Genomic DNA, 576,716 nt, shown 5'->3' on the forward strand with positions numbered 1-576,716 from the left:
CTTTTAAATATTTATTTTTAAAACATTAAAATTTTGGCCCTAGGGCTGTCTTGCTCTCTCCCCACCCAACTCTTGTTTTGCCAAGTTTTCATTTTCAAATGTCTTTATAATATATCAAACCCCATATATCTTCACGCACTCCCTGTTTGTCCCATTATAAATTTCTGTGCTTGCACAAATAATTGGAAGACAAGCTATAAAATGGATTTCAGAAGTTTTTTTGAGGTTAATTCCAGAAAAATAATCTATTCTTAACTGTTAGTTTTTATTAGTTGGAGGCACTAGCTGAAAGACAGATGAAGATAGGCAAGAGAGATGATAAATGCATCTATATTTTTAAAATAATGTAATTATGAAAATAGTTAATATTTACATAGAAATGTGTTTATATAGTCATCCTGGGTAAGGGAATAACTAATTATTTATTTTCTAGGAATTACTAAAAAATGCTTGCTTCACTGTTTCAGGGCAGATGCCTTAGAAATACTTTTGACTGCTGTTGTGCATTCTCCCTCACTCAACTCTCTGGCCTGAATTTTCGTTTGTGGGTCTCGATTCCGCCGTCAGGAGGAAATGCAGATTGTAAAACCGTTCATGCAGATCTTGGAACTCAGAGGGTGATTTTTGATGAGACAGCCAATTAAGTGGCCACCTCCAGAGACCTGCCTAATTAAGGATGGAGGGTAGGCTTCAAGGCTGGAGGGCCAAGGCCAAGTCTCTCCAGCACTGACACATCGGCAGGCCCACTGTCAGAGGTGAAAGCTGCCGATGTAGGTTGGAGAGAGAGCGCCTGAAGATGAAGGCGCCCTCTGAAGACCTTTTAAAAACAAAAATGGCCACAGCTGCATGAGCGCCACTGTGGCAGGGAAACCCCTCCACATGGCAGCACTTAGCTGCAGTTATGGCCGTCTCAGTATGTCGGCTGCTGGGGTGGTACGGGGTTTAAAACAATGCTCGACCGCTAGCCCCCCCAGTCTGCCGCCAGGAGGCCACATCCATGCACCGGCCAGGCTTCAGCTGCCGCGGGAGGCCCACCCCTTCCGACACCACATTGCGATTTAAAAATTCGACTCATAGTCTCTAACTCAACTTGGGAGATTGACTAATAAATCAAAAGATTTGAGATACAACAATCACACGTTCATGTGTCGCATGTGTAAATTATTTGTCACACTTAAAGGAAATAACATACCAAATGAGAGAAAACAAGTAATTAACCCCTGGCTTCTGCAAGAGAAAATACACGCAATAAATTTGGGAAGTAATTAAAAGCAAGTAGGTTCCAACTGACTTCAGGATGTGCTCATTTTCAGCAATAAAGCCTATGGCCTGAAAGGGTCAGGCTATGTTATAGCAGAAGAATGAGATATTGTATGTAGCATGGTAAATGATCTACAGATTCTCAGACTTATCATGCACAACTAAAGATCTATTAGTTCAATGAATCAAAAACAATGTCATTACCCAGTATGTCCCACCTTCATGAACACAATTGTTGATCAGAACTGTTCTCCATTCTACTTTAACAGTTCATGCTTTTTTGCTACCTGGCTTAAATATTGGGAAACTACTCTAAGATTTTCAATGGTTCAATTTGTGGTCTATAGATGTTCCAAGGAGAACTCATCGAACTGAAACTCTGGGATGAGTTTTAACCTGCCAAGGTGGCAGGTGGCGCATGTGGAAGGTTAAAACATCAAAAAATGCTGGCATGTCAGGAAGTGGACCAAGAGCCTGTCAACTTCTGCGTTTACTGAAACGTGTTCATGAGCATGTGGAAAACTCCCATGGGACAGGTGGATCAGCTAGTAACATATAGTAAAAGTCAATTACTGCATCTTTAACCATGGATTCTAGCTTTAACTGCCAGCACACAGGTTTTCCAGGAATCCTGTAACTCGCTAAATTGAACAAGGCAAGTGGAAGCAGGGATTGACGGGCTGAGCAATTGGCCGGCTGGAAAGCCTTTAAATACAGAGATAAAGCAGGATTTTTGCTGTAGAGGCAGGAAATGGAAGTTGGGACCATTTCCATGTACCAAACCTGCACCACCAACGCCCCCACCCCCCAGGTGGAAAAAGAAATGGGCCCTGCGTTTCACGAGAGTGATCACTTAATTGATATGAAAACAGATATGGCGGCCCATTAACGGCTGAGGAACAGGAATGGAGGCAAGCCATCTCAAATGCGGGCCCAATTTAAACTCACCATGGCAGCCATTACTATTGCTGCACAGTGAAGGATCAGAGAAAATGTTGTTTCCACAATGTCTTAGAAGATGCCAGAGGCCTGGAACCCGGATAGGGCAGCCCCTCAACGTTCAGTCATGGACCTGGAGGTGATGCTGGAAGCTACGAGGGACAGGAGGGAGGTCCTCTTCCCGGAGGATGGCAACAGGAGGCCAGCCATACAGATCAAGCAGGTGTGGCTGGACATCACTACCACCAACAGCAGCAGAAACGTGACATGGGGAACTTGGATCCAGTGCAGGAAAATGTTCAATGACCTGATGCACTCTGGCAAGGTGAGTGCTACCCCAGTCCAAGGACAAGCCCTTGGGTATTCATCCTCCAGCAAACACAACAGCTGAGAAGCCTCAGCATGCATGCTGCTCCTGACCATGGGAGGGATGTATGTCCAGGGTACTTATTGATCCCTCAGAATGGCTCAGAGCAATAGTTCTGCTGAGGACATAACAGCATTGAAACATGCACCCTCCAATGAATTGAAGCAGCTGCCCTTGGCCATAGAGGACAGCAGTGCCTTATCACGCTGTCTCTTGTCCGTGCAGGAGAAATGGGTTCATAATACCCAAGAGATGGCACAAACAGATGAGGAGTACTCTACCTTCAGATTGTTACACCAGTGGAGGAGAGAGTAATGGAAATATCCAGGATCGCGGGCCACAAGGAAGTTGGCCATGGCGAAATAGGTATTCATGGTGGAGATGATGATTACAGAGGGATGTGTGCACATTAAGGGAGTGCATTGCACTCCACCTCTTCCAACAGGATGCTGAACACTGAATTACATTGGGAAGCCTCAGCACTGCAGAGACTTCTGCTTTTCAAGGCTAGCTCTCCTGATCTGTCTCCCGCAGGTGCAGGTGTCCACCCAAGAAAATCGTCTCCTCTACACCACTTGGCCAAGATGACCATCAAAAATCTTAAGAAGCACCACACCTTATAAGCGCACTGTCCATCAGTGCAAATACACTCACCTTGGTGGGTCCTCACAGCATTTAGATAAGGTGCACTGGGCAAGGGGCATGGCAGCATTGTGCAGGAGGAGGTGGCAGAGGCAGTTGTGGTCAGTTCCCCTTGGATGAGGGAGGACAAAAACAGCACTGCTCAGCTGGGCACAGATGCAGGGCTTCTGGAGTTACTGGGAAGGAGGCTGTACCTAGATCAGCAGCAGATGTGCTCCTACGTGTCAGAGTTCCCCAAGGTAGTGCAGGGTCAAGCTCATGTGTGGCTCAATGGCCCAGGGTTATGAGCATATGACCTCCTTCATGGAGAGAGTGGCCAGCCACATGGAAAGCCATGTGTGAAAAGCACCTGGATTGCATAAAGCAACTGCGCACTGTCGAGATGAATACCATACTATGTAGCCTGGACCGGTCAGTGGCACTGATGGTGCAGCGATGTTTGGAGGGGATGTCAGTTGCACCCAAGTTGGTGTCCCTGACATCTGGGGAATCAGTCAAGGGCTGAGGGTGTCATCGAAGATGAACAGGGTGCCACCCCTCATGGGGTGCCTTCATCAGCCTCTGTCTGGGATTATCGTAGAATAGTGAGTAGACATTCTTCCAGGTGTATCGCTGTCCCCTAGGATCCATCCACAGACTTTGGGGGTTGGCGTGAAGAGCTGCAGCAGCCTGAACTGGCAAAGGATGAAAGTGTCCTGATAGCTGCCAGGAAATCAAGCACACACATGGAGGAAGCTCTTGTTATGGTCACAAAGCAGCTAGAAGTTGAAGGAGTGGAAACCCTCCCCCCCACTATTGATAAATCTGAGTGGGTGGTCACTGGGTACAATCAATGATATCCTGCACCAAGGGAAATCCAGTAATGGAGGCAAAACCCATTGCCCTCTATGCCTGTGAGACCACATCTGTTGTGACGTGAACTGAAAGTACTGTCCAGTTTTGGTAAATAGGGCATCAATGACCTGCAAGATGCAATGGTGTGCTACTGTTTACAAGATGCCACCAAGGTTCGCAGTTGATCCTTGGAAGGGGTCAGAAGTGACGAAGTTCAAGGTTTTGACAGCTACTGGCCAGGCATGGTGAGCAGTGCTGCAAGGTGTGAGGTCTTCAGTGCTAAGGGCACAGATGTCTGTGACCATCTGCCTGGAGAGTTGCAGTCTCCTGCGGCACCAGTTCTTGGTCATCTCCAGGCAACTCTATCTTCGATGGTCTATGCTGAGTGTATGGCCTCTGTGTCTTTCCTGCCCCTTATTCCTCTCCCCTGCCATTCTGGTGCCTGAGCCTCATCGTCACTGGGACAAAATCTGAGAGTTGTGCCTCCATTTCCAGCTGTTGTCTTCCTTGTGGTCAGGTAGCCACCCAATTATCCTGTGCAACTTGTAGTATAAGGGTATCTGGCATAGCAAGTGTTAATGTGGGACTGGGAACAGTACCACCCACAGTATGATGCAAAGAGACACGACCTGAGACGAGGGAGAGTTATGGACTGGACAGAGACCTGTGTAGAAGCAAGCATGGAGTTAGCTCATAGCTGGCGCTATACCTTGTATACGTGTACAGAGTTAGTGTTATCAATAAACACTTAATGTTCAACCATACAAGACCCAGAACCTCTTTGTGAGATCTACTTAACATCCAAGATACAACGCAGCCTAGTCCTTTGCCAGGAGGGTGATGATCCCCTGCACTGCCCAAGCACTTACTGCCCACTCTCCCTGCCACTTGCACTGCGCTACAGATGCCTTGTTATCAATGGCCGAGTGCCCCTCTGTACCATTCACTCTCTTCTGGGTCCCAGGTAATTCCCTGGGACAGCCATGACTGACTCTCCACTGTGTCCCTGCCTCCCTTCTCTTGGTTTGCCTCAGACAGCGCGTGCAGCCTGTGCATCGCTAAAAACCACAACACCCCCCATTAACGAGTTCTTAATGAAATCCTTAACAAGCTTAATTGACCTTGATCATGGATTGAACAAGATAGTGAGGCAGTCCTCTCCCTTTCTTGGTGAACATAGCTAGCACTGGGAGCATCTTTTGCTTCTCTACCATGGACCTCTGATGGGAAACAAGAGGACCAGCAAATTTGGTAAGAGTTCTGGGGTTCTGGCCAATTAACCCTTGACCAATTAACCCTTTCACTCTTAAGTTCCAAATGATTCAACTTGACCCATATTGATAACAGGGAATATATATTTTATTCAGTATAAGCGAGATTTGATATGTTACAATATCTGAGCAGCAGTTAACAAAGTGCAATCAGGAGCTATATTACCTGTTATGCCTTGCGTAGAAGGTCATGTTCTCCATGAGTCTACCCTGCCAGCACATGTGCGTTCATCTGGTTGGTCCGTAAGCCTGTCCTTTCCCCGGCTATATCTGCTGGAAGTCCAAGAGCCTGGCAAAATGCCTCTATATTATTTGTGTCAGGGAATCCCTTCTTATACTTTCTTCACACAGCAAAGATGATCGATGATCGACGATGGAAGGGCAGTGGATGTTATATACATGGATTTCAGTAAGGCCTTTGACAAGGTCCCTCATGGCAGACTGGTACAGAAGGTAAAGTCGCACGGAATCAGAGGTGAGCTGGCAAGATGGATACAGAATTGGCTTGGTCATAGAAGGCAGAGTGTAGCAATGGAAGGGTGCTTTTCTGAATGGAGAGCTGTGACTAGTAGAGTTCCACAGGGATCAGTGCTGGGACCTTTGCTGTTTGTAGTATACATAAATGATTTGGAAGAAAATGTAACTGGGCTAATTAGTAAGTTTGCAGATGACACTAAGGTTGGAGGAGTTGCAGACAGTGAAGAGGATTGTCAAAGGATACAACGGGATATAGATCGGTTGGAGACTTGGGCGGAGAAATGGCAGATGGAGTTTAATCTGGACAAATGCGAGGTAATGCATTCTGGAAGGTCTAATACAGGCAGGAATTATACAGTAAATGGCAGAACCCTTAAGTGCATCGACGGGCAGAGGGATCTGGGTGTACAGGTCCACAGGTCACTGAAAGTGGCAAAGCAGGTGGATAAGGTAGTCAGGAAGGCATATGGCATGCTTGCCTTGATTGGCAGGGGTATTGAGTATAAAAGCTGGGAAGTCATGCTGCAGCTGTATAGAACCTTGGTTAAGCCACACTTGGAATATTGCGTGCAATTCTGGTCGCCACATTACCGGAAGGATATGGAGGCATTGGAGAGGGTGCAGATGAGGTTTACCAGGATGCTGCCTGGTCTGGAGGTTATTAGCTATGAGGAGAGGTTGGAGAAACTCGGATTGTTCTCAGTAGAGCGATGGAGATTGAGGGGCGACTTGATAGAAGTTCACAAAATTATGAGTGGCATGGACAGATAGTCAGAAGCTTTTTCCCAGGGTGGAAGAGTCAATTACTAGGGGACATAGATTTAAGGTGAGAGGAGAAAACTATAGAGGAGATGTGTGGGGCAAGTTTTTTACACAGAGGGTAGTGAGTGTCTGGAATTCGCTGCCAGAGGAGGTGGTGGAAGCAGGTACGATAGTGGTGTTTAAGAGGCAGCTTGACAAATACATGAATAGGATGGGAATAGAGGGATACGGACCCCAGAAGTGCAAAATGTTTTCGTTGACGGGCAATATGATTGGCGCAGGCTTGGAGGGCCGAAGGGCCTGTTCCTATGCTGTACTTTTCTTTATTCTTTGTTCTTTGTTCAAAGCCTATGGCGACCCATTTAACCCAATCGTGGGTGTACACTGACTTAACCCATTCAACTACAAAGATGCTACATATTCATCATTGCTTGCCCAGGCCAGGTCAGTCTCTCAGGGCAGCTTCACGTCATTATTTTACACTCCTGGACCACTATTATTGCAGCTGTGGAAACACAAAGAGGCCTCTTTTACACTGTAGAAATGTAGTGTCTTTGATGGCCTATGATTCTGGCAAGAGTCTCCCTCTCTTTATTCCTTGTCACATTTAAATTGAAGTGCTTAGTCTACATTCTCGTGGGAATGTAGCTCCCTCTGCTCGCTGTTTTTTTTATTTTAACTAGCCATATTATCTATTACTTCTCTTTTAATTGTCCTGCTTCTCATACTATCCCCACTTGCTTATGGTTATCCATATCTACAAGGCACAACAGTTTCTTAGGTTAACACAAAGGTAAACCAAAACATATGTATGTATATAGATATTCTTGGGGTTACAGGTTAGCAGTATTCTAACAGATACATTTTCTAATTAAGCACAAATCCTAATAAACACCTAGTGAATTTACTGAAGGACTCCTAGATAATCTAACAAGGAGCAAGCAACAGCAGCATCACTGGTGCAGGAACAGCACCAGCTGGAGCAGCAGCTGCCTTCTCCTCGGCCACCTGCTGCTCTACAGAACAGAGGGGATGGATATGCAGATCCAGCTCACAGGAAATGATACCCCCAACACAGGGTATACAAGTAAAGGATTAGCTTTCTGGACATGACTGAGCATCAGTAGCTTAGAAGGCTCAAATTCTCACATTCGGTAATTATTGACATTTACAGCCTTCTAGAAGAAGACATCCTGCTAAGTGGATCATTGGTGGGTGGGGGGGGAATGTGGGGGCATGCGTTATCAGTAGCGATCAATGTTACCATAGCCCTGAATTTCTTTGCCTCCAGCTCCTTGCAGGGATCTGCTGGTGACATCTGTAGAATCTCACAATCTGCTGCGCAGGCAGGCAACCATTTACGTCCATGTCACTGGTGATGAGTCCAGTCAGAATGAGAGAGCCTTCAGGTTTGCTGCTCTGGCTGGATTCCAATAGGTACAGGGAGTCATATATTGGACATATATGGCAATCAAGGTGTCCTCAGGTCAACCAGTTGTATTCATTAAATCAACAGGGATTCCATTTAATTAATGTTTAACTGGTACTATCAGTCCTCACTTAAAGTTGTGGTTGCATTCCTGAAAATTGTGACTTTAAGTGAAACAACTTTATGTGAATCATGGATTCCCAAAGGAATCAATGTTAAAGCCAGGGTTAGGCTCCTTCGGACATTTCTTGCCCAGAAAAAACAATGTACAAGTTGAAATACTGTACTGTACATGTGTAGCACTGTGCTTTCCTAGCTGAAATAACTTTCAAAACAAAATAGGTCACTGAATATAACAGAAATACTATAGACATTGAAATTAGATAACATTAAATCATCCAAACAAGCCCTGAGTAGCACAGCTGTGTCTCACCCGGAGCACTCTGAAACTGAGTTCAACCTTTTGCTTTTTGAGTCCTTATGACTCTTCATCAAAGCTCTGTAGAAGTCATAAGGACTCAAAACGGTAACTCTTGTTTTTTTCTCTCCATAGATGCTGTTAGACCTGCTGAGTTTTTTCAGCATTTTCTGTTTTTGTTTCAGATTTCCAGCATCCACAGTTTTTTGCTTTTATCAACCTTTTGCTTGCTTACCTTCCCACTCTGTCTCAGTCTCTCTCTTTTCCCACTCTGTCTCTCTCTTTCTATCTCCAGAGACTAGACTCATTCAGTTTGCAGGAATTGAACCTCTGTCCTGCGGGGTGCCATGGAAGAAGCCGGGGGTGGGGGCTGGGTGAGGGCGATGGAGTCGTGGGGGAGGGGGGGGTTGGGCCATGGAAGAAGCTGGGGGGAGGGCTGCAGAAGAAGCTGGGGAGGGGGGTCACAGAAGAAGCTGAGGGGGCTGCGGGAGAAGTTGAGGGGATGTTGGGGGAGGGGGGGGATACACTCCCTCCCCCTCCCAGCCTGGGCTACTCACACTTGATCACCCAATCAGCTTCCAGTCCCTGCCCTGTGCTCCTGCTCCTGGATCTCATATCTCACTCTCTCCCCGAAATCTGGGCCTCTGGTGACTGAGGCAGTGGCTGGCCCAGAGTTCAGCGCGAGGAGGGCAGGGCCAAAGTGCATATGACATAAAATCGAAATTGGCGACATAAATCGAAATAAAGGTAATGAAGAGTAAACAACGTTAAAGCAAAATGACTTATAGTGAAGACTTATTGTATGTAATCACTGCAACATTATCATGCACGTGCAGGTAAGACACCCAGAAAACTGCTATGATATCTTCAATCTGCACAGATCAAGTTACCCACAGATATTCGTACCTCCAAGTAGAGTCATTGGTTAGCTCCTAAGAGCTACCTTATATGGATGTGGCTGATGACACCTGTGAGGTGCCCTGTCACTGATGCACAGGAATGGTAAAAGAGAAGTCAGATGAATATCGGGGCGGTCATTGAGCAGGGCATTGGGATGCTGAAGTTGCAATTCAGATGTCTGGACAGATTAGAAGGCACCCTTGAACCAGCAAGGGTGTCCAGAATGATATTGGCATGCTGTGTCATGCAGAGCCTAGCACAGCAGAAAAGATTAGATTTACAGGAGGGGGAAGGTGATAACCACTCTGCATCTTTGGAGCAGAAGGTGGAAGAGGAGAAACAATGGGAAAAGCAGAAGACTAGTGTGGTCAGGTTATCCGCAGCCATTCATGCAGCTGCCAGGGATGCCCAGAACAAACTCATTCTGGCGTGCTTCAACTATTCTGAGGCAGTATAGCCATCTAACATACTACTGTGTCCCTTCCTGCAGGCCACAGTACAAAACATTCTCCCAGTCAAAATCCATCTCCATCATTAACACCCATTGCTGATATTCTACTCTTGTCATGTAATTTTCCTCAACGCTGAAGACCATTTTACAGATGACAGGTAACATTGAGAATGACTGGACAATGAGACTTTTGGAATAAAGTTTTGGCGCATAAACATTGAACATAAAATTGACAATTTAGCACAGTGTTAAACATCCAAGTGATGACCCTTGTACAAATATAGGCCAGGATTTTATGGAGCTCCGGTGGGGGGTGGGGTTGCTGGGAGGCAGTGGAGGGGGTCATAAAATTAGGTGCAAGGGCACAGGGTAGTGTGCTCCTCACCTTCCTGGCACTGCTGGTATTTTACCAGTGGCAGGAAAGGTGGCATACGGCCCTCACACCTGTAGGCCATTGAGACCCTTAAGTGGCTAATTAAGGGCCGCTTAATGCCTCTTCCCGCTGCCACTAGTATCACAGGTAGGCTCTTCATCATCTAGGGAGACTGCTAGGTATGCCCTGGTAGTCTCCTTGAGGACTTGGAGGAGGGCGCCCCCAGCAGCAAGGGCCAACCTAATTAAAGACCACCCCCACATGCTCTCACAACTGACTATTTCTTACCAGAGCCTGCCTGATTAACCCCTGCTACTCTTAACCCGACTGATCTTAATTTGGGGGCCTCCTTTATGGTGTCTAGTCTGAGCCTGCAGTCCTAGCAGTGGGCAATGTTCCCCATGATGCTCCTGAGACTGACAAGATTCCAGTGAACTGATTAGAGGGTAGCTCTTGGGGATGGAACCTTCTCTTCAAGGAGTGGAAGCCCTGACTACAGGTATTTAATTGCCTGCAGAATGTAACATGCAGTCGGGGTTTCCATGGCCTGCTAAGGTGAGACTGACCCCAACTTTCCAGCTGGTGGACAGGGCCAATGCTGCTCCATAAAATCCCGGCAACAAATTCTTTCTCCTGCTTTTCCTATTATTCCTATGTGATGCTACCCCTGTGGCTTCAGCAGAACTAGAGGCAAGCTACCTGTTCCCTTGCTTTAGCCGCTCAGATGCTCATAACCAATATCCTTTATAGGTTGAGAGAGTGGTTAATAAAGCATACAGTATCCTGGGCTTTATTAACAGGGGCACAGAGTACAAGAGCAAGGAGGTTACCTTGAATTTATATAGGATACTAGTTCAGCCTCAGCTGGAGTATTCTGTCCAATTCTGGGTGCTGCAGTTTAGGAAGGGTATTAAGGCTTTGGAGAGAGTGCAGAAAGGATTCACGAGAATGGTTCCAGGGATGAGGAACTTCAGGTATGAAGATAGATTGGAGAAATTAGGGCTGTTTTCCTTGGTGAAAAGAAGGCTACAAGGAGATTTAAAAGAGATATTCAAAATCATGAGGGTTCTGGTTTGAGTGGATAGGGAGAAACTGTTCCTACATACGAAACAATCAAGAACAAGAGAGCACAGATTTAAAGTAATTGGTAAAAGAAGCAAAAGCAACATAAGGAAAAACTTTTTTACTCAGCGAGGGTTAAAGCCTGGAATGCACTGCCTGAGAATGTGGTAGAGGCAGGTTCAAAAGGGAATTTGACAATTATCTAAAAAGGACGAATGTACACAGTTATGGGGAGAAGGTGGGAGAATGGGACTAAGTGAATTGCTCGTTCGGAGAGCTGGTGCAGACATGATTGATGGAATGGCCTCCTGCGCCGTAACATTTCTGTGATTCTGGATGCCATGTGGCTGTGTGAAATCTAATTCTGTTACCAGATAGCTGGAATACTCCATTTTTTCATTGCAAATGTCCATGCATGCCAGGACTCGTCTTATCTCCAGTATGTCCTCCTGCAGCGGTCAAGGTCACGATGACTGGAAGGCCACCCCAGTTCTCTGACTTTCCGTGGTGTTTTGTGCTTCTTCTTCTACAAGGAGAGAAAGACGAGAGTTATGAGTGTGAGAAATTGAATGTTCTGAGAGAACAGTGGGAGGCCCGAGAACACAGCAAGGTAAAAGGAACGGTGGAGGGAGTACTGCAAGAACAAGTTGACAAAAAGAAATCAAGAAATGACATCTCAGTACATCAGGTAAGTGATTGGTTGTTCATAGTGCCTAGAGGCAAACAGCACCAATCTGAAGGAGTTTGTGAGCAAAGCAGCAAATCAGAGTGAGCTTGAGCATCGGAGCCAGATAAAAAAAACTACAAGCACAAGGAAAGATGCTGATTGGTGAGTATCTGGTATTTTTTTAAATGTAAGCGTAATAAGTCTTCAACTTATTTATGTTAAATTTAGTTAGTCTAATAAATAGAGGCATGGCAGGGAACCTTAGTCTCATGTGTGCACATCCTGTTCCATGTGAGCAGTAGCTGGCCTCACTCGATGTATCTGCGAGGCTAGAAGCTACATGGATAGCATGTTTCAGGATGTTGTCACCCCATTGCTTAACAATTTACAAACAGAGAGGGAATAGGTGACCACCAGGCAGTCAAGCAGGATGAGGCAGCTAGTGCAGGAATCTCCTGAGTGAACCTTGCTCTCCAACAGGTATTCAATCCTGAATACTGGTGAGAGTGATAATTCATTTTGGGACTACAACCAGAGCCAAGTCCATGGTACCACAGGTGGCTCAGCAGTAGAGGGGGACAGGAGGAAGATTGGGAAAGTAATAGTGATAGGGGTTCTATAGTTAGGGGAATTGACAGGCATTTCTGCAGCTGCAGACATGAATCCAGGATGGTATGTTGCCTCCCTGGTCCTAGGTCAAGATGTCACTGAATAGCTGCGGAGCACTCTGATGGGGGTGGGGGTGGGGGTGGGGGTGGGTGGGGGGGGGAGGATGAACAGCCAAAGGTCATGGTTCACACTTGCACAAATGAAATAATCAGAAGGATGGATGAGGCCCAGCAGGCTGATTTTTGGGAGCTGGAAAGGAGACTCACAAGAAGAGCCTCAAAGGTAGTAATATTTTGATTGCTCCCAGTGCAATGCACCAGGGAGTATAGAAATAGGAAGATAGAGCAGACGAATGTGTAGCTGGAGAGACAGTGCATGAGGGAAGGCTTTAGATTATCTGGGACATTGCGACCACTTCTATGGAGGGTGCGACTTATCCAGACAGGACGGGTTGCACCTCAACAGAGCCGGGACCAATGTTCTTGCAGGGCAGTTTCTAGTGCTGTTGGGGAGATTTTAAACTAACTTTGCAGGGGGATGGGAACCAGGATGTAGCATTAGAAAGGAGAAACAAGTGCACAAAGGATTGGGTCAGGCATTTAGCACCAGAATAAGAAATGGTAGGGTATTAAGCGGCGTTAGAGTAAGAGGAAATGCAAAAGGTTTAAATTAAGACTGCTGTACATGTATGTGAATACACATGTGGTAAATAAGGTTGGTAAGTTGAGGGCATAGATAAGGCATGGGAGTGTGATGTTGTGGTGATAATGGAAACCTGGTTCAAAAGAGGGCACAACTGGGTACTAAATATTCTTCAATGCAAGATGTTCAGGAAAGATAGGTACAAAAAAAGGAGGGATGGCAGCATTGACTAAGGAGAATATTAGAGTGCTGGGAAAAGAGGATGTGCTAGAGGGGTCAAGAACAGAATCTATTTGGTTTGAGTTAAGAAACAATACAGGTACCGTTAAACTACTGGATGTATTCTGGAGAACAACAACTAGTGGGAAGGATATGGAGGAGCAAATTTGCAGGGAAATTACTGAGGGATGCAAAAAACTATAATGTGGTTATAATGGGGGACTTTATCCTAATATAAATGCGGTTAGTAATAGTAATACAGTAAAGGGCAGAGAGGGTGAGAGTTTTTGAAGTGTGTTTAGGAGAATTTTTTTGATCAATACATTTCCGGCCCAACGTGGAAATATTGCTGAGAAAACTCATTTTGTCGAAGCTTTTCATCTTGCACTCATCAAGGCAATCAGAAGAATACCAATATCAGGGGAAGCAACATCTGACATTGGTATTCTTGCAATTGTCCTGATGAGTGTAAGACGAAAAGCTTTGTCAAAAAGTAGCTTTAAAAGGGAATAGACAGGCTGGTGGAATGGGCGGACAAAAAGCAGATGCAATTTAATGTGGAGAAGCGTGAAGTGATACATTTTGTTTGGGAGAATGAGGAGAGGCAATATAAAATAGATGGTGCAATAGAGGGAATGAGGTAGGTCAAGTGTCAGTAGGGGAATATTTCGAGAACTGTGGTCATTTTATTATAAGGTGAAGTTAGCTGTAGAAAAGGACGAGGAGCAATCCAAAGTAAAAATACTTAATTAGAGGAAGGCCAATTTTAGTGGTGTGAGAAGATATCTAGTCCAAATAAATTGGAATCAAAGATTGGCAGTTAGAACTGTGATTGAACAATGGGCTGCCTTTGAAGAGCGGATGGTTCAGGTAGAGTCAAGGTACCTTCCCACGAGGGGGAAAGGTAGGGAAAGCAGAGAACTCCCTGGATGGCAAATGAATTAGAGAGTAAGATGAAGCAAAGGGTACATATGGCAGATGTCAGTTTGATAATATAAATGAGAACCAGGCTGAATATAGGGGAAGCGAGAAAGGGAAAAAAAAAGAGGCAAATAGATTATGAGAAGAGACGGCAGCTCATATAAAAGAGAATCCAAAAATTTTCTATAGGCATAGAAATAGTAAGATGAGAGGTGGGAACGATTATGGACCAATTCCTCTCTGGCTACGGGGGAGGTACCAGAGGACTGGAGAACAGCTAATCTGGTTCCGCTATTTAAGAAGGGTTGTAGAGTTAGGCCAGTGAGTCTCACGTCAGTGGTAGGGAAACTATTGGAGAAGGAGAGAATCTATCTCCACTTGGAGAGGCAAGGTTTGATCAGGGATAGTCAGCATGATTTTGTCAGAGGGAGGTCATGCCTAACAAATTTGATTGAATTTTTTGAGGAGGTGACCAGGTGTGTAGATAAGGGTAGTGTAGTTGATGTAGTTTATATGGATTTCAGCAAAGCCTTTGACAAGGTCTCACATGGGAGATTTATAAAGAAGGCAAATGCACATGGGATACAGGGTAATTTGATAAGGTGGATTCAAAATTGGCTTAGTTGTAGGAGACAGAGGGTGATGACAGAAGGTTGCTTTAGTGACTGGAAGCCAGTGTCCAGTGGCGTACCACAGGGATCTGTGCTGGGTCCCCTATTATTTGTCATTTATATAAACGACATAGATGACTATGTGAGGGGTAGGATTAGTAAGTTTGCGGATGACACAAAGATTGGCCGGGTGGTTAACAGTGAGGTTGAGTGTCTTGGGCTACAGGAAGATATAGATGGGATGGTCAAATGGGCAGATAAGTGGCAGATGGAATTTAACCCTGAAAAGTGTGAGGTGATACATTTTGGAAGGAGTAATTTGACAAGGAAGTATTCAAGGAACGGCACGACACTAGGAAGTTCTGAGGAACAAAGGGACCTTGGCGTGTGTGTCCATAGATCTCTGAAGGCAGAGGGGCATGTTAGTGGGGTGGTGAAAGAGGCATATGAGACACTTGCCTTTATCAATCGAGGCATAGATTACAAAAGTAGGGAGATCATGTTGGAGTTGTATTGAACCTTGGTGAGGCCACAGCTGGAGTACTGTGTGCAGTTCTGGTCGCCACATTATAGGAAGGATGTGATTGCACTATAGAGGGTGCAGAGGAGATTCACCAGGATGTTGCCTGGGATGAAACATTTAAGTTATGAAGAGAGGTTGGATAGACTTGGGTTGTTTTCGTTGGAGCAGAGAAGACTGAGGGGTGACCTGATCGAGGTGTATAAGATTATGAGGGGCATGGACAGGGTGTATAGGGAGCAGCTGTTCTCCTTAGTTGAAGGGTCAGTAACGAGGGGCCCTAAGTTCAAGGTGAGGGGCAGGAGGTTTAGGGGGATGTGAGGAAAAATATTTTTACCCAGAGGGCAGTGATGATCTGGAATGCGCTGCCTGGGAGGGTGATGGAGATGGGTTGCCTCATATCCTTTAAAATGTACCTGGATGAGCACTTAGCCCGTCATAACATTCAAGGCTATGGGCCAAATGCTGGTAAATGGTATAAGGTAGGAAGGTCAGGTGTTTCTCGCGTGTTGTTGCAGACTCGATGGGCTGAAGGGCTTCGTCTGCACTGTGTGCTTCTGTGAAAGGGGGAATTTAGCATGAAGCTAAAGGGCATAGCTAAGGTACTAAATGTCTTTGCCAAGGAAGAAGATGCAGCCAAAGTCATAGTGAAAGAGCAGGTAGTTGAGACACTGGGTGGACTAAAAATTGATGAAGAGGAGGTATTAGAAAAGTTGACTGTACTTAAAATTGGAAAATAACTGGGAGAAGTAAGGGGGGGGGAGATTACAGTGGTACTGGCCATAATCTTCCAATCCATCTTAGATACAGGGTGGTGTGAGCAGACTGGAGAATTGCAAATATTGCACCTTTGTTCAAAAAAGTGTGTAAGGATAAACCTGGCAATTACAGGTCAGTCAGTTTCACATCAATGGTGGGAACATTTGTAGAAATGATGATCCAGAACAAAATTAACAGCTGCTTGGACACATGGATTAATTAAGGAAAACCAGCTTGGATTTTTCAAAGGCAAATTGTCTTTAACTAACTTGAGATTATTGATGAGGTAACAAAGAGAGTCATTGAGGATAATGCAGTTAATATGACATACATGAACTTTCTAAAAGCATTTGATAAAGTGCCACGCAATAGGCTTACTAACAGAGTTGAAATTCATGGCATAAATGGAACAGTGGCAATATAGATTCTAAGATGGCTGAGTGACAGAAAAGAGGACTAGGGGCTGAATGTTGTTTTTCAGACTGGAGGAAAGTATACAGTGGGATTCCCAGGGATTGATACCACTGCTTTTCTTAATATACATTAATGACCTGGACTTGGGTGTACATGATTTTCAGATATCACAAAAATGTGCAGATATCACAAAATTTGGAAGTATTGTGAACTGTGAGGAGGGCAGCCATACACTTCAAAAGGAAACAGACAGACTGATGGAATGAGCAGACAAATAGCAGATGAAATTTAATGTGGAGAAATGTGAAGTGATACATTTTGGTTGGAAGAATGAGGAGAGGCAATATAAAATAGAGGGCGCAACTCTGAAGAGGGTGCAGGGAAAGAGAGACCTGTGCATAAATTGTCAAAGGTGGCAGAGCAGGTTGAGAAAGAGGTTAAAAAGGCATTTGTGATCCTGTACTTTATAAATAGAGACATAGAATACAAAAGTAAGGAAGTAATGATGAACCTTCTTAAAACACTGGTTTTGCCTCATATATTATATAATATAAAATATAAACAGAAAATGCTGGAAAAACTCAGCAGGTCTGACAGCATCTGTGGAGAGAGAAACAGAGTTAACGTTTTGAGTTTGTATGACTCTTCTTCAGAGCTAAAGAGGAGAAATGTAATGAAATTTATACTGTTTAATGAGGGTGGTGGAGCAGGTGAAGCAGGATAGAAGGTCAGCGATAGGTGGGAGCTAAGGAGAGATTGACAAATATGTCATGGACACAGGACAAAGTGAGTGTAAATGGTAGTGGTAAGGGCTAAAGAAGCTGCTGATAGTGGCATAAAGGTAGAAAGCAGAATGTGTGAATAGCAGAACACGAGTCAACACTCTGTGAAAGAACAATATTGAACAAGTAACAGATGGCCCTTTGGGGGTATGGTGGGGGAGTGGGTGGTGGTTGGGGAAAAAGAATAGAAAAAGGGGTAAAAAAAGGGGGTAAACAAGCGGATAAATGAATAAATAAAAATAAGTAAATAAAAAATAAAAATAAATTTTAAAAAAGGGATTTATAAAAGGGGTGAAGATAGAAGGGAGAGTTCATAATCTGAAGTTTTTATTTACTTTTAAAAAATTTTTATTGACATGAGGCAAAACCTTTTGTATGCAATGAGTGGTTAGGATCTGGAATGCATTGCCTGATAGTGTGGTGGAGGCAGATTCAATCATGACTTTCAAAAGGGAATTAGATAAACACCTGAAGAATAAAAATTTGTAGGACTATGGGGAAAGGTCTGGGAAGTGGGACCAACTGATTTGATCTTGCAGAGAGCCGGTATGGACACAATGGGCTAAATTGCCTCCTTCTGTGCAGGAACCATTCTATGATTGTATAGGATAGCAGGACATTTGTAGAAGGTCCCTGGGTGGTGTGACCTGGCAGGAAGATGAGGGTGAGTTTCAATGGTTTCTGGTCAGATGGGGATGTGAGAAGGTGCCTGAAAAGAGAGGAATGAATGGACTTGCAAGGTCTGTTGGTCTGAGGAGTTCTGTGTAGGAGAAATCTGGGGAAGTCAAAGTGAGGAGATTGGCACTTGAATGTGACAATTCATTTCTAATTCCTGCCCTGATGAGGTCATTGAACCTCATACAGCACTGTATCCATAGGAGTGAGGCGCCACACTTTTGCTCCTCACCTCCTGTACCACTTCCAACCACAGCTACTTGGTCTCCGGGGCAGGCGTCTTCCTCCCATCTGCTGGAAACAGAATCTCTTTGTGGGTTCTTATAGCCCACAGTATGATATGTAGTGATGCATCAGAGAACTGTGGGCGGCCTTCCCTTACTGAGGGTCCATCACTCAAGTGGCTAGTTCTCTTTTGACAATTGTGTAATGGATCCATTCTGACCATTGCTGGACCCCCTTTAAATAGTGAAGATTCAACAGTCAAGTGCGGGTTGTCATCACATCATCCACTTTAATTGGTCAAGAAATCTGGAATACTAATGGCAGTTAAAGAGCCACTGAAAATTTCGCTCCTCGAACTTGTGGGTCCCTGACCCGCAACCTACCTCCCAGCTGCAAGCAGGTCCAAATGTTAAAATTCCTCCCTGTGTTTCTCTCTCCAATAGATGCTGCCTGACCTGGTACGTATTCTAGAATTTTCCGTTTTTATTTCAGATTTCCAGGATCTGCAGTATTTTACTTTTCTTTTAATGTTCAGTAGCTACCTGAAATGGAATGCTAATGAAGTGAGTCAAAATCAAAAACTGGTGATTATATTTAAAAGTATCTATCAACATGATTAAAGGTCTTGCATCTGGCATGTCAACATTTCAAAAACATTTATGTTGAAAGTGTGCTATTAGCGGTGTCATGCCTCTTAATCATCACGTCTCAGGTTGTCACGTCTTTCAGGCAAAAAATCTCAACTGGATTTAATAAATACTTATCCATTTAATTATCAAGCAAGTATTTATCACTTATCTATTCAGTTATGAAGCAATTATCTAATTGATCCAATGTGAACAAATCAAACACAGAAAAAGTATAATAATGAGGAACAAGTCATCAGCAGAAAGCCTAACAATAAAATCCTTCAGTTTTTTTTCCATGCTGCCATTCATGAATCAGCACACACCACAAAAATGGACAATCAAGATTGCTCAAATAATTTGTAAACACAGCTTTTATCTGTCATTTATCCATTTTACTCAGAGATCAGTGTATACAAATATAAATAAAAATTATAACATGACAAATACATAAACATTATACAATTCTTTAATTTGATCAATTCCAGCAGGGAGTTCCCCTCATATAGATTACCTTTCTATTCCATGCTTAGTGCTTGAGTTTGAACTTGCACCTAGGCCTCAGCTTTAGGGATTTCCACTGTGGACAAATGTGTCTGTGTATGAGAGTGGTGCCTCTGCATCCTGCTGCTGCTTCAACACCTTGCCAAGTGTAAAATGGGTTTTGGAATCCTGAAAAATATATGCTGAGGAACCAAATGAATTCCTAACATCCTTGTTAGGAACCATCTGGAATATACCTTTTAGCGTAAGTATAAGTATATGCTGCCTGACTCAGCTCACTGAACATTTATAGATTAACTAGTTCAGATTAAATTTAAATTTTAGATCAACCATGGTTGTTTTAGTTCAACAAACTATTTACAGAATGAAACAGCCCCTTCCTGACAGATGTTTGAGCCTGGAAAATGAACTTAAAAATGAAGATACGCTTACAGCCAAAGAAGGAGACAACTTAACTATTGACTTAACTGAGACCTTCTTTGTGGAGCTTAAAGATGAGAATGCTGCAGACATGGAAGACAATAAAGTTCAAAAGCTGAAATCAGCACAGACTGTTTTAAAGACTGAACTTGAAAATTCTTTGGTGCATAACAATGAGAAAATTTATTTTACAAATGGACTGTTGGACTATAATTATTTTAAGAAGAAATCTTTCAGAAAATGTTATAAAAAGTAATATTTTTCATCTTAAGCTGGACATGGAATTCAGTGGAGTGCTGATGGACTTGCAAATTTCATCGGACAATGGGAGATGATTATAGTGCGCATTGCATGCTTAGGATAGTTTTAAGATGTATAACATGTTGTAAGTTGCTATATATTCTAAATGGTAAACGAAAACGCATGACATTGGTAATGCATTTTCATTTTTCTTTTGGCAGGGAGGTGTGACAAAATCTAGTCCATGATTCATGTTAATAATTTAGAGGTAATGTTTAGCTCTGGAGAGATTAAGGTTTAACTGTAGAAAATAGGATAAATGCAATTAAAACAGCTTAGAGTCTGTTATACTTAAAAGGTTGGGGCCATGTTCATTTAAGAGGTAAACAGCTAGAAAGGTAAGATCCAAAAACAGAAGGTGGGCTTACTTAGCTGGAGCTGGAGATGTGATATCTACACTGCTTACAAAGAAGTGAAGTCCAGAAAGACGTTTTGTTTTGGGAGTTAGAGTTAAATTAGTTTGAAAAGCATTCAGTGAACCCTGAAAGGCTATGTCATCATAGAGATGGGTGGAGCTTAAGAAGGTTCTTTGATTTCAATTTATCTGTGTATTTGCTGGGAGAGAAATGCTGCGTTGCATTTTGGACCTTGTGTGGTTTGCAGCTCACACAGAGGTCCTGGGAGGCAATTGGTGTAGTTCGGGCTCAGGAGAAGTCCTGGGGAGCTGAGAAGGTGGTGGAAGGTTGCTGGTTCCATGCTGGAGAGGGTTAGGGCTCAGAAGAAGATCTAGGAGCCATTCATAGCTCCGTGCAGCCGGGAGACTGGAGTTCAGGGAAACCTAGGAGCAGTGCCAGCTTAGTGAAGCTAGCAGTCTGCAAAAGAATTAGAATTGTGCTGGTAATTAGAAGCAGAAGTATAGCTTTGTGAATCCTGTGGAACGCAGTCTCATCTATCTCAAGATAGATATTGTAGATTGTTTTACTTTTCTGACTTTGTATAGTAAAATTTATTTTGTTTGTTTAAAACTGTGGAATCTCATGGGCAACTGGGATTTCCAACTTTGTCTACTTTAAACAAAAGTTTACTGGTCCCTAACTGGATTGTAACACTTTTTTGACAATTCTGCCATGTGGTACCCTGTCAAAAGCCTTGTGAAAATCCAGGTATACTATATCAAACTACCCTCATTGATCCTCTTTTGGTACATCCTCAAAAAATTCAGTCATGTTGTTCAGACATGACTTTCACTTAACAAATCCATGCTGATGACCCTTGATTAATCTGTGCCTTTTTTAAATAATAATTTATGCTGTCCGTCAGAATTTCTTCCTATAATTTGCCCACCACCAAGGTTAGGCTGACTGGCCAGTAATTACTCAGTCTATTCCACCCTCCTTTTTAAACAACGATTTGATGTTAGCACGACCCCTGCAGCCAGAGAGGATAGGAAAGTGATGGTCAAAGGCTATTTCCTCTCTTGCTTCTTTCAGTAGCCTGGGATTCATTTTATCTGGGCCTGGTAGTTTATCCATGTTCAAAGATGCTATAGCCCCTAATATTTCCTCTGTCACTATGTTTATATTGTTACGATCAAGTGGGAAGGGGTAGAATGGTTCCCCTCTTTTCCCACTCGTCATTTGACCACAACAGGTTTTTTAAAAATAATGTGCTCGCCAATTCAGTGAGTGTTTAATGTTTTAGTGCTGTGACTGTACAAGACACACACAGGCAGGTTTTCTTTTAAGTTTTTAAAAAGAAATTAGTATTTATTGTACTTAACACCTGATCTTCCTAAAGATAATAAAAATGCTCCAGCTGTCAGACACACACGCATTCTAGGGTTCACACACGTTGTTACAAAGTGAGAGGATAGATTAAGTAGTTTTTTAAGAAGTCCAGTAAAAGTCAGTGGTACACAGATCTTGCATATTGATGACTTGGATAGTTTCAGCCTGGGCTCGATGGTCCTTCCAGATTTTGCATCGAGACAATTTAAAGATGTTGCTGGATGATTTGTATAATTTCTTCTGGCAACAGCAGTTGCTGGGTTGATTTTTAAGAACACTGCCTGTGGCGTGTGGATGGTCAAATGACAGGCAGGACTCAAACTTGCAGAATGGATGGAGAGAGAGAGAGAGAGAGAGAGAGTGAGAGTGTGTGTCCACTCAGGGATCTTCTTTTTCTGTTCTCTGCTTCTTCTGATCCCTATCTTGGAGAAAAACAGTTTCTTAAACACCAAGAATGTTAGTTGGTTTATCACACGATGCCCTCTCACCAACTGACCGGTTACCTAGACATGGTCAGAACGTGTTGATTCCAGGTTCATGGTTTAGACATGATTAGATTATGGCTGGACGAGTTCCTTTCTCAGCCAGGTACCATTGTCCAAAGTGATTGCGTCTATTGCTTGTTCACTAGTGAGTTGAATACACAGGTGATTTTCTGGATGTTTTGTGAATGGTTTAGGAGAAGTGGCCATTCACATTCCTCTAACATGTCTTTGGTGGATTTTTTAATACAGCCTGACTCCGTTTTTAATGGATTTGGAATTTGTAAGGTACAGTCATGCAAATGTTCAGCCATCTTAGAAGCTGCGGTTTTTAGTCCCTGAAATGCTTTTGTTCAGTCTCTTAAAACTCAACCAGTGATTTCATCCCAAAAAATAAAGTTACTTTCGATATGGCTTTATAACAATACCCACTAATATTCGCACCTTTATCTGATCTTGGACACTAAGAAAAATAGTTGTGACTTTGATTGCAGCAACAAGTTAACTGGGTATTTCACTCCTTGTCCTAATAGGATATAACTGTAAAGACCCCTTTCTGCATCTGCTAGGTAAACATTCTTATGGAACAAAGAGAACCTAAGTGAACTAAGAAAGACTAGACTAGGCAGAATGTCTGACTTTGTGTTTAGATTTATTAGCACCAATTTGTTATTAGTTTTAAGAATTTTTTTTCACAAAAATGGCGAGATGTGACATCTTTATGCTCCATTAAGTGTTACTTAAGTGGTTTAATTTAGGGAAAATTGCTTCTCATACTAGTAGGGATGTCTGTAGTTAAACACATATCAATTGATGCATTTAGCCTTGAAGTCTTATGGCTTTAATTACTTGTGGCTTTTCCATGGCTTTAAATAGCTGAAAACTTCACTTAAAGTCTTTTCCCAGCATTTAGATCAACAGCTAAACTCCATTTTGTGTGGTCACCTTTTAATCTAAAATTCCATTTTAAACATATGGTAGGGCAGTTCCTTCATGAATCTCAAAGGCATTTTTCTGTCAACCTACACAATCAAGCAGTAAATTAACAAATATCAACTTTAAGGCATTAGCAGTATAAACAAATAAAAAAATAAATTTTTAAGGATTTAATTCAGTTTAAGTCATTAAATACAAATGATGAGTTAATGGGGGGATGAGATTATTTTTAAGTGTTGCTGTGGGAGAATGGTGTTTGAGCTTCAACAAGAGAATTATGTTTCTATAAATAATATATTTTTCCAGAGAACAGAATTAAGTTTTTAATGTGGGAAAAGGGAAGAATTAACCAATAAATTATGAAGCAAATTCTGCAAATCCAGACATAGATATGATGGGCTGAATGGCCTCCTCCTATTCTATTTAAGCTTCTATGGAAGTTCTCTCAGTGTATGTTAATGTTGCACATTTATTTTCCCTATCCAACCATCTTTACACCCTCCTACAAACTGTTAACTGTATCCCCTGTCTCTACTTCAGTCACTGTCATTCTGATACCACTTAACTAAGAGGACTGTCCTGTGAAGTACATAAAACATGACAAATGGTAGGTGTAGCATGCTAGGGTGACTTTGGACCTATGCTTTCCAAAATGCTTCACTACTGGTGTGGGGGCGGTTTCCTCACCTGTCTGGACCTGTTTTTAATTAGGGGCCATAAGTAAGATAGTCACTATTAAATGTCACAAAGAACTTAGAAAACATCTCTTTCCCCAGAGATTTTTAAAATCTGAACTTGCTACTACCACCTATCCCTCATATTTGAGAAGTAAAAATTTTAAAAGGAAATGGGAAATAGGACTCTAGTTATCTCTCAGAAAGCTATCGGGGATAAAAATTGTGACATAAGTATTTTAAAAATCTGCTGTGGATCAGTGGCTAGCGCTTTTGCCTCTGTGTTAGAAGGTGATGTGCTCAAATTTGAGCACAAAAATCTAGGCTGACACTTAGGATTGAACTCAGAGGTGCTGGCCTTTGGATGAGATGTTAAACGGATCATCATTTACCATCTCAGATGATGCAAAAAATTCCAAGCACTATTTTGAAGTGCAGGAGAATTCTCCCCGTTGTCATGGACCAATATTTATTCCACAATCAACATCACAAAACAGATTACCTTGTCATTATCACATTGCTGCTTGTGGGAGCTTGAGGGCAAGCTGCTTCAATACAAGAGGGAGAAAAGATAAAAGGATATGCTGATAGGGTGAGATGATTTTAAGAGGAAGGAGGCCAGTGTAGAACATAATCATTGCCATAGACCAATTTGGGTTGAATGGCCTGTTCCTGTACTGTGAATTTCACATGAATTCTCTTTGTGACATAAAATATATTTTACAATGCAAATAACTAGTTAAAAGGTTTTAGGGAGGAAGAATACATTCACTTGTCCTTATGCAATCGGTAAAATATTACAAATAATTAATTATATATATTTTTTCAATATTCTTAAAGAAATAGTAATTATCTCCAATCATGGGATATACCGTACTAAATCAGTAATTTTATTTATTGTATTATAACCTGCATTCCTGTATTTGTTCCTGATTATGTGTGAGCAACGCCGCAGTAGATCTACGCCTGTGTATTTATATATATTACACACACATAACTAAATGGTGGTATGGCGTCCACAGTGATATAACTGGATCGTAAACTTGGTTGCAAACGGTCTGTTCCAATGGTTTGTTTAGCATTTCCGCTCCAGCGCAAAGCAAAGGGCAGTGTGCTTTTCCTTGTATTTATGTCTTTCTTAGTTCCAAACCGAGATGGTAAAGTTAGCTCAACTGATTAGAAATAATAAGGGTAAAATACATTTTGCTAAGCATTTCAATGTTTATTAACATGGATATTATAATAACATTTACATGGAAAGTTTCTCTGGTGATGTTACGTTTTCCGCACCGTTAGGCGTCACTATTGATCCTTTGTTTTTGGAGCGTGCATTATTATGTTCGATCTATATAACTTTTAAATGTTACCTTTTCTCGAAAAATCATAATTTACATGTCTATAAATCAAAGTAATCTTGGTCGCATTTTCTGAAAATCGCTTGTATATAACTGAGTGGAAACAATGCAGCACGAAGTAAAGCATTTTCTAACCAATAAACATTTTAAAATCTTACCATATAGCTGTAAGTACAATACAAATAATCCTTCACATAAATGGCGAACATTACTCAACCTTCATCTGCTCTATAAAAATGCTCAATGATGGCGGACTTGTTTTCTTCGAGATGAGTCGCCCGCAGAACAAGACGGCGGAGCGATACATCTTGGGCGGGGCGAGGCGGATTGATCGCTAGACTTACGATGGTTGAATGCGTGAGAGGAGCTCGTGCAGGGCGGTGATGTGGTTCGGTGAGTGATGTTCCACGGCCGTTAGTCGGCTCGTGCTGTAGCTCATTGCAGTTGAGGGACGCGTGTGGTGGTATTTGAAATACCGTTAGAGATGTTGGCATTTATTTCTGAAACACTAAATTTCAACCCTCCCTCTTATTTTAATTTATCCCTTTAAACAAAAGATAGATGATTACTGAGCGTTGTTTCATTTTTCTGGGAAATAAGTTCGTTTTTCAAATCTCGTGTTTTGTGTTAATTTGTCAAAGGAGATGATGACTGTGGTATGAGGGCTTTCCATAGGAATTCGTGTCTTCTGCAGGAAGAAGGCGGTTTTCCTAAAGTGATGTAGGCATAATAATTGAAATCAACATTTTGTACTAAAATGAATTTGGTCATGTCTCGGTTGCATTGCAAATGATCAAGATTTAAACAGCTTCGGCTTAAAATGGATACTTTGAAATAAGATTTCTATATATAGGATGCTAAAAGTAGGAATACGACGACAGGCAACAACAGTGGATTTTACAGTTTAAAAGAAACGCTTGTTTTTCGTTGATTGAAAATGGAGAACGATTTTACTACGCTTCTGGAACAGTTTATGTCTGATCCCTTGGTAACTTGGGTAAGCACTTTTTGACTCTCAGATCTTTCAATTCAGTAATTGCAACTGAGATTGCAAGTTATGCAAATACTAAATATACTTGCATTAAAAATGATTTTTAAATCATTTCCAATCTCCACCCATTATAGGTGAAGACTTTCGGGGCGTTAGCTCCGGCAAATGAAGGAGCACTTCTGGAATATATGGAGTTGGTTGATGGTATCTTTCTCAGTAACATCATGGCTCAAATGTAAGTATGTACTTGCAAACGTGTTCTGAAAATTAGTTTTTCATGTGTTTGTGTATTTTTCTATATTGCATATTTAAAATGTATGTAACATGTGAAATATTTACATATCCAATTGAGCCGAACCCCAAGGTCTTTGACATCCCCTCGATGAGACAGATATTCCGTAGAGAATTCCTAAATTACGTTTCAATGGAAAAATATCCCCTACGGGCTGAGGTCTCGTTTTGCTTTTTTGTACTGTTGTTTCCGCGCCCCACCCCCTCCCATTCTGTGGAGCAATATGATTTCGAATAGCAGATATACTTAATTGTAACTGAGAAAATCAGATCAAGCTGCTGCAGCATTTCATTGAGCTCACCGTATAATGGGTTGCTATTGCCATCCGTGAAAGCATAGTACACATGTACTACAGAATTTTGGGTTTTTCTTTTATGGGAGCTAACTCTTTTCCCATCCACGAATATTGATTTTTTTTTGGAGATATCCTACAGATTATTTCTCAGTAATATACATTAAACGTAGACTTTTTGCTGATGACCTGAATTACAGTGTAACTTATATTGTTTGTAGTATACAGATATACTTTACTGCATCTATCAAACTCTCAATCAAGCTGATTCAATTGAAAGTGCACCATACTAATCATGACATATATTTTAACAGAAAATAGGCATAGATGCTAGATATTTTGTTGGAGAGGGGGTGATGGCATTTACTGTATGTGTCCCTTAACTGCATTAGTTTTACACAATTTTTCATCTGGAAAGTATCTTTATGGCAGGTGATTGTAGAATGACTTAAAATCATTAGAAAAAAATGACTTTTTTTACAGGGTGGTAAGAATGTGTAATTTCTGTCTCAGCTGTTGGAACCGCTTCTGAATTCTTTTAAAGGGGGTTTACAATTGATTATAAGATGGTTATTAATAATTCTAATAAAGAATGCAGTAGAAACCTTTTTACGCAGTGATTAGAATGTAAAACTTGCTACCACGTGGAGTGGTTGAGATGAATAGCATAACACATTTAAGGTGAAGCTGCATAGGTACACAAAGGAGGAACGATTGAAGGATATGCTAATGGATCTAAAGAGCATGGGGAACAAGCAAGAAAGGAGATTAAAATGGGAGATTTAACTGAAGAAAAGCACTTGATAGGCCAATGGTTTGTTTTTATTCTGTAACATGGTTCTGTCAAATGTCTCTAGTTCAAAAAGAATAACTGGTTTTTAAGACTTGGAGTGACATGAATCTATAACTTCAGCATCACTGAATATTTTGACAATATTGAAGTTGACATAGTCAAATCATACTGCTGGCATAAATTTTCTCTCACTCTTCGGTGAAGCTGTACTTTGGGCCATCATAGAGTGGGATATTATGAGCTATGTTGACCAGAAGAATTTTTGAATTGAAGTCATGATACCTTTCTGCCGAGAAAGGGAAATGTTGTTAGATCATAATTGGATGTATCACTCAGGAGTCATCCAATGATGATGTTGGAAGGGGTCCAGAAGCAAATCATCAACCCTCATAGTAGAGGTGGCAGAACTAAAAATATGATGTAGAAAAAAAACAAGAATACTTGGATGGAATGACTTCAAAAAGGAAATGGGGAATGTGGGGATGGGTCCTGTTCAGGAGGTTGGGGGCCCTGCGGGGGGATCTCCAGTGCATATTTGGGGTACGCCCCAGTTGCACTGCCCTGGAGCTTGGAAGTTATGGCCCAGTAATTTGTTCTCAACTCTCAATTTCAGTTCTCTTTGTGCCATGTTTTAATATTTTAATCTCAACCATCTGCTTTCTCTTAGTTCATTTGAATATTAGAACATTCATAGCACTCTTCAGAAAAAGCTGAAATGTTCTGGCCAACATTCCATTCTCAACCAGTTGAATAACTGGTTACTCACGTAGTTCCTGTTTGTGAGACTTTGTTCTTCTAAATAACAACAATGCTCAACTTCTAGAAGTAATTAATTCTCTGCCTTTTCTTTTATTAAAAATAACACATTAGGAGACAATGCTCCAGTGTCATTACATGAAATGATTAAGTGTTCCCTAATAGACTGATAGAAACCTAAATCATATGTAAGCAATGGTGCCACCCATGCCATTTGTTTGGGGATGTGGGAGTAATCTGGATTTAATAAGGCATTAAATAAATATCTTTTCCTGCATCTCATCTTTGCAAAATTCTTCTTCCTTCCATATCTTGGATGCACTGTGTGGCAACTGCTTTGTTTGAATAATTTCATTTGCTCATTTCAATATGTGTTTTGATCGTTTTATTTCTTTGAAATAGGCATGCTAAGTAGGTGGTATTCCAATTTAAGGAAAAGTGTAGTGGTTGAAGATGTATCCTCCAGGTCCTATTTGTAATTGTACATGAAGTACTTCTTTAATACCACAAATTGCATATGAAGCTTGCTCTTTGTTTTTGGTGTACTAATGGTTCAAATATAGTCATCGACAGATGGTTAGATATTTGTTGTTACATTGGAGTCTGGTTTTAAATTGTGCTGGAGCTCCCATTAAGTTATCAAATTTCAAATCAAATGAATCTTGGTCAGTGTGTCAATGATTGCTAATGGTTAACGATATGAAAGCATTAATTTTTTGGCGGGGGAGGGTGGCTGAAGTGAGATTGATCACTCTTTCCTGTTATTATTTTGTCAAATTATACTGTTATATTTCTACTGGAGACGGACTGCACCACTGGTTTCTTCCAGTTCAAATGAAATTGATGTCAGTTGTCATAAGTGGGTTACTCAAAAATGCAAATAGCTGAAGGTCATTCTTTACACTGTGCTGCCTATTGACTTATGTGCAGAATTGGCCTATTTCGCTAGGCATCTTGTCAGTGAAGCATTCACATTTTCTAGTTTACAAAGAAATCCATTCATCTGTAGTATGCTTACTGTCCTGGAAAGGATCTGCACACTGACAATCAAGTTAGCCTTTGGCACTTTTACCATTCTATTGGGTGTATGCAGTATTTAGAAAATGCTTAGTGTTTTTCAGTGCAATCTCAATTATTACAAATATTACATGAAATTTTTATTTATCTCAGAAAAAACATTGGTATGCTGCACTCTATTTCTTCCACTGTGGCCAACCTGTTGAATTGGCTGAGCCAATGAGATTCATACGCTATGTATTTGAGTCAGGCATAGTTAATTCTTATTTATGGAAAATTGTTCAGTAACCATAATTAATTGAAGTATGTTTGTTGGGAAAACTATGTACTATATAGAGTTAAGTGGTTGTGAAGTGCCAGGGGAAAAAATGTAATTTTGAGAAACGTAACTAAAGAAAATCAGAAGCAAAAAAAAAAATTGATGGAAACATTTCAGGTTAGTTAGCATCTGTTCAGAGAACTGAAGTTCATTTTTCGCATGTAGACTTTGACAAATTTAATGATAAGTTAAATTTAATTAATTTTAATCTCATGTTGTTATTATGCCTGTTTTCCAGGGGCTCAGGAAAGAGCACTGGAATGAGATAACAGTATCTTTCAAAGGTGGTCCTATTAAAATTTTATAGTGTTATTCATTATATTGCAATTACTTTTAAGATGTTTATTTTGCATAACAAATAAGGCAAAATATGATGCTTTAAAACTCCATAACTTAAAACCTAAAGCTATACATTTTATTGTTTGTCCTTTAACCATGCAGTAATCTTTTCAAGAAGCAGCTTAGCATAACTATCTTTTAAATACATGCTTATTTTAATAAAACTTATTGATAGTATTTAGCATTTGAATACCGAATCAAATAACACATGGATAAAATACATTTTTATTGTTTGTACAAACAGTTATGTTACAACTTAGAGCTTAGAATGGGCTAATAACTAGTAATAAGTTGAGGAGACTCGTAGTGAATTAAGATTTGTAGTAACATTGTGACGTCTCTTTAAAGTAACGAAGAAAAGTTGATTTTCCTTGTCAAGGGTATGACATCACAGCCCATTTTAATTGGCTAGTTAAGGTTTCTTTTTGTTAATTGCAGTGTCGTTACTAGGGAGCATTTTGTTTAGTGCACAATATTTTGTAGGTTGAGATGAAAGGGAAACTGGTGTTGGGAGTTTGTAATGATTGCCAAAGAACTGAATAGTGGTGTAAAAATCATTCTCCAAAGATTGCTCATTCAGTATAGAAGTATTTTCTTTAACGAGGAAGTCTTTTAGTCTTACAGTAACAGGTAAAGCAATAACAGTTGAAAACATTAATTATTAATACTAAATGTATTAATAATGAATGAGAGCAGAAAAACAACATTCTAGTAATTTAGACTCAGCAGCCTAAGTTTCAGAGGATCATGATGACAAGGTTGTTATATTACATATCTTAATTCAGCAGATGATCTATTACCTTTTCCATTGAATTCCACAGAATAACCATTACATTAAATTTTCTGTGGAGGTTATTTTAGCTAATGGATGATGTGGTAATCCAACAATGGTGGCTCTTAAAAAGCAAAATACTCCAGATGCTAGAAATCTGAAATAAAAATAGGACATGCTGGAAATAGTCAGGTTTAGCAGCATCTGTGGAGCAAAAAACAAAGTTGACGTTTCAGGCCAATGATCTTTCATCAGAACTGGGAGAAATTAGAGATGGAATAGATTTTAAGTAGATTGAAGTCAAATAGGGGAGGGTGGTAAAAGAACAAAAGGGAAGGTCTGTGATGGGCAGAAGACAGGAGATGAGAAATGACAGAAGAATTGATGGGACAGAGCCAAAGGAAGTAGTAATGGGGCAAGTAAGGAAACAAAAGATTTGTCCAGAGGAGATGTGAATGGCAGAATAATGAACAGCTGCCATCCAAAAGCAAACTTAAAAGAAAAACAAGATTAAGAGTGATACAAGTGAAGAAAAAGAAACAAAATACGGGGCAGAGATTATGGTCTGAAATTGTTGAGTTCAGAATGCTTTTGAGTACCAAATCAATAGATGAGATGCTGTGTCTCAAGTTTGTGTGAGCTCATTGAAACACTGCAGTAGGCAAAGGACAGAGATGTCAGTGTGAGAGCATGGTGGACAATTACAATGGCAGGCAAGCAAAAGCTCGGAGCCATGCTTACAGACTGAACAGAGTTGTTCAGCAAAGCGATCACCCGCTCTGCACTTGGTTTCCACAATGTAGAGCAGATCACATTAGGGGAGGCGATGGCGAAGTGGTATTGTCACTGGACTAGTAATCCAGAGACCCAGGATAATGCTCTGGAGACCCGGGTTCAAATCCTACCACGGCAGATGGAATTAAAAGTCCATTGTTGTAAAAAACCTATCCGGTTCACTAATGTCCCCTAGGGAAGGAAATCTGTCGTCTTGTGACTTCAGACCCACAGAATGTGGTTGACTCTCAATTGCCCCCTGAAATGGCCTAGCAAGCCGCTTGGTTGTAACAAACCGCTACAAAGCCAGAATGAAACCTGGCATCGACCTAGGCACTGACAATGGCAATCACGGCCCTGTCAACCCTGCAAAGACCTCCTTACTAGCCTGGGGGCTAGTGCCAAAATTGGACGTAGCTGCTTGACTAGTCAAGCAACAGCCTGACATAGTTATCCTCATGGAATCATACCTTGCATATAATGTCCCAGACACCACCATCACTATCCCTAGGTATATCCTGTCCCACCGACAGACCCAGCAGAGGTGACAGCATGGTGGTATACAGTTGGGAGGGAGTTTCCCTGGGAGCCCTCAACATCGACTACAGACCCCATGAAGTCTCATGGCATAAGGTCAAACATGGGAAAGGAAACCTCCTGCTGATTACCACGTACCGCCCTCCCTCAGTTGATGAATCAGTGCTCCTGTCATCAGTGTTGAACATCACTTGGAGGAAGCACTGAGGGTGGCAAGGGCGCAGAATTACTTCGGGTGGGGGACTTCAATGTCCATTACCAAGAATGGCTCAGTAGCACCACTACTGACCGAGCTGGCCAAGTTCTAAAGGACATAGCTGCTAGACTGGGTCTGCGGTAGGTGGTGAGGGAATCAACAAGAGGGAAAAACATACTTGACCTCATCCTCACCAACCTGTGTGCCGCAGATGCATCTGTCCATGACCGTATCAGTAGGAGCGACCACTGCACAGTCATTGTGGAGATGAAATCCCGCCTTCACATTGAGGATATCCTCCATCATGTTGTGTGGCACTACCACCGTGCTAAATGTGATACGTTTCAAACAGATCTAGCAACTCGAGTGGGCATCCGTGAGGCGCTGCGGGCTATCAAGCAGAAGAATTGTACTCGAACACAATCTGTAACCTTATGGCCCGGCATATCCCTCACTCTACCATTACCATCAAGCCAGGGGATCAGTGAAGAGCGCAGGAGGGCACTCCAGGAGCAGAATGGCATACCTAAAAATGAGGTGTCAACCTGGCGAAGCTATAACACAGGACCACTTGTGTGCAAACAGCATAAGCAGCAAGAGATAGACAGCCAAGCAACCCCACAACCAATGGATCAGACCTGCAGTCCTGCCACATCAAGTCATGAATGGTGGTGGATAATTAAACAACTCACTGGAGGAGGATACTTCCCAAATATCCCCATCCTCAATGATGGAGGAGCCCAGCACATCAGTGCAAAAGGTAAGGCTGAAGCATTCGCAACAATCTTCAGCCAGCAGTGCCAAGTGGATGATTCCTCTTGGCTTCCTCTGGAGCTCCCCAGCATCACAGATGCCAGTCTTCAGCCAATTTGATTCACTCCACGTGATATCAAGAAACAGCTGAAGGCACTGGATGCTGCAAAGGCTATGGGCCCTGACAGTATTCCATCAATAGTACTGAAGACTTGTGCTCCGGAACTTGCTATGCCCCTAGCCAAGCTGTTCCAGTACAGCTACAACACTGGCATCTACCCGGCTATGTGGAAAATTGCCCAGGTATGTCCTGTACACACACAGCAGGACAAATCCAACCTGGCCAATTACCGCCCCATCAGTGTAGTCCCAATGATCAGTAAAGTAATGGAAGGGGTCATCAACAGTGTTACCAAGCGGCACTTACTCAGCAATAACTTGCTCACTGACACCCAAGTTGGATATCGCCAGGGCCATTCAGCTCTTGACCTCATTATAGCCTTGGTTCAAACATGGACAAAAGAGCTGAACTCCTGAGGTGAGGTGAGTGACTGCCCTTGACATCAAGGCTGCATTTGACCGAGTGTGGCATCAAGGAGCCCTAGCAAAACTGGAGTCAATGGGAATCGGGGAAAACTCTCTGCTGGTTGGAGTCATACCTAGCACAAAGGAAGATGGTTGTGGTTGTTGGAGGTCAGTCATCTCAGCTCCAGGACACCATTGCAGGAGTTCCTCAGGGTAATGTCCTAGGCCCAACCATCTTCAGCTGCTTCATCAGTGACCTTCCTTCCATCATAAGGTCAGAAGTGGGGGTGCTTGCTGATGATTGCACAATGTTCAGCACCATTCGTGACGACTCAGATACTGAAGCAGTCCATGTTCAAATGCAGCAGACCTGAACAATATCCAGGCTTGGGCTGACAAGTGGCAAGCAACATTTGCATCACACAAGTGTCGGGCAACTATCAACATCCTGGGGGTTGCCATTGACCAGAAACTGAAGTGGACTAGTCATATAAATACTGTAGCTACAAGAACGGGTTAGAGGCTAGGAACCATGTAACGAGTAACTCACCTCCTGCCTCCCCAAAGCCTGTCCACCATCTGCAAGGCACAAGCCAGGAATGTGATGGAATACTCCCCACTTGCCTGGATGAGTGCAGCTCCAACAACACTCGAAACTTGATACCATCCAGGACAACGCAGCCTGCTTGATTGGCACTACATCCACAAACATTCACTCCTTCCACCACTGCACAGTAGCAGCAGTGTGTATCGTCTACACGATGCACTGCAGGAGTTCAGCAAGGCTTCTTCAACAATATCTTCCAAATCCACGACCACTACCATCTAGAAGGACAAGGGCAGCCTTTAGATGGGAACACCACCTGGAAATTCCCTTCCAAGACACTCACCATCCTGACTTGGAAATATATTGACACCCCTTCACTGTCTCTGGGTCAAAAGCCTGGAACTCCCTTCCTAACAGCACCTGTGGGTGTACCTATACCACATGGACTGCAGCGGTTCAAGAAGGCAGCTCACCACCACCACCTCGAGGGCAACTAGGGTTGGGCAATAAATGCTGGCTCAACCAGTGAAGCTCACATCCTGTGAATGAATTTTTTTTTAAAAAGCAGCAAATGCAATATGCTAAATTGAAAAATACATTTAAATTGCTGTTTCATCTGGAAGGAGTGTTTGGGGTCTTGGAGGCAAAAGGGCAGGTGTTGTATATCCTGTGCTTACATGGAAAGGTGCCTTAGGAAGGGGATGGGATGTTGGGAGTAATTGAGGAGTGGACTTCAGTGTCACTGAGGGAGTGGTCCCTTCAAATTGTTGAAAGGGGAGGAGGGCAAATATGTTTAGCGGTGGCATCATGCTGGAGGTGGTGTAACTGACAGAGGATGACTCATGGAATGGGGGGGGGTGCGGCGGAAAGACGGGAAAGGGTGAGAACAGAAGTACAGGAAATGAGTCAGACATAGATGAGGGCCCTGTCGAGGCTGGTGGGGGGGGTGGGGCATTATTGGTTGAGGAAAAGGGAAGGACATATCAGAAGCGCTGGTGTGGAAGGTTGCATTGTCAGTACAGATGGCGAAACTGAGAGAATGGAATGGAGTCCTTGCAGGAAGCTGCGTGTGAAGAAGTATAGTGAAGGGAGCTGTGGGAGTCATTAGGTTTATAATGAATGTTTGTTGATTGTCTATCTCTCCAGAAATGGAGACAGAGAAGTTGAGGAAGGGAAGAGTTGGGGATGGATCTTGTGAAGGTGAGGAGGGGTGGAAATTGGAAGCAAAGTTGAAGAAGTTTTCCAGTTTGGGGTGAGAACTGGAAATAGCTTTGATACAGTCATCAATGTACTAGAAAAAGAGCTTAGAGATAGGGTTTCTGAGTAGGACTGGAACAAGAAATGTTCCACATATGCCATAAGAAGGCAGGCATAGCTAGGTCCCATGCAGGTGTCCATAGCAACAACTTTTGTTTGGAGGAAGTGAGATGATGAGTTAAAGGAGAAGTTTAATGAGGGAACAAATTCAGCCAGGCAGAGGAGGCTGGTGGTGCATGAAAACTGGTTGGAATTCTGTTCAAGGAAGAAATGGAAAGCACTCAGACCATCCTGGTGGGGAATGGAAGTGTATGGAGATTGGATGCCCATGGTAAAGAGAAGATCGTCAGGGCCAGGAAATTGCAAAATGTTAAAAGTAACTAAGGGCATCAGAAGAGTCACGGATATAGATGGGGAAAGACTGGATGAAGGGAGAAAAAATAGTCAAGATTGGAAATTAGTTCAATGGGCTAGTTACAGACTGCAAGAATAGATCTATCAGGACCGTTTTTGATTTTGGATCTTGGAAGGAGATAGAGTCTGGTTGTTTGGGATTGGGGACCTATGAAGTTGGAAGCATGGAGGGAAGATCTCCAGATGAGATGAGTTCATTGACAGTGCTGGAAACAATGGCTTGATGTTTGGTGCTGAGGTGGCGGTGCCAAGGAGATAAAGTTTACAAAGGACAGGTTGTTCAGATCAAGAGAGGGGAAGGTTAGAGGGTATCATGAATATATGGCCAGAGTGAGTTTGGAAGAAGGAATGGAGTCAGAGTAAAGTGATGGGGAGGCATGTTGCTAGCCGTTTGTTGGAATTTGCAATCCTTATCACCTGAAAGGAAGAGAATAATTTTTTTGCTAAGGTGTCAGATGACCGAAAGATGAAATGAAGAGCAGGACAGCTTTGAACTGGTGAATTGGTGCTGCTGGAAAGCAAGGTCGAGAGTATGCATGTGGCGGAGCATAGCTTTTGCCCTGAACTGGAAAACGGCATCAACTTTGCTCCAATTGCCATTCTTTCCTCACCGTTACATGATCCGACCCTTCCTGTCTCTTCCCTTCCCAAACATCTGTATCCTTTTCTGGGAATGGCCTATCAACAGATGTTCGTTATAAGCCCACTGACTCCCACAGCAACCTGGACTGCACTTCCTCACACTCTGCTTCCTGTAAGGACTCTATTCCATTCTCCCATTTCCTCTGTCTCACTTGCATCTGTGATGATACAACCCTCCACACAAGCACGTCTTCATTTTTCCTCAACTAAGGAATTTCCCCCCCACCATGGTTAACAGGATCATCGACCTTGTCCAACTGGTGGGTGAGGAGATATGAAGTTGGTGACTGGGTGACAAGGCTACATAAACAACCAGATTTAGGCCTCAAAACCTGGAATAAGAAGCTGTGTTTGGCCCGAGCTGGGTGGCAGCTGTGTGGCTTTTTCCGGTTTCAGACTTGGGTTAATGGCCACCATCATCAGGGCCTGATTTAACTGGAAGGTTGGGGGAAGGTGAAGCCCTGTGTGGACTTGGGCGAGGAGAATCCTGAGAGCTGGGGGAGGAAGGGAGGGAGAAATGGTTACAGCACAAAGTGTTGAGTAAAGGTAAATGTGTTTGGTGCTGAAATGGGGGCTTTATTGAGGGGCCTAATTTGTTGAGGTCAGGGCTTTTATTGGGGGGATTTAGCGCTTTTGTGGGGGTTTTATTGAGGTTCGGCCGAGAAGTGAGGAGGGGAAGCAGGCATTAGAGAGAGTGAGGGCAAGGAGGCTGGGCAGTGCTGAGTGGTGGGCCCTGGGGGACTGGGATCAAACAATAAGCCCCATGGTCTCCGAGGAACTGGTGACAGCGCTGAGCCCTTGTCCCCAGAGGGGAAAGAGTGATGCTGACCGCCCCACTCGCTGGAGATGCTAGGAGCAGGAATAGGGGGATCTGCAGATGGAATGGGAGGGAGTGGAGGGCTGGAAGACAGGAGTGCAGCCAGAGCAAAGGGCTGAGGGTGAGGGTGACTCTGGGAAGCATGGGGTAAGGGACGGGTGGGACCTGTAGAAGGTAGAGAAAGTCTGAGGGAGGGTGGAGTGGTCAGCTAGATGTGACCCAGAAGGCTACTGCAGCAAAAAACTGGAAGGGTGAGGGGATGTTTCAGGGGGAATCTGTTTGGTGGGGGAAGGGAGGTTGCTATGGGGCCGGACAAAGGACGGTGATGTAGTAACCTGTGTCCCTGCGACCACATACCTACGTATGATCATGCACAGTGTGCCAGTGTTTCACAGTAGAGCCTGGCCTCCAATAGTCTTAGAACCCCTTGCTGTTGGATCAAGGTCCTGCTTTGCTGAGACGGTGTTGGTTGACATGCAATGACCATGCTAGGTTTAAAAAAAAAAAATCATGCACAGGCATCTTGTACTTGTCAAAATGAAATTTGGAACCATTTTCCATATCTTGGGGGGGGCCTCCTCTTGATGAAGGCAGACATACATGACAAAATTCATCATTGCTTCCATTGACTGAGGAAAAGAGCTTTTGAGGACCAGGATCTTAAACCCGAGACTAAAGTCATGGTTTACTGGGCAGCAGGGATTCCTACACTCCTATGTCTCAGGGACTTGAACAGCTTGCAGCAGGCACCCCAAAGCACTGGAGAGGTACCACTGGTGGTGCCTGAGCAAGCTCTTCCAAATTCAATGGCAAAAAGGCGATTCAACAATAGTGCCCTCTCCCACCCACGTCCAGCATTGAGGTGCTAATCACTCAAAACCAGAACTCCTGCGTAGGATATGTCATTCATATGCCTGACACCAGACTCCTGATGCTACTGCTCTACTCTGAACTTGGTTGTGGATGGAGACTTCCAGGAGGACAATGGAAATGCTTTATGGATGTCCTGAAAGTATCCCTGAAGAGGTCAAACATCCCTGCTGATTCATGGGAGTCCCTGGCTTGTGACCAACCAAAGCGGAGAATGTTCATTTGGGAGAGCACCGAACACATTGAGAGAGTTCACTAAGGACACACAGAAGAGAGGACATGGCATCGGAGAGAGTGTACAAACCTCCAAATAACTCATCTACCCTACCCTTCAAATATGACCTGCCCCGCATGTGGCAGTCTGTAAACCATGGATTGGACTTAGCCGCCATTTCAGAACCTATCAAATTGGAGTGGATGCAAGTCATCCTTGATCCCGAGATGCTGCCTAAGAACATTTGTGCCACAGAAGTGCTAGGCAATGACCACTTCCAACAAGAGAAAATCTAACCATTGTCCCTTGACATTCAGTGGCATTGCCATTGCTGAAGTCCCTACCATCAATGTCCTGGAGGTCACCATCGACCAGAAACATAACTATACCAGACATATAAATACTGTGGCTACTAGAGCTAGTCAGAAGCTGGGAATTCCACGGCAAGTAACTCTCACCTTCTGACTCCCCAAAACCTGTCCGCTCTTCTAAAAGACAGAAGTCAGGAGTGTGATGGAATACTCCACTTGCCTGGATGAGTGCAGCTCCTACACACTCAAGCTCAACACCTTCAGGACAAAGCAGCCTGCTTGATCAGCACTCCATCCACAATCTGAAACATTCACTCCCTCCACCACCAAAGCACAGTGGCAGCAGTGTGTACCATATATTTGATGAACTGCACCAACTTGCCAAGCCTCCTTCGACAGCACCTTGCAAACCCACGACCTCTGCCACCTAGAAGGACAAGGGCAGCAGATGTATGGGAACACCACCACCTCCAAGTTTTCCTCTAAGCCACACACCATCCTGACTTGGAACTATATTGCCGTTCCTTCACTGTCACTGGGTCAAAATCCTGGAACTCTTTCTAATAACACTGTGGATGTACCTGCACCAGATGGATTGCAGTGGCTCAAGAAGGCGACTCACCACTGCCTTCTCAAGGGCAATTGGGAATGGGCAACAAATCCTCTTTGCCAGCAATGATATCACAGAAAATACTTTTTAAAAACTCCATTGTTAGCCTTGCATGAATGGCAGCTTGCCATCACCTCCCCATTAATTTCAAGAAATTGCTGTTATAAATTTTTTAAAAAATATTCCATTTGTCTTTTTTATCTCTCCTAATCCATGCCTTTTGTCTTTCGATTGATTTTCATGTTAAACTGCCAGTATAATCTGGTTACTCAAGCATTTTGGAAGGATACAGGGCAGAACTTTCAACTTTGGCAGGAACATAAAATGAGAAATGTCAGATTGACTACCCATTGTGCATCCCATCCGCTTTTTCTTTTCATAGGATAGTTAAGTAATTATTACATGTTTTTATTTTATTTAAAACTATATTTTGAACTTTAGAAGCTTCAGTTGGTGAGAACAATCGTTCTTTATTCCAAAAAATATTTTGAATAATAAATTTGTAAGTTTTACTTCAGGACTGGTTATTTTCATGAATCTTTAGTAGTTTTGTATTGGCAGTCTTCTAGCTGCTTTTCATTTAAAAAAAAATTGTATGTTTTCTATTTCAGTTCTGATTTGCTCCTGTTAAAACCTATCCACTAAGTATGGTGACAGAAATGTAAATGAGAAATGTCTACTATATTGATGGCTGTATGGCTATATATTACGAGTGCTTTTTGTCTTCTAAACAGAATATTTAACCTTCATTTTCCTATCACTTGTTTTTCAGCAACCCTAAAGCAGTAAATCAAAGGCTGAACAAGCAAGTAAACAATGATATGTCACTCCGAATTCAAAATTTATCCAGTTTGGTGCATCATATTAAATTGTATTATCAGGTAAGTGATCAGATAAACAAATCATTTGCTTCCATATAAAAGTATCTTTGGGACTCCTTGCATTGTAAGTGTTTCTGCCATTTCAGCAATAATGTATGTATTTGGAACCATACAAACCCCATATTTGGTTTTTGAACTCGTACAATTATCTTTTAAATCATCTCTGCTTCTATCTCTACTTGGGGTAAAACATTCTGGGAAAAGAAAATTGGGAGAGTGTAAAACAGCCTGTTGATTTGCTATCACATGTTTTGTGCTATTGGTTGGTCAAAGTCAACTGGTTGAATAGGCAGCTTTAAAGATTTGGTAAATTCGTCATAATGATTTGAAAAACTGTTGGACTAATCCAGGTTAAGACGGTTTACCCATCTAATTTTGAGGGCTCAACTTGCACTAATAAGGAAATATTTGGGGAGGATACATAGGTGTAATAACAAACCTTTTGAAAGACAAGGAACTTTTAAATTATTTCTTGAGAAATTCAAAGCAAAGTGAAGCCAAAATGGATAAAAGCATGTTCATAGAAAAAGTAACTTAGGTATTTCAATATTGTAAAATATTAAATTCTTGAGGCAGTTAGGACAAGTGTAAAACACAATTGAGGATACTAAAGCTAGGATTAGAAATGCTAAGTTAGAAAAAGGGGTAATGGACAATAGCAGTTACATTTGTTACGTTCTTTGATTTCTACTATAACAGCCATTTGTATGGGGTGCTTCTCGGCAATCATAGCTCTAGGGCTGTATCCTGGATCTCTTTGACAGAACTGGGGTTTGTTTAAAGATCGTGGGGGCCTGGAATTTCACAGCATTGGGGAGATAAATGGCTCACTGGTGAGTACTGTTAAATCGGATCCATCTGGATGAAATGCTGCCGTTGATTAATCACATTGGCTTCAACCTGTACAGGACTGAAAAGAACACTAACAATGTAAGTATTGATCCACTCTGTAGCTCTAGTCAATTTCGGCAAGGTATCGCTATTCTTTTGAAGGCTAGGTGATGGAGACTGTCTCTGAAGGATGTACTCTACAGTCTTGGGCTGCCTCACTGTCAGATCGCCCCAAGCATCTTACCTTACTGGCGGCTGGAGAAACAGAGTTTGAAACAGAGACTTTTAATCTGCTGGGATTTGCTGCGTAGGAATTAATCAGTTTTCAATCATATAACTTACTGGTCTTTAAAGTTATATTAAAATTAATAGGAAAATTGTTTCACTAAAATCATTCTTATTTCTACAACTGTCAAACTGAGAATTAAACTTCATTACTGTAACTTTGATTCATCAGCATTCCTAGGGGATCCATCCACAGGCACCAGTCTTGTCTTCATTTAGATGTCTAGACACCAGCAACAGCTGTTTCCATATGGCCATAGAAAATATAAATTTATTGAAAATACACACCTCAATGCATGCACCTGGTGCATCAGTTCATTGCTGATTTAGCCCAGCCCAAGTAAACTTTCTGATCTGACTTTAAATCTAGTTTTTTCTCACGTTGTTGCCTCTATTCCCTGTGCATTTCAAAGCATAGCTATTTTGATCAAGCGTTTAACCACGCCAATGTAGCTTACTTTTCCAGTGTCCAATTGTGTCTGTTTTGGCTGCCGCTCTGGACCTGAATCAGTCACATTTTTCCCCTTTTCTATCCCTTTTCCCTCTACTTTTTAACTCTTGCGTCATTATACCCTCTTTTCTCCACTCTCTGGTACACTACCCTGACAAACCCCAATTCTTTTTCATCATCTTTCCTACTTTGCCACTGCTGTCTCAGGCTTGACTCTCTAGTAATTAATCCTACAGCTTCCCTCCGTGCCTCTCCTAGAATCCTCCAAGAGACTCAAGGACTCATCACTGCCTCCTACAAGCAATTGTTCCAACCTACACTCTCCCTGCCCTGTAAGCCTGCCAGAGGCTAATCTTGAAAACCTCCTTCATGTACCTCTCATTGCTCCCAGCTCTGAACCTGTGGACTCCACCAATGGACAGGCTATCATTGCTGATCTCTCTACCTCCTTCCAGGATGTATATTCACTTTTGACCAGGTTCCTTGCCATCATAAGCTTATTGTGGATGATCGCATTGACATCCATGACATTCAATGGCATTACCATCGCTGAATCCCCCATTATCAACATCCTGGGGATTACCATTGACCAGCACTGAACTGGACTAGCCATATAAATACTGTGGCTACAAGAGCAGGTCAGAGGCTAGGAATCATGTGACGAGTAACTCACCACCTGACTCCCTAAAGCCTGTCCACCATCTACAAGATACAAGTCAGGCCTATGATGGAATACTCTCCACTTGCCTCGATGAGTGTAGCTCCAACAACACTCAAGGACCTTGAGACTGTCCAGGACAAAGCAGCCTGCTTGATTGGCACCCCATCCACTAACATTCACTCCCTCCACCACTGATGCGATAGTGGTAGCAGTGTGTATCATCTGCAAGATGCACTGCAGGAACTTTCCAAACCTCCTTAGCAACTTCCACATCCACGACCATCTAGAAGGACAAGGGCAGCAGATACATTGGATCACCACCACCTGGAAGCTCCCCTCCAAGCCACTCACCATCCTGACTTGGAAATATATTGCTGTTCCTTCACTGTGTCGCTGGGTCAAAATCTTGGAACCCTCCCCCCCCCACCCCGATCAGCACTGTGGGTGTACCTACACCACATGGACCGCAAAGGCTCAAGAAGGCACTGCTACCACCTCAAGGGCTGTTAGGGATGGGCAACAAATGCTGGCTTAGCCAGCAATGCCCACATCCCATGAATGAATAAAAAAATCATGGCCTTGCAGAAGGCATGGCTGAGGGACAATGACAAATTTCCCCTTGCTGGAGCCGCCCCGTGGAGCTATACTTTCCACACTATTTCCACTCAAACTGCCATGGTAGTGGTGAAGCCCTTATGCCATTGAAGCCTTTGTCTGTCTCCCTACTCCTTTGGCAACTTCGTCTCCTTTGAGGATCTTACCATCTCTCTCACCTTTTTAAAATTGTTTTATGTTGGCCACCTTCATATTGCACTAAGTGTCTCCCAGATATCTTCTCTGCTTTCTTCCCTCGGCTTCTGCACTGAGGGACTTTTCAATCTTTGAACAGAAATTTTGTCCAACTAAAGATTGGAAAGACTGAGCAATTGTCTTTGGTTCCCTGCCACAAACTCCATTTCCTGGCCACCGTTTCCACCCCTGGCAACTGAACCACACCATTCATAACATTGGTGTTACATTTGATCCAGGGATGAATTTCCAACTTGGTATCTGATCTGCCACATAGGCTGCTTGCTTCCACCTCTAACGTTGCCTGACCCAGACTCTGCCTCAGCTCATCTGCTGCTGAAAGCTTTGTCTATGCCTTTGTTAACCTCCAGACTTAACTATTCCAAGTGGCCAGCCTTCCATTTTCCTTTCTACCTAAACTTGTGCTCACCCAAATTCTGCTGCCCATATCTTAAATCATGCCAAGTCTCATTCACCTATCAGCCCAGTGCTAGCTGATGTACACTGGCTTACTGTCTGACTACACCTCAGTTTCAAAATCCTCATCCTTGTTTCCAAATTCCTCTATGATCCTGCCTCTTCCTTTCTCTCCAAGCACCTCCAGCCCTACAAACCTTCAAGATCTCTACACTACCCTAATACTGCCTTGTTGTGCATCCCTGATTTTAATTGCTGCACCAAAGGCAGCTAAGCTTTTAGCTGCATTGGCCCTAAATCTCTCTGCGCCTCTCTTAAATTTTACGATGCTCCTTGAAACCTACCCCTTTAATTAAGCTTAATGGCCAACTTCTGTGCTGTATCCATTCTATGATTCTGTATGTTTCTTATTGTGGCTCGATGTAAATTATGTTTTTATTGATGCTGTTGTGTTTTTGTAATGATGTAAAGGCACCAATCACTCAAAGGATTGTGTTAACATGTTGTGGGTTCATATTTATTTGAACTAGGCAAATAAAAACATATCCATAGAAAGTTTGAAGACATCAACAGTAGAGCTGTGAGTGCTGTGTTCTGCTCATAGGCAAAAGTGAAACTAAGACTGGATCACAGGACACACTTCCTTTTAGTGATAGCATGCTGCTAACCCTTAAAGGCATATTACAGCATCCCCTTTTTTAAAATACTTTTCTCCTCTTCTAAAGAAGTAGAACCATTTGCAACACGTTTACTTACCATTACATAAGTGAATAGGACTGGTGAATCTATGAGCCTGTAAAGCAGAGAAGGAGGTGATGGTGTAGTGGCATTGTCGCTGGACGGGTAATCCTCTGGGGACCCTGGGTTCAAATCCCACCATGGTGGAATTTGAATTCAATAAAAATCTGGAATTAAAAGCCTAATGATGACCATGAAACCATTGTCGGTTGTTGTAAAAACCCATCTGGTTCACTAATGTCCTTTAGGGAAGGGAATATGCTGTCCTTACCTGGTCTGGCCTACATGTGACTCCAGACCCACAAACAATGGCCAAGTGCTGGAAGACAGGATTAGTGTAGATAGGGGTTTGATGACTGGTGTGGACACGATGGGTAGAAGCGCCTCATTCTGTGCTGTAAACTCTATGACACAATGTGGTTGACTCTTAGTACCCTCTGAAATGCCCTAGCCAACCACTCAGTTGTATAAAACCGCTACAATGCCTCAAGAAAGGAATGAAACCGGACGGACCACCTGGCAGGAAACGACAATGGAAACCTCAGCCCTGTTGACCCTGCAAATGCCTCCTTACTAACATCTGGAGGCTAGTGCCAAAATTGGGAGAGCTGTCTCAGACTAGCGAGACTCAACAGCCTGACGTAGTCATCCTTACGGAATTATATCTTACAAATAATGTCCCAGGCGCCACCATCACCATCTCTGGGTATGTCCTGTCCCACCGGCAGGACAGACCAAGCAGAGGCAGCACAGTGGTATACAATTGGGAGGGAGTTGCCCTGGGAGTCTTCAACATTGACTCCAGACCCCATGAAGCCTCATGGCATCAGGTCAAACATGGGCACAGAAAATTACCTGCTGAATACCACATACCACACCCCCCGACCAGCTGATGAATCAGTGCTCCTCCATGTTGAACACCACTTGGAGGAAGCGCTGAGGATAGCAAGGGCACAGAATGTACTCTGGGTGGGGGAATTCAATGTTCATCACCAAGACCGAGCTGGCCAAGTCCTAAAGGACATCGCTGCTAGACTGGGTCTATGACAGGTGGTAAGGGAATCAACAAGAGGGAAAAACATATCTGACCTCATTCTCACCAACCTGCCTGTGGCAGATGCATCTGTCCATGACAGTATCGGTAGGAGTGACCACCACACAGCAGTTGTGGAGATGAAGTCCTGCCTTCACATTAAGGATACCCTCCACTGTGCTGTGTGGCACCACCACTGTGCCAAATGGGACAGATTTTGAACAGATCTAGCAGCTCGGGACTGGGCATCCACGAGGTGCTGTGGGCCATCAGCAGCAGCAGAATTGTACTCAAACACAATCTGTAACTTCATGGCCCGGCATATCCCCCACTGTACCATTACCATCAAGACGGGGTCAACACTGGCTACATGAGGAGTGCAGGAGGGCATGCCAGGAGCAGCACCAGGCATAATTAAAAATGAGGTATCAACCTAGTGAAGCTATAACAGGACTAATTGCGTACCAAAAAGCATAAGCAGCAAGTGTTAGATAGAGCTAAGCGATCCCACAATCAACGGAGCAAATCTAAGCTCTGCAGTCCTGCCACATCCAGCTGTGAATCGTGGTGGGCAATGAAACAACTCACTGGAGGAGGAGGGTCCACAAATATCCCCTTCCTCAATGATGGAGGAACCCAGCACATCAGCGCAAAAGATATGGCTGAAGTATTTGCTACAATCTTCAGCCAGAAGTGCCGAGTGAATGATCCATTTCGGCCTTCTCCAGAGGTCCCCAGCGTCACAGATGCCAGTCTTCAGCCAATTTGATTCACTCCACGTGATATCAAGAAATGGCTGAAGGCACTGGACAGTGCGCTGACAATATTCCAGCGATAGTAACGAAGACTTGTGCTTCAGAACTTGGTGCACCCCAGCCAAGCTGTTCGAGCACAGCTACAATATCGGCATCTACCCGGCTATGTGGAAAATTGCCAAAGTATGTTCCGTACACAAAAAGCAGGACAAATCCAACCCGGCCAATTACTGCCCCATTAGTATAATCTCGATCATTAGTAAAGTAATCAACGGGGTTTTCAACAGTGCTATCAAGTGGCACTTGCTTAGCAATAACCTGTTCACTGACTCCCAGTTTGGGTTCCGCCAGGGCCACTCAGCTCCTGACCTCGTTACAGCCTTGGTCCAAACATGGACAATAGGGCTGAATTTGTGAGGTGAGAGTGACTGCTCTTGACACCAAGACTGCATTTGATCAAGTGTGGCATCAAGGAGCCCTCGCAAAACTGGAGTCAATGGGAATTGAGGGGAAATCTCTCCACTGGTTGGAGCCATACCAAGCACAAAGGAAGATGGTTCTGGTTGTTGGACGTCAGTCATCTTGGCTCCAGGTTATCACTGGAAGAGTTCATCAGGTAAGTGTCCTCGGCCTAACCATCTTCAGCTGCGTCATCAATGTCCTTCCTTCCATCATAAGGCCAGAAGTGGGGATGTTCACTGATGATTGCACAATGTTCACCATTCGCGACGACTCAGACACTGAAGCAGCCCATGTGCAAATGCAACAAGGCCTGGACAATATCCAGGCTTGCGCTGACAAGTGGCAAGTAACATTTGCGCCACACAAGCGCCAGGCAATGACCATCTCCAACAAGAGGGAATCTAGCCATCGCCCAATGACATTCAATGGCATTACCATCACTGAATCCCCCACTAACAACATCCTGGGCGTTACCATTGACCAGAAACTGAACTGGACTAGCCATATAAATACTGTGGCTACAAGAGCAGGTCAGAGGCTAGGAATCCTGTGACGAGTATCTCACCTCTTGACTCCAAAGCCTGTCCACCATCTACAAAGCATATGTCAAGAGTGTGATGGAATCTCCCCACTTGCCTGGATGAATGCAGCTCCCACAACACTCAAGAAGCTTGACACCCTCCAAGACAAAGCAGCCCTCTTGATTGGCATCATACTGACAAACATTCACTCCCTCCACCACCACAGTAGCAGCAGTGTATACTTTCTACAAGATGCACTGCAGGAATTTGCCAAGGCTCCTTCGACAGCACCTTCCAAACCCACGACCCCTGCCATCTAGAAGGACAAAGGCAGCAGACACATGGGAACACTGCCACCTGGAAGTTCCCCTCCAAGCCACTCACCGTCCTGACTTGGAAATATATTGCTGCCCCTTCACTGTTTCTGAGTCAAAACCCTGGAACTCCCTTCCTAGCAACACTGCAGTGTACCCTGACTTGTTAACGATCATAGAGCAATCAGGAAAAACAAAGTGCTTTTTTTTCATTCATTGTCACATCACTGGAAATGTAGAAAATTTATCTACATTGTCTTTTGTTTATTTCATGCTTACGTTATATATTGGGGCCAATAATCTTGGGTTCTGAGCACTTCTGATATTACATACATTTAAATTGAAAAAATTGTTTTGATAATTTTTGATTTCTGTAGTATCCAGAAATGCATCCACATAAAATGGGGTGTTCCTGTAAATGGATACCTTGTATTAGTTTTCAGTATAGCATTGTTGAATCTTCCATCACTTAGGCCAATTGGTTCCACCCCTGTAACATTGATTGATTCCACCTCTGCCTCAGCTCACCAGCTGCTGAAGTCCTCAACTATGCCTTTGTTTCTTCTAGACTTGACTACTCCGTTGTCATTCTAGTCATCCTATTTTCTACTGTCTACAAACATATGGTCATCCAGAATACTCTTGCCCATGTCCCAGGGTGCATAAAGTCCCAATCATACATCATCCCTGTGCATGCTGACCAACTTTGGCTCCAGCTTAAGCAATGCCTTAATTTTACAATACCCATCTGTTGTTTTCAAATTCCCCCATGGCCTCACCTCTCCTATCTCTGATCATCTTCAAACTTAAAACCTTCAAGTATCTACACTGCTCTAATTCTGGCCCCTTGACTAATCGTTTCACCATTGACTGTGCCTTCAATTGCCAAGGCCCTGAGTCCTGGAATTATCTCCCTAAATCTCTGTCCTTCTACCTCTCTTTTGTCTTGTAAATTCACGCTTTTGAATATACTCTTTGACTAAACATTTGCTCATCTGGCCTAATATCTCCTGTGGCTCCATGTCAGATTTTTATTTGAGAACATTCCTGTGAAGCACCTTGGCACATTTTACTACAAAAAGCTTATATATAATTACAAGTTGTTATTGTTTACGATAGGTACGTAACTGAAAGTTTCTACATTAGAAGTAAATGTAAAAATGGTTTAGCCAAGAATGTGCTTATGGCTGTTAGTGCCATGGCCATGTACCTCAATACCCCGAGAACTGTGGGGGACTGTATGTGAACCACTGGTTTAAGTATTCAATAGTTTATTGAGGTACAAGTTAGTTTCTATGGATTGACAAGTATTGGCACATCCCATTACTTAAGAAAGGGAAGAAATTGGATTCTGTAAATTCAACTTTGTAGAAACTGCTCGAAACAGATGTGAATTTGGCAGCATTGTTGTACTGCTTGCTCAAAGCCAGCCAGGCATTTGGAGACCAATGCCATTTTCAGGTTCAGGACCCATTTGAATGCAAGCTAAGCATTCTATTGCACCTCACTACTTGTGAGGGTGGCAAACTGGCTGCTTCCCAAGCCGAGCTGCTCAACAGGACAGGCCTTGTGAAGGGTGGTCCCAATCTCAATACAGCACCGGTTGGCAGTGTTCCTGCTCTTCCTGACCCCACAAATGTTTCTGGACCTTTTCTTTAGTGAGAGACCATAAGTGGCCCTTTCAGGGACAGCTGCTCAGGTTGCTTGTTGCCAAGCTTATAAATGGGCAGAGGTTGCCAAGTGTGCAATCCAACCATTAGTACCTGAAAAATGTGTGTGGGGTCTTACAACTTCTTTAAGCCCAAAATATGCAGGAATACTGCTGCTTGATGTACAGTCCCATCTGAAAATTGAATCCGACAGCCCCTTACATGTCAGTGAGATGGTTGAGGTACCAATCACCACCCCTGGCCCCCTCCCCCCACAACTCCCGATTTTTCAACAGCTGGTTACCTGTTTTTGAAGAAAGAAACCAGTAACTGTTATTGAATATTGTTTCTATTTTAGTGCTTTCATTGAAAATTTTGTTTAATGCTTTCAGCATTCCTCAAAGGCCTGGGCTTGACTGTGATTGTTTTACCCTGGGCCGTAATTCTCTTAGCTGATTTTTAATCATGTCAGAGATGCACTTTATAGGTAGGATGCATCAGTACTGTTCAAGTAACTGTGGTGATTAAATATTTGGCACGAGGTTTTCTCATCAGTTCAAATTATTTGAAAAAGCCTGGAAAAGTTTCAAAAGTTTTAGTAAGGTAAAGTTTATATTGAGTATTTTTAAAAGAGTGGTGGTGTTTTTGAGTGCCCAGCAGCCTTAAGAAGGTGGTAAATGGGGTGGGCTGGTTGCCATTGTACCAGAAAATTAGCAGATTTTACTATCAGATTTCCTATGCAATTGCTAAGCTTGAGTTGGAGTTACTTTAATACAATAGGAACGTTATGGCAAGTAACTTTCAATATATTGGATGAGTAGGTAAATTGGACCTCAAGCAGTCCATGTCCAAATGCAGCCAGACTTGGATAATATCCAGGCTTGGGCTGACAAGTGGCAATTAACATATGTGCCACACCAGTACCAGGCAATGACCGTCTCCAACAAGAACAAATTCTAACCATTGCCCCTTGACATTCAGTGGCATTACCATTGCTGAATCCCCCCATTATCAACATCCTGGGTGTTACCACTGGCTAGAAACTGAACTGGACTAGCCATAGAAATACTGTGGATACAAGAGCAGGTCAGAGGCTAGGAATCCTATGGTGAGTAACTCTACCTGATTCCCCAAAGCCTGTCCACCATCTACAAGGCACAAGTCAGGAGTGTGATGGCATACTCTCCACTTGACTGGATGAGAGTAGCACCAACAACACTCAAGAAACTTGACATCATCAGGACAAAGCAGCCACTTAATTGGCACCCCATCCACAAATATTCACTCCCTCCTCCACCAACGCACAGTGGTAACAGTGAGTACCATTTACAAGATGCACTACAGAAACTCACCAAGGCTCCTTAGACAGCACCTTCCAAATCCATGACTGCCACCATGTAGAAAGACAAGGGCAGCAGACACATGGGAACACCACCACCTGGAAGTTCCCCTCCAAGCCACTCACTATCCTGACTTGGAAATATATCGCCGTCCCTTCACTGTTGCTGGGTCAAAATCCTGGAATTCCCTCCCTAACAACACTGAGTGTATCTATACCACAGGGACTGCAGCGGTTCAAGCAGGCAGCTCACCACCACCTTCTCGAGGGCAATTAGGGATGGGTAATAAATGCTGGCCGAACCAGAGAAGCCCACATCTGGTAAATGAATATCTTTTTAAAAAACTGTGATATGGTATTCTGAATTTTTAGTTCATAGCTATAAATATTTATAAAATAGATATCCTGTGGTATTTTAGACAGGCGGGGAAGAAAACCTGTTTCATCTGTAAGTAATTGAGGATTTTCCTAATGGTGGCAGGGTTGTAAGGTACAGTGGCAGGATGAATGTGGCATGCCATTGATCCATGGCATTTCCCCTGAAGAATTAATAAATAAACAGTAATAAATTGAAGGTGATTGTATAATAATGAACAGCTAATTGAAAGTTGATCACTTTGCTTGCTCGCTCTTTGGCCACTGCCTCCCCCCCTTCACTCTTTGACTCCCATGTCTTCAGGACAAATGTTAAACATATGATTCCATGGTTAAGTTTAGTACCTCTTTTTATGTATCATACCAGTTCCATCACTGTATATCTTACAGCTTTTGTGAAACCATTTGAGCAGAATTTTCTGAGAAATCTGGTATGCTTCCTTCCATTGGATAAATAGGACAGCATGAGGATTGTTTATATACCAATGAGATTTATATGCTCTCTTGGTTCTTGATCAGATTGTGTGAATCATTAGACGTAACCCTGAATTGTTGATTCCTGAGGATTGCCTTTTTAGTAGTATTTATTTAAATTCATTTGGTAGCAGTAAGTAGGTATGCAGGACTTATCAACTGCATTTGTTGGAAGACAGTAATTTGATAGCTTTTAACTAATTGTCCACATCTTTGAATTCCAATTCTGATCTTAATAAATTGTGTGCCAGTTAGACACCATGGTAATACTTTTTCCTGAGTTGGAGGATTTTGAGTTCAAACCCTGTTCCAAACTTGGACATCTAATTCTTTGATGAAGCACCTGAGGCTGATTGTCCCCATGGAACCATACCCTGGCATGATGTCCATATCTTCAGGGAATAAAAAGGAGGGGTGAAAAATTTCAGTGAAACATGCTTCAGCCAGTTGTTTATTTTTGAAGGGCAGTTGCTATTATGCAGGCAAATATGGCATATGCAGAAGTCCACAAACTGCAGAAAGATAATTGATCGGTTTATCTGTTTTTGGTGGTCAAAGCATAAGTGTTGGGCAAGATATCAGAAGAACCTCCCTGGTCTACACCAGAACAGGTATACAGGGTTTTGGTTTAGCATCTCATCTGAATAATGGCATCTGGCATCTCTGACAATGCAACACCTCTTCAGTATTGCACTGAAATGTCAGCCTAGTTTGTGCTCAGATGCATTATGGGCTCTGACTCAGGTGTGAATGCTACCACTGAGCTAACCTGCTACACGTCATTAAGCAAGGGAAAACATTTTGAAACAAAATCTCTTGAATTGTCTTGTCGGAGCTTGGATGACTTTATTTCACACTCATGGCTTATTTAATAAAAGACAGCTGCAGATGAAGGTTCATAAAGATCACTTTTGTACTGATGTTGGCCTCTTCTCTGGATAAGCTTGGCGGGTTCCATTTGTAAACTGTCACATGATTTCGAGTTGACAGGCACCTGTGGCACTTGCTTTGGGATAATAGGTTTCATTAACATTAAGTGCTTCGTATACAGCATTTGAATTTGCGGTTTGAAAATAACTATTTTATTAGTAGAATTAATGCCATATCCAATTAACCTATGCTACAACATGTGCAAATATTCCAGGGACATTCCAAGTGCAATAAATATTAGTACTCAAAATAACGGTGTTGATATTTTTGTATTGTAGGTAAAGGTCAAGGGTGTTTTTTTAAAAAATCAGCATAGGTAGATTTGTTTTATTTCTTGTAAAAGAATTCCTGATCAAATTTGAGAATTCACACAACTAATTCTAAGTCTGATCTATAACATGAAAACAGATGGATAGGCTTAAAAGAAAAATAAGTGGCACATTATTTCTTAAATTGACATAGGATAACAGGAAAGGCTTGAGTTCTGCTGTAATCTGTTTAGTACTGGGAGGTTTGCAGTGTTTTTTTTAATAGCACTTCCTAATCAGCTACATTTTAATCTTCAATTCAATCTTTGGAATCATTATTTTATAGATACTTAAATGGCAGAACCTGGAGAGCATTTGTGGGGCCTGTGATTTCTGAGCATACCTATATTCACGAACTCAGAATGAAAGGAACAGTGATATCGATGGAAAGTGGGATTCTGTCTACTATTCCATTGTTTTAAAGATTGATCCTAAGAGGCTTACTCTGATTTCTATGCAGATGGTGAAAATTGAAAGAAGCATTTTTTTTATTTTTACAAACTGAGGCAGTTTTTTTCCCGTACTTAGGATATGCTTTCCCGGAGGATATAATCCTTGGTTTTTTATAAAAAAGAGCATAATTTTAACCTCAATGTAGGTGGGATTGGGCTGTCTTGGAAGTGAAGTCACAGGACAAAGAGTCAACGTGGGGTGAGTTTCTTTTGGTAGGTTTTTAATTTAATCTAAATTGATCAAGTATAAAGACCTGTGAGCCAAAACCCATAGGCATTAATTAGGTAAGCAAGTTGGTGAGCTTTAAAGGTTTTTTCTCTCTAAATGGGGGCAGTAGTTTAAACTGGTACAGGGAGGTATAAGTATTGTATTAAATGTATAGCTTAACTAGTTAACTACTTAATGTAACTACAAATAATTGTTGTGATATTCCTAAACTTGAAACCTAATTAGTTAAATAAAACACGTTAAAGATGACAGAGCAGGTGATGAGTTTCAGCTGAAGCATGTGGAAGCTGCAGGAAACTCGTGTGAACCACGGCACCCACATCTGTAGTAAATGCCTGCAGTTCGAGGAAATTCAGCTCAGAGCTGAGCAGCTGGCGTCTGAGTTTCTTGCACTGCAATGCACCAGGGAGGGGTAAAGTTACCTGGACACTTTGTTCCTGGAGGCAATCCGTTAGGTTAGGTATTTAAGATTTGATCCGTGGTCACGGACAGAAGGGTGTGACTGCAAGTGAGGTAGTTATGGGGTTGCAGAAAGTAACAATGAAGAAAGCTTAGCCCTTGCACTTGTCCAATAGGTTTGATGTTCTTCCACTTTGTGTGGATGAGAGCAGGTACTGCATGGAGGACGAGCAAACTGACCACAGCACCATGGTGTGGGACCATTCAAGTGGGGGGAGTTAAAATGAATGTAGTTGTAGGGGACATTACAGTTAAGGGGATAGAGTCTTGAAGGCTGTGTTGCCTGCGTGGTGCCAGGGTTAAGAACATCACCATGGGGCTTGGGAAGGAACTTGGAATGGTGGGGGAAGGATCCAGTTGTTTCCACTTGGGGTACCAAAGACATAGGTAGGACTAAGAAAGAGGTACTGTTAAGAGTATGAGCAGTTGGGAGCTAAAGTAAAAGGCAGAACCACAAAGATAATCTCTGGATTGCTACCTGAGTTATAACCAAATTGGCAAAGCATAAATAAGATCAGAGAATTGAATGTGTGGCTGAAAGATTGAGAGAAATAGGTTTTGATTCAGGGGGCATTGGCATCGATACTGGGGAAAGAGGGGAGGTAAACATTTGGGATGGCCTTCACCTGAACTGTGCTGAGAGCAGTAAACTGGTGAATCATATAGCTAGGGCTGTAGAGAGGGCTTTAAACTAGGTGATAGGAGGAAAGTTTCATGTTAGGGAATTTTTGGGATGTTAGAGAAAAGACAAGACAATAGTGCAGGGTAGTGATATGGGTGATGATAAACAGTGTGACAGGAATGAACAGGCCATACAAACATATGAGTGCACCAGCAAATAAGGCAATAAAATAGGCAAAATGGTGAAAACAAAACAATTAAAAGCTCTCTATTATAATGCATACAGCATTTGTAACAAGATGAATGAATTGATAGCACAAATAGAAATAAATGAGTATGATGTGATAGCCATTGCAGAGATGTGGTTACAAGGTAACCAAGGCTTGCTCCCAAATATTCAAGGGTATTTGACATTTTGGAAAGATGGGAAGAAAGGAAAAGGAGGTGAGGTAACTCTTAATAAAGGATGAGATGAGTACAGTAGTGAGAATTATCTTGGTGCAGATGATGAAGATGTACTATCAATTTGGGTGGAGTTAAGAAAGCAAAGGGAAGAAGCAACTGGTGGGAGTAGATTAGCACACCCTATCCCCCAACAGTAGCTATGATGCAGGACAGAATATAAATTAAGAAATAATGGGGCTTGTAAGAAAAGCACTGCAATAATCATAGGTGATTTTAATCCTATAGTTTGAATGAATCAAATTGACAAAGGTAGATTGGAGAATAAATTCAGTGTATTTGTGATAGTTTCTCAGAACAATATATCCTGGAGCCAATCAAGGAGCATGCTGCTTTAGACCTGGTAATGTGTAATCAGACAGGATTAATTAATGACCTCATAGCAAAGGATCCTCTAGGCAAGAGTGATCATAGCACAAAGAGAATTTTGCATTCACTTTGAGGGTAAGAAATGTGGGTCTAAAACTAGCATCTTGAGACCAATAAAGGCAATTACAAGGGTATGAAGACAGAGTTGGCTCAAATAGACTGGAAAAATAGGTTAAAAGGTAAAACAGTACAGAAGCAATGGCAGAGATTTCAGATATTTCATAACTCTCAACAAAGGTATATTTTATTGAGAAAGACTCAGACTTGGAGAGGGATGAACCATCCATGGCTATGGAAGTTAAGGATGGTATCAAATTGAAAGAAAAGGCATACAGTGCTGCAAAGATTAGTGGTAGATCAGAAGATTGGGACAATTTAGAAACCAGCAAATGAGCTAAAAATTGAGGGAGAGAGAAATGAGAATGAGAGAAAGCTGGCAATAAGTATAAGAACAGACAGTAAAAGCTTCTACAAGTATGTAAAAGGGAAAAGATTAGCTAAAGTAAGTGTTGGTCCCTTAGAGGATGAGACTGGGAAATTAAAAATAGGAAACCAGCAAATGGCAGAGACTTTGAACAAGTATTTTGTATCTGTCTTCACAGGTGAACACATGGAAAACATCCCAAGGACTGTAGAAAATCAAGGCAAAAGGGAGGGAGTAACTATCACTAGAGATGTTGACCTGCATCCTACAAGTAGTAGTTGCAGAGATAGTGGATGTATTGGGTTGTAATCTTTCAAAATCCCTAGATTCTGGAAATGTCTGAGTGGGCTGGAAAGCTGCAAATGTAACACTATTCAAGAAAGGAGGCAGACAAGAAACTATAGGCCTAACATCTATCATTGGGGGAAAATGCTAGAATCTGTTATTAATTAAGTAGGAGCGGGACATTTAGAAAATCATAATACAATCAGCAGAGTCAATATGGTTCTGTGAAGGGGAAATAGCGTTTCATAATTTTATTAGAGTTCCTTGAGGATCTAACAAGCAGGGTGGATAAAGGAGAATTAGTAGATGTAGCATATTTGGATTTCCAGAAGGCATTCTATAAAGTACCACATTAAAGATTACTGCAGAAGATATGAGCCCATGTTGAGGATGATATATTGGTGCGGATGGAGGATTGACTAACTAACCAGAAACTGAGTCAGGATAAATGTGTCATTTTCAGGTTGGCAAACTGTAATTAGTGAAATGTCATAGGGATCAATGCTGGTGCCTCAACTATTTACAATCTATATTAATGACTTTGAAGGGACTGATTGCATCATGGCTATATTTGCTGGCAATACAAAGGTGGGAAAGCAAGTTGTGAGGAAGATGCAAACGGATACAGATAGGTTAAGTGAGTGGACAAAAATTTGGCAGATGGAGAATGTTATGATCAGGTGAGGGGAGGTGGAATGGCTCCCCACTTTTCCCGCTCCATGTTTGACCACGGCCGTTTTTAAAGGTTTTACTTGCAATGCAATGAGTGTTTAACTGTTTACAAGCTGTGACTGTAAAAGACATAAACTGACAGGTTTCCTTGTTTTTTTTTAAAAAGTGAAGAAGGCAGTATTCACTATACTTAACCTGTTCTAAGTAAAAGTAATAAATTAGTCCAATAAAAGTTAAAAGATATACAGGTCTTATAGGTTAATGACTTAGATGATTTCAGGCTGTCTCGGCAGTCCCACAGGATTTGGTGTTGAGACGGTTGAAAGATGTATCGATTTATCTTTTCTTCCAGAGACAGCAGCTGTTGGGTTAATGTTTTAAAACACTCTGCCTCTGGCGTGTGGATTGTCAAACATCAGGCAGGGTTCAAACTTGCAGGATGGGTGGAGAAAGAGGGAGAGAGAGAGAGGGTGTCCGCTCAGGACCTTCTGCCCCTTGGCTCTTTGTGTGCTGTTTGTTTCGAGACTGGCTTTTTCTCTTTGGTTCTTGGAGTAATAAGATTTGTTCTAAACTCAGTTTTGAACATGTGACTACATGTTCAATACGTCTATTGCCCCCACAAATGATTTGAATTATTGTTACACAATAGGGAATGCATGCTGGCTGTTCGCAGCTGCTTATGATGAACTGGTTTCTCTGCAGCCTTCTGTGTTGAGCTCAGAGATAGTGATTCTGGGAGTCCATGGATTTTGAGTTTTGGTAAACACATACAGTAGGAGGTGTAAATCCCACAAGTTGTTTTGTTTCAGCGTGTCCATCCCAAGCACCCCACCCATGGTCATTTAATTAAGAACTTTCTGGAGATCTGAGGTCATCTGACTCTAGGTGGCCATCTTAGCAGCTGCTGTTTTTGTCTTCTAAAACTCAACCTGTGGCTTTCAACCAGTAAAGACGTCAGGTCATTTTTGATATAAAGCATGGCTTCGCAACAAGCACAGTGGGAAAATGGAAGATTGTCCTCTTTGGCAGGAAGAATGGAAAAGTCCGAATATAATTTAAATGGAGAGAGACTGCAGAATGTTGTGGTACAGCAGTATCTGGGTATCCTTGTATATGAATCACAAAAAGTTAGTATGCAGGTACAGCAAGTAATGAGGAAGGCAAATTGAATGTTAGCCTTTACTTTAAGGGGTATGGGGTATAACAACTGAGAATTCTTGCATCTATACAGGGCAATGATGCGACCACATTTAGTCTATTGCGCACAGTTTTGGCCTCCTTAGAGACATGTCCTTTGATTTTATTTGATTTAGTTGCTAATAATAAAATCTGGAGATGTAAAAAATTATTGCAAGTTTTAGAATTTTTTTCAGCACCACTTCTATCCCCACACACAGAAATGCACGGAAGATCTATTTTTGTACACTAATTTATTATGGTGTCATAATGTGGATAGCTGACATTTTTAATAAATTCGAGACGATAGTACAAAAGATCTGTTTATAGAATGTATAAATAATACCATAACCTTGTCTTGTCTTCTCAAACAAGTGGTTTTGCCCATATTCGTGAGGGTGTGGATAGAGTCAATTTTGGTGCTATTGTTTTGACTTTCCCCAAATCCCGATTCTAATTTTCTCTCAATTTCTGACAAATTCCAAACCTGTAGGATAAACTCATCACCCAGCAGAGTTGCAGAAACATTGTAGTCTGTTCCTGTAAAATCTAGATGTTGTGCATCTGTGTATATTTTACCAGAGTTTTCAGATCTGCACACGCTTCATGTCTACAAAATTTTGTCATGGTCCTTTGTCACACTTTTATACCATTTCTTTCTAGGATTTTCATATTTAGCGTGGAAAACCTCTGTTGCTGCCACCTGTCATTGTAATTGCGGCAACTGGTTACTGAATATTATTAAATTACATTTTCCTAGACTTCGAATAAACTTCTATAGATTTTCTCTCAATTCTTGGATTTTTGAGTTAGTGAATCAGTTTAGAAACAAGTGATCTTAAAAAGAATTTTTCCCAGTCATAGTTGATCCTGTTATGATCCCAGTTGACGTTAGTACTAGACAAGTCAGATCCCTGGGTGGAAACTGTCTTGATCGATCCGAACTTTTTATATTTTGTTTAGATATGTGGAGAGCAGATAATGAACAGAGTCAGAGTCTGCTGATATACCTTTAACAAAAGAATAAAATATTTATTCAACAAGAAAAACATTAACTATATTACACTACTCCTTCACCCACAAACCATGCCTTTACAGACATATACAGATTTGTAAGAACAATACAAGTTACAAAAAAAAAAATCCATCTTGGACTCCATACTTGCTGTGAACGTTAGATGTAAAGTAAACCAATAGGGGAATGAGTGTCAGACACACCACACTCCAAGTGACAGATGCTATGGATCTCTCATCAACTACCCCAGGCGCTCGTGACACTGAGCCAACCGGCCTGTGTGTGTCTCTCCTTTGTCTGCCTCTCCCTCTCGCGCTCCGCCCGCCGCTCGCGCTCCGCCCGCCCGCCGCTCGCGCTCCGCCCGCCCGCCGCTCGCGCTGCCTCCCCCTGCCTGCCTGCCTCGCCCTCTGATACTTAGTGGTGCCAACAGCACACTGCTTCACAGGCCCATAGCAAGGAGTCACCAACCTTTGCTGTCACCTCGGATCTTCTTGCTTCTCGCAAGCCCACTTTGCCTTGATTCTGCTCGCCACAGCTTTCTGTCTTTAATTTGAAGCCTTTTCCTCTGCTCCTTTCTTTAACTCCGCTGAACAGGACCTTGTTCCAGATCTCTGTCCTTTGACTTAATTTGGTCTTCTTGGGACCTTTCTCCTCCTCCTTTAGGACCTGCTCCCTGCAGTTCCCTCTCCCAGTAGACTGCTGACAGCTTGGTATCGCCCTTGAGATCCAGAACTCGCTTGACACTCTCTGTTCCTTTAACTTTAGAGTGACTCATTTCAGATTCTTAGACTTGTTTTCCTCAGCATTCTGCTAGTATGTCTAGCTAGAAAGAGACCTAAACTACTCCCTTCACCTTCGAGCACAATCATTGACTGAACTCAAATTGTTTTCTGTTTCGCTCTCTGTGGGCCCCCTGTCGCTAAGCAATAGCAGTTTTCCCTACTTCATTTTGACTTCCCTAAACCACTTCAAGGGTCATAAAATCTCATTAAAACACAGGTATACAAACAAACCCACAGACTTGCAGACTCCACTCTAAAATGAAACCAAAAATCCAGGCTTCACCTTTCTAACACACAAAAATAAATTAACCTTAAAGCTAAAACATAAACTTAAAGCTATAGCCTATTCCTAACACCACCAATACAAATATAACTTACTTGAAGCTAGCTAGTTCTTAACAATCCTAAGATGCGCAATGCGATGTTCATTTTATCCTGCATCTTGTTTGACATCTGTATATGGAGTGTGTGCAGTAATGTGATATGCATCCTGAGCTCTAACTTTCAAGCAACAAAATCTAAGAAGGTGGTAACTTGAGGTAATTATTTAATAACTTCAAAAAATTGATAGGGAGTGCCTTCTCATGCCTTATGCAGTTGATCTGTGGTGCCAAAAATGAAAGTGTTATTCATAAATGCATATTATCAAATTTAACATGCTTTCACACATATTAAAGAACATTTTGATTACTGGCCACATGAGCATCAGCCTGAAGCACACCATTGATCACATCCAATGAGCAAAACATAAGCATTTACTGTTTATCATAGCAAAGCCAACTTGGAAGGTGACTGATGTGCATAAGTCATCATAACAAAGGAGTCAATGTTTGAGAGTAGGGCAAGATGTGTTGTGATGGAGCAGCTTTTACTGGGGAATTGTTATGACCCAGCATTTGGTAAAGCTGAGTTATTTAAAAATCCCAGAGGGAAACTTTTAAAATATAGGTTATGACAGTTGTTTAGTGGTATGTTTGAGATGCAACTCTAAATTCAGGAATCAGACTACCAGTTCCCAAGAGGTTTTATATTGAACTAAATGAAATATTTGTTAAATTTATACAGTTTAAAATGTATATACACATGGCTACAAATTACTACTATCATAATTTTTAACAAATTCCCAAACTAATCACCATTATGGCAACAGCAACTCATAGACTTAACCAGACACCAGGCAAAGCATTTTCACCTTATGAATTCAAAATAAGGTTCCTTTCATTTTGGTTCCTGTGGGGACAGTTGTAGGCTTTACAGCTACTTTGATCTTACATTGCCTCTGCCCTTCACACACGAAAACTGCCCTCTGATATACCTAGCATATCTCATTGAATGTAAATTCTCATTGTATCACCAGCCTCTTTGAACTCCACCTCTTCTAACAATAAAACCCCTTTCAAAGTACCAATTTTATTAGCAATGTTAGCATAATACTTGGTGTCTGCTTGCTAGATGCCAGATTTCACCCCACTTCTTGAATGCTCTATTCAAAAAATGCAAATGCACTCTATCTATCTGTTTACATCTCAAAACTAGTACACATCAAAGCACCCAGACTATCTGGCTTTAATCCAGTTAAGACACATCCACAGGCTAAACTTCTTTTTATAAAAAAAAAATCCAATAATATTATGTACATAAGTAGCTTCATGACAGGAATATCAAGGAATGCACTTCTTTAAATAAAAAAGTCACCAATAGCTTGCAAGTTTGCCCCGTATAGTTAGTTTCTTCATTACTACCTGTGTATATTGCATAGTTATATTATGCACATTAGATACTGAAGTCCAGCTGTTATTCAAAATACATTATCTTTAGATATTATAAACCCATCAATCCCAATGCTCCACTTGGAGGTGAAGTAACTGCAAAACAGTTGTGATGAAGCAGATTCACTGCTGGTTGGTATTTGTTATAGATACAGTTCAAATGCATTTGGTTGTGAAATCTGTTTTTAAGGCGAGCTGTTGCTGTACTCTGGCTTTTCTGAAATCAAGAGCACACTGCTTGTTTCAGACTCCAATGAACATTTCAGATGCCAGTTAACATTTATGGTACAGTAATTCAATTTTGTAGGTGAGAAGTGGCTATGGAAGGGTCTTAATTTCTGATGGGCTGATTTTAAAAAAATGTTTTAATCAAACCCAAATCGTAGACAGATACTGTTTAATAGACTGTGCAAGTAATTATATCTAAAATTGTCCTGCATTTAAATTTTGATGTGGAGTTCATAAAAGTAATTTAAAATTTGTTGACTGGGAATGTTTTGTGTATACAACAATGCCACAAAATGAGGTGCCAGTGAGTTTATAATCTTAGACTTGGATACATTAGCAATGCTGCACATTCCAAATCAGCTACATTTATGTCGTAAGTATATTATTCAGTACTGGTACATGTTAAATCAATGAAATATATATAATACAGCATTACGCTCTGTACATTCACTGCTTCTCTTTTACACTTTGTCGTTTTCTTTGGAGCACATAATGTTATTCTTCAGTCTGCTGGAATACAGCTATGTTTTAGTAGGTTGGCACAATGGACTTAATTCTTCTGAGTTGGCCTAAAGAATTGAGCTGATGGAAGCACATTTAGTATTTATTCAGTGTTACAATGCGTTCTGTGTTTTCATTTTTTTAAAGCCCAACAGTTAGGGGTGGTTTTAGTAGTGTGGAGAAAAAACACATTATTCCATCCTGCCCCATTGTGACTACTAGAGTTTTGAGATCTGATTAAGTGGAAGCTGATGTTGAATGAATTTATTTAATGGATTTAATTTTCACTGACAAATTATTTAAAGTGTTTTGTAATCTAAATTTAATACAATCCCTAACAATGTTCCAAGAGTTTTGACTGAAAGGAATATTTATTTGTTTGAATAATGTACCTGATTTATACACGGAGATCAGAATGTAACCTGTTGCACATGATATAGTAAATGCTATTAACTGGATCTGTAAACTTGTAAGAAGGCATGCAAATTACACTACTTTCAAAGAATAGAAAGGTTTTTCCTTCAATTCCTTGGACAGCACATGATAGTTTTCCTTAAAGTTTCAACTTGATTCCACATAAAATAAACTGCCAGAAGGATTATTTTGACATTTTCTATCAGCAGCTTAACATAAGTCACTTGATGCGGACATGCATGTAACACTATTTATAAGTGTTATGGCATAACCGATGGTAAATGCTGAGTTGTTCAAATCCCCAAGGGAAACTTGAGACAATTGCCGCAATTATTTTTGTAAGTTGTATGTTTCAAGGTGAGGGCTTTGAATTCAGTAGTAATAAGACCACCGAGCCTTATAGGATTTTACAAAACTAGATTAAACATTTATTAATAAAATAAATGGTTTTAAGCAATTACATATCTACAAATTACTACAATAATAACTTCTAAAACCCCAAAATTAATCTGACTCCCAGTTAACACCTCCATTAGGGGAACACGAAGACATACTAGTTTTAAAAGACCCAGGCAAAGAAACATGGTACCCTGAATAATCCAATTCAAAGAGGTTTTCTTAACTTCAGTTCGTTGTAGACAGCAGCTTCAGGTGTAGATGCTGAAGGCATTTCACACTTGTTAGACCTTAAAATGCCTGCCTTTACACACAGCCTTCCCTCCTTAATACATATTTTCCCCTTTTTAATGCAAATTCCCATTGTTTTACTATGCCTTTGGACTTTACCCCTCTGATCATAAAAAATTATCAGTACCAATTTTACTACTAATCTTTAGAAAAACAAACACACTGTTTCTGAATTTCACCTGGCTAGATGACACATTTCCCCGTCCTTTTGAAAACATTCTAGTCTGTTTTTTTTTAAAAATGCAAATGTTCTTTTACACCTTACATTTTAAACTTCCCCCATGTTTACCTCCTTAACATTTCAAACCCAGCTTACCTTCTAATACATCGAAGCCATTGACCAGTTGCTTTCAAGCCAATTATGTCTCCCTCTTCCCTCCCTTCCTCTGACCCCCCCCCTTCCTCTGACCCCCCCCTTCCTCTGACCCCCCCCCTTCCTCTGACCAACCCCCCCTTCCTCACAGACTATTTTACTATAAATTCCAATAACATTTTGGAATACATACAATATAATAATATCTTCCTGACATCCCCCTCCTTATTGAAATATGAACTGTCAAAATTTAAAAAGCCGGCTTCATTTTTATTAACCCATCTTATACTATCTTCTATATCTATATATTTACACTATTACATTACCAGATGTGTGCATTAACATAACAATAGATATACAAATCCTTCGTATCAACAGAAATCATTTCAATTCAGTGTCTGGGTTTTAAATGCCTAATTTTCCCTTTAAGCTTTAACTCTTGATAATGCACCTGCAATCAGATTTTCTCATCCTGCTACATGTATAATCTGTAGACTAAATGGTTGCAATAATAAACTCCATCTGAATAGCCTTGCACTCTGTCTCGAAATTTGTCCAGAATCTTTAAAGGGTTGTGGTCTGTATAAACAATTGTTTCTGACAAATTGTTTGCCACACAAAACTCTATGCTGCAATGCTAACACCAAACCCAAAGTCTCCTTTTCAATCGCTGAATATCTTTGTTGTGCATTCTATGAAAAATACCCTATCAGTTTTTCAATTCCAATGTCATCTTTTTGTAGCAGTATGGCCCCAATGCCTATTTTGCTTGTGTCAATGGCCAACTTAAATTGCTTGGCGTTATTGGGTGTTGCAAAAACTGGTGTCATAGTTAATACAGTTTTCAAACTGTCAAATGTCTTCTGACACTCCTGTGTCCATTGAAACTTGTTCTTTTTTAATAGTTCAGTCCAAACGGTATGACTTTAAACTAATATAGTCCATCTAGCATCACAAAAGCCGATACCCCCTTTGCTCGCTCTGATAATGGTACTTGCCAATATCCTTTTAGCAAATCAATCTTTGTGATAAATTTGATTGTCCCACTTTCTCAGTACAATCCTCCAACTGTGGCATAGGATATGAATCCGCTTTAACACCGTATCCACCTTTCGATAGTCCTCACAGTCTTTGGTACTGGTTTCGGTACCAGTTCAATAGGCGAACTTTAGTTACTGCAGCTAGACTCAATGCTATAATTTTGAAGCATGAATTTGATTTCTTTCTGTACTTGTGATAACTTCGCCGATTTAGCCGGATTTAATCTATAAGGATTCTACAGACATACATTGTATAGATAAATTTGTCCTCCCCAACTCATTTCCACAAATATCTTTGTGTGACTGTAATAGCTTCTTCAAATCACTTTGACAATTGTTTGGAAGGTAACTCAGTGTTACATTTAAATTTTCAAGTATCCCCATATTATCCAGTTTGATTAGAGGAAAATCAGTTTCAGAATCCTGCATTTCTGCTTCTTTCTCATCTATCACCACCTCTGTTTGATCCTCTTCCCTGTCAAAAGTACTTTTTAAGCAGCATGTTTCCATGACAGCCTGTGCTTCTTCTATCTGGAGTATTTATTAAGTAATTCACTTCACTCATCTCCTTTTCAATCCTGTAAGGCCCACTGAACCTTGCCTTCAATGAGTCATCCAGTACTGGTGACAGAATTAATACTTTCTCTGCAGCAACAAAACTACAAGCTGTAGCTTTCCTGTCTGCTTTCGTTTTCATCCCTTGTTGTGATATCTTTAAAAGTTCCCTAGCTAACTCACATGCTGTGTCCAATCTCTCTCTGAAGTTTGATAGATAATCCAGGAGACTAGTTTCAGAAGTTTGCCCCACCAATTTCTCATGAATCAATTTCTGTAATCCCCTTGCCCCATAACCATAAACTGGTTCAAAAGACCTAAAACTAGTCAGTGCATTAGGAGCATCCCTAATAGCATAGAATGGAATTCCCCCATCCCAATCCTGTGGATAATCCTGACTATACAGCTTCATCATAGTTTTGAGAGTTTGATGCCATCTTTCCAAAGCCCCTTGTGACTCTGAGTGATGAGCTGTTGACTTAAACTGTTTTATCTCCAAACTGTTCATTACTTCCTTAAACAGCTGTAACATGAAATTTGAACCCTGATCTGATTGTATTTCTTGAGGTAAACCACATCTTGTAAAAAAATTTAGTTGACTCTTCCACAATTTTCCTTGTTGAAATATTTCTCAAAGGTATTGCTTCAGGAAATCTGGTAGGCATTATTATCCATTATTGTCAGAAAGTATTGATTTCCACTTTTAGTCTTAGGGAGGGGACCTACACAATCAATCATGACCCTAGTAATAGGTTCTTCAAATGATGGAATTGGAATTAAAGGTGCAGGCTTAATCACTGCTTGTGTTTTCCCTACCACCTGACATGTGTGACATGTTCTACGTTATTTGACTACTTCCCTATGCGATCCAGGCCACAAAAAATGATTTTGTATCTTCGCCTGTATCTTTTTTTTTGCAAAAATATACTTTGTTCACAAAATATCTTTAACAACATTTCAAACCATTTCAAAATCACCACCACAAAAATACAATCAGGTTCAACTTTTACAATGTGTATCACGAGGAGCATCAATACAATAAATGAATATTACAATCATTTGCAGACATTCATTTTGAGCTGTACAGCCCGAGGGGATTTAAACAGTTCCCAGTCCCTCGGTGCACTGTGGCAGAAAGGTCTTAAGCAGCGACCCTTCCCCATTGCGCCTTTGCGGCGGCTGCCCCAAGCTTTAGTGCGTCCCTCAGCACGTAGTCCTGGACTTAGGAATGTGCTAGTCTGCAACACTGGGTCAGGGACAACTCTTTGCGCTGGAAGACCAACAAGTTTCGGGCAGACAAAAGAGCATCTTTCACCGAGTTGATGATCCTCCAGCTGCAGTTGATGTTTGCCTTGGTGTGTGTCCCCGGGAACAGCCCGTAGAGCACAGAGTCCTGTGTCACAGAACTGCTTGGGGTGAACCTCGTCAGAAACCACTGCATCTCTCTCCAGACCTTCTTTGCAAAGGCACAATCCACCAGGAGGTGAACAACGGTCTCTTCCCACCACAGCCACCTTGAGGGCAACGTGCCGAGGGGGTGAGACTCCTGGCGTGTAGGAAGGATCTGACGGGGAGGGCCTTTCTCACCACCAGCCAAGCTAGGTCTTGGTGCTTGTTGGAAAGTTCTGGCGATGAGGCATTCTGCCAAATGACTTTGACTTTGACAGTCTGCTCAGGAACCATCCCACCGGATCCACCCTCTCCTTTTCCCTCAGGGCCTCTAAGACATTACGTGCCGACCACTGCCTGATGGACTTGTGGTCAAAGGTGTTTCTCTGCATAAATTTTCCCACAAGGGACAGGTGGTACGGCACGGTATCTTCGCCTGTATCATTCTAATTCCTAAATGTCCCCCCATTGGAATTTCATGAGCTGTCCTCAGAATCTCATTTCTATATCTAAATGGTATTACAATCTGATGCACCTCCCTCCAGCTTTCATTTGCTGAAGCATGATAAGGCCCCCATTTTTTCATTATCACATTATCCTGAAGGTAATAACATTCTAGGATACATTTTGCCTCTGCTTCTGAGTAAGCTGTCTGACATCAATGTTTATTTGCAAAACCTTTTTCTGTAACTCAATTAACCCCCTTGAGTTAAACACTTCAGCTGAATTGTCTTCCAGTCTTTCTTTCTGAATAACCTTATCAAACACAGTATCAGTTAAGTGGATTTCCACAGCTTCTCCCTGCCTTTGTTGTTCTTGTTTCAACCTATGAGCCTGCGATCTTGTTATCACACAATCTGGAAACAATCCAGGCTGCTCTCTTTGCAACACTTAGTTTAGAACAATTCTACAGGCTGCTCAACTACCATAGGCATCACCCACATCTGGGACCCAACAATATCATGACCCAGAATAAATGGAACCCCTGCAATGGGCAATTTTTCCACTACTCCAATGATCACATCACCTGTTTTCCACTTACTTTTTAAATTTATCTTCCACAATGGAATAGGTTTGGCATCTCCATGACCCCCACTTATTATCACCTGTTCCTGCAGTACTCCATCTGAACAACAAATGTCACTATCCCACAACATTAAGGATTGGCTAGCCTCTGCGCCTCTTAAAATTTTAACACCTTTACCTACTCTATCCTGTACACATGGAAAGACTTTACCGTCACACACAAAATCTTTAAATATTTCTGAACCTGCTTGTCCACAATCTCTTGGATAATTGTGAACACATTCCCACTTCTTTACCTTTCTCTGATTCTCCTTGTTTTGCCTGTACACAAACCACCATTTTTTCCTGTGCCTACACCTCAGAACCCACGGTACTCTTACTTCCAGAACTTTTTTTGCATCCCAGTAATTCCAACAGATTTTCCCTGCAATTTCAAGCACACTGATTTCATATGTCCAACTTATTACAAAGAAAACACCTCAATTTTCGAATGTCACTTCTACCCTCAGACCTTTTTTTATTCTGAGAAAAAACTTCCTGGGAACTTCCAGCTACTCCTCTTCCCTGACTACCCACCTTCCTTTCACCTTCCCACTTTCTATCCTTTTCTGATTTAAAAGGCTGACAAAGAAAACGTTTAGCTCTATGAACTAACTCATAATCATCAGCTATCTCTGCTGCTTGTCTTACTGTTTGAACTCTGTTCCTCCACATGAGTCCTCACTACTGAAGGGATTGAGTCTTTAAATTCTTCCAAAAGAATTACTTCTCTAAGAGCTGCATATGTTGTTTCTAACTTCAATCCCTGGATCCACTGGTCAAAATTACTTGTTTTACCCTTTGAAACTCAGTATAAGTTTGCCCAGGCTGTTGTCTCATATTCCTAAATTTTTGCCTGTGCACCTCAAGAACCAACTCATATGCACTCAAAATAGCCTGTTTTTAGCACACAGTTCACTGACATTTCTTCTGAGAGTGAAGCATAAACCTCATGTGCGCTACCGACCAACCTGGATTGTAACAATAATGTCCAGTTTTCTTGTGGCCATTTCATTTGTTTAGCTATCTTCTCACATGAAATAAAGAATGCTTCCACATCTCTTTCCTCAAACTTTGGAAGAGCTTGTACAAATTTAAACATCTCTCCATTGGGTTTTAGATTAAGGCTTTTTTCATCAGCAGAACGTTCTTCAGCATCTGATGTCTCCTTTTTAAAAATCCAGCTTTTTAAGCCGATCTTCTGCCTTTTTCCTTCCACCTCTCTTCCAATGCTAACTTTTCCCTCTGGAAATCCAGATTTTGCATTTCCATTTCTTTTTGAAATAATCTCACTTTTCCCTTTTTATTCTGCTGTCTCTAATCCCAGTTTTTTTCATTTACAATTCTTTTTCCTTTTCGTTTGCCTCCAATTCAAGTTTTCTCAGTTCCTTTTGCTTGTTCAAATTCAAGCCTCTTAATTTCTAACTGAAGTCTCAGTACCTCCAGCTGTGACTCACTAGTGTCAGGTGTCACTTCCAACTTTAAATGCTGTGCTATACCTCCAATTATATCTGCTTTCTTAGCCCCTGCAGGTAGCCCAATTGTAATTTATATGTCAATTTTAATAACTTTAGTTACCTTTTGTAAACCAGCTAAAGTTATAACTTCAACCCCCAGACAAGTCTGAGCAACTGCCAAAGCCATATTGCATTCTCACCACTTCAAAACAAAACTTCACACCAACTCCTGAATTCAAAGTGCTTCTTGTACTCGTAACCTTAAGATTCACCAACTCCAACCCAATCAAAGAATTTCAGATATATCCCACAAAGAGCCCCCACCTATGTTGTGGCACAGCTGCTGCTAAATGCTGAGTTGTTCAAATCCCAAAGGAAAACTTGAAACAACTGCCACTGCTGTTTTTGCAATTTGTATGTTTTGAGATGTGGGCTTTGAATTCAGTAGTAATAAGACCACCAAGCCTTATAGGTTTTTTCAAAACTAGGTTAAACATTTATTAATAAAAGAAATGGTTTTAAGCAATTACATATATCTACAAATTACTACTATAATAACTTCTAAATCCCCAAATTAATTTGACTCCAAGTTACACATCTGTTAAGGCAACAATAAGACACAGATTTTAAAAGACCTGGGCAAAGAAACATGGTACCCTGAACAACCCAATTCAAAGTGAGTTTTCTTAACTTCAGTTTGTTGTAGACAGCAGCTTGAGGTGTAGATGCTGAAGGCTTTTCACACTTGTTAGATCTTAAATGCCTGCCTTTACATGCCGCCTTCTCTACATTATACATATTTGCCCCTTTGAATGCAAATTCCCATTGTTTCACTATGCCTTTGGACTTTACCTCCCTGATCATAACAATTTTACCAGTAATCTTTGGGAAAAATAAACGCACTATTTCTGAACTTCACCTGGGTAGGTGACACATTTTCCCCCCTCCCTTGAAAACCATGTAGTCTGGTTTATTTTAAAATGCAAATGTTCTTTTACACCTTACATTCTAAACTTCACACATGTCTACCGACTTAACATTTCAAGCCTAACTTATCTTCTAATACATCAAATCCAACTTAGTCTTACACATATACCACTATTTTACAAAAAATTCCAAGAACATTATATCTTTCTGATATAAACATTTGTCATGTTGAAAGCTGGCACATTATTCAGCTTTAATTTCTGTTCCTATGGGATCTATTTTGCTTAAAACAATTTGACTACTAAGTCAGCACCATTCAAGCAGGCAGTCTCTAAACCTACTGTTCTTTGACTTTGTAAAATATTAAAAATTGCATTTGTCATACTTCAGTTGTCTCAAAAAACTTGAATTTGTGGTGTGAGGATTTTTGTGTAAAGCTTTTATGATATCATTCAAGATCAGCAACGATAATGGAAATTCCCTTTGCCAAATATAATGTGCTGGATGGCACTGTGGCAGTGGTTCTTTCCAAGCCATTTTTTGCTATCCAAAGTGCTCTATTTGCTCTGTCTTGGCTTTCACTTGCCAGTTCAATTAAAATTTGCCAGCTTTATAAAATATGTGGCATTTTTTAAACAAGCTTTTCCCTCTGGTTCAAATTATAATTGCAGAACTTTCTTCTCTTTCAACCCTGATGTTAATTTTAGGACTACCATGGACCTATCCATTGGCCACACTAAAGTATTTTTTTCCCTTAAGCCTCACTTATGTGCCCTGCAGATTCTGCACTAAATTAACCCCTGACTTTACCAACCTGGTCACAGTCCACTTTGAAATTTCCCAACCCCATTCAGTTATTTATAGTTGTCCCAATGTTATTGTGACCCTCATGAAAGAATCCCCAGACCATTTTTTTGTGTGTTACATGGAGCCTACAGCCCCAACTGAAGACCCCTAGGTGTTAAATTTTATATCGCTAAAGCCCAATACTGCGGATGTTGGAAACCTGAATTAAAAACGGAAATTGCTGGAAACATTCAGAAGGCATATGTGGAGAGAAAGCACTACCATTTTAGATCGCGTGGAACCATAGAATGGTTCCAGCACAGAAGTCGGCAGTTCAATCCATTTTGCCCATGCTTGCTCTCTGCAAGAGCACTCAGCAAGTTTCACTCCTCCACCTTTTTCACGTAGCGCTGTAATTTATTTTCACTTCAGATAATTAACAGTACCCTTTTGAACACCATAATTGAATTTACCTCCACCATTCTCTCAGGCAGTGCATTGCAGATCCAAATCTGCGTAAAATCATTGCATTAAAAAATTAATTTTCTTATGCAGCCTCTGGTTCTTTTGCGAAGTCACCATAAACCTGTGCCCTCTGCTCCCTTTGGCAGAAGTGTTGAGAACTAGCTTCTCCTCATTTACTCTGTCCAGACCCCTCATCATTTTGAACACCTCTGTCAAATCTCCTCTCAACCTTCTCTTCCCAAGGGAGAACATTCCCAGCTTCTCCAATCTATGCCGTAACTGAAGTCCTTCGCCCCTGGAACCATTTGTAAATCTTGTCTGAACCCTCTCTAATGGATGGCCTCATATCTTTGCAAAAGTGCAGTGCCCAGAATTGACCAAGTACTCCATTTGAGGCAAAGCCAGTGTTTTATAAAGGTTCACCAAAGCTTCCTTGCTTTTGTATTCTATACCTCTGTTTATAAAGCCCAGGCTCTTGTATGCCTTATTAACAGCTTTCTCAACCTGCTCTGTCAATGATTTTTGTACACATACACCAAGTTCCTCTGCTCCTGCACCCCTTTTAGAATTCCATCCTTTTATATTGCCTTTCCTCGTTCTTCTAGCCAAAATGTATCACTTCACACTTCCCATTAAATTGCATCTGTCACGTGTCCACCCATTCCACCAGCCTGCCCAAGTCTTCTTGAAGTCTATCAGTATCGTCCTCATAGCACAAAACTTGGAAGTATTGTGATCTATCTGCAAATTTTGAAGTTGCACCCTGCACATCAAGTCTAGATCGTTAATACAGATAAAGAAAAAGAGTTGTCCGAATGCTGACCCATACGGAACACGCTGTATACCTGTCTCCGGTCCAAAAAAAACAACTGTTTGCTCAACTACCTTGATACCCACACTGCCACTGTCCCTTAACTTTGCTGACGAGCCTGTTATGTGGCACGTTACCGAACATCTTTTGGATGTCCACGTACACCACATCAATGAGGTGTCAGCTGTGGCTCAGTTCATAGCACCCTCGCCTTTGAATCAGAAGGTTGTGGGTTCATGTCCCACTCCTGGAAACCAAGAACTGTGAATGTACTCGAAAGAGTTACACCACATCAATGAGGTGTCAGCTGTGGCTCAGTTCATCGCACCCTCGCCTTTGAATCAGAAGGTTGTGGGTTCATGTCCCACTCCCGGAAACCAAGAACTGTGAATGTACTCGAAAGAGTTACACCACATCAATCGCATTACCCTCATCAACCTCATTTTAAAAAGCTCTATGATTCATTAAACACTGTTTAGCCTTAATAAATCTATGCTGGCTTTTCTTAATTAATTCAATTTGGTCCAAGTTACTGTTACTTTTGTCCTGGATATTGTTCAAAAAGCTTTCCCACCACTGAGGTTAAGCTAACTGGCAAGTTCAGACAGCCTTTCTAATGCCTCCTCCTTATCAACTTCTAGCTCATCCAGTGTTTCAACTACCTTCTCTTTCACTAAGACTTGGGCAGCATTTTCTTCCTTGGCAAACTCCGATGCAAAGTACTTATTAGCATCTCAGCCATTGTTATGACGCAACAAATGATGTGTGCCAGGCAGATCGAACCCACGAGGGAAACCCGATCCTGCTATTGCAACGGTTTTGCAATTTATATTTATTTTGAGAAGTGTGTCCTGAATTCAATAGTAACAAGTCCACCAAGACTTAGATTTTTTGAAAACTAAGTTAAACCTTTATTAAGAAAAGATTTCAAGCATGTACATAGGTCTACAAATTACTACTATAATAACTCCTAAAATCCTTAATTAATCTGACTTCCAGTTACACTCCTGTTAAGGCAATAGTTTAAAAAAAAAAGTTTTAAACAGATCCAGGCAATTAACACAATACCATGGACAGTAGAATTCAAAGTGGTGTTCCCCAGCTTCGGTTTGTGTAGACAGCAGCTTAATGCACAGATACTGGAGGCTTTTCACACTTCTGGTAGATCTTACAATGCTTTCCTCTTCTCCTTTAGCCTCTTCTCCTTTAGCCTCTTCTCCTTAGATTCTCTTTAGCATTTCAGACCTAGCTTCCTTTTGATGAGTCAAAGCCTCCAGACCAGATGTCTCCATTTCAGTTAAGTCCCACACACAAACACACATACACATACATACACACACACACACACACAAACTATCCAAACCCCACTATTAACCTACTTTTACAATAAATCGCAATAATATTATGAGAATTACTGCCTAGCACTTGATTCGTGCAAATGTTACTTGCCATTTATCAGCCCATACCTGAATATTGTCCCTGTCTTGCTGCACGAGAGCACAGACTGCTTCAGTATTTGAGGAGTTGAACACCCTGCAGTCGTCATTGAACGTCCTTCTGACCTTATTGGAGGAAAGGCCATTTGATGAAATAGCTGAAGATAGTTTTGTCTTGGACACTGCCCGGAGGAACTTCTGCACAAATATCCTGGAGCTGAGATGATTGCCTCAAACTATCTTCCTTTATGCTAGGTGTGACTCTAACCAGTAATTCCAATTGACTTTAATTTTGCTAGGGTTCCTTCTTGCCACAGTTGGTCCAAAACTGCCTTGATTTCAAGAGTAATCACTCTCATCTCACCTCACCTGTGAAATTCAACTTTGTCCATATTTGGGCCAAAACTGTAATGAGATCTGGAATGGAGGGATCCTGGCCAAATTGAGGATCAGTGAGCAGGTTATTGCTGAGTAAACGCTGCTCAATTTTACTGTTGATAATGCCTTCTGTCACTTTGCTGTTGACTGAGTAGAATGATGAGACAGTAATAGGCCATATAGGATTTATCCTGCTTTTTGTGGGCATTGGTAATTTTATCATGTGGTTCAACAGCTTGGCTAGAAATGAGATTTGTCTCTAGCACTACGGTTGGGATGTTGTCGTAGCCCATAGCCTTTGCTGTACCCTGTGCCTAAAGCTGTTACTTGATATCACATGGAGTGAATTGAATTGGCAGGAAACTGGCATCTGCAATGCTGGGGACATCAGGAGGAAACTGAGATGGATCGTCCGCCTGAGTCTTTTGGCTGAAGATGTTTGCAAATGCTTCAGCATTACCTTTTCTGCTGACATGCTGGGTTCTGCCATCATTGAAGCTGGGATGTTTGTGGAGCTTCCTCCTCTCATTAGTTGTTTAATTGTCGTCCAGCATTTGTGACTGTATGTGGCAGGATTGCAGAACTTTTGTTCTGATCCGTTGGCTGTGGGATTGCTTGCCTCTGTCTTTCATGTGTTGTTTCTTCTGTCTAATATGTTTGTAGTCTTGTGTTATAGCTTCACCAGGTTGGCAGCTCATTTTAAAGTAACCCTGGTGCTGCTTCTGCTCTTACATTCCTCATTGAACTAAGGTTAGCTTTGATGGAATGAGAGATCTGTCAGGCCATGAGGTTACAGATTGTGGTAGAATACAATTCTGTTGCTTCTGATGGCCCACAGCACCTCGTCAATGGCCAGTTTTGAAGTGCTAGATCTGTTTGAATCTATCCCATTTAGCATGGTTGTAGGGCCATGCCAACATGATGGAGCATGCCCTCAGTGTGAATTTGGGTCTTTACGGCATAGTCCTTGTGGAGATAGTCACTCCTATTGGATGGATGCACTTACAACAGGTAGACTGGTGAGGATGAGTTCAGGTAGGTTTTTCCCTCTTGTTGGTGTTCTCACCACCTGCTACAAATCCATTTTGACAGATACATCCTTCTGGACTCCAGGAGCTTCATCAGTCGTGGTGATGTTAAAAGTTACCCACCCTGAGTAAATTCTGTGCTCTTGCTGCCTGTGGTGCTTCTTCCAAGTGGTATTCAACAGTGTAGTCACTTTGTAATGTAGAAAATGTAGTAGCCACTTATTGCTGTTTGTGGGAACTTCTGTGTAATGTGAAAATGATTAGATAATGTATTTGTGTGCTGTTAATTGAGGGATAAATGTTGGCCTGATCACTGGGGATAAATCTCCAGTTCTTTTTCACAATAGTACCATGAGGTTTTTTTTGCATCCACTTGAGAGCAGACAGGGCCACGGTTTCATATCTCATCAGAAAGACAGTAACTCTGACAGTGTAGCACTCTCTCGATACTGTACTGTTAGCTGATTTTTGTGCTCAAACCCTGGAGTCAGACTTGAACCCACAACAGGCATGAGTGTGACCAACTAAGGCGCAGCTGACACTGATGGTAATCAGCAGGAGGTTTCCTTGCCCATGTTTGACTTGATGCCTTGAGACTTCTTGGGGTCCAGAGTAAGCATCAAATTGCCAGGGCCACTTCCTCCTGCCTGTATACCACTGCGCCCTCACCTCTGTTGGGTCTTGCTGGTGGGGTAAGACATGGCAAGGAATGGTGAGGGAGGCATCTGCAACATTGGCTGAAAGGCATAATTCTGTGAATATGACTGTCAGGCTGTTGCTTGACATGCCTGTGGGACAGACCTTCCAATTTTGGCACCCCTGATGTCAGTGAGGAGGACTTACAAGGGCATGCCTTTGACTATCTAGTGCTTAGGTTGATTCTGGGTGCTTTGTCCGATTTTTATTCTTCAACGTTTTTATAGCAGTTTGATTCAACTTAGTGGCTTGCTGGGTCATTTCAGAGCCCAGTTAAGACTCAACTGCTATGCTGTACATCATTGTTCAAATATCCTTTGAATGATGATGATCCTTAAATTACACACGCTATTCTAACTCTGCTAGACAACCTTCCCTTGCAATTTTTTCATTGTAACTGCCTGCAGCTTTATTTTTACACCATCTATTTCCATCATTTGCAACAATCCACCTGTTGCCTGGACAGATCCAAAAACATAAAAAAACTAGTCAAAATATAGGGGTAAACTTTAACTCCCCTCATTCAACAGGAATAGTGTGGAAAGCAGTTCAGTGATATGCTGCTTTCCGCTCATTTCAGACTGGGTGCTAACTGGTGAACGTAAATGAATCCCAGCAATTAAAATACCTTGAGTCTGAAATTTATGTCAAATGGTAGATTTTGCCCTTAACCCGTAAGTTGATGCAATTCCAATTTTATTTATCAGGATGATTCCATTCATCTATTAAGTTATTAAAGGGATCAGGGATCAGACCTGTGACCTATCTACTATTCCCTTTAAAGCTGAACAAGTACACAGCACTACAAGAAAATACAAATTAAGCTTGGAGCACTGATATTGGAAACTGGAGCAATGATAACAGTAGCTACAAAGCACTTAAGCATCTTTAATGCTAAACAAAAAAATTAGATCTGATTTTTCTGCTTCACTATACCTCTGGGTCTTATTTGTGATACTTGGCTTCTCCTGCAGCTGTTTTAAGACCTCAGTAGGTGGCATTTTAGCTGCCTCTATTACAGGCTTAGCCATTTTGCTTGTCTAATGATGCTGGCAACCTGATGTTAAATGAACAATGGTGTTTCCATTAGATTTAAACTGCTTGTAGAGGAAAGAACTTGGAGAAAATCGTGAGATTAGTGGCATCAGATAGTGGAGATTATGGGGTGGAAGAGGTTTGTTGGATAATGATGATGGGTATGTAATTTTCTTTTGAGAGAAAATTGCTGTAAAACAAAAGCAGCCTGGTAAATGAAAGGGTGGTATATTATTTATACGCATTTAGCTTCCTGCAGAATGTCAGTAGAATTAAACCATAAAAGTTAAGTATTTTTTCTTCACTTGTGCAAAATTGGAATTCTGAATAGCTCACATTATCACGAATTCTGCTTTGCCTGATTTTTAAAAAAAAATTCACTCATTAATTGTTAACTGATTAATGTCACCAGTCATTCCAACAATTAACTTTGCTGAATTGCATCTGTACATAAATTTTGGCTATTAAAGCTGCAAGGTGGGATAATGGGTTAGCACAATGATCTTTTATCTCTGGGCCTAGGATCAATTATGTCAGATCAATGGGATGAAGACTTATTCTGCTAGCTATAATGTTATGGAGTAAAATACATTTGGGAAATCACTTCAGTTCCTAATGGACATGACGCACCACAAGCACACCTGTCCGTTGCTTGACATTCTTGATCATGTTTTATGAATCTTAACAAATGGAAAACAAATCTGCAAACAAAAAAGCAAAAGCGGTCTGTTTCTGTCTTGTGCTATATCTAAGACTCGATATTGGATAGAAAATGAACCATTTTTTTTTAAGCGGGAAGGGCTAAAGTCATAATTGTCCCAAACTGTGTCAGAAAGCATGGCATTCAGGCCTATTTTCTTATGAAACCTGGCCTGACTCTAACCAATAGTATAGACTTACTTCAAAAACTAGGACCGAATTTTCATGTATTTATTTCATATTATATGTGCGTGTGAGAGATATAAAACAGACATATATAATTTATTTAAAACATATGTTTGTATGTACTTTTTTTTCTACTATTCACCTTGTTACCTTTATGGATTTGAAGGTATACTCTTATCAGAACTGGTGGCCCTCTAGTATCTTGTCAAACTGACATACTTGCTTGTTGAAGGTTGTAATTTGAATGTCAGTGGACTATTTGGTCAAGACAGGCCATCATATTTGTGTCAGATCCTATCTTTTACTGACACCAAGCTATTTGCTTACACCAGAGGCTTGAAGAGATCAATTAGGAGAGCGAACATGGCATTATGATATTTGTTGTTTTCCTTCTCCATCCTAGGGCAACCTACAAGTCCAGTTTAATAACACAAGTTATTGAGTATAAGTCCACACACCCCCACCGCTACATCAACCCTTCTCAATCTCTCACCATTTAAGAAATATTCTGCACCTCTATTCCTCCTATCAAAGTTGATAACTTCCACACTTCTGCCATGTTCTTGCCCACTCACTGAGCCTGTCCAAATGCCCTTGAAGCCTCTGTATCATCCTCACAACACATGTTCTGACCTAGTTTTGTGTCATCCGCAAACTTGGAAAAAATACATTTGGCCCCCCACATCCAAAATCATTGATATAGATTGTGAACAGCTGGGGCCCAAGTACTGATCCTTGCAGTACCCCACTAGTCACAGCCTGCCAACATAAGAATGACCTGCTTATTCCTACTGCGTTCTCTATCCGTTAACCAATCCTCAATCAATACCAGTACAGTATATTACCCCCCATCCTCCAGTCCCATGTGCTCTAATTTGTTTATTAACCTTTTTTTTGTGGGACCTTATCAAAAGCCTTCTGAAAATCTAAATACACCACATCCACTGGTTCTCCCTTATCTATTCTGCTAGTAACATCCTCAAAAAAAACTCGATCATGTTTGTCAAATATGATTTTCCTTTTATAAATCCATTTTGACTGTCTACTCAAATCATTATTTTCTAATATCACACCCTGTTATGACACATTAGATGGTAAATGCTGAGCGGTTCAAATCCCAGAGGGAAACTTGAAACAACTATCACAACTAATTTTCAATTTGTATAAATTTTGAGTGCATGCCTTGAATTCAATAGTAATAAAACCACCAAGTCTTATAGGCTTTTGTAAAATTAGATTAAACATTTGTCCATAAGAGAAATGATTTTAAATACATACATAGATCTACAAATTAGTACTATGATGACTTTTAAATCCCCTAATCAATTTAACTTCAAGTTACACTTTCGTTAAGGTAACAGTAAAGCACATAGAATTTAAAAGACCCAGGCAAAGAAACACAAAACCCTGAACAAGTCGAATTGCAAGCGAGGTTTCTTAACTTCAGTCCTTTGAAGACAGCAGCTTGAGGCATGGATGCTGAAGGATTTTCACACACTTGTAAGATCTTAAAAATGCCTTCCCTTACAAACAGTCTTTTTTTGTGTATCTTCCTCTTTTAATGCAAATACCCATTGTTTCACTATGTCTTTGGATTTTATCTCCCTGATAATAAAACTCTCTCATTGCATTAAGTTTTACCAGTAATCTTTGGGAAAAGTAATCATACTGTTTCTAAACTTCACTTGGCTAGGTGACACATTTCACTCCTCCTTTGAAAACAATCTAGTCTGATTTATTTAAAAATGCAACTGTTCCCTTGACACCTATGTTTCTAAACTTACCGATGTTTACCTAATTAACATTTCAGACCAAACTTTTGCTTGGATCAAAGCACCCAGACTAATTAAGTCTCTCAGACACAAATAGACACATTCCACTATTACTCTATTTTACAATAAATTCCAATAATATTGAGAATTAATATATCTTCTTGACAACCCTTTATAATAGATTATAGTATTTTCCCTACTGCTCATGTCAGGCTGATAGATATGTAGTTCCAGGTTTTCTCTCCCCCTTTTTTCTTAAACGGTTGCATTTGCAACATTCCAATCTGCAGAATCCAGAATCTCTAGAATTTTGAAAGATGACTATCAATACATCCACTCTTTCTGTAGGCACCTGTTTCAACACTGAGATGTAGATCATTGGGTCCTGGGGATTTATCAACTTTCAATCCCATTAATTTCTCCAGTGCTATTTTTTTGCTATACTAATTTCTTTCAGATCCTCACTCCTGCTATTCCCCTGGTTCTCTATTATTTCTGGGATATTTCTTGTCTGCCTTCACGAAGAAAGATGCACAAAGTAATTATTTAACTTCTCTACGCTTTCCTTATTCTCCATTATAAATTCTCCTGTCGGTGCCTGTAATGGACTCACATTTGTCTTTGCTAATTCTTTCCTTTTTACATACCTATAGAAGTTTTTACAGTTTTTATGTTTCTTGCTAGTTTACAATCACATTCCATACTCCCTTTCTTTATCAGTTTCTTGGCCTCCTTTGCTGAATTCTAAAATGTGCCTAATCCTCAGGCTTACTACTTTTTTTGACAACTTTATAAGCCTCTTCCTTTGACTTAATACATACTTTAACTTTCTTTGTTAGCCACAGTTGACTCACTTTTACCTGTTGGGCTTTAGTGCCTTGAATGTATATTTGTTGTAAAGCATGTATTAATTCTTTAAATACTAGCCCTTGCCTGTCTACTGTCATACCTTTTAATTTATTTTCCCAATCCACCACAGCCAACCTGCCCCTCGTACCTTCTCTTGTTTATCTTTAAGACCTTAGTTTTGGAGTGAACCAGATCATTTTCAAGCTTAATGTAAAATTTCATCATGTTATGACCACTCTTCCCCAAAGGTTCTTTTGTGAGATTATTAATTAGTCCTTTTTCATTGCATAATACTAGCTGTAAAATAGCCTGCTCCCTAGTTGGTTCCTCAACATACTGTTCTAGAAAACCATCTTGTTCGCCTGTTTCTTTATTGTTTCCATTTACTTATTGTTAGTATTATATGGATTAAAACTTTTCTTAAAACTTACAGGAGACACTACAACAGCTAATTGTGATGTCTCTTCCAAATGTCCTTGTCCTGGGCCGAACCCCCCTCTCAGGTAGGTTCTTCATTATGTATTTGTATTACAATCATGTGATGTTATATGGCAAAGTAAATGTGATTTAAAAGGTAAATCTGGACAGAACCCTTACTTCCTGTGGCAAATGTCAATATTTGCAACTGATTGCAGAAACAACTGGCAATCAGATGTCTGTCCTGTCTGTCGTTTGCATTACAGCTCTGCTTTGGAAATTAAGTCAGTCTAAAGTGCTTGATGACTTTTTGATTATTTGTAATGTTAGCACATTAACAGACAATGGAATAGACAAATTCAATTAATAGAAATTTTTTTGCAAGAATATTGTTACATCCTGACTAACTCCCTTTCCCACACGGTGAGTTTTTTTGTGCTTTTGGGCTGTTTGCAGATTTGCAAGGCATGCCTGTAATGTTTAAGGATTCCCAAGGCATAAAGACAGGTTTGATTTGTTAGACAAAGTTCTGCGTAGAGTCTGTGGTCATGTAGTCATCTAAATTTAACATTGCATTATGGAGGTTTACAAAAGACATTAAAGCAAAACTCCTGTTAGTTATTGAACTACATAGAGTTATTTTCAAAGAGCATTTCTAACCATCTGAACCGTTTTGACCTTTGTTTTCTAAGTAATGTATTCTGCATATTGCTGTTTTAGTGCTTCTATGTAATATCCTCAAGTAAATCAATTAGTTTTAATCCCACATTTGGTGTTGTGTACATGAAGTCTTTTGAGAGAGACAGGAGTGAGTATGTTGTGATCTTTGCATTATATGCCATAATTATGAATATAGCATCAGGACTAGGCCATTTAGTCCCTCAAACCTTCTCTGCCATTCAGTTAAATCATGACTAATTTGTGCCTCAACTTTATTTATCCAACTTGCTCTGTGTCCTTAGGTACCAATGCTTAACAAAAATCTATAGTTCTTGGGCATGAAAACTGCAATAGTTCTAGCATCCGCTGAGGGAAATAATTCCAGATTTCTACTACCATTTGTGTGAAAAGCCTGGTATTATTCTGGTCAACCTGTACTGAACCACCTCCAAAGCCAATATAAGTACCCTAAGGCGTGGTGCCCAAAAACAGTACTCCAGATGTGATTTGATAAAGGCTGTATGTAACTGAAGTATAACATCCTCCATTTTGTATTCCAGCCCTCTTGAGATAAAGGCCATTGCTCCATTAGTATTTTTTGCTTTTTGTATTCATCTATTAACGTTAAATGATTTGTGTATTTGAACTTTCAAATCTCCTTGCTCCTCTACAGTTCCTAGCTTCTCACCATTTAGAAAATAGTAGGATTTATCATTCTTGAGCCCAAAGTAAATGGTCTCGTGCTTTCCCACACTAAACCCCATCAGCCATAGGTTTGTCCACTTACACTTCCTTTCCCATCTGTACGATCGATAGCCCTTCCTAAAGGGTCATTGCTAATTCCATATTGTTGCCTCATTCACAGCTTGCATAGGGATGAGAGTTTTGGCTCAATGGCATCTTGGTCTTCACGTGAAAACTGTCTTTTATTTCCATGAGTATAAGGCAAAGTTATTATGATGAAGTTTGGTGATTACTACAATTTCGACGGGAGCATGATAAAGCAGGATTTGAGGTTCATGGAAGCTATTAACGCTCAGGAATATTGATTGATGTGACAAAGTTGGTTAACGAATCAAGATACTAATTAATGTGTTTTGAGCATTGGATCGGAACTTCAATTAGTTAAATGCTCGACTGTCTGAATATTTTAAGTTAGAGTTCTGTGATAGCCTCCTGACCTTGCTAGGCATACATGAGTTTAATTTGTCCTATTCAAAGTCATAAAGTGGAAAAGCGCATAAGAGTAAAATGCTTTCCAGCATGAAAGGTGCAAACTGATTTATCTAGCAATTCATTCATGAAAGTTGTGCTTTCTGTTAGTTATTAAGTCAGAAATGCAGATAACTGACATTTTCAATGCACTAAACTTTAAGTTGAAGATGGAAAAATAGTGGCAAGCAACTTGCAAATTAAAAATGGAAGAAAGAGAAATTTTAAAAGTTTGTCTTAATTGGAGGGAAAAACTTAAATGGGAATATGTTTCAGATTTTTAGACCAAGGAAAGAATTGAATACAGGTACAGTGCCTCAAATCTGGCTGTCTGAAAACTGACATTTTATAATTTCCTATTCATGGATTTTGATTCTTATTAACTGAGTAACGTAATTTTCAGGCTTGTTTGGTGAGGTGTTGCATTGGCACGCTGGTGCACTGGGCTAGTTATCAGCTTCACACACCAGTCTTCTCCCATGGTCTGGTTGGTCCAAGCAACTCTTGACCCAATCTGAACTGACTTGGCCTGATCTGCCCGACCTGACCTGGCTCGAACTGTCCAATCTGAAAACCAATAGGATCCAAGATCCGGCATGGACTTGGTCTTGAGGTTTCTGGTTTTACTATACCTGTAATGTAAATTTTAAATGTGAATGTAGAATTGAGTATTAAATTAAGTTTCAAGTGAGAATAGAGGTAAGAATTTCTCTCCTCTCCCTTTTATTCATTTAATATTTTGTAGTCTCCAAATGATTCCATTTTATAATTGGTCAATCTAGGAGTTAAAGAATAGACTAATGTATCCTTGTTTAATCTGATTATCTTTCAAAACTGGTTGTATCTTTAGTTTGTACACAAGTAATTGTTTATATCTACATGTGTTTCTTTTAATAGTTTAAAACCAAAGCTGAGAATTAGGGCACAATAGCACTTTTTTTTCCCTCCCTGTCTATGCTCTATTGCATTTGAGATCTATCATTTTGTGGTAAATTGTATGTACGTTTGGAATACTGTTGAAATTGATGTTGTATCAAAGTATTCCGAGGTTGATTTTCATGTCTGTTGTAGATCAGGTGGATAATAGGGCAGGCGTCTATTCCAATTGAAGTGATAGGGCTGAGCAATTTTCATGGTTAGATGTCATTTAAATATAATCAACAAGCTGCCAACTTAATTGTACTCCTTACAGGCCGCACACCAGTTGGGAGTGCAGGAAATCCAGTCTGCAAATACTACTACTTAAAGGTAACCTATAGCTCCCTAAACAGAGTGTGCACTCTTGCTTCACATAGAAATTGGTATGGATCGTGAACGAATGGGGTCTGCACTGGATGATTTGCCAAGCACAAGTGAGCGACTGCAAATGCAGTAGAAAGAACAGCCTAGAAAACAGCTCACCAGAGGGGAAGCTTGCATCCTAGCGCGCTCGAAAGGGACAAAGATGCAGACTGCAGGGGCCCAGCCTTTCAAGGAAAATTGCTTTCTCTGCACCAGTAATTGCTGAATGCATTGCCCTGTTGCCCAGGGAGCTTCTGCACCTTGGCCATCCCATTGACACCTAAGGTCCAGTTAATGCTATAGTTGGGTGTAAAGCTGCTTTACTATGCAATTCGGGGTCCTACACAGATTGTAGGGCCCTGATGCAAAATTCGGTTAGAAATGGGCCAGGTCTTGATTAGTTTAACCAGCAGTTGTGTGAGAGAAGCTGCAGATTCCTTTAATTTTGGCTTGAATTGACTGTCATCTGACTTCTGCTACCTATGGTTTATGGATGGGGTTAGAAAATGCCAGTAGCCATGCCTGCAGAGATATAAAAAAAAATGGTATCAGTGGTCTTTACAAAGATTATTTGACACCGATTTGCAGATATTCATTAGGCTCCCTCCTGTTTCTAGCAGGAGCTGTGGCCAACTAAATGACGGTTCACTGGAAATCAGATTGAGCAGACTACTAGTAAGTTGGCTCTTGCCATGAAAGACATCACAAGATAGGCTCAGCTGGGAGGAGAGGGAAGAGGGTATTGCACAGGAATGCCTACTCACAATATGTCTTCAGGGAATAACTTTCATTTCTTAACCTGACCAAGAAAACTTGTGTGAGACACCTGCGTTTCACTGCAAAGACTGTAACAGTGATCCATTACTTGCTGCAGTATTGGAATTTGAGATTCAGGGAATTGTCATGTCCATTAGACAGAAAAGAGACCATGAACTGCTTAAATTAAACCTTACTTTCTGCTTATTTAATAATGGACTTTGCTGGACCAAAAGCATGGCTGCTACAGGTCACATGATTTGCAAGTTGGCTACAGTTGTGGAAACTTCCAATAGTAATTACAGAACAATCCTTGTAGAATCTCACACCTATCATTGTGTGCATCCATTGTAATCAAGGAAACAAGGGAGCAGCAGATGGCCTGTCTCCCCAGCCTGGACTTATAACAGATAGAACTATCAAAACTCATTATACCTGCAGAGGTACTCATAACCACCATCTACCTCCTAAGGTGAGCAATGGATTTTGACCAGAGGCATAGAAACTGATTGTTAACCTGAAGATGACTCATTAATGGGGCAACACCACATGATCTAAGCTCCTTTGGCCTTTTGGAAAGTTTTAATGTCATGTTCCTGGACTTTCAGGACAGCCTGCTGTTAACATCTAGCCTGTCGACACCAAAGCAAAGCCTACTTCAAGTTTAAATCTCCTCGAAGCTTGGTTCTCTGGAAGATTCCTGCCATTGCCTGTAGAGTGGACCAACTCCATCTTGCTGTATCATCACCAACTTCAAAGGAATCCAGCAACTCCTGCTTTTAGCTAGCTGAATCTGCCTGACCTTTAACTCCTATGTGAAGGGACCCTCAGTGGACTCTGGCATCCTGGACTCCAACATTCATGTGAATTAATATCCCTACCTATTTTTGTTCCAAGTTATTCCTAGTTATAAAACTCTCCTTTCTTATCCCCATTTGTGCTTGTGTGTGTGTAGTTTTGACAACCTATCCTGGGTTTGAATGTATGAATAAGCAATACTTCTGATTTGACCTGAAAGAGAGTTTGCTGCGAATCACTTTAAAATTGACTTCACAAGCAGAGTGTTTGGGGAAACACACTACAGTCTATTTCAAAACTAAAAAACCTCTGCTTATGGACAGATGGCAAGAAAAATAAAGGATTTCAGTTTGCCCCTGTCCATAACTGAGTCAATTAACCTTTTAACTCCTTTTCCCAAACTCTGAAATGATTCGAAGTGATGGCCCTTTTTAGTGATAGTAGTTACATTTTATTCAGTTTAAATAAGACCTGATGCATGCTAATGCTGGAGTAGTACATCAAAGTGCAACAGCGTTACCATTATGCTCTGGGTAGAAGCACAATCTCCATATAAACAATGCCTGTTCTGTCCCAGATGCCATGGCACCAGTCAATGCAATATGCAAAACCTCTCCAAATCTTGGTGCTTGGAGAATCCCTTCTTGTACTTTTTTACACTGCAAAGTCTTTGGAGGCTGATTTAACCTGATCATTGCCAAGCTATCATTTGAATTGAACAATTGTAAAGACTCGCATTAAACCATCTGTGCTGTCCAAGTCATGACAAATTTGCAAGCAATTGGCTTCCTTTGCTCCATCCCCAGTACAGGGAGTTGGCATTCCTATGCCAAGGAGTGAGAACACGTTGGCCTTAACACCCATGTCTCTTGTCTAGGATTCAAGGCACTGTTGTTTCTCTGTCCTCTTGGAGCTGTTTATCTCCCTGTTCTCTCATAACAAAGCTGAGAACAGATGTCTTGCTGGATTGCTACTGAAGTTTGTCCCCTTTTACACTTTTTGGATTGATAAAACATTTGGTCAGTAAAGGTTCAAACCACAATTTTCCATCTTGTTACCTGTCAACCATCCTTGCCCAGAGCAAATCACAACAGGAATAAAAACAGGGTAAGTGTAACAAAATTATAAATAAATGCACAGTCAGTCATACAATTTAATTTAGTGCTAATTAGCAAGAAAACTCAAAGCAAGGATACCCCAGGATTCTTACAGCAGCTACAACTGGAACTCAGAACCAGGACATGGAGAGCATAGCCCTTGTGTTTTTACACCACAAGGGTATTCTGGGTTGCAACAGGTGACATTATGATCCCAGCTGATGTTAATACTGAACAAGTCAGATCCCAGAGTGAAACCTGGCTTGGTAGATCCAAACTTTGTTTTCATTTTGAAATCATGGAAGTCAGTTACTAAACACATTCGTAAGAGTCTACCAGTATACTGTTAACACAAAATAAAACATTTATTAAACAAGAAAAATGAACTATATTACATTAGACAAAGAAGTTGGAAAATTTCAAAACGGATACCAGAAAACTAATTCAAACTCATACTATTCCCTTTAATCCAGCAACCCTTACAGACACACAACCCCAGTGAAGATTTGCCATTGTCTCAGCACCAAGGTTTCTTGCTTGGGTTAGCTCAGTTTCAAACAGTTTTTTTTTCCGACGGACTGCTGAACATTCACTAGATGCTTTTCTTCAGCCTGTATCTCTCCCTGAGATACCCAAAAATCGCAATCTAAACTCATTGTTACTTAAACTTCAGAACAAACATGAGTTCCCTAAACTCTGTTCCCCAGCAGGCCTGCAGAATTTCTTAGAGTTTAGACCTTCTGCCTCCACTTGGTTATACACACACTAACTGACTGTCCTTCTGTGTTTCCCTGTCTCTCCGTGTCTCTCTGGACCCCTGTCACTAGGCAAAAGCCCAGTTTTTTCTACTTTTTTAACTTCATTAAACTATAACCCCATGGTAACCCATCTCTTCACTTCACTTTAAGAGTTATAAAACCTCATTAACAATGTATGTATACAAACAGGGCCCCAGACTTTCTGGCATCCAGCTCACAAAAATTTCTAAATTAAACTAAGACTGGATTTCATCCATCTGAACACCCAAACACAAAATATAAATTAAACTTAACAGCATGAGTGACATCTTGCAGTTTGCTGTTAACTCCGGCATCAAGTGACAAAGCTGCTGTGCGCCTGCTGGAGGAACAGACACTTCTCCTTGGACCAATAGACCAAGCAAATGGGATGAGAGCACTGGGCTTTTCATGCATTGCAGGCTTGTCCAGAGTCCAAGGGGCAGAATCTATACTCATGTTGGCCTTAAAGTTCCCCATCATCAGCCTGACATCTTCCTGAACAGAATGGGATGCTACATCCAGCTAGTTTCCAACCACAGCAGTAGACGGTGCAGGTCTATGCCTGATTTCCTGGTAGCAGCCATTAGTCATTCATTCATGCACCAATCCAGAACCTGGATGACATGATGTTGGTTCTGCGTTTTGCCAACGATGGAAACCTTCAAGGCACCGTTACTACTACAACATGGTGGGAGACAGTTGAGCTCGTTGACAAGATAATTAGCCTCATAGACTTGCTATTGTTTACGATTTCATGCAGGGTTTAGAATTCGCTGAGCGGCTAGTGGGGATCATGGGCAGTCAGATCCCTGACTGCTTAAAGTCGGTGGCACTGAGGCAAGGCCTTGGGTTCGCCATCGGAAGCCTGCTCTGGTAAGGCTGTCTTCATTCATTGTCCATGTGTAATGGAAGAGAGGAAGCCATTGCTGGGTTGTAGCAGCAGGCCTCTAAGAGGGGAACAGCAGTTTGCTGTTGGGCTTACACGAGTAGGAGGACAGTAGTCTCTTCTTGGGCTCATGGGAGCAGTGGAAGCAGATTGTGATGGTCGCCTCTTGGCAATGCATGCAGAGGGTCATTGCCGCTGGGTCAAAGAGAAGGTCAACTTCGAAGGCAGCACACTGAGAAACGGAGAGACCAATGGCCATGGGACTTGTGCATTCAGTCTTCCTGTACTCTAAATGGTAGAGGAACAATGTGGAGGCAGAACCTGGTTCTGGAGGCATCACTGCAACAGCAGCAGAAAGCAGCAAGAGGGCCAGCCTCTGACTGGCAAGCCCCAAAAGTGTGCATAGAGGCCAGGCAGCAGGTGGCTGTGCCATGAAGGGCCCAACTATGGTTGAGAGTGTACAGACTCATCTAAACTACCTGCAGATGTCAGAGTGACGGTGTTGGTGAAGACTATGGCTGTCAAGTGAGGCCATGCATCAGGTTGAGCTGTAATGCATAGGCCCCAGTGGACACTGGCTCCGAAGATAACTGTTGAAATAATTTTTTTACACATCAGGCACTTCCCAGGGATTCACTATGTGTGGGGTCTTTTGCTGTATCAAGGAGGTGACAGATGTCTTGTGTAACAGGACCAGTGACACTGTGCAAATGGACTGAAACCTAGTGGTCCATTGGCTTCGGGGCAATCGCAGGATTCCACCAGATGCAAGATGTCATCCAGTGCACCCTTGTGACCATCAAGGCTCCCTTAGCCAGTGAGCTTCATAAACAGGAAGGGATTCCATTGCATCAACATTCAACTGGTCTGCAACCACCGAAAACACGCCCTGCAGTTGTGTGCCCAGTTTCCTGGGATGTGCCATGCCACATACATAGTTTGTTAGTCCCAGTTGCCATGCTGTTCCAGTCCCTGCACACATTTGGGGATGAATCCTCTGGGTCACGGGTTGCCCTCTGAAGGCATGGCTGCTGACGCTGATAAGGAACCCTCAGACTGTGCCAAGGAAAGGCACAACACCTGCTGTGGGTCAACACGAGCAATCATAGAGCAGACCTCTGGCCTCCGCGAGATGAGATTCTGTTGCCTCGAACGTTCTGCAAGAGCCCTGCTATGCCGCAGTGAGGGTCTCATCGTCGTGGTCTGCTATGCTCTGCTCAACCTTGGGGGAGATGGTGGCGTAGTGCCAATATCACTGGGCTCGTAATCTTGAGGCCCAGGCTAATCCCCTTGGGGATATGGGTTGAAACCTCACCATGATAGCTGGTAGAAATTTAAATTCAATTACTAAATCTGAAATATAAAGCTAGTCTCAGTATTGGTGACCATGACAACTATTGTCGATTTGTCATAAAAACCCACCTGGTTCACTGATGTCCTTTAGGGAAGGAAATCTGCCATCTTTACCCAGTTTGGCCTACATGTGACACCAGACCCACAGCAATGTGGTTGACTCATAACTGCCCTCTGAAATGGCCTGGCAAGCCACTCGTTGCAAGGGCAATTAGGGATGGGCATTCTTCCCATGGAAGAATAAAGAAAAAAAATGAGCACTACAGAAGGGGAGGCCTTGTGTCAGGAGGATATGGATGAGCATTATTCCTCATCTGATGTGGAGAAAGGGCAGAACAGGCAGGCCAGGATGATCCGTTTGCTCAGGAGGCAAGTACCATTGAGGCTCGGGATAATCAAATTTACATCCGCTTCCTGCGGTCATGAATCCCTTTCAGTCCCTATCTGATTTTAAAAACTCACTCCTCACTTTGGCCAAATATCTCATCCTTCATATCGTTTAATATCACTTGGAGCCCATCTTCTCCATGCACACTTGACGTGTCTGAGGAGATCAAACTTGGCCTGTCCCTACACTGGACCATTTAGAGATGCTGGTGGTGCAGTAGAGCTGGGTGTCATCAGTGTACATGTGGAAACTAACGTTTTGTTTTCAGATGATGCCAAGCAGCAACAGATAGACGAGAAATAGGTGGGGTCCAAGGATAAATCCTTGGGAGCATCAGAAGTAACTGTGTGTGAATGGGAAATGAAGTTATTGATGGTGGTTATCTGACTACGATTAGATAGATAAGAATGGGACGGGAGGCTAGTGCAGATTCCCGCAGCTGGAAGACCATGGAGAGGCATTGGAGGAGGATAGTGTGATCAACTGTGTCAAAAGTTGCAGACTGTGTCAAAAAGGACAAGGAGGAATAGTTAGCCTTTGTCAGAGAATGTCATTTTAAAAAATTCTTTCATGGGTTGTGGGCATTGCTGGCTTTGCCAGTACTTGTTGCCCATCCCCTGCCCATTTATGATTTTAATAAAGGTCGTTTCGGTACTGTGGCGGGGGTAGAAACCTGATTGGAGGGATTTGAAGGTGGAGTTCTGGGAAAGATGGGTACGGATTTGGGAGGTGACAACATATCCAAGGACTTTGGAGAGAAAAGCGAGGTTGGAGATGGGGTGTTAGTTTGTAAGGGTGGTGGGGCCAACAGGTTTTTTTTGAAGGAGAGGGGTGATACCTCAAGATGGACTGGTTACACTGAAACCCAGTGTGTGCAGGACTGCAATAACTGTTATGAGAGGTAGTATGCAGTCATGCTAGTTTACATATAGATTGTGGTATATAAGACAATGCAATTTTTTTGGTGCCAAAATGCATGTTTCGGCTTATACTCAACGGGTGGAATTGTCCCAGATTTACACTAGGTGCGGTAGCAACGGGTAAAATGACGTTTGACCCGTTGGCCACAATGGTGGGTTTTCATGCCATATTGTCCCAAACCCCAACGCATTAGTTATGCATTCCTGGGAAACATGCTGTTTTGATGATGGGCGGGCTCGCATTTGCCCGCCACACCATCACCTCACTGCTTCATCAAGCCAGGCGCCATATTTAAAGTCCAGCTGCGCTCTGTGCTTCCAGTCCATGACTACAGTGAAGATGTCCACAAAAGGCAAAAATACCGCAGCCCACAGATTTAGTGACACGTTACTGGAACGCCTTTTTGGATGCTGTGGAGGCCTGCTGTGATGTCCTCTACCCCCACTGTGCTTCAGGATGGGCAGCAGCGTGACCAACCAGGCTTGGGAGGTAGTGGCAGTGGTGATCAGTGCCACTGCTGCATAGAAGAGGTTGGCCATCCAATGCCAATAGAAGATGAATGATCTCATCCATGCAGCAGCCAGGGTATGGCAATCATCTCATCACTCTAAATTCTCTCTCAAAAGCCTATCACACATGCACTGGCATGTCACTCACTGCCAGCTCAAGAGACATCACCATCCATTCTCTCACATACAGCCTCACATGTCCATCTGGCATCATCTGCTCTGGAGACAGCCTTCTCAGCCTTCACCATCTTGAGGCTACTTGCACAGATGAACATGTGGCCACCCCCCCCGCAACCATACCGTGGGTTACCCTTGTCCTACTGCCTCTTCCTTTGCCTGAGGCCACTTCTCTCCCTTCACCAAGCAAGCCCTAGCCCTGCAGCCATTGAAAAGGCATCCACATATGGCTGACCTGGCAAGTAGGGACTAGCCATGAGCTCCCCTAAAAGCGATGTGGTGTTGTCTGTGAAGCCTGGCGCTGATGACTGAGAGTGCTGACCAAAGCAAGATAGGCAAACAAACCTTGAAGCCCCGAACAAAGTACAGCCCGCCCAGGTGCACATCGCTTACGTGCTGTTGTGAAACACATTGGGCAGGCCTAATAATGACCTCCTGGTGTATTACAATGAGGTTCCCGACATTCGATAGTGGGCTGAGTGGATGATCGTGAACTGGTTTCACGCTATCGTGGAACTGATTACTCATTATATCACATTGGCAGTATGGATGAAACACCCATGAATTTCAATGGGAAGAATTTCTCTCCCCTCTTCCCCCCCATATTGGGGAGTGGGGGGGGGGTGGGGATGTGGTGGTCAGGAGCAGGCGTGTTCAGGTGTGCCTCCGATTGGGGCATGCCGCCATTTTACGTGGGCGGGCCAATTAAGGCCCACCCAGTGTGACGTCCACCAGGGAACGCTATACGCTCTCTGTGCGGGGTGGGGGAGAGATTCCCTAAGCCAGGAGTGTGCTCTTTCATGCATGCGTGCGAAAGAGCGCACTCATCTCCCTGAGGCTAGGTGCTGCCTCAGGGAGATCGGCGCCAAATTTAAAAATGGTACATGTAGAGAGATGAAATTTCCCTAACATGTCCATCGCTTTTAAATAAACTTATATCAAATTTTAAAAAACCTACATGAAACCTCATCCTGCCCGTGGATGAGGTTTCATGCTTTTTCTGAAGCCCGCCAGGGCTTCCGGCCTGCCCGCCAACCTTAAGGTTGGATGGGCAGGTCCATTAACTAGTCTAATTACTTTTTAAATGGCCTCAATTGACCATTGACAGGTCGGCGGGCGCACAGCTGATTCGGCTGCGCCCCCGCCAACCTGAAAATTGAAATGACCTGGGATGACGTTGGAAGTTCCGCCCAACGTCATCCCGCGTGTCGGTGAGCTGGCCCCGCCCCCCTGCTCGCTGACCTCTATATCCCAATATGTTTAGAAATCGAACTGTGGAGTATGAAGGTTCAAAGATAGTTCTAGTGAAAACCACAGGACATGGGAAGACCAGATTCATGGTGGTACTAACCGACAGAGCTAAATTAAAGCTAATGGTAATTTTCAAGAGTTAAACCATGCTGAAAATCAAGTTCCCTGCAGGAGTTTTGGTGCATGCCCATGACAATGCTTGGATGAATGAAAATGGGGTGAAGTTATGGATTGGTGATATGTGAAATAGGTGTCCAGGTGACCTGTGCAAAGAATGCGGATTATTACTTTGGAATATGTTCAGGTCCCATGTAGCTGATGAGATCAAGAAGAGCCTAGTTATAACAGCAAGTTATAACTATAGGTATGTAGTTCACCTTTTTAGCTTTGGGTCTCAGGAAGCCTTTCAAGGATCATGTTCACACCAAATGGAATAGGTGAATGGTTGATGGAGCAAAAAACCTTCACAGCGGAAATGTTCGTGCTGCCCTGCTCGATGTTTTGTGTGGTTTCATCATCATATTGTGGGATGCTATTAATGCACAAACTGTCATCAGATCATTGGATGATTTGTTGGAGAAGGATAATTATGAAACCAAAAGTGCCACATCTGATCCAGAGTGGGATCCTTACAGTGATGTCATAGCCAAAGTGTCTCAGGATGAATTTGATGAACTCTTTGAGTTGGATGCAGGGGGTGATGAATTTGATGGTTTTTTACAACATTATGATTGTGATTTGAATTTATTCTTGTAGAATTATTTCATTAAATAAGGGCGTGACACGTCGATTTAATTTGAAATACCAGTGTTAAGTTCGTTTTCACATTTCAAAATGGCGACCACCTACAACAACACTGGTGGCTCACAGTTTATATTGGGCGTATAAGGTGATCCCCATTTTTTTTAACCTTCAAAGGTTGACCTCTACACTGTGACCTACGATTTATTAGATTTGCATTGTTCGTTCATGGATTGAAATTAAATCTACAAATCATCTTGTATCGTTTTTCCACTTGCATATATGCTATTGGGGGCAAAATCTGAATCAAATGACAGTAAAAGCATTGAATCAGAGGTGAAATGGTGCAGTAAGCGTCTTAACTTTTGCTTTAGTTTTATTTTAGCAGTTGATCTTAAACTGGAAACAAAGTATATTTTTAAAATCTGCAACAAAAGTTAATTGCTTGGGTTGAGAGTCTGTTGTCAAGAAGATAATAGCTTGGCTTTCACAGTTAATCCTGATGCTAAATGATTTAGATCATTCCTATTCAGAGCATGCAGTTATACCAGCAACACATTACATGGAGAACAATAAATACCAAGGATTGACTGTAACACAGTTGTCTGCTGGAAAGATTAAGAGTAATACCCTAGGTCACAAATAAATTGTTATATAACTAATATGTATATTGAGGTAGGATTATTGCTCTGAAATCACATTTATATTGTATACACAGTTTTAAAAAAATGCATTTTGCCAAGATAGGAAATTTTTGGTTTCTTTTCTCCTCTCGCAGTTGTCATGGAACAAATGATGGTTATGCCAGTCTATCTAGTAGCTTAGTGATGTCCTCATGGTATATTTATACAACGATCAGAGTACAGATTGTTTGTTTGATTATATTCCCTTCAAGACCATTCTACTATTCAGATTAATGAAACTATAGATTTAAAAATAAATTAACCCGTTTGCAGGCAACTATTTAAACCCACCCTGCATAGTGGTTCTAGTGATTCTAGTGGTTTACAGTGATGGTTGATTTATTTCAGAACAGGGTATTGAAGAAATGAAGAAGCTTCTGCTACTTCTACTAGGCTGTGCTGTTCAGGTTGGTGATGTTCATGTTCTATTTTTAAACTTGCTTTTGCTTTTCACTTTCTGTTTGAAATTCATTTAAAGTTAATATTATTTGTTCTTGGCATCCTGTAATAGTACTATAATGTCCTTCTGGTGCTGTTCTGCCTTGAAAAGTTTTAAAATGGCAATAGCCTTTTTGGATAGATTATGATATTGAACATCCCTGGCATGACTTTTTCTCCTCTGTATTTATGTTTAAGGCGAACCACACCTGATGAAATCTCATGTTTTATTTTCTTTGTTTTCAGTCACACTGCCAACCTTGCAGTTGGTGACAGCATAGCCAAATTATTTTGCCTTTTACATTCGCACAATTTCGAAAACTGTACAAGTGATCATTCATCATGCTAGATGGTCATGGCATACTTGCTGCAAGGGCAGTGGTCATGTAAAATGTCCTGTTGAGATTTTTTTACTGAGATTCACTGGGTCTTTCTCCAATAATTTCATTGTATCTTAGTACAGCATGTTCAATGAAAATTTAAGAACAACAAAGCATCATCGCTAATTGACACCATGTGAATCAACATAGTGTTGCCCAATATGCCAGCTTAACGTATCATATTTGATGTAAACCCCAATGTTTGCCTAGGACAATGATCACTGACAACAACCAGCTCTGTGTCTCCACCATCTCCCTTGATTTCTTGAACAATTCTGTTTTGTCAAAATGCTATTCTGCCATTTAAGATTTGGATGATCCAAGATCATCTACAGCTGAGCGTTGGGGAGATCAAGTAGGGCCCTCAGGGCAAGGGGGAAAACCGCTCAGATGGCAACATTTGGGCCAGACTTTGATGTTGGTGGCTCCCTCTTTGGAGATTGGCATCTTTGACTCTGAGCACAACGCCCCCCCCACCCCCCCCAAGTCTGCCACAGAGAGATGTCTCTGTGGGTGGCAGGCTCCCTTTGTGGCAGGGGCTGCTCTGCCTTGGGCAAAATGCCAGAAGGTCCTCTAAATAACCCTTAATTACTTTAAAATGCCTACCTACCTCCCTTCAGCAAGCAGCTAATTGGCATTCCGGCCCACTTCAGGGAAACTTTCCTGACACGACTCCCTGCTATTTTCCCGGTTGCCCCACTTCCAAGCCTGCTACCCCTAGGGTGGGAAAATTCTACCCATGGAATTTGAAGCTCAGATAATCAATGATGTGCACCACGGTATTCAGTTTCAGCAAGCAGCTAAGGAAGAGTCAGTAGTTGGAGGAAAACTATGGAGCTTTTTGCAGGAGCTGAAGATGGCTTGGTAAGCCCCTCTGAATTAATAGTTTGAAATTATGTTTGTGGGCACCTCCATTTTGAGACTTCCTCAAAGCCATCTACCTTCCTCAGCAGCACCCACCTCTCCCGGTGGGGCTGCCAACACTTTTTAGGGCGCTGGCCCTGTGATTGTGCCAGCAGCATGAAAGACTGCCCACTGTCCTTAATTGGATAGTGAGCATGGAGGCAGCCAGTTAGGTGGCCCCCTCCAGGAAAATGGATCCCATCAAGTACAGGCTCAGGACTCACATTTGGTCCCAAAGTCAGGCTCCTGAAGCCCTGGGAAAATCTTGTTCCATGCTTTATCCATCATCAAGACCAATTGCTTTCTGCCCTGAAATGCTACTATTTTTGATCTTATTTCCTCTAACGCTGAAGCCTTTATTTGAGCTTTCATTACTTCCAGGCACAATTTCTCTATTCTCTGCCTAAGCTCCATGAGACACAAGCTATTCCAAAACTGCCACTGGCATCCTGTCAAGCACTATATCTCACTTGCCATCATCTAGTCCTCGCCTACTTTCATTTGATTCCTTGTCTGTAATGCATCAAGTTCAAAGTTAATGTCCTAATTTACAAACCCTTCAATATCATTTAACCTTCCAGTCTATGCTTTTGGCCCTTCATACCCTCCCCTTTGCTGTACATTGACAGAGACTTGTAGCCATCTTAGCCCTATTCTTTGAAACTCTCTCCTAATCCCTGTGTGTTGCCATTCAGCCCAACCAATCCATGCCAGTGTTTAAGCTCCACCCAGCCCCCTCCCGTCTTTTCTCATCTAAATCTATCATTGTAACCCTCAATTCCATTCTGCTTCATATGCTTGTCCAGCGTCCCCTCAAATGCATCTCTACTTATCCACCAACCACTTCCTGTGGTAGCGAGTTCCACATTACCACTCTTTGGATAAAGAAGTTTCTTCTGAATTCCCTATTGAATTTCTTGGTGACTATCTTATATTGATGGCCGCTTGTTATGTATGCTCTTTCCCACAGGAGCATAAATTCTCTCTGTATCCAGTCCATCATGAGCTTTCATAATTCTGAAGAATTTGATTACATCACCCCTCACCCTTTTTCTTTCCAAGAGAAAGGAGGCCCAGCCTGCTGATCCTTTTTTGATATGTATACCCATGCATTTCTCATATCTCGTAAATCCCTGCACCCTCCCCGCTGTCTCTGTATCCTTTCTATAATATAGCAGCAGCCAGAAGTTCTCTCAGTACTCAAGTGTGGTCTAACCAAGATTCAACACAGGTATAGCACACCTCCCGTACTTTTCAATTCTATCCTTCTAGAAATAAAGCCGAGTGTTAGGTTCGCCTTTTTATAGTTTTGCTAACGTGGCACAACTTTTTGTGACTGATGTATTTGTACTCATCCCTTTGTTCCTCTGCTCACCTAGACTCGCACCTTCCAAATAATAAATGACACCCCACCCCATTCTTCCTGCTAACATGTATTACCTCGCATTTATGTGTTAAACTTCAGTTGCCAATTATATTAATGTCCTCCTCAGTATTGATTATTTCCACCCCCTCCCCCGCTCCCCTATTTGGTGTCACCCACAAATTTAGAAATTGTCTTTTTGATTCCAGCGTCCAAATTGTTGATGTAAATTGTGAACAGCATTGATCCCAACACTGTCTCTTTTGGGACATCATTTGTTACCTTCTGCCACTCTGAATTACTGTCCTTTATTCCTACACTCTGCTTTCTGTCTTGTAGCCAGCTAGCGATCCATTCTGTCACTTGTCCCTGACTCTACATTCTCTGACCTTAGTCATTATAAAGGGCCTTTGGATATTTCCCATGTTGCATAATGGTAAGTTGTTTGTGCTGATCACTGAGCTAGTTTGCTTTCAGCCACTGTCAAATCCTATGCAGCAAGTTCTCTGCCACTCAAAGGATTGTCCTGGTTCTTTTGTTGATCTACTCTCCACTTTGTGATGGAGTCAGTTCAGCAGTGTCAAATAATGAGACTGCATGTAAGAGGATGGAAGAGTTTTCATTTGCCACAGGCTGAATGTTTTTTTTTGTGCATGACTTTTTCAAATGTTTGAGTCAGAGCATGACTTAAGCAGTTTTAGAATAATGACCCTTGCCTCTATTTTACAGGTTGTTCCCCAGCATCCTTTTACTGTGTTTTGGTGTTGTACTGGAATGTTCAGTTAGCCAGAGATTCTGTACCTGCAGAGAAAGATTTAATGGTGCATTAAATGACATATTTGCTTAGGTGTTCATAAGACATAGGTTTGACTCTAGCAGTTCCTTTATTTGTGAACTCACAACCTTCATCCCTGTAGTCTTGGCTCCTCCATAACCCATCTGTTGAGATCAATAAACCCTCATTGGGCAGTCATCCCCACCGCCAGAAAGCAAGTGAACACTAGATTATTAGAAGATGAGGGTAAAGATCCTGAGCCGCAGCCTGAGCCTGGGCTCAAATCAATCTGCCAGAGCTTTGGATGTTTAATTTCCATTGTTTTATTGCTTGAATTATGCCACTTTCATCAAAATTGTCCAGGGATCATTGCTCCAAATCTTGTAAAGGCTGATTTTTCAATTTTTTTTTGGTGGGGGGTGGTGTGGGGAGAGTCACCTCTTGTCCCTAAAGGAAGCTGGATTTAATGATCATAACTATTTTCATTTTATTCCAGTGTGAAAGGAAAGAAGAATTTATCGAGAGGATAAAAAATCTTGATTTTGATACGAAGGCTGCTGTTGCAACTCACATTCAAGAGGTATGTTCTGAAAATGCAGAACAATATTTTTATAATAACTTTTGAACGAGCTATAAGGTGGTCTTGTATAAATATGTTTGATGAGGACATGAACATTTTGAACCATAATGCCCTCTGCACCTTCATCCCGTGCCCCCAAACATTTGAGGCTCACACATGAAATATGAAACTTTTTGGTGAGTTACTGGAATGCTGCTTGCTGTTCTAGATGTGTATCTTATCATTCAGGAAAGGAGAAGAAAATCTGAGGTGCAGAGCAGAATACATATTTAATTGGTGTCATAGGACGCTAGAATTGGTAAACTGACTCATCAATTAAAAAAGATGACCACTCTGGCATGACTGCGCTCCGATTTGGCCTGGTTCGTGTTCTCTGAATCCTCCCGGCAAATTTTCTACTGTCTTAGTATACTTCCAGTTGTGCATAGAGATAAAATAAACAAGAATTAATATTAAAATTACCTTGAATATTGCTGTCTTTATGCTTTAAAAGAAGTTCAATCTCCATATACAAGACTAATTTCCCCCATTTTTCTTTCTGACCTCTTGTGATTTGGAATTACTCGCTCTTTTGGTTTAAGTTCAATACTCTTGCTGTTAATTTATAGATTCAAGTGTTGTCATGTAGGTAAGGAAGTAAAGACACAACAGCCTAGAGGGATCACTTGAGAGTCCAGAGTGGATATCCCTATAAAGTAACAGTCCTACCTGTCTTCCCACTCCACCCTCTCCCCACCCCCACCCCACATAAGTTATGACTATAATTGTATCAGTATGTGAAATACTACTTTGTGCATAGGTGAGAAAATCTGAATGCTCAAAATTAATTTTAAAGTAAAAATAGATCTTAATTTCAGACATGCTAACTTTAAAGTTTATACACAAATAAGCATTGCTGTGGAAAGTTGGATGTTTGTCATTTCTGTATGTTTTATGTTTCCTCGTAATCTAATGTCCATAAAATGCTGTTATATATCACTGGAAATTACAATCCATTTTTTATGTTATGAAGGTGACTCACAATCAGGAAAATGTCTTTGATATGCAGTGGATGGAATTATCTGACCTCTCCCGTGAGGACCTCAATTCCTTTTTCAAAAAAATGGCAATTCATCTGAAAAGGCTTGTGGATGAAAGGGATGAAAAATGTGAGGTACAAAGACGATTACTATTCTAGAAAAATTGTTCATTAAACTTGACCTTATTTAAATGTTGCAAAAAAACGGGTGGTTTGAAAATTGCAAGTTATTTTGAGACTTTCCACAGCAATAATTGCTTTTAATAGTGTATCAACAGTAATGAATTACATCATTCATTACAGTTAAACACTGTAGCTCACAAGTTAAATACATACTACAAACCATGACTGAATCTGGAAAAACTGTTGAATCCGTGGAACTTTGAATACTTAAATGTTCAGCATTCTATTTCCAATGTGTCAAGCAGGTAGCATTGGTTGGTATGTTATTTAGGGGCATGGGTTAAGTGGGGCAGAAAATTGGGCAGTAAATCTTAGATCTACTTACTATGCATGTAAACACAATGGCCTCTTAGGTGCAGTTTTCCAATAATTATGCAGGCCAATGTGGCAGTCTTTCTGGACTCGTAAAATTCATGTGTCTGACAAGTGTACTCTCGGCTTTAAATAGTAACATCAGGATTTTTCTAGGTAGCTCTCCCAATTGGTTGCAGTAACTTCGGTGAAAGATCTTCAGAAAACCTTATTTATGTGGTGTATCTAGGGTTTTTGTCAATCTTGCACCAAAGGTACAGTGTCCAGTCAGGAGATGATTCAAGGAAATTCCCATTGTTAATTTCTTAAAGGTATGTTATTCAGGTTTTTTGCTTGGATCTTGCTAATTACATGTTTGACGTGACCTGGTTTTTTTTCTCTGCATTTTTTTACATTTATTCCTTTACTTTTTTTTATTTTCTTGCATCAAATAGCTTACAACTCATTCGGACAACCGTAAGAGTTTGAGGAATAATCAGAGGCAAGTCTGACTGAATCAGAGGCACTTTGGTTGAATTCTCCATTACCTGCAAAATGCAGGTGTATAAACTATTCAATCCGACTGCTTTATGACTCAAGGCTTTGTGAGGACCACTGTAAAGTTCTTCCACACACTGCAAGATAGAGGAATCTTCCAGCAGCTATGCCCTTAGGAAACCTAAACTGAACTGAACTGCCTGCTCCTGTCAGCAAGCGCGCTTATACAAGTTAAACAAAAAGGACCTTTGAACCAAGACTGCACCCTGAAGCACTGTCTCCATGGTAACATAGCATGCTTTGGGATAATTGAAACAGAAATGCAAACAGATTATTTTACCTTCAACACTCCTCTTGGATTCTGCAGCCATATGAATAATTTATATTGCATAAGGGTTTTACAACTCTTTCTTCAGACTCCCTGGCTCCATTACAAGCTTAGAGATGGATCATTCATGGTTCAAGATTTTCCACTATAAACTCTGACTTTGTAAGACAAACATAGGTTAGCATTTAAGTGTTATAATCACAGGCTTGTTTGAGTTACTTTTAGATCAGAGTTGCTCATTAGTTTTTCAATTAGATGACCCCATTTATCCCATGAATTAAAACTTTAATTCCTAAATCTAAAATGTTATATTCTAAAACATTTAAACCATGAACTGGATTTTCACAGCAACTTCACCCAGGAATTTGATGAAAATGTGTCACCAATGTGATGCGTTTTCATTTATCCCAGTTAAAATATTACAATATGTCATACATCTAAATAATCTAACCACATGTCAAACAACTTCTCTTTTTCCCTAGTTAATTCTATAAAGGTTTGGGTCTGCCTTTTCTTCAAAAGTTCAGAATCTTAATTGATACACTTCAGCAACAATCCATGTTTTTTTTGAAATGTCTTCTATAGCATTATTGCTCATTAGATTTACCCAGTCTATATCTAGATTGAAGTCACTAATGATTACTGTATTACTCGTATTACATGCACCTCTAATTTCCTGATTTATACCGTGCCACACATTACCATTACTGTTTGGCCTATAAACAACTCCTACCGGATGTTTGCTGCCCCTTGCTGTTTCTTAGCTCCACCCAAACAGATTCTACATCTTGTTCTTCTGATCTAAGATCCTCTCTCTCAAAAGTACAGATCCTATCCCTTATTATCAGCATTACCTCATCTCCTTTTCCTTTTTGCCTGTGCTTCCTAAATGTTGAATACCCTTGAATATTCAGTTCCCAGCCTTGGTGACCCTGCAGCCATGTCTCCATTATGGCAGTTAGATCGTACCCATTTACTTCTATTTGTTCCATCAATTCACCTACCTTGTTGCGAATGCTGAAGGCATGCAGATAGTGCCTTTTTAACATTATTCCATATTTTGACTTTGTTTGATGCTGGCATTTGTTTCTGTTGCCTTCCAGTTTCGTTTACTATTTCTCTACTTCTACAGCCTTGTTTTTCTCCTATCTGAATTCCCTCTCTGGTTTCCATCCCCTTGACAAGCTAGTTTAAACCCTTCCCAACAGCACTAGAAAATCTTTCTGTGAGGATATTAGTCCTGATCCTACTACGGTGTAACCCATCCTCCTTGTACAGTTCTCACCTGCCCTAGAACTAATCCCAATGCCTCAGAAATCTAAAGTCCTCCCTCCTACGCCATTTCTTCAGCCACATAATCATCCACTCAATCCTATTTCTGTACTCGCTAAAACATGGTACTGGGAGTAATCCTGAGATTACTGCCTTAGATGTCCTGCTTTTCAACCTCTTTCCTAGCTTCCTAAAATCTGCTTTTATCATCCCTTTTTCTCCTTATGTTGTTGGTATTCATGTGGACCATGACCTCTGGTTTTTCACCCTCTTCCGAAAGAATGTCTTGCAACTGCTCAGTGACCTCCTTGACCCTGGCACCAGGGAGGCAGCATACCATCCTTGAAGTGTGTTTATGGGCACAGAAACACCTGTCTGCTCCCCTTCCACTCCTCTTTTTCTCCACCTGTGCAGCTGAGCTACCTGTGGTGGCAAGAACTTGGCTTCTGGGGAGCCATTGCCCTCAGCAGTATCCAAAATGGAAAGCTGGTTAATGAACAAGATAGACTCAGGGGACTCCTGCACTAGCTGCTTGATACTCCTAGATTGTCTGTCTGGCAGTCACCCATTGCCTCCCTGCCTGCGTGCTCCTAACCTGCATTGTGACCGCTTCATTAAATGTGCTATCCATGTAGTTCTCAGCTTCGTGGATGCAGCACTGTGACTCCAGCCATTGCTCAAATTCCAAAACCCGGAATTCAAGTTTCCGCAGCAGGTGACCCTTCCTGCACATGTGTTCATCTATACCACGTGAAGCACCCATGGCTCTCCACATGCCACAGGATGCACATTCCACGCGGTCAAGCTGCCCTGCTATATCCCCAGAAGGAAACTTTAAACAACTGTCATAATCTATATTTTCAATTAGTATGTTTGAGATGCAGCTCTGAATTCAGGAATAAAAACCACCAAGCCTCCAGAGGTTTTTATACAAATTAAATTAAACATTTATTAATTTAACAAGGTATTAAACACATACACATGTCTACAAATTACTACCATAATAACTATTAAACAAATCCCCAAATTAATCACTCCCAGGTAATCTTCCCAAAGGCAACAATAACCCATAGACTTTAAACGACACCAGGCAAAGCATGTTTTTTCTTATGGATTCAAAATGAGGTTCCTTTAAATTTGGTTCCTTCGCACAGTTGTAGGCTTACAGGCCTCTGACACACACAACTCTGTTCGGTATATACCTATCCTTCCCTTTGAATGTAAATTCTTATTGTATCACCAGGCCTTTTGAACTCCACCTGTTCTAACAATAAAACCCCTTTCACCAATTTTATTAATAATATAAACATATTGCTTGGTGTCTTCTAGCTAGCTGCAAGATTTCACCCCCAGTCTTTGGTTTAATCAACAAAATGCAAATGTACCCTCTACCTTACTGTTTAACATCTCAAAGCTGCTATATATCAAAGCACCCAGACTAGCTTTAATCCAATTAAGACACACACATTCACATCCACAGACCTACTACAAGTCCAATTTAAAATAATTTCCACTAACATTATATACATTAATATCTTCATGACAATCCCAACCAAACATACTTTGGAGCAACTTTAGATAGGACCTTATCCTTCTGGGAACATCTGAACAAAACCAGAAGCAATCTGTTAACCAATCCTGCCCTATCATACTCTACAGCAGATTGCTGTGCACTTGGCTGGCAAAGGTCCACACAGACCTTGTGGACGCTCAATTGAGCACAACTATACGCATCATCATTGGAACCCCCCACTCAACAAACAACACACTCCCACAGATCCGTCAACAGATGAAAACCCACAAGCTGGTTAAAACCACTCGTGCAGCACCTCGCTTGCCACTCCATGATGATCTGTTCAGCCCACCTGCGACCAGCCTTCCATCTTTGTACCCCATATGGAGCAACCTTTCTGAACAGGACCTATCAGCAGAGATCCTTTGGATCAAGGAATGGTAAACACAGGAAGTCACTAACAAGTTCCTTATGTTAGACCCCATCTGTTGAATGACAGACTTTGAACTACCACAGCGAGAGTGGTCCTTGCTAAACGGGCACAGGACAGGGCAAGGCCCCTGTGCAGCCAACTCCACCGGTGGGGCCTCAGTTTTTAAAAAAAGCCTTTATGCACTTGTGGAGAGACACAAACAATACTGCACATTATTGAGGAGTGTCCCCTCTAAAGATTAATTGGCAGACTAATCACCTTAAACTCAGCTAATGAGGCTATCACTTGGCTTTGGGGATTTTTACTCGCCAAATAAATAAATGTGCTTAAGTATCCAGATTGAGACTTGTACCCAAAGCCTTCTGACTCTGGGGTGAGAGCGCTACCATTGAGCCACAGCTAATATTTTTGAAATTTTGTTTGGCACCAAGTGGGACACTGACTTGGTGCATTGCTGGGCTTAGCTTGAACAAACTGTCAGGGATCGGAATTATTTAGGGCCAAAGATTTTGCCAGCACCTGAACAGGGTGATTTTGGTGTTCCTGATATTATTCTGAAGGACTTATTGCCAAAACGGTTCTTTTTATTCGTTCATGGGATGTGGGTGTTGCTAGCAGACCAGCATATAGTGCCCATCTCTAATTGTCCTTGAGAAGGAGGTGGTGTGCTGCCTTCCTTAACAACTGCCTATGTGCTGTAGGAACAACTGCAATGTTGTTAAGAAAGGACTCTCAGGATTTTAACCCAGCAACAGTTAAGGAACAGCAATGTAGTTCCAAGTCAGGATGGTGTGTGGCTTGGAGGGAAACTTGCCAGTGGTGGTGTTCCCATGCATCTGATGCCCTTGTCCTTTTGGATGTTAGAGGCTGCGGGTTTGGAAGATGCTGTCGAAGGAGCCTTGGTGAGTTGCTGCAGTGCACCTTGTAGATGGTACACACTGCTGCCACTATGTGTCAGTGATGAAGGGAGTGATGTTTAAGGTGGTGGGTGAGGTGCCATTCAAGCAGGCTGCTTTGTCCCAGATGGTGTCGAGCTGCTTGAGTGTTGTAGGAACTGCACTCATCCAGGCAAGTAGAGAGTATTCCATCATTGACTTGTTCCTTGTAGATGGTGGACAGGCTTGGGGAGTAAGGAGGTGAGTTATTCTCTGTAGCAGCCTCTGGTCTGCTTTTGGAGCCACAGTATTTATATAGTTGGCCCAGTTCAGTTTCTGATCAATGGTAAACCCCAGAATGATATTGGCAGGGGATTCAGTGATGGTAATGCCATTGAATGTCAAGGGGAGATGGTTAGATTCTCTCCTGTTGGAGATTGTCATTACTTGGCACTTGTGTGGTGTGAACGTAACTTGCCAATTATCAGTCCATCCCTGAATATTGCCCAGGTCTTGCTGCATATGGATAAAGACTGCTTCAGTATCTGAGGAGTCGTGAATGGTGCTAAACATTATGCAATCATCCCTGCTGCTGATCTTATAATGGAGGGAAGGTCATTGATGAAACAGATAAAGATGGTTGGGCTTAGAACACTATCCTGAGGAACTCCTGCACTGATGCCCCGGGACTGAGGTGATTTGAGTTCCAGCAACCACAACCATCTTCGAAACATAGAAAAATAGAAGCAGGAGTAGGTCATTTGGCCCTTTGGGCCTGCTCCGCCATTCAACATAATCATGGCTGATCCCCTATCTCAATACCATACTCCCGCTCTTTCCCCATACCCCTTGATGCCTTTAGAGTCTAGAAATCTACCTATTTCGTCCTTAAATATATTCAGTGACTTGGCCGTTAGCCTTCTGTGGTAGAGAATTCTACAGGTTGACCACCCTCTGAGTGAATAGGTTTCCCTTATCTCAGTCCTAAATGGCCTACCCCTTATGCTGAGATTGTGACCCCTTGTTCTAGATGCTCCAGCCAGAGGAAACTTCATCCCTGCATCTAGAGGAAACATCATCCCTGCATCCAGTCTGTCCAGCCCTGTCAGAATATTATATGTTTCAATGAGATCCCCTCTCATTCTTCTAAACTCCAGTGAATACAGGCCTAGTTGGCCCAATCTCTCCTCAAATGAGAATTCTGCCATCCCAGGAATTAGTCCAGTGAACCTTCAATGCACTCCCTCTGTGGCAAGTATATCCTTTCTTAGGTAAGGAGACCAAAACTGCACACAATACTTCTGGCGTGGCCTCACCAAGGCCCTGTATAGCTGCAGTAAGACATCCTTGTTCCTGTACTCAGGTCCTCTTGCAATGAAGGCCAGCATGCCATTTGCCTTCTTAACTGCTTGCTGAACCTTCATGCTTGCTTTCAGTGATTGCTGTACAAGGACACAAAGGTCCCTTTGTACACCAACATTTCCCAATCTATCACCATTTAAATAATACTCTGCCATTCTGTTTTTCGTACCAAAGTGGATAACTTCACACTTATCCACATTATACTGCATTTGCCATGTATTTGACCACTCACTCAACTTGACTAAATCGCCTTGAAGCCTCTTAACATCCTCCTCACCACTCACATTCCCACTTAGTTTTGTATCATCTGCAAACTTGGAAATATTACATTTGGCTCCCTCATCCAAGCCATTGATACATATTGTGAATGGCTGGGGCGCAAACACTGATCCCTGTGATACCCCACTAGTCACCGCCTACCATTCCGAAAAAGACCCGTTTATTCCTACTCTGTTTCCTGTCTGCTAACCAATTCTGAATCCATGTCATATAGTACTCCCCATCCCATGTGCTTTAATTTTGAACATTGACCTCTTACGTGGAACTTTATCAAAAACTTTCTGAAAATCCAAATACACCACATCCACTGGCTCTCCCTTATCTATTCTGCTATTTAGGTGCTCAAAAAAATCTAGTAGGTTTGTCAAGCATGATTTCCCTTTCAAAAATCCATGTTGACTTTGTTTAATCTCGTTGATATTTTCTAAGTGTCCTGTTATCACACCCTTTATAATAGACTCTAGCGTTTTCTGTACCACCGATGTTAGGCTAACCGGTCTGTAATTTCCTGTTTTTTCCCTCCTTTTTTTAAATAGTGTTACATTTGCCACCCTCCAATTTGCCAGGATTGTTCCAAAATTTACAGAATTTTGGAAGATGATGGCAACCAACATATCCGCTATTTCCGTGGCCCAGGATGTAGATTATCAGGCCCTGGGGATTTATTGGCTTTCAGTCCTGTTAATTTCTCCAGCACTTTTTTTAAGTAGTAGTAATTTCCTTCAATTCCTCCTCCTCACCCTTGGTTCCCTAGTGTTTCTGGGAAGTTTTTTTTGTGTCTTCCTCCATGAAGGACAGAACTGAAGTAGTTGTTTAATTGCTCCGCCATATCCTTGTTCTCTTATATAAATTCTCCCATTTCAGACTAAGGGACCTACATTTGTTTTCACTAATCTTTTTCTTCTTACATACTTAGAAGTTTTTGCAGTCCTCTTTTATGTTCCTTGCAAGTTTACTCTCATACTCTATTTTTCCTCTCTTAATGAATCTCTTGGCCCTCATTTGCTGAATTCTAAACTGCTCCCAATCCTCAGGCTTGCTACTTTTTCTAGCAACTTTATATGACTCCTCTTCAGATCTAATACTATCCTTAATTTATTTTGTTAGCCATGGTTGGGCCAGTTTTCCTGTTGTGTTTTTACACCGGAAAGGAATATATAACTGTTGCAATGCACACACTTGTTCCTTAAATATTAGCCATTGCTTATCCATGCCTTTTAATGAAGTGCCCTAATCTATCTTAGCCAACTGATGCCTCATACCTTCATAGTTTCCTTTGTTTATATTTAGGATCCTAGTTTTTGGATCGGACTACTTCACTTTCCAACCTAAGGAAGCATTCTGTCATGTTATGGTCACTGTTCCCTGAAGGACCCCGCACAACAAGATTATTAATTAACCCCTTCTCATTGCAGAAAACCAAATTTAGGATAACCTGTTCCCTAGTTGGTTCCTTGATGGTCTAAAAAAACATCTCGTACACGCTCCAGGAATTGTTGCTAATTTAGTTTGCCCAGTCTATATGTAGATTGAAGTCACCCATGATTATTATAGCACCTTGCTACATGCATCTCTAATTGCCCATTTAATACTGTCCCCTACCTTGCCACTATTGTTTGGAGGCCTATATACAACTCCTACTAATGTTTTCTGCCCCTTGTTGCTTCTTAGCTCCTCCCAGACTGATTGTACATCTAGATTTTCTGAGCCAATATCCTCTCTCACTATTGCACTGATTTCATTCATAACTAGGAATGCCATGCCATCTCTTCCTTTTTGCCTGTCCTTCCTAAATATCAAATACCCTTAGATATTCAGTTCCTAGCCTTGGTCACCCTGCAGCCATGTCTCTGTAATAGCAATCATATTGTACCCATTTACATCTATTTGCGCTGTTAATCAGTCTACCTTATTGCAAATGCTCCATGCATTCAGATACAGTGCCTTTAGACTTGTCTTTTTACACATCTTTTTTACGTTCAATGGCCCTCTTTGCTGCTAGCCCCTGTTTCCTCTGCCTTATACTTTTGCTTTTTACTTTTCTGTCTTTCATTTCAGTCTTTCTTTCCCTCTCTTGCGTCTCCCCACTCAGGTTCCCATCCCTCTGCCGCTCTAGTTTAAACCCTCCCCCAGACTACTAGTGAATACTCCTGTAAGGATGTTGGTCCTGGTCCTGCTGGGGTGCAACCCATCCATGTACAGGTCCTATCTTCCCCAGAATCGGTCCCAGTGCCTCAAGAATCTAAATCCCTCCCTCCTACACTATCTCTCTAGCCATGCATTCATCAGGTCTATTCTCCTATTCCTGATCTCATTAGCAAGTGGCACAGGGAGTAATCCTGAGATTACTATCTTTGAGGTCCTGTTTTTTAATTTATTTCCTAGCTCCCTACACTCTGCTTGCAGGACCTCATCCCTTTTTTTAACCTATGTCGTTCGTACCGATATGGACCACAACCTCTGGCTGTTCACCCTCCCCCTTCAGAATGTCCTGCAGCCCGGGCTAATTTGGTCTAGGTTTGACACCAATCTGTGGAGAGTTTTCTCCCTGATTCCCATTGACTTCAATCTTGCTAGAGCCTCTTTATGCCACACTCAGTCAAATGTTACCGAGATGTCAAGGCAGTCACTCTCTCAGCTCCTTTGGAGTTCAGCTCTTTTGTCCATGTTTGGACCAAGGCTGTAATGAGATCAGGAGCTGAGTGGCCCTGGTGGAACCCAAACTGAGCTTCAGAGAGCAGGTTATTGCTGAGAAAGTGGCGCTTGATAGCACTGTTGTCGACACTTTCCATCACTTTACTGATCGGGAGTAGACTGGTGCAGTAATTGGCCAGGTTGGATTTGCCCTGCTTTTTGTGTACAGGACAACCTGGGCAATTTTCTACGTTACCAGGTAGATGCCAGTGTTGTAGCTGTGCTGGGACAACTTGGCTAGGAGCGCAGCTAGTTCTGGAACACGTCTGCATTATTTTGCCAGAATGTTGACAGGGCCCATAAACTTTGCAGTATCCACTGCCTTCAGCTGTTTCTAGATATCACATATACTGAATTGAATTGGCTGAAGACTGGCATCTGTGAAAACAGTGACCTCGGGAGAGGGCCTAGATGGATCATCCACTCGGCACTTCTGGCTGAACGTGGCTGAAAGTGCTTCAGCCTTGTCTTTTGCACTAAGGCTAGGCTCCCCCATCATTTGAGAATGGGGATATTTGTGGAGCTTCCTCCTCCAGTTAGTTGTTTAATTGTCCACCATCATTTACGACTGGATGTGGCAGTAGTGCAGAGCTTAAATCTGATCAATTGGTTGTGGGATTGCTTAGCTCTGTATTTTGCATGTTGCTTCCTCTGCTTGACATGAAAGTAGTCCTGCGTTGCAGCTTCATAGGTTGATGCCTCATTTTTGGGTATGTCTGGTACTGTTCCTGGCATTTGGTGGGGAGGTGGTGGTGTCATGGTATTGTCACTGCACCAGTATTACAGAGACCCAGAGTAATGCTCTGGGGATTTGGGTTTGAATCCCACCACAGCTGATGGTGGAATGCGAATTCAGTAAATACCTGGAATTAAAAAACGTCTGATTAAGACCATGAAACCATTGCCACTTGTTGTAAAAACCCATTTGGTTCACTAACGCCCTTTAGGGAAGGAAATCTGTCGTCCTTACCTGGCCTACATGTGACTCCAGACCCACAACAATGTGGTTGACTCTTAAAATGCCCTCTGAACAAGGGCAATTGGGGCAATAAATGCTGACCTGGCCAGCAACGCCCACATCCCATGAACCAATAAAAAAAGTAATGGTAAGTGTGGGGGATATGTTGGGCCATGAGGTTGCAGATTGTGGTTGTGTACAATTCTGCTACTGCTGATGGCCCACAGCACCTCATGGATGCCCAGTTTTGAGTTGCTAGATCTGTTCAAAATCTTTCCTATTTAGTACAGTGGTAGTGACAACAACACAATGGAGGGTATCCTTAATGCGAAGCCAGGACTTCGTCTCCACAAGGACTGTGTGGTGGTCACTGCTCCCAATACTGTCATAGACAGATGCATCTGCGACAGGTAAATTGGTGAGGATGAGGTCAAGTAGGTTCTTCCCTCTTGGCTCCCTCACCGCCTTCCGAAGACCCAGTCTAGCAGCTATGTCCTTCAGGGCTTGGTCAATAGTGGTACTACCGAGTCACTCATGGTGATGGACATTGAAATATCCCAACCAGATGCACAGGGCCATCTTTCAAAAATATGCCGAAAGCACAACTCTAATTCTATCACATTTTCACTCCTCAACCACTATCGTGCTGCCCACAACGGACAGGGGGAGGATAGGAGGAGGTAGTGGCAATAATCACTGCACTAGCAATTCAGAGGCCCAGACTAATGCTCTGGGGACACAGGTTCAAATCCCATCAGGGTAACTGGTGGTATTTAAATACAATTAATAAATCTGGAATTAAATTCTAATGGTGACCACAAAACCATTGTTGTAAAAAGAGACCTGGTTCATTTATGTCCTTTAGGTGAGGAAATCTGCCATTCTTACATGGTCTATACTATGTGTCGCTCGAGAGCCACAGCAATGTAGTTGACTTGTAAATTCCCTCTGAAATGGCCTAGCAAGCCACTCATTTGTGCCAAACCGCTACGAAGTCTAAAAGGAATGAAACCAGACGGACCACCCAACATCAACCTAGGCATCAGAAACCACAATGGCACACCCAGCCCCATCGACCCTGCAAACTCCTCCTTACTAACATCTGGCGGCTTGTGACAAAATGGGAGAGCTGTCCCACAGACTAATCAAGCAACAGCCTGATATGGTCATACTCATGGAATCATACCTCACAGATAATGTGGGAGACTTTATCAAAAGCCTTCTGAAAATCCAAGTGTACTAGGCCCACCCTTTATCAATTCTGTTAGTAATGTATTCAAAAAAACTCCAGGTTTGTCAAACATAATTTTCCATTCATAAATCCATGTCGATTATGCCCAATCAGATTATTGTTAACTAAGCGTCCATTTATCGCATCCTTTAGAATAGATTCTAGCATTTTCCCTACTATTGATGTAAGGCTAACAGGTATGTGGTCGCCTGTTTTCTCTCTTCCTCCTTCTTAAAATAGTGGGGTGACATTTGCTACCCTTCAATCTGCAGGAACTGTTCCAGAAGATGCATCCACTGTCTCCATAGCTACCTCTTTGAACACTCTGGGATATAGAATATCAGGTCCTGGGGACTTATTAACCTTCAGTCCCACTAATTTCTCAATATAACCTTCTTACTATTACTAATTTCCTTTGATTCCTTATTCTCCCTAGTCCCTTGGATCTCTAATTCTGGGAGATTTCTTGTATCTTCCTTGGTGAAGACAGACACAAATTAATCATTTAGCTTCTCTGTCATTTCTCTTCCTCATTATAAATTGTCCTGATTCTGCCTGTAATGGACCCACATTTGTCTTAGCCAAACATTTCATTTTTTTACCTACCCACAGGAGTTTTTACAGTCCGTTTTTAATGTTTTTTGCTAATTTACATATTCTATACTCCCTTTCTTTATCAGTTTCTTAGTCCCCCGTTGCTGTATTCTAAGATCCACCCAATCTTCAGGGGTCTACCACTGTTTCTGGCAACTTTATGGGCTTTTTCTTTTCACCTTATACAATTCTTAACTTCCTTTGTTAGTCACTGTTTACTGACCTTTTTGGGTTTTTGTACCTTGGAGAAATGTATAGTTGCTGTAAACTATGTAATAGTTCTTTAAAGACTATCCATTGTCTGTGTACTGTCCGTACCTTTTAATGTATTTTCCCAATCCACCTCGGCCAATTTTGTGCCTCATACCGTCATAATTTTCTTTGTTCAAATTTAACACCCTGGCTTCAGATTGAACTACCTCACTTTCAAACAGAAAGTAAAATTGTATTGTGATATTTTTGAACAACTTGAAACCCGATCCTACAACAGTTTCCTATGAATTTTTCCCCCTTGAAGCCAGTCGCAGTGGCCACTTGAATCATATGGGGCTTGTATTCAGGTAGAAATGCTAATTAGCCATCGTCTAGACCCCCAAATTCATTCTGTCTTGAAATTAAATAGATGGTTTAAAGTGTAACATTTAAAAAGTCAAACCACCCAGTCGTCTTGTCAGCAGAATTCTGAGCAGGTCACAGGACCCATTCATTCCTCCATTTTACTGTAAACTAAAGACACAGCACCAAAACATAATATTATAGATTTCAAATTTCTAACACTGTACTTGGGACAGAAATTGGATTGAAGTGTGACTTGCATGGGTCACTCAAAATACAAGCTTTGGTACAAGAGAGGGATGGTGTGATTTGGCCAGGGCAAGTGTTGCAGGGATGGGATGTATTTAGGAGAGAGACAGCTGTGGGTGACAGAAGCAGGGAAGAATAGGAGAATAGGCTAGATGATCTAGCCTAGATCTTGAGCTCAAAGGCGCATACTGCTGTCGTAAACAGCACCATAACTCTTGCAGATGCAGCTGGAAAGTCTCTTGAACAAGTAAAAAACAATGCCACCTACCTAAATTGAAATATTCAATCAGAGGAAAATAAAATGGGCAAGTTCAATTGTGGGACTAGCATTATGGAACTCGGTATGATGGGCAAGCCTTGGAGGAAGGTATCAGGAGAAAAATCTAATTTTCTCCCAAATGGGAATCTAGCATTCGTGATGGAATCTGTTTCCAAAGTTTGTTTGTTTTTGAGGCAGACCATAACTGAAAAGGGAGATTGACCCTCCAAGTTGCTAAGGAAACCAAAACTTGTGGGCAGACTAAAACTGGTTGAAACTATGTAAAGGGATGCAGAGCTATCAAAGCTCAGTCATAGCAGCTGATGAGTCCAGTAGTGCAGTACACGCAAGCTGAAGAACATAACATAAGAAATAGGAACAGGAATAGAACATTCTGACCCTTGAGCCCGCTCTGCCATTCAATAAGATCATGGCTGATCTGCTTGTGTTTTGATTTCCACATCCCCATCTAACCGTGATAACCTTAGATTCTTGTTAGGCAAGGGAATCAATCTACCCCTGCCTTAAAAATATTCAATGACCCTGCTCCACCACCTTCTGAGGCAGAGAATTCCAAAGTCGCACAAGCCTCTGTGAGAAAAAATTGCTCCTCATCTCTTTTCTAAAAGGGCAACCTTAATTTTAAAACAGTGTCCCCTAGTTCTGGACTCATTCACAAAAGGATGTCCTTTTGACGTCCACCTTGTCAAGACCATTCAGGATCTTGTATACTTCAATCAAATCACCCCTCGTTCCTCTAAACTCCAGTGGAAACAAGCCCAGTCTCTCCAACCTTTCCTCATAAGACAGCCCATTCATTCCAGGTATCAATCTAGTAAACCTCCTTTGAACCGCCTCCAATGCATTTTCATCCATCCTTGAATAAGGAGACCAAAAATGCACTCTCGGTGCGGTCTCACCAATGCCCTGTATAACTGAAGCATAACATCCTTACTTTTATGTTCAATCCCTCTCGTAATAAATGATAATATTTCATGAGCCGCCTTAATTACTTGCTGTACCTGCATACTAACTTTTTGTGATTCATGCACTAGAACACCTTGATCGCTCTGCACCTCAGAATTGTGCAGCCATTCTCCATTTAAGTAGTACCCTGCTTTTTTGTCATTCCTGCCAAAGTGAACAACTTCACATTTTCCCACATTAAACTCCACTTGCCAAATTTTTGCCCACTCATTCAACCTATCTATATCCATCTGCAACCTCCATGTCCGCTTCACAACACACTTTCCAATCTGATGGAATCTTCTGGGACTAGCATTATGGAACTCGGTATGATGGGCAAGCCTTGGGGGAAGGTATCAGGATAAAAATCTAATTTTCTCCCAAATGGGAATCTAGCATTCGTGATGGAATCTGTTTCCAAAGTTTGTTTGTTTTTGAGGTAGACCATAACTGAAAAGGGAGATTGACCCTCCAAGTTGCTAAGGAAACCAAAACTTGTGGGCAGACTAAAACTGGCTGAAACTATATAAAGGGATTTTGGAAAACTAACACCAGCGTATCGACTACCTCATTTAGCCACCTCTTTTAAGACTCTAGGATGTAGTCCATCGCGACTGGAAACTTGCCAGCCTGCAGCTCCATCAATTTGCTCAGTACGTTTCCCTGGTGATTTCAATTTCACCTGTTCCTTTCTCCCGTTCACCACCTGATTTGCAGCTATTCCTGGAATGTTCTTTGTATCCCCTATAGTGAACACAGAAGCAAAATATTTGTTCGTTTCTTCTGTCATTTCCTTTATTATCTAACTCCCCACTGTCACTCTCTAGAGGACCAACACGCACTCTACTTACTCTTTTCCTTTTTAAGTACCTGTAGAAACTCTTGCTATTCTTTTTACACTTCTAGCTAGCTTCCTCTCATATTCCTGATTAACCTTTTAGTCATTCTCTGCTGTTCTTTATATTCTGTCCAATCATCTGTCCTGCCACTCATCTTTTCCCTTAAGTTTGATGCTTTCCTTAACACCTCTAATTAACTACGGATGGCGGGTTCTCCCCTTAGAATTTTCCTTTATGGTAGGAATGTACTTATTCTGAATACTCTGAAATATCCCCTTAAATGTCTGCCACTGCTTCTCTATTGATCTATCCTCTAGCCTAGTTTCCCAGTTCACTTTAGCTAGATCAGCTTTCATCCTCTCATAGTTGCCCTTATTTAAGCTAGTAAATAACTAGTACCTTAGTACTAGTCTTAGACCCACTCTTCTCCCTTTCAAACTGGATGTAAAATTCAATCATATTTTGGTCGCTGCTGCCTAGAGGTGCCTTTACTCTGAGGTCATTAATTAACCCTGTCATGTTACACAATACCAGATCTAATATAACCTGCTCTCTGGTTGGTTCCAGAACATGCTGCTCTAAGAAACTATCTCGAAAGCATTCTGAGAACTCCTCACCCAGGCTACTACTGCCGATCTGATTTTTTTCCAGTTTGCGTAGATTAAAATCACCCATGATTATTGCTGTCCCTTTATCACACAATATTTTCTCTTGAATACTTTGTCCTACACTGTGGCTACTGTTAGGGAGGCAGTAGACCACTCCCACTAGTGACTTTTTTCCCCTACAATTCCCCATCTCCACCCAAAGTGATTCTACATCCTGATCTCCTGAACCAAGGTCATCTCTAACTACTGCATCACTGCCCTGTTTGATTAACAATACTACCCCTCCACCTTTACCTAGCTTCCTGTTTTTCTTGAATGTCATGTACGCTTCAATATTAAGGACCCAATCATTGTCTTCCTACACCCCTGACTCCGTAATTGCTATCAGTCCATATTTATTTACTTCACTGTGGGCCATCAATTCATTTACTTTATGAATGCTATGTGTATTCAGATAGCCTTCAGTTTTGTCTTTTTGTTACCGTTGTAACATCTGGTCTTGACTGTTGATGTATTCTCAGGTTTTTTTCTCTTTGTCCCTTCCTGCCATTCTCTGACCCTCATTTCTCATATTACTATTTTGCTTTCCTGTCGTGACTCTACACCTTGAAATGCTACTTCTACCCAAGCTTGATCCCTCACCCTAAGCTTGATCCCTCACCCTTCTTGTTTAGTTTAAAGCCCTCTCTACTTCCCTAGTTATGTAACTTGCAAGGACACTCATCACAGCATGGTTCAGGTATAAACCATCCCGACAATACTGCCCCCACTTTCCCCAGTACTGATGCCAGTGCCCAACAAACCGGAACCCACTTCTCCCACACCAGCCTTTGAGCCATGCATTCGTCTCTCTAATCTTATTTGCCCTCTACCAATTTTCATATGGCTCAGGTAATAATCCAGAGAGTATTACCTTTGAGGTTCTGCTTCTTAATTTGGTACCTAGCACTTCATACTGATTTTGGAGAACTTCTTTCCTAGTTCTACCTTTGTCATTGGTACCTATGTCACTGGTACCTACGTGGACCACAGCAACTGGATCCTCCCCCTCCCACTGAAAGTTAGTCTCCAGCCCTGAGTAGATGTCCCGAACCCTGGCATTGGGCAGGCAAGATAGATATCTGAACTCTTGCTCTTTGCTGCAAAGTTCAGTGTCAATCCCCCTCACTATACTACCCCCTACTACCACTACATTCCTTTTTGCTCCCCCCGTGTGAACGGCTCCCTGTACCATAGTGCCATGGCCAGCCAGCTCATCCACCTTGCAGACTTTGCTTTCATCTGCACAAGTTGTGAGCACCTCAAACTTGTTTGACAATTGCAAAGCCTGAGGCTCCTGCCCAAATGTCTGCTCGGTCCCATTACTTGCCTCACTGACACTCACATTCTCCTGTCCCTTCTCCCCCTCCCTTATGTTGCGCAGTGTCTGCATTTTGGCTTCCAGATCAATAATCCTGATCTGGGATTTAAGCTGCTTACACTTCCTGCAGACATGTTTGTCATGGATCGCCTTTACGTCCAGAAGCTCCCGCATCCCTCAGCTGCAACATAACACCTGTCCCACCATTCTAACTTGTTATTTAGTTAAAGGAAAAATACTGCAGATTCTGGAAATCTGAAACAAAAATTGCTGGAAAAACTCAGCAGGTCCAACAGCATCTTTGGAGAGAAAGACAGAGTTAATGTTTCGAGCCTGTATGACTCTTCAGAGCTCTGAAGAGTCATATGGACTCGAAACGTTAACTCTCTTTTTCTCCACGGATGCTGTTAGACCTGCTGTTATTTAGTTAATTTATTTTAATTACTTTCTTCCTATGTATGCTACAATTTACTGTGTTTATTGAATGCTAGTACCACTGACAACTAAAGGTTATGTGCTTCTTAACTACAAGGTATGTGTTTTAGAGGTTGTTTAAATTACTCTAATTTTTATTGCTTTTTTTATCTTTATAGTTTGATTTTAATTTAAGTTTTCAAATTTTGTTTTTTTATTTTAAAAAGTTCTAGTTTTTTTAATTTATAGATCTACCTTAACTCGCCTGTCCTAAGCTGGTTTCTGTCACACTGTCCTTTAAACTGACCCCTTACTGGCCTCTCAACTTACTAGCTTCCTGTGACGTCACAGTTGTTTTATTTATTTTTCCTGGACTGCGTCCTTTTTAAACTGAAGTCTCTCCCGTTCTCCACATCCTTTTCCAACAGAGGCTAGATCCAGAAGCTCACAATAAGCAAAGATATAGTTGCTGCAGCTGTTTGTTACTTGAAGATAACATTGGTGGATCTACTCCATCCAGACTGAGTCAGCAGGTTTTGCAGACTGTGTTGAAGGCAGTGCCCTTAGAGCTTGGGTTGGTTGTTTACTGCTGTTAGCTGGGGATCGGATAAGATCCTAGGAGGAGAGGAGCTGAAATTCTTCATGAAGGAGAGAGTGTTTTCAAGGACTTTGTGACTGAGATTGACACACAAACACAATTAGGAGCACGAGTAGACCATTTGGCCACTCGAACCTGCTTCACCGTTTGATAAGATCATGGCTGATCTGATTGTGACCTCAACTCCATCTTCCTGTCTGTCCCCCATAATCCTTGACTCCCTTGTTGATCAAAAATCTATCTAATTCTGCTTGAATAAATTCAATGACCCAATTTCTTCTGCTTTCTTGGGAAGAGAATTCCACAGACTAATGACCTTCTGAGAGAAAAAAAATCTTTATCTCAGTCTTATATGGGAGACTTCTAATTTTTAAACAGTGTCCCAAGTTCTAGACTCCCCAGCAAGGGAAACGTTGTCCCAGCATCCACCCTGTCCAGTCCCCTCGATCTTGTATGTTTCAGTAAGATCACTTCTTTCTTCTAAACTCCTTCTGCTATTACCTCAATAATGGACTTTAAAATTTTTCCTATGACAGATTTTAGGCTAATTGGCCTATTGTTTTCTGCTTTCTGTCTCCCTCCTTTCTTGAATAGAGGTGTTACATTAGTGATTTTCCAATCCACTGGGACCTTTCCACAATCTAGGGAACTTTGGAAGATCACAACCAATGCATTTTGCTCTGTGGACTGTCAAGCCAAATCGTAAGATCTTAGTTGTATCTGCCATTTAATGTGTAATTTATGGTTGATAATTAACAGCAATTTGCCCATTAATTCATGTTTAGCTTCAGTTGATTCTGGATGTTGGAATTTAGGAGGCGATCTAAAATAGTTTTTAGTGTTTGCTTTGTTTGACTCTTGTACGGTTAAAAAAAATCTTTTTTAAACTGTGGAATCTTGTGGCTTCATTCTTTTAGTAAATAGCTAGAATTTTGGATCTTTTTTAAGTAACTGGCCTCAAAAGATATCGTAACACATTTCAATTAGTACAATAAATCTATGCTGCGCATAGTACATACTGAAAATTCTTTGTAACTTGGACTGGACTTTTTCACAAACTTGAGGCCTTGCAGAACAAATACTTATCATGGAATCCTACTTCCTTTTGCTGTAAAATCTGCTTCAAACTGTTTCACTGCAGCAGGCTGAAAAATGGCATAATTGATCTGTGTGTACTGAGGCATACTGGTCTGCATAACACTTTGCTGCAAATTTAAGATTTTCCTCAAACTGCTGTCATAGCTATTCAGATGTCTTTTGTGGGAAGAGTTAATTAAATCCTTTATTAACTTGATCATTTTTGAAAATGAACTTTGGTTGACCAGTAATTAGTCGTCATCTGGGCTTTAGAAGCATATAATGTGAAAGCAGGGGTGTTAGTGAATGTGCTACATTGTATTAAGCTTATATTTACGACAATAGTATGTTGGGATGCAATACAGGAATATTTAGAGCTTTGTAAGACTTTGTGTGTTACTTTCCTGGATTAAAAAGGAGCAGTTTCAGGTATACTTGAAATGATATGCTCCAACAACAAAAGGAACAGTTGATGATTTTACACTGGAAAAACATGAGGTAATTTAATTTTGTAGTTTTTGGGCAAATTGGTATATATTAGGAGTGGATAATTGAATATGAACCAAAAGATGAATAAGGAGAAGAGAAAAATTGAGGATAAGGAAAGAGGTATACACCAAGTATTTGGATAGAAGGGGACAGCATGACGGAGAATACGAAGAGATTAGGAGAGAATTAAGAAAAACAATTAAGACGACAAAGAGGAACTTTGAAATTAAATTATCAAGGAACAAAAAACAAAATCATGAAATCTTCAATAGGCACAAATAAAATAAATAAAAATCGGGTTGGGAGTAGAGCCAGTAAGGGATGGAATGGACAAAATCACAAGTAAAACTAGTGAAGTGACAGAAATATTAAATAATTTCTTTGCTTCAGTGTTTACAAGGGAGACAGATCAGATGGACATGGCATTGGAAGATTGGCTTAGAAATGATAACAGCATTTAAAATAAGTGGAGAAATATTAAATAAACTGATCAAACTCAAGATAAAGTTTCTGAATCTATGCCTTCTAAAAAGATGGCTTATATTTGCACAGTAGATTTACCACAAAATAAAATGCCCGAAAGCACTTTAAAGGAGTATTATGTAACAATATTTGACACCTGAGGCACAGAAGGGGATATTAGGTCAGATTACAAAAACTTTGATCAAAGAAGTAGGTCTTAAGGAGCATCTTAAAGGAGGAAAGCAAGGCAGAGAGGTGTAGGGAGGGTATTCCAGAGCTGCAAGCCAAGGCAACTGAAGGCATGGCTATCAGTGGTGGAGCATTTAAAATCGGAGATGCTCATAAGCCAGAGTTAGATGAGTGCAGATATTTGAGGGTTGTGGGGCTGGAGGAGGTCACAAAGAGGGAGCATAAGACCATGGAGGAATTTGAAAACAAGGATGAGCATTTCAAAATCAAGACGTTACTTGACCAGGAGCCAGTGGAGGTCAGCAAGCACAGGGATGATAGATGAATGGGAATTGATGTGAGTTAAGACACCGGCAATAGAGTTTTGGAAGACCTCAAGTTTACAGAGCATAAAAACTGGAAGGCCAGGAATGCATTGGAATAGCCAAGACTAGAGATAACAAAAGCATAAATGAGGGATTCAGCAGCAGATGAACTGAGGTAGCGGCAATGTTTCAGAGGTGGTTAGTGATGGTGTGAACTGCTGCTGAATCCCCTTCTGTGCCTCAGGTGTCGAATATTGTTACATAATGCTCCTTTAAAGTGCTTTCGGGCATTTTATTCTGTTAAATCTACTGTGCAAATATAAATGCAAATGTGGTTAGGTAGCTTAATTGAGGCCAAATATGACATCAAGGTTGCAAACAGTTTGGTTTAGTCTCGGGCAGTTTCCAGGGAGAGGGATGGCATCAGTGCCTAGGGATCAGAGTTTGTGGTATAGAATGAAAACAATGGCTTAAGTCTCCCCAATATTTCTGCTCATTCAGTACTTGGATGTTAAATAAGCAGCCTGATAATTTAGCAACATTGAAGGAGTGGTGAGGTAGAGCTGGGTGTTGTCAGTGTGCTGTGAAAAGTAATGCTGGCTTTCGGATGATATCGCTGAGAGTCATCCTACAGATCAAAAATAGGAAGGGGGCCAAGAATAGATCCTTGGGAGACACCAGAGGTAATAAGAAGTAGGAAGCAAAGCCATTACAAGTGATATTCTAGCTGCAGTTGGAGAGGTAAGAATGGAAACAGGTGACTGAATTCCCACCCAACTGGATGAAAGTGAAGAGGCTTTGGAGGAGGATAGTGTGGGTAACTGTGCCAAAGACTGCAGACAGGTTGAGAAGGATGAGAATGGTTATTCATCTAATTTATTGTTACTTGTGAATTTGGTAATAGTTGTTTTGATACGATGCAAGAGTGGAAACCGGATTAGAGGGATTCAAACAGAGTTCTGGCAAAGATGGGCATGGATTTGAGGCATGGAGATGAAAGTGCGATTGGAAATGTTATGGGAGTTTATAAGAATGATGGGGTTCAAGGATATTTTTTCCCCTGAGGTGATGGGTGATGATGGCAGATTTAAAGGAGACGGACGATACCTGAAGAGAGAGAGGGAACCATTAACAATATCACTTATTATGGGGATCAGGAGGAGAAGCTTGGGTGGTCATCAGTTTAGTGTGAATAGATTGAGGGAGCAGGAGGTGGGTCCTCCTGAGAAGGAATTCAAGGGAGATGGGAAAGAAATTAGAGACGGTTGAGATTTCGGGGCTCGGGCGGGGGAGCTTTAGAGGCAGTGTGGCCCAGTAGGCTAGTGGAAGGGAGGAAAATGGCAGAGGCAGCTAATCTGATGGTCTCAATTTCAGTGACAAATAAGCCCTTGAGCGATTATTATTGAAGATGACTGTGGCGGAGACAGCTGAGAGGATTTAAAGAAGATGGTTTGCAGTGTAGAAAAGAAACCAGGTGTTACCTTTGTATTCCAGGATGAACATGGAATAGTAAGCAGTTTTGGCAGACAAGAGTAAGACTTGGTTGTGCTTTATGTAGTCTAGCCAGTTCTGGTGATAAATGGCTAAACCAGATATCTGCCATATATTTTCAGGATTGTGTTGCTTGGACTTGGGGGAGTGGAGTTACTTGCCGTACCAGGGGAATGGCTGGGGTGAGAGTGAGTAACGGTTTTATTGGAGAACTGGAGAATTAAGTTTGGTGATGAGGATGTGGCTGAGCAAATGTGTATCTGCAGAAATGTAGTGGCAAACAGAGGGTCAAAGACTATATGGTTGGAGTTTTGAAAAGGCAGTTTTAAGTCAGTTGGAGGATAGCTTTTCCTAGAGGCTGTGATAATCTTTAAAATGTGTCGATATTTTAATTTAAGCACAATTTGTTATTAATTATCTAATGGTAGGTATCTCAAGTTTAAGATGGCAAGGGAGTGGGAGAAAGAGTAGAGATGAGACCTGAATATGACAAGGAATGAATGAGTGCTAACTTGGGAACTTGACGGAGGTGGAATATAACTGATAAGATTTTCTCAAGCTTTGGTTAAGTTAACAGTCAGACTCTGAATTAGAAATTTTAAAACCGCAAGCTAGTTAACAAGCCAAGTTTAACAGAAACTGCCTGGCAGTGGCAGTTGTCTGTTAATCACAGTTGGTTGCCTGAATAGGTGTTAATTACTGTAGTAGGAAGCAATTTGCGACCTGGGTGTGAGTTACTTGTCCTCTGTAAAAGCAGACAGGTTTGTGACTGCACAGAGTAGAGATTATGAGGCCTGAGTGCAACAAAGAATGAGTGTTATCTTGGGAATTTGGTGCAGATGGTGAGGGAGGTGCTGCTTTTTGTACCTTTTTCTAGTCTGAAATAGCTAGTGAGTGTTCTAAGGCATTAATTAGGTGAGTGGGTAGGTGATGGCTGGTGAGTTTTAAGATGTTATCCCTCTAACTGGGAGCAGAAGTTTAAACCAGTACTAGGGAAAGATAAATATTACATCAAACTTATAGCATAACTAGTTAAACTACTTAATATAATGACAGAAAATAGTTCAGTGATATTTCTAAACTTGAAGCCTAATTAATTAAATAAAAGAAAAATAATGGCAGGGTAGGTGATGTGTTGCAGCTGTATCATGCTGAACACCACTGATCCATGGCAATTGCATCTGCAGTTTGAGGAACTTTAGCACACAGTTAACAAGCTGGACTCCAAGCTTCAGACATTGTGATACACTAGGGAGGGGGAAAGTTGCCTGGACACTTCTGTTGTGCCCAGTAGAAGGCATGTCATGTTATGAACTTTCAGTCAATACTTTAAAAAAAATGGACACAAGCTAGCTGTTAAGATGGCTGCTGCAGATCATGTGACCTTTGGCATTGGACTACAGACTGTATCAAGTCTGGTGGATACCTAATTAAACATGGACATAGGTGAGGGTACCACATAGTGATTTGTGGAATTTACACACCTCATTGTTTAAGAATGGGCTAACACCTGATGACTATGGATATCCCAGACTGCCTGTATCCATGTTTCATACTGTCCAAAGGGGAAAATCGAAACTCAGTGGGCATCATCAACTTCTTGTTGTATCACGATGACCTTCTCTATCCAAACTAGACGTTGTGGGCCTTGGAAGTATTAACTCTGGTCATGTGATCAAAACTGGTTTCAGGGACTGCATCCTCATCAACCCAGGACCCAGCAGATCCATGAGAGCCATCAGCTGTCAGCCTGTCTGAGAACCAGACCCTGAAACTAGCTGCAAGTCATCAAGCAACCAAAGTACTTGACCTGTTCCAATTTCAAAGTTCAGCTGAGAATCGACCTCCTAGATATTAGACTACAAGAAACTTCACAACCTGCTTTACAAGACCCTCATTTCAATTTTAAATCATTGAATCCCTTCCAGAAACCACAGGCCTGCCACATGGGAGATCAGAAATCGTAAATCTGAGACTGAAGTAACTGTAATCTGTAAAAGTGCATTGTCTTTATTTGTATCCAGTCTTTGTGTATGTGTGCATGCATGAGACCGAGTACATGGTCTTGCGTTAATTTGGGATAAGCGCGTAAGAATAAATAACCTTCTTAATTTTAAACTCATGCAAGCTTGCTGCTGAATTATTTAACTAGAATGCGCACTCCAAGGCTTGGAAAATTCACGCCCCTTTCCATAGAAAATATACTGATCGTGGGCAGTAAGAGAGCACATACATTCTGTCTGTGACACTTTGTTCTAGAAGGTGGTCACACCCTTTTGGGCTAGGCACTTCTGAATTGGTCTGTTGTCAAGGACAACAGTATGTGACTGAGTGAGGCAGGTATGGGGTCCCAGAAGGTAGCAACAAAGGAGTCTCAGCCCCTGAAATTGTCCAACAGGTTCAATGTTCTTGTGTGGGCAAGAGCAGGGACCACAGGGTGGATGAGCAAATTGCCTATGGCAACCATTCACATGGTGGTGGGGGGGGGGGAGGCGTAAAAAGGAGTGTAGTTGTAGTAGAGGGTAGTATAGTTAGGGGGGGATAGGCTGAAAGCTGTGTTGCCTGCCCCGTTTCAGGGTTAAGGACATCTCATCTTTAGGTGGAGAGGAACTTGGACTGGGAGGAGAGGGACCCAGTTATCATGGTGCATGTGGGTACCAATGACATGGCAGATGATGTGTGCCAGGTGGACCAAATTCACAACAGAAACCTGATCCCGCTCTCACAATGGTTTTGCAATTTGTACTTATTACGAGAAGATGTGCACTGAATTCAGAAGTAATAAGTCCACCAAGACCTTTAGAGATTTTAAAAATTAAATTGAAATATTAACAAAATAAAAGATTTCTAGTACATACATAAGGCTACAATTACTTAATACTATAACAACGCCTAAAATTCCTAATTAACCTGACTCCTAGTCACACACCCCCTTTAAGCCAAAGTACAAAATAGATTTTAGATTTAAAAACAAAACCAGCAAGTTAACACAGTACCCACTTGACAGTGGAATTCCAAATGGCTTTCTCCAGTTTCAGTTATTGGACATAGCTGACTTAAGCACAAATGGCTGGAGGCTTCTTGAAGGCTGTTTTACACACTCATGTTAGATCTTACATGGCCCTTTCTTCACATAGCCTTTCATTCCCCTTTATGTATGTTTCTCTTTCTTTAATATGTAAATTCTGTTGTTTTATATGTCTTTGAATTGGTACCTTTTCCATAATATAAAAGCTTCCACGTTGCCAATACTGTCAGTAACCTTTGGGAAAAATAAACACACTCCTTAGCCTTGCTTACCTGACAAGTTGTAAATGGACTAACATCCCCATGAAATCCAAACAATCCCTTCCCTTATCTAAAAACGCAAATTCCCTTCACACCTTACATGCTAAGCCAGCATCCATGTTTACTCAGCATTTCAAGCATATTTCTACACCCACCTCCTTTTGATAATTCCAAACTTAGTCTACCTGATTCCAAATGTAATTAAATCACACAGACAGACCCAACTATACTCATGCAATAAGCCAGAAAAATATTATGAAAATTATTATACTTTTATAACAATAGGTAGGACTAAGAAAGAAATTCTACTGGGGGAGTATGAGCAACTAGCAGTTAAATTAAAAGGCCGAACCACAGCGGTAATAATCTCTGTTGTGAGAAGTGGATTTTGATTCATGGGCACTGGCACCTGTACTATGGACTTCACATGAACCCTGCTGGGACCAGTGCCCTGGCGAATTGTATAAGCAGGGCTGTAGCGAGGGCTTTAAACAAAATATTGGGGGTGTGGGTGGAGGGTTCAAATGAGGAGGAAATATGGAAAGTTAAAGAGACCTTAGCGCAGGGTAGCGATATGGGCAATGCAATAGTGCAGGGTTGCGATATGGGTAATGATAACCAGAGTTTGACAGTAGTGCATCAGATAGTAAGGTCCATGCAGGGAATAGTAGTGAAAAAATAAAATTGAAGTTACTTTGTGCATGCTCCGTGCATTCAGACAATCAGATGGCTGAACTGATGACACAAACGGAGATAACTGGTTTAGATGTATTTGCAATCACAGTGACATGGTTGAAAGGTGACCAGTGTTGGGAGATAAATATTGCAGGGCACACAACATTTCAAAAAGACTGACAGACTGGAAAAGCATGATATAATGATGGAAGGATTTTAGTGAGAAAGGATCTTGACTCAGAAAACAGAATCAGCATGGATAGAGATTAGGAATGGCAAGACTCAGAATTATTGTGGGAGTAGTTTATAGGCCCCCAAACAGTAAGGTTATATTGTTAGACAGAGTATTAAGCTAAAAATTATTGGAGCTTGTAACAAAGACAATGCAGTACTTTTGGGGACTTTAAATCTTCATATAAACTGGATCAATCATATTGGCAGAAGTGGCCTGGAAGGTGAGTTTGTAGAATGCTTTTGTGACAGCTTCTTGGAGCAATATGTTGTAGAACCAACTAGGGATAAAGCTATTTTATATTTAGTGTTGTGCAATGAAGCTGTGATCTCCATAGTAAAATATCCACATGGAAATAATGTGGAATTTAATTGTATTATAATCACTAAGTTTGATAACAACATACTTCAATTGCAAACAAGAATTTTAAACTTAAAGCTGGTTACATAGGTAGGAGGGGAGAGCTGGCTAAGGTTGATTGGGTAAAGAGATTAAAGAATATGGCTGTAAAACAGTGGGAAACATTTAAAGAAACGGTTCAAGAAAAACACCTAATTGAAAAAGAAAACCCAACCTCATTAAGGTGGTTGAGAATATTAAATTAAAAGAAGAGGTTGCTTATAATGTTGCAAAGAATAGTAGAAAATCTGAGGATTGGGCCTGTTATAGAAATCAGCAAAGAGCTACCAAAAAATTTTAAAAAGGGGGAAAGAATAGAATTGAGAGTTAAACATTGGTTCCTTAGAAGCAGCAACATAGAAATTATAATGGGGAATGAGGAAATGACAAAGAACAAATATTTTGTGTCATTCTTCACAGTAGGAGGTGCAAGTTACATACCATAAATAGAGGGTTACCTAGGTTGTAAAAAGAGTGAAGAAATTGAGGTAATTAGTATTAGCAGAGAAAAAGTACTGGAGAACCTCCAGGGACTAAAATCTGACAAATCCCATGACCTAATGGGCCTACATCCTAGGGTCCTAAAAGAGATAGCTGCAGAGATGGAGGATGTATTAGCTATAATTTTCCAAAATTTCTTAGATTCTGGAATGACCTAGCAGATTGGAAGATAGCAAATGTAACACTGCTATTCAAGAAAAGAGGGTGAGAGAAAATGGGGAACCGCAGGTCAGTTAGCCTGACATCATTCATTTGGGAAGTGCTGGAATCTGTTATTAAGGAAGCCTTGCAATACACTTAGAAAATTACAGTATAATTGGAACAAGTCAACATGGTTTTATGAAAGGGAAATCATGTTTGACAAATTTGTTAGATTTTTTGAGGATGTAACTACTGGATAAATAAAGGGGAACCAGTAAGTGTTGCGTACTTGGATTTCCAAAAGACATTCAGTAAGGTGCCACACAGAAGGCTAACACACAGGATGAGGGCTCATGGAGTTGGTGTGATATATTAGCATGGATAGAGGATTGGTTAACAGACAGGAATCAAAGAGTAGGCATAAAGGGCATTTTCAAGTTTGCAGGCTGTGACTTGTCGATTGCTGCAATTAGGTTAAGTGAGTGGACAAAAAGGTGGCAGATGGAGTACGTGGTCCTATGAATAGAAAAGCAGAATATTTTTTAAAAGGTGTGAAACCTGTAAATGTTGTATTTTAGAGAGATTTGGGTGTACTCATACAAGGAAGACAAAAAGCATGCAGGTACAGCAGGCAATTCTGAATGCAAATGGCATGTTGGCCTTTATTGCAAGGGGATTGGAGTGCAGGAATAAAAAAGTCTCGCTATAGTTATATGGGGCTTTGCTGAAACCACACCTGAAATACTGTGTGCAATTTTGGTCTCTATATTTAAGTAAGGATTTACTTACATTGGAGGTAGTACGTGAAGGTTTGCTAGATTGGTAAGTGGGTTGTCCTACAAAGAGACTGAGTAAGGTTGGGTCTGTTTTCTCTGAAGCTTAAAAGAATGAGAGGTGATCTCATTGAAACATTCAAGATTATGAAGGGCTTGACAGTAGATACTGAGATTTTGTTTCCCTTGGCTGGGGAATCTAGAACAAGGGGGCATAGTTTCAGGATAAGGGATAGTCCTTTAGGACTGAGAAGAGAAACATCTTCACTCAAAGGATTTTGAATCTTTGGAATTCCCTACCTCAGAGGTTGAGGATGCACCATCATTGAATATATTTGAGGCTGAGATGGATAGATTTTTGGTATCCCAGGGAGTAAGACAGGAAAGTGGAATTGAAGCTGAAGATCAGCCATGATATTAAATGGCAGCACAGGCTGGATGGGCCATATGGTTTTCTGCTCCTATTTCTTATGTTAAGGTGAGATATAGCACACTATGCAGCAAAAGCATATGACTGTGACAAGTAGCAAGTCTTGGTCCAGGTCAAGTAGGATGGCTGGCATGCACAAAAATCTCGCTCTTTCTCTTCTTGGTGCCTTGTATCTTCACGACTTCTTAAACTATTCAGGAGTGTTAGCATGAATCTACCTTTAGGAGTTCCTCATCACTGCCTGCAGCACTGAAGCCTCCCAAGGACTCTTATTTTGTACTCCTTTTCAGTGGTGGACCTGGATAGATTATTGACATGGCCTTATTGCCCCACACGATTTACTTTAATATAGTCTAAATGATATGGACAGGAGAGAGACAGGTAAACTGCACTTATTTCCTCTCACTGTAAACAGAAGGTGTTTTGAATTATTTTTAGGTATGTGTGGCGTGTTTTCCCAAACCTTCTGTTTATGTGATCCAATTTACTAATAACTCGTAGAAAACTTGCATCATAATTAATTCAGGTTAGCTTGTTTCACATTCAAAACCTGGGGGAGGTGAGTTCACAACTTCCCACTCCACTGTGTGCACACAATAAGGGGGGGGGGGGAATAGACAGAAAAAGGTGTTTTACAACTATGAATAGTAACAGTACAAGAACCACAGAAATGAATAAAGTTCACGTGATTTCCAGAGTCTGAGGTCAGAGTCCAATGGCCGAGTTCAGCCCTGATGAGTTTCTGGGTTGAGATGACCACACGAATATCTTTGAAATGAATGCACTGCAACACAATGGGCTTTCTGTGCTTAGACCACTTGGCACGTGTTTATCAGAGACTTCTAAAAATCGAGCAGACTTCAAGGAGTTGAGAGATGGTAACTGACTGCTTGCTCAGCTGGGTGGCTGGAGTCCTTTCCAGTTGATAAAATAGCAGTCTGCCAGGAGGCCAAAGATGTAATGTTAAAACTGTCCAACAGGCCAACGGCTTGGGTGTGTTGATATGACCCGTTAATGGTTAATTGTTGCTTAACACTCAGCTTCTGTGCTTATGGCCAGAATTTAATTGTTCCCTCATGGTCCTTTTTGAAATGATCCTGGACAGACCCAGGTGTGGGATGAGCCTATTAACAGCTTTGCAGGCATAATGAGTTTTGATCTCTCTCTTTTGTGATAATTCAGGTTGGGGAGCCAGTTCACCTGCACTCGGTCTGCTTTTGTTAATTACAAGAGGTCTGTACAATGAAGTGTGAGATTTCACAGGCTGACAGAGGCATTATTTTGTTCCTGTAACTCCTGGTGGTAGCTCCCAGAACAAAGGGCCTGTCCTGTGATCATGTGACTCGTAACAGCCATCTTTTTGGTTCAGCAAAAAGTCAATTTTTTAAACATGACAAAAGAATTAAGTTTTGGATTTCTTTTCATGTCACACAGAGTAAAAGCTTACCCTTGATGTTTTCGACCTGCCAATGGCTTTTTGAGCCTTCACATGTACCTTCTGTCCTTTATCCACCAGGCCTTTACATCACTTTTTCCTTCCTTCATCTCATGATATTCCCCTGATCAGCTTCATCCTCCCAAGATACACTCCACCCCTTGTTTTCGGAACAAACTTGCAGAGGTTTCATAATTTGAATCTGTTCTATTACCAGTTATTTATATCTAAAGCTGTTTGTAAAGCCTGTTAATGAACTGTCCATAATGGCCATTCATTTCAGCTGTTCTTATTTCTTATCAGAATATTGAATCATACAATTGTTCACTTAAGTAACTATTCTATTCCTATGTTCCAATTAACTTTTATATTCTGGCAGGCATCTTAATTAAGCAAAGTCAAATGAAAGTCCTAACACAGCTTTGTAGTATGGTTGTTTGCTTTAAGTGTCTACCCAATTGCTGTCCCACTATTATAGTGGCCTTGTCTGACCATGGTCTCTTTTCAGGCTAGCTACATTATTAAAAAAAGTCATTCCACTAGTCTGTCAAAACCCTAAGCAGTTTCCAATAAAACAAAATTTGCAGCACAGCCCTATTCCTGTACCTATTTCAAGCACATTTTATTTCTATAATAGTGTGTACCTATGTGTAAGATATCTATATTCACACACTAAGCAAATTGCTAATTTCTAACAGGGCAGGTGCAGAAGGAGGTAGGGTTGGGGAGATGAAGGAGGATGTGGGCCGAGTGTGATATAAGGAAATGATCAGAGATGACCTTATCTGTGATTGATATGAGGCTAGTAAGACCATGTGAACTGGTAAGATTAGGAGTGGTCATGAATATGGCTTGGTGAGTTCACATGGAGGGAGAAATTTAGGGAGGACAAGAGGGCAGTAAACTCAGGAGAGAGAGCATGGTGAGTTGCGATGAAGGTTGACATTGCAGAGGATGAAAAGTAGTTTGGTACAGAGTCTAAAGGAGGAAAACAGTGAAAATATTTCAGTGAGAAGAATTTTATTGTACTTGAGGCATTAGAGAGCAAGGATTTTTAAAGAAGAGGGTGAGAGTGCTGGAAGAAAGTGAGATGTTTAAGGCAGAGCAAGTGCTAGGATCTAGAGAAAAGCTAACAGAGGCATTACGACTCCAATTTAATAATTGGCTAGAAAAAGGAGTAGTGGCAGAGGATTGACAGACAGCTGTTGTACCTATATTTAAGAAGGAAAGTAGAATATGGCCATAGAACTATGGACCAGTCAGCTTAACATTGGTGATTGGAAAAATAATGGAATCCCTAATAAAGGAGAAAAAAATTCAAGAAACCAGAAATGAATGGATTTCAAAAGAGACTTTCTTTGAAAAGGTAACGGAGAGATAGTAGTTAACAGTAATGTGGTAAACGTAATTTATCTACATTCCCAAAAGGTTTTAGTAAGGTGTCACACAACAGAAGAATGCATAAGGTTGAAGCATACAGAATGAGGGGGCAAGTAACAGAATCAATAGCTGGCTACAAGACAAAGTAGAGATGAAGGATAGTTTATAGAGTGGCAGGAAGTAGGGTCCCACAAGGATCAGTGCTGGGACCATTGTTCAGTTTATATTACCATTTGAACTTTAGAATCCAACTCGATTTCTAAATTTGAGATGACACCTGATGCATGGAGGGGTGAGAGGGGTGTGGATAGTCTGTACTGAGAGAGACTGCAACAAATTACAAGAAGATACAAATAAATGTGCAGAATGGGTATATGATAGGCAAATGACTTTCAGCAGTGATATGTGAGGTATTAATGGTTAAACAAAATAAGGCGGTTGCATTTCACTTGGAAAATAAGAATCTAAATGGGGTAGCAGTGCAAAGTGATATGGGAGAATAAATGCATAAATCAATAAAAGTAGCAGTGTAGATTAAGATATTTGTCTAGAGTCCATTATAAAAGAATTAATAGCTGAGCACTTGGAAAACAGTGGCAGAATCGGATAGAGTCAGTATGGATTTACGAAAGGGAAATCATGCTTGGGAAATCTACTGGAATTTTTCGAGGATGTAACTAGTAGAGTTGATGAGGGGGAGCCAGTGGATGTGGTTTATTTGGACTTTCAGAAGGCTTTTGACAAAATCCTACATAAGAGATTAGCGTGTAAAATTAAAGCGCATGGGATTGGGGGTAGTGTATTGAGATAGATAGAAAACTGGTTGGCAGACAGGAAACAAAGGGTAGGAATAAACAGGTCTTTTTCCGAATGGCAGGCAGTGACTAGTGGGGTACCGCAAGGATCAGTGCTGGGTCCCCAGCTATTCACAATATATATTCATGATTTAGATGAAGGAACTAAATGTAATATCTCCAAATTTGCAGATGACACAAAGCTAGATGGGAGGGTGAGCTGTGAGGTGAGGAGGATGGAGAGATCCTTCAGTGTGATTTGGACAAGCTGAGTGAGTGGGCAAATGCATGGCCGATGCAGTATAATGTGGATAAATGTGAGGTTATCCACTTTGGTAGCAAAAACAGGAAGGCAGATTATTATCTGAATGGCTATAAATTGAGAGAGGGGAATGTGCAACGAGACCTGGGTGTCCTCGTACACCAGTCGCTGTAGGTGAGCATGCAGGTGCAGCAGGCGGTAAAGAAGGCAAATGTTGGCCTTCATAGCCAGAGGATTCGAGTACAGAAGCAGGGATGTCTTGCTGCAATTATACAGGGCCATGGTGAGATCGCACCTGGAATATTGTGTGCAGTTTTGGTCTCCTTATCTGAGGAAGGATGTTCTTTCTATAGAGGGAGTGCAGCGAAGGTTTACCAGACTGAGTCCTGGGATGGTGGGACTGACACATGAGAAGAGATTGAGTCGGTTAGGATTATATTCACTGGAGTTCAGAAGAAAGAGGAGGGATCTCATAGAAACCTATAAAATTCTAACAGCACTAGACGGGGTAGATGTAGGAAGGATGTTCCCGATGGTGGGGAGTCCGGAACCGGGGGTCACAGTCTGAGGATACAGGATAGACCATTTAGGACTGAGATGAGGAGAAATTTTTTCCCCCTGAAAGTGGTGAGCCTGTGGAATTCACTACCACAGAAAGTAGTTGAGGCCAAAACATTGTATGTTTTTAAAAAGGAGTTAGATATAGCTCTTGGGGTGAAAGGGATCAAAGGATATGGGGAGAAAGCGGGAGCAGGCTATTGGATGATCAGCCATGATCACAATGAATGGTGGAGCAGGTTCAAAGGGCTGAATGGCCTACTCCTATTTTCTATGTTTCTATGAAAGGAATAAAATTGAAAAACAGAGAAGTAATGCTAAATTTGTATTGAACCTTGGTTAGATCAGGTGTGGAGTATTGTGTACAGCTCTGGTTGCCATATTATAAAAAGGATATGGAGGCACTGGACTGGCTGCGAAAAATATTTCCATGGATAAACATATCAGGAAAGAATGAAAAGGCTTAGAGTCTCATTTCTCTTGCAAAGAGAAGGCTGTGAGATTAGCTAATAGAGGTTTTTAAAATAAGTGGTTTTGATAAGGTAGATAAGGAGAGTGTTTCTACTTATGGGGAATAGTAAAACTAGAGATCATCAATGTGAGATAGTCACCAAGAAATCAAATAGAGAATTCAGAAGCAACTTCTTTTCCCAGAGTGGTGAGAATATGGAACACACTACTACAAGAGGCAAATTGTATAGATGCATTTAATTGTTTTTTTTGGTAGGGTGCGGAGGCTCAAAGTATAGGAGGGAAAAGGGAATAAAATGCTATGTTGATAGAGTTAAATAAGGAAGAGGTTCAACAACAACAACTTAGTGTTGATATTGCTGTATAAGTCAACCTTTGAAGCCTCGGAAAATCAATCGAAAAATGGGGGTTGACTTCGACACAGTATAAAAGTGAACCACTGATGTAGGTGGTTGCCATCTTTATCATTCACCACATGGGGCTCTGTGTGGGTGTGTCTTAAACTCTGCACATCTTTGCAACAAAGCCTGTATAGCCTGCCTAATCCCTAACACCCAGTTATAGCGTACTGGTAAGTAAAACATCCATTTGTGGTGTGAAAAATTGAGGCTGGCTGGCAAAAACGAGGATAGTGTGTTTTGGCTGGAAAGTGGGTGGGTCAATTTTTACATCAAGTGTATGCAAAAACATGATTTTTAGGGCTGAAAAAATAAGCCTTAAATGCTGGGTCACCTTACATGCCACGATCAATGGTATGTGAAGCAAAATATGACACTGAGCCACTTAAGGAGATATTAGATCAATTTACCAAAAGTTTAGTAAAAGGTGGTTTCTAGGACTGTCTTAACGGAGGGAAGTGAGGTGGAGAGGTGTTGGGAGGATATTTCAGTGCTTGGAGACGAGGAAGCTGAAGGTACAGGTACTAAAAGTGGAGCAATTAAAATTGGGGGTGCACAAGAGTTCAGAATTTGAGGAGAGCATATACCTTGAAGAGTTGTGGGGATGGAGGAGATTGCAGAAATAGGGACGGCCAAGGAGGGATTTGAAAATCAGGGTGAAAATTTTAAAATCAAGACATTGCTTGAGTGGGAGCCACTGTAGGTCAGCGTGCACAGTGGTGATCAATGATTGGGACTTGCTGTGACTTGAGACATGACAGCAGAGTTTTGGATGACTTCAAGTTTACAGAGGTTAGAATGTGGGAGACCAGCCAAGACTACATGGGAATAGTCAAGTCTGGAGATAACAAAGGAATAGATGAAGGTTTCAGCAGCAGCTGAGTTGAAATTGTTAAGAAACCTAAATTTACCTCGGTGTTGAGCTTGGAGGTCGGGAATTTCAACTCCCGATGGACCTTTGACTTGCTGCATGTGCACAAGCTGGGAGTGGGCTACACATACGCAGTTCTACATCTTTACGTTCTTCGGGCCTGCGCGCAAAGAGAAACGAAGGGCATGAAAATCCCAGGTCAGGTGACCGAGAGCTGACCGCCATGGAAGACTAGTGTCCCGGACAGAGAGAGGCCCCAACGAGGGAAGAGGGGACAGGGAGCGATCCAAAAGGAAGCCCCAGATAGAGGACAGAGACAGGACAGACAACAGCCCAGTTAGGTTGAAGAAAAGAGAGGAGCAGAGAAGCAGGCTCTCTCTGTCCGGGACACTAGTCTTCCATGGCGGTCAGCTCTCGGTCAACAAAGGTTGGTGACATCATTCTGTGGGCCATTATGACAAAGGTACCTCTTTGGAGCAGTAGCATTCTGATCTTCTGTAAAGATCCGAAGTTGTGCCTGTAATTTGGTGTTTGAGTGAGTACTCGGGAATCCAGGGGAATGGAATCTCAAGATACAAGAATGAAACCCTGCGAGGTGGGCTGATGTTGATGCCGTCCGAGTCTGGTCATTGAAGAGGGCTCAAGAGAAGCCCTGAAGACCCAAGAAGGCAGCTAAAGGCTGTATGGGCCAATGTACCCCTTTGGAGCAGTAGTGTTCTGCTTGGTGCAGCTGAAGAGCTGAAATTGTACTTGAGAGTTGCTGCCTGAGTGTAGACTCGGGAATTAAGGGGAATGGAATCTTGGGAGACAAGATTGAAACCTTGTGAGGTGGGCCATTATTGAAAACATCTGAGTTGGAGTGACCCGGAGAGAATTCCAAGGCCAGATTTTTGAAGGTGAAGGTTGGAATCGCTTGTGAGAGAGAGACAGAGTTTTAGTGAGATTGATTGAATCAGTGTTACAGACATCTGGGTGGGTTGTTGAGAAATTTGTGGAATCTGTTTTGGTCACATCTGGCATTTATTATGCAGTGTGGTGTTTTTGACCATAGTTTGCCTTTTAATTCATACGTACCTCATATTAACCTTGAATGTTAGAGTATAAGATAAATATTGTAAATAGTTTTATCTTTCTGACCTTGTATGGTCACGTTTATTTGTGTTTGTTCAAAACCTGTGGAATCCTGTGGCTTCATTCACTTAGTAAGGGTCTTAAACTCAAACTTTGTGTACTTTAAACAAAACATTGTCTCACCAGCAATCTGGGGGTCTGGCCAAGGATCGTCACAAGATCGGCGAAGTTATGGAGCTGATCTTCACGGTGTGGCAACTGCAAGAGAAATGCAGGGAACAGCACCAATCTTTGTACGTGGCCTTTGACCTCTCAAAAGCCTTCGACATTGTCAACCTCAAAGTATTGTGGAGCATCCTCCTCCATTTTGGCTGCCCCCAAATGTTTGTCACCATCCTCCACCTGCTCCACAATGACATGCAAACCGTGATCCTGACCAACGGATCCACCACAGACCCAATCCACGTTCGGACTAGGGTCGAGCAAAGCTGTGTTATTGCACCAATGCTCTTCTCGATCTCCCTTGCTGCAGTGCTCCATCTCGCCTTCAGCAAGCTCCCCGTTGGAGTGGAGCTAAACTACAGAACAAACAGGAACCTGTTCAACCTCCACTGCCTGCAGGCCAGATCCAAGGCCACCCCATCCCCTGTCATTGAACTACAATATACAGATGATGCTTGCGTCTGCGTATACTCAGGCCGAACGCCAAGCCATCATCAACACCTTCACCAAGGCATATGGAAGCATAGGTCTTACACTAAACATCCGTAAGACAAAGGTCCTCTACCAACCTGCCCCCTCCACACCGCACTGCCCCCCCCACCCCCCATTTCCAGTTATCAAAGAGGCCTCGGACAACGTGGACCATTTTATATACCTTGGGAACCTACTGTCAACAAGGGCAGACATCAACGATGAGGTTCAACGCCGCCTCCAGTGTGCCAGCGCAGCCTTCGGCCGCCTGAGCAACAGAGTGTTTGAAGACCAGCACGTCAAACCAGGCACCAAGCTCATGGTCTACAGAGCAGTAGTGATACCCATTCTCATATCTGGCTCAGAGATGTGGACTATGTACAGCAGTCACCTCAAAACTCTGGAGAAGTACCACCAGCGCTGCCTCCGCAAGATCCTGCAAATCCATTAGCAGGATAGGCGCACCAACATAAGTGTACTCGCTTAGGCCAATATTCCCAGCATCGAAGCATTGACCGTTGATCCGCTGGGTTCAAGACCTCCCGAAGTGAAGGGAAAGCATCCGGGAAGGAGCTGAACACCTCGAGTCTCATCGCCAAGGGCTAGCTGAAGCCAAGCATCAACAGCGAAAGGAGTGCATGGCAACCCGGACACCCAACCCACACGTTCCCCCTACCACTATCTGCCCCAGCTGTGACAGAGACTGTAGGTTGTGCATTGGACTCTTCAGTCACCTGAGAACTCATTTTTGGTGTGGCAGCAAGTCATCCTGAGGGACTGCCTAAGAGGGAAGTGTGTTAAACTCAAATTTTGTCTACTTTAAATAAAATGTTATCTCGCCAACAACCTGAGGGTCTGGCCAAGGATCACAATAAGATGGGTGAAGTTATGGAGCTGGAATTAGGTGGCCTTAGTAATGGCACAAATGAGGTTGGAAGCTCATCTCGGGATCAAGGGTGACACCAGGATTGCTGACAAAATGGCTTAATCTCAGACTGTTGCCAGGGAGAGGGATGGAGTTGGTGGGGAATGGAGTTTGGAGCGGGAACCAGTGGAGCACAAGTGCTAGCATGAAATGGTTGGGCTGAATGGCCTATTTCTGTGCTGTATATTCTTTGTAAAAAGACTCTCTAAGAAGTAATAGAGTCCTGTCAATACAAAGAACGTTACCTGATAATTTGCTTTAAGCTAAAATTTGCTGTGTACACATTGAACAGCTTAGTGGGGTCATCGCAGCAACATTTTAGTGGATATTTAAGTGAGTTTGGCTGTGCTTTGAAATTGTCACCCTCTTCACTGAATTCTGCCATGCAAAGAACTGATATTTCCAGTTTTGTTGTTGGTAGCATTATTTTCCTTGATTTTTTTTATTTTTATTTTTAAAAAGAGTGGGGCCAGAACTTCTGATGAGTAGCATTCAGTCAGATTGCCACGCAGCTCCTTTTTTTTTAACCTATACTGAAATGGAGCTGCATGTTTCTTTCCCGACCTTCCGGGCCGGGTGAGAAAAGTGCAATGCAGGTGTTCAGGACTCCCCTCAGTCCAGTACAGCAGCGTTCGGGGGAGTAAAGCTACCCCCCCTTTTTACAGCTCTAGCTACTGTAAAGCAGATAAGTTTAGAAGTTCCAGCCACTTTGAGAAGCTAGGGAGAAGATCAGTGGGTGGATTGGGGGTGGGGTGGGCAGGGACCAGGTAGGATAGGTTGGGGCCGAGGAGGACGGGTTGGAGTCGGGGGGCTGGTGGTGGGGGGTTGGTTAGTCTGGGGGTGGGGGTTGTCTGGATTGGGGGCTAGGACAGTGGGGGGAGTGTTGGAAGGGTGGTTGGGGGCTGGGAGGGATCGGGAGGGAGGCTGGAGGCTGGGAGGGTGGCCAGGAGTAGTTGGGGGTGGTTGGAAGGGTAATGGGGGGACAGAGGAGTAGTCCAGAGGGGGAAATCGGGAGTGCAGTCGGAAGGGGTGAGGAGTGATCAAGGGTTTAGTTGGGGTATTGGGGGTAGTTGGGGAGATTGAGAGGCTAAATTGGCGGTTCAGTGGGGGATCCATCTGGGGAGGTCGGGGGGAGGTGTCTGTACTATAGTTACCCAGGAGTTGTTAGTGGTTTTAATTCTTCTAACTTTTCCTGGGTAGCAACTCTAGTAAGAGAGTTGGACCCATCCGAACTCTCCGATTTAAAACAGTATCGGCCAGTTCCCATTGCAGAGTAATTGCCCATCGGAAGTTTGAGCTTCTGAGCAATTACCATACAGTGCACCCCCCCCCCCCCCCACCTCTCAGTGCATCTTTTGGGATGTGGGGAGGGCTGGTGGTGTCGTGTGTCTTCCCTACCCCGCACCCCCCCCCAATATTCTCTGGGAAGTTGTGGGGGGGACATGGTGATGTGTGCGTGCGCGGGGATGACTCCACTGGGGATCGGAAGTTTGGAGCCCCAGGTTTTCCAATTTGCCTTGTTTTTTGACAGGTTGGGTACAGTATTTCTAATGTAACAAAATAATGCTTTTTTTTTTAAGGTGTCCAACGTTTGTCAGTAGTTGCAATTGGAATTTCAGATGCTGACTAAGATGCTGATTTTAGTTGTTCTGAGCAACTGTGGGCTTGTACCTGTCCAATATACCACTTGATTTTCATTGAAATATGGAAAGAAAAATAGGATGGGATATAAATAGGTGGTTGATTCGTTTTCTCATTCAACAAAAAGTTAAAATCAACCCCTGAAAGTCAAGAGCAATGAAACTTGACCTACAGGTGAAGTCACTTGTCGGAGTGGTGTGCAAGGCCCTTGACAGTAACCACATGGTAGCATAGGGTCTAAAGGAAGAAATAATGGGAGCTTGTCAGAGAGGTACAACAGTAATCATGGATTTTAATCTACACATAGACTGGAAAAATCAGATGGGCAAAGGTAGCCTTTTTCAGGATAGATTCTTAGCACAGCATGTTCTAGCGCCAATCAGAGAATAGGCTATACTAGAACTGGCATTGTGCAACGAGGTATGATTAATTAATGATCTCATAGTGAAGGTGCCCCTAGGTAGCAGCAATCATATGATTGAATTTTACATTCAGTTTGAGGGAGAGAAGAGTGGATCTAAGGGTGGTATTTGAAAATTAAATAAGAGCAATTATGAGGGCATGAAAGCAGAGTGAGCTAAAGTGAACTGCCAAATTAGCAGAAGGGATAGGACAATAGAGATGCAGTAGCAGACATTAAAGGGGACATTTTGGAAGAGATAGAATAGATACACCCCAAGAGGAGGACCCAGCAACTGTGGTTAGCTAAAAAAGTTAAAGATAGTATCATACTTAAAGCATATAATTGTACGAAGATGGGTGGCGGGCCAAGGATTGGACAGAATATAAAAAACAGCAAAGAATGACTAAAAGATTAATAAGGAAGGAAAAATTAGAGTATGAGAGAAAGCTAGCTAGAAATATAAAGACATAAAAGTTTATATAGATATTTTAAAAAGAAAAGTTAACAAAGTGAGCTTTGTTCCTACAGGAAATGAGTCTGGGGAATTAATCATGGGAAATAAAGGAAATGGCAGATGAATTGAACAGGCATTTTGCATCGGTCTTCACTGTAGAGGATATAAGTAACATCCCAGAAATAGCTGTAATTCAGAAGATGGAAGGGAGGGAGGAACTCGAAAATTACAATCACCAGGGAAGTGGTGCTGAGCAAATTGTTGGAGCTGCAGGCTGACAAGTCCCCGGGTCACAATGGACTTCATCCTCGGGTCCTAAAAGAAGTGGCTAGTGAGATAGTTGATGCGTTGGTTTTAATTTTCCAAAATTCCCTAGATTTCGGGAAGTTTCAATTAGATTGGAAAATAGTGAATGTAACTCCTTTACCCAAACAGGAAGGAGAGAAAGCAGGAAACTACAGGCCATTTAGCTTATTATCTATCATAGGGAAAATGTTGGAAGCTATTATTAAAGGCGGTATAGCAGGGCACTTAGATAAATTCAAGGTAATCAAGCAGAGTCAACATGGTTTTGTGAAGGTGAAATCACGTTTAACCAACTTATTTGAGTTCTTTGAAGAAGTAACGTGCTGTGGATAAAGGAGAAGTGGTGGATGTACTGTACTTGGATTTTCAGAAGGCATTTAATAAGGTGCCACATCAAAAGGTATTGCTGAAAATAAAAGCTCATGGTGTAGCAGATAACATATTGGTATGGATACAAGATTGGCAGAGAGTAGGCATAAATGGGTTATTTTCTGGTTGGCAAGATGTAACGAATGGTATACCACAGGGATCAGTGCTGGGGCCTCAACTTGTTACAATTTGTATAAATGACTTGGATGAAGGGACCAAAGATATGGTTGCTAAATTTGCTGATGACACAAAGATTAGTAGGAAAGTAAGTTATGAAGAGGACCGAAGGAGGCTACAAGTGAATATAAATAGATTAAGTGAGTGGGCAAAGACCTGGAATATGCAGTATAATATGGGAAAATGTGAAGTTGTCCATTTTGGCAGGACGAATAAAAAAGAAGCATATTACCTAAATGGTGAGATTGCAGAGCTCTGAGAAGGAGGGGGACTTGGGTGTATGAATTTTTCATGAATTGTAAAAGGTTAATATGCAGGTACAGCAAAGTAATTAGGAAAGCTAATAGAATGTTATTGTTTATTGTCAGGGGAATTGAATACAAAAGTAGGGAGGTTATGCTTCAGTTATATAGGGCATTGGTGAGACCACATCTGGAGCACTGTGTACAGTATTAGTCTCCTTATTTCAGGAAGGATGTAAATGTGTTGGAAGCAGTTCAGGGAAGGTTTACCAGACTAATACCTGGAGTAGGGTGGGTTGTCTTATGAGGAAAGGTTGGACAGGCTAGGCTTGTATCCACTGGAGTCCATAATATTTGGAGGCGACTTGATTGAAGCACATTAGATCCTGAAGGGTCTTGACAGGGTGGATGTGGAAAGGTTGTTTCCTCTCAAGGGAGAATCTAGAACTAGGGGGTCACTGTTTAAAAATAAGGGGTTACCCATTTAAGAGAGATGAGGAGAAATGTTTTCTCTGAGGGTCATGAGCCTTTGGAACTCTTCCTCAACAGGTGGTGGAAGCAGAGTCTTTGGATATTTTTAAGGCAGAGGTAGATAGATTATTGATAAGCAAGGAGGTGAAAGGTTATTGAGGGTAGAAGGGACAAAAACAGAATTACCTGGAAAAACTCAGCAGGTCTGGCAGCATCGGTGGAGAAGAAATCAGTTAACGTTTCGAGCCTTCACGGCCCTTCGGCAGAACTGAAGCATAGTTAGGAGAGGGGTGAAATATAAGCTGGTTTAAGGTGGGGGGGCGGGAGGGGGAGAGAGAAGTTGAGGGTGTGGTGATTGTGGGGATAAGCAAGCAGTGATAGGAGCAGATAATCAAAAGATGTCACAGACAAAAGGATCAAAGAGGTGTTGAAGGTGGTGATATTTGTCTAAGAAAAGTGCTAATTAAGAATGGAAGACAGGACACTCAAAGTACAGCTCTAGTGGGGGTGGGGTGGAAAGACTAACAAGGTTTTAGTTTTAGATTTAAAAATAATGGAAATAGGTGGGGAAAGAAGAATCTATATAAATTATTGAAAAAAAAGTTGGGGGGGGGTGGCGGGGGGGCGGAGAAACGGGATGGGGATGGGGGGAGGGAGAGTTTAAGATCTAAAGTTGTTGAATTCAATATTCAGCCCGGAAGGCTGTAAAGTGCCTAGTCGGAAGATGAGGTGCTGTTCCTCCAGTTTGCGTTGGGCTTCACTGGAACAATGCAGCAAGCCAAGGACAGACATGTGGGCAAGAGAGCAGGGTGGAGTGTTAAAATGGCAAGCGACAGGGAGGTTTGGGTCTTTCTTGCGGACAGACCGCAGGTGTTCTGCAAAGCGGTCGCCCAGTTTGCGTTTGGTCTCTCCAATGTAGAGGAGACCGCATTGGGAGCAACGAATGCAGTAGACTAAGTTAGGGGAAATGCAAGTGAAATGCTGCTTCACTTGAAAGGAGTGTTTGGACCCTTGGACGGTGAGGAGAGAGGAAGTGAAGGGGCAGGTGTTGCATCTTCTGCGTGGGCATGGGGAGGTGCCATAGGTGGGGGTTGAGGAGTAGGGGGTGATGGAGGAGTGGACCAGGGTGTCCCGGAGGGAACGATCCCTACGGAATGCTGTCGGGGGGGGGTGAAGGGAAGATGTGTTTGGTGGTGGCATCATGCTGGAGTTGGCGGAAATGGCGGAGGATGATCCTTTGAATGCGGAGGCTGGTGGGGTGATAAGTGAGGACAAGGGGGACCCTATCATGTTTCTGGGAAGGAGGAGAAGGCGTGAGGGAGGATGCGCAGGATATGGGCCGGACACGGTTGAGGGCCCTGTCAACGACCGTGGATGGAAAACCTCGGTTAAGGAAGAAGGAGGACATGTCAGAGGAGCTGTTTTTGAAGGTAGCGTCATCAGAACAGATGCGACGGAGGCGAAGGAACTGAGAGAATGGGATGGAGTCTTGACAAGAAGCGGGGTGTGAGGAGCTGTAGTCGAGGTAGCTGTGGGAGTCGGTAGGCTTGTAATGGATATTGGTGGACAGTCTATCATCAGAAATTGAGACAGAGAGGTCAAGGAAGGGAAGAGAAGTGTCAGAGATGGACCATGTGAAAATGATGGAGGGGTGGAGATTGGAAGCAAAATTAATGAAATTTTTCCAGGTCCCGACGAGAGCATGAAGCAGCACCGAAGTAATCATCGATGTACCGGAGAAAGAGTTGTGGGAGGGGGGCGGAGTAGGACTGGAACAAGGAATATTCCACATACCCCATAAAGAGACAGGCATAGCTGGGGCCCATGCGGGTACCCATAGCCACACCTTTTATTTGGAGGAAGTGAGAGGAGTTAAAGGAGAAATTGTTCAGTGTGAGAACAAGTTCAGCCAGACGGAGGAGAGTAGTGGTGGATGGGGATTGTTGGGGCCTCTGTTCAAGGAAGAAGCTAAGGGCCCTCAGACCATCCTGGTGGGGGATGGAGGTGTAGAGGGATTGGACATCCATGGTGAAGAGGAAGCGGTTGGGGCCAGGGAACTGGAAATTGTTGATGTGACGTAAGGTGTCAGAGGAATCACGGATGTAGGTGGGAAGGGACTGGACAAGGGGAGAGAGAAGGGAGTCAAGATAACGAGAAATGAGTTCCGTGGGGCAGGAACAGGCTGACACGATTGATCTGCCAGGACAGTTCTGTTTGTGGATTTTGGGTAGGAGGTAGAAGCGGGCCGTCCGAGGTTGGGCGACTATCAAGTTGGAAGCTGTGGGAGGAAGATCTCCAGAGGAGATGAGGTCATTGACAGTCCTGGAAACAATGGCTTGATGTTCTGTGGTGGGGTCATGGTCCAGGGAGAGGTAGGAGGAAGTGTCTGCGAGTTGACGCTCAGCCTCCGCGAGGTAGAGGTCAATGCGCCAGACATCAACAGCACCACCCTTGTCAGCGGGTTTGATGACAATGTTGGGGTTGGACCTAAGAGAACGGAGTGCAGTGAGTTCAGAGAGAGACAGATTAGAATGGGTGAGAGGAGCAGAGAAATTGAGACGGCTAATGTCACGCCGACAGTTCTCAATGAAAAGATCAAGAGAAGGTAAGAATCCAGAGGGAGGGGTCCAAGTGGAGGGAGAAAATTGGAGGTGGGTAAAAGGATCCGTTGAACGGGGAGAGGACTCCTGCCCAAAGAAGTGAGCACGGAGACGAAGACGGCGGAAGAAGAGTTCAGCATCATGCCGAGCCCGAAATTCATTGAGATGAGGGCGTAAGGGTATGAAACTAAGTCCTTTGCTGAGCACTGAACGTTCAGCATCGGAGAGGGGAAGGTCAGGGGGTATAGTGATTGCGTGGCTGGGGCTGGGATTGGAAGATGGGGTGAGGACGGAGGGACAAGCAGGGGTGGAGGGTCCCAGATGGGTGTTGGTGTCGATGAGTTGTTGGAGCTTGCGTTCCTTAGCACTTGAGAGAAAGAGAAAAAGTTTCTTGTTGAGGCGACGGATGAGGCGAAGAATGAAATGAAACTGGGGGCACGCGCAGCTTTGAAAAAGGGTGCGGCGGTGCTGCTGGAGGGAGAGGTCGAGTGTGTTCATATGGCGGCGCATGGCACTGAGTGTGGATCTCAGAATGCGACGGGAACAGCAGTCCGAGAAACGTTTTATGTCCCGGAGATACCTGTAATCCTGGGTGGGTTCGAAACAAGAGGGATGGAATTTCAGTTGAAATCCACGTGGGGTGAGTCGGAGACGCAGACAGTCACTGAGAAAGGAGATATGGCTGTGAAAGCGGGTTTTAGTAAACACCTTGTCAAACACCAGGAGAGAAATGGAAAGCAATGAAGGTGAGCAGGGCAGAAGAGACAGTCGGAAATCCTGTCGGAGAACAGAACCGTACTTCTTCAGAGAGGGCATTTCTTGAAGAGAGGTGGCAGTCAGTTAAACACAGATAAAAACAAAAAGCTAAAAGCTACTGCGGATGCTGGAAATCCAAAACAAAAACAGAATTACCTGGAAAAACTCAGCAGGTCTGGCAGCATCGGTGGAGAACAATGCAGTCTCCTCTACATTGGAGATACCAAACGCAAACTGGGCGACCGTTTTGCAGAACACCTGCGGTCTGTCCGCAAGAAAGACCCAAACCTCCCTGTCGCTTGCCATTTTAACACTCCACCCTGTTCTCTTGCCCACATGTCTGTCCTTGGTTTGCTGCATTGTTCCAGTGAAGCCCAACGCAAACTGGAGGAACAGCACCTCATCTTCCGACTAGGCACTTTACAGCCTTTCGGGCTGAATAGTGAATTCAACAACTTTAGATCTTAAACTCCCCCTCCCCCCATCCCCACCCCGTTTCTCACCCCTCCCCTTTTTTTTCAATAATTTATATAGATCCTTCTTTCCCCACCTATTTCCATTATTTTTAAATCTAAAACTAAAACCTTGTTAGTCTTTCCACCCCACCCCCACTAGAGCTGTACTTTGAATGTCCTGTCTTCCATTCTTAATTAGCACTTTCCTTAGACAAATATCACCACCTTCAACACCTCTTTGATCCTTTTGTCTGTGACATCTTTTGATTATCTGCTCCTATCACTGCTTGCTTATCTCCACAATCACCACACCCTCAACTTCTCCCCCCCCCCACCTTAAACCAGCTTATATTTCACCCCTCTCCTAACTATGCTTCAGTTCTGCCGAAGGGCCGTGAAGGCTCGAAACGTTAACTGATTTCTTCTCCACCGATGCTGCCAGACCTGCTGAGTTTTTCCAGGTAATTCTGTTTTTGTTTTGGATTTCCAGCATCCGCAGTAGCTTTTAGCTTTTTGTTTTTATCTCTGAGGGTAGAAGGGAACCTGGAACTGAGGTTGCAATCAGATCAGCTACGATCTTATTAAATGACAGAGTAGGACCGAGGGGCTGAGTGGCCTACTCCTATTTCATATACTCGTAAAGACATTCAGATGACAGGAAAAATAAACCTAAAGCTAAAACCTTAATGAAGTTGTGTACAAAAAATTAAACAAGCAATTACTTTTGGTATCTACAGAAAGTTACTAGCACTAATTATGTAATTGACATATGGAACAACATCTGTCTTCATTGTATGAGAAGGTTTAATGCCTGCAGGCATATACAAATTTGTGAAAGAATAATTCAAATTGTTTATTGCTACCATGCTAATGTATCATTGATATGTTTTTTAAACTGTAAAAGTCTTCTAAACACTAGCTGTACTGGTTACCTCACTACCAGTGTCTTATCTATTTTCATCACATTTTAGTTCCAGTAAAATAAACATGATATGGAAAATTGTGCTGTATCTAGCTAAATAAAATAAAATGTGTCTATTCATAATTATTTGCAGATCATTTTACACCTCAAACAAGAACGTGACTGCAACCAATCTCCAGTTCATGGAACAGCTCAGTCACCTACTGGCTCTCCAGGCATGCAGCATACTGAGAGCCGACAACATTTGTCTGTTGAACTAGCAGACACTAAAGCAAAACTCAGACGGATCAGACAAGAAATGTAAGTACATGGTTTGGAAATATGCTTGGATTAAGGAGACTAGAGTTTAGTTTAGTTCTAGTTTACAGAAACCATTAGAAATGTGTTTTTGTTTTTAAGTGTTTATGGGACAAAGAGAAATTTAACAAATAACATAGATGTAAAAGTGGAATACAGCAGTGAGAAATTTCTCCAGTTATTAAATAGATGAGCCAAGTGGCTTCCCTTTTCTGATATAAAACAGAACTGTAATTGCAATAGATCTGAAAAAATACGAACCAAGTAGATTTAAGGTTGCCTCAATAAGTGGAATGAGATTTTCCAACCCAAAACCAAAGTAACTATTTAGTTTTGAGTCCAAAAATATAGACTTTAAAATAGCGAGTTGTGTTGATGTCAGAAAATAAAAGTCAGGTTGTTATATTCCTGATCTTAGCTACCTTGTGTGCCTCAGGGTTGCCACTTAAGAGCAGAGTTAGCAGAGATCATGGAGCGGATTTCCATATCTAACAGCACATTCCCCCAAAACAAAACATCGTTTTTTTTCAATTTCTTCTTAAAATCTCCTTAAAAGTCAAAAAATGCTTACCTATTGAGAACATCGTTTATCAGTTAACCTATGGTGTGTTATTGATAGGAACTGGATTAATACATCAAGCTTTTAACTTGAAGTGTAAGAATGAATAGCCAAATGAAACCAACTGTCAGCCCTTGCCTTCTAATCTTTCCTTTGCATGGAACCCCAGTAAATTAGCAACTGCAGTGCTAACTTGTAAAGAAATTAAAATTGCTGCTGTTTGTGATGCCATAATATATGCTGATCGTTGTGCTAGAGTAGCATGCATGTACGGCATGTTTTGAAATAATGTTACAATGATAAAGTAAATATTTGCATGAATTTTGCTTGCTATGTTAATTCCAAACAACCTTTTTTAGTTTATTTAAGTAGTGTTTTATGTGATTGATAAACAGATGATCTATCTGTTTTATAGATAGATTAACACCTATTTATAATTAACAAATAGACGCTGTTATCACTTTGATCATTTTTATTCCCAGTTAAGGATTTTTGGTGGTGATAAATCCTGTGTTTTGATTACGTAAGGCCGTAATTAAAATACTGATGTATAATGTATCAATTTTTATGGCAGTATTTTTGGATAACTTCAGAGCATGCAAAATATAATTGAATACACAGGAAGAAGCATTGTTAAATGGCTTGTGAAACAGTCTATATCTAGCTTTTTAAATATGTCCATAGCTTGTTTGCAAACTGTTTATATACTGATAAGCCAGAAAGGTGAAGATGACTAAACAAAAATGGTCCATGTGTAACTTTCCACAGGGGATCTGTTCACAATACAACACAATGCTTATTATTCATTTGCACCATTGGTGGTCAGAGATCTCAGGGGCTGATTCTGGATCTACTCCATTGCACTAACTAGTTCATTAAGGGTATGCATTTATCTAGCACCTGGCTGGTTCAGAACATGCAATTGATTAACTTCAGTAGATTGTTATGGATAACTAGATTTTAATGTGTTCAGGTAATTTCCTGTTTTGAGCACTGGGATTGCACAGTATACTTAATATGCTTATATATACGAAGCATTTAAAGCCCAATGGCATTCTGACCTATCAAAAAGTAATTTCTTAAAGGTAAATTATTGGATTGTTGTAGCTTGAATTCAGAAAATGGATATAACTTTGAGTGCTAATCTGTTTCATTTCGGAAGCATAAGAATAGGATAAAAGAAAGGATGCCAGTGATGTTTGTCTGTAGCAGAGGGAGTCTGCCTGTTTTATCACAGTCATGTTTATAGATATATCCACAGCTACCTCGGGTCATCCTTATACGATTGCCTACACAGGTTCATGTTCACCCGGGAGGCAATGGATTATGCTATATGCTGCAAGTTGCCTACATATAACCTCCATCACTGAGACAACACTGGTGACAGCCAAGGTCACACCTGCCAGGAACTTGAATGTCTACAATTCCTTGCAAGCAATAATGGTTATTCCACAGTAAACGGCTTCATAGTTCATTGATGCTTTGTTTCTCAAGGCAAGCACCTTTGTATCAGTTTCCCATGGAAATGTAGAGTGAAAGGGCATTGCAGTTCTTTTGTCATAGAATTTTGCAAACATTCTGTTTGCCATGAAGTGACTTGGGCTCCTTGATATAATGCCATGCTGCTCATGAACCACGAACGCTTTCACTCATCCAGTCTCCTGTTGGTTAGTCATGAATGGCAAAAATCATGTAGGTTAGTGTCTCATCTCAGGCAGTAGTCACAATTCTTTTAGAGACTGTCAATTGGCCCCGATTTGTTTGAAGAAGGGAGACTTAAAGGAGGCCATTGTTAACTTGTTCACCCTTGGTAACCTTGTGATAACTGCGCACACAAATTGAATGTAGATTTTTAAAATTCATTTACGAGATATGGACGTTGCTGGCTAGGCCCATCCCTAATTGCCCTTAAGAACGTGGTGGTAAGCTGCCTTCTTGAACCGCTGCAGTCCCTGTGGTATGGGTACACCCACGGTGCTGTTAGGGAGGGAGTTCCAGGAATTTGACCAAATGACAGTGAAGGAATGGCGATATATTTCAAGTCAGGATGGTGAGTGGCTTGGAGAGGAACTTGCAGATGGTAGTGTTCCCATGTGTCTGCTGCCCTTGTCCTTCTAGATGGTAGCGGTCATGGGTGAAGGTGCTGCCTAAGGACCCTTAGTGAGTTTGTGCAGTGCATCTTGTAAATGGTACACACTGCTGACACTGTTTGTCAGTGGTGGAGGGGGTAAATGTTTGTGGAAGGGGTGCCAATCAAGCAGGCTGTTTTGTCCTGGACGGTGTCAAGTTTCTTGAGCGTTGTTGGAGTTGAACTCATCCAGGCCAGTGGGAAATATTCCATCACACGCCTGACTTGTGCCTTGTAGATGGTGGACAGGCTTTGGGGAGTCAGGAGATGAATTAATTGCTGCAGGATTCCTTGCCTCTGACCTGCTCTTGTAACCACTGTATTTATGTGGTGAGTCCAGTTCAATTTCTGGTCAATTGGAATCCCCAGGATGTTGGTAGTGGAGGAATTCAGTAATGGTAATGCCTTTGAATGTCCAGGGATGATGGTTGGATGCTCAATTGTTGGAGATGGTCATTGCCTGGCATTTGTGTAGCATGAATGTTACTTGCCACTTGTCAGCCCAAGCCTGGATATCGTCCAGGTCTTGCTGCATTTGGACATGGACTGCTTCAGTATCTGAGGAGTCGCAAATGCTGAATATTGTGCAATCACCAGTGAACATCTCCACTTCTGACTTTATGATGGAGAGAAAGTCATTGTTGAAGCAATTGAAGATGGTTGGGCTGAGGACAGTACTCTGAGGAACACCTGCAGTGATGTCCTGGAACTGAGATGATTGATCTCCAAAAACCACAACCATCATCCTTTGTGCCAAGTATGACTCCAACCATTGGAGAGTTTCCCCCCCGATACCCATTTACTCCAGTTTTCCTAGGACGGCTTGATTCCACACTCGGTCGAATGCTTCCTTGATGTCAAGGGCAGTCACTCTCACCTCCCCTCTGGAGTTCAGCTCTTTTGTGCATGTTTGAACCAAGGAGAGAGTGAGTGCATTGAAACTATATCCCTTGGAATTTAGAAGAATGAGGAATAATCTCATTGAAAACTAAAATTCTTAAAGGGCTTGACAGGGTAAATACTGAAGGATGTGTCCCTGTCTGGGGCATCTAAAACTATGGTTACAGTCTCCTAATAAGGGGTCAGCTATTTCAAATTAAAATGAGGAACTTCTTCACCCTAGAGGTTTGTGGATCTTTGGAATTTTCTAGTCCAGAGGGCTTTGGTGCTCAGTCATTGAACATATTCAAGTTAGAGATGAGCTTATATTTAAGGGATATGAGGATGGTATGGGAAGATGGAATTGAGGTAGAAGATCAGCCATGGTTGTTTTGAACAGCGGAACCGGCATGGGAGGCTGAATGCCCTACTCATGCTCCTATGTCTTATGTTCTTATGAGACTAATGCAGCTTCCAAGATAATAAAACAGACTGTTGTCATATTGAAACAATACTTCGTGTGTATGGGAAGATCAGGAGATGTCTTGCAGTACACCCTGCTAGAATCTACTGGATGGTAGTTGTTGCTTGCTGCATAATTTTTTTCAATGAAGAGTCGAAACATGGTGGCAGGGAAGAACGCCCATCCACTGCCAAGACTAGAGGAGGAAAATAACCAGAAATTGCTGCTAGAAAAGATCCTTGAGGACAGGAAGGGTCATAAGACAAACATCTAACCTGTCCCTTTCACTAATCCTCTTTCAATGTAAGCGCCATGCAAGTGCAGCTATACATTGACCAACTTTGCCCTCTGTGCTGAGTTAACTGCCAGTGTCTTCCCTTCCAGTGATGCTTCCATATCCTGTACCAGCAAAAAGGAAGGCCTTGATATTTACTGAAGGTATGTTTGGAATAGTGATGGGCAATCCAGAAGTATAGGTTTCCAGGGTGTCCTGCAGATATTAACTTCAGGATGTCTTTTGAATTTTTTTTTCAGGTTCCTGCTCTGACAGCCAGCATGATTGACAGACGAGCTTCCTGTCAGATGGGAAAATCTGCAAATTAAGGCTGCAACTGAGGAACAGAGAGCAGGCAGGGAGAGATTGTGGTCACAGAAGGAGGGGATGTGGAGGTGGGACAAGATCGGAGGGGGTGGGGGAGAGTCAGTGATCATGGAGCTGAAAGCATGTGAGCTTCTCGGAGTGGGTGGGAGTGTCCACAAGCAGTGCAATAAATGCACTTGGCTTATGATTCTGGCCCTATCTCATCTCCCTTTACTGGGTGGATTTTCTGAGTCCCTGGAAACCTGACCAAAACTGGTTTACAAATAAAAATTCTGCAAAAATGGAGGCACGCAGCCTTCTTAAAATTTGTTACCTACACACCTCTTGAGAGCAGATTGGTTACTTATCCTGCCTTTAAAATCAGAAATGGGTTGGATTGAGTTTGGAATTTTCAAAATTTTATCTTCTCACCCAATCCAAAACAATCTGTATTGGGGTTAAAATTACCCATGAAATCAATGGACAAACTGCAATTCCACTAAGTGTGATGTATGGATATGGGTATAATTTTATTTATTAGCTTGGCGCTTTCCCTTCTGATTGTGTTTGGCATGTATCTTCTAGAACCTATCCGAGCATTCCTTCTAGATGCTCTTCCAGCTTAAGGAGTAATCATGATGATTGACTGCTGAGCACCAAGGAAAATCTCCCAAGGTTGATATTATCTTTACTTATTTCTGCTGGATCACAAACTGGCCTTGGATCTTGTTCTACCTTAGTGGTGATTGTTCCCGTCTGCTTTGTAGCACCTACCTTTGAGGAGGGGTACTTGATGGGTTGAATATACTGACCATACTCATCCAGCCTGCGCAAGCTCCTGGATCTCTGGCCTCACCCTCTCCCTGCAGCTTGACCCACTGGTGACTGTTGCGAAGGCTCCAGCATCAGGACATGGTGGCAGCTGTCCCAAAGTTCAGCGTGAGGGTGGGGCCAGAGTACAGGTAATGTATAACCGAAAATGTCAACACTAATCAAAAGAAAGGTCTTAAAGAGTAAACAACGTAAAAGCAAAATTACTTTTAAGTGGGACGACCTGAAGCGAAACTTAATGTATTGGTTTTGTTTGCTACATAGTGTGGGAAAACCCAGCCTACACAAACCTACATAACCACTTGAACAAAACCATGAAAGGTTACTGATGAAAATTTTGACACAGCTAAATGGTGAATTAATGAGAAGGCACACCATCAAATCAATAAAGGAGCAGTTTGTGGCATTGTTATAACACAGCAGTTTGTAAAGGCTGAGTTATTTAAAATCCCAGAGGGAAACTTTAAACAACTGGCATAACCTATATTTTCAATTGGTATGTTTTGAGTTGCAGCTCTAAATTCAGGAATAAGACCACCAGTTCTCGAGAGGTTTTTATATCAAACTAAATGAAACATTTATTAATTTACAACAAATTAAACACGTACACATGGAAACAAATTACTACTATCATAACTTTGTAGCAAATTCCCAAATTAATCTCCACTAAGGCAACAATAAACAGACACCAGGCAAAGCATTTTTCACCTTACGAATTCAAAATGAAATTTCTTTCAATTTGGTTCCTTTGCAGACAGCTGTAGGCTTATAGCTGCTTAGATATTACATGTCTCTGACCTGCACACACGAACTCTTCTCAGATAATGCCTAGCCTTTCTCTTTGAATGTAAATTCTCATTGTATCACCAGGCCCTTTGAACCCCTCTCATAGTACCAATTTTATCAGTAACGTAAACAGTGCTTGGTGTCTCCGAGCTAGGTGCAAGATTTCACTCCCACTTTTGAACGCCCTATTTAAAAATGCAAACTGCCCCCATGTTTATCTAATTACCATTTCAAACCAATTTCTTTCTATGCATCAAAGCACCCAGACTAGCTGGCTTTAAGCTAATTAACACACACAGACTAAACCTCTATTTTATAAAAAAAATCCAATAACATTTACATTAATATCTCTTCGTGACAGTACCAATAAATCAATGCAGTAATGCTCACAATTGGTTAATGAATTCATAGAGCAGCAGGCACCAGCAGCTTTATTACACTAAAAAGCAATAAGAAGCATGAAATTAATAAAATAATGGGAAAAAAAACAAGTATTAATAAATGAATATAACCATTGGACCAACAAAAAAAAACTAAGAATAATTAAGAAGTGTCGAGCAGTAACACCAATGAATTATTAAATAAATGGAACAGAAGACAATTCATTGATTCAACAAATTAATACCAGAGCATGAATACTGGCACCTGCCAGCTAATCAATTTAAAGAATGCTAGCCACCAACAAATGAATAAATTCCTAGAGCTGTGGGTCATTATAAATTAGTACAGCAGCAGGCACCACCAATTCATTTATATGGCAGCGGTAAACACCTAACAAAGTAGAAATGTACCTTTTTATAAATCCATTTGTGCTGCCATCACGCTGCAGCTTTGCACTGATTCTTGCTTCGAAGAGGCAGGAACAAGAAGAGCTAATGCTGACAGGGAAGGCAAGAGCATAGTGCACAGTGTACATAAAGCACCTTTAACATGATCAAATATCCCAAGTGCTTCACTGAAGTACTCTAAAGCAAAATTTGACACTGAACCACATAAGGCGATATTCGGGCAGATGGCTATAAGTTTGGTCAAAGAGGTAGTTTTTAGGAATGTGCTTAAAAAAAGGAAAGAGGTAGAGTGTGTTTAGGGAGGGATTTCCAGAGCTTAAGAGGTCTCGGCAGTGGAAGTCATGACCACCAATTGTGGAGCAATTAAAATAGGTGGTGCTGAAGAAGCCACAATTAGACGAATGTAGATATCTTGTGGGGGGTCTGGGGGCTCAAGGAGATTAGAGATAAGAGAGGGACAAGGCCATGGAGGAATTTGATAACAAGGATGCAAATTTTTAAGTTGAGGTGTTCCTTGACCGGGGTCAATGGAGTTCAGTAAGCACAGGGTACTAGATAAAAAGGACTTGGTATTAATAAGGGCAGCTGAGTTTTGAATGATCTCAAGTGCATTGCAATAGTCAAGTCTGGAGGTTATGGATGAGGGTCCCGACAGCAAATGAGCTGAGCTAGAGACGGTGTCAGGCAGCGTTACTGAGACAGAAATAACTAGTCTTAATGATGGTAAAGGTATATGGTCAGAAGCTCATCTTGAGGGCAAATATAACCTCTCGTTCAGGCTCAGACTACTATCAGGAAGAGGAACTGAGGTGGTAGTAAAGGAATGGATTTGTAGCGGGCACTGAAGACTATGGCTTCGGTCTCCCCAATATTTAATTGGAGGAAATTTCTGATTATCTACTGGGCGTCGGACAAGCAGTCTAATAATTTAGCAATACTGGAGTTGTCGAGAGAGATGGTGCTGAGATACATCACAATCTCATCAGCATCCATGTGAAAAGTAATGCTGGTGTTTCTGATATTGCTGAGGGTCAGCAAGTGGTTGAGAATTAGGAGGGGCCCAAGGATAGATCCTTGGGTACATCAGAAGTAACAGTGCGGAAACAGGAAGAGAAACCATTGCAAATGATGCTATGGCCACAGTAAGATAGCAAAGAATGGAATGAGTCATGTGGGACAGTGCAGAAATGTTGGTGGATGATGTGGTCAACCTTGCCAAAGACTGCAGACAGGTCGAGAAGTACAAGGAGGGCTAGTTTACCTTTGTCACAGTCAAGAAGATGTAATTTATGACTTTGATAAGAGCTGTGCTGTGTTAGGGATGGAAACCAGATTAGAGGGATTTAAGCATGGAGTTCTGGGAAAGATGAGTACGGATTGTGAGGTGACACCATGTTTAAGGACTTGAGAGAAAAAATGGGAGTTTGGAGGTGGGTGGTAGTCAACCAGGACAAACGGAATCATGAGTTGACTTTTGTTGAGGAGAGGGTTGTTGACAGCAGATTTAAAGGAGAGTGACTATGTAAAGCGAGAACTGAACAATTTTGGCTAACGTGCAGACCAGAAGGGAAAGTTGGATGGCCAGCAGTTTATTGGGTAGGGTCAAGGGAGCAGGAGGTGAGTCCCATGGGCAAGATGAGCTCAGGGAGGACATGGCAGGAAATGGGAGAGAAGTGAGAGAAGATGTGAACTTTAGAGGAAGCTTGCCTGGTGGGCTAATAGAAGTGAGGGAAGTGAAAAAGGCAGCTGGTCAATTGGTTTCAGTTTTAGTGACAAAGAAGTCCATAAGTCCTCGCACTTATTGTTAGAAGTGATGAGGGTTGAGGACATGTGGGAGAGGGGTATTAGAAAATGGTTTCAGGAGAGACAGGTCATCTTTGTATTCCAAGGTGATCTTGGAATTGTGAGCAGTTTTGATTGATGAGAGCGGGCCCATTAGTGCTTTATGTGGTCTAAGAAGATCTGGCGATGAATGGCTAAACCATTTGTCCTCCAAATTCACTCAAGTCTGGGTCCCGAAGACTTAAAGGAGTTGAGATGAGGGTTATACTAGGGGAATGGCCAAAGAGAGAAAGAGAGAGAAATGATTTAATGGAGACTAGGGCATCAAAGGTTGAGTTGAGGGTATGGTTTAGCACAACAGTAGCTGCTGAAATATTGAACAGAAGGCCAATGACCAAACAGTGGGGATTTTAAAAGTGCAGTTGCAAATTAACTTGGTGTAGTATTTTCTAAGGCTGGATACAGGAGGTGGTAAATTTGAGATGTAGAAAGGGAATGCACATGGAGAGTGATACAAGGAAATGATCAGAAATGGCCTAATCTGTGATTGATATGATGGATGTAGAGAGGATACATGAGATGGCAAAGTCAAGGTGTCGCTGTGAATATGGGTTGCAAGTTTACATGGAGGGAGAGATTAAGTGAGGAAAAGAGCACAGTACATTCAACATAGAGCATAATGCGTTGAGATGGAGGTTAAAATCACCAAGAATGAGAAGTCATTTGGAGATTGAGGAAGGAAAACAGTGAAGAAATCTTGGCAAGAAAAATGTTATTGTATTTGGGTGAGTGATAGAGAGCAAAGACTTTAAATAAGAGGTGAGAGCAGTGGAACAAGATGAGATGCTTAAAGGTGAGCATGTTCTAGAGGAGCAGGGGGGTCAGACCAAGGTAATTTGGTGATCAGAGCCACATTGCCATCACCATGGTCTTAGTGGAGAAAGTGGAGAACGTATAGTTAGGTGGTGAGACTTCATTTGAGAGAATGTCCCATCACCCCTTAGCCAGGCTTCCATCAAGCCATGATGTCGATGTAATCATCCACAATAAGTTCATGATTTGTAAGGGCCTTGTTCGCAAGTGAATGGTCATTCAGGAGGGAGATGTGGGAGAGGGGTGATCATAGCTGATTCGCTGGTAGAGTTGCTCAATAATCAGAGGGGTGAGGTGGACAGCAAAGAGATTTGCTAGATTAGCCCCTGCAGGCACGCTGAGCGGAAATTTCGGCAAGAGAGTAGGGTGGGGCAGTTGGGGATGCTGCTCATAATGGATCAATGCCGAATGCCTCAATGATCCTTCTGAGGATACTAAAAGAGGGAAGCTGTAGGCTTATTATAGAGGGAGTGGAGCCTAGGTGGAGGGAAACTGGAAAATTATAGCTCAGTTAGCCTAACACCTGTTTGGGTTCACTGAAGTGGGAAAAGAGCTTTACCAGAGCAGAAATGGGTGGGTGATATCCTTGTTGATTTTTTTTAACAGCAGAAAATAGGTCCTCAGGGCAAGACAGAGGCTGAGAAAGGAGAGAAAAGTATGGCAGAAGTAGATGGTTCTACTGCTGGTGGGGCCAAGGATGGGAAGTCCGTGACAGCTGACAAGGACTCATAGTGGAGAAGAAATAAATGAAAATAAATATATAAAATGAAAAATAAAAGGAAAAAGATGGTAAAAATATAAAAAGTCAGTCAGAGCTTGATGTCTTGCCACAACAACACCAGTGGTATGAGGACTGAAAGCAGTTTTGCTTATTAAAAGTAAGAGAAAAATGTGTTGCTGTTACATGTGGGCATTACATAATTTTAAAAATGTTACTGAATCACAACTGTAAATAGGAGTGACAAAGCAGAAAGTTCAATTTTAATGTATAATTTAATATAGTTAGGTAATTGCAATAAATGGATTATGCTTTTGTCCCAAATATTTCAAAGTAAATGTTGAATAATCGATACAAGATGCCATTACATTTATAGTGCAAAATCCTCTTGAGAGTGTTACTTGCATAGGGAAGGAGAAATGGTTCGTTGTACCTTCACCTTTTCAAGAGCGGCAACAGAAATTTTTGAATTTAAATTCGTAAATGGAGGAGTGATGGTATGACTTTGTTACCTGATTTTCCTTGCATTTTAAAATTCAAAGATGCACTAGGTAATGAAGGCCTAACTTTTATTCATGAATGTTAAGCTACCAAATTTCCTTAATATTCAAGTTTAATTGGAGCTTGTTCAAGTTTTAACCAACCGTGATTGGAGTTGCTGCATTATGAAGGACCGAGTATGATGATGGTGTATTTCAGACTCGCTCTCATGCCTGGCGCAATATACTACTTCCTCAGGCAAGCCTGTGTTTTTCTATTAAACAATATATGATCTTATTTGCAGAGTAATGTGGAAAGTCACATGTTTAGAGTGAGCAGTAAAGAACCTTTGCTGCTAATTGGCTTGTAGAATATAGTACAAAGTGCCTTGTACTCTTTAGATGACATTGACCAAGAAACGTTGATGGAGTATCGGCATCTGCTGGGCTACAGATCGAGTCTCTTAAAGTAAAATATACAAATTCAAATGTTTTCCTCACTATTGTCACCCTGATGAAGTGCAATGTAATACCCATTCACTGAATCAAGAGAGAGAATATTGCAAACTAACCTACAAAAGTTGGCCAGGTCATGTTGCATGTAAAATTCAACTGCTTGAAGAAGGAAGGTGATTTTACCCAAGCTTCCGTTTAAAATTGCATTGTGATTTTTGCTGTAGACGGTATTACACATAACACAATTTCCAAAAGGAGTTTGATAAGTGCTGCATGGTAAATCAGTGAAAAAGATCAGAGCATATGGAGCGAGGGGCCAAGGAGCAGCATGCTAGTGAACTGGCTGTAAGCCAACGCAGAAAGTTGGGGTAAAGTGTAACTATTCAGAGTGGTAGAAGGTGGAAATTTGGGTCCCATGAGGTTCCATGCTGGAGCCTCATTTGTTCACAGTATATGAATTAACGATTTCATCTTTTGAATCAAAAACACAATTTCTAAATTTTGAGGTGGACACCAAATTGGGGGAGGGTGAGTCAATAGAATCGTAAAAAAATAGGATCAGGAGGGGTCCATTTGGTCCATTGAGCCTGCTCCATTGTTCATAAGATCGTGGCTCATCTGACTGTGGCTCTAACTCCACTTGCCTGCCTGTCCCCCATAACCCTTGTCAATCAAAAATCTGTTTAACTCCGCCTTTAATATAATTGATGACCCAGCCTCCGCTGCTGTCTGGGGAAGAGAATTCCAACATTATCAACCTTTAGAAGAAATTCCTCATCTTTGTCTTAAATGGGAAACCCCTTTATTTTTAAAGTGTGTCGCCCCGTTCTAGATTTCCCCACGTGAGGAAACATTCTCTTAGCATCTACCCTGTCAGAAGCTGAACTGGACTAGCCATATAAATATGATGGCTACAAGAGCAGGCAGCGGCTAGGAATCCTGCAGCGAGTAACTCATCTCCTGACTCCCCAAAGCCTGTCCATCATCTACAAGGCACAAGTTAGGAGTGTGATGGAATATTCTCCACTTGCCCGGATGAGTGTAGCTCCAACAACACTCAAGAAGCTTGACACTATCCTGGTCAAAGCAGCCCACTTGATTGGCACCACATCCACAAACATTCACTCCCTCCACCAATGACGCACAGAAGCAGCTGTGTGTACCATCTACAAGATACACTGCAGGAATTCACCAAGGCTCCTTCAACAGCACCTTCCAAACCCATGACCATTACCATCTAGAAGGACAAGGGCAGCAGATACATGGGAACACCACCACCTGGAAGTTCCCCTCCAAGCCGCTCACCATCCTGACTTGGAAATATATTGCTGTTCCTTCACTGTCGCTGGGTCAAAATCCCGGAACTCCATCCCTAACAGCACTGTGGGCGTACCTATACCACCTAGACTGCAGTGGTTCAAGAAGGCAGCTCACCATCATCTTCTTGGGGGCAATTAAGAATGGGCAATAAATATTAGCCTAGCTAATGATGCCCAAATCCTGTAAATGAATTAAAAAAGGCTCCCTCTGAATTTTATATGTTTCAAAGATCACCTCTCATTCTTCTAAACTCCAATGAGTATGGCCCAACCTGCTCAAAGTTTCCTCATAAGGCAATCCTTTCATCCCATGAATCAGCCTAATAAACCTTCTCTGAACTGCTTCCATTGCAAATATATTCTTCCTTACATTAGGATGCCAGAACTGTACACAGTGCTCCAGGTGTGGTCTCACAGCTGTACAGTTGTTGCGAATCTTCCCTACTTCCATACTTCATCTCCCTTGCAATAAAGACCAGCAATATTTGCCTTCCTAATTACTTGCTGTACCTGCATTTGAACTTTTTGTGATTCATGTATAAGGACACTCAGATCTGTCTCTACTGCAGCATTCTCCAGACAGTCTCCATTTAAATAATATTCTGCTTTTCTATTCTTCCTGTCATGTGGGTAACCGTACATTTGTCCACATTATACTCCATCTGCCAATTTTTTGCTCGCTCACTCTATCTATATCCCATTACAGACTTTGTATCCTCCTCAGAACTTGCTTTCCTACCTATCTTTGTATTAGCAACAAAATTTAGCAGCAATACAATTGGTCCCTTCATCCAAGCCATTAATATAGATCATAAATAGTTGAGGCCACAGCACTGATCCTTGCTGCACTCTAGTAGTTGCTGTTTGCCAACTTGAAAATTACCCATTTATCCTGACTCTGTTCCCTGTTAGTTAGCCAATCCTCTATCCATGCTAGTAGAAATGTGATGGAGTTTATACTGCTATTCACACATTCTGCTTTCTTACCTTTATGCCACTATCAGCACCTTCTTTAGCCCTTATCACTACCTTTAACACTCACTTTGTCTTGTGTCCATGACATCTTTGTCAGCCTCTGCTTAGCCCCCACCTATCGCTGACCTCTATCCAGCTTCACCTGGTCCCACCCCCCTTAAACAGTATAAATTCCATCACATTTTTACTTCTCTTCAGTTCTGAAAAAGTCATACAGACTTGAAACGTTAACTCTGTTTTCCTCTCCACAGTTGCTGTCAGACCTGCTGAGTTTTTCCAGCATTTTCTCTTTTTATTTCAGATTTCCAGCATCCGCAGTATTTTATTTTTATCTTAGTAATCCAGAGACTCAGGCTAATGCTCTGGGTTCATGGGTTCAAACCCCACATGGCAGCTGGTGGAATTTGAATTCAATTAATAAATCTGGAATATAAAGCTAGTCTCAGTAATAGTGACCATGAAACATAGAAAAAAGGAGCAGGAGTAGGCCATTTGGCCCTTCGAGCCTGCTCTGCCATTCATTATGATCATGGCTGATCATCCAACTCAATAGCCCGTTCCTGCTTTCTCCCCATATCCTTTGATCCCTTTTGCCCCAAGAGCTATATCTAACTCCTTCTTGAAAACATACAATGTTTTGGCCTCAACTACTTTCTATGGTAGCGAATTTCACAGACTCACCACTTTCTGGGTGAAGAAATTTTTCCTCATCTCAGTCCTAAATGGTCTATCCTGTATCCTCAGACTGTGACCCCTGGTTCTGGACTCCCCTACCATCGGGAACATCCTTCCTGCATCTACCCCGTCTAGTCCTGTTGGAATTTTATAGGTTTCTATGAGATCCCCCCCTCATTCTTCTGAACTCCAATGAATATAATCCTAACCGACTCAATCTCTCCTCATATGTCCGTCCCGCCATCCCAGGACTGAGTCTGGTAAACCTTCGCTGCACTCCCTCTATACAAGTACATCCTTCCTCAGATAAGGGGACCAAAACTGCACACGATATTCCAGGTGCGGTTTCACCAAGGCCCTGTATAATTGCAGCAAGACATCCCTGCTTCTGTACTTGAATCCTCTCGCTATGAAGGCCAACGCACCATTTGCCTTCTTTACCGCCAGCTGCACCTGCATGCTCACCTACAGCGACTGGTGTACGAGGACACCCAGACCTCATTGCACATTCCCCTCTCTCAATTTATAGCCATTCAGATAATAACCTGCCTTCCTGTTTTTGCTACCAAAGTGGATAACCTCACATTTATCCACATTATACTGCATCTGCCGTGCATTTGCCCACTCACTCAGCTTGTCCAAATCACATTGAAGGATCTCTGCATCCTCCTCACAGCTCACCCTCCCACCCAGCTTTGTGTCATCTGCAGAGTTGGAGAAATTACATTTAGTTCCCTCATCTAAATCATGAATATATATTGTGAATAGCTGGGGTCCCAGCACCGATCCCTGCGGTACCCCACTAGTCACTGCTTGCCATTCGGAAAAAGACCTGTTTATTCCTACTCTTTGTTTCCTGTCTGCCAACCAGTTTTCTACCCATCTCAGTACACTACCCGCCAATCCCATGCGCTTTAATTTTACACGCTAATCTCTTATGTGGGACTTTGTGAAAAGCCTTCTGAAAGTCCAAATAAACCACATCTACTGGCTCCCCCTCATCAACACTACTAGTTACATCCTCAAAAAATTCCAGTAGATTTGTCAAGCATGATTTCCCTTTCATAAATCCATACTGACTCTGTCCGTTTCTGCCACTGTTTTCCAAGTGCTCAGCTATTAAATCTTTTATAATGGACTCTAGAATTTTCCCCACTACCGACATCAAGCTGACTGGTCTATAATTCCGTTTTCTCTCTACCTCCCTTTTTAAATAGTGGGGTTACATTAGCTACCCTCCAATCTGTAGGAACTGTTCCAGATTCTATAGAATCTCGGAAGATGACCACCAATGCATCCATTATCGTCGGTTGTCATAAAGACCCCTCTGCTTCACTAATGTCCTTTTAGAATAGGCAATCTGCTGTCCTTACCTGGCCTGGCCTACATGTAACTCCAAGCCCACAACAATGCAGTTAACTCTTAACTGTCCTCTGAATTGTTCATTTCAAGGGCAGTTAGGGATGGACAACAAATGCAGGTTTTGCCAGCAACGGCCACATCCCGAGAAAGAATAAAGAAAAAAATCCACCCTGCTTGTCAACATTCTCAAAAAACTCAAATAAATCTGTCAAACATGATTTCCCTTTCTCAAAACCATGTTGAATCTGCCTGATTGTATTATGATTTTCTAAATATCCTGCTGCTATCTCCTTAATAATAGATTCCAACATTTTCTCCAATGACATATGTTGGATTGTCTTAGAGTCGTCTCCTTTCTTGAATAATGCTGTTACATTTGCAGCTTCCTAATCCGCTAGGACCTTTCTAGGATCTAGGCAATTTTGGATGATTACAGCCACCTCTTTTAAGACCCTAGAATGCAGGCCATCAAGCCCAGGGACTTGTCAGCCTTTAGTCCCATTAGTTTTCCACGTACTTTTTCTTTGGTGATTGTGACTTCTTTAAATCCCTCTTTACCTTTTTGTCCTAAGTTTTTCTACTCTTGCAATGTTTTTTGTGTCTTCTGCTGTGAAGGCATTTACAAAATGCTTTTTCAGAGTCCCTTGTTTCTCATTATTAATTCACCAGTTTCACTCTAAGGTACCGACACTCGCTGTCACTACTCTTTCCTTTTTATATACTTGTAGAAAGTTTTACTGTCTTTTTATATTTCTTGCTAGTTTTATCTCAGAGTGCAATTTCTACTTTTTTTCTAGTCATCCTTTGCTGGTTTCTAAAATTTTCCCCAATCTTCTGGCTTACCACTAATCTTTGCAGCAATGTACATCTTTTCTTTCAATTTTATACCATCCTTAATGTCCTTAGTTAGCCAGCAGGTGCACCCATCTGCTAGAGTCTTTCCTTCTCAATGGAATATATTTTTCTTGAGAGTTATGAATTGTCTCCTTAAGTGCCTACCACTACTTCTGTATAGCTTTACTTTTTAAACAATTTTCTCATTCCATTTTAGCCAACTCCACCTTCGTACCCTTATAATTGCCTTTGTTTAAGGTTAAGACACTAGCTTCAAACCCAAATTTCTCACCCTTAAATTGAATGTGAAATTCCATTGTGCTATGGTCATTCTTATCTAGAGGATCATTTACTTGTGTGTACAGTTACGATATTATAAAAAGGATTTAGAGGCACTAAGGAAGGTCCAAAAAGATTTTCAAGGATGGTATCAGAAATTTGAGGTTATGCCCATCAGTAAAGGATGAACGGGCCCGGGTTTCTTTTCTCTTGCAAAGACGAGTGATCTAATAGAGGTCTTCAAAATTGAGTGGTATTGATAGGATAGCCAAGGAAAGTGTGCTCCCACTTGTGGAAAATAACAAAACTGTAGACCACCAGTGTAAGGTAGCCACCACCAATAAGTCAAATCGGAAATTCAAAAGCAACTTCTTTACCCAGAGAGTGGTGAGAATGTGGAGCTCGCTACCACGGGTCATTGAGGTAAATACTATTGATGCAGTTGTGGGGGAGGGGGCTAGATAAGTATATGAGGGTGAAGGCATGCTGATGAGGTAGATGAGAAAAGATGGGAGGAGTCTCAAATGGGCATAAGCATTGGCATGGACGAGTTGAACCAAATGACCTATTTCTGTCTTGTATATTCTGTGCAATTTACAATGACTGAAATGTTACATGAAAGATGGATAGCCAGACATTTGGAAGAAGAGACATTTATACTAGTATTTTTAGAATAGTTGGCTACTTGGAATTGTTATTTTATATGTTTTATTTGTTTTTGTAAACCATACAAATTAGCTAAAGAAGCATCTATGAAATACTTATCAGTATATCATAAAGTAATAGCATATTTATGATGTTTTTGAGCGTTTGGTTTCTTTAATTCTTGCCCAGATTCCACAGTTGCAACTTTGCAAGTTGCAAAATAAGACAGCTGAGTGAGTAGAATAAATTTGACCGAATCTGGAGTGCATGGTAGATTCTATAAACAAGAGGCCACTAGAATGAGAAATAGCTCAGTAGAAGTCTGTCTGGAGTAAATGGGCAAATGTTAAATTATAATTTGGTGCAAAAACTGAATTTTATTTTTGCAACAACTAATGGAGCTTGATTGACTAGCTAGGTAATAATTGAGTGTGAAAGTACAGATGGTAAAGTATGACTTGTCATTAACTGTTTTGAAAATTATATTTGTTTCTGAAATGGCTGTTTATGTCAATTAAGTTGTTTTGACTAGTTTAAAGAGAATATAATTTTCCTAATATTGCTGTGGGATCCTATGAAGCAGGCTTGTGTATGTGTGTGTAATTTAAACTGAAGACAGTCAGACTGCAAGGTTTAAATCATCAAAGGAGTTGTGTAAAAGCAGGCATTTTGAAATGGAGATGGGCAAGCTAAGATGAGGTCCCAGTAGATTCAGTATGAATGGGAATTTGCATTAGGAGATAAGTGAGGAGTGAATTGTTAGCTATTGAATTTCAAGGAGGCATAACTGGAAGTTTTACAACTGGCAAAAATCGTAAATAAATAAGGCAACGTTATTAAGTTTTTCTGAAAGTACTGGCCATAATGACATGAAATATTTTTATAATCTGGGAAAGGTAACTTCCAAGGAAATTTAGAACAATGTTTTAGAGGTAAAGGGGGAGAAAATATATTTAAGGGAAGATCGAAAGCTATATGGGGGGAGTGGCCATGTGAGATCTTGAAAGGTGGGCTGTGCGAAGACAGATCTGTGAAAAGCAGCCTCCAGTCACTCCAGAGAAGTGTTTGTTTCTTCCAAAAAGCAAGGGTTTGTTACAAACCTTGGATTTCCATTGTCAGGCGAGAGGGAGAGAGAAGCCCTGTGAAATACCTCCCTTGTAGCAACAGTGGGTGCTTTGTGGTAATATTACTGGATGTTTTGTAGGTTAAGAATCTATTTGGGCTGTTGCTTGGAAAAGGGTGTTTATTTGGGAGTCTAGCTGAGTCAAAATCTTTTGAAAAATGTTATTATAAGACTAAACTTAACTGTGCAACTGTAATCTTGTGTGTTCAAGTTTGGATTTGGTCAGCCGGACAATTACCACCTGCTATATCATAACACACGATTGTAAACCGAGAGGTTCTGAAGCTGTAGGAATGAGTTTAAGGAGCTTGGCCTCAACTGAAGTACGGAACTGGCATTTACTTGTATCGCAGTGACTTTATTTTCATCCCCATGTCTTTCAAATGTATTTGCTGTGGGAGAAAGTGGAAATTGGTGCTTGCAAAACTTGCATGTTGTTGGACTTTGAGAGTGTTCAGAACATCCACAGGTGTAAGACTGTTTTCAGGTTGAGTTGCTCGACCAGAAAATTACTGCATTTGAGAAACTGTTGGAGACTTCTTTGCCTGACTGTAGGAGAAAAGTCTCCCACATTGCAGGTGGTTTGCAATTGGAGAGAATAGTGAGACTAAAGAAGAGAATTGGGAGAAAGAGAGACTTAGCTATGGAAGGTTGCGGGGCTCTGAAGCTTTCTGATAGGTAAACAGTTTTGGATTCCTATGATGCAGACCAGTACAGAAACTAAGGAATGAAATCAAGAAGAGTAGCACAATGCAAGAAGAGGAAGTTGAATTAATAGCCTTTTGAACGTGTCAGAAATGTCATAATCATCTGGTTTCATGGTTTATATTAATATTTTAGAGGTAACTTTTAGGTTGGTGATTAAAGTGTTAAATGGAAGATAAATGGAAACATCTGATTGAAAAACTGATAGACAACCCTGAAGTAAATGCAGTTCAGTCATGAGGTGATTGCAGTTCAAAGGGTAACCCATATTTATTTAATGAGGTTGGGATTGAAATTGAGAGAACTTAAACAATGGATACCCCTCTTTAAGCTTTTGGTAGGGACAGGAGGTCTACACTTAATTTAAATATTTTATTGAGGCATAAAGGCTCCAGATGAAAAGAAGCTAAAAGCAGTTTTCTAAATAAGGGAGTTTCTTGGTGGCCCCAGCAAGCCTGGAAGAAAGGGTCGTTAACCCCACTAGCGAGGTGAATTATTCATGTAGACCTTGGGGTCAAAAGGTTTGGTTTTGTAGCTAAAAGTTAATTAAGGTAGATTTTTATTTGGAACATCCCAGGTATGCCACATTGCCATGGGGATAGATTGCAGGATACAGCCATTGTTTGTGTGATTTATTTGTGTGGTTTGCTGACAGAGATGAGCAGTTTCACTTTGGAGCAGACTGAGCAAGAGGGTCTGCTAAGAGCTGTAAAACAGCTGTAAACCAGAAGCAAAACGGCTATCAAAAATCAGGGCTGTTTCTGAGATGGAGGCACTAAGCTAGGGTGCCCATGATTGTGAGGCGCTTAAGGAGCGGTGGAGGGTTGCTTAGCCAAAGGCTTATGGAAAGACTCCAAGAAAGCTCATATCGCGGAGGATAACAGGGCCACTGAGGAGAATATAAGTGAATTTCTGAGAACTGTGGCACTTCGGTTTGGTCCCAGGAAGTGAAGGAACTTTCAAAACCCTGATAAATAGCTAAAGACTTTCTGGGGGCTGTGGGGATGTGGAAGGCGAACTGGAAAGGGAAAGGTTCAGTTGAGGAGCTCAGTTTTAAAGTTTCATGGATTTTTCTTTTAGTGTAAAGTATAATTGATTACTTAGTGTTTAGTTTTTGCTTTGTTTCACTCTTGTATAGTAGAATCATTTGTTTAAACAGTGGAACTTTGTGGCTTTATTCTTTCAGTAGATAACAGGGGTTTCAAATATCTCTTTAAATTATACAGTCTCTATGGGATCATAACAGCAATTAATGGAGGGATACATAGCTTTTTCTGCAACAGCAAAATCAGCAGGTGGGCAGGATTTATAGAAGAGCAAAGTGAACAACCTGAAAGCATAATTCACATCGTAGCTAATGACTTGGGGAGAAAAGATGGAAGTTTTACTAAAGGAACTTGGAGTTGATAACTTGAAAAACAGGACCCCTGTCTGTAATCTTCTGTTATCCACACTTTGCCAGTTAGAGAGAAGCAGGCTAAACTATTAACGCACAGCCAAAATATTATGGATGCTGGAATTCTAAAGATCATTGATCACTAATGTTAACTCACGTTTTCTCTACACAGATTCTGCCAGACCTGCAGAATATTCCCAGCATTTTCTGTTTTTATTATAAAGTATTAACACACACGGTACAGAATGGAGACTTTTAGATTTCCAGAGTGCTGGGCCAGGCCCTAAGCCAGGGGAAGGTCTACAGATATGATGGGTCTCACCGAAACAGAAACAGTCCCAGTAAAGAGATTGAGTGTGGCATAGTCATGATTTTAAACTGGTACTATGTGGGAAGGAACAAATTTTAACACATATGGACCATGAGGCTAAGAATAAGTATTGTGAAGGGGAAAAAACAATCTAAAGTCGGCAGGGATTTATTTTGGTACTCAAGATGAAGGAGAAAGATAGTGAAGGAAAAAGGGTCCTGAAGATTATGAATGAGTCATAATTGCAGGCAGTGTTCTCTCTAACTTTTTTTGAATGCAAATACATGGGTGGTCCCTTCTTTAATTCTTCCTTTTGCACCATTGCACATGGGTGGTAATTTATAGGAACCAATTTGTGCATGGTCTGTGTGGGGACTTTGGGGGCAGCACAGTTTAAAGGGAACTCGCTCGACTCTCTTAACACTACACGTTCAAATTCCCACTGCTAATTTTTGACCAATGATTGATAATGACACTTTTGCAGCTGCTGATTTACTAAATCACACGCTGTCCACCATCTTTGATGCCCTTGCCAATTAAAACCATTACACAATCTCACGTTAATTTTTCCCCAGGTATGCCCCCCAATTTGGCTTCCTTAATTGTAAGGGACACGTATTTGAATATTTCTGAGGAGAACTGGTTTAACCATGCATTGCCAGAGCTGGCTGGATCACAGAAAACATTACCAATTCTGCTCTCTATTGCTATAACTGCCTAATGTTTGAAGAATATCTAGGAATGCAAACACCTGACTTCTCTTCACCACAAACCATTTTCTCAAACCACCCTCTCCGTCTCCTCCACCTTCACTATGAACAAGATGTGCCTGGAGTTCATGGAGTTATCTGTTACAAAGATTGAGACTATCCATTTAGTTGCCTTTGCTGCTTCTCTCCTTTCTCCTAGTCTACCTGGCCTAACTTCCTCTAATTTCACCCTGCCCCATCCCTGAAATCACATTTTTTCTAGTTTCTCTCCTGTCAGCCCTTATGCCCTCGCCGAGCACATCATTTTGATGAGCCTCGCCTCTTGCTCCCTAGATCCTATTCCCCCTAAATTGCTGATCATTCAATTTCTCCACATGGCTCCTGTTTTAGCTAATATTATTATTGATTCTCACAGCTCAGGTACTATTCCCCTCTTGCAAATCTGCTGTCGTCATTGTGAAAGAACAATACCTTGACTGCCTCTATCCTTGCAAATGTCTGCCCCATCTCCGACCTCCCTTTCCTCTTAAGTCCCCGTACATGTTGTCACCTCCCAACCCCTGCCAATCTTTCTTGGAACTCTTTTCTTGAATCCCTCCAATCAATTAGCCGTCCCTACTGTAGTACCAAAATGATTCTTGCCAAAGTCACAAATGACATCTGAGTTGACAGTGAATTATCCCTCCTTGTTCTTCTTGACCTGTCTGTAGCCTTTGACCACAAAATTCTCCTCTAATGCCTCTCCACTGTTGACCCACTTGGTGGGACTGCATTTGCCTAGTTCCATTCTTATCTACCCAGTTGCAGGTAGAGAATCATCTGCAGTGGCTTCTCTTCCTGCTCCTGCACTGTTTCCTCTGGTGTCCTACTCCTGTTTCTCATCTACTTGCTGCCCTTCAGTGACATTATCCAAATTCACGTCAATTTCTACATGTACACTGACACACCCAATTCTGCCTCACTACCATCTTTCATGACCCTTCCATTTTCTCTGAACTGTCAGACTTCATGTCCAATATTCAGTATTTGGACAAGCAGAGATTTTTCCCAACTAAACACCAGGAAGGCAGAAACTATTGTCTTTGGTCACCATGGCAAACTTTGTTCGTTAGCTACTCCATCCTCCTTCCTGGCAGCTGTCTGAGGCTTAACAAAACAGTTTGCAATCTTGGCCTTACTTTTGGCCTGGAGAGGAACTTTTCTACTACATAGCTGCACCATCACTAAGACCAACTATTTCCATCTCATTGTAACATTGCTGACTCTACCCTTGCCTCAGTTTATCTGCTGCTGAAATCCTCATCTATGTTACTTCTCGACTTGATTATTCCAACATGCCCCTTGCCAGCCTCCCCTGTTCTACTCTCTGCAAACTTGAAGTCCTTCAAAACTCTGTTGCTCGTGTCCTAATTCCACATCAAATCCTGCTGACACATCTTTTCCTTTTCTCACTGTTGTAGATTGGCTCCCAGTTAAGCAACATCTTGATTTAAAAAATTTTCATTCTTGTTTTCAAATCCCTTTATTGCCTCGCCCCTCCCTATCTTTAATTTCATTCAGTCTTACACCTTCACCATATCTGGCCTCTTGAGCATTCCTGATTTTAATTCCTGTAGCATTGGTGGCCATGCCTTTAGTTGCCAAGGTCCTAAGCTCAGGAATTACTTCCCTAAACCTCTCCATCTCTCTACCCGTCTTTCCTGCTTTAAGATGCTCCTTTAAACCTACCTCTTGGATCAAGCTTTTGGCCATTTGACCTAATATCTCCTTAAGTGGCCCTGTGTCATGTTTGTTTCATAATGTTCCTGTAAAGTGTCTTGGGACATTTTATTATATTAAAAGCATTATTTAAATATAATTTGTTGTTTTAATGTTACTCTCTATCCATTTCTTACCTTTTCTCCATTCTTAGCCTCTGTCTTTCCTACCTTTCCTGACAAATTATTCTTCTTTCAGATTAGTCTGGAGAGTAGGAACAGCCACATGTTGTTAAACTCTCACTTCCGTCACCAAATATATCTCAGAGACTCTTGTGTCCAAAATTGAAATCATAAGATCTGCTGCTCTGCCTCTTTCGATATTCCCGCAACACTCTTCTTGACTGACCTCTCTCACTTCACTTATTCCACAGTTTTGCTCTTCCCTCCAGCCCTCTCTAAAATTATTCATGTAGCCTGCCAACAGCTATTTTGTTTGCTTCAACTCTGCTGCTAATCACTTAACTTCATTTCTTTATATGTACTCTGCCACCATCATTACTATTATTGCTGCATTTCTCAAAAGCTAATCCTTGGCCTCTCTCTTCTATGACTGCCTCATTTTCAACCTTCCCTTTCTCCCAAGTTCTGGAATGCAATTGCTGTACAAATTTAGTTCCAATTGTCCCACCATTCCTTAAAACCTTTCAAATTGATCATTGTTGCAATAGGCAGCCAGGTGATTCCCCAGCCATCAGATCAGAGAAAAGCTCTGCAGTCATGTTACAATATCCAGTCATGAAAGGTGGTGGAAAATTAAGCAACTAACAAGAGAAGGAAGTTTCATGACCATTGCCATCCTTAATGAAGGTAGAGCCCGGTACATGAGTGCAAAAGATGCAGCTAAAGTGTTTGCAACCATCTTCAACGAGGAGTGCCAAGTGGATGATCCATCTCTGCCTCCTTCTGGGGTCTCCATCATCACAGAATCCAGTATTCAACCAATTCAGTTCACTTCATGAGATAGCAAGAAACAGCTGAGAGCACTGACACAGCAAAAGCATTGGGCCCCACAACATCCTGGGTATAGTGCTGATGACTTGTGCTCCAGAAATAGCCAAACTGTTCCAGTACAGCTACTCGACAAAGTGAAAAATTTTATAGGCATGTCTTGTCTGCAAAAAGCAGGACAAATACAATCCAGCCAATTAGGTATCTCACCAGTCTACTCTCAATCATCTGCAAAGTGATGGAAGATGTCATCAACAGTGTTATCAAGCAGCACTTTTTCACCAATAACCTGCTCACCAGAGCTCAGTTTGGGTTTTACCAGGACCGTTCGCATCCAGATTTCATTACAGCCTCAATCTAAACAAGGGCAAGAGAGCTGAATTCCAGGGTGAAGTGAGAGTGATTGCCCTTGACAACAAGGCAGCATTTGACAGAGTGTGGCATCAAGGAGCCCTCATAAAATTGAAGTCAGTAGAAAACTCTGCATTGGCTGGAGTTAAACCTAGCACAAGAAAGGTGGTTGTCGATGTTGGAGGATATCACTGCAGAATTTCTTCAAGGCAGTGTCCAAGGTCCAATACCTTCAGCTGTTCATTACTGACCTTCCCTCAATTATAAGGTCATAAGTGGGAACGTTTGCAGCAGATTGTATGATGTTCAATTCCATTCACCACAGCTATGATAATGAAGCAGTCCATGCCCACATGCAGCAAGACCTGGACAATGTTCAGGCTTGGACTGATTAGCAATAAGTAGCATTTGCGCTGTACAATTGCTAGGTAATTACCTCATCAGGAAAAAAATGGTCAACCATCTTTTTTTGACATTTAGTGGCATTACCATTGTCAAATCCCCACAATCAACATCTTGAGGGTTGCCAGTGACCAGAAGCTTAACTGGATCCAGCTACACAAATTCTATGGCACGAAAGCAGGTCAGAAGTTCAGAATTCTGTGGTGAGAGACGTACCATCTGCCTCCACCAAAGCCTTTCCACTGTCTACAAGGTATAAGTCAGGTGTGTGACAGAATACTCTCCACTTGCCTGGATAAGTGCAGCTCCAACAACACTCAAGGCTTGACACCATTTAAGACAAAGTAGCCACTTGATCGGTTCTCCATACACCACCTTAAATACTTACTCTCTCCGCCATTTGCACAGTAGCAGTAGTGTGTACCATCGACAAGATGCACTGTAGCAAATTGCCAAGCCTCCTTCGACAGGATTTTCCAAACCTATGACTTCTACCCCCCAAATAAGGACAAGGGCAGCAGGAGCATGGAAACACCACTACCTGCACATTTCTCACCAAGTCATCTGCCATCCTGATTTGGAAAAATATTGCTGTCCTTTCTTCATTGCTGGGTCAAAGTCCTGAAACTCCCTCCCTAGCATTGTGGGAGCATCTTCAACACACTGCTGCACTTCAGGAAGGCAGCTCCTTCCCAAGGGCAATTAGAAATGGACAATAAATGCCGGTCTTCCGGGGGATGCTCATATCTCATGAATGAATTAGAAAATAAACTTGTGAAGTGACGGGTTGTTCCATTTCAATTGCAAAATTCTCCTTGAACAACTGTCTTCCGCAATCCACCTTCATGGCAGTGCTCCCTAATTGTTCAAGTTCTGCTTTTTGCACTAAATGCAATATCTAGTCTCAAATGGCTTCTGCTCTTTTGTCTTATGTATCCAAGAGGTCCATTCTAGGCCCATTCTTGTTTAAATACATGTTATCCTGGGGCAATTTCATCCAGTTGGATGTACATGGATGACAGTTAGCTCCATTTCTCCACTTCATCAGCCTTGGGGCAGCTGCTACTCAATCCATCTGTCTGCTCAGTCCATCTACCTGCCCAACATTGGATGACTTAAAATTTCATCCAGCTCATTGTTGACAAAAATGAAGCCATCCTTTTCAGTGACTGAGTGAGTACCTGTTGGCCACTTCCATACAGAAACATCTAAATTATTCACTGACTAGCTAAATGTGCGGTCTGATGCTATCTGCAAAATAATAGCTGAGCATTAGCATATGTTGATAACAAAGGTTATTTTTAATCTACTTTGAGTAGATTTTTCTTAAATTAAGATATGTCATGTAAACAAGTTATATTTTAATTTAGCAAAATTTCTTTCTGTTCTTAGTCTAAATCTTAAGTTTAAGGGCAGAATGAATCAGTAAGCCTTCAGGTATTGCTGAACTTAGAATGTACTTTAAAAAACAACCTACTCATGTAGCACCTTTTAATATAGAAAAATGTTCAAATGCATAGAAATGAATAGAAAAAATGTATAAGGCTTGCATAATACAACTGCATGTGTGGTACAAGGAAGTTTAAGCTTCGGTTCAGAGTTGATAAAGGGGAACCGGTAGATGTAGTGTATTTAGATTGCCAGAGGGCATTTGATAAGGTGCCACATAAAAGGTTATTGCACAAGATAGGAGCTCACAGCATTGGAGGTAATGTATTAGCGTGGTTAGAGGATTGGTTAACACAGTGAAGACAGAGAGTTGGATTAATGGGTCTTTTTCAAGTTGGAAGGACTTAGCTAGTGGAGTGCCACAAGGATCAGCCCTCGGGCCTCAATTATTTACTATCTATATTAATGACTTGAAGGAGGGGCAGAGTATAATGTATCCAAATTTGCTGACGATACAAAAATAAGTGGGAGGGCATGTTGTGATGAGGACATAAGGAATCTGCAAGGGGATACAGATAGGTTGAGGGAGTGGACAATAACTTGGCAGATGACGTTTAATGTAGGAAAGTGTGAGGTCATGCACTTTGGTAGGAAGACTCAAAAGGCATTTAAATGGAGAGAGACTCCAAAAAAGTGCAGCACAGAGGGATCTGAGTGTTTTTGTGCATGAAACACAAAAAGTTAGTATGCAGCAAGCAATTAAGGCAAATGAAATTTTGGCCTGTATTGCTAGGGGGTTGGAGTTTAAAAATAGGGAAGCCTTGTTACAACTGTACAGGGTGTTGGTGAAGCTGCACCTGGAGTGCTGTGTACAGTTTTGGTCCCCGTATTTAAGAAAGGATAGACTGGCATTGGAGGCAGTTCAAAAGAGGTTCGCTAGACTGATTTCTGGGATGAAGTGGATGACTTATCAAGAATGGCTCAACAGGTTAGGCCTTTAATCATTAGAGTTTACAAGAATGAGGGGTGATCTTATTGAAATGTACGAGATTCTGAGGGGGTTTGACAGGATAGATGTTGAGAAGACGTTTCCACTAGTAGGGAATCTCGAACTAGGGGACGTAATTACAGAATAAAGGGACACTCATTTAAAGCTGATATGTGAAGGAATTTCTTCTCTGAGGGTAGTGAAGATCTGGAATTCTCTACCCCAGAGAGTTGTGGAGGCTAGATCACAAAGTATTTAAAGAGGGGGTAGATAGATTTTTGAAATTTTGGGGAGTTGAGGGCTATGAGGAGCTGGCACAAAAGAGGAGCTGGCACAAAAGAGGAGCTGGCACAAAAGAGGAGCTGGCACAAAAGAGGAGCTGAGGCCTGGGGCAGATCAACCATGATCTTATTGAATGACGGGGCAGGCTTGAGGGGCCGAATGGCTTACTCCTATTTCTTATGTTCTTATGGTTCTGCATGTTCAACTTTTTTTTATTTGCATATTATACATTTATAGAGTCCTACAGATTTGTTGGATATCAGGACTGATGTCTGTTTTGTTCCCAGTTACTCAAAAAAGCAGGATTCATTTTTTTTTTATATGAGTGTTTCATTTATTTTAAGGGAGGAGAAAACCGAGCAACTGTTGGACTCTAAGCAGGAGCTGGAACAGATGGAAGTTGAATTAAAAAGACTACAACAAGAGGTGTGTATAGCCCATTTTAAACATCAGATGAACTGTTTTGCATATGTAAGTAAAGTGTACTTAGTAAATTGTACTCTAGGAGTAACTATTGTAACTGTTTCCAAATTGTATATATTTTTGCTGTGTAGCAATGTTTAACAATAACTGAAATTGTCCCAATTTTGTCTTAGTATACTAATAAATCCTAAATAGTACCTGAAATTGAAACATTCTGGCTACAGCCATACTTGCAGCTATTAATTAATTTTGGGCTTCTTCATCTTTATTCAAAAAGCCTTCACGGAATGAATTCTCAAGCAATTGTTTTCCCCACTGTGTTTTGAAATGTAATTGTGCATTTATTTCCCAGAACCTGCAACTTCTATCTGATGCTCGCTCTGCTAGGGCCTATCGTGATGAGCTTGATTCACTGCGTGAAAAAGCAATTAAAGTTGATAAGCTTGAAAGTGAAGTTATACGATATAAAGATCGACTCCATGATATAGAATTTTACAAAGCAAGAACTGAGGTATGCTGGGTTATAGAATCAACAGCAGTTAATATTTCCTTCTGAAATAGAACTTGTTAACATTGTTTGTAACTAAAAATTTCAGGAGTTAAAAGAAGATAACAAAATCTTGTTAGAGACAAAAATAATGTTGGAAGACCAACTTGAAGGAGCCCGTGCACGTTGTGACAAATTGCATGAATTTGAAAAAGAGAACCTACAGTTATTGGCTAAACTGCATGATATGGAGATGGTAAGTGTTAATTTCCTTTTGCTGGGTTTATTTCTATTAAATATATAGTAATTATTTGGGTGTATTACAAGGGATCTTGCATACAGCAAATCACCTGATTGAAAGAAACGATTCTATGTCAGATTATGGTGTCTTGTTTTTATGTGGATGATAAACTTCCTTCAAAAATGAGTAAGACATATCCTTAATGGATAATCAAATATTGTGCGCAAGCAGTTGAAATATGAACTGTTTCGTTCATGGGATATCTGTTTCTCAAGTGGATTTTTCATGACATTACTCATAGTAAGTAAGATCGTACAGTCGCTATTATCATCTTGTTGCCATGTGAGAGACTAATGACAAAAGGTCCAGGCATCAGAGTCAGGGTGAGGTAACAGAATAGATTAAAAGATAGCTACAAAACAGAAGACTATGTGTAAGTATTAAACTTCTCAGACTGGCTGAACGTGGGAAGTGGTGTCCCACTGGGATTCATACATAAATGATTTGACCTCCAGAATTGAGGTGATATTATTAAAATTTGCAGATGATATCAAATTTGGGGCTGTAGCTAACAATGTGAGGACTGCACCAAAATACAGGAAGAGACTTACAAAGTGAGCAATGGATAAAGGACAAATAAATTTCAATATCATGAACTGTGAGTTAATTAATTTTTGATGGTGAGGAAGCAGAGAGGTGATCAGATGTTTCATGCTTCCTTTGTGGTTGTAGGCATGCAGGGCAACTGTCAGGCCGCAGGTAGGAGATATGAGAAGGGATCCAGACAGTACCACGAGTGGATTTCAGGTATGGGGGGAGGGTGTAGAAAGAAGGTGAGTAGCAAGTTCCAAAGGCAGAAAACAGGCAAATGTAAGTAAAATATATTTGATTAAATTTCTAAAATTGAGACAAATTCAATAATATTTGATACATAAATGCAAAGTAAAGCTTGCCCTCAGGGAACATAACGGCTCAAATAATTAAATAATGAATATTAAATTAATAGAACATGCTTGCATTGCCACTTAGGGGAAAGACCTATGAAAGTGAGGTATGAGGAGCAGCGGTGGTACCGAAAATTGGGAGGACTGAAAGGTAAGTCCTTACCAGAAAATGTTGCCATCATTTTTGCATTCAAATGAGCTCAGCCAACATCAGTGGTCATTTGACATCAGATGTTCTAATCAGGAATGAGATTTTAATGCAGTCAACAGTGTTTTACTGTCTTTGACATCAAATGTGATCGAAGACTCGAAGGCGAAAGGTGCTTGATGGCACCAAAATTAGGCATTCGCAGGCGTCAAGTGTGATTAGCAACCTGCATTGAAAACCACAAGCAACTTAATAAAATAATATCTGAATTTATTAAGTTTTTTCATTTAGTCCAAAAAATCTTTCCACTGTACATGCTGAGAGCACCACCGGATCCCCATCAGTTCTTAACTCGTTTTATTAATTCATTTATTGATGTCCTGGGAAGAAAACATGCAGGACGATGGTTATGAGTCTTAGCTTCTCTGGTGCTTCTCTCCCCCGCCCTGCACTAGTTATAGGTTATGAAGAAAATCATAAAACTAGCTTCTCAAAACATATATGTTAAAGCAGTGTCTGATTTTTCTAAAGTTAGCTCAATTTTAGGATGTTTGAAGCTATAGAAATTCAGAAATATGGAGAATAAACTCCATAACAAAAACAGAATTACCTGGAAAAACTCAGCAGGTCTGGCAGCATCGGCGGAGAAGAAATCAGTTAACGTTTCGAGCCTTCATGGCCCTTCGGCAGAACTGAAGCATAGTTAGGAGAAGGGAGAAATATAAACTGGTTTAAGGTTGGGGGGGGGAGAGACGTTGAGGGTGTGGTGATAGGTAAGCAGTGATAGAAGCAGATAATCAAAAGATGTCACAGACAAAAGGGTCAAAGAGGTGTTGAAGGTGGTGATATTTGTCTGAGAGAAGTGCTAATTAAGAATGGAAGACAGGATATTCAAAGTACAGCTCTAGTGGGGGTGGGGTGGACAGACTAACAAGGTTTTAGTTTTAGATTTAAAAATAATGGAAATAGGTGGGGAAAGAAGAATCTATATAAATTATTGAAAAAAAAAAGGGGGGGGTGGGAGAAACTGGGTGGGGGGGGGAGTTTAAGATCTAAAGTTGTTGAATTCAATATTCAGCCCGGAAGGCTGTAAAGTGCCTAGTCGGAAGATGAGGTGCTGTTCCTCCAGTTTGCGTTGGGCTTCACTGGAACAATACAGCAAGCCAAGGACAGACATGTGGGCAAGAGAACAGGGTGGAGTGTTAAAATGGCGAGCGACAGGGAGGTTTAGGTCTTTCTTGCGGACAGACCGCAGGTGTTCTGCAAAACGGTCGCCCAGTTTGCGTTTGGTCTCTCCAATGTGGAGGAGACTGCATTGGGAGCAACGAATGCAGTAGACTAAGTTAGGGGAAATGCAAGTGAAATGCTGCTTCACTTGAAAGGAGTGTTTGGACCCTTGGATGGTGAGGAGAGAGGAAGTGAAGGGGCAGGTGTTGCATCTTCTGCGTGGGCATGGGGAGGTGCCATAGGTGGGGGTTGAGGAGTAGGGGGTGATGGAGGAGTGGACCAGGGTGTCCCGGAGGGAACGATCCCTACGGAATGCCGTCAGGGGGGGTGAAGGGAAGATGTGTTTGGTGGTGGCATCATGCTGGAGTTGGCGGAAATGGCGGAGGATGATCCTTTGAATGCGGAGGCTGGTGGGGTGATAAGTGAGGACAAGGGGGACCCTATCATGTTTCTGGGAAGGAGGAGAAGGCGCGAGGGAGGATGCGTAGGATATGGGCCGGACACGGTTGAGGGCCCTGTCAACGACCGTGGATGGAAAACCTCGGTTAAGGAAGAAGGAGGACATGTCAGAGGAGCTGTTTTTGAAGGTAGCGTCATCAGAACAGATGCGACGGAGGCGAAGGAACTGAGAGAATGGGATGGAGTCTTGACAAGAAGCGGGGTGTGAGGAGCTGTAGTCGAGGTAGCTGTGGGAGTCGGTAGGCTTGTAATGGATATTGGTGGACAGTATATCATCAGAAATTGAGACAGAGAGGTCAAGGAAGGGAAGAGAAGTATCAGAGATGGACCATGTGAAAATGATGGAGGGGTGGAAATTGGAAGCAAAATTAATAAATTTTTCCAGGTCCTGACGAGAGCATGAAGCAGCACCGAAGTAATCATCGATGTACCGGAGAAAGAGTTGTGGGAGGGGGCCGGAGTAGGACTGGAACAAGGAATGTTCCACATACCCCATAAAGAGACAGGCATAGCTGGGGCCCATGTGGATACCCATAGCCACACCTTTTATTTGGAGGAAGTGAGAGGAGTTAAAGGAGAAATTGTTCAGTGTGAGAACAAGTTCAGCCAGACGGAGGAGAGTAGTGGTGGATGGGGATTGTTGGGGCCTCTGTTCAAGGAAGAAGCTAAGGGCCCTCAGACCATCCTGGTGGGGGATGGAGGTGTAGAGGGATTGGACATCCATGGTGAAGAGGAAGCGGTTGGGGCCAGGGAACTGGAAATTGTTGATGTGACGTAAGGTGTCAGAGGAATCACGGATGTAGGTGGGAAGGGACTGGGCAAGGGGAGAGAGAAGGGAGTCAAGATAACGAGAAATGAGTTCCGTGGGGCAGGAACAGGCTGACACGATTGGTCTGCCAGGACAGTTCTGTTTGTGGATTTTGGGTAGGAGGTAGAAGCGGGCCGTCCGAGGTTGGGCGACTATCAAGTTGGAAGCTGTGGGAGGAAGATCTCCAGAGGTATGAGGTCAGTGACAGTCCTGGAAACAATGGCTTGATGTTCTGTGGTGGGGTCATGGTCCAGGGAGAGGTAGGAGGAAGTGTCTGCGAGTTGACGCTCAGCCTCCGCGAGGTAGAGGTCAATGCGCCAGACATCAACAGCACCACCCTTGTCAGCGGGTTTGATGACAATGTTGGGGTTGGACCTAAGAGAACGGAGTGCAGTGAGTTCAGAGAGAGACAGATTAGAATGGGTGAGAGGAGCAGAGAAATTGAGACGGCTAATGTCACGCCGACAGTTCTCAATGAAAAGATCAAGAGAAGGTAAGAATCCAGAGGGAGGGGTCCAAGTGGAGGGAGAATATTGGAGGTGGGTAAAAGGATCCGTTGAACGGGGAGAGGACTCCTGCCCAAAGAAGTGAGCACGGAGACGAAGACGGCGGAAGAAGAGTTCAGCATCATGCCGAGCCCGAAATTCATTGAGATGAGGGCGTAAGGGTATGAAACTAAGTCCTTTGCTGAGCACTGAACGTTCAGCATCGGAGAGGGGAAGGTCAGGGGGTATAGTGATTGTGTGGCTGGGGCTGGGATTGGAAGCTGGGGTGAGGACGGAGGGACAAGCAGGGGTGGAGGGTCCCAGATGGGTGTTGGTGTCGATGAGTTGTTGGAGCTTGCGTTCCTTAGCACTTGAGAGAAAGAGAAAAAGTTTCTTGTTGAGGCGACGGATGAGGCGAAGAATGAAATGAAACTGGGGGCACGCGCAGCTTTGAAAAAGGGTGCGGCGGTGCTGCTGGAGGGAGAGGTCGAGTGTGTTCATATGGCGGCGCATGGCACTGAGTGTGGATCTCAGAATGCGACGGGATAAACTCCATGATGGTTTTTGGTGTTAGAATGCTTAAGGGAAGTAATTTTGCAAATCGCAAATTTTTGAGCACTGTAGTTGATGGCAATTGATGACAATGATGTCAGTTGTTTGCTAATTGCAATGATAGCTAAATGATTGCTTTTCAGTGCAAGTGATGTCAAATGAACATAAATGAGCACTGTTGAGCGCAAATGATGTCAAAATTTTCTGGTAGGGGTATAGTGGCAAGTATATATACTTTACAGTCAGTATAAGTTAAAAGCAATACCCAAGCATGATGAATGTGACAGAAGTACTGTTACCTCAAATGTCAGGCACATGAAGTTAACTATGAACTCGACAGGAAGTGTTGTATTGTATCATATATTACAGATATTTCATAAATTATAAATATGACTTTTCTTTGTACTAACATTCTTCATATTCTAATTCAGTACACAATCTGTCTCATTTACAAGGTGCTATTTGGATTCCTTTGAGCTGTGTTTTCTCTTTGAAGGTACGTGACACGGACAGAAAGCGTATTGAGGAGTTAATGGAAGAAAACTTGACCCTTGAAATGGCTCAGAAACAGAGCATGGATGAATCATTGCACTTGGGCTGGGAACTAGAACAGTTATCCAAGACTAATGAATTATCTGAGGGTAAGCAAAGTCATGTTAAACATGTTAGATTGATTAATTTGTCAGGATAATTTTTGTCAATTTACATAATTGCAGCAGTTCCAAAAAATATATTTCATATCATTTTATTGGATACTTTGATTTTGTATTCCTCCATTTATGTTAATTTTCTGAAAATCAGTTAATAGTATAAGCATACATATCAATAAAAAACAGAAAATGCTGGAAATATTCAGCAGGTCTGGCAGCACCTGTGGGAGAGAGAAAGAGTTAATGTTTCAGATCAACGACGCTTTGTTAGTACACAGATGCTGCCAGACTTGTTGAATGTTTCTAACATTTCCGGTTTTTATTTCAAATTCCCAGTATCTGCAGTACTTGGCTCTTGTACTAGCGTACATCTTTAGCTCGTTTCTCTTGATGTGCAGCTAATTTTGTATCATAAAGTAACATTAATTGCTCATAACACAAGAAGCATGTATAGAGAAAAAAATTGTTAATGAGCTGAATTTTCCCAGATCTGTTCAGACAGGGTTGGAGGTGGGGCCAGGAAAGTACCAAGAAACCCTGTCAGGATGACTTCCCACTTTCTGACCACTTTCCCAGGAGCGAACTGTCAGAGGAATCAGTAGCCAGTTCCAGGGAGGTGGGCAAGGCAGCTAATTAAAGCTCCAGTCAAAGGCCACAACTTTTCTGACATCACATGGGCCCTGCTGTGTTGAGAGCCCAGCAACACTGTGGCTGTGCCAATACCGAGAGGTTGGCAGACCATGGGTGGCTGAATTAATTGGCAGCATGAGGGGGCCACAGTACTCACAGGGGTTTCAGAGCGGTCACAGGCACTTGTCCGGATTGAGGTGCTCCCCCCAGGTCCCTCTCTTAACCAGCAGCTCGCTTCTTGTGGTGCTGCTGGCCAGATATTGCAACAGGTCCCCCAATGTCTTGGTCCTCACCTTCCAACCCACCAGCTTCCACATTCAGTGGATGACGTACTTCCTTAATCAACACCTGCAGTGTGATGTGTTATGATTTCCATAGAGATGGATAACTTAAAAAAAATGAAAAATCATTTCCCAAACGACTTCATGGAAGAAACCAATGAACAAGATTTCACTTTTGTAACCTTAACAGGAATGAACCAAAATCAACATAATTCAAACATTGCTTAACCTGAAAATGCCTTCAACAGAAAAATAAATTTAACATTTAAATGACACCACAATTGCTACTGGCACACATGTAGCACCAAGAGTAGTTCAAAAGTTTCTCCCAGCTCTGCGACAGAGTTTCACCACTCATTGATACCCTGGGTTGAATCTTCCAAGGGCCTTCACCAACTGGTCCACTCAATCTGAGCCTTCCAGATACAATTACCAGCAGGGCACACTTCGATGAACCCTGTCTCCCTCCAGTCATCTGAATCCAGACAGCAGATTTCCAGAGACTCCTTTGCCTGAACCCTTAAATAAACTCCGTTATACAGTCTAGTCAGCTCTGATAAATTGTCTTTTCCTCAGAAGGATTTGCTTCTGCTGCTCCCAAGAGATTCTGTGTGAGAATGTCTTTTCCCTGCCCAGCTACAGCAGAACCCCAGCTGTAACTCGACACTTGATTACCTGTCTATTTACCTTCGCTTGGGCCAACTCCCATTTCGAAAGCAACCTAGATCATATGAACACTTCTCAGAAGTAATTCCAACATTGCCAGGAATCACTTTAACTTAATTTCACTTTGGATTTAAAGGGACTTTCACAAACAGAAACTATGGTCCTTTATCCCCCAAAGCACGAGGTTCATGGAAAGATGGTGCAGGAGGGAGGGCTTTAGCTTCTTGGGACATGGGGACCAGCTCTCGGGGCAATGGGATCTGTACAGGCTGGATGGGTTGCACCTAAATAGAGCCAGGACTGAGTTCCTTGCAGGGCATTTTGCCAGTGCTTTTGGGGAGGGTTTAAACTAACTTGGCAGGGGTTTGGGAACCAGAAGATAATATCAGAGAGGAATACCAAGGTGCACAATATGTTGGGAGATAGCACTAGAATAGGGAATAGTAAGTTAATGGGTGACGTCAGAATAAGGGAGAAAGTAATAACGTCTAAATCATGACTACAGTGCATGTATGTGAATGCACGGAGTGTGGTTAAAAAGATTGGTGAGTAACAGGCGCAGATTGACGTGGAAATATGATGTGCCTACAACAGAGATCTGGCTCAAAGAAGGGCAGGACTACGTGTTAAATATTCCTAGACACAAGGTGTTCAGGAAAGATAGGAAAGGAAGAAAACGGGGAGGGGTGGCAGTATTAGTTAAGGAGAGCATTGCAGTGCAGGAGAAAAAAAAGAGTCCCAAAGGGGTCAAGAACAGAATCTATTTGGCTAGAGCTAAGGAACAAAAAAGTTGCAATTACATTGCTTGGTGTGGTTTATAGGCCACCAATTAGTGGAAGGGGTGTGGAGGAACACATCTGCAAGGAAATTACAGAAATACAAAAATTATAGACTAGTTATAATGGGGGACTTTAATTACCCAAATGTAGACTGGGATAGTAGTAGTGTAAAGGGCAGAGAGGGGCAACAGTTGCTAGAGTGTATTCAAGAAAATTTTCTACAGCAGTACGTTTCCAGTCCAATGAGAAAGGAGGCACTGCTAGACCAGTTTCTTGGGAATGAAGTGGACCAAGTGTCAGTAGGAGAACATTTAGGGGACAGTGATCATTGTATCATAAGATTTAGGTTGACTATGGAAAATGACGAAGAACAATCCAGAGTAAGAGTAATTAGCTGGGGGAAAGCCAACTTTAATGGGGGTAAAAACTGTTCTGAGCTGAATAAAATGGAGTCAAAGGTTGGCAGGAAAAATGGTAGCTGAATGGTACCTTCAAAGAGGAGAGCTCAGGCACAGTCAAGATGTGTTCCCTCGAAAGGAAAAGGTAGGGCAAACAAATCCAGAGCTCCCCAAATGGCAAAAGAGATAGAGATAAAAATTAAGATAAGGAGAAAAATGTATGCTTTTGACAGATGTCAGATAGAAAATACAATTGAGAACCAGGCTGAATATAGAAGGTTCAGAGGGGAGGTGCAAAAGCCAATAAGAGAAGTGAAGAGGCAGTATGAAAAGAGGTTGGAAGCTAACATATAAGGGAATTCCGAAGTCTTCAATAAGCATATCAGTAGTAAAAAGGTGGTAAAAGGAAAAGTAGGGCTGATTAGGGACCATAAAGGGGGATTTACACATGGGGGCAGGGGGCATAGCTGAGGTAATAAATGAATACTTATCTTCTTCCTTGTTAAAGACAGATGCAGCTACCCAGGCCATGGTCAGAGAGGAGGTAATTCAGACACTAGAAGGGTTTAAAATTTATAAGGAGGTGCTATTGGATAAGCTATTCGTACTTAAAGTTGATAAAGCACTAGAACTGGATGCGGTGCATTCCTCTGAGGGAAGTGAGAGTGGAAATTGCAGAGGCACTGGCCTTAATTTTCCAATCTTCCTTAGACTCGGGGGTAGTGCCAGAGGGCTGAAGAATTGCAAACGTTACATCCTTATTTTAAAAAGGGTGTAAAGATAAGCCCAGCAACTACAGGCCAGTCAGTTTAACTTTGGTGGTGGGGAAACATCTAGAAACAATAATGTGGGACAAAAGTAATAGTCACACGGACAATGCGGCTTAATTAAGGAATGCCAGCATGGATTTCTTCAGGGAAAACTATGTTTAACTAACCCACTGGAGTTTTTTGAAGAAGTGACAGCGAGGGTTGATGAGGGCGATGTGGTATACATGAACTTCCAAAAGATATTTGATAAAGTACCGCATGACAGACTTGAGCAAAGTTAAAGCTCATGGAATAAAAGGGAAAGTAGCAACATAAATATGAAATTGGCTGAGTGACAGGAAACAGCGAGTAGTGGTTAATGTATGTTTTTCGGACCGGAGGAAGGTTTGTACTGGAGTCCCCCAGGGGTCAGTGTTGGGGCCCTGGCTTTTTGTGATATATATTAATGACTCAGACCTTGGTGTACATGGCACAATTTCAAAATTTGCAGATGATACAAAACTTGGAAGCATTGTGAATTGTGAGGTGGATAGTGTAGAACTTCAAAAGAACATAAATTAGCGGAATGGGTGGACAGGTGACAGATGAAGTTCAATGCAGAGAAATGTGAAGTGATTCATTTTGGTGGGAAGAACATGGAGAGACAATATAACTAAAGGGTACGACTCTCAATGAGGTGCAGCAGCAGAGGTACCTGTGTGTATATGTGAATGAATCATTGAAGGTGGCAGGACAGGTTGAGAGACAGGTTAAAAAAGCATGCAGTATCCTAGGCTTTATTAATAGGGGCATAGAGTACAAGAGTAAGGAGGATATGTTGAACTTCTATCAGACTCTAGTTCAGCCTCAGCTGCTAGAACAACAATAGGGTTCCTCCTGTCCACCTCCCCTGTTGTTCGTTCCCTTTTTCCTCCCTTTTGTATTTTGTTAAAACCTAATTGTTTTCTAACTAACTTTTTCCAGTTCTGATGAAGGGTCATCGACCTAAATGTTAACTTTGTTTCTCTCTGCGCAGATGCTGCCTGACTTGCATCTTCAGCATTGTATGTTTTGTTTCAGATTTCCAACATTTGCAATATTTTGGTTTTGTATTAATTACTCATAATTATTAGAATTTAAGGAAACAAGGATTGCAGTGGGGCAGTCCATTGGAATGTCAATCCATGACACTGTTGAGTGATAAGACAACTCATGCCATTGATCTCCTGGACCATTCAGTTCGCAATCTCAACTACGTGATTATGGGAAAGCACCAGGGAGGAAGAAAAATAAAACTGAGAGTTATCTCTGGACTGCACTTGCACAGGTTCTAGTGACTGGATTCAGAACAGAATTGGTGGAAGCAAGTTTTGATCGCTTCTGTCAGCCAAGGATGGAGAAACTCATTATGGGAAAGTGAAGGATAAAACTTTCAAGAGTTTTGCTTGATACTTAAACTATTTGTGTGATATACACCTACTCGTTATTATCTCAAAATGTATATATAAATTTTAAGATTAAGGGCCTGAACATTTTTCAGTTGATTTGACTGAAACAGATTTCTAATGTACCAAATTTGCTAAATTAGACTACTAAGACGGGAAACTACTGTTCTGTGGCTGTAAAAACTATTGATAATTCTTCATTAACATGTTAGTGAATCATTTAGCCTGATTTTGTTTTTAAAATCCTTGCAGGGCCGCACAAGTCTCTAGGCCAGGAAGTGAATGAATTGACTTCTAGTCGTTTGCTTAAGATGGAGAAAGAAAACCAGGCTCTGCTGAAAACTGTGGATGAGCTTCGTAGTATCATGGATTCTACAGATGGCAGTAACTTTAAGATCTTGGAGCTAGAAAAGGAAAACCAGAGACTTAAAAAAAAGGTGTCAGTTGTCTGTCATATATCACAGTACAGAGTAAACATACAAAAAGGACAGTAGAAGTACAGCTGGTACTTTGAGCAGCTCCACCCTAAGTCATTTACACTCTCAGACATCAACATACCATCATTGTTAACTGTTAACCCCCTACTGCCTCCTCCCCCAGCCACCTGCCCCCAAGCCAACCCACTGCTCTTATGCTATCTCCTGAAACGCTAATTTGGGAGGGGATTGGGGGTGGTGGTGCACTGGGAGCAGGGTGAAATAGGACATTTTTCTCCAACCCACAAAGACAATCGAGATAACTCCAGGAGATTATAATGGCTGGTGGTACAAAGTTGGAGTTAGCAACCTTTTGTAGGTTAAGAAGTTTACTATTTGCAGATGTTGTCCAGCTCATCTTGGATATTTGCAGCAAATGTATACTTGAGTAACACGCACATGCTGGCAATGTATTCCAGAGATTCTTTATTGCAAAAGGAACCATTTCCTTGTATCTGATATAGCTTTATGATGTAACTTGTTCTTGCATCCCTAGTCCCCCTGAACAATCCTTGCTTTTCCTTATTTAAGGGATGTCAGTCATAACCTCCTCAAAGTGACACTTTCCAAACTAAAAAGCTACTCCTCTCCAAACTAGTTCTCTCTCAAGTCCTCCACTGTTACAGAATTATCAAACTGCTTATCTGATGTTCAGTACTGGATGAATAGAAATTTCCCGCAATTAAAAATTGGGAAGACTTGAAGCCATTGTTTTCTCTCCCCACTACCAATTTCATCTCTCTGGCAGCATTCAAGATTAAACCAATCTATTCGCAACCTTGGTGTCACATTTGATCCCCATGATGAGTCTCCAACTTCATATTTGTGCCAAGGCTACCTATTTCCAGCTCTGTAACTTTGCCCTGTCTCAGCTCATCTGCTGCTGAAGCCCTCATTCATGTCTTTGTTATCTCTAACCTCAACGACTACAATGTATTCTTGGCTGGTTTCCCATATTCAATCCTCCGTAAGCATGAGGTCATCCAAAACTCTATTGCCCGTGTCTTAACTCGCAGTAAGTCCTGTTCCACCATCACCCCATGCTCGCTGACCTACATTAGCTCCCAGCCAAGCAACATCTTGACTTTAAAATTCTCATCCTTGTTTTCAAATCCCTCCATGGCCTTGCTCCTCCTTTATTTCTGAAATCTTCTCCAGCCTCTCAATCCTCTGGGATTTTAGCATTCCTCTAATTCTGACCTCTTGTGCATTCCCAATTATAACTGCTCCACCATTGATGGCTTTACCTTCAGTTGGCTAGACCTCAAGCTCTAGAATTCCCTCCCTACACCTCTCCGTCTTTCTACCTTGCTTTCCTCCTTTAAGACACTCCTTAAGCTCTTTCCTCTTTGACCAAGCTTTTTCCCACCTGATCTGATATCCCCTTAAGTGGCTCGGTGTCATACTTTGTTTTATAATGCTCCTGAAGTTCTTTGGGATGTTTCATAACCTTAAAGTCACTATATAAATATGCAATTTGTTGTACTAACTAAGGACCCTTAAACTACTAGTCAGTTAAGTGGCCCTCATCTGAATTTTTAGGATATCAACCATGTGAGTGAGAGGACCAAAACTGAACATTGTATTCTACAGTTGACATCAGCGAGCATGGGGGTGATGGTAGAACATGACTTGCTCCGAGTTAAGACAAGGGCAGTAGAGTTTTGAATGACCTCATGTTTATGGGGGGGTTGAATGTGGGAAACCAGCCAGGAGTGTATTGTAGTAGTTGAGTTTGGAAATAACAAGGCATGCATGAGGTGGTGGCATAGTGGTATTGTCACTAGGCTGGTAGTCCTGGGTAATGTTCTGGGGACCTGGGTTTGAATCCCACCACGGCAGATGGTGGAAATTTAATTCAGTAAAAATCTGGAATTTAAATGACCATTGTTGATTGTTGTAAAAACCCATCTGGTTCACTGATGCCCTTTAGCAAAGGACACACACTTCACACACTTGCCTCTTAAGCTCCCCCTGAAATGACCGAGCAAGCTGCTCAGTTGTATTAAACCACTAAAAAGTCAATAAAACGGAATGAAACCGACCTAGGCACCAGAAAGGACAAAGGGAAAGCCAGCTCTATCGATCTTGCAAAGTTCTCCTTACTAACATCTGGGGGTTTGTGCCAAAATTGGGAGAGTTATTTCACAGGCTCGTCAAGCAACAGCCCTATGTAGTCATACTCACTGAATCATACCTTATAGATCCCCCATGAAGCCTCATGGTCAAACATGGGCAAGGAAACCTCCTGCTGATTACCACATACTGCCTCCCTGCCCCCCACCTCTCAGCTGATGAATAAATACTCCTCCATGTTGAACACCACTTGGGGGAGGCACTGAGGGTGGCAAGGGTGCAGAATGTACTCTGGGTGGGGGACTTCAAAGTCCATCACCAAGAGTGTCTTGGTAGCACCACAACAGAGCTGGCTGAGTTCTAAAGGACATAGCTGTTACACTGGGTGTATGGTAAGTGGTGAGGAAACCAACAAGAGGGAAAAACATACTTGACCTCATCCTCACCAACCTGCCTACCACAGATGCATCTGCCCATGACAGTATCGGTAGGCGTGACCAATGCAGAGTCCTCGTGGAGGCAAAGTTCCGTCTTCACATTGAGGATACTCTCCATTGTGTTGTTTGGCACCACCACCGTGCTAAATGGGATAGATTTTGAACAGATCTAGCGACTCAAGACTGGGAATCCATGAGGCATTGTGGGCCATCAGCAGCGGCAGAATTGTACTCAACCACAATCTGTAACATCATGGCCAGGCATATCCTCCACTCTACCATTACCACCAAGCTAGGAGATCAACCCTGGTTCAATGAAGACTGCCGGAGGGCATGCCAGGAACAGCACCAGGCATACCTAAAAATGAGGTGTCAACCTGGTGAAGCTACTACACAGTATGGTGTGTGCCAAACAGCATAGGCAGCAAGTGATAGAGCTATGCAACCCCACAACCAACAGATCAGACCCAAGCTCTGTAGTCCTGCCACATCCAGTCGTGAATGGTGGTGGACAATTAACAATTTAATGGAGGAGAAGGCCCCACAAATATCCCCATCCTCAGTGATGGAGGAGCCCAGCACATCAGTGCAAAAGATAAGGCTGAAGCATTTGCAACAATCTTCAGCCAGAAGCGCCGAGTGGATGGATCCATCACGGCCTCCTCTGGAGGTCCCCAGCATCACAGATGCCAGTTTTGAGCCAATTCAATTTGCTCCACATGATATCAGGAAATGCCTGAGGGCACTGGATAATGCAAAAGTTATGGGCTCTGACAATATTCCAGCAATAGCACTGCAGACTTTTGCTCCAGAACTTGCTGCATCCCTAGCTGTTCCAGTACAGCTACAAAACTGACATCTACCCTACAATGTGGAAAAGTGCCCAGGCATGTCCTGTACACACAAAGCAGGACAAATCCAACCGGCTTAATTACTGCCCCCTCAATCTACTTTAGATCATCAGCAAAATGATGGAAGGAGTCATCAACAATGCTATCAAGCGGCACTTGCTTAGCAATAACCTGCTTACTGATGCTCAGTTTGGGCTCCACCAGGGCCACTCAGCTCCTGACCTCATTATAGCCTTAGTTCAAATATGGACAAAAGAGCTGAACTCCAGAGGTGAGGTGAGAGTGACTGCCCCTGACATCAAAGCAGCATTTGACCACGTATGGCTCCAAGGATCCTCAACAAAACTGGAGGCAATGGGAATAGGGAAAAACTCTCTGCTGGTTGGAGTTATACCTAGCACAAAGAAGATGATTGTGGTTGGAGGTCAATCATCTCAGCTCCAGGACATCACTGCATATGTTCTTCAGGGTAGTGTCCTAAGCCCAACCATCTTCAGTTCCTTCATCAATGACCTTCCTTCCATCATAAGGTAAGAAGTGGGAATGTTTGCTGCTGATTGCACAATGTTCACCGTTTGTGACTCCTCAGACACTGAAGCAGTCCATGTCCAAATGCAGCAAGACTTGGGCAACATCCAGATTGACAAATGGCAAGTAACATTTGTGCCACACAAGTGCCAGGCAATGACCATTTCCAACAAGAGAAAAGCTAAGCATCGCCCCGTGACATTCAATGGCATTACCATTGCTGAATCCCCCACTATCAACGTCCTGTGGGTTACCATTAACCAGAAACTGACCAGGACTAGCCATATAAATATTGTGGCTACAAGAGCAGGTCAGAGGCTAGGAATCCTGCTGTGAGTAACACACTTCCTGACTCCCCAGAGCATGTCCACCATCTACAAGGCACAAGTCAAGAGTATGATGGAATACTCTCCACTTGCCTGAATGAGTGCAGCTCCAACAACACTTAAGAAGCTTGACACCATCCTGGACAAAGCAGCCTGCTCAATTGGCACCCTTTCCACCAACATTCACTCCACCACCAATGAACAGTGGCAGCAGTATACCATCTACGAGATGCACTGCAGAAACTCACCAAGGCTCTGTAGGCAGCACCTTCCAAACCCACGACCGCTACCATCTAGAAGGACAAGGGCAGCAAATACATGGGAACATTACCTGCAAGTTCCCCTCCAAACCACTCACCATCCTGACTTGGAAATATATTGCAGTTCCTTTACTGTCGCCAGGTCAAAATCCTGGAACTCCCTCCCTAATAGCACTGTGGGTGTCCCTACGCCACATGGACTGCAGCAGTTCAAGAAGGCAGCCCCCCACCACCTTCTCAAAGGCAATTGGGGATGGGAAATCAATGCTGGCCAAGCCTGCAATGCCCACATCCTGTAAATTAATAATAAAGCAGCAGACGGGCAAAGTTACAGAGGTGGGAATAAAATATGCCTTCGTGATGGTACAGATATGAGGGCGGAAGCTCATTTCAGGATCAAATGTGAAACCATAATTCTGAACAGATGGGCTTAATCTGATCAAGACCTTGTACAAGGAAAGGTTTGAATTTTTTTTACATTTAATTGCTCAAGCAACAAATTTTAACATCCTATTTTGTCTCACAATAGCCTTGTGATATTGGTCATGAACTCTTTGACATAACTCACCCTTAAACAGTTCCGTCACTGAGCAACCTTCAGGCAACTCTGCGTGGTGAAAAAATGCTTGAATTGCACCTATCAAAATGAATCGCATAACATTTGACTGTATTAAAAGCCATCCGCGGGCAGGAGCCCTATTACTCCCTATTATATCTGGATCTAGTTTTTAATGTTCAGCTTTTACACATGGACATATCCTCAAGAAAGTGGATCATGTTTTGAAACTGAGGGGAAATAACCTGAATCGAGATTTTAGTTGGCTTAGCAAGCTGTGACATAACTTTAGGTGGTATTAATTACTATCTGAAACCTCAAGGTTTGGTTCTCAGCTTAAAATTTCTCTTCTCCACTTTATGGTTTTACTTACATTCCTTTCTATGGCAACAATAGTTGTCTGTGCTAAGGTGTGCCTTCCATAGCATCAATTTATTGTCATTCACTTTAACAAAACTGTTGTAACGTAATTTCTGTCAGTTAGCAAGAAACAATCTTTGGCTGATAAATGGTGAGCAGACAACTCTGTATTTTTGTATTGAGCTACTATAAAATATGTCTTTAAATCCTCAAGAACAGTGTCAACAACTATTGCATTCATTTAGCACCTTTTGTATAGAAAAATTGCCAAAGCATTTCCGAGAAATAACCAAAATAATGCCCACCAAGCCAGAGAAGGTGATATTAGTTGCGCCTCTAAAACCTTGGTCAGACATGAGTTCAAAGAGGTTCTTGAAGGCAAAAAAGTTCTGGGAGGAAATTCCAGACCCTAGATGGCTAAAACCATGGCCTCCAGTGGCAGAGGAAAGACAGGAGGGAATGCACAAAAGTCCAGAGACAGAGAAAAGCTCAGCTAAAGGGTATGTAGGGCAGGAGGGAGGTTACAGAGCCAGGCTTTACATTCTGCTTTATTTGAAACTTTTAAATGTTAATTCATTGAGGATAAAGGAATACCTTCAAAAGCGTGTAAGATGAATTTGTACCCATGAGCTAGCAACAAACAAAAAATACCTGACATGGCAAATCTTTGAAGAGTAATGGGCTCTACAAAATATAAGGGAAGGAAACAGGGGAGCCTTGTGAAAAAAATTACTCACCTTCAAATCACCCCGTGGCCCCATTACACCATCGTAACCTCAACAATCAAAAGGATACAGAGTTCTCATAATCAGTGGTTAGGGGTGATTGACTGGTGCGGTGGATTTAACATTGGCTTTTTGCTCCTGTGACCTGGGTTCAAGTTGAAAAGACGTGGAAATAATGCTTCAATTTCAACACTAATTGGCAATCTCTCTCAAACAACAGGATGGCTGATGGGGATTTGTTTTTTGTAATGTCAAATTGTTTTAGTGGACCTGTTTTCAGAGTGGAATGGAGTTGTGGAAGTAAAGGATGTTTGTGGTAGCTCAAGATACTGCCACCAGTGATGAGCTAAAAGAAGGGGAGATGCACAGAAAAAAAAGCTAATGTTATATTGGGCAATAGTTATCATGATGTTGGTAGTGATTAAGATGGTGTAATGAGACAATGGAGAGATTTGAAGGTGAGTGAGAAAGTTTTAAATTCTTTGCATTATTAGGACAGTGACCAATGTAGTTGAGCAAAGAGAGGGAATAATAGTTGAGTGGGCCATAGTTCAGAAGAGGATATAGATGGCTGAATTTTAGGCAAATTGGAATTTATGGAGGATGGCAAGCCTAGGAGGATATTGACAAATCAAGCCTGGAGCAATAAAAGTACATAGGCTTGATGACAGTGGGAATGAAGTATGGGTGGAGATGGGTAAGGTTGCAGAGGTGGATGCAAGCAGCTGTATTGATGTATGAACAGGGCATTGCATTTGAAGATCAACCATAGGTCAGACAGCACAGAAAGATTTTCACACAATCTGATCCAGGTTCAGAGGATAAGAGGAAGTCGTAACAGTGTCAAGAAGTAATGGGGGGTGTAAGTTGTGATTTTGACCAGAGGAATCTTGTGAAGATAGAAAAAGCGGTCTGAAGAGGTTAGAACAGGATATTTTTGGGAATGATGCATATGGATCTGTGATGCAATAATTCACACACGAATCTAGGAGAGGAAAATTAAGTCAGAAATGTTGTGACAATTGGAGAGGATAGGAGAAGGGTAATGCAAGCAGAAGTGGGGGTGAACACAGGCTGACAGTGGCCAACAGTTTTAATGTGGGAGACACTTACTTCTCCTCGCTCCACATTTGGGCAAGTATAAAAATGCTGCCTTGTTTGATTCTAGCTACCTGCAATCGTATTAAGGATAGCTATTTTTGCTGATATGCAACTGAGAAAAGTGACTACAGCAAGCACAGTGCCTGCTGCACTGAATCACAATCCAATTTAGCAAAGCGTCCTGAAAACTACATTGCAACTCAGATTGGCTTGGAAAGAGGGCCTAACTCTCTGTTTCGGGTGTCTGTCCTAGATAATTACAGGGCGTTCTAACCAATATGGTGGTGATGCACTTCTAATATAGACTGAGAGCACATGTGCCATACTCCCTATTGGACTCTTAAGCACCTGTTTCCAAACTGAAAAGTGGGCATTGAACAATCGAAGTTCAAGGCCAGTCAGTTCTCTGTAAATCTAATCAACATTGTCATGCCCACTCAGTTATACTTGTGGTTTTATGGGAAATGAACACTTCACTTTTAAAAACAGAATGGAAAATGGGCAATTGACTTTGAAACAAGATGGGGTCAGGAGGTCAGGTGACTTCCCTTTGTGCCTGCCACATACAAATGAAACAACCCAAAGCTGGAAGTTAGTCTGCTTGACTGGTCAGGACATTAAAATGTAAATTACCTTTTGAAACATTCCCTTGAGAAGTCATTAAAAATGGAATAGATCTCCTGTGGATTTAACGGATGTTATTGTCCAAATACTGACAGAAACTAATGCACAATGATGCTACAAACTTAGTGGCTGCAGAATGAAATTCCACAGAATAGGTGTGAGGAAAACCCATTCTATCACAAGGAGATACAAATGGATGAGGCTCAAACCGCATTGTGTGCTAATGCTCATGTTGTCGAGCACCGATATTATGGTCACCTGACACCAGCTTGTGATAAACATTGACATTTTGAGAGCAGCCTCGTCAGTTAGTCATTCTGAGAGAAGAGACCACAGGGGGATGAGATCCCACTCAGCAAAGGATTCTTTCTAGAATCCATTAACAGGCAGAGAGGTGGGGCTAGCTGTTTTTCTACCAATTTGAAGAATAAGCCAGATATTCACCACAGGGGCTCAACTGCACCTCAACTGGAGTAAAGCCAGAAACTTGCTGTTGCAAGAAGTAAGCCACTACAAATTCACCACCAGAAACTTTCAACCCTCATTTTCCTCAGTAAACCAAAAAAGGATCATCAGGCCTGCAATGTTTCTAGCTTCTACCTGGAAAAACTCAAGAATAATAGTGGAATAATTTTTGGACTTTTGTGTATACCACCTCTTTTGTAATCACCTTTTCTTGTATATATGTTTTTGCATCTGAGATGTGTGTGTCTGTGCGCGAGTAGGTGCTGTTGTGAATAAATTCGGTTGAGAAATAAACATTTATTCCTTTTTTTTAACTTACGAGAAAACCTGTCTTGCGTCTGTTCTTGAGTGTCACAGCACTAAAGGGGATTAAAGCATATCTTCTTTAAAACACATCTCTTGTGGGCAGTTGAGAAGTGGAAAAGGGGGGAACCTTCCAACCATCCCTCCCCTGTCCGTAACAGTATTCAGGTGCTGGTGAGTGAGGCTGTATGCATGCGGTTCAGAGCTTGATCATTATATGCCATGTAATAAGATGAGCCACTTGGCTTCTTTTTCATTGGTCTAGCCAGCTGACTAATGTGCAATGCAACACTTAGCTGCAACTTAGTAACTAGCCCTTGAATTAGTAACATTGACTTGATAACAGATGAGTGAAAGTGACAAACCTACTTTATGTGTGACCCAAAAAATAAACTTTGTTGAGTTTCCTGTTGTCTAACAGCTTATTGTTTACAACCAAAATTGCCAAATTTCTTACTTATTTAGTTTTAATGAATAGTTAATTAAGTTCATTGCAGCTTTATAACTTTGTCACTCTTTTTAATTTTTTTCTTCTGTAGAATTACATCCTAGATTTAAAAAAAACATGTTATTTCCTTATTTTAGATGGAGAGGCTCCAGGGAGAGATCAGCAATGAAAAACAAAGTATGCAAAATGTTGAAAGTCTCAGCAACGACCTTATAAAAGAAAAGTCCCAGCTTGAAAAAACTATTGAAACCATTCGTGAAAATACTGAGGGACAAGTAAGAACATATGATGATGTGCATTTTTACAAACTTGTTTCTTCGTTTCTAAGCCAAGCTATTTTGTGATAACTTCATATTAGAATGAAGAGATTGAGTGGCAGATTTGGGTGCAATATGAGCTTCAAAGCCAGCATAAACTGGATAAATGGCTTGACACCTTGTTAAGTTGTGCTCCTGACTACAGTAGGTGTTTACACGAGTTTTAATCTCCAGCTAACATCAGTTCCATAACCTCATATCCTGATCATTTCTTATGAAAGTTCGATATTATTATGTTAATTAATTAAAATAAAATGAGCTTATTAAGACACAGACTGGTGGCTAGCAATGTCCCTTTTTTTTTTGCTGTGTGTGACCTGTTCACTTAAGTTTTTTATTTGTTCATGGGATGTGAACATTGCTGGCAAGGCCAGCACTTGTTGCCCATCCCTAATTGCTTTTGAGAAGGAGATGTCGATCTGCCTTCTTGAGCTGCAGAAGTTCATGTGCTGTAGGTGCACCCAGAGTGCTGTTAGGAAAGCAGTTACAGGATTTTGATCAACAGTATAGCTCCAAGTCAAGATGGCTTGGAGGAGAACCTGCATGTGGTGGTGTTCCCATCAGTCTGGTGCCCTTGTGCTAGGTGATAAAAGTTGTGGGTTTGAAAGGTGCTGTCAAAGGAGGTTTGGTGAGTTGCTGCAGTGCATCTCGTAGATATTACACACTGCTGCCACTGTGCATCAGTGGTGGAGGGAATGAATGTTTAAAGTGGTGGAAGAAGTGCAATTAAGCAGGCTTTGTCCTGGATTGTATTGAGCTTCTTGAGTGTTTTGTTTTATTCATTCATGGGATGTGGGTGTCGCTAGCTAGGCCAGCATTTATTGCCCATCCCTAATTGCCCTTGAGAAGGTGGTGGTGAGCTGCCCTCTTGAACTGCTACAGCCCGTGTAGTATAGTTATACCCACAGTGCTTTTGGGGAGGGAGTTCCAGAATATTGACCCAGCCACAGTGAAGGAATGGCCTACATTTTCAAGTGTTAAGACACAACTGATGGTAAATGCTGAGTTGTCCAAGTCCCAGAGGGAAGCTTCAAACAGCTGCCAAAACAGTTTTTGCAATTGTAAAGTAGGAGGAGAGGTCCTGAAATCAGGAAATGATATACCTGACTACTTGTAATGATTTTATAGTGGAGTAAATGTTTATTTAAAAAAAATACATTTACACTTAAATATACGAATGGCTGCACACAGTAAACATTACTTTAAAATGGTTCCAAAAGATCTTAACTTAACTACCCTCAGAGCTAACCTTCCCATTCTCTGTTCAGCAACTATCCTTATAGATCTTAAAATCTATAGAATTCCAATAATTTTTTACCACCAAGTGCCTTTTTCCCTGGGGTGTCCTCTGAAGCTGACAGCAACTGGTTCTCCAGGCCTGGCCTTGTTCACACTGTCTTCTGGGAGTTCTGACCAGCCATCCTGCTGTCTTCTGGGAGATCTAAACAGCTATCCCCACATAGGCTTCAGTATTTTCTTAAATATGTTCCTTCCCTTTTATCTCTCTATTGTCTCAACCAGTCTCTTTAGAAATGCTTTCTTCCCAAAACTGATTAAACTCGTTTCTTTAGCTCTTAGGTTTTAAAAAAAAACCTACCCTATCTTTACCTTATTGACTTATACCTCTTACAACCTGCACATATCCCCCTTTGAACTAAAACAACTCAATTCAAAACTATTGCTGTTATTGCTTTATTCTGTTTTAAGTTTCTCTTGGTTGATTAGCATATCAAAACCACTTCTTACTGTTGGTTTTAGACTCTGCAGTCACTCTGTCTCTTACTCCAATTACCATCTTTACAACAGCCTGTCTCCTAATACATAAGAAATATGACATTGATATTTCCAAAGAAAAATATTGCAATTTCTTGACACCAAGTCAGGATGGCAAGTGGCTTGGAGGGGAACTTCCAGGTCGTGGTGTTCCCACGTCTGTTATCCTTATCCTTCCAGATGGTAGTGGTCGTGGGTTTGGAGCGTGCTGTCTAAGGAAGCTTGGTGAGTCCCTGCAGTGCATATTTTAGATGATGCACACTGCTGCCACTGTTCGTCGGTGGTGAAGGGAGTGAATGATTGTGGGTGAAGTGCCAATCAAGCGGGTTGCATTGTCCTGGATGGTGTCGAGCTTCTTGAGCATTGTTGGAGCTGTATTCAACCAGGCAAGTGGAAAGTATTCCATCACACTCCCAACTTGTGCCTTGTAAATGGTGTGCAGGTTTCTGGAAGTCAAAGTGAATTACTCTCCACATAACTCTCAGTCGCTGACCTGCTCTTGTAGCCACAGTACTTATGTGGCTGGTCTAGTTAAGTTACTGCTCAGTGTTAGCCCTTAGGCTGTTGATGGAGGAAGGTTAGGTAATAATGCAGTTGAATTTCAAGGAGAAAACAGTTAGATTCTCTCTTGTTGAAAATGCTATTGCCTGGCATCTGTGTGGCATCAGTATTACTTGCCCAAGCCTGAATGCTGTCTTGCTGCATGTGGGCACGGGCAGCTTTGGAAACTGAGGAGTTGTCTGTGGCACTGAACACTGTGCAATCATCAGCGAACATCCCTATTCCTGACCTTTTGATGGAGGGCAGTCATTGATGAAGCAGGAAAAGATGGTTGGGCCAAGAACATTACCTTGAGAAACTTTTTTTTTAATATTCATTCACGGGATGTGGGCATCACTGGCTATGCCAGGAATTATTGCCCATCCCTAATTTCCCTTGAGCAGGTGGTGGTGAGCTGCCCTCTTGAACAGCTGCAGTCCATGTGTTGCAGGAACACACACACTGCTGTTAGGAAGAGCGTTCCAGGATTTTGACCCAGTGACAGTGAGGAACAGCGATATAATTTCAAGTCAGGATGATGTGTGGCTTGGAGGGGAACTTGCAGGTGGTGGTGTTTCCGTGCACCTGCTGCCCTTGTCCTTCTAGTTGATAGAGGTCACGGATTTGGAAGGTTCTGTCGAAGGAGGCTTGATGAGTTGTTGCAACCCATTCTGTATATGGTACACACTGCTGCTGCTGTGGAGGGAGTGAATGTTTAAGGTGGATAGGGTGCCAATCAAGCTGGCTAGTTTGTCCTGGATGTTGAGCTTCTTGAATGTTGCAGGAACTGCACTCACCTCGGCAAGTGGAAAGTATTCCATCACACTCCTGACTTGTGCCTTGCACATGGTGGACAGGCTTTGGGGAATCAGGAGGCACACCACTCTCTGCAGAATTCGTAGCCTCTGACCTGCTCTTGTAGCCACAGTATTTATATGGTTGGTCCAGTTAGTTTCTGGTCAATGGTAACCTCCTAGGATGTTGATAGTGGGGAATTCAGTGATGGTGATGCCATTGAATGTCAAGAGGAGATGGTTAGATTCTCACTTGTTGGAGATGGTTATTGCCTGACACTTGTGTGGTGCGAATATTACTTGCCACTTATGAGTCAAGCCTGAATATTGTCCAGGTCTTGCTGCATGTGGATATAGACTGCTTCAGTGTCTGAAGAGTTGCAAATGGTGTTGAACATTGTGCACTCACAATGAACATTGATGAAATAGCTGAACATGGCTGGGCCTAGGTCATTACCCTGAAGAACTTCTGCACTAATGCCCCAGGATTGAAATAATTGACCTCCAACAACCACATCCATCTTCCTTTGTGCTAGGTATGAATCCAACTAATGGAGAGTTTTCCCCCTGATTCCCATTGACCAGTTTTGGTATGGCTCCTTGTTGCCACAGTCAGTCAAATGCTGCCTTGATGTCAAGAGCAGTCACTCTAAACTCACCACTGGAGTCTACGTTTGGACCAAGGCTGTAAAGAGGTCAGGAGCTGAGTGGCCCTGGTGGAACCCAGTCTGAGCGTCAGAGAGCAGGTTGTTGCTGAGTAAGTGCTGCTTGATAGCACTGTCGATGACATTTTCCATCACTTTACTGATAAGTGTAGACTAGCGGGGTGGTAATTGGTCGGGTTGGATTTGTTCTGCTCTTGTTTTGTGAACAAGACGTAACTGGGCAATTTTCCACATTGCTTGGCAGATGCCAGTATTGTAGCTGTACTGGAACAGCTTGGCTAGGGGCGTGGTTAGTTCTGGAGCACAAGTCTTCATTTCTCTTGCCGGAGTGTTGTCAGGACCCATAGCCTTTGCAGTATCCAGTGCTTTCAGCCATTTCTTGACACCATATGTAGTGAATCAAATTGGCTGAAGACTGGGGACCTCTGGAGGAGGCTGAGATGGATCATCCAGTAGGCACTTCTGGCTGAAGATGGCTGCAAATGCTTCAGCCTTGTCTTTTGCACTGATGTGCTGGGCTCCCCCATCATTGAAGATGGGGATACTTGTGGAGCTTCCTCTTCCAGTTAGTTGTTTAATTGTCCACCACCATTTATGACTGGATGTGGCAGGAGTTCAGTGCTTAGATCTGATCTGTTGATTGTGGAAACGTTTAGATCTGTCTGCCGCATGTTGCTTCCACTGTTAAGCATGTAAGTAGTCCTGTGTTGCAGCTTCACCAGGTTGGCACCTCATTTTTAGGGTTGTCTGGTGCTGCTCCTGGCACGCCCTCCTGCACTCTTCATTGAACCAGGGTTGATCCCCGAACTTGATGGTGATGGAGAGTGGGGTATCATGAGGCTTCAGATTGTGGTTGTATACAATTCTGCTGCTGATGGCCCACAGTGCCTTTGGATGCCCAGCTTTGAGTTGCTAGATCTGTTTGAAATCTCTCCCATTTAGCACTGTGGCTGTGCCACATGACACGATAGGGGTATCCTCAATGTGAAGTTGGGCTTTGTCTCTACAAGGACTGTGCGGTAGTCACTCCTACCAATACTGTCATGGACAGATGCATCTGCGACAGATAGATTGGTGTGGGTGAGGTCAAGTAGGTTCTCCTCTTGTTGATTCCCTCACCACCTTCCGAAGACCCAGTCTAGCAGCAATGTCCTTTAGGACTTGGTTAACTCAGTCAGAAGTAGTGCTACCAAGCCACTCTTGGTGGTGGACATTGAAGTCCCCCCCCCACAGAGTACATTCTGTGCCCTTGCCCACAGTGTTTCCTCCAGACGGTGTTCAACATGGAGGTGTACTGATTCATCAACTGAGGTGGTTGGTAGATGGTAACCAGCAAGAGGTTTCCTTGCCCATGTTTGACCTGATGCCATAAGACTTCATGGGGTCTGGAGCATATGTCGAGGACCGCTCCCTCCGTACTGTTTACCGCTGTGCCTTCATCTCTGGTGAGCCTGTCCTCTTGGTGGTACAGGACAAACCCAGTTTTGGTGATGGTGGTGTCTCGGACGTTGTCTGTAAGGTATGATTCTGTGAGTATGACAATGTCAGGCTGTTGCTTGACTAGGGAATGGGACAGCTCTCCCAGTTTTGGTACAAGACCCCAGATGTTACACAGGAGGACTTTGCATTGTCGACAGGGCTGGGTGTGCCGCTGTCGTTTCTGGGTCGATGCCAGGTGGTCCATTAGGTTTCATTCCTTTTAGACTTTGTAGCAGCTTGATACAACTGAGTGGCTTGCTCGGCCATTTCAGATGGCATTTAGGAGCCAACCACATTGCTATAGCCCTGGAATCACATATAGACCAGACCAGTTAAGGATGGCTGATTTTCTTCCCTAAAGGGCATTAGTGAACCAGATGGGTTTTTAACGACAATTGACAATGGTTTTGTGGTCACCATTAGACAAGCTTGTAATTCCAGAATTATTAATTGAATTTAAATTCCACCAGCTGAGGTGGTGGGATTTGAACTCGTGTCCCCAGAGCATGAACCGGGGCCTCTGGATTACTGGTCCAGTGACATTACCAGTATGCCGCCACCACCTGCAGCAGTGACTGGGGGCTGAGATGATTGACCTCCAACAATCAGAACTGACTTCCTTTGTGCTAGGTTTGACCCTGATTCCCAATGACTTCAATTTTCCTCAGGCTCCTTGATGCCACGCTTGGTCAAATGCTGCCCTGATGTCAAGGGCAGTCACTCTCAACTCATCTTTTGAATTCAGCCCTTTTGCTCATGTTTGGTCCAAGGCTGTAATGACCCCTTGAGCCAAGTGGTGCTGGTGGAACCCAAACTGAGCATCATAAGTAGATTGTGCTGAGTATGTGCCACTTGATTGTACCTTCCATCACTTTGTTGATGATTGTGAGCAGACTGCTGGACCAATAATTGACCATTTAGGATTTGGCCTGCTTTTTGTGGACAAGACAAACCTGCATTTTTCATTTGTCAGCTAGATGCCAATGTTGTAGCTGTACTGGAAAAATGTGTGGGACCTCTCAATTTTTTTGCGCAGCTGTGCATGCATGTTGACTTTGTCAAGAAGATACAAAAATAGAGTAATAGTGGGATATGTCGATGTGTGTGAGAGAGATTTAATTGAATTAGAGGCAGCTAGCCTGGGGGCTTTGACCTAAGAAGAGAGATTAGGCTTGAAATGTTAATTAGATGAACATGGGGAAGTTTAGAAACATAGGTGTCAAGGGAAAATTTGCATTGAGAAAGATATGTATAAAGAAAGCTGGGTGTACAGGAAGGCATTTTTAAGATTTTAGAAGTGTGAAAAAGCCTTCAGGTCTATGCCTCGAGCTGCTGTCTTCAAAGGGCTGAAGTTAAGAAAACTCACTTGGAAGCCGACTTGTACAGGGTTTATGTTTCTTTGCCTGGGTCTTTTAAAAATCTGTGTGCCTTACTGTTGCTTTAACAAAAGTGTAATTGGGAGTTAGATTGATTAGGGAATTTAGAAGTTATTATAGTGGTAATTTGTAGATCGATGTGTGTATTTAACATCATTTCTTCTATTAATAAATGTTTAATCTAGTTCTATAAAAACCTATAAGACTTGATGGTCTTATTACTACTGAATTCAGGGTATGCATCTCAAAAGTTATACAAATTGCAAAACAAGTTGTGGCAGTCATTTCAAGTTTCCCCTTGGGATTTGACAACTCAACATTTACCATTGGCTATACCATAACAGCTTAAAGGACCAGTTTGTCTTCGGGCTGCATAGGAACTTCTGGATTGCTGTATGGCTGCAAAACTTAAAGGAAATGTTAGTGGCTAGTCAGTACAGTAGGACGCATACTATTTGAGAGCATTGTGTAATAATACATTGTGCTGCCATGATATAGCTTAAATGTATTGCTGAGCAAAGTCAATAAAATTAAGTTTATATGAAGTAACATTTTAAAACTAGTATGGTATAGAATTGTAAGTTAATGCATCTGATAGCTGTACTAGTACTTTTACTGAGACTGGGAAGGGAAACACTAAATTAAGATTGAGAAAGAAGCTATTTTAGACATCCGGCCACCCAGAACTTTTTGCATTACTGTTTTTCAAACATTTATCCGATTTCCTTTTAAATTATGACCTAGTCTCTACCTTCGTAGCCACTTGTGGTGAAGCATCCCATGTTCTATAGCCCTTAGTTCAAAAACTTTCCTCCTTCCTTCCTCCATAGTTCTTCCATTGTGAATTCTCAGCCAACAATGAAAACAATTTGTTGCTGCTTAGTCATGGTAAAGTCCCCAGCTTTCACTCAAGCTTTTGCTTGCCTTTCTGCATTGCTCCCATTCACCCATTCAATTGCAAGACAATCTTTGCACACACAGCAGCACTTTATTGCAGGAAATAGAGTCTGCACGCCTGCCCTATTCCCAGTGTCTCTGGCCCTCGAGTGCTGAGCCCACAACTCCCATTCGTAGCAATAGGAGTGGGCTATCTAATTAGATTTGGATCTCAACTCCATTTCCCATCTTTGATCCGTACTCGTCGATACACTTGTGTAATAATCTACCAATTTCAATCTTGACATTTTCAATTTTCATCACTGCAGGAGTTCCTCAGGGTAGTGTCCTCGGCCCAACCATCTTCAGCTGCTTCATCACTGACCATCCTTCCGTTGTAAGGTCAGAAGTGGGGATGTCCGCTGATGATTGCACAATGTTCACCATTCGTGAATCCTCACATACTGAAACAGTGCATGTCCAAATGCAGCAAGACCTAGAAAATATCCAGGCTTTGGCTGACAAGTGACAAGTAACATTCGTGCCTCACAAGTGCCAGGCAATGACCATCTCCATCAAGAGAGAATCTAACCATTGCCCCTTGATTTTCAATGGCATTACCATCACTGAATCCCCCACTATCAACATCCTGTGGGTTACCAATGACCAGAAACAACTGGTCTAGCCATATAAATACTGTAGCTACAAGAGCTGGTCAGAGGCTAGGAATCGTGTGATGAGTAACTGACCACCTGACTCCCAAAAGTCTGTTTACCATCTACAAGGCACAAGCCAGGAGTGTGATGGAATACTCTCCACTTGTCTGGATGAGTGCAGCTCCCACAACACTCAAGAGCTTGACACCGTCCAGGACAAAGCAGCCGCTTGATTGGCACCACATCCACAAACATTCACTCCCTCCACCACCGACGCACAGTAGCAGCAGTGTGTACCATCTACAAGATGCACCTCAGGAATTCACCAAGGCTCCTTTGACAGCACCTTCCAAACCCATGATCACTACCATCTAGAAGGATAAGGGCAGCAGATAGATTGGAATGCCACAACCTGGAAGTTCCCCCCCCAAGTCACTCACCATCCTGACTTGGAAATATATCGCTGTTCCAGGAATTTGACCCAACGGCAGTGAAGGAACTCCCTTCATAACAGCACTGTGGATGTACCTACACCACAGGGACTGCAGCAGTTCAAGAAGGCAGCTCACCACCACCTCCTCAAGGGCAGTGAGGAATGGGCAATGAATGCTGGCCCAGCCAGCGAAGCCCACATCCTGTGAATGAATAAAAAAAAAATTGACCTAGCACCCAGTTTTTTGAAGGAAGGCGTTCCACATTTGTACCAGTCTTTAGATGAAAAAACGCTCCCTGACTTCACTCCTGATTAACCTGCCTCTCATTTTGATATTGTAAACCCCGCCCCCATTCTTAATCCCCAACCAGAGGTAAAAGATTCTCTGTATTTCACACACTCTCTGTCACTCCAAGCACCAATCCTCCTGTTCACTGTCATGATATCCCTCCCACTCCAATCCCCTGTTCCTGAACATTTAGAAAATAATGGTAGGAGTGGGCAGAGTCAACATGGATTTACGAAAACAAAATCAGGTTTGACAAACTTGTTGGGAGTTTTTTGAGGAGGTAACTTGCAGAATAGATATGGGGAACCAGTTTTGATATGTATTCGAATTTTCAAAAGGTTTTTGATAAGGTCCCATACAAGAGGTTAGGAAACAAAATTGGAGCATATATTTAGAGCATTAGAGCATAAGAGGTAATATACTGGCATGGATTGAAGATTGTTTTCTGCCCGTTAACCAGAGTAGGAATAAACGAGTCATTGACAGGCTGTGACTAGTGGGACAGAGCAAGGATCAGTGCGTAGGCCCCACCTGTTCACAATCTATATCAATGATTTGGATGTGGGGACCAAATGTAATATTTCCAAGTTTGCTGATGACACAAAATTAGTTAGGAATATGGATTGTGTGCAGGATGCAGAGAGGCTTCAAAAGGATTTAGACAGGCTAAATGAGTGGGCAAAAACATGGTAGATGGAATATAATTTGGAAAAATGTGAAGTTATCCACTTAGGTAGGGAATGCAGATTATTTTCTAAATGGTGAGAGATTGGAAAGTGCTGATATCCAAAGGGACCTGGGTGTTCTTGTTCATGAGCTGAAAGCTCGCATGCAGGTGCAGCAACCAGTTAGGAAGGCAAATGATATGTTGGCCTTTTATTGTAAGAGGATTCGAGTGCAGGAACTATGATGCATTGGATGTTGCTAATAAGATTGGCATCATCTAAACTGGTTTCAAGAAGAGCTGTATAAATATTTTAATAAAGTTTTAAAATGAAAGATGAATAAATAAATGTTTCTTGCTGCAATTGTATAGAGCCTTGGTGAGACTGCTCCTGGATTGTGTGCAGTTTTGGTCTCTTTTCCTAAGGGAGGATATACTTAGCATAGAGGGAGTGTGATAAAGGTTCACCAGACTCATTACTGGGGTGGCAGGATTGTCCTGTGAGGAGAGATTGATGAGACTGGGCCTGTATCCTCTGTCGTTTAGAAGAATGAGAGGCGATCTCATTAAAGATTGCAAAATTCTTACAGGGCTTGACAAGGTAGATGCAGGAAGAATATTTCCCCAGGCTGGGGGTGTCGGGAACCAGGAAACTCCCATCTCAGAATAAGGGGTGGGCCATTTAGGACTGAGATTAGGAGGAATTTCTTCGCTCAGACGTTAGTGAATCTTTGGAATTCTCAACCTCAGAGGGCTGTGGAGGCTCAGTCATTGAGCGTGTTCAAGACAGAAATTGATAAATTTCTAGATAGTAAAGACATCAAGGGATATGGGGATGGTGCAGGAAAATGGCATTGAGATAGAAAATCAGCCATGATCTATTTGATTGGCGGAGTAGGATCGAGGGGCTGAAAGGCCCACTCCTGTTCCTATCTCCCTTTTTTCATTCATTCACGGGATGTGGGCTTCGCTGGCTGGGCCAGTATTTATTGCCCATCCCTAGATGCCCTTGAGAAGGTGGTGCTGAGCTGCCTTCTTGACTCTCTGCAGTTCATGTGGTATAGGTACACCCACAGTGCTGTTAGGAAGGGAGTTCCAGGATTTTGACCCAGCCACAATGAAGGATGCAATATATTTCCAAGTCAGGATGGTGAGTGACTTGGAGGGGAACTTCCAGGTGGTGATGTTCCTAGTAACACACTGAATCTCTCTCTTCCTCCCCACCCTCAACTCCCAGTTTTTTCACCAGACTGTTCATTTCAGGCCTCTTCTAAGGCGGTTCATCTGTCGGCAATTAGGGAAGTGCAGGGGGTGGAGACAGGTACTATCAGTGAGCTAAAAGCTTCCCTGTAGTGCCAGCTGTTGACATCATGGAATAGAGGGGTCGGGGAGTGATCCTGAGAGATATTTAAATAGCAAAGTTCTCCAAGGCTGCTACCAGCAATACCTGAGATTCATATGTCCCATTCTGGAAGATCCTGTGGCAATTGGGGATGGTTGGCAAAGCTATTGAGGGACAGCTGCCCCAGCAATTGGTCATCATCTTGCTTATTCAGCTTATCAGAATCGTTGCAATGACACCTGACCGTTCCTCTGGGGTTCTTGCAGCACTTCTGCCAAAGTTACTACAGGCAGGCTGAAGAAGCCCTCTGAAAACATTCCCCACTCCTAATATTTGATTTGTTTTGAAGTAGCAGCTTAAAATTATAGTTCTCCTTGATTTATTACTATTTTGAGGGTTACAAATGCTTTTTCAAACCCAGTTTTAACTTGTGTTCTAGGTTGGTATATATGTATGCATCAGGCATACTATTAACTTATAAAGTGGCTTTCATTCCCCAATGTCCTTAAAGCTTCCAACCGTCATGGAGTCATCTACATTGACTCTCTAATAATTTCTTAACACAGTTATGACTGAAGTATTCATGGGCCTGTTAACCATAATTTCTATGGAACATTTTGTATTGCAGTTCAAACTGAAAACACTATTCCATTTGTTTAAATGGACTTTAACTAGATCTCTTACTTCTAATATTTCCCCTTACACTGACAACTGTGCAATCAATGCCTATTTGAGATTTTGTTTGAGCCTCTCCAATTAGAAATGCTTCTTTGCTTAAACTGAATGTGATTTTCTTAGTATTCTTCAGCAGTACCTTATACTGGAAATATGAATCAGATATCTAAGATATTAGGTGGGATTTTTGCTCGTTCAAAACCTTTCCACTTGCACAGAGTTAAAATTGGGCCCATTATGTTCACTATACATCAGTTATTTTGGATGGGTAAGACTGAATATTTTGCATTGAAATTTATATATTAGCCAAAACCTAAACTTAGAGGGGAATGAATTTATTAATTCTAAAATTATTTGCATTTACTGTAAACATAGAAAATAATAGACTTTAAAAATGAATGCTAGCTGTTTCATCTATATGAAAAGTCTTTGAACCACATCAGCTTTTCCTGCTTTAAGATGCATAGTGTAGATCTTCTAACATTTTGCTTTAATTACTTTTTGTTTAGTTAATGTGTTACAAGAGAAGAGCTGACAGTTCTCTAATAAAGGTCTAGGCTAAAATATTGAGTGAAATGTATACAAATTATATTTAGCCTCATGATTTTTCATCTATATGAATCTTAAATCATGAAATAATGACTTTGATATTTTTGCATAGCAGCGAGCTTGATCCATCATTCAGCGAGATCAAGGCCAATCTGCAAACTAACTCCATACACACACCTGTGCATCATACCTCTTAATACCTCAGTTTACAAGTCTGTCTATCTCATATTTCAAATTTACAACTAATCTAGGATCAATTGGCATTTGTGGAAGAGGGTTCCAAATTTCTACCGTGTGTAGAGGTTTCCTAATTTCGCTTCTGAAAAATCTAGTTCTAATTTTTACACTATGCCCCCTAGTCCTAGACTCCCCAACTAACGGAACTATTTTCTCTTTATCTACCTTATCTGTTTAACATCTTGAAAACTTTGATCAAATCACCCTTTTACATCCATCGTATTTCGTCACCATCTATGTCAGTTGCTGTTAATCTTTACGACAGGAAAAGCTGAGTGCTTAAATATGAAAAGCAAACATACTAGAAATGCATGGAAATTCAGTCATTTCCCACATAGAATAAACAGTTCCATTGTATGGGAAAGTACCTTCTTTGTCAAAAGAAGAGTGAATTTGCCGCAACTTCAGAAAAGCAGCTCCGTCTATACTAATGTACGTTTTCCTGTTTCCCACGTAAGCCATTCTTTTGGCCTAAGAACAAGTCTGCCAAATTGGGGAAAATCTGTTGCTAATAATACTACAACAGTAATGAGAGCGCTACCTATTTGCCAGATTTCTTTGTAGCTGTTGCAGGTAGAGTTTCTTCAAGAATAAAGTATATTGAATGGTTTTGCATAAAGTGGAAGATTTGTAACAAAGAACTAGTAATTTATACATTTGAAATTAATTTACTTCACTACACTTGTATATCCTAGATCAAAGTGTTGGAGCAGGAAAATGAACACTTGAATCAAACCATTGCATCCCTGAGGCAACGTGCACAAATCAGTGCAGAAGCTAAAGTGAAAGACATTGAAAAAGAAAACAAAATCCTCCATGAATCTATTAAGGAGACTAGTGGTAAACTGAACAAATTAGAGTTTGAAAAGAAACAAATCCGAAAGGAGTTGGAACAGTATAAAGAAAAAGGAGAAAGGGCAAAGGAGCTTGAGACTGTTTTGAGTCGTTTGGAAAGAGAAAATGAACAGTTGCAGAAGAAGATAACTGGTCTAATAATTGCATGTGAAAAAGTAGAGATCTTGGAACAGGAGAACTCTGATCTAGAAGTGGAAAATAGAAAGCTGAAAAAGACTTTGGATAGCTTGAAAAACCTTACAGTGCAATTAGATATATTAGAGAAAGAAAACAACCAACTTGATGATGAAAATTTGCAGTTACGGAGGACAGTGGAGAGTTTGAAGTCCAATGGTGTCAAGGTGGCACAATTAGAGCTAGAGAACAAAGAACTGGAAAATGAGAAAGAACAGTTAAACAAGAGCCTGGACCTCTTGAAGGCTTGTAACAAGAAAACTGAACGATTAGAGGTAAGCTATCAAGGATTAGATTTAGAAAATCATAGGCTCCAAAAGGCTCTAGAAAATAGTAACAAAAAGATTAACCAGTTGGAAAATGAACTACAGGACTTAGAAACTGAAAATCAGAGCTTGCAAAGAAACCTGGAAGAGCTAAAAATCTCCAGCAAACGGTTGCAACAACTAGAGAAAGAAAACAAACTGCTCGAGGAGGATACTGTACAACTGGAGAAAGACAAGAAACATCTTGAGAAGGAAAATAGGAGATTGCGCCAACAGACTGAGATCAAGGACTCAACGCTAGATGAAAACAACATGACAATTTCTAATCTCGAAAAAGAAAATAAATTGCTTGTCAAAGAAATCAGCAAATTCAAAGACCTTTATGGACGACTGAAAGATTTAGAAAAAGACAATAAAGAGCTGGTTAAACAGGCAACTATTGATAAAAAGACTCTAGTGACATTGCGAGAGGTAAGATGCTTTTTTTGTAGTGGGGTTATGAAGAAAATTACCAGAATGTCACAGACAGAAAACTGCCCTTTTAAGGCTGAGAGGAGAGGGGAGGGGATGGAAAGTTGTTTGGTGACAGAGCCACATAAGGAAGCATTAGGACAGATTGAGGGAAGCAGCAATTTCCCCAACTCGTCCCTTCATCAACTTCGCTATCTCCATTTAGATAACATGCTTCTTTTTATTCTTCCTCCCAAAATGGACAATTTCACAATTTCCCACATTATACTCCATTTGCCAAATCTTTGCTCACTCACTTAACCTATCTGTATCTTTCTGTAGCCTGCTTATGTCCTGTTCACAACTTTGTTTCCTAGCTATCTTTGTGTCATCAGCAAATTTGGCAACCACCCCTTCAATCCCTTTATCCAAGTCATTCATATAAATTGTAAACAGTTGAGGTCCCAGCGCTGATCCCTGTGGCATATACCACTCATTACATCTTGGCAACCCGAAAAAGACATATTTATGTCTACTCTGTGCTTCCTGTTAGCCAGCCAATCTGCTACCCACACCATTATATTACTGCCTGTTACTTCCTCAAATAATTCCAATAAGTCAGTTAAACACAATTTTCCTTTCATGAAACCATGTCAACTCTGATGAGCTTGAGCTTACCCAAATGCAATGCTCTAACTTCTTTAATAATAGCTTCTAACATTTTCCTAACAACAAATGTTAAGCGAACGGGCCTGTTGTTTCCCCTTTTCTGTCTCCCTCCCTTTTTGAATAATGGAGTTACATTTGCTATCTTCCCATCTCATGGGACCTTCCACGAATCTAGAGAATTTTGGAGAATTAAAACCAATGCATCAACTATCTCACTAGAGACTTCTTTTAGGAGCCTAAGATGAAGTCCATCAGAACCCGGGCTCTTGTCAGCCCGCAGCTCCAACAATTTACTCAGTACCACTTCTCTGGTGACTATATTTCCTGACTTCCTCCCTCACTTCCATGTCCTGGTTTATAGCTGCTTCTGGGATGTTACTTGTATCCTCTATGGTGAAAACTGATGCAAAATAGCTGTTCAATTCATCTGCCATCTCCTTGTTTCCCATTATCAATTCTCTAGACTCACTTTCTATGGGACCAATGCTCACTTTAACTCTTTTTTAAATATTTATAAAAACTCTTAATATCTGTTTTTATATTTCTGGCTAGCTTTCTCTTGTGCTTTAATTTTTCCCTCCTTATTAGTCTTTTAATCATTATTTTGCAGTTGTTTATATTCTGTCCAATCTTTTGACCTGCCACCTATTTTTGCACAATTATATGCTTTTTCTTTAAGTTTGATACTATCTTTAACCTTTCTAGTTAACCACGGATGGTGTGTCCATCCCTTGGACATTTTCTTACTTGTTGGAATGTATCTATTCTGTGCATTCTGAAATATCCCCATAAATATTAGCCGCTGCATGCCTATTGACCAACCCCTTAACCTAATTTGCCAATTCACTTTAGCCAGCTCAACTTTCATGCCCTCATAATTGCCTTTATTTAAGTTTTAAAATTTAGTCTCAGATCCACTCCTCTCTCCCTCAAACTGAATGTAAAATTCAATCATATTATGGTTGCTGCTACCTAGGGGCGCCTTCACTATGAGATCATTAACTACTCCCATTTCGTCGCACAATACCAGGTCTAGTATAGCCTGTTCTCTGGTTGGCTCCAGAGCATGCTGTTCTAAGAAACTATCCCGAAAACATTTAATGTAATCCTCATCTAGGCTATCTTTGTCCATCTGACTTTTCCAGCCTATATGTAAATTAAAATCTCCCATGATTATTGCTGTGCCTTTCTGACAAGCTCCAATTATTTCTTCCTTTATGCTCAACTCTACCATGTGGTTACTTTTAGGGGGCCTGTGACGATTCCCACAAGTGATTTCTTGCTTTTACATTTCTCATCTCTACCCAAACTGTTTCCACATCCTGGTTTCCTGCACTTAGGTCATCCCTCTCTATTACGCTAATACCATCATTAACTAACAGAGCCATCCCTCCACCCTTTCCTCTCTTCCTGTCCTTCCTAAATATCCTGTACCCTTCAATATTCAGGTCCCAATCCATATCCTCTTGCAGCCATGTCTCTGTAATGGCTATCAAATAGTAATTATTTATTTCTATGTGCGCTCTTATTTCATCTGTTTAGTTTTGAATGCTAAGTGTGTATTCTACGTGTACACTAGTTTTTAGTGACTGCTCAATATAGACCTCCTCCACAGTCACAAGCTACTCATCATACTTTGATCTAACTTCTTTAGGTTCAAAGTGGATGATCTTATAATTCTCCACATCGAACACCATCTGTCACAATTTTACTCACCCACTTAATCTTTCAATGTCCCTTTGCAATTTTCTGCTCCCATCCATGCTATTTAGTGTGCCATCTAACTTGGTGTCATCAACAAACTTGGATTTATGGCTCTATGTTCTTTCATCTAGTTCACTGATAAATATAGTAAAAAGCTGAGGCAGTAGTACAGATTCCTGAGAGACACCAGTAAGCCACTTCCAGGCAATCGTAGTATATACCCATTATTTCACTTTCTGTCTCCTTACTTCTAACCAATTTTCTCCCCATGTCAATAGGTTGTCTTTAATTCCATGCACCTTCATTTTGGTAATAGTCTCTTATGTGAAACCTTGACGAATGCTTTCAGGAAGTCTATATAAATAAGATCAGTGGGTATCCCCTTATCTACCACACTTGTGACCCCCTCAAAGTTCACCCAGGGTTAGTTCGATGTGACTTACTCTTTACAAATCCATGTTTTGTCTGATCATGTCTGATCAGTTCATATTTGCTCAATCACTCTGTTTCTAATTATGTAGCCTTGTAACTTCCTGTTATGACATGGCAGATGATGTGTGCCAGGTGGACCTGTTATGACACGGCAGATGATATGTGCCAGGTGGATCAAATCCACAAGGGAAACTTGATCACGCGTTCAGAGCGATTTTGCAATTTATATTTTATTTTGAGATGCGTGCCCTGAATTCAGTAGTAATAAGTCTACCAAGACGCTAGAGATTTTTTACAATACTAAATTAAATGTTTATTAACAAAAGATTTCAAGCACATACATAGGTCTACAAATTACTGCTATAATAACTCCTAAATCCATAATTAATCTGGCTTCCAGTTACACCCCTGTTAAGGCAAAGGTAAAAAATAGATTTAAACAGGTCCAGGAAAGTCAACACAATACACTGGACAGTAGAATTCAAAGTGGCTTTTCCTAGCTTTGGTTTCTGTAGATAACAGCTTAATGCACAGCTGCTGGAGGCTTTTCACACTTCTGGTAGATCTCACAATGCCTTCCAACGCATAGCCTCATTCCCCTTTATACATGTTTCTCACTTTTAATGCAAATTCCATGGTTCCCCTATGTCTTTGGAACTGTACTTTTCTCATAATATAAACCATTGCATGGTGCTAATATTATCAGTAACCTTTGGGAAAAATAAACACTCTGCTTGGCCTAGCTTCTCTGGCTGGTTGTAACATCCATCTGTTTGAAATTCAAACTACTATCCTACCATCTCTTTGAAATTCAAGCTGCCCTGATTTATCTAAAAATGCAAATTCTCCTCACCTCACATTCTAAAACTTCAGCCAGGTTTACGCATTTAGCATTTTAAACCTAACTCCTTTTGATGAGCCAAAGCCTCCAGACCAGCTGTCTCCAATTATTAAATCACATGCGTGCGCACGCGCGCACACACACACACCCACACAAACTATCCAAACCCCAATATTAACCTACTTTTACAATAAATCACAATATTTTGAGAATTATTATACTTTCATGAGAGGATCAAATCCACAAGGGAAACTTGTTCGCGCTATCACAATGGTTTTGCAATTTGTATTTATTACGAGAAGATGTGTGCACTGAATTTAAAAGTAATGAGTCCACCAAGACCTTTAGGGATTTTAAAAAAATAAAATATTTATTAACAAAATAAAAGATTTTAAGCACATAACTAAGAGTACAATTACTTATTACTGCAACAAATCCTAAAATTCCTAATTGACCTGACTCCTAGTTACACACTCCCTTTAAAGCAACAGTGCAAAGTATATTTTGGATTTAAAACCGAACCAGCAAGTTAATACAATACCCACTTGACAGTGGAATTCCAAATGTTTTTTCTCCAACTTCAGTTACTTTACATAACAGACTTATGTACAAACAGCTGGAGGTTTCTTGAAGGTTGTATCACTTACTCCTGTATGATCTTACATGGTCTTCTTGGCCTTCTCCCACATAGCCTTTCATTCTCCTTTATATATATTCCTCTCTTTTTAATATGTAAAGTCCATTGTTCCATATGCCTTTGAAACTGTATCTTCCTCATAATATAAAAACTTTCATGTTGCCAATATTGTCAGTAACCTTTGGGAAAAATAGACGAACTACCTAGCCTTGCTTATCTGGCTAGCTGCAAACAGACTGACATCTCTTTGATGTCCAACAATCCCTTCATTTATCTAAAAATGCAAATTCCCTTCAAACCTTACATGCTAAGCCAGCATCCATATTTACTCTTTAGCATGTCAAGCACATTTCTATACCTATCTTTTTTTGATGATTTCAAGCTTGCAGTCTACTTGACTCCAAATGTAATTAAATCTCACAGACCAAACCCCTTGTACTTACATCCATAAACCTACTTCACAATAAACCAGAAACATATTATGAAACTTATTTTACTTTTGACACCTCCATCCTTATGGGAAAATCAACTGTCATAATTTTAAAAGGCGGCTTTATTTTCTTAACCCATTTTACAGTACCTACTATACTTATTTACATACCCAAACTATTACATTACCAGATGCATGACAATATATATATACACACACACAAATCCTTGGTATTAACACGGGTCATTTCAGTACAGTGTCCAGGTTTTAAATGTCCAATTTTCCCTGTGAGCTTTAAACTCTTAACAGTGCATTTGCAATTGCATTTTCTCGTCCAGCCACTTGTATAATTTGTAAATTAAATGGTTGCAGTAATCAATTCTATCTGAATAGCCTTACACTTCGGTCTCAATTTGTCCAGAAATTTTAAAGGATTGTGATCTGTGTATACAATTGTTTCTGATTAATTGTTTGCAACATAAACCTTAATGCTGCAACACCAGCACCAGATCCAGAATTTCCTTTTCGATCGTTGAATATTTTCTCTGTTGTACATTCAACTTTAGTGAAAAATATCCTATTGGTTTCTCAATCCCAGTTTCACCATCTTGCAACAGTACAGCATCAATGCCTACTTCATTCATGTCAACGGCCAGCTTAAATTGCTTAGCATAATTAGGTATCGCTAAAACTGGTGTCATAGCCGATACAGTTTTTAAACAGTCAAATGTCTTCTGACACTCCTGTGTCCATTGAAATTTTGTGTTCTTTTTTAATAGTTCAGTCAATGGAGCAACCACGCTGCTAAAATTTGGTACAAATTTCCTATCAAACCCACCCATGCCCAGAAATCTCAAAACTTCTTGTTTTGTTGTAGGCATGGGGAAATCCACGATGCCTTTGACTTTCACATCTCTCAAAGCCAGTTTATCATGTCCAATGGTATGGCCTAGATTATGACTTGTGCGTTTGCAAACTCACTTTTAGCCAAGTTCATCACCAAGTTAGCTTCTTGCAGTCAATTAAATAGTTCTTCCAGATGTTGTAGATGTTTGACTGAAAACTATCAAGTCGTCAATATAAACAGCACAATTGCTCAGTCTTGCAATTACTTTGTTAGTCTTTGAAATGTTGTTGGTGCATTTCTCATACCAAATGGCATGACTTCAAACTGATTTAGTCCATCTGGCGTCACAGAAGCTGATATCTCCTTTGCTCCCTTTGATAATGGTACTTGCCAATATCCTCTCAGCAAGTCAATCTTTGTGATAAACTTTGATTGTCCCACTTTCTCAATGCAACCTTCCAACTGTGGTATAGGATATGAATCCGCTTTCGTCACTGCATTCACCTTCCGATGATCCACACACAGCCTTTGTGTTACATCCTGTTTCGCTACCATCACAATATGCGAACTCCAGTAACTGCAACTAGACTCAATTATGTCATTTTAATTTATTAATTCAATTTCTTTCTGTACTTGTGATAACGTTGCTGGATTTAATCTATAAGGATTATTGAAAATGAATCCCCTACACTTATATCATGTGTAGCTAAATTTGTCCTCCCCAGCTTATTCCCACTAATATCTTTGTGTGACTACAGTAGCTTCTCCAAATCACTTTGACACTTGTCTGAAAGGCAACTCAATATTGCACTTAAATATTTATGTACCCCCTTATTACCCAATTTGATTAGAGGAAAATCAATTTCATAATCCATCATTTCTACCTCTTATCTACCACTACGAATACCCCCTTTTGGTCCTCCTTCCTGTCAGAGTACTTTTTAAGCATATTTACATGACACACCCTCTGCTTCTTTCTTCTATCTGGAGTATTTATGAAATAATTTACTTCACTCAGCTTCTTTTCAATCCTGTAAGGCACACCAAACCTTGCCTTTAATGACTTACCTGGTACTGGTAACAAAACTAGCACTTTTTCCCCAACAACAAAACTACAAGCTATGGCTCTCCTATTCTCCTTTACTTCCATTACCTGCTGTGATATCTTTAAATGTTCCCTAGCTAACTCACATGCACTGTGCAATCTTTCTCTGAAGTTTGTCACATAATCCAGGTGAGTAGTTTCCAAATTTTGACCTATCAATTTCTCGTGAGTGCACTTCAGTGGTCCCCTTACCTCATGACTATAGACTAATTCAAAAGGACTAAATCCAGTTAATGTATTAGGAGCATTCCTAATAGCAAATAACAAGAATGGAATTCTCTTTTCCCAATCCTGTGGATAGCCTTGACCATAAGCCCTCACCATGATTTTTAAAATTTGATGCCTTGTTCCCAAAGCCCCTTGTGATTCAGGATGGTAAGCTGTTGACTTCAATTGTTTTATCCTCAAACTGTTCATCACTTCCTTAAACAGCTATGACATGAAATTTGAATCCTGATCTGATTGTATTTCTTTTGGAAAACCATATCTTGTAAAAATTTAGTCAACCCTTCCACAATTCTCTTCGCTGTAATATTTCTCAAAGGTATCACTTCTGGAAACCTTGTAGACACATCCATTATTGTCCAGCAAGTACTGATTTCCACTTTTCGTCTTAGGGAGGGGTCCTACACAATCAATCATAATCCTAGTAAAAGATTCCTCAAATGCTTGAATTGGAATTAAAGGCACCGGTTTAATCACTGCTTGTGGTTTTCCCATCACCTGACGTGTGAGCTGCTTTACAGAATTTGACTACATCTCTGTGCAATCCAAGCCAATAAAAATGTCTTTTGTATTTTTGCCTGTGTCTTCCTAATTCCTAAATGTCCCCTATGGGAATTTCATGAGCTACTCGCAGTATCTCATTTCTGTATCCAGATGGTATAACTATCTGATGCACTTCCATCCATTTTTCATCTGCTGCAACTTGGTACGGTCTCCACTTCCTCATTAACACATTACCCTTAAGGTAATAACATTCTGGAGTACATTCTGCCTCTGTTTTTGAATAAGCTGTCTGATGTAACTGCTTTATTCGTGGATCCTTTTGTAAGTCTACCAACTTCCTTGAGCTAAACACCTCAGCTTCATTCTCTTCCATTCGCTCTTCCCAAACAATCTTATCAAAGATAGTATCAGCTAATTGAACTTCAACACCTTTTCTCTGCCTTTTAACTTCCTCTTCTTCCTGTTTCAACCTGTGAGCTTGTGATCTCGTTACTACACAATCTGGAAATAATCCAGGATGCTCTTTCTGCAACATCTCTGTTGAATGCGCCTCCACAGGCTGCTCAACTACTGTAGGCATCACCCAGAATTACCCAGAATAAATTGAGCCCCTGCAATGGGCAATTTTTCCACTACTCCAAAAATCACCTCACCTGTTTTCCACTTTTTAAATTTACCTTCCACAATGAAATAGGTTTAGCATTTCCATGAATCCTACTTATTATCACCTTTTTCTGCAATACTCCTTGTAAAGAACAAATAACACAATCCCATAACATTAAGGATTGACTAGCCCCTGTCTCTCTCAAAATTTTAATATCTTTACCTGCTCCACTCTGTACACATGGAAAGACTTCCCCTTCAATACAAAATCTTTAAATGTTTCTGCAACCTGCTCTTCAGAAATCCCTTGAGTAAATTATGAACACATTCCCACTTCTTTACCTATCACTGATTCTTTCTGCTTTACCTGTACACAAACCACTGTTTTTTCCTGTGCATGGACCTCAGAATCCACAGTACTTTTACTTCCAGAACTTTTCTGCATCCCAATTACTGTAACAGAATTTCCCTGTAATCCCCAACATATTGACTTTGTGTACCCAGCCTTATTACAATGAAAACACCTCAATTTTCAAGAATCACTTCTACCTTCAGCACCTTCCTTTTTAGTCTGAGAAAAAAACTTCCTGGGAATTTCCAATACTTCTCTTCCCTGACTACCTCCCTTCCTTTCACCTTCCCACTTTCTATCCTTCTCTGATTTAAAAGGATGACAAAAAAAGGTTTAGATCTATGACCTAACTCATAATCATCAGCTAACTCTGCTGCTTGTCTTACCTTTTTAACCCTCAGTTCCTCCACATGAGTTCTCATTACCAAAGGAATTGAATCCTTAAATTCTTTCAAAAGAATTAATTCTCTAAGAGCTGCATATGTTGTCTCTTCCTTTAATTCCTGTATCCATCAGTCAAAATTACTTTGTTTTACTCTCTCAAACTCAATAGGTTTGCCCAGGCTGTTTCCTTATATTCCTAAATTACTGCCTGTACACCTCAGGAACCAACTCATAGGCACTCAAAATAGCCTTTTTTACTGCATCGTAATCCACTGACACTTCTTCTGACAGTGAAGCATAAACCTCATGAGCTCTACCCACTAACCTATACTGTAAAAGCAACGTCCTGGTTTCTTGTGGCCATTCCATCTGCTTAGCTATCTTAAGTGAAATAAAGAACGCTTCCACATCCCTTTCTTCAAACTTCGGAAGAGCTTGAACAAATTTAAACACCTCCCCACTGGGTTTTAGGTAGAAGGTTTTCTCATCATCAGAACCTTCCCCAGCATCTGAGATTTTTTTTAAAGAACTCCCTTTTAAGCTGGTATTCCCTTTCTCTCTCCTTTTCTCTCTTTCCTCCACTGCTAACTTCTCCCTTTGACGGTTGAGTTTTCGCATTTCCATTTCTGTTTGAAATACTTCCTCTTTATCTCTTTCTTTTTCTTTCTGTTCCCTTTCTCTTTCTTTCCCTGTTGCCTCTAATTCAGGTTTTTCATTTCCATTGCTTGTTCAAGTTCAGGCTTCTTCATTTGCAACTGTGACTCACTAGTGTTAAGTATCACTTCCAATTTCAAATGCTGTGCTATTTCAGCTATCATTTCAACTATGTCTGCTTTCTTTGCCCCTGCAGGTAACCTCAACTGCAACTTATCTGCCAATCCTGTTAATTTACCTTTAGATACTTTTTGTAACCCAATCAGAGTTATATCTTCAATTTACAAATAAGTTTTAGCCAGGGCTACAGCCATTTTTGCAGTCTCGCCACTTTAAAATCCCTCACATCGACTACTGAATTCAATGCGCTTCTCATACTCGTAGCCTTAAGATTCACCAACTCCAAACCAAACCAAGGAGTTTCAAATATCCCACAAAGAGCCCCCAATTTGTTCTGATATCATCATGGCAGATGATGTGTGCCAGGCTGACCAAACCCATAAGGGAAACTTCGTCGCGCTATCACAACGGTTTTGCAATTTGTATTTATTACAAGAAGATGTGTGCACTGATTTCAGAAGTAATGAGTCCACCAAGACCTTTGGAGATTTTTTAAAGATTAAATTAAAATACTTATTAACAAAAGATTTCAAGCACATACATAAGACAACAATTACTTACTCCTATAACAAATCCTAAAATTCATAATTGACTTGACTCCCAGTTATACACTGCCTTTAAGGCAACAGTCCAAAATGGATTTTAGATTTAAAACAACCAGCAAGTTAACACAACACCCATTTGATGGTGGAATTCCAAATGTTTTTTCTCCAACTTCAGTTACCTTACATAGCAGACTTATGCGCAAATGGCTGGAGGCTTCTTGAAGGCTGTTTCACATACCCCTGTATGATCTTACATGGTCTCCCACGTAGCCTTTCATCCTCCTTTATATATGTTTCTCTCTTTCTAATATGTAAAGTCTATTGTTCCACGTGTCTTTGAAACTGTATCTTCATCATAATATAAACTTTCATGTTGCCAATGTTGTCAGTAACCTTTGGGGAAAAATAGACACACTCCTTAGCCTTGCTTATCTGGCAAGTACATCCCTTTGAAATCCAACAATCCCTTCATTTATCTAAAAATGCAAATTCCCTTCACACCTTACATGCTAAGCCAGCATCCATGTTTACTCTTTAGCATGTCAAGCACATTTCTATACCTAGCTTCTTTTGATGATTATAAGCTTGTAGTCTACTTGACTCCAAATGTAGTTAAATCACACAGACCGAGCCACCTATACTTACACCCATAAACCTACTTCACAATAAACCAGAAAAATACTATGAAAATTATTATACTTTTTTGCCACACTTCCGCACAACTGATGTTAGACTAATAGATCTATAATTTCCTGGTTTAACTCCACCACCCACTTGAAAAAATATATGACACTGGCAATTTTCTATTCCAAGTGGGCAATTCCTAAACCAAGAGTTTTGGAATATTATGATTATTGCATCTGCAATTTTCCTACCTATTTCTTTGAAAACCCTGGAGTGGAAAACACCAGGTCTTACAGATTTATCAACCTTCAGTCTTATCACTTTCCCCATTCCTTTTTTTCACTTTTATATTAAATCTAGTAAGTTTATCCCCTGGATTTATATTCAGTTTTCCTCTTTTCTCTAGTACTTTATCTCTTCCTCTACTGTGTAGATTGATAACAAGGTAATCATTTCGTAAGCCTGCTATTTCCTTATTTCCAATTTATAATACTGCATGTGTCTGTCTCTGGGGTGTTGCCTTTAAGCACCATCTTTCTCATATTATGCTTGTAAAAATTTTGTCTTGTCCTTGATGACCCTCAAGATTATTCTTATATTCTCTTTTCACAACTCTTACTACTTTCCTTGTACCCCTTTTTTCTTTTTATATTGCCCAATCTGTGGGATCTCCACTATTCTTAGCATTGTTTAAACTCTTCCCTTTGGTTTCATACTATGTCCCACCTCCCTTGATCATTGAGCAATTAGAATTCTTTCCCTTTAAGGGATATTTATAGGTCTCCTGTTTTTCTACACTCCCTTCAAAGTATGTCTTATCGAAATTAAAAACCTTGGTTCGTAACTTGCCCTTCTGTTTTTCAAACAAAATATTGAATTCCATCACGTCGTGTTGACTGTTAGTAGGTGTTCCCTTACCACTAGATTGTAATTCTAGCTGATTATTATTATTCTTCAGTTCTCTGCTTGAAGACAGGCCCTTGGTGATAATTCACCGAACCATGGCAAAGTGCTGTGATTTTTTTTATCACAAGTAGGGCATGGTTGCGGGCTGCAAGTCTGCCTCAGCCAGAATGGGGATCAAGTCCTGTGCTGTTCGTGTTAATCTGATCCACATGCTAGCTGCCCAGCTAACTGGCACCTTCTAGCTGATTACTCATCACTAAATCTAGTATGGCCTAAAAGAGAGCATTTGAAATGGGGAATGTGAAAAAGAGACCTACAAATTAAGGTGAGGGGCAGTAAGGGGAAGGTGGGAGACTTGGATAGAGGGAAAGATGAGTCATACATGGGGAAAGTGATCAAGAAACATGGGAAATGTGTGTGAGTGATAGACAGATGGAAGAAGTTACTGCAAGAGAAACCTGCTGAAAAGGAGATAGAATGGATTGTGAGAGCGCACATGGGAAAAGAGATGTGATCAAGACATGAGGGAGCAAACAGACATTTGGGATGAAAGAGAGACCAAAGAAAAGGAGGTTGTGATGGCATGCACCCTAGGTTAAATGGAAGCAGCTAGAGGCTCTGGCCACATTTGTTCAATACTCAAATATGCAAATGGTGCCCTTGCACTGGAGAGTAGTCAATATAAAATCTTTCTAGTTATAAACAACTTCTTAGAAACCATAACCTAGAGAAAAATCAGTGGGCATCTAGAAATCCATGGGTCAGTCAAAGACAAGACATGTTTCAAAAATGTATTGAGTTAATGAAGAAGGGAATGGCAAGGGGAATTAAGTCAGCAGTTTGTTTATGTGGATTTTCAGAATGTGCTTGATAAGTTGTATTATAAGAAGCTCGTTAAAAGAATTCAAGTACATGATATAAGAGGAAATGTACCAGCATGCACAAAGTTGGTTGGTGGCTAGGAAAAAAAGAGAGGATCCAAGAAGGCTTTGAAGTGGTGTGCCCCAGAGGTAGTACTGGGTCCACTTTTGTTCTTGATATATGTAATTTGAACTTAGATCTATGGAATGCAATCTCAAAGTTTGCTGATGACACAAAAAAGCAGGCTTGTCAAATAGGTTGGGGGGACTGTGAAAAAAAAACTTAAGTAAAGTATAGCTAAGTTGACAGATACAGTTTCATGCAAATAAGTATGAGAATGCACTTTGGCAGAAAAAAAGAGAATGAAGTGTGCACTCCATTGAATTGGTCAGATTGAATATTTCCTGCTTATTGTGGACAGGAGATACCTGGGTCATTTTCCACTTTGTTGAATAAATGTCAGTGTTGTAATTATACTGGAACTGCTTAGCTTGAGATGCAGCTAGTTCTAGAGTCAGATCTTCACTACAGTCAGGATGTTGTTGAGGTCGATAGCCTTAGCTGTATCAATGCACAGAACCATTTTTAATAACAGAGTGAATCAAATTGGCTAATCATAGAATGATAAATTATGGAAGGAGGCCATTCAGCCATTTGTGCTTATGCCAGTGGTGACTTACGTTTACAGTGTCCTCATGACGATGTGCTTGTTTTGTTCCCTAAGCAAAATGATAATGTCTCACACTCACAACTGACGAAACAGCTTTCCTCTTTCAACTACGAGTAAATTTATGGACTTCTTTAATGTTGAACAGATCAAGTCCATATCACCACCAGTCACATGTCACAACATATGTATGAATGAGTCTGCAAATGCAGAAAATGATAGAACACGGATAGATTTTAAATCCTCCTTCATCTGGCTAGCAGCAGATTTCAATAGCATTAAAATTAATTTTCATATTTTTATGCCTTATATTAATTTCACAAAAGTCCCACAATAACTTTATTGAAAATGTAACAAATTTTATTTCTAATCTATTTGCCAAATAATTTAAACTTCTCAGTTGGATGATTGGCACTGTGGAAAAGTGCAAATTCTTCATTCCATCTCCACCCGTCCCACCACCAAAAAAGGAATCCCTAAATTATTTGCATTTTAACGTGAAGCATAGACGTTCAGCCACCAGCATGACAAGGGACTACAACACCAGTGCATCATGCCAAAGAGTGGCAGAGATGAAGGATGCAAAAATTCAGGTAATTTTCCCCAGAGGTGGAATGGAGATGTTGGCAGGCCTACCAAACCACATGCCATGGGTAGCCAGTTGAGCCTGTTACAAAGACAGTGATGGCTGGGACCTCAGGAGGAAGCCAAAATGGATCAGCCACTTGGCACTTCTCATTGAGATGGTTAAAAACAGTTTAGCTGTGTCTTCTGCACTGACATGTTGGGCTCCACCATTATTGAGGATGGGCGTGTTCCTCCGACTAAATAGCAGGAAGACCAAAGCTATTGTCTTCAATCCCTGCCACGTGCTTTCTTCCCTCGACATCAACTTCATCCCTTCCCTGGCCACTGTAACATTGTTCATCTAACTCCTGTCTCAGTTCATCTTCTGGTGAAACCCTTAATGCCTTTATTCCGTTTAGACTTACTCTAGTGCTTTCCTGACCGCCTCCACAAACTTGGGTTCATTCAAAACTCTGCTGTCCATATCCATTCATCCACCACTACTGCGATAATTGACATACATTAGCACTCAATCATAAGAATCATAGGAATAGTGGTAAACCATCTAGCCCTTCTAGCCTATTCTGTCATTCAATGAGATCATGTCTGATCTGTGATCTAATCCCTTTTCCCCATATCGTTTAATACATTTGGTTAACATAAGTCTACCAGTCTTAGTTTTAAAATTAACAATTGATCTAGCATCAGTTGTTGTTTCTGGAAGAGCGTCCCAAACTTCTGCTACCCTTTACCCGTAAAAGTATTTGCTTGTTTTTCACTACTGAAAAGTCTGACTCTAAATTTTGGTCTATGCCTCCGAGGCATGCTCCCCAGGCAGCTGAAATAGATTACCCTATCAGTTTCCTTAATACCTTGAAAACTTGGATCAAATCATCGCTTAACTTTCTAAATTCCAGAGAATACAGTCCTAGTGTTTTTGCTCCTTGCAAATTAACCCTTTGGATCCAGGCATCAATTTGGTAAACCTGCGCTCCAATCCTTCCAAGGCTAGTATTTCCTTCCTAAGCTGCAGTGTCCAGAACTGCTCACAGCATACCAGGTGTGGTCGAACCAAGGTTTTATACAACTAGCATAACTTTTACCTCCTTGTATCCTAGTCTTTTATAAAGGTCAGCATTTCAATCACTTTTTTGATTAAAATTTCATGAACAGGTACAGAAAAAAATGATCCATGTATCACCACCCCTCCCCAACCCAGGTCTCTTTGAACATCCACTGTTTCTATCATTTCACCATTTATAAAGTACTCAGTTCTATCCTCCTTAGGTCTAAAGTATATATGATTCCACTTCTGCCCAAATATAAATGCATTTGACAGTTTTCCTTCATCTGTTAATACATCTTTGTAATTTTAAACTTCCATCTATGCTGCTTACAATTCTGCCTTTCTTTGTATCATTGGCAAACTTGGATATGTGGCTTTCTATCTCATCATCTAAGTTGCTAATTAATACATTGCACAGTTGAGGCCCCAACAAAAATCTTCGTGTGTTACCACGAGTGACATCCTGGCCATTATAGCTCTTACCCCATTATCCTTATTCTCTGTTTTGTGCCAGTCAAACAATTTCCTAAGTAGATCAATCATTTGCCTTTAATCCTGAGTTCAACTGGTGTCTGCTGTGGCTCAGTTCATAGCACCCTCGCCTTTGAATCAGAGGGTTGTGGGTTCATGTCCCACTCCCGGAAACCAAGAACTGTGATTGTACTCGAAAGAGTTGCAATCTGTGACTGTTGATAACTCGAAAGAGTTCCAGCTCATTCTCTTATAAGGGACTTCATTTGATGCATTCTGAGAGTCCATAGAGTTAACATCCTTGGACATTCCCCTAATCACTAGTTTAGTCACCTCTTCAAAAAATTCATTCTATCAGGTTCCATGCTGGTTCACTCTGAGCAGCTGGAAATTTCAGTGTTCAGTCACTTTATCCTTAATTATAGACAATGGTAATTTCTTTTTTATCCATTCATGGGATGTGTCACTGATGAGGCCAGGTTTTATTACCCATTCCTAATTGTCCTTAAAAAGATGGTGGTGAACTGCACTCTTGAACCCCTGCAGTCTGTGTTATGTATGTACAGTTTTAAAGTTCTAGAATTTTGACCCAACAAGAGTACAAGAAATGACAATACATTTCCAAGTCAGTGTGGTATATGAACTTGAATGGTGGTATTTCCATGCACCTGCTGTCCTTGTTCTTTTAGGAGGTGCAGGTCACAGGTTTGGAAGGTGCTGTCAAGGAAGCCGCGGTCCACCAGTAAGTGGAAGGAGGAATTATTTAGGGTGGTCAGTGGGATGCCAATCAAGTGGCTTGCTTTCTCCTGGATAGCTTATAGCTTCTTCAGTGTTTTTGGAGCTGCACTCAACCAGGCTTAATGGAAATAGAGTTGTGCCTTATAGATGGTGGAAAGGCTTTGGGAGTGGAGAGGAGAGTTGTTCCCTGTAGAATACTCAGCCTTTCACCTGCTTTTGTACCCACAGTATCTATGTTGCTGTTCAGTTACGTTTCTGGTTGATGGGCAGGGACTCAGTGGTAGTAATCACAGAATCTTTACAGTGCAGAGGAGGCCATTCGGCTCATCGAGTCTGCACTGGCTCGCTGAAAGAGCGTTCTACCTAATCTCACTCCCCTGCTTTATCCCTGTAACCTTGCAAATTCATTATTTTCAGATAGCAATCCAATTCCCTTTTGAATACTTCGATTGAACCTGCCTCCACCACCCTTTCAGGATGTTCATTCCAGACTCTAACCACCTGGGTGAAAAAATTTTTCCTCACATCACTTCTCCTTCTGTCCATTATTGTGAATCTGTGCCCTCTAGTCCTTGATGTTCTCTTGAGTGGGAACAATTTCTCAACATTTACCCTGTCAACCCGCCAGGATCTTAAAGACCTCTATCAAGTCTCCTCTCAGCCTTCTTTTCTCCAAGGAAAACAGACCCAATCTATCCTCATAGTTACAGTTGCTTACCCCTGGAATCATTCATGTGAATCGCCTCTGTACTCTCTCCAATGCCTTCACATCCTTCCTCAAGTATGGCGCACAGAACTGGATGCAGTACTCCAGGTGAGGACAAGTTTAACATGACCTCCTTACTCTTGTACTCAATGCCCTATTAATAAAACTAGGATACCTTATGCTTTATTAACTGCTCTCTCAACATGCCCTTCCGCCTTCAATGACTTAGGTACATATACATTGAGGTCCCTTTGTTCCTGTACCTCATTTAAAGTTCCTCCTTTTATCTTGTACTGTCTCTCCATATTCTTCCTGCTAGAATGAATCACCTCTCACTTCTCTGTATTGAACGTCATCTGCCAGTTGACAATACTTCCAATCTTCGTATCATCTGCAAAATTTAGAAATCATGCCTTGCACACCACAGTCTAGGTCATTAATATTTATCAAGAAGCGCAAGGGTCCCAACACTGACCCCTGGGGAACTCTATGACAGAGCTTCCTCCAACCTGAAAAACAACCATTTATCACTACCCTGTTTCTTGCCACTCAGCCAATTTCTTAGCCAAGTGGTTATCTAAGTGCCTACTTTCCATTTTATCCCATGACCTAGAATTTTGCTCATAAGCCTATTGTGTGACAATGTATCAAATGCCTTTTGAAAATCCATTTACACCACATCAACAGCATTGCCCTTATCAACCTTCTCTGTTACTTCCTCAACAAACTCCAGCAAATAGGTTAAAATGATTATCCCTTGAGGAAAACCAGCATAGATTCATTAATTATCCCACACCTATCTTAAGTGGCTATTGATTTTGCCCCAAACTATAGTTTTCCGACGTTTCCCTACCACTGAAGTCAAACTGGCCTGTAGTTGCTGGCATTATCCTTGCACCCCTTTTTGAACAAGGGTGTAACATTCACAATTCTCCAGTCCGCTGGCACCACCCCTGTGTCTAAAGAAGACTGAAAGATTATCACCAGTACCTCTGAAATTTCCACTCTCATCTCCCTCAGTATCCTCAGATGCATTTCACCCAGTCCTAAGACCTTATCAATTTTAAGCAAAGGTAGTCTTTCTAATACTTCCTGCTCCTCAATTGTAATTTCCTCCAGTATACCAGTTACCTCCTCTCTCACCTTGGCCTGGATAGCATCCTCTTCCTTTGTAAAAATAGATGCAAAGTACTCGTTTAATACCCCTGCTGCTTCTCCTGCCCCCACATGCAAGTCTCTTTTACCCCAAATTGGCTCTACCCTTTCTTTACCACCCTTTTATTATTTACATGCTTATAGAAGACCCTGGGATTCCCTTTTATGTTAGCTGCTAGTTTCTTTTCATGCTCCCTTCTTGCTTTTCTGATTAGTTTTTTCACTTCCCCTCTGGTCCTTCTATTTTTTTTATTTCCATTGTATTTCTCCCTGACATCTGTCATACGTGTACTTCTTCCTTTTCATCTTTACCTCTATCTCTCTCGTAATCCAGGGTGTTCTAGATTTATTTGTCCTATCTTTCCCCTTCAAGTGAATATACCTTGACATTGCTTGCAATACTATCTCTTTGAAGGTAGGCCATTGTTCAGCCACCGTCTTTTCCGCCAACATTTGATTCCAACTCACTCCACTCAGATGCATTCTGATTCCTTTGATGTTGGCTTTCCTTCAACTAATTATCCCTGCTCTGGATTGCCCCTTGTCCTTATCCATGGCCAACCTAAACTTTATGATAGAATGGTCACTGTCCCTTAAATGCTCTCCCACTGTTGCTTGATCCACTTGGGCCAACCCATTCCCCAGTACCAGGTCCAACAGCGCCTGCCCCCTCATTGGATCAGAAACATACTGCTGCAGAAAATTATCTTGAACACACTCCAGGAACTCTCGCCCTTCATGTCCCTTTGCACTATTCCTATCCCAGTCTATATTTGGATGATTGAAGTCCCCCATTACAATTGTTCTATAATTCTTTACCTCTGTGTAATTTCTTTGCAAATTTGTTTCTCTACACCCCTTCCGCTAGTTGGTGGTCTGTATACTACACTGATCAATGTTATTGCACCTTTTTCATTCCTTACCTCTAGCCAGAGAGATTCTGTCCTTGACCCCTCTGGAACATCCTCTCTCTCTAGTACTGTAATACCATCCTTAGTCAATACTGCCAGATCCCTCCTTCCTTTCCTATCGCTCCTAAGTACCTTGTACCCAGGAATATTTAACGCTCAGTCCTGCCCTTCTTTGAGCCAGGTCTTTGTTATAGCAATAATATCAGAGTTTCATTTGTCAACCTGTACCTGTAGTTCACCAATCATATTAACCACACTCCGTGTAGTCACATACATGCGCATTAATCCTGATTTAGGCTTTTTAACTTCCCCCCTTGCTTTGGCCCATCTAATGACTTGCCATAGCCTACTCTCCAAATATTCCATTTACCTTGATACTACTCCCTGATATATCCTCCTTATCAGTTAATACGTCTCTACTTCCCACTGTCAGTTTTCACCTCTCCCCTCTGCATTTCCCCTCAATTTACCATCCCCATGCCAATCTAGTTTATACCATCCCCAACAGCACTAGCAAAAAAACTTCCCCACGAGAACATCAGTCCCAGTCCTGTTAAAGTGTAACCCGCCCTCCTTATATAGGTCCCACCTGCCCCAGAACCAGTCCCAATGCTTCAGAAACCTAAAGCCCTCCCTCTTACTCCATTTCTCCAGCCAATCTTCCTACTCTTATGCTCACCAGCATGTGGCATTGGGAATAATCCTGAGATTACTGTTCTTGAGGTCCTGCTTTTCAATTTTCTTCCTAACTCCTTAAAATCTGCTTTCAGGACCTCATCTCTTTTCCTGCCTATGCCATTGGTCCCATTGTGGACCACAACCTCTGGCTGCTTGCCCTCCTCCAAAAGAATGTCCTGCAGCAGCTCTGTAACATCCTTGACCCTGGCGCCAGGTAGGCAGCATACCATCCTGGAGTCACGTCTACATACGCAGAAACTCCTGTCTGCTCCTCTAGCTGTGGAATCCCCTACCTTTATACACTTCCATTCTTCCACCTCCCCTCCTGTGCAGCTGAGCCACCCATGGTGCCACGAACTTGGCTCTTGCTACAGACCTCTGAGGAACCATCTCACTCACCAGTATCCAAAATGGAAAAGCGGTTAGAGAACAAAATAGCCTCGGGATTCCTGCATTACCTGCCTGTTTCTCTTAGATACTCTGGTGGTCACCCACACCCTCTCAGCTTGTGTACTACTTAGCTGCAGTGTGACCACCCCTCTAAATGTGCAATCCACGTAATCCTCAGCCTTGTGGATGCACTACAGTGACTATGCTCTTTTATCTCCTTCATGACACCAGAGCAACAACACATCAATCGAGACTCACGGTTATGGCTACCTAAAAGGCTGTTTATCCTTCTAACTATTCCACTTCCTCCACTGTACCATGGCATTGTTTTTGTTTGTCCTCCTATATCTCCAATTTTGACTAACAATTGAACAGTTCCAGACATAGCATTTTCCTGTTCCTGTCTGCCTTTCCTTTCTGCCCTAGAAGTGGTCAATCATTTCTACTACTCCTGACTCTTCTGCCTGTGGGGTGACGGTTCCCTAGAACATATGTTCCACAGACTTTCCTCTTTATGATGCAGTGTAGTCATCAGCATGTGCTTGAGCTCAGCCTTTTTATGCTTGAGCTCAGCCTTTTTCTGCTTAAGCAACAAACACAACCTTATGACATTTCATGTATGTGTACTTCCGACATCTGGAAAATATTAAAAACATAATTAATTCAGTTTCTGCTTTATTGTTGGTATTCTTTTTCACTTCCCATATAGGGTCCTGATTTATTCTTTTAGGAATAAATCAGTGGAATTGAATGACATACAATTTCCAAAAGTTAGGGTGACACTTAAGTGTATACATAGTGCGATGGACAGCATGAATTGTGTGCAGTAGCACAATTAGCTATTCATAAGCATTTGGGGTAAAGAGAGCAAGGTGACAAAGTGACATGGGATGAGAGGTTTCAAGTAATTGGCAGAGACAGATTTAAAAAACATGAGTTAAATAGCAAGCGAATGGAGCATGCAATTTGGATATACTGATAGGTAGGACACGCCAAGGAAGGGTAGAGATTAGGTTATGTCAAATCTGAACTGCAGCACTGGGAGATGCAGATAATATGGAAATATTATTTTGCTGGTAAACAAATGAAAATGTTAGTTGTAGTATTAAAAGAGTTGCATAGGATTGGGTGATAAAGTCACATTACACATAAAGATGATGCTTGCTGCTGTTCAAATAAGTATTTTTAATTTTAGAAGGTGAAAGGGGTATAAGTTGGTCCAACAGCTCACCAAAAATAAACTGGCAAACAAGCATTGGCTAGTTTATTCCCCAATTGGAGAATAATGGGACCATGTAGTGGTGGATTAAAACTAAACTGACATTGGCTTTATGGGATAAAAACAGAAAATGTTGGAGTTTCCTGAGGCAGTACAGAGCTTTGGGCTGAGAATGGAGGAGTCCATTCATGAGATGTGTTCCACTATGTCTCAGGTATGTGAATGTATGAGTTCATCCAAAGACACAGTGGCCTAACTCATGGAGGGCATCCTGCTCAGTGGATGCAGGAACATCTTAATGACAGACACGGAATGCATGCCACATTCTGTATCACTGACAAGTTAATCACACTGCTGGCACAAAAATACGTGGATGGGATACCAGATGTGCCCCAGCTGCTGGTTCCCTCGGACATGCATACTGCCATAAGAGTTGGAGCAAGCAAGGATGATGTCAAGGTGGCCACATCTCACAGGCATTTTCGTTACCAGCTGCTGCTGTGGCCACTTTGACTGAGGCATCATCTATACAGCAAGCCCCTGTGACCAAGGTTGCAGGTGTGGCAGCCTGTGATGGTACTTCCATTGGCACTATGATGCCAAGGATGGGCACCCTGGGCATCTCTGCTACCAGCAGACATAGGAGAACAATCTGCAACTGCTTCTGCCTCAGCCGCAGAGGGAGCACCCCATAGGGGTGGCTGCATGCAGATGATACCACATCGGTAGTTTTACTTCATGGTTCATGTGGGTCACTTTTATGATGTTCCAGTTCACTGATTAAACATCAGCGTAATGAAATGGTTAATGGTTGCCCCCTGAATTGTGTGATCCCACTGTTCTGAGGGCCCAGCGCAATGAAGTGTCTGAGAGATGCAAAGGTGGGTGGTCTGGGATACTGTGTGACCAGTGGGGTTGCATCTTCCAGGCATGGGGAAACAGGAGACAGCTCTATGTGGCATGTCATTCTGGATGCAGCCACTCCTTGTGAGAAAGGTGTGGTTCTATGCCAATTGCCATCCAGGATGATCTGTCCTCATGAGAAGCATACATGGATTAGTGCAGCCTGAGCTTCCCTGCCAACCTGGTCAGTGGTTTAATCCATCATCGGACCTGTAGAAGGCCTTGCAACACAGGATCACCATGCTGCACCGTGTTTTCCTCCTCTTCCGAAGGTGTGTGCCGCAGCCCCACATTTTCCTCCTCAGGCCAACACCTCTCTAGAGGGCCATGTTGTGCAGAGTGCAGCATACCACCACCGTTCAAGAAACCCTTGAGGGAGTGTACTGGAGGGTGCCTCCCAACCAGTAAAGAAACCTGAACCTCATCTTCAGGAATCTACTTTCTATATGGTGGCTCTTGTGCTAAGATGGCAGTTTGTGCCACCATTGCATCAACCAATAGCCTTTGTTCCCTAGCATAGTCTTTCTGGTGGCATGAGCTGCACACTACAGTTGGTTCAGGAAGAAAGCATCATGGCCACTGCACTCACATGCAGAGAATGTTTTTGATGGTCATACACCAACTGTATGCTGAGGGAGTGGGATCCCTTCTGATTTATAAATGTCCCTGGATGCTCTTCAGGGTTCTGATGGCCACATGGGCTCAGTCCAACATGTGAGGGAATCCTAACATGGAGCAAAACCCATGAACCTCTGTGCCTGTGTGGCCTCATCTGTCTGGAACACATTGTACTCTGATGCCCTTTCATACAGGACATCTGTTACTTTTCTGATGCTATGATTGGAGGCTGCTTGCAATATGCCACAGAAGTCTGCTGCTAGCTCTCAAAATGAACCAGAGACAAAGAATCTCAGTGCCACTGTCACTCCCACAGCTGCTGGTGGGGCATGCCCCATGACTGGTGAGTCTTGCCCTCTTCCCGAGGGAACACAAGTCAGCAACGAATTGCCTCCGGTAGCACTGGTGCTCTAACATGTCCAGGAAGTTGATTCTTTGTCAGTACACCCTATGGTGAACTTAGGGCCGTCATACCCTCCCTGTCCTTTGGTATCACCTCTGCATCCCTCTGGAAGCATTTGTTGTTATTAATGCTCCTCATTACCGTTTTTTTTATTCATTCATGGGATGTGGGCTTTGCTGGCTGGGTCAGAATTTATTGCCCATCCCTACTTGTCGCAAATTCAGAGTAGCTGAGCCCCATGTCCAGAGATGGCTTTACTTGCTCTGTGACCACTGTGTGCCAATGCAGGAGGCCCTCTCTGCCTCTTCCACCATTTATGCAGGGTCAGTAATTGCTCCCGCTTCTCTGACTCTATGCTCAGCAGCCACCTCATTTCCTTGCATGTGCTGCTGAACAAATATTTTTCCCATGCATGCATTGCCTTCAAAATCTCAAACAGCCGTACAGATCTCTGAAGTGGCTCGTTAACTACCTCAGTTGATGACCCGCCACTTTCAGACAATTTGCCATGACCCATGATAAGATGCCTCTACCAAAATCGCTGGGTGGCAAGACTGCATTGGGAAACTTGTATGCCACTTGGCGACACAAATTTGCTGGCACGCCTCCCTTCAAACCCGCCCCCACCACAGAATGAAAATCCAGCCTAACATGTCACAAAGTATTTGGGCTGGAGGGATGGAAATGAGGCAAAAGGGACAGATTGAAAACTGATCAATTGGAGGCAAGATACTGTGAAGGAGAAAATTTTGTGGAGAAAATGTTTTCCAGAAATTTAGAACAATTTACAAATTAACATTGAGTAACGACATGGATCATATTAAATGATGAATTTTTCATGGACTTGTTATGGCACAGATTTTAGTTAATTTTTGCCTGTAAATTTGCTGCACCTGATGTCTTGCAATTTTTGAAAACTAAGAATTTTTGAAATGAACCTATTAGCTGCAAGAGCATTTCCTGTAAGAAATAAAGTTGCCCATTATCTTAAATGGAGGCATTAACACATTTAAAGTCTAAAACTCATCTTAAAACCTTTCTACCTAAGTAATATATGGTTGGTTGTGACGGTGTCCAATCCTGCCTTCCAACTGATCTGACATTTTCTCCACAAGATTTTCTCCTCTTTAGCATCTTTCCTCCAGTTTTTCAGTTTTCAATCTGTCCCTTTTGCCTCATTTCCTTCCCTGCACTTCAAATACTCTTACCATATTACCTTTCCTGTATTCCTCACTATTCCTCGCAGCTACATTATGGGTTAAAACATTCAGTTTAAAACATTCATCACTCAACTTTGGCACTCAAATACTTTAAGGGAGTATCGCTTTTTATTAATTCAGCATTTTCTTTAATATCCAGAGCAGACATATAAAGCTGCAGAAGAATGTGAAGTTTTTATTTATAATAGTCATGTTTCATTCATCAACTGAGCTTCCAGAATTTTTCTTATTATTATTGCATTATAAATATCAAGAAATGAGTTCCTTTTACAACCATATAAACAACTAACTTGTGCTTGTATAACATCTTTAATATTTAAAATGAACCAGGACACTTCAAGCGAATATTATCAAACAAAATTTGACACTGAGCCTCATAAGGACATACAGGGAAAGGTAACCAGAACCTTGCTCAAAATGTTGGCTTTAAGAAGAATCGTGAAAGGAGAAGTGAAAGTAATAGCACCCTTGTGGCTATTTGTGTATTTATGTATATGAACCAAAACCAGAATAAACCAGTTCAGGTGGGTTCTAGAACTTCATGTGTATACACCAGTGTTTTTGCCCAGCAAAAATATTACAGTCTGGCACTGAGGTGTGCTTGTGGATTTCCCTCACTGAACAAATTTGGGTTGGAGAAGCTTCCAGCAAACCAGCAGAAGAACTGAGAATTTTATTTTGGTCAGTAATAGGCTTAAAAATCCAGTCTTAGATAAAGGCAGTTTGCACATGTGGGTGGATTGACCTTTGAAGGTGGCTGCATCAACAGGTATTTTTGGACTATTGGGAGAGTATAGTCATGACCGAGAGTTTTTCATCAAGCGTATGTGGAGCCACTAGGGATGTTTTTCACTGTTAATAATATCCTCGAAGATCCTGATAATCCAGCTGTTAATCAGGCAGTAGGCGAAAGAAAAAGGACGATATTCTTGATGGAAGTAGGCCCAGAATTATATGAAACACTCAAGAATTTGCTTGCCCCTGCTAAGCTAAAAGCCACGCCGCTATTGAACATTTTGTGTAAATTTGAGCAGCACTACAATCCCAAGCCATTGGAGATTGCAGAAAGCTATCGTTTTGGAACAAAGGATCAGTTGCCCAGTGAGGACATGGGAGATTTTATCGTGAAAAAGCTGTTCATTCATTCTTAATTTGGAAAATTTCAAAGAGAACATTGTGGGATAGATTTACATGTGGCTTAAAAAGTGAACGCATTCGCAGTAAGCTGCTGACATTGCCAAAGTTAACTTTTGACCTAGCTTGTCAAACAGCATTGTCCATGGACATGGTGGAATATGACTGGAGAAAATTTAGAGTTAACAGCTGCTGCAGCTGAGTCAGCTTGAGGCCCCAACCAAGATAGTTAGTAATAGCAGTGGTACTACAAAGTCTTGCTACTGTTGCTTGGGCCAACATTGGGCTCAGAATTGTCCATTTCTGAAGGCAGAATTCCACAGCTGCAAAAAGAAGAGTCATCGTGCCAAGGCATGTCGGAAGAAGGTAAATGGAAAAAATGTTGGTGAGAGGAAATGAGTCACTACATACTGTTGTCAAACAGCAGCAGGTTGATGAGGTACTGTTGAGATCCATATGATCCAAAGCAGAAGGATGCCTTGTGGAAATTTGCAGGGCACCATGATCCAAGTAATGTTGGATAGAATGCCACTAAACATGGAGGAGAATACAGGTGCATCAGTGAAATCTCACACAGAATTACAAAGTTATGGAAGAGAGAAAATTCCCAGAATGAGAAATGTCAGTTTCAGTTACTTTCAATGAGCAATGTGCAAAATTGTCATAATTGTGGTGAAGGGTCAAAAAAATGCCTTGTTGGGAAGAAACTAGCTAGCAGCACTTAAGTTAATTTTGGAATGAACTTTTTCCTGTGGAAGCAAATTTCACATTGCAAGACAACATGATTGAAAAGTACCCTCAGATGTTTAATGAAACGGGCAAATTGATTCAAGGATACAAGGCTAACTAGGGTTCTGAGAAACACAAAACCAGTCTATTGCCAGCCTCATCCAATTCTCTATGCTCTTGGGGAGAAAGTAGAGCAAAAACTGAAAAGACTTGAGACTGAGAACATTATCTCTAAGGTAGAACAGAATATTTAGGCTACCCCTATTGTGGTGGTAGTGTAAGAATATATGATGATTATAAGGTAACTGTAAATCAGGTATTGGAATGTAATCCACCCAATACTTTACCAAACATGGAGGATCTGTTCAGAATATTGTCAAGAGGCCAAATTTTTTCAAAGTTAGATCTGACAAATACATATCTGCAACTTAGATGATAAGTCTAAGCCATATTTTTCTATTAAGACACACATAGGTCTATTTCAGTTTCATAGACTGTTGTTTGGTGTTTCTTCAGCCCCTGTAAATTTTCCAGGGGCAATGAACCAAATTTTGCAAGGAATTCAGGGAGTAATGTGCTATTGGATGACATACTTATTTCAGTTCCAAACAGGCAGATCCATGATAACAGGCTGAAAAAGATGCTCCGACATTTGGAAAAACTTTGTATAGTACTTTGGTCGCAGGGTAGCCAAAGATGGATTATATCCTACCAAGGGTATGGCTCAAGCAGTAAGAAATGCACTGCACCCTCAAAAGATCTTTGAGCTCTGATCTTTTTTGCAGCTAGTGAATTACTATGGTAAATTCACACCATGCTTGGCAACCTGATTGCATTCTGTTCACAAAAAGCAGGACAAATCCAACCCAACCAATTACCACCCCATCAGACTACTCTTGATCATCAGCAAAGTGATAAAAGGTGTCATCGACAGTGCGTTTAAGCAGCACCTACTCAGTAATAACCTGCTCACTGACACTCATTTTAGGTTCCACCTGGGCTACTCGGCTCCTGACCTCATTACAGCCTTGATCCAAACATGCACATAAGAGCTGAACTCGAGGTAAGAGTGACTCCCCTTGGCATCAAGGCAACATTTGACTAAGTGTGGCATCAAGGAGCCCTAGTAAAACTGGAGTCGATGGGAATCTGGAATCGGGGAAAACACTCCACTGGTTGAAGTCATAGCTAGGACAAAGGAAGATGGTTGTGATCGTTGGAGGTCAGCCATTTCAATCCCAGGAACATGGTTGCGGGAGTTCCTCAAGGTTATGTCCTCAGCCCAACTAACTTCTGCTGTTTCATCAATGACCTTCCTTTCATCATAAGGCCAAAAATGAGGACGTTCGCTAATAATTGCACAATGTTGAGCACCATTCACGACGGCTCGGATACTGAAGCACTCCATGTTCATATGCAGCAAGACCTGGACAGCATTAAGGTTTTGGCTGAATGAGAATCCAACTATCTCCTCTTGATATTCAATGGCCATTGCTGAATCTCCCACTATCAACAACCTGGGGATTACCATTGACCAGAAACTTAACTGGACCAGCCATATAAATACTGTGGTTACAAGAGCAGGTTAGAGGCTGGGAATTCTACAGCGAGTAACTCATCTGACTCCCCAAAGCCTGTCTACCATGTACAAGGCACAACTTGAGAGTGTGATGGAATGCTCTACACTTGTCTGGATGAGTGCATTTCCTACAACACTCAAGAAGCTCATCATCATCCAGGACAAAGCAGCCCACTTGATTGCACCCCATCCACCAACTTAAACATTCTCTCCTGCCACTGCCAATGCATGGTGGCAGCAGTGTGTATCATCTACAAGATGTACTGAAGCAACTTACCAAGGCTTCTTTGACAATACCTTCCAAACCCACAACTTCTACCGCCAAGAAGAACAAGGGCAGCAGATGCATGGGAATACCACCACCTGCAAGTTCTCCTCCAAACCACACACCATGCTGACTTGGAACTATATCGCCATTCCTTCACTGTTGCTGGGTAAAAAATCTGGAGCTTCCTTCCTAACAGCACTGTGGGTGTACCTACACCACCATGGACTGCAGCAGTTCCAAGAAGGTGATTCACCGCCACCTTCTCAAGGGCAATTAGGGATGGGCAATAAATGCTGGCCTAACTAGCATTGTCCACATCTTGTGAAAGAAAAATCCATTGAATGAACTCTTGAGGAAAGGGTATTCTCTGGATTTGGACAAAGGAGTACGACAAAGCATTCAAGTTATGTAAAAGTGAATTGGTAGATGCTGCAATGTTTGTACATTACGATGTGCCCAAAAAGATTAAGCAACATGTGATGGCTCCATACAGAATAAGTGCTATAATCTCATGTTGGATAATGGTAAGGGGAGGCTGATTGCATTTGTCTAATTCACCTTCAATGCCAATAGATGAAATTATACTTAGAACATTGTTTTTGAATTTTTGAATAAGAAAATTTCATAAATACTGGTATGGTTATAGCTTCACGATCAAAACTGATCTTAAGTCACTGACGGCAATGTTGAATCCAAAGTCTCCAGTGCACACTTTAGCTGCAGCCTGACTGCAGAGATGGCCTTTGATTTTAGTCTGCTTATCTGTACGATTTTGAATACAGACGATCGGAAGGTCATGGTAACACAGATGTGATGTCTAGATTACCAACCCATCAGAGGTAGAGCCCAACAAAAAAGGTGTATTTTCCTTTTCACATGTAGATGAGCTGCCAGTCACAGCTGATAGTAATGGTATAACAATTCATAATGACCTGGCATTAGCAAGGATATATGACTGTATCGCAAATGGATGACCAGTACAGATACTGGATTTAATAATCAGGCTGTTCCTATGCGTAGGAATGAGTTGCCAGTTGATAATTGTTGTGTTACGTGGGGAGCCAGAGTTGTAATTCCTGAAATTTACGGGTTGCATTTGATGTGTGATCTTCATGATCAGCACTTAGGGGTGAGCCTGACAGAGTTTAGCAAGAACCTATCTTTAGTGGCCAGGGTTAGATAAGGACATAGAAGCCACAAAGTGAAACAATGCAGGATATGTCGTGCAGTAGAAAAGAAGCTGCCGTCGGTACCTTTTCAACTATGGAACTGGCCAGCTAAAGTGTGGCAGAGGCTGCACATAGATTTTGCACAATTTGAAGGGCAGCAGCTTTTCATTGAGATAGATAGCCATTCAAAATGGGTTTAGGGATTTCCAATGAATGGAACAACAGCTAGCTGAGCTCTAGATACTTTGCGTAGTTTGCTGCTTATGGGTTCCCAGAGGAAATTGCATCCGACAACAGATCTCCAGTTTTGTTCAGAAGAGTTTGTAAAATTCCTGAGAATGAGCAAGGCAAACACACTAGAGTTCCACCGTACGATCCTGCTTTATATGGAGCAGCAGAGGGCGCAGTACAAATTGTTAAATGTACTCTTGTTAAACAAATGCTACATACAAATTGGAAGAAACATCAGTTGTCATTGAATCTCAAACTGGGGAATTTTTTGCTTATTTACCGTAACACACCTGATACTGCTGCCGGCAGAACGCCAGCTAAATTGTTTCCTAGAAGACATCCTATAATAAGATTTTAATTGCTCAAGTCACATTTAACACAGTCAGTAGAAGAGCTACAATCCAGGCAGAAAGGGAGTCATGATAGGGGTAGAGTGAGAGAAAGAAGTCTGAAATTGAACCAGAAGGTTAAGGTGAATGATCATCGCCTAAGCGATTGAAGTGGCTAACCAGGAAGAGTCATGAAAATATGTGGTCCTCACACATACTTGGTCAAGATGTTTACTAGTGGAGAGGTTAAGTTTGTACATATGGCTCATGTTTTATCTTCAGAGGTTCATGAAGAAGAAGGGAGTTGGGAAGAATTAAATGTGTCTGATGAATTGGATAGCTGGGAGTACCAATAGTTGCAAGCACAACTTGTGTCGGAGTAACCATTTCTGATCCAAGTCAAACAGACATGTCTGATTAAGAAGAAAATTCAATTGAAGGTTAAGGACAAAAATCAGTCTTTGTTGGAGAAAACTTCTCAGATTCAGGCCAAAATGGGTCAAGGCCCTTTCGTAAGTTTTGAAAGTTTGGGTCAAGAAAGGTGGTATCTTCTTACAAATAGGAAACCAGTGGTTAAGTTGGATTTGTAAAATAAAAAGCAAAATGTATATAAGTTGTAAGGAATTTGAACATTGTCTAACTCTCATTAAATAAGGAGTGTAATAGCACCCTCTTGTGGCCATTTTTGTATATGTGTATGGAAACCAAAACCAGAACAAACCAGTTCAGAGGGGTACAAGAACTTCATGTGTATGCATCAGTGTCTTTGTCCTGCAAACATATCACAGCTTACAGAGGGAATTCGGAGCTTAGGGCCTAAGCAGGTGAAAGCAGAACCACCTATGATGTGCATCCCTGATTTTCAATGCTCCAAGAGGCCAGAATCAGAGAAATGCAGAAATTTGAGGGCTTTAGGGGCGGAGGAGTTTATAGAGGTAGGGAAGGATGAGGCTGTGGAGGGATTTAAAAACCAGGATGAGAACTTTAAAAAGTTTTCAGAATGAGATCCAGTGTAGGTCAACGAGAGTAGGGGCGAAAGATGCAGGGGACTTTGTACATTTTAGGATATGGCAGCAGAGTTTTTAATACACTCATATTTATGGCAATGCAAGGTGGGAAGGCAGCCAGGAGCACATTGGAAAATTCATGTCTAGTGGTAACAAAGGCAGAAAATCTGAGGCAGGGAAGAGACAGGCAATGTTACAGATGTGCAATTTGGTGGTTCCTGGCAATGGACAGGATTTGGAGTCGGGAACTTATCTAGGGTCGAGTAGGATGTAAAGGTTTAAATAGTATGGTTCAGGCTCAGACTGTGGCAAGGGAGGGTAATGCAGTAGATAGCTAGGGAATGGCCTTTGGTGTGAACCAAAGACAATTCCTTTGGTCTTTCCAATCTATACTTGGAGGAAATTTCCGCTCATCCAGTACTGGAGGCCAAATAAGCAGTGACAAAGTGGAGACAGTGGCGGGGTCAAAATAAGTGAGACAGAGCTGGGTGTCGTCGCCGTACAAGTGGCATTTGATCGGATTACAGATTATGTCAGCGAGGGCAGTATCTCAATGAGAAATAGAGGAGGGAACCAAGGATGGATCCTTGGTGGCCTCCAGAGGTAATTGTGCAGGAGAGTGAAGAGAAGCCAATTCAGGTAATTCTCTGGCTACAAATGGGAAGTGAGGAAGCCCACTCAGCTGCACAATAGAAGGGAGGCCTGAAAAGAGAATGATTTGGTCAGGCATGACAAAGGCTGCCAAGAGGTCCAGAAAGATGAGGAGAGATAGATATACTGTGTTCACAGTCACATAAGATGCCTTTATGACTGATGGAGGCCATTTCAGTGCTGTCGCGGGAACAAATATCTGATTGGAGGGGCTCAAAAATGGAATTGTTGGAAATATGACCACAGATTTGGAAGGCAACAAAATCAATCATGTGCAATGAGTAATAAATGAACACAATTTCTATACCATGTGGCAAGTGTGTACAAATATTTGAACTGGAAATTTTTTTTAAACAGCAAAACATTTGATCTCACCTAAACTGTAAGTAGCTTCACTACTAAAGCTAATAGCAATGGTTACCAAACTTGAATAAAAACAAAAAATATAAGAACTGCTCAGTAGATCTGGCAGCACCTGTGGAGAGGGAAACAGAGCATCACTCCACAGATGCTGCCAGACCTGCTGAGTATTTCCAGCATTTTCTTTCTTTATTCTCGATTTCCAGAATTTGTAGTATTTTACTCTTTTACCAAACTTGAGAGTTGACTTATGCAGTAACTTGTTCTTGTACACTCAGCTTGAACTTGCTGGCAAAATAATATGCATTGGAGACGCACGGCATTATTTATGTGCAATTGGCCAGCGAATTAAGAGATTAAAAAGAGAAAGTGGGTTGCAAAATATCAAACTTGTTGGTCGATTTATACTCACTCCTATGTTTGCTTTACACAAAAAGCTTTTTACCCTTGGCATCCCCATTATTTTGAAGAACTTGCTGGATTTTCACATTACAGTCATTGTCCATTAAATGTGTTAAGTCTGGCAATTAATAGTGTTGGTACCTTTTAATGTCACAATCATTGTTAATGCAATGCAACTTGACCCCTGGCCCAGAAATTGAAGTGTTCTGGCTCATTCCTTCTATTACGACCCACCCCAGGTGAGGTTCCGCAAAGTTGTTGATCCAGGCGAGACCCCTCAATTTGTCACCATCTGGCTGGGAAACCCTAAATTGTTATGCCCCTGGTGAGGGTATGAACTAACTCCCCTGTCTTTAATCATCCGCCCCCCCCCCCCCCCCCCCCCCCCACTTCTGTTGTTTACAACAAGATTTAATCCAAACAGAATCTCTTTAGCGGGTGCCTTTTCCCCAGGCCCAATTGTTCTGGTTTTGAAGGAGCCAATTTGATCAGACTTTCTTTTGTTAAAAGTAAGAGTAAGTTTATTAACTAAAGGCAAGAAAGGATAAAAGACAGGCATATATGATCATACAGGTTAAAAGTAAAATATATATAAATGAAAAAGGTCTATGGAACAGTCCTTGACTCGTTGCAATTCGAGATTCTACTAGAATTGACTTCAGTAGACAAATATTCAGTTTCAAGGTTCCAGTAGAGTTGAATTCAGTAGAGAGGGCGAGAGATCGGGATACCTGCAAAATGGCGATTTGCAGGGCTACTGTGTGTACTTTTGAGTCAAACTTCCAGCACTTGCTCTCTCTCAGAACACCCACCAACAAACAGACACCAGGGCAGCTTTCCAGCTCACTTCTAACCCCTTTTTATATTCCAAATGGGAAGCGAATTCACAAATCTGTCTGGGCATTGATCACAGGATTTCTTGATGAGATGTTACTCATCTCCCATTATGTCTCATTGCCTCTACCGGAGGGAGTAATTAGTTTCTAGATGTCTTTAGAAGTACCTTGTCTGGCAACAGGATGAGGTTCCATTACCCCTTAGGGAGTCACCCTGCAGCATTCCAGCCAGTGGCTTGTGTGCATTTTTAAAAACGCAGGGCTAACTTTTAAAGTCCAATATTTCTGGACGCAGCCGGTGTTTTTCTTTCATTATCATGACACTTCGTATAGTACTTCATTCTTAGATTTAAAATTTCAAAGTTTTATTCTTTTTCTTAATTTTCTTCTTTCTCTAAATTCAGTCCTCCTTTGCCTCTCTAGTTCTCTTTCTGTATCTGCTTTGCATATAATTCACCCATATGAAAGAAAGACTTGCATTTGAGTAGTGTTTTTCATGACCACTGATGTCTCAAAAGTGCTTTACAGCCAGTGAGGTACTTTTGGAGTGTAGTCACTGTTGTAATTTAGGAAACACAGCAGCCCACCTGTGCACAACAAACTCCTACAAACAGCAATGTGGTATGACCAGATAATCTGTTTTCTAGCCAGATCTCCAGGGATAACTATCCTGTTCTTCTTTGCAATAGTGCCATGGGAGTTTTTACACCCATCCAAGCAAGCAGATGGGGCCTCAACCTCAGTCTCATGTCTCATCTGAAGGATGGCACTTCCAAGTACTGCACTGGAATGTCAGCCTTGAATTTTGTATTCAAGCCCTGGTTTGGGATGGGAACCCTGAACCTTGTGACTCACAACCAATTGTGCTACCAACTACAGCTGAATGTCAAGCATAAGAATCTACACAGCCAGATAAAGACTATTGTAGTCCATCTCGCCACTACCAAAATAAAAAAAGCACAATTAAGTAATCTTTATTTCAAAATGAAAATTTTCTTGTGGGGGCTGGGGGTGGTGCGAGGGCATACTACCGGACACTTTTCACCACTACCCACAGAAAGTAACTCTCAAGAATGATTTGAAACACACCAAAAAGAGGATGAAGTCAGCAGAGCAGCTGTGCCAACTTCCTGAAGCCAAAATCGTTTTCAGGTTTAAATGTTTGAATGTAAATCCTGAGGTACAGGCCCCAAATAGGTGCTGGACTGCAGCCTGTAGTTGTCAGAGAGTGGTAAGTTGGTCCACTCCTACAATAACCCATTTGGCTGGCCTCGACCGAGGAGTTGGGGAACTGCTCATGGAGGGAGCTAAGTAAAGCTATAACATTTTCATGGAACCAGGAGATGCTTCTTCTCCACCTGACCCCAATAAAATAAAAAGGGGGGAGAAATGGTCTGGAGCCCTTTTCTGGAGCAGTGTCTAGCTGTCCCTTTAAGGACAATCAGTTAGACCATTCAACAGCTGATGAAACTGGATAGTGTGTGCACACTGAAGCTTTGCCCATTTCTACTTCAAAATTGTAATCGGATGTCTTCTAGCCAGAACCCCAAATTGCATATTTAAACAGTGCTCCAACAAAACTGATGAGTGTGCTCTGTACACCCATTCACAAGCCTACCTGTGAATTGTATCAGATGTTCTAATGAAAGGTCACAGACCTGAAACGTTAACCCTTGTTTTTCTTTCCACAGATGCTGCCAGGCTTGCTGAGTATTTCCAGCTTAGTCTGTTGTTATTTCAGATGTCGAGTGTCCACAGTATTTTGTTTTAATATTTGTGTGAATTGTATCAGGTTGGCTTTGAGCATGCAAAGTTCCCCTTCCTTCTCCCCTGATTTTTCCTTTGCCACCTGTTTTCAGGCAGAACTGGGTGAAGAGCAATTGAAAGTAACCTTCCCAACCTTGTGTCTTAAGTACACACATCTCCCATTAGTAATTTCTAAATTTATCACTGCACTCTTTTGTACATTGGATTTCCCTTGCAATAAATACCATTAGCATAAGTTAAGACTATTCTTTTCTGTTGAGTAAGTCAAATATTCAGGCTTATTTTTGCGCTGACTATTTTTTTGCTCTGTATACTCATCTTTTATAAATGCTGATCTGTTATTTGCTTGTTTTAAGGTTGGCAATATTAATATTTTCTTGTTATCTTAAGTTTGGCTGCTGGTTTAGTAATTAATGTCTGGATTTGCTATTAAGGAATCTTTCACTTTTAATTTGTTTACAATACTTTATAGAAGTATGTTTACATCGTGAAAAATTGTGCATATTGTCCTAATTCTCAAAGAATAAACTTCAATAGTTGGTGAGTCAGAGAAATTTTGTTAAATGGTGTGATGTTTGCAGGAGCTTGTGAATGAGAAATTACATGCTCAACAAATGAGCAATGACTTGGAAAAATTGACTCATGAGTTGGAAAAGATTGGGCTGAACAAGGAGCGCCTCCTCCATGATGAACAAAGCACTGATGATAGGTAAGACTGGTGATAATTCAGAATTTGTTAAGATTAGATAACATAGCTTTAATGCTATTGGAAAAGCCTCCAATTTGAAATATAAATATACTACCAATGGCAATGAAAATGTAAAGTTGTGTGCGTGTATAAAACCTGTATAAATTAACGGACCTAAGAAACAAATACATATTGACTGTCCCAAATAATTTATATTATAATAGATAAAAGTTGCACCTTGAAACCACAATCACTATGGTCTTCAAATCACCAGAAATATCTAGTGGGTAAAACATGGGGCAAGTGGATATGAGCGAGGTAGCAGCAGTTAAAAGAAATGGCTTTATGGAACAAATATCTCTGCCCAGCTCTGTAGAGGCAGAAACTGGTTCATCTCAAATTGAATGCTTGCACGGCTCTATCTCTGGGATAGAGTGGTTTTTCTGCCACCAAGGGTGGTGGGTAAAGAACTAACATTCCGCAAAAGCTGGGAACTGTGCAACTTAAAATCTCACTCCACACTTTCTCAAAATCAGGGGGACCCTATACTAAGCACAGACTCCAGCCTGGGAGATTAATTTAAAAGATTCCTTGTGATGGTGTGCCGACATGTAAAATAGGCACTTTTATGAGGCAGCTTAAATAATGTTTGACTATTACCCTGGAGTTGGGTGTCCAAACAAGGTTAAATCTTAATAATTTTAAACAAAATCAATACCCACCTTTCCCACAAGTGCATCACCAACTACTGCTTGATTTTGACATCCATAGAGAGCTATGACTGGCTAGGGAGCGTTGGGAATTGCCTGCTGAAGATCACAGTGGACTCAAGTTGAGAGGAGATTGAGATGGGGAATAGGGGCTCAGGGAGAGATGGACATGAGGGAATGGAAGAAACAGGAAAAGGGCCCAAGAGAGGTGGGGAATAGGTTGACTGAGAAAAGGTGGGTAATGGGGGACTCATTAGTATTGATGCTCAGTTTGCAGCTGCCTTCACTCGGTCTAGAGCAAGACCTTGCACAACGCAGCCATTGAATTGAGAGATCTGACAAAAGGTGGAACAGGGAAATGGAATAGCAGAGGGGGTTTCACCCGACAGACAGGGATAAAGAAATGGTGTGATAGGAGGCCTCTTCTCTCAGACCAAATCCAGAGAGCACTTGCACTGTGCCAGTAAAGTGGGATTTTGAGGAACTGTGTTGCAACATGTGCATCATCAGGCCTTGTGAGTACATAAAATAATAACATTTTTTACAAAGTACTTTAAAAACACAGATTTTCATATTTATATGATGTATTATGTTGATCTATAATACAAAAAAACTTAACAATTATATACTGAATATTACTGAGCTGCTTTATTTTTGTCGGCGTCTGGGCTCACATTAATTTTCTAGTGTTAAAATGGAGTCGTATTGGGAAATAGCTTAGGAGGTGCTACCCCTAGGTGTCCCTAATTTATAGGTTTCATATCTTTTTTAAAAAAAATAAACCACTACTTTTTAATGCACATGGAATGAGACCTTGACATTTCCGATGAAGTGAAAATGTGTTTCTATACCAGGTGACTGATTGTGACTACCAGCTAAATTAAAAGTATTGAAATCACTCTCCATTCTGTTCTTGAATGTAGATTACATTAAAAGATAATGTGGTAAAGTGTTGAGTTTGCAAAACTGAGGTAACTGCCCAGCTGAGGATTTATCTTGATGACTAGATTTTAACTTAGATGTGGGAGACATAAAATGGCAAAGTACTTTGCACTGAAGCTGCAAGTTAAGTTCTTTTGAACACTTTAAAAAAAAAAAAAATTACTTGCTTATAATCTAGGCTTTTTAGTTAGTATCAAAAATGGTATATTTTCAGATCTGTGTGCTAAAGGAGTTGGTTTTTGGAATCATAGAGTTATTAGGACACAGAAGGAGGCCATTCAGCCCACTGAGTGCATACAGGCTCTCTGTAGAGAATTCCAGTCAGTCCCATTTCTCTGCTGTATCCCTGTAGCCTATAAGTTTATTTCCCTCAGATACTCATCCACTTTCCTGTTGAAATCATTCATCGTCTTTGCTTCCATTACCCTCATAGGCAGCAAGTTCCAGGTCATTACCACTCACTGCATTTATAAGTTCTTCCTCACACCCACTTTTCATTTCTTGCCCAGAATCTTAAATCTGTGTCCTCTAGTCCTTGAACCATCAGCTAATGGAAACAACTTTTCTTTGTCTACCTTATCTAATTCTGCTGTAATCTTATGGACATCGATCAGATCTCCTCTCAATCTTTGCCCCAAGGAGAACAAGGCAAGCTTCTCCAACCTAACCTTGTAGATAAAATCCCTCATCCCTAGAAGCACTCTGGTAAACCTCCTCTGTACCCTCTCAAGGACTCTCTCATTCTTCCTAAAGTGTGGTAATTAAAACTGGATGCAATACTCTAGATTTGGCCTAACCAGAGCTTTATATAAGTTCAACATAACGTCCCTGCTTTTGTACTCAATACCTCTATTTGTGAAGCCCCAAATCCCATATGTTTTGCGAACAACTCGCTCAATACGTCCTGCCACCTTCAAAGATTTATGCACATGAACTCCCAGGTCTTGGAAAAAACATTTGTCCCAAGAGCTTAGCTTTAATACCCTCTCTGTTTTGCATTTACTGCATCTTTGCATCAGATTGTAAGTCAATCGTTCCAAAACACAGTTTAGAAAACTTCTAATTAACTCCTTTTCTATGTCAATGTTCAACTTTCAGCAGGTATAAGCTTTTGGAGTCCAAACTTGAAAGTACACTAAAAAAATCTCTTGAAATTAAAGAAGAGAAAATTGCCAGTCTCGAAGCACGATTAGAAGAATCAACCAATTTGAACCAGCAACTACGTCAGGAATTAAAGACGGTAAGTAAGGCCTCAACAAGTAAAATTATTTTCAAGTTTCTTTAAAAAGAACTAAAGCTGCTTTCACAATATTGATCACAAAAATAGTCCTATGTATTAGTTTCACAAACATGAACTAAATATGTTCTTACGCATGGGGAACACTACCACTTCCTAACTCCCCCTCCAGGTACACCATCCTGACTTGGGCCACTGTTGCTTCATTGCTTCTGGGTCAAAATTCTTGAACCCACTAACAGCTCTGTGGGAGTACCTTCACCACTATCTTTTATAGGGCAATTGAGGATGGCAGTAAATGTATGCCACGATACCTGTATCCCAAGAAAGAATAAAAGAGTAATTTATATTATGTTTACAAATTTGCATGCTACATAACTTATCAATAATGTATCCTGCGATTAAATTTGAACAAATACTGTTCATTCTGGAGAAGCTCCGGCAGAAACAATGTTCTTGAAAGCATATATACAGACGGTGAGTTTAAGAATACATCTGCACTTTAAGTTTAAATATCTATGCAGTGAGCCAGATTTTACCATTTCAACATTGTTACAAATGAGGACAAATTAATTGAAAAAACTTGCTTGTCCTCCACATGTGGGGTCATTTTTGCCCTTGTGATACTGAAAAATACTGAAAATTGTATGAAGATGAATATGCTTCTACTTATCTTCTATCCTCCTCCCTTTCCCAGAACTAAAGAGGGATACTTGGATGCAGTGTAGAAAGGTTGAGGTACATCAAACTAAAACATTGGGGCATAAAGACTGGAATCAAAGGGGAACAATTTAGAAGCCAGTTTCGCCTGCTTTTCAAAAAATGGGGACTAAATGACTAATTTAGCAGGCACTTCCCATGCATGAATAGCATATTGATATATGCCCAGAGACATATTTACTCAGGCAATGTTCAGATGTCCCTGGTGGCCATCTTAACCAGGCATTAAACCCCTTGCATTATGCTTATGTGGGGTCTAATGCTTTTTTAAGAACCCTGCTCTAAAATTAGTTAAAAGCTAGTCAAAGCATTTTTCTGGCTCTAAATAGTGCCTTAAACAGATGGTCCTTAAAAAGCGCAATAATATCCTGTTCCTGTTCAACCGATGCAATGAAAACCAACCCCAAGCATATTTTAAATCGGTTAATCAAAGAATGTATTGGGTAGCTTCGGTAGAATGAGGAAGATATAACTTTGTTAGATGATCAACGTATTTCCCCATTCATCAGCTCCTGTGTACAAGTACAACATTTCCATATGCAGTGTTCAACACTGCTCAACACATCGACAAAGTACAAGAGTCGTAGCAGATCCCTTTAGTTGGGAGGAGATCCAACTTTTCAAATATATTATTCCTGCTGAATTATCTGACCTTTTTTTGGAAATAAAACTATAACTAAATATTAGACCTCTCCGTCCTGTGACAGACAGGAATGGAGCTGGGGGTGTTAAATTATTAAATTCAGAAAATGTGACCCAAACGCACTGCATATACTCCAATTTCTGCTTTTACAGCAGCTTATAGCGGGGTGGCTGAGTTTTCCTTATCTGGAGTGGCAGGTATACCATTAATATTTAAATTAGCCTCCTATCATGCGATTTTGAGACCACTTTGGAATTGATGACCATTACGAGGGTTTCCTGAGGTTTAGAAAAATCAGTCAAGCTGAGGGGAGATTGAGCAGCGCTTGATTAGGGTGGAAAAGGACATGAGACCCAATCTGAATAAAGGTTCAATGCTCGTTGTTGCTTTCTCAGTTCCCTTTGGGAAAATATTTGATGAAACTGCTTGTTGTTCAAAACTTACGATTCAGAGGCATTCACACAGAGAGAACACCAGGATAGCGGGTGAAAAGAGGACCCGGTGGCAGAAACCACCACCTAGAAAGGAGGGTAAAAAGAGGACCCAGAGACTCAGCTGGCCCCTTTATTTAGAACATATAAATCCAGACATTCTCAGTGTGAACCCAATGGAGTGTGGGAGTTTGGTGAGCTGAGGGAGTTTGGTGAGATGGGGAGGGAGGTGCTCCTTGGCTTTTTCTAACTCTTTCGCCCTGTTGGAACTGGTTCTTGCTCTGCTACAGGGGAAGAGGCTAGCTGTTTGGTAAGCATCTGGTAAGTGGGCAAGGTCTGTTCTATTCCTAAGGTTTAAAATAGTACAGGAATTTGTAATGAGATTAATAAATATATAAAAGAAAATAAATAATTGAATAAAGTAATTAAGTATGGCAGGCCAGGTAATGTGTCATGGCTGCAGCATGTGGGAGCTCCTGGATAGCAGTGTTATCCAGGGCAAGCACGTCTGCAAAAAATGTCTACAGCTTGAGGAGCTTTCACTCAGAGTCATTGAGCTGGAGGCTAAACTGTGGACACTATGACACATCAGGGAGGAGGATATTTACCTGGAAGCTTTGTACCAGGAGGCAGTTACGCCCATTAGGATAGGACCTCCTGATTTGGAAGGTGGCTAGGGACAGGAGGGTGTGCCTGTAGCTGAGGTGGGTAAGGGGACACAGAGGGCAAGAATGACAGCCTCTGCAATTGTCCAACATGTTTGGGGTTCTTTCAGCTTGTTTGGATGAGAGTGGGGACTGCAGGGTGGATGAGCTGACTGACCATGACACTCTGGTATAGGAAGCCATTCAAGTGGGGGGAGCACAAAGGAATGTAATGGTAGTAGGGAACAGTATAGTGAGGGGGATTGACACTTATCTGTAGTAAGAGTGAGAGTCCACAAGGCTAAGTTGTCTGCCTGGTGCCAGGGTTCGGGACATTAGCTCAGGGCTGGAGAGGAACTTGCAGAGGAAGGAGGCTCTGCATAGTCAGTATAAGGAGTTAGGCACCAAATTAGGAAGCAGAAGCTCAAACATGGTAATTTTTGGATTATTGCTTGAGCCACGTGCAAATTGACATAGCACAAATAAGATTATTTGGGAAAAGTGTGTTCTGGTTCTTGGGCATTGGCACCAGTATTAAGGAAAGTGAGATCTGTACCATTGGGATGGTCTACACCTGAACCATGCCGGGGATGGTGTCCTCGCAAGCTGCACAACTGGGGAAGTAGAGAGGGTTTTAAACTGAATGGGGGGGTGGGGCAACAAGTGATCCAATTTGGGAAGATGTGGTAAACCAAACGAGTATTGACAAGGCACAAGAGAAAGGTTTTAATATGGGAAATGATAAATAGACTGTGACAGGAAAGGGCAGAGAGTACAAATCTAAGAGTAAATCAGAAAAGGCTGGACTCTACAAAAATAATACAAGGACAAAGTTAAAGGCTCTGTATCTAAACGCAAGTAGCATTTGAAACAAAACGGATGACGTGATAATGCAAATAGAAATAAATAAGTACGATCTGATAGCCATTACAGAGACATGGCTACAGAATGACATAGATTGGGACCTGAATATTGAAGGATAAGTGACATTTAGGAAGGACAGGAAGTTAGGAAAGGTGGAGGGGTGACAATTAATGATGGTATAAGCACATTAGAGATGGATGGCCTAAGTTCAGGAAACCAGGATGTAGAGGCGGTTTGGATTGAGATGAGAAATAATAAAGGCAGGAAGTCATTTGTGGGAGTGGTGTATAGGCCCCCTAATTGTAACTACACTGTAGGACAGCGTATAAAAGAAGGGGAGATTGTCAGAAAGGTACAGCAATAATCATGGGGGATTTTAATCTGCATATAGACTGGAAAAATCAGATGGGCGAAGGTAGCGTAGATGAGTTCATCGAATGTTTTCAGTATAGTTTTTTAGAACATCTTCTGGAGCCAACCAGAGAGCAGGCTATATTAGACCTGGTATTGAGCAACGAGATGGGATTAGTTGATAACCTCATAGTAAAGGCAACCCCCACTCCCTTGCCACTGCCCAGATAGGGGCAATCATAATATGATTGAATTTTACATTCATTTTGAGGGAGAAACAAGTGTGTCCAAGACTAGTATTTTAAATTTAAATAAGGGCAATTATGAGGGCATGAAAGCAGAGCTAACGAAAGTGAACTGGCAAATGAGATTAAGGGATATGTCAGTAGAGATTAAGTGGCAGACATTTAAAGGGATATTTCAGAATACACAGAATAGATACATTCCAATGAGAGAAATATTCCAAGGGGAGGGCCTACCATCTGTCGTTAACAAAAAACTGTTAAAGAAAGTATCAAACTTAAAGAAAAAGTATATAGTTATGCAAAGACGGGTGGCAGGTCAGAAGATTGGAAAGAATACAAAAAACAGCAAGAGGGAAAAATTAGCTTTTGAGAGAAAGCTAGCCAGTAACAAAGGGATGGATAGTAAGAGTTTCTATAGATATTTAAATAAGGAAAGAGTTAACAAAGTGAGTGTTGGTCCAAAAGAAAGTGTATCTGGGGAATTGATAATGGAAAGTAGGGAGATGGTGGCAGAATTAAACCGGTATTTTGCTTCGGCCTTCACTATAGACGACACAACTAACATCCTGTAAATAGCTGTAAGTCAGGAAATGGAAGGGAGGGAGCAACTTGGGAAAATTACAATCACTGGGGAAGTAGTTTTGAGCAAATTGTTGATACTGTGGGCTGACATATCCCCAGGGCCAGATGGACTTCGTCCTAAGGTCTTGAAAGAAGTGGCTAGTGAAATAGCTGATGCACTGGTTTGAACTTTCCAAAATTCCCTAGATTCGTGGAAGGTTCCATTAGCTTGGAAAATACCAAACGTAACTCCGTTATTCAAAAAGGGAGGGGGACAGAAAGTAGGAAACTTCAGGCTAGTTAGCCTTAACATGTGTCATGGGGAAAATGTTAGAAGCTATTATTAAAGATGTTATAGCAAGGCACTTAGAAAAATTCAAGACAATCAGGCAAAGTCAATATGGTTTTGTGAAAGGGAAATCACATTAACCAATTTATTGGAGTCACTTGTGCAATGGAAAAAGGATGAACTGTACTTAGATTTCTAGAAGCCATTTGATAAAGTGCCACATCAAAGGTTATTGCAGAAAATAAAAGCTAATGGTGTAGGGAGTAACAAATTGGCATGGATAGAAGATTGGCTAGCTAACAGGAAGGAGAGAGTTGGCAATAACGAGTCATCTTGTGATTGGCAGGATGTGACGAGTAGTGTGCCACAGGGATCAGTGCTGGGGCCTCAACCTTTTACAATTTATACAAATGACTTAGATGAAGGGACCTGAGGAATGGTTGCTAAATTTGCTGACGACGAAGCTGGGTAGGAAAGTAAATTGCGAAGAGGACGCAAGGAGGATACGAAGTGACATAGATAGGTTAAGTGAGTGGGCAAAAATCTAGCAAATGGAGTATAATGTGGGCAAATGTGAAATTATCCATTTTAGCAGTAAGAATAAAAAAAAGATGATCTAAATGGTGAGAGATTGCAGAGTTCTGAGATTCAGAAGGATCTGGGGTCCTAGTGCTTTTTCTTTCTCATTTGTTCATGGGATGTGAGTGTTTATTGCCCATCCTTGTCCTTGTTTAGAGGGCATTTGAGAGCCAACCACATTGCTGTAGGCCAACAGATAAGGATGGCAGGTTTCCTTCCCTAAAGGACATTAGTGAACCTGATGGGTTTATACGACAATCAGCAATGGTATCGTGGTCATCATCAGACTTTTTTAATTCCAGATTTTTATTGAATCTGCCGTGGTGGGATTTGAAACCATGCCCCCAGAGCATTACCCTGGGTCTCTGGATTGCCAGTTCAGTGACAATACCACTATGCCGCCACCTCCCTTTGAATCACAAAAAGCTAGTATGCAGGTACAGCATGTAATTTGGAAAACTAACAGAATGTTATAATTTATTGTAAAGGAAATTGACTACAGAAGTAGGGAGGTTATGCTTCAGTTATACAGGGCACTGGGAAGACCATATCTGGAGTATTGTGTACAATACTGGTCTCCGTATTTAAAAAAAGATGTAAATGCATTAGAGGCAGTTCAGAGAAGGTTTACTAGACAAATACCAGGAATGGGTGGGTGGGGGCGGTTGTCTTGTGAGGAAAGGTTGGACAGGTTAGGCTCGTGTCCACTGGAGTTTAGAAGAGTATGAGGCGACTTGATTGAAACCTTTAAGATACTGAGAGGCCTCAACAGGGTGGATGCAGAGAGGATGTTTCCTCTTGTGGGAGAATCTAGAACTAGGGATCACTGCTAAAAATAAGGGGTTGCTCATTTAAGACAGATGAGGGGAAATTTTTCTCGGAGGGTCGCGAGTCTTTGGAACTCTGTTCCTCAAAAGGAAGCAGAGTCTTCTAAGACAGGGCTAGATAGATTCTTGATTAACAAGGAGGTGAAAGGTTGTTGGGGGTAGGTAGGAATGTGAGGTTGAGGTTATAATCAGATCAGCCATGATCTTCTTGAACCTGCTCTGCCATTCAATGGGCTGAGTGGCCTACTCCTCCTAATTCATATGTTCGAATGATAGGTGTCGCCATAGCTGCTTTGTATTGGACTTTGGACAAGAAAGAATCAGCAGCACAAATAACAAGGGCATACTGTGGAAGTAGCTGCTTATGACCGGCAGAGAAGGAAGCAACAGAGGGGTTGAGGTCACAGGAGGCACCGTTCACCAAACAGGGTCTACAGCTAGAGCGTTGCTTCCTAAGACTGAGATTGTCACGTCTTCAGTGGTTTCAGACATCTGCAGCCTCCTGGAAGAGTAGCTACTGCCTGCTGGACTTGGTGACCACACATTGCCATTGGCTGTGAAAGCCATTTCTCTACCCCCATCCCCCTCCCCGCCACCTCCCCCAAATCACTTTCTTTACTTCTGGTTCCTTCAAGAGCACCAACTCAGACATAGCGATGCACATAAATGCAAAAGGTAATCAACAAATGGACAAGCTATCACAGCTAAGAGGCATGTAAAAGTTGCTTGCAATGCCAACTTGAGTGAATCTGCACTGAGATTCACTGATTCACTTCTCTGGCTGGTTTCCATGAGGTACATGGTGCCATCAACTATATATACAGGGCAATCCAAGCATCCATCTCAGATCTACAAGGTAAATTTATCAACCACTAGGGATCTAATCCCATCAGCGTTCAGCTGATGTGCAATTGCACGGAAAGGTTCATGCAGGTCTGTGTTCCCTGGGATCTACCATGATGTTTTCATTCTGTGACAGTCCAACATCCTTGACATGTTTGAACCTGAAACTAGCTTTGAGGGTTGCTGCTAAACAACAAAGGATATGCCATTCACACCTGGTCAATGATGCCTCTAACAAGCCCTACCAATGAACACCTGGAAGACGACAAGTCATATGATAAGCAGATGTGTCATCAAGCAACCCATTGGCCTATTCACACTGTGCTTCAGCTGTCTGGACAGTTCTGGCGGTGAATGAGAGCTGATCTCATTGAAACATATAAAATTCTTAAGTGGCTTGACCAGGTGTATGCTGGGAGGATGCTTCCCCTAGAATGAGTCGTCACACTCTCAGAATAAGGGGTCGGCCATTTAGAGTTGATGAGGAGAAATTTCTTTACCCGAAGGCTTGTGAATCTTTGGAATTCTCTACCTCACATAACTTTTGATGCTGAGTCATTGAGTATATTCAAATTGATAGATTGTTAGATACTAAGGGAATCTCTACTCACCAACAAGGGTCTCGAGTATAATTGCAATGTGCCGCAACCAGTCAATCACAGCTCTAATAACTCGAAGCTGCAGTTAGTCACTCACACAGGACCAAAGTAACTAGCACTTGAATATCACTATCACTCATATAAGCAGTCCTATAACCAACTATCTACACATTGCTCAGTCACCAATTGATCTTAATCAATTCAAGGTTTTTGAATCAAAATCAAGGTTTTTTTTTTGCTTTCCCTAAAACTATGTGGTATCCCTATGGCTTTAGCAGAGGTAGTAGCAGGCTTAGCCTATTCCATGCTCTGACTTCTGAGGTGCTTGCAGCCAATGATTTCTAGACATTGGAACTGTGAGGACTCATCAAAGACTGCTCTACCTGTGCTGGTGCAGACTGGGCGAGTGGGAGAGGAGTCAGCATGTCAGATACTGGTTGAGAGGTAGTCAATAGGTGCTATGTGGAAATGATTTGAGGGGTGTTTGCACTTTCGTCTGCCCTATCACCACCATCCCTTGCCTGGGCCAGCAGCGCACAAGTCCTTGGTTACATTCACAATTTGTCAGATAGTGAAGCAGTCCACGTCCACATGCAGTAGGACCTGGGCAATGTTTGAGGCTTGGGCTCGGCATTTATGTCACTAAAGATGTGGACAACCGATGGATGCAGTACATTTGGTGAGGGTGACTATCAGGCAGATGCATTACAAATTTCACTGGCATGCCCTTGAGAATGTGTGCTGAGGATTTGGGGAGCTGACTGAGGTGGTATACATAAGGATTGGGGTTAGTGACAGTGGTGGATGAAGGTGAGAAAGTGCATTAAACTACATTGATGGGGTTCTGAAAGTGTGTCTGAGGAGTGATATGAATGGAATACTATTGAGAAGACAAAGTGAAGTGGGGATGGGGGTCTGTGCACTACAGGATTTAGGTGAGTGTGTAACTTTCTCCTTTTCCTAACCTGGTTAGGTCATTGGATCCACACTCCTGCTGCTCACCCCTTGGCTGCTACCAGCAACACCTTTGTCTTGATAGCAGGTGTTTTTTTCCACTGTGAAGGAAGAGCACCTCTTTCTTTGCGTTTACTGCAACCGACATTACATCCAGAACAGCTCAGCAAATCTGGGAACAGCTTTTTCCTTTCCTGATGCTGTCTCGCAATATCCGCTTAACACAATGTACAGAACTCTAAACCTCTTCCACCATATAGGCCTTTAAATAGTCGAGGTAAAATCATGGGTCTCCATCACGCCACTTGTGCAGTGGCGAAGCGAAGTTAAAGTATAAAATGATAATGCATCTCTATTGAAATCTGATCAATCAATCCAATTTGTCCCTCCATCTTGTGCATTTGTCACCCATCGTTGCCACCCGCACTTCTGTGTTTGCATTACTATCGAGGCCAATGACTGAGGTAGATGTTATTGTAATCATCTGGAATAAGCATTACTCTGAATGTTCTGCAGGGGCAGAGCAGCAGCACATTTACTAATATTGTCCTGTTGATCTCTTGGAATGTGAAGTTTCTCTATGCCTTTACCATTATTTTCCCTCCACTCACTCCATTCCAGTGTGCATATGTTTCTTTTTAGAAAGAATTGAGAATGAAGCTGGCCATAGAGAGAAGGCACCAAATGAAATGGGCACAGCAGCTTATAGAGCAGAATTTTACACTTTCCCGGAGGCAAGTTGGCAAATGGACAGGGGCGTAAAATTGGGCGGAATTCCATGGCTGCTGTTCCCAGACCCTACTGCCCCTCCCCCTGCCCCAGCGCAATTTTGCTTGTGGTGGGGGAGATGTCAGGTGGCCCACCGCGCTTTAGGCACTTAAGGGCCTCAGTTTGCCCTCGCCAGGCCCCACCAGAAACACACCCCCCACTTTCCCATAAATATATAAAAGCAAAATACTGCGGATGCTAGAAATCTAGAACAAAAACAGAAAATGCTGGAAAAACTCAGCAGGCCTAGCAGCATCTGTGGAGAGAGAAATGGAGTTAACGTTTTGAGCTGTATGACCCTTATTCAGAGCTGAAGAGAAGTGGAAATGTGATTAAATTTATACTGTTTAAGGAGGGTGGAGCAGGTGAAGCTGGATAGAAGGCTAACGATAGGTGGTGACAAAGGAGAGATTGGCAAAGATGTCATGAACTAAAGGACAAAGGGAGTGTTAATGGTAGTGGAAAGGGCTAAAATAGGTGCTGATAGTGGCAAAGGTAAGAAAGAAGAATGTGATAATACCAGAACAAGGGCCAGCACTCTGGGGAAAAAACAAGTAACAGATGGCCCTTTTGGGGATGGCGGTGATGGGGGAAAAAAGGATAGAAAATGGGATAGAAGGGGGGATAAAGGGATAAAACCATGGATAAATGAATAAAAATAAATGGATAAAAAATAAAAATGAATGTAGAAAAAAGGGGATTAAAAAAGAGGTGAGAATAGAGGAGAGAATTCATGGTCTGAAGTTGTTGAACTCAGTGTTAAGTCCAGAAGGCTGTAAAGTGCTTAATTGGAAGCTGAGGTGCTGTTCCTCTAGTTTGCTTTGAGCTTCACTGGAACATTGCAGCAGGCTAAGGACAGACGTGGGCATGAGAGCAGGACGGTGTGTTGAAGTGGCAAACAACAGGAAGGTCTGGGTCATGCTTATGGACAGACTGGAGGTGTTCCGCAAAGCGGTCACCCATCTGCATTTGGCCTCCTCAATTTAGAGGAGACCACATTGGGAGCAGTGAATGCAGTAGACCAAATTGAAGGAGGTGCAAGTGGAACACTGCTTTCCCTGAAAGGAGTGTTTGGGGCCTTGGCTGGTGAGGAGGGAGGAGGTAAAGGGGCAGGTGTTGCACCTATTGCAATTGCATGGGAAGGTGCCGTGGAAAGGGGATGAGGGGGTGATGAAGGAGTGGACCAGGGTGTCCCGGAGGGAATGGTCCCTACGGAATGCTGACAAGAGGGATGAGGGGAAGATGTGTTTGGTGGTGGCATCATGCTGGAGTTGACAGAAATGATGGAGGATGACCCTTTGAATGCGGAGGCTGGTGGAGTGAAAAATGAGGACAAGGGGGACCCTATCATGGTTCTGGAAGGGAAGGTGTGAGGGCAGAGGTACGGGAGATAGGTCGGACACGGTTGAGGGCCCTGTCAACCACAGTGGTGGGGGGAAACCTTGGTTAAGGAAGAAGAAAGACAAGTCAGAAGCACCTACTTTCCCATCTGGCTCCAGCGAAGATCTCTGTTGGGATGCAATCTGAACAGTGGCCACCATTCCTGGTCGTGCTGCTGGGACCAGACAGATGTTCTTGGCCAGCAGACCTCAAAGGTGGGACTTCCTCCCAAGATGGCAGTGGGAGAATGAGGACCAAATATGGTTTTTCCAAATTTGCTGATGGCCAAAAACTAGCTAGGAATGTAAGTTATGAGGAAGATGCAAGGAGACTTCAAGAGGATTTGGATAGATTAAGTGAGTGGGCAAGAACCTGGCAGATGGATTATAATTTGAATAAGTGTGAAGTTATCCACTTCTGTAGGAAAACCAGAAAGTCAGAGTATTTCTTAAACATTGTAAGGTTGGGAAGTGCTGATGTGTAAAGAGGCCAGAGTGTCCTAGTTCATGAGTCACTAAAACCTAGCATACAAGTGCAGCAAGAAATTAGGAAGGCAAATGGTATATTGGCCTTCATTGTAGGGGGAGTTGAGCATGGGAGTAAAGGTGTCTTGCTGCATTTTTTATAGAGCCTTGGTGATGCTGCACCTGGAGTATTATGTGCAGTTTTGGTTGCCTTATCTGAGGAAGGATATACTTACCATAGAGGAAGTGCAATGGAGGTTCACCAGACTAATCCCTGGGATTGCAGAATTATCCTATGGGGAGAGATTGAGGAAACTGGGCCTGTATTCTCGAGAGTTTCAAAGAATGAGAGGTGATCTTATTGAATGGCCTATGCTTCTATGTTCTGAAGTCCCGTCCTGAGCCAGTTAACGCCCTCCAAGCTTTCGATGGCTGTGGGCAACCCTGTCGAAGCAGGGGAAGGCCTTCCACGGACTACTTCTGTGTCATAAATGACTGACTTTTTCGTGGTGTGGGTGGAGGTTGGGTGCTGGAACCCCAGCGAATCTTACCCATTGAGCCGCCAATTGATAGCCTAGCTCTCTAGAAGGTCCTGGTCCTGCCCAGTAAAGAAGGATTTTCAGAGTTCCATGTGCCCTGAATAACCTCAACGCAGTGTTGAAGACCATAATTTAATAATCTTCCTCCTCATTTGTTTAACTTCCAAACTCCAGAATATACTCAAGTACTACAAAAACTGATGACTACATAAACTTGAAGACTTCAAGTTTAAACTATTTTGGAGCACAATGATGTAAAGCACTTGACCTAACACGGTATGAAGAGAATTCAGCAGTGTTTGATCAAGGCATGCAGGTTGCTCCAAGTTAGAAATAGCTTTTAGACCTTTTCTCAATTTTGGCACAAGAAGAGGCTCCTACACAAGTGAAATGTTCTACTTTACTGAAAGGCCCTACTCCAGTACAGAATAAAGAAAAAACATACTGCTACCCAATTTACAAACTTCTCTTTACCAAAGTTGTGGTCAACCGTCGGTATTGACATTAACCAATTTTATACAAAAAGGGAAAACTCTGTCTATTATAAAAGCAAATAATTTGTTTTTGTCTATTTATTATCAAGAAGATGGGCAAAACTATTTAGTCCTGCAATTTTTGGCAAGCAAAATTGCAGTGATGCATCACCATCAGAACACCTAGGAATTTTTCTTAAAAGTCAAATTGAACACCAGTGTTCATTGTTGTGGCTACTTTCCTGGCATCATGATGGTTGAATATTATTGCAATGGGGAAAATTAGCAGCTTTGCTGTAGTAATGAATGCCTTTGTTTGTACCTGTGCCAGCCTTTGATGACTTTGTAAGTTTTCAGGGTTCTCTGAGTGAAAGACTTGACATTTGCTAGTATGAAGAATATGGTCCCTCACAAAGCAGTACCTAAAGAAGATCTGTTTCTATCCTGACTAAAATCAGATCCAGTGATGTGCATTCATTGCACACACGACATCAGCATAGCATGGACTGCACACACTGCGTGTGTTTTTGACATGGATATGATGCACATGCATTTCTAAACTCAATTTGTTCTAAGAAATTAACAGGAAAATTCAGAGTTTTAGCCCCAAATTTGCAGAGCAAAGCCCACAAACCAAAGAAGAAACAGGAATTAATGATAAATATTGATTTTTTTTTAAAAGACTATTTTAATGTTCCTAGCCAACTATATAAAATATTACTTTATTACTTTGAAAATCTGTACAATGTATTTGTTAACCTCCATGGTTATAGGTGAAGAAAAACTATGAAGCTCTCAAACAGAGACAAGAAGAAGAAAAAAATGTGCAGAACTCACAAGGTAGGCCTGGTGAAGAAATCCAGACTACAAGTAAATGGGAACGAGAGAACCAAGAAGTAACTCGTGAACTATTAAAAGTTAAAGACAGACTTATCGAGGTTGAAAGGAATGTGAGTTTTGTTTAATCTCTTCTATCTAAAACCATTTTTCAAGCAGCTCAGATCTGTGTTGCTTTGAAAGTTGCTTAAAACTAATTGAGTTATATATCAAACAGTGATTAATTCTTTCTGATGTAAATATGTTTTCTTTCAACTGAAGTCGCACTTTTTATCACCTTTAATTTTCTCCCAATCTCAGCAAAGCATATAGTTCCCTGGTCAATGAATTATCACAGTGGAAAACATGAAAATTAAATTCAACTATCTCCTCAGCCAAAGGTCCATGCAATCTTATCAGCAGAAGTGCTACTTAGCTTCAGGGTAAAAAAAAATTGGGTGATTTTTCAAGTCTCCCAAGTGTAGTGGGCCTGATGTCATTTGTAGCATCCAACCTAATTCACCATAGTATATGGACTAAAAAAATTAGATATGGCCCATTTGTGGGAGTGGGGATTGCGATGGGCAGTTACACAATGCCCAATTGAGGTCATGTTCTCAGCACATAAACTTGGTGCTGTCTGCTCAGCCACATCATTGCAGTATGCAGACCAGCCCTAAATGCACTGCTCACTGGCTGCATGCGCGGAAGAGGACCCAGATTCATGAGGCCAGCATGAAATAAGAGCCTGCTCATAAAAGCAGCTTGCACCTCTTAAAAAAGCAGTGCATTCTGGCTGCAGAAAAATTTGGAACTATTTCTAAAAGTGTTTCTCACAAGGAAGAAAGAAGAACAATGCAGCAGGTCAGAGAGAGGGCTCTCAGGGGCTCTGATGAAGTGCTGGAGGCTTTAGTCCAGGAGGTGAAAAGGTGGACAGATATCATGTTTCCTTTAGGTGGCTGTCCAGACATAGACTTCAAAGGGAATAGGAGCAGATAGCCACTGCTGAGTTCAGTACATGGAGTTTGGATCCAAGGACCTGGCTGCAGTGCTGCAAAAAGTTCAGTGACCTCACATGAAAGGAGACCAGAGCAGCTGGTGGAATTTAAAGTCAATTAAAATAAATCTGTAATATAAAGCTAGTCTAAGTAATGGTGATAACAAATCTAGCATTGACTGTTGTAAAAATTCATCTGGTTCACTAATGTTCTTTTAGGGAAGGAAATCTGCCATCCTTACCTGGTCTGGCGTACATGTAACTCCAGATCCACAGCAAAATGGTTGACTCTTAACTGCCCTCTGAAATGGCCTAGCAGGCCACTCAGTTCAAGGGTATTGAGGGATGGGCAACAAATGCTGGCCTTGTCAGTGACACCCACATCCCATGAAAGAAAAAAAGTTTTAAAAAGCGTGGTCAAGATCAGTGAATGCATCTTAAAATGCCAACTCCTACCCACCCCACCACCAACCTCATGTATTGCTCAATGCACCACTCCCCTGCCTGTCCACCTCCCCCATCACTCACCCATCAGCAATCTGTGGCAATTAAGATTCATGCCTAATATTCATTTGCTCTATCTTACCTTGACGCATTCACTATTACAGCAAGCCTCACACCACCTTTTGAACCTCCACGTGCCTTCAGTTATGACAGGCACATCACTCACATTACCACACACTCTTCCCTCTTCTTTGCAGGACAAGGTGCATAACAGGAAGAACCAGCCAGAAACAGATGGAGTCAGGCAAGGTTGCATTACCTGAGCTCTTTGGAGGAAACGGTGCTCCAAATTATTAGCGTGGCAGCCATTGAGCCTGTTGTACCCAGTGTCACCGAAACCATCAAACGATATGTTCATGCCTTGCACACCTCTTATCAAACTTCACCCTCCTCCCACAATCTGAAATGAAGTGTAAGCTGCAGATGGTGTGGCCATGCACTGCTTACTTTCCACTCACCACCCTCGTCCTTCACCCCACTGTTGCCTGACAATGAAGGAAGAGAAGAGGATCAGATGTTTGATGAGAAAGGACTGTCACTTAATCCGACACTTGCAGCTCCTAGCTCAGGTATTGAGAAGCAGGGCTCCAAATCAGTATTAATATACTGACTGATGTCACAGTCTCCCCCTCTGCATGCTTCCGGCGCATGTGCAGCACGCCTGCACTTCTGCCCTTCTAATTGAGATAATCAGCAAGGGCCATGTTGAAGTCAGCTGGAAGTAAACTTTAATGAACAGCTCCAAAAAGAGAGTAGGTAGTAACTTAACTTGTTGGTGGGACCTTGCTATGTGTGAATTGGCTGCCTCATAGACTAATAAAACCAAAATGACTGTATATCGTCAATGGAAAGCTACCACCCAATCTGCGGCCCCACTGAAGTAGAATTTCACTCCCAAAGTATTCGATGTTTTATTTAAAATAGATTTTTGTAGCATGAAATTTTAGTATAAATAAACAATTAACATTAACACCAGCTTGCATTTATATAGCACCTTTAATGTGGTAAAACATCCTAAGGTGCTTTACAGGAGTGTAATTAGTCGAAAGAAAATTGAAACCGTGCCAAAGAAAAAAAACTTTAAGACAGATGACCAGAAGCTTTGACAAAGAGAGAGAATTTAAGGAGTTTCTTACAGGAGGGCAAGGAGGATTAGGGTGGGAATGCCAGTTGCTGGAACTTAGACAGGTAAAGCCAGGCACTAGAAGTGAGGCGTAGGAAGTCAGGGTGCACAGCACATCAGAATTGGAGGAATACGGTGTTCTCTGAGGATTGTAAGGCCAGAGGAGTTTGCAGAGATGGAAAGGTGTGAGATAGACTCAAGCGGAGCATTGACAGCTGGCCTCTCAGAAACGTAAGTAGTTCTTAATAATCAGAGGATATGGGGTCAGAAGGCAAGTTGAGGGTCAAATAAGGCACAGGTTGCAAACAGACACCGGTTATGAGCAGTCCAGGTCAGTTCACGACAGTTTCCTGGGAGGGAGTTTAAATCAGTGGCTAAGGAACGGGGTTTTAGACAGGGCTGAAGGCAATGCCTTCTCAATATTAAATTAGAAAACATTTCTACTCATCCAGGGCTAGATGTTGGACAAGAATTCTGATATCAGAGGTCAAGAGAGATGGTAATGAGATCATGTACATGCAGAACCCAGCATCATTTTTCAGATGATGCCATTGAGGGGCAGCATGTAGATGACCAGCAGGAGAGAGTCAACGATAGATCCCTGGGGACTTGGGAGGTAACAGTGCAGGAGTGAGAAGGAGAGCCATTGCAGGAAATTCTTTGGCTATGACTAGATAATAGGACCGGGACCAGGCAAGGACAGTCCCAATAAGCTGGACAATGGAGGGAGAAGCATTTGAGGAGGTTAGTGTGGTCAACCATATTGAAGACTGCAGACAGTTTGTTAAAAATGAGAAGGGATAGTGCAGCTTAATCACAGTCACATTGGATGTAATCTGTGACTTTGACAAGGGCCTTTTAAGAGGTGTGGCAGGAGTGGAAATCTGATTAGAGAGGCTAAGCTTAATAATTATCAGAATAGTGGTTAACTTCCCTGCTAAAGTCGTATGAGCTTAAAACTTAAAAAAAAATCTCTCCAGACCTGTCAATGTTCCAAGCTTTAACCAAAAGAATAATGGCACAGATTTCAAAAAGTAAAGATTTTATTATGCAAAAATAAAAATGGCATTGAGTGAAAATGGGAAATTGAATTGAGTACAATGTTGAAATCTAAAAACATGATACCATGGAGTGGTATGATAAACATTTAATGCACAGCTCAGCTGAAGTTCTGATCTTGTTAACATTGTGCAAGGAAAGTGATAATTGAGAGCCAGTTATTTTGCTAGTGGGTAAGCAAAATAGATTTGGTATGTCTCTTAACAGTTGGCCAAGAACTGCATTGATAATAGATTACTTGGATTCATGGAAGGGAATAATGCAGGAAATGAATAAATCTGGGAAAGCAGCCTGTGAGGGAGCGTACTCTTAACTATATGAGAGAATGTAACCTTGCCAGTCAGCAAAAACAACTTTGTCCTGTAATATTTTGGAATAGCTGCAGCAGAATTATACATAATTCACAACATAGCCACGATTCATTTCTTACTTGTGTTGTTACATGAACAGCGACAACAACTTGGTTGATATAACACCTTTAATATCAATTTTATTTATTCTTCCATGGGGTGTGGGCTCCGCTGGCAAGGTCAACATTTGTCCATCTCTAATTGCCCTTGAGAAGGTGGTGGTGCACTGCCTTCTTGAACTGTTGCAGTCCAAGTGATGTAGGTACACCCACAGTTCTGTTAGACAGGGAATTACAGGATTTTGATCTAACAACACTGAAGGAATGGCGCAATACATCTAAGTCAGGATGGAGGGGAACTTGCAGGTGGTGGTGTTCCCATGAGTCTGCTGCCTTTGTTCTTTCAGGTGGTAGAGGTTGTGGGTCTAGAAGGAGCATTGGTGATTTGCTGCAGTGCATCTTGTATATAGTACACACTGCTGCCATATGCTTTGATGGTGGAGGGAGTGAATGTTGGTTGAGGAAGTGCTAATGAAGCAGACTTCCTTCTCTTGGATGATGTTGAGTTCAGGAGTGTTTTTGGAGCCGCAATCATCCAGGCAAGTGGAGAATATTCCATCACACTCTTGGCTTGCATCTTGAGTTACTCGTCTCAGAATTCCCAGTCTCTGACCTGCTCTTTTAGTCACAGTATTTATATGGCTAGATCAGTTCAGTTTCTGGTCAATGGTAACCCACAAGATTGTTGATAGTGGGGGGTTCAGCGATTGTAATGCCATTGATTGTCATGCGGAGATGGTTAGATTCTCTCTTGTTGGAGCTGGTCATTCCCTGGCGTGAATGTTACTTGCCATTTATAAGGCCAAGCCTGAATATTGTTCAGCTCTTTTTGCATATGGACACAGACTGCTTCAGTATCTCAGGAGTTGCGAACGGTGCTAACGAAGCAGCCTGTGTCTGTCTATAGCAAGACCTGTACAACACTCAAGGCCATTCAAGCAGCAATATATGGATGACTGGGAGGTGTGTGAATTCTTACTTAAATATATTAAAGGATATCTATTTATGAAGTGATGCATTAGCATTAATGCATTTAGTGCTCTGCTAGTCCTAATAATGAATACAAGATCAGACACAAGGAACCATTTGCTCAGTACACAACAGAAATGCTAAATGTTTTCTCGATAGCGTTAAATTGTACAATATTTTTTGAAAGCATAAAGAATAACTAAAGTTTTTTAATTATTTCCTTACATTATGTTAATTACAAAATCCTGTAATTCCCTGCCTAACAGAACTGTGGGTGGTTGGACTGCAGCAGTTCAAGAAGGCAGTGCACCACCACCTTCTCAAGGGCAATTAGGGATGGGCAAATGTTGGCCTTGCCAGCTGAGCCCACACCCCATGGAAGAATAAGTAAAATTGATATTAATTGATATTATGGCGTTTAATATGCAGAATGCTGGAAGCTGAATTCTGTTTCTTTACTGTTTGGCTTACTGTTAATTACAGGATCAGTTTGGACATTTACTAATTTTTTTGCTCTTTCCATCGTAAAGAATGCAACTCTTCAGGCTGAGAAACAAGCCTTGAAAACCCAGCTGAAACAGCTAGAAACCCAAAATAACAACTTGCAAGCCCAAATTCTTGCACTTCAGAGACAAACAGCATCCCTACAGGAGCACAATACCACCTTACAGACGCAGAATGCCAAGCTGCAGGTGAGATTCTGTGTTGTCTGTATTTTTTTAATTTCACAATTGGTGCAATGCTTAGTAAAATAGAATACATTCTTATTCAAAAACAAGAATTGCTTTTTAATTGTGTTGCAGTATGCAATACCGTCTACTGATTTTTTGCTACAGTAGAATTCTGAAGGATTTGGTAAAAACTGTGATCCGTATGCTAACAATATTTTTGAATTAATGCTTTCCTTGATGAAAACTGGGCTTACTCCAAGACATTTTCCTTAAGTAAGAACACAAGCCTGTAGTCAAAGCATTCAATCAGCACATTGCTATAATGCACTGGGACATGTTTTCAGAAGGAAGGTATTTACAAATCTGAAAATATTTTGTAAAATCAGTTTCCCAACATAGTTCGACTCCATTCATTAAAATAAATAGGATCATGCATGTTTTTCTGTTTTGTATAAACAACCATCACAACAACAATATAACAGGCTTAGAAACAAAATAAGCAACTTGTTTTCTAAAAAGGATTTTTTTATTACCATAAAACCAACTTTTGAAGACAGTTTTCAAGACAATTAAAAACCCAAATTCTGAAGAATGATGTGTCCACACTGACAAAAAATATAATGGCCCCTAACTTCCGCACTCCCCAGCGTCAAATTTGGGCATTGGGGAATCCCTCTGGGAAGCTCCCAGGTAAGAGTTTGTACAGCAATTGCCTAGAAGTGCACACTTCCTCTGGACAATTGCGCTGCGCTGGGAACCATTCAAAAATGCGGTTTAAATTGCAAACTTTGGATGGTTCCGCCAGGGATATACCAGTAGTTACTCAGAAAGCATTAGAAAAATTAAAACCTCTTCTAACCTCTGACTAACTATTGTAAAGGCCCAGACTGACCCCATGGGACTCTCCACACCCCCGACTCCCACTCCCCCAACGAGACTCCACATCACCCCTGAGCTCGGACCCCACCCCCGACCTAGGTCCCCCCTACCCCAAGACTTCCGACCCCACCCCTCGACTTCCAACCAACTCAGCCCCCCACCCCCAAATCACCCCCAGACCACCAACCCCAAAATTCTACCTACTTACCTTCCCCTGGCCTGTCAGTTTCCCTGACCCTTTAAACTTAACTGCTTTATGGCAGCAAGTGCTGTAAAAAAGGGGCCGCAGCCTCCATGAATACACTGGATCTAAACTTTGCTGGGGCCTGCGACAAGTCTTTAGATGCAGGCCCCAAGCAGCTCTGGCAAACGGAAGTGTCAACTTTATTTTCAAGATCAGGTAAGTAGGTATTTATTTCTTCTAATTTCTGGAGGCCAGCACTTTCCGACGCTAGTCGAAGGTTACCTTTGATAATTTTGATTCACTTGTCAACACTGCTTTTAATTCCAGTCACAATTAAAACCATCTAGAGTAAATTTTAAAAAACATGTTTCTTCAGAACATGCTATTTGATTTCATGTGGCAACATTCAATTCAAGCAAGGTCAAAGGCTGGGGGAGTAAGTGAACCAAGGCAGGGAGAAGAGAGATGGGGAGGGGGAGAGGAGGATGGAAAGAGGGAAGAAGAAAGGAGGGAGTGAATGCAAGGGAAGGAGAGAGGGTTTTGAGGGAGAGTAGGAAAAGGGATAGGGAATGAGGAGGCTAGGAACAGAAATAGAAGAGCTCTGTAGTGGAGGGTAGAGTGGTTTTTAAACCAATCACATAGCCTGATGGCAAGTATGGGGAATGTGAAATGTTGATCAAGATAAAACAACCAGTTGAAGCTAAAATGAGGTAGGAGATGACAAGAGCCAAGGCTGATGGTGAATCGGGCAAAAGGCGCGTGAACTAGGAAAGTAAAATGTAGGTAGGAGAGTTTGGGGGTGAGGGCTGCAATGGTGCTTAACCTCTTCAAGGAGGCAGCTTCTACTTGACATACAAGCTCCTGGAGGTGAGAAGCTGATGGCAGGGTCATCAAGTGGCCATGTTGCAGAACTGCAGGAGGATTCACCAACATTCCCAATTTCAAATTCATGTTCTAAGTAATCTCACATAAGAGATTTAAGATAGAAATTCCCTATCATGCATCTCCTAGAAGTGTAATAGGTATGGAAGGTAAATGTCGATACTCTTATAATCAATTTTGCCTGAGGCAGAGCATAACATAGGATTTTCAATGAATTTTGAAACAGAATGTGATAGCCCACTCATTGCAAGATTGGTTGACATTGGTTGCCAAACTGGAGGATAGGAAGAGGAGCCAGGCTGCTTTCAACCACCTCAGTGGGATTTTATCAGTGCAAAGCATAATGGGCAATTACTTTTTTGAATTTGAGTGTCAGCTATGAAAATCCAGATAAGCCATGGCAGCTGGTGAAACAATATTTAACTGATTGGATCTGTTCATTGAGTAGGTTTATGCAATGTAGTTGAACTGATTTGAAATTTTCACAGAAAAAGACCTGATAGACAACTTACTGTCCTAGTCACAAAAGGTTACTAGAAAGGAAGGACAACATGAAAATTATCTTTAAAGAAATAACTTGGCATACAATTGTGACTCTTCGCTTGCTTCCACTCAAGTTAATACTAGATCTTCTACTGTAAATATATTGTAATGTGACATTCAAGCACACTAACTGCAAGAAGGTTATAAAACAGGGATTCTTTATTTCACTGGCATCAGATCTTTTTAAACATTAGTGGAAGAGCTTAGCTCAGAGAAACAAACTATTTACAATGGACATTCACAGCCAATGCTCCAGATCCACCAGGACACTGTCAAGAGCTTGACTAGTGATCTCTAACCAGCTGGGTGGCAGAGTTCAGTTGTTGAAGCTCCTGTTTCTAATTTCCTGTAACCGCATGACCTGGATTGCTTTGTCTCCCAGAAATGAAGGAGATCTTCCTCTCATGTCCCTTCTAACTAAGGGTGCTGTCCAAGCAGTACTCATAACATAAGAAATATCAAGCCTGCTCCACCATTCAATACGATCATGACTGATCTTGGGCTTCAATGCCATTTTCCCGCCTGCTCCCCATATCCCTTCTTTGAGAGACCAAAAATCTGTCTATCCCAGCCTTAAATGTATTCAGTAATGGAGCACCCGCAACCCACTGGGGTAGACAATTCCAAAGTTTCGAAACCCTTTGAGAGAAGAAGTTTCTCCTCATCTCAGTCCTAACTGATTGGCCTCTTACCCTGAGACTGTAGCCCCCATGTTTTAGATTCCCCAACTAATAGATACAATCTCTGTGTTCACCCTTCAGAATTTTGTAGGTTTCAATGAGATCACCTCTCATTCTTTTAAACTCCAGAGAATATAAGCCCAATTTACACAGCGCCTCAGTATAGGACAACCCCCTCATCCCAGGCAAAAACAGAATTACCTGGAAAAACTCAGCAGGTCTGGCAGCATCGGTGGGGAAGAAAAGAGTTGATGTTTCGAGTCCTCATGACCCTTCGACAGAACTGAGTAAAATTAGGAGAGGGGTGAAATATAAGGTTTGGGGGGGGTGCGGGGAGAAGTTGTAGGGACAAGCAAGCAGTGATAGGAGCAGATAATCAAAAGATGTCACAGACAAAGGAACAAAGAGGTGTTAAAGGCCCCAGCTATGCCTGTCTCTTTATGGGGTATGTGGAACATTCCTTGTTCCAGTCTTACTCCGGCCCCCTCCCACAACTCTTTCTCCGGTACATCGATGATTAATTCGGTGCTGCTTCATGCTCTCGTCGGGACCTGGAAAAATTTATTAATTTTGCTTCCAATCTCCACCCCTCCATTATTTTCACATGGTCCATCTCTGACACTTCCCTTCCCTTCCTTGACCTCTCTGTCTCAATTTCTGGTGATAGACTGTCCACCAATATCCATTACAAGCCTCCCGACTCCCACAGCTACCTCGGCTACAGCTCCTCACACCCCGCTTCCTGCAAGGACTCCATCCCATTCTCTCAGTTCCTTAGCCTCCGTCGCATCTGTTCTGATGATGCTACCTTCAAAAACAGTTCCTCTGACATGTCCTCCTTCTTCCTTAACCGAGGTTTTCCACCCACGGTCATTGACAGGGCCCTCAACCGTGTCCGGCCCATCTCCCGCGCAACTGCCCTCACGCCTTCTCCCTCCCAGAAACATGATGGGATCCCCCTTGTCCTCACTTATCACCCCACCAGCCTCTGCATTCAAAAGATCATCTTCCGCCAACTCCAGCCTGATGCCACCACCAAACACATCTTCCCTTCACCCCCCCCGGCGGCATTCCGTAGGGATTGTTCCCTCCGGGACACCCTGGTCCACTCCTCCATCACCCCCTACTCCTCAACCCCCACCTATGGCACCTCCCCATGCCCACGCAGAAGATGCAACACCTGCCCCTTCACTTCCTCTCTCCTCACCGTCCAAGGGCCCAAACACTCCTTTCAAGTGAAGCAGCATTTCACTTGCATTTCCCCTAACTTAGTCTACTGCATTTGTTGCTCCCAATGCGGTCTCCTCTACATTGGAGAGACCAAACGTAAACTGGGCGACCGCTTTGCAGAACACCTGCGGTCTGTCCGCAAGAAAGACCCAAACTTCCCTGTCACTTGCCATTTTAACACTCCACCTTGCTCTCTTGCCCACATGTCTGTCCTTGGCTTGCTGCATTGTTCCAGTGAAGCCCAACCCAAACTGGAGGAACAGCACCTCATCTTCCGACTAGGCACTTTACAGCCTTCCGGACTGAATATTGAATTCAACAACTTTAGATCTTGAACTCCCTCCTCCATCCCCACCCCCTTTCCGCTTCTTCCCCCTCCCTTTTTTTTCCAATAATTTATATAGATTTTTCTTTTCCCACCTATTTCCATTATTTTTAAATTTATACCTGTAATGCCCTGTCAGTCTTTCCACCCCACCCCCCACTAGAGCTGTACCTTGAGTGTCCTGCCATCCATTCTTAATTAGCACATTCTCTCAGATACTATCACCACCTTTAACACCTCATTGTTCCTTTGTCTGTGACATCTTTTGATTATCTGCTCCTATCACTGCTTGCTTGTCCCTACAACCACCGCCACCTCCCCCCGCAACTTCTCCACCCCCCCAACCTTAAACCAGCTTATATTTCACCCCTCTCCTAATTTTACTCAGTTCTGTTGAAGGGTCATGAGGAATCGAAACGTCAACTCTTTTCTTCTCCGCCGATGCTGCCAGACCTGCTGAGTTTTTCCAGGTAATTCTGTTTTTGTTTTGGATTTCCAGCATCCGCAGTAGTTTTTTGTTTTTACCCCTCATCCCAGGGTCCGATTTAATGAACCTTCGCTGTACGCCCTCAATGCATGTATATCCTTTCTTAAATGTGAAGACCAAAACTTCACACGACTCCAGATGCAGACCAAAATCCTGCACAGCTGTGGCAAGACTTCTTTATTCTTGTATTCCAAACCCCTTGCAAAAAAAGCCAACATGTCATTTGCCTTCCTAATTGCTTGCTGCACCTGCATGCTAACTTTCTGCATTACTTGTATCGGCACACCCAAGTCTCTTTGAACATCAACACTTACAAGTTTCTAACCTTTTAAAAAATATTCTGCTGTTTTATTCTTACGACCAAAGTGAATAACTTTAAATTTCTCTATATTATACTCCATCTGCCATCTTGTTGCCCACCCATCTAACCTGTCTATATCTCTCTTCAGCCTCTGTCCTTCCCACATCTTAACTTCCCACCTAGTTTGGTATCATCAACAAACTTAGACACGTTACTCTCTGTCTCAGACCCAGCACTGATCCTTGTGGCAGTCCACTATTTACTGCCTGCCAACTTGAAAAAGCTCTGTTTTTGCCCACTTTCTGTTTTCTATCCATTAACCAATCCTGTATCCATGCTGATATATAACCCCCAACTCCCTGAGCCCTTATTTTGCCTATTAACCTTTTGTGCAGCACCTTATTGAATTCCTTTTGGAAGTCCAAGTATATATCTACTGCTTCCCTTTTAATCTACCCTACTAGTTACATCCTCAAAACACTAATAAATTTGTCAAACAAGATTTCCATTTAGAGCAATCAACATGTTTTTACTAATCATACCACATTTTTCTAAGCGCATTGTTAAGATTTCCTTAATAATAGATCCCAGCTTTTCCCAACAACTGATGTTAAGCTAACTGGCTTGTAGTTCACTGCTTTTCCTCTCCCTCCTTTCTTGAAAAGTGGTGTAACATTTACCAACTTCCAATCTAGTGGGACTATTCCTGAATCTAAGGAGTTTTGGAAAATCATAGCTAGCACGTCCACTATTTCTGCAACCATCTCTTTTGGAAGCCATCAGGTCTCAGGGATTTGCCAGATTTTAGTTCCTTAAGTTTCTCCAATACTTTCTCTGTACTGATATTAATTTCCCTAATTTCCTCACTCTTTTCAGCCCCTAGGTTATTGCCTATTTCTGTGATGGAGCTTGTGTCTTCTATTGTGAAGACAGACACAAAATATTTTGTTCACTGCCTCTGCCACTTCTTCGTTCCCCAAAATTTCTCCAGTCTCTGTTTCTAAGGAACCAATGTTTACTCTTAGGTCTCCAGCAGCTGTTGCCAGCTCCACTGTCACTTCCTGGTTCTCTGGCCACCGTCAGAAGCTTCAGCCTGTCTTACTGGTGGCCTTGGCTCCAGGACACTGTGAACCACAACAGTCTCAGACTTCTACTCCTGCTCCTTGGTGCTGCCCTGTTCTCTCCTTTGCTCTTACTCTCACTCTCTCTCGCTCTCAGGTTTCAGTCTCTGCCCCTCCTTCAGCTTCAGGCTCCATCCCCAGCCTGTCGAGGGCATTGCTTCTCATCCCAAAGGGGGCCGGCAGGGCTGTTCAAGTTTCCTGCCCGGCCTGAATCCAGGGCTGCACTGATGTCGGAAATCGGGTCACCAAGGTCCCAGTCATCTTCCCTGCTACACACTTCTCACCTTGAGAGTTGTCATCCTGGCAACTACACATATCACACAGTGACTGTTTATTAAGCAATCATGTGATTAGTAGGTTCAATTGAACTACAATGGCCAGCACATGCAATTGGTCATGCAAAGTATGGTTGAATTGTTTGCACTAACCATTACTCTCTGGATGATTGGTGTTAGTGCAGCTCTTGACAATGCCATACACCTTGCAGAACTCCTGTAGGATGTTACTCTCAAAATTGTGCCCTTGGCCTCTGTGGATCCAACATGGGACACTGAAACAGATTAACTAATTGTGCACTACACTCTGGCTATAATTGAGGATTTTTAGCCATGGGTGAGAATGCCCTGTGTGAGCTTGGTGAAGATATCAGGGTATGAGAATGTGCTCGGCCCTGTTGCTACTGGGGTCGAGGATCATGAAATCCATTGCAAGTGCGTCCAACCAGTGTCAACCAGAGATCCCATGCTGGGGTGAAGCCGCTTCTGTGCTTGGCCAAAGTACATCTCTCTCAGTTTCGACAGTAGTCGTCAATATTGGCTATCTTCCTGGGCCAGTAATGCCACTCTCTGGTCGGCACAGTTATCTTTTCCAACACTTGGTGCCCTGCCTGATCATGAACCGCTGTCAACACTTGACAATTGAAACTGCTGGGAAGGATGAGTTGCTTCATCTCTCTCCCATTGTCATAAATCAGCCTATAGAGAATGCCATCCTCCTCTCTGATCCTTTTCTAACACTTCAGCAGTTTATGTGTCCATTTGGATTCCTTCATCAGATGGTGTCAGGTTCGTGGATGTTGGGTTTTCTACTAGTGGTGAAGTCTATTGATGTCTTCATCAACCAGTTGAAGCTGCCTGCGATCCTCTTTTGAGATGGATGGCAAAGGTGAAACCGTATCTGGCTTTACCCCTCTGGATCTGGTTTGGATCTTACCGATAAGCACATCGGTGACGTTTTGGCAACTCCCTACCAGGATTCTGTGGGGAATTGGGGTGTGAATGCTGCCATTTGCTTGAGGTATGGGGGTGGCATCAGCTATAATCCTCCCTAAACTGGCAAAGGTGGATTCCCTTTCATGGTCAGTCTTCCAGCAGAGGGCCTCAGCGCTTCTAATACCTTTGCCGGGTGTGTATTTTCTCTGGTGAGGAAAGAGGAATGGAATTGCGCTGGATGGGGCCGCCGTACCTGAGGTCTTTGGGATCTGTGGTTGTTGAAGGCAGCCTTGTTTGAAGTGCCCAACCCCATTACAATTCCAGCACCTCTTTGGATTATCCCTCGGCTTGCTTTGGAGATAGGAAACGAGGATTGGCTCTGTGCATGCTGTGCAGCAATCTGTTCCACCTGCCTCCTCACTCTAAGATTTACATCCCCATCAGCACTGACAGTCATCTCCCTGTTGGTGGCCTCTTTCCTGGTCTTAGGAATCCAGTCTTTCCCTATGATCTGGACAATGTAATCGCGTGCATCAAAGAAAGACAATTGGACTTTGCCTCTATTATTTCTCCTCAGCTCCATCTGGGCACCATCATCCCTCACTTCTTCAGGGAGGTGATTTTTCAGCTACATGCCCCTGGTTGGTTTGAAGGAGGGATCCAGGAGGATGATGCGGTCAAACAACTTCAACTACAAGGACTTGGAGACCAGGCCCTCCCCTTCAGCTTGCTTGACTCATAAAACATCTGCTGCTGCTATGACAGGCTACTGCTTTCCCAAAACACCCTTGTCAGGACCTCAAAGATCAACTGTGAACTTCTTTGGATATTCATATCCCTCTCCAGTATGATAGAGGGCTGAAAGGAACAGGGTAGGATTTAAAGAAGTAGTGTTGCAAAAAAGATACCATTGTAGGAATGTTTTGCAGGTCTCTGCTAGTATTTAAATGTTTCTTATTTTTTCTTTCTTTCTTTTCCTGTCTCACTCCATTTAGTCTTTCTTTCCCCCTGTATATTTATCTTTCTGTACCTGATTTGCAGCCGCTCTAATTCACTTGCCATTCCTTTTCTTTCTCGATCCCTAAATCTCACTAGTTAAGATGATAAAAGTGTTGGTCCCATTGCTCACTAATGTGCTAGTTGCCCTGGCCATACCCCTGTTGTTTTGCACTTCTAACAACTTGCACAACAAACATTTTTGAGCTGAAGCATGCAGGGAAAAACCTAACAGGAAACGCCCTACTCCAGCAAAATCTGGGCTGTTATGTTAATTTCAGAAAAAAGTAGACATTTATGGAAATGGTTTACCCTGGACTTTTTTAAGCAGTCTAAGGTTTATTAGACTATTTAAAGTTATAACTAATTAACTTTTCTTTGATAGGTGGAACATTCTACACTTAGTTCCCAAAGTGCATCCTTGATGACTCAGAATTCTCAGCTTCAGAACCAGCAGTTGTCTTTGGAGAATGAGAATGAATCACTGATAAAAGAAAAGGAAGAATTGAAATTACTGTATGATTCACTTATCAAAGATCATGAAAAACTAGCGAAGTTGCATGAGCACCAGGCAACAGAATATGAGGCTCTCATCAACAAACATGGAAGTCTGAAATTTGCTCATAAAAATTTAGAAGTTGAACATAAAGATCTTGAGGACAGGTATGTAGTTCCTAATTTTTAAAAATGTTTTCAGCCATTCAAACTTCAGGTACATGTAAAAATAAGTCATCTACTGAAGAGCTCAAAGAAAATCACTTAACAATATTAACCTTTAAGAGATTTGCAGTCATTTTGGTCAATCATCCCCTATTTTGCTATATATATATATATATATATACATATAATAAAACACTTGTTTTGAAAAGCAGCATCGGTTCTTTTTCTTCCACTGTCAGTGGCTACCTTCATTGTTGCCTTTACACAGCAGACTAGATTAACTTATTTTCTGTTTGCTAAATTTCATTCGAGTTGATAGTTGGAAACTGTTACAGTCAAAGTCCTGTGAAAGTCTTTTAGAAAGTTTGTTACCTTTTTGAAAGCTTTAGTGAGTTTTGATAAAGTTTCATCTTCACTTAATTACTAATACAATTTGCCTCAATTGGTTATTACTTTGTTCTCCCGGTATGAGTGTGGTGTATCTCAGTGACTTTGATTTCAATTGATCAGTTTTCCAGCTGCCTGCTTTAAAATTTGGATCAGTTGTGGGTTCTTGACAGTGGGAAATAGGTATGGTGCCTCTTAATACTATCTTCCAACATGGCCTGACTTTCAGAAGTGTGAACTCTGCAGTTGTCATGTTTGTTAGATGACTATCCTGATGACAAGAGTATAGTATCCAGCTTAATTTCTCCATGCAAAAGCACACCTATTCCAGTTCAGCTAAGAAACAGACCCCACCTTCATATAGAATCAAATTCAAGTTGTATTTATAGAAGCAATCAAAGAAAATTGTCATAGTCAAGCAACATTTACACTGACACATGACTGACGTAAGATCTGTTACTGTAACACTTGTCATAAATATCTTGACCTCTGGATTATGTACCTGGTGCAATATAGCTTTGTATGGTTCTGATCGCGTGGCTAGACCATCAAAGTCTATACTTACATTCAGGTAGTGCTACTGCAGAACAATTTTTTAAAAAGGGACAAGTAAAAGCCATTCAGCTCACTCAAAGGCTATTTCCCTTTATACCCGATATGTAATATGCCCTTTTATCAATTCTGTCCATCTTACTCCTGAGGGAGATAACCAACTGCAAGTAAACTTCAAGAATATGAACATCACAAATAGGAACAGGAGTAGACCATTCGATCCCTTGAGCCTGCTCCGCCATTCAATAAGATCATGATTGATCATCTTGTGTTTCGATTTCTACATTCCCATCTAACCCCAATAACCTTTGATTCCTGAAGTTTGAGGGGAATTGAGCTAAACTCCAGAACATAATCCATTCTTACAACTGTTTGGAATTCTTAGAGTCTTCTACAAGAAGCTCATCCATTGTTGGGCCAGGTCAGGCCTTGGGCGTGGGTATGAGAGTCGGGCCTGGCAGGGCTTGGAGAATGAGAGGTCGGTAGTCGGGTCTGGCAGGAGGTAGTGAGGTCGGAAGTCAGGCCTTGCTGTTTTGTTGGCAGGGGGAGGAGTGGGGCCTGGCAGAGGGGAGTCTCTTGGGGATCGGGGGGGAATTCTGTGGGTTGGGGAGTTCCATCGGGGTTGTAGTTCCTCAAGGGTTGGTGGGGGGAGGGGGGGGAAGAGTCCCATTGAGGGGATGGGCGGTTAGTCAGGGAATGGGTGGAGTCCCATTGTGGGGGGGGGGAGTACCCTTGGGGTTCGGGGGTGTCCTGTGGGGAGTTGGTGTGGGACTGTACAACAGTTACCCAGAAGCGAGAATTGGTTTTAATTTTTCTAACGTTTTCTGGGTAACTACTGATGTATGACAATCAGAATCATATGAAGTTTGCAATTTAAATTGCATTTTTAGATGATTCCCCAGTGCAGGGCAATTGCCCATGGGAAGTTTGCACTTCGCAGGCAATTGCCATGAAAACCTTGATTGGGAATTTAAGGCGGGGGGCGGGTTCCCCACTGCATTTTTGGGGTACCCCTCAAATATGATGCCCTGTAGCTCAGAAGCTACAGCCCAATATTTTTGACTAAGCTTCTGCATGGTAAGGATTAAACTGACCTTCAAAGTTTTTAAACTTTTAATTATTTAAGCCTTCAGTTCGGTATATAGTTGGTTACGTAGTCTTTATCATCTAATTCAATATTTTTTAAATTTAAAAAAATCAGCAGATTTCAATGGTCTTCAAAGATGTAGTGTTCTCCATCCAATTATCTCCATTTTTGGCTGATGCGGGCACTTGAAATGTTAATCTTAAATGTGTATTTTTTAACCTAAATTTAGCAATACCGTAAAACATACCCCTCATGGAAATCTTTAATCTTAGCTCCCCGGTGCATATTGGACTCTGGTGCCCCTCCCCAAACAGTTAGGAAAGAATAAGAACAGTGGGAGTTGACATGAAATAAGGGTCGGAAGGGAAGGGATGATGACGGAAAAGGAGAGGAAAAGAAGAGAACAAGTAGAACAGATAAGAAGCATAGGAGTAATAGAGGAGTGGAAGGGAAGGGAATGAGCAGGCATTGGGAGGATCGATAGAGGAGAGGAGGTAGGATGAAAGGGGGAGGAGATGAATACAGGAGTTGAGTCTAAGTGATATGGAGAAGGTGACAAATAGAGAGGAAGAGAGTGGTTAAGCATGGAAAGGCAAGAGGAATAGTTTTGGCGAGTGGAGGTGGGTAGAGCCAAGGAAAAGAGGAAAGAAAGGAGTGAATAGAGGAGAGTTGAGAAAGGAGAGGAGTATTGGGAGAAAGGGAATATTAAAATGACTCCATTCCCTTCTTCCATTTTTGACCTACGGATTTAATCCTTTATCTTTCCTGCTCCCACCCATTCCTCATCCCGCCCCCTCAACCTTTGCATCTTCCTATCCTCCTTTCCTGCCTCCTCATCCTTGCTCCCTTTTGTTCTTTCCTCCCACTTCTCCCATAACCCCCTCTTTCTCCATTCAATTCCCCCTCTCTCATCCTCTCTTTCTTACCTTCTTCTCTCCCTCTCCCTGATCCCCTCCTGCTCTCTGTCCACTTTAATATTTCCATTCTCCTCCTCTTTTTACCCCTGTATCCTCCTTCACTCCTCCTATTCCTCTTACTGCTCCCACCCCTTTCTTCATATTTGGATAATGAGGCAGTAACAGCTCTATCCAGGACTCTTCTAAACAAACAATCAGTCAGATCATGAACCCTCTAATAAAGACCTAATTTTATCTTAACCATAGAGATGGCTTAGTTACAGTTGGTTGAGGACTTATACTTTTGGCAACCAATTTTTAACATTACTTATGTCTGACCAAGCAGTATAACATGAGTTAGGTATCTGACAGATCTCCAGTTTCCTGCAATCTCTACCATAATTAAATTGCCTGTTTATAAAAATGCTCATTGTTGAAGGATTATATTTAACATTTTTTAATAAACTTATTAAGATTTCAAAATTTGAAAAAAAAATTTTTTAAAGTTTATTTTCTTGTATTTGTCGCATAGCTGCTTCCACAGAAGTACTAGAGACTTTAAACGGTAACAGGAGCTGTAATTGGCAGTCATCAAGCTCTTTTTTTCGTACGGAATTCATCTTAAAGGTTATGAGGCATTTCTCAGTTTCCCTGTTTGTTTTCATGACTAGAGCACTCTTATTGCATTGGAGGATTCAAGTTTGAAGTCACTCATAATTCCATCTTTTGAAGCTGATCTTTGTTATGAAATAATCATCTTGCAACAATTTTGAAAAGCCGCCATTAACTGAGAGCTGTTTGGTGCTTAAGAGATGTTTGGTGCTTATACTGTTGATCTTAAGAAAAATGTTTTCTGTGGATTGTAGCTGCAATCTCTATTCCCATCTATTTCCCCTTTGAACAGAGATTTTCACGTGGAGGGAACTGGAAAGGAGCTTGAGGCCAGGAGTGTGATTGTTACTATACAACTGTATACAAAGAGGCTTATTCAAGCAATCTAGTATTATTTTTATATGACAGGTCAGGGGAATAAGCACTTTGATGCATTGTGCTTTCAGTCCATAAACATGTAGATCTTTATATTCCCATTGTCTATTTCTGTACTAGTATATTCTGTTGTAAGTGGAAGCTTTTTTCTCAACCTTCCGTCTTTTAAAATACCATATGCATTCCCTGTAATTTGGTATAGAATGGATTTTTTTCACATTATGATGAAACTTGATTCCAGTTAAATTGTGTGCATAGGTATAATGAGCTGTTGAAGCAAAAGGCCCAACTGGAGGAGTTGGAGACAATTTTGAAAAAAGAACAGGAGAAGATGCACCATGAGGTTGAAGAACATGACACCATGGTGCACGAGTACCAGAAAATTTGTAATGAAAATGAGAGGTTGGTGGAGGCATTGGAAATTTTGCATATTGTTGTTCTTTTTATAGCACCACTCGTTGGTCTTTTCCTGTGATGTCCTACAGCCTGAGCTACTGGCACTGAAGAAGGTGCAAAATGAAAATAACAAGAACATTACCAGAACTGAGGGCTTAGAACTATCATGAGAACTGAACAAGTTAGGGTTATTTTCTCAAGGAAGTGATGGGGTGGACTGATTATTTTAAAATAATGATGAGGTTTCATAGAAACATTCTCTTTATGTCTGCTCTATGTGTGGGAAGTCTAAAACTGGGGTCACAAATATGAAGAATTCAGAAGAAATGTCTTTCCCCAGAGAATGTGAAACTTACTACCACATGGAATAATTGAGAGGCATAGCATAGATACCTTTAAGGGGAAGCTCAATAAAGTACATGGGGAAAAAGGAATAGAAGAATATGCAGCTGGGGTTAGATGAAGTAGGGTGGAAAGAGACTTGTGAAGAGCATAAACACTAGCATAAGACCATTTGTACCAAAAACCTGTGTCTGTGCTGTAAATTCTTTTTAAATTTGGACTTTTTATTGTCACTGTCAATACTGCTCCATTTTGTCTGATAGGAAGCAAGTAAGTGTTTGTGTCTGTATTCTAACATTTACTTGGCTAATTAAACATGAACGACTTTCCCAGTGGCTGAATCATCCTTTGGGAGTATCCAAATCTAAATGAGAGTTGTGACTGACAGACACAAAGACAGGAATTTTGAATAGGAGTTTTAATTTACGTATTTTGTTTTGCAAGAGAGGGACTAGAGAGTGTATTTTACTAATGGTGAGAGAATAGGAGCAATGGAAGAGCAAGGGATTTAGATATCAATGTACACAAGTCATTAAAAGCTAGCGCACAGATCCAAGAATGTGATCAAAAAGACTGATGGAATGTTGACTTTTTATTTCAAGGGGATTGGAATACAAAATTGTGAAAGTGATGCTTCAGTTGTAGAGCTGTTTTAATCAGACCTCATCTGGAGTACTACATTCATTTAGGGCAGGAAAGATATATTACCCTCAGAGGGTATTCTCCACAATTATACCAGGGCCTAAAGGGTTAAATTATGTGGCCATTGCATAAACTTGGGTAATAGTCCCTTGAGTTTAGGATTTTGAGAGTGATCTAATTGAGGTATTTAAAATGACAAGGGGATTTGATAGGTAGATACAGTGGAACAATTTTCCCTGATGGGAATGGAGAGCAAGGAAGGCATAATTTTAAATTGGAGCAAAGTTATTGTGGAGTGTAATCAGCATTTTTTCATACATAGGATAGTTGAAATCTGGAACACTTGCCCATTCACCCCTCCACCAAAAAAAGTCTGCAGATGATCAGTGAATTGAAATTTTCAAGACTGGGTCAGGAACCTGACTGCCAGTTCAGTTCCAGGTTCCGACTCTGCAAGGCATGTTCCATATACGCCCGCCTGGATTTTTAAAAGGCCAGGCCAATTAATGGCAGGGAACTGGGCTTGTTGCCCATTTAGGAATGGCAGACAGGCTCCTGAGATTGGAAAGCCAGTGGGAGGCCCTCCAGCACTTGGTGATTGATGGCCGAGATGGGAGCTGCAGATGTGAATGCGAAGAGAGTGAGAAGTGAAGGTAAGTTTATTTTTAATTTTTAAAAAGTCGCACCTGCCTGGCCATGATCTTGGATGGGTGGGTCAACAGCCATTATGGGTCCAGGGGAGTGGTTCCTCCCATGATCCGTTGTGCCCCCCTTGATTTTGGCCCTGACCCAATTAAAAATTCCAGCCAAGCTTAGTAGATTTTTGTTAGATAAGGCTCTCAGGGCATGTGGAGAAAAGACAGGGAAATTGAGTTGAAGAACAGATCAGCCACTATCTAATTAAATGGCAGGACCGGCTTGAGGGGCTGAATGGTCCACTTCTATTCCTAAATGCCAAACATATGGGAGGAGAACATGGGCAAAAAAATTCTGGGAGGAGTATAGGAAGTTGCCAGAAAAGGTGGAGAAGCTGGGACTGTTCTTGAGAAGAAAAGTCTGAGAGGATATACGATCGAGGTATTCAATATCATGAGGGATCTGGATAGAGTAGATAGGGAGAAACCGTTCCCTTTGGTGAAAGGATTGAGAACAAGAGGGCTCTGACTTAAGGTAATTAGCAAAAGAAGCAATGGCAACATGAGGAAAGCTTAATGTATTGAGTGGTTAGGATCTGGAATGCACAGCCTGAGTGTATCGTGGAGCCAGATTCAATCATGGCATTCAAAACAGATTTGAATCATTATTTGAGAAGGGAAAATGTGCAGGGCTATGGAGAAAATATGGGGCAGTGCCACGAGGTGAAGTGCTCTTGCAGAGAGCCAATACAGACAAGATGGGGCAAAATGGCCTCCTATGTTGTAACCATTCTATGAAAAAGAGCTCTAGATGATCACAATACTGAAAAATTTTAGCAACCTTGAGAGTTGTTTGAAAGGATGGCCTTGAGGAAAATGAATTTGAAAAATATGAAAAAGTTGAAATGTTAAATAGCTTCTCAACATATTTACTGAAGTGGATAAGAAAAAAACTGCTTAACTATTTTTGTATTAGATCCAGTATATTAAGATTTTTGAAATTATTTTGATAGATAAGTAAATGGACTTTGGATCAAATAACATACAGGGTGCTGAAGGAGATCCAGGAAAGAAATTTGCGGGCTACTGATAATTGTTTGGAAAGAATCATTAGGTACTGGTTGAGGTTCTGAAGGACTGAAAGCAAAAAAACATATCCACATTAAAAGGGATGATTGAATGGATCCAATGCAGTTGCAAGTCATTGGCCTAATCTCAATAAAATAATGGAGATTATCCTAAGAGCTAACTAGAGAAGTATCTGTGTAACAAAATCTTAATATTAGAAAGCCAAAATGGATTTAGAAGAGAAAAATTCTACTTAATAACATTTCCTTTATTTCTTTGAGGTTAAAATATTCAAACCTATAGCAGTTTTTAGAATCTGAGAAACTTTTGATACTTCTTTTGAAAGACTTCGAATTAGGCCACATGTTACTGGAGTTCAAGATATAAATGGAATGGATAAGTTGTTAGTTAAAATAGGATAGAGGAAAGAAAGAAGTTTCCATTTATATATCACCTTTCACAACCTCAGCAAGTCCCAAAGCACATTATAGCCAATGAAGTTCTTATGAAGTGTAGTCACTGGTGTAATGTAGAAAATATAGCAACCAAGTTGCACATAGCAAGCTAATACAAATATGTAACATGAACTTGTTAAGTCAGAGTAAAGGGGGGTTGTTAAGTAAAGTAGATATTGGGTAATTTTGAATCCTTGTACACAAACAGCCTAGATATTGAAATAAAATGTAAGCTTATAAACTTTCACATTTGTTATCATAGTAAATGCGAGATGAACCTAAAGATTTTGAGAAGGGTTTAGATTAATTAAAGCAATTGGACAGACATGGCAAATTAAATTAAACACTGATAAATGAGTACAAGTTTTATGAAAAATTGTGCTAAAACTACACAATTAATTGAATTGAATTAGCAATGTGAGATTTAGAAAGAAATCTGAGTTGTTACTTTCAATGTTTAGACAATGTGGCAAAAACAATTTAAAAGCTGATGGGGTGCTAGGATATATAACCGGAAGAGTAGTATATATGGGCTGAATTTTACATTGCCGCTGTTGGGTTGGGGGAACATAAATTTGGGCACAATGCCAGAGTGCCATTCCCAGCACCTGCCCACCCTGTCATAATTTTATGCAGGTCAGGGGAACATCGGGTGGCCTGCCTGTTGACCAATTGAGGCCTTTGAGTGGCCACTTAAGGGCCTCTTCATGCCCCACTGCAATTCTTCCCATGGTGGGCAGAGGCCTCACCAAGTGTGAAGCCCGGCAGCTTTTACTACTCAGGCTTATGGTGAGCAAAGGTAAGGTACCTCCCTTTTGGGCTCCCTGGGCCCATCGAAGTCCTTCACGCCACCTTACCTCGGCGTGAGCCTCCAGTGATGATCTTCACTGGGGACTGAATGCAATCTCAACTGTGGCACTGCTGGGACCAGAGAGCTGTCAGCTTGAGTGGCCAGCAGCTCTCGGAGGTGGGATTTTGTCCCCAGGTGGTCCCGTTTTAAATTGCTGCAGCACAAGCCAGGGGTAGGAGGAGCATGGGGACCCTGGCGCAGCATTAAATTTCACCCTATGTCTGCAACGTGTGTATACCTATACATCCCAGGGATCTTTACAGGTAAGAGAAGGGGTAATATGCTATGAGAGAAAATGATGAGATGAGTTAACTCATGGATTTGGGGAGGATTTGACAGTTGGAAATAGAAGTGGAGATTGGAGGTCTTTAGAGAGAGAGTTCCAGAGAGTAGGTGATTGGTGGGGGTGGTGTTGCAGGGTCATGTTAGTCAGGACATCAAAATAAACTCACTAGTCTACTACTTCGGATGACATTGTGGAATTTTTCCTTGCACCTAAACCAAGAACATAAGAAATAAGAGCAGGAGAAGACGATACAGCTTGTCAAACCTGTTCTGCCACTCAATATGATCATGGCTGATCTTGGGCTTCAACTGTACTTTTCTGCCCATTCCTCTTGATACCCTGAGACACCAAATATCTGTCTATCTCGGCCTTAAGTATATTCATTGATGGTGCACCCACAACCCCTTGGGGTAGAGAATTCTAAAGGTTCACGACCCTTTGATGAAGACATTTTTCCTCATGTAAGCCCTAAATAATCAGCCCCTTATCTTTAAACTGTGCCCCTTTGTTCTAGATTCTCCAGGCAGGGGAAACAAGTATTTACCCTGTTAAACACCTTCAAAATCTTCAATGTTTTTGTTTGCAAAACAATGTCATACAATGTAATACTCCTTTATTGCTATACTGACGTGTTACCCTGGATCATGTGCTCAAGCCCTGGAGAAAAACATAAATCCACAACCTTCTGACTCAGACTTTACAATTATAATCACTTGTTAAATCGACTGCCAGCATTGAGAGTTAGAAAAGAGCTGTTACAATGAAAATCAGGGTTCTTGGAGGAAGAACCTTTGATGGGATGAAGTGTGCTTTCTTATCTTTGACTTTTCTTGTTATGTTCTACTTTATGCCTTATAGTTTGCAAAGAGGTAGCTCTACAAGAAATTAAATATTTATTTCTCTTTGAAGGTTGAACCAAATATACAACCAGTTGTTAAAGGAGAATGAAGAATTGCAGTTGGACCACAAAAATCTAAAAAGTTTACTGAATGTTGCCAAGCTAGATCATACACGATTGGAAGCTGAGTTTGCAAACTTGAAGGAACGATACCAACAGTTGGATATTACTTCCACTAAACTAAACAACCAATGTGAGGTGGGTGTGAATTCTTTAAGCTTTCATAATTGATTGGGATAGGCATCAAAAAAAGCAGCTTTGGTATTATATACAACACCCCTCCCCTGTGCAAAGTTGTGGTTTAAATGGAACATACTAAAAATATCTGTTTAAAACGTAAAATCTGTTCCCATTAATTAATACTTTACCCAAGACCAAATAAAAATTTAAAAAAACAGAAGGGTTGCAATTGTTGCAAGTCTTTATTTAAAGAATCTTAACAAGGAATTAAAGATGAGCTTCATAAGTAATTCAGTGAGGTTTGCTCCAATAATGGAGTTGTAACAGTATGGTCTTCTAATGCTACTGAAGAAGATGGGAGAAGACAAAAAAATTGTGGTCGAAATGGGGAAGAGTTTCGGGAGTGCACCAAAAACCATTTTCTTAATACATTGCAGGTCCAGCAAAGAAAGATCGAAGTTAACTAGGATATGTTTTCTCAGGTGAAGCTGTTTTTAACCTCTTAGAATCATAGAATGATTATGGCACAGGAGGAGGCCATTCAGCCCATTTAGTCCATGCTGGCTCTCTGAAGCAATCCAATCAGTCCCATTTGCCCATTGCATCTCCTAAGCCCTGTAAGTTTATTTCCTTCAGATGCCCATCCAATTTCCTTTTGAAATCATTCATCGTCCCCTCTTCCAGAATCTTTGTAAGCAGCGAGTTCTAGTTCATTATCGCTCACTGCGTCAAAAAGTTATTCCTCCTTAGCTGATGGTACAGGGACTAGGGGAAAAAAATGTAAGATTTTGGCCAAGGGACTCGGGACGGGGGAGGGCGCGGAGAATGTGAGGAAGAACTTTTTAACACAGCGAGTGGTAATGACCTGGAACTCATTGCCCACGAGGGTGGCAGAAGGGGGAAACAATCAATGACTTCAGAAGGAAATCGAATGGGCATTTAAAGGAAATAAACTTGCAGAGCTACAGGGATCAAGCAGAGGAGTGGGATTGACTGGATTGTTCCACAAGGAGCCAGCATTGATTCAGTGCACCAAGTGACCTGCTTCTGTGCCCTAAATAACTTTATGACGCCCCCACCCCCATCACCACCACTGCATCTCTTGCCCACAATCTTAATTCTTGTCCTCTGATCCTTGTACCATCAGCAAATGACAACAGATATTCATTGTCTACCTTATCTAAACCTGTCATAATCTTATACACGTCTATCAAATCTCTTCCCAATCTTCTTTACTCCAAGGAGAACAACCCCAGCTTCTCTAACGTTGTAGCTAAAATCCAACATCCCTGGAACCATTCTGTTAAATCTCTTCGTGCATCCTCTCAAGGACCCTCATATCCGTCCTAAACTGTGGTGACTATAGCCGGAATCTGCCAATCTGAAGTCTTAAGTTCGGTAGCAGGCACGAAAGTGGAAGTGATTTCCGCTGCGGGGAGGGAAGGGGCACAGGATGACTGATCATGTGCAGTCTTGTGCTGTCCAGTTCATTACATATGCATCCACAATGAGCTCACTCTTTCTTGCAACAGGGGCGGGCAGTAAGTCAATGTCCCGCCATTACCTCATGGGGTCAAAGGTCCAGGCACCACATTTATAGGGCACCCGATAGCTTGCGATATCTCTTCCACCTTTGCCCGGCCATTGCTCCACCCTTCCCCGCTAACCCTTCCTCCCTCCCTTGGTCACCCTCCATGCAACTTGCATTGCAATCACCTGGTCTCAAGCATAGGCTGGCATTTACAGATGCTCCCTAAAGAGGACAATACAGTGGCAGCTCACTCTTTCATCTTGAAAGAAGTCTATCGCACCAAGTGCATGCCATTTATGTGCAGCCATAAAAGTGAACATTCTAATTTTTCTTTTAATTTGGGAACTTAATTCTGGTAAGGTGGCCTTTTAATGAGCATGCATGACTTGCTAATGCTTGCAAAAGGGCATCCCGACATTGCTTGTCAGGAAACTCGACCTCCAGTTAAAGTCCTGAGAACTTAATTCCTAAAGTTCATCCTGCCACTGGGAAACTGGTTTTTGGCCCCACGTGAAATTAAGTTCCCCTACCTGCCAATCGTCCTGCTGGCAGATTCTGCCGCATGACTGGACGCAGTACAGCTAAATGGCACAGTTATAAAAAGTGTACAGGGACAGAAGGAGCTGGGTATTCATGTGCATTGATCATTGAAGGTGGCAGAATATATTGACAAAATAGTTAGCGAAGCAGATAGGAGCTTAGGCTTTATAAATAGAGATATTGAGTACCAGAGCAGAGAATGTCGGATGACCCTGAGTAAAACTGTGCAATTTAGTCTGTATTGCCTCTCTCTGTCTCTTCTGCCGAAGTGCATCACCTCACACTTCACTTATGTAGCATGACAGAATTAAAGTTGTCTGAACTGTACCAAATCTTAGATGAAACTCAATACCCCCAAATTGTAGAAAAGTAGGGGACAAAAGGGAGGAAGGAACTTAAAGCAATCACAATCACTAAAGAAAAAGTACTAGGGAAACTAAAGGCTGACAAGGCCCCTGGACCTGATGGCCTGTATCCTAGGGTTTTAAAAGAAGTGGCTACAGAGGTAATGGATGCATTGGTTGTAATCTTCCAAAATTCCCTGGATTCTGGAAAGATCCAGCACATTGGAAAACTGCAAATGTAACACCACTGAAGGTGGGAAGCAGAAAGCGGGGAACTATAGACCAGGGGAAATGCTAGAATCCATTATTAAGGAGGTAGTAGCAGGACATTTAGAGAATCATGATACAATCAGGCAAAGCCAGCATGGTTTTGTGAAAGGGAAATTATGTTTGACAAACTTATTAGAGTTCTTTGAGGATGTAGCAAGCAGGGTGGATAAAGTGGAACTCGTAGAAGTGGTGTATTTGTATTTCCAAAAGGCATTCGATTAGGTACCACATAAAAAGGTTACTGCAGAAGGTAAGAGTTCATGGCGTTGGTGATATATTGGCATGGATAGAGGATTGGCTAACGAACAGAAAGCAGAGTTGGGATAAATGTTCAATATCGGGTTGGTAAACTGTAACTAGTGGAAGTGCCACAGGGATCAGTGTTGGGCTTTTCAACTATTTATGCTGTACACCAATGACTTGGATGAAGGAACTGACTTCATTGTAGCCAAATTTACTGATGACACAAAGATATTTAGGAGTGCAAGTTGTGAGAAGGATGCACAGAGACTGCAAAGGGATATATGTTAAGTGAGTGGGCAAAAATTTAGCAGATGTAGTCTAATGTGAGATTGCCCACTTTGGCAGGAAGAATAGAAAAGGCAGAATATTATTTAAATGGAGAGAGACTGCAGGAATCTGAGTGTCCTTGTACATGAATCATAAAAAAGTATGGAAGTCATGATGAGACCGCACCAAGAGTACTGCATATGCTTTTGGGGCAGGATTTTCCCCTCAGCGATTTGGGAGCGGGGCCCAGTCGCCAAGGGGAAAATGACGCGGGATGACGTCAGGAGGAATCCCCGACGTCATCCCAGGCCATTTAAATTTTTAGGAAGGTGGGCTGACAGCAAAATCAGCTGTCTGCCCGCCGACCTGTCAATGGCCAATTGAGGCCATTGACAGGCTAGTTAAAGTAATTAAAGACCTGCCTGTCCAACCTTAAGGCTGGCGGGCAGGCCAGGAGCCCCAGCAGGCTTCAGATTATTGATGAAACTTCATGCACTGGCGGGATGAAGTTTCATGTTCGTATTGTAAAAAATTAATAAAGTGTATATGTTCTTTATTAACATGTCCCATCTCGTGTGACATTGTCACATGAGGGGGACATGTTAATAATTTTTTAATGTTTCAATTTTTAATGTTTTTGACACTGCCAGTATTCTCCCTGAGACAGGACTTCGCCTCAAGGAGAAGTGCGCTCTTTCGCGCGCGTGCGCAAAAGAGCGCACTTTGACAGCTGGGGATTCCCTCCCTCTCTCCCCCCCCCCGCACAGGAAGCACATAGCGCTTCCTGTCGGGGATGCTGCTGGACGGGCCTTAATTGGCCTGCCCACTTAAAATGGCGGTGGGCCCCGTTTCAGTGGCGGGGGTCGGCTGCCTGCCCGCCGCCAAGCCGGTGGGGCCCGCACGCCATCCAAGGGCAAAATTCTGCTCTTGGTCTTTTGCTTCAGAACAGATATTCTTTCATTGGAAGCAGTTCAGAGAAGGTTGGTTCCTGGGATGAAGGGGTTGACTTATGAGGAGAGATTAAGCAATTTGGGCCTATACCCATTAGAGTTTAGAAGAACGAGAGGTGATCTTATTGAAACATATAAAATCCTGAGGGGCTTGACAGAGTGGATGCTGAGAGGATTTTCCCCTTGTGGGGGAGTCCAGAACTAGGGGACACAGTTTAAAAATTAGGGGTCTCCCATTTAAGACGGAGATGAAGACGATTTTTTTTTCTGAGGGTTGTTGATCTGTGGAATTCTCTTCCCCAGAGAGCAGTGGATGCTGGGTCATTGAATATATTCAATGCTGAGTTAGATGGATATTTGACCGACAAGGGAGTCAAGGGTTATGGGGGAACGGCCAGACAGCTATGTGGAGGTGAAGCCACAATCCAATCAGCCATGAATGACCAGAGCAGGCTCGAGTGGCCGAATGGTCTACTGCTCCTAGTTCTTGTGTTCCTCAGAAACTGGGGCAGTCCATTCCCATATGCAGCAAGACCTGGACAACATTCAGGCTTGGACTAATAAGTGGCAAGTAACATTTGTGCCACACAGGTAACAGGCAATCACCATCTCCAACAAGAGAGAATCTAATCATCTCCCCTTGACATTCTCCAGAGCACGTCCACCATCTACAAGGCATAAGTCAGAAATGATGAAATACTCTCCACTTGCCTGGACGAGTGTGGCATCAACACTCAAGAAGCTTGACATCATTTAGACAAAGCAGCCTTCTTAATTGACAAACCTTCCACCGCCTTAAGCATTCACTCCTTCCACCACCGATGCACAGTAGCAGCAGTTTGTACCACCTACGAGATGCACTGCAGCTACTCGCCCAATTTCCTTCAACAGTACCTTCCAAACTCATGACCTCTACCAGCTAGAAGGAGAAGGGCAGCAGATGCATGGGGACAACACGACCTACAAGCTCCCCTCCAAGCTACACACTATCCTGACTTGGAAGTATATTGTTGTTCCTTCCATGTTGCTGGGTCAAAAACCTGGCACTCCCTTCTTTACAACACTGTATGGGTGTACCTATACCAGATGGATTGCAGCGGTTCAAGGAAGCATTATGGTCTTCTCAAGAGCAACTAGGGATGAGCAACAAATTCTTGCCTTGTTAAGTGTGCTTACCTCCCATGAAAGCGCTTTTAAAAAGTAGATATCCGGAAGTTGCTGTGAGTGATATACCTCTCCTCTGCTGCTGCGATCCCCCCAATAGATTCAGCACTGAGCTGAATGTAATGGCTGCAACTTAGTGGGAACTAGTGACCAAAGTCAGCAGAACAAGATAGGGCTGGTACATTCAGGACTAAGTGAATTTTTAACAACATGATAAGTAACAACCTCTCCAGCCCTAAAATAATTAATTTTATAAATGTTGAGACTCATTACCTCACAAGATTAGTGTTAATATTGGAGACCTAAAAAAATTTTTTTTTCTCACTTTTCCTGCCTGTTTACCTCTCTCTCTCTCTCTCTCTCTCAACCCCATCTGTATTCCTCGAGCTTTATTTCACTTCGGGAACTCCTCATCGAGATCAAATGCGAATCGCGAGCCCCCGTGATAGCCGTTGCAACTTTACATGAGTGGGGCCCCTAATTGGCCTCCATCACATTTATGTCCAATTAAGGATAGCTGGCAGGAGTCCAAACAAGAGGCCTTGCAACACTGGATGGTCAGGCAAGCCTATGTGCACCTCAAAATGGAGGCTCTCTCAGAAATCTGTTGAAAGTGTAAAATTAAAGCAGGCCCATTGCTGTTAAAGCCATCAGTGTGGAGCGGAAACCCACAGGATTGGTTCTGTCTGTGACCTTTTCATACTAGCAGCTCAATTACTGGGCCAGTGAAAGAAGGCACTGATTATCCTCTGGGGATTTTGGGAGCCTGCCTTCAAGATGCTGCTGGCTTCTAGTCTCAGCAGGGGGCTGGTCCCATGCTGGGGAGCATGGTGTTGGTGTCTGAAAATTGCCCCCAGTGGGGTATTAATTGGCCTAACTGACTTACCATCTCCACTGGTGGGTTTTGTTTCCCGTGGCAGCTTGCCACTGGAAAAGTCATCTGGAGGCAGGACTGCCCCAAAGGGATTTTTTATTTATTTCTTGGCCTCCTCACACCTTTATATAAACCAGCAGTGTAAAGCAAGAAACATAAATCATGTACAGAATTGCCTGCAGGAAAATGCAGCCACATGTGTCTCAATGAGAACTCTTCACTCTGGTTTGAGTTTCCTGCTCAAAGATGCCACAGATCACCTGTAGAGGCCAGCACATTGAATCAGATGCCAAATTGGAGCAAGTCTGCACTCTAAAGCCCTCAAAATCTTGGTGGGCACCTGTCAACATGGTGAACAGGAAATGTTGTTCCTTCACCACTGACCACAAAATCTGGGAAATGTATATCAAAAAGAGCAGTGGTCCCAACATTAACCCTTGGAGGATCCCATTGCATACTTCCCTCCAGTCTGAAAAGAACATGCTCACTATTACTTCCTGGCTTCTGTCCATTAGCCTACCTTGCATCCACACAACTTTTAATCCCATGGACAACCACTTTGCCAACAAGTCTATTATGTGGTACTTTATCAGACACTTTTTGAAACTATATACACAGCATCAACCACACTACCCTCATCCATCTTCTCTGTTACTTCCTCACAGAATTCAATCAAGTTAGACAAACGTGATTTGCTTTTAACAAATCCATGCTGACTTTATTTATTAATCTATATATTTCCAAGTGCCAATTAATTTTATACCAAATTAACATCTTTAAACGTCTCTCCATAACCAGCGTTAGGTTGGCGTGCAATTGCCCAATTTATCTATCTTTGCCTTTTTTTGAACGGGGTATAACATTTGGCAATCCTCCACTCCTCTAGCACCATCCTGTATCTAAGGAGAATTGGAAGTGTGGCCAGATCAAATGCAGTTTCCACCCTTACTTCACTCAGCACTGAGAACACATCCCATCAGATTGGGGACGTTTTTACTTTGAATGCTATCAGCCCTTTTTTTAAACTATCTATTTTATGTATTGTTACCCAATCTGATTTCTCTACTACCTCTTCCCTTATTGTGACATTGGTAGCATCCTCTTCAGTGATGATGGATGCCAAGTACTCATTTAGTACCTAAGCCATGCCTTCCACCTTCAGAAGGAAATCTTTTTGGTCTCTAATCAGTACCAGCTTTCCTTTAACCATCCTTTTACTATTTATATATTTATAAAATAATTTTATATTACTGCTAATCTTTTTTCTTACACTCTCATTGCCCCTCTTATTTCCTCTTTCAGCTTTCCCCTTTTTGTACTCAGCTTGATTCTCTACTAAATTATGAACCTGACATTTATCATAACCTTTTTTGTTTCATTTCAATCTCTCTATCTTTAATCAGCCTGGAAGCTCTAACTTAGGACACGCATTCTTTCACTCTAGTGGAAATGTGTGTAGCCTTTGAAAATCTCCTGTTGCCCATTTACTGTTTTAACTGCCAAATTTTGATTCCGATCCACCTGGGCCAGATCCCTTTTCAACTTAATGAAATTAACTATGCCCCTGTTAAATATTTAAATATTTGATTTTTCCTTGAATTTTATATATCTACTCTAAACCTAATAAGATACTCTCCAACTGGAACATGCTTCTCTTGCCTCATTTCATTTATTAGAATTAGAACAAGCACAACTTCTTTCCTCACTGAGGTGGCAACATGCTGATAAAAAGCCCTCTTCTGAACATTTCAGGAATTCCTTCCCTTCTTTGCCCTTTATGCTGTTTTTTTGCCATCTGTAGTAAGTAATAGAAATCACCGACTATCAGTACTCTAGAGCTCATGCCATCTTCCTGCATTTGGCCTGCAAATTCACTCCTCTATCTCTCTCCCACTATTTGGCCTACACTGTACACCCTGCAGCATAATAGCTTAATATTGTTCCTTAATTCTAACAAGAAGGTTCTTTCTTTGAACCCTCAAGTACAATATTGCTTTCTAGTGCTGTAACAGTATCTTTGATCAGTACTCCCACCACCCCTTCCTTTTTTCCATCCCTATTTTTCCGGAATATATTGTAGTCCATTCCTCTCTTTGTTTAAGCCAGGTCTTCATTATTGCCACGATATTATAATCCAATGTGGCTACTTGTGCCTGCAACTTATCAACCTTACGTACCATGCCCCGGGCATTTATGCACATGCACTCTGAACCCATGCTGGTCAGCCTCACGTGCCCATGTTTGATCTCTCCTATTTCAGAACTACTCTTTGTTCTAGTTTTTTTTTGTCCCAGTCCTCTATGCACCTTGTATCACCTCTCTAATACTTCATTATCATGCTCCTTCCCCAGCTGGACCATTTTTAAACTCTTTCCCTCACAGCATTAGTTCAGCTCCCCACAAGGACCATTGGTCCCAGGCCTATTGAGGTGCAACCCTCCGTCTTGTACAGGTTGCCCTCTACCCCAGGATTGATTCCACTACCCCAAAAAAACCTGAAGCCCTTCCTTGAAAACTATTTTTTTCAGCAACACTTTAATCTATTTTATCTTACTGCTGCAATATTCATTATCAGATAGCACTGAGAGTAATCTAGATATTGCTACTTTAGAAGTTTGCTCTTTTACTTCCTCCCTAGCTCCTGAAACTCTTGTCCATTGGACCTCAATCCTTCCACCTTCATGTTGGTCCAAACACTGACCAACAACTTCTGGCTGTTACCCATTGCCTTGCATTTGTTCTGCACCCAATCAGTGCTGTGTAAGTATTGGCCAGGAGAACTCACCTTTTCACTTTCATAGGGTCATAGGATTTTTTATATCCACCAGTGGGGTCAGTTGGGTCCATGGTTTAACACCTTATCTAAAAGATAAGCACTCCCAATTCCCTCAATTACATTGAAATTGCCCAGGATTATGCACTCAAGTCTATGAAGTGGAGCTGGAGCCCATGATTTTCTGACTCTGAGGTGAGAGTGCTATCATTGAGTCACTGGAGATGCCCAAAGTTTCTGAAAGTGGCAAATTACCTGGTAAATTGCCAGTCAAATTTTGACAGAGCAGCACTTTAAGATTTGGGGGTTTCCTGTTCCAGCATTACCTCTTACAAAGTCAGTCACTATGGCATCATAAGAGGGCTCAGAAAAAAAGATAATTTCAGGTATCTGAGAGCACTAAGTACAGCAGTCTTCCCTGTTAATTTGCCTGTTGAAGCTAGTAAGGAGAATTATATATTTTAGTTGAATTCAGATCACACCACAATGCCCCGCACCCCTGCAATAAGTCGTTTGGATGTTTTTTTGTTGTTCCTGCAGTAAATTTGAATTTCAGCAAAAGTACAATGATGAAACTGATAATTTCAGTGGAGGAATGGCTATTGACTTGAAATGTAAGATAATAGCCAATTTTTACTATTCTGTAGTCAGTTTTTGAGCTGCAGACAAAAATTCAGATGGTATCTCTTGATTGACCTTTTGCCACTTTATAGTTGGGAGGTATTTAAGGTCATTAATGCACCTACTGTTTTTTATCCTTAATCGGAGCCTTGTCATGTGTCGAAGGGGTATGTCTGAAATTTTTTATCCTGTAATTTGCAAACATGTTACACCATGTTTTGGTTTTCATGCAGCTCCTGAGTCAATTAAAAGGGAATCTTGAGGAAGAAAACCGACATTTGCTAGACCAGATCCAGACATTAATGCTGCACAACAAGTCATTGTTAGAACAGAGCATGGAAAGTAAGGATCTATTCCATGTGGAGCAAAGACAGTATATGTAAGTAGAAAGAGAGAAAATACTTTCAATGTGATAATTAAAAACACTGCCCACTTGTCACACTGAAAGGAACACATTGTCCTATTATCTTGTCACCAGGAGTGAAAAGTAAGACAGGTTTCCTGCTCTGCTGTCTTCAATATGTTTCTCAAACGTGATCCATAATTTCCTTAAGTCTGGATCATCTACTAAAATGCTCCTTAAACCTTGAGTCTTCAGATCCTTATAAATAGAGGAAACGTTGTTTAATATGATCGCTGGTTAATAGAATCATATATTTTAAATTGAGGCTGTTAGTAAAGTTATTAGTGCACTCAGGATTGTTTAGCAAGTGCTGCCTAATTGCAGAATCGCATCTAACATTAGACGTTTTGCTTTGGGTTTTGCGAGCATGAGCTGATTGAGTACGGTCTGTACTCAGCCTAGTAGGAACAGCTGGTTGTTTGATTTTGTTTGGATTTTTTTTTTGTTTGATTCAATCAACTAATCATTGAGATATATGGCCTACGTACCTGACATCACACCACTAATGAAATTCAAACATGACGTTGCTCAGTTGGTTTGTAGGTGGAAGACTTCTTGGACTGACGGCAACGAGTAATGTTTCCAGTAACAGGTTGCTCAGTGCACTTCAATAATTTGCATCCTAACCCCAAATTATGATGGGATAACAACTTCATGAAGTATTAGAATATTCGGGACTGTAAGGGATAATGTGGGACTGGGGAAACAGTACTGCCCACATTATAATGTAGAGAGAGTCACATTGGAGTAACAGTGTAGTAGTGAGTCTGGTAGAAGTCAGCATGAAGATAGCACCTAATCAGGACTGTATCCTGTATATATGCACATAGTTATGTTATTAATAAACAGTTGTTGTTCAACCATACAAGCCCCTAGACCTCTTCATGAGACAACATACAATCTTACAACACTACATGCACTCAATGTTAAATGCTTTACAGAATCACAGAATTTTAACTGCACAGAAGGAGGCCATTCAGGCCATCGTGTCTGCACCAGCTCTTCAAATGAGCATTGTGGCCTATTGCCATTGCCTTGCCTTTTCCCCATACCCCCACACATTGATTCTATTCAAATAATCATCTAATGCCCTCTAGAATGCCTCGATTGAACCTGCCTCCACCACGCTTTCAGGCCGTGCATTCTAGACCCAAACCACTCATTGTGTGAAGAAGTTTTTTCTCATACCACATTTTTTTCTTTTGCAAATCACTTTAAATCTGTGCCGTCTTGTTTTCATCCTTTTACAAGTGGGAACAGCCCCCTATCTACCCTGTCCAGCCCCCTCATGATTTTGAACATCTCCATCAAATCTCCTTTTAGCCACCTTCTCTCCAAGGAGAACAGCCCCAACCTTTCCAATCTATCTTCATAACTCAAGTTTCTCACCCCTAGAACCATTCTTGTAAACCTCTTCTGCACTCTCTCCAATGTGTTCACATCCTTCCTAAAATGTGGCGCCCAGAACTGTACACAATACTCCAGCTGAGGTCTAACGTATGTCTTATATAAATTCAGCATAGCATCCTTGCTTTTGTACTCTATGCCCCTATTAATAAAGCCCAGGATACTATATGTTTTAATAACTGCTCTCTCTACCTGTCCAAAAACTTTCAACGATCTATGCATATATATATATACCCAGGCCTTTCTGCTCCTGCAACCCCTTCAAAAGTTTCACCCTTTATTTTATATTGTCTGTCCATGTTCTTCCTACCAAAATGCATCACCTCACACTTCTCCGCCGTGAACTTCATCTGCCATCTATTTGCCCACTTACCAACTTGTCTATGTCCTTTTCAAGTTCTACACTGTACTCCTCGCAGTTTACAACAATCCCAAGCTTCGTATGATCTGCAAACTTTGAAATTGTCCCCCTGCACACCAAGATCTAGATCATTAATATATAATTAATACATAAAAGAAGATTGCAAGAGTTTTTTTTAGATATATAAACGGTAAGAGAGAGGCAAAAGTGGACATTGGGCCGCTGGAAAATGACGCCGGAGAAGTAGTAGTGGGGAACAAAGAAATGGTGGAGGAACTGAATAGGTACTTTGCGTCAGTCTTCACAGTGGAAGACACGAGTAACATCCCCAAAGTTCAAGAGAGTCAGGGGGCAGAGCTGAGTATGGTGACCATTACCAAGGAGAAGGTGCTAGAAAAACTGAAAGGTCTGAAGGTGGATAAATCACCTGGACCAGATGGATTACACCCCAGAGTTCTGAAGGAGATAGCTGAAGAGATAGTGGAGGCATTAGTGGTGATCTTTCAGGAATCACTCGAGTCAGGGAGGGTCCCAGAGGACTGGAAAATCGTTAATGTAACCCCCCTGTTTAAGAAGGGAGTGAGGCAAAAGACGGGAAATTACAGGCCGATTAGCCTGACCTCAGTCGTTGGTAAGATTTTAGAGTCCATTATTAAAGATGAGATTTCAGAATACTTGGAAGTGCGTGGTAAAATAGGGCAAAGTCAGCATGGTTTCATCAAGGGGAGGTCATGCCTAACAAATCTGTTAGAATTCTTTGAGGAGGTAACGAGTAGGTTAGACAAAGGATAGTTAATGGATGTTATCTACTTGGACTTCCAGAAGGCCTTTGACAAGGTGCCGCACAGGAGGCTGCTCAGTAAGATAAGAGCCCATGGTGTTAGAGGCAAGGTACTAGCATGGATAGAAGATTGGCTGTCAGGCAGGAGGCAGAGAGTGGGGATAAGGGGATCCTTCTCAGGATGGCAGCCGGTGACTAGTGGAGTTCCGCAGGAGTCAGTGTTGGGACCACAACTTTTCACTTTATACATTAATGATGTAGATGAAGGAACTGAGGGCATCCTGGCTAAGTTTGCAGATGGTACAAAGATAGGTGGAGGGACAAGTAGTATTGAGGAGGCAGGGAGGCTGCAGAAGGATTTGGACAGGTTAGGAGAATGGGCAAAGAAGTGGCAGATGGAATACAACATGGGCAAGTGTGAGGTCATGCACTTTGGTAGGAAGAATAGAGGCATAGACTATTTTCTAATTGGGGAGAGAATTCAGAAATCTGGAGCGCAAAGGGACTTGGGAGTCCTAGTCCAGAATTCTCTTAAGGTTAGCTTGCAGGTTGAGTCGGTAGTTAGGAAGGCAAACGCAATGTTGGCATTTATTTCGAGAGGACTAGAATATAAAAGCAGGGATGTGCTGCTGAGGCTTTATAAGGCTCTGGTCAGACCACATTTAGAATATTGTGAGCAATTTTGGGCCCCATATCTCAGGAAGTCTGTTGTGTGGCACTGTATCAAATGCCTTTTGAAAGTCCATGTACACCACATCAACAGCATTACCCTCATCGACCTTTTCTGTTACCTCTTCCAAAAAACTCCAAGTTAGTTATAGACGATTTCCCCTTTAGAAATCTATGCTGGCTCTTCCTTATCAACCCGTGTATTTCTATGTGACTAATAATTCTATCCTGAATAATTGTTTCTAGAATCTTGCCCATGTCATGACGAGACATTAATGTCTATAATATTATTGGAAATTATTTTTTTTAAATAGAGTTCTAATGGGGTCTGTGTCTATGTATGTGTCTTAATTGGAATAAAGCCACCTAGTCTCGGTGCTTCATTGTACAGTAGTTTTGAGATGTTAATTACAAAAACATAAGGAGGGTGGAAGGTAAAGTGTAACTTTGCATTTGTTAAAAGAATCCATTAAAAACTACAGGTGAAATCTTACACCTAGCTAGAAGATACCAAGCAATGTGTTTACTTACTTTCAGCTTAATAAAATTGATGGGATGGAAGGATGTTACTGTTAGAAGAGTTAAAGTCAAAAGCCTAGTGATACAATGGAAAATTTACATTAAAGAGAAAGATATGTATAAAGGAGATTGTGTGTAAGGTAGAGGCATTTTGAGATCCAACAAGTATGAGAAGCCTCCAGCCTGTAAGCCTCAAGCTGCTGTCTGCAAGGGCCCAGAGCTGAAAGAAACTCATTTTGAATGTGACTGTCCAGGGTGTGATTTGCCAGGTGCCTGTTTAAATCTATAAGATTTACTGTTGCCTTAATGGGGGTGTAACTGAGAATCAGATTAGTTAGAGGATGTTTATAGTTATTGTATTAGTAATTTTGTAGATGTATGTATGTGTTTACAATCTTTCTTCTATTAATAAATGTTTAGTTTAGTTTCATAAAAATCTCTTGAGACTCGGTGGTCTTATTACTACTTGAGTTCAAAGCCTGCATCTCGAAACATACAAATTGCTAACATGAATTATAGCAGTTGTTTCAAGCTTTCCTCTGGGTTTTGAACAACTCCACCTTTACCATCGGTTGTATCATAATACCCACTACTGAAGTTAAACTGACTGGTCTGTAATTGCTGGGCTTGTCCTTATGACCTTTAAGTTCTACATTTCCTTTCATGTACATCAGGTTTATGCACGTGTACATTATCGTCATGGAGGTAGAAGGAATTGCATGGCATTAAATGTATAACATAAGAATGTTCCATGCAGGTTCTTGGCATACTTCTTTGTGGTTGGTACAAGGTTCTAATTCCAAATTACCTTTTTGAGTATCAGTTGGGATTTATGTAAGTACGGAATTTAATAGGAAGATGATGAAATGGGCTTATTAGTTAGCTTTTCTTTGTGCATAACTGACTTTCTAGCTTTTCAACCTTTCTTCACAAAGTACTGTTAGGAGGCTTTGGAGAAAAAGTAACTGTTAGTGCCTAGTTCATAGGATCATAAAATGTCTATTACACAGGCAGAGGCAATTCAGCCTAGATTGTCGATGCCAGCTGAAAATGAGCAATCCAGCCTAATCCCACTTTCCAGCTCTTGGTCCATAGCCCTGTAGGTTTCAACCCTTCAGGTGTATATCAAAGTATTTTCTAAATATAATGAAGTTTTCTGCTTCTACCACCCTTTCAGGCAGTGGGTTCTAACTGCCAACACCCTCTGTGTAAAGAATTCTCCTCAACTCCCCTCTAATCATTCTGCCAATTACTTCAAATCTATACTCTGGTTACTGACCTCTCAGCTCATGGACTTAGGTCCTTCCTATCTACCCTTATTTAAGTCCCTCATAATTTTATACACTTCAATTAAATCTTCTCTCAGACTCTTCAATTCCAAATGTGAGGGCGTCTGTGTTTTTAAACTAAAACAGATACTGAACTGAAAAGAGAACAGAAAGGGAAACAGAACAGGTAAACATAGAAAGGAAAGTGATGTTCCCAGTTTCGAAGGAAATAAAAACATGGTGAGGTTTGGAAATCAAATTTTCTGGCAAACTGAACCTGTTTAAAAGATATAAAAGAATACAGATCAGTCCAGGTTGGCAGCAGCAGTTAATGAGTCTACTGGTAATGAGTGGTACTGGCAACTGAAGAAGACCAAAGAAGAAAGAATCCAGAAGCTGAGAATAAGTTGCTGCAGCTGTTTCTGTTTCTTGAAGATAACATTGGTGGGTCTAACCCATCCAGACTGAGTTGAGCAAGTTCTCCAGACATGTGCCATTTGTACCCAAGGAATTGGATTGGTTGTGCGCCGCTGTCAGCTGGGGATTAGACTAGCACCTAGAAGGATCGGAGCTGAAATTATTTGTGAGAAAGAGAGTTTGAAGGGCTTTGTGACTGAATGTAATCACTAAAATCTGGGTGGACCTCTGAGCCAAGTCGTAAGATCTATCTTAGTTGTATCTGCCATTTAATGTGTAATTCATAGTTTGCGTTCAACCACAACTTGACTATTAGTTCATGTTTAACTCCTGTTAATTCTGGATTTTAGAGTATAGGATAGATGATTTTTAGTGTTTGCTTTTTTGACTCTTGTATAGTAGAAATGTTTCTGTTTTAAACCATTGAATCTTTTGGCTTTATTCTTTTAGCAAATAACTGGGATTTCAGATTTTGTCTACTTAAAATAAAAAAGTTACTGGTCTCTACTGAGATCATAACACAAAGGAAACGATCACAACGTATCCAATTTTTGCTCATAGCTAAAATTCTCCATTCCAGGCAACATCCTCATAAATACTGCACCCTCTCTATTGTGACCACATCCTTCCTGTAATGCAGCTCTAAAAACTATACACAGTTTTCTAGCTGTGGCCTGACTAGTGTTTTATACGGTTCTAACATAACCTTCATGCTTTTATATTCTATGCCTCGGTCAATAAAGAAAAGTATCCTGCATGCTTTCTTAACCACCATATCTACGTGTCCTACCTTCAGGGATCTCCAAGGTCCCTCTGTTCCTCCACACTTCTCAGCATTCTACCATTTATTGCTCTGGTTGCCCTGTCTCACATTTCTCCGGATTCAATTCCATTTGCTGCTTTTCTGTCCAATGAGATCTTTCTGTAGTCTTTCTTCCTCACTATCAGCTACACAACAAATTATTTTATCATTTGCAAACTTATCAAATCATGGCACCTACACTTAAATCTAAATCATTTATATATACCACGAAAAGCAGGTATCTAGTACTGAGCACTATGGGACCCCACTGGAACCAACCTTCCTGTCACAAAAACACCTGTCAACCAGCCCTCTACCACAGCCAATTTTGGATTAAACTTGCTATTTATCCTTGGACCTATGGGTTTGCATTTTCTGGCCGATCTGCCATATAGGACTTTGTCAAAAGCCATGTTAAAATCCATGTAGACTATGTCAAATGTGCTACTCTCAACAACCCTACATGTTACCTCTTCAAAGCATTAAATCAAATGAGCCAGACACAGCCTTGCCTAAATACTTCCATGCTGACTGCCTTTGATTAATCTATGCCTTTCTAAAAGACTATTTACACTGTTCCTCAGAAATGCTTTCAGTAATTCTCCCACCACTAAGGATAAGCTGACTGGCTTTTGATTATGCGGTCTATCCCTGCCTCCCTTTTGAAACACTGGAACAATGTTAGCAGTCTCCATTCCTCCGGTACCATGCCTGTAGCCAGAGAGAATTGGGAAATGATGGTCAGGGGGTCACTATTTCCTCCATTGTTTCACTTAGCAGCCTGACATGTATTTTATCTGGCCTGGCGGTTTAGCCACTTCCAAAGATGCCAAACCCCTTAATATTTGCTCTCTCTCTCTGTTTACACCATCCAATATTTCACACTCCTCTTTAGACATAGTGTCTGCATCATCTTCCTCTTTTGTGAATACAGACGCAAAAATATTCATAAAGAACCATGCCCCTACACGCACGTTACCATTTTGGTTTCTAATCGATTTCTACTCTATCCTTAGTTATCCTCTTGATATAAATAAAAAATCTTCAAGTTTTCCTCGATTTTACTTGCCAGTTTTTTATGTCCTCTCTTTATTTTCCTGATTTCATTTTTTAATTTCTCCCCTATACTTTCTATACAGCTGCAGATTTTCTGCACTATTGAGCTGTTAGTATCTGATATAAGTTTCCTTTTGTTTGCTTTATCCTACTCTGTATCACCCACCATCTATGTCCTGGAGATCACCATTTACCAGAAACTTGACTGAACCCCCTGCCTGAATAACTGTGACTACAAGATCATGTCAGAGACTGGGATTTTGCAGCAAGTAACTCAGCTGACTCCCCAAAGCCCGTCTAATAAACTCAAATCAGGGCCTGAATTTTATGCTTCGTGGAGCGTAATATCGGGCGTGGTGACGTTGGGTGGCATTCCCGATGTCATCATGCTCATTTTGGGTAATACCATGCGTGGGCGGCTTAAAAGGTCAGGAACCTGCCTGCATTATTTAAATGTCCATTTAAATGCCTATTGAGGCAATTAACAGGTGTGCAGAGTGCAATAATAGGGGCAGAAGGCAATAAAACGCCTTCAAGGTCTGAAACTCTTTTTTAGGCTTGTTAGCGTGGTTTTTAAACTGCAGCTAAGAGCAGGGTCTCAGCTTTGCAGTTCAGAAACCGATTGTAGGGAGTGCTCATTTAAGTGGATCCTGCAGAGTTTGGGATTATATATCTTTAGAAGGACTGCCTTCTCATTGGGGAGGGTCTTCAGAAACCTCCATTCTCTCCATCAACCAAGGTTGAGTGTTGTAATCTCTCCTACACAGAAAGGGATTGTGGTGTCAGTAGGAGGCACAACTTCCAGTGAGGAGAGGAGGTATAGGAGGAGAAGAAGGGTGGGAGAATGCAGAGATCAGAGGGAGGCCCTGGAAGCAGTGGCTCCTCAGGATGGGAACACACAGTATCACAAGGTCCTGATGGTAAGGTGGAGCCTGGAGAGGCTCCTCACAGGCATTGAAGATATTACACAGCACTGAGGGTGTACAGGCAGTGCTACAGCTACCTCGAGATGACAGAAACTCAGTGCGAAAGAAGACTGAGGCTCTCTCAGGCAACTGTCACATCCCTTTGCAAGCTACTTTCTGGAGAGATTACGTCACTACCTTGGGAGCCACCCGATGCCTGTCGTCCTAACGGTGACAGTGGCGCTCATCTTTTTCGTTACAAGGTCCTATCAAGCAGTATCCAGGACCTGACAGGGATAACATAGACAGTAGCACATCACTGCATCAAGGTTTTTATTGATGCAATGTTCTGGAGGGCCAGGAATTACATTGCTTTCACCAACGATGTGCCAGATGGAGAGGACCTGAGGATTTGCAGCTTTTTCTGGTTTCCCTGAGGTGGAGGGAGCCACGTAGCCATCAAGGCTCCTACAGGGCAGCCCTGTGTGTTCGTCAATAGAAAGGGCTTCCAAACAGTCAATGTTCAGCTTGTGTGTGACCACAAACATGTGTCATGCAGGTATGCGCCAGATTTCCAGACAGCAGCCATGATGCTTACATCCTTAGGAATTTGCAACACTGGCTCTTTTGACCGGGCCTGGTGCATTGGAGGGTTGGCTTCTGGAAGATGAGGGTTATCCTCTAACGAGATGGCTAATGATGTCTGGGAGGGTCCCAAGAACTGAGGGAGAGAGACAGTTTATTGACAGTCATGCCAGCACCAGAGCCATTGTGGAGCAGACCATCAGCCTTCTGAAATGCATTTTGTTTGCCTTGTCAGGTCACTAGGTGATTTGCAGTACTCCCCCTCAGGTCTCCCTGACGGTTGTGGTCAGCTGTGTCCTCCACAACATAGTTATTCAATGAGGAGACACTTTGGAGAATGATGAGAGGCCCAGAAAGGGAACAGCCACTTGAGGACGAAGGCAAGGATGAGGCAGGGGAACATGGCGATGCCACGGTGTGTGCCCAGCTGCGAGCGGGCAGATGGCTGTGAGACTAGGGAAGCTTTAACACAGCAGCGGCTTGTGTAGAGCCCTGCAAGACACCAACATCACAAATAAGAAGAAAGATACCCCCCCATCTCGCAATTACAATAAGCAACTCCCGAAGCCCTCACAAGCCACAGTTCTCCAATAACCCACAGGACTATGTATGTTCTTTGGCCCTACCTCAAATTTGGAACACATGGATGAAGGAATGTGATTTTGCAGTTTAATGAGAACGATTAACAAACAAGACACATTGTTAGTGGTAGTTCTCACCCGTGTGCCCCTCATTGTGAGTAATGTGAATAATGACAAAAATGTTTACATGTGCTCTGGCACAGTAGTCCCCCATCACTTGCAGCTGCAGTGGAGAGAGACGTCTGATCTGCCACCTCCCTTGCCCTGGACGGGCTTCCTCTGCAGGGCTTAGATCCCGAGGTGCTGGCCAGTTCAGGAGACTGTTGCACAGATGCACTTGAGTCTTCAGTTGTCATGGCACTGGTCGAGGGCTGTGTCAATGGCTTCTGGATGGAGGAGATGCTGCCCCCTTGAGTTTTTTTTAAAATTCGTTCATGGGATGTGGGTGTCACTGGCTAGGCCAGCACTTGTTGCCCAACCCTAATTGCCCTTGAGAACTGAGTGGCTTGCTAGGCCATATCGGAGGGCATTTAAGAGTCAACCACATTGCTGTGGATCTGGAGTCACATGTAGGACGGACCAGGTAAGGACGGCAGATTTCCTTCCCTAAAGGACATTAGTGAACCAGCTGGGCATTTTTTTTTTACGACAATGGACATGGTTTCATGGTCATCATTAGACTTTTAATTCCAAATTTTTTTAATTGAATTCAAATTTCACCATCTGCCATGGTGGGATTCGAGCCTGGGTCCCCAGAGCATTACCCTGGGTATCTGGATTACTAGTCCAGTGACAATAACACTACGCCACCGCCAGAAGAGGAACAAACAGATGGAGTTTGCAGCTGCTCATCCCCCACCACTGGGACTAGTTGGTCCTTCCTGCCAACCAGTGAGGTTCCACAAGCTTGGTGGGTGACCAAGCTCCCAGTTTCCCTGTTGCCCTGGGCCTGAGTTCAGAGCCAGGGCAATGGTGTGCAGTTCAGAGCGCATCACAACAATCACATTTGCAATGCACTCATTTTGCCTGTCCAGGACAGTCGCCAACCTGTCCCTGGTCAACAGCTCCTTTCCCTCCAGGATTCTTTCAGGGCTCACCTGACACTGAATGTTGACCAGGGGTCATTTAAAGGTCTGGCCTGACTTGTTTCCGGATCACGGCAGCAAGATTCGGTGCTTAACTCCTGCCTTCCGGAATGCATTGGGTGGGATGACTGTCACCCGCCCTTGCCACTTGGCAGTTAGATTTTGCTGCACGTGCTTGCATGGCGAACCTGGAAGTTGGAACCCGACAATTTAAGGGTGCAGGACCCACTGTTGGTGCACGATCATAAAATCCAGCCCCAGGGGTATAATGGAATACACTCCAGTTGCCTGGAAGAATGCAATTCCAACAACACTCTTGACACCATCCAGAATAAAGTAGTCTGCTTCATTGGCCCCCTATCCACCACCTTAAACAGTCACTCCCTTCACCACCAGTGCAACATGGCAACAGTGTGTATGAACTACAAAGTGCACTGTAGCAACTTGCCAACGCTCCTATTACAGTACCGTACAAACACGTGACTTCTACCACCTAGAAAAATAAAGGCAGCAGACACATGGGAACACCATGACCTGCAAGTTCCCTTCAAAGACATATACCCTTGCCAGTAACACCTACATCCCATGAACAAATGGGGGAAAAAAAGCTCTTTGATATCTTGGGGGTTCTAGATTTGGGAGTTCCACCAGTGTCCCTGTTACTTTTGTTTGTTGTGTGCAGTCGGCTTGTTGCACCGCATGGTCCCTTTAAGATTGTTGTGTGGCTACACCTGCACATCTTAAAGGGAGTGTTGCTTGTGCTTGTTTGTTCCCTGCATGGCACATTCTCAATTGCTGCATGATTGCACACCCACACAGCTTAGAGGGAACCTTGAATTCACCGTTCTTCTTTATGGGAACATTTATTGTGAACCTTTAATTCCATTTCTTCCTTGAATACCTCCCCTTGTTCTGACATTTTCAGACATTGACAAATATTTAAGTTTCACGTTAGTAAACCAAGTATATTTGATATAAGTAAAATCTTTTGAATACACCTGAAGAACTTTCATTGAACCTTTGTGTACGAATAAAAATTCAAACCATGAATGATCATTTTGTTTTGTTCTCTTAACCCAAAGTGATAAACTCAATGAACTTCGACGACAGAAGGAGAAACTAGAAGAGAAGATTATGGATCAGTATAAATTCTACGAACCTTCACCCCCCCGAAGGTATGAACAGAATTTATTTGCAGTAAGTGAAATGCTCCATTGTAGTAGTTGCATTTGATTCCCACTTCATTAATGTACATTTTAACCATGCATATAAAAATTACCAAATTGCATTTTGTACTTGATAATATTTTGATCATTGCTCTTCTAATCAGGTATATAATTTATTTGAAAAATATTAGCAAAACACAGGTTACAACGTGAAGAGACAGTTCTATAAATAATTTAGTTTATTATTTGTCTCCTTGCACATCAGTTTAAGGTGACTGTTGATGCAGAGATTTGTTCCTTTATTCCAGACGAGGGAATTGGATTGCAATAAAGATGAAAAAGTTAATAAAACACAAAAAGGAGGGAAACCGAGAACGCATTAAATCTCTGACAAGCACCCCAACCAGGTCAGAATCAAGTGATGGATTCCTTCAACTGCCTCATCAAGATAGTCAAGATAGCTCTTCTGTGGGTTCTAACTCTCTTGAAGATGGCCAGACAGCTAAGAAGAGTAGCAGTGAGTACACTAAACTCCTTTTTGCTTTGAAGCAACATCAAATATAAATATACCTTGATGAAAACAAAAAATGGTTTGAGCCGTAAAAAGAATATTGAATCAAAATTGAATTGTATATCTATTTAGTGTTGAATTTTAAAAAATGAAATTTCAGGAGCATGACAGAAATTTGATTGTAAACTGAATATAGATAGACTCATTGTTCTTCAAAAGCTTGTAATGAAACATTTGCAATTTTTAGTAGTTTTGATAAACTCTCAATGTTAAACTTTTATTAAAACATTGTCTTAAATCTTGATCATTTAATTTTTAAAATATTTAGTATTAATCAATAAGGACTCCTGACAAACCTATTTTGTTCTGTACTGCACACATTATAGAAGCAGTTCCATTCAATAGAAACATTGTAACATTTGTATAGAAGTCATAAGCATAGATTAATCAGCTGAAACTTAGGAAGCATGTTTGTTTCTGTCTCTAGTTTCAGCATTTAACTTCCATCTGTTTTCCCTCCCTTTTCTTTGTTTTCATTTCCCAATTTCCTTTATATCACATGCTCTGAAATAAAAGTGGCTGCACTGAAAAGGCTGCCCTTTATGAGGAACAGACCGAAGGATAAAGACAAAATGAAGGCCCTCTACCGTCGCTCCATGTGTAAGACTCTCAACTTCAGCTTCTCAAATGGCTGCTCTAGCTTTCATCGCTTAACCTTTACTAATTAGTCCCTACACTTCCCTTTGTATGTCCCATTGTTTATACTTTTGTTCTAACACCATATTTAAACTTGACTCCATCTTATATGTCATTATCATGAAATATACATTTGTACATAGGATATTTATAAACATTACTAATATTTATAAATTGTAGTATTATTACAAAACTAAATATATAAGGAGCATATAAAAACAGGAGTTTATTTCCATAAGTGAATAAAGGAAAACCAATGTAACCAATTCAAAAGAACCAACAATCTAGTATTGTTTGCAAGCTAGATCTCAAGATTCAGGAAAGGGCAGTTTTCATTCCAAACAATAAATTTGGGAGACATTATGCAGAATCTGCACTATAGTAATTGCTGTAATTTTCTTACATGAAATGATTGTAGTTAAGTAATATTTTGCTCTTTTTGTTTATCAGAACCCCCTTAAGAACTATGTTAAATCATTTGTATATAAAATAGTTTAAGGAATGACCTATTAACAATTTTATCCCAAGATTATCCCTGACAGATTCTGTAAAACTGTACAATACAGTTCTGTAAAATTCCATATAATAGTATCAACTTAGAACAATTTGTAAATTTTATTTGGGATACTAGCAGATCTCCTGCGGCTGAGTTAGCAGATACACTGTTTTCTGTTATGTAAAGTACGATGACCCCGATTTTGTGGTCAGCGATGACAAATGGCATTAGCTGTTCATTATACTTGCACATGCCAGAGACTTTCTGTGGGCTCTTGCACTGCGGCTTGTCAATGAGAGATCCAAAATAATACAGGGATCTTGTACCTGTGTAAACAGGGCAGGCAACAGTGTTTCTCCTTAATCACTCAGATTGAAGAACTGTTACTGAGATACGCAGGACACAAAATCCATCTGCCCAGATTTATGGACGTGTGGATCATAGTTTGTGGCGTGCCCTCACACATTCAGATCAAGATGGGTAAGACAAAATTCATCTACCCACCTCCTCTCAATGATTTTAGCACTAGTTGTGCCCCTCCACCACTGATTATCTCCTCAGAGATGCAAAGTAGGAGGCCCTGACAGTGTTGCTGCAGACTACATGGTACAGGCTGTCTGTTCTTTCTAAAGGCAGGCTGCCCCTTAAAGGGAAGCAGCTTATAAAGATTGTTGCTATGGAATCTTTTGCAAATTGAACACCATGGTACACTGAGAGATCCAGACTGACACATAAAGAGCTGGAGGCATTAATGATGCAGGTCGTCAGGTGGAGAGATGCCATGGCTCCGCATGGGGCCAGAAGATCCTCAAAGACCATCCTCTTTGAGGGGTGGGAGCAGGTGGCCAGGAAGGCCAATCCCTGGAGTTTTGGACTATGGGCCTGGAAGCAGTGCCACAAGAGGTCTAACCTCTGTAAATGGTCAACATCAGTGAATGCATCTATCCCATGCCATCTCCATCTCACCACACCACCAACCTCTCATGCTGCTCAATGCACCAGACCTCTTCCCCCCCCCCCCGCACAATCACTCACCCAGCAGCACTCCCTGGTGCTCAGGACTCATGCACAACATCCAGACATCCACCTCAACCTTACATCTACCAGTCTGCAAGTCTCACACCGAACTCTTACTGCATTCACGTACCCCCAGCTACTCAGCTATGGCAGGCACAGCAACAAACGTAGTGTTTCACAACCACTGGCATTCTGCCCTCTCTCTTGCAGGACACAATAGATTGAAGCAGAGCTGGCAAGGGACAAGGACATATGCATCTCCTGGAAATCATTGTTATGATCAGCTGTAACAGGACTTGCAGCATCTGACATCGCTGAAGACATTGTGGATGATGGCACATTCCTGCCTTATGCCCCTTCTCAACTCCCAGTAAACCCTTATCTTGCCATCTGACATGATAAACATGTTGATAGAATCATAGAATGTTTCTAACACAGAAGGTGGCCATTTGGCCCATTGAGTTCATGCTGGTTCTGTGCAAGAGCATTTCAGCTCCATTGAGTTCATGCTGGTTCTGTGCAAGAGCATTTCAGCTAGTCCCACTTCCTCACCTTTTCCCCATAATCCTGCAATTGTTTTCATCTTCAGCTGCTTAACCAATTACTTTTTGAAAGCCACAATTGAATCTGCCTCTGCCATACTCTCAGTCAGTGCATTCCAGATCCTAACCACTTGCTGTGTAGAAATGTTTTTCCTCATGTCACCTTTGATTCTTTTGCCAATCACCTTAAATCTGTGTCATAAGAACATATAAGAAATAGGAGTAGGCCATCGGCCTCTCAAGCCTGCCCCGCCATTCAGTAAGATCATGACTGATCTGCCCCAGGCCTCAGCTCCTCTTTCATGCCAGCTCCTCATAGCCCTCAACTCCCTGATATTTCAAAAATCTATCTACCTCCTCCTTAAATACTTTGTGATCTAGCCTCCACAACTCTCAGGTAGAGAATTCCAGACATTCGCTACCCTCAGAAGAAATTTCTTTGTATCTTAGTTTTACATGTGTCCTCTGGTTCTTGATCCCTTTGCTAAAGAGAATAGTTTTTCTTTATCAACTCATGATTTTGACACCTCTATCAAATCTCCTGTCAACCTTCCCTTTAAGGAGTACAGCCCCAGGTTCTCCAATCTATCCTTGTAACTGAAGTCCCTCATTCCTGGAATCATTCTTGTAAATCTTTTCTGCACCCTGTATAAAAACCTTCACATCCTTCCTAAAGTGCAATGCCCAGAATTGGACATGATATTCCAGTTGAAGCCAAACCAGTGTTATAAGGGTTTGTCATAAATCCCTTTCTTTTGTACTCTATGCCTCTATTTACAAAACCCAGAAACACATGTGCCTTTTTAGGCCACCTTCAATCATTGGTGCAAATGTACTCCCAAGTCTTTCAGTTTCTACACCCGCTTTAGAATTGTATCCTTTATTTTATTCAGCCTCTCCTTGTTCTTCCTACCAAAATGTACCACTTCACATTTTTCTGCATTAAATTTCATCTGCCACATGTTTTCCCATTCCACCAGTCTGCCTATGCCCTCTTAAAGTCTATCACTGTTATCATCATCGTTCACTATAGTTTCAAGTTTTGTTATCATGGTGTGACTATAGATGTCTTGCTTCCCATCCAGCCCTTCCTTCCTCTTCTGAGTTCCTGCTTTCAGACACCCACGAACTGCCACCTGCTCAGCCATGGGAGCCCCAGGAGGAGGAAAGATAGAATGGCATAAAAAGGTTGAGGAGGCCCTGTCATTTGATCTGATACTCTCAGCCACCAGCTCAAACACCTTTGAGGCTAGCATAGAGTTGGAATCAGCACATTGTGAGTCACCGTGCACAAGTGGGCTGCAGTCAGGTTTGGGTGAAAACATGGTTTGATGGCCATTTCACCAGAGGGTGAGGTGGCAGGCAAATAGTACTTCATTAGATTCAGATGAGGAGCTCAATGGAACAATATACAGGAGAACACTGAATGGGCATGCACTCTGAGATGCTGGGTGCGTTTGGCTGATTGCCAGGTAGCTCCCTGTCACTGTCAAGAAGTAAGGAGGGATCCGGCTCCAACTTGGCAGAGGTCATGATGTGGAGTGTGCCCTCTCTGCAGTCTGTGTTCCGTCTTCCTGTCGTGCTGCAGACCCAGTGGCACTGTCCCCAAACTTGTTGCAGCCTTGGCGTGGACGTGTCACCTACTCCTCTGCTATCTCTGTGAGTGTGCGGCAGCTGCATGCACCCATATCCCTGGAGAACAACACGTGGTTTACAGTGCAGCATACTCCAGAGAAAGCCAGATTGGCCTTCATGGCGCTACATAATTTAATTTTATGCCCCGAGTCTAAACCAGGAAACGTAAAAAAGAATAGTTAATTCAATGCCAAATTATATACAGAAAGAGAAATAAACAGGGAAGATTTTTTTAAAAGGTAAAATAAAAGAAAAACAATTTTTTAAGAACTCCAATAATTAAAATCTGAAGGAGTGAAACTCCTTGCTCTAAAAAGTAAATCTTCAGCGTCAGTGAGGTTGTTCTGCAGAAATTAAAACTTATCACACCATTAAAAATTTATTTACACTTGGACAAGCCCCAATTTTCTTTGGTGTGTTTTATTTTATTTTTTATCTATTACATAAGTAATGCAAATTCATGCCCTCCCATGTATTTCAATGCTGAGTGTCTCAACAGGATTATGTTATGGTGAAGCTTCTGGAAAGCAGCGCAACTCAGATAGTTTCCTGTTTTCCACTTTTATCTGTGTGTGGATATTAGAAGTTGCTGTCTGATTTACTCCTTAATAACAGTGAATGTTGATAACTTTCACTGTTATTTCTACGGCAAAACCCGGGCCATTATATTATGAGGGCCATGGATTTGTGTAATTTGCAGATTATTTTAGGTGGATTAATGCTGTTTTTAAGATAGAATTATATAATTATGTGCATATTTGCTTGCAAGGTCGGGGGGGGGGGCACAGTTTTCATACTTGAGCAGTCAAACGGCAGAGCCTGCCATGATGTGAGAGAATCAAAGCAAGGAGAAAAGTTACTTTGTGAGAATACTGAGAGGTTGTGAAGTGCTCTTCTGGTGATCAGAGTTTTCTCAAGGAAGGTTATTACTCTTTTTGGAAGTTCATTCCACACATTGGTCACTTGTATGAAGAAGAATTTACTGATATCATTCCTAAAATTGCTAGCTTAAACCCATATCCTAGAGTTCTACTCTTGCAGTTGAATTTTAAGTCATATTCTAGATAGAAATTTTTCTAGATCTTAATTTATATATCTCCACATATCTGTGATGCCTCTTAAACATGCTGAAAAACCCAAGTTTCTCCAATCTTTCCTCATAATGCCTGACACAGCACCAGCCTCGTGGTTATTCTTTTACTGTCTCCAGCACTTGAATGTCTCTTGTTTCTTGTTGAACATTGAATATTCAAAATGTAGTCTGATGAGAGTACTATAAAGTTTGAGCGTTAACTTTTCCGGCCTACTGTTTTAGCTATTCTTTTGACTTTGTTGATTGCAACTCTGCATTAATTGGATATGCCCAAGGCTTTCAGCTTCATCTTTATTTATTTCAACTCCATTCATAAAATACATGCATCATCTATTTTCCTTCAAAGAAATATCACATTTGTTTGCATTCAATTTCATCAGCCAATGTTCTTCCACTTACACAATTTATCCAACTTACCCTGTAACAATGAGCTGCCTGTTCCAATTCCACTGCCCCTCCTAGTTTGTTACCTATAGTTTGATCTATTTTGCATTGAACTTCTGAATCATATCTTCTCTGTAAATAGAAAATATAGTGGTCTCAGGACTCAGTCCTGAAGCACCCCAGTCAGTACTCTTTCCTTCATAGTTTAAGTTTTAACTACAACTTTTTGTTATGACCACAGCCGATGTTAATTGCTGCATAATCCAAACCCCAGAGAGAAACTTAGCTTAAAACGAGAAGGGGATGTACTGATCTCAGCAGTAAGAAGTCCAGTAACATTTATGGGATTTTAAAAATTAGAAGTAAAAGTTTTATTAACAAGAATAAAACAAAACTTAAGCACACAAGATTAGATACACAGTTAAACTTAGTCTTACAAAGCATTTCCCAAAAAGACACGCTATTTGGTCAGACCCACAAGCTAGCACCTTCCAGGCAACAGTCCCTTATAGATGCTTAACTTTAAAAAAAAATCCAGTAATATTACCCAAGGCAAACTGCTGTAGCTTCAATAAAGGCATACTACAAGACCTGCAACTCTCTTCCATTCTGCTGTGAAATTCCAAACTTCAGAGTAAAACTGCGTTTTGCAGCCCGAGACTTATTACCTGGCTTGAATGGATGGTTGATTCAGACTGCATCCTCTCTTAGCCACAGCTTCAGATATAGCTACATCTCTGCTCCAGCTCAACCGCCCAACAGCTCAAACAGCTACAGCCCCCTAAGCTCTCCACAGTAACTCTAAAATACCTTTTTTCTCCTTTCATCTCAGATTTCATTGTTCTTGTACCTCTTTGAAACTCAAATCCTTCCAAATATAAAATCTTTCATGTCTCTATCTTGCCTTTAATTTTGGGTCAATAAAATATAATATCCCCACTACTGTTTACCTATAGAACTCCTGCAAGGTGCAAACATGTTCCTTTCCACCTTTGACTCCTTTGATATTCAAATAAATTCTCAACTTATCTAAAAATTCAAATGTTAGATCTAACCTTTTTACTTGTACCTCAAGCCTAATACCTCTATCTGTTTCATGTTTTAAACACCCAGACAAATTGTTTCCTATTAATCTCTGCCCAGTTTAATTAAATCATTCATACACACACACACGCCCCCCCCACCCCCCCGACACACCCAGCCTTCTCACAGAATAACACAATATTCCCCAAAAATATTTTTTAAAATCCATTTCTCACACCACCTTCCTTGTCCAATAAAACTGAACCATCATAATTCCAAAAGGATGGTTTCATTTTTCAACCATTTCTTATTCCTTACTACATTTATCTATATAAACAAAATATTACACTATAGTGTACATACATTAATCATGAAAATACATACAAGTCTTTTGTAAAATAGAGCTCATTCCAGTCCACTCTCCATTTGTCAATATCCAAATTCTTTTGAATTTTAATCTCTAGACAACGCATCTGCAATCAAATTTTCTCATCCAGCCACATGTATAATTTGTAAATTGAACGGTTGCAATAATAAACTCCACCGATACAGTCTTGCGTCTTTGTTCCGAAACTTTTCCAGAAACTTTGAAGGACTGTGATCAGCATTTACAACTGTCTCTGAAGCATTGCTAACAACATGTACTTCAAAATGCTGAAAAGCCAGCACCAAACTCAAAGTCTCTTACTCAATAGTTGAATATTTCTTCTGACGAACATTCAACTTCCATGAAAAAGTATCCTACTGGCTTCTCAATTTCCAGCTCATCATCCTGTAGCAATACAGCATTGACACCCACATCACTGGCATCAATAGCCAACTTAAACTGCTTTGTATAACCACGTGCTGATAGAACAGATGTAGTTGTTATTACAACTTTTAAGATGTCAAATGCATTCTGACATTTCTGTGTCCATTGGACCAAGTCCAACAGTGTGGCCTAAATACGTAACTTGCGATTTTGCAAATTCACTTAGCCAAATTTACAACCAAATTGGCTTCCAGCATTTGATCAAGCAGTTCCTTTAAATCTTGTCGATGTTCTTCCCACATTTGACTGAATATTATTGAATCATCAATATAAACGGCACAATTGCTCAGTCCCTCAATCACTTTGAAATGTTGCTGGTGCATTTTTCATACCAAATGGCATCACTTTGGCGTCACAAAAGCTGATATCTCTTTTGCCTTTTCCGATCAGGGTACTTGGCAATATACTCGCAACAAGTCAATTTTTGTGATAAACATTGACTGCCCCACTTTCTCGATACAATCCTCCAATCGTGGAATAGGATATTAATCTGCTTTTGTTTTTTTTCATTTTATTTAGATTCATTTTACAGTTGCATATCTTTCCACTGGAAAACCAGGCAAGACGGTGGAACAGAAATATTCACGTGCCTTTATTTTTAATTAAGTTTTATCCTTCACAGTCCAATTGCACTACAGCTCACAGCTTGGTAATCAGAGACTTCAGGGCCTTCGCCACCTGCTCAGAGTTTAAATTATCCAACGGTACATTCCTCTCTTCCAAACTCCGGTGCCCTTGCTGTCAGCCAAGCTCTGACACAGGTGGATGCGGAATTCCCAAAGGTTCTGACTCAGTTTGGAGCCAATGCCTCTCACCACAGCACCAGCAGCCATCATCTTAAGCTCATCCCTGCACCTCCACCAAATCTGCTTTTGTTACTACATTCACTTTTTGGTAATCAATACGTAATCTTTGTGATCCATCTGGTTTTGGCACTATTGCAATGGTGAACGCTAATTACTGTGACTGGGCCCTATGATGTCATTTTGAAGCATAAGTTAAATTTCTTTCCGCACTTGAGCGAATTTTACTGGATTTAGTCTATATTGGGTGTTGCCTTATTGAATCTGAATTCCTCACATCAACATCATGTACAGCTCAATCAGTTCTCCCCAGTTTGTTTCCACAAATTGCTTTGTGTGACTGCAATTGCTCTTTTAAATCACTCTAACACTTTTCCGGAAGGTAACTGTTATGAGACAGCAGTTTGGTAAAGCTGAATTATTTTAAAACAATCCCAGAGGGAGACTTTAAACAACTGTCATAACCTATAATTTTAAGTGTTATGTTTGTGATGCAACTGTAAATTCAGGAATCATACCACCAGTTCTCGAGAGGTTTTATATTAAGCTAAATGAAACATTTTACTAATTTACACAAGTTAAATGTATACACATGGGTACAAATTACTACGATCAAAACTTCAAACAAATTCCCAAACTAATCACCACTAATGCAACAGCAACCCATAGATTTAACCAGACATCAGGCAAAGCATTTTCACCTTACAACTTCAAAATGAGGTTGTTTTCACTTTGGTTCCTGTGGAGACAGTTGGAGGCTTACAGCTGTTTTTGATCTCACTTTGCCTCTGTCCTACACGCACACAACTGCTGAAGTTATACCTAGCACAGATCATTGAATGTAAATTCTCATTGTATCACCAGCTTCTTCTAACAATAAAACCCCTTTCATAGTAACAATTTTATTAGCAACATAAACATGGCTAGGTGCCAGAATTTACCCCACTTCTTGAATGCTGTATTCAAAAAGTGCAAATACACTCTACATCTGTGTTTACATCTCAAAACTAGTATACATCAAAGCACCCAGACTAGCTGGCTTTAATCCAATTAAGACACACCCACAGATTTAACCTCTATTTTAAAAGAAAAATATTTTCCAATAATATTAGATACATTAATAGCTTAATGACATCCCCTTCCCTATTGAAAAATGAACCGTCATAATTCTAGAAGACATGTTAATAACCCATTTCACAATATCTCCTATACTTATTACACGATTACATTACCAGATTCATGCAATAACATAATATATATACACAAGTCCTTGGTATCAACAGAAATCACTCCAGTTCAATGTCCAGGTTTTTTTTTAAATGTCCCTCTTTCCTTTAAGCTTCAAACTCTTGATAACGCATCTGCGAACAGATGTTCTCTTCCCGCAATATGTATAATATGTAAATTAAATGATTGTAATAATGGATTCCATCTGAAAAGCCTTGCACTTTTGTCACGAGGAATTTGTCCAAAAACCTCAAAGGATTATGGTCTGTATAAATGATTGTTTCTGATGAATTGTTTGCAACATAAATTTCAAAATGCTGCAATGCTAACACCAAACTCAAAGACTCTTTTTCGATCATTGAATATCTTCTCTGTTGTACATTCAGCTTCCGTGAAAAACACCCTATCGTTTTTTCAAATCCAGTGTTGTCATCTTGTAATAGTACAGCCTCAATGCCTGTATCGCTTGTGTCAACGGCCAACTTGAATTGCTTGGCATAATTGGGTACTGCCAACACTGGTGTCGTAGTTAATACAGTTTTCAAAATGTCAAATGACTTTTGACACTCCAGTATTCATTGAAACTTCTTGTTCTTTTTTAATAGCTCAGTCAGTGGAGCAACCACTTGGCTAAAATTTGGTACAAATTTCCGGTAAAACCAACTCATGCCCAGAAATCTCAGAACTTCTCGTTTTGTTGTAGGGACTGGGAAATCCATGAAAGCCCTGACTTTCACATTTCTTGAAGCCACATTACCATGTCCTATGGTATGGCCTAGATACATAATTTACGCTTTTGAAGATTCACTTTTGGCCAAGTTCATCACCAAATTAGCTTGCTTGTAGTCGAGTAAATAATTCTTCCAGATACTGTAAATGGTCCTCCCACGCCTGACTGAAAATAATTAGATCATCAATATGAACCGCACAATTGCTTAGACCTGCAATTACTTTGTCAGTCTTTGAAATGTCGCAGGTTCATTCTTCATACCAAAAGGCATGACTTTAAACTGATATAGTCCAGTTGGCGTTACAAAAGCTGATATCTCCTTTGCTCTCTCTGACAACGGTACCTGCCAATATCCTTTTAGCGAGTCAATCTTCATGATAAATTTTGATTGTCCCACTTTCTCAATACCTTCTTCCAACCGTGGTATGGGATATGAATCCACTTTTGTCAATGCATTCACCTTTCGATGGTCTACACACAGCCTTTGTGTTCCATCCGGTTTCCGCACCAGTACAATAGGCAAACTCCAGTTACTGCAACTAGACTCAATATCATTTTGAAGCATGAAATCAATTTATTTTTATACTTGTGATAACTTTACCAGATTTAATCTATAAGGCCGTTGCCTTATTAAAGGTGATATTTCTATACATACATCATGTGAAGCTAAATGTGTCTTTCCCAACTTATTTCCACAAATAGGTTTGTGTGACTGCAATAGCTTTTCCAAATCACTTTGACACTTGCTTGGAAGGTAACTCAATATTTCATTTAAATTTTCAAGTACCCCCTCATTGTCCAATTTAATCAGAGGAAGGTCAATTTCAGAATCCTTCATTTCTACCCCTGTTTCCTTACTTAAAGCTACTAGTACCACCACCTGTTTATCCTCTCTCAGAGTAATTTTTTGAGCATATTTACATGGTGCACTTGCTGACACTTCCTTCTATCTCGGGTAGTTACTATGTCATTTACCTCACTCAGTCTCTTTGCATCTGGTAAGGTCCACTAAACCTTGTCTTCAACGGCTTCCCTGACACTGGCAACAACACTGACACTTTTTCCCCAGCCACAAAGCTACGAGACTTTGCCCTCTTGTCTGCCTTCATCACTTTTTGAGATATCTTTCAATGTTTCCTAGCTAACTCACATGCCTTACTTAATCTCTCTCTGAATTTTGTCACATAATCCAGGAGAGTTGTTTCAGAACTTTGACTCATTAATATCTCCTGAATCAGTTTGAGAGGTCCGCTTAGTTCATGACCATAAATTAACTTGAAAGTATTTAACCCTGATGACTCATTAGGGGCGTCCCTAATAACAAACAACAAGAATGGAATCCCTTGATCTCAATCATGTGGATAGTCTTGACTATATGCTTTCATTATAGTCTTTAAAGTCTGATGCCACCTTTCTAAGGCACCTCGTGATTCAGGGTGATAGGCTGACGACCTAAATTGCTTTATTCCTAGGCTGCTTGTTACTTCTTTAAACAGCTATGACATGAAATTCGAACCCTGATCCGACTGCATTTCTTTTGGTAATCCATACCTTATAAAGAATTCCGCTAATTCCTCTACAATCACCTTCTTGTAATCTTCCTTGTCAGTCAGTACTAATTCCCACTTTTAGCCTTAGGGAAGGGTCCTACACAATCAATTAGGACCCTGTTAAAGGGCTCCTCAAATACTGGAACTGGAATTAAAGATGCAGGCTCAATTAGTACCTGAGGTTTTCCTATCATCCAACATGTTTGACAGAATTTGACTACATCTTTATGTAGTCCAGGTCAGTCGAAATGTTTTTGTATCTTAGCTTGAGTTTTTCTAATTTCCAAATGTCCAGCCATTGGAATTTCATGAGCCAATCTCAAAATGTCATTCCATTACCCAGATGATATCACTACTTGATACACTATTGCCCACTTTTCATCTGCCGGAACATGAGGCGGTCTCCATTTCCTCATGAACACATTATTCTAAAGTAATGGCACTCTGGAAGTATTCTGCTTCTGTTTCACAGTACGCTGTCTGGTATAATTGCTTGAAGCCTGAATCCTTCTGCTGTAACTCCACTAACTTCAATGAACTAAATACTTCTGCCTCATTTTCTTTCATCTTCTCCTCCTGAGTAATCTTTTCAAAGATTGATCCAGCCAACTGAATTTCAGCATCTTCCCCTGTCTTTTAGATTCTTCCTCTTCCTGTTTAATCATGTGCATTTCTGATCTCATCACCACACAACCTGGAAACAATCCAGGATGCTCTTTCTGTAAAACCTCTGTTGATCGTGTCTCAAAAGGCTGCTCTACTACATAGTCAATATCTGTAATCGAGCTATATCATTCCTTAGAATAAATTGAACCCCTGCAATGGGCTATTTTTTTACTACTCCAACAATCACTTCTCCTGATTCCATTTTAAATTTTAAATTTACCTTGCATTAAAAACACTGGTTTTTAATCTTGACCTTGCCTCTGGATCTCAGAATCCACAGTACTCTTACTTCCAAAACTTTCCTGAGTTGGTTTCCCGTTTAATCTCCAGCAACTTGATCTTAAATGCCCAGCCTTATTACAATGGTAACATATCATTTTCCTCCCTTCAAATCTACTTATCTGGCTTGATTGGATGGTTGATTCAAACTGCATCCTCTCTCAGCCACAGCTCCAGATATAGCTCCAGCTGCTACATCTCACAGCTCCTGCTCAACCGCCCAACAGCTCAAACAGCTAAAGCCTCCCCTAAGCTCTCCACAGTAAGTCTAAAATACCTTTTTCTACTTTCATCTCATGTTCCATTGTTCTCATACCTCTTTCAAACGCAAATCCTTCCAGATATAAAACCTTTCATGTCTATATCTTGTTTTTGCTTTTGAGTCAATAAAATATAACATCCCCACTACTATTTATCTATAGAAATCCTGCAAGATGCAAACATGTTCCTTTCTGCCTCTGATATTCCTTTGATATTCAAACAAACTCTCAACTTATCTAAAAATGCACGTTAGATCTAACTTATTTACTTGTACCTCGAACCTAACACCTCTAACCTTTTCATGTTTTAAATCCCCCAGACAACATGTCCCCTATTAATCTCTGCCCAGCTTAATTAAATTATACACACACACAAACACATCCTTTTCACAGAGTAACATAATATTCCCCAAAAATATTTTAAAAACACCCATTCCTCTCGCTTTTTATATGAAACTTTCAGGTCATAGGGCTTATCGTAGTCTACTTGAGTTGTCATTTTCTCAAAGAAGCTGAGCTCAGTAAGGCAATGCCTTCCCCTGAACTGATGCTGACTACTGTAAATTAGGTTACTGTTGTACAGACGATTCCCAAGTTTATTCTTAATGAACAATCATATTATTTTACATGGATTGGAAGTAAGACTAAATCTGTCTTTTGTCTGTTTTATCACCTATTTTAATATAGCACCACATTGTGCTGTTGTCAATATACTGGTATGTCGATGTCCATTGACGCCTCATAATGGTACTGAGAACTTGTGCTCCAAAACTTGCCGTGCCCCTAGCAAAGCTATTCTAGTAAAGCTGCAACACTGGCATCTACCCAACAATATGGAAAATTGCCCAGGTATGTCCTGTGTACACACAACAGGGCAAATCCAGCCCAGCTAATTACCATCCCATCAGTCTACTCTCAATCATCAGTGAAGTGATGGAAGGGGTAATTAATAGTGCTATCAAGTGGCACTTGCTTAGCAATAACTTGCTCAGTTTGGGTTCCGCCAGGGTCACTCAGCTTCTGACCTCATTACAGCCTTGATTCAAACATGGGCAAAAGAGCTGAACTCCAGAGGTGAGGTGAGAGTGACAGCCCTTGACATCAAGGCAGCGTTTGACCGAGTGTGGCATCAAGGAGCCCTAGCAAAACTGGAGTCAATGGGAATCAGGGGGAAAACTCTCTACTGGTTGGAGTCCTACGTGGCACAAAGGAAGATGGTTCTGCTGTTGGAGGTCAATCATCTCAGTTCCAGGGCATCACTGTAGGAGTTCCTCAGGGTAGTGTCCTCAGCCCAAACATCTTCAGCTGCTTCATCAATGACTTTCCTTCCATCATAAGAAGTGGGGATGTTCACTGATGATTGCACAATGTTCAGCACTATTTGCAACTCAGATACTGAAGCAGTCCATGTCCAAATGCAGCAAGACCTGAACAATATCAAGGCTTGGGCTGACATGTGGCAAGTAACATTCATGCCACACAAGTGCCAGGCTATAACTGTCTCCAACAAGAGAGAATATAATCATCACCCATTGATATTCAATGGCATTACCATTGCTGAATCCTCCACTGTCAACATCTTGTGGGGGTTACCATTGACCAGAAACTGAACTGGACTAGCCATATAAATACTATGGCTACAAGAGAAAGTGAGAGCCTAGAATTCTTGCGGCGAGTAACTCGCCTCCTGACTCCCAAAGCCTGTCCACCATCTACAAGGTACAAGTCAGGAGTGTGATGGAATACTCTCCACTTGCCTGGATGAGTGCAGCTCCAACAGCACTCAAGAAGCTTGACACCATCCAGGACAAAGCAGCTGCTTGATTGGTACCCCTGCCACAAACGTTGTCTCCCTCTATCACCGACGAACAGTGGCAGCAGTCTGTACCATCTACAAGATGCACTGCAGAAACCCACCAAGGCTCCTTTGACAGCACCTTCCAAACCCACGACTACTACCATCTAGAAGGACAAGGGCAGCAGATACATGGGAATGCAACCATCTAGAAGTTCCCCTTAAAGCCACTCACCATCCTGATTTGGAAATATATATGCCGGGCCGCAACCCTGGAACTCCCAAGCTAACAGCACTGTGGGTGCACCTACACCAGAGGGATTGCAGTGGTTCAAGAAGGCAGCTCACCATCACCTTTTCAAGGGCAATCAGGGATGGGCAATAAATGCTGGCCTAGCCAGCAATGCCAACATCCTGTAAATGAATAAAAATAACAATGGATTGCCAGTACGTCCTGGATCTCCTTTCTAATCTCTCAGTACTCTAGGATGAATACCATATGTTGCTTGGGATTTATTTGTTCATGATCCATTTAGCCTGTGTAGGACTTCTATCTTGTTAAAAGAATAGGAGAAAGAATGGTTTCATGAATGGAATGCATTCATATAGTGCCTTTCACAAGCTCAGGACATCCCAAAAGTTCTTTACAGCCAATGAAATACTTTTGAAATTTAGCAACTGTTTTAATCTGTGCAATAGCAAGCTCCCACGAACAGTGAAATAAATGACCACATCATCTATTTTAGGCATTGTTTGAGGGATAAGTATTGGCCAGGAATTCTCCCCTGCTCCTTTTCAAATAGCACCAGAGTGGTCTTTTAGGTCACCCAAGAAAGCATATGCGCTCTAGCTTAATGTCTCATTCAAAGGACAACACCTCTGACAGTGCAACACTTCCACAGTACTACACTGAAGTGTCAGCTTCAATTATGTGCTCAAGTCTCTGGATTGAGGCTTATACCCACAACCTTATGATTCAGAGACAGATTTTTAGGCCCATGCAGAACTGGGACTGGAGGCGGGTAGGCACTAAAAATAGAGCTGCTGGCCTGTGTGTTGGTTCCCTGGCTCCATCCTTCCCCCTGCCAGTTTCATGGAGGTGAGATGGGGGTTGGCAGGCTCTCTGCACACACATGGCAGGAAACTGACGTGGCTCATTAAGGCCACTCAAGCCAATTAAAGGAGACGGCCTTCTGGCAGCAGGACGCTGTGCCAGCACTCCAGACATGCCCTCCCTGTCTGCCTGTGTGCTGCAGCAGCTATAGGCTGCTCTGTAGAGGAGATCTTCTCCACCCCCATCCCGACGCCACTGTGGTGGCCTGGCTGAAAAACCCATTTTTTTAATGTAAACTTTAAAAAGGTTGGAGAGAGGGCGCCTCCATTTTAGTGTGCCCTCTCCCTTACCTACTATCACAGTTTACTGCTCCTTTCAAGCTGGAAGGCCGCTTATTGGCCCTCCAGCTTCAAGAGCCCGCCCACCATCCTTTATTGGCCATTAATTGGCCATCACAGGGAAAATCACAATGAGTGAATGTTTTCCCACAGTGCAGGCTTCTGACTCACATTTCACTCTACTGGCAGGATTCAGAAGCCTAGGGAAAATTCTGCCTGAGAATGCTTTCACTGAGTCAAGGCTGATATTTAACGAAGCTATTGATTTTAAATGGGTTAGGGCATTTTGCTCTTGTCTTGTGTTCATTTAGAGGAAATGGTTATTCAGAATACTTGGTACTTTGTGCTTATCTGCGCCAGCTGTAACTAAGTTGGTAGCATTCTTGTTTCTCGAGTTAGGAGGTTGTGGGTTCAAGGCCTGATCCAGAGACTTGGGGTGGAATTTTCTGTTGCCAGCAGCAGGAAACATGGCAGGCGGGCAGGAATGCAAAATTGGGCATGAGGCCAAAAGTCGGATATCCACCAGCTGGAAATTTCCCCTCAGGATTTTCGTTGCGGCATAATGGCAGTGCAACTTTCCCGCTGATCCATGTCGGGAACCCCATTTGCATGCATGTTATGAATGTTTATTATAATCACAATTCTCCAGAATCATGTTCTCCCTCCTAATTTAGTGCCATGTCAGGAGGTAATTAGACCAGGTTAAAGTGGCATGCACCTGCCCACCTTTGCTTCACTTGCAACTTCGAGGTCTGCATACACACCATTCGCCTACCTTTCACTGCATTGCTGCCATCTCTCGCCGCTGCTCGGTCTCCCGACCACTGGCAAAGCTGCTCTCTCAGGTGAGACCAGGGCTAGGCGGCTGGCAGGGCTGCACCACACCCAGAGAGACCAGACTGGGGTAGGGGTGGTAATAGGCAGCATCATGCCAGGATGGGAGGGGTGTGTGGATTTCAAATAAAGAAGGGAGTGAGTGAGGGGATGGCAAGCAGAGGAATAGCTGGGGGATGGGTGGGGTCATGAGGAACAAAGGAGGGAAAGGCTGGCATGCAGAGGAATGACTGGGACTGAGGGAACTGGAGCCCCAACGTGAAGGAATGAATGCAGACTGATGAGGGGGTTGGTGGATTTTAGTTTTGGATGAGGTTCTCACAGACTCATGACTGGGTAGGGGTGTTAGAGCACAAGGGAGAGTGGGGGTGCAGATATTCATGGCTAGGGGAGGGGGTGATTTGATGGAACTAGGACAGAAAGTGGCAGTCGCCAATGTAGTCATGTCACTTCGGACCATGTTGTCAGGGTGGAAATCAAAGCCAGTCCTGGGACTCTGCAGGCCATGCTACAGATCAGTGTGTGATACACACATTGTGATCCTGGTCCAGGGAGGGGGGGAGGCCTGTCTGCGCTGCAGGGTTGGTACACAGAATGGTGTGCAGGGGGTGGTCAGTGCTTTGCACACAGCGGTTCTGGAGGTGCGTGGCTCAGTACTGGGTTGTAGATGGTATTGTCATGGTCAGGGGAGGAAGCCTGTATGTGGGGAACATGTAATACGGCGGGGAGTGGAGGGGTTACTTGGAGCTCTGATGCGGGTGATCTCTGTATGTGATGGTACAGGTAGCCTCAAGACAGTAGGGGTGAGGTCCACATGGGGCATAGGGACATCTACAGTGATGGGTTCAGGGTGGAGGACAGGAATGTTTCCAACAATTACAATGGGGCCCAGGGTGACTGGGGGAGGCTGGAGAGTGACCAGAGGGAGGTCTGCCTTCACTTCATGAGGTTCTAAGATCATCGGAGGGACTTCCACAATGATGGGAAGCTGGAAGCTGGTCTCAAAGTAAAAGTGCAGCACCACCATGTTGACTGCCCGATGGAATGATGCAGTTTAAAAAAAAACCCTGAGAGATAAATTGCCAGGGGAGGGGTCAGAGGCTGTGTGGGAGGAGTCGATGATTGGACTCATGGGCCCATTCAGCTGGCACCCTAATTTTTTGCACATGACAGCATGTGGATTCATGCTCAGCTGAAAACAATAATGAAGACATATTGAAAAGGTAATGAATCATGGTGCACTTTGAAACAGTAACACACCCTCGCCTTTGAATCAGAGGGTTGTGGGTTCATGTCCCACTCCCGGAAACCAAGAACTGTGATTGTACTCGAAAGAGTTGCAATCTGTGACTGTTGATAACGCGAAAGAGTTGAAACAGTAACACACTGGGGCTTGGAGTCACATTTGAGTTGGTGTCATCATGCCTGTTGCTGTTAAATGTGAGGAGGGATGAGGGACCACACCATTAGGGAAGTACAGCAGCAGGCCATATGCCATATGCGAGATGGTCCATGAGACCCTGCACATAGCATTGTGGAACAGACATGACTTTCAGCGCACAAGGTTTCCAAAGATTCCAAAAGTGCAAGGCAGGGATGAATTCAAATCCTAATGCTGCAACTGACAGTGCCTTGGATGAGTCTGAAACCACATGGCTGTGCTTAACCCTCCAATTTGTTTGTGATTGCGCTGTCAAGCTGCTGGGGGGATGAGTAGGCACATATCCTTGAGTTAGCTCCTCATGTGCAAGGGTGGAACTGGGAATGGCACATATCTAATGAGTGCAGCCCAAGGGCTTCACACTGGATTTCAGCCTTGGAGTGGGAGGTTGATCCTTACAGGCTAAGTTCCATTCATGTGTTTGATCCCTTGGAAGAAGGAAGAGTGCAGAATGGAGGTTACAGACAATGCTGCCTTGATGGCTGTGTTTGGAATAAGGAGAAGAAGAAGGACCCGTCGCCAGTTGGCAGGGCTTAGAGAAGAGCCTCAGCCTGGGGTGCATGGTCCAAGGGGGCCCCAGGAAGATCCAGAGGCTGAGGAGCTGACACCCATCCTACAGAGACAACTGGCACGATCCAGGGTGTACTGAAGAAAACACTCATATTTGGAGACGCCCGAGAAAGAGTTCCCCAGGTGCCTTCAGCTGTCAAGGGAAGTGGTGGCTCACATCTGCCACATTCTCGGGGAGGATCTAATGCTGCATAGGCTGGGAGACCATCCCTTGCCAGTCGCTGTGAAGGTGACTGCCGCAATCAAATTTTTTGCAATCAGCTCATTCCAGGGACCCACTTGGGCCCTATGCCCAAGCGTAAATATATAAGGGAAGTTACAGATGCCCATTATAGTAAGGTACATCATTACATCCAGTTCACAATGGATGAAGCCAGCCAGGCCGCTAGATTTCTGGGATTTGTTGTGATCTCCAGCTTTTCACGAGTGCAGGCTGCTATAGATTGCTCACATGTCGCTTTAAGAGCTCTGTGGCAGCAGCTGCTGATCTTCATCAACAGGAGAGGGTTCCACTCCCTCAATGTGCAGCTGGTCTGCAATCATCAGAAGAAGATCATGCATGTTGGTGCCAGGTTCCCTGTGAGTTCTCACGATTCCTACGTCCTGAGTCACGCCCAGGTGCCAGAGATATTCAAAGGGCTGCAGCATTTACAGGGTTGCTGCTGGGTTTTAAGGGGTACCCACAGAAGATTTGGCTTATGACACCCATGCGATGTCCTCAAAGTGGCTCGGAGGAGAGATATAATGTGGCACATTCTGTGACAAGGTCCATCATAGAGCGAACCATTGGCATCCTGAAGATGTGCTTCTGATGTTTAGACCGTTCAGATGGGGCTCCGCAGTACTCTCCACAGTGTGTGTCCCACATCATCGTGGTCTGCTGTGTATTGCATAACCTGGCGCTTCAAAGGCCAAATCACTTGCTAGAGGGAGACATAGAGGAGGCAGAGATTTCCTCAGACAAGGAGGACTTGGAAGGGACTGAACTTGAAGAGGGCCAGGATGGAGACTTCCCACGTGAGGATGCCATCGCAGTGGCACAATGCAGAACACATGCCCGTGACATGCTGGTTGCCACTAGGTTCCAGGAGGAAGAAGATCTATGTGATAAGTGTGCATTTTGCCTGCCCACTCGAGGCAGGGAGGCAATCAGGAAGGCCTTTCTAGACATTTCAAACAAGCTCATCTTTCAGCTTGGGACCAGTAACCCTCGGGAATTACGAAGGTTTTAGCGTTGGAAAGGTCTGTATCCATTGCTGCATGTGGTACTTGTGCAGTGTGAAAGGCAGACCAGCACACAACCTGAGTCAGCTGCACATTGTGCTACCTTTGCCACCAGCGTGCGAGACTTTCAGCAGCCATTTAGATTTTGACTTGGTTGCATGAACATAATGCATCCAGGAAGTATACTTTCACATTCACAAGGAAGGCAGCTCAGTCCCGATGCTGCAGCATTAGATGTCATCCTCTCTAAGACCCAGGAGCACACATTATTCAATAGTGTGCTGCAAGACTTAAAAGAGCAGTTCTGTGTCTACATGCACTTTCAACCTCTGGGTTGCACATCTCCCTAACATGACACAAAGAGCAAGTGAGTAACATGACTTTGCTAAACATAGCATGAATCTGAAGGACACGAAGGCAGACCATTGAAGAGTGGGATCTTGGGTCACTCTTGAAATAAGATGGCACATAGAATCAGATGCAAGAGGCATTCACATCCTGAGATGTTGGGTCATAAAATCAAATTGTATTTACAAAGGTGCATTGTATATACAGTAAATGAGCACCCATACCACCAGTGTCCAATCATAATTTCTTAACATTACGTACTCTACCACTGTTCTGTTGAAGAGTCATACGGACTTGAAATGTTAACTGTGATCCTCTCCGCAGATGCTGCCAGACCTGCTGAGTTTTTCCAGCTTTTGTACTCTACCACTAGCCTGGGTGCAGCCTGACATCTGTAGCAGCTGTGGCGGCAGCCTGCTGACTGCTATGCCCTGTTGTCTGAGATGACTTCAGTGGGTGTCTTGACCTGCTTTGGGTCTCCTGCTCTGGGGCAGGTGCACCTTCCTTGGCCTGAGCAGCTGGAGTTGATGGGATCACAGGCAGAGGGGATTGTGAATGGCTAGACAAACTTGGAGTCTCCTGTGTGGACTGTCCTGGGGTGTCTGACAGATGCCCCTCCACCCTTTAGGTTCTCGAGGGCCCCTGCCTGAATCATTGAGGAGAAGGGGCAACTGAAGGGAGGTCGAGGTGCCCCGTCTCCCCCTCACCTAGCCACTGATGGATCCCACCTACGTGTAGAGTGATGAAGTGCAGGTCCACATGCAAATCCGGCAGAAACTGCTGGACCGTGGTCTCCATAGCAGCTGCCACCCTTGCCATTGGAAACCTCGGTGCGCTCACATGCTGGAGCTACGACATTAGAGAGAACACAGATGGATTTCTCCATCTTTCATTCTAGTTTGGCGACTGCCTTGGACAACTCTGCCTCATGTTCCTCTGCCTGCCTTTGTATCTCTAGCATGTGTGCAATGACTGACTGCAAAGGCTCATCTAACTCATACTCAGCAGGGGCCTGTTCTCCAGCAGTCGTCCGAGTGCCAGAGGCCTGGAATGTCACTGTCTCCTCATGCTGCAGAGACGTGTCAGTTAGGTGTTCCCCAAATAGTGAACCGAAGCCTGATTTAGATCTGGGACCCACCGAGGTGTGTGTGTCTGTGCTGGTGGAGGGTGCAGGTGAACATTGTGATGATTCGACATCTAGTGGGTCCTCAGCAGCATCTTCTGAGGTGAACTGGGGGCTGGGGCTGAGGGGCTGGCTAGAGGTTTGTCTCAGCCTGCTCCTGGTGCTTGGAAGAGATAAGATAGAATTAAGAAGGCTGATGGAATGCAATCGTTTATTATGAGAGGAATTGAACATAAAAGTAAGGATGTTATGCCTCAGTTATACAGGGCATTGGTGAGAACACATCTCGAATACAATGTACAGTTTTGGTCTCCTTATTTAAGGAAGGATGTAAATGCTTTGGAGGTTGTTCAGAGGAGGTTTACTAGATTGATACCTGGAATGAGTAGGGTGTTTTATGAGGAAAGGTTGGACAGGCTGGGTTTGTTTCCACTGGAATTTAGAAGAGTGAGGGATGACTTGATTGAAGTATATAAGATCCTGAATGGTCTTGACCAGGTGGACCTGGAAAGGATGTTTCCTCTTGTAGGTGAGTCCAGAACTAGGGGCACTGTTTTAAAATTAGGGATTGCCCTTCTGGACAGATTTGAGGAGAAATTTCTTCTCTGAGGGTCATGCGACTTTGGAACTGCCTCAGAAGGCGGTGGAGGTGAGGTCATAGAATATTTTTTAAGGTGAAGGTAGGTAGATTCTTGTTAGGCAAAGCAATCAAAGGTTATTGGGGGTAGATGGGAATGTGGGCTTCAAAACACACAGATCGGCCATGATCTTATTGAATGGCAGAGCAGGCTCAAGTGGCCGAATGGCCTACTTCTGCTCCTGTTTCGTATGTCCTCATGTAGAATTAGTTCCTGAGTAGGCAGAATCCAACATTACATTTAACTCACTGCAAAGGTCTTGATGTGTTCAGCCAACAGAGGGTTCATTCGTTCCGCTTTGCAGGGGGAGGCCGATCTTGCCTTCGCCACTGGAGCAATCCCTGTCCCCCCCTACCAGCCCTGCCGTCGTCATTTCGAATGGATTCAGCTCCTTATTTCAGGGGTTCCCCCACCGGTCTGGGAACTCTCCCTCTTGTGGGCTAGCATTGCCTGCATGAAGACAGATGGAATGGAATGGGATGAGAACAGGTGGAAGAGAAGTTGAGAAACATGCATGGCTGCTGTGTGTACTGTGCCCTCCCCAGTAAGGGCAGAAGATGTTGAGTGTGCAGGATGATACATGAGATGGTGGTGATGTTGAAGTGTCTGTGAGACATTCAGTGCAGATGTTCCTTCTGCTAATAGTGTTTGAGATCCCTATGGACAGTAACCCTTAAAGTGCCTGATGCCCTTGTGAGTCTGTGAGCCTAGAGTGAGTAGAAGGTAGACTTACCCTGGTGGAGCAGGTGAGATCATTCATCCTCTTCCTGCACTGCACTCATTTTTTTTCTGTGTGCTACAAACACAGACCTCCCAGGCGACCTCCTCCCAGGCCGACGAGGTTGGTCACCCTCCTGCTTCCATCCTTCAGGAAGAGAACACCTCAGTGTTCGCACACAAACCTGGAGGAGAGTCACCAGGGAGTCGTGGCTGAATCGAGGCATTAAGGGCTTTCTTCTCCTGGAGCACATGCTGTTCGGCCACACCAGACAGCTGTCCTTTAGAGAGTGAACGAGTGTTTGGGCACAGCTGAACTATGGTGCCAGGTACTTTGATCCCATGAGGGTGGAAAAATCAGTGCCCATCATGTGACTCACTGTTGCATAATTAATCAGCTTTCAAGCAGAAGATCGGGCGTGAGAACCCACCCCACCCCACCAATCAGGAAACTTGCCAACTATCCCACCTGCCACTACACTTAGTCGGCAAAACGGAAAATTCTGCTCTTGATTACAAAATCTAGCCTGACGTTACAGTGCAGCACTTCTTCAGCACTACGGTGGTAGGAGGTGTTGCCTTTTGGATGAGCTATTAAACTGAGGCCCAGTCAGTGTTCTCAGGAAGGTAGACATAAAAGATCCCATGACACTGTTCAAAGAAGAGCAACGGAGCTTTTCTTGGTGTTCTAGTAAAATACTTGTCCCTCAACATCACTAAAGCGGATTATCTGGTCATTATCACATTGCTATGTGCAAATTAGCTGCACGTTTCCTACATTACAACAGTGACTATACTTTAAAATACAATTAATTAGCTGTAAAGTGATTTTGGACGTCTTGAGGTTGTAAAAGCTGCTGTACAAATGTATCTCCTTTTTTCTTCAGTCCTCTGCTCTAACTGCCACCTTGTTAAATTCTGAAAGAATTATTTAACTGTTACACATATCCTCAACTGTTATGCCTTTTTCCTGGTCTCTCTTTACCCTTTTAACAGTCTTATGCATTTTCTTATATCCATTTTGGTAAATTCCACTTCCTTTCTTTGTTTCAGATTTCTGCAATCAATTTTCTTTGCCTCCCTTATTAATTCATTTGTTAATCTATTTGAAGTCATGTTAGCAACTTTGGTTTTTTTTTGGGAATGTATTTATCCTGCACAATCAACATTCAACCCTTTCTAGGTGCTCCACTTGTCATCTACAGAAGTACCATTGAGCAATTTCTCCTAATTTATTTGTTCCATTATTTAATCAAATTAGCCCCTTGAAAATTACGTATCTGACTGCTGCTCTTGGGTAGTACCAACTTCCAGATCATGTTGATCTTTGACCATTTACTGTGGTGGTTGCTTTGTGCCTGGGGTGCCACAGTGTATATTTCTTGTACATTTTCTGGTTCATTACACAATACCAGGGACTGAATTTTCACTTCAAGATGGGAAACAGAAGTCAGGACTATTGCCAGGTCCCGAACCTGCCCCTGTTTGGAAACAGTCATACTTCGGGATTTTGACTGGAGCACACCCTGAATTGGCATGGAGACAGGTCCCCTCCAGCAGGCTTTCGGTGCTGGATGGCCAGTCAGAGGGCTTCCATCTGGTGAGGAGCAGCAAGCTGCAGTAAAAGGTGAAAGGGTGTTCCAACATAAAGATGCCCTCTCACCAACTTTTTTTAAAAATCAATTTAAAAATAGAAAAAGCAGCCAGGCTACCACAGTGAGGAGGGGGGAGTGGAATCCCTCTATGGGGTGACCTTTAGCTGCACCCACACCCAGGTTAGCTGGGAGGACCTGTAGGCCTGCTTGGAGAGGTAATAACCCAGCACACCTCCAGACAGGTGAACTGACCCCAATGCATCAGGAAACCGGAGACCGACTGGAAAATCCGAATCAGCCTCCTTTAACTGCCCTTGACAAGGTCCTCGATAAGCCTAATTAGTTTTGGGCAGCCTTATCAGGCTCTGAATCCGCCTTCCCTAAAATGATCAGCATCAAGAAGGTGGTCAGGAAACCAGCCCGCCAGCTAGTTCCAGTATTTTTGGGTCTCACCCATCTCTGTTGCCAACCTCGATGGGATCTGAAAGTTCTGCCCCAGATCAAGATGAATATTATCTTTCATGACTTCTTTGAAAAACTGTATCAAGAAGTTGTCAGTATTATATCTACCAATTTTGATTATAAACCCTACCAGACTTGTTTGAAATGACTCAATTACTAAATTTAGTACTATCTACTCACCTCCAAAAATTTCCTGACCTCTGATAGCTCTTGTATTTCACTGTACCATAAGTTTGCTCTCTAAAATTACTGATTAGCAGAATATTTTTGCATTTCTTCATCCCTCTGTTGTATGTCATTTTCTCATTGGTGAACATCTCATAACAAATAGCCCTCAATCTCCAACTTAGTTACAGTTCTCAGCTGTTTTAGTTCTATCTGGTGCTCTTTTAACTTTTAATTCCCTTAAATAGTTTATAAAGGTAACTCCTCAGATACCATCAGTGAGTGATTCCTTCATAATTGCCTTCAATCTCCTCCCTTGTCTCTTAGAAATCTTGAATACCATCTATCCACAAAATTTATTTATTTTTAGCCAGTCTAAAACTTTCAGCTCATTAGTGAAATCACTAATTCTCCTAAGATAATTGCTATTTAGAGAGGCTATGTTGCTTTTGGCCTCCAATACATAAGAATATCAAATAATGTGCACAACCACATTTCAGCCACATTTGCAACTTTTTTAATTGTAACCTTTTCTGTGAAGATTTGTTTCCTTTATGTTTTACATCTGCAACTGTTTTTTCCATGTCTCTTTTTTGCCCATTTGACAACCATTTTAACCTGTTTCTGCAAGTTCCAATATTCAGCCCAGTGAGCTCACACCTTTCTCCCGACATGATTTGCAAAGCTCGTTATTCCTTGTCTTTTTTCTTCAGACTCTTTTTCATCCATTTATAGTCACACTTGATTAGTCTACAATTACTGATCTTAGGCATGAATTTTTTACATGCTCAGAATAATGCCTTTTAAGATTTATCACCCACTAAAATGGACAGATCCTGCTAATCAATTTTCTTAATCAATTGCCTTAATTTTTTTTGCTAATCCTTCTAAAATTATATGCCTCCAAGTCCTTAGTATTTCTGAATTCCAAATCTTGTCAAACGTAATCATTTTGTTATCACTGTCTCCTAATCTTCATTTTATCTGTGTTTTAATCTGTGTCAGGTACCATTACAAAATTAAGATATGCACTGTCTCACATGACATGATACTTTGGATCATGAAACAGTCAGTAACTTTCATACAAACACAAGAACATCAGCACTTAAAACACTGCCATGTTTCATACCTAATGATTATAATACTTATTTGTATAATAGCTTTCTTGCATGTGGGTGCAGTGTGTAAGTTTTGCTTATTTCCCTCAGGCTTATTTCTATTATTTCTACCATGCAGTTGTGTTGACCTGTTTTGTAATGCTTGTGTATCATACTAAAACTTGCAATTTATAATATTTCTTGCGCTAAGCTAATTTTCATTCATGTTATCTTGATAATTTAATAAAATTCAGTAGTCTTAAGTGGGCAGCCATCAATAACCATCTAAGTGTGCTACAGAAACTACAGCTGTGTCAGTTTTATGTTGTGAAGAACCAGCTAATAATAAGGATTACTGAGACATAACTGCATAAAAATCAGGACTGGAAATTAAATATTGCAGGCATAATATATTTAGAAAAGCTGGAGAGGGGAAAAGGGGGTGTGGAGCAGCTGTGCTTACCAGAGCTTTACCAAAAATAAAATGGTCAGTAGAAAAATGTGACCGCCAACAATAAGACAAAAAATACAATCCACATAGATAGAGATAAAAGATAATAAATGATGAATCGCACTAAGTGTAGTCTATAGACTACCTAAGAGTGGAATGGAGGTGGAGGAAGAAATATACAAATTAGGGAACTGAGTTAAAAGCATATAATAACAATTGTAGGGGATTTCAACTGCCTTGAATTTAATTGGCCTTATGAGGTAAGCGTAGGGATGAGGGAATGGAGTTCCAACAATATGTCTGGAACTCCTTTCCATTCCCGTATTTAAGTGGGCCAACAAGAGAGGATTTGCTATTGGATTGATTAATGGGGAATGAATCAGAATAGTAAGAAAAGTAAAAGATGGGGCACATTTAGGCAATAATGACCAAAATATGATACACTTAGGATAATAATTGGGAAGGATATAAAAATGCAGAGACTAAGGTAATAGATTGGAGAAAAGCTGACTTTGGAGTACTGATAAAAGCTTGAAAAATAAAATGGGCACCAACGCTGGCAAACAAGGTTGTAAAACAGCAATAAAACATTTAAAGCAGTGTTCAGCAAATTCCAGGAAAATATATTCTGCCAAAAGAACAAATTAAACACTAATGAGATACCAGGTAGGTGAGCAAGACACGGGAGAATACAAAGAAGAGTAATCAGAAGAGATTAGGAATGCAAAGAGGAACTATGAAAGTTACATTATCAAGGAACAGAAAACAAAATATTCCACAGGCACATAAAAAGTAATGTCGGGATGGGAATGGGGCCATTAAAGGACAGAAAGGACAAAATAGCGATAGTGATAGCGAAATGGCAGAAATAGTAAATAATTATTTTGCTTCAGTATTTAATAGGGAGATAAATCAAATGGACATGACACCAGAAGATGAGATTCGAAATGTTATAACAGCATTTAAAATAAATTTTTTTTTAAATATTCAGTAAGCTAATTAGGCTCAAACAGGATAAAGACCTTGGTCATGATGGATTGCATCCATATATTTTAAAAGAATCTAGAGAAGAAATAGCTCAATTTCATATATTTTATAAGTAATTAGAAAAAGGTATACTTCCAGAAGACTGGTAGATAAGTAACATATCATCATATTTAAGAAGAGAGATATAATATTTCTAGAGAACTGTCGAACAGTCAACTAAATATCAGTGAATAATAGAATAGGAAAAATAATGGAATCCCTATGATGGAGAAATTAGAAGACATCTAGAATCCAAAAATATGATACTGAATGGCTGGGTGAATTTCAGGAGGCAAAGGCTTGATTGACCAAATCATTAAATTTTTTTAAGAGGTCACAGAGAGAGTAAACAAGGGTGATGCAGTAGATGTAATTTCTCTAGATTTCCAAGCTGCCTTCAGTAAGATGCCACATAAACAAATGGATAAGTTCAGAGCTTGCAAGTCACTGGACAAGTAGTAGACTGAATAGCTAACTGGCTGCAAGACAGAAAGAGAGTAGGGATCAAGGGTAGTGATTCAGAGTCACAGAAGATCAAAAGTGGAATCCCTCAAGTATCAGTGCTGTTCACCATTTATATTATTTAGACTTTGACAGCAAAAAGCAGGCAGATTTATTCTGGAAGAGTCCTGTGGTGTACTTGGCGGCGGGGGGAGTTACAGATAAACTGGATTATAGTTTGTTACAAGGTCATGTTTTCATCCCCATTTGTTAGTCTGTTTGTAAACAACATACCTCAAAAACTAATAGACAGATTTCAACAAAACTTGGTACACAAGGTATGGCCGAAGGAAGAACTGATTAGTTTTTGGGGAAGATCCAGATCTAGGATTTTTTTTAAAGAGGATCCGTTAACATTTAGAGATAGGGTGTATTGAATTTTTTTTTAATGTTATAGGTTTTATTTAGAATGTTGTGGATTGCTTTAGAGTGTTGTGGATTGTCTCAGCTGCTGTGGTGCAATCTGCCGTGGCTGTCAAAATGAGCAGGGGTTTCAGAGCAGGTTGTTGGATGTGGGTCGGCCTGAATCCTTCTCAGTGAGATGGAATCTCTTAATAAGAAGATTTATTTTTTCAGCTTTGTAGTTAGAGCATCAACCAGGTAGGGAAAAGCCTCAAGGAAGAGCTGCATAATTGTAATAATTTTGAGTTGACATGGCGTGACAGAGGCATGCACTCTACTGAATGCCCTCTTCACTTGTTTTTAATATTTTTTGTACTTGCCAGTAGGAAATTAGAGAATTATTGAATATCATTGAGGACAATTGCAAGCAGTGCTAGTTTCACAATTTAAGATAGAAATGGTCTAAGGAGAATGAAAAGAGTAAAAATTTATGCTGGAAAAATACCTGCTGAGAAAAAATACCAACATTTTCATGCCTTTTTAATTTTATATTTTAATAGATAGCAATAATAGAGCATGTTATTCTACAAGGAAACATTTCTAAAGCATCATTTCATATGCTCAAAATGGCATAAACATAAAAGAGCAAAATTTGTGACAGAAATAGGATTAGCTAACATAGGATCTAAAGGATTTACTTTGTAAATTATTAGTCAAACTAATTATTTTTCTTTAAATATTTTGATCATTTCATGTTTTAATCTGTGTTGTAGAATCATAGCTAACTTAATACATAATTTACATTTGAGTCTAATAAAACTAGTCACTTAGAAGTTTTTTTACTGTGTCAGTACATTTCTACTACTCCTTTCAATTTAGCTTTAACAGCTCTCCGAATTGCCCTTGCTTTTAACTCGATGTGTTTTTCATAACAACAAAAGCATGACATTCCTTCCTGATGCTGTATTAAATAAATTATATATAACTTTTTTGGGAAATAGTTTTGAAAGGAATTTTTTGTAAAACTGCCTTTCAACTCAGTTTTTCATGAGTACATGGATAAAATAATAGGTGCAGCCTTGAAATGATCGGAATGCTATAAAACAAATGTGAAATTATGTGTGTTCAAGGAAGACTATTGTACATTGAACGTACTAATTTATTTTCTCTCACTTCCAACCCAGCCATGAATGATCTGCTCCAGTCTATGATCTCACCAGGAGCGCAATGGTCAGGTAGTTCTGAAAATTTGGAAGAACCTAATGACGTGACTGCTGGGCAGAGGAGAACAGAATTGGGGTCCATGGCATTTTCCACAACAGCTATCAATCTAGCCACAGCAGCAAGCTCTTCAGGATTCAGATCCAAACAGAGACTTAAGCCTAAAGGTAATGTTTGACTGCATTTGAAGTGAATTATTAGACATTGTTTTGTCCCTTACATTAAGAACTAATAATATGGATAGATGAACATGGCATCAAAGATTTGCTGCATTGCTGATTTACTAAAACCAGCCATCCATTTGAAAAATTTAACTTTGAAAATACACTTCAATTAGACCAATAGATGGCAATTACTTTTGCTTTAGTGCTGTAGTAACAACATGAAATCATTTATTTATTCTATCATATTAAAGACTGACTATTTTATAAATATGATTTTGTGGGCATTAGACCTGTAATGCTCTCAATCAGTTAAGACTGCAGAAATGTTAGAGTTGAATGTTGACCATCACCAAAGTAGTTTTCAAACTTCATTGCCAAAAAATAGTTATTTTGCACCACAGGTAGTTTCTCAAACACATTATAGCTCTGAGGTACAAACACAGACACAAATAAAAGATCTAAATCAAACTTATTCATCAGGAGAATTTTTTCAGCTGCATAATTTTTTCTATCCTTTTTGTATAAACTTTTTAAACTCCTGTTTACACTTTCGCATTTATAGCATCACACTTGTATAAAAATGTAATTGATATATTTCAGATCTGCAACAAACCTGCCAGGAAAAATCAGAAGTATTTTCCCACTTGTCTTCACTTAATTCAATATACTGTATGCTACACACTCCCAGTTTTCTGATTTTGTGTCACCTGTGATATTCTAAACTATTAAAAGTGTCTGTTCGTAATTTCAGACACTTGTGACCTTCTTCTGTCCCTGATGTGCCAAGTTGGTCAATTACTGTTTCACAGAAAATTTGATCAATAATGTTTTTGATCAATAAAACATTGCGTAGGGGAAAAAAGTAAAGTCAATGTGAATTGGATTTATATTCACGTGTATAAATCCATAAAACATTTTGACCACATGGTGGTTCTGAGAAGAGTGCATTACTCCACTAGGGTTTATTGACACCATTGTGTCAGCAATAAGAGCAATGTGACTTTTAAGAGATGAAGCACTTTGTTCTTGGTCTGTGAGTTGTTTGCCCCTTATGTTATTGGAAACTGTTGTCCATGCTTATCTGTGGGTTGGTTACTTTCATTGGTCTGTGTTTTTCACCTGTGTGAAGGTTTAGAGGGAGGGAGGTTTACACTGAGTGAGCTTCCAGACTTCAGACTGTTTGATATTTCTCTAGTTTCAGGCAGTCGTTAAACCCCCATTATTACACGATCACTGAAAAGGCAATCTCTGATCATTTCCTCAAATTGCTCTCTACCCATACTCCCATTACCCCTCCCAACCAAACATTTTCCCTGTCCATCCCTGGAAAAAAACTCTTCCTCGAGTCAATTGCCACTGCAATTTCAAAGTCTCAACTATTTAGCCTTTGGCCTTCAATTCATCATGACACCTTGATAGCTATTGATTTGCTAAATCATGCCCTTTGCATCACCTTTAATGCTCTTGTCCCCAGAAGAGCTGTTAGTCTTTCTCACCCAAATTGTTCCTCCTGGTCCCCCTCATCCCCACCCCAAGGAACGCAGACTTGAAAGTCTTTGGTGAACAACTGGTCTAGCCATTCATCACCAGACCTAACTGGACCACTTAAAGCACTATCAGACAATGCTCTTCATCACCACAACTATGCAAAGATCAACCAGGGACGCAAAAATAATCCCCACCTTCTCTGTACTATAAATTATCTTCTTGAACCACCCTACCCTGCCTCCTCCTCCCTCACCTCCAATAATAAGTGTGTGGACCATAGACGTTTTTGTCACAAAGATGAAAACCATCCATTCAGCTGCCTCTGCTGCTTCTCTCCTGTCCCCGAGCCTATCAGGACAAACTTGCACAAAAACCCACTGCTGCCCTAGTTGTGAACTCACATTTCTCTAGATTCCATCTCATCTCCTGAAATGATCTCTCCAACCTTCCCTTATCAATGACATGCATCTCCTGCTCCCTTGATGCTGTTCCAATCAAATTTAACCACTCAACTTCCCTTACTGGGCCCCATGTTAGCTGATATTTTTAATATTTCCCTTTCCTCATGTATTGTTCCCCATTCTCCTTCTTCCATCCTCACTGTATTAAAATCAAATCGGCAGAAGTCTTTTTCAGTCTTTCATGGGATGTGGGTGTCGCTGACAAGGCCAGCATTTGTTGCCCATCCCTAATTGCTCTTGAATTGAATGGCTTGCTGGGCCATTTCAGAAGGCAGTTAAGAGTCAACTATATTTCTGTGGTAAAAACAAAAAACTGCGGATGCTGGAAATCTAAAACAAAAATAGAAATACCTGGAAAAACTCAGCAGGTCTGGCAGCATCGGCGGAGAAGAACAAAGCTGACGTTTCGTTCTGTTGAAGGGTCATGAGGACTCGAAACGTCAACTTTGTTCTTCTCCGCCGATGCTGCCAGACCTGCTGAGTTTTTCCAGGTATCTCTGTTTTTGTTTTATATTTCTGTGGATTTGGAGTCACATATAGGCCAGACCAGGTAAGAATGGCAGATTTCCTTCCCTGAAGGGCATTCGTAAAGCAGATTTTTTTTTACATTTGATGATAGTTTCATGGTCATCATTACTGAGATCAGCACTCAATTCCAGACTTTATTAATTGAATTTAAATTCCACAAACTGCTGTGGTGGGATCTGAACCTGTGCTTCCAGAGGATTACCCTACTCTTCCCCCCAATCCCAAATCCTTGAACAATCTAATTTTGACTGCTTTGACTGCCTCACTTCCAACCCCCCTTTCCTCTCAAAGGTTCTTGAATGTGTTGTCGCTTTCCAAAACCATGCCCAACTACAATTCCATGTCTGAATCCATCCAGTCAAGTTTCCAGCCAGTCACAGTACTGCAATGCCCCTTGTTAAAGTCATAATGACATTCACTGTGACTGTGGTAAACTATCCTTTATCATTCTCTCAATCTGTCTGCAGTTTTCGACACAGTTGATCATGCCATTTTCCTCCAATTTCTCTCCTCCATCATCCAGATTGGTGGAACTATCTGAGCTTGATTCCATTCTTATCTATCTAATTGTAGCCAGCGAATCATCTGCAATGGCTTCTCTCCCCACTCTCGCTGTGTTACCTCAGGAGTTCCAGGGATCCACATGTGGCCTCCTTCTATTTCTCATCTAAATGCTATCCCTTAGCGATAGCATCCGAAAACAGAACATGAAATTCTACATGTATGCTGTTGGTACTCAGCTCTATCTCGCCACCACCGGTGACCCCTCACTGGCTGTTCAGTTGGGAACAGCAGTGGGATCAGACAAATCTGCTAGAGAAGCAGTGGGGCAGAGTGCTTCAGTAAAGCTGAAGCCTTGAGACCCAGACTGAGCTAGTTGCAGCAATGAGAGCAGACGGATCTGTGAGAGCAGCTGATTGGAAGCAGCAGCAGTAAGAGCAGACAGACCGTTTTCGAATCGAGTTTGAAAGAAGGAGAGAAAAAAATCAGTGTGTGATATCACTGGAAAGCAGGTAAATAATTGGTTGGTGAATGTTTATTTTTTATTTTTTTCTCTCTGAACTAGGGCATTGGTTTAAACTAAGAGTCAGGAAATTATAAATGTCATTTGGGGTAAGTAAAACAACAAGTGAGTTCCTAGTAAGAGTATTTGCACAGAGCAGCTGCACATGAGTGCAGATTTCACCAGACTGCAGGGGAATTTGGCAAGTATGGGATTTTGGTGTTGTCGGGGGTAAGAGGGTGCTTCTTGGTATATATACAAAAAAAAAGGTTAAACTAGGACTGTGGGCTAATCTACAGTAAAGACCTAAAGCAATAACTAAATTTATTAAATTAAACAAGGGCCTAAATTTTTCGAATGGTGGAGTCTCCCTTCCCACCATCTGAAGAGTTGGCGGGTACATATCCCCGCAGCCATTTCACACTCGAATGAGCATCACTTGGCTGCAAGCAGGACTTCCATCCCTTACTCGGGAGGAAGTCCCACCTTAGAGAGCTGCCGGCTAATCTCGTCGGCAGCTCTCCAGACCCTGCAGTGACAGGAGCTGCAGTGGACTAAAGAGGAGATGCATCAACAATCCTGAGCTTAAGTCCTGGGACCGAAGGACAAGGTACGTTTAAGGAGTCCCATGGCAGGGAGGGTAGGGAAGGCCTCTGGGAGCACAAAAGGGATGATCGGGTTGTCGGGGGAGAGGCTAGGGGTGGGGGTAGGGAAATCCAGTAGCCACTGGACCTTCAGGGGGCTGCGCCCACAGTCAGAAGGGGACTTCTGTTGGAGCCACCCCGAGATCTAAGCCCATTCTTTTTCAGGCTTCCCTCACACCAGGTAAATGCTCCCGCCAGCCTCAAAATTGAGCCTAGACAGGAATCTGCCTGTAAGTGACCCCTTGAGAGCCTCAATTTGGGCAAGGGTGGGCTTCCTGTCTCAGGCCTTGGCTGTCCCAGCCTGAAGTCACTGCGTGGTCAGGACGGGCGGGAACCTGGGGAGAATCCTGTTCCCGTTCTTCAATTTCATGCAGCCACACCAATCACTCTCCCCGCCGCCCCCCAACCCGGCTGTAAAAGCACCGACAGGGGTGCACGAAATTCAGGCCAAAGTTATTAAAATTATTAGCAGGGGAGATGGTGGTAGAGTGTTATTGTCACTGGACTAGTGCTCCAGAGACCCAGGGTAATGCTCTGGGACCTGGGTTCGAATCCCACCATAGCAGATGGCGAAATTTGAATTCAATAAAAATCTTGTACTGAAAACCTGATGATGGCCATGAAGCCATTGCCGATTGTTGTAAAAACCCATCTGGTTCACTAATGTTCTTTAGGGAAGGAAATCTGCTGTCCTTACCTGGTCAGGCCTACATTTGACTCCAGACTTACCAGCAATGTGGTTGACTCTTAAATTTCCTCTGAACAAGGGCAATTAGGGATGGATAATAAATGCTGGCCTAGCCACTGACACCCACATCCCATGAATGAATAAAAAAAGAGATAATTGAGTGATATTTCAAACTTAAAATTAGTTAAATAAAATACAATAGAAATGTCAATCAGACGATGTGTTGTACCTGCAACATGTAGTAGACACCAGTGTAATATAAAACAATCACATCTGCAGTGTGTCTACAGTTTGATCCAAAACGATCACATCTGCAGTAAGTGTCTGCTGCTCAAGGAATTTCATCTCCGAGTTGATGAGCTGGAGTCTGAGTTTCAGACATTGCAAAACGTCAGGGAGGGACAAATACATTGTTCCAGGATCTGTCTCAGCCTCCTCCTGAGGTGCCCAGCATCACCGATGCTAGTCTTCAGCCAATTCAATTTTTTTTCAGGTGATGGCAAACTGAAGGGACTGGATACTGCGAGGCTGTAGGCCCTGACAACATACCGGCAGTAGTACTGAAGCCTTGTACTCCAGAACTAGCTGGACCCCAAGACTAGCTGTTCCAGTACAGCTACAATACTGGCAACTACCCGATAATGTGGAAAATTGCCCAAGTATGTTCAGTCCACAAAAAGTAGGAGAAATCCAACTGCCTGCTAGCCTACTCTTGATCATCAGCAAAGTTATAGAAGGTGTTGTCTACATTGCTATCAAGTGGCACTTATGGCAGCAATAACCTACTCACTGACGCTCAACTTGGGTTCTGCCAGAGCCACTCGGCACCTGACCACATTACAGCCTTGGTGCAAATATGGACAAAACAGCTGAACCCTAGGTGAGGCAAGAGTGACTACCCTAAACTTCAAGGCAGCATTTGGCTGAGTGTGGCATCGCGGAGCCCAAGCAAAACTGAAGTCCGTAGGGGTCAGGGCTAAAGCTCTCTGCAGATTGGACATGGTTGGGCCACCCAGCACAAAGGAAGATGGTTGTGGTTGTTGGAGATCAATCATCTCAGTTCCAGGACATCACTGCAGGAGTTACTCAGGGTAGTGTCCTAGGCCTAACCATCTTCAGCTGCTTCATCAATGACCTTCCCTCCATCATAAGATCAGAAGTGGGGATGTTTGCTGCTGAATGCACACATGTTCAGTACCATTCGCAACTCCTCAAGTACTGAAGCAGCCCGTGTCCATATGCAGCAAGACCTGGACAACGTTCGGGCTTGAGCTGATAAATGGCAAGTAACATTTGTGCCACAGAAGCAGGAGGGCATCTCAAAAAAAGGGAGAATCTAACCATCTCCTCTTGACATTCAATCCCTTACTATCAACATCCTGGGAGTTGACATTGACCAGAAATTGAATTGGACCAACCATATAAATATTGTGGCCACAAATAAAGGTTAGAGGATTTCTGTGGTGAGTAACTCACCACCTGATTTCCCAGAGCCTGTCCACCATGTGCAAGGCACAAGTCGGGAGTGTGATGAAATACTCTCCATTTGCCTAGATAAGTGCAGTTCCTACAACCTCCAAGAAGTTCAACATCCAAGACAAAGCAGCTCAATTAATTAGCACCCTATTCACCTTAAGTATTCACTCCCTCCACCACCATCACACAGTGGCAGCAGTGTGTACCATATCAGGATGGACTGCAACAACTCATCAAGCCTCCTTCAATAACACCTTTTGAACCTGCGACCTATACCACCTAGAAGGACAAGGGCAGCAGGTGCATAGAAACAGCATCACCTGCAAGTTTCCCTCCAAGCCACACACCATCCTGCCTTGGAACTATATTGCCGTTCCTTCAGTGACACTGGGTCCCTCGCTAACAGTACAATGGGTGTTCCTACAACACATGGACTGCAGCTGTTCAAGAAGTTAGCTCACCACCATCTGCTCAAGGGAAATTAGGGATGGGCAATAAATCCTGGCATAGCCAGTGACACCCACATCCCATGAATGATTAGAAAAAAAGTTTCTCGGGGTAATGTTCTTGGCCCAACCATCTTCTCGTGCTTCATCAGTGACCTGCCCTCCATCACAAGGTCAGAAGTGGGGCTGTTCGCTGATGATTGCACAATGTTCGGTACTGCTGACAACTCCTTGGTTCCCTAAGCAATCTGTGCCTGCATGCAGCAAGACAGCATTCAGGCTTGGGCAAGTAATACTGATGCCACGCAGATGCCAGGCAATGACCATTTTCAACAAGAGATAATCTGTTTCCTCCTTGACGTTCAACTGCATTGTCACCTAATCTCCCACCATCAACAGCCTAAGGGTTAACACTGGACAGAAACTTAACTAGACCAGCCACATAAATACTGTGGCTACAAGAGGAGATCAGAGACTGAGAGTTATGAGGCAATTAATTCACTTTGATTTCCAGAAGCCTGCACACTATCTACAAGGCACAAAGTGGGAGTGTGATGGAATACTTTCCACTTGCCTGGTTGAGTGCAGCTCCCAGAACACACACAAAAATTCAGTACCATCCAGGACAAAGCAGCCTGCTTAATTGGTACTTTTTCCACCACTTCAAACGTGCTTTCCCTTCACTGCTGATGCACAGTGGCAGCTGTGTGCACCATCTATGAGATGCACCGCAGCAATTAGCCAATCCTCCTTTGGCAGAGCCTTTCAAACCCAAAGCCTCTACCACCTAGCACAAGGGCACCAGACTGATGGGAACACCACCACATGCAAGTTCTGCTCAAGTCATACACCATCCTGACTTGGAACTATATTACTGGTCAAAATCCTGTACTCCCTCCCTAACAGCACTCTGGATGCACCTACAGCACATGAACTTCTGCAGCTCAGAAAGGCAGCTCGCCACCTCCTTCTCAAAGGCAATTAGAGATGGGCAATAAACATTGGCCCTGCCAGCAACGTTCATATCCCATGAACAAATAAACTTAAATGAACAGGTCGCACACAGCAAAAAAAAGGGACATTGCTAGCCACCAGCCTGTGTGTCTCAAACTCATTTAATAATAAACATAACTAGTATTTCATCTGAACTTTGTGATGAGAAATCATAGGGATATGAGGTTATGGAACTGATGTTACCTGGAGATTAAAGCTCTTGGAGGCATCTACTGTAATCAGAAGCATAATTTAACAAGGTATCATGTCATTTTTCCAGTTTATGCTGGCTTTGAAGCTCATACTGCACCCAGATCTGCCACTCAATCTGTTCAATCAAATATAAAGTTATCACCATATAGCTTGGCTTAGAAATGAAGAAACAAGTTTGTAAAAATACACTTACTCATATGTTCTTACTTGTCCCTCAATATTTTTGCAAATGGTTTCGTTAGCTTTTTCAAGCTGGGACTTCTCTTTTACAAGGTCATTGCTGATACTTTCAACATTTTGCATATTTCGTTTTTCATTGCTGATCTCTCCCTGGAGCCTCTCCATTTAAAACAGAAAGAAATAATATGCTTTTAAAATGTAAGATGACATTCTACAGTACAACAAAAAGAAGAAGAGCGACCTACACCACTTGATCTACCACGGTTCAAGAAGCTAGCTCACCACCACCTTCTTGAGGGAAATTCGCGATGGGCAACAAATGCTCACCTGGCCAGCAACCTCCCCATCCTGTGAAAGAATTTATAAAGAGACAGTGAGACCTCTTTATAAGTTAAGTGCTTCAAGTTTGGTCCGTGGCCAGGGACAGGAGAGTATGGCTACGAGAGAGGCAGGTATGGGGATCCAGAGCAAAGTTACATTGGAGGATCCTCAACCCTTGCACTTGCCCAACAGATATGAGGTTCTTGCAACCCGTGTGGATGAGATCAGGGACTGCAGGGAGGATGAGCAAACTGACAGAGTACTGTGGTCAGCATGCCTTTCAAGTTGGGCGGGGTAGGAGGGGGTGATGGTGTTTGGTTAAACAGAATATGGTAGGGGACGGTATAGTTAGGGAGATAGATACTGTTCTTTGCAGCCGAAGTGTGACTCCTAAAGGCTGTGTTATCTGCCCAGTGTCAGGCTTAAGGACAACTCCTTGGGGCTAGAGAACATTGTTTGAGCGGGAGGGGAATGATCCAGTTGTTGTCCCTGTAGATACTGGCAACATAGGAACCACTAAGAGAAAGGTTCTGCTGAGGGAGCATGAGCATCTAGGGGTTAATTTGAAAAGCAGAACTACAAAGATAATCTCTGGATTACTACCTGAACCACAAGCACATTGGCATAAAGTAAATAAGATCATTGATTCGGATGGTTGGCTCAAAGATTGTTGTGGGAGAAATGGGTTTCAATCATGGGGTACTTGCGCGATAACAGGGGAAAGAGGGAGCCGTTCCGTTGGGACAGGCTTCACTTGAAGCCTGGGACCAGTAACCTGACAAATCGAATAACTAGGTCTGTAGATAAGTCTTTAAACTAAATAGTTAGTGGGATGATTCAAGTAACGGGAAATTTATAAGGTTAAAGAGAAAGGACAAGGCAATGATAACCAGAGTGTAACAAGAAGGGACAGAGTGTACAAACATAAAAGTGCACCAGCACATAAAGGTTGAAATCTCCTGGGTAAACTTTACTTTTATTGAACATTCTACGAACTATGTACAGTACGAGGCTTAGCACAAGGTTTCACATAGAACTATCGACAAACTCTATTATCATGTGAACTTGCATCACTGATGACATATACTGTCTATTTACATATTTAACGTGAACCCTTTACACTATACCCGCCTCTGCCACAACCAAGTTATGGGTGGGAAAGCCCATGGTTGACCTTTCCGCCTCCCCACTGATTGAGGCCTTTAAGTGGCCAATTAATGACCACTTAAGGGCCTCATCCCGCAGCAGCTGGTGTTAACCCAGCTGTAGGTGGGCTTGTCACATGGTACTTGAAACCATGCAGCCAGCTTCTTGAGTGGGGGGTCCCTCGATCAAAGGCACTCAGTGCATGATTGAGGGACTTGACATCGGGAAGGAAGGAGCCTCCTGAGAGCGACCTGCCCCCCCACCTTCTCCCTGCAACCCACATTCTACAGAAACCATCCCCCCCCCCCCCCCCCGCCAATCCCACGTTACTTAACATGTGGACTGGGTCACTCCATGATCACAGGACTCGAGTGCTTGTCCTTCCAGCAGCAGGCATGGCCACCCCTATGCCACTGCTGAGCACAAGAGCTGCCGGCCTCTGATTGGACAGCAGCTCTCAGTAGGTGAGACATCCGTCCCTGGGTCTTGATTCCAGGGGAAGGCCTGCTGCTAGCTTCGCCACTGCATGATTGGCACGCGATTTAGCGGGCCTTCCTGAGAAGAGGCAGCTTGGGTCTCTCGCCAGCTCTCTAGCCAGCAGGCAAAACCCCCAATGCCTCAACAAGATTTCGTCCATTGGGTCAGAGTAGGGAACAATAGTAAAAAGACAAAATTAAAGGTTCTTTATCTGAATGCATATATTATTTGTAACAAGATAGATTAATTGATGGCACAAATGGAAATAAATGGGTACCGTGCAACAGTGTGTTTGCACACGAATAGGGGAGAGACCTCATCCTGAGTGAGACACAGCCAGAGTGAGTGTGGGTATTGGCAATTTGGTGCACAGTGGGTATTGAACTGGTAAGTCTTTCTCTTTAATTTCTCTTTAGTTTTTGTAAGTTCAGTAGTCTAGTTAAAAGGTTGGTAAGGTAGCTGACTGTGTGACAGTTAACTGTCAATCACCTGAAGCCTGATTAGGGCCTGAATACGTGTTGATTACTATTTGAAGCTTAACTAGTGAGAGTCATCTCAGCTCACCTCAGCTCTATTGAAGAAAGGGACTATTTAGAAGCACACTACAGTGTGCTTGCACACGAACCGGGGAGAGACCTCATCGTGAGTGAGACACAGCCAGAGTGAGTGTGGGAATTGGCAGTTTGGTGCACAGTGGGAATTTGGTACATTGGGGAAGAGGTGCTCTTTGCATTTTTTCTTTGCTATCCAACTTAAATCTTCAGAGAGTGGTCTTGCTCTGCTGCAGCAGTAGAGGCTACAAGGGAAAGGAATAACTGCTAAGTAGTGGGTAAGGTCAAGTAAGTACTAACTACTTTTATCGCTTATAGTTTAAGGTCTTTTTGTGGTTTATAGTTTGTATACTCTGTAGTAACGAGGATCAGGAAAGAAGGGCCCTAGAGCAATTGATTTAAAAGGTTTAATTTAAAGGGATAAGTCATGGCAGGAGAGCTCAAAGCCGAGGTGTGCTCCATGTGGGAAGCCGGGAACATTTCCAGTGCCCGGGACCAGCAATTGTTCAGGAAGTGTGTCCAGCTGTAGCTCCTGGAAGCTCGGGTTTCAGAGCTGGAGCGGCGGCTGGGGACACTGTGGAACATCCACAAGTCTGAGAGCATCGTGGATAGCACGCTTAGAGAAGTGGTCACACCGCAGCTGAAGGGACTTGAGGAAGGAAGGGAATGGTTGACCACCAGGCAATCCAAGAGAAACAGGCAGGTAGTTCAGGAGTCCCCTGGGGTCCCGCTCGCAAATCGGTATTCCATTTTGGAGGCTGATGAGGGCACTGGTTCCTCCAAGGAGTGCAGACAGAGCCAAGCTTCTGGCACCACAAGCAGCCTGTCTGTACAGAAGAGAGGAAGAGCAATAGTAATAGGGGATTCTATAGTTAGGGGAACACTTAGGCGCTACTGTGGCCATCAACGTGTCTCAAGGATGGTGTGTTGCCTCCCTGGTGCCAGGGTCTGGGATGTCACTGAACGGCTACAGGGCACCCTGAAGAGGGAGGGTGATAAGGCAGAGGTCATGTACATGTTGGTACCAATGACATAGGTAGAAAGAGGGATGAGGTCTTGCATCAAGAATTCAGGGAGTTAGGCAGTAGACTAAAAAGCAAGACCTCTCTGGTTGTAATCTCTGGATTACTCCCAGTGCCACGTGCTAGCAAGCTCAGAAATGGGAGAATAGCACAGATGAATACGTGGCTTAAGAGTTGGTGCAGGAGGGAGGGTCTTAGATTCCTGGATCACTGGGACCGTTTCTGGGGAAGGTGGGACCTGTACAAGCGGGACGGACTATATCTGAACCAGAGCAGGACTAGCATCCTTGCGGGCGGGTTTGCTAGTGCTGTTGGGAAGAGTTTAAACTAATCGGCAGGGGGCGGGGACACAATGTTAGCAGAATAGGGACACATAATACAGTAAACCAATCAAGTCAGAGGGAGTACAGCTGCATTAAGTTTCAAGGGAGTAAGGCAAGGCTGGATGGCCTCTACTTTAATGCCAGGAGTATTACAGGTAAGACGGATGAGTTAAGGGTGAGGATTGACACATGGAATTGTGATATAGTAGCCATCACTGAGACGTGGTTGAGGCAGGGGCAGGATTGGCAGCTCAACATTCCAGGATATAGAATCTTCAGGCGATACAGGGGAGGGGGTAAAAGAGGAGGAGGCATTACATTATTAGTTAAGGAGTCAGTTACTGCACTAAGGAGAGATGATATCTTGGAGGGGGCATGGAATGAAGCTTTGTGGGTAGAGATTAGGAATAAAAAAGGGGTAGCCACATTGTTAGGTGTTTATTATAGACCCCCAAATAGTGGGAAATTGAGGAGCAAATATGTGCACAATTTGCGGAGGTGTGTAAAAACAATAACAATAGGGTAATTATATTAGGTAATTTCAACTTTCCCAACATTAATTGGGATAGACATAGCGTTAAGGGCTTGGATGGAGTGGATTTCCTGAAATGTGTACAGGAGAACCTTTTAGGTCAATATGTAGAGGGTCCAACAAGGGACAGCGCAGTGCTGGACCTAATTCTGGGGAATGAAGCCGGACAGGTGGTTGAGGTGGTGGTGGGGGCACATTTTAGTGATAGCAAACACAACATGATACAATTTAAGCTTGTTATGGACAAAGAAATAGACAAGTTGCAAAAAAATGTTTTAGATTGGGGAAGAGCAGATTTTAGTAAAATAAGGCAGGACCTGGCCAAGGTAGATTGGGAACAGCTACTTGTGGGGAAATCTACAGAGGAGCAGTGGGGGGTGTTCAAAAAGAAAATGGGGAGGGTACAGGCTCTAGGGTGATAGGAAGGAGTAACAAGCCCAGAGAACCATGGATGACCAGAGATATTCAGGATACGATGAGAAGGAAAAGAGAGGTTTTTAGCAGGTACAAGGGAAGCAAATCAGCGGAGGCATTAGTGGAGTACAGAAAGTCCAGGGTGGAGCTTAAGAAAGCAATTATGAGAGTAAATAGTGGATATGAGAAAGCTCTGGCTGGTAAAAGTAGGGAAAATCCCAAGATATTCTATAAGTATATCAATGGGAAGAGGATAACCAGGGAAAGAATAGGGCCCATTAGGGACCATTGGGTCAATCTGTGGATAGAACCAGAGGAGATCAGTTGAGTGTTGAATGAATACTTCACATCTGTGTTCACCCAAGAGAATGAGGATGAAGGTATCGAACTCGGGAAGAGAGACTGCAAGGTGCTTGAGCAAATTGATATAGGGAGTGACAAGGTATTGGAGGTGTTGGCAGGTTTAACTGTGGACAAATCTCCAGGTCCAGATGATTTGTGTCCCAGACTGCTGAGGGAGTCAAGGGAGGAGATCGCAGGGGCTCTGACCCAAATTTTTAATTCCTCTCTGGCCACAGGGGAGGTGCCAGAGGACTGGAGAACAGCTAATGTGGTTCCGCTATTTAAGAAGGGTTGTAGAGATAAGCCAGGGAACTACAGGCCAGTGAGTCTCAAGTCGGTGGCAGGGAAACTATTGGAGAGAATCTATCTCCACTTGGAGAGGCAAGGTTTGATCAGGTATAGTCAGCATGGCTTTGTCAAAGGGAGGTCATGCCTAACAAATTTGATTGAATTTTTTGAGGAGGTGACCAGGTGTGTAGATGAGGGTAGTGTAGTTGATGTAGTTTATATGGATTTCAGCAAAGCCTTTGACAAGGTCCCACATGGGAGACTTAAAAAGAAGGCAAATGCACATGGGATACAGGGTAATTTGATAAGGTGGATTCAAAATTGGCTTAGTTGTAGGAGACAGAGGGTGATGACAGAAGGTATGCTTTAGTGACTGGAAGCCAGTGTCCAGTGGCGTACCACAGGGATCTGTGCTGGGTCCCCTATTATTCGTCATTTATATAAATGACATAGATGACTATGTGGGGGGTAGGATTAGTAAGTTTGCGGATGACACAAAGATTGGCCGGGTGGTTAACAGTGAGGTTGAGTGTCTTGGGCTACAGGAAGATATAGATGGGATGGTCAAATGGGCAGATAAGTGGCAGATGGAATTTAACCCTGGAAAGTGTGAGGTGATACACTTTGGGAAGAGTAATTTGACAAGGAAGTATTTAATGAATGGCATGACACTGGGAAATTCTGAGAAAGGGACCTTGGCGTGTGTGTCCATAGATCTCTGAAGGCGGAGGGACATGTTAGTGGGATGGTGAAAGAGGCATATGGGACACTTGCCTTTATCAATCGAGGCATAGATTTCAAAAGTCGGGAGGTGATGGAGTTGTATAGAACCTTGGTGAGGCCATAGCTGGAGTACTGTGTGCAGTTCTGGTCACCACATTATAGGAAGGATGTGATTGCACTGGAAGGGGTGCAGAGGAGATTCACCAGGATGTTGCCTGGGATGAAACATTTAAGTTTTGAAGAGAGGTTGGATAGACTTGGGTTGTTTTCATTGGAGCAGAGAAGACTGAGGGGCGACCTGATCAAGGTGTGCAAGATTGAGGGGCATGGACAGGGTGGATAGGGAGCAGCTGTTCCCCTTAGTTGAAGGGTCACGAGGGGACATAAGTTCAAGGTGAGGGGCAAGAGGTTTAGGGGGGTTGTGAAGAAAAACTTTTTTATCCAGAGGGTGGTGATGGTCTGGAATGCGCTGCCTAGGAGGGTGGTGGAGGCGGGTTGCCTCACATCCTTTAAAAAGTACCTGGATGAGCACTTGGCACATCATAACATTCAAGGCTTTGGGCCAAGTGCTGGTAAATGGGATTAGGTAGGTAGGTCAGGTGTTTCTCACATGTCAGTGCAGACTCAATGGGCCGAAGGGCCTCTTCACTGTGAGATTCTGTGATAATATGATAGCCATTAGGGAGGCATAGTTGCAAGGTGACCAAGGCAGGGAACTGAATATTCAAGGGTACTTAATAATAAAAACAAAAAGCTAAAAGCTACTGCGGATGCTGGAAATCCAAAACAAAAACAGAATTACCTGGAAAAGCTCAGCAGGTCTGGCAGCATCGGCGGAGAAGAAATCAGTTAACGTTTCGAGCCTTCATGGCCCTTCGGCAGAACTGAAGCATAGTTAGGAGAAAGGAGAAATATAAACTGGTTTAAGGTGGGGGCGGGGGGGAAGAGAGAAGTTGAGGGCGTGGTGATTGTGGAGATAAGCAAGCCGTGATAGGAGCAAATAATCAAAAGATGTCACAGACAAAAGGATCAAAGAGGTGTTGAAGGTGGTGATATTTGTCTAAGAAAAGTGCTAATTAAGAATGGAAGACAGGACATTCAAAGTACAGCTCTAGTGGGGGTGGGGTGGAAAAAACTAACGGTTTTAGTTTTAGATTTAAAAATAATGGAAATAGGTGGGGAAAGAAGAATCTATATAAATTATTGAAAATTTTTTTTTCAATAATTTATATAGATTCTTCTTTCCCCACCTATTTCCATTATTTTTAAATCTAAAACTAAAACCTTGTTAGTTTTTTCCACCCCACCCCCACTAGAGCTGTACTTTGAATGTCCTGTCTTCCATTCTTAATTAGCACTTTTCTTAGACAAATATCACCACCTTCAACACCTCTTTGATCCTTTTGTCTGTGACATCTTTTGATTATCTGCTCCTATCACGGCTTGCTTATCTCCACAATCACCACGCCCTCAACTCCTCTCTTTCCCCCCCCCCGCCAAACCTTAAACCAGTTTATATTTCTCCTTTCTCCTAACTATGCTTCAGTTCTGCCGAAGGGCCATGAAGGCTCGAAACGTTAACTGATTTCTTCTCCGCCGATGCTGCCAGACCTGCTGAGTTTTTCCAGGTAATTCTGTTTTTATTCAAGGGTACTTGATATTTCAGAAGGATAGGCAGAAATGAAAAGGAAGTGGGATAGCTCTGTTAATTAAGTATGAGATAAGTACAGTGGTGAGAAATGATCTTGGCTTAGAAGATCAAGATGTAGACTCTGAGTGGAGATTAGGAATAGTAAGGGAAAGGAGTCACTAATGGTAATAGTCTTTAGATCCCTTAACAATAGCTACTTTGTAGGACGGAGTATAAACCAACAAATAACGGGAGTTTGTAAGAAGGTATTCCAGTCATCATGGAAGACTTCAATCTTCTTGTAGATTGGACAAACCAAATTGGCAAAGGTAGCGTGTATTCAGGCAGTTTCTTAGAACAATACATTGTGGAATCAACCAGGGAACTGGCTATTTTAGATCTGGTAATGTGTAATGAGGCAGGATTAATTAATTATCTCGTGGTAAAGCATCCTGTAGAGAAGAATAATCATAACATGATAAAATTTCATATTCAGTTTGACGGTATGAAATTATTGTCTTACCTTTGTAATTGCTTTAATTTAAATTTATGAAGACAGAGTTGGCTAAAGTGGACTGAGAAAATAGATTGAAAGGTAAGAAGGTAAATAAGCAGTGTTAGATGTTTAAGAAGCTATTCCAGAATTCTCAAAAAAGACATATTCCATTGAGAAAGAAACTACAAGAAGGAAATTGAAAGAAAAGGCAAGCAGTGGGCAGGAACTTCTGGTCCCACCGAAGTCAACGGAGATTTGAATGGCTTGCCGCATCCGTCACGGTGAAACCCGCTGCATCAGGGCCAGAAAATCCCAGTCAGTGTTGTGAAGATTAGTGGTAGGTTGAAGATTGGAAAAGTTTTAGAAACCAGCAAAGGATGATAATTATGACGCTGTGCCCCTTTAGATTTTAAAATATGATTTTCAAACTTTCAATTGACTGGAAGTTTTACAATTTGAACTGAAACAGAGCAAACTGCTTAAAAATGCAAGGCCACATTCCAAGGTGCAGGTGGAAAACAAACAAATCACCCTCGGACGTGCGAAGAGACATTTCCTAAAATCCAGACACTCATCAAAGCTCACAACTGTCTTAAGGAAGAGACATTAAAATGCAAAGTATTGGATATTGAAAACAATGGCTGCCACAGACAGACACACACCGAAAACCTCTTGGAAATATGTGGATGAAGTATTTCAAGGCAAGGCTGCCCAGCCCCTAGAGAGATTGCACATTACACAGGCGGTGCCAAGAAAGTCTTCAGCAGAGGAAACAGGCCAAAGGCTGCTCTCTCTCCCTCTCTCCCTTTTGGAATGAGAGTGTCACCTGGTTCAAGAAGCCAACTCTACCAGAAACTACCAACAAACTAAGATCTTGTAATAATTACAATATCTACATCTGACCGCTTCCAAGAAACCAGCTAACCCAAATCGGCCGCAGATTTTAAAATCTACGTCTCAAGAACAATCGCAGGACACTTGACCGTATATTCTTTTACCTTTCTTTTTTGTTGGACTCTAACTCCCTTTATTTCAGATTTCTGTGTGTGTGTGCCCGAATGACTGCATGAGGGCCGAATGCTTGGCATGGGTTTTTATTATTTCACTTGAGGTTAGTGGTTAATAAATTTGCTCTTTCGTTGACTCAAGGAAACCTTGTTTGATTGATTCCTTATTGCTCACAGTTAAATGCATTCTGATTTGGAAAAGGTATATCCTTGTGGAAAAGAACCTTAAACCTTTGCGACCAACTGAGGAGGTTGAATAGAGGGGAACGAGTTCACCCCTTCTCACCCGATCGTAACATGACTGAAAAACTAATGAAAAGGGAGAAAGTGGAATATGGCAGTAACTGGCAAGAAATATAACTAGGGGAAAGAAATAAAGGAACCCAGGGCTGCGGATTCAGAAATCATTAGAAGTGCATCAGAGATTAGCAAGGCCATAAAAATCCAAAGGAAGCAGTGGGACCCATCCCTGGATGAATAGAATTGAAAAGCAGAGAAGTTACATTAAACATATATAGAACCCTTGGTTAGACCAGACTTAGAATACTGTGCACAGTCTGGTCTCATCAGGCCCAGCTTTTCTTCAGGAGTGCTTTGAATGCTGCAATGAATAACTTCAGTCCCAGCCTAAGCCGGTTTCCTCAAGTCTCATCCTGTTGGGGAATCGGATAGAGACTGCCATAACACATGGTGGATATAATTTTGACTTTGAAGTCAATGAAAATGGAAAACGGGAGAGATGTATAACATTTGGCTGCATCAATATTGCTCCTTTTACACTATTACCCAAAATCAAAATTACAAACATCCGCCACCCATCCCCATCTTCCTCCATTGGTTATTAGAATATCTGTAACAACAGATACTAATGAATGGATCCAGCATTTGAAAGAGGATGCAAGTGAGAGAAGCACTGCTGGAGCTACAAGTTCATAAAATAATGATGAAGTGGGCCATCCATCTTAGATAATTCATCCAGAACAATCCGAAACTTGACGTCCTTATCCCCAAAAAAACCTTTACTGTCACTCATCCACTGTCTTTGCTTCCTCAGATCCAATGGGCATCAACTTAAACATATCTGACACGCAACTGGGATTGTTATTCAATGTTAGGTGTGGTTGGATCACATCAAGCTGTACTGGGCCTTACTCTTCTCTGTTAAAACTGCAAACTAGTAATGTCCTGGAGAGCAAAGATAATCCACAGTTTACTTTTTGCACTAACAACTGCCTCATTAAATTCCTTTCCCCTGCCTCATCAACCCTCACAACAAGTGAAACAACTTCATGGATTTATTTGTCACCAATTTAAATTATATGCATTCAGCTGCCTCTGCTACTTCCACCACACCCTCCCCCACTCCACCTTTTCTCCATGCACATCGTCAACCCCAAAACTCTAATTTTTTTCCCATTCGCTGCCATGCCCAAACTGAGCTCCTCATATCCTACTTCCTCAACCTTACTTCCACTAAAATGCTGATCACCCAACTTCTCTAACTGGGCCTCGTGCTATCTGGCATTGTAACTGGTTCTATTTCCCCAGTCAAAAACCCCTTTTGTTTCAAAAATCATTGTCATCACTTCCCTCCTCAAAAAACCTCTTTGTAAACAACTATCTCATCTCCAATCTCTGTTCCCCCTCAAGTTTCTTGAATGTGTTTCCTCCCAGACCTGTACTCATTGGGGCATAACTCCTGAGCTCCCCAGCGTAAAATTTTGGGGGTACCCCAAAGATGCACTGGGGATCCCCTCTCAGAACCTCAAAGTTAAGGATTTGCATGGCAATTGTCCAGAAGTGAGACTTCCTCTGGGCAATTGTCCTGCCGTGGGAACCATCCGAAAATGCGAATTAAATCACAAACCTCGGATGGTTCTGCCTGTGTTACATAAATAGCTATTCAGAAAAAGTTAGAAGAATTAAAACCTCTTCTAACTTCTGGGTAACTATTGTAAAAAGAGAGATCGCACTCCCTGCACATCCCCAAACCCACCCCCCCCAGGGGTCTACCCCCACACAGTATTCCCCACCCTGAAAGGCTCAACCTCCCGACATGACCACCCACCGACCCGACACAGTCCTGCAGTACCGATGCCCACCCACTGCTGTATATTATTTTGGTTTCTGCCGCTACTGATTTGCTAAATTGACTACATTTTTAAGGAGGTTCCCAATGCTATATTCCTTCCAGCCACTGAAAGATGTACAGAAGCATCTTGAATGGACTTGTTCTGGGTTTCCAATCCTCTCTTCCTTGCACCTTCCCTCACTGTGCCCCCCCCAAGCCTCCCCTCCTTAACATACACAGACATGCAGTGAAGTTACTTATCATTGTTTTCTCTGCCTCTTCTCAATGGGATTAAATTAAATGAAATGAGCATGCAGATCAGCAAAAGTTGCAATGACAGATCTGCACATCCCTCATTAATATCATAAAATGTATATTTTACAATAAATAGCAAAATATATACTGAAACTGCTTTAGATAAGATGTCTTTTTTTATTACTCACTAAGAATGTAATTCCCCAGGTGTTGCTTCAAATGAAGATTTACTATCTCATGGCCCTAATTTTGACAATTCCAGCACTGGATCAAGAAGTCGAGGTAAATATTATTCAGGTACACAGTGTTCAAATATTAGCTGCATTTGTTACATTTGTCCTTTTTTATGCTTGCCTTGCATTTGACATGAACATAATGGCTTTTTTTAATGAACTTTTCTGCTGCTCCATAGTTTTTTTCATTTTTTATATCTTCACCATTCTTTCCTGCTGAATTACTTTACTGAGAATTTGGCAAGCTTCATGTATTTTATTTTGACATCTATTTCTACTAAACATCAACCATTTAACATATCAGTTCAGATTCAAAATGGTCAAGAGTGCTGGGTACTTCTGTTTTCTGTAGCAAGTGTAAGCTATGACAGTATATGAACTCAAAGAAAGATTGATCATAAAAACATCACTAAATTTTAAACTAAATTATTCAGAGCAGGATTTTCCGATCCTGGCAGCGGTGGGCATCATCGCGGGCAAGACGGTAAAAGGCCGCTCTCCAAATTTTCCACCTGCGACGATGCCCACCGCTGGCAGGACTGGAAAACTTTGGCCTCAATTTAAATTAACGTATCTTAATATCTTATCTCATAACCGTTCAATTTTTCATTTATTTTGTAACCAGAAAGCTACATCAGTCATAGCTCCTTAATTACATAAACTGTTCACGTAGATTATAGAAATAATTTAGATATTGCTTATTTAATTAACTCTGTAGTTGAAGTATCAGTATATTTAGAAAATAATTCTAATATTTTGTACAATGCCATTTTATACAGGTACTACTCGTGGTCAGAGAAGTTATGATTTCTTTGTTATATTTAGGTTTTTTTAATGTTTTAGCCAAATGCCTCACTGATGGAACATAGGGCAGAATTCTCCTGGTCCCATGGAGACGAGTTTGAAAACAAGACCAGGAACAAGCTTGCAAATGAGGGTCAGCAGTTCCCACCTCCAACAATCTTACCATAAGCCGATGAACAATGGAAACGGCAGACTACAGGGCCATCAGAGCCAGAGGCTCATGTCCGCTATGACAGGGCCATGGGTATTAACCCAGTCGTGGGGTGGGGGTGGGGGTTGGGGGCCTGAACATGGGGAAACACGACAGGCAAACCCTGCTTGTGAGCTCCCAGTGGGTCCCTTGTTCAAAGACGTTCAGTGCCTTATCGAGGGACCCAGCACCAGAAAGTGGACAGCCCATTGAAAGCCACCCTGCAACACTTGCTGCTGACTCCCCCCCCACCTCCGTGACCCCACCCCGCCTTCACCCATAATGACTCTAGGTCTCGGGTGGGTGCCGTGCCAGGAGTAGCCACTGCCTCGGCCTGGGATCCATGTGCCTGATTGGCACGTGATGTGGCAGGCCCTCCTGAAAAGAGATGACACAGGGCCCTCGCTGGCTGTCAGCCAGCAGCTGAGACTCCCATTGCCTGCACAAGTTTCTGCCCAGTGTCTTACTTTGCCCACTTCTAATTCTTTAGCTTTCCAAAACCAAGGCCAAGCCCTGTTGAATTTCAGTGATAAATTACTTTTAAACTCTCAAGTCAATAAACAGACTCACTTACCAACTTGAATGTAAAATTATGCTTCCATTTCTCACCCCTAATTGTTCTTCTATCTTTCTGATATATCTAAAACTGAGTTGCTGCTACTCTTCTGTACCAACCTTACTAGCTCTTTGCAAATACCCAAGATGTATTTTGTCTTATTAAAGCTATTTATAGGTGAGTTAAAGTTCAACTGATAGTTTTAGATACAGAATAATTTTTTTTAAATTCATTCACGGGATGTGGGCGTCGTTGGCTAGGCCAGCATTTATTGCCCTTCCCTAATTCCCCTGAGAAGGTGGTGGAGTTGCCTTCTTGAACGCAGTCCCTGTGGTGTAGGTACACCCATAGTGCTGTTGAGGAGGGAGTTCCAGAATTTTGCCCCAGCGACAGTGAAGGAATGGTAGCATATTTCCAAGTTAGGACGGTGAGTGGTTAGAGGGGAACTTCCATGTTGTGTTCCCATGTATATGCTGCCCTTATCTTTCTAGATGGTAGTGGTCATGGGTTTGGAAGATGCTGCTTAAGGTGCCTTGGTGAGTTTCTGCAGTGCATCTTGTAGATGGTACACACTGCTGCCACTGTTCATTGGTGGTGGATGGAGTGAATGTTTGTGGAATAGGTGCCAATCAAGTGGGTTGCTTTGTCCTGGATGGTGTCAAGCTTCTTCAGTGTTGTTGAAACTGCCCTCATCCAGGCTAGCAAAGAGTATCCCATCACACTCCTGACTTGTGCCTAGCAGATGTTGAGTTTCTTTTCAAAAGCTTGAAATTTCTTTAGCACTGGATTGAGTTCCTCACTCTTCATGAAAATCATATGATCTGCACACACATCTGACTTTCTGCATCATTTGCAGATCAAAGATTACTCCTTACGAACTCGTATTTTCCTTTGCCATTTATTGCACAAGCTCTATTTTTGGCCTAACTTCCAAGGTTACATTTCGGACAACAAATCCTGTTCCTGTCAGTTGTCTGACACCTTGAAGATCCAACTTGGCTCCTTACTTAGCTACCATGACTGTGGTCTGAATTTTCACTGTCGTGTTGGGTGTGCAGAGTCATGAAAATTCTCAGCCCCTTGAGCCCGACTCCTGAAAAAGTGCCCCAGAAATTCAAGTTTCATTTCGGGGACCGGGTTTTTTATTTCTGTTTAAGTTTTAACAATAATCATAATGAGTAACAGTACAAAAAAATAGCTTACAGTACAGCAATAATTTATACACTTACATTTGGAAGAGAAAGAAAGGGGAAAGGAAAGGAGAAACCGGAGGAAAAAGAAAGGGGAGAAACCCTCCCAAGCCCCCCAAAAAATAATTAAATCAACAACAATCATTGGCCAGATATAGTTTCAGATGATATAGTACATACAACCTAATTAGGGTCAGTTATGTGAAAGTAGAGAGCTGTAGTTCCTCAAAATAATCTGAGAAATGTTGCCAAGCTACATAAAATCCATCAGTGGAGCCTCTTATAGTGTACTTTATTTTCTCAAGTTTAAGATCCTGCTAAGATCACATATCCAATTAGTAAAAAAAGATGGGGCAGACTGTTTCCAATTTAATAGGATAATGCATCTATCAGGGACCGGGTTTGATGGGAGTTGTGCCCCCGGAAAGAGTTCATAGGCAACCACATGGGCTGCCTGCTGCAGAGGCAGGCTGGGCGAAAGGCCCCCCTCCGGTACTCAGGCACTTTGTCCCAGCTATGAAAAAAAATGAAACAAAAAAAGTCCTCCAACATTCACCCCTCATGGCCCCCACCCACCTCACATGGCCCTTTATACCCCCTGTTTTCTTTTATTCATTCCCGGAATGTGGGCTTCGCTGGCTAGGCCAGCATTTATTGCCCATCCCTAATTGCCCCTGAGAAGGTGATGGTGCACTGCCTTCTTGAATTGCTGCAGTCCCTGTGGTATAGGTCCACCCCCACCCAATGGCCCCTCAGACCCTCCAATGCCAACCCATGTACCTCCACCCGTGCTCCATGGCCCTTCATACCCTCCATGGCAACCTATGCCCCTCCACCCAGCCCCCATGGTCCTTTATAGCCACTATGCCAATAGCGCCAACCCATGCCCCTACCCACCACCCTTTGTTTTTGCACCCTCCATGCTAATTCACCCAGTATCCGCCATGGGCAGAGCTCAGAACACATGATGAGATTAAATAAAGTTTTTAAGTGTCTATTGATGAATTCGCTGCATAGTCCCACTTCAAAGTTTTTATAAACAATTGGAGCTGTCAATCAAACTGTGAACTTACAGGCACTCTGATAATGGTAGGTTGTGAAATCAATCATGCAGCACTAATCCTGTATTGGTAGCCTTCAGGCTTAAATCAATTTACAGAGCAAAATAGCAAGCACTGATTTTGTTCAGTGCTGCAGGAGATTTAAAAGCCTTGGCAGCTCCTTTTGACAGTTCCAATTCGCTTGATGATTCTAATGAATTTATCTACTTTGTACGTACATTCATGTCAATTTTTAACAATCCAGAAGTTTCCCAAAGGTGCCCTGGGACCACATCCAAAACTGTACCCTTCTTCTCCCAAAGGGTACCCCACCTTTCCAAAGAACTAAGCTAAGTTTAGACCTTCACCTACCAAGCCTAATGTGCTCACGTCATATTTTCCACTCCTTGCGAAAATCAGATCAGACTGAAGGCAGCTGTACTTTTAACATGCGTAGCTGCCTCTGTGAACCACAGATACCCAAAGTTCAATCTGTCCCCGTTCCACACATGCAAAATTGGTGAGTGCCAGAGTCTGGCCTCCAATGCCTTTTTCACAAAGACAGAGAGCCTCTCCATCTACATGAAAATTCAGGCTTATTTTACGCTTTTAATATCGCGTAATATGCTACTGATACTACCAGCTCTTAAAGCATAGATCTGGTCAGACTAATGGTATATCCAGTGTAAATTTGCTGAGGTAAAAAAACAGATCTTTGCAGTTACCAACTTTAGACAGTACGCTTCAGAGTTAGCGTCACCTGTGCAAGAAATCTATATCAGAAGCCAGCGCAACAAACAAAACCCTTCAACTTCTGTTTATCTTCAAACATACATTCTGCAATTGCAAAAATTAATTCTTCCTGTTGTTCCACTGCAAATAATAAATACATTCCTTACTCCTCTAATACTATCAGAACTAAATAGACAATACTGAAAGAAGGGGAAAGAGTATAATAGAAGTGGTTCGGTAAGAACTTTGTGCCCTATGACACTTAATAGATTTAGCTGATGCTACTTGGGTTTTTCTAGTTAGCAGGCTTCTTCTATAGTTAAGACACCACAGTACAAATCCCAATCTCAACTAACATTTACTTTCAAATTTTCATTGGGTGAGTAATTTGTTTAAGAAGCAAAAGCTGCTTAAGACGGGCCTTTTGGCAGATCAGTGAAGGGACAGCATTGGAGACATTCACTGCCTGGATGGTTTATGGTTTTGATTTGGGCAGTCATTTGGATCTAGCCAAAAGTTGGGAAGAGATGGAGGAGAAAATATAGTCAAATTACAAAAAAGTACACTTCTCATTGTGTGTACATGCAAGTTTATATTCATTCAATATATATTTCTTTAAGAACCAACAATTTTTTTAAGTGAAAAATTATGAAAGCCTGACTGAAAAAAAAGCAGTAAACACTGATGGTAGCTGCAATGATGAATTTTTGGATACTAACATATGAACTTGTTTCTATTTGGGCAAGAAGGGTTAAAGAATAATTATTGTGGATACACTCCAGCTCCTTCTGCTCTTGACAGCTCTACAATGTGCAGAATACCTTGTCACATTTGTTGTAAGTCATACTATCACACTCATTTTCCCGCATGTTCTATTCTGCATATGTTTTCGGCATGAAATAGCCTGACTTTCCACTATTACTATTGCCCTGAGAGGACTACTGTTTTATTTATGTCCAGTCCACTCCCTTATGTTTCTGTTTATCTGCTTTTCCTGTAGTGCTGTGTTCCAAAGTGTCCAATTGGACTGCCTCAAAAATTCTTGGCTTTCTGATCTGTAAGGCACAACTCTTTTCTGACCTTGGGCATGCTCAGCCTATGGCATACTGCATGCATCGCTGCCTCAGCTGTTTCTCTGGTCAAGGTAAAGTGACCTCTGCTCATTTTTGTCTCATGCTGTCTCCCAATTTCCATTTAGCTTCCAGACCAGCCAGCCTTGATAGTAGCAGGACATCCAGTAGCAATAACAATAATAATGCCTCAGCTCATGATGTAAAAGGTATGCCTTGGCTGATTCTTTTTCAAATCATTTCCATTTTAATACTGGTATTGTGTTCACGTTTCTTATTTTTCATTCAGGCTGCGTGCTGAAATGCAATGAGTGTTTCCTGGGATGAACGTTTTTTTGCATGATTCAGAATATTTTCATGTATACTTTGTTTTAAAACTTGGAATAGACAGAAAATAGCACTCCTCTCTTCTGCTTGATTTAATGCCTGTTTTATGTTAGTACTATTATTTGTATGTTGAATCTGCAAACTAACTAGGACAGGTTCTCTCCTTGTTTTCTGTTGCATTTATTGTTGAGCTGTAGCATCTTTTTGAAATATGACTCCTCTTGCCAAAAGACTAAAAATAACACCGATTCCTATTTTCTGGTAGCATTGTATTGCTTTTTACAATTATATTATGTTAGTATAATAGGCTTGAATTGTCGTTAATTGGTACCTATTGCTATCGTCTTCTGACTTCATATATAATATAATCTTCTTTATGTATGCAGATATGATATCAAGTCAAATGGTCTAATCCACCAATGATTTGATGGATTTTTTTCTGGTCACACAGAAATAAGAGGTCTTTTTCCTATGCTTAGCATTATTTCATGGCTGATAGTTGATAAGGCTAGGTTTTACGTGCTGATGTCTTTTACCTCTAAGCAGGTGCTGTTAATGGCAGCCACAGTAGGTCCCAAAGTCACAGCAGTGGAGAATATGGTCCAGTTTATGACGATCGGGTATTGTTGAGCAGCAGCCTTTCATATAGTCATCATACACAAAATGTAGAAAAATACAAGCAATCCCTCCAAAACAAAGAATCTAGATCTGATGATGTTCAAACTCATTCTCAGCAAAGAAATAAAGCCACATCGCCTGGAAGTGAAATAGTTACCTTACAACAGTTTCTGGAAGAGAGCAACGTAAACCAATCCCCACAGGTTAGTCCATGTCAGTTATATCATTTCTTCATCAATTGTTTCCCATTTACCAATATGAGAGCTGGTATATCTTACTAGAGAGATATACCTTATCCAGATTATCTTGAGATGGAACCATGTAACATATTCATTCCTCTTCCCCTTCCTCCTCCCCTAAATTTCTGGGACATTTTTGTTCATGTTCTCTCTCTCACTCATTCTCTTTTGTTGTAAAGGGGCTAGTTTTCTCTATGATCACCTGAGGTAGGTGCATGTGTGTATTAGTACCCTGGGCCATTTGCATGGCTTAGGGCCACCCAAGCCCTTGGCCTTGTGCCACAACATGCTGAGAAATTGAAGCACAGCTGCAGGTCCCAAATGCTCAGATTTTCTGGGTGGAAACTTAAAAGAAAATCTTTTGCCTTACCACAAACATCTTTGGTCTGCTTCTGGAATCCCTGGAGACCTTTCACTTCACAGGGGTCCCAAAGCAAGCCCTTGCATCAGCTTTCTTCAGGCACCCCCAGCGATGAGCAACCTTAGGCAGGAGTCATGGCTTTTTGACCTCCCATCTCATTTAAATCCAAACACTGGGTACACGCCAACAACAAATGCCATCCGCTTGCCTCATTAGCAGAAATCGCAGGAGGGAAACTGTCCATTTAAAATTACTGAATTAAAACTGCCATTAAAACAGTAGACAGTGAATGCATTAATCTATATGAATACCAATGGAAATTGCTAGCCTATATTGCTCTTTTAAACATGTCAAAATGGTTCATTGTTGGGGAAATAAAAATGCACGTTGCCATTTAGTTTTTTTTTAAATTGCATAAAAGGATGGTTTGCAAGAATAAGTATTATGGAGCAGAATTGTGTGCCGATAGATAGAATATAGGAACAGGATTAGGCCATTCAGCTAACATCCCCTTTAAATTCTTTTATTATGCAGGACCAATTCATTTAAATGTGCAGGACCTTTACATTATTGCACGGTAACTGAAAGGGCTGATTTGTGCTCAACCTGCTGGGGAGCTTCCAGGTTGCTGTATGGTTCCACAGCTTAGAGAAAACATTGCATTCAATCCCTCAAGCCTGTTTTGCCACTCAGATAGATCATGGCTACTATGTACCTCAACTCCATTTACCCACTTTGTTCCATATCCACTGACATCCTTACCTAACAAAAATCTATTGATCTCAGTCTTGAAAATTTCAGTTGATCCAACGTTTTTGGAGAGAGAGAACTCTGTATTTCCAACTAAACCCTTTGTGTGGAAAATATTTCCTGATTTCATTCCTAAATGACCCGACTCTATTTTGAAAGTTATGCCTACTTGCTCAGGATTTCCTCGCCAAAGGAAATAGTTTTTCTGCAGCTATTGTAAAAAATTCCTTGATCATTTTAAACAACTCAATTGGATCACCTCTTAATTGTCAAAACTCAAGGAAATACAAGCCAAGTTTATCTAATCCATCCTCATAATTTAACTATTATCCTGGTATTCTGTGCGGTACCCTTTTCAAGGTATGTTTCCTAGGTTCATTGCTCAAACGTCTGTGTAATTTTTAAACGTAGCAAAATTTATCACCACTTCTATTTTATTTTCAAACTTTGAACTTTGCAAATGCAGTGTTTTCCAATAAGACTGTTATTGAATTCACAACAGGGACCATCTCCTTTGTGACAAAATCAACTGCAACTGATCCTGAAAAAGTATATATTTTTAAGTATCTTTTTTGTAACAGCTTACTTTCATGTGCAACTACTTTAGAGACAACCAATAAATATGCATGTCTTTAACTGTAACTCTCAAACTATCAGCTCATCAAATTTTTTCTGCTTTACTTTCCACAAAACTAGTAGGCGCAGAAAGTTGTTTCTTGACTGCTTTAACAGCCCTCATCCTGCCATTCAACAGATCTGATTTCTTAATAGTGACAACCTCCAAACACAGTGTGGGGGGAAAGGCACAGGCCAGGAATTTCCTCAGAGCTGCTTCTGCTACAGTGGAAGTTTCATTAAGTGCTGAAGTAGGAGAAAATCCAAGGAAATTCCCACTCATTTTATTTATTAAGCTAACAAGCTGTTACATTGGTTGAAATGCTGACTACCAGCTTTAAAAAGTTGATTGCTGGCGTGTATGTACCTGAATGTTTGATCAGCTGTGAATCAAATTAGGAAGTGAGTTGCCACACAGAATGGAACCCCATTTATCAAACTACATGAAGGAAAGATGAGATTCTCAATATTCAAGTTGAGATTTTTAGATAAAGAATCACAAATGGCATTTATAGCAGCTATGGAAAAGGCTGCAATCTAGAGTTTACTGCATTTTAGATGACAAGAGAATCAAAATAGCATGAGAAAAATCTATAAATATATTTAAAACTGATTCATTTATTCAAACTTTTTTTTGCACAGGTACGTTCTGCGGGCCATGAAAATTTTTTAGAAGATGTTTTCACAAAAATCACAGATCTGCCTGAACTAGTTGGAACTGAGAAATTGAATCAGGACCTTATCAATAATGGTGCTACTGTCAGATCACCTATTGGAAGAGAAACTGCAGCCTCTTCCACTGGGAAACTGCAAAAGCCTGAACAGTATGTGTGGCCAAGTCTGCGAAAATCAGACCGTATTGGTGTTACAAGCACCCCAATAGAACCAATCATTTTAAACCAAGGAAAGACTGTGTCTGCCTACGAACTACCACTTGTGCCACAGCGACCATCCCAAACAGATTCCACCACTTCTACTCTACCCCGTGCAAGTCATGTGATCTCTACAGCAGAGGGATCGAATCGAAGAACGAGCGTTCATGAATTCATGTCGAGAGATAATAGAGCACCTGTATCGATAGATTCTTCTCCAGGCAAGGTGGTAACAAGCACTCAGACTTTACCCAGTGAGTACCAAGCAGATCATTACCACCATCCCCCTTTTCTTCAGCATGTAGCTCACCAGATTCAAACAGCACCTAATTTGCCGAAATCTCAATTAACCAGGCTTTATGGCCATGGTCAGTCACTAGATTTTGACTATAATCCTACAAACACCAAGATGGTTTTTTGTGTTGCTGCAAAGGATGGAAAAGGCCAAACCATTTCAAAATCTGCCTTATCCCTAGGGCTAAGTGTTATATCTGACTCCATGATTGCCAAACCTGACCCAGTTGGAATGGGTTCCTTTACTAATGTTCATCCTTCCTCATCCAATTTATCCACTAATCCCATTGATAATATCAGTAGGTTGCCAATAGCACGGCCAACTGATATTGCTATGGTGTCGCCAATTAAAACAATTCGGTCTCCAGAGGAGGATCAAAGAGTCATAGTTTCAAAATCTACTGAACTATTTAAGTTTGAGAATCAGGATAATAGTGAGTTAAATTCACCTCTTATTAGTGATAAATCCCCCACTAGTGAATGTACAGAAGAAAGCATGAATGTTTCTGTGTCCCCTTCAATAATGTCAGAAGACAAGCAGACAGTGTGGTATGAATATGGATGTGTTTAAATGACTTGCCATTGTCTGTGGTGCTGCCAAATGATTGAGTTTGCAGATTTAAAAATAGTAATAATAAGAGCAACAAGTATCTAAAGAACCAAATAGCCCAAATGGCAACAGCTAATATATATAATCAGTAGGAAATAGGGTATTGGGGTAAACTCATTTGTCAAGAGTACAGAAATCAAATTAATCCTTGTGTAGCCATGTATATATGCAACCATCCTTTGCTGATGTTGGCACATTCATAAGTTAAACCACACGGGTTTCCTGTCTGAAATTGTGTGCATTCATAACATTTGTTTTGAAATCTTAGCATGCATAAAACTAATCTTATTTTCATAAATAACTTAATATACATATACATTTTGTTTTGTTGTAAAATTTAACTGCTGTGGTTTTTGGATTTGATCCTTTTAATTTTTGACTGAATCTACTTTAGATTTAAGTTTCACAATTTTTTTTGAACACGTCTTTTGTTCAACATTTTCTTGACTATTTCTTAAATATATAACAGGTCCTAAGTAGAAAGTTAGCTCAATTTTAACAAGAAGGAAATATCGTCGTAATGGTTGTTTCTAAGTTGGTATGGTCTTCAGCACTCTATCAAAAGGTTTTTGAATACTGCAACATTTTTTGCACAGCCATACATTTTTGAAATATGAAATATATCAATCTGTGTCTAACTACGTCAATCATTTTGTAAAACATACTGGCCAATTCTCCTTTTTTGCATTAATAGTGGAAGCTTCTAAATAGTGCACATTTGTACATTTCACTTATTTTTCTGTCTCAACAACCTTGCAGAAAGATATTGTAGTAATTAAGTGAAAGCACAGCTGATGATTTCACAAATTAAAATATCAATATGACCCATGCTGCATTTATGACCCTCCATGTGGCAAGTTATTAATTTTAACTGGGTCATCATAGGGAGGTGCAAAGTGAAGCTCAAATTATTTCTTATAAAGGGGTAGGCAAATTAGGGAGTGGAGTTGAAGAGGCAAAGAAGTCTTGAAGGAACCTTGGGTGGGGGGAATGAAACAAAAATAACCCTGTTATTAAAAAAAAAATTACTTCAAACAAGCAGCTTTTAGTTTTACTTGAAATTTCATATTTTACCATCTGATTCAATAACAAAGTACGAAGCACTGTTTGATAATGAAACTGCACCATTTACTTACATTGACCTACACAAAATATAAACTGAAGCTAATGAAAAACATACATGCAAGGCTTACCTTGCTTTTGTATACTGATCAAAACCATAACCAGATTTCAGACATTAAGATGCTAACACTTCCAAATACTACACTGTTGTCCATTTTATTTTTCCATTGGACATGAAACATATTGGTACTTTAATTTGTGAAATCATTAGTTGTGCTTTCACTTAATCACTATATTATCTTTCTGCAAGGTTGCTGAGTCAGAAAAATAAGTGAAATGTACAAATAAGCACTATTTATAAGCTTCCACTATTATTTGTGAAAAATATATACTTATTGAAAAAAATTATGACAATTGCTGGGCATTGAAGCTTCAATTTAAAGAAATGTTTAACTCTTCCTAAAATTTCAAAACATGACTTTTCTTGTATAATTGGTGTACTATTTTGTTTCAGTACTTAGAACCTTGGACCTCTTGAATAATCAATATATCTATATTTTGGGGATTCTTGCAAATCAAGTGGCTTGTAGGCCCACAGTTTTTTTCTGTTCCTTTCTCTGAAGTTGTTCACCATTAAGCAAGTAATTACACACTAACAGAGAAATTTTGAACAGCAAGTGAAAAGTACTGGTATGCACACTTAGATGGGTATTAAATTCCCCATTACATGGAATGATCTTTCAATTTTGTTTTGTTGAGGGATAGAAAGGGAACTAGTGATGTAATTGGTTAGCACGCTGTCCTTTTACTTCCGATATAAATTTGAATGGTCCCCAAACTGATGGCATGAAAGCCTTAGACGTAAAAGGTCCTATCTGAAATGAGCTTGTCATGTTACTAGTGAGATTTGTACCATAGCATTACCACAAATTCACCACAAATTGCATGAGACTAACAAACTAGACTGATATGAGAAAATGAAAAGATGTATCTGGCCTTGAAGGGGTACTTTTCTGAAGTAGCTTAAGACAAAATTGACAAATTCGCCTCATGTTTTATCATGTTGTACTTGACAAAGAAATGTATGATGATACTTGAGATGACCAGCAGCTCCAATCCTAGCTCCAACATCACTTGGCTTGATATACACAACATTTTAAAAGGAAACATCAGCCCAAAATAAAACAAACTCTTTGCATTGGGCCAAATTTAGCTGTTCGCCAAATTACCCACATTCTGGTTGTGCTGGTTTGAATTTCATTTCTAATTAAAAACAAGCCTTTCACAAATCGAAATAGTTATGACAGTTTCACTGTGCAATTATTGAGTATTACAGCAATTCTTTAATATTTAGAATCTGCTCTATTAGAAGAACATTAATAGTACAGTTACAAGGTGAGATTAAGTCCCAAAATCATAGTCATAAATTGATTTTAGATTTCTATAGTTTGGTGCTATTACACTTCTTGAATGCAAGCTAAATTGGATAAAGACACCATAATATTTGATAAAAGAGCAGTTAAGATAATAACGGGACATAAAATCACATGGCATTAAGTGATCAATACTTGATTATAGTATCATACCTTATATAATAAAACTTAGCTTGGCATTTGACTATTAAATGGTAAGAGGGATAAGAATCAACAGCAGCCTCCTACCCCTCCATCCACTAATGAATTAAAAATAGCAGACTTATGAAGTTAAATAAGTATTAGCTGTGTATCTTATTTAGTTTCAGTGGATGTGCTAACATAAAGTTTAATTGTTGTTACTTAATGTTGTGTTCTGGTCACTAAAATGCTTGAAGAGTTCCTGTCAAGATAATTATAAATAAAAGTGTTAAAATGTAATTTTTTTAAAAAGCCCTCAGAAAAATCAGATGTGTAGAATTGTACACCTTTGAAAAGCTTGATTTATTTCTTATAGATAATCGAAGGCATTTTATCATATAAAGGACAGTTCATATTTTAAAATGTTTGACTATTGTCAATCTAAATAACAACAAATTACCCTGGTAATTAAAATATGTAATGTGCATGTTTACTTCATTAAGAAACCAGTGTAATGTGTAAGAATTATATCATAGGGTTTTGTTAACAAATTAAAGACTACCTAGTGTCCATTGAAATATTTCAATTAAACTAAGCTAATTAAAAAACTAGAAAATTGATTTAGTTCTAAATATGTAGTTTCTAAATTTATAAAAGAAAAATCAGCGTTTTTCCAAGTTTCAAATGCTCCAGCATATCCACACAGATGGTATTAATTTAATGAATATGAAGATCCTGATGAAAGCTGTTGTCCTCCTATTTAAATTTCAGGTATTGTATCCATCAGAGGACTTCTTGGTTTGGGTGGAGCTGGTTTTAGAAGATCATTGCTAGTGTCTTTTTATTTTGTTTCAATAAATTTGATACTAGAGTTATGTGGTCGTTATCCCTTGTGTAGAAAAGAAAGAATAAGTTAGCATTGAAGGTTATATATAATCTATGTATTTGTAATGTCAATTTAATAAAAAAAATCTTGCTTGTTTAAACCTATGCAAACTGATGGTGTAATGTTATCATGCATGTTTCACCTTGTGCATGGCTGGTTCATTCCTCGCTGTGCATTTCTCCTGTATGTAATTAGCAACTGACTGTTTTGATCTTGCATCAAAATATATATGCATTTGTGGTACCAACTAACAATCACAAATATGCAAATATTTTATTGTTTTTGCATGTTTTTGTAATTATAAGAAATGGAACACAATGTCAGAAGGTTGTCCATCATGTATATTTAAACAAGATGTTCTATTTGTATATAGTGTTTTGTCTTTGTTGCATTCCCTTTCATTTTCTCTTGTGCTTTGACTTTTCATTCCATGTCAGCCAACAGAAGCAGTGTTTTGCAGGTAGGCTAGGTATATCTGACAATTGCAGTGCAGGTGCAACTACCACAAGGTGTTGGACATAGCATCTCAAACATGATTCCCTGAATCTTTCCCATGGAGGTTAGCCAGATTTTTAGAGACTGAGATTTGAATGTCGGCTGCCCAAGCAAAAGACTGATGTTCTATTACCAGAGCCACTGGGTCAAGCCCCGTCAGTATTTTTGGAAATAGCACATGGTGCATTTTAATATAAATGAAAGACCAGTAAAATAATGGTGTTAATTATAAGATACTCAGAGTCTAAATACCCCAGTTTAGAGAGTCTTACAAGATAGCAAGAGCATTGAGGGGTGTAATAACATCATAAAACACAAATGGTATTGGTCAGAAGCTGAAACATATTTATTAAAAGTAGATGCATTACATATCTTCACAGTTTTAAAAAATACAATGTTTTAAATTGCTAATTTAGCTTTGGTGACAGTAGTAATAATAGATACTCGCAAAGAGTTAAAGCTAATTATCTGTAATATATTTAATACGAAACAACATTCATTGCTTGAGTTCAGCTACCGTTATTTCGCATTATTTAAATTAGATTTTTAACTTCAGATGTCTCTGATAAATGTCAAAAAATTAATATTTGGAAAACCAGACAAAATTACATGCCTTTTATTATCATTTAAATTTAAAGGGTGATTTGTTTAAGTTTATCTTAAAATTGTATTTAGGTTTCCTGTGCCATTAATGTTTGTTTAAAAAAAATCATGAACATAATTATGAAATTTTAATGACTCCATTACTGTGCAATCAAAAGACTTGAATTATTTGGATTTAATGTTTTCACACACTATTACAGAAAATTTTCACAACTTAGTGATTTTACACTAAAATTGTAACCATTTTGCGTGCCAACAAAGCTGTAACTATAGTGTAAATCCAGCCTGTTTCTGGAGTAAGGATCTGATCTTGACACTGAAGCAAAGCAGAATGAAACTCCTTCTTACCCTAGAATCAGTTGAGCCTTAACACCTGAAAGCCTAACTATTTTACATTAACATGTGCATGCACCCTTAGACAAAAATATTAAACAAAACCCACAAAGTACTGAAGGATGTTTGGCAGGCTACTGATCCATATAAAGTGCTTTGATTATTTTCTGCAGATATGGGATCTGTGCAGGAACGCAGAAGTGCACAAGGCAAAATTGAGGAGCAACAGAGCTCCTAGATATAACTGCCCATCATCTTGTGATTTGGGGTATAGTGGTGAGTTTCCTGCCCAGAGTGTAAATGGGAGGATTGTACCATTTACCTGTTTACAAACTAACATCATCCTATAGCACTTCATTGCAGACGCATCCTGCTGCGGCTAGCTTAACAGATCTAAAAATGTGCTGCTTATTCTATTAAATTGGCTTTGTGTAATGCATTAATATGAGCTAAACAATATTAACTGTTAATTTTTCATTCTGCATGCCTGGGCAGGGAGCTTCCACATATTGCTTAATACAAATGCATATAAGTTTTTAAACCTCATTTATTTTGCATCCATGCAATGCTTGTTAACTCCAGTTTTCCAAGATATATTGCCTTTTTCACTTTTGTATTTAACGTTGTTTTGCAAACTTCTCCACCTTATGACAAAAGTGTGACAAATCTTTAAGTATTTTAATGGGCAAATATATTCATCTAAAAAGACAGTTTTAGCAACTTGGGAACAAATATTTTGCAGAAAAATTGCATTACAATGATTCAGAGTTCCATTTTCATTATTTGTATTGTCACTGCTAGACAAATTCTCCACAAAACATCTGCTATCGTACTGCTATTATAATTTGTGAAATTAAAATAAGGGACACTAATAGATATGGTATACATATGTGTATAATTTTGGATCAACTGGCATTTAAAAGGAATACAGTTTCCCTTTAAAAAACATTCACAAGACATGCTGATAAAGAAGGGACCTGAAAGGCAATTCTAATCTTCCTCCCCTTCCCACTGGCAGAAATGGTCTGGGTAGAATGGGTTCGTGGTGTGCTGCCGACACATTCATGCTTCTCTTCATTTTTACATGGCTGATTTCAAGCATGGTCAACTGCCCCAGAGGATCAGGGGCCTAATTTAAATGTCCAAGTCATTTTAAGGGTAGGCCTCACTAAGGTGTGCACACTCTCCAACTCACCAGCAAAAGCTGGTATTAGCAAGGATCCTGGTCACAGGAGACCCAGGTAAGTGATGCTTTTTGTAAATTTGTAAAGGTTCCTTGTGGACCAGAAGAACCAGGAGTGCTCCTTCTGGACCCACAAGGACACCCAGGGTGTTCCCTGTCCCTGGCTTCCTTCATCTATTAGCAGACTTGCTAATCAACGCCCCCCCGCCCCGACACACAAATTCTGGACTTGTCAAGGGATGAGTTTGTAGGTTTTTTGAAAGCCATATTACACCCTACCATTTTGGCTTCTGCCCGCCATATTGAAGTCAGGAGAAGGTCACTAACAGTGTGTGTAAATGAGGCTGAAGAGCTAACAACTGGATAGTTTGCTAGTCGCTCCAATTTCTGCCCCATTAAAATTATTCCTCTAGTATTCTTAATGTATTAAATATCGACTTTCTACAGAGATGACATCCAGCATGAAATGTTTATCACTCGAGGAATGTTTGTGTCCTGTGCTATAATTTCTTCCATTTGATGGAAACTTTTCTCATGCACGATTGCATTTATGATATTTGGTATTGTTTCTTGTTTTTATTCATTTCAAACATTACCATTATCTAAAACGTTTTCTAAATTCTTTCTTTTTTCATCTTCTTTCCTCTGACCTGCAAAACAGAAAGAAAAGTGTCCTTCAAACTGTCAATTTGAAACCTATAGTTCAGAAGCACCAAGACTATCTACGTAAAGAAATATCATAAAGCATTAAATGATGAATCCTATTCAATGACCTCCCTTCAGTAAACGTAATGAGACATTTACTCTTCCTTGAATCAAGGAGCACAGTTGGACTCCAATGTTGTAATGAAATACTTTCAGTCGGAGTAACAATTTTTGTGTAGTTCCACAGATTTTTCACCAGAGGTCGTTTAATCCCTACAAGAAAATTGAATACAATCTAGATGCCCCAAACGGTTTTACAAACTGTTTGTTCATCTAACTGACTTTTAAGAACCAGTAATAACATATTTTAGTTTCAGTTTTAATTTTTCATTAAAGCTTTAAAAACAAACTCTGTGGTAGTTTTATTATTTGCAAGACTATGCAGAGACAGCAGCATTGTTGTGGAGCTGCACCGTGTCCTGCATAAATTAGATATGCGGACAAATTAGCTTATGGTATTTTGCACTAACTACTTTGGATTTTCACGTACTGCATGATGTACTCCAGTAGCAATATGATGGTTATGTTTAAGGTTTATAATACCATAATGTTTATTTTTGGCACGTAATCAAAACTTAATGTATATAATGTAAGAGGCCTCTTCACAACTGAATTGAAACACTGTATGTTTACATCTTTATTGCTGTGTATGTGCAAACTGAATTTTTGTAACAGCCTCTTTAAGTTAACTACAAGATAGTGCACACATTTTATGCTATCTTTTTGACTGCTGACAAGGATTCTATGTCATGCTGAATTTCTGACGATAACATCTGATGCATTGCATAGATAGTCGCTTAACAGTGTTAATTTTAGGAAAAGTGGCTTGCTTTTTTCAGTTTTAATATTTGATGTAGATTTGTTTGTTTTATAATCTTAAAGCATTGGTAAAGTTTGTTACTCAATTTTGTATGCATTATTGCCTAGAAAATAACCATGTACAAATTGAATATTTACATACTGAATTGAGAGCTGCAGCAGTAATACTTTCACAAGGATAGTTACAATCAATATTTGTTTTATTATATTGCTATATTTAGATTTTGTTTAAAAAAAATCTCATGTTTTTGACAGATTGTAATTTGGTTAGCAGGCAGGAGTTTTTCTTTTATATCCTGTAGTCAGTTGACATATTCAAAAGTATTTTAAAATATCTGTGCAGGGTCTTCATGCACTGATTTTAGTTTTATTTTAAGTCCTTAGTGTTTAGTATTTTTAATGAGTTATTTTTGTACAAAATGTGCCCTCATAAGAGTATCCTAAATTGTTTATCTTGTGGATGATTTGAATTTAACAGTATTTAAGAATGTCATTTTCACGATTTCATTTACATTACTCGATCACAAATGACCATTTATAGATACTGTGATGAAAAGATGATGGCTGTGTCATGGGTTTTTTAAATAACATCATAGCATGCTAATGTAATGAGTCAAAGGTACTGGGACAGTGCCATTGCTTTTTGATATCCAGATTAGATTTTCATCTCAAGTGTGAAGTAAGTAAACTCATAACATTGGTTTATTTATGTACAGCTTAATAAAACAAGTATTAACTGCTGTTTGCTAACTGTTCTAAAACAGAAGTTTGCCATCAAGTAATAGGAATGACTGATGGTGTGCAGAGAAAAAATACTTCATGATCATCATACAACTGTAAGGATGAATGTTTTAGTACTGCTGCAGATCAAGGTCATAATACATCTCTCCCACCATTTAATATTATCAAAAAATCCTACAAGCCCAAAGAAACTGCATGATCAATATGTGCACCATTGTAAAAGCCTGTTATGTTTTTCTTTTGAAATCAACATATGCTTTATTATGCCACATTTCGAAGTGCTGCACATGTAATGAATTACTTTGAAGTTCAGCGATTTATTTAAGTAAATGTAGCAGCTATTTTACACACAGTACTCTGTTTTGTGTGGTGACAGTTGAGGAAAGGGTTTTGGGCAGGATGCTGTAGAATTCCCTAGCCTTAAAATAGTGCATGGGATTGTTAAAAGTCCAGCAGAATTTAGATGTAGCTTCTCATTCAAAGGCAGCACCTCAAATGATGCTGCATTTTCTCATGACTCCACAAGAATATTAGGCTTGACTATATGATCATGTTCTGGAGTGAGAGTAAAACCCTTTAGACTTAAAAAAGGAGGATGCCATGGCTAGGAACCAAGCACACACCAGAAAAAGAGGTTCCAAACTTCTCTCCTGCAACCTAAACAAATGTTATGATCAGAAAATGTTTAAAGCAATCATCCTGTCTGTTACGTCAGCAATGTCTCAGTGAACGCCTAGCCTCAACTTCATCAATGCAGCTTTCTAATGTAAGAATTAGTGAGTATTTCAGGAAATATTTAGAATCAGTGGAAAAATATTACTACTACAATACTAGCGTTTGTTTCACAATATACCTGACATAAGTCACACATTTAATAGTACATTTACACTATAGCACAGATCTGAATGCAGTTTGGGTTCCAGTTAGGCAAAAGCCTATTTGCACATCTTGGCTTCAGCGTGGCTGGGCCTTTAACAAACACACCTGTTTGGAAGAGAGCTTGGACAAGTATGCATAGAGCTAGAAAAATAAATGTACAGAGGGTGGGAGGGAGAGAATCCCTGCTCTTTAAACATGTAAATTAAGGTCAAGTAGATTCGATTTCATACTGCACTAGATTTAGACTCCCCACAGTGTTCTAAGCAGAAAGAAACAATCCCCTCTAGGGAGTTTCGCAATGCCTCACTCTGGAATCTGCTTAAGACTTGACTCTGAATTTACTGCAATAAAATCAGGGAAACAAATTAGAGACTGTTCTGGGCTTTCTATTTCTGCCACACAACAATTCCTGAATAATCAATATCAACTGATGCCCTACCTGACATTCACAAAATCTCAACCAAAGTCATAAAATAGGAGTAGATAACAAATTTCAAGAGTTCCAAGGCTGGTCTTTGACACCTATATTGATGACAACTGGGGGGTTTTAAGTGTGACAGTGCAGTTGAATCACTGGCAAATTATGTTTTGCCTGGGCTAGCTGAACTGCAGTTTTTAATTTATAATATTTCTGTTATACCAGATTCAATTTAAAAGTGTTTAATGCTCGAGGTGGTATGCAGAATTTTGTTTCAAAAATGGACCAACAACTTGAAATTTTGATGTGCTGTTTGGTTAGACATGCCAATATCAATGTCACTTTTCATGCTGATTGTTTTAGCTGCAAACAATAGAAAACACCCCAAGATCAGTTAACAGTCATTGTCCGACATCTTTCCATCAATAAAAATTGTTTCCAGCCAATATTTGCCATTCTGGATAAATTCAATAATGAGAGATTATGAAGGCGGGGTAAAATTAGTCAGTGCCAGCAGTGCAAAAATGAGCTTGGAGTGAAGCAGTAGGATCAGAATCTTTGAGTCAACGAGCGGGGGCGGGCCCCGCTCACAATATGTAAAATGACGCACAGTAATGTCAAGCGTGCGTCCCGACGTCACAACGTGTCATTCAGATATTCAGTTTGGCGGGCGCGCACCAGTGTCGGCTGTGCACCCAACGAATTGTCAAAGGCCTATTAAGGCCATTTAAGTATCAATTAAAATACTTAACTGAACTGCCCGTCCAACCTTAAGGTTGGCGGGCAGGCAAAGAGCCCAGGCGGCCTTCGCATTTATCATGAAACCTCATCCACGGGTGGGATGAGGTTTCATGAAGGTTTTTAAAGTTTAATAAAAATTTTTAATAAAATTCATTGACATGTCCCAGTTCATGTGTCACTGTCACATGAGGGGACATGTCTTAAAAAAATTTTTTTTGTCTTTAAAAAATCAAACTGATCTCCCTGAGTCAGCCCTTCACCTCGGGGAGATCTCTGCGCAGGCCCCGACTCAGCCTACTCTCCCCCCCGCCCCCCCACTGCCCGCACAGGGAGGCTCAGCGCTTCCGGGCATGTGTCAAGTTGGGCGGGCCAATTAAAATGGTGCACAGCCGATTGCGGGAGGCAATCGGCTGCACGCCCAACCCCTTACCCCACCCACCAATGGGGAGAAAATTCACACCCAGCTGATTTTTTTTCACCACACTCATTTTTATTTTCCATTGACTTGGAAAATATTGCCAAGATTTTTAATTTCAAACCAAGTAAAAGCAATAATGAGGGTAAGAACCCAGAGTCCAAAAAGAAATTTGAGCTTTTGTTTTGAGCGCTTAAGTGAAAAGAAGATTAGGTGTGGTGAAATGTCAGCTACTATTTGGCACTGCTGGCATAGACGAATTTAATCCATAAGCTTTGATTGTCAGTAATGTGGGATATTTTCTAGTGGTTGGATGAAGCTCGAAGTGAGCAACATGCCCAAGTGTCAGTTCAGAAAATGGTTGCCAGTGTGAGGCCCGGCTGCATTGAGCAGTGCCTCATTATCATACATTTGATGGGTAGGATGGCTAGCTGATTTTGTCAGCAGCAGGCCATCTGCTCACCTGACTAGAATGATTTCCAGTTGAAGCCCTGTCCTTAAAGATGAATGTACCCCTTAAAGAGTGGATTCCTTGACTTTCAAGACTTTGACAACTTCAAATTGTGAATCTACTGGAGCATTCAGGTGGCTGCAAGGAGGGAAAAGGTACGCCCCACATTTTCTGATGCATCCCTAGAGGGGTTGTCTGAGGTAAAGTAGAGGGGACATTTACTTTTCCTAAGTTGTAGGAAAAAGGTCTCCAATTCGGAAGAAAGCATGTCAAGAGGTTATGGATCAAATTTGCCATGAGATTTAATAACTTTGAGAACAGCAAAGTTGAGTACAATCACTCTTTCCTCCATCTTTTAAGTTGTATCAGGTCATTTCTCCTGTCCTGCAGTATTTAGAGCTGCAATCATCAGTATAGTATAATGGTTATGTTACTGGGGTAGTAATCCAGAGGGCTGGACTAATAATGCAGAGTTGTAAGTTCAAATCGTGTCATTAGAGTTTGAGAGTTCTTATTCAATTAATTATATATATCTGGATTAAAAAGTTATCTAAAATAATGGTGAAGCCATCAGACTCATTTAAAAACCACCTTGTTCAGGCTGGCTTTATGCCGTCTGGACTATACATGACTGAATCCACAGCACTCTGGTTAACTCTAAAGTGCCGTCTGAAATGGCCTAGCAAGCCACTCAGTTTTATCAATCCACTACAATATGAACAGTAAAAAATAAAACCAGATGAACCACCTGGCATAGATCTAGGCATCAAAATTGGACACAAGAAAGTAAAATTAAAATCCATGGAATAAAAGGAACAGTTGCTCCATTGATACAAAGTCAGTTGAGCAACAGGAAAAGTTAAGGGGTGGTTTTTTGAACGCGAAGAAGGTATAGGAACATAGGAGTAGGCCATTCAGCCCCTCGAGCCTGTTCCGCAATTTAACTGAATCATGGCTGATCTACCTCAATACCATATTTCCGCGCTATCCCTGAATCCCTTGGTGTCATTTGTATCTAGAAACCTATTGACCTCTGCTTTGAAAATACTCAATGACTGAACTTCCAGAGTCCTCTGGGATAGAGAATTCCAAAGATTCACCACCCTTTGACTGAAAAAATTCTCCTTCATCTCAGTCCTAAATGGCCCACCTCTTATTCTGAGACTATGTCCCCTGGTTCTAGACCCTCGCCAATCAGGGGAAACATCCATCCCGCATCTACCCTGTCTAGACCTGTAAGAATTTTGTAAGTTTCAATGAGATCACCTCTCATTCTTCAAAACTCTAGAGAATACAGGCCCAGTTTCCTCAATCTCTCCACATAAGACAATCCCACTATTTGAGGGATTAGCCTAGCGAACCTTTGACGTACTCCCTCTATAGCTAGTATGTCCTTCCTTAGGTAAGGAAACTAAAACTGCGCACACTACTTCAGGTGTGGTCTCACTCAAATTCTCTTGAAATAAAGGCTAACATACCATTTGCCTTCCTAATTGCTTGCTGTACTTGCATGTTAGCTTTCAGTGACTTATGAACAAGAACACCTAGGTCTCTTTGGACATCAACACTTCCCAATCTCTCCCCATTTAAGAAATACTCTGCATTTCTGTTTTTCCGACCAAAGTGGATAACTTCACATTTTTCCACATTATATTCCATTTACCATGTTCTTGCCCACTTATTCATCTAAATCTCATTCACGTTCTCACCAAGTTTTCTGTCATCAGCAAACCCCCGAACCATTTCTCCCCCTCCAGGAACCCTTTCTCTCCCTGGAATCCCCCCACCCCTACTTAGTCTTTCCCCCTTCAGACACCCTTCTGTCTCCAGCCTTACTACTTCCTCCAGCCTTACTCCTTCCCCCCCTTCCCGACTCCTTCCTCCACCCTTACTGCCTCCCCTCTCCACATTCCTTCCTCCCACTGGATTCCCTTCCCTCACCACACTCCTTCCTCCTCCTGGACTCCCTCCTGTCTCCACACATCTTCCTCCCACTGGACTTCCTCCTCTCTTCGCACTCCTTCCTCCACCCTTACTCCATCCCCTCTCCGCACTCCTTCCTCCCCTGGACTCCCTCCCCCCTCTGCACTTCTTCCTCCCCCTCTCTGCACACCCTCCTCCTGGACTTCCTCCCCCTCGACTCCTTCCCCTCAATGGACTTCCTCCTCTTCCTGCACTCTCCCCCACCCCCCCCCAGCTCCTTCCCTTACACTTACCTCCCCAGTTACTGTCTTTTCCCCCATGCCCTGTTCTCCCTGTACTCCTTCCTACCCTCCCAAATTCACCCCCTAACACCTTCATTTGCCCCCTCCCAACCTCACCCTCCGACACCTTTGTTTCCCCCCAGCCCAACCTCATCCCCCTGACACCTTCGTTCCCTCACTCCCAACCTCGCCCCACCTGACACCTCTTCCTCTCCCACCCTCTGGTACATCTTCCTCTCCATTCCCTCAACCATCATCTGTTGTGAGCAAACCCACAACAGTGACTTTCCAACTTCTGTGAGCTGCTTCGCAGCAGAGCCGAATCCATCCAGCATGCCATGGACACTCCGGTGTGCCATTGCTGTCGCACTCCAGCATCATCTGCTCCTCGGATGTCCACGATGTGAGCAAGGCCCTGGGAATAAGTTCTGACTTCTGCACGTCATACCAGTCAAGACATGTTCTGCATCGGCATGTTTTCCTGCCGGTGTGGGCTGACGATCCGGTGTGTGGGGATGATCCCAGTGGCCTGGCCTTATAATGATATATATGTATTACAATGAGGTTCCCAGCTTCCGATGGCAGGAAACATGGCCTGCCATCGACGGGCTGAGCGGACAATGTCAAACTGGTTTCATGACATTATGAAACCAATTTTTGGCCTTCTCACCATGTTGTCCACTCATGCAGCTGAACACGTCCTTGGCAGCGGGCACAGAAAATCCCACCCATTATAAATTCTCCATTCCCTGCCTTTAATGTATGCACATTTGTTTCCCTTTTCATTTTTATGTACTCACAGAAGCTTTTAAAATCTGTTTTGTGTTCCTCACTAGCTTAATTTCATATTCTATTTTCTCTTTCTTTATCAATATCTTGGTTCTCCTTTGCTGAATTTTAAAATGCTCCCAATCCCCAGTCTTACTACTTTTTGGTAACTTTATCTGCCTCTTCCTTTGATCAGATAGAATCCTTAAATTCTCTTGTTAGCCATGGTTGGATCACTTTTCCTGCTGGCTTTTTGTACCTTGAAGGAATGTAAATTTGTTGGAAACCATGTATTAATTCTTTAATGCTAGCAATTATCTGTCTACTGTCATACCTTTTAATGTAGTTCCCCAATCCATCTCAACCAACTTGCCCCTCATACCTTCATAATTTTCTTTATTTAGATTAAAGACCCTAGTTTCAGATTGAACTACATCACTTTCAAACTTCATGTAAAATTCCATCATATTATGGTCACTCTTCCCTAAAGGCTCCTTTACAGTTAGATTATTAATTACCCCTCATTGCACAATACTAGATATAAAGTAACCCATTCTCTAGTTGTTGCTCAACATACTGTTCTAGAAAACCACTTTGCATAGATTCCAGGAAATCATCCTCCTCTGCATTAATGCTAATTAAGTCTATAGATTGAAGTCCCCATCATTACTGTATTATCCTTGTTACTTGCACCTCTAATTTCCTGATTTATACTGTGCTGTACATTACCACTACTATTTGGTGGCCTATAAACAATTCCTGCCAAAGCTTGCTGCCCCTTGCTGTTTCTTAGTTCCACCCAAACTGATTCTGAATTTTGATCTTCCAATCTAAGATCCTTTCTCACTAATGTACTGATCCCATCCTTTATTAACAGTGTGACTCCAGCTCCTTTTCCTTTTTGCCTATCCTTCCTAAATGCCAAATACCCTTGAACTTTCAGTTCACAGCCTTGGCTACCCTACAGCCATGTCTTCGTAATGGCAATTAGATCACCTGTTCTATTTGTGCTGTCGATTCATCTAGCTTGTTGTGAATGCTGCGTGCATTCAGATAGAATGCCTTTAATTATTATTATTAGGTTGTTAGTATTATTTTTGCAAACTCTAGCCTTAACTGCTGGCGCACTCATGTTTGTCCACTCTGTCGCTTCCTGACACACTTTGATAACCATTTCCCTTATTGCTATCTTGTTCTCTTACCTTCTCTCTCTTTAGGTTAACACATCTTTCCTCACCCCAGCTATTTAGCTTCAAACCCTCTCTACTGCCCTATTATATGACTCGCCAGAACACTGTTCCCAGGACGATTCAGGTGAAGAGCATCCCAACGATACAGCTCCCCCTTTCCCCAATAGTGATGCCAGTACCCCAGGAATCAAAACCCATTTCCCCCACACTAATCTTTAAACCACAGTATATAATGTGGCTTCCAAGGTTTGGTGTTACTACCACTGCTTGATTTAAGGTTTCCAAGGCACAATTTCAAAATTTGCAGATGACACAAAACTTGAAAGTATTGTGAACCATGAGAATAGTGATAGACTTCAAGAGGGCATAGACTGTTGGAATGGACAGACACGTGACAGATGAAATTTAATGCAGAGAAGTGTGATATGATACATTTTGGCAGGAAAAATGAGAAGCGATACAATAAATAAAGGGTACAATTCTAAAGTGGGTTCAGGAGCAGAGGGACCTGGGGTGTATGTGCACAAATTAGAGAGGGTGGCAGGACAGGTTGAGAAATCGTTTTTTATCCTGTTGGGGACTGTTAACGTTTAAAGAAGAAATCCAAACACCTAGCAATTAACTGACAATTAACAAAAACAAGCTTTACTGTATAAAGAGAAAATAAAGCAAGCACCACCAACACCACAAAAACTTATAAAGACTTATGCTATAAACTCAGTTCTACTTTTTACTTCCCCCACCCCACCCCCAAGACTTATCTTAACTTGAAGGTTCATTCACTTTTCCTGGAACCAGCCCAAAAGGCCTGGAATTTACTTCTCCTTAGTATTCCAGCTGACTGTTTCTGCCATAAGGCCCTGTGAAGACCACTGTCGATTCCTTCCATTAGTCGCAAGCTAGAGCAAATCTTCCAGCTGCTTTTCCTTCATGAAATCCAAACCGAGATGGAGCCCTATCCATATTTCATGTGGTGAATGATTAAATTAGTATTTTCTCTGCTTTAAATGCAGGCCTAACTGACTATCATCTCCTGTTGGTTCTTTCAATCTGGTGAGATGCAGTTTTCACCAAAGCAAAGTAAGCCTGTTCTATCATTGAATAAGACCATGGCTGTTCTGATTGTGGCCTTTGCACTTCCCTTCCTGTGTCCCATAATCTTTGACTCCCATGTAGATTGAAAATCTGTCTTAAGTCAGCTTTGAATATATTCAATGACCCAGCCTCCACTACTCTCTATGGTAGTGAATTCCAAAGATTAGCAACTTTGAGGGAAAAAAATCCTCCTCATCTCCATCTTAAATGGGAGACCCCTTAATGTGAAATTGTGCCTCCTTGTTCGAGATTCCCCCAGATGGGAAAAAATGCTCTTAGCATCGACCCTGTGAGGCCCTTCAGAATCTTGTGTGTTTCAATAAGATCACTCTCGTTCTTCTGAACTCCAATCGGCATAGGCTCAACCTGCTCAACAATTCCTCAAAAGAAATCCTTTCACCCCAGGAATCAACCTAGTGAACTGAATTACCTCCAATGCAAGTATATCCTTCCCTAAGTAAGGAGACCAAGATTGTCCACAGTACTTCAATGCCCCATACAGTTGTAACAAGAATTCCCTACTTCTATATTGCATCCCCATTACAATGAAGGCGAACATCCCATTTGCCTTGCTAATTACTTGCTGTACCTGTATGCTAACTTTGTGATTCATCTACGAGGACACCCAGATCCTTCTGTACCACAGCATTCTGCAGTCTCCAATTTTCCTATCAAAGTGGACAATCTCATATTTTCACATTTTATAGTCCATCTACTAAATATTTGCTCACTCACTTAACCTATTTGTATATAGTTTATGTATATCCCTTTGCAGACTTTTTGGGCAGAAACTGTTGAGGGTGTTGGTTACAAATCGGTATGTCTTAAAGAAATCTCTGTAGTCTTCTATAGGTTAACGGTAAGTCCTTATTAACTGTTATGATCCCAGCTGATGTTACTACACTGACAAGTCAGATCCCAGGGTGGAACCCGGCTTGATAGATCCTAACTTTTATTGTTTGTTTAGAAACGTGGAGGGTGGCTACTGAACAGTCACAGGAGTCAGCTGATGAACTTCTCACAAAAGAATAAAATATTTATTAAACAAGAAAAGATGAACTATATCTCATTACTCCACCCACAACTATATCTTTACAGATATATATAGATTTGTAAGGATAACACAAGTTACAAATGCTATTTTATAATCTCATGTTCACAGTAAGTACACAGTCCATTAAAATCACTAGGCAACCTGTGGTCAGGCACAATGCACTCGGAAACCAAGGGCCGAATTTTCCCAGAATTGCACAAAATACGGTAGAGGGCGGATAAAATGGAGTCTTACCCGCCGGTGAAAATGGTGGGTTTTCACGCCATATCTTCCCGAAACTGCCTCATTGTATATTCACTCCAGCGAAACACACCATTTCCAGGGCGAGCAGGCTCTCATTCACCCGCCTGCCGTCACCCCACTGTTGCATCACACCGGCCACCACCTTTAAAAGGCAGCCGCCAGCAAAGTGTTCATTGCCAGCAGCTCACCACTGCTGCCTGGGAGACATAGCCTGCAAAAGCAATAAGACTGCAGCCCTCTGCTTCAACAACAGGTCCCTTGAGCAACTGATGGATGCCGTGGAGGCCCACCGGGATATGTGCTCTATCCCTGCTCTGGACGCAGGGTGGCAATGTCACTAACCCAGATTGGGAGGCAGCGGTGGTCAGTGCCAATGCCCTTCAGAAGAGGACAGCCACCCAGTGCCACAAAAGCATAAATGATCTCCTCCGTTCTGCCAGGGTAAGTCACTCTTTTCATCACTCCCAACTCACTCACTCACAAACCCATCAGACATCCACAGGGCCCTCACTCATTGCTAGTGCAAGGGACATCACCATTCACTCTTTCACATGCACCATCATTGTCCTCATCCCATCCATGGGACCACTCACCATCCACACAAGCCAGGCATACTTACCATCTGACCTGGCACGTGTCTTGATATTCTCTATCCGTGCAGGACAAGCTGGCTCACAACAGGAGGGAAAGGTTGCAGACAGGTGGAGGGATGCCAGAATTCAAAATTATCACAGAATTTGAAAACAGAGCCATCCAGCTGGCTGGCGATGACTGGGACCAGTCCTGTGCTGACGGTGAGGTCAGTGCTGCTCTATCAAGTGAGGATCCAGCAGTGCAACATCCATCAGACAACCATAACATGAGCGAGGTGTCCCCTTTCACAGGCCACTGCCATGCACTAATTAACTCCCCTTGCTTTCGCAGGCACATCTGGGAAACAGCAGATGGAGTCCACGACCCAGAGCCTCCAAGCAAGCTCTGAAGAAACCTCCGAAGAGAAATCTGAAGGCGCCCTCCCTGAAGTCCCATCACAGCGTTCACCTACACCCTCCACCAATGCAGAGACACATGCCTCAGTGGGACCTAGCTTTAGAGTAACCTCAGGACCACAGTCTGGTAGGCACATCACACTTTCTTATCCACAGCCGGCAGGGGCAGGGACTTCCCAGGCCCTCGGCACTCAGGACTGCTAGAGGCCAGAACATTGCTGAGTCCAAGTCAAATGACGAGCCTCTGGACTCGGTCATGGCACAGTTGCTGGAGCTGCAAAGGCAAGCTCGGGAGCATCAGGAAGGGATGCCCACTGCACTCCTCAGAGTGCAAGGCACGATGGAGGAGTCCATCCGTCTTCAGGCTGAGGTGATAGCACCGGCATTGCAATGCACCGAGGTCAACACTGGCAGGATGGCGGCTGCCATGGAGGCCTTGGTCCAGGATGTCACTCCTGCACTGCTGCCATACATTTACATTGTTGTTACTACATTAACAACATTACTACATTAGCACTATTGCTACCTTGTCACTACCACATCTCCCCACTTCAAATCCTTGAATTTAGAGGATCAAGCAGTCCGGAAGCTTTATAACCCTTCTATATCTTGTTTACAGTTCTGTCAGAGGAGTGGTAGGCTCTGTGGTTGTTAGTTCTTCCCGGAGATTGAGCTGGCACCTGCGCATGCTTTAATTCTTTTCTTCTATTCCTTTGTGTTGAACCACACTTGGTCAGTCCAGCTGCTACGTTGATCGATGGTTGCTGCCACTCTAACTCGTTTCTTGTGATGTGGACAACCATTGTGTTCATCTCCTTGTCACTTCTTTGGCCTTTTCCATCGTCGTGTGGGTCATTTCAATGTCCTCTGTCGCTAAGGAAGAGCATTTCTGTGATGAGAAGAAGGTTTAGTGGTACGCTCACCTCTACTTTTCATTGTCAGCCATGGACAGCTGCTACCAAGTTCCAGCATCCCTTGTGGCTTTGGCATGCAGGCTGGGAGTTGTAGCGTATGCACAGTGGCTGCTGTGTTGCCCTGCTGTATCATTGTCAGGGACAGAGGTATTCTCGGATTGCTGATCACTCTATTCACCTCTTCTTCTGGAGGCATCTTGGCTACCTCCTGTATGGTTGGCTGGTATGACCTTTGAGGGTTTTCTGGCACCTGTAACGAGAATGGACAAATCTGCTCCGTATAGAGAGAAGACAGTTCAGAGCTGAAGTCCCAGTCAGGATACTCTTTTCTGTTTGAGTACTTGGGAACATGCAGTTCTGTTTGGTTAACATCATCTGCCATCTTAAGGAGATCCAAGGCTACGTAGGGATTGGAAAGACTGGTTACGGATGACATACTTCAGCTCGAAGATCTGTTTTCTGCCATACCTCAGTGGGTCCAGGATCATACCAAGTCAGATTCCTCTGGGCCCGTAAAGTGGCGTATCCATTGTTCGAAGCCAGAGGTCTTACAGCCATTTTTTTGTCCAACACGACTGTCACACTGGCTCCTGTATCTAATTTAAAATTTGTTAGATGATCATTGACTAATTGCATTCCAAAATAAGAAACCAAGATTTTTGATATCACCAAGAAGCATGGCTATGTGTCTTCTAGGTTTGCTGTCTCGACCTTGTGAATCGCCTTTGGGCCTTTATTTAATTCTTTTCTTCTACTCCTTTGTGTTGAACCACACTTGGTCAGTCTGGCTGCTGCATTGATCGATGGTTGCTGCCACTCTAACTCGTTTCTTGTGATGTGGACAAACATTGTGTTCATCTCCTTGTCACTTCTTTGGCCTTTTCCATCGTCATGTGGGTCATTTCGATGTCACGACTGGTGAGCAACACAGCACAATCTTAAAGGGAGAGAACAAAACATGGTGCAGAGGTCAACCCTCATTCCAGTTAATCAGACCACAATGACACTGGGCAGAATTTTCTGCCTTCCGGGTAGGCGGGCTTGACAGGCTCACGACAGGCTCATTTCAGAGTTCTTACCTTGCACAGTTTGCCATAGTGTCCAATCCTGTTGCATTGGAAGCATTGGGCTGCACTTGCAGGTCATTGATCTTGCCTGTGAGGGCACTTCACTCTACAGCGCTGGCACAGTCACCCTGCTGACTGGTTTGGGAATTGCTTTCCCTGACTTAGTGGGCTGAATTTTGCCATCAGCGAGCAGGGGGCGGGGCCCGCTCGCCGACGCGCAAAATGATGCAGGATGATGTCGGGGGAACATAGCGCTTCCCACCGGACGTCACTCTGGGCGGGCCTTAATTGGCCCGCCCACGTAAAATGGCGGCAGGGCCCGCTTTTCTGGCAGGGATCGGCTCCCTGCCCGCCAGAGATTGGGTCGGGCCCGCCTGCCCAGAAGGCAGAAAATTCTGCCCAGTGTCCCTGTGTCATTGTGGTCTGATTAACTGGACTAAGGGTTGACCTCTGCACCATGTTTTATTTTCTCCCTTTAAGATTGTGCTGTGCTGCTCACGAAGTTCTGACTATCTAGATTGCCTTTTCTAGGGTTAGATCTTCCTTTGTTTGTAGGAGGTCAGGGAGCACATCATCTGTTACTCATTTCATTATTCTGTCTCTGATGAGTTCAAACGTTAAATCTCCATACTCATGTCCTTCTGTCATCCTGTACAGATCATTAATGTGGAATTGACTGGTTCCCCTGGCAGTTGATCTGTCTTGTTGAATTTAGCTCTTTCGAGTATTTTATTGCTTCTTAGGTTAAAATAAATTTCGAATGATTTTAATACCTCTTCAAATTTTGCAAATGATTCATTAATTCCCTGTCTTACAATGATGTTGTCTGCAGTGGTTCAAGAAGGCAGCTCACCACCATCTTCTCATGGGTAATTAGGGATAGTCAATAAATGTTGGCCTAACCAATGATGTTCAGCATCGTGTTCATCTCCTCTTCTTCTGATTTTTTGTTTAAACCTGAAGTGATGCTGTATCATAAGAATCTTTTCCTCCAAAGCCCTCAATTTTGTGATTGGTCTGGGCCTTAGATTAATCTGAATTGATTTAGAAGTGTGGAATTGCGATCTATGTTAAAAATGTTAAAAGTATGTGCAGCTTTGAGCTGTCTGAATTTCAAGATGGTGTCGCCGTTCACTCGGAAACAAAGGGAATTCCCACGCTTGCCAATTTTGGCAGGCTCTGCAAAATGGCGATGATGCTCTACTTGAAAAAATATTTTAACAATGGCTGCCTGCCGACCTCTTTTGTCCAGCTGTTTGCTTTGTAAACTGTCAAGTCGGTCGAATTGGCGCTTCTGCTTGTTTTTTACTGAGCTGGGCAGCCGCGACGTTCCCAAAATATTTAATTAATTCTTTCTTATTTCTCTCGGTCAGATGCCATGTTTTCAGCTTCCAATTTTGGACTGGGTTTAAGTGACAGGTTTCTTTCTAACTGCATTTTTGACACTGAATTCCTTTAGCGATATCTTAGGACTTGCAGCCTGGAATTTTAAAAGATTTGGTTCACCTTTGCAGGCTCAGTTGACTCTGAACTCTGAAGCTGGACTTCTAAAGGCAATTCAATGAAGTCTTCTGCAGTAAGGAATTTTAAATCTCTGCCTTCAGCTTCCAGTCCCCTCTTTGGAGCATTCTCTGGCAATTTTTCCTCTGCGCCTCTGCTTCTTTAGGAGCTTATTTTCAGGTCAGAATGCTTTGTTGAATTTTTCTGTCTTCCAGCATTTTGGTTTATCTATGCATTTTAGCAAGTTTTGGGGCTTTTACTCCCCTTGCTGCCACCGTGTTGGGAGGATGTTGGTAATAGATTGGTATGTTTTAAAGAACTCTCCTTGTCTTCTCTAGGTTAATTGTAAATATAAACTACTAGAATTATTTACACATATACAGAAAAGGGTACAAGCTGGGAGCTGCCTCTGTACTTAGATCTATACACGTCTCTGCTCAACACTGCACTAACCTTGGATCTGGGTCATGTGCCTTCTTACATCACTGTGGGGCGATAATGTACCTGTCCCACATTAACCCTATATTTGCCAGGCCCATATACTACAGAATCTTGTGGAAGCAACAGGGGATCTTAGCTGCTGGCTTGAGAGCCCTGTGTTGCCTCTTTTTGTGGAGACTCACCACATCATTTGCCAATAAGACATTTGGTAGGTCAGTGGCAGGCCTTCCCCAAGGATCAAGGACCCTGGTGGAGTGGCAGCCCCATCCAATTGAAGGCTGGCAGCCCTATTGAACGGCAGTGCCACTGGAGGTGGTGGCTGCTGCCTGTATGACACCCACACAAGGCCTCAGATCATCGCTGTATCCCAGACCAGAGGTGAGTGATGGCAAGAGGGGCTCATGGGGGAGGGATTTCGGCAGCAAGGGCAGAAGGTGGCAATCAGTGGGCCCCCCTTCCCGATGCCATGTCCCTCAGTCAGACACAGCCAGCTGCTGGATTGATACCAGTGATTGCAGATGAGGCTCTTAAGTGGGTGTTAATTGCCCACCTAAGGGCATCAATTGGCAAGGTGGGAAGGCCAACCACAGTGACGAGGTAGAAAGGCCGTCCACAGACTTAATCAGGATGGAGGCGAGAGGACAGCAGGATCCCCACCTGCCACTCTTCCTGCTTGATTAGATGCCCCCTGCCAACAAACACACCATAGAGGAGAGAGAGCATTGGTTTCTGACTTTTGCGATATCTCACAACTTGCTTTTCTACCTATCTTTGTATTGTCAGCAAATTTGATTGCAATACATTCAGTCCCTTCAGCCAAGTCATTAGTATAGATTGTAAATAGTTGAGGTCGCAGCACTGATCCCTGTGGCAGCCCACAACATTTTGCCAACCTGAAACTGATAATTCTGTTTTCTGTTAACCAATTCTCTATCCATGCTAATATATTACATCCAATGCCATAAGTTTTTATGTTGTGTGGTAACCTTTTATTTGGCACCTATATTGAATGCATTTTGGAAATCCAAATGCACTACATCTACTCACTCCCCTTTATCCACCTTGCTTGTTACACCCTCAAAGAACTCCAATACATTTGTCAAACATTTCCCTTTCATAAAACCATGTTGACTACTTGATTGTATATATGTTTTTAAATATCCTGCTACTACTATCTTAATAATTTTTTCCAGCATTTTCCCAATCACAGATGTTAGGCTAACTGATTTATAGTTTACTGCTTCTGCTGCCCTCCTTTTTTTGAAGAGAGGTGTTATACTTGCAGTTTTCCAATCTGCTGGGACCATTCCAGAATCTAGGGTATTTTAGAAGATTACAACAATGCATCAATCAAATTGGCAAAGGTAGCCTGGAACATGAGTTTATGCTGTGTATTTGGGACAAGTTCCTAGAGTAGTATGTTCCAGAGCCAACCAAGGAACTGACTATTCTAGACCTGGTAATGTGCAATGAGACAGGATTAATCAATAACCTCATAGTAAAAGGAGCCTGTAGGCAACAACGATCATAACATGATAGAATTTCATGTTCAGTTTGAAGGGGAGGTGTGAGTCTAAGATTAGTTTTTTAAACCTGGATAAAGGTAATTATAAGAGTACGAAAGCAGATTTGGCAACAGTGAATTGGGAAACTAGGTTGAAAGGTAAGTCAGTGGAGTTGCAGTGACAGACTTTTAAGGAGATATTTAATAACTCTCAGCAAAGATTTATCCCAGTGAGAAAGAAAGACTCTTCGAGAAGGATGCAACCCATTACTAAAAATTGAAGTTAAGGATAGTATCAAACTGAAAGAAACACTGTACAAATCTGCAAAGATTAGTGGTAGGTCAGAGATTTGGTCAAATTTTAAGAACCAGCAAAGAATGGTTAAAAAGAGGGAATAAGAAGAGTATAAGAGAAAGCTAGCCAGTAATATAAAAGCAGATAGTAAAAGTTTCTAAAATCATTTAAGTAGGAAAAGAGTAACTAAAGCAAGTGTTTAGGGAATTGATAATGGGAAATGAGGAAATGGCAGACATTGAACAGGTATTTTGTGTCTGTTTTCACTGTAGAAGACTTAGAAAACCTCCTAAAGAAATTTGAACATCAAGAGGTGAATGGGAGGGAGGAACTTAAAACAATCACTATTAGTAGGGAAAAGATGTTGGGAAAACTATTGGACCTAAAAGCTGACGCGTCCCCCAGAACCAGATGGCCTGCATCCTAGGGACTTAAAAGAAGTGGCTGCACAGATAGAGCTGCATTGGTTATAACCTTATAAAATTCCTTAGATTCTGGAAGGGTCCCAGTACATTGGAAAATAGCTACTGTAACACCTTTATTCAAGAGAGGGAGACAGAAAGTAGGAAACTACAAGCCAGTTAGTCTAACATCTGCCGTAGGGAAATTGTTAGAATTCTACTTAGAAAATCATAATTTGGTCAGGCAGAGTCAACATGGGTTTGTGAAAGGCAAATTGTGTTCAACTAATTTATTAGAGCTTTTTGAAGAAGTAACAAGCAAAGTGGATGTAGGAGAACCTGTAGTTGTGGTGCATTTGGATTTTCAGAAGGCATTTGATAAGGTGCCACATCAAAGGTTACTACACAAAATAAGATTACATGGTGTAGGGGGTAACATATTGGCACGGATAAAGGATTGGTTGACTAACAGGAAACAGAGAGTAGGGATAAAGGTCTTTTTTGGGTTGGCAAGCTGTGACAAGTGGAGTGCCACAGGGATTAACTAATCAACTATTTACAATCTACATCAATGATTTGGAGGGAGGGACCGACTGTATGGTAGCTAAATTTGTCAATGATGCCATGAAAGGTAGGAAAATAAGTTGTCAAGAGGAGGTAGAGAGTATGCAAAGGAACATAGCCAGGTTAAGTGAGTAGATAAAAATTTGGCTGATGGAGCTTAATGTGAGAAAATGTAAATTTGTCCACTTTGGCAGGAAGAATAGAAAAGCAGAATATTATTTAAATGGCAAGAGATTGCAGAAGAGGGATCTGGGGTGTCCTAGTATGAATCTCAAGAAGTTAGTATGCAGGTACAGCAACTGATAAGGAAGTCAAATGCAATGTTGGCATTTATTGCAAGGGGCGTGAAATATAAAAGTAGGGAAATTTTACCACAGCTGTACAGGGCCTTGATGAGACTACATCTGGAGTACTGTGTACAGGTTGGTCTCCATATTTGAAAAAAAGATATAATTGTGTTCAAAGCAATTCAGAGAAGGTTCACTCGACTCATTCCTGGGATGAAAGGCTTATCTTATGAAGAAAAGTTGGGCAAATTGGGCCTACACACATTGCAGTTTAGAAGAAGGAGAGGTGATCTTATTAAAACATATAAGTCCCTGAGGGTATTTGATAGGGTAGATACTGGGAGACTGTTTCCATATGTGAGAGAAGAACCACCAGGGGACACAGTTTAAGAATAAGAGGTCTACCATTTAAGACCGAGATGAGAAATTTTTTCTCTCAAAGGGTCATTATGTATGCGGAATTCTCTTTCCCAGAAAGCACTGGAGGCTGGGACATTGAATTTATTCAAGGCAGAGGTTAGACAGATTTTTAACAGACAAGTCTCAAAGTGCTTTATAGCAAATGAAATACTTTTTCAAGGGTAGTCACTGTTGTCATATGGGAAATGCAGCAGCCAATATGCACACATCAAACTCCCACATTTAGCAATGTGATAATGACCAGATAACCTACTATGGTGATTTTGATTGAGGGATAAGTAATGGCCAGAGCACTGAGAAAAACTCCCCTGCTCTTCGAAATGGTGCCATGGGATCTTCTTACGTCTACCCACGCAGATAAATGGGGCCTCGGTTTAGCTTCTCATCTGAAAGACAGCGGACGTAATCGGCCCAGGTTTACGCTATTTGTGGTAGCAGGCGAATAAAGGCCGCAATGGTGGCTTTTCATGCCATATCATCTCAAACCCACTACATTAATTATGCATTCCCGGGAAACATGCCGTTTCCATGGCAGACGGGGTCTCATTCGCCTGCCACACCATCACCTCACGGCTTCAACACGTCGGGCGCCTTATTTAAAGTCCAGCCACACACACACATCTTAGTGTTTCCAGCCCAGAACTGCTGCACAGAAGATAAGATGGCTCCGAAAGGCAAAAAGGCTGCAGCTCCCAGGTTTAGTGATGCATCATTCGAGCACCATTTGGATGCCGTGGAGGCCCACCACGATGTTCTCTACCCCGCTTTGACTGCAGGATGGGCAGCTGCATCACCAATCCAGCATGGGAGGTGGTGGTCAGTGCCAATGCCCTGCAAAAGAGGGAAGATACCCAGTGAATGGTCTCATCCATTCCGCCGATGTAACTCACTGTTCTCATCACTCTCAACTCTCACACTCACAAACCCATCACACATCCACAGGGTTCTGACACCTCAAGGGACAACACAATTAACTCTCACACATACCCTCACATCTCCATCAGGGTCATATCCTCTCGAGCTCATGTCCTCAACCTGCCCATGGCTCCACTCACCACACAAACATTCCACGCAGTGCCATGCGTCCTACTCTCACTCTCTCCATCTATTTCCATGTAGGAGAACCCTGCTCACATCAGCAGAGAGAGGTCCCAGACTGGGGGTGGAGTGGCCCACATTAGGCCCCTCACTCACTTTGAGGAGTGTGCCATAACACTGACTGGTGAGGATGTGGATGCTGTCTGCAGTGACGGTGAGGTCAGCGGTGAGATCATCCCTCCCTCAGTGCAAATGTGAGTGCTCTCTCTCCTGCTTTTGACTCTGCTGCCATGCACTAATTATCTCTACTTCATTTCACAGGGAGCTCTGCCAAGTGACCGACAGCCAGTCCCTCAGCTCCAGCCATGTCCTCACCTCCAGCCAAGAGGGCAGCTCCTCCATTGAAGAGCTGGGAATAAACAGCCTGGAAGACCCGCACAGCACTTACCCACACCCTCCACCAGCGCAGAGATACACACTTCAGTGGGACCTAGATCTAGAGCAGGCTCGGGTTCATAATCTGGTGGTCACCGCAGCAGGAAGAGGCAGGTTCGGCCAAGTTCCCTGTCATTCGGAAGACTGCTGGGGATCAGGCATCTGTGAGGTCTGAGTCAAAAGACGGACCTCTGGATTTGGCCTTCCAACTCATCCCGGAGAGTCAGCAGAAGGTGTGGGAACATCATGCAGAGCTGTTAGAAGCCCTCAACAGAGTGGCACGCAAGTCGATGGAGTGCATCCACCTGCTCTCTGAAGAAGTGGTGCCCACATGTTCACATATGGAGGTCTCCATGGGGGGATGGTAGATGCCATGGAGACCCTGGTCAAGCAGAATGCGGAGATGTGTGCAGACCTACAGTCCATCGTGGCAGCTATAGGTGAGTTCCTGCAGTGGCAATGTGAGAGGGAAACTGGGCACCTCAACATCCCTCCAGGTGCTCCTTCCCCTCAAGGAATCAGGCCGGGGTCCCCAGGCACCTGAACAGAGGAGGAACGGCAGCTGGACACCCCTGGGTTATCCACTCAGGATTCTCAGAGGCTGTCCTCTCCACCCGAGCCCCCTTTGCCTGGGAGCCCCTCAACCTCATCCTCTGTCACCACAGAGGGAGCAGCTGGCCAATGAGTGATTGTAGAGGGAGAAAGGCAGGGCCTTTCAGAGCTTCATGCAAGCATACTCCCGAACATGCGGATCCTTCCCGTATCACACTCACACAATGTCTGAACATTTTCAATGCTGCCTGCTGGTGTTCACTTTCAGTTGTCCATCTGAGCTGACCTGGATCTCCACCCACCCAATGATCACACTCCCATGCAGCACCTTTCCATTTAGACAGCATGGCCTTGATTCATTTTCATAAGCTCCCCCATCTTTTCCCCTCCCCCAGTCACCCACTTCCTTTCCCCCATCACTGTTGACCCACCTGGCATCACCTTCCACCTCCCCTCCATGACCTACCAGCCACAACCCTTTTCCTTCGGGAACGTCCAGGTGAACATGCATGTTCCCCTGGTTCCAGAGAATCCCACCCCCATCCACATTCACCTCACCAACCTCCTTCTCCTCAACCCAGTGTCTGTATCTACCTCCAAGTCCCCACCGACCATCCTCATCGTCCCCTTCTATCACTACCATTGAACCCTCACCCTCCCAATCTACCGCCTCACTCTAACCTCGGTCATTCTCACCATTCCCTCATACCACGTCCACCCTCAGTTCGCTCCCCAGGAGGCAGTCATGGACCCATCAGACCCCCTTCCTTGCACGTTCACCTGGACATCCCGCCCCTCCAAACCGCTTCCACCACCCCCCCCACTCCCAGAGCCCCTTCCCACCGCCCCCCCCCCCCGCACTCCTCCCGCTTAGTCCCTCCCCCTTCCTGACTCCCTCAGACACCCTTATTTCTTCCACCACCCTTAGTCCTTCCCCCTCGACTTCTTCCTCGGGCCTTGCCTCTTCCTCCGGCCTCACTTCTTCCTCTACTCTTCCCCTCTCCGCACTCCTCCCTCTGAACTCCTTCCCTTACACCTTACACCCCTCTCACACCCACTTCCCCAGTTGTCATCTTCTTCCCCCCTTCCCCCATTACTCCCTCCCCCTCCCAGTCTCTCCACCCCACCCCCCCACCCCCCGCCCCCCCACCCCCGGCGACACATCTTCCTCTCCCAGTCGATCCTAGACCTTCCTCTCCCATCCCCTCGACCATCATCCACTGTGAGCCTCAGCGGTGACTTTCCAACTTCCGTGAGCTGCTTCACAGCAGAGCCATGTCCATGAGAATCTACCCAGCATGCCATGGACACTCCTCCCGTGTGCCATTGCTGTTGGGCTCCAACATCTTCTGCTCTCCTCAGATGTCCACGATGTGAGCAAGGCCCTGACAGGTAAGTCCTGACTTCTGCACAGTTGTCAAGATGTGTTCTACACTGGCGTGTTTTCCCACCGATGTGGATGGACTATCCAGTGGGGGGAGATGAGTCTGGCGGGCTGCCCTTATGATGAGATGCTGATGCATTACAATGATGTTCCCAACGTCCAATGGTGGGGAACGCGGCCCGCCATCGATGGGCTGAGCAGACGATCACAAACTGATTTCACGATGCCTTGATACCAATTTTTGGCCTTCTTGCCATATTGTCCGCTCACACCATCAAACACACCCGACACCAGCGGGCAGGGATGATTCCGCCCAGTGGCTCAGTTTTGCACTAGAATGTCAGCCTTAATTTTTATACTCAAGCCCTGGAGTGCAACAGGAACCCAGAACCACAGGCAAGTATATAGGTGAAGTATATAACTTTTCTTGTGTATTTAGTTTTTTTAGCAACTGAATGAGAAATAAATTTCAAATCAAATGACATTGGAGCCAGAGGAATTCAGGATGATAATTGTTACAAGTTTGTGCAAGTGAGGCTGACTTCAATGACTTTCCCAGTAAACTGGGCAAATTTGTTAATGGATAAAATGATGGAAGGTCAGTGCAAGGTATTCAAAACAGAACTCAATGTGATACAGACAAATACAGAGATTAGACAAATATATATCAAAGGCAGAATGGCTTTAATGGGGAATTTTAACTTGCATAATGATTTATTTGTGCAAGCAGAATAACACATTTCAGAATGGGGTCATGGTAGGTTTCAGTGACAATGGGCAGAATTTCCCTGGCCCTGAGGTGGCAGACTGGACCAGAAAAATAGCAGGGAGCTGTGTTGGAACAGCTCCACAATGCATTCTCATCACCAGGGATGTGGCAGAATCAGATGCAGATCAGCTGCCCACCAGACGGGTACAGCCAATTTCAATATTTATGGCTCCCAGCAGCTTTTTTTAAAATTTGCTCATGGGATGTGAGCATCACTGGCTAGGCCAGCATTTATTGCATCCCCTAATTCAGAGGACATTTAAGAGTCAACCACATTGCTGTGGGTCTGGAGTCACATGTAGACCAGACCAGTTAAGGATGGCAGATTTCCTTCCCTAAAGGACATTAGTGAACCAGATGGGTTTTTACAACAATTGGCAGTTGTTTCATGGTCATTGTTAGACTTTTAATTCCAGATTTTTATTGAATTCAAATTCCACCATCTGCAGTGGCGAGATTCAAACCCAGATCATTACCCAGGTCTCTGGATTATTAGTTCAGCAACAATACCACTACGCCATCGCCTCCCCACAAAGCTGTTTGGCAGGCTATCAAAACCGGAGGTTCCATGGCCCATTGTAAAGGCCCCCCCCCACCAACAGCCTAAACACTCTTGGGCTTCCCCTCTGTTCCACATCCCTTTCCGACCTTGCCCATCAATATTTTAAAATTATACTGACCCCTCCAAGTATGCCTCTAAGGCACCCTCACATTCTCCGAACTGTCTCAGCAGCACCCACCTTTCCTGGTGGGCCTGTTGAGGCTTCAGAGCTGCCAGTGTTCTGATTGCATTGGCAGCATCTACATCCTGCCCACCATCCTTAATAGGACAATGAACTTGGACCAATTAGGAGGCCACTTCCAGGCCTGTGCCAGCTGAGCTCCCAGCAAGTGTGAATCTCCACTTGATCCTGAAATCTGAGGGAAAATCATGTCTAATATGACCTGGAAACAACAAGAAGACCATATTAGATGAAATAATAAATATTGAGCTAGATTTAGGGAACAGCCTAATGGTACATGGGCATCTATTTGATAGGCACCATAATATATTTAGTTCAATGTTGTGTTTCGAAGGAATAAACCTGAAAAAGCTATTAAGATTCTAGTTTTAGTTAAGGCTGATTTCAATAGGATGAGATAGTGACTGTCCACAGTAAACTAGGCACATCTGTCAATGAAGATCAGTGGCAAGTGTTCAAAAAAATCCAATACCCCTTAGGAGCAAAAGCTCTACTTTCCAGAAAAAAAAGCCACAGATGACTAAAGAGGAAAGAGACAAAATAAGCCTAAAAGAATAAACAATGTTACAAAAATACAAAAAAAAGCACAGATCCTGGTAAATTGGAGAAATACAAAGAACAGCAAATTGCGAACAAATAAGAGCTACAAAAAGGATGTCAAAATCCACACAATTGTTTTACTATTAGGATAAAGAGGGTGGTTAAGAGCAATGTGGGGCCCCTTGGAAACCACAGACGTGGCAAATGAAGAAAGGAAACAGTGACCATATTAATTCATTATTTTGTGTCAGTATTTACAGTAAAGTAAGAAAATGGGATGCTGGACACCCCAAATAAATTAATTTTGACTCAAGATTGGAAAATTGCTAGAATATAATGAAGGATAGAGTGATTGAAAGCTGTGTAAATTTTCAGCTGATCAGAAAGAAGTAGTGCAGATTTGTATCGGTAACTCATACTTGAACTGGATTAAATTTTTTGAAACGGTGTCTAATGAATGGGAAAATTATTTGTATAGACTTCCAGAAGGCTTTTGATAAAATCCCTCATAATAAATTGTTAGCTTGAAACTGGTGGAATTGAGGGCAAATTATTAACTTGGTTAAGAGTAGGGATAATGGGCAGCAATTGGCAGGATGATTAGCAGTATCCCACAGAGATCTGAGTTGGGGTTTCAACTACTCAACATGCTTAGTTATTAATAACTTAAATGATGGGACAAATGGCCACATATCCAAGTTTGTGGACGACACAATGGTATGTGACAGCGTAAACAATATAGATGAAACATTTATATCCAGGGGGTTATAATACAAAGGATTCTTTGGTTAGACCACACCTGGAGTACTGTGTTCAATTCTGGGCCACACCATATTAGAATTGGAAGGAGTTCAGTGTAGATTTTCGTCTTGTACTCATCTGAATAGAACTCACAAGAATACCAACGGTAAAGGGAACAACAAAAATTTGAGCAACGGGTGAAGCTAGCTATTTTGTGCTGCTACTACACAGTAGCAACGCAAGTGGTATTCTCCACTAACAGGATTCTGCCATCAAGTGGAAAAGACGTTGTGCCTATCACATAAATGAGTAATGTGGTATATGAATTTCAGTGTCAGTGTGATGCCAGGTATGTAGGCCATAAGTCCCAACGACTGGCAGATCACATCAAACAGCAAGTCCCTTTTGCTGTTCACAACAAAGTACTGACCATGCCTAACCAGCCCATGCTTGCAAAATTCAAAACATAACAGCCAACATTAGATGTGATTCTGTGATTGGACAACACTTGCTAAACAATCCTGATTGGGCTAAGAAATACACTGACAACCAATTTAAGATTATCAGTCGGGCTTGCAGCGTGGCTCACTATCATATGCTAGAAGCTCCATATATTCACACACATGGCCTTTAACCAGGCTTCTTTCAATAAACTCAGAATTATTGATTTACTATGCAGCGAAACATTTTTTTAAGCAGTTTTTTTCCGACTTGTCTAACATACAACCTGTAGTCCGGAAGTGTAACAATCTACCCCTTTTAATTCCCAACACACACACACACACACACACACACAACAAAACAAAGGACAAACCGAATAGGGTCTCTGCAGAGGTTGGCCAATTGGAAAACTTTATGAAAAACGATAAAGTTCGAAAGGTTTTGATGCTGTTGATCCAGTGTTCCTATGTGTGGAGACTGATCACTGGTTACAGTAGTTGTCTGGACATTCTTTCCAAAGGAGCTTCAGCATGGAGGAGAATAGAATGGGATCAATCCTTGGGATCTCTCATCTCAGCTTTTCAGGTTTCCAAATGCCAACGAGTTCTACTGGGATGAAGGTTCCTGGCTGGTTACTGATAACTACACTATGGGCAGGATTTTTAGGTCAGCGGGTGGACGCGATCAGCCGTCCTGGGATCAGTTGGGGAATGGACCACCAACTGCGATCAGCCCCCAACTGCGATTTCATGCTGGCCGGCCAATTAACGGCCAACCAGCATGAAGCATGGGCTGAAATGCACAGTGCTGTCAGCGTGTGGGTGGGAGGAGGGTAGGCACTGATGTAAGCTCGGGTGTGGGCGAGCGCTGAAGGCAGAGAGCTGCTACAGAGAGCTGAAGATTTTAAAACAATTAAATAAAGTTTTTAAAATCAGGAAAAAAAACGCCCAAGAATCACAATCAGTCACCTGAACATATATATGATAAAAATATTGTCCATAGATTTTTATTTAATAACAGAAACCTCATCCCGCCCTTGGATGAGGTTTCATGAAAAATGCAAAGTCTGCCTGGCCAATTCACCTGTCAGCCAACCATAAGGTTGGATGGACCATGAAAAATTAGAGACAATTGTAACTTTAATTACACTAATTGGCCTCTTAATTGTCGGCAAGCATGCTTCCAACCTTTGCGCGCGTCCGCTGACCAAAATATTGCACGAGTGCGGGATGAGCGTTGGGACGCTCACCTGATGTAATCTCGTGCCCGATCAGGTTGGGCGCACGCCAACCTAAAAATTCAGCCCTATATTTGAGGCAAGGCAGGGAGAAAGCAAGATAGGGCAGCCTTCCGTTTTGGCATGTTCCCAAACTGAGTCCAAAAATACAAGTTCAAAACATAAAATTAATTTCAGTCAGGGGATTTCCATAAAATCCAGGGTGTCTGCCTTTTTTTAAAAAAGTAGTTTCTTTTCAGCAATTAAAGTTCAAATAAGCAAATAGCCCTCATCTCCTCAAGTGTCTTGCTGGACATTAGCTGAAGTCATGTGATTCTTTGGAAAACGCAGGCTGCTCACAGTCCAAAGAGATCTTAAAACCCTTTTTTAAAAAAAACTTCCAGGTCAGTTCATAAGAAAGTGTCCTGAGTCCAATGCCGTTCCGTTTTTTTTAAAACACATAGTTCTTGAAAATAAGGATTCCTAAATACATTATTGTTCATTTTACAATTGGTAATCTTGTGAATCCTGTCCTGATGATTGCAAGGTGAGAAGTTTCAACAGCATGTCTCCCTTTTCAGCAATACTCAGGTTCTGTATGACCAAACGACTAATTGTTAGACCCATATTCCAAAATTTTAATTAGGAGGAGAGAATGCACACACTGGGATTGCATACCTTGGAATTTAAAAGATTAAGGGCTGATTTGTTGAAGTTTGCAAAATATTAATGAGAACTGATAGAGTAGAGAAGGAGAAACTATTTTTGCAGGTTGGAGAGTCTGGGGCTAGTTTAAAACTTAGAGCCAGACTTTTTAGTAATGAAGTTAGGAAACACTTATACATACAAAGAAGTTTGAAACTCTCTCCTTGCAATTGGCAGTTGGTCAAACGTTCATTTTAAATCTGTGGTTGATAAAATTTTTGTTTTCCGAAGCTATCAAGGGATTTGGGACAAAAGTGGATATGTTGAGTTAGATCAGCCATGATCTCGTTGAATGGCAAAACAGGCTTGAGAAACAAAATGGCCTATTCCTGTTTCTGTACCTATAGGCAGAATTTTCTGCCTGGCGGGCGGGCAATACGGGAGCGCGGGTGGGTTAGCACTGCCATTTTACACGGGTGGGCCAAATAAGGCCCGCCCAGCATGAATCGCGGCTCCCGAGGACAGTGGGAGTGGGTGGGCGGCGGCGGGTCTGCAATGACTGCCGGGTCCAATGGCGACCCTGCGGCCTGTTTAAAAAACCTGCTGCAGCCTTTCAAAGGCTGCGAATCATGGCCAGTGGAAGGGCTCCTCAGAGCGCTGCTGGTCAGCAGGCCAGGCAGGAGAGTAGAGCAGGGGGGGCACTGTGCCCCTCGTTTTTCTGACGATTGCCTTGCTGCCCTCCTTGAGGAGGTGGCAGCACGATGGGAGGTCCTCGTACCCCAGGGTGGGAGGAGGAGGCCCCCCCCTACATGACCAAACATGCTTGGGAGGAGGTGGCGGAGGTGGTGAGCTCCCATGACGTGGTGCAGCGCACCTGGATCTAGTGTCGCAAGTGCTTCAACGACCTGTTGCGCTCAGGAAGGGTGAGTACCATGTTGGCATTGGTCACTTAACCCAGCAGATAGGCTTTCCCCCGGCACCCCCCCCCCCCCAAACTCTGAGTGTAGTTACTGCATTGAATCATTGACGGCATGTGTCCTTCGCTGGGTGGGCCAGCAAATATTGCCCATGCCGAGGTCACCCTGAGAGGATGGTGAAGAGATGGGTTCTGCCCCCGCAGCATGTGGTACACTGTGACCCACATTACTGTTTTGGGGGCAACCTGGAGGAGCTGCACCTAGGTGCAGTGCTGGAACTCCAGGACATGTCAAAGTCAGGGTGATGACATGCTGGGAGGGGAGCTTCAAGGTGGCGTGGCACTGATTGATCTGCTGTCCTCTGCGCTCCACGTGCTTGCGCCTCCTTGCTATGGAAGGTTAGAACTTGTGGTGCCAAATGTAATGTAGACAGCATTTGGCCAAGAGAGAGTGAGGGGGGACAAGCCTAGCATCTTTGTGTAAGTGTTCAGCAGTAGCGGGATGAGGAGGCACTGGACCCCTGCAATGTCCCACTCTGGTTGGGGTGGGCCGTCCGCAAAGAGAGTCCAGGTACAAGTAGCACTAATCAATGCTCTTCTCTTCTTTTCATGAGAAGAATGTACATAATGCCGCCGAGCGGGCGAGGACTGGAAGAGGGCCAGCCCAGTTGGCGATTCTCAGCCGCTTCGAGCAGGAGGCCCTAGATTTGGAGAGGCGCCATGCGCCCTGGTCCACCAGTGCCAGTGAGGCTGGGGTGCCACGGGCAGGTATGTTTGCCCAGCAGTGAGGTCACCATTGTTCTCCCAGCAGCCATGGCACTGCTGAATGTTCAGTGATTGAAGTTTGCAACATGGCTTGACCATTGCTTATGGAAAGATGAGCGCATAATGATCCGGGGGACAGGGATGCACATTGACATTGTCTCCACATTAACTGATCCAATGTCCTTGTTCTTCCTTTCAGCATCAGCGGAGCAGGGCTGGGAGGAGGAGCAGCAGAGGCCCCCTCTCACACCTTAGGGCCCTGAAGTCTCACCAGCGTCACACCATCTCTGCCAGGCAGGCACCAGCGCAGATACTAGCATCTCATTGGGAATTCAAACATCGGCTAGTGTCCCAGGGTACAGTGGTACAGTCGCTGGAGAAACTGGCAGAGACAGAGAGTACCCATGACGCCAGCAGTCGGAGGACTGCAGGGGACCAGGCAAATGCTCAGTCGGTGCCTGATGATGTGCCTCTGGAGTCGTCCGCGACACAGCAGCTGCAGGAAATGTGGCCGAGTGTGAGGGAGCAACTGGGGGAGATACATGAGGCTATGTGTGGCTTGGTGTCTGTGGTGGAGGAGTCTACGCAGACAATCGCCAATGCAATGAGCCCCATGGCCGAGTGCCATGTGTCCTCCATGGAGAGAGTGGCGACTCTCGTGGAGAGGCTCCTCCAGGAGACCAATCAAGGCTTCCTGGGGATACGCTCAGACCAGCAAGCCCTCACATCGGCATTGACCTCAGCTGGTCAGTGCCAGTGTGGGTGATGGTCTGGGCACCAAGTTTCCCAGCTTGGTGCCCATCCATCCACGTTGAGCAGGGAGGTCTGAAGTGACCTCACGTCGGTGTAGCAGCTGCCTGTTGTCTCTGTGGGAGCCTCTCAGGGCGCTCCGGATGAGGGCGGCAGCACCTCCACCCCTCTGCCAGTGACCGTTGCATCCGATGAGGCTGTGACAACTGGGGAGATGCCAGCTGTGGAACTGGCAGCTCCCTTCCAGGCGGGGCCAGCACAGGCTCCATGGGCCAGAAGACAGCCGCCATGATCATCGAGGCCAACAGGACAGCAGAGTGAGCAGGCTATCTCAGTTGTCACTCACAGCGATTGGGCAGCGCCATGATGTGGCACCCAAAAATGTAAACGTAAGGCACCTTAGGCACACCACGAGTTTATCACTGGTGCTTTTCTGTTGGCCCGCAAAGAGATCTTTGAGTTGGTGTGATGTTTAACACCTTTGTCATTTTGTTTTCTTAAGTTCCTTTAGTTGTAATATTAAATTCAGACATGTCACCATGGCCGAGGGTGCCTCTTTTCTTCTGCAGGTGGATGGTTACCAATAATGTTATGAGTGATTTGTGGGACATTCAGCTTTATTAACAAGGACCTTAGTTAATGTTCCTATCCAAGCAGATTTTGCACTTAGGTATTGCGTATGGAGCCTGCAGCCCAGGCTTGTCCTGGTGTGCTAGCTGAAGGTTCATTCGATTAAAGCCTCCCGGGTGTCCCTGCGTCCCTGGAGTATGCCTGGATCAGCATCTACCCCCTCAGCATTTCCCTGTGCATGGTCATCCTCAGACTCACTGCTGGACTCATCGTGTGCAGCTGCAGCCACTGCGTCTACATCTTCATTGTCCACTGCATCCCCCCCTTCCAGCGCAAGATTGTGGAGAGCGCAGCATGCAACCACTATCAGCGACACGTAATCTGGGGGGTACTGGAGTGTGCCCCCTGAGCGGCCCAGGCGTCGGAAGCACATCTTGAGAAGACCGATGGCTCTCTCCACCACAGCCCTTGTGGAGCCTTGGCTCCTAATTTACTGCTACTCAGCTTCTGTTCTTGGATGGCGGAGAGGCATCATAAGCCACCTTCTGAGGGGATAGCCCTTGTCACCCACCAGCCAGCTATCAAGCTGGGCTGGAGCACTGAAGAGCCCCGGCACATGGGAGTATCTCAGGATGTCAGCATCGTGGGAGCTGCCTGGGTACCTTGCACAGACTTGCAGAATCAGCATCCTGTGATCACACACTATCTGCACGTTCATGGAGCGGAAGCCCTTCCTGTTGACGAAGGCACCGGGCTCACCTGCTGGCACCTTGATGGCCACATGTGTGCAGTCTATTGCACCCTGGACACGGGGGAAGCCAGCAATGGCCACGAAGCCTCTGGCTTGCTGTGTCTGACTGGCCTGGTCCCAGAGGTAGTGGGTGAAGGTCAATGCTCGCCTGAACAGAGTGTTTGTAACCTGCTTGACACAAGCGTAGATAGCTGATTGGGAGACGCCACAAAGATCACCCATCGACCCCTGAAAGGAGCCAGAGGCATAGAAGTGGAGGGCAACTGTGACCTTCAGAGCCACTGGCATGGGGTGTCCACCCACACAGTTCGCGGAGATCTCAGGTCCAATCATCTGACAGATATAGTTGATTGTCTCCCTTGAGAGACGGAGCCTCCTTCGGCACTGCACCTCAGACATATTGAGGTAGCTGCTTCGCCGCCTGTATACCCTGGCAGCAGGATAGTGGTGTCTTCTGCGGCCCCTTTCGCCTTGGACAACCACTTGGCCCTGCACCCCTTGTGCCTATGCCTGTCCTCCCAAAGGTGGCTCCCCTGGAGGCTGAATGTGTACTCCTGGCCTCCTCCCCCTTCTAGCCCTCCATTCCTTCTCAAAGGAGGTGCCTCCAGTACAGAGCTGAACTCACATTCCCAGGCTAAGGGAAGGCTTCCTGAAACCTGCAGGCCCAAAAAAGATTCCTCACTGCAGATTGCTGACCTGAAGGTTGTGAGTCCAGACCAAGCAGCTGGTATGCGTTTTGAAGTATTGCAGATCACACAGGCAAGTATGAGTAACTTCGAAAAATCAATATTTGACAGAGCACACTTGCGACCCCACTGAGCCCTCTTATCCCACCCATGGGTGAGGTTTATACAAACGTGTCCTACCTGCCTGCCCATTGCACCCGTGCGCCGACCCGAAGATTGCATGGGTGCCAAAAAATCGCCATCGATTGGCGCCTCGAGGGCCTTAAGTGGCCCGTTAATTAATGGCGGGCGCACTTCGGATATCATCGTGCGCCCCCCCCGAACGAAATATTGCGATGGCGCACGGTGACATTGGGACGCTCGCCCGACATCACCACGCGTCATTTTACGTGTCGGCGTGCGGGTCCCGCCCCCACACGTCAACGGGAAAACTCTGCCCTAAGATTGCTTTCAAGCCTCCCTCAGATCACAGACAGTGGAGGTGATTTTCAACTACAAGCTGTCTGTTCCTTGCCTGAGAAGAAAGAGAGAGAGCGATTTCAGCCATTTTATTGAATTGCAAGCCCACCTGATGTAATTTGTAAGCAGGACTGGAGATGGGAAAGCAGCATGCTCACTTGAACCAAGTGGGAAACAGCTTATACATGCAAATTGGCATCCACACTTGTTATAAGACTCCAGTTTTGATTTCCGCCATTGCAATTTTCGAATACGAATCAGTGGAATATGCGACTTACACTTTGCACCCATATTTACCGGGTGAGAAGCAGTCTGACCTGCCTTGACAAGACCACTGGAGGCCACTCAAAAAATGGATGAAGAAACTTTTATTTTGCCATGTTTGCTGATGGCAGCCACACTGCCAACGCAGTGAAGTCAATGACTAATTGGATACCACTCACCGCTCTACCTGGAGTATATAATTTTATCCAGTCAATGGCAGCCAGGCTGTAGACTGGCAGGCAGTCCTACATTGACGCTCTTTACATTCCTGCATTCAAACAATGTACAGTGCTAACACTTCTGAATTCAGAAAGAGCACTAACACTCCCCAACACACATAAAGATAGGGATCATGATTAGGTGGAACATCTGACACTACAGTACCTTTAAATATTATAGATAATATAAAGTTATATTTAGTCTGGGTCAAGTAGTCCCAAATTCACTAACCTGGAATAATATTAAGAATGATAAAAAGAAAGCATTTTTGAAGTGTAGTCTCTCATATGCCTTTATGTCTCTTTTAATTTGCTTATCCTTTTATGTAGGCAAATGCAGCAGCCAATTTGCATACATCAACTTCCCACCAAAAGCAAATGAGATGAATAACTAGTTACACTGGGCGTAATTTTCCCAGAATTGCACTAAGTGCGGTAGTGGGCGGGTAAAAGGGAATCCTACCCGCCGATGAAAATGGCAGGTTTTCACGCCATATCATCCCAAGCTCGCTTCATTATTAAGTCACTCCCGTGAAACGCACCGTTTCCATGGCAGGCGGGCTCTCATTCACCCGCCCACCATCACCCCGCTGTTGCATCATGCTGGCCGCCATCTTTAAAAGGGAGCCACCAGCAAAGCACTCATCACCACCAGCTCACCACCGCTGCCCTGGAGACATGGCCAGCAAAGGAAAAAAGACTGGAGCCCCCTGCTTCAATGACAGGTCCCTCGAGTGACTGCTAGATGCCGTGGAGGCCCGCCAGGGTCTGCTCTACCCCTGCTCTGGCCGCAGGATGGGCAGCAAAGTCACCAACTTGGCTTGGAAGGCAATGGCAGCGGTGGTCAGTGCCACAAAAGGATGAATGATCTCCTCCATTCCACCAGGGTAAGTCACTCTTTTCATCATTCCCGACTCTCACACTCACAAACCCATCACACATCCACAGGGCCCTCACTCACTGCCAGTGCAAGGGACATCACCATTCACTCTTTCACACACACCGTCATTGCCCTCATCCCAACAATGGGACCACTCACCACCCACACAAGCCAGGCATACTTATCACCTGGCCTAGCAGGCATCCTAATACACTCTCCCTATCTCTATCCATGCAGGACAAACCGGCACACAGCAGGAGGGAAAGATTGCAGACAGGCAGAGGGATGCCGGAATTCAAAGTTCTGACAGAATTCGAAAACAGAGACATCCAGCTGGCCAGCGATGACCGGGACCGGTGCTGTGCTGACGGTGAGGTTGGCGCTGCTCTACCAAGTGAGGATCCAGGAGTGCAACATCCATCAGGCAACCATGCTGTGAGTGATGTGTCCTCTTTCACAGGCCACTGCCATGCACTAATTACCTCCCTTTGCTTTCGCAGGCACATCTGCCAAACAGCCGACAGAGTCCATGACCCAGGGCCTTCGATCAAGACCCGAAGAAACCTCTGAAGAGGAACCTGGAGACACCCTCCCTGAAGTCCCGTCACAGTGCTCACCCTTACCCTCCAACAGCGCAGGGACACACACCTCGGTGGGACCTAGCTTTAGAGTAGCCTCGGGATCACAATCTGGTGAGCAGATTGCACTTTCTGATCCACAGCAGGCAGAGGCAGGGACTCCCCAGGTCCCCAGTACTCAGAGGGCTGCTGGAGGCCGGAACATTGTTGAATCCAAGTCAGATGACAAGCCTCTGGACTCGGTCATATCACAGTTGCTGCAGCTGCAAAGGCAAGGTAGGGAACATCAGGAAGGGATGTCTGCTGCACCCCTCAGATTGCAAGGCACAATGTAGAAGTCCATCTGTCTTCAGGCTGAGGTGATAGTGCCAGCATTGCAACGCACCGAGATCAACACTGGCAGGATGGTGGCCGCCATCGAGACCTTGGTCCAGGACGTCGCTCCTGCACTGCTGCGCAGGCTTAACTCCATCACTGATTCCATAGTTGGCCTCCAACAGTGTGTACGCGAGAGGGATGCTGGGCAGCTCAGTCTCATTCCACTACCTCTTCCACTATCGGAGTCAGACAGGAGAGAGGAGGATCAGCAGGTGCACACTCCGGGGCCATCCACCCAGGTAATTCTGGGAGTGTCCCACCCATCTGAATCCCCTCTTCTTGTGACCTACGCAGCTCCAGCTTCACAGGCTGAGGAGGGTGCCACTGCCACACAGCTGGACCCCGAAAGCAGGCCGGGGCCCTCCAAGTCTCGGCCCTCCATAGGACACCTGCCAAAGACATCACAGACAGGGCTTTGCAGTCAGCAGGCTGCCTCCACCTCTGCTGTGGATGTCCGGGGAGCACCAAGACGTAGCGGCAGGGTTAGGAAAGTTAGCTAAAAGTAATTGCACAGCCTGGGCATAGTTGTTGATCACTTGTACATAGTGTTCATTATTGTCAATAAACTCCTAAGAATGTCACCCTGCCCGTGGTTCCTTGTCCTGATGAGCAGTGTTCTTGTCACTCAGATGTGAAACCTTTCTGCACAAGATAAAAGGCAGGTATCTCAGTCCAGGGCCTCTTCCCTGTGCTCTGTGCAGCCTTCAGACCACAGTGATGGTCCAGCCTCACACCCCCTGGAAACATTACTGATGCCTGCACCTCGGCGGTGCTGGTCATTGCTGCCAGAATGTAGTGGGCAGGCGCCACAGAGTTCACTCATACTCTCTGTCTGCTCTCAGCACCTTTAAGGTGGGGCTGGCCCCCATCACACCAGCATCTGCGACCAATGATGCTGTGCACCAGCTCCTGAAGGGCTGAGGTGCTGAAGGCGGACACAGCGTCAGACGTGTCTAAGGTTTCATGGCTGTGTCTCTGAGATGGCCCTGATCATGGAGCGTAAGCAAGCTGCCCTTGGCCAGACAGGAGTCAGACATTCTCAGAGGCTATGTGAAGATTTATGGAGTGTCCTCGCTGCATGTTTTCATCATCCTCCTGTGATTGAGTGACTATTAGGGCCTCCACTGCATCTCCATGACAGGAGCATTCTCACAGAGGGTATTGGCGCTGCCATAAGCCAGACTGGAGTCAAACGTTCACAACTGCGATGTGAGGATCTACAGGGACACCTCACTGCATGTCGTCATCATCCTCCACAAATCTGGCAGCTATGAGTGCCTCCTGAGCGCGCCTGCCTCGTCTAGCCAATGCAACAGCCTCATCCCTGTCATTGTCACCACTGAGGACCCCCTCACCCTCATCCCTGTCGGTGTCCTCCTCATTGGAGGAGACGTGCCGTTCGTCCATCTCCTCCTCAGCCAGTTCCTCTCTCCGCTGCAACACCAGGTTGTAAAGGATGCAGCAGACGATGATGATGCATGACACCCTCTGTGGACTGTATTGCAGGGCTCCATCAGACCGGTACAGGCACCGGAACCTCACCTTCAGCATCCTGTTAGTCTGCTCCACCAAGTTGCGAGCTGCTGCATGAGCCTCATTATAGTGTCGCTCTGCTGCAGTCTGAAGCTGCCGCATGGGTGTCATCAGCCACAGCCTCTGTGGGTAGCCCTTGTCCCCAAAGAGCCAACCCTGCAACCTCTGTGGAGCCTGGAAGACTGCAGGGATCTGCGAGCGACTCAGGATGTAGGCGTTGTGCACACGCCCTGGAAACCGTGCGCACACCTGCAGGATGCGTTTCTGGTGGTTGCATACCAGCTGCACGTTCAGCGAGTGGAAGCCCTCGCGGTTGATGTAGTCCACCGAGTGTAGCGACGGAGACCTGAGTGCCACGAGTGCAGTTAATCACACCCTGCACCTGTGGGAATCCCGAGATCAGGGTGAATCCAATGGCCGTTGCATCCTGGCTGTCCCGGTCCCAGGTAAAATGCACAAAGTTGCGTGCCTTGGAGAAGATGGCATCCGTGACCTCATGGATACATTTGTGGATGGCGGATTGTGAAATCCCACAGAGGTCACCTATGGAGCCCTGAAAGGAGACACTGGCATAGAAATTGAGCGTCACAGTCACTTTCCCAGCAACTGGCAGTGGATGCCCTCTATGTCCCCTTGGCGCCAAGTCGTGCAGCAAATGGCAGATGTGAGCCACCAGGTCCCTAGACATGCGAAGTCGTCAGCAAAACTGATTCTCAATCATCTGCAGGAATGCTGGCGGCATCTATAGACCCTGGGTGTCGCTAGGCGTCGACCAGCCAAGGCTGACTGTTGCTCCTGGGCAGCATGTGCAGGAGCCCCTGCTGCCCCTTCTTCATGTGGTTACTGCTCCTGCCTTTGTGCGGCCAGGTGCCTCAGTCTATCTCTCCTCCGTCATCTACAGTCTCTGTAGGCCATCAGGCATACAGCTAGGTCACCAGGATCCATGATCCTAACGTGGTCCTCCTACAGCATGAAAGAGAGAGACGTGGTTATCATGGCTGTACTTAGCACTTTTCCTGATTCTGTGTGACTGCCCCTTAATACTCCCCAGAGAGTGCTGGTCACCCCTCGGATGGCCAGAGATGAGTGCGCTTCATGGCTGCCCTGTCAACCTGCGATATGGGGGACACTGGTCCAAACTGGGATGCTGAGATTGCAAGAGGTTGTGAGCGCCTCCAGCAGTGACTGCTACATGGACAGAGTTGGTGAGGAGATTGTACAACGTGTGCAGTGCAATTGCTCCGCGGTCCAATAAAGTGGTGATGGACTCGAAGTCTGTGCTGGGGGGCAGGGCCTGTAAGCTTGGAGCGCTTAGTGGCCCTTTGGTGCCTCCACATTGCTCGCATGGGCGGGCAGGCTAGGAGCCCGACCCCAATCATATCACTGTGGCTGTGCCTGACCTGTCTTAGCTGCAGATACATGGTTATTTTATACAGGTGTCCCTAATGCATGGTCACTTCCCTCGCCTACCCTGACCCCCTCACCTCGATTGCCTGTGTGTGGGATGCAGCACCAGGGCAGCCACCCCCTCCCCGCAGCAGTCGCCTCCGAGGCCAGGCATCAGTTACCCCTGCCCCCCGATGGCCCTGAGACCTGTAAACAATAGGCAAACTGTGGAGAACGCTGCTGCTCACTTACCTCAGTTCCCCCAAAGTGAAGGCTGCCAAGTGCTTTCCTGCTGACGTGGACGGACAATACAGCGGGGTTCCAAGAGCCTGGCGGGATGGTCTTTTAATTAAACAAAAACAGAATTACCTGGAAAAATTCAGCAGGTCTGGCAGCATCGGCGGAGAAGAAAAGAGTTGACGTTTCAAGTCCTCACGACTTCTCCGCCGATGCTGCCAGACCTGCTGAGTTTTTCCAGGTAATTCTGTTTTTGTTTTGTTTTGGATTTCCAGCATCCGCAGTAGTTTTTTGTTTTGGCCTTTTAATTATATGGGTGTATTACAATTAGCTCCCTGCTGACTGCTGGCAGGAAATGCAGTCTGCCATCGGTGGGCTGAGCTGACGATTGCAACCTGCCTTCACACTGTCATGAAGCAGGTCGCAACATATTTTCCACACGTGCCACCTATCACACAAGCAAGCTCTGAAAATTCTGTCCCGTGTCTTTGGTGGAAAGACAAAATTAGAGTGCGCTACACAGACCAGGTGGGAAGAGTCAGTGAGGACAGGAGAAAGAACACCAGGAAAGGGGATAGGAAAATTAAATAAAGAGCAAAAAAAAAATACTGGCTTCAGGGCAGTGAGTGGCTGGGATATATGATTTATTGATTATAGGAGAGGAGCGGAGATACCAATGTAAAGAGGATGAAATATCTTGCAATCTTCCTTTTTTTGTTTTTGGGGGCTTATATTTTTGTGGATGAGATCTCACACTATTACATAATCACATATGGTCCATTCATTATATTGATGTATGAATCTGGCTTCCAGCTCCAAAAGATTGAACATCCTGTGGCAGGAGATGATCTTTTGTTGATTTTATTTTGGGAACCAGTCTTTGCCCAGGTTTCTCAATATGCAATTGGTATAGACACAATGTTTCTCAGCCCACAGCTGCCTCAGTCAATTTAAGAAATTCTTGGCCTGGAACCGATATCTCATGCACTTTCTTTTCTTTTGAAAACTGAGTTGCCATCATTTATCATAGGTTGCCTAAACATCCAATATGTACTATGAAGTTGATCCTCTAAAGATAAAAGTAACTCAACATGAAACTTCAATTCAATGCTTTGTCTCACCCATTGCTCTTAAAATCTGTGGCTTTGGCATTTGGTTCTAGGTCAGCCAGGTGTGCTTAGATAACTTTGCAACCTATTTGAAAGCTGTCCTGACTGAGTAACAATGAGCCTCAGAGCCTCATTGTAATATTTAAAGTACCAATCCACATCCACTTCCCATCTCTGTTACAGTTTACAGGCAGGTTAATGTCGGATTCTGAATCTTAAGACTTAAACACCCACCTCCATCAGACTCAAGCTCACTCATTTTACAAATGAAGTACCTTCCTTAGTGTTTTCTTTTTACTTATTGTTTACTATGCAGTTTTCAAAGGTTTAATAAAATGTAGACTACTGGATTTCACTTTTGCACAGTGATTGTGACTTTGAAGCCACAGGTAAATAATTTTACCAGTGTCTGAAAAAACATAAAGAGCAGGAGCATGGGCTCAGTAGTGTCCATTTTTGGGGTGTTACAAACACCCTTATGGTTCCAAAACGTAGTCCAGGGCACATAAGCACAATTCTGATGCAAAGCATACTGGACACCATCATGGTAAAGTCATTAGCACAACAAAGTCATGAGCACAACTAACATCCAGCAGAAGTGTGCAGAGCAGTGCTATATTCACATAGAGACTGTTAATGTTTAAAGAGAAATTTGGACACCCAGTGATTAATTATGCCACAATTTCATGTTTAACAAACTTCATTGGATATGTAAAAAATTAAAGAAATCAAGCACTACTAACTTTACAACTTAAGTATGCTATGAATCCAGTTTTACTTTTTACTTCCCCCAAGAATTCCTTTATGTTTTACAAGAATCTTGAAGGTTCATTCACTTCTGGAACCAACCCAAAGACATGCCACAGCCCATGGAATTAACTTTGATTTCACCTCAGTTTCTCAGTCTGGCACTTAAACTTCCAGAACTCTTCCTCTCTGCAAGGTTTCCATTGTCGATCTCTTCCAGTAGCTTTACCAGGTCGATCGGACAATTTTAATTCTTCGTGAATTTGGATTTCGCATTCTGAGCATGGGCCCGCACCCACAATTCCTACTTAGTGATGCCATATGAGGAATATCTCTGTTTCCTGATGACCTCTCTGCTCCTGGCAGATATCAAACTACTTTCTCATAGCCTTCCAAACTGGCCCTGCTGGCAGCTTTCTCTCTCCAAGTGATTTGTAAATTACACCAGACCAAAATTGCAACTGCCTTCTGTGTGAAACATCCAAATGAATTAGCAAAAGAACCTTCTAACCCCCACTGCTCATCTCCTTGGCAATGTGGCATGCTTTGGGGTGTTCCTAAACAGATATGCAAACTAATTATCTTTTTACCTTTGAAATACCTTTTGATTTTGTGACTCTTATGGACTATTTATATCTCTAATGGATATAATTGTTCTCTCTCCCGATTCCCTGATTCCACTGAGGGTTCCAGAGATGGGTCACCCATTGTTTAAGTTTTTTTCACTTCCAACTGTGGCCTTTTAAGATAAACACAAGTTACCTTTCAACCTTAATCAATCCAAGTTTGTTTGACTTGCATTCTTTCATTTATCTTACCTTTAACATTTTAATCTTGAATATAAGTGTAATATTCCTAAAACTAAAAGTTATACCTCTAAAATGCATGAATAATGGAATCAGATAGTGACAACATCTCCCCTCAGGAAGAAATGAAAATGCATCTTAACAACTATCTTACCACATGCAATAAACTTAATAATCCCCCAACCCCATCCCCCGCCCACCACATTGTCGATTTAAATTCCCAAGTCCATGTGGGTTGTAACACACTGCTGAACCCAGAATCAAAGCCTCTTTCAGATGTAAAACATTTTTTGCAGTGTTTTTGGAAAGTTTCCTCTTACAACAGTTATAATTCGAAGTCCTATCTACAAGAGGAGACAAGGTCATCCACATGTGAAATTGCAAGCACAGTCTCTGAATTTCCAGGCTCAGTTTTTAAAACAGCCTGTTCAGATTTCACCTGCTGAACTTTATTAATTTCCATGTTTGCAGTTTCTCCATTGTTTAAATTGTTAAACTGTCTCCTTCTGCTTAGGCATATCTTCATTATTTGAGTTCCTTTTCCAGACTCGAACATTTTAATTTCTCTTTTTGAGATAACAAGTTCAAAATGGCTTATTTTTGCACCAACAACTCATTCCTTCATTGCTGCCTCTGTGCTGTCCGCACTGGGGTTGATAAATTTGTATCTTTATTTGAATCAGTATTCTGCTCAACTGGATTACAAATAGGCAAGGATATTGTTTTATAGGAACAATTTCTGAACTCTGCACCTCCAACAATACTCAAGGAGCTTGACACCATCCAGGACAAAGCAGTCCACTTCTCCACATCTACAAATATTCACTCCCTCCACCACCGATGAACAGTGGCAGCAGTTCTACAAGATGCACTGCAGTAACTCACCAAGGCTCCTTGGACAGCAGCTTCCAAACCCACGACGGCTACCATCTAGAAGGACAAGGCAGCAGATGCATGGGAACACCACCACCTGGAAGTTCCCCGCCACTCACCATCCTGACTTGGAAATATGTCGCAGTTCCTTCACTGTTGCTGGGTCAAAATCCTGGAACTCCCTCCCTAATAGTACTGTGGGTGTACCTATACCACAGGCTTTGCGGCTTAAGAAAGTAACTCACCACCACCTTCTCAAGGACAATCGGGGATGGGCAACAAATGCTGGCCTAGCCAGTGACGCCTGCATCCCATAAATGAATTTAAAAATACACCGTTCCAAGATGTGGAAAAACCATATCTCCCGCTAAACCATTCCCCAATTTAAAATCCACATGATTAATGGGTAGCTTAGAAACAATCCCAAAAATAACAAACCGCTTTACTAGAGCACAATTTAAATTCCCTCTCACAACGGGATAAACACTCGCTTCCCAGCATGCCCTGTATCAATATATTTTTATTCAGCAAACTCTTTGAAGAAATCTTTTGCTAACAGCAAGGTCTGAAGCTGAACCAGTATCTCTCAGGATAAAAACATTTCTGGGTTCTCCCTTGGATAAAAATTGAGTGACTTCCCCTTAAAATATAAATCCTACATAATCTTTCACATCCCTATTTGCTCCCACAGTAAATATACTAGTACGTTTCGATTACTCTCAAGTTTCGCTCACGGGAGTAAATTTTCTGGAGAAACACTAGCCACTCCCACTGGTTTAATTTTTAATTTCCAACAATTGGTTTCCCAATGTCCAACTTTATAACAATGAAAACATTCTGGTCTTTTTGACTCACTCCTATCCTCTACATTGCCTTTTTGACTACCTTGAGGAGCATCTGCCTTTTCAATGATTGCTATTTTTTCTGCTATAGTTAGGGTCTGATTGACTGTTATTCGGTTTATCTTTATCTCTTCCCACCTCTCTGAGGTCTTGCAAATAATTGTTTGCTGCCACCCAGCTGTTTGTGAGTTAAATCATAGCCATCGGCCAAGACAGCAGCTTCTCTTAGACTAGATACTTTACAGTCCTCTCGGTGTGTTCCGATTCCTACTAGGACAATATTTTTAAATTTCTCAATTAATAACATTTCCCTCAAACTTTCAAAATTCTGTTTCAGTTTCATAGAATAATACCAACAGTCAAAGACTATTTCTTTTTCCCTAGCAAATTCCACAAATATTTGATTCTACCTCTTCCTCATTTTTTTCAGAATTTTAATCTGCAGGCTCTGAAATCAGCTCATATGCATTATGCACCAGAGTCTTAACAGTTTCAAAATCAGAAGATTGTTCATTTGAAAGACTTGAATAAACATCCAATGATTTCCCTGCTAAGACTTTTGCAAAAGAATAGTCTACTTGTGGCCAAATGGCTTTGTAACAGTTTTCTTAAAGGAGACAAAATACCTTTCAACTCCTACCTTACCAACAAGGCAAATATTTCTAGCTAAATCAAAGCCCTGAGATGAATTCAAATCATTGCCAGTTATTCCCTATCCATGTAAACTAAGCCTTTCTCTATTCAGTTCATACTACCCAATTTATTTCTCTCTTTGAAGCTCTTTCCTGTTCTTCTTCCTCCCTTGCTAACTTCTCTTTCTGGAATTCCGTCTCAAGCTTCTGCATGTCTCTTTCTTCTTACACTTCAAGCTGCTTCATATGCACTGAATCTTAGCCAATTCAATCTGCACTGAATCTGGATTAGGCTTTACTTCTTCAGATTCCAAATGCTGAGCTATTGAATGAATTATTTCTGCTTTTTTAACCCTTGCTTTTAACTCTTGGGCTGAATTTTGCTGTAGGTGAGCAGGGGGTGGGGCCCACTCACCAATGCATAAAATGACGGAATGACATCGGGGGAACCCCCGATGCCATCCCGCCCCATTTAAATCTTCAGGAAGGCGGGGGTACAGCAAGATCAGCTGTCTGCCCACTGACCTGTCAATGGCCAATCGAGGGGTTACAGGATCATTAAAACAATTAAAGGACCTGCCCATCCAACCTTAAGGTTGGTAGGCAGGCCAGGCACCCTGGTAGGGAATAGAGAAAACATGAAACCTCATCCACCGGCGGAATGAGGTTTCATGTAGGGATTTAAAAAGTTTAATAAAATTTTATTGTAAATTATGAACATGTCCCATCTCATGAGGGGGACATGTTAAGGATTTTTTTTTTCTATTTTTAATGTTTTTAGAACTGTCAGCGATCTCTCTGAGTGCGCATGCGCGAAAGAGCTCACTCTCGCTTTTGGGGAATCCTCCCCCGCCCACACAGGAAGCACATAGCGCTTCCCGCCGGATGTCATGCCTTAATTGGCCCGCCCACATAAAATGGCGGCGAGGCCCGCTTCTTCGGCGGGGATCGGCTCCCCGCCCGCTGGAGATTGGGTTGGGCCCGGAAGGCAGAAAATTCTGCCCCTTATCTTCAACTCTCCTGCTAATGCAATTAACCTAGCTTTTGTTCATTGTTGCAAAGCACTAAGGATAAATCTTCCCCGTCAAGAAAAGCTTCAGCAATTGACAAAGCCAAGCCACTTTTTTGATAGGTACAGTAAAATTTACTGTGAAATCCTGTGAGGCTGAACGCTAGCAAATCCCAGCACTTATTTCCATCTGTGGATTCAAAATCCTGCAAAGAGCCCCCAATTTTGTTACAAACCCCACAGAGACTTAGTGTTTAAGAGAAATTCGAACACCCAGTGATTTACTGAAAGAAATTATATTACAAAATTTCGTGTTTTCAAACAAGAACAAACTTTCCTGTATTTTTTAAATCAAGCGCTGCTAAGTTAATATTACAGTTTATAACTATGTATGCTATAAATACAGTTTTATTTTTTATCTCCCCACAACAGTTCCCTTATAGTTTACATGTTGAATCTTGAAAGTTCATTCACTTGTTCTGGAACCAACCCAAAATGCCACAGCCCTTCAGAATTCACTTTGATTTCTCCTCAGTCTCTCTGTCTGGCACTTAGAATTCCAGAGATCTTTCTCTCTGCAAGGTTTCCACCATCAATCTCATCCACTCACTTTACCAGGCAGATTTGACAATTTTAATTCCTCACGAATTTGGATTTCTCATTCTGAGCATGGGCCCCCAATCACAATTCATGTTTAGTGACTCCTGATTAGGAATACCCCCGCTTCTTAATGGCCTCTGTGCTCCTTGGATGCTGGCAGATATAAACAGCCTTCCAAATTGACCCTGCTGGCACCTTTCTTTTTCTCCAAGTGAGCTGCAAACTACACCAGACCAAAACAACAACTGCCTTTTGTGAGAAACACCCAGGTAAATTAAGCAAAAGAACCTTCTAACCCCCACAGCCCATCTCCTTGGCAATGTTCCCAAACAGAAACGCAAACTAGTTATCTTTTTACCTTCAAAACACCCTTTGATTCTGTGACTCATATGTATAATTTATACCTCTAATAGATGTAATTGCCCTCTCTCCAGATTCCATGGTTCCACTAAGAGGTCCAGAGATGGGTCGCCTATTGTTTAAGTTTTTTTTTCTATTTCCTATTGTGACCTTGTAAGATAAATATAGGTTACCTTTCTAATTGTAATTAACCCAAGTTTGTTTGACTTGCATTCACTTTAGGGTTGTTTACTAGGTTCTTCATCAGATTTTCCATTTATCTTACATTTAATGCTTTAATATCCAATCTAAAAGTTTATTCGTAAAACTAAAAGTTATACCTCCAAAATACATGAATTATGGATTCAGACATTCACAACAGCAGGCAGATCATGACATCAGCCAGTGTGTAATGATGATTTGACACCAGAACTGCCATTTTGGAGCTCAGTGCTCCAGTCATCTCCCTCTCTTAAGCTCATAGTTGAATATGCATTAAACCACAGGAAGGACCACCCCACCCCCACCCACACCAGTGCTAGTTAAAAAGATCATCAACTACTTATAGGTTAGTTGCTGGTTGATTTCTTATGCTTGTTGCTACAACTCTACAATTGTTGGCGCTTTCCATGGTTTTTCAAAGTCTACAGAAAGCAGTGTGGAAGGTGCTAAAGTACCTTTTGCTGATTCCAAGGCTTATGCATAAACCAGTTGTTTCTAGGTTTGGGTGCACAAGGAGGCCTTCCTCTTGGAATAGAGCATGACTGCAGAATGAACAGAGGTCACATGGAGTAGGACAAGCTGCTACAAGGGGAGGAGGGGGAGTAGGGGAAGAGCTCTCGGCAAGTTGCCATATCTGTCTAATGTATTCGGTGAGCGATTCTCCTACCTGAACCTCAGTGATGAACACTTGAAACATCTATGCTTTAATAAGGAGGTCTTCAATGAATTCTGCCAACTATTACAATTGCAACTCCATTCTCAGAGCAGGGCAAGGACCACATTGCCAGTGGCTGTGAAGGTGACAGTCAGTATGACATTTTCTGTGTCTGGCTCCTTCCAAGCTGAAGTATGAGCAACATCTCACAGTCTGCTGTCACTGTTGTATAAGGAAGATCACTGAGGCTCTCCATTCAAAGGGAAGTAACTATTTTACTCCCCCTTGCTAAAGACAAGCAGGCAAAGCAAGCACCAAAGTTTGCAAGGTCCCATGGTGTAGGGTGCTATTAACTACATGCACATTGCTTTGTAGGCGCTGTATATTAGCTACACCATGCACCGGAACTGAAAGGGATTCCACTCCATCAGTGCCCAGCTGCTGTGTGACCATAAGCAGCTCAATATGCAGATCAATGCCCAATATTCTTGCAGCAGTCATAATGTGTTGATTCTGTGGCAGTCAGCTGTGCCAGCTAAATTTCATCCACAGTGTCAAACCAAAGAGTGGCTTTGAGTAACATGGGTAATCCACGAACAACATGACTCTGATTTTCAACCCACACACATGTGCATAGCATGAATACAATGAAAGCCATGCTGCCACAAGAAATGTGATAGGATAGACCTTTGGCATGCTGAAGCAACAATTCTGCTGCCCGGACTGCTCTGGAGAACCTTACAGTATCAACTGAGCAGGTGTCAAGATTCATGGTTGCAAGCTGCAAAACCTTGCCATCATGAGGTCACAGATAAGTTGAGGAGCAAGAGCATGAGGAGGACAGAAAAGGACGAGGTGGAAAAGGAGGGGAGGCAATAGTCTAGACAGTTCCTTTCTGCCCAGGGTGTATGTGAAGAACTAATTCAAGGGCAATACTAGTAACCTCAACCCCAATTCCCCATTCATCAATAGTACCACATTGGTTACCTTCCTTCTATCAAGGACCATCACATCATCCTCATGGCCAAAATACAAAAATAAAAGTTAACACAAATTAAACATTCCAAATCAAATTTATAAATGAAATCATGGTATATTGCATACAAGCTTAAATTTGGAATGGAGCACGACTGGGAGAATGAACAGAGGTCACATGGAGTAGAACAAGTTGCTACAATGGGAGGAGGGGGGAGTAGGGGCAGAGCTCTCAGCAAGATGCCATATCTGTTCAATGTATTCAGCAAGCAGTTCTCCTACCTGAACCTTACTGATGAACACTTAAGATATCTATGCTTTGTACAATCCCTTTGCACAATCACATTTGTACAATCCCTTACTGCCTGCCCTCTATGCACATTTGTCTGTCTGAGTGCTAGGAGCAGTGCTACACCGGTTCCTGCGGCATGGCTGGAGGAAGGTTGCTGACTTTTGGTGGGGGAGACTGCAGATGGCCTTGAGGCTGACTTGGAGAAGACCTGAGCCTAGAAGGCTGAACTTTAGACTGCACTATCTTGGCATGCATTGCAGCAGCCTCAGGTGCCTGGCTGAAGCGCAACAGCGAGGACGATGGCAGAGTGGTGTGGGGGAAACACAAATGCTGAGATCCCAGGATAGTAATGCAAACTCATGCTCGATGGAGCTGCTGGTATTCCCCATGGACAGCGCCTCAGCAATCCTAATAATCTAATGGAGGACAGATTGCCAGACTTTCAATGCTCTAATCCACAGCCTTGGTGGTAACAGTTAGAACTTTCATGACAGCAGTGTGAGCTTCCACTGCAGGGCTCAGACTTTTGGTGGAAGCTATTTGAATTGCAGTGGGAGCTGAGACATGGCCATCAGATGTGGCATCATGCTTTGACCCACAAGTGTGTTGATGGTATTGGCCACCATTTCCATCCTGGAATGGATGGACTCCACGTTTTGCACGAATCCTTTTGCCTTGTTGATTCTGGGCTCATAGAGTCATAGAGTTTTACAGCATGGAAAATGGCCCTTCAGCCCCTCATGTCTGCAGCGGTCATCAAGCCTCTATCTACTCTAAACCCATTTTCCAGAATTTGGCCCATAGTCCTGTATGCTATGGTGTTTCAAATGTTCATCTAAATACTTTTTAAATGTTGTGAGGGTTCCCGCCTCTACCACCCTTTCAGGCAGTAAGTTCCAGATACCCCTACCTTCTGGGTGACAAAATGTTTCCTCAAATCCCCTCTAAATCTCCTGCCCCTTACCTTAAATCTATGCCCCCTGGTTATTGACCCCTCCACTAAGGGGAAAGGTTTCTTCCTATCTACCTTATCTATGCCCCTCATAATTTTGTATACCTCAGTCAGGTCCCCCCTCGGCCTTCTCTGCTCTAAGGAAAACAACCCTAGCCTATCTAGTCCCTCTTCATAGCTGAAACGCTCTAGCCCAGGCAACATCCTGGTGAATCTCCTCTGCACGCTCTCCAGTGCAATTACATCCTTAGTGTATATACTATATATAGTGTGGCAACAAAAACTGCACACAGTACTCCAGATGTGGCCTAACTAACATTTTATGCAGCTCCATCATAACCTCCCTGCTCTTGTATTCAATGCTTCCACTAATAAAGGTAAGTATCCAATGCTTCCACTAATAAAGGTAAGTATCACATATGCCTTCTTAGCCACCTTATCTACATGTCCTACTGCCTTCAAGGATCTATGGACATTGCACACCAAAGTCCCTCCGATACCTTGTATTTTCTAGGGTCCTACCATTCATCGTGTACTCCCTTGCCTTGCTAGTTCTCCTAAAATGCATCACCTCACTTTTCAGGATTAAATTCCATTTACCACTGTCCTGCCTATCTGACCAGCCCATCTATATCGTCCTGTAGTCTAAGACTTTCCTTCTCACTATTTATCACACCACCAATTTTCATGTCATCTGCAAACTTCCTGATCATACCTCCTACATTCATGTCTAGATCATTAATGTACAGTACAAACAGAAAGGGACCCAGCACCAAACCCTGTGGCATGCCACTGGACACAGGCTTCCAGTCATTAAAAACAACCTTTGGTCATCACCCTCTGCCTCCTGCCACGAAGCTAATTTTTGATCCAATTTCCCAAATTGCCCTGCATCCCATGGGCTCTTACCTTCTTGAGCAGTCTCCCATGCGAAAAAGCCTTACTGAAGTCTATGTAAACTACATCAACTGCACCACCCTCATCTACACACCTAGTCACCACCTCAAAAAACTCAATCAAATTTGTTAGGCATGATCTCCTCCATGGCTCCTCCATGCTACATGAGATTGAATGCAGGCTTCCCAATGCACCAAGCATTTTCTTATGTACAGCCATCAGCCTTCTACTGCTGCCTGACCCATCAAAGTTCTAATCTGAGTTCTCTGCAGCAGAACTACTATGCAACCTCGCCCTCTAGTGAGCTGACTCCTGCGCTATCCTTGATCCCAACATTGGCTGCAGGGCACCTGTGTCCAATGTCTCCCTACATGCAGATACCGCTTCTAATCTTTTCTCTATGATACATGCAGTGCCAATATCTGAGCTGGTTGCTGTGAGTGTGAAATCAATTGCCAGTGAGTCTTCACTATCACTGTATCTTGATCTTTCTCCACTGCTTGGCCAAGCTGTACTCCTTGGGTCCCTGAAAGGAAAAAGGCACATGGATAAGATTGTGGTGATGGAAGAGAGGAAATTAAGAGGTACATGCTGTTGTGCACAGAGAGAGGTGACGGGATAATTTTTCCCCTTTTCCTTCACCTCTTGGTTGTTTGCAATAAAATCGGCGTTTTGACTTTAAAAGATAGACATAAACAGGTTTTTTGGTGAATTTAAATCAAAAGAAAGCAGAAATGTTTTTACACAACACCTGAAATGCAAATGCAATAAAAACACTCACTACTTCAAATACAAAGACACATACATACAAGAAAAGATGAGCTCTAAACTTGATGCATGCACTTACATTATTAACAGAATAACAAGAAATGAATTATGTTTTCTTAATGAGTCCTGTAAGCCTGATGGGTTCCTCTCATGGTTCTTTGAAGATAAGTGGAAGTTGAAAGTCTCTGGGCTTCTGTAGGAAAGAAATATATCCTTGCAGGTGGAAACAAAATTAGCCGTCTCTCACTGCTCTGATTTGACTGTCTGTTTAGGCAGGATTCTGTTCTTCTTGCTGGGTGGTAGTCCCCTTTGTGCTGTTGTCCCAGACTGACCTGCTCTCGCCTGTCCCTGGAATAATAATATTTGTTATCTAACCCAGTTTCAATCATGTGGCCATGGAATCAATACTTCCATTATCCACACAAATGATCCAAACTCATAAGCCATTGCCATACAATGGGCAATGAATGATGGCCATTCACACCTGCTTGTGATAAACTGGTTTCTCCATTCCTCTGTTAGGTTTAGAGTTTGCAGATATCGAGTCTGGGGTAACCATTGTATTTGAGTTTATGTAAATACCCAAACAATAGGAGCTGTAAATTCTACAAATGATCTTGCATCCTGAATGTCTTTTCAAGGGAGGGTCCTCCACATGGACATTTACATTCTAATGACTTTCCAGGAACATTAGTTAATTCCTGTCTGTCCAAAGATCACAAGTCACCTGACCCCCGGACTCCACCTTGGGTCAAGATAAATTGGCCACATTCCATGCTGCCTTTTTCAAAAAAGTAAAAATGTCCATCATCTTCATACATTCGCTGGCACATCACGAATGTGGCAATGCTTTCAGTATCTGTCGCTTGTAAATCAGAAGAGATTGTGGGATGAGAGAGAGATGTAAAACGTGAGAAGAAGGATTAAGTATGAGGATATGTCATATTCAATGGATTCAGCTGCCCTGCTGGCCAAGGCCTCAATGACCCTTCCAATAATGGCGAGTACCATCTTTTCCATGGAGGTTGGAGCATGCATGTGAATTTCTTCCCTTCCAATTACTTCCTGCTGTTTTCATTGTACGCCACCTTCTCCAGGAAGAGAGAAGGTAGTCTGTCGGTGAGTGTCATGCAGCATGTTTGGATGATATAGAATCATGGAATAGTTACAACACAGAAGAAGGCCATTTGGCCCATCAAGTCCACACCATTCTCTGCAAGGACAGCTCGATTAGTCCCACTGTCCTATCTTTTCCCCGTAACTCTGCAATTTTTTTATCTTCCCTTTTGAACCCCACAATTGAATCTGCTTCCACCACCCCTCAGGCAGTGCATTCCAGGTCTTAATCACTCACTGCATAAAAAATGTATTCTCATATCACCTTTGGTTTGTTTGTCAGTCATCTGAAGGCTGTGTTGTCCGGTTCTCAACCCCTCCTCCAAAGAGAATGGTTTCTCTCTATCTGTTTAGACCCCTCATAATTTTGAATACCTTTACCAAATTTCCTTTCAACCTTCTCTAGGGAGAACAACCCCAACTTCTCCAATCAATCCTTATAATTGAAGTCCCTCGTCCCTGGAATCATTCCCATAAATCTTGGCACCCTCTCTAAATCCTTCAAATCTTTCCTAAAATGTGATGCCCAGAACTGGACACAATGCTCCAGATAAGGCTGAACCAATGTTTTGTAAAGGTTTATCATAACTTCCTTGCCTTCCAGCCATATGGCTGTCATGGTTGAGTAGCTGACAGCGTGCGCAAGCTATGAGATATCAGTGTGACACTTGCAACAATGATAAATGTGTGAGGAGGAGGTGAAGAATATGCATGTTAGATATGAGTTCTGATCGGTGAAAGATTATTGGTTGGTGAGTGCTGTGTTTTGAGAAGTGGCTGAGGCTAGTGGTGCAGTTAGTAGGTTATTGTGTGAGGTAATTAAACTTTTTGCAGCACTGCATCCAAATCCTCCAGACTAAACTCATGGCATTAACCTCCACAGTTATCTGTTCCCACTCCCTTTTCATTATTTGCCTCAAGGGCCTCATGTGGACACAGGATGTATATATACAGGATAACCTCCTCCACCAAGATCACCAGTCCTACATCGGAAAAGATGGATGCCTCCTGTCTCCAATGTCCAGTCATTCATCTCTTTTTCTCAGATTAGATTCAGCTCCAGCTTCCAGCACCTGCTGGAGCCAGAATGTACCTACCCTTTAAACAGTGCAAGGTAGCTTTAAACAGTGCCAAAAAGTGTCAATTTTAGGCATCTGCTATATATGCAGCCAATCAACAGCAGTTAGTGCTGGCTGCATGCAAAAATCAGGCTAATGAGTAGGCAGCAGGAAGATACCATGCTGCTTGTTGTATGATACTGTGTGTTCTTGCATGCCATTGTAATGTAAAGGTGCTTGGCAGAACAAGGGTTAACGTGGGACTGGAGAATAGCACCGCCCATGGTATGATAAGAACACAAGAAATTGGAACAGAAATAGACCATTCGGCCCCTCGAGCCTGCTCCGCCATTCAATAAGATCATGGCTGATCTGCTTGTGTTTCGAGTTCCACATTCCCATCTACCCCCGATAACCTTTGATTCCCTTGCCTAATAAGAACCTATTTACCTCTGCCCTTAAAAATATTCAGTGACGCTGCCTCCATCACCTTCTGAGGCAGTAAGTTCCAAAGTTGCACAACCCTCTGAGAGGAAAAACATTTTCCTCATCTCTGTCATAAAAGGGCGATCCCTAATTTTAAAACAGTGCCCCCTAGTTCTGGACTCATCCACAAGAGGAAGCATCCTTTTCACGTCCTTGTCAAGGCCATTCAGGATCTTGTATACTTCAATCAAATCACCCCTCATTCTTCTAAACTCTAGTGGAGACAAGCCCAGTCTGTCCAACCTTTCCTCATAAGACAACCCATTCATTCCAGGTATCAGTCTAGTAAACCACCTCTGAACCCACCTCCAACGCATTTTCATCCTTCCTTAAATAAGGAGACCAAAACTGCACAAGGTATTGGATGTGCATCTCACCAATATAACTAAAGCATAACATCCTTACTTTTATGTTCAATTCCTCTCGTAATAAAGGATAGCGTTCCATTAGCCTTCTTAATTATTTGCTGTACGTACACACTGGGCAGGATTTTCCCGTCGGCGAGCGGGGGGTCGGGGCCCCGGGGGAGTGGGGTCTGCTTGCCAACGCGTAAAACGATGTGCGGTGGCCCCATTTAAATTTTCAAGAAGGCAGGGGTGCAGCAAAATCAGCTCTGCACCCGCCATCATGTCAATGGTCAATTGAGGCCATTGACAGAGTCATTCAACTAATTAATGGACCTGCCCGTCCAACCTTAAGGTTGGCGGGCAGGCCAGGAGCCCCGGCGGGAATTAGAAAAAGCATGAAACCTCATCCACAGGTGGGATGAGGTTTCATATAGGTTTTAAAAAATGTTATTAAAAAAAATGATGGACATGTTCCAACTCATGTGACATCTCCCTGAGGCAGCACTTAGGTTTAGGGATTCCCCCGCTGCCCGCACAGGGACGCATAGCGCTTCTGTGCGGACGTCATGCTGGGCAAGCCTTAATTGGCCCGCCCACGTAAAATGGCGCCGTGCCCCCAATTGGGGGCGCCGATTGGAGGCGTGCCTGTGCGCGCCTGCAATTCAACTTTGCCTCGACAGGCGGAAAATCCTGCCCACTAATTTTTTGTGACTCAAGTACTAGAACATCTAGATGAGTCTGCACTTCAAAATTATGCAGCTGTTCTCCATTTAACTAATACTCTGCGTTTTTTTGTTCTTCCTGCCAAAGTGAACAACTTCACATTTTCCCACATTAAACTCCATTTGCCAGATCTTTACCCACTCACTCAACCTATCTATATCTGTCGGCAACCTCCTCATGTCCTCTTCACAACATATTTTCCTACCTATCTTTGTGTCATCTGCAAATTTAGCTACCATGTCTTCACTCCCCTCATCTTAGTCATTGATGCAAATTGTAAAATGTTGAGGCCCCAGCACAGACACCTGTGGGACTCCACTCATCACATCCTGCCAATCTGAAAAAGACCCATTCATGCATACTCTGCTTTCTGCCATCCAGCCAATCTTCTATCCATGCTAATATGTTACCCCCTACACCATGCGCTTTTATCTTCTGTAATAATCTTTGATGTGGCATCTTATTAAATGCCTTCTGGAAATCCAAGTACAGTACATGTACAGTATGATGTATAGAGTCACATGGTAATAGACAGAACAGTCTAGAAAGAATACTCTGGAAGCAGCCTGCATGGAGGTAACTGCACCATTTTTTTCATTCATTCAAGGAATGTGGGCTTCACTGGCTAGGCCAGCATTTATTGCCCATCCCTAATTGCCCTTGAGAAGGTAGTGGTGAGCTGCCTTCTTGAACTGCTGTAGTCCATGTGGTGAACGGCAATATATTTCCAAGTCAGGATGGTGAATGACTTGGAGGAGAACATCCAGGTGGTGGTGTTCCAATGTATCTGCTGCCCTTGTCCTTCTAGATGGTCATGGTTGTGAGTTTAGAAGGTGCTGTCTAAGGAGCCTTGGTGAATTCCTGCAGTGCATCTTATAGATGGTACACACACCGCTGCTTCTGTGCGTCAGTGGTGGAGGGAGTGAATATTTGTGGATGTGGTGCCAATCAAGCGGGCTGCTTTGCCCTGGATGGTGTCAAGCCTCTTGAGTGCTGTTGGAGCTGCACTCAGCCAGGCAATTGGGGGATATTCCATCACACTCTTGACTTGTGCCTTGTAGATTGTGGACAAGCTTTGGGGAGTCAGGAGGTGAGTTACTTGCCACAGGATTCCCAGCCTCTGACCTGCTCTTGTACCCACAGTATTTATATGGCTAGTCCAGTCCAGTTTCTGGTCAATGGTAACCCCCCAGGATGTTGATAGTGGGGGATTCAGCGATGGTGATGCCATTGAATGTCATGAGGCATTGGTTAGATTCTCTCTTGTTGGAGATGGTCATTGCCTGGCACTCGTGTGATGCAAATGTTACTTGCCATTTGTCAGCCCAAGCCTAGATATTGTCCAGGTCTTGCTGCATTTGGACATTTTCAGTATATGAGGAGTTGCGAATGGTGTTGAACATTGTGCAATCATCAGCAAACATACCAACTTCTGACTTTATGATGAAGAGAAAGTCATTGGTGAAGCAGCTGAAGATGGTTAGTCCTAGGACATTACACTGAAGAACTCCTGCAGTGATGTTCTGGAGCTGAGATGACTGATCTCCAACAACCACAACTATCTTCCTTTGCACTAGGTATGACTCCAACCAGCAGACAGTTTTCCCCTGACTCCCATTGACTCCAGTTTTGCTCGGGCTCCTTGATGCCACACTCAGTCAAATGCAGCCCTGATGTCAAGGGCAGTCATTCTCACAACAACCTGGGATCTGTAAATATTTAAACATTAACAATAAGGGTTCATGTTTAATTTACAAGTCTCAAGATCTCACCACTGAGACATCTAAAGAACCCAGAGTACAACATGGTTGGCAATGGACGGTGCTCCTAAAAGATATCACATCAGTGGTGATCTGAAAGGTGGCAGCATTTCAAATGATGAACCCAGAACAGTATCCCAAAGTATGAAAATCTAAAAGTAGTTGATGCCAAACTAGAGAGATGTGCACCTAAGATGAAAACTTGAAGACACAGTTGAAGAAGGTTTGCAACAGATTTAGAAGTTGATGAATCCACCAGAGTAAGTGGATGTTTATTGCAAGACCCCCAAGTTATGCAGAGTAAAAAGAAAAAAAGCCTGGTCAGATCATGAAGGCAGGTGAGCAAAACTACAAAAATTGCAAGACCCTGAGTGACACTGTGTGAAGAATATTGGTTTATTCACAGGACAGGGAGCAAAGATTACAAAAAGAAGCTGTACTTACATTATAGAATAGGTGGCAATACCAAAGGCTCTGCATCCAGAGGGCAGCTGAAAGAGAGTTGCAAGTAAAAAACAAAGGTTTTTTGAAAAAAAGTGTAAAAAAAAATGGTCTGGCAGAGTCAAAAGTTTAAGCAGAACCTGCAGAGTTAAAAAAAAGAGACCTGCCGCTTTTAAGAACAAATGCTGTTGCTTTAAGTTGTTTTTAAAAATGACCCGATCAGACCACAAGCCCACCAAACCTACCACAGCGTTAGGACATTCAAAAAAGCCATTCAGGCTTTTCTGGGAAAAGAAATGCTCCTAATTTAAAAGTTTAAAACAGCTTTAAAAAAAGAAGACCCACAATTGCCGTGGAGTCTGTCAAAATTGGAAAAAGCATGGGAAATGTACACAGAGAAACTGACAGCTGCGGAAAGAACCTGAGAGGAAGAAAAATGGTTACTGCACTGACAACTCTTAAAGAGGTAATGACATTTAAAGCATTGACTGAAAAGCGAAAAACCAGCCATAGGCAGAAAATTAGAGCAGCCAGATGCATTTATGCCATGGAAAGGGCTAAACCAGATCCAAGAGTGGGAGTCTTGGAGAAGGCAATTTTTAGTTTACATAAGAAATACAAGATTAAATCAGGAATCAAAAGAAAGACAAGTTGATAAGTTTCTATTCATCTTTGGTTCATTTGCTGGTGAAGTACATCACAGCCAACGTATAGATCAATACTTAACAACATTTGATGAGATATTAAAAGGCTTTGACAGATATTTTAAACTCCAAATTGTGGAAAGCACAGACCCTTAAAGAAGGAAGTCTCAGAGAGAGATTATCTCCCAATAAAGCACTAAGGACAACAAGAGACCTCAGAGATCGGGAAACTTCCAATAAAGTGCCAAGGGCAACAAGAGACCTCAGAGAGAGGGCAACTCCCAATAAAGCACCAAGGGCAGAAAGAGACTCCAAAGAGAGGGCAAATCCCAATAAGGCACCAAGGGCAACAAAAGACCCAAGAGAGAGAGCGACAGAAAACCCCAGAGAGGAAGCTAAAGACCCCAAAGAGAGCGAGACAGATAGCAGTGCAGAGTGAGTAGATGATGAATGAAGGAAAGTTATCTGAGATAACTCAAAAGAAACAAAACATGCAAAAAGTAAATGAAACTGTTGTTCAGGAAAGTGTCTGCATCAGAGCTGAACTGGAAGATTTGAAGCACAAGATTCAAGCTGAGTATATACCTTTGAAAATGCATGATAAACTGAAGTTTTCAATGAACCAAGCTGTTCAAGACCTGAACAAACAAATTTCAGAGACAACACAAATGTAGCAGGAAGAATTAACGATCCTTAATTCCACAGTTGGTAAATCAAAGCAGGAGTTGGGAAAACTCAGCCAGATGTACAACCAGGCAAACAGCAGGCAGAAAAGGCATGCAAAGAAGTTGCTGCCCTGAAACACTCCTTGAAGAATCAGTATGTAGCCATGGAAAAACATGAGGAGCTAATAATGACGTTGCCTATTACTTCAGAAAAAGCTGCATTGGACTATCAGTAGCAACAAAACAATGCACTGAAGCCCAGAGTGAGTTGGCAAGAGGTCAACAAGAAAATTAACAGTTGAATGAACAGTTCATTGTCTTCAAAATCAAATCCAAAGGGAATGCATAGACATACAAAAACATGAAGAAATGAAGACCATCTTAAACACCAGAATGAAAGCATAGCAGAAGAAACGCAAGGAGACAATGCTGAATTACAAGAAAGTTCAAGATGAAGCAAGTGAGCTTCGCAAAGGAAACGAAATCCAGCTGAACAAGTTTCACATGTTACAAGAATCTCTCAGGTCAAAGTTTGATCCTCTGAAAAATTACGAAGAGAAGGAAAATGAATTTAATGTTACTCTGCGCAAACTGAACAACCATTTGGCAGAGAAGACTCAGCAATGTTCAATATTCCAGGAAGAAGCCAAAAGCTACAAGAAACAGACTGGAGTGCTGAAGAAGCAGTTGAATGGAAAAAAGGAGGCATTGAAAGGAAAAGCCATAGAACTTTCCAAGCTGCGAGCAGATAATGAAGCCATGAGCCACAATTACAGAACTGAAACAAGTTAAGACTTCACCGGAGACAGACTTGGCCAATAGTGAAACCAAAATGAAAGATAAGGACAAAGTTCTACTGTGGCCAGAGAAAGAGAAGACAGATATAAGATCGGAAAATGTAAATCCGACACTGAATTGCAAGGAACTAGAAAAAGAAAGAGCACTGGATGTCTCAGACATACTGAGAACCATTGAGCTGAATGAAACAATTTATAAGCTTGCAAAATGGTTTGAAAATAAAACAGCAAACAAATATTTGGCTGAGATTGCGAAACAGGCGGAAATGAAATTTCCATTTGTGAAACGTGTATGTCCAGCAAGAACACGGCAGACACGACGGAAAAAGAAAATTTGAGTCCACTCTAGGAAGGAAGGACTGGGACAAACCCACAAGAGAAACACAACTCGAAGGAGAGCAACAAGCAAACCAAATGGAGATAACCAAGTACCAGAAGCACAGAATACTACTACCATTCTTCCAAATGTGACAGACTGAGATATGGAAGAACTGTCAAGCCTCAAGACCATATGAATTTATAAAGTCAGGTGCTTGAGATAGGGGAGAAGGGATAGCAAGTAAAGATTGCATTACAAATAGTTATACTCCATTGGAAGAGAAAATTTTCTTTGGAAAAGAAAGGAGGATGTTGTATGATGCTATGTGCTTGCATGCCATTGTAATGTAAAGGTGCTCAGCATAGCAAGGATTAACATGGGACTGGAGAATGGCACTGCCTGTGCTATAATGGGCTGAATTTTCCCCCCGTAGGGAGGATTGTGCGGGGGCGGGTGGGAGTGAGCGTGAACCCAATTGGCGCCCCTGATCGGGTACGCGCCGCCATTTTATGTTGGCGGGCCAATTAAGGCCCACCTAGCGTGATGCACACCTGGAAGCGCCATGCGCTCCCTTCTGGAAGAGCGCAGAAATCTCCCCGAGGCACATCAGGGAGATTAGTTTAAGTTCTGGAAAATTTAACAAAGGTGAAAAAAAATTTAAGGACTTGTCCCCTCATGTGAAACTGTCACATGAGCTGGGACATGTCCATTCATTTTTTCAAAAATTTTTATTTAATTAATAAATCCTTCATGAAACCTCATCCCACCCTTGAATGAGGCTTCATGAAAAATGTGAAGGCCGCCTGGGCTCTTCGCCTGCCCGCCAACCGTAAGGTTGGACGAGCAGCATTCTTAACAACTTTAATTACTTTCTTAATGGCCTTAATAGGCCTTTGACAGTTTGGTGGGCACACAGCCAATGCGGCTGCGCACCTGCCGAACTGACAATCTAAATGACGCGCGGTGATGTCGGGACGCCCGCCCGACATCACCGCGTGTCATTTTATGCATCGGCAAGCGGGCCCCGTCCCTGCTTACCAACTGGAAAATTCTTCCCAATGTAGAGTCACTTGGTAATAGACTGAGAGAACAGTCTAGAAAGAATATTCTGGAAGCAGCCTGCATGGAGGTAACATCATCGTGCATGACAGCAATCTGGGATCTATAAATAGTTAAAGATTAACAATAAGAGTTCATGCTTAAATTTACAAGTCTCAAGATCTCATCATTGAGACATCTAAAGAACCCATATTACAACACTGCCCGCATTACACAGATGTTGGGTGATTGCCCATCAGGGTGTCCGTGCTTGTTTTTGGGTGGCTATCCAATTTATCCTCCACCAGTCTTAAAACTCAGTCTTTCAACCATGGATTTAAAAGCTTCTGTATTGCTGTAATCTACTTTATAGTCTAAATGTACAAATGACCTTCCTTTGTCTTAATAGTTCAATTTAAAAACTAGGCAATCAGGTGAACTATATCATTGCTAGCCAAGGAGCATTCTAACCTAAACTGGCAGCAGTGAGAATGCTGAATGGGTTGATAGTCACGAATAAGCGCACTGTGCTGAATCTACGCTGGAAATGGGCAAAGGCATGAAGTTAGGTTATCAATCGGCCATGATCTCATTTAATGGCGGTACAGGCTTGCGGGGCTAAGTGGCCTACTCCAGTTCCTATGTTTTGTGTGGGATCTATATCTGTAATTGTCTAAGTGGCAGCTTCCTTGGCTCCAGGTCTGTAATTCAAACTCCACTGTATAACAGCACCAACTTATATTTGCATAGCACCTTTAATTTAGTAAACCATCCCAAATTGTTTCACAGGAGCATTATCAAACCAAATTTAGATATTAGGACAGGTGACCAAAAGCTTTGTCAAAGAGTTAAGTTTTAAGAAGCATCTTAGAGGAGGAAACTGAGATAGAGAGGTAAAAGTATTTGTGAAGGGAGTTCCAGTGCTTAGTGTCTAAGTAGCTGAAGACAGCAGTGGAGCGATTAGAATCAGAGATGTGCAGGACTGAATGTTAAACTAGTGCTCTGACAATTTAGAGACAATGGAGGGGTTGAGAAAGGTGGTGGTGAGGTAGAGCTGGTATTGTTAAAGTACATGTGGAAACTGAAACTGACATATTTCAAATGATGACACTGAGGGCCGTGTGTAGGTGAGAAATAGGAGTGGGTAAAGGATAGTTCTTTGGGGGATTTGAGGGGTAACAATCCAGGAGTGGGATGAAAAGCTACTGTGGGCGATTCTCTAGCTACAATGGGATAGACAAGAGTGGAACCACTCAGCTTGCAATAGAGAAGAGGCATTGGAGGACGATGATATGGTCAACCATGTCAAAGGCTGCAAACAGATCGAGAAGGATGAGAAAGAATGGTTCATCATGGTCACAGATACGTAGAATGTGAACTGTGACTTTGATTAGGGTTATTTGGGCTCTGTGACAGAGATGGAAAACTCATTGGAGGGATTCAAACATGGAGTTGCAGGAAAAATGGGCATGGATTTGGGAGACACCAACACACTCAGGGGCCTTGGAGAGGAAAGGAAGGTTGAAAATGGGGTGATAGTTTGCAAGGGATCAAAGATGCATTTCTTGAGGAGAGGGGCGATGATGGCAGATTTGAAGGGGAGGGGACAATAGAGAGAGAACTGTTTACAATATCAGCTTACATGATGGCCAGGAGGGGAATTTGGATGGGCAGCAATTCTGTGGGAATAGGGTTAAAGGAGCAAGAGGTAGGTCTCATGGACAAGATAAGCTTGGAGAGGGAATAAAGAGATAGGAGAGAAACTAGAGAAAGATGCAAGTTCAGGTCAACTGCAGGGCAACCTCAGGGAAAATTCATCTCTGTGTGCTATGGGAAGGGAAGATAGCAGCAGAGACAACTAACAAATAGTCTCAATCTTAGTGATTAAGAAGTCTATGTGCTCCTTACACTTGTTGTTGGAATTGAACAGGAACGAGGCAAGGTAGATGGGTTTAAGAAGACGGTTTGTAATGGAGAACAGAAGCTCGAGGTCATCTTTGCATTCTAAGATGATGTTGGAATATTAGGCAGTTTTGGCAGAGGCTGGCAGGACCCAATAATTTTTATGCGGTCCAACCAAATCTGGTGATGAACAGCTAAACCAGCTATCAACCATAAATATTCAGGTATGCATCCCTTGGAGCAGAGGTGTGGTATTTTTAGCCATTTCTGACTATTTTTAGTGCCCGCCCACCTCTGTTCCCACCCCCATTAGGACCTAAAAATCCTGCCCCAAGTGTCAACACAAAGGCAGGAACTTTTGAGATGCATTCCTGAAGGTAATTCTGAAGGCAATAAGGACCCTCAGAGATGTGTTTGTTCTTTCTGGTGGGTGGGAGGAAGAGGTCAGCATTTACAAGTTAAAAGGAGTGGCTGGAAGTCATACAGGTGAGTAACAGGACTGTGATCCCCCAATCCTGCATACATCTCAATGATGTTATCAGGGCAGGAAAGCTGAGTAGCATGCCACTTTCCAGTGCCAACCCCCTCACTCTGACATCCCCAGCCTACTCTTCAGACCAACCCAGCTCCATCCTTTCTTGAGGCACCTCCACACATCCCCATCTAAACCTAACAATCACCCTCAACTTATAATTATCTCAAACCCATCCCTCAGTTAGGCTCCACAAATATTTCCTTTCCATCCTCTGAACACATCCTATTGCTCATACTCACAATTCTCTGCTTTCACTTCTTGAGGAAGTGATCACAGAACTCCAGGGAGAAGTAGAGAATCAGGGATGGCTCTCCAGTGCACCCTGACAACTGTGGAGGAGAAGCTTTGGAAATCACCGGAGTTGTGGAATTCCTGCCCATTGAAGATCAGATTCTCCCATATACCTGGAGCAGAATTTTTATTTTGCTTTGGAGGCAGTACTGGAGACAGTTGGGCTAGAAGACTGATCTCGAAGAGTGGCATGCCAGTTTGCCAACATGTTCCCACCTCCGGGCCATTTTAAAAGTGGATGGTTGTGGGTGGGGTGGGGGGAATGGGAGGGGAGGGGCAAGAGTGACAGCTACCTGCCCATAAGTGGCAAGCAGCAATTAAGGCCCTTAAAGTATCAATTAAGGGCACTGTGGAGACACTGACTGTATTTTCCAGTCAGCAGTTGTCAACCGCCCCCCCCAACCCACACCACTCTGCAGCAGCTGCATCCTGGCCAATGCATGGAGGCAGACTCGTGGTGAAAGACTGAGGGCAATGCTCCAGATAACTTTTTTAACACCCCCTCCATTTGGCTGCCTGTTAGTTGGTCACAGCTGCGGCCACAGGTAGCTGTGGCCAGGATAAATGTAATATTTATTATAACATCTTCAGAGGGCGCCTCCAGCCTGAGATGCTCTCTCTCTTACCTACATCGGCTGCTCCCACCCTAACCTTAAGACTGCCGATCTCTCAGGAGTGGAGGGCCTCTAATTGGCAAGTAAAAGGGCATGGGTGGATGATGAGCATGCACCCTGGCCACTGATTGGCCAGCTGTTCAAAAATCCCATTAAGCCTCAGGCGTCACCTGATGCAGGGTCAGGACCTGGAAATGATCCTGCATCAGGGTATGGACCCCAAAACAAAAATCCTGCCTCTGGTGACATAATTAGATATCACACAGCCACATGCACATAACGATCACTCATGTTAAATTTCTGATATCTGTAACTGAAATATGAATATAAGTGCAATTCTGATTTTGAACCCTTTCCCCTTGTCACTTCAAGCTTGACACATTAGCTGGTGTAAAAGGAGGCTGCAGAGTCCTCAGAGGAGGTTGCACACTCTGAGGAAGCATCATCACATGACTCATATGCACCCTCCAACAGCTCAAATACATGCATCTCAGTGGCTCTGCAAGGCAGGGAACTACACTGTCACATGGTGAAATACTTATCACAGGTGACAGGAGCAGGTGTTGGAGACAGGGACAACAGTGGAGAGTCCCCTTCAGAGGGCACAGGACACTCCAAGTTCTGCTCTGCCGAAAACAGATGCTGGGTCTCAGAGTTCATCGATTAAAAGGACTTTGTGGGAGCAGTAGCAGCTAATATGTGAGGTTCTGTCAGTATTTCCAGAGGCACTGCACACCATTGAAGATAGATGAGAGGGGCCTGTCCCTAGCATGAGTGCCATGATGTCTCAGGCATTTGCACTGATGTCCACTTCCATGGAAAGAGTGGACACCTGAATGGAGTATCATATGCAGCAGGCAACCAAACGCATTCTGACCTTCACCAATGGCTCTCACATTCAGGGCTGAATTTAATGGCCGAGGTGGTGGCTCTGACAGCAGGCTGGAAGACCAGGCACAACACAGCTGTGGCTGTTTCTGAAATCCCTGACACAATTCTATGTACTTCAGGCAATTAACTGCCTGGTGTTTGGGCTCCTGTCCCTATAAGGGTGAAGATCCCAACTCCAAGGGCTGCCAGCCAATTGGAAGGCCAGCAGCCCTTCAGTCTCACAGGGCCACCAGGAGTGGTGGGGGTTGTTGAGGGAAAGGCAGGGATATTTTACAAGGGGGCAGTCTTTGTCATGGGGTGGGGTGGGGCAGCTTGAACCCTCCATGAGATACAGAGCACCTGAACAGGAAGACCTCCTCGAGCCTGCAAGGAGGCCGCCAGCTTTTACTGCATGGCCTCCCCATGTGGCACAAAGTCCCCCGCCACTGGTACGATACCAGCAGCAATGGGATGAAGCCTCAATTGGCCTCTGGGCTGGAAGGCCATGCTCAATCTTCCCCACCCCTGAGTGAATTTCAGGGAGTTCGGAAGGTGGCAGACACTCCACCTCCAGTCATCCCTCCTCATGCTATAGCCCTCCCTGCTTCTCAGGCCACTCTCGAGGGCAGAATTAAATTCCACCCTCAAGCTGTTAGTTTAAATAAGATGAAGGAAAACCTGGTCTTGGCCATTCAGCATCTCACTGAAGTGCAGAAAAGCATTCTCCAGCTCTTGGTTAGCAGGGAAGTGTAGGTAGGCCATGAAAGGGAAGATGGAGAAAGGGCACATAGATGTGAAACTTTGCTTAAGACACTTGCACCTCTCTCCATTTGCACACCCATCATCAGTCACAGCCTCAGATGCTGACTCCTGTTCCAATGACCAAGTCTGCACCTGTACAGGTGTAGATGGGGCAATCTTTGGCATGGTCCTTATGAGCTTCAAAGCCTACAGGATGTCTGTCACAAACATCTGAGCAGTCAGAGCAGGGGACTGAGCAGCCGGCCTCCTCCTCTTCTGGAAACACAAGGGTAGCATCACATAGGAGGAATAGAAAAAGATGAAGGATTTGCAGTTGAAAAAGGAAAAAACTTGTCTGTTTTAATTTCTGTTAATATGTCCACTTTATTGTAATTGTGAAGCACAATAAACTTTACTTCAATCCTCTACTGTCTAGTCATCTCCATTGTTGCTTCTCACCTGCTAAGTGGATATCAGTTTTTTGGTATGACAGGAGCAGAAGTCAAGCAGTGAGTGTCATTGAAGTGGAAGGATCATTGAATTTGGGAGTGCTTTGAGTTGGGGGGCGGTGGGGTTATTATTGGTGAGCCTATGGCTGCTCAATCTCAGGCTAGCGGAATCATGCCTTTATAAGGCCGTGCTGGTTATCTCTGGCAGCGAAATGTGCAACTGTGGAGACCCTTGCGCATGAGATTCATCCTCTCCTGCTCTTCCTGTTGCTCCTCTTTTTCCTCCTCTGAAGATCTGGCACGATCATCACCTTTGTCCCTTTCAGTTCCAGTTCTCTTGGCTATGCTATGTTGTGCAAGGCACAATGAATAACTGTAATTCGGTACACCCTGGTGCATACTGTAGACTGGCCCCATTTAAGTCATATTGCATCTTCAGCAGCCCTGTGGCTTGCTCAATGATTATTCTTGAGCTCATATGGCTCCTGTTATACCATTACTGGGCATCAGTGGTGGAGCTCTTCACAGGTGTCATCAGTCACGTATGTAGAAGTTATCCCTTGTATCCAAGGAGCCATCCAATGAGACTGCCTCGAGCTTGGAAGATCTATAGGATACTTGACTGTACAGAATGAAGGTATCATGGCAGCTTCCTGGATATCTTGCACAGACATGCACAAATATCTTCTGGTAGTTACATGCCAACTCAACATTTATGGAGTGAAACCCATCTCGGATGATGAATACCGGGAACTCCTGATTTATCTGAGGACATCTTGATTACCATGTGGGTGCAATCTATGATCCCCTGAACCTGTGAGAATCCAGCCATTGCAGCAAATCTGAGGGTCCTCTCATTCTGACTGGACTCATCAACAGTAAAGTGGACATAAGTGGCAACCCTGAAAAATATAGCATTGGTCATCTGGGAGATGCATCTAACTGCATTCTTGCTTAGTGACTCCAAATCAGAAACACCCCTGGTTTCTAATAACCGTCTGCTACTGGTTCCACAGTAGCTTTACAGCTCCTAGCAGATTCTCTCCCTGCCTGTCTGAAAGCTGCTTCCAGGCTGACTCCCTGTTTCTGTGAGAAATCATCCAGATAAAACCTAAAGCCAAAAAAAACCCTCCCTGTAATCTATCCCCACAGCAATGTGGCATGCCTGGGATGTTCCAGATAGAGATTTAAACTAACTATCTTCAGCTTCCAAAACTTCCCTTTGTTCTGGGAAACCAAATTAATAACTTAATTCCCTTGTGAGACAGCTGCAGACATCCATTTCCACCAAGAACCTCAGAGAAGTAGCCCACTGTTTAGTTTCCAATACTTCCCACCATGATCTTATAAAGTAAACATAGGCCACTCGTTGATTTGCAATTGCTTTAGGTCTGTTTACCAGCTTCTCAAATCAGGTGTTTTCATTTATCTTACATTTGAAAATTTCAATTCCCAAAATAAAAGTTATACTGTGAATTGTTAAATTAGATATTTGTAACACATCACTCCAGGAAAAAATGAAAATCCATCACCATCTTGATGTGTTTTCATTCCTACTTTCTAAAACATAACTTACAACATGCTATACGCCTTAACAATTACCTTATCACATGCAATGTACATAACAGCCTTGTCCACAAGTCAACATTACATTGTTGAATCTGTGACCAGGAGTCATAATACAGTTAAGGCATACAATGTTTCTTCTTGTGGTGTTTCCTAAACATTTTCTTCTCACAACAATTATAATTCAAAGTTTTTTAAAGGGGGAGGTGATGGCGTAGTGATATTGTCACTAGACTAGTAACCCATAGACCTAGGGTAATGCTCTGGGGACCTGGGTTCGAATCCCACCACAGCAGATGGTGGAATTTGAATTCAATAAAAAATCTGGAATTAAAAGTCCAATGATGACCATGGAACCATTGTCGATTGTTGTAAAAACCTATCTGGTTCACTAATAGTTGTATTCAACTGCTACAAAGTCACAAACAAGGAACGAAACTGGACGGACCACCCGGCACCGGAAACGACAATGGCAATCTCAGCCCTGTCGACGCTGCAAAGTTCACCTTACTAACAAAATTGGGAGAGTTGTCTCACAGACTAGTCATGCAACAGCCTGACATAGCCATCCTCATGGAATCATACCTTACAGATAATATCTCAGCTACCACCATCACAATCTCTGGGTATGCGGTGGCAGCGGCACAGTGGTATACAGTCAGGAGGGAGTTGCCCTGGGAGTTCCTCAACATTGACGCTGGACCCCATGAAGTCTAATGGCATCAGGTCAAACATAGAAACAAGCAAGGAAACATCCTGCTGATTACCATGTACTGCCCTCCCTCAGCCGATGATGTTGAACACCACTTGGAGGAAGCACTGAGGGTGGCAAGAGTGCAGAATGTACTCTGGGTGGGGACTTCAATGTCCATCACCAAGAGTGGCTTGGTATCACCACTATTGACTGAGCTGGCCGAGTCCTAAATTACATAGCTGCTAGACCAGGTCTGCGGCAGTAAAGAGGGTAAAATATACTTGACCTCATCCTACCAACCTGCCTGCCACAGATGCATCTGTCCATGACAGTATCGGTAGGAGTGACCAATGCACAGTTGTTGTGGAGACAAAGTCCTGCCTTCACATTGAGGATACCCTCCATAATGTTGTATGACACTACCACCGTGCTAAATGGGATAGATTTTGAACAGATCTAGCAACTCAAGACTGAGCATCCATGAGGCGCTGTGGGCCATCAACAGCAGCAGGATTGTACTTGACCACAATCTGTAACCTCATGGTCCCGCATATTACCCACTCTACCATTGCCATGAAGCCAGGGGATCAACCCTGATTCAATGAAGAATGCAGGAAGGCATGCCAGGAGCAACACCAGACATACCTAAAAATGAGGTGTCAACCTAGTAAAGCTACAACACAGGACTACTTGCATGCCAAACAGCATAAGCAGCAAGTGTTCAACAGCTAAGCGATCCCACAACCATAATGGATCTGATCTAAGCTCTGTAGTCCTGCCACATCCAGTCGTGAATTGTAGTGGACAATTAATCAACTCACCGGAGCAGGAGGCTCTACAAATATCCCCATCCTCAATGATGGAGGAGCCCAGCACATCAGTGCAAAAGATAAGGCTGAAGCATTTGCTACAATCTTCAGCCAGAAGTGCCGCGTGGATGATCCATCTCGGCCTCTTCCGGAGGTCCCCAGTATCACAGATGCCAGTCTTCAGCCAATTCAATTCACTCCACGTGATATCAAGAAATGGCTGAAGGCACTGGATACAGCAAAGGCTATGGGGCCTGAGAACATTCTGGCAATAGTACTGAAGACTTGTGCTCCAGAACTTGCCATGCCTCTAGCCAAGCTGTTCCAGTACAAACACAACACTGGCATCTATCCAGCTATGTGGAAAATTGCCCAGGTATGTACTGTACACAAAAAACAGGACAAATCCAACCCAGCCAATTACCGCCCCATCAGTCTACTCTCGATCATCAGTAAAGTAATGGAAGGGGTCATCAACAGTGCTATCAGGCGACACTTGCTTAGCAATAACCTGTTCACTGACTCCCAGTTTGGGTTCCACCAGGGCCACTCAGCTCCTGACCTCATTACAGCCTTGGTTCAAACATAGACAAAGGGGCTGAACTCCCGAGGTGAGGTGAGAGTGACTGCCTTTGACATCAAGGCCGCATTTGACAGAGTGTGGCATCAAGGAGCCCTAGCAAAACTGAAGTCAATGGGAACCGAGGGAAAACTCTCTGCTAGTTGGAGTCATACCTAGCACAAAGGAAGATGGTTGTGGTTGTTGGATGTCAGTCATCTCAGCTCCAGGACATCACTGCAGGAGTTCCTCAGTGTACTCGGCCCAACCAGCTTCAGCTGCTTCATCAATGACCTTCCTTCCATTATAAGGCCAGAAGTGGGGATATTTGCTGATGATTGCACAATGTTTAGCACCATTCGTGACTCCTCGGGTATTGAAGATGTCTATGCCCAAATGCAGCAAGACCTGGACAATATCCAGGCTTGGGCTGACAAGCAGCAAGTAACATTCGCGATGCACAAGTGTCAGGCAAGGACTATCTCCAACAAGAGAGAATTTAACCATCACCCCATGATGTTCAATGGCATTACCATCACTGAATCCCCCACTATCAATATCCTGGGTGTTACCATTGAGCAGAAACTGAACTGGACTAGCCATATAAATACTGTGGCTACAAGAGCAGATCAGAGGCTAGAATACTCTCCACTTGCTTGGATGAGTGCAGCTCCCACAACACTGAAGAAGCTTGACACTGTCCAGGACAAAGCAGCCTGCTTGATTGGCACCACATCCACAAACATTCACTCCCTCCACCATCGATGCACAGTAACAGCAGTGTGTACCATCTACAAGATGCGCTGCAGGACTTCACTAAGGCTCCTTTGACAGCACCTTCCAAAACCACGATCACTATCATCTAGAAGGACGAGGGAAGCAGATACATGGGAACACCACCACCTGGCATACCCCTCCAAATCATTCACCATCCTGACTTAGAAATATATTGCCGTTCCTTCACTGTCTCTGGGTCAAAATCCTGGAACACCCTTCCTAACAGCACTGTGGGTGTACCTACACCACATGGACTTCAGCAGTTCAAGAAGGCAGCTCACCAGCACCTTCTCAAGAGCAACTAGGGATGGCAACAAATGCTGGCCCGGCCAGCGAAGCCCACATCCTGTGAATGAATAAAAAAACTTCCCTTTCAAATATGAAATCTCCATAATCCCTCAAATACCTATTTACCCCCCTAGTAAATACATTAGATGGTATTGGTTTCTCACAGGCTTCACTCCTTGATGCAGTATTATCTGAAGAAACACTAGCCGCTCTTTCTCAAGCTACTGCTTTCGGTTTTAATCTCCGGAAATTTGCTTTCAAATGTACAACTTTATGAAAGTGACAACATGTTGGTCTGTTTGATTCATTCCTATGCTCTACATTATCTTTTTTACCACCTTGGGGAGCATCTGCCTTTCCATTTCTGCTATCCTCTCAACTATAGTTATAGTCTTACTTATTATCAGTTGCTTTATCTCTCCTGCCCCTGTGTGGAGTTGCAAATGATGGTTTGCTGCCATTTAGGTGATTTGTGAGTTAAATCATAGCTATCAGCCAAAACAGCGGCTTCCCTTTTTTAAGGGACTTTACAGTTCCCTAGAATGGCTTGAATTCCTGCCAGAATACTATTTTTAAATTCCTCCATTAACAACACCTCACTTACATTTTTAAAATTCCAAGTCAATTTTCATTGAACAATACCAATGATTCAAATTAATTTTCTTTTCCCTAGTTAATCTATAGGCTTCTGGAATTAGCTCATACACATTAAGTATTATGGTCTTAGCTGTCTCATAATTTGCTAACTGTACATCTGCAAGGCTTGAATAGACACATAATGCCTTTCCTACTAAAACACTTTGCAAAAGAATGCTCCATGTTGCTTGTGGTCTAGCAATTTTCTCAAACAAGGCAAAATTCCTTTCAACTCCTAGCTCACTGAATTTAGGCACCAGGTGAATATTCCTCGGCAAATCAAAACCCGGAGCTGAATTCAAATCATTTTTCAATCTGCCAGTTATTCCCTGTCCATGCAAATGACACCCCCCTTTGTCTAGTTCAAAGTTCTTAGTTTCTTTCTCCCTTTGAAACTCCAAATCTTTGCATTTCCCTTTCTTTCTCTTCTTCCACTCTTTCAAGTTCAAATTTTTTCATCTCTTCCTCTTTCCTCTATCTCTAGCTCAAGTTATTTTCATTTCTCTTCTTCTCATTCTCTTTCTCTATCCAATTCAAGTTAATTTTTAAAATTTATTTTCCCATTTCTAGCAGCTTCTTTGCAACTCAATCCTAGCCTACTCAATCTGCGCTTTATCTGGGTTAGTCTTTTCCTCCCCAAGTTTCAAGTGTTGAGCCAACACATCAACTATTTCTGCTTTTGTAGCACCTACTTTTAATACAATCTCCAGTTTTTCTGCTACTGCTTCTAAATTAACCTTTGTTAACTGTTGTAAGGCATTCAGAAATAAATCTTGACGCTCGAGAAAATGTTCAGCAATTGATAAAGCCATTTCAACTTCACAATAAATACAATAAAAGTCACTGTAAAAGCTTGTTGGCTTAAATTTTAGCAAATCCAAGCATACCCATCTCAGCATGTGAATTCAAAATCCCACAACATGCCCCCACATTTTTCTGATCTCAGTCAAAATCAGTAACTTATAAAAAGAAAATTTGAACTCCCTGTTATTAACTGAAAGAATTACACCACAAGATTTCACATTTTAAACAGAAACCTTTATTGTACAAGAGTTAAACAAAGAAATTACTACAATATTAACACTATGGGTGGGATTTTCCGCACCCACCCACCGCCAGCATCTTCCGGACCCCCCGCAAGTCTCGACTTCTGGCTAGGGCTCCACCTCACCTGCGGCGGGTCCCGCCTGTGATGGGACCGGAAAATCCCAGCCTATATTTTGTAAACACTTATACTTTAGCCCCCAAAATCTCAATAGAATACTTCCTGTTCTACTTTTATTTCCACCCAAGAGTTCCCCTACACTTTACAGGATCTTGAGAGTTCCTTCACTTCTCCTGGGACCAAAGCAAGGTGTGCCACAGCTCTCAGGAAATCACTTTTATTCTCCTCAATGTTCTTGCTAATCTCCGAGGTATGATATTTCTTAGGGTCCTTCCATTAGTATCCAGCTAGACGAACTCTCCAACTCTCCTTCAATATCTCACATTCATGGACTCCCCAGCCCAACCTTGGGCCTCACTGCAATCTTGCTTAGTGACTCAAAATCAGAAACACCGTTGGTTTCTAATAACTCTCTGCTACTGGTTCCACAGCTGCTCTACAGCTCCTAGCAGATTCTCCCCCTGCCTGTCTGAAAACTGCTCTCAGACCGACTGCCTATTTCTGTGAGAAATCACCCAGATAAAATCTAAAACCAAAAAAAATCTCCCTGCAACATATTGCCATTGCAACATGACATACCTATCTCCAGATAGTGATTTAAACTTATTATCTCCAGCTTCCAAACATTCCCTTTGTCCTGGGAAAGCATATGAATAATTTAATTCCCTTGTGAGACAGCTGCAGACATCCCCTCTCCACCAAGAACCTAAGAGAATTAGCCCAGTGTTTAGTTTTCAATACTTCCCACCAAGATCTTATAAAGTAAACATAGGCCACTCGTTGATTTGCAATTGCTTTAGGTCTGTTTACCAGCTTCTCAAATCAGGCGTTTTCATTTATCTTACATTTGAGTATTTCAATTCCCAAAATAAAAGTTATACTCCTAAAACATATGAATCGTAAAATTAGATATTCATAACACCTCCCTCTAGGAAAAAGTGAAAATCGATCACCATTCATACCACCTAAAATATTATAAAATATAATTTACAATATGCTACATAGTTGAACAATTACCTTATCACATGCAATACACATAACAGTCCCCTGCCTTATCCATAAGTCAGCCCATCTTGACAACATTATGTTGTTGAATCCAGCAAGGCAAGCCCTCCAACTCTCCTTCAACACTTCATACAAACATATGAACATAAGGATTAGGAGCAGGAGTAGGCCACTTGGCCCCTTGAGCCTGCTCTACCATTTAATAAGATGACGGTTGATCTAATTGTAACCTGAACTCCACATTGCCACCTACCCCTGATAACCTTTCATCCCTTTGCTTATCAAGAATCTATCTATCTCCCCCTTAAAAATATTCAAAAATTCTGCTTCCATTGTCTTTCGAGGAAGAGAGTTCCAAATATTCACAACCCTCTGAGAGAAAAAATTTCTCCTCATCTCTGTCTTAAATTGGTAACCCCTTATTTTTAAAGTGACCCCCTAATTCTAGATTCTCCCACAGGAAGAAACATCCTCTTCACATTCAACTTGTCAAGACCCCTCGGGTCTTTTATGTTTCAATGAAGTCGCCTCTTACTCTTTTAAACTCCAGCAGATACAAGCCTAGCCTGTCTAACCTTTCCTCATAAGGCAACCCACCAATTCCAGGTCTAGTCTAGTAAACCTTCTCTGAACTGCTTCCAAGACGACCAATACAGTACACAGTACTCCAGACATGGTCTCACCAATGCCCTGTGTAACTGAAGCATAGCCTCCCTACTTTTGTATTCAATTCCTTTAGTAATAAATGATAACACTCTATTAGCTTTCCTATTTACTTGCTGTACCTGCATACTAACTTTTTGAAATTCATACACTGGATCACCTAGATCCCTCTGCATCTCAGAGCTCCGCAATCTCTCACCATTTTGATAATATGCTTCTTTTTTATTTTTCCCACCAAAATGGACAATTTTACATTTTCCCACATTGTATTCCATTTTTGCCTGATCTTTGCCCACTCACAACCTACCTGTATCTCTTTGTAGCCTCCTTTTATCTTCTTCACATCTGACTTTCCTTCCTACCAGCAAATTAAGTAACCATATCTTTGGTCCCTTCATCCGAGTCATTTATATAAATTGTAAAAAGTTGAGACCCCAGCATTGATCCCTATGGCACACCATTTGTCACATCCTGCCTACCAGAAAATGACCCATTTATGCCTACCCTCTGTTTCCTGTTAGCTAGCCAATGTTCTGTCCATGTTACCCCCTACACCATGAGCTTTTATCTTTTGCAATAACCTTTGATGTGGCACCTTATCAAATGCCTTCTGGAAATCTATGTACAGTACATGCACCAGTTCCCCTTTATCCACAGCATATGTTACTTCTTCAAAGAAATGCAATAAATTGGTTAAACATGATTTCCCTTTTACAAAGCCATGTTGACTCTGCCTGATTGCCTTGAATTTTTCTAAATGCCCTGCGAGAACTTCTTTAGTAATAGCTTCTAACATTTTCTCTACAACAAATGTTAAGCTAACTAGCCTGTGTTTGCTGCTTTCTGTCTCCCTCTGATTTTGAGTAGAGGAATTACATTCGCTATTTTCCAATCTAAAGGAACCTTTCCCGAATCTAGGGAATTTTGGAAAATTAAAACCATTACACCAACTATCTCACCAGCCACCTGTTTTAAGACTCTACAATGAAGCCCATCAGGTTCCAGGGACTTGTCAGCCCGCAGCTCCAACAATTTATTCAGTACCACTTCCCTGGTGATTGTAATTTTCTTGAGTTCCTACCTCCCTTGCGTTTCCTGATTTACGTTTACAAGCTTTCTCTTGTACTCTATTTTTTCCTTCCTTATCAATGTTAGTCATTCTTTACTGCTTTTTATATTCTGTCCAATCTTTTGGTTTTCCACCCGTCCTTGCGCAATTACATGCTTTTTGTTTAAGTTTGATACTATCTTTAACTTCTTTAGTTAACCATGGATGGTGGGTCCTCCCCTTTGAATTTCTCTTTCTCGTTAGAATGTACTATTCTGTATATTCTGAAATATCCCCTTAAATGCCTGCTACTGCATCTCCATAGACCTGTCCCTTAACCTAATTTGCCAGTTCACTTTAGCTAGCTCTGCTTTCATGCCCTCATCATTGCCCTTATTTAAGTTTAAAATATAGTCTTAGACCCACTCTTTTCTCCCTCAAACTGAATGTGAAATTCAATCATTTTATGATTGCTGCTACCTAGGGGGTGCCTTCACATAGAGATCATTAATTAATCCTATCTCATTGCACAATACCAAGTCTAGCATACCCTCCTCTCTGGTTGGCTCCAGAATGTGCTGTTCTAAGAAATTTTCCCAAAAACATTCTATGAACTCATCATCTAGGCTACCTTTGCCCATCTGATTTTTCCAGTCTATATGTAGATTAAAATCCCTCACAATTATCGCCGTACTTTTCTGACAAGCTCTCATTATTTCCTCCTTTATGCCCTGACCTACCATATGGTTACTGTTCGAGGGCCTGCACACCACTCCCACAAGCGACTTCTTACCTTTACCATCTTTCATCTCTACCCAAACTGCTTCTACATCCTGGTTTCCTGAACTTAGGCTATCCTTCTCTATTGTGCTATTAACGTCCTTAATTAAGAAAGCCACCCCTCCACCTTTTCCTACCTCCCTGTCCTTCCTAAATGTCATGCATCCTTCAATATTCAGGTCCCAATCTATGTCATCCTGCAGCCATGTCTCTGTAATGACAATCAGATCATACTTATTTATTTCTATTTGTGTTATCTGTTTTGTTTCAAATGCAACATGAATTCAGATACAGAGCCTTTAGTTTTGTCTGTTTATTATTTTTATAACCTCCAGCCTTATCTGCTGATTTACTCTTAGATTTGTACTCTGTGTCCCTTCCTGTTGCAGTCTGTTTATCATTTCCCACATTAATACCTTTCTCTCTTGCCTTGCCTCTACTCTTTGATTTCCGGGGGTTGAGGGGGAGTGGTCCGGGGGTTGAGGGGGGAATTGATCCAGGGGTTGGTGGGGTGGTGGTCTGGGAGCTGGGTAGTCCAGGGGGGTGGGGTAGGTTGGTCCGGGGGAGAGAGGTAGGGTGGTCTGAGGTCTGTTGGGGGGGTGTTGGAAGTCTGGGGGGTGGTCAGGTAGGGGGTCCAAGGTTGTGGGGGCGGTGGTTGTGGGGTCCGAGTTTGGGGGGGGCCCTGAGGTCGGAGGGGGGTCTGAGGTTGTGTGGGTGTCCGAGGTCTGGGAGGGTCTGAGGTCGGTAGGGGGCGCCGTCCGAGGTCAGGAGGAGCTCCAAGGTTGGGGGGTGTCCGAGGTGAGGGGGGGGTCTGAAGTCAGGAGAGGTCCGAGGTCGGGAGGTGTGGGGAGATTGGGGTGGGGCCGTCCGAGGTAAAGGGGTTTCTGAGGTCGGAGGGAGGGTGTGAGGTCGGCGGGAGTGGGGAGGTGGGGGATGTCGGTGTCATGGGGTGTTCTGAGGTTGGGGGCCCAAGGTCAGGAGGTCCGAAGTCAGGGGGAAGGGCCTGGGGAGGTGGGGGAGCCGTCCGAGGTCAGGGGGCTTTACCGAGGTCCTGGGGGGGTGGGTCCGAGGTTGGGGAGAGGGAGGCCCATGGGGTGGGGGTAGTCAGGGATGTGGGGGAGTCCCGTGGGGTTGGTCTGGGCCTTTACAATAGTTACTCAGAAGCTAGAAGGGGTTTTAATTCTTCTAACTTTTTCTGGGTAACTATTGGTATAACCCTGGCGGAATCACCTGAAGTTTGTGTTTAAATCACATTTTTGGATGGTTCCTAGCGCAGCGCAATTGTCCAGAAGAAGTGTGCACTTCTGGGAAATTGCTGTGCAAACCCTCACCTGGGAACTTGCCAGAGGGATTCCCCAGCACATCTTTTGGGTACTCCACCAAATCCCAAAACTCCAATTACCAAGCCTTCCCTTTGTTATGGGAAACCATATGAATAATTTAGACCCTGTTGAGACTGCTTTACACATCCAGCCCACCAAGAATGTCAGAGAGGTAGTCCATTGTTTAGTTTCCAATACTTCCCATCATATCTTATAAAGTAAACATAGGCCACTCGTTGATTTGCAATTGCTTTGGGTCTGTTTACCAGCTTCACAAACCTGATGTTTTATTTACTTTACATTTAAAAATTTCATTTCCCAAATTAAAAGTTATACTCCGAAAACATATGAATCTTAAAATCATAACAATTGACTGTATACTCTGTTGAATGTATTGCCTCCTGGGACTCTGTGTTCATCGCCTCTGCCCTGTGGAGAGGCAGGTAGCTGAAGAGAAATCTGCTGCTACTGGAGCTGTTCCTGCTGCTGGTGATATTGCTGTTGCTGTTCTTCTTGTTCCTGATCAGAGGTCCAAGGCAAGTACAGCTGCTGCTCCCATACTGCTATAAAGGCAAGCAGCTAGGAAATGCAGATCAAAGTGAAAAAAGTCCAAGGTAGCAGAAATCACCTGCAAAGTAGTGAAAACAAACTCTCAGAGCAACTCCTTTGAGCAAAAGCCTTTCACATAGGCAAAGCGGCATATTCCTAGATCAGCAATTTAAGGCTTTCTAGCCTGTTAGTTTAACAGCTCAATGAATCTCCATTGTGCCCTCACCTTGTTGACTCTGGCAAATTTCACATATCCCTGGAAACCCATGTGCTAACAGTTAAAGAATGAATGCAGGGTTAATTGTTGTTTAACATATAGTTATTCCAATCACTGTCCTAACTGTCCCTTGGGGTTCTTCAGCACACCTCCAAAGGAGCACCTCTTAAATGTGTAAGTTGACGGGTTCCTGTCGAGTTCCTGACATGTCAACATTTCTTTAACCTCCCACACTCACCATCAACCCCATAGGTTAATATTCCCCTCTTGTTCTTTGTCACAAAGGGATTGTAATTCAAAATTGAGAAGTCATGCTTCATTTGTACAGAGCCTTGGTGAGAAACTATCTAGAGTACATCGTTCGGTTTTGGGCAATACATCTTCAGAAAGATATATTGGCCTTAGAAGGGGTGCAGTGCAGATTCATCATAATTATACCAAGGCTTAAAGGGCTAAATATGATGACATGTTGCATAAAGTTGGCTTGTATTCCTTTGAGTTTAAGAAAGTTGATGGGTGAACAAATAGAGGTGTTTAAAATGACAAGGGGATTTGATTGGGTAGATACAAAGAAACTATTTCATTCCTTTTAGAATCATAGAATGAGACAGCAGGGAATGAGACCATTTGGCCCTTCATATCTGTACTGACTCTTCGGTAGAACTTTCCAATTAATCCCACTCCACTGTTCTTTCCCCATAGCTCTGTCAATGCTTTCTCTTCAAATATTTATCTAATTTTCTTATGAATTTTTCAGGCAGTGCATTCGAGATCATAACTCTCTGTAATAAATTGTTCTCATGGAAACCTCTGATTGTTTTGCCAATTGCCTAACCTTTCTGTCACTAGAAACAGTTCCCTTTATTTACTCTATTGTTTTATTAAAAATGATTCAGTACCAATTTTCACTATGGAGTTTAACTAGGATTACTTAGCATCTAAATTTGCTATAAAATTCAGTGGCCAAATATATACAAATTTTGTTTGGCCTGTTATATTTCAGGGAATACAAGCTGAGTTTATGTAATCTCTATTCAATCTATCCTTGTAGACCTGGTAACATTCTGCTGATCTATGCTACACAATGTTTAAGACTGATATATCTTTTCTAATGTGTGGTGCCTACACTGTACACAATACTCGAGGTGAGGTCTGATAAGGGCTTTGTATAGCTGTAGCATAACTTCATTACCTTTATATTCGAGCTCACTGGTTATAAATGGAACATTCCATTGGCCTTTTTGATTAGTTTTTGTAGGAAATTGTCTGACTTTTTTACCATCTTCTTTTCCAAAACATTGCACATGCTTTTTTTAGGGTTGGTACTTAATGGTGAGATATATGTTCCTGCAATGTCACTCTAGCTCTCCACACCAGAAAAGGAAATACTGAAAGTATGGAGTTTTTAAAATATTCTTATTTTTCCTTTTTTACTTTCTCTTAATCCAACTTTCCTTTCCCACTTTCGATTTCACCTTTGACTTAACTCTAATTCATCCTATTTCCTTCTCCATCATTCCTCAGTTTCTTTCTCATTGCTTAAAGGAAACTTTTGGTGCTATCGTTCACCAGGTTCTCAGAGGCCCCTTGACCTTGCTGCACTATTATCAACTTGCACTGTGAGCAGTTTTTTGGTGCAAAAATTTTTGAGTTGATGGGTGAGGGCATACCACAAGAAGACCCACTCCAAACTTCCAAGCCTCCTTAGATGTGGGAGTGATACCAGAGGGCTGGAGGATTGAAAATGTTAAAAACTCTGTACAAAAACGGGAAGAGAGATAAAGACAGCAATGACAGGCCATTCGACCTGATGTTGATGATGGGGAAGCTTGTAGAGACAATGAATGGACTAGATTTTATGGGGAGGGGGCAGTGTCCCCACCTCCCAGTGGAAAAGTTGGGGGCGAACCCAACCCTGCTTGGCCAGCTCATCCTATAGCTATTTATTGACCATCAGGCCGTAAATTGGCTTGAGCCAAGCCTTCCATCCCTATTTGAGGAAGAAGTCCCACCTCTGAGGGCTGCCCGACAATTAAATGGCTGGCAGCTCTCTGTTTCCAGCAGCACCACTGGGAGTGGTGGGCAAGTCAGATTTTAAGGTAAGTCCGGGATCTCACCAGGGCCAGGCTGGCAGGCCCCAGTGAGAGGAGCAAAGGGGTGAGAGGTCAGGGTGGACAGGGCAAGGGAGAAGGGAAATGTGGGGATGGAAAGACCTTTGGGGAGCCTGTGATCAGTGCAATGGGATCATAAAGGAGGCACTCCCCCTTCTTCCTCTTGCCTACCACTAGCCCAAGCAGTGAAAGCTGCCGAGTTGCAAAAATTGGCATGGACCTCTCCCACCATGAGTTAAATCCCAGCGGCACTGGAAGGAGACCCTTGAGTGGCCATTAATTGGTGGTCAAGTAGGCACCAGGAATGGCTCCAATATCAAAGCACTCAATTTCTTCCCCCTGTCCTGCCTGCCATCCCACCCCCAAGGGGGCCATAAAATCTAGCCCAATAATCCAGGATAAAATTAGTTGGCACTTGGAAAAATATGGGCTAATAAGTGAAAGCCAGCATGGATTTTTTAAAGGAAAATATTCTTGACTAAGTTGATTAAGTTATTTGATGAAGTAAGAGAGGGTTGTTGAGGAGGCTGTGGGAGGAATCTTCTTCTCGTGTTGCGGGTCCCGTCGGTAGGACTGAAAGTGTGTGGCACTTCTGCTTGGAGGCAGAGTAGCTGACCACATGCAATCACATACCAACCAGCCAATTAGATATGTAGAGATGAGGGCCCAGCAAATCATATGGCGAGGACGGGCAGGAAGTCACCGTTAACCTCACAGGGTCGAAGGTTTGGGTGCCATACTTAAATGGCACCCATATAGGCATCCACTCCTTGCCATCCAACAGCATCAGTCTGGCCATTTGTGAGGAGCTTGTAATACTTGGAACTGCTAGCGCTTAAACAGCGACATTTCGTGGAGATCAAGAGATCTTGCAGGGGCCTCATTCTGGCAGGAATCTGGATGTACTTAGAGTGTCATCGGTCTGCATGTTGCATTGCTCCATTGCCCTTGAACTGCCTTTGATAACCCTTGAGCCGTACCCCATTACCCTTGATCAACTATCATTCACCTTTGAGCTTTCCCCGTCACCATTGGTCAGTCCCCTGGCACACTGGAACTGCCCCCACTTACCCTTGACCTGCCATCCATCATCCTCAACACTTGCTCTATCACCCTTAACCTGTACTCTGTAACGTTCGATTCTCACCATTGACCTTTCTTGTATAATCCTTGATCTTCCCACAATCCTGCTTGACCTACCATCTGTAGACATTGATCTTCTCTGTGTAATCCAGCTTCCCCCTCTGTTCCCTTTCAGCATTCATAAAGCTGCCATCTCCCTCCCTCCCTCCCTCCCTCGCTCCCTCAGTCAGCCATGCCCTTTTCTTGGCTGCCAACCGACCTCAGTGCATCAATGCCTCCTCTCCTCCAGTTCAACAAGACGCCTCATACAAGGAAAGCAGCTCCTCCCCGGTCCAAATTCACCAGGAATCGCACCTGCTGCAAAGCACCTTTAACCAGTCCTGAATCTGAAGGCACATGTTTTTCATTTGCTGCATACTTAATTGCAAAAATACAATTTAATCTCATGTAGTTGTGTTTTAATGAGCATGCATGACAAAAATAGGCTCCCATTGCTTGGGAAGCATAGACTGCCCTCAATCGGCTGCCAACTTAATAACCAATTTTCATCCCCATCAGGAAACTGGCATTTTGCCTCCCACTCAATTAATTACCCCTGCCAGCCTCATTTCCCACTCCCAGGAACTTCACAAGGTTCACCCGTGGTTGAGGTTTTTTTTTTAATTCATTCATGGGTTGTGGGCATTTGTTGCCCATCCCTAATTGCCCTTGAGAAAGTGGTGGTGAGCTGCCTTCTTGAACCACTGCAGTCCATGTGGTGTACACCCATTGTGCTGTTTGGAAGGAGGTCCCAGGATTTTGACCAGTGACAGTGAAAGAATGGCGATATATTTCCAAGTCAGGACGGTGAGTGACTTGGAGGGGAACTTCCATGTGGTGGTGTTCCCATCTATCTGCTGCCCTAGCCCTAGACATGGTAGTGGTCGTGGGTTTGGAAGGTACTGTCGAAGGAGCCTTGGTGAATTTCTGCAGTGTATCCTGTCGATGGTACACACTTCTCTTACTGTGCGTCGGTAGTGGAGGGAGTGAATGTTTGTGGATGTAGTACCAATCAAGCGTGCTGCTTTGAACTGGATGGTGTAAAGCTTCTTGAGTGTTGGTGGAGCAGCACTCATCCAGGCAAGTGGGGAATATTCCATCACACTCCTGACTTGTGCCTCGTAGATGGTGGACAGGCTTTGGGGAGTCAGAAGGTGAGTTACTCATCGCACAATTCCTAGCCTCTGACCTGCTCTTGTAGCCATAGTATTTATATGGATAGTCCAGTTCAGTTTCTGGTCAATGGTAACCCCCAGGATGTTGATAGTGGAGGATTCAGTGATGGTAATGCCATTGAACGTCAAGGGGCGATGGTTAGATTCTCTCTTGTTAGAGATGGTCCTAGATGGCTAGGGCAGCAGATAGATGGGAACACCACTTGTGTGGCGTGAATGTTACTTGCCACTTGTCAGCCCAAGCCTGGATATTGTCTAGGACTTGCTGCATTTGGACATGGACTGCTGTATACAGGTGTATACAGGCTTTCAAAAGGCATTTGCTGTGAGTACCACATAATAAATTTTTAAATAAAATTGCGGCCCATAGAATTAAAGGAACATGGCTGATTGGATATGAAATTGGTTCAGGCACAGAAAGCAGAGTAGTGGTGAAAGATAAAAGCAAAAAACTGCAGATGCTGGAAATCCAAAACAAAAACAAAAATACCTGGAAAAACTCAGCAGGTCCGGCAGCATCTGTGGAGAGGAGCACAGTTAACGTTTCAAGTCTGCATGACTCTTCAACAGAGCGAAGGAAAAATAGAAAAGGGGTGAAATATAAGCTGGTTTAAGTGGGGGGGATGGGACAAGAAGAGCTGGATAGAGGGCCAGTGATAGGTGGAGATAACCAAAAGATGTCACAGACAAAGGGACAAAGAGGTGTCTTTGTCCTTTTGTCTGTGACATCTTTTGGTTATCTCCACCTATCCCTGGCCCATTTTCCCTTAGTTCTGTTGAAGAGTCATGCGGACTCGAAACGCTAACTGTGCTCCTCTCCACAGATGCTGCCAGACCTGCTGAGTTTTTCCAGGTATTTTTGTTTTTGTAGAGGTGAAAGGTTGGTTTTCCGACTGGAGGGAAGTGAACAGCATGTCCCTCAGGGGGTCAGCATTAGGACCGCTACTCTTTTTGATATATTTTAATGACCTCAATTTGAGTATAAAGGATATAATTCCAATGTTTACAAATAATGCAAAACTCAGTAATGTAGTAAACAATAAAGAAAGCGGAAACAGACTTCAGGAGGACATAAACTGGAAAATGAAATTTATGCAGAGTAGTATGAAGTGATTTAGTTTAATAGAAAGAATAGAGAGGCAATCTAAACTAAATGGTAAAAATTTATAGCGGTGCTGGAACAGAGAGACCTGGGTGTGCATGTACACAAATCTTTTAATGTGGCAAGGATAAGTTGAGAAGGCTGTTCAAAAGGCATATGGGATCCTTGGCTTTATAAATAGAGGCATAGAATACAAAGATAAGCATGTTATGCTAAGCTTTTATAAAAAAAAACACTGGTTCGGCCTTAGCTGGAATATTGTGTTCAATTCTGGACAATTAGGCAGGTTGTCAAGGCCTTGGAAAGGGTGGAGAGGAAATTAAATAGAATAGCACCATAGATGCAGGATTTCAGTTATGTGGAAAGGTTAGATAAGCTGTGGCTATTCTCCTCAGAGCAGAGAAGTATAGGGTAAATTTGAAAGAGGTGTTCGAAATCATGAGTTTTGATTAAGTAGACAAGAAAAAACTGTTTCAAATGGCACAAGGGTCTGTAATCAGAGGACACATATGTAAGGCAAATGGGAAAAGGGACAGAGGTGGCATGGGATTTTTTAATATAGTATGTTTTGATTTGGAATGCTGTGCCTGAAAGGGTGGAGGAAGCTGATTCAGTAGTAACTTTCAAAAGGGAATTGGATAAATACTAAAAGAGAACATTTTTCAGGGTTACGGGATAAGATAGGATAGCAGGGTAATTTGAAACATCGGGGGTGGTGTCCATGCTCTTTTGTGAGTTGCTCCGGGTGAGGGTCCCATGCTCAGGGTTAAGCGCCATGGTCAGCCACCAAATTTTTGGTGGTGATGGCGCAAGAGCTAGAACCTCAAGAGATAACAGCTGCTTAACAGGCAAAGGATCCTTTTGGAAGAGGACTTTTCTTTCAATCACACATGAAGAAGGCAACGGCAAGTCATATTGCTTATTCCTCATTGAAATTGAAAATGGGAAGCTCTTACAAGCAACTGAAGAGTTAAAGCACAGGACTGTGAGGTGTGGAGAAATGAGGACAGGACCTGTTCTTGGGCAGAAGCTAGGGTAGATCACCACTACAATGGGAAAAGAGCAGGTGAGTGCGACCAATTAGATTGCTCCACCAAAGAGCCATAGAAGATTTTGTGATTCCAACAAATTCTGAACTGATGCTTGCATGAACGCAGTGCATTATCAGATCAAAAGATGTACCTCAGAAAATGAATTACTTTTGAAATGCAGGCAGTATCTGTTGTATAGGTAATTTTTAATGAATTTATCTGCATTAACCTTGATTTTGGCTTGCTGCCTCTCCCTTTCTTGCCTGACTCTGTGGTGTCTTCCACATTATTGCTTGTTCTTAATCATTGTAGCTCTGCTCCCAAGTAGTTCCATTCATACGTGTCCTAATATATTTGTTTTTTCGTGTGGCTATTGAGAATATTGAAGAAGGGTCATAAAGGCTCGAAACCTTAACTCTGTTTTTCTCTCTCCACAGATGCTGTCAAACCTGCTGAGTTTTTCCAGCATGTTCCGTTTTTATTGAGGATATTTTTGTGAATCCATAACGACATTTAATTCTGGAGTATCCCTTTAAATAAAGCTTCTACAGTAAGTACAAGATCATGTCATGTTTTAAATGCACGATTTTGAATCCGCTGGTGCCATTAAAGTCTGGGTGTTATTAAATCAGGTGGATGAACAGTCAATGGAAAACTCTTGTGTCATGCGGCGAATCAGAAACAACCACAAACAATCACAATACTGCTTCAGGGGGTCCCACATTCACTCAGCAGGGAAACTAGCGGTGTTTTAAACTCATACTAAGTTTCCTGGAGCTGCGGTTCTTTTGATCGCTGCAGTAACGCGATTCCCGCTCACGCTTAGACTCGCTTTACGGGAACCGCTCGCGCGGCAGTGTTGACATTCTGATTTATGGTTATCAAAGCGTTAAAACTGGACATCATAGGTTTTATGAAGATATAGAAATTTGTTACTAATATACTTCATGCTCAATTTAAATGGATCAATTAGCCTACAATAAGTGTTTTAAACCCCCCCCCCCCCGGATTTGTTGGACTCTCCCTGTTGGGAAAACGAGAGAACAAACTCGATCCGACAGGAGAGGTGGGGTTTTCGTGCCGCCACATCTGAGCATGCGTCATTTGTGCAAAGCTTGCTGGGAGCCAGAGTTCACGCCTCGCGGTTCCCCAGACAACAGAATGCAGAGATCGATAGGGGAGAACTACAACTCCCATGATGCAGCAGGTAGGCCATGTAGAGCCATAGCAGCTCTCGGGAAGGGAGAGAGCGAGCAGACAGCGGTCGCCGGTTATCCAGTGCTGGCTTGTTTTCATTTCTTTTGTTTGTTTGACAAAATCATGTTTTCACACTGAATTCACACCGGCTTTATACTCAGCATGGGAGACGACGCCGAGGAAGGGAGTTGTACTGTAAAACACGAGCTGACAAATGGTAATTTTAGAAAATATATTGCGTGGTTTGCGATTTTAAAACTCCTTACGCTTGAATATGATATTGAGCAATCTTTTCTCTAAATTCAAGTCATTTAATTCGCGCAGTTAAATCGTTTGAGTTAAAATGTATACTTAATATTTCAATGTAGGGACTCTACTGAATGTGGGTAGTGTGTTTGCTTTTTAAATACACACTTCGACGCTTAACCCGCTGTTCCTGTAGTGACCTGTCAGCTGGCGAGTCAGTCTGTAAACAACAGGACTTGCCTGGATCGGTGAGTCTCGTAACTCATTGCACAACTTGGCTGCATTCTGTAGTAAACTGGAAAGATTTGCATCTCTATTTACATTGTTGCAAACGCCAATAAAAGAGAAAGGGAGAGAAGGGATCTTTGCCAATTATTCTTTTGGCAGCAGGTGTAATGTGGTGCATTCCGGAGCTAAATGATGGCAGACTGGAACGAAAGGATTTTAAAAAAACATGTAAGTACTTGTCAGAACGATTTATGTTTTATGATCCCCAACAAAACAGAGCCGAGTTTTAGGAGTGTTGGCAGCAACATCTTTTAACAGCAAGTATTTTTATTTTTTGGTACTTGTATATATCCGTAGACAGTGAATCGTAGAGATAAACCCCGTAGGGTTATATTGGATTCAACCGCTGTCAGTTGTCCTGCCCATTATTTTGTTGTTTATTTAAAATAAAGCTCTGACTTTTTATTTAGAATTGTTGATGGAGGCTCATGAATGTGGTACAAAAATGCTTATCTTTAACATTAAAAGTTATAACTTGACAAATGCGGCGAGGAAACTAGGAATGGAAGCATGCCAGGAGGGACAGCAATATTTTGCATATTAGTTGTGTAAAAAAAACATGAACATCGAGTGCTGTAAATATTTTTGAATTTCTGCTGCAATTGCAATGACTGCAGAAATAAATATTAAACGTGTTTAATAATTGTGCACACTGTGCCTAAACATGGCATTAGCATTCTTTGTGCAATTTGTATTACTCCTTAAAAAAAATTCTTACACCATTATTGCATCGAAAGTAATCAAGCATCATTCAGCTCACAGTTTTTTTCTCCAGTTTAAAATAGATTAAGCTAAGGAAAGGTAAGTGTTCTAGTTTTTATTAAAAGTACATAAATAATTTAACTTTTTTTTACGGTATTTAACTTAAAGTAAGGGTTTTTGTTTTCAACTAGAGGCGTGGCAGGGCAGCTCAGTCCTGTGTTATGTACTGCCTGCAACATGTGGGGAGTCCTAGACGCTCCTTGCGCTCTGACCGACCACGTGTGCAGGAAGTGCCACCAGCTGCAACTACATGAGCTCCGAATTTCGGAGCTTGAACGGCAGCTGGAGGCGCTGAGGTGCATCTGCGAGGCTGAGAGTTTCGTGGATAGCACGTTTTTAGACGTGGTCATCCCACAGCTTACGGAAGTGCGGACAGAGAGGGAAAGGGTGACCATCAGTCAGAAGAAAGGTGTCAGCCAGGTAGTCAGGAAATCCCCAGGCTGCATCTCGCTCGAGAACCGTTTTTCTGTGTTGGAAAATGGTGAGAGTGACGGTTCCTTTGGGGAGTGCAGCCAGGCTCATGGCACTGTGAGTGGTTCAGCTGCACAGTTGGGTGGAGGAAAAAGAAGGGAAGAGAAATAGTGGCAGGAGACTCGATAGTAAGGGGAACAGACAGGTGTTTCTGTGACCATAGACGTGACTCCAGGATGGTATGTTGCCTCCCTGGTGCCAGAGTCAAGGATGTCACTGAACGGCTGCAGGGCATTCTAAAGGGGGAGGACAAACAGACAGAGATTGTGGTACATATTGGTACCAATGACATAGGTAGAAAGAGGGATGAGGTCCTGCAAGCAGAATTTAGGTAGCTAGGAAACAGATTAAAAAACAGGGCCTCAAAGGTAGTAATGTCTAGATTACTTATGGTGCCACGCGCTAGTGAGTATAGAAATAGGAGGTTAGTCCAGATGAATGCGTGGCTGGAGAGATGGTGGAGGAGGGAGGGCTTTAGATTTCTGAGACATTGGGACTGTTTCTGGGGGCGGTGGGACCTGTCCGAGGCGGGATGGGTTGCACCTGAACCAGAAAGGGACCAACATCCTTGGGGGAGGTTTGCTAGTACTGTTGGGGAGGGTTTAAGCTAACTTGGCAAGGGGATGGGATCCTGAGAGGAGGTTCAGCAGGGGGAGATGCATAGCCAAGATTAGAAGAGAGAGCAAGCGAGTCTGAAAGGCATAGAAATTATGGGCCAGTTAAGGCACAAGGGAGTTTGACAAGGTTGGATGGTATTTATTTTAATGCAAGGAATCTGACGAATAAGGCAGATGAGTTGAGAGCACAAATTAACACATGGAAGTATGATGTCATTGCCGTCACAGAGACATGGTTGAGAGAGGGGCAGGATTGGCAGCTCAATATTCCAGGATATAGGGTCTTCAGGCGAGACAGGGAAGGAGGTAAAAGAGGAGGGGGGTATCACAATAGATCAAGGAATCAATTACAGCAGTAAGGAGGGATGACATCTTAGAAGGCTCCTTAAATGAAGCCAGATGGGTAGAACTGAAAAACAAAAAAGGAGCAATCACATTGCTGGGAGTGTACTATAGGCCCCCAGACAGTCAGACAGAAATAGAAAAGCAGATATGTAGGCAACTTTCAGAGCAGTGTAAAAATAATAGGGTAGTAATAGTGGGGCATTTCAACTTCCCCAACATTAACTGGTTTAGTCATAGTGTGATAGTTTTAGAGCGAGCGGAATTCTTAAAATGCATCCAGTGGCACTTTTTAAGCCAATACGTAGAAGGTCCTACAAGAGGGTGGGGGGGTGGGGGGGCGGGGGGGGGGGGGGGGGGGGGGGGGGTGGTCCTTGACTTAATTTTAGGGAGTGAAGCCGGGCAAGTGGTAGAGGTATCAGTGGAGGAGCATTTTGCAGATAGTAATCATAACGCCGTTAGAATCAAGGTTGTTTTGGAAAAGGACAAGGATGGGCCAGAAATCAGAGTTCTAAATTGGGGGAAGGCCGATTTTAATAAGATCAGATATGATTTGGCCAGGGTGGACTGGGAGCAGCTACTTTTAGGTAAATCTGCGTCAGAGCAGTGGGACTCATTCAAGAAGGAAATAGGGAGAGTACAGGGCCAACATATTCCAGTAAAGATAAAGGGTGGGACCAACAAATCCAGGGAACCCTGAATGTCGAGGGATATACAAGATTGGATAAAGAGAAAAAGGGAGGTTTATGGCAGATACCGAGGGCTCAAACCAGCAGAAGCCCTAGAGGAATATAGAATATGTAGGGGGAACTTAAAAAGGAAATTAGGAGAGCAAAAAGGGGTCATGAAAAAATATTGGCAGGTAAAATAAAGGAATATCCAAAGGACCATCGTGGTAATTTGTGTGTGGAGCCGGAAGATGTGGGTAGAGTTCTAAATTAATACTTTGTGTCAGTGTTCACAAGTGAGAGGAATGATGTGCTTATGGAAATCAGGCATAAAGACTGTGATATAATTAAAGAAATTAGCATAGAAAGGGAGGAGGTTCTAAGCGGTCTGGCAGGCTTAAAAGTAGATCATTCTCCAGGCCCGGATGAAATGTATCCCAGGCTATTGAGTGAGGCAAAGGAGGAGATAGCAGGGGTGCTGGCAATAATTTTCAATACCTCTCCAGCCACAGGAGAGGTGCCAGAGGACTGGAGGACAGCCAATGTGGTACCGTTATTCAAGAAGGGAGGAAGGAATAAACCAGGGAACTACAGGCCAGTCAGTCTAACCTCAGTGGTGGGGAAACTATTGGAAGCAATTCTAAGGGACAGAATTAACCTACACTTGGAGAGGCAGGGATTAATCAAGGACAGTCAGCAAATTTTTGTTAACGGGAGGTCATGTCTGACCAATTTGATTGAATTTTTCGAAGAGGTGACCAGGTGTGTAGATGAGGGCAATGCATTTGACATGGTCTACTTGGACTTCAGCAAGGCTTTTGATAAGGTCCCACATGGAAGACTGTTAATAAAGGTAAGAGCCCATGGGATCCAAGGCAATTTGGCAAATTGGATCCAGAATTGGCTGAGTGGCAGGAAGCAGAGGGTGATGGTCAAGGGGTGTTTTTGTGACTGGATGCCTGTTTCCAGTGGGGTTCCACAGGGATCGGTGTTGGGTCCCTTGCTGTTTGTGGAATATATAAACAATTTAGACTTGAATATAGGAGGGTTGATCAGTAAGTTCGTGGATGACACAAAAATTAATGGGGTGGTAAATAGTGAGGAGAATAGCCTTAGATTACAGGAGGATTCAGATGGGCTGATCAGTGGCAAATTTAATCCGGATAAATGTGAGGTGATGCACTGGGGCAGGACAAACAAGGCACGGAAATATATGATGAATGGTAGGACCCTGGGAAGTACCGAGGATCAGAGGGACTTTGGTGTGCATGTCCACCAGTCCCTTAAGGTAGCGCAACCGGTAGATAAGGTGGTTAAGAAGGCACATGGGATACTTGCCTTTATTAGCTGAGGCATTGAATATAAGAGCAGGGATGTTATGCTGGAACTGTATAAAACGCTGGTTAGGCCACAGATAGAGTGTTGCGTGCAGTTCTGGAATCTGCATTATAGGAAGGATGCGATTGCACTAGAGAGAGTGCAGAGGAGATTTACCATTTTCTGGGTTGGAGAGTTTTAGTTATGAGGAGAGATTGGATAGACTGGGTTTTCCCTAGAGGGTGGTGGGAATCTGGAACTCACTGCCTGAAAGGGTGGTAGAGGCAGAAACCCTCATAACATTTAAGAAGTATTTAGATGTGCACTTGCGATGCCATGGCATACACGCCTAGTGCTGGAAAATGGGATTAGAATAGTTAGGTACTTGTTTGACTGGCGCAGACTCGACGGGCCGAAGGGCCTTTTTTTGTGCTGTAGACCTCTATGACACTATGAACTTGTGTAAATTTAAATTCTGTCATTATTGAGTTTACAATAGCTTTCTCACACTTTATTGACCGAACGTAAAATGTACATGGAGCTCAATAGTTACGCTATTAATTGAAACTGACTGTTTTAAATTATAGAAACCAAAGTGAATTAGGTGGTGATAACCTGTAAAATGAATTGCTCATGTCTGATGGTGGTGTAGTACTATTGTCACTGGACTAGTAATCCAGAGTCCCAGAGTAATGTTCTGGGGACACAGTTTGAATCCCACCATTTCAGATGATGGAATTTGAATTCAATAAAAAAAATCTGGAATTGAAAGTCTAATTATGACCATACTGTAAAAACCCATTTGGTTCACTAATGACCTAAGGAAATCTGGCATGTTGCTCCAGGCAATGTTGGTGTCTTAAATGGCCTAGCAAGCTGCTCAGTTGTATCAAACCGGTAAAAAGCAATGAAACCAGATGGAACACCCGGCATCAACCTAGGCACCAGAAATGACAACAGCAAACCCAACCCAGTCGACCCTGGCAAGTCCACCTTATTAACATCTGGGGGCTTCTGCCAAAATTGGAGGAGCAGACTAGTCAAGCGACATCCTGACATAGTCATACTTAAGGGATCATACTTTACAGATAATGTTCCAGATACCACCATCACCATTCCACCAGCAGGACAGATCCAGCAGAGGTGGACAGTCGGGAGGGAGTTGCCCCGGCAGCCCCCAACATGACTCTGGACCTCATGAAATCTCATGGGCAAGGAAACCTCCTGCAGATTACCATGTATCACGCCCCCTCAGCTGATGAATCAGTACTTCTCCATTTTCAACACCATTTTGAAGCATTGAGGGTGGCAAGGGCACAAAACATACTCTAGTGGGGGACATCAATGTCTAAGAGTGGCTTGGTAGCACCACTACTAACCAAGCTAGCCGAGTCCTAAAGGGCACAGCTGCTATTCTGAGGTCTGCGGCAGGCGGTGAGGGAAAAACATACTTGACCTCATCCTCACCAGTCTGCCTGCTGCAGATGCATCTGTCCATGACAGTATCGGTAGGAATGACCACCCTATAGTCCTTCTGGAGACAAAGTCCTGCCTTCACCTGGAGGATGCCCTCCATCTTGTTGTGTGGCACTACCACCATGCTAAATGGGATAGATTTCGAACAGATCTAGTGACTCAAGACTGGACAACCATGAAGAGCTGTGGACCATCAGCAGCAGCAGAACTGTACTCAACCACAATTTGTAACCTCATGGCCCAGCATATCACTCACTCTACCATTGCCACCAAGCCAGGGGATCAACCCTGGTTCAATGAAGAGTGCAGGAGGGCATGCCAGGAGCAACATCAGGCATACCTAAAAATGAGGTGTCAACCTGAGAAGCTACAACATAGGACTACCTGCATGCCAAACAGCATAAGCAGCAAGTGATAGACAGAGTTAAGCAATTCCACAACCAATGGATCAGATCTAAGCTCTGTAGACCTGCCACATCCATTGTGAATTGTGATGGACAATTGAACAACTCACTGGAGGAGGACGTTCCACAAATATCCCCAACCTCAATGATGGGGGAGCCCAGTACATCAGTGCAAAAAAAAAACCCTGAAGCAAATGCAACAATCTTTCGCCAGAAGTGCTAAGTGGATGATCCATCTCGACGTCCTCCAGAGGTCCCCAGTATCACAGCTGCCAGTCTTTAGCCAATTTAATTCACTCCACGTGATATCAAGAACTGGCTGAAGACACTGGATACTGCAAAGGCGTTGGGCCCTGACAACATTCTGGCAATAGTACTGAAGACTTGTGCTCCAGAAATTGCCATGCCCCTAGCCAAGCTGTTCCTGTATAAATACAACACTGGCATCTACCCAGCTATGTGGAAAATTGCCCAGGTATGTCCTGTACACAAAAAGCAGGACAAATTCAACCTGGCCAATTACAGCCCCACCAGTCAACTCTCAATCATTAGTAAAGTGATGGAAGAGGTCATCAACAGTGCTATGAAGCAGCACTTGCTTAGCAATAACCTGCTCACTGATGATCAGTTTGGGTTCCGCCAGGGCCACTCAGCTCCTGACTTCACAACAGCTTTGGTTCAAACATGGACAAAAGGGCTGAAACTCCGGAGGTGAGGTGAAAGTAACTGCCTTTAACATCAAGGCAGCATTTGATTGAGTGTGGTGTCAAGGAGTTCTAGCAAAACTGGAGTCCATGGGAATCAGGGGGGGAAAATTCTCCACTGGCTGGAGTCAAACCTAGCACAAAGATGATGGTTGTGGTTATTGGAGGTCAATAATTTCAGTTCCAGGCCATCACTGCAGGAGTTCCTCAGGGTAATGTCCTAAGCCCAACCGTCTTCAGCTGCTTCATCAATGACCTTTACTCCATCAAAAGACAGAAGTGGGGGTGTTCACTGATGACTCACTGATGATTGCACAATGTTCAGCACCATTCACGACGTCTCAGATATTGAAGCAGTCCACTCCCAAATGCATCAAGACCTGGACAATACCCAGGCTTGGGCTGACAAGTTGCAAGTAAAATCCACACCACATAAGTGCCAGGCAATGACCATTTCCAACAAGAGAGAATCTAACCATCAAATAATATTCAATGGCATTATCATCGCTGAATTCCCCTCTATCAACACTCTGGGGTTACCATTGACCAGAAACTGAACTGGACTAGCCATATAGATACTGTGGCTACAAGAGCAGGTCAGAGGCTGGGAATCCTGCAGCAAATAACTTGCTTCTTGACTCCCCAAAGCCTGTCCACCATCTACAAGGCACAAGTGCTTAGACAGCACCTTCCAAATGCACAACCTCTCCCATAGAGAAAGACAAGGGCCACAGACACATGGGAACACCACCGCCTGGAAGTTCCACTCCAAGCCACTCACTAGGGAATCCTGATTAGGAAATATATCTCCGTTCCTTCACAGTCGCTGGGTCAAAATCCTGGAATCCCTCCCTAACAGTATTGTGGGTGTACCTACACCACAGGGACTGCAACGGTTCAAGAAGGCAGCTCACCACCACCTTCTCAAGGGCAGTTGGGGATGGGCAACAAATGCTGGCCTAGCCAGCAACGCCCACACTCCATGAATGAGAAAAGGTAATATTCATAACTGCTGACCTTAAATTTTTAACTCCTGAAGAGTATATTATAATGATTTAATACTGTAATCTTTTTAAATATTGCAGTTCTCATAATCTGATGTTTCTGTCTATCAGTTGCATCTTGGTAAAATTTAAGATTTCTGTAGCTGGCATTGTATATTTATTATTTTGAACAGTTTGTGATGCAGTTCAAGAGAGAATGCTTCCAACACAGACTTGCTTTGTTTTTAATTATTTATTCATTTTTTCATATCCCAGTCTTTTAATAAAATTAAATATATCTGCCTGAATTAATTTGAATTTGAATAACACTTGCAGGAGTACAACGAAAATTATTTGCACTCCTGATCTGTACCAAAAAAATGAACAAGTACTAAACAAAAACAGAAAGATAAAGATGAAAGTTGGGATAATGTTTGGATGCAAAACCTACACCAGTTCTTAAAAAGGGTCTGCTTCTTAAATAATAACCCATGCTTTCTCTTTGGATTGTCCATTAGATGGATATTCGATTGTCCATTGTTCTGTTGTCTTATTCCAGCATTTCCTGTTCATTATTTTTCTAAAATGTCATTTTTTAATTAGGAAAGACAGTTAAGCTTTTGGTACAACAAAAATTGCATGTCACATACAATGTGAATTGTACCATGCAGCACATTGACCAGTAATGATAAATACTGCATCTTTAACCAGCTTGTCTTGAATTATACTGGACAGGTTTAATGAGTTAATGAAGTGTTGTGTTCCATAACACACACTAAAACATGTAACATCAGAGATATTAGGATAACAGCCAGCACGCTAAAATGATTCCCTTGACGTGAGCTCAAGGCATAGAACAAACTACAATGTAACCTCTGCAGTTCAATGTTTTCACAAAAGAAGTGGTATAATGTTTTCGTTCAATATTTTTAGTTAATATAAACACACTTTATTCTGCCTTCCTTGAAACATGTAATGCATAAGTTTGCAACTAAAATTTTGAAACAAAGTTTACATTGCTTCAAATTTCATGCTCATTTAAATTTGTGCATCATAACAAATTTTGATAATTTCAAATGGGACAAAGGTTTTGCTACTTCACGTTTGTTCTGTACTTAAAAGGTCACACTCAAGAACATGAACAAGAAGGGTTATAATATTGTGCTACAAAAACAATAGCCTGCAGTATGAATAGTGATAGTAATAGCAGCAAACACACTTTTAATTTTCTTGAAAAGATTTACTAATTCAGCTTGTTTTAGTGCGCTTCAATCTCTGTAGTGTTCTAGGTTTACAATGCATGCTTTACATTTGGCTTGTTTGCTCAGCTTGCCAGAAATACTGCCCCCTTCCATCTAAGTTGAAATTATATTAATAGGAAAATTTACTCTCAAGTTAATTAACCAGAAAAATAATTACATCAACAACAATTTTGTTTGATAAGCCATTCAGAGGCTTTTATGCCTAGTTTATTGATGAGTAGACTGGTCAAGAAAAGTGTGCCTTTTAAGCTATACTTATTGTCCTAAAATATCTCAATGAGTAAATTACTAACAAATTTTGTCCAATTATGTTCTGGTACCTAACTTGGAAACTTTCAGTCACCAGATGTTAATGTGAAGAGTAATGATGCCAAGTTCTTTGGAAAACAAGCTGATGTAATATCATCCATTTGAAGCTTCAGATAACATCTGTTGCATTTTGTGTTATTCTGTTGTCTAAATTTACTGCTATGGACCTGTCACCTAAAGTTAAAGTTGTAACAGCTGTTTAAGCAATAGATTTGCGTATTTTAAAGGGAAAAAGAACCGCTTTACCAAAGTACTATAGTGTAGTCGGTATGGCAGTGGGCTAAAATGTTCAAATCCCTGCATTGCAAATTGTAAAACTGAATTTAATAAATCTGTTAAGTTATCAGTTAGCACAAGGAATAATTATGACAAAGTTGAATTGTAGGAAAAACCTAATTGGTTCATTATCCTTCATAAAAGGAAATCTCCTACCCCTACCCAATCTGGCCGACCTGTGTCTCTTAATACCCTCTGAAGTGGCCAAGCAAGCCACTCACTTGTAAACAGTCGCTACAAAGAAAATCAACAACAACCGAGACATCAGCTCAGAACGAGATTGGGGGAATCCCAATCATCACCTGAAAAACCCTCCTCACTAACTCTGTGTCTGGAGCCCAAGTTGGGAGAGCTGTACCACAAACTAGTCGAGCAACTGTCTGGTGCAATGATACTTTCAGAATCATATCCGTCTGCCAAATCTGGACTCTTCCATTATCGTCCCTGGGTATGTCCTGTCCCACCGGAAGGTTGGGGGAATAGTGGTAAGTAGTCAGGTGGGCATTGTTCTGGGACTGCTCAGTGTGGCATCTGGATCCCATCAAATCTAATAGCTTCAAGTGAAACAATATCGAGGAATAAACCAGCTGGTTGCCACCTTGGAGAAGCAAATATGTACTCTGGGTGAAGGATCTCCGTGTTCACTACTGAATCACTCAATAGTACCTCTATTAACCATGAAGTTCTGCAAGACAAAGGTGCCAGGCTAAACTTGTATCAGATGCTGAGGGAATCATTATGAGGAAGCAATTTATTTGATCACATCCTCACCAACTTACCTGTTGACAATATATCTGTTCTCAATAATAATATTGTCAGGGGTAACCAATTTACAATTCTTGTGAAGATAAAGTCATGCCTTCACACTGAGGACACAGTCCATCATGTGTGATGCTACTGCCATGCTAAGTAGGAAGTCTAAGAACAGATTTATCAGTCTGAAACCAGACATACATAAAAACTCAAACAGATTTGCCAACACAATTTTTTCATAAATTCATGTCACGTTGCTTAATGAGGTAATGTGAGTCGTCGTCATCAAAAAAAAACTTGTATATCATCACAGTGACTGGCACATTGCTCCATTCTCCATTACCACAAACCCTTGCTCAATGAGAAGTGTAGAAGAGCTTTTAGAAGCAATGCCAGAAATGCCCTAGAATGAGAAACCAACCTAGTGAAGGGACTGCATAGGGCTATCTATGTGCTAAATGCAAAAAAGCAGCAAGCTATAAACAAGCCCAATGTTCTCCTTCCTGAGAGAATATGTTTTGTATTGGAATATTGGTAAAAAATGCAGTTGTTGCCACTTTTTCTGAATACATTGACCTTTTTAATGATTAAAAAGGTATTAGTTATTTTGTTTACAGATACAGTAGCATAGTGGTTATGTTAACGGATTAGTAATCCAGATCCTGGACTAATGATCCAGAGGCATGAGGGGAGAGTCACATTTTGTATGAGTTTGAAAGTGATTTAGTTAAGTCCAAAACAAGAGTCTTAAATCTAAACAAAACAAAATACATAGGTATGAGTGGCAGGTTGGTCAAAGGAGATTGGGAAACTTGGTTTAGAAGTCGTGACAGTAGATAAATAATGGCTAGCGTTTAAAGAATAAATAGATAATTTGCAACAAATGTACATTCCTTTAAAACACAAAACCCTACATAAAAAGTGGTCCAACTGTGGCTAACGAGAAGTTTGATAGTATTTAGATCAGAGGAAAAGGCTTATAATGTTGCTAAAAAGCGTAGCAAGCTGGAGGATTGGGAGGATTTTTGAATTCGTCAAAGGAAGACCAAAAAATTGATTAGGAAAGAGAATATGAGCAAACCAGCAAAACAGATTGTAAATATTTCTATAGGAATGTAAATAGTGAAAGTGAATGTGGGCCCAATAGAAGCAGAGACAGATGAAATTATAATGTTGAGTAAGGAAATGGCAGAGACATTAAATACTTTGCGCCTGTCTTCATGGTAGAAGTCACAAACTTATTCCAGAAATAATGGAGAAATAAGGGTCTAGTGAAAATGAGGAAGGTAAAGAAATATACTAGAGAAATTAATGGATCTAAGTGGCACCAAAACTCCTTAACCTGACAATCTGCATCCTAGAGTTTTAAAAGTAGCAGCTGTGGATGCAGTGGTTTTGATCTGGAATTCTTTAAAATCTAGACCAGTTGCCAAGGATTGGAAGGTAACAAACATAACCCCATTATTTAAGAGAGGAGCAAGAGAGAAAACAGGGAACTATAGGCCAGTTAGCCTAACATCAGTAGTAGGCAATGTGCTAGAATCTATTATTAGGGATGTGATAATGGGACACTTGGAAAATCATAACATGATTAAGCAACATTGACATAAATTTATGAAAAAAATCATGTTTGACAAATCTATTTGCGTTTTTATGGATGTAATTAGTAAGATGGATAAGAGGGAACCAGTGGATATAGTGTATTTGGATTTTCAAAATGCATTCAATAAGGTGTCACACAAGAGAACATTACAGAAATTTAGGACTGATGGAAAACAGATAATACATTAACATAGATTGAGAATTAGTTATATCTCTTTTCACTCGTTCACAGGGTGAGTGTTCCTGGCAAGGCTAGCATTTATTGACCAACCCTAATTTCCCTTGAGAAGGTAGTGGCCTCCTTGAGCTGCTGCATTACATGTGGTGTGGTTACAAGCAGAGTGCTATTAGGAAGGGAGTTCCAGATTTTTGACCTAGCAACAGTGAAGGAATGATGGAAACAGTTCCAAGTCAAGATGGTATGTGACTTGGAGGGACCTTGCAGGCAGCGGTGTTCCCATGCGTTTGCTGCCTTTGTTCTCCTGGGTGGTGGAGGTCATGGGTCTGGAAGGAGCCCGAGTTGCTGCAGTGCATCTTGTGGATGATACACATTGCTGTCACTGTGCGCTGGTGGTGGACAAAGTGAATGTTTAAGCTGGTCTTTGGTGTGCTGATCTAAGGGGCCTTCTTTGTCCAGGATAGTGTCTTAACTTCTTGAGTGTTGTTGGAGCTGCACTCATCCATGCAAGTGGAGAGTATTGCATCACACCCCTGACCTGTGCCTTATAGATGGTAGACAGGCTTTGGGAAGTCAGGAGGTGAGTTATTCACTGCAGAATTCCCAGCCCTTGACCCACTCTTGTAGCCACAGTATTCATATGGCTGGTCTAGTTAAGTTTCTGGTCAATGGTAGCCCCCCCAGGATGTTGATGGTAGGGGATTTAGTGATAGTAATGTTTTGGAATGTCAAGGGGTGATGGTTAGTTCTCTCTTCTTATAGGTGGTCATTGCCTGCCACTAATGTGGGGTGAATGTTACTTTCCCAAGCCTGAATGTTATCCAGGCTTTGCTGCATGCACGGGCCAGCATCAGTATCTGAGGAGTCGCAAATGGTACTGAACATAATGCAATCATCATCGAAAAGTCGCGCTCCTGACCTTATGATGTAGGGAAAGTTGTTGATGAAGCAGTTGAAGATGATTGGGCCTGAGGAATGACTGCAGTGATTTTCTGGAGCTGAGATGATTGGCCTTGAACAACCACAACCATCTTCCTTTGTGCTGGATATGACTCCATCCAGTGAAGAGTTTTGCCCTGGATTCCTATTGACTTCAATTTTACTAGGGCTTCTTGGTGCCACACTCAGTCAAATGCTGCCTTGATGTCGAGGGCAGCCACAATCGCCTCACCTCTGGAGTTCGGCTCCTCATTCCATGTTTAGATCATTGCTGCAATGAGGTCTGGAGCCAAGTGTCCCTAAAGGAACCCAAACTGAGTGTTGATGAGTGAGCACTGTTGACAACACCTTCCATTACTTTGATGATTGAGAGTAGACTGGTGGGGCAGTAATTGGCTGGCTTGGATTGGACCTTTTTGTGGGCAGGATGCACCTGGGCAATTTTCCACATTGTCAGGTAGATGCCAGTGTTATTGTTGTTGTACTGGAACAGCTTGGCTAGGGGCACGGCAAGCTCTGGAGCATAAGAGTTCAGTACAACAACCGGGATGTTATCGGGGTCCGTAGCCTTTACACATTCAGTGCATTCAGTCTTCTCTTGATATCAAATGGAGTGAATTATATTGGCTGAAGACAGACATCTTGTGATACTGAGATCCTGAGGAGGAGGCTGAGATGGATCATTCACTCGGCACTTCTAGTTGAAAATGGTAGCAAATGCTTCAACCTTATCTTTTGTACTGACATGCTGAGCTCCTCTATCGTTGAGGATAGGGATGTTTGTGGAGCCACCGCCTCCCATTATTTGTTTAATTGTCTGCCACCATTCAGGACTGCTTAGCTTTGTCTATAGCATGCTTCTTCTGCTGTTTGACATGCATTTAACATGAAGTTGAAACTTCACCCAGTTGGTATCTCATTTTTAGAGATGCCTGGTACTACTTCTGGCCTGGTCTCTCTCACACTCCTAATTGAAGCAGGGTTGATCCCCTTCCTTGACGGTAATGGTAAAGTGAGGGATGTGCCAGGCCATGAGGTTATAGATTGTGGTGGAATACAATTCTGCTGCTTATAACCCGCAGCCCCTTAAAGGTGCCCGGTTTTGAACTGCTTGATCGGTTCTGAATCTATCCCATATAGCATTGTGGTATTGTCTCACAACGCGATGGAGGATGTTCTCAGGGTGGAGACGAGACTTTACCTCCACAAGGACTCTGCGGTGGTCTCTCCTACCAATACTATCATGGACAGATGCATCGATGACAGGTAGATTGGTGAGGATGAGGTGAAGTAGATATTTCCCTCTTATTGGTGTTCTCACCAGCTGCTGCAGGCTCAGTCGGCCAGGTATGTCCTTCAGGACTCAGCCAGCCCAGTCATTACTGGTGCTACCGAGCTACTCTTGATGATGGATGTTGAAGTACCCCATCCAGATTATATTTTCTACTCTTGCTACCTAGAGTATTTCTTCCAAGTTTTCAACATGGAGGTGCACTGATTCATCAGTTGAAGGAGGGAAGTAGGTGGTAATCAACAGGAAGAGTCCTTGCCCATGTTTGAACTGATGCCATGAGACTTAATTGACTCTGCACCTAATGTTGAGGACTTTCCCTCTGGACTGTAAACTAATATGCCACCACTTCTGGTGGGTCTGCCCTTCCAAAGGGTCATGACATACCAAGGGATGGTGACGGAGTCTGGGACATTAGCTGTGAAATATGATTCTGTGAGTATGGCTGTGTCAGGCTGTTGCTTGACTAGATGGAGTCAGCTCTCCTAATATTGGCACAAATCCCCAGATGTTTGTGAGGAGGACTTTACAGAGTTGACTGGGCTGGGTCTTTGTCATTTCTAGTGCATCGGTTGATGCCTGGTGATCCATCCGGTTTTAATTTCATTTTACCCTTTTCTAGACGTTTGTTGCAATTGAGTGGCATGTTAGCCAATTTTAAAGGCTAATTAAGAGTCAGCCACTTTGCTGTGGGTCTGGGTTCACATGTAAGCAGACCAGGTAAGGATGTCAGATTTCCTTCCCTAAAGGTAGGAGGCACATAGTCAGTGAGGGAAGACTTCGGCCTAAGTGAGACAGAGACTGAGTGAGTATATTTGGGAATTTGGTTCAAAGTGGGAATTTGGTGCATAGGAAGAAAGAAATGCTTTCGGTAAGGTTTACTGCAAGAAGTAAAGTGTGCTGGGTGGGGAGTTTGGTGAAGGGCAGGGAAGAGGTCCTTTGTTTTTCTTGTACTCTTTTTCAGTCTGCAGTGTTTGATTTCCACTTTGGTGCAGCAGAAGGATCAGGTAAACCATTAACTGGTATTATTAGTTTTATCAGTATTGTAAGCATTGTATTGTTTTTCAGTGTTGTACAATTCATTCAGTGCCAAAACTTATTGAGAGGTGTAGGCTTTGTTAATTATAATGAATTAGCAATTATTAATTAATTAACACATATTAGAGATGGCAGGGCAGGTGGTGTGCTGCGATTACAGGATGTGGGAGCTTCTGGATACTGGTGTGATCCAGGGCAAAGACATCTGCAATAAATGTTTGCGGCTGCAGGAACTTCAGCTCCGAGTTATTGAGTTGGAGGCCGAGCTGCAGACACTATGGCACATCAGGGAGGGGGATAGTTACCTGGACACTTTATTCCAGGAGGCAGTCACACCCCTTAGGATAGAGTCTCCTGATTTGGTCAGTGGTCAGGGACAGGGTGTGACTGCAAGCGAGGCAGATAAGAGGACTCAAAGGGCAGGAGCCTCAGCCCTTGCAGTTGTCCAACAGGTTTGAGGTTTTTTTCAGTTTGTTTGGATGAGTGTGGCGTCTGCAGGGTGGATGAGCTAACTGGCCATGTCACCATTGTACAGGAAGCCATTCAAACAGGGGGAGTTACAAGGAATGTAGTTGTAGTAGGGGACAGTATAGTCAAAGGGATTGACACCGTTCTCTGCAGCAAAGAGTGAGAGTCCAGATGGCTGTGTTGCCTGCCCGGTGCCAGGGTTCGGGACATCTGCTCAGGGCTGGAGAGGAACTTGCAGTGCGAGGGGGAGGACCCAGCTGATGTGGACCATGTTGGTACCAAGGACATATGCAGGACAAAGAAGGAGGCTCTGCAAAATTAGTATGAAGAGCTTGGCACCAAATTAAGAAGGAGAACCTCAAAGGTCATAATCTCTGGATTATTACCTGAGCCACGTGCAAATTGGCATAGGACAAATCAGATTAGGGAGATGAATGTTTAGCTCAAAGCCTGGTGTGGAAGAAGTGGGTTCCGGTTTGTGGGCACTGGCACTAATACTGGGGAAAGTGGGATCTGTACCGTTGGGATGGTCTACACCTGAACCATGCTGGGACTGGTGTTCTGGCGAGCCACATGACTAGGAAAGTAGAGAGGGTTTTAAACTAAGTAGTGGGAGCAAAGGTACAAATTTAGGAAGATGTGGTATATCAAAGCATAGAGACAAGGCAAAAGAGAAAGGTATTATTACGGGAAACGAGAAACAGACTGTAACAGGAAGGGATAGAGAGTACAAACCTAACAGTAAATCAACAGAACAGACTAGAGATTATAAAAAGAATAAAAGGGTAAAACTAAAGGCTCTCTACCTGAATGTACGAGGCATTCAGAACAAAACAGATGAACTGAGAGCGTACATAGAAATAAATAAGCATGGTTTGATAGCCATTACGGAGGCATGGCTGCAAGAGGACATGGATTGGGACCTGAATATTCAAGGGTATAGGACATTTAGGAAGGACAGGAAGTGAGGAAAAGGTGGATAGGTGGCTCTGTTAATTAATGATGGTATTAGCACAATAGAGAGGGATGACCAAAGTTCAGAAAACCATGATGTGGAAACGGTTTGGGTAGAGATGAGAAATGGTAAAGGCAAGAAGTCATTTGTGGGAATCGTTCACAGGCTCCCTAATAGTGACCACATGATAGGGTGGAGCATAAAGTGAGAAATAATGGGAGCTTGTCAGAAAGGCACAACAATAATCATGGGAGATTTTAATCTACATACAGACTGGAAAAGTCAGGTGGACAAAGGTAGCCTAGATGTGGAGTTCATAGAATGTTTCCAGGATAGTTTCTTAGAACAGCATGTTCTGGAGCCAACCAGAGAACAGGCCAAAGTAGACCTGGTATTGTGTAACGCGATGGGATTAATTAATGATCTCATAGTGAAGGTGCCCCTAGATAGAAATCACAATAATATCATTGAATTTTACATTCAGTTTGAGGAAGAGAGGAGTGGGTCCGAGACTGTTTTTAAACTTAAATAAGGGCAATCATGAAGGCACAAAAGCAGAGCTGGCTAAAGTGAATTGGCAAATTAGGTTAAGGGTTAGATCAACAGAGATGCAGCGACAAACATTTAAGGAGATATTTCAGAATGCACAGAATAGATAGATTCCAATGAGTAAGAAAAAGTCCAAGTGACGGGCACAGCATCTTTGGTTAACTTGAAAGGTTAAAGATAGTATCAGACTTAAAGAAAAAGCATATAGTTGTGCAAATATAGGTGGAAGACTAGAAGATTGGACAGAATATAAGGAACAACAAAAGATGACTAAAAGATTAATAAGGAAGGAAAAATTAGAGTATGAGAGAAAGCTAGCTAGAAATATAAAAACAGATAGTAAAAGTTTCTATAAATATTTTAAAAAGAAACGAGTTAACAAAGTGAGCATTGGTCCTACAGAAAGTGAGTGGAGAATTGATAATGGAAAACAAGGAAATGGCAGATGAATTGAATGTGTATTTTGCATCTTTACTGTAGAGGCTGCAAATAACATCCTAGAAGCAGCTATAAATCATGAAATGGAATGTAGGGAGGGACTCAGGAAAATTACAATCACCAGAGCAGTGGTGCTGAGTAAATTGTTGGAGCTGCAGGCTGACAAGTGCCGGGGTCCTGATGGACTTCATCTTAGGGTCTTAAAAGAAGTGACTAATGAGATAGTTGATGCATTGGTTTTAATTTTCTGAAGCTCCCTAGATTCAGGGAAGGTCCCTCTCGATTGGAAGATAGCAAATGTAACTCTGTTATTTAAAAAGGGAAGGAGAGAGAAAGCGGGAAACTACAGGCCAGTTAGCTTAACACCTATCATAGGGAAAATGTTAGAAACTATTATTAAAGAAGCTATAACAGGACACGTGGGTAAGTTCAAGGTAATCGGGCAAAGTCAACATGGTTTTGTGAAAGGTATGTCATATTTAGCTAACTTACTGGAGTTCTTTGAGGAAGTTACATGTGCAGTAGATAAAGGGGAACCAGTGGATGTACTGTATTTAGATTTCCAGAAGGCATTTAATAAAGTGCTAGATTAAAGGTTATTGCGGAAAACAGAAGCTCATGGTATAGGGGTAACATATTAGCATTGATAGAAGATTGGCTGGCTAACAGGAAGCATAGAGTAGGCATAAATGGGACTTTTTCAGGTTGGCAAGAGGTAATGAGTGGTGTGCCACAAGGATCAGTGCTGGGACCTCAACTGTTTACAATTTATATAAATGACTTGGATGAAGGGATGGATGGAATGGTTGCCAAATTTGCTGATGACACAAAGATAGGAAAGTAAGTTGTGAAGAGGACATAAGGAGGCTACAAGTAGATATAGATAGGTTAAGTGAGTGGGCAAGGATCTGGCAAATGGAGTATAATGTGGGAGAATGTGAAATTGTCCATTTGGCAGGAAGAATAAAAGGGAAGCATATTATCTAAATGGTGAGAGATTGCAGAGCTCTGCGATGCAGAGGGATCTGGGTGTCTTAGTGCATGAATCGCAAAAGGCTAGTATGCAGGTACAGCAAGTAATTAAGAAAGCTAATAGAATGTTATCATTTATTACAAGGGGAATTGAATACATAAGTAGAGAGGTTATGCTTCCATTATACAGAGCCTTAGTGAGACCACATCTGGAGTACTGTGTACAGTATTAGTCACCTTATTTACGGAAGGAAATAAATGCATTGGAAGCAGTTCAGAGAAGGCTTATCAGACTAATACCTGGAATGGGTGGGTTGTCTAGTGAGGAAAGAGTGGGCAGGCTAGGCTTGTATCCGCTGGAGTTTAGAAGAGTAAAAGGCAACTCGATTGAAACATGTAAAATCCTGAGGGGTCTTGACAGGGTGGATGTGGAGAGCGTGTTTCCTCTTGTGGGAGAATCTAGAACTAGGGGCCACCGTTTAAAAATAAGGGGTCGCCGATTTAAAACGGAGATGAGGCAAAATTTTTTCTGAGGGCCGTGAGTCTTTGAAACTCTCTTCCTGAAAAGGCGGTGGAAGCAGAGTCTTTGAATATTTTTAAGGCAGATGTGGATAGATTCTTGGTAAGCAAGGCTTACCAAGGTTATCAGGGTAGACGGGATGCAGATTTGAAGTTACTATCATCCATGGTCTTACTAAATGGCCCAGCAGGCTCGGAGGGCCGAATAGCCTACTCCTGTCCTTGTTTGTCTTGGTCATTAGTGAATTGGATGGTTTTTTAATGATAACCCAGTAGTTTCATGATCACTGTTACTGAGACTGCCTTTTTTTGTTCCAGATTGTTATACTTAATTGAATTTAAATTCCCCAACTGCCATGGTGGGACTTGAACTCATGTTTCGGAGCATTAGTCTGGGCCTCTGGATTTCTTGGACAGAAAAGAGAGAGTAGGAATAAATGGGATGTTTCCAGGTTGGCAGGCTGTAATTAGCAGGGTACTTCAAGGCTCAGTACTTGGGACCTCAGCTATTTACAGTCTATACTAATGACTTAGATAAGGGACAGAGTGTAACGGATCCATGTTTTCTGACATTGCAAAGTTAGGTGGGAAAGTAAGTGTTGAGGAAGACTCCAAGAAGCTGCAGAGGGATATAGCAAGAGCATGGCAAATGGAATACAATGCAGTGAAGTTATCTACTTTGGAAAAATAAAAAAGCAGAATTTTTTTGAATGGCGAGAGACTGGGAAATGTTTGCATTTAGAGGGACCTGGGTGTCCTTGTATATGAATCACAGAAAGTTAATATCAGTTACAGGAAGCAATCAGGAAAGCAAATGGTAGGTTAATTTTTGTTACAAAGGGATTGAAGTAAAGAGTGAAGAAGTTTTATTACTATTATACAGGGATTGGTAAGGTCACACCTCAAGTTCTGTGTGCAGTTTTGGTCTCCTTACCCAAGGAACAATGTAGTTGCCTAAGAGAGTGCAATGAAGGTCCAGTAGACTAGTTCCTGAGATGAGGTGATTGACCAATGTGGAGAGACTGAGTATACTAGGCCTCTATTCCCTGGAGTTTAGAAGAGTGCAAGGTGATCTGACTGAAGCATGTAAAATTCTTAAGGGGCTTGACAGTTTAGATGCTGAGAAAATGATTCCCCTTGGGTGTGAGATCTAGAACATAAAGTCACAGTCTCAGAATAAGGGTCAGCCATTTAGGATTGAAATGAGGAAAAACTTCTTTCTCAAAGGGTTATGAATGTTTAGAGTTCTCTACCCCAGATGGCTGTAGATGCTCAGCCTAGGAGTATATTTAGGACAGAAGTTTTTGAATATTAAGGGATGTGGAGATGGTGCGGGAAGGTGGAATTGAGGTAGACGACCACCCATGATCTTGTTGAATGGCTATTATGACACAGCAGTTGGTAAAGGCTGAGCTGTTTAAATCCCAGAGGGAAACTTGAAACAGCTGTCATAACCTATATTTTCAATTGGTATGTTTGAGATGCTGCTCTGAATTCAGGAATAAGACCACCAAGCTTCAAGAGGTTTTTATATAAAATTAAATGAAACATTTATTAATTTACAACAAATTAAACACATACACAGGTCTATAAATTACTACCATAATAACTTTTAAACAAATCCCCAAATTAATCACTCCCAAGTAAATCTCCACCAAAGCAACAGTAACCCATAGACTTTAACCAGACACCAGGCAAAGCACATTTGACCTTATGAATTCAAAATGAGGTTCCTTGCAATTTGGTTCCTTTGCAGACACAGTTGTAGCCTTACAGGCTGGTTAGATCTTAAATGCCTCTACCTTATACACAATCTGCTTTCCCTCTTTGTACCTAGCTTCCCCCTTTGAACGTAAATTTTCCATGGTATCACTAAGCTTTTCTTCACATCTTCTAACAATAACATTTTCATCCCACTAATTTTATTAGTAATATAAATACATGGCTTGACATCGCCCAGTTAGGTGCAAGATTTTACTCCCACTCTTGAATGCTTTATTCAACAAATGCAAATGTACACTTTACCTTTTAACTTCCTTACTGTTTACCCAATTAACATCTCAAATTACTATACATCAAAGCCCCCACACTAATTAGCTTTAATTCAATTAAGACACACACACACACACACACACACAGATCCCACTAGAACTGTACTTTAAAAATAATTTCCAGTAACATTATAAACATTAATATCTTTTCATGACAATGGTGGAGCAGACTGGAAGGGCAAATTGGCCTGATCCTGTTTCTTAAGTTCAAATTCTATGTCGGCAGCTGGTGAGTTTAAATTAAATCAATCTGGAATAAAAAGCTAGTTTCGGACGTGGTGGTCATGAAGCTACCGGATTATTGGAAACACCTATTTGGCTCATGAGTGTCCTTTTAGGGAAAGAAATCTGCTTTCCTTTCCTAGTTTGGTCTACATGTGACCTACAGAAATGGATTGACTCTTAGCTGCCCTTTGAAATGGCATAATAACCCACTCATTTGGACCAAACAGCTGCAAAAAGACCTCACAAACTGCAGTGTTTCAAGAAGGCACCTCACCACCATCACCTTTAAGGGCAATTAAGGACCGGCAATAATGCTGGAATTGCCAGCAATTACCGCCTCCTGTAAATAAATAAAAGGCTGAATTCAGTGACACTGCAACTACAGAGGTCACAACGAGGTGTCAGCTGTGGCTCAGTTCATAGCACCCTCGCCTTTGAATCAGAAGGTTGTGGGTTCATGTCCCACTCCCGGAAACCAAGAACTGTGAATGTACACGAAAGAATTACAATCTGTGACTGTTGATAACTCGAAAGAGTTACAGAGGGCACATTTCCTTATGCAGGCTGTTAAATCAGTATCCTATCATTTAATGGCATATTCATAAACTGTACATGCCATGTATATGCACTGTAATTGATTAATCATTAATAAATTATCAATCTGGTGCCCTGATATCAAATACCCAACCCACGGGGAGAAATGCGCACATGCGAAGAGGCCAAGGGTGCCTTCAAGTCAGCTTTAGAAGATAGTGATTAAAATAAATCATTATTATGCTTTTAAAGTGTGTCCTCTTTAAAGCTACAAAGTCTCAATGAACTGGGTGTGTTCATTCAAATGTTATTTGCTATTCAGGCTGGAGATCAGAACCCTGGTTTTGTGGGGTGGTTATTTAAGAATTTCAGTACTTTGTGTTCCTGTAAAAATGTTCTACATGCTGCAAATGATTGTTTTTATTCATTTGTACCTTTTTGATGTGTAACTCACATCTGCAAATAGGGACCATTTTTGTTGGAACAGAAGAAATTATGGTTGATTTAATAGAGGTATTTCAAATTATGAAAGTTGGGGACAGTTGGACAAAAATTGAATTTTCCAGTTGAGAGCAAGAAGACATAGATATAAGATTAAATGTAATAGATTTAGGAGAAAGATTAGGAGACCTTTTTTTTGGTGGTTGAAGGGAAAGGAGATAAAAGGATTTGAGAACAGGACAGGCACGTGGGATCAGGACTACTGCTTGTGTCAAGCATAAATACTAACAGGGACTGGTTGAACTGAACACGATGTTCAATCCACCCAGTCCGTGCTGTCATTTATATTCTATGTAACTCATTATATAGAATGTGATGAACAAGAATTGTGTGTGGTAGTTTTTATAATAGTAAATATCCCAAGCCATTGTTCGTGGATGAGGCTGAACATAATAATAATTAATAATGGTATTTTGTCAAGAAACATTTTCGCAGCCTGAGGACTTGCATCAAAAAAAATCATATATAGACTAAGTAATCAAGTTAAAAATGTGCAAACATGTAACAATCATGTTGTAACAAAAGTAGACAAAAAAATTCAGGTAACAGGGAAATAATGGACTGGATATCAAAGGAAGGATCATGTTGAATTAAAATTATATTAAAATTACAAACCATTACACCATTCCTACATTACAGGCACAGTACATATAAATGTAATCATTTAAGTATTTAATTGAGGACCGAACCATTTAAGAAGTGGGGCTACCTCAGTACCTTTCTGTCCTGCATCTTACAAGTTTGAATTTAGTCAATTTTCTGAGTTGTCTTGGTTGCTCTGGGCTTTGTGGTAACCAGTTCTGAAGATTGCATAAAGGATTTTCAAAACTTATATCAAATATTAACTCTTCGTGTTTGTACGGTTTTGAGCTTTGTAACATGAGGGGTGTTATTGTACGACTGGTACTGAGTGCCTGAGATCAATCTCAGCACAAATGTGCGCTCCTACATTCTTTATATTAGGAGAAGCTTTTGTTCCATATAGTACAAATTGTATCACCAGGACTGGTGATTTTAGAATCTAATTCTATGATTTGTTTGTGAAAACTGTAAATTTAATGACTTTGATTAATTTTACAGGTTGCCTTAGTTGTGGATTTAATTTTTATGTCTTAGCTTTTTTAAAACCCAGAATACACAGGAAACATAGAAAATAGGAGAAGGAGTAGGCCATTTGGCCCTTCGAGCCTGCTCCGCCATTCATTATGATCATGGCTGATCATCCAACTCAACAGCCTGCTCCCACTTTCTCCCCATATCCTTTGATCCCTTTCACTCCAAGAGCTATATCTAACTCCTTCTTGAAAACATACAATGTTTCGGCCTCAACTACTTTCTGTGGTAGTGAATTCCACAGGCTCACCACTCTCTGAAGAAATTTCTCCTCATCTCAGTCCTAAATGGTCTAGGAAGATAATAGCAAACATGTAACAGATCGTAGGTAGATATATGGCATTTAACAGTAGTGGAGTTTCAGGTAGTGGAATTTTGGAGTAGCTTTTGGGGTGTTGGAATACTGGAAAAAGTATTCTGTCTTCCGTTTACAAATGATCTGAAAGAATTAGAAAGGAGGGATCTGAAGTCAATGAGTCCTAATGAGGGGGATCTGCTGTCTTGGAGTACAAGGAAAATGTTGTGGGGTCTGGCACCATTGGGAGAAGGTTCCGGAGCTCTGGAGACTAGGGTGCTGAGATCCAGAAACACGGAGGTTTCTCGGTCCAACTATGTTTATGCGATATTATGTCACAGCCGATGGTAAAGGCTGAGTTGTTCAAATCCCAGAGGGAAACTTGAAACAACTGTCATAGCCCATTTTTTGCAATTTGTATGTTTCGAGATGCAGGCTTTGAATTAAGTAGTAATAAGACAACCAAGTCTCAAGAGGTTTTTGTAAAACTAAGTTAAACATTTATTAATACAAGAAAGATTGTAAACACATACATACATCTACAAGATTACTACTATAATAACCACAAAAATCCCCTAATTAATTTGACCCTCAGTTACACCCCCGTTAAGGCAACAGTAAATCTCATAGATTTAAATAGACACCTGGCAAAGCACACCCTAGACAGTTGCATTCAAAATGAGTTTCTTTCAGCTCTGGGATGTTATGTCGAGAAAACAAGTTGTTAAGATGCTGCTTGAGCTAGCTTAATTCAATTAACACACAACTTGTATTTATATAGTACCTTTAATGCAGAAAATGACCCAAGGTGTTTCACAAGAGTATTAATTGGACAAAATTTGGGACCAAGCCAACAATTGGGTGAAAATCACGTTAGTTTCTTAAAACTGGCTTCAAGTTCAAGTTGGTTACCAGAATGACAGCCCAGCAACATGATGCAGGTGCCTGATCACCCAATCCCTTTCCTGCTGCAAACACCCCCACTACTGCCAAATACAATCCCACTATGATACAACATCCCAATCTGTGACATAATATCGCATAAACATTGTTGGACCAAGAAACCTCCGTGTTTCTGGATCTCAGCACCCTATTCTCCAGAGCTCCGGAACCTTCTCCCAATGGTGCCAGACCCCACAACATTTTCCTTGTACTCCAAGACTCCTTGCAGGCAGCAGCTTGAAGCTTACAGGCTGGAGGCTTCTCACACTTGTTGGATATTAAAATGTCTCTACCTTCTCCTTTCTCCTTTGTACATATATTTCTCTTTAAATGTAAATTTTCTATTGTATCACTAGGCTTTTAACTTTACCTCTTCTAACAATAACATCCTTTTATCCCACCAATTTTATTAGTAAGCTGAAAAAAAAACACATGGCTTCGCGTCTTCTAGCTAGGTGCAAGATTTCACCCGTGGTCTTGAATGGTTTCTTTTAACAAATGCAAAGTTACACTTTACCTTCTACCCGCCTTGTGTTTACCTAATTAACATCTCAAAACTACTATACATCAAAGCACCCAGACTAGCTGTCTTTAATCCAATTAAGACACAAACGGACACACACGTAGACACAGACCCCACTAGAACTCTATTTTAAAAAATAATTCCAATAACATTGTAAACAATATCTCTTCATAACAGCGAGAAGCTCTGGAGTCATATTATTGAAGAGGATTGGGATGTTGTATCATAGTGGGATTGTATTTGGCAGTAGTGGGGGTGTTTGCAGCAGGAAAGGGATTGGGTGATCAGGCACCTGCATCATGTAGCTGGGCTGTCACTCTGGTAACCAACTTGAACTTGAAGCCAGTTTTAAGAAACTAACGTGATTTTCACCCAATTGTTGGCTTGGTCCCAAATTTTGTCCAATTAATACTCTTGTGAAACACCTTGGGACATTTTCTGCATTAAAGGTACTATATAAATACAAGTTGTGTGTTAATTGAATTAAGCTAGCTCAAGCAGCATCTTAACAACTTGTTTTCTCGACCCAACCCCAGCTTCCAAATGTATGCTGACAATACCCATTTTTATCTTGCTATTATCGCCTCTCTCAACCCCTCCACCGCCTCTGTATTGTCAGACTGGTTGTCCAACATCTACTCTCTTGGATGAGCTGAAACATTCTTCAGTTAAATATTGGGAAGACCAAAATCACTATTTCCATCTCCCACCATAAACTATATTTGCTACTGACCAATTTCATATTGCTCCCTGCCTGCAGTCTCAGACTGATTTGTTTGTTTGTAACGTCACCATTCTATTTGACCTGAAGCTGAATTTCTGACCCCATATCCTCGCCATCACAAAGAACGTCTGCTTCCACTTATGTAATCTTGCTCATTTCAGCCTCTGCTTCAGCCCATCTTCTGATGAAACCATCATCCATGATTTACTCACCTCCACACTCGACTATTCCAGTGCTCTTCCAGCCGACCTCCCATCTTTCGTCCTCCATAAACTTGAGCTTATCCAAAATGCTGCTGTCCATATCCTAACTTTTATAAAGCCTCATTCACTCATCACCTCTATGTTCACTGATCTACATTGGCTCTCAGCAACATTTAAATTTTAATATTTCTTATCCTGTGTTCAAACTCCTCTGGCCTCACTCCTCCCTATCTTTGTAACCTCCTTTAGCTCTACAACCCTCTGAGAACTCTTGTGTTTTCCCCCAACTCCAGCCCCTTGATCATCTCCACTTCCTTTGCCCCACCATTTTCTATGCCCTAAGACCTCAAATTCCCTCTCCACAGGAAGACACAGGTTAAAACCTACCTCTTTGAAGCACTTTGGTCACCCATTCCAATGTCTCCCTCCTTTGGTTGGTGTCAGTTTTTGTCTAATTATGCTTCTGTGAAGTGCTTTTGGATGTTTTATTGTGTTATTGGTGCTACACATTTGCAAGTTATTTTTTTCTCTAATTGCATGAATATAGCATGCTTTAAAGTACAACATTTTAAAGTAACTCCTTACAGATCTTTTGGTGAAAAAAATGGTGGAAAGATTTGGAAACTCAGCCCCTGCACTATTTTGCATTAATTTCTGTTTATTTGAATAAACTGTGTATTGGTTTATAGCCTGACCTCAGTTTGATAGATGACATCAAAAAGAGAAAAAAACAGGATGGTATGTGATGCATTACATACCACAACATAGAGTGGTAAGGGTTGGTTGTATAATCATTGGATCTTACCATCATGCACCTGTATATTGGGAAAGTGGAGGCACATTTGGGATTGCAGGGGATATGTGGTCCACCTGCAAGAGTGGTAATTGAAGCTAAACCTGAGTAGAATATCTAGTGTAAGCCCAAAAATTTCACCTTTAACTGTAATCCTTTTTGGTATGGAAAATAGGGAATGGGCATATAAACTCAGTGCAAAGATGCAGAAGGATATGAAGGAGCAGAGATATCTACTGGTGAAAACATGTACTCACGTTTTCAAGAAATTGTATGTTGATAAACCAATGAAACAGGTCAGTAGCATTTTGGTGTTATAAATAAAGACATAAAGCACAAAGGGGTAATACATTTGTAAAAGATAGTAATTAGTGCACAATTAGAGGACTGTGCTCAAATTTGAACTCCCGGTATAGAAAAGATCTTCTGCATAGCAGAGTATACAATGCAAACCATATCAAAGATGGGAAACTGTAGTTACGCAGTGGGCTTTGATACACTGGAACTATTTTCATTGGAGCAGAGAAGACCAAGCAGTAATTTAGTGGAGATTTTTAAAAGTATGGTAGGATTCTTATAGGGTGAATAAGGAAAGATTTGTTTCCTTTTGGCTGGGGTCTCTTCAATGAGAAACCATTCATTTAAAATTGCTTTGAGAGTAAGGAAAAGTTGGGAAGAATACGCAGATTTTTTAGATTATATGCTTTACCACAGAGTATTTGGGGAGGAGACCAATGCACCTTCTAAAGGAAGAAATAAACATTTGAGGCTGAGGAAGGTAGGGCGAGAGCAAGGTGGTGGCATTAGTTTTGCATTGCTCTAGTTCTTTTCCTATTCTGCTCACAAATCTTATTTTGTTCATTCCTACTTCAATGAATCGCCACAGCTCTTTATCATATATTAGCAGAAATGCATCATAGTAGATGGTCTGTTTTATTTTGTCAGCTATGCAATTTAAGATCTAAGTACATTTTTCAGCACTGAACTTTGTGGATTTGGCCTTTTCTTTCTATACATGATCCAATTCTGCTTACATCAAGGCTGGGATCAAAAAAGACAGTGAACTATTTAATGCAATTGCCAGGCATTTCCATGTTAATAAATAGCTGGTAGTGAGTAGATATTATCAATCTTGATCAGTCCATATCTTTTGTATTAGTTCTTTTATTTATAGGAATATTATATCCATTTCTGTTCATGGGCGTGAGCAGCTGAAATTATTCAGTTAAATATGAATATTGTTTTGCTAAGATTACAGTTTTTAATCATCCATTCCAAATTGTATTTTTTAAATTATTCATTCATTCATGGGATGTGGGAGTCGTTGGCTGGGCCAGCATTTATTGCCCATCCCTGATTGCCCTTGTTCAGAAGGCATTTAAGAGTCAACCACATTGCTGTGGGTCTGAAGCCGCGTGTAAGCCAGACCAGATAAGGACAGCAGATTTCCTTCCCTAAAGGATATGAGTGAACCTGATGGGTGCCACAGCTTTTGTATTTTAATAAATCTACCAGTTGTCTATTGTACACTGGCTATAGATTAAATATTTATCATGTAATGTTATAAATATTTCCTTTGAAAAGATACAAAAATAGTTTCCATATTACTTCCACGCTGATCTTTGTGAGCCAGGAGGAGTTTAAGATAATTAATCTTCCCTAGTTGTGAAGTACAACGTGTATAGTAGTCTTTGGTAAGCAGGGCTTGAATGAATATTTTGGTACTTGTATTAATCTTATCTTTGTTATTTAAGCAGTATATACGGTTAATGAAAAATGAGTGGCCGGCAGTTTTCATGGTGGAAACAATTCTGAAATGGAATTTATAAATCTGCAAACAAAATTTTATTTGCAATCACTGTTTTAAATGGGCATTAGGTTGCACCGTAATTTGCCTGAATTCAGTACAGTTCATTACCTACTTTATCATATTAAAAGCTTGGCATAACAATGATACCCCTGTTTATACTGTACATTAATACTGGTAGATTAAAAGCACACCTGAATCTCCTTTCAATTTTAGTATTTCTTGCTGAAGTAAACTCTAATCTTGAGGTGTATTTACACATCAACATTAGCATTTTTGCAACACTAAAATTAGTGCATTATCAGCAAATTAGATCAATGATCATACTCCCAATTATACTAGGAACAACAACTTAGTTTGAATAAAGGAAGATTAGTTTGAGTGACCACTAAAGAATGGATAAAATTGATTTGATGCACAATGTATCAAACAACTTAGAGATCTAAACAAATAAAAAGTACAATAAGTACAAAATTGTCACAGAATTACAACCGAAGGGAAAGAAAAAGATATTGTAAAACAAAATCATAGGTAATGTTTAACATTCCAATCCTTTGACTTGAGAATTTGCAACTGAGTTCTGGTCCCTGTCCTGACCATGCTAAAACCATAAGAAATAAGAGCAGAAGGAGGCCATTTATAGCTGATCTACCTCAACTCCACCTTCTTGCCTGATCCCAAATCTCCTTAGTATTTAGATATCTATCAATCTCTGTCTTGAATATACTCAATGACTAAACATCCACCTTCCACTGGCGTAGAAAATTCCAAAGATTTACAATCCTCTGAGTGATGAATTTTCCCCTCATCTCATTCCTAAAAAACTGACCCCTTATTCTGAAACTGTAGTCCAGTCCTAGATTCACCAGCCAGGGGGAACAGCACCCCAGCATCACGTCATCTTTTCTTGAGATCACCTCTCCTCAAAACTCCAGGAATATGTAGTATAAGGGTACCTGGTGTAGCAAGGGCTAATGTGGGACTGGGGAACAGTACCACCCACAGTGTGATGTAAAGAGACACATGACCTGAGACTAGGGAGAGTTGTGGACTGGACAGAGATCTGGGTAGTGTTAAGAAATAGAGACAGTTTAAGTAAGTTATATTGGTATTTGTAGGTGTTAAGAATGAGTTTTAGCTTTAAAGTTTGTTTGATTTGTATTTCTGTATTTATGTGTTAAGAAAGGTCAAATTGAGTTTTAGTTTCACTTTAAAATGGTGCTTGCATTTCTAATGAGGTTTTTACAACTGCTAAGGAGAAGTTAAACAAACACAACAGTAGAAAACTAGCTGCTGCCTAGCAACAGGAGTCCAGACAGGCAGACCCCTCCCATAGACACATGTGCAGAAGTAGAGAAACAGCAGTTTGCTATGGAAGCTGTTTGAGTTCAGTTGGTTTTGAAAGTAGCTGTCAGAAAGAGACTGGAGCAAAGGGGACAGATAGCCAGCCCCAAGCTAAAGACAAGACCCCAAAATCCAGGGGAGTGGAACAGGGGAAAGTCCCAAGCAGACCTGCCAGTCAAAAGGAAGGACAGGAACCTGTAAAAGGTCCTGTTGTGAAGTTAAGCATGCGGGGCAGAGAGAAAGGCTCCAAGCTTCAAATCTAAAGAGACAAAAGCTGCAGAGAGCGGATTTAAAGTGAGAACAACTTGCAAGAGGCAAGAAGGTCCAAAGAGACAACTGAATGTCTGTTACTCTTTGCTATGGGCATGTGAAGCAGTGGTACTGTTGACGGCTAAATCGGTGAGAGAGAGTGCGTGGAAGGCAGCTTTAATGCATGTGGTGACCCAGGGAAGAGGAACATCATAAGGAGAGTTTGAAACGCTGGAGGTGAACCCTTGCGGAAGGCGTTTGAGATAAAGTGTCGGTTTGGAAGAAGACTCCAAGGCAAGGTCTTGGAGAGTGGAGATTGGAAACCTCGTGTGAAAGACGGAGTTCAGTGAGACTGATTAGCTCATGTTGTGACAAGTGTCTGGAGGAAGTTGAGGAGAGATCTGGTTGAGGTGGCATCTATCGCTTGGTTTCAGTGTGGTGTGTCTGACCACAGGGTGCCTATTGGTACATGGACTGTGTACTTACTGTGGACATTAGAGTATAAAATAGCTTTTGTAACTTGTGTTATCCTTACAAATCTATATATCTGTAAAAGGTATAGTTGTGGGTGAAGGAGTATTGTAATATAATTAATCTTGTTGAATTAATGTTTTATTCTTTTGTTAAAAGTTCATCAGGTGACTCCTGTAACTCTGTTCAGTAGCTACTCTCCATGTTTATAAACAAACAAATTAAAAGTTAGGATCTATCAAGCTGGGTTCCACTCTGGGATCAGGTTTGTCCATGGGTAACCTCAGTTGGGGATCGTAACAGTAGTAGCAAGCATCTGGTTAGCTCCTAGCTTGGGCTATACCTGTATATATGTACATAGTTATGTGTTACCAATAAATACTTAATGTTCAACCATAAAAGATTCAGAACCTCTTTGTGAGACCTACTGAACATGCAACATACAACATGGGTGACAGCTAATGGAAAAACCCAGAACGTCAAAGAGGTTGAAGCAGAAATTCAAAAGCTGGAAAATTAAAGGAGCGGCATTCTGACCTAACTGAAAGTACCTGAAGTGAAGACACGGAAGGAGATTGCCTGAAAGAAGCTCCAATGCAGAATTGGAAGCAGAAAGGCAGAAGAAAAAAACTCCACTCTGCAGTTGAGGACTCCACAAGTTCTCATGGAGGTCCACTATGAATGCCCAGAGTGCAAAGTCAACATTACCAGGCCAATTTAGACTGATGCAAGGGCCAGACCAAACACAGAAGTATGAACCAGTATTTATGACTACATTTATTTGGAGTGGTGATGATCCAGGGATCAGTCAATAATATCTTAGCATAGCCTCTGATCCAAATTGTGGATTGGAAAACCACAAATGTAGTGCCCTTATGTAAGAAAGGTGGGAGACAGAAAGCAAGAAACTATAGTCTGAATTTTACCAGCCCTTTGAGGATAGGCTGGGAAGCTGGAAGGCTGCAAAAACAGGGTGGGAAGGTGTTGAATGACATGCTGATGATCTCTCAGCCACCATGCATTTTACCAGCGGTGAGGAAGATGGCAGATAGCCCACCTGTCTGGAGCACAATTGAGCCACTTTAGGGGCCAATTAAGGGCCAATTCCTGCCTCCACTGGCATTTTACCAGTGGCTGGGGGGGCCCCTGATGTCATGGCAAGACTGTTAGGTAAACTTTGGCAGTCTCCCAGTGGGAGAGAACCTGCTTTTTGGCCACTCCTTGGCCAAAGAGGGGCCCCACCCTGACAACAATTGCCGCCCCCATGGCAATGGTGCCACCTGCCCTCAGTGAACCCTCGCCTTGCCTGCATGAATGGCCCCAGCACCTCAAACCCCTGACCTTGAGGGCGCATGGTGATTGATGTGCCCTTATCCTCCGTGAGGCCCCAGCAGTGGCCACCATGAGCCATGGCACCGCTGAGTTGCTGGTCCTCTGATTGGGCAGGTAGCTCTAGCCACAGCCAATTTATTGGCTGCCATCAGCAAATTGTGGCCCCAGGTCTGACTACCTGCCTAAGCAGGGTCGCAGCCACTTTCGGCCCTGCTGATGGGATCCCTGCCACCTAGGTAAAATTCAGCCCTACAGATCAGCATGCCTAACATCTGCTATTGGGGAAAATGCTGGAATCCATTATTGAGGAATTTGTATCAGGATATTTAGAAAATCCTAATACAGTCAAGCAGAGTCAGCATGGGCAAACTTAAGTCTGTCAACATGACAGACTTATTAAAGTTCTTTGAGGATGTAACAAGCAGAGTGGGTAAAGGGGAACCAGTGGATGTAGTGCTTTTGGATTTCCAAAAAGCATTCAATTAGGTGTCACATAAAAAGTTACTACTCAAGATAGCTTATGGCTTTAGGAGTAATATATTAGCATGGATAGAGGATTGGCTAACTAACAAAAAATAAAATGTTGAGATTAATGGGTATTTTCAGGTTGGCAAGCTGTAACTAGTAAGGTGCTAACAGGATCGGTGCTGGGCCTCAGCTATTTGTAATCTATACTAATGACTTGAATTAAGGGACTGAGTGTATTGTAGCCAAATTTGCTATGACAGGTGAGAAAGTAAGTTGTGAGGTGGGCACAGAATTTTCATTTTGGGGCAGGAAACAGGAGATGGATTTATTTCCAGGTCCCGAACCTGTCCCCGGGGGGCAACAGTCATTTTTTGGAATTCTGGCATGAAGATGAGGAATATGTTAACAACAAGAAAACTCAAGCTTGTAACGGTGAATAGGAAAGCCTTGCTACAACTGTACAGGGCATTGCTGAGACCACACCTAGAGTACTGCATACAGTTTTGTATATACTTGCATTGGAAGCAGTTCAGAGAAGGTTCACTAGGCTGACTCTTGGGATAAAAGGGTTGTCCTATGAGGAAATGTTGAGCAGGTTGGGCCTATATTCATTTGCGTTTAGAAGAATGACAGGTGATCTTATTGAAACATAGTCAGAGTCATAGCAGTGCAGAAGGAAGCCATTCAGTCTATCAAGTCCATGTTGGCTCTCTGTAGAGAAATACAGGCATTCCCATTCCCCCGTTCTATCCCTATAGGCCTGAACGTTTATTTTCCTCAAGTGCCCATCCTATTTCCTTTTTAAATCACTGATTGTTGCACTTTCACGACCCTTGTCGGCAGGGTGTTCCTGGTCATTATCACTCGTTGCGCAGAAAAAAAAGTTCTTCTTCACACCCCCCCCCCCTGCATCTGTTGCCCACAACCTTAAATCTGTGTCCCCATAGTCCTTCTACCATCAGCAAATGGGAATAGCTTTTCTTTGTATACGTTGTCTAAATTTGTCATAATCTTGTACACCTCGATCAAATTTCTCCTCTTCTCCAAGGAGAACAATAACAATCCCAGCTTCTCCAACCTAACCTTGTAGCTAAAATTCCCCTCCCTGGACCTAATCTAGTACATCGCCTCTGCATCCTCTCAAGGACCTACACACTCTTTGCATCGTGACCAGAACTGGTCACATTAGTTGTGACCTCACCAAAACTTTATAAAGATTCAGCGTAATCTCCCTGCTTTTGTACTCAATACCTCTATTTATGATGGCCCAAATCCCAAATTCTTTACTAATTACTCTTTCAACATCCTATGCTGCTTTCAAAGATCTATGTATGTGAACCCCCAGGTCCCTCTGTTCCGCTGTGCCAAAGACTACTGGTTACAATGGTTGCCAGAATATTTAGATGTCTTCTGACACCGGGAATGCTAGGGACACATATGATGGGATCAAAAAGGTCCATCAGCAAAGAAAACAACTCCAGTGAAAACAAAGGCAGGGCTGGTCATCACCAACTGCAATAAACAGTTGGAGAGATGGGTGGAACACTAGCTTGAGTTGTACTCCAGGAAGAATACAGTCATCAAGGAAGTTGTAGACAACATAGAGAGCCTGCCTATCATGGAAGAGCTGGATATCAAACCCACAGTGGAGGGGCTTAGCAAAGCTATTGACTTGCTTGCCATTGGCAAAGATGGATATCAAACCCACAGTGGAGGGGCTTAGCAAAGCTATTGACTTGCTTGCCATTGGCAAAGATTGAGGCAATGATGCTATACTGGTTAAACTCATCTAGTATGGGAACTGGCACTCCTGCAGCATCTGCACAAACTTCTCTGTCTCTGCTGGAGGGAGGGGCAGTGCCTCAGGATTTGCACGATGCAAAGATTGTGACCCTGTACAACAACAAGGGAGACATTGTAACAATTATCGAGGCATTCCTTAGCATTGTAGGAAAATTATTTGCCCATGATGCCCTTGTCAGACTTCAGATCTTGGCTGAATCCATCTATCTCAGATTCCATTATTGTTTTGGAACTGGATTATCCACATTCGTCATGATCTTCAGTCCAGCAGCTTGAAAAGAAATGCCATGAACAAAGGAGACTGCTATATATTGCCTTTATTGATCTCACCAAGGCATTCGACTATGTGAGCAGAGGCAATCTATTTAAGCTGCTGAAGAAAATTGGCTGCCTGCTGAAACTGATCAAAATGATCTCCTCCTTCCATGACAACATAAAGGATAATAAGATAGGCTATGATGGGGCAACATCAGAACCCAGAGCAGTGGGGTCAAACAGGGTTGCATTCTGGCGCTGACGCTCTTTGGCATATTCTCTTTGCTATCATATGCCTTCAGTTCATTTACAGAGGGTATCTACTTACATACCAGCACTGATGGAAAGATGTTTAGCCTTGCCCTGCCATCCCACCCTGCTCTGAGATCCAAGACAGAAATTCATCAAGCCCTTATCAGAGAGTTGCTCTACGCTGGTGATGCTGCACTACCATTCTATGCCAGGGAGCACCTTCAGCAGCAAAAGGGACAGATTCATGCCTGTGAAGAGTTTGGTTTGGATATCAGCATCAGGAAAACAAATGTCATAGTCCAGGACTTTGCCATACTACCATCAGTCAGTATTGATAGTGTGACACTGGAGATTGTTGATAGATTCACATATCTAGGCTCCACAATCACCAGCAATCTTGGTGCTGAAATTAACACGTTCATTGCAAGAGCTGCACCTATTACGTCCAAGCTGAGTAAGAGGTTGTGGAACAATAGCAACCTGACCAAGAACATTAAACTGCAAGTTTACCAAGCCTGCATTCTCAATGCACACTCCTACAGTAGTGAAACCTGGACAACATATGCTGGGCTGGAGAAAAGGCTGAACAGTTTCCACCTTGGCTGCCTCGTATGTATCCTCGGCATCTCTTGGCTTGACAAGGCCACCATCTCCGAGGTCCTGTAGTGTGCTAATTCACCAACATACACTCATTACTAAGCCAACGACCTCTGTACTGGCTCGGTCACATTCATTGGATGGATGACGACCCTATAACCAAAGACCTTCTGTGAGGTGAAATTGCCACTGGGTCACAACTTGTTGGACATCCATACCTCTGCTACAAGGAAACCTGCAAGCAAGATATGAAGTTGGCAGACATCAACACAGACAACTGGAAAATGGTCATCAATGGCTGTGACCTCTGGAGGGGCATTGGAAAAGGCAAGGAGAAACAAAAAGCTCAGCTGGTTGAGAAGAGGGCCCGGAGAAGACCGAGGTCAGCAATTCATGCACATTCTCAGCCTATTATCTTCATCTGCAGCAAATGTGGCAGAGACTGCCATGCCAGAGTGGGGCTCTTGAGTCACACCAAGCACAGAATTGACTACCAAGGCAAAAACCATCAGATGGAAGGCTGTCAAACATTACCTCTATTTTACGAAGCCCAAGATCTCATATCCTTTGCTAATTATATTTTGCCATCTTCAAAGATCATGATCACACAAACCCCCGCCTCAGTCCTTGCACACTCTTTGGAACCGTTAAGCCATTAAATCTGCATTGCCTCTCTGTATTTTTTCTGCCAAAATGCATGACCTCACACTTCTCTGCATTAAACCCCACCTGCCACTTGTCTGCCCATTCTACTAGCAAGTCTTTGTCCCGTTGCAGTCAATCATCCTCACTATTTGCGACACTTCCAAGTATGGTATCATTGGCAAATTTTGAAATATTACTCTATATACTCTATAATATCCAGGTCATTTAGATATATCAAAAAAAAAGCAGTGGTCATAGCACTGACCCCTGAGGAACACCACAGTCTACCACCCTCCAGTCTGAAAAACAATTTACAAGGGCGCTTGCTGGTACAAAACTTGAATATTGATGAAAAGTGGGACATGTTGTCGAAGATTTTCATCTTGCACACAAGAATGCCAAATTTTGAACAAACTCAACAATTTATACTGCAGGAGAAAAGGGTCCTGGAACAAAATGTCTACTGTTAGATGTGATTCCGCAACTGGGCAGCACTTGCTGAACAACCCTGAGTGTGCTAATAGTTACACTAACAACAAATTTAAGATTACCAGCTCGTAAAGTGGCTCATTTATGCTTGCTAGAAGCGACATATGTTCATACACAGGGGCCCTTTCTCTGCAAAACAAAAGCAATAAGTTCACGAAAACATAATTTTTTGAATTACCTGGGATCTTGAGGAGCCTATAGGTCCCCATTGCTTTCTCTGTGGCAATGCCTAAGCCAATCGAGTCTACTTGCCAACCAGTCAGCACCCTTTTCTCCTGTTGCATAAATTGCTATGATCATTTACAATTTGGCATTCTTGCATTTGTGCTGACGAGTGCAATACAAAAAGCTTTGGCGACATATCTTTCTTTTCAGCAATATTCAATTTACCATTACTCGCTGTCTTCTGATCTTAAGCCAATATTTTATGCAAGCTGACACCGACCCTCCTGTTCCATGAGCCTCAATTTTGTTGACCGTCCTTTTATGTAGTACATTGTCAAATGTTTTCTTAAACCCCATAGAGATGACGTGCATTGTATTCCTTTCATCAACTGTATGAAAATTGAAATGAAAATTCAAACTTATCTTACAATTACAATGAAAAGGTCAAAAGGCATGGAATATTTAAGTGCAACTGTAAAAGATTGCAACATTTAAACATGGCATAAAAACATCATTAGAAATCTTCTTTTAAAATATGAGATTTTTTAGCAAGCTTCTGACAGGTGCGACACCGTTAGATACAGCAAGCAGCATACTGGGCACTGAAAGACCATAAAATTGGCACCTGAACCTTAGAATTCAAAACATTTGGCTACTTATGCAGTCGGCATGGGGGTGCAGGTGGAGGATATTGGTACTAATTGCTGATACAGGTCACCACGTTGCAGCTAGACTAAAACATATAAAACAGGAAGCTTAACTTGTGCCAGGTCAAATAGAGGATGAGGTCGAGACAGGTTTATACTTAAATGTTGAACTATCTTAAACAAGGAAGCATAATCATAATTGCATGAAGGATTTGTATTTAACTAACTTCCACAATTGTTGAACCACTAAGTGGAAAAAAAACTATGACAAAACATTAAAACAGAGCATGAAGCTCGATGATACAAGGCCAGCTTAGAGCCCACCAATGCTGCTGTGTGTGGTTAATGTGTTTTTAGAATATAACTTTTAGTTTTAGGAATTAAAAGTTTTAACTGTAGAAAATAGAGTAAATGCAATTGAGACCAACTTGGAGTCTATTACACTTAAACAATTCGGGTCATGTTGTCTTAAAGGTTAACAGCAAGAAAGGTGAGATCATAAAGCAGTAGGTGGGCTTAATTAGCCAAAGAACTGGAGACACCACTTCTGCAATCCTTGAAGTCAGAGTTAAGCAGAGCAAAAACACTATTTTCAACATTCAGCATGTGGAATGTGGGTGAGGCATAACCTCAGTTTGAAAGTTGTGAGGGAACAAAAGCTGGAAGATAGCCTAGTTTGAATCTAGTGGGAGAATGTACAGTGGTCCTCACAGAATGTTGTGGCAAGCAAAGCAATCAGCAGATTAGCTTGGAAGTATTGGAAAAGTAGCCAGAACAAAGCACTGAGGCAGTCCACAGTCAAGAGATAGTAAATTAAAGTCGTACCTCTGAGAATAGCTGCAAATGAGGAAAATTAAGAATAGTTTCCAGAGCACTGTGGCATACTTTGGGTGGCCCTGGCAGAAGTAAATAACTCTAAGATATAAAGTATAAGAGAATTCTTGGGGGAAGTAAGAAGGGTTTGCCATTGTCGTTTCCGGTGCCTAGCTTGATGCCAGGTGGTCTGTCCAGTTTCATTCCTTTTTATTGACTTTTTAGCAGTTTGATTCAACTAAGTGGCTTGCTAGGCCATATCAGAGGGCATTTAAGAGTCAACCACATTACTTGGACCTGGAGTCAAATGATGGGTTTTTACAACAATTGATAATTGTTTCATGCTCATCATTAGACTTTTAATTCCAGATTTTTATTGAGTTCAATGGTGGGATTCAAACCCAGAGCATTACCCCTGGGTCTCTGGATTATCAGTCCAGTGACAATACCACTATGCCACCGCCTCCCTTGAGCACATCTATGTAATATACAGTAACATCAGAGATTGTCTCAGAATTCTTTCTCCTTTCCCAAATTTAGATTTTGTAGCTTAACTATCCCTTCTTAAACATTAAATGGACATTTGAGTAGATGTTCTAAAGCTTGATGCAAATTGGTAAAAAGTCATAAGAACATGAGAGTCTGTGTAGATATGGCCCCTCAATTCTGCTGTAGCATTCAACAAAATCATGGTTGATCTTCTACTTCAACTCCATTTTCTTGCCCTAACCCCATGTTCCTTCATTCCTTTAGTACCCAAAACTACGGGAATGAAAAACAATAGCAAATAGAAATGCAACCAGCAAATCACTTTTCCAACGAGGAGGAAGTCTGGAAAGGAGTAGTTCGAAATCATGAGAATTTTTCAACAGTAGACATTTACGGTGCACACCAACCCCCAACACATCTGAATTAATTTCCAACCACCTTCTCTGTTGCAACCTTTCTTTTTCATCTTTTGCAGATTAATTTCACTGAAACTATAATCAGTCAATGCTCTTTTTTAACTTTATACCAAGCTCTCAGTACTCCATCTTTCTTATGTAGAATTGAAAACTCATCTCTGTTTCCTACACCACTTCATTTTCTCCTTGGGACCTAGACACTGTGGAACTTCATGCCTCACCCAGTGATTCCCCCTTTCTCTAACCGTCATTCTTTTAAAATCTAATCTTAGGATCACCCAAGTACTTCTTGCCTGACCTTCTTTACACCCATGATGGTGAACTACTCCTTTGCCTTTAACCTTGACTTATCAACAAAAGAACTTGAGATAATTCCCTGCACTGTAACTTTTCCATTAACAGTAGCAGTAGCTAAGCCTGTGTTTGGGTGTCTTTTTTTAGATACTGTTTTAGTCTTCCTTTCTTTCTTTTCTTCAAAGAGCTCTCATAGTCACTGTCATCTTCCACATAAAAGTCTGCATCACTTTCAGAATCCCCTTTATCCTGAACAGCCTATAGGATTCTGAGGGGGCTTAACAAGATTGATGTTAAGAGGATGTTTTCCCTTTGTGAGGCAATCTAGAACCAAAGACACGGTTTCAGAATAGGGCTTGCCTGTTTAATACAGAGATAAGGAGGAATTTCTTCTCTCTAAGGGTCATAAATCTTGAGAATTCTCTACCCCAGACAGCGGTGGAGGCTGAGTCATTGCACGTATTCAAGGCTAAGGTGGATGGATTCTTGACCTATAGAGGAGCCAAGGTTTATTATGGGGAAAAAAGATAGGAAAGTGGAGTTGAGGCCAAAATCAGATTAGCAATGATCTTATTGAATGTTGGAATATGCTTGAGGAGTCGTATGGCCTACTCTTATGTTCTTAAATCAAAACACTATCCTCAAGAAAATAGACAAGAGATTTTTTTCACTTATCTGCCGTCTTGTCCTTGAACTATATCCTCTAAACATTTCTAAAATTAAGATGGGGAAAAAAATTGATTGACCTCTTGAAAGTGAGGAATTGGAGGCTGCTTGGAATTCAACTTGTAAAATTTCACTCATTATTTGAGAGATTTTAATAAATTACTGTGAAGACTTGGGGGTTCAGGTCCACAGATCATTAAAATATCATGAAACAATCAAAAAAGCTATTGGAATGTTGGCCTTTATATCTGGTGGGATACAATAAAAGGGGATAGAAGTGCTTCATTTATAAAAAAGACCTGGTCAGACCACACTGAGAGTAGTGTGAACAGTTCTGTGCATCACACATTAGGAAGGATTTGTTGGCCTTGGAGGGAATGCAGCATAGATTTACCGGATTGATACCTGGACTCTAAATGTTAAATTACAAAGGAGGGATTACAGAAACTAGGATTGCACACTTGAATTTAGAAGGTGATGGGGTGATTTTATTGAAGTTTTCAAAATATTAAGGGGAACAGATTGGGAGAAACTGTTTCTGCTAGTTGGGAAGTCTAGGTTTAGGTAGCATAGTCAAAATATTAGAGCCAGACCTTTCAGGAGTGAAATTAGGAAAAACTTTTCAGGCAAGGGTTGGCTGAAACAGCAAACAGCATTTGATGCTAGATCAATTGTTGATTTTATATCTGAGATTTCTAGATTTCTATTAGCCAAAGGTTTCAGGAGATATAGGGCAATGGTGGGTATATGATGTTGGGTCACAATCAACCATGGAAGGTGGAACATGCTGAAGGGGCTGAATGGCCTACTCCTGTTCCCATGTTCCTAAGTTCTCTTGAATCCCATAATCCTTTTTTGAAAAAAAGTGCTGTTTAGTTACTTTTTGCTATTTGGAACAAAGGCCAAGATTTTTCCTATGGTGGGCGGGAGCGGGCAGGGGTGGGTGCGGAACTGATTGCCACCCACAATAGGCTCTGTGCTGCCATTTTATGCAGATGGGCCAAGTAAGGTCCGCCCAGCGTAATACGTGGCCAGTAGCGCTCAGTGCTACCTGTGTGGGCGGGGGGAGGAGGGAGAGTTGGGGCCAGCACTCTTTCACACATGCGCGTGAAAGAGCGCAGCAACCTCCCTGAGGCAGCTCGGATTGAATGGATATTAAAATAATGAAAGAAAAGATTTAAAAATTTGTTTAAACATGTCCCCTTATGTGACTGTGTCACATGAGTGAGGACATGTTTTTATATTTATGAAAATTAATTCATTTATTTAATAAAAGCTTCAGGAAACCTCATCCCGCTCGTGAATGAGGTTTCCTGAAAAATGCGATGGCCGCTTGGGGTTTCCGCCTGCTCGACAACCTTAAGGTTGGATGGGCAGCGTTCTCAAGTGGCTCAATTGATTTCTTAATGATCTTAATAGGCCGTTTGCATTTCGGCGGGCGCACAGCTGACTCTGGCACGTGCCTGCCGAATGAAATATTGTGATGGCGTGCAATGCACGCCCGATGTCATCACGCGTCATTTTATGCGTCTGCATGTAGGGCCCGCCCCCGCACACCAACTGGAAAATGCTGCCCCAGGTCACAAGAAGGCAATCACTACACTGCCGATCTGTCTCATTTATTAATTGCTATATTTTGAGATTGCAAGTTGGGTTTGGATGAAGAGAGCCACTTCTATTTCATGTCATGCTTCTGAATATGAACTCAAATGTATGCCCATCACCAGCTATTTGCTAACTGAGTCCTATGTGCTAGCCTCAACTGTCTTGTTAATTATTTTATCAGGTCCATTTCTTTTTGAGGCCTATGAAGCTTACAATATAACGTCACTCTTCTTGCTTGATGTGGTGATCAGTGTTGCTGCCCTCGTCTACAGTAACTCTGACTTCCATGTCGCCCTTTTGTGACTGCAACAGTAACTGTAAGCAGTGCTTCGGGTGCAGCCTGACAGGATGGTGTACAGCTTCAGCATGATATCTATGGACTTGAGATCAATTAATATGGCAGTATAAGGTTTAAAGTCATTCACGGTGTTAATGAGGAACTCCTGGCATCTGTGTTGCTAACTGACAAACATTGTTTATGCTCTACAGGATACTTCTATTAGTGGGAGTGAGAATGAGAGGTTCTAGCAAGCAGATGAAGGTTCAGAAACTAACCTTGCACCACAGTCATAGTTTCCAATTCTAATCAATTACTGAGGAAATAGCTAACATTTCATTGCGCAAAAAGCAGAAAATGATAGGAAGTACTCAGCAGGTCTGAGATAGGCACATAAGAAATAGGAGCAGGAGCAGACCATTTTGCCCATCGAGCCAGCTCCGCCATTCTATAAGATCATGGCTGATCTGATTGTGGCCTTAACTCCACTTTTCTGATTCTCCCATAACCCTTGACTCCCTTGTAGATCAAAAATCTGTCTAACTCAGCCTTGAATATGTTTAACGACTCAGCCTCCACTGGTATAGGGTAAAGAATTCCAAAAATTAACAACCCTCTGAGAGAAGAAATTCCTCCCCATTTCCATCTTAAATGGGAGCCTCTCCCTTATTTTGAAATTGTGCCCCCTAGTTCTACATTCCCTGACAAACATTCTCTCAGTATCTACCCTGTCAAACTCTCTCAGAATCTTATGTTTCAATAAGACCTTTTGTGGAGAAAGGAACATAAATAATATTTCAGGTCCTTGACCTTTCATCAGAACTGGGAAAAGTTAGAAATGTAAAAGGTTTCAAAGGGAAAGACAGGAGGTTGTAAAAAAGAACAAAAGAGGAAGTCTGTCATAGGGTGGAAGGTGCTGGAGATTAAATGTCAAAAGGGTTGATGGTGCAAGGCAAAAGGAAGTGCTAATGGGGAAAGTAAAGAAACAAAAGATGAGGAAGTATAGATAGCAGAATCATGAAGAGGCACTCTACAGTCTTCCAGTCTCAACATAGAGTTCAAAAATTTCAGATTGTAATCTCTGCCCCCATTTTGCTTGCATTTTCTTTGCTGGTTTTGGTTTTTCCCTTGTTTTTCTTTGTTCTTGTTTTCGTAGCAGCTGTACATGATTCTGCCATTCATATCTTTTGTCCCTTTACTTGTCCTGTTGCTACTCCCATTTGCCTTGCACCATCAACCCTTTTGTTATTTAAGCTCTCCCACCTTCCACCCTATCACAGACCTTCTCTTTTATTTATTTTCCCACCCTCCTCCCTTTCACTGACTCGGTCCTTGCTCAAAATCCAAATCTCTTAACTTTTCCTGGTTCTGATAATGGTTCATCAACCTAAACTGTTAACTCTGTTTCTCCCCACAGATGCTGCCAGACCTGCTGAGTGTTTTCAACATTTTCTGTTTTTAGTTCAGATTTCCAGCATCCGCAGTATTATATTTTTTATTTCTCTGCGCTTGTCATTTTAAGGATAAATGTGCAATCATCAGAAGAAAAACTACAATGAGTATTTTTTTTTAGAATGACTGAATTTTAAATTGCATAGCTCATACAGTGATCATGTTTCAACAACATGCATTTCAGTAATTGCTTCACTGGCTTCCTGGTGCTTTTTGGTATTCCTATGGTGTTTTATGCTGTTTCAGTAACATTGCTTAATTTGAACAACTGGATAATTTTGTTATTTTTCAACCAGAAAAGCAACTTTATAACAGGAATGGACTGTGTGCAAAATGCGCTTGTGTTGTTTCACTAAATAATGTTATTGTTTCTCCATTCTTTGCTTTTCTCCTCCATTTTGTTTCTTTTTCAAGCCTTTCACCATCATGTTGCCATCTTTAGATGAGACAAAGTCAATCTGTCCAGCAAACTTCTCCATTATCATTGACTCATGGTGCTCTTTTCTCTGGTTGCACAAGTATAATTTTAAGCATGGCGAAATGGTGCAGCAACGATGATTTTTCTACCTCTAAGACAGAACTCCTTTTTTAAGTGGCATCCTAACTGCTTGATGGAGAACTAACAAATTTCGGTAATCTTATTTAAATTATGATGATTTGTATCTGTGTGAAGCAAAACTGCAAACTGCTGATTGAAATGGGTGGATTCTGCAGCCTGTGTTGCTACATTTGTACATCATTTTTTTCCTGAAAGATATGTTTTTCTCCTTAAGGTAAATACCTTAAGGAAGAAAACATATCCCTGAGAAAAAATTGATGTACAAGTGTAGCAACATATTTTTAAAAATTTTCCCTTTTGGTTTTTCAGATTGCCTTGGCAATCATCATCTCCAAAAACGTGCACAGGCAGGAGATTTGTTTCCAAGCTCCTCTGCCTGTGCAGCTTTGAAACCAGCCAATGGAAAGTACGTAAAAGCAGCTGTAGGTATTATGTTGCTACATTGACTTCTTTTTTCCTCCTTCCCCCCACCCTTGGTCTTCGCTCATTTACAGGTCAATATTAACATGCATGTTAATGATGCAGAGCTCTACCTCTCTATCAGGGACTGCCTCTGTGCTGTTCATTTGCTTGTCCAACGTCAAGTATCAGGAAGACTGATTGTGGCCTCCCCCACTGACCCCATCCTGTGCTCTGGCCATGCACTTTTGGTGTCTTATTTTACCCTCGAAGCTCTCTGGCTAACCATCTCTGTCTCTCCACTAATGTTCCCTCTAATTTTTTTGGAATGAGCAGGTGGTTTATTTAAGTGCGCAGCCCCTTTAATTTTTCTGGTACGTCCGCGCATATGCGCTCACGAAGAGACCGATTAGTGCGCATCCTGTGCGGGGAGTTTTGGTTTGCCGTGAAGTCGCACAGCCTACAGGGACCATTGCTTTCCACTCTTTTCTGCACTTTTTAAATACCTCCTGAAAAACCATCTCGTCAACCTAGTTTTTAGTCAACCCTCTTAAACTCTTTCATTGAGGCTCAGCAATTGTTTTCCCTTATGCTTATTTGTGAAACATTTTGGGATTTTATACATATTAAAGACACTGGGAGAGAGAGTTTCAACTCAGTTGTACTGTTTGTTTTTTAGCATAATTCACGAGAAGCCAGTAAGAGGATTCCGGAATGTATCGTAAATTACGTCCAGCGCAAATAAGACTTTTTGCAATTTCTTGTCCTAGTTCAAAAATCATTGTGCTAGAAACTTGCCCTATCAAATAGCTGACCTGCATCCCCAGGATGAATTGATCATCGAGAGTTTCCTCTGTGTTGTAGGATGGCTGAGTTGTACTATTAGTAAAAGAGTTGAACTACAGACACTTCTTGAGTGGAAGTGTTAAGTTTATTTACGATATACTCAACAGCAACTACAGGTGTGCTTTCAACTCCAACTCTATCTTTACACTGACTGCTGAGGTAGTGCGTGCTACTCCCCTATTGGTTACTACAGATCATGTGATCTTTCCTAACAAGTATTATTCTTAAAGGTACATTACACACTTTTTAAAAAAAAACCATAATTACTACATTCCTCTCCCTTTAACTCGGCTATCATACTATATTTACAAGTACATGTTTTTCAAGACAACATAATATTTACGCTGGGTAAGGAATTTACAAGTTCAGTCTTTCAGGTGGTTTCTCAGTATGTGTGGTATGTCGCAGCTCCACAACTTCAGATTCTTTGTAAGGAGCCTCCTTTTCCAGAGTTGCCTGAACATCAGGTGCTTTGGTGGGCACTTGCAGTCCTGTGTCTTCAACTCTTACAGGATCATCAGACATGAGTATCTTCAACAGGAAACGCAGACCCGGCCATGGTCACCGGTGGAACCATATCTTGATGATTTGTCTCTTTTTTTCCTTTAAATGGTCCACATATTTACGGATGATCTGGCCTTCCACCTCCACGCGGTATGATAGAGGTCCAGTCACCACACTTATTTCACCTGGTAACCACTTTGGTCCTTCCCCGAAGTTTTTCACGTATACCGGCTCTCCCACAGTAAATTTCCTCTCGCGTTTAGTCACGTCTAGTTTTCTGGCTTCTCTGACTCCTTTCAACCTTCCCCTCTAAACTCAGCATTATTAAGCTCAATCTCATCCTGAGACGGTGTTTCAACAATAACTCCGCAGGTGTGACACCTGTTGTTGTGTGAGGGGTAGTCTTGTAATGAAAAAGAAAGCGTGCTAACTTGGTTGCCAAGGAATCACGAGTTAGCTTTTTCATGCCTGCCTTGAATGTTTGGACCGCCCTTTCGGTCAGTCTGTTTGAGGAAGGGTGGTACAGTGCAGTTTTTACATGAGGCTGATAAACTGTTGAAACTCAGCACTCGGAAGTGCCATGCCGCTATCGGAAATGACTACTTCTGCTTGTCCGTGAATGGCAAAACTTGATGTAGTTTCTCAATTGTAGCTCCCGCGTTGGTGACTTCACCTCATATACATCTAATCATTTTGAATGGGCATCAACTATGAGCAGAAACATTGTTCCCAGGGAAGGTCCAACATAGGCAATGTGTAACCGCACCCAGGGTTTACCTGGCCACTCCCATGGGTGTAATGGAGTGGTCACTGACAACTTTTGTAGTTGCTGACATTGCCCACAATGCTTTACCATACTCTCTATTTCGCCATCCATCCCTGGCCACCATAAATAGCTGCGTGCTATGGTCTTCATTCAGGAAATTCCTGGATGGGTACTGTGGAGTTCAACTTAAAGAGGCTCCCTTCCCTTTGGAGGAACTATTATTTGTACACCCCACAATAAGATGCCATCCTGACTGGTTATTTCACGTCTTCTGTTGAAGTACGGTTTCATTTCATCAGATACGGACGGGCTCCTGTGACCAACTATGTAGCACTTGTTCTCGGACTTGAGATAGGACTGGGTCCCGACTTGTCCAGTCTCTGATCTGTCGAGCACATACCGGCGAGGAATCTAAGAAATTTAACAGTAAAACAAGTTCCTGTGGGACTGGCACATCCTCATCATTTTCTTATAAAGGCAAATGACTAAGGGCATCGGCGTTTGCGATTTGATTGCCAGGCCTAATGTACGAAAAGTTTATTCATATGCTGCCAGAATTAAGGCCCATTGTTGTACTCTTGATGAAGCTTTGGGTGGTATAGCCTTTTCCTCGCTAAACAAACCTCGCAGTGGTTTGTGGTCTGAAACTATTGTAAAATGGCAGCCGTGTATGTACTGGTGAAATTTCTTGACACCAAAGATGATGGATAGTCCTTTTTCTATCTGTGAGTATCCCTTTTCCGCTGTGGTGAGTGTCCTTGATACATAACCTATTGGCTGTTCTGTGCCGTCATCCATCCAATGAGATAGCACTGCTCCCACTCCGCAGGGCAATGCATCACATGTCAGCGCCAAGTCTTTCGTCTGATCATAATGCACTAATAGATTGGACGAGTGAAACAATTCTTTCACCTTTATGGAAACTTCTTTCTGGGGCGCCTCCCAAGACCAAAGTTGGTTCTTTTGAGTAGAGAATGCAGGGGAGCCAGCACTGTAGGCCAGTTGGGTAAGAACTGCCCATAATAATTGATCACTCCTAGGAATGATTTGAGCCCTGAGGTGTTCTTTGGTGCGGGTGCCTCTCTCGTGGCTCTCACTTTCTCAACCAGGTGGAGACCTTGTGAATCTACCCGGTGATCCATATAGATTACCTCCCTCGCTTGGAACATACACTTTTCTTTGTTTTTTTAAATGCACTCCAGCTTATAAGAAATGTTTTAAGACTTTGAAGTTTGCCAAATGCTCTTTTTCAGTGAATCCTGTCACCAATACATCGTCTAAATAGACGACAACCTGGGGCAGTCCCTGGAGTAAGCTTTCCATTGTTCTCTGAAAGATGACACAAGCTGAGAAGACACCGAAAGGCAATTGTGTATATTGGTACAACCCTTTGTGGGTATTAATTGTGACAAATCCCCAGGAGGCATTATCCAATTCTAGTTGTTGATAAGCATGACTCATGTCAAGCTTTGTGTTCGTTATCCCTTCTGCCAGCTTGGCATACAGGTCTTCAATTTTTGGAATGGGGTGCCTGTCCAGCTTGGCTACTTTATTAACCATCAGTTTGTGGTCCCCACAAATTCAGACACTTTGGTCAGGTTTAAGGACAGGGTCTATGGGTGCTGCCCATTCTGAGAACTGAACAGGTTGTATAACACCCAGTTTCTCTAGCCTGTTCAGCTCAGTGTCGACTTTTTCTCACAGGGCGTATGGCAACGATCTCGCCTTCATGAAGCGAGGGGTTGCTTCCGGATCCACATAAATCTTGGCCTGCAGACCCTGGATTTTCCCCAGTTCGTCCTTGAAGACAGTGGCGTACTGTCTAAGTAGCTCTGGTAATCCACTTGCTCTCAACTGGAAAGTTTCAGACCATTCTAACTTAATCTCCTTTAACCAATTTCACCCCAGGAGGCTTGGCCCTTCACCTACTACAATCAAGGGTAGTTGAGCCAATTGGCTTCCATGACGGACAGTTACCCTGCTCATGCCTTTTACTTGAATGTCTTCACCGGATATGTTTTTAGCTTGGCAGCTGTTTGTTCTAAACTTAATTGATGTTTACCATTATTCAAATATCTGAAGGCATGTTCCCCAATTACTGCTCCCGTGTCTACTTCTATTTTAACAGGTTTGCCATTTACTTTCACTGACAAATATTGGTTCTGCCTTTCCAACTTTCAGATTAAACAACGGGTAAATGTCAGAATTTGTTGTTTCAGGCTCTTCTACATGTAGATTTCATTGGGCTTCTTCTTTTGTTTACAAGCCTGCTTGAATCTTTCCTTGCACTGCCTCATCATATGTCCATTTCTGTGACAATAGTAGCATTCGATTTCTTTTTTAAATTGCCAATTGCATAAAGACTGATTGTTTCCACCTCTATTAAAATTATTCTTCGATCTCGCTGCTAAGTTATTTTTCTTTATTCTTTGGCTAGCTTCTCAGCAGAGCCTCACTTTTTCGCGCCACTTTGCTTGAGGTTTCCCGCCCGATGTGGCGCCATTTTGTGCACCCTGTATTGCTTGTGAATCTCTTACTGCACTTTCCATGGCCAGCGCTATCTCTAGCACCTTCCTGAAATCCAGATTCACTTCGGACAGTAGTCTTTCCTGAATAGTGTTCTCTTTCACATCACACATTAAACGATCTCTGAGCATGTCGTTCAGAGTCGTACCAAACCCACAATGTTCCATTAGCTGCTTCAGATTTGCCACATAGCCTGCAGTTGCCTCATCCGGGGCTCTATTTCATGAATTAAACCTGAACCTCTGCATCGTGACTGAGGGCTTGGGTTGAAAGTGACCCTTCACGAGGCCCATCAATCAATTCATCGCAATTCTTCGAATCTGGGGCACCGGGTGTCATCAAACTTCAAATCAAACTGTATGTTTTGCTCCCACAAGTACTTAAGGGGAAAAATTTTCCCCCCGTTGGGGGGGAAGTGCAGGAGTGGGCGCAGGCAGGCATGCCTCCTGCTGCCATTTTACGTGGGCGGGCCAGTTAAGGCCTGCCCAGCGTGACATCCGCCAGGAAGCGCTATGCGCTCCCTGTGCGGGCGGGGGGAATTCCCTTAGCTGGGAGTGTGCTCTTTCGTGCATGCGTGCGCAAGAGCGCACAGATCCCCCTGAGGCTAAGTGCTGCCTCAGGGAGATCGGCTCGGAATTAAAATTTTTAATACAAATGATAAAAAAAAATTTCCCTGACATGTCCCCTCATGTGACACTGTCACATGAGTTGGGACATGTACATAACTTTTATTTAAAGATTTGATAAAAATGTAAATACCCTCATGAAACCTCATCCCGCCCGTGGATGAAGTTTCATGCTTTTCCCGAAGCCCGCCAGGGCTCCTGGCCTGCCCGCCAACCTTAAGATTGGACGGGCAGGCCCATTAATGACCTTAAGTAGCTTTTCAATGGCCTCAATAGGCCGTTGACAGGTCGGTGGACACACAGCTAACTCGGCTGCGCCCCCGCCGACCTGAAAATGGAAATGACGCAGGGTGACGTCGGGAGTTTCACCCAATGTCATCCCGTGTCATTCTATGCATCGGCGAGCGGGCCCCGCCCCAAACTCCCAACGTCACCCCGTGTCATTCTATGCATCAGCGAGCGGGCCCCGCCCCTGCTCGCCGACCGGAAGATCCTGCCCAAGAGGATTGCTTGCCTCTTCCCTTCCCCCGGTAATCTCCTTCGCTTGGACAAAACGTGAGGCCCTCTATGTATTGAGACCAATCGTCAGTGGCTTGTTCAAAAGGATCAATTCCCCCAAATTGTAGCATTTTGAGAGAGGATAACTTATTCAATTCTAATGGAGCTTGCTACTTATAATCACTGGGTGAGGTACAGTGCCAATTTCTTTTCAACTTGATTTCTTCTGTTCAATCCTGTTTTATCCTCATCGCCAGTTTGTTGTAGGGTGGCCGAGTTGTACTATTACTAACAGAGTTGAACTATAGACACTTCTTAAGTGGAAACATTGGGCAGAACTTTGCCATCGGTGACGTCAGGCGGAACCCCCGATGTCATCCCGCCCCATTTAAATTTTCAGAAAGGCGGGGGCACAGCAAAATCAGCTGCGGGCACGCCAACCTGTCAATGGCCACTTGAGGTCATTGACAGGATCATTTAACCAATTAAAGGACCTGCCCGTCCAACCTTAAGGTTGGCAGGCAGGCCAGGAGCCCCGGCAGCTAATAGAGAAAACATGAAACCTCATCCAGTGGCGGGATGAGGTTTTATGCAGGGTTTTAAAAATTGTAATAAAGTTGTTCTGTAAATTATGAACATGTCCCAATTCATGTGAGGAGACATGTAAGGGATTTTTCTTTTTTCTATTTTTAATAGTTTTTAAAGTCGAAGCGATCTCCCTGAGGCTGCACTTAGTCTCAGGGAGATGTGCGCTCTTTTGTGTGCATGCGTGAAAGAGTGCACTCTCACTTATAGGGAATCCCCCCCGCTCGTGGTCTGATTCCTGAATTGAGTTGCATCTCAAACATAACACTTAAAATTATAGGTTATGACAGTTGTTTAAAGTTTCCTTCTGGGATTTTTAAATAACTCAGCTTTACCAACTTCATTGGTCATAACAGTACCCCAACATAGCTAGCAAATGTTTCTGTATAATTTAAAAAAAATAATATTCAGTAATTTAAAAATTGGCTTACTCACAGTTGAGAACTGACACTGATAAAAAATGTTTATTTTTGTCATAAACTCACCTCAGCTGTATTAATCAAACTACACAAAATTGCCACTCTTAAATATATCAAGAAATACTTATCAAAAGATAGTTCTTTTTAAAATTACATTTGAGATTACTGTCCAACTGCGCTGCCTTGTGTAGCAGATTTTGTTTGGTGGTATGCAAATGATATTGAGCAGAAACCTGAGAAAACACTTTTTAAAATTCAGTTTACACCCTGATCGTTGATTGTGCCCAAAGCGGAAACTGTAAATGTTCCTGCTACTCTCTGGGCAGGATTTCCCGGTCGACGTGCAGGGGCGGGACCTGCACGCCGACACGTAAAATGACGCGGGATGACGTCGGGCGGAACTCCCGACGTCACCCTGTGTCATTTCAATTTTCAGGTCGGCGGGGGCGCAGCCGAATCAGCTGTGCACCTGCCGACCTGTCAACAGCCAATTGAGGCCATTTAAAAAGTAATTGTATTAGTTAAAGGACCTGCACATCCAACCTTAAGGCTCCCGCAATGAGGTTTCATGTAGGTTTTTAAAAATTTAATTAAAATTTAATTAAAAGTAATGTACATGTCCCAACTCATGTGACAGTGTCACAGGAGGGGACATGTCAGGGAAGTTTTATTTTTCTGTTATTAACACTTTTGAATTTGGCGCCGATCTCCCTGAGGCAGCACTTAGCCTCAGGGAGATGAATGCGCTCTTTTAGACCGCGCACTCGGCATTCGGAATTCCCTCCCCCACCCGTACAGGAAGCATATAGCGCTTCCTGGCGGACGTCATGCTGGGCGGGCCCTAATTGGCCCGCCCACGTAAAATGGCAGCATGCCTCTGACTGGGGGCACCAATTGGAGGCGCGCCTGCACACACACCCACCCCTGAACTCCACTGCCCCCCTCCCCCCGATGGGGGCAAAATTCTGCCCTGTCCCTTCAATTTTGTAATATTATTTACTGTGTAGGCCCCTTCCTACCACCTGTTACTTAGTCCTTCATAACTGTTTACTTATTCTATTCTTTCAAGTCATTCTTAATTTTCTCTCTTCCTGATAACTCTACCATCCAGCTACTCCCTGATTACATTGAGTTCAGGCTCTCTTCTTTGGTTTCAATATCGCATCTGCACACAATGGACACCATAAAAGTTTTTAAACTCATATTTTTAAAAACAAATACCAGAACCTGGGTCATAAAAAGTATCCTGAGGATGATGTGTGTCAGCCCATACAACTACAGCGTGTGAGTTTTCCATCTTGGCATCCTTGTGAAAAATGGCTTAACAACCTTACTGCTGGGTTTCTGTGTTTAAGTGAATGATTGCATTGCTGTGCACTATATTGCTATCTTCATCCTGTACTTTTAATTTAATTGGCAGCTAACCTCACTGGACACAGAGAAAGAGTTGGATTAGAAAACTTTGAGCTACTAAAAGTTCTGGGAACAGGAGGTGAGTTTTGGATGAGGTTTTTTTGTATCTCTTGACATTATACTAAAAAAAAATGCAAATGGTTCAGCAAGCCACAAATGTCATAAAATTCCAAGTTTAACCTATGTTTTGTATTGATTTAGTTGATCTCAGTAGGGAACAATCTAATTAGCCTTTTGTGCCACTGGATTAGGCAAGGAAAAATTGGCCAGATTTGTGCTCCTAATCACTACCAGTGATCTCTGTAGGATCTGTCCATGTGTTGATGTGAGGTGAGGATAAGATCTGGCTTGACTGTGATGTGGTTGACATTTGTAGTTGAATCTCGCAAGTGAAAATTAATGCTGCTTGGGTGAAGTTGCAAGTAGTGTCAGTGCCTGTTGAACTCCAGTTCAACAAAAGATCTTGGAAGAGGAGATGTAGTAAGAAAAGCATTGAAATAAAAAGAATGAGAATTATGCCCTAAAAGAGTGATTTTTTTTCAGCATATGTTAGTGAAACTTTGAGAAACTTGCTAAAATGCTAACCTGATTCCCAACTCTGACCGGTGGACTTCCAGTTTGGACAGAGGCAAGACGGGTTGCTAGGCAACCAACCCACTCCCAGGAGGCAGGTTTACAATTTAAATATTTCATAAAATGGACTGCCTGCCTCATGTTTAATCACCATTTTAAATTTAATCCAACCAGCTAAGTTTTCTTGGCCCCAGGACACCCAGTGGCTGAAGGAAGCCTACTCAATACAGGCAGTAACTGCCCTTGCACAGAACCTGCTTCAAACCCCATCAAATACCACACCCACAACCCTACCAATCTTGCCTATCTGCCTCTCTACGAGGCTTATGATTGCTTTCTTTTGACCTCTCCCCCCCGCCCCCCAAATCTTAGGATTCCTCCCTCTCCACTCTCCTGTCCACTCCCTGATTGTGGCTTGGTTTGCCTCTCAATCTGGCCGTCTACAGCCTGGAAATAAAGAGCTGAATTTTTCCACTAGGGAAGAAGTCCCACCGCCAGGACAGAAAGCAAGGGCTAGCCTTGTGCCGGCCAATGGCAGGACCCAGGGACAGCATTTTACCAACGGCAGCGAATTGCAAGGCTGCTGTCAGGACAGCAGTCCAATTAAGGAGAGGAAACAAGGAGAGGGAAGACAAGGTAAGCTTATTGAGACAGGGCCAGGCAGGCTTTGGCAATCGTAGGTGAGGAGGAGCACCTTCAACAGTGGTGTCATAGCCGTGATGTTGACCAATGGCGCTGGGAGGGAGCTGTTCCCTGGGCCATGGACTGGCATAAAGGAGGACCCCTATTTACCCCCACCCAGGAACTGCTGAGAGGCCCTGGCAATCTCCCTATGTGGTGGCACCTCCTGACATTGGTATAATACCAGTGGAAGTGGTCTTTTAAGTGGGCCCTTAACTGGGCAGCCATTCCACTGAGGTTTCCCCCTCTGGTAAAATTCCAAGGTGGCACGAAGATGTCAGGCTCCCCTCCCGGTGCCTTCCACCACCGTTTTACCAACCATCCTGCCTTTCAGTTCAATTCCAGAGGGCTGGTAAAATTCAGTCCAAAGTTTAAAAAATGCTAACAAAAACAAAAATAGCTGGAAAAACTCAGCAGGTCTGACGGCATCTGCGGAGAGGAATACAGTTAATGTTTCGAGTCCGTATGACTCTTCATCTGAACTAAGAAAAAATAGAAATGAGGTGAAATATAAGCTGATTGAGGGGGGTAGGACAGGTAGAGCTGGATAGAGGGCCAGTGATAGGTGGAGGCAAAGAAGAGATTGCCAAAGATGTCATAGACAAAAGGACAAAGGGGTGTTGACCGTGGTGATATTAGCTAAGGAATGTGCTAATTGTGACATTAAGGGTAGAAAGCAGGACGAGCAAGTGACAGATAGCCCTAGTGGGGGTGGGGTGGGGGGAAGGGATCAAAATAGGCTAAAAGGTGGAGATAAAGCAATGGATGGAAATAAATTTAAAAATAATGGAAATAGGTGGGAGAAGAAAAATATATATTTTTAAAAATGTATCAAAAAGATTATAAATTATTGTGAAAAGAGGGATCGGAAAGTGGGTGGGGATGGAGGAGAGAGTTCATGATCTGAAGTTGTTGAACTTAATGTTAAGTCCGGAAGATGAGGTGCTGTTCCTCCAGTTTGCATTGAGCTTCACTGGAACATTGCAGCAGCCCAAGGACGGACATGTGGGCATGACAGCAGGGTGGTGTGTTGAAATGGCAAGCAACAGGGAGGTCTGGGTCATGCTTGCGGACAGACCAAAGGTGTTCCGCAAAGCGGTCATCCAGTCTGCGTTTGGTCTCTCCAATGTAGAGGAGACCGCATTGGGAGCAGCGAATGCAGTAGACTAAATTGAGGGAAATGCAAGTGAAGTGCTGCTTCACTTGAAAGGGTATTTGGGCCCTTGGACGGTGAGGAGGGGGGAAGTAAAGGGGCGGGTGTTGCACCTTCTGCGGTTGCATGGGAAGGTGCCGTGGGAGGGGGTTGAGGTGTGGGGGGTGATGGAGGAGTGGACCAGGGAGTCCCGGAGGGAACGGTCCCTACAGAATGCCGCCAGGGGGGGAAGGGAAGATGTGTTTGGTGGTGGCATCATGTTTTTAAAAAATTCTAATCAGCTCCTGCCTTTAAAATTCAACTACACTACACTGACTGCAATTAGTTATTACTGCTGAATGTTTGAGAAGTAAACGTCCAAAAAGTTGACCAGAGGGTCGGAGAGATGGATCATTGAAATGCTATTGCACAAAATATCTTCTTAAGCTCCTCCTATGATCTGGCTTAATCGTGAGCCTGATGTCTGGGAGCAAGCTTTTTATTTTGTATAAATAGCCATATCGTAAGACAATGTTAGCAAAAAGGAGAAATTACTTACAAAATGGGAGTGGAGAAGAGCATGTTAAAAGTATAATTACTTTCTTCAGACATGTATATCCTATCCACCAGAGTGCAGGTGCGTATACTTGACTCAGTGCAAACACACCCTTGGTAAACAAGTTGTTTGGACTGCTGCCAGAAGAAAAAAAAATCGCACAACATGCATTCATTGTAATAATTTTCTTCCACAAGACTAATTGATTTTAGTATTGTCATAGCCAAGCCGGATCCTAACCTCACCTGATATCAACACAGGGACAGTTCCTGCAGAGATCATTGGCAATGTTTTCGGAGAATAACTCTGGCATTTTTTTCCTTGCCTAACCCAGTGACACAAAGGCCAATTATATTGTTCCCGGCTGAGTTATCTCAGTTTAACCAGCAAATAAAATTTCTGTAGTACATAGCTTTTGTTTTTAAACAATAAATTTCAGAATAAAAGTCTCCAAAAAAATTCTGTTAATGCCCATATTTACTGAAAGAATGACTTCTTCCTGTGGAACAGTTCAGTAGGCACCAGGTGCACTACAATACTTTATCTAATTGGCCATTATTCATGTGGGATTGTTAACAGGCTGTTTGACCTCAAGGAGACATAATAGCGACATCATGTCCAAAACATGCATTTCCAGCAGGAGTTGCTGGACAGCAATCAGGAGCAGGAATCCTTGTGGTGTGCATGGATGAGATACTCATTGAATGAATTGCTGAGGTATTAATTAGCTATAGTACATTAGATCACAGATATTGGAACATTTTGGTGAAATAAAGGAATTAGTTTGTTACAGGATAGGTTTCATACTATATTTCCTCCCACACAAATTAAGAATGTAAACGCAGTACAAGCAGTATGGATTACAATTAATTTAGCATTCCGTGTTGTTGAGGTGCAACAAACTTTTTGCACAAAAAGTCAACATTGAATATCTGTGATAAAATAAATATTGGCACCCCAACAGTGCACAATTACTGGTATAACTGCATTGTGTCGCAAAGTAGCTTTGAATATCGATTCTTGGAGCAGCTCCCAATACTTTGTTCCTGGTCTCATCAGTGGGTGTAGGCACAAAGTGGGAACAGAATGCTTTTCAGATATGTATAAGGAAGGAAGAATGAAAACACATTATTGTCATGCACCACCTTGCACATTCAAGAGTGATGGTGACGAGGTTAGTTTGATGGTGCAGCATCTTAAAGAGCTAACATGCCTTGAGACTTTGTGACCTTAAGATAATCTTAAATATCTATTACTCTGTTATAGAGTAATTGATGGCCATTGTTCTTTAATGACTAGTAGGAGAAAAACGATGATACTTTATAATTATTATCTTATTCTTTTTTGCTTTGCTATCGTTTGCAGCATATGGGAAAGTTTTCCTGGTCAGAAAAATCAGTGGCCACGATGCAAACAAACTCTATGCAATGAAAGTGCTTAAGAAGGCCTCCATTGTACAAAAAGCAAAAACAACTGAGCACATCAAGACAGAACGGCAGGTGTTAGAACATATTCGACAGTCTCCTTTTCTGGTCACATTGCACTATGCCTTCCAGACAGACACCAAGCTTCATCTTATACTAGGTAATAGTTTTTGTGGCCTTTGTCTTTTTTAAAAGCATTTACAAAATGTTAACATTTTTGTGCATTTTTATTTCTCTTTCCCTCCCCACCCCTTGTTTTAAGATAGCACTATGGTGTATGTTGTAGCAGTTAAGTGATATCTTAATATTCCAGTATATTTCACAAATGTGAATTGGGTTTTTGCCCACAATTCTCTATTTTGTATTTTTTCACTCTCGACTATGTCTTCAATCAGAGATATTCTGCTTAATAGTAGACAAGGGAAATTAAGATGCAAGTCCTCTTCAGTTGGCCTTTGCACACCTTTTAGTAATCTAATCAAGGGTGACATTGCTTCTGCAGCAGATTATGAATGGGTCACCGGGTTGCTTTCTCAGCTGAAGAATGATGCTGGGGTGGAGGCAGTAACCAAACAGTGCATAAGAAAATGTATATTTAAATGTTCAGAATTTATGCTAGGAAACAGAGTGTACTGCCTTATGACTTTGCAGCTTCGTTATAATGATGCTACAATGGAACTGGTTTTTACTTCCATAAAACAAATAGTTATTTACAGGTATAAGGTATACCAAAGCAGAGAAACACAATAAGATATTTAAGATACAATTACTTGGAAAACAACAAAGACTGGATTGGTCCTTGCAGGACCAAAATAACATTTGGGGCATTTTTACATAGTTCAGTAATCTGCAAGGCCTTTGGAAAAAATGGTATTTTGTAAACTTCCTGATGTGATTTTTGTACAAGGATAAAGAGATGAACCTGCCCACTAATATGTAATCCAAGTGTCATTTCCAAAAGCAGAACCAAACTAAATTAAGACTTTGAATATTGAACTGAGACTCTTGAAAAGTTGTGGCTCATCACTTGAGTTAAGAATATTAAGGGATAATTTGATATGGGCCTTTAAGCATATGAAGGACTATTAAAGGGTAAATAATGCCATTTCCACTGGTCAGTGAGACAGTAATGACAGCACAAAAACTTAAAACAATTGCAGAAAAAATAAAAGCAAGATTAGAAAAAAAACTATTTTAACGATAGCTGGTTAGAATGTGTAATTTCCACCAAAAACTAACAGAATCATAGAAATAGCACAAGAGGCCATTCTACCCATTGTGTCTGTGCCAGCTTTTTGAAAGCAATCTGAGTAGTTCCATTCTTCTCTTTCCCCAAATTTGTGCAACTTTTTTCCTTTTCAAGTGTATGTATCTAATTTCCTTTTGAAAGTTACTACTGAACCTGCTTCCACCATATTTTCAGGTACAGTAATACATTCCCGATCTAACCATTAGCTGCGTTTAAAATAAAAACATTCTCCTCATCTTCCCCTGGTTCTTTTGCCAATTATTTCAAATCGTCTTCTCTGCTCTCTCCATATCAGTAAGTACATCTCCTCTGCACTCTCTCTATTGCCTTGATATCCTTCCTAAAGTGTGGTTCCCAGAATTTGACACACTAATTTAGCTAAGGCCTAAGCAGTGATTTTTAAAGGTTTACCATAACTTCCTAATTTTTGTGCTGTATAGGTCTATTTATAAAGCCCAGGATACGTATGCTTTTTAACAGCCTTATCAAATTGTCCAGCCACCTTCAAAGATTTGTGTGTTCAATATCTTTACATTTGTCCCCATTATTCACCATTTGTCAGCTGAAACAAACTAGCTACAAAACAGAAAGCAGAGCTCTAGGAATTAAAGGGAATTTCTGAGATTGACGGAAGGTAGGAGGTGGTATTATACATGGTCAGTGCTGGAACCACCATTGTTCACCAGTTACAATTTGGACTTGGGAATTGGGAGTACAAAATTAAAATTTGCTGATGAGACCAAAATTGGTTAGGGGGTATGGTGTTGGTGCATATAGTTAATACTAAGGAAGACTGTGACAAACTATAAAAAGACAGTAACAAACTTGTGGAGTGTACATGTAAATTGAAAATTAATTTCTACACAGATAAGTGTAAGGTGGTGAATTTTGGTAGGAGAAATAAAGTAAGTGTTTCAATGGGATAAAGTTTGAAAGAGAGTTAAGGTATGCAGATTCACAAATTATTAAAAATAGTAAACCTGGTAAACAAAGCATAAAAAGTACAAACAAAGCACTGGGATTCAATCCAAGAGAATTAGAATTCAAAAGCAGAGAAGTTATGTTAAACTTCGTAGAACCTTGGTCAGACCATATTTAGAGTAGTGTGCACAGTTCTGGTTGTTAAATTATGAAAAGAATATAATACTGTTGGAAGTGCAGGGAAGATTTTCAACAATAATACCAGAACCAAGAGGTTATACTGTTTGGAAAGGCTGAACAGGGTGGGGGCTCTTTTCTCTGGAAAAGAGAAGGATGAGAGTCAACCTGTTAGGATCATCAGCATACTAACAAGCAGAAGTTAGGGAATAGGAGAAAAAAACAAGGGAAAAAACGTTACTGTACAAGCGCAGAAGCTGCCAACATCAATCCAGAAATAGCATTCATAGCAGCAGTCCAAAGTGTCATCTATGTTGGAGGGCTGTCGAGGTTATGAAAAGCACTTTATTAGTTATATACTAATCAGTCTCCTACGGCATTGCACAAAGGGCATTACACAAAGTGATTCAAGACCAAATGTTGTCACCTTCAGGTGAAGTGGGGTTGGAAGATGGGGGTAATTGGTACAGGATGCTTTTAAAGTAATACAACTGTCCTCCTTTTTATATTTCCACAATAAAAGTGGACATAAGCAGTTTCCAGTATAAATTCCTATGTAAATTTGTTGCACTATAATTAAATTTCTTTGCCAGTTGCAGCACTGCAGTGCCTTCCATTGTTAAGAGTGTTCAGTTACACTGTAACAAGTTTACATAACCCCCTACTGTTCACATGTAGCCTTAAACGGTGCAAACAAAAAGATCCCAGATTCAGGTCCTGTTGTTACTACAGGAAACAAAATAATTGCTGTGGTACAATTGGTCTCTACATCCCTGCATAAGGAGGAAAAATAATTGATTAACAGAGATGATCCCTGCAGAAAAGAATATATTTTGAGGACTGAATTGGGCTTGAGATACCCATGATAAAATAGGTCAGAAACACTCATCTAAACTCATGCATAAAAGATGGCCACTTGGACAAGCTAAGGAGGCCTTCCTACATCTGTGTAACAATCTTCCAGCAAGATCTTTGACTAAACAAGCAGGTTTCACAGCATTTATGAGAAATTAGTGCCAGTGATGAGTTGGATGAAATATTATATACTGTACATTAGTTTTACACCATAGTTTAATGTTTTAATGTGCATGTTATTATCTAAAGAGGCAAAAAGTAATTTAAAAGCTCCAAGTGATATATATTACAGTAAAGAGAAGTAGTAGATTCTTGTGAATGTTTGCAGGAAATCAGATCTAAGCTACAATCTGAACCTTTTTGATACATGCTGTTGTAGTGTTATTCCACAATATGTGTGTATCTTTCTGTGGTACAGGGTATCTGGAATGTTTTCCTTTCAGTTTCTCAACTTCTCTTCACAATTACAACCCATTGTGAATTGTAGTGGCTCATATTTTATGTGTTCTACAATTGTGGGGCCATGGTGAAAATTTATGTCCATATTAGGAGCATTTATGGCAAGGTCATTATCTTTGCAATGAGTCCTATTGGCTGTTGAGATATTGATGAAGTTATATTGCATCATAAAAAAGTCTTGCTACATTACAAATGTTGTCTGAATTCTTTCTGCAGACTATGTAAATGGTGGTGAGTTGTTTACACATCTATACCAAAGGGAACACTTCACAGAAGAGGAAGTTCGAATCTATGCAGGAGAGATTGTGCTCGCACTAGAACACCTCCATAAGGTAAGTGTGATAAAGATTCCAGTTTGCACAGAGCAAAACCAAAATGCCAATATAATTATTGTATCCATTGTGCCATGACATGTTTTCACTGAGGATTGTCAAAATCCATAGACATCATTAACCAGTTGATTAGTTTTCCTAAATAAATTTTCCATATAAATTAAACTATCTACTAATACCTTTCATTGATAGCTTGGCATCATATATCGAGATATCAAGCTTGAAAATATTTTATTGGATGGTGATGGTCATGTCGTTTTGACTGACTTTGGACTCAGCAAGGAGTTTGTCACTTTTGAGGTAATTCTTTTTTGCTTGTTGATTGATTGAGGATGTTTTATTTTTTATTGATATGATATTGATTATTTATATTTTCTGATTGTTAGAGCCATAGGTGATTGTAAGCTTTTAAACCTTAGTAAATTTATGTATAAATTTTATTGGTTTATGCAGTAATTTTTCATGCTTCCTTTTGTTTAGAATGAAAGAACATATTCATTTTGTGGTACCATTGAATATATGGCACCAGAGATTATTCAAGGAGGAAGTAGTGGACATGATAAGGTAAGTAAATAGTAACATCATTGTTTAGTACAAAAGAAAATTTTAAAATACTATATTTTCACACTTTTGATATTACAACCCCCCCCCCCCACCCCCACACACACACCTTACTTCCAATATTCACAAATAGCACTCAAGTGACTAGTTCTTGGTAGACTCATGAAGAGTCTATGCAACATTGAACTTGAGCCTGAACCACATGCTTACATTTACAGCAAAATGATGATGATGGTCAGGACTGTGAATTCTCTCACTCATGATTGTTGAAGCCTTTTGTACCATCCCCAGAGCCCTGGTGAAATTGGTTAATGTAGCACAGACCAGGGATACAATCAGAGACTTTCCACATCTGTAAGACATAAAGACCAACCAGGTGGTAAAGAGGGTGTATATATAAAAAAAATATATAAAAGTTGACTTCAGTTTGGTATGAATTTTAGGGGCCAAGAGAAAAGGCTGCAGGAAAATTAAGTTGGAGAAATACCACTGAAGCAGGGCAAGGTGGTTACTGGAGGTTTAGAGTAGTCAGGAGATGGGTAGCCATAAAATCACAGTACTCAATTCACCACTGCAGCGTAACATTTTTATATAGGCTAATCTCTACACGTCTTCAAGTTTATCAGATCTGAGGCTAAGGAAAAGGGAACTAATTCTTGATTTTTAGTATTAAAAAACTAGCAACACAAGTTCATAGTACCATAAAGAGGGTAAACAAAATACTAGGGTTCACTTATAGAGGAATAGAATGCCAAATTAGGGAGATAATATTGAATTTATATGCAATAGTTCTGGTGTCCATGATACCAAAAGTATATTGAAGCACTGCAAAAAATGCAGAAAATATTGAAAAATCTATTACCAGGATTGAGAGGACACAACTATCAGAAAAGATTAAGCAGGCTGGAGCTCTTTTCTCTGGAAGAATGAAATCTTATAAACGTCTTTAAAATTATGATGGCTTTGAAATGGTGGGATATTAGGAAACTGTTTCCACTTGTGGTGAATCGAGAACAAGGGGTATAAATATAAGATTGCCACTAACAGAGAATGGTAAGAATGTGGGACTTGCTATCATGTGAAATGGTTGAAGTAGATAGTGTTGATTCATTGAAGAGCAGGCTTGATGCAAATATGTGAGATGAGGGAATAGAAGGACATGACAGCAAAGTGAAAACAATATAATTAGAGTTGGAGAAGGCTACTGTGGAGTATAAACACCACAGTAGATAAGTTGAGCTGAATGGCCTGTTTTCTGTACAGTAGGTTCTTTGTGATCAATTATATATGATTTTATATATATATATATAAGTAATGGTGAGTTTAGTGGCATTGCACAGCAACTTGTGGTAAGAAAGGTATACCCTGTGAATTTTGAATCACCACAAGTTGCTGAATGATTTGTTCTGCTTTGTTATTAGCTTCACGAAAATGATAGCTCACCAACAACATGCCCAGGAGTTTCATGAAGTTGCTGCATTTTGTATTAATCACCCACTAAACTTGCATCAGAAGTATAGGGCTAGTAACTAACAGCACAAGTACTATTTTATTGAGGATATTTTATGTTTCTGCAATTTCAAACAACCTGTCTAACCCAGAAAGGAACAATTGAAACTGTGAAGTTTCTAGGTCCATTGTTGTTAGAGATTTTAAAAATGTTAAATTTCTTTTTCGCTCTTCCTTCTTGTCTCGTTTCTTCTGTCTCTTAATTCAAACTTACTATACCTCTTTTATTTCTCTTTTTGTACCTGATTTGATTCTACTTCACAAACTCTAGTTTTCCTTTCTTCTCAGTCATTTCTCTGTTTATTTCTCAATCCTTAATTTCATTGGTTAGGAAGATGGATTGTTGGTCCTGTTGTTCACTAAGGACATAGATGCCCCGTTGCCCTCCTCATGTTGTTATCAGCTCACACTTCTAGTAACTTTACAGGGCAAAAAAATTCAAGCTGAAAGGTGAGGGGAAAAAGTGTAGCTAACAGGACGCATGACAAAATGACCCATCCTAGCAAATTCTGGGCCATTGTCACAAATAACCCATGTTTTGCATTTTAAAATTGACAACATACCAGCAATTAGTACAATGAAGGATAACTCTTCTGACATGCTCAAAAATAGGAACTTTAGAGTGTAAAGGACGTGTTATACCCAGCCTTTAAGTGTCAAAAAGCTGTGTATGTCATTTTAGTAAATAAATGAATAAATGCATCTTCAGTAATTTTAGCTGAGTTCTGTTTCTGATTTTTTAAAAAAGTGGTTTGATCTATTTATTCGAGATGATGGCCTGTATTTTTTGCATGTATACTATCACATTTATGAATAGTACAAAATAAAATTTTGTTTTGGATAGTTCCTAAGCAGGGATTTACTTGAGCAGGATAATTCATTTCATGAGCAGAGCTCTACATTTTTATTTAGGATGTATCAATATATTGCACCAGTTCATGAATATGTTTCTCAGATTTGAAGAAACATTGGTGTTGTGTCTGTTCCTCATGCATATCTTTTTGAAGTTTAAATTGTTCCATGTGTGTTAGTGATCAGTTCAGTTATAGTTATGTGTGTTAATTTGTGTGTTAGTGATCGGTTCAGTTATAGTTATGTGTGTTAATTTGATTTATTTCAGTGTGATTTATTGCAGTTAAATATGGGCAAGATATCAAGAAGCTATCAAATGGAAGATTAAAATAGGTGCAAGTGTGAAAGAGTGCTGAAGATATGAGTGAATTATGTAGATCTTTTGTGGGAGTGAGTAAATGGTGTGTTTAGTGATCTCAGCAGAGTTGTGTTTGTATGTTTTTCTGAACACCAATGTAGTATTGTTATTGGTCAGTGTAAGCAATTAACATTACACAGGCCCCAAACATGATACTTCCCTAATTCCTCTCTCCTTTCCCCTACCAATACCACCTCCCACCGTGCAGCCTTGCCCTAGAGTAAATCATCAGTCTGGCTTTTGCCAGCATCTGACTTAACCTTAGCTGAACTTGGTTATATTTTCAGATAAAAGCAAAGCACTGCAGATGCTGGAAATCTGAAATAAAAACAAAAAATGTTTGAAAAATTCAGTAGGTCTGGCGGCATCTGTGGAGAGAGATACAGAGTTAACGTTTCAAGTCTGTGTGAAGAAGAGTCATACGGACTTAAAACGTTAACTCTGTTTCTCTCTCCACAGATGCTGCCTGACCTGCTGAATTTTTCCAGCATTTTTTCTTCTCTAGTTATATTTTCATTTAACTGACCTGAGTGTGAGACAAGCAGAATTACTAATTGGGATTCAATGATCTCTTCAAATGGAGGAAGGAAGTTGCATGCTACTGCGTGTCTTAAGGATTAAGGTAGCAGTACTAATTTCTGCTTCTAATGCCTAATTTTCTTGGCTGGTCTTTGAGGCAGTTGTCTGCTCAGTGGAGTTCCTGGAGAATATCATGGAAGGTTTTAATGATAGCATCACTTGTGTGTCATTTACATATTAAAATGCTCAGCCCACACCTAGGATTGTTGGTGGAAATGCATGTCATGCGCAAATGGAGCAACCCAGTGTTGTGTATCCATGTGTCCTCTTTCTCTCCCTCATATCCTGGAAAATGGTGTTTTATAGGCTTTAAGCAGAAAAAAAGTGCCATTTTACTTAACACCCCTAGATTATCACATTAAGTTTTGAGAAGTAATGGTTCATTTTAGGCATGTGACTGTAACCCATGTTCATAAAATGAATATATACCAGCATTAAAATAGCTATCTATTAATTTTAGAAATCTTTATTTACAGTTGTTGTTGTAGAAGAAGGAACTTGTTTTTATATTAGTGCCTTTCACAACCTCAGGACATCCCAAAGCACTTTGCAGTGATTGAGTACTCACTGTTTTAATTGAGGAGACGTGGCAGCCAGCTTGCACACAGTAAGCTCCACACACAGCAATGCAACAATGACCGGGCTTTTTTTGGGTGATGTTGGTAAGGGATAAATATTGACCAGGACAGCAGGCAGAGCTCCCTGCCATTCCAGGAAGGGATCTTTTACGTCCACCTGAGAGGGAGAAAGGAGTCTTGATTTAACATCTCATCTGAAAGACAGCACCTCCATCAATACTGCTCTCCTTTAATACTGCACTGGAGCGTCCGCTTTATTTATATGTTGAAATCTGTAGTGGGACTTGAACCCACAATATTTTGACTCAGGTGTGAATGCTACCTGGGCCAGGACTGACATAGGTTATGTAATTGCTTCCCAACAGGCAGTTGATTGGTGGAGTCTTGGGGTTCTTGTGTATGAACTATTGACGGGAGCTTCGCCATTCACCGTGGATGGTGCAAAAAATTCTCAAGCAGAAATCTCAAGGTGACATTGATAACATTTTTCTTATTCTACAGAAATTGCAATGTTGAGCACAATGGGAATAAAGCAAAAACGTGGCTTAAATGTACAATTTATTGAATAAAACTTGTTTTTTCACATTTAATCCCTTTGTCAAACATTACGGCCTGATTTTTCAACATTTGTTTTATTCAGTTAAGAAAGAATGGCAATCTAAGTTGAATAATTTTGTATGGCCAGTTAGTGCTACAGTGACAAATGCCCTTTCTGAGACAAGACAAATACCAGCACCACCACTGAGAAAACAATATTTCAAAAGAGTCCAAAATCAGGCATTATTAAGTTTGAGTGATTATTGAGGTTGTAATTCATACTTTATCCTCTGTGTTTGAATCTACAGCTTTAATGGTCAAACTATATTATGCCTCTAGAAAAGCAAAGGATTTTCATTTGTTATTTCAGGGGAACTTTAAAAATATGCCACTGAAATCCTTATAAAAAGCATTCTGATATGATCTCTGAAATAGACTTTCTATATTTCTTAAGGTCAGTCTATTTCAGCTACCAATGCTTTTGAAATTCTTGCGGAGCTAATTATCTCTCGTGTAAGATTAACCAATTCAGGCAACCAACTATTCCCTGTCGACAACCACAATGAAGCCTAATGACCCAGAAACAGTGTCAGTTCCATTTACACTCTGTACCAACAGCTCTTTCTGTAAAATGTGAGGTTTCAGGAGGAGAGGGTTGCAGCAAGTTGGTTTTTTCACAGAGGATGTGAGATTGCAGCAGGATATACTTATTTCCACAGGGCATGAGGTTGCAGCGGCGATAACACCACAGCCCTCCCTGCTGCAACTTTTAATCTGTTAACAGGTACGATTTACCACAAGCCACTTTGCAACAGTGCACCTATCAACAGACTATGCAGGATTACACAGATCTGGATAAGAAGCCAGTGATTCAGATCAAGCGTGCATATTGAAAATATTTTACAATTTAAATCCAAGCATTAACTTTTACAAAGAAACCACTGAGCCTTTAGCAATGTTCATAAATTGCGCAAGTTTCTAGTAATAGCTTCGGATCTCTATATGCAACTGCATACAAACCTGTACCATTCAAAATTAATTTCTGGTAATAGATTTTTTTAAATTTAAACTCAAGTTTCCCCATTTATCAGATAGTATTACTGGAATTTGGTCACGGGTATTGCATCTATAGTATTTTGCATTAGGTTGATGTTTGAATTACAACACTAAATGTTCACAAACATTTTCCAGGCTGCTGTAAATAAATGAACTCAGATGTATTTTACCAACTGCTCAAAATTCTTTTATAAGTTTTCACAAAAATGAGTAACTGAGGATCAGAAAAAAAGTTCAGATTAATTTAATTTTTAATGAGATTTGCATTTATTTTTCTAGATTGAATAGATTTTTTAATTAGATTTTTTTAAAAGCCCATGTTGTGCACAGATTAGGGAAACATAAGTTCTAATAATTTCCACACTACTGAGTTCCAAATTTCAGTAATGCCCCTATCAGGAAGTGATAAATGAAGGCTGTGCACCTTCCCACAGTGAAAGGGATGGAGGAGGAAAAGTCACATGAAATGACAGTATACAGACATTTACCAGCGCAGCTTTGTTTCACCCACCGTAGCAGCTGCGCACCTAACTTTTTTAAGGCTCCAGTTGGAAAGGAATTTTTACTTCCATGAACTGAAAAACTGCTACTGTGAAATGCAAGGCTATGCATTGCTTCAAAAAAATTTGGAGGAAGTTTATCCTTAAAATATTGGATTGTTTTTCTCTATGTAAATTATATTAGCTTAAACTGATTACATTTCTATTCTAAATATCGAGTTTATATAATTCTCGTTTGCTGTGGAAATGTATCTGTCAAATACAAGTCTTGAAATAATAATTGTATTCTTTCTTAGGCGAATCTTAAAAAATGACCCTCCATTCTCTGTAGAGATTCAGCCCACTACAAAGAACTTAATACAGAAACTGCTGATGAAAGACCCTAAACAAAGGCTTGGTTCAGGGCCAACTGGAGCTGAAGAGATAAAATCTCATGCCTTTTTCCAGGTGCTGTATCACTCAGAAATTACTCCATTCAAAAACAGAAGCTTTACCTCGTAATAGCTAGACAAGGAAAATAGACATCTAACAATTATTAGGTCCCAATAATACTTTTTGACAGAATTGAATAAAGCATCCTCTTCTATGAAAATGACTCTAAATTATGGGATTTAAGTTTACACTGAGGCAAGGCTGACACTAAACTAGAAGATGTAACTCCAAGAGGCCATTCTGCTATCATTTGCTTAATGTAAACCCTCTTGAGTAAAAGTTTCCTTTGGAGATTAAGACAAATATCTATTTCATCATAAATAATCATATTGTAGGAAATAGTGAATCCGAATATTTGAAAAAATGTAACTGAATTTGAACTTGAATTATTTCTTTTACTTTGCAAACTTTTTTTTAACAGTTTGTGATGTCTTACTTTTGGCTGTGCTAAAATGCTGCTGCAGTTCTCAGTGTTCTTGTATGAACATAGTGTACCTTTATATAAACATTAGTGCTTGTGCAGTAGTTTGTGAAATATTATTTATTGACTCTTATGTTCTGATAACTGCTTTCCAAGATAACAATTTTAGTTAATACCTAAGGTCATTAGAATTAATTGAATTACTTCTGAACAAGATATATACGTAAAGTGGAATCTCTTTATCAGCATATCTGTTATATCTCAAAATTTCTGATAAACAAAACTTTGAGCAAGATGTTACCTCCATGAAAATCTTGTTTTTTTTTCAATTCGTATTGTATGTATCTTTATTTCCATGGTTAAAGTATTGCTGCACTATAAACCAAAATTTGCATACTGTATTAGCCACATTTATTTGCATTATGAAATGGGGATCCCTGTCTGTTGCTGGTGTTTCCATGGTGCTGAAGTTACAATCTATTTGAGTAAATAATGAATAAGCAGTAGCCAAGGAGGCTAGTTAATTACACACAATGATTAATGCACACTTGCACACTCTGCTTTCTATCTTAGCATTTCACCAACAAATGCACAAAAAGTTAAATGCACATGCATACATCATGAATATGGGTATTCAGATCAGATGCTCAACAGTAGTGTCTGTTACTCATTTTTAAATACTAATCATAGCTGAAATTACCCAATTTTTTAATTGATTGGCCACAGATTGTTAGTGGCTAACATATTGCAGAACACTGGGTATGAACAATGTATTCATTGAGGATTGTGGAATATAAATCAAAATCAATGTTCCTGGAATGGAGCCATTGTCAATGGGAGCTCAATTTTCAGATAGATCCATTAACATTATTGGCCCAGCAAATTCTGTGCCAGAAACCCAGCAATGCTGAAAGGCAATGATAACTCACAAGTTTCTCATGTTTTTATGTGGTATGTGTTGCTCATCAAATAAATTTTGTAACTAGCCATGTACAATTAAAGTGTTGTGTCTATTTATTTTCGAGATTGCGTGTGGGGGAAAAAAACAATTTGGAAACAGAAGCACTAATCTAAATTGTAACTTCACATCTGTCTCCCATATTGGCAACAGTTATTGATCCATTAAGCAGCACAAAAACATCGAAATATGTAATGTTACATTGCTACCCCTCACAGTTCCTATCAAAGAGGTTAGTTGTTGTGTGTGAGGTAATGGAGAAAGTACCAAAATCACTTGGGAGAATGAAGCTAATGTCACCTTACAGTTTGTAAGTGAGCACTAACAATGTGTTTGTGAATATTAGTTGCTAAAAGCCAGTTTTTCATATTTCATGTTAAACACTTTTAACTTGGCCACAAATATTATTTGGAATGGTTACTTATAGGCTTTCTTTAAATATATGTTTTCAAATGTATCTTCAGGGCCTAAACTGGAGAGATTTATCAACCAAGGCAATTAAACCTCCGATCAAACCAGTCATCCGAAATGAACTAGATGTCAGCAACTTTGCAGAGGAGTTTACAAGAATGGATCCGGCCTATTCTCCTGCTGCTCTTCCTCAACATACAGATCTATTTAGGGTAGGCCAAAATATTCTACATTCGTTTCAATAACCATTGGAGTACTTGCAGACGTTAAATAAAATCTGGTTTTTGATAAACCAATAAATAGGTAATGGAATTGTAGAAAAGATTTAGGATAGAATTCATGATTGTTTACTTAGTAATCAACCAGAAAATTCACTATTGCCAATTTATATAATTATTTGCACTGCAGTTAGACTGAAAAACAATGGTACAAAAGCAAAACACTGCAGTTGCTGGAAATCTGAAATAAAAACAAAATGCTGCAAGTACTCAAAAGGTCTGACGGCAACTGTGGAGAGAGAAACAGACATTTCAGGTCTGACTTCTCATCAGAGCTGAAAAATAATAGTGACCTGGTAACAGTGTGATTCATGGCAGATGCATGATTGAGAGGCCAAAGGGACCATTAAGGTTATGGAATCTAACCCCAATAATCTGGAAATTGTTTTGAAAGAACTTTTTTTCCTGAATCTCTAATTTTGGCAACTTTGTCACCCAGAATGCTGTTGGTGTTACTTTCAGGGCCCCCACCTATTTATGCATATAAGGAATGGGAAAGTATTGTAATGCCTATCCAATGTACATTCCCCTATTCCTGATTATTTTGGACAACCTGGAGGAAGAATGGAGGGAGCAGGTGTGTCACTTGAGGCACCATGACTGGAGACAAACCAGTGTGCGCAGACTGCATTTCAGCAAGGAAGCAATTTGCCACTTTTGAGAGATGAGGAGGAACAGTGAATGGACCTAAAGCTTGGTTCACCTCCTACAGGGCTAAGGCATTGGTTCCTTCCAGTCAGGCATGAATAATCTCTAACATCAGCCAAGGAATTGTGGGGATCACAGGTTCAACAGGTGACAAATACTTTTTTCTGCAGGGCGTCTGACTCTGGTAATATGGAAATTGCGATCCCACTATTATTTTGAGAAAGTGTATAAGAAGCTGTCAAATTTTCTGTTGAAAATCTAAACTATTACCACTGGCATGGTGGCACTCAAAATACAGGAGCATGTTGTTGTGGGGCACAGGTTTATTTTCCTCCACACTGCATTGCTAAGGGGAAAGAAAATTATGTATAATCATCTCAGAGCTACTCTTAAGTGTTTCCTTAGCAACTGGTCTTGAGCAATATGGTCAAGTTCACATATTGCTAAATTACCTATTGTTATAATCCATGTAATGTTTTATAAGCAGCTGATCCTGACTCTAATTAGTATGCTTTGTTTACACATTTGAGTTTGCTTAGCATTATAGCAGTATGATGCTATAAATTCATCTAATATTATGTAAATTTGCTGTCCTGGTTAATAAAAGATTAAATAACATTATTGCACATTTCAATCAACAACAAGGACATATGTGGTGGAGATTGGAAGAGATGTATTGAAAACAGAGCACCTCCCCCTTTACAATCAGTATCTTGTAGCAAGTGGATCAAAAATTGTTTCACTTAGCACCCAAACACTACAATATCTAGTTAACTAACTGTCAGTCCACGGAGCAGAATTTCACTGGAACAACAACTGAAGAAATATTCAAAGCACTTCTCAAGACAAGGCCCACAAACCCAGCATAAGTTGTCCTTTTTTTTAGTGCCGCCTTCTGCAGGTCCATTGGGCAAAGGCCAATCCTGGTTTGTTCTGATTGCTTGAAGATTATTGGGTAAAAGTACCTTAGTGCTTAGCTCTCAGACAATGTATAGGAGCAACTTCAACTGATCCCTGTTGATGTTTCTCAGTTTTGCTAGTTTGTGACTCTTCAATCATCTGAATTTCCATTGACACTCTGAGCTGACCCAAGCCACAATTAAGTAATGAAATTAGTGAGGATAATGAGAATTTTGTAGGTGGTGATGTTGATCCTAATCTTTTGACCTCAGTAGCCTGTTTCAAGATGCACGCTCTCTTATTTAATATTATATGCAAACTCGTCTAGTGACTTGTTTAATTCAAAAATGTCAGCTAATCTGGCAAAAATTGAAGAAGCAAATGCTGGTGATTCAATTTTGAAGATAAAACAATCTAAAATAACTGATTTTGTTAAATGATCCTATTACAACTAAATTAAAGAAAAATATTGCTTCTTTAATAGTTCTGTATCCTTGAAATTGTAAATGCTTTCAGAAGGGTTTGGAAATGTTTGCAACCGTTAATAAGAAATGTTCTATTATTATAGTCTGTATAATGTTATAAGTTTGTTTCGTCTGACAATAATAACATTAGGCAGACTCAATTGTATTAGAGACACAGGATTAAGTTGCGACACTCTCCAGTTTTGGCTGTTGTGATCAGAGCCTCGGGAGAAAAAAATTCGGAATTTATATTTTGAGAGGGGGCTAGAAAATAGTACATTAACTGTAAGTTAAGGACTTTAAAATGGTTATGAATTAAGCTTTATGGGCGAATTAACTAATAAACAATCCCATATGTTAACATATTGATGCTGTTGCTTTTCCTCTTGCCCACAGGGTTACTCATTTGTTGCACCTTCTATTCTGTTTAATCGGAATGCTATAATGAATCAGGCATGCAACTATGATCTGCAGGTGGCCATGGAACGACCAGACAACAATACAGTTGCACGAAGTGCAATGACAAAGGTTGGAGTGCTTACAATGTCTCTAGGATATTCCATTTTATTTAGCAGTACCACAGATTTCTTTGGTAATCATTACAGATTTATATATTTAATCAAATGAGTTAAAAGGTATAAAATAATTACTAAATATTGAAAAGCTCTACAGATTATATTTATATCAGTAGTAATTGCTTTTAAGTTTGGTTACTAACCATGCCTAACTGAGCTAAGTAGTTCATAGTTTCATTCTGAAGCTATTTTGTCACATGGACAAACTTGAATTTTAATTTGTGTACCTCTAGGATTCCCTCTTTTACCAGAACTATGAATTGAACATGAAAGAGAAGCCACTTGGTGAAGGAAGCTTTTCTGTTTGTAGGAAGTGTCGACATAAAAGGACTGGGCAGGAATACTGTGTCAAAATCGTCAGTAGACGGTAATAACTGATAGGTTCATCAAACTGAAGAGATAATTTCATCAGGAAGTTAATAAAGATTGATTTGAAATTGATTAATTTTTTAAAATTATTTTATCACTTTGTTTTAATAGTATTTTCATTTTCAAAACAACTGATGTAAATGGACAGGCCAAACTCCTCTAATGATTCATTGTCTATATACACAGGGGTCAACATCCCCCCCAGCCAGCGGGCGTGGGCGGGCCTCCAATCTCCAAAGTCGGGGGCGCACAGCCATTTTAAGTGAGCGGGCCAATTGAGGCCTGTGCAGCATGACGTGTGCTCCCTGTGTGGGCAGGGGGGATTCCCTCAGCCTGGAGTGCATCTTTCGCGCATGTGCGCAAAAGAGCGCACAGATTTCCCTGAGGCAAAGTGCTGCCTCAGGGAGATCGTCTCCGATGTAAAACTTGAAATAAAGAGATTTGAAAGATTTCCCTATCATGTCCTTTTATGTGACACTGTCACATGAGTTGGGACATGTCCATAACTTTTATTGAAACCTTTCGTAAAAATTTAAAGACCCTCATGAAACTGCATCCCGCCCGTGGATGAGGTTTCATGCTTTTTCCGAGGCCCGCCTAGGCTCCTGGCCTGCCCAACAACCTTAAGGCTAGACAGGCAGGTCCATCAATCACATTAATTGTTTTTTTAATGGCCTTAATAGGCTGTTGACAGTTTGGCAAGTGCGCAGCCGAATTGGCTGCGCACCTGCCAATTTGACAATCTAAATGACGCGGGGTGACATGGGGACGCACGCCCGACGTATCCCTGTGTCATCTTATGCCGCTGCTCACCGACTGGAAAAACCTGCCCAGGGAATATCTGAGGACAATCCCAGATTTAATCTGAGCTCTTCACAGAATTACACACTCTTATCCTGGCTGGCTATGAAAGTTCAATCTATCAAATGGTCTCAGAGGACTGGGTTAGTGAGGAGAAATCAGATAGGAATCTTGCTCTTATCCACTATCTACTGACACTCCTGCTGAAAGTATGCGCGTGTCGTGGATATCAAGGGCAGAATTTTCTGCCCACTGGGCAGGCGGACCTGACCCAATCTCCGGCAGGTGGGGAGCCGATCCCCGTCGGAGAAGCGGGCCCTGCCGCCATTTTAACTGGGCGGACCAATTAAGGCCCGCTCAGCGTGACGTCCGGAGGAAAGCGCTATGCGCTTCCTGTGCGGGCAGGGGAGGGGGCATTCCCCAAAAGCGAGAGTGCGCTCTTTTGCGTATGGGCACGAAAGAGCACACATCTCCCTGAGGCTAAGTGCTGCCTCAGAGAGATCACTGAAAGTTGTTCAAACATTAAAAATAGAAAAAAAAAAATCCTTAACATGTCACACAAGATGGGACATGATAATAAATTTCACTAAAAGTTTATTAAAATTTTTTAAACCGTACATGAAACCTCATCCCACTGGTGGATGAGGTTTCATGTTTTTTCAGAAGCTCCTGGCCTGCCCACCAACCTTAAGGTTGGACAGGCAGGTCCTTTAATTGTTTTAATTATCCTGTCAATGGCCTCAATTGGCAATTGACAGTTCAGCGGGCGCACAGTTGATTTCGCTGTGCCCCCGCCTTCCTGAAGATTTAAATAGGGCAGGATGATGTCGGGGGGAACCCCCGATGTCATCCCGCGTTATTTTGCGCGTCGGCGAGCAGGCCCCGCCCCTGCTCGCTGACGGTAAAATTCAGCCCGAAGGACAAACTTGGGCTCCAGCTTAATGGGGCCTGATATTCAATGTTGAGGTTAATAAATAATTAATTGTAACTTGAACAAGGTCATAGAGAATGCTTTTCTGTTTCTGAACAGTAATCTCTCTTGTGATATCTTTCATGCAATTGTAGAGTATGAATTCCCCTAATATTTTATGTTTCTTTTTAGAATGGAAACCTGTACACAAAGGGAGATTGCAGCACTGAAGGTCTTGGGGGCCCATCCTAACATTGTGAAACTCTGTGAAGTTTACCACGATCAGGTACAATAAAAATACAACGGATCCAAATAAATCTAAAACCTCAACAATTTGAAGAGTGACAATTAACTAACTTGTTAACCATTAATCTGATTTAAATATTTTTTAATGTATGTCTTTTTGGGTTTGGCATTTGTTCCCTCTAACAATTTCTCTCTCAAAACAGTATTCCCTTTCAAACCCCTAGAAATAGCTGGCTTTGATATTATCAAAGATAACCACCGCACATCCTCACTGCTCTGTTTACAAATAAGAATGTTTTGATCAGTTTTAAAGATGCATTTGTCATTAAAAAATCTTGTTTAAATTGCCTTATTTGAGGTTGGGATTTTGAAACCATTTGTATGGGAAGTATTTGTTTCACAAGCCAAATTCCTAAAGCTGTGCATTTTAAAATTAGGTAAAGGGTCACAGAATTGTATGTTGTTAATTGGAACGGCAGGTGCTGTGTGAATTTGGTCAGCTGTTACATCAGTACTTATTTGTGATTATTACATATTTCACTATGTACAATTAACATTTATTTCAATATTTAAAATTTGCCTGTATGAAATAGTTCAGATTCTTATTAACTTCATGTGTTTGTAAATTCTATGTTTAAAACCAGTAAACATTAAACACCAAAACTTTAAGCAGGATTTTCTCTGCGGGCTTCAGGACTCCACCATCAGGGTCAAATGGGAGTCAGAAGCCCACAGTATGTGGGGAACAGTCACCTGGCAGTGATTTTCTCTGAATTGACCAATTGATGGCTGGAGGTTGAGCTCGCCATCTAATTAAGAACAGTGAGCGGGCTCTCAAAGCTGGAGGGCCAATAGGAGGCCCTCCAGCACTGAAGAAGCAGAAACTTGCTTTTCCAGGTTAGAGAGAGAGAGGACACCCCAAGATGGAGGTGGCGTCTCACCACTTTTGTTAACTTTAAGATAAAAACTGTCTTTAACAGCCAGGCCACCATTGTGGAGGGGGTGGAGCCTGGCAGGCGGGGAGAGCCTCGGAGCCTGGCAGGCGGGGAGAGCCTCTAAGCCTGCCTGGAATGTCTCCCAATCTGTTGCCAGGAGGTGGTCATACTGTTCCCCAACACTTCTGAGGACCTGAGGGATGTCTGGAAGAAGGGCTTTAACAAGCTGTATTGGCCATCTGCCATTTGAAGGTGGATGACCCTGTTACGCTGCCCCTCACCCCAGAAAATGGCCCGCGAGTGAGATGGCGCTGGGAAACTGGCACACTGGCCACTGGTGTAAATTTACACTCCTGCTGTCTCCACGCTTGCCTAAAACTTCAGCCCTTTGTGTCTGATATGTGTGATGTAATTGTTGACTTCTGCTTCCACAATGATTCAGTTTTGTTCTTCCCCCAGTTGCATACGTACATGGTTACGGAGTTGTTGAAAGGAGGTGAACTGCTCGAACACATTAAAAAAAGGAAGCATTTTAGTGAATCTGAAACCAGCAGAATTATGGGCATGCTTGTGTCTGCAGTTCGTTATATGCATGATTGTGGAATTGTGCACCGAGATTTAAAACCAGAGGTATATTCATGAACACGATGTTTCAAATAGTCATGTTATCTGGTTGTAATTTTGGAAACCAGTACCAACTCAATGGAGAACTCTTACCATCAAATAAATGTTAATTTACTCGTGACTAAGGTAAAAGGTAAGGTGTAGGTAAAACATTCAGTATAAAGTTTATTTTTCACAGCATGAGCAGTCTCTGGAACACCCCAAATAGCACTCCCTTTTTAGTTGAGCACAGATCATAGAAGCTTACAGGACAGAAGATAGGAGGATGAAGAAGGCCACATGGTCCTTGGAAAATTAGAGTCTAAATGGGAATCAAAGATCTAGGGATACTGCTTCATAAATCATTAAAAGTAGCAACACAAGTTAGCAAGGCTCTTAAAAATGCCATCAAAGCATTGGGGTTTATTTCTGGATTGATAGAATTCAAAAGCAGAAAAGTTATGTTAAACTTACATTGAGCCTTGTTTAGACCACACTTTGAGTACTGTGAACAGCTCTGGTCTGCGTTTAACAAAAAAGATAGAGGTACTGGAGAAGGTGCAGAAAAAGATTTGCAAGGATGATACCAGAACTGGGAGGTTGTACCTATTTTTGTAAATGGATCGAAAACCAGAGGGCACAGTTTGTAAACTGTTTTGCAAAAGAAGCAAATGTGAGGTGAGAAAAATCTTCTTCATACATCGAGTAGTTAGGGTTTTGAAGTGTGGTGGAGGCAGGTTCAATTGAGGCATTCAAGAGGGCATTGTTTCTATTTAAATAATCATCCAATGTGCAGGGTTACAGGGAAAAGGCAGGAGGTTGGCACTAAGTTAAAATGCTCAGAGAGCAGGTGCAGACATGTTGGGCTGAATGGCCTCCTACACCGTAACAATTCTGTGATTCTGTGAAAGACTTAATTGGTTGCAGCTCTTTTTCTCTCAAAGAGAAAGCTGACGAGTGACATAGATGCCTTTAAAATTATGAAGGGGTTCATAAGATAAATATAGAGAAAGTGTTTCTGCTTGTAGAGGTATTCAAAACTCGGGGTCATAAGTATAAGGTAGTCACTATTAAATCCAGTGAGGAATTCAGGAGAAACTTCTTTACCCAAAGATTGGTTAGACTGTGGAATGCTACCACTTGGAATGGCTGAGCCGAATAGCACAGACACATTTTAAAGGGAATCTAAATAAGTACACGAAGATGAAGGATTGAAAGATGATGCTGATAGGGGTTAGATGAAGTAAGAAGGAGGTTCATGTGGAGCATTAACACCAGTTGGGCCAAACTTTTCTTTGCTTTAATTCTACAAAACAACTTAATTTGCACTTCTAACATAATAAAATGTTCCAAAGCATTTCACAAGAGCATTACAAAACAAAACATGACACAGAGCCACATGTGATATAAGGGCAGATGACCAAAAGCTTGGTCAAATAGGTTGATTTTAAGGAGCACCTTAAAGGAGAAAAGCGCGATAGAGAGACAGAGAGACGTAGGGAGGGAATTCCAGAACATAAGGCCTAGTCAATGAAAGATGGAGTGATTAAAATAGGGGAAGCTCAGAGGCTAGAATTAGATGAGTGCAAATTTCTTGGAGGGTTGTGTGGCTGGAAAAGAGTAAAGCGATAAGGGGGCACGAGGCAATTGAAGGGATTCGAACACGAGGACAAGAATTTTAAAATTAAGACGTTGCTTAACTGAAAACCAATGTAGGTCAGAGAACAGCGTGATAGGTGATTAAGACACGGCAGCAGAATTTTGGATGGCCTCAAGTTTACAGTTGGTAGAATATGGGAAACCAGCCAGGAGTGCATTGTAGTAGTCGAGCCTAGAGGTAACAAAGGCATGAATGAGGGTTTCAGCAGCAGATGAAATGAGATGGGGCAAAGTCGGGTGATGTTATGGAGGTGAGAATAGTGATTCAGTGAATATGTAGTTGGAAGCTCATCCTGGGGTCAAATATGACACCAAGGTTGCCAACAGACTGTTGCCAGGGAGAGGAATGGGATCAGTAGTGGGGAATGAATTTTGAAGTGGTCACTGAAAACAATGGCTTCAGTCTTCCCAATACTTAAATGGAGGAAATTTCTGCTCACCCAGTACCAGATGTTGGATGAGCTGTTTGATAATTTAGCAATAGTGGGAGAATCAAGAGATGATAGTGAGGTAGAGCTGGGTGTCATCAGCGCATGTGTGAAAACTAATGCTGTGCTTTCGGATAATGTCATTTAGGGGCAGCATGTAGATAAGATATAGAAGGGGCCGAGGAAAGATCTGTGGGAGACTCTGGAAGTGATGGTTCGAGGAAAGGAGCAAAGCCATTGCAAGTGGTTCTTTGGATACGATTAGAGAGGTAAGAATGGAACCAGATGTGAGCATCCCAACTGGATGACAGTGGAGAGCATTGAAGGAGGATGGTGTGGTCAAACATGTCAAAGACCAGATAGGTCAAGAAGGGAAAGTTTACCTTTGTCACAGACACTTTTGGATGTCATTGTGACTTTAAGAGCTTTTTGGTATTGTTGCAGGGAAGGAAACCTGATTGGAGTGACTCAAACATGGAAAAATAGATGGGCACAGATTTGGGAGGCAACTCCATGTTCAAGGGCTTTGGAGAGGAAAGGGATATTGGAGATGGGACAGTAGCTTCATGGATGGTGGTGTCTAAGGTTTTTTTTAGGGAGGAGGTAATGATGGCAGATTTAGAGGAGAGAGGGACAGCACCTGAAGAGAGAGAACCATTAACAATATTAGCTAACATGGGGACCAGGAGGGGAAGTTGTGTCAGCAATTTAGTGGGAAAGGGTGGAGGGAGCAAGCATTGGGTCTCATGGACATGATGAACTCTGAGAGGGCATGAGGGAAGTTAGGAGAGAAATTAGAGAAAGTTATGAGTTCAGGGCTAGGGTAGGAGGGAACTTTAGAGGTAGTTCAGCCCGGGGGATGCTAGAGGAATTCATTGTAAGAAGGAAGCTATTCAGCCCATCATATCTGTTCCAACTTTTGAAAGAGGTCTCTAATTAGTCCCACTGCCCTGCTCTTTCCCCAGAGCCCTGCAAATCTTTCCTTTTCTGTATATAACCATTTCTCTTCTGTAAGTTACTGTTGAATCTATTTTCACTGCCATTTCAGACCGTGGATTCCAGGCCATACTCATTGCATTTTAAAAAAAAAACTCTCCCCTTTGGTTCTTTTGCTAATTATCTGAAATCTATGTCCTCTAACCGTTCTCTTTAATAGACAGAAAGCCACCACATTGTCAAACTGTATTGTTCTGACTAAAGCTTTAGGTTTATAAGAGATGACGCTAATATAACAATAAAAACAACACATATTATCAGGTTCATGCAATAATAGAGTTGCTGAAGCCATTTGGTGCATCTCAGCTCGTCCATCCAGAAAGATCTTAAAGGAACAAAAACAGAAAATGCTGGAAAAACTCAGCAGGTCTAACAGCATCTGTGGAGAGAAAAACAGAGTTAGCGTTTTGAGTCCATATGTTTTGTTTCAGATTTCCAGCACCCGCAGTATTTTGCTTTAGATCTTAAAGGAACCTTGTTGCAGCATTCACTTGGCTCTTAAATGGTTCCAGGGCAAAACTTCCAGAGTTTGGTCTTGGAATGTTTAAACCCATGGTGCCTGTTCTATTCACAGTTTAATTTAAAGTAATTTTACAGGTTTACCTTTTCAAGCTCTTGAACGTCTCTATAAGATCACCTCTTCGATGTCTTGGGATTGAATTTGCAGCCCAGTTCTGCTGCTTGTTTGCAATAAATTTGGTCGTAGAAGCACAGAAATTAATGAAAAATAGCTGACCTTAGTGACCTATTGTCCATTGATGGAGAAACTCAGCAATAATACTGTAACTTTTTGTAACATGGTGTTAATTGTAGCAATGATAAAATATCTAGATCTGTCAATATAGTTTTCTCCATCATCCTTTACCCCACTCTATTAAGACTCCATCATCAGCTCTGTTGCCAGAATATATGATGAGTGTTGTTTAGGTGTCTCCCAGTAGACTAAAAATTTCTAGGGTGTTTTTATGCACCCTTTAAATGCATGTAATCACCACAATTGATCTACTCCATATCATTATGGCCGTCATAATATGCAGTGTCACTATGTGGTGCATCTCAACACTATTAATCATATTGGTATGACATCAAATAATAAAGTTTGTTTTTCAGCTAATAGGTTACGAGATGAGCATGTAATGAAATTAGTGTGTATTTTATCAGTTGAGAGTCGTTCTGCTAGTTTGTGCACTCACATAATGTTTGACATCTGTAAAGAACTAAACGCTGATCTAGATCACCTATCTAGAGAATTCCAGTTGAAACTGAGTTGAGAAGCCAAAGTACCATCACTAGAATTAACCAATTCCCTTTTTTATAATTCTCAAAGGGATTTATTAGCTTTTTTTAACAGTACACCCAGGTATTTCTTTTTAAAAATATGATTCAATTGTTAGGTACTTTAAAAAATGGAGTTTTGATAAAATGAAATGCATACTATGTCTATGACTTTTGACTATATTTTGAATATATTGTAAGGAAACTAAAACTCAACACTGTATTATGGTATGGCAGGTGGTATTTGCCTGGCTGACCAAATCCCAAAGGGAAACTTGGCCACGCTATCTCAACGATTTTGCAATTAGTATTTATTACAAGAAGATTTGTGCACTGAAGTCAGAATTACTGAGTCCACTACCACCTTTAGAGATTTTAAAGAATAAATTAAAGCATTTATTAACAAAAGAAAAGAAAACTTAAACACACAAGACTACAGTTACACAGTTACATTTAATTTTATAACAGTTCTCACAAGATTTCTACTTAACTAAACACCCAACTACACACCCCTTTCAGGCAACAGTCCAAATAGATTCTTAATCTATAAAATATCCAGCAATATTACCACAAGCGCCCACTGTTGCTATAAGGGAGGTATTTCACAGCTTCTCTCTCCCTCTCACTTGACAATGGAACTCCAAAGGCTTTTAACACAACCTTGGTTACTGGAACAGCAAACTTCTCTAAGGTGGCTAGAGGCTTTTTCTACAAGTCTGTTTCATACAGTGCACCTTTCAAGATCGTACATGGCCACTTTCATACAGCTTTCTATCTTTCTTTGAATATATTTTCTCCCTTTTGATCTGTAAATCCCATTGTTTCACCCTTACTTTGGAAGTTACTTTTCCCAGAGTATAAAATCTTTCATGTTGTCATTATGGCCAGCACTTTCAGGAAAAATAAGCTTTATAACTTTACCTCATTTATTTTGTCAGTTGTAAACTTTTTATCATGTCCCTTTGAAAATCAAACATCTCAACTTATTTAAAAATGCATTCCATTCACACTGTATCTGCTGAGACTTCATCCTAGCTTACCTGTCTCCATTTCAAATGCATGTTTTACACCTAATTCCCTTTTGATGATTCAAACCTTGCAGTCTGACTGCAGTTTAATTAAACTAGACACACACACAAACAGACACACAAAACACAGCCCTCACAAACCTGCTTTAAAGTATCCCACAGTAATATTGGAAAAAAATGATCTTTCCTTTACAACTGACACTGCCAAACAAGTATACATAAATCTATGCAGAAATGCTTCAGAATTTAGTTAATAAATCTTTGCATTAACATTGCTATTTTCATAGTCTCTGGAAAAATGTTTATAAGATTAATTGATGCAAGAAAATCCTTTTTTTTTATTGACAGAATATTTTGTTTGCTGATCAGAATGATGGTGCAATTATCAAAATAATAGATTTTGGGTTTGCAAGAGTTAAGCCTTCTGACAGCCAGCCTTTAAAGACCCCATGCTTCACTTTGCAATATGCAGCTCCTGAGATTTTCAAGCAAAATGGTTATGACGAGTCTTGTGACCTATGGAGTCTTGGAGTAATATTAGTAAGTATATGAATTGCTTGTAAATTGTGTAACATTAAAATATTTGTGAAGGGAGAATTGGTATTGCAGTGATTGTCCTTTCACATGTGGAATTTCAAACTTATCTGGGCAGAACTGAAATCCAAGTCTTCAAATACTTTTAGGGATTCTGTATCCATCATTGTAAATACAATTCCACATTAGAAATTAACACTGAATTATAGTTATGCCTGGAGAGGGTATGAGGAATAGCTAATTTACAAAATTTAGCCTAATATTACTTCTGAAAGTGAATATGGGAAAAGTTGTTCATTTCGCTAGCACTAAGATCCCTCACCTTAGTGAGCAGAAAATTTACATTGAAGAAAATTTGTTCATTTATTTAGTGGGGCATGACACCTTATAAAAGGGTTCTACAAGATTACTCACCAGATTTGTACTCAAAAGGTGCAGTGATATGATAAATGAAGAAACGTAATGTAAATTGTGTCTGTGATTCCAATATATTTATTTTTGTCTTGGATCATTTAAAAAAAAAAATTGTTGCTGCAGATACATGGGTAAGTTCATCAGCCCCATGCTCCCAGTGGAAATGCATACTCAAAAAGTGTGTGTCAGAGAATTCAAAACTCATTCATATATTTTTGAACTTCATCCCTGATTCAGACTCTCTTTTTGAATGTGGTTTCCTCCTAGGAGCACCAGATAAATTAAGTTATCCTACTGTATTTATTACAGCACTAGCTTGCTGCTGCAGCCAGCAAGGAGCATTGCAGTGGAAGTTTTGGAGTAGGCTGATCCAAGGACTAATGTATAATACATCATCCTGATGGACAAATATTGCCCTGATTCATTCCTTTTCATTTTCTTGCAGAGATTATTGTTCATTAACTGACTGTTTTAGCCTTTTCAAAAATTAATCCTTGGAATGTGGGCATCAACGACAAAGGTCAACATTTACTGCCCATTGGAATAATTTATCAACAATTTATAATTTTTTTCACATATATTTTTCTTTTCCCACCTATTTCCATTATTTTTAAATGTATTTCCATCCATTGTTTTATCTCTACCTTTTAGCCTATTTCGATCCCTTCCCCCCACCCCCACTAGGGCTATCTGTCACTTGCTCATCCTGCTTTCTACCCTTAATGTCATCATTAGCACATTCCTCAGCTAATATCACCACCGTCAACGCCCCTTTGTTCTTTTGTCTATGACATCTTTGGCAATCTCTTCTTTGCCTCCACCTATCACTGACCTTCTATCCAGCTCTACCTGTCCCACCCCGCTTCAACCAGCTTATATTCCACCTCATTTCTATATTTCTTAGTTCTGATGAAGAGTCATACGGACTCGAAACGTTAACTGTATTCCTCTCCGCAGATGCCGTCAGGCCTACTGAGTTTTTCCAGGTATTTTTGTTTTTGTTGCAGTTAATTCTTGTTATTTAATGCAACTGAGTGAGTTGCCAGGCCACTACAGAATGCAATTAATAGTCAACCATGTTGGTGTGGGCCAAGAATTACATACAGGTGGGAGTGAAAAATCACAGGATGTTTTCTTCTCTATGGAACATTAGTGAACCAATCGGATTTTTAGCACAATCCAACAGTTTCATGGTCACTTTTACTGATGCCAGATTCTTATTTCCAGACTTTTTGAACTGAATTCAAATTTTCAAACTGCCATGGCGGAATTTGAACTCCTATTTTCTCTGGATTATTATTCCATGCCTCTAGATTACTAGTCCAGTAACACGACTACTTAATTTACCCAAATTTTAGACATGGGACCAAAGTAGTTACAACTTGCTTGAAAACCGTTGTCAGTGTTACTGATTGGCTATTAATAAGTTAATGTGGAAAATGATGGAGGAAAACTATCTTGGTTCTTTTCTTCGCCTGTCCTGATCCAGTTTCCCATTCTCATCCTTAGAAATGTAGCCCCTTACAACAGGGGGTGCATCTCTGTAAAAGATTAGTCTGACAGCTTGAATGGTTTGAGTTTTTATTTGGTTACCAGCATTGGCTATATGCCATCCCTTGGTCATCCAGACTAATTTGTCACTGCAAGGTTTTCAAGTAGAGAAAGGAAAATGAGTGGCAGCTTTAATGCTCTGTTAAATTGTTACAAGATATGGTAGTCTCACCAAGAATTGCCAAAATTTGTTTCTAACACTGGCTAGCAAATTTCAAATAACTTTGGGGTATGAAACAACAACCATCTGATAAGAAAGGACATCTGTAAAGTGGATTCTTTTTCCTAATCACCCAAATATTTTACTGCATGCTCCGCTGCTTAAAAAGTAGCCTTTTATAATGCACGTGTATTTTGCTGCATTCTAGTATACAATGTTGTCAGGACTGATCCCTTTCCAAAGTATGCAGCGAACAGTACTATCAAGTACTGATGAAATAACAAGAACATTAAAGGAGGGAAACTTTTCAATTGTTGGGGAAACCTGGAACAATGTTTCACAAGAAGCAAAGGAACTTGTGCAAGGTAATGTGCCTTTCAACTTTTATCATTCGGGTCAAATAAATTGCTTAGTAGTGCTGTAACAAAACACATTTATGTAAGTTAATAATGATATAATTCATTTATTATTATGATTTATTTACACTTACTCTCCAGGAGGGCATTGGACAGGTTAGGGAACTTAACATTAAAACTGTGACAACAACTTTTGCTCCTAAAGCCATACAAAATAAGAAGCAGCTTATTTATATATAAAAATAGACTAAGGAACATTTTTTTTTAAATGTGTTTATTTGGAAGCTTTGAAGCAATATTAGAATGATGTTACATATAACTCCACATCTCTGTAGGTTTACTTACTGTGGATCCAAACTCTCGTCTGAAGTTATCCAGCTCAAGTTTCAACAACTGGTTTCAAAAAAGCCACTGTTCATCCTCTAATCCATTGATGTCTCCAAATATTCTTGAATCTTCTGCCAATAGCTACTTCAAGGCTTCTTTTATGGTAAGGTCTTAAATCAGAAACTCTGGCCAATTTAAACCGGAGTGATCAGTAATGCCTAGGCATTAGCTTGTTAATTTATTCCAAAGCAAAGTTTTTTTAAAAGTAAAAACAATTTTGAATGTTTTCAAGTAAACACAGATATCACAGTAATAACCAGAATGTCAGGATTAGCTTGAAACTTTAATTCCCCTCCCTGAAATATAATATTTTCTATACATTTCAAAATATGACCAGCCCATTAGCTGTTTACTAGAACAGCAGTAGGGATTCTACATAGGGATTGGCACTCTGGGTTAGGGACCGGAAGGTGGACCTGCTAGAAATCTTTTTTAAAATTCATTTATAGGATGTGGGCTTTGCTGGCTATGCCAACATTTATTGCCCATCACTAATTGCCCTTGAGAAGGTGGTGGTGAGCTGTCTTATTCAACAGCTGCAGTCCCTGTAGTGTAGGTACACCCACAGAGCTGTTATGGAGCGAGTTCCAGGATTTTAATCCAGTGACGGTGCAAGAATGGCAATATATTTGCAAGTCAGGATGATGAGTGGCTTGGAGGGGAACTTCCAGAATGTGGTGTTCCCATGTATCTGCTGCCTTTGTCCTTCTAGATGGTAGCGGTCGTAGGTTTGGAAGATGCTGCCTAAGGAGCCTTGGTGAATTCCTACAGTGCATCTTGTAGATGGTGCACACTGCTGCCACTGTTAGTCAGTGGCAGAGGGAGTGAATGTTTGTGGGAGGGGTGCTAATCAAGCAGGCTGCTTTGTCCTGGATGGTGTCAAACCTCCTGAGTTGGAGGTAAACTCATCCAGGCAAGTAGAGAGTGTTCCATCACACTCCTGACTTGTGCCTTGTGGGTAGTGGACAGGCTTTGGAGAGTCAGGAGGTGAATTATTCACTGCAGGATTCCTAACCTCTGATCTGCTCATGTAGCCACAATATTTATATGGCTAGTCCACTTCAGTTTCTGGTCAATGGTAATGCCCAGGATCTTGATTCTGGGGGGATTCAGCGATGGTAATGCCATTGAATGTCAAGGGGCAAAGGTTAGATTCTCTCTTGTTGGAGATGGTCATTGCCTGGCACTTGAGTGGTGTGCATGTTACTTGCCACTTGTCAGCCCAAGCCTGGATATTGCCTAGGTCTTGCTGCATTTGGACATGGACTTCTTCTGTGTCTGAGGAGTCGCGAATAATGCTGAACATTATGCAATCATCAGCGAACATCCCCACTTCTGACCTTATGATGGAAGGAACATCATTGATGAAGTAGCTGAAGAATGTTGGGCTGAGGACACAACCCTGAGGAACTCCTGCAGTGATGCCCTGGAACTGAGATAATTGACCTCTAACAATGACAACCATTATCCTTTGTGCTGACTCCAACCAGTGGAGGGTTTTCCCCCTGATTCCCATAGACTCCAGTTTTGCTAGGGCTCCTTGATGCCACACTCGGTCAAATGCTGCCTGAAGGAGGCCGAGATGGAACATCCACTCAGCACTTCTGGCTGAAGACTGTCACAAATGCTTCAGCCATTCTTTTGCACTGATATGCTGGTCTCCTCCATCATTGAGGATGGGGATATTTGTGGAACCTCCTCCTCCAGTGAGTTGTTTAATTGTCCACCGCCATCCACGACTGGATCTGGCAGGACTGCAGAGCTTAGATCTGATCCGTTGGTTGTGGAATTGTTTAGCTCTAGCACTTGCTGTTTAGCATGCAAGTCGTCCTTTGTTGTAGCTTCACCAGATTGACACCTCATTTTTAGGCATGTCTGGTGCTGCTCACGGCTTGCCCTCCTGCACTCTTCTTTGAACCAGGCTGGATCCCCTGGAATGGCAGAGTGGAGGATATGCTGGGCCAAATGAGATTACAGATTGTGGTGAGTACAATTCTGCTGCTGCTGATGGCCCACTGTGCCTCATGGATGCCCAGTCTTGAGTTCGAAATCTATCCCATTTAGCAATGTGGTAGTGCCACACAACACAATGGAGGGTATCCTCAATGTGAAGCCGGGACTTCATCTCCACAAGGAGGTCACTCCTACCGATACTGTCATGGACAGATGCATCTGTGGTCAAGTATGTTTTTCCCTCCTGTTGGTTCCCTCACCACCTGCCACAAACCCAGTCTAGCAGTTATGTCCTTTAGGACTCAGCCAGCTTGGTAGGTGGTGCTACCGAGCCACTCTTGATGATAGACATTGAATCCCTGCCCAGAGTACATTTTGCGGTCTTGCCACCCTCTGTGCTTCCTCCAAGTGGTGTTCAACAACATCAGCTGAGGGAGGGCGGTACATGGTAATTAGCAGGACATTTCCTTGCTCATGTTTGACTTTATGCCATGGGACTTCATGGAGGCCAGAGTCGGTGTCGAGGACTCCCAGGGCAACTCCCTCCTGATTGTATGCCACTGTGCTCCCACCTCTGCTGAGTCTGTCCTGTGTTGAGACAGGACATACCCAGGGATGGTGATGTCTGGGACATGATCTGTAAGGTATGACTCCATGAGTATGACTAGCCTGTGAGACAGCTCTCCCAATTTTGCCATAGGCCCCCAGATGTTAGTGAGGAGGACTTTCAGGGTTGACAGGGCTGGGTTTGCCATTGTCATTTCCGGTGCCTAGGTCGATGCTGGGTGGACTGCCCAGTTTCATTCCTTTTTATTGACTTTTTAGAGGTTTGATACAACTGAGTGGCCATTTAAGAGTCAACCACAATCCTGTGGATTTGGAGTCACATGTAGGCCAGACCAGGTGAGGACAGCAGATTTCCTTCCCTAAAGGACATTAGTGAACCAGATGGGTTTTTACGACAATCAACAATGGTTTCATTGTCATCATTCAACTTTTAATTCCAGATTTTTATTGAATTCAAATTGCACCATATGCTGAGGTGGGATTCACAGAGCATTACCCTGGGTCTCTGGATTACCAGTCCAGTGACAATACCATTACATCGCCGCCTCCCCGTGTTCAAACACTGCTTAAGGAGTCTGTTGGATTTGACTGTTGATGAACTAGGCCTGTTCATGAGTGATAGCCATTTGGATGAGGCACTTTAGTGTGCCTGCCACCTTTTGAACTGTACTCCAGCAGAAAGTTGACAACCTTTAGGAGGGGAGAAAATTGGCAAACAAAAATAAATGCTTATGGTATTTTACTTACCTTGTTTTCAGTGTTTCTCAGGCCACACCACATCCATTTTAAAGATGGGAGCAGCTTTGGAAAAATTGACATTTGCAAAGAATCTGTGATGTGACCTTGTCAGTCCTTGAAAATGTTATAAAAGTTGGACAAGATAACATTTTCTGCAATGTGACAGTGCTATTAATGAAATAAGTTAACTTAATGTCATCATCCAACATTCTCAAATGCATTTAACCAGGAAATCTTTACAAGATTACTTTGTTAAACTTCTTGTATCGAGAACATATTCTTTTTTTAATAAAATGTTACTTTCTTATTTAGGCCTTTAATAAGTGCAAGAGAGAAGGATTTTTCCTCCAAAGTGTTGAAAACGCTCCTTTGGCAAAGAGGCGAAAGATGAAGAAAAGTAGCACAAGTACAGAGACTCGGAGCAGTTCGAGTGAAAGCTCGGTTTCTTCCTCATCCCAATCTCATGGCAGAACATCTCCTATATGCATCGTCCAAGTTCCTTTACCAGCAAAAAAATCTGTGTGTGTCTTCCAGTTTTCCGAAACTTTAAATAGCAGTTTCAATGATACTTCTGTCTAGCTAGTATAAGAACAATCTTCAAGTATTTATTCCTTTTCAAGAATGAGTAGCAGCTGTGCCTTCAGCCACCTAGGCCCCAAATTGTGGATTCCCTCCCTATGCCCCTCTGATCCTCCACCCTTTCTCCACTGTATCTCCTTGTCCTCTCTCCCATCTACTCAACTTCTGCTGTCCTCCATCAAGGGCCTCCTTTAAATCCACCTCTTTCTACAAGTTTTTGATCACCCTTCCTTAGTCTTTCCTCCTTTGGCCAGTGTCTATTTTCCCTAGCACCTCTATGAAGTGCTTGGGACGCTATAAATGCAAGCTGTTAATTGTATCTAGTCATTATTTTTAAAAAGGGCTTAAGGAGTAAATTCGTTTTGAAAGCACGATAAAGGATTCTTGTAAGTTACCCAAACAATAAAGCTTTGTTTTTTGATACAAGGAGGAGCAGCTTTAGTATGTAAATTTGAATAACCATGAGTGGCTTACAGTTAAAAAGTAAAGAGCTTAATGGTGAACTGGTGATGGTGTCTCTGGTGTGTTTCTATTGTGAAGGTGAATCATCTCATGCTTGTATTGTGTGTAGCTGTGATTCCTGTTTTGCCTGGGTACAATGTCTGTCTTACTGTTCAATGTTGGTAGGAAGTTTTGATGTCTGACCTAGAGAAAGAGTGAGTTGGGACATAGAAAAGGATTTTTTTCCTATAAGCAACTTCAGTGACATAATCCTACCCCAATTTAAAGGCTTCCTGATTAATGTGGTGTGAGAGAGAGAAGATAAGCAATTAGAGGGCTGGAGACTGAGAGATAATTAGAGGGGAATGGGGTGAACAGATGGACACCAGTTTTTAGAATTATGGAGGGACAGGGTGGGATATTTATGAACTGCGTGAATGTCAGAGTGTGCCTGATATATTTTTAGCATTTTTTAAAATTAACATTATCAATATGATGCTCCAAAAGTTGTTAGAGTCTAGAATTGTTGAAAATAATACAGCCCAATCATGGAAAATGAAATGATCTGATACTTGCCAAATTGTGACTTTGTAGGACCATGATGGTGCCACAGATGGGGTTTTCAGAATGGAGGAAAAGCAGCAACCATGAGAAGGGCAGCTTCTGGGGGCATAATGATGTTGCATTTTGGAGATTTTCTAGAAGAGGCATTCACCCATTGGCAGTTTCATTTCTGATGTTTTTGGTTTGTGTCAGGCTTCACTACAATGTTGCTGTAAAGCAGATGAATCTTGTTGGGCAGGAAGCAGGTAAGTTAGCCCAAACCTGGAAGCATTGAGGGTTGTGGAGCTGGTTGAGCGATATCAGAAAACATATGGATTGGGGCATGCAACCAGGACTGAAAAAAGAGACTTGTGTGTTAAACTTATTTTTGAATTTGAGAAAACAGGGCATGAGCTGAGATTGATGGACTGAGATGGAACAATGCATACATTATCGTGTTGGATGAGAATATAATTGGCTTCAGAATAGTCTGTAAGATGACAGACTTTTTAAAGCAATTATGAGTGTATCTTTTGTGGTGTTCTTTGCTAGGAATTTGGGAATCACAGTGAGCATAGACTTTACAAATGCACTAAGCCGAAGAAAGGTAGACAGCCCACAGAAAATATAGTTGCTGTGAAGAAGAGACAGAGCTAAAGGCAGCTTTAAAGTAGGCGGACCTCTTGGAGCTAAACTTATTGAACAGGTTTTCAATAGGAGATGGGTGACTTTATGGAGAAGGTGAAAGATCATTTTTGTATGTTTTAGTTTTTAAGTCTTCAGTCATAAATTGTATTTTTCAGGGTTATTCAGTTAGTGGCTCAGGCAATAATGTAGCTGTTAAAGGAATTCACAAAAAATTGTTTCAGTAATTTTATTAGTCTGTTTTTTGTACTACTTTGTTTATGAATGGTAGTTTGGTAAAAATTTGAAGGATTTATTTATCAGTTTTTTTCCTGTTAACTCGTTCCTATTGGTACGTTGTTGTACTTTCAATTCAATTATATTTACCTGTGACTCAAAACAGATAAGTTGTCATTTCAGGCAATTACAAAATCAACAGATGTATGATACTTTGAGGTCTAACACCTCTGAGGCCACACTTTCAGTTGTGACACCTTTGAAAGGGTTAATGCTATGGACATACACTAGATGCAAGAAATTAATTATATAGATGGTGAAATCTATTTAAGTAAACCGGGCAAAATAGATTTTTCAGTATAAGCTATTAAAATAAAGCAATAATGTATATTTGTTTTTTTTAAATATGCACTGTGATGAATACAGTACTTCAAATATATAAGTACTTATTTTCTTCAGATAAATTTCATTTCATATCCAGGAAAGGGAAATCTGCTTCCATTACTTTGATCATGTACCAGTTATGTGAAAACTGGTAGGTTTTTAATAGTTTACAGACAAGACTTCAGAACTGTTGAAAATATTTATTTGAAAATAGCTTTAAACTGTTGTTATAAGCTCATTTTGAATTATTTTAGTAATATATTCTAGCTGGTCTAGGAAAAGAATACAGCCTTAACTGTTGCTTGCAAACTATTTTTGTTCTGTATGTCTATGACTGTTAATTATTGTTAATCACATAGCATCTCATTTCTTTACACAAAGCAACTATCTTCCTAATATGCTCTTTCTCTAAATATATGCTTTGTTGTGATTTTTACAAGGTTTGATTCCTTTTTGTGAAGTTGAATTTTAAATTAATTTACTTGTGTTCCGTTAAAGTGACTGGGTATAGGGAACAAAAACATTTCATGCAACAAAAAGTTCTTTACGCAGTGATAAACTGCTTATGTGTTTTACAATAAACTATTTCAAGAACATTCATCTGTTTTGTATTATTAGCAGTATCATCAGAATCATATGATGACTTAATTTATGCACCAATATTTGCACACAATTTGCTTCAAATTATTTCAGAATCGCAATGGTTGCAGCACAGGAGGCTATTCAGCCCATTGTGTCTGTATTGGCTATTCAGAGCAATTTACCTAATGTCACTCCCCTGCACATTCTTCCTTTTCATACATTAACCAATTCCCTCTTGAATGCCTCACTTGAACCTGCCTCCACAACACTCACAGGCAGTACGTTCCAAATCCTAACCACTTGCTTTGTGAAAATGTCTTTCCGCCATTGCTTCTTTTGCCAATTATCTTAAATCTGTATCATCTTGTTCTCTATTCTTCCAGCAATGGGTACAGTTTTCCCTACTTATTCTGCCCAGACCCCTTATGATTTTGAGATGTCTATCAAATCTCCTCTCAACATTCTCTTCAAGGAAAACAGTTCCAATTTCTCCAATGTATCTATGTAACTGTGATTCCAGGGATGATCAACTTTTCTCATGGCTCTTTTCTGCACTCACTAATGCCTTCACGTCCTTCCTAAAGTGTGGTGCCCAGACTGAATGCAGTACTCCCATTGAGGCCAAATCAGGGTTCTATGCAAGTTTGACATAACTTCCTTGCTTTTATACTCAGTGCCCCTATTACTAAAGCCTAGGATGTTGTATGCAGGTTGCTCTTTCAACCTGTCCTGCCACCTTCCATAATTTATGCACATATACACCCAGGTCCCCCAGCTCCTGCACCCCCTTTAGCATTATACCCTTTACTTTATATTGTCTCTCTGTGTTCTTCCTACCAAAATGAATTACTTCAGACTTCTCTGTATTAAATTGTCAGCCTGTTCCACCAACCTGTCTGTGTCCTTCTGAGTTCTACACTATCCTCCCTGTTCACAATACTTCCAAGTTTCAACTGCAAATTTTGAAATTGTGCCCTATATACCAAGGTCTAGGTCATTAATATATATCAGGAAGAGTAGGAATCCTAACACTGACCCCTAGGGAAGTCCACTATAAACCTTCCTCCAGTCTGAAAAACATCCGTTAACCACTACTGTTTCCTGTCGCTCAGCCAATTTTGTATCCATTCTGCTATTGTCCCTTTTATTCCATAAGCTCTAACTTTGCTCACAAATCTGTGTGACACTTTATCAGATGCCTTTTGGAAGTCCATGTACACCACATCAACACCACCACCCTCATCAACCCTCTCTTACCTCATCAAAAAATTCAAGTTAGTTAATCATGATTTGCCCTTAACAAATCTGTGCTGGCTTTCCTAAATTAACCCGCATTTGCCCGAGTGATTTAATTTTGCCCTGGATTATTGTTTCTACAAGCTTCCCCACTGGCCTGTAGTTGCTGGGCTGTAGATGCACAGAAAGCCTATTATATCAAAGGTGTCAAGATTTAAAACACTTGGGCCCAGTACTGGTAATTCACATTGCAGTAAAAGTACCCAATACCACCAATTAGTTCATTGCAGAGTGTGTTTTTATGATCATCTTTGGGATTTTATGCCCAAATGCTTTGTTTTTTTTCCCCTTGTGCCATCCCAGTTCAGAGGCTAGCATGCAATTTTTATCCCATGGAATGTTCTGTAATTGACATCTTTGAGGTGCTGTGAGCTTAGCCCAGGCCAAGTTTCTCTGGGCCTCAGGTCCTGCCCTAGAGGCATTCAGAGCATCACACAATTTATCTTGTGAGGAACCTGTTTTGCACCACCTTGCTTCAGTTGGCCGCTTTTTGTATAAGAGAGCTACATGGATATCACATTCAGAGAGGTGGTCACACTGCAGCTTAGGGGCCTGGAGGCAGAAAGGGAATCGGTGACTGCCAGGCAGTCCAAGAGAACTAGACAGATAGTGGAGTCCCCTGGGGTCCCACTTGCCAATCGGTTTTCCGTTTTGGATACTGGTGAGGGCGATGGTTCTTTGGAGGAGTGCAGTCAGAGCCAGGTTTGTGGCACCACAGGCAGCTCTGCTGTACAGGAGCAGAGGAAGAAGAGGGGAAGAGCAGTATTAATGGGGGATTCATTAGTTAAGGGAACAGCTGGCATTTCTGTGGCTGTAGATGTGATTCCAGGATTGTATGTTGCCTCCCTGGTGCCAGGGTCAGGGATGTCACTGGCTGCAGGACATTCTTCTGGTACCAATGACTTAGGTAGGAAAGGGGATGAGGTCCTGAAAGCAGATTTTAGGGAGCTAGGAAGGAGATTGAAAAGCAGGACCTTTAAAGCAGTAATCTCAAGATTACTCCCAGTCCCACGTGCAAGTGAGTATAGAAATAAGAGAATTGAGCAACTGAACACATGGCTGGAAAACTGGTATAGGGGAGGACATCAGATTTATGAGGCATTGGGACCCAGTCCCGAGAATATGGGACATGTACAAGCCAGACTACACCTGAACAGGACTGGGACAAATATCCTCACGGGGAGATGGGCTAGTGCTGTCTGTGGGGGGTGGGGGGGGGTTTAAACTAGATTGGCAGGGGGCTGGGAACCTGAGGCCAAATTCAGAGCAGGGAATGGGAGATGGAGAATTAGTGAGTGACTCTGAAAGACAGAAGAAGCACAGGTTAAAAAATGTACAGCACAGGAATTTGGCAGTATTAAAAGGTTATATGTAAATTCAAAGATGTATAGCAAATAAAGTCGATGAGCCGAGGGCACAGACAGATAACACGGCAGCATGATAACATTGCTATAACGGAAACTTGGCTTAAAGAGGCAAAAATGGCAGCTCAAGATTCCTGGATATAGAGTTTTCAGGCAGGATAGAGGGGGATGAAAAAGGTGGGGGTGTAGTGTTATTGGTTAAAGAAACAATTATAGGTGTGAGGAAGGATATATACTAAAAGCATCAAATGAGACCATATGGGTTGAGCTGAGAAATAAAAAAAGGGGCAGCCACATTGCTAGGAGTGTACCATAGACCCCCAAATAGTGGAAGGGCGTTAGAAGAGCAAATGCGTAGGAAAATTTCTGAGCGTAAAAACAATAGGGCAGTAATAATTGGGTACTTCAACTACCCTAATATCAATTGGGATATGAACAGTGTGAAGGGCACAAAATTCTTGAACTGCATTCAAGAGAATGCAGTTTATAGCCAGCACGTAACAAGCCCAACAAGAGAGGGCGCAATTCTAGATTTAAGCTGGAATTTTCCGCTCCTGTTGCTGCAGGCTTCATGGCAGGTAAGAAGAGAGAATTCAGTTTCACGCTAATGTGAAATCACAGCGGGATCATCTGATGGTGTCCACTATGGTGGACTGTGAATCCTGCTGGAGGCTGGCGTGAGCCCGATTTGCATCATGCTAATAGCTTGCAAAGTAAGGCCTGACTGAAATTGTCCCCTCATGCCCAATTTACCATTATGCCGACCCAGAACACTCCTGGACAAGTGTGACATGCAGAAGTGCGGACTCACCTTTAATGCCTCACCCAGATCGTGGACATCCTAGGAGATGATCTTGCTGGAGGCCTGCAGCTTACTGGGCCCAAGAGGAACATGTGCATGGTGGATCCTCATGCACATGACTCTGCCACAAATGTATTGGGAGTTTGAGGTTGGGGGGGCGGGGAGGTTGGTGGTGGTGGTGGTGGTACAGTGGGAACCATCCAAAAATTCTATTTAAAGCGCAAACTTCGGATGGTTCTCACTGGGTTACATCAATAGTTACACAGAAAAAGTTAGAATTAAAACCTGTTCTAACTTCTAGATAACTATTGCATAGGCTCATACCGACCTCCCACAGGACTCTCCCAAGCCCCTAACACCCCAGAGGATGCCCCTTGCCCCGCAAACTACTCCCCACTCCCCCCATGGGATTCCCACCCACCCCTGACCCCCCCAGGGCTACCCCTGCACTGGGCTCCCCCCACCCTCATGGAGACTCTTCCTCTGCTGCCAGGCCCAACTCTCAACCCCTCTCCCCGCCAGGTCTGACTGTTACCCTCTTCCTTCCACCAAGCCCGAGTCTCTCGCTCTCCTCCCCCATCAGGCCTGACTGTTACCATCTACCTCCTCATCAGGTCCGACTCTCTGCCCCACCACCCCCCTCAAAGCCCAACCCGACAACCCTGGCCTGGTTTGATCTTGATCTGACCGGTGTGACCCTGATCTGACCCGATATCCCCAAAGCCCAGACCCGTCCCTCCCCTGAGGCCCAACACCTCCCCCCCGAAGCCTGAACCACCCCCCACCCACCACTGAGGCCCAATCCCCATGGAGGCCCGACTCCCCTCCCAAACCCAAGGCCCAACCTCAGGGGGTGAGGCCTGACCACTCTTCCCCCACACCCCCACTGTCATGAAAGTATTTATCTTCCAGATCACCTTTGCCTATTTGATTGGTCCTTGCTAGTTTACTCTCATTCTATTTGTTCCCCTTTTTTAATCGCTTTTTTGATGGCCCTTTACTGGTCTCTAAAACACTCCCAATCCTCAAACTCACCACTATTTTTCAAAACATTACAAGCCTCATCATTTAATCTAATGCTGTCTTTAATCTCCTTAGTAAGGCACGGATGGACCTTTCTTGATGAGTTTTTGTTTTTTAATGGAATGTATTTTTGTTGAACAGATGAAGATTAAAATCACCTACAAATGTTACAAGGTCCAATAATTTCTTGTTTAATGCTCTAATCAGTGGTATAACTACATTTAGAGGGCCCATAAACTATTCCCACCTGCATTTTCTGACTCTTGCTATTCCTAATCTCCACCCAAACTGATTCTACTACCTGATCTTCTGAGCCAAGGTCCTTTCTCACTAATATCTTTATGTCATCTTTTACTATCAGAGTTAACCCCTCCTCCTTTTCCATCTGTCTTTTTGAAATGTTGTGTACCCTAGAATATTTATTTTCCAACCTTGGTCACCTAGTAACCATGTCTCTGTAACGGCGTTTAGATCTAAACCATTTATCTCTATTTGTGCCATCATCTTATTTCGGATGCTTCGTGCATTCAGCTAAAGAGTCTTTAATTATTTTTATTACTATTCTCTTCATGGACCTTATTCACTTATGCACTATTACCATTAGGCTCTGTCCCTTCCTGTCTCACTCTGCTTGTCCTTTACCCCTACACTGTTCTATTGCCTCTAATTTTCTCTTTGGATTTCTAATTCTTCCTCCGCCCGAATTCTCATACATCACACCCAGCCCCCCACCACACCCCACAACACCCTGTTAGTTTAAAGCACTATCTATAGCCCTAGTTATACAAATCACAAGGACACTGGTCCCAACCCAGTTTAAGTGGAGCCCATTCCAATGGAACAGCCCCCTCTTTCCCGAATACTGGTGACAGTGACCCAGGAATCAAAACCTCTTCTTCCCACACCAACCTGAGCCACATGTTTCATTCTCTAATTTGCTTGATAACAATGCCAATTGGCATGTGTTTCAGGTAACAATCTAGAGATAATCTTTGAGGTTCTGGGTTTTAACTTGGAACCTAGCTCCTCAAACCCTCTCGGCAGAATATCATTCCTAGTTCTACCTATGTCATTGGTTCCTATGTGGACCACAAGAACTGGATCCTCCCCCTTCCTCTCCAAGTTTATCTCCAGCTGTGAGAAAATTTCCTTAAGCAGGTACCTGATAAAAAACAAAACCTTCGGAATACCCAATCGCAGCTGCAGTGTTTATTCCCGAGTACACTGTCTGCTATCATTACTGTATTTCTTTTTCATTCCCCACAGTTGAGTGGCTTCCTGCGCCATGGTGCCATGGTCAGTTTGCTCATCTACCCTATAGTCCTTGTTCTCATCCACACAAGTACTAAGTACCTTGTACCCGTTGGTCAAAGTCAAGAGCTGAGACTCCTGCATCACTACATGCTGGATCCCATACCTGCTTGACTTGCAGTCACAGCCTCCTATTCCTGACCATTGATCAACGCTAAAGATTTACCTAGCCTAAGGGGTGTGACTGCCTCCAGGAACAAAGTGTCCAGGTAACCTTTTCCCTCCCTGATGCTCCTCAATGTCTGCAATTCAGACTCCACTCAGCAACTGAGCTGAAGTTCCTCAAGCTTACCGCAGATATGTTTGCCCAGGATTACAATGCATTCCACAGATTCCCACATGTTGCAGTCATGGCACACCACGTACCAGCCATTTTTATCTAACCTTCTTTATTCACTCAATTAAAGATTAATTTAGTTAGCTAAAAAGTTACCATCTCCTAGCTTGCGGACAAAAAGAACACTCTTTGATGGCCCTTTGCTGGTTTCTAAAACACTCCCAATCCTCAGACTTAACACAATTTTTTGAAACATATGGAGCCTCTCATGGTTAATCTAATGCTATCCTTAACCATGGATGGAGGTTGAAATAAAAGGTATAAAAAGCCGTACCTCCTTGCCCCTCTGCACTGAATTCCTAACTGCACAAAATTCCTGACTTAGCACTCATGCAGTTCACAAAGCAGTGTGTCCATGGATCACTCCATGCTTCCTGATAGTTGCGCCAAGATGGCCAGGCCCTGAAGGACATATCTGCCAGACTGGAACTGTGCCAGGTGGAGAGGAAACCAACAATAAGGGGAAACTTACTAGACCTCCCCCTGCCAATCTACCTGTCACAGATGCATCTGTCCATGATAGCATTGGTAGGAGTAGCCACCGCACAGTTCTTGTGGAGACTAAGTCCTGTCTTCACACAGAGGATACTACCTATCATATTCTGTGGCATTACTGCTATGCTAAATGGGATAGCTTTAGAACAGATCTAGCAGCTCAAAACTGGGCATCCATGAGGTGCTGTGCGTCATTGGCAGCAGCAGAATTAGATACAAACACAATCTGTAACCTCATGGGGCCGGCGTATCCCCCACTCTACCATTACCATTAAGCCGGGGAATCAACCCTGGCTCAATGAAGAGTGCAGGAGGGCATGGCAAGAGCAGCACCAGGCATACCTAAAAATGAGGTGTCAATCTGGTGAAGCTATAATACAGGACGTCTTGTATGCCAAACAGCACAAGCAACAAGTAATAGACAGGGCTTGGCAATTCCACAACAACTGATCAGATCTATACTCTACAGTACTGCCACATCCAGTCGTGAATTGTGGTGGACAATTAAACAACTAACAGGAGGAGGAGGCTCCACAAATATTCCCATCCTCAATGATGGGGGAGCCCAGCACATCAGTGCAAAAGAGAAGGCTGAAGCACTTGCAACCATCTTCAGCCAGAAGTGCTGTATGGATAATTATTCTTGGCCTCCTCCTGAGGTCCCCAGCATCACAGATGCCAGCCTTCAGCCAATTTGATTCACTCTACATTGTATCAAGGAACGGCTGAAGGCACTGGATACTGCAAAGGTTGTGAGCCCTGACAACATTCCATCAATAGTACTGAAGGCCTGTGCTCCAGATTAGCCATGCCCCTAGCCAGCTGTTCTAGTACGGCTACAACACGTGCATCTACCTGGCAATGTGGAAAATTGCTCAGGTATATCTGGTCTATAAAAAGCAAGACAAATCCAACCTGACCAATGATTGCCCGTTAGTCTACTCTCAATCATTAGCAAAGTGATGGAAGGTGTCATCGACAGTGCTATCAAGTGGCATCTTCTCAGCAACAACCTGTACACTGATGCTAATTTTGGGTTCCTCCAGGGCCACTCAGCTTCTGACCTCATTACAGCCTTGATCCAAACTTAAACAAAAAAGAGACTTGTTGAAGCTTTTCATCTTGCATTCATTGGACATTTTGCAAGAATGTCAATAAGGGGAAAACAAACAAATTATACTGTATGAGAAGAGAGTGCTGAATGGTTGGCAAGTGGACTCTGATTGGTAGAGACATTGCCATGGAGAATGCACCTGTGATGGTGACTGACAGTTAACTGCCGTACATTGTTTGAAATTTAAACCAGGAAGCTTAATCCTGATTGGTCAAGGCACTGCCCTGAGGAATGAGTCAGTGAATGGGTGTCACTCATTTTGTTTAGCCATGATAGATCGTCCACTTGATACTTCTAGCTAGGATGGTTGTAAACACGTTACCGTTGCCTTTTGCACTGGTGCATGGAGTTACATTCCCGGACGGGGATGTTGATGAAGCCTTCTCCTCTGTTTAGTTGTTTAATTGTCCACCACCATTCACAATGGTATGCCATAGGACTTCAGAGTCGTTGGTCTTGCAATCACTTAGTTGTATATGTACATGCTGCTTCTGTTGTTTAGCATATTTGTCCTGCATTATAACTTGACTAGATTGTTGCCACATTTTGAGGTATACCAGATGCTGCTCCTGTTATGCTCTCTTACTCTCCTCAATGAACCAGGGTTGGTCCTTGGCTTGCTGGTAATAGTAGAATGAGTTTACAGACTGTGGAACACAATTTTGTCATTGCTGATAGATCACAACACCCCATAGTTGCTCAGGTTTGATTTGCCTGATCTGTTCTGAATCTAGGCCATTTAGCACATTGATAGAGGCACACCTCACAATGGAGGGTATCCTCAGTGTGAAGGGACTTTGTCTGCACAAGGACTATGCAGTGGTCACTCCTACCAATACTGATGAATTTGCAACAGGTAGATTGGTGAGGACAAGGTCAAATAGATTTTTCCCTTGTTTTGGTTCTCTAGGAGATGCTTTACTGATTTTGGAGCAGAAGCAGATGTTTGGAAAGAGTTATGTTTAATCTGACTTGAGACTGCTTGAAGCAAAGGCTATATATTCAAAATAGAAATTTGTTTATTTTTCCAGCGCTGACATCTCACATCGCAAGGAAAATTTTCACAAAACTTTGTGCTATGAACATTTAAAATGGAAAAGGAAAATATCTTTTAAATACATTGTAAGCAATTCTCGCCATCTGATATAATTATACAATTGGTGGTAAAAGACACGATATAGCAGGTAATCAATACATTTGAGACAGTTGAGACTCTTCCATCAATACAAAGATGGGAACCCATGTTAAAACTTTTAAAACATTTAGAGGAAGTATTTACTACAATGAAAGCAATGGCAATTTCAAAAATGTTACTGTAAAAATTGAATACATCTAGCCAGCTGCAAGTCTGTTTATCCAAGCTTTGGTTTCTATTTTAATCAAAATTTAGAATTGTAGGTTCATGTCCTGTTTCCTTTACAAAATGCAGGAAGTCTACAGGCTTAATACCCATCGTGGCTGAATTAATCAATGGATGAAAATAGAGTCTTTCATGTTCTCCATCCACAAAGTTTGAATCCAACACAAATTTTACATCCCCTTGTTTATCGCAAAACAAAGAAAGTGGTGTTGCGCAACCTTGACCAACTTTTAATTTTTCCAGCATTGTCCCTTCATCTGCAAAGCGTAGATTTCCACTTCCACAACCCAGCTTCTTTGCTAGGTCATTCAAGTTGACTTGTCTGTTGTATAAGACTGTCACTAACCATAAGCTTTTTTTCTTCTTGTCTTTAAGAAACAAGTTCTTACTGTGTGCCCCTTTAAGGTGTTGTACATAAGGCATCATGGCTTCAACTGTGAACACCTACAAAAAAAAAATTCTATAATTAAAAATAATCTAAGCTTTGTAGGATGCAACATTCAAATTTCGAAACAAAATAGTTCTACAAACAAGCTTAATGAATTACATATAATATATATAATTGTCTGTCAACTGATTTCCAGTATAACATTTTCATATTAATTTTTATAATGGAAATAGCCTAAGTAAACCTGTTACATGTAATAGTTTTATTCTCATGGAGGGGCTGGAAAGAGTGTGTAATTACAGCATGACAAGCTTCCATTATAAATATGGACTCAGGAATTTATGAAAGGAAATATATAAATAAGAATAGAATGCAGAACTTTTAAAAATGGGTCTGTGAACCCTAATCCAATAATCACCTGTCCCAAACCTACTTCACCTGAAAGTTACACTTGCTCTTGAATACCCATGTGCACTGCTGGGAAGATCAACCAATTTTATATTAAGATTCTTGTTTGGTCCCTCAAAAATGCTATGTAATAATTTCCTGTGGAAATTCCACTGGAAAAGAGTCTGTGCTAATCTGTTACGTTTCATTACAATTCCTGTCAATGCACTCAAGGTTTCCAATGTTAATCACATCTCTGGTTTGTCATGATTTCCTGTACCACCACAATGTGGCGCTATATTATCTTTTGTCCGCAAATCACTCAAATTCGTTCTGAAAAAAATTATTGCCACCATTTGTTCTCATCGACTGAAACCTCTATAGCCTTTTAAATATTATTGGAATGCAGTGATTATGTTACCGGACTAATAATCTAGAGAGTATAAATTCAAAACCCATCATGGCAGTTTAAGAGTTTGAATTAAATTTTAAATTAAATAGAAACAAGAAGTTTGTATAGGCAAAAATCACTATGGGGAGAATTTTCAGGAGTGGGAGCGGGCGTGTGCGCAGCCAATCGCTGCCTGCGATCGGCTGGGCGCTGCCATTTTACTTGGGCGGGCCAATTAAGGTCCACCCGGCGCGCACCCGGAAGCGCTGAGCGCTCCCTGTGCGGGCGGGAGGGAGTTGCCTGAGTCGGGGCCTGCGCTTTTTTGCGCATGCACGCAGAAATATCCCTGAGGCACAGAGCTGCCCCAAGGAGATTAGTTTGAGTTGAAAAAAATTTAATAAAGGAAAAAAAATTTTTTAAGACATGTTCCCTCATGTGAAACTGTCGCATGAGCTGGGACGTCTATTAATTTTATTAAAAATTTTTTACAAGACTTTAAAAACCTTCATGAAACCTCATCCCACCCATGGACGAGGTTTCATGATAAATGCGAAGGCCGCCTGGGCTCTTTGCCTGCCCGCCAACCTTAAGATTGGACGGACAGCTCAGTTAATTATTTCAATTGATAGTTAACTGGCCTTAATAGGCCTTTGACAGTTCAACGGGCGCGCATCCAAGACGGCTGTGCGCCCGCCGAACTGAAAATCCGAATGACACACGGTGACGTTGGGACGCACACCCGACTTCACCGCAGGTCATTTTACACCTTGGCAAGCGGACCCCACCCCAACTTGCCAAGCCGAAGATTCTGCCCTATGATACCGTTAGATTGACGCAGAAACCCACTGGTCCACTTAATTTGTCATCATTACCCAGATTGACCTATATGTGACTCCAATCCCACACACCAATGTGGTTGCTTCTTAATCACCCTCTGAAGTGGCTTAACAAGCCATTCAGTTGTATCAAATCATGACAAAGAAGCTCGTAACCACTGGCATGGATCAGTTGTGCCATATGGCTTGTTTCTGTGCTCTAAACTTTATGCAGTTGTGGTTCAAGAAAGTGGTGCACCACCACCTTCTTATGGCAACTAGGAAAGGGCAATAAATGCCAGCCTTGCCAATCACACCCACATCTTGAGAATGAATTTCATTTGACTGATTCCTAGGATGAAGGGGTTAGTTTATGAGGAAAGGTTGAGCAGGTTGGACTTAAACCCATCAGAGTTTAAAAGAATGAATGGCGATCTTATTGAAACATATAGGATTCCTGAGAGGATTTGACAGGGTAGATGCAGAGAGGTCTGGAACTAAGGGACATAGTTTAAAAATTAGGGCCTCCCTTTTAAGACTGAGGTGAGTGGACATTTTTTCTTTCAGATTATTAGTCTGTGGAATTTTCTTCTCCAGAGAGCAGTGGAGGCTGGGTCATTTAATCGAGTATGGATTTTTTGCTTGACAAGAGAATCAAGGGTTATGGAGGACAGACAGGAAAATGGAGTTGAGGCTATAATCAGATCAGGCATGATCTTATCAAATGGCTTGAGAGCAAGAGATTGGTTTTCTCAATATGAGATTCTGTTGCCTTGACAGATCTGGAGGTGCCCTTCAATATGCCCCAGCAAGGGTCTCCAGGGTAGGGAAATTGATGTTTAATGATTAGTTTTAATTTAGATCACACATTAAAGTATATTAATCAATTAACCTTATACTATATTATCCTTTTAAACTGTAACCAATAGAGGACTTCAGCATTTAATATCATGTGGCTCTGCTTAGCTTCATTTGACAGAGAAGTGAACCATGGGACTTTAGACAGAATGAAGGTAACACACTGATGTGTTAATTACAAAGCAACTACTGAAGAGGCTCTTCTTGTACTTATTTCCATATCACAGAACCATATTGTGAGAACTTGCAGCCTTCATGGCTGAATGGGCAAGTTTACATCCCCTCACATTGTAAAACCTTATCAAAATCCAGTGTTATCAGCATAGGAGCAGATAACCAAAAGATGTCACAGACAAAAGAACAAAGAGGTGTTGAAGGTGGTGATATCTGCTCCTATCACTGCTTGTTTGTCCCAACAACAGCCACCCCCCAACCCTTCTTCCCCACACTCCCCCTTAAACCAGCTTATATTTCACCCCTTTCCTATTTCTACTTAGTTCTGTTGAAGGGTCATGAGGACTCGAAACGTCAACTTTGCTCTTCTCCGCCGATGCTGCCAGACCTGCTGTGTTTTTCCAGGTATTTCTGTTTTTGTTAAAGAATAACAACAGCTGTGTTCTACATTAAATTAGTTTAAATTCATAGTGTTTTAGGAAAAAGCTATTACATTTGGCTCAATGTATTCTTTGTACTAGAGTTAACTTTTGTAACAGTGTGTGGCTAGTTTTGTAACTGTATAATCCTTTCAGACTTTTATCACTCAAGACTACCTGACATTTAAACACTGATTATTGCTATGCATTTACATTTTACACACACTCTGTATAACTTTTAAGTACTACCTATTTTGTAAAATTTTGTATTTTTTAGTACTTTGCAACCTTTTGTATCAGGCCTACGTAGTTTTAAGGTTAAAAAGCAACTTTACCATTCTATCCTTTGTTTTATAAGTAAAGGAACTCATTCCAATTACCAACAACCACAGAGAGAAAAACATCACCTAGCAAATGGCCTTTAAAACAAACAGTCGTTGATAGAAGTTTTGATTCAATGAGGAACCTGCACCAATTAAGCAAAGTCTGAGACAATGAGCTCAAGGTATCTTTCATGAGGGCATGACAGCATACTTCCCCTATCCTAAACAAATGGACAAGGAAGATATCATTAAACATCCTTTTATCTTAGCAAGATATCATAAAAGTGACAGAAACAAACACTAAAGAGGAGGATGGTCCTACAAGTAATTGACATTTTAAGAAGCCAGTCAGGGGATATTGGGTGGTGGCATCAGTCGACGACCATCACCCACTGGGGCCAATTACAGATTGATCATGCATCCCTTAAGCCAATTAGGAAATAGCCTTGCCTCGTGTAAGCCAATCAGAATGCAAAAACATAATTGATCACGCTGTGGGTTGTGGCTTGGAAAGGGTTAATAAGCAGCAGCTTTCAGTGACCAAGGCACAGACCAAGTTTGAAACTGAAGCTACAGAGCCTGCTGTCCACAGGGAAGCAGAAGACCACAGAAGTGATGGGGAGAGAACACAAGCCAAGTGTTGACCTGCGTCCAAAGCTCAACCGGGAAGCAAGAACCGTAGTACGCCTGTAAAGCTGCTGCCTTGCTGTGATAAGTATTAATTTATAACTTATTAAAAAGTTTCCTCAGTTACTTCACCAAACTGTTGCCTTTATGGTTAAAGTCTCAAATGAACAAAATTGGAATTTAAGTTCAACAGTACCTAGAACGTACACAAGGATTGTTGTGGTCTGCTGTGCTCTTCATAACACGGCACAGCAGAGAGAATTGGAGCTGGCATCGGGGAATATGGAGAATTCCTAACATCCTTGGAGGAGGAGGATGTGGAGAAGCCAGATATGCCATTGGTACCTGCAGCTGCAGACTTGCCTGGCAGAGAAGCCTGCAACAGCCTCATCAAGGCACATTTTAGTTGAGATGTGCTTCCAGCATTACAAGCTTTCCATCAAAACCCCTGTGCAATCCCCAAAGCACTGCCACCACCAAACCTCCTCTCTGCAGTAACCCAGCCATTTTTCACAGTCACACCCTTTCCTCCTCATCAAGGTGGCTCATTCCAATCAATGGACTGAAAATGACCAGGGTCAATGGGAGATATAACAGATAAGAGTTCATGACAATGAATAGTTCACAGAAACTCATTCTTTCATTCGTATAAAGAGCATCAATGGGAGGGCAAATGGGTAGATTGGAAGTGAGGTAGAATAAGCGATGGGGCAGGAGGGGATTGTCTGGGGCTGCAGGCCACATTTTCCTCAATTTTGAAAGAATAATGCAGCCTGCAGTTCTTGGTGGTAACTTCTCCTGCCACACCACCCAGCCCAAAGGAAAGAAGATAACAAGAGGAATGGTGAAGAGGGCAGTTAGAAGCAAAAAGAGTTTAGGGAGAAAGAAGCAGAAAGTGCAAAAGAGACGAGCAGAAAAGTTGACACTCAGAGAACCAGCAACACAAAAGCAACAGAAACAGTAAGAGACTGTATTCTCTGACTGTAAAATGCCACAAGAGATGAACTAGTTTAATTTAATCTTTTCAATAGTATTCAGCATTTTATTGAAAACTACATTGCTTCAAACTCCATTTCCTAACTACCGACTCCATCCCTCTCCATGGCAACAACCTGAAATTAAGCCAGTCCATTCGCAACCTTGGTGTCATATTTGATACTGAGATGACCTTCCAACCTCATATTCATATCATCTCTAAGGCAGCCTATTTCCATCTCCATAAGATCACTCTACTTTGTCCCTGTCTCATCTCATCTGCTGCGGAAACCCTCATCCATGTCTTCATTACTTCTAGACTCAATTATTCCAATGCACTCCAGGCTGGTCACCCACATTCCACCATTCATAAACTTGAGGTCATCCAAAACTCTGCTGTGCATGTCTTAACTCGCAAGTCCTGTTCCCTTATCATCTCTGTGCTTGCTGAGCTTCATTGCCTCCCAGTCAACCAACATCCTGAATTTAAAATTTGTATCCTTGTTTTCAAATCCCTCCATGGCCTTCCCCCTCCCTATCTCCAACCTCACAATCCTCTGAAATATCTGCACTCCTTTAATTGTGGCCTCTTGTGCATCCTCAATAATAATTGCTCCACCATTGGTGGCCGTGCCTTCAGTTGCCTAGGCCGTAAGCTCTGGAAATCCACCCCCCACTTTGCTTGCTTCTTTTAAGACACTGCTTAAAACCTTCCTTGACCAAGCTTTTGGTAATCTGATCTAATATCTCCTTATATGGCTTGGTGTCATGCTTTGTTTAATAATGCTCCTGTGAAGCACCTTGGGACATTTCATTATTTTAATGGCACTTTATAAATAAGTTGTTGTTAACACCAACATTTAAGGGGAATTTTGACGGGGTAGGAGGAAAGCTTTCAATGTACTTACCCTCCTAACAATCACACAGTGATTTGTTTTAAACATAGTTTTACTTTTTATGAGTAACTGGCTTTTAAATAGCTCTTCAGTAGAGCCTAGGTGAGCATTTGGTAGAAATGAGAGTGCTCCCATTATAGATGTAGATAAAGCTCATGGCTGGTTTTATTGTACAATACACAAATTTTGAGATTCCATTAAAAAGAAAAACTGCTGCAATGTTATCTTTAACTATATATTGGTGTGGTATAAGCCAAATAACTTAAATGACCCTGGAAAATATAACACCCCATGACAGTTTAAATTAGTTCTTAAGAAAGGATGTGACAGCTCACTTAAGGAGGGATTCAATCAGAAGCGGCATCTACTTTTCCCAATTACAGCAAAAAACATGTCAGGCCCGTTATTACATCTATTAAGCTGTTAATCGCAGACACTAGTTTGTCATTCATTCTTCAATATTGAAGACAGACAGAATACCATCTCACTTTCTGCAGTGTGTTCTTTGATGACTGATGAGATTTATTTTTGCTCAGAGTGAATATCTGCAGATATTCCCAGTAGATCCCAGATACACCAAGTTGTGAATTTTGATTTTTCATGTGAGACTTCCTCAGCTGGTGTTTATATTGAGCATCAGCAATAAGGTGGGCCTCATAATAATAAGTGCCTTCATGGATGTTTTCCCACCATCCTCTCTTATCTTGAGCAACTTGTTCCCACTTATGGATGTTGATTTTTCATTGCTTGAGTGTTACTTGAAAGCAACAGACAACAAGAAATTGTTGCAAGGTTCATTTATAAAATACAGCCATGGCATATTTGGAAATTTTGCTTCAGTGATTGGTTATCTGCTTTTCGGGGAATGCTACACACCCTCATGCTTTCTTTGGCTGCTGGCATTCAGGAAATGGGTACTAAAACACTTATGTAATAGGACACTTATATCAACTTGTTAAGTACATTATGGCATCTCTTAAGTCTAATCAAGCTTATGCTGGTTGAGAACATAACTGACTTCAATGTAATACAAAGTATTAACAGAAACAGGCCAACATGTCCATATGGATAAAAACAAAAAACTACTGCGGATGCTGGAAATCCAAAACAAAAACAGAATTACCTGGAAAAACTCAGCAGGTCCGGCAGCATCGGTGGAGAAGAAAAGAGTTGACATTTCGAGTCCTCATGACCCTTCAGCAGAACTGAGTAAAGTTAGGAGAGGGGTGAAATATAAGCTGGTTTAAGGTGGGGGGGAGAGAAGTTGGGGAGGGGTGGGGTGGGGTGGTAGTAGGAACAAGCAAGCAGTGATAGGAGCAGATAATCAAAAAATGTCACAGACAAAGGAACAAGGACGTGTTAAAGGTGGTGATATTATCTAAGAGAATGTGCTAATTAAGAATGGATGGCAGGACACTCAAGGTACAGCTCTAGTGGGGGGTGGGGTGGAAAGACTGACAGGGCATTACAGATTTAAAAATAATGGAAATAGGTGGGAAAAGAAAAATCTATATAAATTATTGGAAAAAACAAAAGGGAGGGGGAAGAAACGGAAAGGGGGTGGGGATGGGGGAGGGAGTTCAAGAACTAAAGTTGTTGAATTCAATATTCAGTCCGAAAGGCTGTAAAGTGCCTAGTCGGAAGATGAGGTGCTGTTCCTCCAGTTTGTGTTGGGCTTCACTGGAACAATGCAGCAAGCCAAGGACAGACATGTGGGCAAGAGAGCAGGGTGGAGTGTTAAAATAGCAAGCAACAGAGAGGTTTCTTGCGGACAGACCGCAGGTGTTCTGCCCAGTTTACATTTGGTCTCTCCAATGTAGAGGAGACCGCATTGGGAGCAATGAATGCAGTAGACTAAGTTAGGGGAAATGCAAGTGAAATGCTGCTTCACTTGAAGGGAGTGTTTGGGCCCTTGGACGGTGAGGAGAGAGGAAATGAAGGGGCAGGTGTTGCATCTTCTGCGTGGGCATGGGGAGGTGCCATAGGTGGGGGTTGAGGAGTAGGGGGTGATGGAGGAGTGGACCAGGGTGTCCCAGAGGGAACGATCCCTACGGAATGCCGCCAGGGGGGGGTGAAGGGAAGATGTGTTTGGTGGTGGCATCATGCTGGAGTTGGCGGAAATGGCGGAGGATGATCCTTTGAATGCAGAGGCTGGTGGGGTGATAAGTGAGGACAAGGGGGACCCTATCATGTTTCTGGGAGCGAGAAGGCGTGAGGGTGGATGCCATATGTCCATATGGGTATTTATGTTCCACACAAGCCTTCTCCTGGCTATCCTCCTTTATCTAACCTCATCGTTCTGCCGAAGGGCCATGAAGGCTCGAAACATTAACTGATTTCTTCTCCGCCGATGCTGCCAGACCTGCTGAGTTTTTCCAGGTAATTCTGTTTTTGTTCTCATCAACATGTCCTTCTATTCCTTTCTCCCTCATCTAGCTTCTCTTAAAATGTATCTATGCTATTCACCTCAACTACTCCTTGTAATAGCAAGTTCCAAATTCTAAACACACTCTAGGCAATAAAGTTTTTCCTGAATTCAACAACTCATTGAATTAACAAGAACAGCTGCATATTTTTGAAGAGCGTGGTACCATGAAAAAACATTTGAATAGCTTCCAGTACACCCAGTTTCCTTTGATTTTAAGAAGTTTAAGCTGTTCCCCTGAGTTTAGCTGTTGTTTGTGGTGTTGACACAGAAGATGGGATCTCTCCCAAACTCTGGCCCAGCCAGCGGACCTGGCTCATTCACCACTTCAGCTCAGGCGGCGTTTACAGCAGCTCTCAGCCGGTGCCCGCGTTCCGGGACCGAACCCGCTTCTCACGATGAAGTCGCTCACCTCGGGATGTTCCTCACACACAGTCTCGATGTTCAGCGCATTCAGATAATCTTCCAGCTCTTTGCGCAGCTCGGCTGAAGCCATATTCTGCTAGTTTGTGCTCCAGCCAAATACCGCGTCGCTAGGTGTACTGCCCATGCGCAGTCGCATCCTGCAGCATCCCTGTGTTACCCAAAGCCTTCATTTAGGCCTGGAAAGCTCAGTTGACTGGACGGCTGGTTTGTGTTGCTAACAGAGCGGGTTCACTTCCCCGTATCGGCTGAGGTCATCCCTGAAGGCCCCAGCTTCTCAACCTCGCCTGAGCTGTGGTGACCCTCAGGTTAAAGTGACCACCAGTTGCCTCTCTATCTAACGAGAGAGCCGCCTAAGGTCATCTAGGACTATGGCACATGCAATAGTTCATTTTAATGTTGTTAATTTCAATGAACAATATTTTTCAAACAGAAACACGTTGGAAACACAGTTAGCCATCTGTGGAGGAAACAAAAAAAGTTAACATTTCAGGCATGGACCCCCAGGTCTGGGCAGGTTGATTCATCCTTCAACATGAAGGTGTAATAAATGACTGTAAAAAACCTAGTGTACTGGTCAGGTTTCTTGTAAGAAACTATAAACTTTATTTACAGAGCTCTTGATGAAGCTACCTGCTTGTACCAAAACCAAGGCTAGAAAGTTCTGCCCCTAAAGTTACCCATGCTTCGGACTGATTCGTCAGTACAGTCACATGATCCCCGTAACAGTATGAAAGGTTTTACTTACAATCACTATCTTCCTCCCCCTTTAATTTTGTTTCACCTCTTATTTACAAGAATATCTTAAACCAAAACATATACAAATATATACAGTTCATGCAATTATAGATTAAGTCTCTGAGGTGGTTTTCTATTTGGATAGAGTGACGCAACTCTACGACTTGAGATTCTTCCGTTGGATTGACTTGACCGGGAACTGCAACATCAGGGACATTCTTAAGACAATGGCAGTTCAGAATTATTTACTTCAACAGGGACATAAGGTTATGTCTACTCTTCGTCGATCTGGCACCTCAGGAATCAAAGGTTTGACTTAAATTTCAGGTGGAGTAACTGGTTGTTGGAGTGTCTCTCTACTTAGATGATCCACATGTTTCCTAACAATCCTGTTTTCCATTTCCACTTGGTTTGACAAAGGTCCTGTTTCAGAGGCGATTATACCAGGAACCCATCTCAGTCAAGTTCCAAAATTTCGCACAAAAACTGTCTCTCCCACAGTAAATTTTTGATCTTTACTGTGAACGTCATGATTCGTTTTCTGACTACTCTGGTTCTGCTCCACCTTCCCCTCTAAGTTAGGGAATACTAGACTCAATCTTGTACGAAGGCGGCATTTCATTAGTAATTCAGACAGTATTGAACCCATAGTTGCATGAGGAGTCATGCAATAGTTGAAAAGAAATCTTGAAATTCGTGTTTCTAATGTTTCTTCGGATAATTTCTTCATGTCTGTTTTTAAAGTTTGCACTGCTCTTTCTGCTAACCCATTGGATGACAATATGGTGCTGTTTTGACATGTTTAATTCCATTTAGGTTCATGAGTCTCTGGAATTCTGTACTAGTGAAAGCAGGACCATTATCTGAAACAATGACTTCCAGTAGGCCATGTACACTAAAACACTGGCGCAGCTTTTCAATAGTTGCACGTGATGTAGGTGATCTCACTTTATACACATCCATCCACTTTGCGCGTCAATGATCACGAAAAACATGGTACCTAAAAATGGATCTACATAGTCTATATGTAGTCTTGCCCAGGGTCGACAAGGCCACTCCCACGGATGCAGTGGAGCTGAAAAGGGCTGCTGTTGCTGACACTGGAGACAGTGTTTAACCATTTTTTCTATATCACTGTCTATACCTGGCCACCAGATATAACTTTGTGCGAGCATCTTCATTTTCAAAATGCCTGGATGCACACTCTGAAGCTCTGTCAATAGTGGTTCTCCTCCTTGCGAAGGGACAACGGCCTCTTGCTCCCCACAACAACTTACCATCTTGACAACTTAATTCAGATTTACAGGCATAGAATGGTTTTAACTCTTCAGAGTCTTGCGCATTTGACCAGCCTTGCAATACCTGTTCTCGGACTCTTGATAAAACTGGATCCCGGTTTGTCCAATTCTTTATCTGCTTCGCACAGACCGATGAGGAGTCCAGAAAATTCAACACAAGTACAACTTCTTGAGGTACTGGAGCATGTGTAATGCTACCTGGCAAAGGAAGACGACTTGAGGGCGTCTACATTTGCTATATGCAAACCCAGACGGTGCATAAAAGTGTACTCATATGCTGACAAAATCAAAGCCGATCTTTGAATTCTAGCAAAGGCTATTGGTGTGATTGCTTTATCTTCACTAAACAAACCCAGCAGGGGCTTGTGATCTAACATTATGGTGAAATGTCGACCATGCAAATATTGATAGAACTTCTTTACTCCAAATATTACAGATGAGCCTTCTTTTTCAAGTTGTGAGTAACCCTTCTCGGCTGCAGAGGGAGTTCTGGAGACATATCCTATTGGCCTTTCAGAACCTTCCTCCACCTTGTGTGACAATATTGCTCCCACTCCATAGGGAGATGCATCCCAAGTTAGTATTAATTCCTTTGATGGGTCATAGTGTACTAGCAGACATGACGTGTGTAAAAGCTTCTTGACTTTTATGAAGGCTTCTTCATGTTGTGCCTTCCAAGATCATGTGCAGTTCTTCTTCAGTACTAAGTGTAAAGGGGCTAACACTGTGGATAAATTAGGCAAGAAGTGACCGTAATAATTTATCATGCCCAAAAAAGACTTGAGTTCAGTGACACTGGTAGGAAAGGGCACTTCCTTGATTGCCCTGACTTTCTCCTCTACTGGATGTAACCGTTGGGCATCCACTCGATGACCCAAATAAGTGACTTCAGTTGCTTGAAAAGTACACTTCTCTTTTTCAAATATATACCAGCCTCCAAAAATCTCTTTAAAACCTCTTCTAGGTTGGCCAAATGTTCTGCTTCCGTTGATCCTGTGATCAGGAAATCATCCAATTACCCTAAGCTCAGGGAAGTCCTTGTAGTGCTTGAGGGGCAGAGTGGCTTACTCCCACTCCTAATTAATATGTTCATAGTAGACTTTCCATGATTCTTTGGAAAATTACATAAGCAGAAAATCACATCACCAAAGAGTAGGCGTGTATCTTGGTACTGATACTTACGCTGATGGTTACATACCCTGAAAATGTGCTGTCCAGCTCTAGCTGTTGGTATTATCATGATAATGAAAGAAAAACACCCAATTGCATCAGGAAATATTGGACTTTAAAAAATAAGACCTGAGTTTTTAAAATGCACACAAGCCACTGGCTGGAACCACACCCTGTTGCCAGACAAGGTACATCTAAAAGACATGCAGAAACTAATTGCTCCCTCCGGTTGAGACAATGGGACATAACGGGAAATGACTATCATCTCATCAAGAAATCCTGTGATCAATGCCCAGACAGATTCGTGAATTTGCTTCCCACTTGGAATATACAAAGAAGGGGTTAAAAGTGAACTGAAAAGCTGCCCGGTGTCTGTCTATTGGTGAGTGTTCTGAGAGAGAGTAAGGGCTAGAAGTTTGACTCAGAAGTAACAGCCACACACAGTACCCCTGCAAATCGCAATTTTGCAGGTTGTCATGAAAATGTAATAATTTTTAGAAGGTTATTGGGATTTATTGTAAAGTAGGAATATTGGGGTCTGGATAGTGTGTGCGCGTGTGTGCGCGTGTGTGCCTTAATTGAATTAAAGACAGCTGGCCTGAAGCTTTGATGTATCAGAAGAGAAGCTAGGGGTGAAATGCTAAATAAGTAAACATGTTTGAAGTTTTAGAATGGGGTATAAAAGGAAAATTTGCATTTTAAGATAAACCAGAGTAGTCATGAATTTCAAAAAGAGGGTGAAATGTTACACTTAGCCAGAGGAATCCAAACAGTGTGTTTATTTTTCCCAAAGCTTACTAATAAAATTGGTACTGTGAAAGATTTTTATTATTAGAAAGGTAAAGTCCAAAGACATATTGAAACAATGGGATTTACATTAAAAAGGGAGAAATATGTATAAAAGAGTGAGGTAATATGTATGGAAAGAAGGAATTCTAAGATCTAACAAGTGTGAAAAGCCTCCAGCTTCTATGTACCAAGCACCAAGGAACTGAAACTAAGAGAATTCACTGTGGCAGAATTTAGCTATTGTGGGGTGGTTTTGGCGGGGGAGGTTGGGAAGCCAACTGCCGCCCATGAGCGAGGCCGAAAGGCAATTTCACACTGGTAGGCCAATTAAGGCCTGCCCAGTGTGAAACGCGAGCAGCAGCGCTCAGTGCTGTCTGTGTGGGTGGGGGTGCAAGCAGGCCGAGCGCAAACGTTGCGCATGTGCACGCTTGAGAATCTCCCTGAGGCACAGAGCTGCCTCAGGGAGATGAAGAGTTATTTAAAAAAATAGTAAAGATTAGAAAAATGTTATAAAACATGTCCCCTCATGTGACAGAGTCACATGAGTAGGGGCATGCTATAAGTTAAATCTGAAACATTTTATTTCATTTTTATTTGATGTTGGGAACCTCCTCCTGTCATGGATGAGGTTTCCTAAAAAGTGCAAGGGCCTCTTGGCCTTTTCACCTGCCCGCCAACCGTAAAGTTGGATGGGCAATGAAAAATTCTATTTAATTGATCCTTTAACGGCCTTAATAGGTCTTTTAATTCAAAACAAAAACAGAATTACCTGGAAAAACTCAGCAAGTTCTGCCGAAGGGCCATGAAGGCTCGAAACGTTGACTGATTTCTTCTCCGCCGATGCTGCCAGACTTGCTGAGTTTTTCCAGGTAATTCTGTTTTTGTTTTGTTTTGGATTTCCAGCATCCGCAGTAGCTTTTAGCTTTTTGTTTTTATCTAGGTCTTTTAATTGTTGGCGGGCGTGCTGCTGACTCCAGTGCATGCACACTGAACATAGTATTGCGCAACTGCGTGTTGACTTTGGGACGCTTGCCTGACATCAACGTGCATCATTTTATGCTTGAGCAGGTTGGGTGCTTGCCTGCCCACCAAGGTAAAAATTTTGCCCAGTGGATATCCTTGTTTAGGGTATCATGTGCTTTGCCTGAGTCTGTTAAAATCTATTTTGTTTTTACAGTTGCCTTAACAGAGGTGTAACTGGGAGTTAGATTAATTAGGGGAGCTGGGAGTTATCATGATAGTAATTTGTAGACCTATGTATGTGATTAAAATGATTTCTTTTATTAATAAATGTTTAACTTAGTTTTATAAAAACCTATAAGATTCTGTGTATTCAAGGCATGGATCTCAAAATAAAAATACAAATTGCGAAAACAGTTGTGGCAGCTGTTTCAAGCTTCCATCTGGGATTTGAGCAAGTCAGCATTTACCATTCGATGTGCCATAGCAAGGCATCCTGATCTCTCTCCCTTTCGATCAAATTCAACTCTACAGGAACCTCGAATCCAACTATTTGTCTACTAGAGTCAAGTCTACTGGAACCTCGAATCTGACTATTCGTCTACTAGAGTCAACTCTACTGGAACCTCGAAACTGACTATTCGTCCATTGGAGTCAGTTCTACTGGAATCATGAATCACAACGGCTGCAACGCTCAATCACCTACTCCCCACAAGTCGAGGACTGTTCCGTATACCTTTTCTTTATACATATATTCACTTACTTCAAGCTAAATTCTTACCTTTTAACCCGAATGACCGTACATGCATGTGTTTTATCCTTTCTTGTCTTTAGTAGTTAATAAACTTACGCTTACCTTTAACTTAATAAAGTGTGGTCAAATTGACTCCTTCAAAACCAGAACGATTGGATCTGGGAAAAAGGTATCCGCGAAAGGATCCTTTTTAGGTTAAATCTTGTTGCGGACAATGGAGGGGGGGTGCTGAATAAAGACAGGAAGCCAGTTCATCCCTCCTCACCCGGGATATAACAATTTGTGGGTGTCCCAACCAGACGGTGACAAATTGAGGGGTCTCACCTGGATCAACAACTTTGGGGAACCTCACCTGGGGGTGGGACGTAACAGTATGCATGGCTCATGTCCAGTTTAGTGTAGGATAACCCCCCTGCAAGTTTAGCATACAGATCTTCAATCCTTGTGATTGGATATTTGCCTAATTTAGCAGCCTCGTTCACAGTTAATTTGTAGTCTCCGCAAATGCGAATAGTTTGATCTGGTTTCATCACAGGGACTGTGGATGCTGCCCAATCTGAAAATTGGATTGGCTGGATTATTCCTAATTTCTCTAAGCAGCACAATTCTGCATCCACCTTCTCCTTTAGGGCGTAAGACACAGGTCTGGCCTTATGAACCGGGCTGTTGCCTCAGAATCTACGTATATTTTAGCTTGCAGGCTTTTTATCTTTCCCAACTCATCTCAGAATACTCTGTCATACTTTTTTAACAACTCAGGAATTCCTCCTGTTTTGACTTGAAAAATTTCTGATCAGTTGAGTTTAATTTCTTTCAACCAGTCACGGCCTAG

General features: G+C 42.0%; 3 protein-coding genes and 1 long non-coding RNA gene across 20 annotated transcripts; 2 read left to right on the plus strand and 2 right to left on the minus strand.

Moving 5' to 3' along the window:
• Nucleotides 1-19,228: 19,228 nt before the first annotated feature.
• LOC144689667 (uncharacterized) lies at nucleotides 19,229-25,539 on the minus strand. The gene is made up of 2 exons (XR_013578684.1): nucleotides 25,412-25,539; nucleotides 19,229-23,310 (listed from the first exon to the last, which is right to left on the minus strand). It is a non-coding gene; the product is annotated as an uncharacterized LOC144689667 (long non-coding RNA).
• Nucleotides 25,540-25,635: 96 nt separating this feature from the next.
• ccdc88ab (coiled-coil and HOOK domain protein 88ab) lies at nucleotides 25,636-376,242 on the plus strand. Of its 15 annotated transcripts, XM_078556944.1 has the most exons (35): nucleotides 25,855-25,973; nucleotides 26,107-26,250; nucleotides 26,379-26,479; nucleotides 40,064-40,172; nucleotides 80,370-80,439; nucleotides 94,194-94,252; nucleotides 98,201-98,284; nucleotides 99,297-99,437; nucleotides 145,901-146,067; nucleotides 174,184-174,265; nucleotides 174,615-174,773; nucleotides 174,859-175,005; nucleotides 180,110-180,254; nucleotides 185,464-185,648; nucleotides 194,885-195,022; nucleotides 208,108-209,178; nucleotides 244,356-244,483; nucleotides 247,213-247,354; nucleotides 260,299-260,475; nucleotides 265,933-266,094; nucleotides 275,298-275,575; nucleotides 279,740-279,883; nucleotides 285,065-285,251; nucleotides 295,044-295,189; nucleotides 306,732-306,824; nucleotides 307,124-307,332; nucleotides 307,903-307,986; nucleotides 337,444-337,647; nucleotides 357,570-357,644; nucleotides 362,854-362,943; nucleotides 363,306-363,386; nucleotides 364,048-364,325; nucleotides 366,730-367,213; nucleotides 372,969-373,071; nucleotides 374,640-376,242. In XM_078556944.1, the coding sequence occupies exons 2-34, from the start codon at nucleotides 26,191-26,193 to the stop codon at nucleotides 373,031-373,033; spliced, it is 5,745 nt and encodes a 1,914-aa protein (XP_078413070.1). In that variant the 5' UTR covers nucleotides 25,855-25,973; nucleotides 26,107-26,190; the 3' UTR covers nucleotides 373,034-373,071; nucleotides 374,640-376,242. The 15 variants fall into 15 exon arrangements, with proteins under 15 accessions (XP_078413072.1, XP_078413071.1, XP_078413076.1 ...); XM_078556946.1 differs by having other exon boundaries at nucleotides 25,636-26,250; nucleotides 364,051-364,325; XM_078556945.1 differs by having other exon boundaries at nucleotides 25,636-26,250; nucleotides 362,857-362,943.
• Nucleotides 376,243-459,316: 83,074 nt separating this feature from the next.
• On the plus strand, nucleotides 459,317-551,986 carry LOC144689668 (ribosomal protein S6 kinase alpha-5-like). Of its 3 annotated transcripts, XM_078556936.1 has the most exons (18): nucleotides 459,317-459,505; nucleotides 459,922-459,990; nucleotides 512,704-512,775; nucleotides 517,004-517,222; nucleotides 520,940-521,055; nucleotides 521,248-521,355; nucleotides 521,536-521,619; nucleotides 525,858-525,961; nucleotides 527,882-528,032; nucleotides 529,861-530,019; nucleotides 532,494-532,625; nucleotides 532,906-533,039; nucleotides 534,945-535,038; nucleotides 536,393-536,563; nucleotides 542,271-542,462; nucleotides 544,790-544,946; nucleotides 545,273-545,427; nucleotides 548,895-551,986. In XM_078556936.1, exons 1-18 carry the CDS (start codon nucleotides 459,451-459,453, stop codon nucleotides 549,159-549,161), a joined length of 2,439 nt encoding a protein of 812 aa, XP_078413062.1. In that variant the 5' UTR covers nucleotides 459,317-459,450; the 3' UTR covers nucleotides 549,162-551,986. The 3 variants fall into 3 exon arrangements, with proteins under 3 accessions (XP_078413062.1, XP_078413061.1, XP_078413060.1); XM_078556935.1 differs by lacking the exon at nucleotides 459,922-459,990; XM_078556934.1 differs by lacking the exon at nucleotides 459,317-459,505 and having other exon boundaries at nucleotides 459,800-459,990.
• An 8,729-nt stretch (nucleotides 551,987-560,715) lies between these two features.
• prorsd1 (prolyl-tRNA synthetase domain containing 1) lies at nucleotides 560,716-570,503 on the minus strand. Its single transcript, XM_078556937.1, has 2 exons — nucleotides 570,165-570,503; nucleotides 560,716-561,518 (listed from the first exon to the last, which is right to left on the minus strand). The coding sequence occupies exons 1-2, from the start codon at nucleotides 570,246-570,248 to the stop codon at nucleotides 561,090-561,092; spliced, it is 513 nt and encodes a 170-aa protein (XP_078413063.1). The 5' UTR covers nucleotides 570,249-570,503; the 3' UTR covers nucleotides 560,716-561,089.
• Between the last annotated feature and the right edge of the window lie 6,213 nt (nucleotides 570,504-576,716).

This window comes from Cetorhinus maximus, chromosome 14 (genome assembly GCF_964194155.1).
Source record: "Cetorhinus maximus chromosome 14, sCetMax3.hap1.1, whole genome shotgun sequence".
Taxonomy (NCBI): Eukaryota; Metazoa; Chordata; class Chondrichthyes; order Lamniformes; family Cetorhinidae; genus Cetorhinus; species Cetorhinus maximus.

Excerpts from the sequence above, each read along its gene's own strand:
- ccdc88ab (XM_078556944.1), top strand. The coding sequence starts at position 26,191 with ATGGAGAACGATTTTACTACGCTTCTGGAACAGTTTATGTCTGATCCC. Across the intron at positions 26,251-26,378 it reads CTGATCCCTTGGTAACTTGG|GTGAAGACTTTCGGGGCGTT; the intron begins GTAAGCACTTTT and ends CACCCATTATAG. Across the intron at positions 285,252-295,043 it reads AACTAAACAACCAATGTGAG|CTCCTGAGTCAATTAAAAGG; the intron begins GTGGGTGTGAAT and ends GTTTTCATGCAG.
- LOC144689668 (XM_078556936.1), top strand. The coding sequence starts at position 459,451 with ATGGGAGACGACGCCGAGGAAGGGAGTTGTACTGTAAAACACGAGCTG. Across the intron at positions 512,776-517,003 it reads AAAAGTTCTGGGAACAGGAG|CATATGGGAAAGTTTTCCTG; the intron begins GTGAGTTTTGGA and ends TATCGTTTGCAG. Across the intron at positions 521,356-521,535 it reads AGGAGTTTGTCACTTTTGAG|AATGAAAGAACATATTCATT; the intron begins GTAATTCTTTTT and ends CCTTTTGTTTAG.
- prorsd1 (XM_078556937.1), bottom strand. The coding sequence starts at position 570,248 with ATGGCTTCAGCCGAGCTGCGCAAAGAGCTGGAAGATTATCTGAATGCG. Across the intron at positions 561,519-570,164 it reads TGTGTGAGGAACATCCCGAG|GTGTTCACAGTTGAAGCCAT; the intron begins GTGAGCGACTTC and ends TTTTTTTTGTAG.